The following is a 576,716-nucleotide window of genomic DNA, read 5'->3' on the forward strand; positions in this document are numbered from 1 at the left end:
TCGAACAGTAAAATTACTTATGACGGCTCGGCAGGTGGATTTAGGGATGGCTGGCATTTCGTGACGGATATTTTCTTTCAAATGGGCCAGTGAAGTCGGTTTATTGGCGTAAACTTTAGATTTAAGATAACCCCATGAGAAAAAGTCCATAGGGGTTAAATCTGGACTGCGTGGAGGCCAATTTATGTCACCTCTCCGGGAGATCAATTTGCCTGAGAAAATTTCACGAACACGATGCAGAGACATATTGGACGTGTGTGAAGTTGCTCCATCCTGTTGGAACCATGTTCAAAATCAAAATCAAAGTATACTTTATTCAAGTGGGCTTTTACAAGCACTTTTGAATCGTCATTTAACAATTAAGTGAAGCTACCACCGGTTCGGAAAGTAGATTCTACCGAGAAGAACCGGCAAGAAACTCAGTAGTTACTCTTTTTCAACATTTAAAAAAATACAGTCATGTTAGTTAATTTTTAAGTTAATACAATTATTAAATTAATATATCCTGCCTGGAAGTCAACAGGTATTAATTCCACGCTTTTTTATCATCTACAAAATCTTGTATCGAATAATACGCCTTTTTCACCAATGTATTTTTTATAAACGATTTGAATTTACGAGACGGCAAAGTTCAAAATGTCTGTGGAATTTTATTATTTTTATATGTTCTTTGGTGATAGCCAGGAAAGTTTTGCAGTTCAGGTACCACGAAGTTGTCTAACATCTCCACATAACGCTCTGAATTCACTGTAACTGCACGCCCCCTTTCGTCTTCAAAAAAGTAAGGGCCGATAATTCCTCGCGCCGACATCGCAGCCCATACGGTCACTTTAGGCGGATTTTGATTTATCTCGCGTTGTACCGGTTTCTTCAAACTTTTTAACCCAATGTCGAATGAGAGGAATGCTTGGCGCATCATTTAAGTGGCAAAAACCTCGAATACTGCAGAATTTTCTACGCGCTACAGTCGCCGAATCACCGTTTTTGTAAAACTCTCGCACGCACAACGCGCGGTCTGCTCCCGAGAAACGCTCCATAGCGATTGAATTTGAATTCCCAAGAGCCAGGCTACCGATTGACATAACCAACGCGTCTCTCGGATACGTTGCGCTCACGCAGTAAGCTAAATAAATATAAAATTTCTTTTGAGACACCTTGTATATAGTTAGTGTCAAAAGTAATTTATACAAATGTTATAAATTTATTGATACCGTACTACTTAGTTACTTACTGTTTTAATTATATTGGATTTTGACGCTCAAACACATTACCCTCATACATTATTTATAAAGTTATAACATATCCCCGGTGATTTCTGAAAAAGAGTATTTATTATTCAATATTCATTATTCAATCACTAAGTTCCTTGGTGAACGTCATGTAATTGACAGCACGTCATTCCATTCAACGTAAAGTAATATTTTTTTGTCAAATAGCGTGTGAGGTATTAGCGTAGGAGGGCATGGACATCTGCAACACGGTTTGCAGGTGCGTTCCCGGCCTTTATGGAATGAGTTTCAATTTAGATTGGAAACACAAAACAAAGCAAAAAATGTTATAGGCGTAAATAGCATATCGTTTACGTACAGTGTAAATTTTTATTATAGGAAATCACAGACAGAAAAGGAGAAAAAATGCACATATATTATATTCAAGGAATTGTTACAAAAATCTAAAGTAGTAAGTAAATAACATTTATGCAGCTGCAAATATTTTTCAATTTTAACGATATTTTTTTTAATAGTTTTTTTACGTTAACTTCGAAAAAAATTGTCTTCATATATTTAATTACCTTTACAATCACCCGAACGTAATGAAAGCGTAGCGAAGTTTTTGTTACCAAAAACATCTGGGCTGGTAAATTCTGATTAATTGAACACCCCCAATAATATTCTAATAAACGGATATGTTATATCCATACTAAACAACAGAAATAAATAAAATTTTAACAAAAAGAAAAACCGACTTCAAACAAAACACTATTTTAAAACAAATGAATATGCACGAAAAAGTAATAAAAATAATTGCGTATTCAACATATTTTTTAGAGTCTCCCTAAGTTAAATGAAATGAAAAATATTAGACTACTTAAAAGTCGATTAACGATTATATCATGTAGTTATAGTTATTGGTATATTTGGAGCCGGTGTCAGCCACGGTGCCCTTGCCCCAACAATCAAAAGAAAGAAGTGATACGAGCCCCTTGATTGATCCAGTATATTATTGTGTAAAAGGTAATTTGTAAAAAACATATTTGTTAAAGTATTCTCGTATTGTTTTTTGATAGATATACTGTAGGGTTTTATTGGCTGACACCGACTCCAAATATAACAATAATTATAACTACATGATATAATCGTTAATCGACTTTTAAGTAGTCTAATATTTTTCATTTCATTTAACTTAGGAAGACTCTAAAAAATATGTTGAATACGCAATTATTATTATTACTTTTTCGTGCATATTCATTTGTTTTAAAATAGTGTTTTGTTTGAAGTCGGTTTTTCTTTTTGTTAAAATTTTATTTATTTTTTGATTTTAAGTGAAGCTGATGTTGACTAACTAATTTTTTTTAATATGGATAGATTTAGCGTTACGTTTATATGAGTCAGAAACTACTTCGAGGACAATTTCAAAGGAAACTTGCGAATAAAGCAAAAATAGACTTTCGAAAATGCGGATTTAATACGTCACGCGGCGTAAACTACAAGGATCCCTCGAAAGAGCTGTAATCGAACTCAGCAAAAAAACTTTGAAAAAGACCAACTATATTTCGGATATCATATGACATCACATCACATACACAAAATTTGATTAAAGATAGTAAGAAATTCTGCCCCATATCGCACCCTAACTGCGAGCCGTATAGGAGTTCCATCACTACATAGTATAGAAATAAAATTTTAACAAAAAGAAAAACCGACTTCAAACAAAACACTATTTTAAAACAAATAAAAATGCACTAAAAAGTAATAAAAATAATTGCATATTTAACATATTTTTGAGAGTCCTCCTAGGTAAAATGAAATGAAAAATATTAGACTACTTAAAAGTCGATTTACGATTATATAACGTAGTTATAGTTATTGTTATATTTGGAGCCGGTGTCAGCCACAGGCACACGCTTCAACAATCAAAAGAAAGCAGCGATACGAGCCTCTTGATTGACCCAGTATAATATCGTATAAAAGGTAATTTGTAAGAAACATTTCTTAAAGTATTCTCGTATTGTTTTTTGATAGGTATAGCAAAGGGTTGGCTGACACCGACTCCAAATATAGCAATAATTATAACTACATTATATAATCGTAAATCGACTTTTAAGTAGTCTAATATTTTTCATTTCATTTTACCTAGGAGGACTCTCAAAAATATGTTAAATATGCAATTATTTTTATTACTTTTTAGTGCATTTTAATTTGTTTTAAAATACTGTTTTGTTTGAAGTCGGTTTTTCTTTTTGTTAAAATTTTATTTATTTTTTGATTTTAAGTGAAGCTGATGTAGACTAACATTTTTTTCTTAATATGGATAGATTAAGCTTGCCGTTTATATGAATCAGAAACTACTTCGGGCCCAATTTCAAAAGAAACTTTCGAATAAAGCAAAAATAGACTTTCGAAAATGCGGCTTTAATACGTCATGCGGCATAAACTACAAGGTACCACCCTCGAAAGAGCTGTAATCGACCTCAGTAAAAAACTTTGCAAAAGAGCTATTCGTATGCTATGTCGTACATCATATAACATCACATCATATACACAAAATTTGATTAAAGACAGAAAGAAATTCTGCCCCAAATCGCACCCTAACTGTAAGCCGTTTAGGAGTTCCGTCAATACATAGTATAAAACAAAGTCGCTTTCTCTGTCCCTATATCTTTAAAACCACGCAACGGATTTTGATGCGGTTTTTTTTAGTAGATAGTGTAATTCAAGGGGAAGGTTTGTGTATATAATAAATAAACAATATAGTAAAGAAACACTGACAATTTTAGAAGTTTGCAATGTGATGTCGTAAATAAACAAATTCTTTAGTATATTTAGTATCAGTATTGCACCCGTGAGAAGTCGGAGCGGGTCGCTAGTTGATTATAATATTCGATTATGACAATTACATGAACATAACCACGTTCCGGAAGGTGATTCAAATATCCAAGTAACCCATAAATAAAAGATTCGACCGAGTATTGCTAACGTGCTCCTCAGAATTGTTCCGTTCCCTCCCGTTCCCTTAATTTGTCATGGATCCTGTGCTCGGAACCTTACCAAACTTTCACCAAACTACCCTCAAAGTATATCCTTTATAATAAAAAAAGAATCATCAAAATTGGTTAACGTGATTTTGAGTTATTCACCTATTTGTCGCGCATATACATAATGCAAATTTAAGACTTATGTCGTTTTCATACGGATACCATCATAGGAAAAAAATAAAAAAAAAATGGGACCCCACGGGAAGCACTACCTTTCAAACAAAAAAAAATTATCAAAATCGGTCCACCCAGTAAAAAGTTATGAGGTAACAAACATTAAAAAAAAAATACAGACGAATTGATAACCTCCTCCTTTTTGAAGTCGGTTGCTAATTCTGTTAAATATAAATAAATAAGTATTTTTCTCGTTTTTCTATAAGTTTGTAGGTATAGGTACACTAATCTTCGAAACTACTGAACCGATTCCTTTGCAACTTTTATCAGTAAATAGGGCTCGGCTTAGAAACAGTGGGGCTTTGATTCATTTAAATTGGAAGATGATAAAAAAGTTAACAGAAAAATAATTTTAACTAAATATCATCGTATTTCAATACATTCTTTCATTTGCCGGGGTGGGTAGCTAGTTGATTATAATATTCGACTATGATAATTACATAAACATAACCACATTACGGAAGGTGACTCAAATATCCAAGTAACCTATAAATATAAATAAAAATTTTAACAAAAAGAAAAACCGACTTCAAACAAAACACTACTTTAGAACAAATGAATATGCACGAAAAAGTGTTAAAAATAATTGCGTATTCAATATATTTTTTAGAGTCCTCCTAAGTAAAATGAAATGAAAAATATTAGACTACTTAAAAGTCGATTTACGGTTATATAACGTAGTTATAGTTATTAGTATATTTGTAGCCGGTGTCAGCCACGGTGCCCTTGCCCCAACAATTAAAAGAAAAAAGCGATACGAGCCCCTTGATTGATCCAGTATATTATTGTATAAAAGGTAATTTGTAAAAAACATATTTGTTAAAGTATTCTCGTATTGTTTTTTGAAAGATATACTGTAGGGTTTTATTGGCTGACACCGACTCCAAATATAGCAATAATTATAACTACATTATATAACCGTAAATCGACTTTTAAGTAGTCTAATATTTTTCATTTCATTTTACTTAGGAGGACTCTAAAAAATATATTGAATACGCAATTATTTTTAACACTTTTTCGTGCATATTCATTTGTTCTAAAGTAGTGTTTTGTTTGAAGTCGGTTTTTCTTTTTGTTAAAATTTTATTTATTTTTTGATTTTAAGTGAAGCTGATGTTGACTAACTAATTTTTTTTAATATGGATAGATTAAGCGTTCCGTTTATATGAGTCAAAAACTACTTCGAGGACAATTTCAAAGGAAACTTGCGAATAAAGCAAAAATAGACTTTCGAAAATGCGGATTTAATACGTCACGCGGCGTAAACTACAAGGATCCCTCGAAGGAGCTGTAATCGAACTCAGCAAAAAATCTTTGAAAAAGACCAACTATATTTCGGACATCATATGACATCACATCACATACACAAAATTTGATTAAAGATAGTAAGAAATTCTGCCCCATATCGCACCCTAACTGCGAGCCGTATAGGAGTTCCATCACTTCATAGTATAAAACAAAGTCGCTTTCTCTGTCCCTATATCTTTAAATCTACGCAACGGATTTTGATGCGTTTTTTTTTAAAAGATAGTGTGATTCAAGGGGAAGGTTTGTGTATATAATACATGAACAATATAGTAGAGAAACACTGATAATTTTAGAAGTTTGCGATGTGATGTCGTAAATAAACAAATTCTGTAGTATATTTAGTATCAGTATTGCACCCGTGCGAAGCCGGGGTGGGTAGCTAGTTTATTATAATATTCGACTATGATAATTACATAAACATAACCACATTACGAAAGGTGACTCAAATATCCAAATAACCTATAAATAAAAGATTCGACTGAGTATCGCTAACGTGCTCCTCAGAATTGTTCCGTTCCCTTCCGTTCCGTTACTTTGTCATGGATCCTGTGCTCAGAACCTTACCAAACTTTCACCAAATTACCCTTGAAGTATATATTTTATAATAAAAAAAGAATTATCAAAATTGGTTAACGTGATTTTCAGTTATTCACCTATTTGTCGCGCATATACATGATGCAAATTTAAGACTTATGTCGTTTTCACATGGATACCATCATCGGAAAAAAAAAATAAAAAAATGGGACCCCACGGGAAGCAGTACCTTTCAAACAAAAAAAAAATTATCAAAATCGGTCCACCCAGTGAAAAGTTATGAGGTAACAAACATAAAAAAAAATAAAAAAAAAAAATACAGACGAATTGATAATCTCCTCCTTTTGGAAGTCGGTTGATAAACAGATATGTTATACCAATACTAAACAACAGAAAAAAGTGTGGCTCCAAATATAACAATAACTATAACTACGTTATATAATCGTAAAGCGACTTTTAAGTAGTCTAATATTTTTCATTTCATTTTACCTAGGATGACTTTCAAAAATATGTTAAATATGCAATTATTTTTATTACTTTTTAGTGCATTTTAATTTGTTTTAAAATACTGTTTTGTTTGAAGTCGGTTTTTCTTTTTGTTAAAATTTTATTTATTAGAATATCATTGCCTTTATGTCAATCTCGGTGTTTTTATTAATACATTTTTCAATTTTACTTATTTTTTATATACCATCTCTGTGAATACTGCGTATAATTTTGCTAGCATAATTTAAAGTTTAGAATGCTTTTTTGTAGGAGCCTATTCGATAAAAATAAATCATTTTATTAATTGATGAGGTAATAAAAAGATATAAAATGACACTATGAGTATCGAAATTGAAAATTCTTAATTTTGTAAATACTCATTTGGCAGAGTTTCTTTGCTTATTCACACACATGATAAATAGTAATAATAAAGTTATGCTTTTTGCCTAATTAGTCATTCTATGCGTGTAAAAATGATAGATTAGAGTTTAGTGCAGCAGTTATCAAATTTAATGTGCAATAGTTGTTTTCTGAATTTTTATACTACAACGCCATCTATTATTTTTCTGCTAAAACAGGTGACAGGTTAAGGAACTTTCTTTATTAAAGCTATCATTACATTAGGATAGATGAAAGTTAAGTGAGAGTTATCTAGGTGGCGCTGTTGAAATATATTTGAATTATTAGGAATACAAATTTATTACACGGGCCTACATACATGACAATCAAACAAATCACAATTCGAGCACATGTAATTAAAATAATAATAGTAAAATAAGTAAGGAGATAAAATGTTTCATTGATTTGTTATTTTTTATTCAACTTTTTTAACATTTGTATTTTAACCAAATCTTTTACTTTTTTGTTTTAAAAGAACCTTTTTCATGAAAAAATAAATCATTATGTTCAGACCTATTTTAGTCAGTAGTCCTGCAAATACCTAGGTATTTTACGAATTTTAGTTGTGCCGACAGGACACAGATCACACAATATCTCGCGAGATAGATTATAATCTAACGATTTTACATTACTATTTTTTTTAATTAGTTATCTATGAACAACGATATAATATTATTCTACGAGTTAGGTACCTATTAGGAATACACCAGCATTTCAAAATACCGGGAATCTGAATGAATTTTGCGTCCCTAATACGCCTGTAAATTGACAAAGATCACGTCGGATTAACGGGACCATGTAATAGAATCTAAAAGACAGAATTTGAGCTTATCTCATAATAAGACTGCCATTACCATATCCTAAGTGTCGGAAATATCTACATCTACGGGCGGTAGTGACCACTTACCACCAGTTGGTCTACTTGCCCGTATGCGTACATATTTTATATAATAAAAACTTTGGTAATATAACTTTACTTAATTTTAAAACATTTTGTATTTACCTAAGTACATTTTGAAAAAAAAAGAAATGTAGTTGTAGAAATTAATGATCGGTAGATAAGTATCTAAAAGTGGAAGCTTTAATAGCAATTCTTAATAACGACTTGCTTCTTCATATTTAAATAATCAATAACTGTAATATTACAATGACGCTGCGGAATTAATTAAAAAAAAAACATCACTTATTTAATTGAATGTAAGTATATCTCATATATCATGGAGTTGCATGCGTCATTGTTTTAACAATCAATAGCTTTTAGCAAATGAAATTCGCACATATTCATTAATGAAAGCCTCACTCCTACCCTGTATTTATTTAATATATTTTAAGGGACATTATAATACTGGAGCATCGAAAAATGACGTATTCAGTGTTTAGTTTGTGACCTGAATTCGCACGCGCTAAATTCGGGTTTGCTCCGCACCCTTGTTTGACAAATCTAATTTCATTACAAAGGAAAAGAAACCGTTAAAATGCAAACGATTCTAGTGTGACACGCAAATGAAAGAATGTATTGAAATACGGTGATATTTAGTTAAAATTATTTTTCTGTTAACTTTTTTATCATCTTCCAATTTAAATGAATCAAAGCCCCACTGTTTCTAAGCCGAGCCCTATTTACTGATAAAAGTTGCAAGGGAATCATTTCAGTAGTTTCGAAGATTAGTGTACCTATACCTACAAACTTATAGAAAAACGAGAAAAATACTTATTTATTTATATTTAACAGTATTTTTTTAATTGATTAACGTATATAATTTTGTACAAAGAAGGAATGTAACTTTATTATTCGAAAAGCACATGATACTGTGAAATACATCGAACACAATTAGTAATATTAATTGTTTAATCTGTAGATAGATACTTATTAATAAGATCCTTCTTATGAAGTATCAGCCACGTAGTTTGATGAGGTAATCATTTTTATTTTTCGATCGGACAGCAAATCTGACTCGATCAGAAAGAGTTCAGACAAAGGACCAAGATTTGCCCGCTCAGGCGAATCTACGATTCCTCTTTCCAGAATCTACACAGCCTTTGAGAATTTTCGTCACAAAAAACGCGATATTTTTGTTTAAATACCTGGTTTAGCCAAACGGCTAAACCAGGTCTTTGAGATCTGCTGCTATATAAGCCTCTAGATCACCGGAGCAGTCAATTGTGTAAGATAAATAAACATGTATTTGTTGAAGTTAAATTGAATGATTCAATGGTAGACCTTTGCTTATTAGGGTGTAACTAAACACGTACTGCGAGAAAGCGAAATTCCTGTCACGGAGTTACGGAATCGTTTGAGCGTTTGAACGAATGAGTTTTGGAGCAAAAGTTTGTTAAATGATGTTGATTTTTGTAAACAGCGTTTTATTTCTGTAATTGACTATGAGGATAATTGTTTTGCTTATCAGAAATGTTGTTGTAGAAGTAAAATTAAAGAATGCTTTATAAGATTTTTTTTGACGTTTAATGAAAACGACAAAGATGAATGATTTAATAGCGTATATTTTTTTATTCAACTTATCTACTAAAGCAACTATAAGGGTTACTTTAGTTTGATAAAATTATACGAACCTAAAATAGTAACAACGTTTTAGCGATTTTAAGTACTTTATTTTATCATAATTTGCAATGCCTTTAAAAAATTACGATTACGAAGGAATTGACCTACATGACATTAAAAAGTAGAATTTATCTTTTTATGCTTTCATTATATTCAGATTTAAAAAGATCATAGTAAAGATTAATTACAGACAAGTCAATACATTACAAAAGACCGGATATTAGGGTAATAGATAAAAATAAAAATATTGTAATTAATAAAGACAGCAGTCACGTAAGACGAATACGCATCACACGTATTCTCCTTAATAAACACATTGAAAAAATGACAAAAGACATAAAAAAAACAAAAACCAAATAGACTTTATTCTAGTAGGCTTTTACAAGGACTTTTGAATCGTCATATGACAACTATATTAACTGAAGCTATCGGTAGCTACTAAGTTCGAAAAGTAGATCATACCGAGAAGAAGTTAGAGGCAAGTTACTCTTTCCAATATTTATAAAAATACAGTCTTGTTAGTTGAATAAAATTATATACATATGTAAGTCCATCCTCCATAGAATTGGAAATCAAAATGCAATGGCAAGTAGGTAATGTACAAATCCTGTCAATTGTAATACCCAAAACGAGCTATTTCCTAAAAACTTTTTCATCTAACCATGGGCATCCACCATTATACTTGTTCAGAAAAGTCCTTATTCCAAACACTTGCCATCTCAAACGAAAATTCACATCATCTTGGCTGAGACACCTGTATCTGTTTGCTTACTTAAAAGAGAGAAAAAAAAGAGAAAGAAGAATAATAATAAAATAACAGTGATGGCTTATAAGCATTATTATACAGTGCGAATTACGCACGCATTAATGCGTATACAATATAATTATAACTCGCTTGATTAGTTGTGCGCTAAGATGTATTATTACAGTTAAGAGGATATATAGCTTAGTTCACGATACCTGATTATATTAATTTATGGACTCTGCAAGACACGGGAGGATCGACACTGCCTATTTTGTAATCTACAAAGTTACTACTGATATTTTTTGACAAAAACCTCAGATATTTTTTATTTATCTATCGTGGGCAATGACTTCAGACTCTTGTAATAAGAACTAGATGATAAATACCTATAATAATGCTTAAGCAAAACCAATATTGAATTTAACATATCTGCTAATTGTAATAATTGAGTTCTAAGCTATTTATTTTTAACTTTGCCCATTCATACATACATATCATTTTTTAAAATATTATTAAAAACTCGTTATTAATAGGATAGTTAAATATTAAGTACATATAAATCAAATTAAAAAATAATTGTATGTAATACACGTAAATTTGTATTTCAAATGTTCGAAGCCTAACTGCTGAGTTTCTTATCTGTTCTTCTCGGTAGACTAAACATTCCAAACTCGTGGCAGCTTTACGTTTAATATAGTAATTTAAAATGACGATTCAAAACAGTAGGTACTTTTCCTTTTTGATATATTTTATTTAACTAAGAAGCAGTTCACCTGCACAAAACATGCGGATATATATCGTACATCTAAAAATTCACGGTTTCTGTGATAAATAAACTTCTTTCTTTTAGACTACCTGATTAGTAAGTGTTGCCAGTCTATGCATATTAGTATTGCCGCTACATAAAAATATATTCGAGTATTGTTAAAAATAAACAATTAATCTTAACATACTATAGTAAAACGAACTCCCACATACCGTAGAGATTGAAGGGTTCTTAAAAAGTAACTCAAGTACGACAAATGATAGTGACCCTTCACTTAGCGACGAGGGTCTTGAGCGCCAGCGGCAATGTATACCGGAAGAGAGCGTCAGAAAAAACCTTTTAATGTTACATTTTTTTACAGTCAACGCTAACAGCGTTCTTTGTTTCTGGTATGAGACACAACAACACAACAAAAAGAAAATTAACAACAAATAAATATACCTAATAGTAAATAATATCTATGAAGACGCATGTAGCATTCCATACAATTCAAGTTTCCTAACGATGTTCTCCCGTTTCATGTTGAAATTGTATTTATTATAAGATGTCATTTTCTTTATAAAGAATATACTAACTCATGTTACATTAGTGTAAAGTGTGCACAAGTTTTATCGTAAATCTTTTTGTAACATCTTCTTTACAAATTGTGATTGAACATTTTTGTTCTGTCGCTCTTAGCTAAACTAATAAGTTACGCGATAAAATATTACAACTTATTTATCTCCTGAAATATGAGAATGCTAGAAATTTTCAATATAGTCCGAATTGTTATATACGTTTCGTTTTTCTCTTTCAGATTTGTTACATTTTATTTGTAGATTTATTCTGTATCACACATTATTCATCGGATTAAAGATTTCTGACATAGTAAATGACATCAATGTAACAGACATTGTATCGGTTATCGGCTTATTGCTAGTAAACAAATTAAAAATGCCTGGTCACTTATTTACTTAATTTTCTCGTTGTTTTTGTATGAAGGTCACATTCACTCTGAACAAAATAGAATAATATTGTAAAGTTTTGTTGATCTATGAGATACAAGTTCATCCTTTTTGTTATATAAACGTTACTGGCAGTAATCATTCTCAACTAGACCGATTCTTGGAATTTCCGATAGGTCCGACCGTTGGGGTCACGTTTGTAACAAATTATTTATTCATGAACCAAATTATGAGGCATTTGAACAATGTATGTGTGTATGTGTTAATATAAAACTGTCTCGTAGCGCTTTGGTCGAGATTTAGTAATTTAATTATTTTGCTCAGGTGAAGCCATTGGGGCGGATCAGGGCTCTAGCCCAGCAAGACCTGATCGCCCGATGGCAGGAGGACCTGGGGTCACCCACGGCGGGCCCGGTGGACCTGAGCGCACTAGGCGTTCAGGAAACCGGGGAGTCCCACACCCCCCCCCCACTTTTCATCACGTGGGGGAAGCGCGTAAAGCGTTTTTCCAGCGTAAAAAAAAAAGGTGAAGCCATTGTGGTGTGCTAGTATATTTATAAATCTGTCTTAAAGTCGACATTATTTGTTATCGTACTTATAAGAATCGTTTGAAACTTTTACGACTTACATTCGACGGATTACTTATTTTATTGAAAGGGTTTTTCATTCTCATAAAAACTTATAATATACTTGATAAAATGTTCTATTTCATATAATCTAACGATATGCTTATAATGTAAAAAAATCTCTTTTTTTATTATAGTCCTTTCTTAGTCTTTTGATGTGTGATGTGTAAATACTTATACTCGTTTGTAAATGTCATCGTAAAATCTTTAGATTATAATCTATCTCGCGAGATATTGTGTGATCTGTTTCATTGTCGGCAGAACTAAAAGCCATTAAACCAAGAATTGAATTGAATTGACATTGTATGAACTCTCTTAATATTATGACTGTAAATAATTAAAACATAAGGGAATCGATATATATTATAAATATTTATATAACAATTTTGGGTATTTTTTAATAAAATGACAGAATCATAGAGGGCATAAATAAATAATTACTGACTTAAAGCCGCTCATCCTATTTAATATCTGAAAGAGAATTATTAAAGGCACGCGTTAACGCTTCATCGAATCGGAGACTTTAATTCTTGGACTATCAATCAATAAAATGTCCTCTCATGTTCTTGCTTGAAACCTTATTAAGTAATTGTTTATGGTGTATGGAATCTTTTTCACAAGAGATATAATCGGGACATAATCTTTTTAATAGAATTATATTTTGGTATAGGTTGGAAGTCGTTCGTATCTACGACGTTATTATCCAAACGCATTTATATGAACGTTATTTAGCATTAGCAAGTATTTAGATAAACGTAGATTCATCTCTTTCTTTCATCATTAATTTTTTATACGAAAGAAGATGACAAAACATTATTGAAATAATCAACATTTACAAAGACGGTAACGTGGAGGTATTGTCACGCAATATTAATAGTGTCTTTGTTTTAAAGAATAACGTTTTGTTAATGTTCTTAAACTCTTCAATTTCTAGAAGATTATTCCAATTATATAGTAAAGCGTTAAATCTGTGTTAGGAGTGCCAACAACAATAGCTCAATGAGGCTTTAAATCATATGTACATATATTATTAAGATTTTCGAAGGGGATGGCTTTTAAATTGCGTAATTTTTATTCGTTACTAGCTTCATGCCGACCCGGTTTTACACGGAGAGATAGCTGGGCGATAAGGATCTGCACGTTTTAACTGAAGGCTAAAAAATCTTATATTTTTGGTCATGGGATCTTTCCGAATGTATGTAAAAAAACTCAGTAGCAATCGGATTTAAAAAGAAAATAAAATGAATGCGAAGTATTATTTTTAGATTCCTTGGTCAATTGTTCCTTTCTTATTCTATTTCTTTGTCCACAAAAGGTTGCGTCCACGTGAGCTTTTTTTAAATTTCCTACTATTTATCTGCATTACGCATCCGGGCACGTTTTCAACCAGGAATTTTCAATTAGTAATGTCTAGCTGATAATAGTCAAATCAAAAACCCCATTGGTGAGGCGCCCCAAAAATATCTGTAAAATGTTGCTTGCTTAAACAGAGTTTAAGACGGAACTGATTGTATATCATATACAAGAAACGAAAATTATGCCAGTTTAAAATTATCCTCTTCGATTAGACTAACAGACTTTTCAGTTAGGTTTTACAAAAACAAATATTTTCTCAATTATATATGCTAACCTACGACGATAGTAACTGATCATCAAATAATCTATTACGGTACAATATAGTACGAAAGTTCGTTATATCAATATAAAATGTACCATGATTGTCTACCATTAAGTTGCCTATTGTATTATTTATTGAATAATGTGTTGTATATTAAAAGTGGGTCACGAGTATTTGTCGATTCGAAACTTTATGAGCTCCTGTTTATTTATGTTTTCCTGGTATTTTTTTTAATAATAATCCAAGTGTGTTTGAATATGTTTTCTGTTGTGTACATATAGTGATGTTATTTTATTTAATGAAAATGAGGGTAATAAATTAATGAAAATATTGAAAACTGCACGATGTGTAATTTCTCCTGTTTATGTTCTCATTTTATGGATAGTTCGAGAAATATGCTGAGGATTGATAATGGAATCCATGTAAATATTATTTACGTACCTATTAATCGAAGTTGTTGTTTAATGATTGAGTTTTATTCTAATTGTAGATAGAGTAATGATGAAATAATGAAATGAAGAAAAGAAAATAAAGTAATTCAATCGCTGAAAAGTGAAGAGGTTTTGATACAAGCATATTAAAAGCGCTCCAAAAATGTTTTTATAATATCAGCACAATCTGCGGCCTGAATGGAATAAATAATATCTAAACGTCTAAATATGACGATACGATTAATTCGTTCGTGCTCTGCATGTTCAAGTCACACAGTCGGAGAGGGAACAATTATTACTTGTTTCAAATGTTTTTAGATAAACAATAATGCAAAAGAAATACTTGCGAAAAAAATTTAAAACTATTAATCTATTCAGATTTTCTTATTATTGCAAATTTTTAAAATTTTTACTAACTTTTATTACCAACGGGAAATAGAACACCTGGGAACTGTACGGAAACCGACAATTTTCTTCACACTAAAGAGTATTCTTTGCATTTTCTCATGACAATGAAATGTTTGACATTTAAACAGTATATTTTAATTTATAATTTAAATGCCGTGGAAAGCTGTTAAAATTTAAAACTGACTAAGTACGTTCTACACCGTGCTTGGACAATTCGCTAGAGAGAATGATAATTTGCATAAACTTAAATTAAAGTGCAGATTGGCAGTCAGTAAGTAAAGCTTGCATATTGCATAAAGATATTACCTTCGATTATGAAATTTATTGAATTCTACAAGTGTTGTCAGTGTCTTACTCGTGGTTACACAAATATAACCTACAAATTTAAAATAATTATTTTTTTTCATTTGACACATATAACCCGGGTCCACTTTTGAAATACGTTGGAATAAAAAAAAAACGGAATTAGTGAAGTATTAAAATGTCGTGTCGTGTTGTTTTTGGACAATGTTTATTTATTTGAAATAAAAATAACAGCGATCTGTTTATCCATTTCAAAACTGTATTTGCACATAGAAGACCTAACTATTCAAATGATTCTAAGTTTTCGAACGTTTATTTACATAATGTAAACAGGGTATTAAAATATTTATCTAACCTTGAATATTATTTTTCAATTTGCACACAAAACGAAGAAAACCGATGAGACAGACATGTATGAACTATAATCGTTACGGAATCGTTATCGAATAAGCGAGTCATATACCAAGTAATTCACAACCTTTTTTCTGTGAATAATTTCTGATAAAAAACGTAATATTGTTATAATTTGTTTTAATTTGGAAGGTTTTTTTAATCTTTGTATGGACATAACACTCACAACGCGCCTTCACGTTAAACTATTTGTGTGATTTCGTGACTTATAAATTGAAAATTGTTTTATTATATCAAGCAAAAGGCCCGGTATAGTCACAAGTGTAAAAAATATGCTCCTAGCTTTAACTCAGTTAACATAATTTTCGAGAGTGACAGGTAATTGTCTGTCTCACTTGTGCATCATGATATAACATTTGAATCCAAAGTCAATCTCAGCAAACCCTCAACTACGGATGGTATTAGAAGGGATTATGGGATTATATATAGAATTGTTGTCTTCAAAATACAAAAAAGTAAAGTAACAGCCTGTAAATATCCCACTGCTGGGATAAGGCCTCCACTTCCATTAAGGAGAGGGTTTGGAACATATTCCACCACGCTGTTCCAATGCGGGTTCGTGGAATGCACATATGGCAGAATTTCGATGAAATTAGACACATGCAGGTTTCCTCACGATGTTTTCCTTCATCGCCGCTCCACGAGATGAAATATAAACACAAATTAATCACATATATAGTGGTGCTTGCTTGGGTTTGAAACCGCAGTCATCATCGGTTAAGATGCATGCATTCTAACCACGGGGCCATCTCAGCTCTTTACAAGTAATTATGCAAAACATTTATCTACTAAATAAATATTAATAAATAGAACTAAATATTCATGTATTATATCTAATTACTTTTTTGTTCTATTTGCTGTCGAAACGCTTGGCCCTTGGAGTAGTGGTGCAAAAAGCTTCATCAAAAGTATAACACCTCGCCTCATTGCCTCCACTGGTGACAGGAGGGCTGGTTCGTTTTTTGCCCAGAGGATCGGAATTGCGATTCAACGGGGAAATGCTGCTAGCATTCTTGCCACCATTCCACGCGGTCAAGATTTATACAGTAACTAGTTTTAGTTCATATTTGTATATATATATTTAAGCATTTAACGTTGTTAATTCTTATGTTAATAAATTTTTCTAACCTATAGGATACATGTTTTATCTACTGTTGTTCGGAGTTTAGGTGAAATGGATGAATATTCGATAACATATTCATGATTGCGAATTCTGTATGCTGGACGTCGTGCTGCACGGGTCAGCACGTGATAATGTAAAACGTTTTACTGTTATCAAAGAAATATGTCTGCTTGTTAATGATGAATGTTGTACGTGCCCATTTTTTAGGGCAATGAATCAAATAAATTTGACAAATTCATATCTTAGAGTACGAAAAGAGTTCCTTAGCGTAGAAAAATGAAATCACGTGAAACTGTTTAGGAAAATTTTTATGCTCCTCACCATTATGGAAGCGAGGGAATAAACTGAGAAGTTTAAGCAATTAAAGTTTTAATTTGCTTTAGTTTCTTAGTTTGCAAGTAATTAACAACTTCTAAGTTAGTTTCAAGTGCTCTCTGATGGATACAATTGTGCAATTACTTGATATTAAATTATAATAATTGTTATATACTAAATATATACACTTTATGAACTATTTATTAAAATTGAATGTTTAAACATGAGACTTATAAGAGTCGAGATGGCCCAGTCGTTAGAGCGCGTGCATCTTAACCGATGATTGCGGGTTCAAACCCAAGCAAGCATTAAGGTATAGGTATACATTTTTACTCGAGCAAAGTTCAACTAGTAAATTATAAACATACATTAAGCGTACGAGAAGTCGATTAGATTGACTGTCCGATATTAAAGTATGAAAAATATTTTACTTATCTAACTTGAATAAATTTGGAATGTATTAAAGAGTTGATTTTGTTAAACTGATTACCTAAAGAAAAAGGGCCTTTAAAGAAATATTTTGAGGACAAAACCTCATTTGTACTATTGGCATCGGAAGGTGACGAAATCGAACTAAAATGATAAAAAGCGTACGTGGTCAACGTACAGCCAAAATAGGATTTTCAGAAACATCACACATTTTTTCACCATTTTTACGAAAAAAATCCGCTTTTTCCGTTACTAAAGATACTCGTGGTTAACTTTTGACGTTTCTGTAGCGTACTATGCATATGGGGATTAAAATTATTGCAAGTAATCACCCCTATCACCTCCTACCGGATATACGTCGAATTACCAATAACCCTTTATATGTTTGTATATATAGAGTTCACCATATCTCCACCTTATATACAGGTATATACTATTCCAACGATAACATGAGAAAAGATAAATAAATAACATTTGACAGCAAAATGACGCGATATCATTGGTCGAGAACTTGATTAATCTATGATATTCTCTATGGATTTAAAAAATATATAATATAATGACATTTTGAACGCGTACGAAACTGTTATCGGAATTTGGGAAGTAGAATTAAAGTGGATATAAAAATTAAAGTAGTTAAGTAAAAGTGTTGTGTTATGATCTTGCTTGGTGGTAGGGCTTTGTGCAAGCCCGTCTGGATAGGTACCACCCACTCACCAGTTATTCCACCGCCAAATAACAGTACTAAGTATTGTTGTGTTCCGGTTTAAAGGGTGAGTGAGCCAGTGTAACTACAGACACAAGGGACATAACATCTTAGTTCCCAAGGTTGGTGGCACATTGACGATGTAAATATTTCTTACAGCGTCATTGTCTATGTGATAGTGACCACTTACGATCAGGTGGCCCATATGCTCGTCCGCCAAGCTATAACATAAAAAAATGAATAAATATATATTTATCAAACGCCTTTAATGATGTACAATATGGTTGATTTATTAGCAAACGCATGAAATATGTAAATGTGATATTTGTTTATTTTTATTCCTACTTCGATTGGAATAGGCGATATTCGACATAATTTATATGAGTAGTTCTTGATGATAGATGTAGGTAAATTTTCAGTGAAGTAACTTGGGACAGAAATAAAACTATTAGATCGGCTCAACTTGTACTCGCCCAATACTATCAAATATATTTTAGTTTTATTAAAAGTGGAAAATTATTAAACAAAGTGAAATATTTTTTTATTGCAAACAGCAATGATTTGGCATTGACATTTCACCAGAATAATTATTCTTAAAAATAAATAGGTGTACTGCGGATTTACCTTTGCTAAAACTTAAACTAAAGTTTAAATAACACATTTAGTAGTCTTACTGGTTCATTGTAGGACTTTGTGCAATCTTCAGGGAATATACAGGGAACATGATAATTTGTTTCCAAAGGTTAATGACGATTGCGATGCGATTAAGAGACTAAGCGATTCACATTTCAACGGTATTTTTAATTTATAAAATTGATATTACATCCATTTCCTGAAAAAGAAAACAGTTAATGTTCAAAACTGTCCAACTATGTTGCAGACAGACAGATAATTCGCTAGAGAGAACAATAAAATTTGCATAAATTTAAATTAAAGTTAAATTTTAGCAGACAGTCAGTAGGTGTAAAGCTTACATATTGTATAAAGATATTAACTTAATCTGTAAAAACAAACCGCAAATATGCGGTTAATAAAACTACTAAAGCAATTTTTTTTTCAATTGAATATATTACCTGACTGTGGTTTTTAGTTTTTTTTATGGAATAGGTTGGCGGACGAGCATATGGGCCATCTGATGGTAAGTGGTCACCATAAACCATAGACAATGACGCTAATAGTAAGAGAATAATAGTAAGAAATATTAACTATTTCTTACATCGTCAATGCGCCACCAACCTTGGGAACTAAGATGCTATGACCCTTGTGCCTGTAGTTACACTCGCTAACTCGCCCTTCAAACCGGAACATAACAATACTGCGTACTGTTATTTAGCGGTAGAATATCTGATGAGTGGGTGGTACCTACCCAGGTGGGCTTGCACAAAGCCTTACCATCAAGTAGTTTTAGTAGTATTAGTATTATTGCGTTACGGTTTGAATTTTGATTAAGCCAATATGACTTTAGGTACAAGGGACGTGATATCTTAATTCCAAACCATAGTGACGCATTGAAAATATATATATCGTTGGCAGTGAACATCAGATGATACAATTGTCACCCTGCTTATCAATACTAAATAAATAAAGCAAATCGCATGTGATACTGGCGAAATAATCTGTGCCCTCTTGGCACAAATAAACGCCAAAACAAAAAAAAAAAGAATAAATAAATAAATAAAATTTACTTGAGTTTGTAGTTTTCTATGTCGTCTTGGGTCTCGGTGTTTGTGGTACCGTCATTACTTTTGATTTTCCATAGCAAAAGTTCTTTAGCTACTTACATTGGGATCAAGTATCAGAGTAATGTATATTATATGATGTTGTCCAATATTTATTTGTTTATATTATGTATTGGACTCAACAGTTGAAAATATACGGAACGTCTAATACCAGTTAATTAAAGAGCCCTATTATATAGTAATGAAATTGAAACATCATATGGTAATGGATGACGTGAATAATATAATTGAATCTCGAATCACGATAATTAGCGTTTACATTATTAGTGAGGTGACTTCCTGTTAATTAAATTATAATACTATAATGATTATTATCTTTCGAATATCACGGTATGTTTCTTTGAGAGTGGTTTTCTGGACTAGATATAACATTTATTTTAAAGTTTTTGTTGTAAGCAAGATACACACTAGAAAGCAAAATTAGTAAGCATAAACTATGTATATTGTTTTTGTAATAGCGACTTGTCTATATATGTGCAGGTGCAATGTTGTTAATGAAAAAAAATTACACTCCAAATATAGATTTTACGAATAATTTAGTTTTCTACCAGTATATGAAACTTTGAAATCGGGTGGTTAGTTTCGAATATTACGTCTACATATAAACAAACGAATTTTCCTTTTTATAATCTATATATATAAAAATGAGTTGCTGTTCGTTAGTCTCGCTAAAACTCCAGAACGGCTGGACCGATTTGGCTAATTTTGGTTTTGAATTATTGGTAGAAGTCCAGGGAAGGTTTAGAAGATGAGAAAGTATGATAAAAATGCTAGGAATATAATAAAAAAACATCTTTGTTTTTCCTTAGAAATAGATTTAGTAGAGAATTACCATTGATTTTCTATGATTATCGATGTTAGACAATGAAACATTGATGTTTTAAAATTGATTTTGCATTATTTATAACATCGCTAAGTCTATTTTTCGAATCTATTTCTACCAAAATAAGTCGCATTTTTCGATGTCACTTTATAACTCAAGAACGGGCTCACCTATTCAAACTAAATTTTCAGGGTTTGTTTGAACTATTTAGTAGATGGTTTATGTGAAGTTTGCTCAAAATCGGTCGGGTGGTTCTTCATTTATCACATTTTTTGTAAGAAATGAATTCAATAAATGGCGGGTCATTTTGTTATTGGAGATTTTCAGACGAGGAATTGTGCTGTTAAATTAAAAGTAAGTATTAATTAAAAATGAGTACACTCATCGGCCAGTTTCAATAGGTAATACGTCTTATTTCAATTTATTATTTAAAAGTGCAGTGTTTGCATTTATTTTCATGTCTAAATATACAGAATAAAGTTACTGCCTTGAATTTTTATTCGTATCGATTGATGGTTCGTCCACAAGCACAAAATTATATCTCCAGATGTGGTAAACTGTATCATCAGTACATCGTTGATACGTATGCTAAAATAGAAACTGAACGTTTTAATTTTTTTCGTTTCAACCGAGCAAAATTAAGATCCGAAGAATATATTCAATTGCAAGATGCGATAGCGAATGATGGTAATGCAAATAACATCGGGCGATTGACTATATTGCCATCTTCGTTTATTGGTTGTCCACGGCATATGAGCGAATATGCACAAGACGCAATTTCTTATGTACGAAAAATGGTTGACCGGATCTATTCATTACAGTTACACGTAATCCGCAGTGGGATGATATTAAAACAATTTATTTGAAGAACAGTCGACAACTGACCGTCATGACATTACAGCACGTGTTTTTCGGCAAATATTGAAAGCACTTATAAAAATAATGTATATTTGGAGAGGTGCGTTGCCATGTGTACTCCATTAAACGTTAACGTTATATCAACTGAAATTCCCGATGAAACTCTTGATCCAGAGTTATTTCACGTTGTCGTTAAAAATATGATAAAAGGTCTATGCGGTGAGCTTCATATGAGTTCGTTACATCTATTTCTCGATTTTAATAATTTCTTCCAGTCGCAAAAAAAATACCGATGTTATCGATTAACATCGATGTTTAGAGCTCCACAAACATCAAGTATCAATGTTCGGTATTGATCATTATCAACGCCATAATCATGTTTTTGTAACATGGGTCATCCCTACTTTGTCAAACATTTGATGTTGTCCCCGTTATGCAGAAATTAAATTGAAAAAATAGTTACATCTTTATAAGTACATGTTTAGGAGGGACAAAAATAACCTTAATTTTAACTAACTTCAATTGTTTACAGTCTATCAGAGCAATTTTATGTACATATGTTCAAGATGCTGAACTGGAAAGGACGTGGCATCAACATCAATGGCGAATTTATCTCTCACTTGAGATTCGCAGACTACATCGTCATCGTGGCAGAAACGCTGCAGGACCTACAAAAAATGCTGAACGAGCTAGCTGATTCTTCTATGCGTATCGGCCTACGGATAAACTTGGATAAAACCAAGATCATGTTCAATGAACCGTTCTCGAAATTGTTCAAAGATATGTATGTCTACCTCGGGCAGACTTTGCGATTAGGTAGAAATAACCTTGAGGACGAGGTAAATAGAAGAATTCAGTTGGGTTGGGCAGTGTTTGGGAAGTTACGTCGAATCTTTACATTGTCGATCCCACAGTGTCTTAAGACGAAAGTCTTCAACCATTGCGTCCTACCCGTCATGACATACGAGCCGAAAGGCTCACTCACTCACTCACTCACACTCACGACAGGGCTGGTCCACCAGTTTAAAGTCGCTCAGCTGACTATGTAAAGGGTTATGCTCTGCGTTTCTCTGAGGGATCGCATCAGAAATGAGGTGATCCGTCAAAAATTCAAAGTCATCGACATAACCCACCGGAGTAAGCTGAAATGGCAGTGAGCTGGCCATATTTGTCGTAAAACCGATAACCGTTGGGGGGAACGTGTTTTAGAGTGGAGATCGCGTCTCGGCAAACATCGTGTAGGACGTTCTTAGGCACGGAGGAGTGACGATTTACGCAAGGAGGCATGCAGGAGCTAACTGTCTGAACGGGCTGATGATGATGATGATGATGTTATAAGTGTGCGCATGCGCTCAAAGCCAAATATCAAAGCCCCACTGATTGGTCGAAACAAACCCTTCGCCTCCCGGAGATACAGGCAGTGCGCTCGCTTATCCTCTGCGTTCGGTTACCCCCTACGACTATATACACCATAATAAAACTTGACCACCTATATTTTATATGTGTTGTATTTAGTGGAATTATATTGATTGGTATTGTAAATGAGTTTCAAATTAAAACTTATGGTATAGCCAGTTTATACTAAATGGTTTTGCAAATTTTATGTTGTAAGGACTTAATCATAGCAACATGGCAATTTATCACGCAACCTCATGATTCCTGTGTCATTGAAAATATAGAAAAATTATTGACAGTGTCGTTTTTAATGTAAGTATCAATTGTTTATTGTTACAGTTCATATCACCAGTTTTGCTGCGTGCAATGGTTTCTATTCACATCACATTTGGACCAATTTAAGCATTTAGATTATGGCAGTACGAAGTTTGCCGGGTCAGCTAGTATTAGTATAAAGATGATTGAAATTTATTTTGTATACGAAAATAATATTTATCTATTTAGCCTATATATCAATGCGTGAAGATAAAAATTTGTACCCCTTTCCATGAATCGGTGTCTAAAGATTGGAGTTTGACACAATTAAAGTTTATATGTACGTAGCAGGAGTGAATATATGTTTTTAATATTATGCGTAAAATAATACAAATTCATCCTAGTATTATAAAGACAAAAGTAACAAAAAGGGTCTGCTAGTCTGTTACGGTTTCTCTATTCAACCGATTTTGATGACATTTGTTACGAAGCAATCTTGAACCCAAAGGACAGACTGGGCTGTATAGGGTAAATTTGATAATAGTAATTTTACATCGAAGGTTTCGTGGGTGGACAGATCTATACATATTTAATACGATACATACAAAGCTAACGTCCATATCGTCAATGACAACACACGTGATGTCAAAGTTAAAAACAAGGACGTTATTTTGACATTTCGTTTTATTTTTTAATAGTATTAATGACAAGGTATCGTCCACCTGAGCCTCCTTTTGTCTATGTTTCAATTATATGTTAGCAATTATTTACGATCGATGCTCGACTTATTAGTGACCACTATTATTATTAAACATAGCAAATACTTTATTTGCTAAGCCAATGTTTTGATTTAACATTTTATCATTACATAATTTCGGTGTAACAAATAATTTGGTTTCCATCAAAGTATTATTCATGGTAACTAAACTATCGATCCAATAAACTAAGTAGGTCAGGTTGAGGTGTTATTTCCGTAACCTCTTTTTACGTGGCCCTTTTCATAAATTTACATTTGGTTACCACGTGGTGTCCACCGCACGTCGTTGAAACTTTGAACTTATTTTAAAGCACGAACCTTAATAAAAATTGTTGTATACAACCATTGAATAAGAAAACTAAAATCATTTCTAAAATATACTGTCATTATTAAAGGCGAGTTTTCTATTCACATGTATGTATTCCATAATTGAGGTCGAGGTTAAGGCTCTCTTTTTATATATTATTTTGGAGTGATCAAAATTAGGTGTCTTAAATCAACTAATGAAATCAAATTGCTTGGCTGTATCGCTTTGTGTGAGTCCATCTTGGCTCCTTCAGATATTCTACCGACAAATAACAATACCCTGAGCAATCGTGTTTTGTTTTGAAGGATGAGTGAAAAAACAGTACAGACCCAAGGAACATTTTAGGCCCCAAATTTGATGGAGAATTGGTGATTTAAAAGATTGGTAAATATTTTTTAGCGTCCCAGTGGCTAAAGGCCGTGGTAACCACTTCAAATTAGCCCCATGATCCATTTGCTTGTCCGTCCACCCATATCAAATATTAAAAACACTACATATATTTAAATGTAGATTGATGCTAATTTGAAACTACCAAATTAAAATTCATCACGTATCAGGGCATTTACTGTTTGCGAAGGTTTAAATCTACTGATTCAACTTCTAACCGACTGTAATGCTTAAATTGGTTTGGTTCTAAGGTATTTATTTTTTCATTGTATTGATGTATTCTAACACTTATTCCAGTATGTAATTATAGTCATCGAGGGCCAAAAATTTTAGAATCCATGATTGTTGGGGTTATTTGTGTAATGGGTTGGTGTTTCGTTCTTGCAGTTCAAGTGTCCTTGGAGTAAAGGTACCACTCAAAATCAAGTGACATATTTAGTCGCTGAAACCTTTTAAAAGTATATTTTGTAAAAATATAACTTTTTTATTCATATTAAAAACAAATAAATGGGTGTTTGTTATTCAAGATGGCATCAACAGATTGGGGTGGAATTTGTACAGATAATTAATTAAAAGATAATGATTTGCATAGATATAGGCAATAATCTGGAAAAGTATATGGGTTGCTTTTTACTTCGGAAAAAACAAATATCCCCAATTATATTCACTCACTGACAGAAACTCGCTTATTATCATCAGCCCACTGCTGTCCACCAGTGGCGTAGCTATCATAGGGCCAGGAGGTGCAGTGCACCAGGGCCCCGGAGTTCAGGGGGCCCGCTAAGCTAAACCTTACGCTTCTGTAGCTAGAAAATCACGACCCTGCGCACAAGATTTCTTATTTGGTATCTATAATTTTAAAGGGTAATAATTAGTTAAAGAGGGATGAAAAAAGGAGATGAGGGCCCGATGCTTTTTCTAGGGCCCTTCCTCACCTAGCTACGCCACTGCTGTCCACTGCTGAACATAGGCATCCCCCAGAGCGCGCCACGTTTCTCGGTCCTCTGCGTCCCTCATCCAGCTTCTACCGGCGATCCTGCGAATGTCAATGGAAAAATTATAGTATAAAGTTATTAATAATATATAATGCAAATATTTTCTTCACCTAATTTTAACCAAGAGCAACTATTCCCAATCAAAAATAGAACTGCTTATTAATATCTAGTTAAGGTATATTTTTCGTGCTAGGGTTTTGTCTATGCCCGTTTGGATAGGTATATCCCATTCATCAGAGTTACTACCGCAAAGTTAGTATTTAGCATTGTTGTGATGTGATAATGATGAAGGTTGAGTGGGTCAGTTTATACACATAAAAGATATAGTATCTCAGCTACCATGGTTGGCAGTGTGAGTAATGTTTAATATTTATTACAGAGCTGTTCCTTCAATCCCATAATCCGCTAGAAGGCAAATCTGACGCGACCGGGGAGAGATCAAACGAGGCTATCGTCTTAGCATTTTTTTCCAAGAATTTCTTGATAGAAAATCCTAATAATTTTTATTCGTGTGAAACGAGTGAACTTAGGATAAACACCAGTCCGGAAGCGAGAACATCCGACTTGTGAAGAACCGGTAAAAGCAACTTGGGGTTTTTAAGTCAGAGAAGAAACGCCACTTTATTCTTGAGGCTTAGAGAGATAAAGTTGCTTGCAACGTTTTATTTTACAAAAATAGGTTGAAAAAAATAGTATTGATCGACACTTCTCTGATAGTCTTACCTTTTTAAAATTAATTGATTGATTAAATCGGGTAAACTGATTCCATCCGATTCAAAACAAGTATTATAATTTTTTACATAGTAAATAGTTTTTGGGACGAAGTTCTTTTACGCGACTTATAGTAGATTGGCTGACAGAAATATCATGTAATAAGTAAGGCCCTACTAATACTACTACTACTACTATTAAGACAACCTTAGTCTGTCTTTCTCTTTCTCTCTGTCCCTTTCTATTGTATACGGTTTCATATTATTAAAACTTATTTATTGCTACTGTTTTAATTCAAATGGGAAATATGATAAAAAAAGTCATTCTTATCTTATTAAACTCAAACATTTTAAATTTATTCAATTGTATCTGATGTGATAAATAATTTTGAGCGTGAAATTTTTCGTAAAACGAATTAATATTACTGAAATTATACATTTTACGTAACAGTACAATTAATTTATAAGATTGATCAAACACACACACAAAAATAAATTATGCCTCGATTGAAAAAACACCGTTCCAAAATTGACTACAACAATTTGTATTAAGAATTTAAAAATGCATCATTTAATTTTGATACGATGTTATGCTATTAAAACTAAATTCACAACAAGAAAGCACGAATAATCAAAAAAAAAAAAAAAAACAAAAACAGCATCTATTATTAAGAATTGTGATTGTATTTTATCACTAATTCGAAACAAAACACTATTAACGAAAGCAGTGTGGAATAATGAGTGTGTAGGTCTCACGTAGGTTATAAATTTGAGTCCCGTGGCGCGTGTTGAGCATATCGGCTCAGAGCAAATCCCTTTCCTAGGCAGTCTTTCCCTCTTCAAATTATAGTTTTAAGGGACTGGTGGCGCTACGACTGTGTACATAAACGAAAGAAACGGTCTTACGCCGGTTCTTCTGTGGTCTGAGATATTTCTTTCTAAAGCGTTAGTAGACTTTTGACTATCAATATAGAAATAAAACCTGACGTTAAGCCTGATTACATAATATAAGATTTATGACTTTTTACCTAAAAATAATGAAAAGTTATAAACTTCGTTACGTTCGTCGTGATTGGAGGGGTAAGTTTCAAACAAATAGCGTATTAGCATAATACACAAAGTCACTAAAATCTTGATTTACTATGTGCATTTTTAATTGTTCTTTACTTTTTTATTTCAAGGCCTGACAAATAAATTGGTCACGTGATGATACGTCATACTAGAACTTATAGATACAGAAGTCACTAACTATTCGTAATGTTTTGTCCAAGATGGGATCTAATTTTCCTTGTTGTTGTGAAATAAGACTCGTTTGCCTACAATACAATTCAACGATGAAATGTGTACAATTTTTTATAAAATTATTTTACACAAAATTTTCACTGAGTACGCAAATAAGAAAACCAAGAGCACTTATTTTTATGTCACGTAACCTCAATATGAAAGGGATTATTGAAAGCAAATACACATTTAATAAACTGAAATATTTTTTTTTTACATTTTATTTCAGATTGTATCATAAGGCAACTCACTTGATACTTCTATTTAAAGCTGGTTAATCTACATAGTATATTGTTTACCTATATTTATTACAATAGTCAAAATTGTCCCATTTGGGGTACTTTCACACATATCGTATGTTATTACGACTTTAGCATACTGTATTTCGTATTGCTTTCTTTCAATTAGGCTGATGGCTGAGCCAATTTAAAACAAGCACAAGACGTATAAAAAAGGCGTATCATACTTCCTAAGGTTAGAAGCGTATTAACTATGCTAGGATGGTTATCATTACACCGAAATACGGTGTCAATGTCTGAGGACAGTAATGACCACTCACCATCAGATGTCCCCTTTGACAGTCTACTTTTTTAATTTGATAATAAAGCAATTGAGCCAATACTGCGTAAAATTATGATTAGTTGGTCCATTATGGAACAATTCTATTTGACAGGCAATAATCTCAAAATTTGAGTCATGTACTCGTCGAATGGATGCCAATGTGAACAGCACGTCAGGGATAGACCCGTCAGATTGACCCTTGTCAATACTTCATCTCGTTACGTGGGTCAGTACAATTTTGATTTTACGCAAAAATACTTTGACGTTCTATTAGTTTGGGAAAATATTTCACTAATAACCTTTCTTAACAATGTATTGGGACTATAATATCGGACATTATGTCATGTAATTACTTAAATCTATTTATCATTATTAAAAGAAAACCTCCGGTCGCGTTGAGAATGATATTTCAAGGTTCTATAATAATATTGTGACGCTCTTTATTTTTCTTTTGTAGGTTTGACATGATTAATGAAAAAATCAACGTCCTATTAAAACCTTCGTCGTTTTGTTGTTGTCTTTGATATTTTCCCGATCGATTTTGGACACGACGGTCATTTTCAACTCATACATAGGTCCACTTTCTATTATTTACTTTAAGGAATTATAGAACTTCACCGAGACACGACAAGAGAGTGAGATCATCTCAGCATCGAAGATGATTTTCAAGACACATTAACGGCCACTCATCAAAGATGCTACCACAAAACAATAATATTTAACATTGTTGTGTACGTATGCATGGGGAGTCAGTATAACTATAGGAACAAGGGACATAACATCTTAGCTCAAAAAAATAAAGAAATAAATGAAGTACTACCAACTTCTTCTCTGCTGGTTGCACCGAATATTTTATGACAAAAAAAATGTCATCATTCAAGACTTGCAGCCGTGCAGGCTAGCCGCTAGACTAACGAAGTGGGTGTAAATTATTTCACAATATCACGTAGGACTCCTCCATCCTACGATGTATAAATGTTGTAACTGCAATCTAAGTTAACCTAAATCAAAGTTCCAAGCAAAATTGCTTAAATCATTGCTTACAGTTTTGAACAGAATTCCCATAGGGCCTACAAGAATCATTGTGTCACTGGGAAACAAACCCACAAATAAAATTATTTACAAGGAGACTTAGCATCAGGTAGGTGGACGATCGTAAAAGTCTGCTAAATCCTTTTTTATGTACCTAATGTTAAGTCCAACGAATTGTTATAATACAATAACAGTATTGTGACTGTACATATAGTTTAAGAACTTTTAGAGTTTATGACAGACATATTTTTATGGATATACGACATACTACATACAAATTAAAGAAGTGTCTCCTTCTCGTTTCTCAAGTTTTTGAACTTATTTAAGGTTGTTCCAAATCGGGTTAGTAGACACACTCGCTATAGTATTTTTTTATTCTACAGCATATTATGATGTTTTTTTTCAATGCCAAACGCAAGAGAACACGTTGCACTAGCACTTTAAGCAGTGTTAAAGCCCGAAATCTTGTATATTCTCCTTAGCCATAGCTTAACAGTCATTTGTAATGACACGTATATGGAGAGAAAGAGAGAAAATAGAGCGGTAAATGATATGCTCATAAGTAGAAACGGTCCTTAGGATTTTCCAGACCTTGTCCAGAACAGCCATCATAGTTTGCCTTCAATAATAAAGGCGTGACTCTGTAAGTACTTTACTTTACTGGAGACTTACTTTAATTTAGCACAGGCGAAGTTATTGTTTTCAGCTTCCGGATAACAAATATGAATTATAGTATGAGATTATAAACGCGATGAGATTGGAAAATATCGATATTCGTTCTTGTGACAGTGTACAGTATTTGTTGATTGGTTGAGCAACTATTTAGATAAAATAAAATTATACGATTGGATTGTCGTAGGAAATATTTGACGTAATAAATAACTTTTATACATAAAACGGATTATGAGCATCTGCTCCACGCAACCAGATGTTAGCACTTCGGTCGCTTAACTCGATAAATCATGCCATAAAGGGTTAAATTATGTTCGAAACAAATGTTTATTTATTTAGAAGGCATTACTTTGCCGGTAGTGTAAATTAAGGTACATGTGTATTTATAAATCTCCAATTGGACTGCAGAAATATGCTCAATCACAGACATACTGAGAATTTAATTATTTATTTAAGAATTAAACGATAATTAATTGTGTATGGATATAAGACGAAACAATACGGCGAGTAGTCTATAATTAAGAATGATCAATTAATGCGGTATGACCTAATAATTTAGACCAATGAGATTTTCATTGAATGTGTAATGCGGGCTCGGTCAAAACGTATAACTCAAGAGACTGCGTTAATAATATCGAAGGCGCAGCATACCCATAGGAATTTTTAAATTCTCTTAATCTTTACGCACTGCAAGATGAATTAACGCTAAAAATTGGAACAACTATTACCATCACAACATTTATTCTAGAATGAATACATGTATTATATCATCGTAGCAACCATAATCTACAACTGCACAAATAGCCCCGCAGACAGTTAGCACACATACACCGGATATTTATGATTCTTACCAATTTGCCAATACCCTGCAAACGGCTTTAATTTCCTGTGAAAACATCGCTCGGTTTAACAATTAGTAAGTCCCAAGGGCCAAAAGTTTGAGTAAAGGTAGAGATAGACTAACGAAATAACTCACTCGTGGGGCACTGTTTCCCTATCGTGATTTGGAGCTCTCGAAAAGCAACATATTTTACTAGTAATTACCCGCGGCTTCGTTCGCGTTTTAGGGTGTTGGTTGCCATGTGTTACACAAAAAACTAGCCTATATCCTTTCTTGGAGTTCAAGCTCAATTCATACCAAATTTCATTCAATTCGGTTGAGCGGTTTGGTCGTGAAAGAGCGACAGACAGACAGAGTCACTTTCACATTTATAATATTAATAAATAATATAAAAAATAACAATATAGATTAGCCCATAGTAATATAACAATTAATGTCAATTACAGGAAAGCTTCAAACTATTAAATGTAATGTAATAAATAATTAAGAAATTATACCCATGCTAAGAGTTTTATATCGATCGATTAGTAGTTTTTGCGTAAAAATAAAGAGGCAAGTTTTGCGATGTGCGATATACAAAGCTATACAAGTATACAATAGTAGTTTATCAAATCCCTCAGGCACGAAATGTAAGGCTGTAATTTTTTTGTCGTTTTTAATCCGTGACGTGAACGGAATACTGTCTCATTTCTTGTAATAAAATATTCAAACTATTTAATTTTCTTTTGTAGTTCTGCTCACAGTTAAAATAGTTTTTTTTTTTTTTGAAACTGCACTTTTACAAAAGAAATGTAGAATGTTACGTAACTTCTGTTACTGTACAAAGGGCAAGGTCACAATACATTCTTGTACGCTTTAATATTTTGTATCGTTGACATGACATACATTGGACGTTACTGCTGGCAGTTTTTTTTTTCCTATAAAATACTAGGTAGTGCTCAGCTTGTATTACAATGCCTCTTAAGTCTAATATTGTCTTTATAGTCTAATATCTTCTATGTAAATATCAGAATCAATTAAATTAAATTTCTCTTGCAATGTAGAATTATTAAATATAATTTGATTATTAAAATCTGAAAGCATTACAAACCCACTAACATTTGTATAAGTTAAAATGTGCTACGACAGTTAGTGGCTAGTTACTAAAATAGTTCAAAATATTTTCTTCATGAACTACATATATTGTGTCAACTTTCAAAGCGATCGGTCAAAGCGTGTTTCACGTCAGATACATATTAGATTTATAAGTATAGCGTGACAATTTTATTCGGAACATTTGACAATGTACAGTGGGGGTAAAAAAAGGTTAGTCGGCTTAAGATATATTTTCGTGTGCTCAGTATGAGCGAAAATCTGCTTTACCGATCGAGAATGACATATTTCGTTGCAATGATTTGATTTTTAGATTCAAAAGGTACTAAGAGCATAAAACTTGATAAAGGAATTCATTTGAAAACTGACGAAGATTTTCTTACTCTGACTGTACACGTCCACGTCCTGATTATAATATCTTTCATATAATGTCTATAAGGGTGTGTATTGCCAAACCGATGAAATGATAAAATAAACCCATTTTTTAACAGTCTGTCAGTTTTCCGAGTATTGATTTTGATAGTAGTTTGAAATGCTTAAATTCTTGATACTACATGAAGTATTTTAATGGTGAACTATTCTTAGTGAAAACGAAAGCTGTAAAATATAAATCTAAATATTCTGTAATTAAGTAATACTGTTCTGGGATGGGAAATACAATGATTTTATTTTGTTCTTTAATATCTATTAACATTCAAGACATCATCTTTGTTTACCATATTTAGTGGTACTGCGTACAAACTCAGCTTTTAGAATCGAGGTTTTGCTAATGGGAACGCCAAATTTAATTACCGTGAAATTGAATGCCGTAACGACGGCTGACGTCCTTATAATGTCAAATTATTCAACCTAAATTGTTTTCATAAGTGTCCAATAGATATATTCTTCTTTCATACATAGAATATACATGTTAAGTTAATACTCGTATTGTTATTCTTTATATTTAGTAGGTAACATTGAGTTTAATATTCTTATTTTTTGTTTAATTATTACACCACCAACCCGCATTGGAACAACGTGGTGGAATCTGTTCTAAACCTTCTACTCAAGGGAGAAGAGGCCTCAGCCCAGCAGTGGGAAATTTACAGGCTGTTGTTGTATGTTGTTGTTACATTTTTCTTTTTAAAAATTATACTGTAAGCACGTCTCTTGCGCGGTCTTTTAATATCGGCGAACTGTCAAGGAAAGTAATATAAAAGAAAATCCATGCCGTTGTAATGAAAATCTTAATATGTAATTCAAAAAAAAATATCTATGAAATTTCAATTGAATTGTTATGAAAAAAAAATCTTAAACAATGATTTTGTCAGAAGCTATTAGTTTAATTATATCATGATCTATTTTATATAATAATTATCACGTGTTTACTGTTGTTTCGATACAATTCAATTAAATCGTTGATTGGATGCGCGTTGTGGTCACATTTCGATTCTCTAACTAACCAAAGTAATCGTGTGAACCGCTCACTGCAATTTGTAGTACCTGCCTTCGGTGCCTACCGCAAGATGCACTGTTGGAATCGAATTAATGAACTTTCGAACGTTGGCTCCATAAATTAACTTCTCCATTCTTTGAACTGTGTTAGATTATCAACTATACTAAATTTAGCAACTAACTAATTTTTTTAATTATTCCAAAACTCACAACACGAAAAAGTTCAATGAACTCACTGAAGTTCGTTATATTTTATATAACATTAGATACTTGTTTTATGAACATTGTTTTATCACATAATGGGATAACTTGTTAATTGAGCGTTTAATTAGGATACGCGCTATATTTTGACACTAAGTCGATGAGGCAAACACAATAAAATGGGTAAAGTCTGTAGCAAAATTATGTAAACATTAATTAAAGTGCAGGTGATTTTTATGTGATATTTAAAAAGATTCTTTTAATGATATGAAGCAGAACAAAGTATCAAAGAATTTAACTCTTATTTAACCATGTATATGAGCTTTAAAAGTGAAAAAGTCGCTATTCCCTAATCATCCATACAGCATTCATTAAAAGACTGAACGAAGACAATGCTGTCTTTTGCATTAATCAGTCATAGTGCTTGCTTTACGAGACAGACCACTACGACGCGTAGTTAATCTGAAGATATAAAGCCGCAGGGCATTTTATTTTACATTTACTATCATATCTACATATCGTTGGTTTGTGAAGTCATCTGTAACGCACAAATGAAGATTAATATTCCAAGGTGACGTGGTAATATATAAATGTGAATATGATCTTTACACAAACGTAATAACTTGTAATATCATACGACCTATAAATACATTCGTCAATTTGACACGTCGATTTACATGCATTGGCTTTGTCGGGTTGAACTGACGGGATAATCTATAGCGACGAATAGCGTCGAATGGCGCGATGGGGAGCAATTTCTATTTGTTGTATAATATTTCAGTAATTGGTTTTATTGAATATGCCGATGCGACATCTAAGTTTTGTCGTGCTATACATATTATGATTCGATTTTTAAATTATGTTATGTAATAAAGTTAAGAGCGATAAAATCGCCTTTGGAGTTTATAGAGCGAACGAATCGCACATTTAATTGCAAATAATAGTACACCGACTGTTATGGCATTTTAATTAAAAAGTTCACAGTTCTGTAGTAAATGCGAAGAAAACTAACGGATTTAATGCTTGTTATTTATGTTAAATGTTGGATATTTTTATCGATTTTGAATGTATATTATATTTTTGTTAAACAAAATCAAATCAAATCAAAATAAATTTTATTCAAGTAGGCTTTTACAGGCACTTTTGAATCGTCATTTTAAAGCTACCACCGGTTCGGAAAGTAGATCCTACCGAGAAGAACCGGCAAGAAACTCAGTAATTAATCTTTTTATACTTTTATATTATTACAACCGCAAAGGTAAAAAAAGATAATAGTTTTTATTTTATTTTATTTACGGTAAACAGACTTGCAAATGAGTCTTTAGCAAAATTTTAGACTTCTACGACATATTTTTTGTTTTAAACATTTAATTATAAATATAAAAAGCAAGTTACTGTGGAATAATTAAATTGTATTCCAGTAATAATGGCTAATTTAATTATCAAAGAAATTGTTTGTAAATATATGAAGCATGTTTCGTACAGGCTGGTAATAAAATAATTATTAAGCCACATATGGGACTGCGAGGCTTTTAAGGTGAATGTGAAGGATATGAGTTGCGGTAATTAAGGTGATCAATCCACATTGACAAGATAATATTTTCTTCCGTTATTAATAAAATAGTGATCTCTTATTGGTCGAAATTCGACCGTAATAGATTGCTGATAAAATATAAGATCGATAGATGCGTACGAAAATGAGGCTCAACTGGACCATACCTTGTCACTACTATATAAAAAATGTTCAAACGTTAAAAAAATATGTTTTTCATTTCCGTAATGACTTGTATTGTTATTGTATGAACGTAAAATATGAATTTCTATATGGTTAGCGTATCTTAGTGTGTGTAATAATTTCTTTCTGCACTCCTTTTCCACATAAACTTTAATAAAACCAAGTTTCCAAGACCTCCGTCTGCGTCTTTTTGATAAAAAGAGGTACAAAGTTATTGCTTCACGTAGTCATATATAGATACTTGCATAGCAAGTAATTAAGTAGTTCTTAAAGATAAACTACTCCGAACGTTTCGTTGGCTATAAAATCAAAAGGGCGGAAGGTTCATGAAATTAAAAAATAACTATCTATGAACGATTTCATTTAGATGGGACGTAGTTTTAAGGTTCAGTAGTTTTCCCTTGTTTAACGAATAATCTAAAATAAATATACACATATAGATACAAAATAGATAGGCCTGGTAGGTATACCATATTCATATGCGTGATTGGCACATTGAGCGTAGAATAAGTATATGATGGTGGTGACTACATAAAATAAGGTGTTGTTGACCTATGCCTCGTCAATCCTTTTTAAAACCACTTTACATTTTAATTGTAATCGTAATTTTTTTCTTAACAATATAGGTAAGTAAATACCAATTTATTAATCATCTACAACACGCAGATAACGGATTTTTAAAACAATGAAATTTAATATAGCTGGTTGTAATTATAAATATCAATTAATTTAAACTGTGACAGTGTTTAATTAAACGTTTATTAAACTTATCGTTGTCCAAACGGCTCACAACTCTATCAATTATCTTCGGGACGGGATGATGGATCCATAATTACGACGACAGCTTAAAGATTTGGTAATTAACTGATGAGCTTTTGTTATTAAAATACAATGTTATTGTATCTCACTTTGGTACGAATGAATATAATATTTAAAACCAGAAGTAACATATTAAAAAAAAAAGAAAACATCCAACTTTCTAATTCATAATAATACAATCAATATTAATTATTCAAACGTTAATTCTATTTTCAACATTACACTTATTACTTAATGGACACAGAACCAATACCGTTTAAAAAATTAGAACAAAGCAATTTTAACGCAATTACGAAAATAGAATAATTTAACGATAAAATAAAAAATACCATGAATATTATAAAAGCAGCTATCTAACGACCAACGCTCGCAATGGCCCTCACAAAAGTCAGTTTGAACATTTCGTGATCCTTCTGATGTAGTTTCATGTATCTTGTCCACGCTTGGCAAATAATAATTTGAGGGCAGGAAATATATATATGGTTATGTCCAACTTCAAGAATAATAATAATATGTAACATGACCTTTTAAAAAAATTCAATCTCATGTCAAATAACTCAATGTATTCATGATAAAGCGTTGACTTAATTGTACATTATTATATGCTGAGACTGGAATTATGGAAAAGAGTTACTACCGAGTCTCTTGTCAGTTGTATGTTGTATGTGTGTCCTGGTAGTGTCTACTATCCAAGCTGGCAGTAGCTTTATTTTTAATTTAAAACTATAATATGGCCATTCAGATTATCAAAAATTTATTTAAAATTAATTGGTTTTTGTTGTTATTATTATATCTGTAATTTCTATTTAATTTATCTTACTTTGCATGAAGGTTATTACTTTATGTTACTATTCACCATATTAATCTTAGTATTCAATGAAATATAAAGGTCAGTAAGTATAAGAATCTGTCTGGAAGTTCGAAATTTAAAAAACAAGAGGATACATGATTGGCATCTTATCGAGTTATGTGGGTCAGTGCCTCCATTAGGACTATACCAATTAAGTATGGAATCCCGATAAAATAAAATTTTGTAAAATAAAAGTTTAAATGTTTTCTCCACTCTTGATTTGATCCACTTACTGACTCATATATGTACAAGTTAGGCACACCTAATCATCATCATCATCACGATCAACCTGTATTCCACTGCTGGATGTAGACCTCCCATAATACGAAAATAGAATTTATTTTCGTCACTCAATGAACTAAAAGGGATATTGATTACAAAATATTGTTACGGAATTCAATATTTCGTACGGAATAAAATATGAATTAAATTTTCCATAAAACCTCTTTTTTCAATTTTAACGAGACCGTTATAATTTTACCACCAAACTTTTGTGCTTCATATGTAAATTCGCATTGTTACGCGCATTGCGATCTCTTCCACCATGCATGCAAAACTGTGTAATGATAATTCACCTGTAGTTTTCCCTTTGTGGTAGTACATTCAAAAATAATTTATTCTAAGTTTCATTAGGATAAAAAAAACAAAATATACTTTATTCAAACAGACTTTTACAATCACTTTTGAATCATCAATTAACAACTATTTTAAGTGAAGCTATCACCGCTCCGGAAAGGAGATTCTACCGAGAAGAATCGGCAAGAAAATCAGCAGTTAATCTTTTTAAATATTTAAAAATACAGTTATTGACAGCGCATTATTGAGTCAGATGTTTTGCATTATAATTTTAGTACTGAAATAATTTCTAGAAAATTGAATAAAGAAGATAATTTGACATCGAATAAAGAAAATAATATCAAATTTCATAATGTTGAAAGATCAATCATCTTTAGTAATAAATGATGAATCTTATTTTATATTATGATGTCTCACTGAAAAAGCTACGCATTTAATATTAATATCTAATTCTCTGCGAAGCACTGAATTTAGAATATTGACATGACAAGGGAGAATTTCACGTTCTTGTTTTAAAAATTAAGCAACTTATTTGTTGTGAAAGTCTTATTCAATTAGTATTAAATATTTATACAACGTATTACTTTTTGCATAATTAATGTTTGGGTATAGTCGTGTGACATATTTCGAGCTGAGTAAGAAGACAATAAGTCTCAATTCTTTTAAGAATCGACGAAAGAATTTCTCTTTGGTTGCATCCATCAAAGCAGCACGTAACCACCCTGTACATGTAAATAATAATAAATACCTTAGCCCATATATTGTACATAAGAAACGACAGCGTATATGAAAATCCGACACTAATAAACTAGTTTGTGGTCAGACGATATCAGCCGGATATCCTTGATCTATAAATTTTACTTAAGTTAAGTGTAAAGACTTTGTAGGGATGTACGAAAACGGGTTCATAATGGACCTTCTACGTTGAACAGTTTCAAATAATATTAAGAAATAAAATATTATCGAAAGCGCACATTGCAAATTAACCTAAAGGACTTAAGAAAAAGTATAATCGTTTAAAGTTTTGTAAATATTTGGGTTATGCTACGAATGACAGTGAAACGTCATTAATTGCACCGAATAAAATTTATGATGGTTTTTTTGAGTTGAAAGGACCCAGTTAACGCAATAATTGAATCTTAACCAAATTTGTAGGTTCTAATTCTTCACTTGTATGTACGCTTTAATTAAAATTTACAATTACGATAGGTACCTATCTATCGTTAAAAAAGCTATTCAGCTTTTTGCGTACGCATTGAATTATATTTTGGCACATTTAGTACATTATATATCGTATAGTAGCTGGATACGAAGCATATACAATACTTGAATTCTTATTCTAGAATCTACATATGTCTTGGACTATAGGCCTTCACGGGCTGTTGCGTACTATTTGTCCAATGAATATCGGCAATAGTATGTATCAATTAATTAGAATTAATTATTGATATAATATATAACATGATCAACTGAATTTAGCAAAATTATATAAAATATATATTTTATGTTATTTTGTTATATGAAAAGCGAAAATTAATTTAATAATCTTCATATAAACGATGTTTTCATTATCTTTCGTAATCATTTCACATCTTTACGATTTCGTTCTTTCATAAAATTATGATATATTTTTTATTATTATCCCTTTAAAGAATGATAAATAATATTCATACTGTTACTGAAATTGATGCTTGATTTGTTTTTATTGGTCAAGTATATTTAACACAATTCTTATACAATTTTACATCGTGTTTTGTAACGTGATTTATAAAACAAGTATTTTCTCTCTATAGACCATTTTTAGTCGTAAATAATTTTTCAATCTAATTGCAAAATAGAAAACTGCGAAGAAGAAATGGTATTTTCGAATATTTCCTTAACTGCAAATCGTTTCACACATCAGAGACGATGCAGTCGGCTTTAAAACAAGTTGATCACGCGAAAGTTCCTTCACCTCTGACCCGGCAATTCCGTAGACCTAACAATGCCGAGTCTTCAAAACTACACATTGCATTATACAACGGTACGAATTTTCTTTAGCGTCGTTAGAGGTAATCGCCCGAAGAAATAAAAAGAAACTAGGTAAAGTACTGTGTGATTTCTTTACCACGATGCTTTTGAATTAAGAACGTTGCAGAAATATCGTTTCACACTTTTTAAATGGTCGTGTTTTGTAAACGTGAAATAACAAAAGAATGTTAGATGTAATTGTTACGGAACACCCTCCGCGTCATAATCTTTTTAATATTCAAACAATAGCTGACGTTTCCATAGATCGTAGCACGCGATCTTTCCGATTTTGTACTTTTGTAATTGGAACGAAGAAAGTTTAGCCATATAAGTAGTCCAAACCGACATAATTGAACACATTGTTTGATAAATCAGATATTGATTTATTTTTGTTTGAAACTGGGTCATTTTTGTTTTGTTATCAGAGTTCGGATGATATCGATACAACTTATTTTTCACTTTTCTCTGACTCCTTGTTTTTGATTCTGATAGCCTCATCATTTTAAACATCTATATTAATTACATAAATGCGAAATTAAATTTAACGAATAAACCACTAAATCAAATTGGAAGATTTTTTTTCATGAAAACAAGCTTAAGCCGCTAGAAATATAGTATGATGAACATATGTGTATATTTTTGTATGGCATATGTTACCGGACGAGCCCATAGACAATTGCGCTTTAAGAAATATAAACCATTCCTTACATCGCCAATGCGACACCGACCTAGCTGCAGAGTTACATTAGCTCATTCACCCTTCAAATCGGAACACAGTAAATAAATAAATAATTATATAATTGTGAAATATATGATAATATCTACTGTTAAGAAAGTTTAATTATAAAGATTATTCAAAAAGACCTCTAAATAATAATTTATAAAAAGAAGTTTATTTACAAAAGAGGTTGCATATTAAATATGATTATATTAAAATATTATTATTAGGTAAGTAATTACAAATGTTTTTAGCACTTAACAAAAATGAAATTTATTATCCTTTTTGGGTTTTTAATACAATAAATAATAAAACCTGTTATAAGGATAATTAGCTCACCCCATAATTGAAAATTAAAAGTAACGTTAAAAACATGCATAGCAGTAATTTAATTAAAAGTAGTAAAAACTAATTAAAAACAGAAAATACAGAAAACAAAACGTGTTTTTTATAAGCGAGCGCTGTGGATTAAATCGTGCATGTGTGTGTACGTGTGTATATGTGTGTGTTGGAAAAACGTAATTTGTAAATCAGACCGGTTAGAATAATAAATTTGAAAAACCTCAAACATTATTGCTAGTTGCTAGAGAGAATAAATAGTATTAGTAATTTAATTTGTATTACAATATTATAAAAAAAGAATGAATATTTAAAGCAGCTATTAGTTCCTAAATAATTGTTATAATTTCAGATCGTTAATACAAAATGAATTGACAAAGGAGACCGTTCAAATCTGATCTAATATTCACGTTTCGTATATACGACGTTAGATCAGAAATAGAACAATTTTGCAATAACATTTTCAAAGCGAGCGCATCGGAACCACATTTGCATGCCGGAAATAAGCCTAGTCATTGATTTGTTTATTTTCGTCCCAGCTAGCCTAGATCTACGTTCAGTATTGGACTTAGACGCTGCGTGATAAATAGGGATGAGGCGTTGGACTATTTATCGGGCAAATGCTATCTGTAGTCTTGTATTTGAATTCATTTAATCAGACGACGCTATAGTCGTAACTATCTGTTTAATTAAATGTCTGAAGCGAGATGGTTCAGAGGTTAGGACGCGTACATCTTAACCGATGATTGCGGGTTCAATTGCAGACAAGCACCACCGTGTGCTTAATTTGTGTTATAATTTGTCTCGTGCTCTGCAGTGAAGGAAAACATCGTGAGGAAACCTGCATGTGACTAATTTCAACGAAATTCTGCCACATGTGTCATCCACCAACCCATATTAGAGCAGCGTGGGGGAAAGAAAGAAAGCAGAATTTTTATCCCTGCTGTGGGAAATTTACAGGCTGTTAATGTACTGTTCCAACAGATTGACTGTATATGGGCTGTATACTGAAGAAGCATTAGCAGGTTTGCTTCTGTCCACCGGTTCAGTTCATCGGTGTATATTAAACACTAGATTTACGATTTAACGACATAAAAGTTTATTATATATTTCGTTTCTTGAATACATAACTTTAAATTTAGTAGCGTTTTTAGGAAAAATTAATCAGTTACCTGAACTTGTAAAACAATTAAAGCTTAGCTTGTAATATTTTACGAACTTCTAAGTATTTGTTTTAATTTAATCGTGAAAATTATTTGTTTTCTTAAATTACTTTTAAAGAAATGAGGTCAAGTATTACAAAGCTTGGGAGGTTTGAGCGTTTACAGGTAATGGTACTTTGTATGTAAGTGGAATACCTGGGTTCAAAGGTTTCTCGATAAAAGTAACGCTTACATTTTCGTACAATGTTGTAGCGAATAATCAATTTACTAAATAATTTGACGTTCGAAATATTTTGTCGATAAGATATTTATGAAAATATCGTTCGTTTATATTTTATTGAAATTGTATTATTTTCAAAACGTAGAAAAAAATCACTAGTCGAAACTAGATAAAACAAGATAAATTCGTCTGATTTCATGCTAACTATATAACGTAGATCGGTTCAAACCCAGGCAAGCACCACTATACATATGTGCATAATTTGTGTTTATAATTCATCTCGAGCTCGGCGGTGAAGGAAAACATTGTGAGGAAACCTGCATGTGTCTAATTTCATCGAAATTCTGCCACATGTGCATTCCACCAACCCTCATTGGAACAGCGTGGTGGAATATGTTTCAAACCCTCTCCTTAATGGAAGAGGAGACCTTATCCCAGCAGTGGGAAATTTACAGGCTGTTACTTTACTATATAGCATAATGGAGGTAAAGTTGATTTGTAACTATAGGTTAATTATAGACAGTTTCAATATGAATTCATTATACCATAGGCTAGACTACTATTTTTAGCGTAATAAAAATATATTTCGAATAGTTCAACAAATAGGAAATAAAATGTTACTGAGAACGCGTAGGACATATTACACCAACTTAATATGTAGTCATGCTGGAATAATTAAAACTTTTCGAATATATCGGAGAAATTCATCTGTTAAGGTATAACTTACTTACGATGTCTTTCTACGCCGATATTTAAATGAATTATAATTGAAATCTCTAGAATTCATGTGATGTTAATATTCCGAATGCCACGGCAGTCACTCTTATTGTAATGCATAAGTATTTTCGGAAACACAATGAACTGTTTCGGTACAAATCTCTCATATTCCAATGACGACAAAATGACGGCACAATGACGGCAAATCATACACGACAAGTAAGAGTTCAGGTCATGCCCAACGTTTTTGTGTACTTTACACATCACAAAAATTACCTTTCTAACTTATAGAAAGCTGCTGATGATTTTTCGATGGAGAACCCAATCAATTTTTATTGACATGACTTGGAATTAAAATTCGAAATCTATGAAGAGAATTAATGTAAATCGGTGCTCATACGATTTCAATTCCAAGACCCTATAGTCTTTATACTATCGCCTTCATTCATTTTTTCATTCATCTTGGTTTTCGGAAATTAATATAAAAAGACATAAATTATAATATGTCACCAAAATGTATGATATGATCATTTGTCATTATGAACAACTCTAAAAATAACTTTATTATAATGGCATTAAGCTATAAAACGAGCGAACAAAAAGGGCGCTGTTTAGCCATATCACTTAGTCGGAAAGTTAATTTATTTCGCCAACAATGCCTTTCTCTCCCCTTTCAGAAAAATTCAATAGGTGCACGGTAAAGAAACATTGGATTACTTCTTGAAAAACCAGACAGTTCTCTTTTTCAATTTTTATATTGATAGTTGACGCTCACAGAAATAACTAAGAGAATGATTGCAATTGAAAAGTATAAATTAAAATTACAATTGTATTTGAAAGCAAAAATACATATAGTTATGATTCAAATGACAGTTGAAATTTTTTGAGGAAATTATCTGTTTATAACTGTCGACTCCCCTTTCTTGCTTCATCATTATTTTTTAATCCTCAACGCATTTAAAATAAAAAAATATAGCCTATAAATAGTCCACAGCTTAGGAAAGGCTTCTACTCCTTATAAAAATTATGTAGATTACATTTACATTACATATGGCAATTTTATTTCCGGCTTCATACTTCCCTATACATGTAAGAAAACTTCACGGCCAAGCACGAGATGAATTACAAACATAATTCGTAAAAAAACAACATTTATCAACTAATTGACTCGACAGTGTTGTATAATAAATACACGAGTTATTACTAAATTGCATGAAATATGTAAATATGTGAATGGAACAAGTTATACATGATTATATTATATATTATTGGTGTGATACATAAAAAGGCATTTCAACCGGATGCCAGATACAGCGTCTACCTAAAATATCTTAATTTTTTTAGGCCTGTCCATCACTAATGCTACCTAAAATGTTTAAGTGTATAAGTGTTTAATTTAGGGTATACGTTGATAGTCAGTGCATTGACCTGCGTTAAACGTTACTGCTTTGCCCCCGAGGATTGTAGCGTGATGTTATATAATCTATAACCTTTGTCAATAAATTAACTATTCGAACGCAAACCCTTTCAAATTGAATTTGTATATAATTTCACGCGCTCAGACAAGAAGACAAATATACTCTTTATATCTACATATATTATTGTATAAATAAATAGTTTTTATTACATACTAGCTGACCCGGCAAAATTCGTACTGCCATAATCAAAATGCTTAAATTGGTTCAAATATGATGTGCATAGAAACCATTGCACGCAGCGAAACTGGTGACCTGAACTGTAACAATAAACAACTGATACTTACATTAAAAACGACACTGTCAATAATTTTTTCTATATTTTCAATGACACAGGAATCATGCGGTTGCGTGATAAATGGCTATGTCGCTATGATTAAGTCCTTACAACATAAAGTTTGCAAAACCATTTAGTGTAAACTGGCTATACCGTGTTTTAATTTGTAACTCATATCAATACCAATCAATATAATTTCACTAAATACAACACAGATAAAATAAAGGTGGTCAAGTTTTATTATGGTGTATATAGTCGTGGGGGTAACCGAGAGCAGTGGGTAAGCAAGCGCACTGCCTGTAGGTATCTCCGGAATAAGGTGCGGGAGGCGAGGGGTTTGTTTCGACCAATCAGTGGGGCCTAAATGGTAAATTAGAGGTTATGTTGAGCGTTTGGGAATTGGCCGTCATTTGTTTGATATTTGGCTTTCTGGGTAAAGTGTGGTAAGTACTCACTTACATGCGCACACTTATAACATCATCATCATCAGCCCGTTTTTGTCCACTGCTGTACATTCAGCTCCTGCCTGCCGCCTTGAGTAAATCGTCACTCCACCGTGCCTGAGGACATCCTACACTACGTTTGCCGAGACAAGGCCTCCACTCTAGAACACGTTCTCCCCAACGGGTATCGTTTCTACTACAAATATGGCTAGCTCACTGCCACTTCAGCTTACTCATCCGGTGGGCTATGTCGATGACTTTAATTCTTTGACGGATTACCTCATTTCTGATGCGATCCCTCAGAGAAACGTCGAGCATAACCCTTTCCAAGCTGAGCGACTTTAAACTGGTGGACCAACCTTGTCGTGAGTGTCCACGTTTCGGCTCCGTATGTCATGACGGGTAGGACGCAATGGTTGAAGACTCTCGTTTTAAGGCACTGTGGGATCGACGGTGTAAAGATTCGACGTAACTTCCCAAACGCTGCCCAACCCAGCTTAATTCTTCTATTCACCTTGCCCCCAAGGTTGTTTCTACCTAATCGCAAAGTCTGCCCGAGGTAGACATATTTTTGAACAACTTGGAGGACAGTACCGTGTATCGCAATCGATTCCGGTAGAACATGTTCATTGAACACGATCTTGGTTTTATCTGTTTCTGTCCCGATGAAGCTGTCGTCTGCGAATCTCAAGTGAGAGATGTATTCGCCATTGATATTGACGGACATGGTGGCAGCTTCGTAGAGACATCTCATCTTTTGGATGTGTCACAACCAAGTCAAAGGCCTACTCATAGTCCATGAATGCATGACACAGGGGCCGATTACACTCATGGGACTTCTGTATAATCTACCGCATTGTATGGATGTGGTCTATGGTGCCGTATTCGATCCGAAACCCGGCCTGTTCCAGGGGCAGGAATTCGTCGAATCTTCGGGCAAGACGGTTCGTGATCACTCTTGAAAACAGCTTATAGACGTGGCTCGGTAGAGATACGGGACGATAGTTCTTCAGCAGGGTTTTGTTCATATATAGTGGAACTAAAATTGAGTTCCTCAGTCTAATGCTTTCACTACTGTCTTCCGTTGTGCGCTTGCGCAAGACTGCGAATCGTGGTAGAAGGAGTAAAGAAACGCCGTTGGGGACCTGAAAGATAATTTTGTTTGACTGATATCAAAAGAAAACTAAATATTTGTGACAATGTCTTTATAATTTTTTTTCGATAATCTGTTTAATTTCAGTTTTCTTTGTTATAAGTTGATTAGTTATAGAATGCGCTTTTAACCTATTGAGTTTACTTAGCCCACGGGTATCCGCACACGTACCCATAATGTGGGTCAACTGTCCGCATTCCGACTTATTATCAAAATGTTATTTTTTTTTTGTTACGATATATTTTTTTGGATGGGATGTTTTATGTTTTTATGATTTATGAAAAATAATTCTTATTCGGGTATAAATTGAATAGCTGAATAAGTATTATTTTCGAAACTATATTTTTATTGCTCTAATTTTGCTTTAGTTCTGCGCACTGAACCTGAAAACAGTAAAGTGTTGTGCACTTGGTCCGAATGACTCTACTTTATATTGCTCAAAAATTTTTGTGACGATACGTTATCATCACAAAAATTAGATACTTAAAAACAAAGTTTGTCTAAAATACTGGCTATTTAAAAGTTTTCAATTTGATATTGACACACACAGTAACAATACACTCTGTTAATCAATTTAAAGCTGACTGATAAATTATATTTTTTGTTTTGTTTTGTGGTGCGTAAATAAACAAAAATGAAGGTTTTTCGGCGCGCGAACACGCGACGTATAATTGTCCATGCGCGAAACAGGAAAACTCCTATGGTTGCGTTCATAAATGTAATATGTGACAAAACGTAAGATTTATTAAACAATCTATGTACATAAAATTGATCTGATAGACAGCCAACAACTGAAGTTAGTTAAAATTAAGGTTATTTTAGTACCTCCTAAACATCTTAATATATAAAAATCCAGTGTCACAATGTATGTTCCCAGTGAACTCTTCACCAACTCAACCGATATTGATGAAATTTGGCAATTATGTGTAATTTGGTCCAACTTAAGAGATAGGATAGTTTTCATTTCGATTAATGGCCTCAATGATTTATAAATAACAATAAACTGATTATCAAAGTTGATTGTTGTTATTAATTGTAAGTTACGAAAATTTCGAACAGATGGCGCCCCACATAGAAATTTTTTACAGAAATCTGTCAGACCGTTTATCATTAACTTATCATAGATGGCGCTACCGTTGAATTTTAGATTTCATTTTCCACTACACGTGGTGCTGGCCATTTTTTGATCGATACTCTCTGTGACATCGCTTTTTCTGGATCATTTTTCATTTTATTTTCATTTGTTGTATATTATTTTGGATATCTATATATCTACTAATTTACAGTTACATAATGCAGTCAAATATAAGAACAACAAAATAATAGTACAAGGAATTTATTCACATAAAATTTTCAGTAAAAATAAAATTTTCACCAAAAAAATCTAACCTCAACAATGCCCGTACCAAAAAAGCTTGACAACGGCGTCTTGAAAGAGCTCACGAATCAGTCGAACAAAGAGCAGAAAGAAATGAAGCTCAAACAATTCGCATAGCTGATATTCGTGCGCATGAATCAAGAGAACAGCGTGATAATCGTCTCCAAGAATATTTATCGAGAACAAATCCAAATGCAATGTGTAACATTAAGAAAGGGAGCGGAATGGCTGCAGTATTACGGAATAGTTCAATCATAATTTGGGATGAGTTTACCATGGCTCATAAACATTCGCTCGAAGCATTAAATAGAACTTTGCAGGATTTAAACAGTAATAACAGACTTTTTGGTGGTGCTATTTTACTATTATCTGGTGATTTCCGGCAAACATTGCCTGTCATTCCTCGCTCTACTTTTGCCGATGAAATCAATGCATGTCTAAAACAATCATTTTTATAGAGAAACGTCAAAACTCTAAGATTGACAAAAAACATGCGAGTACAACTCCAAAATGATCCGGCAGCACAAGTTTTTTCTCAGCAATTATTAGATATTGGAAACGGTGAAGTACAATTTTATCAAGATACCCAATGCATACGATTACCAGAAGATTTCTGTAGTGTTGTTTAAACTAAAAATGAACTGATCGAGAGTGTATTCCCAGATATAATAAATAACTATCTAAATCATAATTGGCTTAGTATTCGTGCTATTATGGCAGCGAAAAATGTTGATGTAGATCTAATTAACTACCAGATACAACAACTATTACCAGGTGATTTAATGTCGTTCAAGTCAATCGACACTACTGTTGATGAAAATGAAGCAGTGAATTTTCCAATTGAATTTTTAAATTCTTTAGACATAACAGGAATGCCTCCACACAATCTTCGAATCAAAATTGGATCACCGATTATTCTTCTGCGTAATTTGAACCCCCCTAAACTATGCAACGGTACACGTTTGGTAATAAAAAAAATCACCGGAAATGTTCTCGAAGCAACTATTTTGACAGGAAAGTTTAAAGGAGTAATCGTTCTGTTACCACGCATTCCAATGATACCGTCAGATTCTCCAATACCATTTAAAAGACTGCAATTTCCTATTCGTTTAGCTTTCGCGATGACTATAAATAAGTCACTAGGCCAAAAAATGTCTATTTGCGGCTTAGATTTAGAGAATCCATGTTTCTCCCATGGTCAATTATACGTGGCCTGTTCACGTGTAGGAAGACCATCACGTTTATTTGTGCTAACAAAAGACAGGTTGATCAAAAATATTGTATATCGACTGGCGCTTCAGTAAACTTTAATGTGATAAACTGTGCTTTATTTTAATTAAAGGTTATCAGAGTATTTATAAATAAAATGAAATTAAAAATGCTATGTTAATTTGTGTTAAATTTTGTCTTTTAAATCCTTCCTTAATCACTCAGCCACAGCAACGCGTGGCCGGGTCTGCTAGTGTACTTATAAATATATAACTATTCTTTCAATTTGATTTCTGCATAACGGGGGCAGCATCAAATGTTTGACAAAGTAGGAATCACTCGTGTTACAAAAGCATGATTATGGCGTTGATAATGACATCAATACCGAACATTGATATTTGATGTTTATGGAGCTCTAAAAATCGATGTTAATCAATACCATCGGTTGAACTCATATGTTGCTCACCGCATAGACCATGTATCATATTTTTAATGACAACGTGAAATATCTCTGGATCAAGAGTTTGATCCGGAATTTCAGCAGATATAACGTTATCGATTTGATCCGGAGTAATTTTATATACCAGCCAAATGAATACATGTGCATGCGGAAATCCCTTTTTTGTCATTCAATGGAGTAAATATAAGTAAATTAAATCTATAAGTGCTTTCAATTTTTGCCGAAAAACACGTGCTGTAATGTCATGAAGGTCAGTTGTCGACTGTTCTTCAAATAAATTGTTTTTAATATCATCCCACTGCGGATTACATGTAAATGTTAATGAACAGATCCGGTCGACCATTTTTCGTACATAAGAAATGCGTCTTGTGCATATTCGTTCATATGCCGTGGGTAACCAATAAACGAAGATGGCAATATAGTCAATCGCCCGATGTCATTTACATTAGCATCATTCGCTATCGCATCTTGCAATTGAATACATATATTCATCGGATCTTAATTTAGCTTGGTTGAAACGAAAAAAATTAAAACGTTCAGTTTATATTTTAGCATACGTTTCAACGATGTACTGATGATACAGTTTACCACATCTCGAGGTATAATTTTGTGCTTGTGGAAGAACCATCAATCGATACAAATAAAAATTCATGGCAGTAACTTTATTCTGTATATTTAGACATGAAAATAAATGCAACCACTGTACTTTTAAATAATAAATTGAAATAAGACGTATTACCTATTGAAACTGGTGGATGAGTGTACTGATTTTTTTAATACTTATTTTTAATTTAACAGCACAATTCCTCGTCTGAAAAATCTCCATGAACAAAATGACTCGCCATTTATTGAATTCATTTGTTACAAAAAATGTGATTAATGAAGAACCACTCGACCGATTTTGAGCAAACTTCACATAAACTATCTACTAAATAGTCCAAAACCCTGAAAATTTGGTGTGGATTGGTGAGCCCGTTCTTCAGTTATAAAGTGACATCGGAAAATGCCACTTATTTTTATAGAAATAGATTCGAAAAATAGACGTAGCGATGTTTTAAATAATGCAAAATCAATTTTAAAACATCAATGTTTTATTGTCTAACATCGATAATCATAGAAAATCAATGATAATTCTCTAATAAATCTATTTCTAAGGAAAAACAAAGTTGTTTTTTTTATTATATTGCTAGCATTTTTATCATACTTACTCACCTTCTAAACCTTCCCTGGACTTCTACGAATAATTCAAGACCAAAATTAGCCAAATCGGTCCAGCCGTTCTGGAGTTTTAGCGAGCTTTAGCTAACGAACAGCAACTTATTTTTATATATATAGATAGAAGATATTTTTAAAGAGAGACTTAAGGTAACATAACAATTTTTTAGCTCAAAAATAATTAAATCTAAAGTATTACAATGTTATTATAAAGACAACAGTATATTTAAAAAATAATATCATCAAACAAACTATTATTAAAAACTGAACTCTTTCACTTTAAACTAACAGTACTTTCTCCCATTCTCTACTTTACGTACAAATTGAATTTTGAAGACGACGACGAAGAAAATGTAATTGCGTCAATTTTATAAGAAATTTATATCTTTAAAAAAGTACTACACGTTTATAGTATCAGTATTAAAAGCGCTTCACTTATCGCGACCTATATCTCTTAACACATCCTCTTCAAGTCCTCAAAAAAAAAAAACTTAGAATAAAGCCTTTGGAAGTAGCCCTTTGATCTCCCAAACGCTAAAATGTTAAAAAAATATGTAAAAGTTTCGGTATTGTTCTACGCTGCCTGCGTGGATGGTCAAGTGGAGAGGTTATACGACTCAGCATAAAGATCTTCGGTTAGAGATCTGAGTCGGGCCAGTAAAGAATCATAAGTACAGGTTTGTTTGGAAGTTCCGTGCCTCGACAAGAAAGTTACCTGTTTGTATTACGGCTGAAACCCTTTCAGTACTCTAGGATTGTCTGTCTTAGTAATGAGGGAGTTAGAAATTACGTTGTCTGTCAGTTACATGTTTGTGGTATAACCTATTCAGCACATATGGAATTAGATAATATATATTAAATTTCATTAATAGGCTTGAAGACATCTATCGTGCTACAATAAATTGTAGTGAAATGGATATTACCTAAAAATACATTTCAGAAATCTCTGAATGAAGGAACGCTTACAGAAGTCAAAACCTTAAAATGACGGTATTTTTTAAATAATACATTTAAGCCAGTATGGCATTTATATAGACTTAGAAATGAAATTATTAATAGTATTGTGATAGAAATAGGTCAACCACGATATCTTTGTAAATAATTTAGGCCGGTGTTATATCACAACATGACCTAAAAACGGTATGGAGGAAATGCTTTTCATTAAAAATTAACGGTTGTAACCCTCATTAAGGGAACTAAATATAGACACTCAGAGAACATTGAAGTTGAATACAGTCTGCAAATTTTAAATAATTAAATTCTTATGTTTCTACGTAAATACAATTTTAGCTCGTTTCCTTACTAATTATAACTGGACTACAAATTATTACCTCAACATAAAAAATATATGTTTATATATTTCCGTGTGGTCCCTGAATAGAATAGGACCTCTTCAACTATGTGTGTGGATGTCGTTAGAGGCGATGAAGGGTATATATTAAGGCCCAGTGCATATCACCTGCACTTTGGGCTACCCGCACGTTGGCAGGTAAACCACTGCGATAGCATTAACCAAGGAGGGTTAGTGTCAGGCAGGCGGCCGACGTTAAAATTTAAGCCAAAACCCTTAGCCAATGAAATATAAAAAAATATATATGTATTATCAGATACGGCTTAACTTGGGTACAATAGATATTCATACAACTTTTTCATTGAAGAACAAATATAGGAAGAAAAACTCTCGTATTTTTCCGACTAGGTGAGTTTGTAATTCTCGACTTCTGTATAATAAGCATGTATTATAAACCTCTTGAATAGCTCTTTTTATTGATGAAAGCCGCATTAAACGTTGCGTAGTTTATAAAATCTAAGCTTACAGTCTATGGGAATCGTTTTTGTTTTATTCTATGTTGTGATATACAAATGCATGTTTATTAATTGCCCGCTATGGTCAGTCGATAATCGTATTCCCAACGCGGATGTGTTATAGCCTGTATAACAGTGTGGACGAATGTAAATATTTGCCTGGTATGTCACGCAGGTGAAAATGCTTATATTACAGGCAATTAAAACAAACATATGCTTTTTTAGGATTCAATTGAGACAGACAGATGGAAATTTATTTATGCCAATGTCTAGATAGTCATTGGAAGAAAATTGTAGAAAATAACTCAAGCTAACGTTAACACCACAAATTATGCTATCAAACGCTAAACACATTTTTACAAACTATCAATACTTAGCTTCAGAAGAATAAAATAAAAGAGATAGAAACTCATTTATACAACCCGATAATATACAGAACATAGGAGTACGAATTGGAAAAATACAATCGTTTGGAAACAACTACCTCAAAATCGATTGAATTAATTTTGTACTTCAGAACTATTCCTAGAAGTCAAACTTGTTATTACTTTCACATAAATTGTATTCAAACTTTATACGGATATACGAATGAGTCTTATAAATTCAAAATAAACTTCTTCAAATACCGTGAGTGCTTCTGTATTTTATATGTATAAGTTTCAAGAACTGAAGCATATTGTATCCTGGAAGATGTACGTTTAGAAACCGTTGACTCGTAAAGTGGATTAATATTATATTATATTGCTGCTTTCGACTAAGCGTACCTTTGAAGTTCGATTTTATATTCAGCTTCTTGATTTCATACAATTCTCGTTCATAAATAAATACTCAAGTATTTGAAAAATGCTTACTCGTTAGTAATTAAGTGCCCATATGTGTTTTTTAAAGATAAATAGTAAGAATATTTAACAAAACTACCTATTAATTTATAACCATTTTCAAGGTAAATGTAACGAAGAAATTTACCATGTTCAAATTAGGCCAAAAAGGAAGGAAATTGACTTGATTGTAACTTGCACCAATAATTTTACAACTTTAAAATTAAGTTGAAATGCAAGCTGAGTCCGACGTTATTTAATAATCATGAAAAAAAAAATCGACCATATAAAAAATCTTTCTTTAAATTGGGTTAGAATATTTCTATATTAATGTTATAAATGTGGAAGTAATTCTGTATGTTTGTCTGTCAGTCTATCGAGATCAAACCGCTGAAACGAATTTGATGACATTTAGTATGAAACAAAATTGAACACGAAGAAAAGACACAGACTCCTTTATTTTGCCTAACACATGACAACCAATACCCTAAAACGCGACTCAGTATTTAGTTAGTATTAGACTAGTTTTAGATATGCGAATTTGCAATAAACGTATCAACTTTGATTTTCCAATATAAAATATTCGCATTGCAAGCTCTGGGCTTTCCGGCTACATAAACGTCGAGCTCAGTGATGTCCGTCCTATCGTTCGGTCTAATGAATGATTGGTATGTAAACTGTGCCGTGACACGATCGCAATCATAAAGCCAATTTAGAGGGACAATGTTCCGTTTGCTGACGGTAATCAGTACCCATCGGGTGGAGAATAAAAAGAGACGACGTCCTAAAATAAACTTATTATTATGATGCATTTAATAATTCTATGTAGCATTGGAATAGGTTTCATTAAATAGGATAAAAGAAAGTTGTGTACCGCTGTCTATCTCTATGTATTTTTTTTTAATGGATAGATTGTTTCAGGAGAAAGGTTTTTGTAAATAATACATGGACAATATAAAAAAGAAACAATGATTATTTCAGAGGTTTCTAATGTGATGTTGTAAATACACAAATTCTGTAGAATATTTAGTATCAGTATTGCTCCCGTACGAAGCCGTAGCAGGTCGTTCGTTTTGTAATAAAATAAAAAGCACTTGCCTTTATCCCATTTATTGGGATATAGTATTTATAGTTACTATACGGATTGTACACGAGTTTAAAAATGATCGTTAAGCATTTTCGATAAATCCGCCTAATAGATTCATCAATGTGCACGATACACACTCGTATGATTCTCATTACATATGGCTTCAGTAAGGAAATATCACCATTTATAATCTAGCGAATTGAAATAGTAAGGAATTAGCGCGTATTTATCGAAAGATATATTTAGCTTCAAGGGTTACGTCATAAGTTCATGACGTCTCAAGTGTTTGAACGTTATAAACATTTGTTTGTTCTCATTGGTTCTGCTGCAATGTTCGAAGTTATATTACACATGTCTATTGCAGTGTTTCTACTTCCTCTTGAATTCTCTAAAACATCGACCTGTTGTTGGGTATAGATACCGAACAACTTAATGTATACATAACTAGCGGCCCGTCCCAACTTCGTACGGGACAAAATTTTTTTTAAATATTTTTACCTTTTGTTTATATATTTTTGTTGCTTTTTTCCGATATGTTTAACAAATGTCGTTCTAGTTCAACTAATTGAAACAAAAACCTTAATAAATTGTATACCTAAACATTCCATTGGAATTCCTCTGCCTATTAGTGAAAAACGCATGAAAATCCGTTTAGTAGTTTTTGAGTTTATCTCGTACATACAGACAAAAGACGCGGCTCGGCGACTTTGTTATAATATGTAGTAAGAGAATATACAGCGAAACGTCAAAACCAGCATCTACATTTTTATAATGATGATAAAAATCATAATGTTTTCAAATAAGGTAATTTAAAATAGTTCCAAAACATATTTTCTTATCTATAATAAAATATACCTCGTAAAAGTGGAACGTCCAACGACGAGGACGAGGGCCATTCAAGAGCTCTTCAACTTTTATTTTTAGGCTCCGGTGTATAATATATATTTTTGTGTAAATATTACTCTTATTAAGTCAACATAACTCACCGCGATTTTTAGTTAAAACTTTGAAATTTCTTTAGTATTTGGATGGTGAATATTTGCATTTATGTAAATTATGATTCATTCAGTGTCTTTTTCTCAACAGAAATTAAAGGGTAACAATAGGGCTATTCAATTAGCAGCGTGGTCCAATATGATTTGTACTCAGATAAATGGGAATTTCTATAATGTGACTCCAAAGTGAAGTAATTAAAGTAAAATTAAATAAATTATCAGTTAATTTCCTTCTGCAATGATAAAACATGGCTTAAAGACGATCCCACTATTCTGTTCCTAAGACACTTGAGGATATACGCCCTAGAATTACTTCCGACACATGCAGATTTCCTCACGATATTTCCGTCATCGCCGAGCACGAGATGAATCTTAAATAGAAACGCTTCAAATACAAAATATGTACTTGGTGGAAGGGTTTGCAGAAAATCCATTTGGGTGAACCAACTTATCGGATATTCTAATACCAAAACGCTTACAAGTGTTGTATTTCGGTTTAAAGGGTGCGTGAGCCAGTGTAACTTCAGTCACAGCATAACTTAATGTTTACAACAAACAATATTAACCATTTCTTACGTCACCATAAATTTAGTAATCTAACAAATGGTTAAAAAAAATCAGCACTAATGAATCCTGGCGGTGCTATTATCATTGATATTATATTTGCCTAGCTTTTTTTATGTAATTTACAACATTCACGGGCTCACAGTTGCCCTTGCCTGTTTTTATATTTTACATTAAACATTTTGGAGTTTTATATTATATATTTTTACTAAATATCCGCAGATTTTCGTTAGATTGCATTCTGGTGATCTTGGGACACGTGGTGCACACTGACTTTTTCTTTTTTGTTTTTTTTTTTTTTTAATTTTTAAATAATATATACATAATCTATATTAAATAATATGTAATAAATAGTATATGCGTATTTCTTTTTACTACAATCCAGCAAGAGATATATTCCTAGCTAAATTATACAACAAAATATATATAGCTATTTGCTATTACATATAATTTTTTTATTAACAAAACTATGCAATTTTGACGTTAAGAATAAAATGAAAATGCAATTGAATAACACACAAACCTACTTCACATAGAAAAATGTGTTACAGCATACAGAAAATTGTTAGTTTCGGCTACTTATCGATGGCAAGTTGCCAAAAATCGTATCGGTTTTCATCTGGCATGGAAGATATGTGATCAACTAGTTGCGTTCCCGGCTACGAGATCCCTTTTTAAATTAATAACATTCCATCGCACAAAATTGGTAAATGTTCAGATAAATAATTTTGGTAACTTGATGTGTCTGAGAAAACTTAACGTGTGACCATATTAATGTGTAACTTTTTAATTCGGTTGTATTATAACTTGTGGGTTATTCATTAAATCTTTTCAATTGTATGATTTTCATGAAAATGATTACGATTATAATTGTTATAAACACAAGTGCACATTAAATCAGTGACCAAGCCTCGCTGGCATCAATCGATTCCAGTAATTATAGCTAGAGACGGTGAACGCCCGCTTTGAACTATTTTATAAAATAATAGCCTTTGTTATAGCATAGGTAAATTAATTGTCATATTATTTACATAAGAATTATTGTCATTAAGGCCTATTTTTATTAAGTCGTTAAATATGTACAAAAATGAATTAAAAACTGTATAAATTTCGACCGCGTGGAATGGTGGCAATAAGGCTAGCTAACTGGGCAAAAAATTAACGAGTCTTCAAAGTAAAATTTATATGTAACGTTGGATATATTAAAAATTAATCACTGTATATTTAGTAATTAAAATATATTATAACGATTTTTAACGTCCTTACTTTTGAACTAGACTGTCCGGGTACAACCTCATCACATATTATAAATGGTTCTACATTCAATAAAATGTATGTATTATCATACATATTATATTACATCAAGATTAAACTTGAAAGCTGAAGATTTGTACATTTTCGTAATAATACTTCGATTACCTACTACCTCTTCATACTTTTTATTTGTTGATATTTAATCAAACTAAAATATTCTCTTTTAAAATTATTTATTATTTTAATTATTTTTTGTAGTGAGTATGACATTTCGCTACAGCCAAAAATTTAACCGACTAGCTATTAATTTACGTTCGAAATATAAATCTGCTTATGACCTACCTAGGGCAATTTGTGATGGCTACACTGTTGTTCATAAAAAGCAGATATTTTTTACTGACTGAATCTCAACGTTTAATCGTATGCCGACACATCAATAAACTATGATATCAGGAATAAATATCTTAAATTTAAAATTAAAATTTAAAGTTTTTACCTATAGTTCTTATGAATTACCAGAAAATACAAGAATATCTGTGTAATAAATTGTATAGAATCCGTAATTTATCCGACAAGTTCGATTAATCGTCTCGTGATCTCACCCTGATGACCAAGGCAATGATCATTATTTTCCCGTCATTACTTACGACCCTTAAAGGGTTGCTACGCCCCCTAAAAATAACAACAAATTTATTTTCGTATGTTAAAGTTGAAGTTAACAATAACTGGGCTGAATTTTGTAGTCAATTATAAAAACCTTCGACTTCGGTAGTTATAGACTTTTATTTATTGAATTACATTAGATATATTTTTAAGTAGTTTAGAAAACGTCGCTCTTTATCATCTGTCTATGTATATTTTATTAAATAATAAAAGTCGAGTCGAGATTGCCCAGTGCTTAGAACGCGTGCATCTTAACCGATGATTGCGGGTTCAAACCCAGGCAAGCACCGCTGATTCATGTGCTTAATTTGTCTTTATAATTCATCTCGGACTCAGCGGTGAAGGAAAACATCGTGAGGAAACCTGCATGTGACCAATTTCACAGAAATCGTGCCACATGTGTATTCCACTAATCCGCATTGGAAGAGCGTGGAATATGTTCCAAACCTTCTCCTCAAAGGGAGAGGAGGCTTTTAGCCCAGTAGTGGGAATTTACAGGCTGTTGGTTGTTGTTTGTTGTAAATAATAAAAGATGTTTTGTTTGAATATTTTGCATAATTCGATTGAATTTTATTAATTCGCCTATATGGAAATCTTATCATAGTAATGTCAATTTATTTGGCCCAACAAGGATATTGTGAATTATATATTTGGTTTGCTATTATCGTAAAATAGTGACCACGATTACTATCCGCTTTGACCGCAGGTACTTAATTTAATGATTCTCTTGATAACTTAATGACCTCAGGTAGCTATTTGCATTTGTCTAAGGTAAAGTGGATATTTGAACCGTTACAATTATGTTAATCACTCGTAACATAATATGATATATAAAATTATATCTTAATAATTCTACGATATTCCGAGATAGTATCAAGCTATTTAGTTCTATATTGGATATATCAGAATTTTTATTTGCAAGAACCTTACAAGGCTAATGATTCTCGGGACGCTGGGAATACTATGCTTTGTCTCATTTTTTTTGTAAAGATATAAGAGAGACAAAGAATAAACAAATTATTTCCATTTTTTTGAGACTATATATTTACGTTCAAACCTATCAGGTTTATAAAGTGTATGCTACTTATGTGTAAATTATACACGAGAATTATTGCATTGACTTGATACATTATAATATTTATACAGTGCGTTTAATTTCGTAAAAAAAATTGAGCAGTATGATGATTTCAAGCGAGTCAGTAAGTCACAAGAATTGAATTATTTACATAAAGTAAAACGAATGATAAAACGGGTTGGAAAAGTACCGATTATATTTGACAGTATTACCCAGGCTATATTAGGTAGGCTTATGTAAATGATTCGAATAATAATGTCTTGATTTATTAACTGATAAATGTGACTTAATTTAATTTGACAAAGTTGTTCACCAGTACGTTTTATATTCAATATTATAAACGTTTAAATGCTTTTCATAATATAATTTTTCATTTCTATTAAAAATGTTGTAATAAATCTGTTAGTTTATTTGCTGTCTGTCTGAAGCAAACTTAAAATTCGAGGTGACAAGTAACATACAGTAACTGTTTTCGGTAAATTAAGAAAATTTATCGTGTCTAAGCAATTGTTTATTAGTTAACATAAGAATACCCATAGAAGAAGCAAATACAATTTTCACATTTATTGTCTGGGCAATGTCGTTATGCCCTGCATTTTTTATAGCGAAAAGATAATATGAGCATCTCGTGAGAATAAAACCATCGTATATAAGCACGCTTCGCAACGAGCTGCCTACTAAAAATTATTTATGCCATAAAATATTTAGGAGGAAAGCAAATCGTCGGTCAAAGCGAAATCTGTATATATGTTTTAGTATTTTAAATGAATTAGATCTTTTTCAAAGATAAAGCAGTCTTAATTTGACTAATATTTGTTACTGCTAGCGTTAATGTCATGATGTGGCGACGTATTTGTGTGCTTAGATATATTTTAAATTTTAAATTCAGAAATTTATATTAATATTATAAATGTGAAACTCTGTCTGTCTGTCGCTCTTTCACAATGAAACCGCTGAACCTAATTTGATGAAATTTGGTATGAAATAAACTCAAATTCCAACAAAGGTCATAGGCTAATTTTTTGCCTAACACGTGTTAACTAACACCTAAAATCGCAGTAGAAGCCGCGGGCGAAAACTAGTCATTCATAACTTAAAGTCGATGTGTTATGCATTTTAATACACCCTAGTCCCTAGTCCTCTCTCTAGTCTTCCCCCTGGGAATATATTTTCAGAAATGCCAGGTTAAGTTTTTGTCTTTCGTGCAAAGTTTTGGATCAATTTATACATAGTTAAGATTTTTTTTTAAATCCGATGTTTCTGCCAAGCTTCTGGGTTAATATTATTTAATAATACATAGTTAAAGAAATATACATATATTTAATAATGAGCAATACATTTATTAAAGGCCGGTAACGCGAGCCTAGTTGTTACGAATGTTCATATGCGGTGGCAGTCATTTTCTATCAGGCGAGCCACCTGCTCGCTTACTAACTATACCTTAAAAAAACATGTAGTCCCCGTTTGATGTATCGATCAAGCTTAAAAGTAGACAGTTATGAATCGCATAAGCGTGTCCAGAAACAAAAAAATACAACAGAGATTTTTGTATTGAGGCTATTACTTATGTGAGATTGCTATCGTGATAATTTTGTATATTGCAAAGAGCTGTCTTTAGTAAGCGTAGCAAGGTTATCAAAACATACTTTACCTTATACGGTCTATCTTTCAATTGAGGTTTATTTTATGATGAATAATGAAAAATATTGCTTCAACGAACATTGCTGAAAAAATACCATTTTATGACAAACTCATCTAAAAGGAAGTTTCTCTTTTAAAAAATTACAAAAACGTGCTTCGCTTGCGATATTCAATAAGTTTTCATATCGACTCAGTATGGCACATAGGGTCTATTCGGTCATTTTAACGAGCCTTCAAATTTGACACGTTAAATTGCAATTTTAGAAGACATTATTTAGGGCATAAAAATACGTACTTTTATGGCATATCTTGGCAGACGAGCATATGAGCAAGTGGTCACCGCCACTCTTATATAATAATAATATTATAAATAATAATATTAACTATTCCTTACGTCGCCAATGCGTCACCAACCTTGGAAACTAAAATATTGCGCCAGTAATTACACTGGCTCACTCGTCCTTCAAACCGGAACACAACAATACTAAGTACTGTTGTTTGGCGGTAGAATAACTTATGAGTTGGTGGTACCTACCTAGGCGGGCTTGTACAAAGCCCTACCACCAAGTAAAAATAATATCAATAAAAGTTATTAAAAGGCGTGATTATTATATTTTAATATAACAATCATACGTAATTCGTAGTATACAGTTAACTTGTATTATTTTGCATACAAACATAAAGCTCGTGCAAACTTCAACAATATAATCATTAGTTGTAATAAGAGAAAAAACCTTAATATTATTAACAATAAATCATTTAAGCAGTAAAATGTATAACTAGGTTTCAGTATATCAAAATTGTTGATAATTGTTACTGCAATTGATTCGATGTCGCCCTCTGGAGATATAAAGTTGTCATAACTGACAATTGATTTTGCTTCAGTCGGTCGTTGTATTTGCTTTGTTTGAAGCGATATATCTGGGTCAGATACGATAATTGCTGTATATGCATTAATTTATCGAATAACATTGACAAACGGATGAATGACATTTTACAATACGTTGAAATTATGAAATAAATATAAAGGACAGTCGAATATCAGATTTCGTTATAATTTTGATTGGTTTTGTTTTTGTTGTTTGTTTATATGAAGTTGAATGTACTCGCAGTGGCACGTCTGGTTGTAATCTTCCCCTAAAATTGGATTAAAGGGTGTGCAAGCTAATGTAATTATAGGCAAAATAAGTAATAAGACCCCATAGCGCGTTGACGGACCTATGAAATAGTTTACACCTATTTCTAAGAGTGCCAATGTTTTTAGTTTGTTCGTTGGTCTGTTGATCTTGCTAATTAATAGCAAATGTTAAATTATATAAAATTCTTGGTTAGTATTAGTAAACATTTACAGCAGGGCTTTATAGTTATTTAATTATATTATTTGATGTGAAGTTTGATCAACGTTGAATTATGAAAATGAGAACAAAAGTAGTAATAAAAAAAATAAAATAAAGCAAAGTTTATGCAATCTTAAAAAAGTGGGAAACGAAAGAGTATATTTAATAAAAATGACGTATTAAACTAAAACTCAAAGACTTGACTTTATGTATGAAAATGCTCATAAAATATAAAAAAGCACACGAAAAATCATTTTTCATCAAAGAATAATTCAGTTATTTTAAGAATATATTGAACAAGCAATTTATGCGAGAGAATGTCGTTAAATTTAAAAATCCGTTCAAACGATGGGCTAATGACTTGACAATTCTTTTGATAAAGATCAGGACGGGAGTTACTTTAGGTTATTGATCGCTTAAGTGAGGTAGGAGTATTTAAATTTGCAGGTTAATGGTAATATATTTTTGGAACTTTTCTGACAATATATAAAAGGGCCCTGAAGGGAATTGCTATTATCAATTTTTTTATAACTTTCCATTAAGAATAAGGTATGACTTTAGTTACCCTAGAGGATAAGAGTACGTAATTTTTAACAGGAGCATGTATGTATGTTGCAATATAAAATTTGCATGTACCTACAACTACGGCTAATAATTTATCTATTAACAAGCAGTGTCAGAACTGTGACTTCGTCCATAATATCAAAAAAACACAATGTTTTGTCTTTGTATTTTTCTTTTATAGCGAATAAAAATAGTTGTTTTTTTTTTAAACAAAATATACAAAAAATATATTCAAAATAAAGTAAATAAAGTATTAAAAAAACTTTCATAGGTCGGAATCTACTACTCCTACGTCGTATTGATTGTCTAAATATTAGTTAGAAGGTTGTACGACCAAACAAAAGTATATTTTTAATAATTTTAATAGAATATTACAAATTAAACAAAGTAATAAGAATGACTACTAAATAAAGAAAAGATTTACAAAATCTTAGTAATAATCCAACTTTTCAACGATCAGATTAAATTGAATTAAAGCCGAATAAATTACTCAAGATCTTGAAGAACTGGCGCATTGACTAGATAAAAGGCTAAGAAAACCTCGGAGAAGGAATTTCAGAAGAATAGGCTTATAAATCCTTCGAGACAACGAACGAATTTTATAAAGAATTCACGATCAAGATAGGAAACGGATGAGACATAAATTTATTATAAACTAGCTGAACCTGCGGATATACTCGCGCGAAATTATATTAAGCTATACTTACACACCTCCACCAACCTCCACCTCTATTTTACCCCCTGTGGGGTGAGTTAAAAAATCTCAAACTATGTTCCTACCAATCATTCATTCAAATTGGTTCAGTGGTTACAATCATATTGTATAAGTAATAGGTAGTTATTATTATGTTTTTTTTTTTTTCATAATGTACTGTCTCTAATTTTTAAGGTTTGAATCGAATTCTGTGAATTGTAACCACTTACCCTCAGATGGCCCATTATTCCGTCGATATCAAATATAAAAAAAAAAAAAATCAGAATACGATAGCGTGATATCAGGAAGTAAAATGTGTCATCGACTACTATAATTATTACACTTAAAGGTAACACGTATTCTAATAGCGTATCACAACTAATCGACTTTCTAAATTACACGACAGAGATTCGAAGTGAGTTCTTGGAGAAAAACACAGGCGCTATGAAATGTCATTCATAAAACGATTATGTGATGAATCGTTTCTAAAATGTATATCAATCAATAAAATATATTATGCAATTTATTATTATTAAGAGATTGAGTCAAATTACTCAATCTATTTATAGTGATATAGTTGTTAAGATTCAACCAAACCCAGAAACAACGGTTAAAAATTTAATGAAACTAATCCAACATCCGAATATTAATTACCTACACTTTTATCAACGATTATTATTAATTAATTTATTTATATATATAAATAAAATGCAAAAACCGTTGAATTATCTTATATAGATACAAACACCGATTTTACTGGGTCTGAATTATTAATCTTTATACTTTTTAACATATAGCACAGATGTTCTCATATTTATATTTCGAATGATATAAGTAACGTTGTTTAAAAAACCGAACATTTTTTAAATGTTAGCAGTAGGCGAGAAGCCAATTCTAACGGCCATTTCGGTTCAATAACCAGAGCCCATACATTTTTCATTTCGCCAACTGAGGAAACTAGAATCTGTGAATAGCTGCAGGCCGCAGTAAAACTTTTATGTGAATTACTTTAGCGCTGGTGCAGTTGTGGCCTTTTTTGAATTCTTTATGATTACTGAAAATGCTTAGCAATTTTATTTCATTTATTAAAAAGAAAAATAACTTTTACATTCAAATACGTAGTGCATTTTTATTTTGTAGAAGTTTTGAAACGAACGCGATACGAGTGAACTCAAACGTTCGAAAACAGTTATATATGTTTATAAATCTATAAACAATTATTAAAATCAACAACAACACTATAATTATAAAACAACAGCAACAACAACAGCCCGTGAATTTCCCAATGCTGTGCTAAAGCTTTGAGGAGAAGGTTTGTAACATATTCCACCACGCTGTTCCAACGCGGGTTGTGGAACATGTGGCAAAATTTCCATGAAATGAGACACATTTAGGTTTCCTTACGATGTTTTCCTTTACTGCCGAGCACGAGATGAATTATAAGCACAAATTGTGTATTGTGACGTAATATTTATATGTAAATTATTTAGAACAATATAATACTCCACTTTATGGCCATTGGCGTAATAATCCGTGTAAATTATACGCGAATAAATAGCCTTTAAAACAATATAAAATATGATTACAGTTTGAATAGACGGTTAATATATTGGGGGAAAATACGACAGAATACAATCCTGAAATATAATATAAAATAAGGAAAAAATGCGGCGGTGAATGAATGAAATAGAATGTCTAATCACATAGTTTTTCTGTTAGCGTTCATTAAGATACTCTTTGTTGATTTTTTTATATAAGCGATTTATCACAGAACAACATCACGAGATTTCGAAACAAAGGGTCGATTGACTTGAATTTGGCATTGTTGTTGCTCACTAAGAAATATTGGAAATTTTAACTTAAAGGGCGAAGTGAAGCTTGAAGACGGTATGGACAACTGGTTTATTTACTTGGTGGCAACTGCAATGTACAAAGTTTTAAATTTTTTTTTTTTATAGGAAATCTTGCTATATCTTATTTTGTTTCCCAGTTGGCAATATAATGTTGTTCCTTATAGTGCTGATGTCTGTTGGTAGTGATGGCCATCTACCGTCGGGTGGGCATTTTGCGATCTTCATATCGATTGTTAAGAAAATAATGTATTCAATATTGCGAGCTATTTAAATATTTTTTTCTTAATTTGACAATAAAAGTTAAGCCGTACGTATTCTCAGGATATTTTCATATCATAATAGATCTACCAAAAATTTTAACAAAATAATTTGCAGTATTTTGAATAAAAAATATTTTTAGTGCTTTATATTTAAGCTATTATATTATAAATAAAGATTTATTTTTATATTATATAAACATTAAAAAAACACACATAATATTTGTTCTGCATAATAATGAAACCCCGGGTGTAAACAAAGAATTACTCCTTGAAAGTGTCTATAACGCCTTTTATAAACGAATCAATTGTATATTTTCGATAAAGGCAGCAATTTGGGCACTGCCGTCAGGCAGTAGATTAAATATCGTACCATTACAAGTAATTAACGTCCAGCGAACCGTTGCTAATTGCGAAAGCGCAAGTGCCTTTATATTGGAAACGCCTATGTCAATGTTTTAGGACATACCACCACTTCTAAAGGTTAGATATTAACAGAAAAATGGATTTATGTGGAATATTAATAGATAATTAATTATTGTATAAGAAAATACGATCATTGTTTGATAAGATTTCGCTTTATTAAGCGCCAAAAAGGAGGTAAAGAATTAAACGTTAAATAAAAATGTTTATATACAGGTATATCTTATATTTAGTTTTCTAAACATTTCTTAGCGTTTTTACTTTACTTAAAGGGTTTTATTTAAGTTTACTTGCAAGTATGTCATGCAACTGAATTATATGTACGGGTTCTGCATGTGCATTAGTAAAAAGCGGATATTTAAATGTTACAAGCAGACACTCCAATTTATTATATGTATGTATATATGAGCTGAGATGGCCCAGTGGTTAGAACGCGTGCATCTTAACCGATGATTGCGGGTTCAAACCCAGGCAAGCACCGCTGATTCATGTGCTTAATTTGTCTTTATAATTCATCTCGTGCTCAGCGGTGAAGGAAAACATCGTGAGGAAACCTGCATGTGACAAATTTCATAGAAATTCTGCCACATGTGTATTCCACCAACCCGCATTGGAACAGCGTGGTGGAATATGTTCCAAAACTTCTCCTCAAAGGGAGAGGAGGCTTTAGCCCAGCAGTGGGAATTTACTGGCTGTTGTTGTTGTTGTTGTATGTATACATGGGTAATACTAAATTTTAAATATTCTACTCGTATAAAGTGATTTGTCGTACAAGAATATAAGTGCAAGAATGCAAGATGTTCTATGACGAACTTTTGACCGCTGAACCACAATAATAATTTGCATTCTTACCGCCGGAGAGAAGTAGGACAGAGTGCGGTGTGATTTAAATATTAAACTTGTGATATAAATATCTCGAGCTATCTCCGTACAATTTCGTTACGGGGTTAAATGTTTTTGCATAATTTTACATCCTTGTCGTTCAGTCGTCCGAGTGACGTTTATATCTCTATTAGTACCCGACTTCCTAGTTGGCTAGTTTATCTGTGGTTTCAAATTGCGGCTTAGGTAGCTAAAAATTTAGTACTTAATAATACCAGTATGTGTTATTTTCAACACATACTGGTATTATTAAGATCGGTGGTCTTCGCTGCACTTGGTATTTACCCTATTCACAAAGAGACCATTTAGTTAGTGCAGCTCTTGCTTATTTGGTCGTGTTAGAATTATCATCAGATTGGGTTTTGGGTGTGAAGAAAATTAGCATACTTGTGTTTCCGTAAAAAATGTGCTTACAAACTCTTGCATTCGGTTACTACAGGTCTCATATTGATGCAATGGACAAGTGTAAATGCGTTTTTCCAAAAAAAAAAAAGAAAAGAAAGAATGTCCATTAAAGGCCTGAGCTAGGTGATCGAACGAGAGTCATTTTATTTGTACGCACGCAGTTATCATTTTTTGCGTTACACATTATTTATATATTGTCTATGAAAATACTTTCGCAATAGATTTTCTTTCCAGAAATACACCCAAAATTTCTTTATTTGTATATTTGCTGGCAATAAAATCGTTTATATTGATCACTGAAAAAATATTTATATTTAACTCACGTTACGTTCCAGAATAGAATAATGGTCCTATTTTCAACCGAAAATAAACGAAACGAAGTAAGTGGTTTGTTAATGATTGAATCGTAAAATTGCGTTCCAGAGAAATATTTGTACCGTTATACCTTTCAAACTTTCGATAAATTACTGACTAAGAAAAATAATGAAGAAGAACTTTACTCGAACGCGACCTTTCGAGCTCTGCGACGATAATTGCGGAGTTTTTATGTTTAAAATAAGAAACTTCACGGTTATTATGAAAAGTTCTTCTTTACTAGTAACTTTACCCCGGACACAGCTATGACAAAATAAAGTTTTCGGATTCGTGCCGTATCAACATTCATTCATCTATTTTTAATATATTTTTGAAAAACATTACATACGGAACCAGTTGATACACTAATTACTCTTGAGACAAAGATTAAAAAGAAAAAAAACCTTTGTTTCCTAATTTCTTAGCTGCTAACCGCTGCATTTCTTCATACATATCATTTTAGCACAAAAATTAAATTCTAAAAATGTAACTCAAAAATCTATTTCGTGATGTAAGTGCTACGCCTACATTTTGTTCATAAGCACAACACCTGTTATTCATAATATCTTTAAGTAATATTAAACAGTTTCTACATTTAAGATGCAGCATAATACGGAGTTATGGATTGAATCAAAAGTACGAGATTCTGGTTTTAGTACCTACCAACTACTAGCTTAGAATATGTTCAGTTGTAGGTTTGACGCTTAAAGTATCTCAGATCATGACGTCATAGCGGATTATGAGAGAGAAAATAGATTGTGTTTGTGAATACACTTATGACCTATGATATCTCTTACACAGTCCGATAATTTGCCATAAGATAAGGTGCCAAGACACAAAACATTACTTTGTTTCTTTTCTTAAATTCTATTAATAAAACCCAAACACATGTGCATTGAGAGCTTGGGTTAAATTTGCTCCGATATTGTAAATTCACAATATGACATAACAAATTATAGGAGTACATATAACAAAATTGGAGTGTCTGTTTATGATATTAAAACAGATCTTTTTTACTCAATACATATGTGTACATATACCAAAATAACATTTTTTACAATTTTTGTCTGTCTGTTTGTTCCGGCTAATCTCTGGAGCGGCTTGACCAATTTTGACGAGTAACTTAGGCTACAACAATACTTTTTTTATTAAATACAAAGTGTAAAGTCGCGGGCACAGATATTTATATAACAACATTGAGGCTTAATATTAAATACATGCCACATTCTTTAGTATTTAGTATATATCACGTAAGATTTGGTGGACTCATACCCTTAAAAATTTATTACTGATTTCGATAAAGTTATAGTTACACCATCAATCAAGCTTTCTAATTAATGTTTAATCGGTTTCTGTTATCGTACCATAAATTTTGTGTAAAATCTTCGAATCTGTAAATATGATTTGGTCCATCACTTGGAATTAAGTCTCACATATTCATTATTCACCATTGGAATAGTGATTGAAAAAATTGGTAAATAAAAGATATTATAATTTTCTTTCAAAATCAATTTAATTAAAAAGCAGTTCCAATCCAATCCAATCCATCAGCCCATTTCCGTCCACTGCTGGACATAGGCCTCTCCAATTGCACGCCACTGAGATCGTTCTTGGGCTACTCGCATCCAGCTCCTGCTCTTGCGTAAGTCGTCACTCCACCGTGCCCGAGGACGTCCTACACTACGTTTGCGAACACGTTTCGCCCAACGATTATCGGTTCTGCGGCAAATATGGCCAGCCCACTGCCACTTCAGCTTACTAATCCGGTGGGCTATGTCGATGACTTTGGTTCTCTGGCGGATCGCCTCATTTCTGATGCGATCCCGCAGAGAAACGCCGAGCATAGCCCTTTCCATAGCACGCTGAGCGACTTTAAACTGGTGGACCAGCCTTGCCGTGAGTGTCCACGTTTCGGCTCCGTATGTCATGACGGGTAGGACGCACTGGTTGAAGACTTTCGTCTTAAGGCACTGTGGGATCGACGATGTAAAGATTCGACGTAATTTTCCAAACGCTGCCCAACCTAGCTGAATTCTTCTATTCACCTCATCCTCAAGGTTGTTTCTACCAAATCGCAAAGTCTGCCCAAGGTAGACATATTTTTGAACAACTTCGAGGACGGTACCGTGTATCGCAATCGGTTCCGGTAGAACATGTTCATTGAACATGACCTTGGTTTTATCCAAGTTCATCCGTAGGCCGATACGCATAGAAGAATCAGCCAGATCATTCAGCATTTGTTGTAGGTCCTGCAGCGTTTCTGCTACGATGACGATGTCGTCCGCGAATCTCAAGTGAGAGATGTATTCGCCATTGATGTTGATGCCACGTCCTTTCCAGTACAGCGTCTTGAACATATCCTCCAATGCATTAGTGAACAATTTGGGGGAAATAACGTCCCCTTGTCTCACTCCTCGATGCAATGGTATGGGATTTGTTTGCTGATTCTGTACTCGGACGGACATGGTGGCGGCTTCGTAGAGACATCTCATCACTTGGATATATCGCCAATCAACTTGGCAACGCTGCAGGGACTCCAGAACAGCCCAGATTTCAACCGAGTCAAAGGCCTTCTCATAGTCCACGAATGCAAGACACAGGGGCCGATTATACTCTTGGGACTTTTGTATAATCTGCCGCACTGTGTGGATGTGGTCTATGGTGGCGTATCCGGTCCGAAACCCGGCCTGTTCTGGGGGTTGGAATTCGTCGAATCTTCGCGCAAGACGGTTCGTGATCACTCTTGAAAACAGCTTATAGACGTGACTCAGTAGGGATATGGGACGATAGTTCTTCAGCAGGGTTTTGTCTCCCTTTTTGAAGAACAGGACGACCACACTCCTACTCCACGCCTCCGGAGTTCTCCCTTCGAAGAGGACAGAGTTAAAAAGCTTTTGGAGTTCCTTGAGTACCGGATTACCTCCTGCTTTTAATAACTCTACAGTAATACCGTCCTCTCCAGGGGCTTTTTCATTTTTAAGCTGTTTAAGAGCAATCTCGATTTCGCCAACACTGACTTCAGGCAGGTCTTCTGAGAAATGGCGTGTTAATGTAGCTCTAGAATCCTCATTTTCGGGATCAGGTCGAGGTGCATGCGATGCGTATAATTGGCCGTAGAAGTCCTCTACTTCCGAAAGAACTGCCGTCTTGGAAGAAACGACTTCTCCACTTGATGTGGTCAACTTCGTCAGGTGGCTCCTTCCAAGAGACTGTACGAACACCTTAGACCCCCGATTCTGCTCGATTGCTCTTTCAATCGTAAGAGTATTGGAGCACCGGAGGTCGTGTCGTACGCGCTTGCTGATCTCTCGGTTTAGTTGCCGCTTCTCTGACGAAGTGACAGGTGGGTTTTCACGTCGTTTCTTCATTAGCCCTAAGGTCTCTTCTGAAAGTTTGGACTTCCTGCCCTTACGCTGCATGCCACAAAATCTTGTACCTTCTTCCCTGAGAATTTGAACTACATTTTCTAGGGTCTGGTTTACGTCTGTTGTGGTTTTCACGGCAGCGAATCGGTTCTCCAGGTTTGACTGGAACGTTTCAGATCCCGCAATGGGTTGGAGCAGCTTTGGTCGGAGCGTGGACTTCATCAGACGGACGCGCTCGGCCCTAAAATCGATATTCAGAGAGCCTCGGACAAGTCGGTGATCACTACCGGTATTGAACCTGTTGATCACAGAGACGTCTCTGAATATGTGCCTCTTGTCTGTCATGATGAAGTCTATCTCAGTTTTGGTCATAGTGTCGGGGCTTTGCCACGTCTACTTCCTTTGGGGCTGTTTCTTGAAGAAGGAGTTCATCAAGAAGAGCCCCTCCCGTTCGAGGAAGTTGACAAGCATTTGCCCCCTATGATTCCTACTTCCAAATCCATGGGGTCCTACTACCGATTCGCTGCAATTCTCACTTTAGCGTTAAAGTCCCCCATGACAACGTTGTAGTGGGTTTTCGTGGTGAAGTGGAGGGTCCTCGATATTTCATCGAACAATTCTTCCACTTCATCGTCCGAGTGTGTCGAGGTCGGTGCGTACGCTTGCACTACCTTGAGGCTGTACCTCTCGGTGAGCTTTATTACGAGGTACGCAACCCTGTTCGACACACTGGAGATTTCCACAACGTTGTCAGCTAGGGACTTATTTACCAGAAACCCAACGCCACCTTGGGATTGTTGGTCTCCCTCTCGAAAGTACATTAGGTGGCCCGAATCGAGGGTTACGGTGTCCTCTCCCTCTCTCCGGACTTCACATAACCCTAATATGTGCCACCTAATTTTCCCAAGTTCTACCTCAAGTTGCGCTAGATGCGAGTCAAGCCGTAGCGTGTGTGAGTGCTGCATATAGAGGATATTGCCCATAATCGCCACGCTGGGCAGGCGTGTTGGCGATCGCAGAACGTAGCTACTCGCACCGGTGACGCTGCTGCCCGTCATCGGCCTGTGGTATTTAGCTACGTTTATTTTGATGGTTATACCGCCATCATTCGGTCGCCAGAGCCTCGTTTGCTAGTTGGCAGGATGCACCACGGGCAGGTGAGGTTGGCTTGGGGCGCTAAGATGTAATTTGCGCCCCCTTACATACAAAAAGCAGTTATGTTCCAGTTAAGTGATGAGAATATTAAGCGAAAATTTATTTTTAGTGTGCATAATATTTGTGTATAATTTATCTTCTGTTCAGCGGTGAATGAAAATGTCGCCAGAAACGTAAACTTTTGGAAGAAATTCTGCCAAAAAGTCCCAAAAGGAAAAAAGCCTTGGTTCATCTGTGAAACATTTACTGGTTTTTCTACATGCTTCACTTTATAAAATTAAATATTATTTTGAAACAACTACATATAATTTTTATTTATTTAAATACTTTATTGCACAACACTTGAGTATATAAGAGAAACCAAAATTATTTGATAAATTATGCGCACAGAAGGTCATATAGGTTACAGCGATCTCTCACATACAACATTTGGTGATATGAGCTTAGTACGAAAACAGGTAAGTATATAACGAGAGGAGATAATAATAATTGTATAAAAATATTTATACTAAATTAAAATAATAAGAAAGAACATCATAATATACATATTATATAAGCATAAATCAAAATACGTATAAATAACAATAAACTACAGATTATTTCATACTTACATAGGATATTAAGATTAATCTATTTTAATATTATAAATGTGAAAGAAACTGTGTCTGTCTGTCACTCTTTCACTATCAAACTAATGAACCGAATTTGATGAAATTTCTCACGAAGCAAATTTGAACTCCATAGGCTAACGTGTGACAGCTAAACTCGAGCGAAGCCGCGGGCAACCTCTAGTTGATAATATTTTATATAGGAAATATTATTTTTATATATTTAGTTTTAAACTTAATCGGTCTTTAAAACTAAGTACTTTGCCTTATAGTATTACTACGCTATGATCCCCAGACGTTTTTTGCTGTTGCTTAATGCTTTTAACAGATTGACATATCAAACACGACTATCCCATTACATAGTAACACCCACTCCATACTGCGCTTTTCACAATATTAATGCGTATAATCATTAGGTGACGCGAGTACTTGGTAAACAACTCTTGTGTTTCTTTTTCATTACGTCTTGTTTGTTTTGCTGATAGATATTTTGATAATCAATTGAGAGTAGGATGTAAATTTTATGTTATCACTTTCTATAAAAATCTTTCAACAATTACATAAAATTACAGGAAAAAACTAGCTTATGTTATTATGGATTAGATCAGTATCCAGACCCACAATAACTGGGATGGTGAAGGTGAATCAAGATCACGTAACATTCTGAAGGCAAGTGAAAAATTATATTAGAAAATAAACATATAATTATTAAATTACTATAGGGAAAATACATGTTTACCGAACATTTCGAATTCATAATCTGAGAAGCTTCCGATTGAAGCGTACTTATTGTATAGTTCTTATATTTATTATTTATCTTCCGCTGAAAAAAGATTTCGCGAGAAAATCTTTTATGTGTCAAATGAAATGACCGGCAGTATTTCACTCAAACGGAATGTTATTTTATCGCTAAACTATAATGTTCTTTGTATTGCTGTTTGAAAAGAAATTTAAGTAAACCAGTATAATTGAAATTAAAATTAAAATGAGACGTAAATAAAATAAAAAAATCTGGCGCAATAAATATAAATTCCAAATGTATAGCAAAATAAATCACTGTCATTTCTTAATGTATTCTTAATATTATGTTAACTAAATATTAGTAAACGAAAACTTCCTTGGGACAGCTCAAGGTATTGAGGTCATTTACCCCTCAGAGGAAGGAATAGTGTAGGAAAAGGTCACGTACGATTCCTTATGAGATTGGGCAATAAATGAAAGCAGCGTCGCTAATTCGATGATATACTATATCATCAAAATATACTATAACATAATTACATTTATAACATCCGAAGTGTTATTGTTCATAATTATAAAATTACTGGCCCTCCGGTCCGGATACGGTATGATATATTAATAAAGAAAATATTATGTAAATTTTTTATATTTTATGTGAAAGGTAGATAATAATAAGGTAATAGTTTATGTCCTTATGTATTCACACCGACTATTACCACCAAATAAAGAACTAAAATCTTATATCTAGTGTTTGTAGTTATATTAGCTCACTAGTCCTTTAATCCCACGCAAATATACTCCTAAGTATTACTGTTGTAAAGATCATTTTCCTTTATTTCCAAATATAACATATTATAAAATTGTATATTATTGACTTTACATCTCAAAAATTGGTAACGCTTATTAAATAGGGAATTTAGTAAAGGACACTCGGTTGGAATAAAAAAAATACGTTAATTACTTTCCATATAACTTTTTCATAAATGTAATGATTATTAAACATACTATATTATCTTTTTAAGGTGGTGAAAAGTAACAGAAATCATATTTACGCAGCTTTCTGAAAGCATCTGTAAACGTCAAATATGGCCTCCCGTTGAACTGTCATGTCATTGAATTTCATAGATTACATATCGAAATATCTCGATTACAGGAATTTTGAGGATATAATTACGTTGTCAACTAAAAATCATTCACGAAATTATTAATAAAGATTCATATATATTTTTATTTTTTTTCTAAGTAACAAAATAAATTATTACCAATTATCAGTAATTTTATAAAATAACAATCGTTGAATTATCACGCATACCATTTCTTTGCCGAACAAATAAACCCTACTTTCATTTTAATAGCAGCCTTATGAATATTTTAACAATGAGTTATTATAGTATAAGGTCGAAAGTTAATGTTGTATTAAAATTTTCTCTAACATTTTACTACCGAGTTTCGTTCCTTTTAAGTAATGATAAATGATGCTTTTGAAGTCGTCTTGAACACTCTCTTAATGATAAAGTATTATCGATAGGCGATCTTGAAAATTGATGTTCCGTCGGCACTTTTTAATAATGCCTTTATGTAAAGTTTTAATAGAATATTCATTAGGTTTAGTAAATTTTTTTTGTTTCCGATTCACTGGAAAAATGTTGCTTTCTTCTTTCTTGCTTGCTTCGCATTGCTTCTTTAATTCTTGCTACTCTTCCGCGCAGTCGATATTTATATAGTAACTGTTTTAAATTCTTATTTATTTTTATTTTAAGGACTTAATGTTAATAAATCTCGAGACATTGAAATAAGTTATTATCACATTTTAGATAACACAAATCACTCACTTAAAACCTTAAGGGCAACATTGAAACGACACTCTATAATTTCAATCGACTATCACTTTTATTTCCTCTAATAAAATTTGAGATACTTCCTTGGGACTCACGACATTGAATTTAAAAAACTCGATATATCCTACGTGACTACCTCCTAAACTCCTCGGCAGCAGTCCCATAGTAAATTTGATTATCCCGTTTATTTATGGGCAATTACACATAAAATACACACAGTATTCGGAAGACTTTTTATATTATTGTGCTCAAAGGTACATTTGCAAAATATTTATTTAGCCGAAAAATCTGAGTTTAGAGCGACCGGATTTTATGTTACGTATACGGAATATATTCCGAGATTTTATCACACGAGGCAGCAGCATTGACAATTTTCTCAGACAAACGTCTGAGAGTATTTTTAGTAACTGTTCTTATACATATAGATGTGTGATGTAATGGAATTTTGATGAAAATTTGCAAATTCTTCGACAAAGCAACGTTTTTCACATTCTTGATATACGACGACGATCTTCACGGGAAATTAGTAAAGAGATCTAATAGCGAATTCAATATACCGATTAAACACAGCTTTCTAATTTAATAATTGGCGGTATTGGAAGAGATTTCAGGTTCAAAAAACGTTCTAAAGTCTATGTACTTACTTAAGGTAAATGAGTGGAAGCACTGTATACGCCTTTCGACAAGTGGACTTTATTAAGATGAATAGAAAGGCGAGTTGTTACCTCGAAATCCGAATCCTCTTACTTTCGAAGACACTTGCTTCTTGGGAGTGCTCCCTTGATCTTCACACACTTGAAGAACGCGAGTCAAGGGATCCGTGATATTATTGTAGGATGGGAGAAGAATAATGTTTTGTTACACAAGTTAACTTTTGAGAGCAGCAAACTAGTGATACACACGTTATCACAGTTTACACGGGAACGTATATACGTCATATGTCAAAATTATACCACGAACAATAATTAATTAACGTTTCAATAAATCTGAAAAGCAAACATTGGGCTGCTTTTAAGATTTTCTTCACATTGAGGCTAAAATCTAATATTAAGTAGCACGGATACCTTTTGCGGTCGAAAACTTGGAAAAAGAATCAAAAAGGAATGAACAAAGATCGTCGGTTGATATTTACAAACCAGTAGTTCGTATCTGTTTTGATGAAGTTCCAAGATGTAGTTATAAATTAATTTGATAGTCGCGTTGATCTAGCTGCTAGTTTAGCTAAAGTATGGTCCAAATATATGGCTTACTCTCTCAAGAATGTCACGACGAGATCCTCATCATTATTAGTATAATTAGTAAGACGATATCTTAAAAATATTTATTATTTAACCTACGTCAAAATAATGATCATGTTACTGCTTTGCCATACGGAGTAAAGCAGTCTTATAAATACAAGATCGATAGATTTTCGGGAATATGGTTGCTACTATCAACAATCAACATTGATTGATCAACATTGTTTGCATTGCTTTTAAAAAAGTCATAATCAACTACCAGCTACATCCACTTGGTTCAGGTTCCATTAAATTTAAAGGGCTATTAAAAGTTAGAAATTACAAACATTCCGTGAAAAAAAAACTTTAGGAAATGTTAATATTTTGGATCAAGGTTATTTGACGAAACTTTCGTAGTATTGACGCTTAATTAACTCTACAAAGCTCATTGCTGAAATTTTTAACATTTCGGCTTACTGTACAGTTTGCATGTAAAAGTTAATAAGTACCTTTAAAATTTGACAAAAATGCAAAATCATATTGATGTTTTCCTTTGGTTAGGTTCGAATTCATTTCGTGCTTGGTAGTGGCGAAAAACAATGGGAGAAAACCAGCATGTCCAATTCTACCACCTTCACCCGCATTGGAGTAACGCGGTGGAATCAGCTTAAACACTCAAAAGAGAGTAGGCATCATTAGAATGACATTTACAGGTATATATATGTTATTATTCTTCTATTATTATTGGAGACATTTGTATATGACAGTAGAAAAGACGTATACCAAAAGTGATCCTACAAAGAATTGGTTAATTCATCGTATAAACCCTAATCCAATTTATTAAAAAAACATTGAGTCTGGATTTAAATTAACTGATCTCGAAAGATCAATATTAGAAGATAAATCGAATTCTAAAAGATCTACACTTCTTACATTTTTAATCAAGTCGAATACGTTTCTCAAACATCTTAAAACACTTTTCCAGATGGCAAAGTTAGATTGCAGTGGCTAAACTGGACCTACGTGCTGTGTACTCGAACTCGGGTAATGTTTGTAATTTCCCACAGGAACGGCTTGTCGCCATCTGATCTAATTATATATGATAATAGTTCCCTCCTTGTCCATAACATTTCATAAAATATTGCTGAATTATAACCATGATTCTGCACTTACTCTCTATTAGGGACCTAACTTTAAGTAATATATTAGGTGTAGAGTTTTTTAATTTATTAGGTTTAGGGTATTTTTGTTGTCAAAATGTGCCATCTGATTTTGATTTGTTCACCACCTTGACTACGCCAGTACCTACAGGTACAGTGTCTTATTCACCGTTTAAACAATACTAAGTATGGCTGTATGTCAGCAGAATATCAAGACGAGCTTGCATAAAAATTTACTATAAAAAATATATATATAATTCATTTAAAAAGTCATAGAAAACAAAAAAAATCAAAGTTTTTAAAACTTAACAGGTAATGTTTAAACTAATTAGTATGTGAATGTAATATAATCTATAATATTGACATAATATAAATAATCATATAAATAATGACACAGATTCAGTTAGATTATAATGAAAGAAAAAACATAACAAATGTATACAAAGGCATCATAAGAAGATAAGCAAAATAAAAATTGCAAATATAATACTATTTTGTAACAATGAACAACGAACTCTAAAATTAGTTATTCAGAACAAAATCAATTTTGCATGAACTTTATCGCGATTTAATAGAAGCCAATTTATATTATAGCGGTTGGCAACATTCGTGAAGAGAAATCCCAGGTGGAAAACATTATTCACCCACGCCAGTGCTCACATTGTTTTGCTAAATGATATTGCACCTTGTGAAAAAGGAAAATCGTGTACAGTTCAAACACGTATACAGTACAGTTTTATCGGTTAGGCTTTTTATTTATTTTAATGGGAATGTGATGTCTTTATTTATTTACTTTAAAATACTCTTTTTATAAAATAGGTCTTACTGGCATAAGTGCTACCAGATTGTGATTTGGTCGCAACGCTCATAGATGTTACGGTGTAGCTACAGTGGATCACTCGCCTTTCAAAAAAGATCACAGTAATAGTAAGTATTGGAGTTTTTCGGAATATTTGAGCAGAAGATGCCTCCCGCGCTACTGAGGCATGTGTATTCATTCATATTCACCTAAAGAGCTTTGTAGATATTTATAAAATCATAACATACATGCAATAAAAAGTTAAAGAAAAGTCACGATACTTTTGACTGTATGGCCTGGAACTATCGTTTGTTAAAAATATATAAATATAAATTAAGTAAATTTTTTGCTTTCATAAATGTATTAATTTATGTATGGAAGTATAAATATACGAGTATTTAACATACATATTGCATAAAACTTTCTCTATCAAATATAGTTCCTAACGAAATATAGTATCGACCTGGAAACAGAATCATAAGATTTGTTGCTTCCAAACTTTTCGTTTAAGAGTTAAAGTTAATCCGAGCGTAAAACATATTAATTGTAGCGTAAAGCTGTTACTGAATTATTACTTTGAAAGTACCGTAAACATTATTTGGTTAGTTAGTAATTTAAATAGATAAACTGAGAATTGTATTTTGTAAGTTAGATACACGACAAGAAATTCAAACACTTTGGCTTCATAAGCGAACGCTGATAAAACTATTACAGATACGTAAACTCTGACAAAGCCTTCTTGAATCCCATTTAAAATGTACGCTACGCGTAGTTCTAGAAATCTGTTTAAAACTTTCTTCTTATAACTTTTTTGTTAGTTCTTTTTTATTAATGTTGAAGACCTTACGATTGAATTCTCGAGAAATGAACACCGAGTAAACGAAACTATTTTTTGAATGATTACTTTACCCTATTTACTCGGCTATTGAAGCAGGAAACAGAATTATGATTAATGCGGTCTATATATTTGGTTTTCGAATCCAGTGATTTGAGTTGTGTGACGTCATATACATTCTAATTTATTTCCAACTTGTATATCACATACAATATAGTATAATCTTGGACATTAAAACAAACCTTATTTATTTATAGGTTTTGAATGCGAGATTCTAAATTTAAATATGTGTTACGAATTGTTTTAAATACTAATAACATTTTTTATTGGAAAAAAATAATCGAATTCAAAAATATTACCCTACATATGTCACATGCTGGACTGGGCTTTATTAATTGGGATTTGAACAAATGTAGATCGTCACGTGTATTGATTTAGTTATTTTTAATTTGGCTGGATTACATTTAAAGGAAGGTTTGTTTTCAATACCAATTTATGAAGCGATACCTATTCGCTTATTACTTATTTCATCAAAGTCGGTTCAGTGGAATAGTTATGGTAGCCTAACAGGTAGACATACAGATTTACATTCTCATCATCATACATTACATCATTTATAATATTAGTTTAGATAAACCGATATAAAAATAATTAGAAATTGTTTTGAGATCGGTTTATCCAAAACTTTAATATGTTTTAATATTGATAGAGCCTGTCATATTTGTGTTCTTATAATTTAATATCGATGACGTACGGTTTTGCCCACTATTTATTATGTATATTTTACAAATGTTGTAATTTTCGATTATATAATATACATACATATAAATACTATTTAATATGCATGTCTGTATATTCAATGTTATTTGTTGCGCACAGCTTTGCTCACGTTTAAAAAGTATGTCGACAGGTCTTAGGTATAAAAACTTATTTTATTAAATTTGCCTCAGTGTGTTTCATTTTGGTTATCTATAATGTCAGTTAGATTTAAATTAAGAATACAATAACATTACTCACATTTCAATATGTTTTTTGTGATGTTCAATGACTACTCATACTTTATTAGATGATAGGGGTGAACGGTAAAATAATGTATGTTTAGGTCCTATGTAATTTTCATAGTGTATACATTGGGTAACCATTGGGGATTAAAGTATCAAGAACTTTCAAAGATCTTGTTTGAATATATGAGAAATTCTAAGATAATATTAATAACTAGTCAAAGTGAAGATGACTTGCTTATGCATGTTAAATGCATGACTTTGCTTGAGATCCAGTTTGAAGGCTATGTAAATGAATTTCACTCGACGGAACTATATTCAATTGTTATGCATGGATTTCTTCGCTTTAAAGTTTCATATACATTGTAATGTGAGAACCAGAGTTATATAGAACTTTGTTGCTATATAAAATAGCTCTTAAATTTCGTTTTATGTTAAGCTTTTATAACAATATGTTACTTCTCACTACATTTATTCAATCGTTTTTGACTTTGTTCGTTAGAATAGAGCCTGTGGATGTTTGAAAATATTGTTACTAAGTGGGATGAGTTTCTTGTTGGTTCTTCACAGTAGAAATAACAATTCAAACCTTTGGTAATTTTACTTTAAAGTGGTTAGCAGGAAAAAAAATACAAATATATAAACGTACGATTCGTAGTAAAGATTTGGCAAGACTTACCAAAAAATAAACAATAATTTGAAGAAACAATTGGATGGGGAGCTAAATACGTTTGATAATTTTAAGTTTGGTAAATTAATATTAATTGCGTATATAATCTACCATTGATAAAAGTCAGTGCTTTTTCTAGCTATTTTGCCACAATGCCTAAATCGTATCAGTTGTTGGTAGTATAGAGTGGATCGAATTGTTCCGTCAACTGTACCAATATACCCTATTGGACAGCTGCCGATATGCCATTTGTTCCGATTCCACTTACCTGGTGACAATCCAGGCTTAACTACTCCTATAAAACTATCATGTAAACTATTCTATACATTTTCGTCAATTTCGTGACCTACTTTTACAGCCAGTTGGTTATATCAGTACTCAAAAAATGCATGATAAAAATTCGACCGATTAAATTTTTAGTCGTTATTTATGCGATAGATTGAGCTTTTATAGACCACAGCGCTATGCAAATAGGTCAAATTCCGTTTTCGGTCAATATTTAGTTTTCAGCGAAAGATAAATGCGCTCGTCATGTTTTTTTAAAGCATTTTATCGACTTTTCAATGGAGCGTTGTAATCGGTTGTGACCATCTTTGACGTTGAATTTTTCAATGCCAAAATGAGCAAACCATTATCTTGCTATTATTTTTGAAAAAAAAAATTCCTTATGTCCACAATTAAGTAATAGAGTTTTATAGATTGAACCGATTAAATGTAGTGATTTTCTAAAGGTATTCTATGGTCGGGTAGGAATATTATCTTATCTAAAATTTTGCGAGTCTAAAGTTAACTTTGAGAAAACCTTGCAAACATTTTCCTTGACCTTGATATTGTATATTATTCTAAGATAGATAGATAGATCTAAAATTGTGACAATGTGACTTTATTAAAGTCAATCCATAAATAAGGCTTCCACTGGCAAATGAGCAAAACCACCGCTCATAGTTTATAGGTTACCAGGATGTTTTTCCTTCACCAGAAAATCATTTGCATAACTATATATACGATGCAAATTAAGTACGTGAAAACTTCATGGCGCTTGCTTGGATATGAATTATAGAACTATGGCTAAGATAAATATATGCATTATGTTTTCTGCCAAGCTATATAGACTCTGCTAAGCTAAATGGATTCGCACATTGCAAATCATAGAACTGACCCATATAACAGAGGGTAGGTACCATGTGGACAAATCCCAAAAAAAATATTTTATTAAAAATGATAATGTTCTAATTTGTAACTAGTTGTGACTTGTGTTTAAGGGATTATTTATCATGTGTCAGGCAAAAATTGAGTCTATGTTCTTTCTTAAAGTTCAAGTTTGCTTCACACTAAGTTTTATCAAATTCGGTTCAGTGGTTTGTTAGTAAAAGAGCGATATATATAATGTAATTAGGAATTAGTCAAAAAGGAATACCTATAGGAAAGTGAAAACGATAATGCTCCAAAAAGTAAAATAAAACAAATCGACTTTATTAATTATTGAAAAATATGTACTGTAAACTAACGCAAACAATTATTATATGTTCCATTTTGAAATCAGACACTAAGTAATATTAAAACCGATCTGCAGAATAACATTTTGTTGACGCACAACCACTGTTATCATCTACCATATTTGAGTAAGTACGAGGGAAACTGTTTGAAACTTATCCCACTAAAGTCTATCCATTGAAGTAAATAAGTCTCATTGAATATGGTTGGAACAGGCAATTACAAGTTATGTATATAGGTTATTGCTGCTACCGTTTGAAATTTCATTTATCGATCACGTAATGCATTGCACAAGACCCTACCACCAAGATATTTTTATCGACACACCAGATATGAAATCGAGGGGTGACTTCTTAAATTTGCAATCTTTATACCACAATTAAAAACCTAAAAGTTTATAGTAATTATCATGTAATTATCATATCACAAATAAAATATTAATATGACAGTTTTTTTCTTACTGAATTCTATCACCTTCAATGTGTTCTATCATTCCCTACTAAAATTATGTTAATGGACAAAGAATTTTATTTAGCAGTCCTGTGATCAGTTATTGACTATTAAGGTGATGAAATTAAGGAGTGTTTTACCAGTATTTATGTTTTTATATAGTGTTCGGTATTTAAACAGATTAGGAACAATTTCCAAAAATGGAGAATTAAAGCAGAAAAGTGAAGATCAGGGATAGGAAATTGCAAACGGAGTGTTCAGTTCTAGCGTCAAGTTGTGTTAGAAGAATTGATTTTTGAATTGAATTACAAAACGAAAAAACTTGAAGTGGGAATCAGACAGGCCAATGTTTGCAATACTCGAAAGCTTTAAAATTAACTAGATATTCTTTTTTAATTTAATTATATAAGTCGTAGACAGAAAAGAGTGGATCGAATCATTATTGTATGTTGGAACAGTTCGTGATATAATATGTATTGCGATTCCACTTAACTAGTGTTAATCCAGATAATTAAATAAAATAATTAAAATTGGTATTGATATGTTTTTTGTCTATAAAAAAACTAGATCACGCAAAATTTAAAGTTAGGTTAGGTTAGGTTATATATAAGTTAGATCTATAAAATTATATTATCAAAAGTATAGCACCTCGCCTCATTGCCTCCACTGGTGACAGGAGGGTCGTGGTGTGGTTCGTTTTTTGCCCAGAGGATCGGAATTGCGATTCAACGGGGAAATGATGCTAGCATTCTTGCCACCATTCCACGCGGTCAAGATTTATACAGTAACTAGTTTTGTATATATTTAAGCATTTAATGTTATTAATTCTTATGTTAATAAATAATATTATCCATTAAAAACATACTAATAGTTAGATCTATATAATATATTTCAAACTTGAGAGAATGCTCTTTTATAAGAATAATGTTTTTTATCTGAAACTTTTTATGTTATGCGGAGTAATGAGGACTATATTGTGAGGAAGGTCTTGAGCATGGACGTGAATGGATTTAAAGGAACGGGACGATCAAAGAGATGATGTATGGATTGTGGGAAAGACGAAACAACGTTAGTTGTGAAATGATGTCAGAGAGGTATAGAAGAAGAAGACATCATGCGCCGACCCCCAATAATTTGGGATAAGAGTACAAGGATGATGATTTCCTTGTATGAAAACATTTTAATCTTATAGGGAACTAGAGGTTCTTTATTGAGAAATGTAATCTTTAATACAGTTGGTTTTTTTTAGAGTTGATGGTTTATACGCTGTACCAATGTACTTCCGCTAATTGAAAGGCAAAAAACAGAAATATAATACATGTTGTACTAATCAGGTAAGGTTAAAAACCTACTAATAAAACTAATTGAATGTAACTATTATACTTTTAAGTTGGATTCAATACTTAAAATGACTAATATTGTGTTACCCATTAGTATGAAACATGGACCGAGATGGTCCAGCGGTTAGAACCAATGATTGCAGGTTCAAACCCAGGCAACCACCATTGAATTTCATGCGCTTAATTTGTGTGTATAAGTGAAATCGTCCTAGGCGCTGAAAGAAAATACCGACGGCTTTGCTTTCTGTTACTGCTACATGAATTTTATGTTTTACTGCAATTAAACAACGTTAATTTAATTTTACCATGTATAAACAACTAGGATTTTGTGGATATCGGTAATACTAGTATTTCTATAATTCTTGTTAACTACTAAAAAAGGGGAACTTACGTCATTTTAAACAGTTGATCTCCATTTGCTATATGAAAGCTGAATTAAAAATATCACTCTTAAATAAGTTCATGAGTAAGAATAATTTAAAAGTAAATATTTTACTAAGGCCCGTAAGAAATTCCACTTTATCACGTCCATCTATACCCTCGCTTGGACCCGTTTTAATAAAGTTAACTCTCAGCTACCGAGACATCTTAAAGAATTATAATGATTATTTAAGGATTCGTTTGATAACGTTCCTTATAATTATTTTTCTCTTATTTTTTAAATAAGTTGCGTTAATATTTAATTCTCTAATTGATAAACACAATCGGCATTCTCATATATTCTTGAAAGTATCGGAAAGGACAGAAGACCCTTGGTTCCGCGACTAACCTTTCCTCAGTCGTTTCTACCATGATTGGTGGAAAAACACATGATTGGCGCAAACTAGTTAGCGGTATTGTTAAAATGAGACATTATACAAAACGATCATACTAAGGGAAATAAGAGATACGGCATATATACATGCGCGCACACTCTTTATTCAAACATGATTTAGTTAGTTAGTGTAACTTACACTACATCTACGGGCTCACAGTTGCCCGTGCTTTTATTTTAGATAGGTGTTGCGGTTCACAATTTTTTTTTATTTACTAATATTTGGAACTTTGGAATTGGATCTCATTATCTTCCTTGAATAAGGCACACACTGACTGATATATATATGTATTATTTTTTTTTGTTTTAAACCGTTTGCTATGTAACTGTTATGCTTTATAAAAGCAATCTCTTGGTATGCTACATGATCATATTCCAAAATAAATTTAATTTAAAGCTATCCCTGGTTCAGATATTAGAATCAAACGAGAAGAATCGTCAGAAATAGAGTATATTTTTGTAAACGATATTCAATCGAATTTCTTTTATCCCCTATGAGAATGAATACTTATTTAATTTTTTTTGTATAATCTATATCATCATGTTCTACACAATGAACCTTTTTCAATAATATTTCTTAACGTGACCTTCCAATTTATATAATTGGTTAAGGTAAATTTATTTCTATTATATTCCATATATATTTTTGTATGGCTGTAAAGAAAACCCTTCATACATTGTCAGAAAAATTATGCATACGAGAATGCTGGAGATATCTATAATTGGATCGTTGATAAATGATTATCCTTATAGTAGGAGTAAATTAGCAAAGCATGACTTTGCTTGAAAATATTATTTGAAGACAGCTGTTTGCGTTTCAAAGTTACACAAACACTAATATTGTATGAAGAAAAATGAGAACAGTCCACAGATTTTCTTACGTAAGGCATTGTTTCTTATGTATAATTTAATTAAAAATAATACAATAAGTACTGGTTATAATTTTTTTCATTTATGTGTTTTTTGTGTATTCAATTGGCTTAATGATGACCTATGAGGAATATTGTATACAAGCTTATCTAAAAGCTAATATTCAGCGAGAGCTGATAAAATTATGGGTTGTTTTGTTTCGTTTAACTTACCTTATACCCAAGTCTGATCACTAAATAACTAAATGCAATTAATTAACTACCAGTACTCTGTGCCAGGATTTATGACGGCTATGTTTTTGATCTGTTTGAAAGTAGTGTTAAACCTGTAACAAATATAATGAAGGGTTTACTAAATTAAATTCACTAAATTTAAAATAAACAGTACTTCTATTTCAACCCATTGCGATTCATTTAGATGTGATTTCCAATGAATAAAAAGCAAAACATAATAAATAATAAAAAATTGTGACGACATATTCCACTCTTAAAATATACACAGTTTTCTACTAAGTATTAATTAATATAGATATTTTTATTTTCAGTTTCTTGCCTGCGCATGTTCAAAGTTTCCTCATATCAATTATAGATCATTATTGCACAGTCTTGCCTCTTAATTTAGTATAAGTCAGTTCCTTAATAAGGAGACCACCTTGAGACCTGACCCTACTTGAAGTCACGTATGAATTCTCAGCATCAAAGGGCATTGAGCCTTAACATATTATAAAGGCTCGGTCGACAATACGTCACATGGCAAGAAACTCAGTTGTAGTTATATTTTGAAAATCCCCTTAATTGGATATGAAATCACATAGAAAAATAAGTTTCAATTAAAAAATAGCTTACGTAAATCGATCACAGATTAAAAATACGTCTTAGTCGTTGATTTGTACAAAACGAATAAGGCTTCATTATAACCAGGAAATTGGATTATCTGTGAGTTAACTTGTTAGTATGACACGAACATACTTGTTAAGCAAAGGGAGTCTCTCGCTAATAGCATTATATATATTTGTTAACTTTTAACAGTAACATAAGCTAGGTCATTAGCCTTGATTCATAATGGTCGAGTATAAGTGTAACTACAAACTTCATGCATTTACAAGTAACATGCAAGTAGTTGCATATCCGACTTTATTCTTTCGTACTATACCTTGTCTACGTTCACTTTGCATGCGACTTACCAAAAGCAGACAGTTCAATGCATGTTTATTTTGATACTAACACCATCGCATTTCCTTCTAACAGTCAGGCATGGTTTTAAATACGTACGTGAAAAATACAGCTATCCTTTTCACTCGTATTGGTAAAGCACTAGGCAACGTGGATAGCTTTTTCACGCAAGGAGCGACAGTTTCAGAAGTGTAGGAAAAGCTTTCAGTCCGCGCTCGTGCGGCACGGTGATCGGATGTGCGTTCGTTCACGATCAGTGAATACACGCGGAGTATTTAAAACATTGCCGTTCGTATGGACGTAAATTTACTTTTCATGGGAATATGGACATCATCGCAACGAGTGTATTACTCGAGCGAAAATAAAAAAAAAAACATCAGACCGATTACAAATTGACGCTCAAATTACAATTTAATTAATATTGATGCCCCGAAGTGGATGTGTTTGTGGTGTATTATAAGTATCTATAACGTTTAGATTTTTATTTGAATCCTATACATGTTTCGTTTAAGCCCTTTTAATTTCTGTAAATAAACTTAAAAATACCTATTGGTCCAATTGTGAGACTTATTTTAAAACTCATTTCTAACCCTAAATATCAATGTAAACTAAACTTCATATCAGTATACTTATCCTTTATAAATATTTAATTGTATACTATTGAGAAATTTATCCGGTGAGAGGACCAAGTTTGGATGTACTGTAAAATATTAGTTTTTAATAGTGAAATATACATTAAATTATTAATAGTGATGTGTACATATAGTTAATATCCATTCGAAACATTATAACAACGAATACAACGAAGAAATTTTGATATCGACACTTAATAGGTAAGATTACTTTATTCATAAATATGTTCGATGTTTAATTTTAAGCTTTATAAGCTTTAGCTTAATTTTTTTTATAATAAATTTATAAGCTTTAGCTTTTTTAGCTTAATTTTAAGCTTTATAATAAACGTCATTGGGTATAAATTTATATTTAGGTGACATAATAATAGCAATAAATACATCATAAAGCGTTCATAATAAAAAATAAATATAAATAGAAGGGATACGATGCTCAAAATATTTCCGTTTGAAATGCCAAAGAGAATCGTATGCAGAATTCGAATCTCAAGTTCGAATGCACTGACAAATCCGTCGGATCATCGTTGGGATAATTATGGCAATGAAATTATGTTGCGAACATTCTGGAATCTGTTTCGAAATTGAGTCAATAGGTTAACGTAAGTCACAGGTTCGAATCAAATGCATTTCTCTATAATACTTATACTGTTGTAGATTAACACACGTCTCATTTTTATCGGAAAGTATTATTACAAGTTTTAATAATTCTTTAAAATCAGAACTTTATAAATTAATCAACTAAAAATAATCGATCTCTGGAATATACTATGTTGTTTAATTCCATATACGTAATCTATTCATATCCACAGTGTGGGTCTTCTTAATTATGTTATAAACAACTTTAATTATGCTAATAGCATTTATTTATAATATTTAAAAACGAAAAATTTATGGCATAATTATTAACATTTCAAGAAAACTTAATGATTATTAAATTCCTTAAATATAAGATGTATTAAAAAATAATTACAAATTTTGTTTATCTATCAATTTTTTTTTATTTATGATAAATTAATATTCAAATAACAGGTACAGATTTCATATATCATGTTCGTTACTAGAAGAGTATTTTATGTTTAAAAAACAACATTAAACACTTCACTGACTTTACTAAGAAACAAAGTCAATATATTAAAACGATTCCGGGATGTTAAATTCAAATAAACATTTATTTCAAAAAGGAAATGGAATAAGATCTACGTTTATTTAAAAAAGATACCATCCCAGCCACGTCACGGGCGTAATTACTCTTCTTTTATCTAAGCATTATACCATTAACAAGAAGATATCTGCCAGTTGGGTGTTAATTGACATTTGGATTGGAATACCGGAATGGAACGATGGACGATTGATTTGTAATTGAAAAAAAAAACTGCGAAAAATCTTTAGCTTTCGTTTTAATTATAGCTCTTATGTTATCGTAAATACAGTGCGTATTGAAATAGAAAACTTTTATCGAAATTATAAATTTTTATTTAATTCAAATATGTTTTATTACAATTGAGAATTAATAACGAAGCTTAGTACTAACTAACGAATTTATAAAAAATGAAGGAGTGTCGATATTTAGTCCTTATTTGGAATAAATGAAAATTATGGAAGATTATATTTGGAGCTTAGTTTAAAACACGATTTCTTCGAAATCAGCCTTTCTTAATAAGCATAATTTATTCTAATAACCTTGTTTCGGGTGGGTTCTTAATAACTTAGAAGCTATAAGCTTTCGCATGTAGTTTGTTTTCTAAGCATTGTATTATTATATCGTATTGAAAATCTTATACTATTTAAATATAATTTGATTTTACTTACTCCTGTAAATGTAGATATACTTGTATCAAATCCAAATCATTTCAAATTCATACAATTATATATATTTTTAAACTGGCTTAAATATCAATCCCGGCGAAGCTGAATTTATTGAAGAGTTCCTTCTCTGTTTGTTTTTTTCCAAATTTGAATGAGATTATATCGCATAAACTTTTTTAAATAAAAATATAAATATCCAACCTCCACCTTTTTTGAAGTCACAAATACAATAAAGTTATTTATTTAATAAACGATAAATATTGAACAGTTTTATGTAAAAATTTGAGACGAGAATATTTTCTTGTTTCATGTTTTTTAGAGCGTGAATTGTCTGAAGTTTGAGTACAGTTTTTAAACTTACTTTGGTATTATTGTGCATACATTATATCAACTGCTACTCGTATATTAAACAAATAATAACTTTTAAGCAACATGCTATAATTATAAATTTATATTTTAGTTTTGGATACGCGTACGAAACGTGTGGTTCTTAATTTCATTAAATTTCATCAAATTAGGTTCAATAATTTAAGCCGTGTTAGTGTAACAGTAGAGATATCTAATGTTGGCAATTATGATATTAGTACAAGTAGAGATTCTAACATCGTAGTATTGTTGGTGTTATGTTTTAATACCAAGACACGCATACCGGCTTTATGAAGACCAACAATGTGCCTTAACAGACAAGGACATACTGGGTGACTGTTTCAGCTTAATCTAAACACATTTTATTCTTTTTAATTATACTAAATGTGACAAATAAAAGTATTCTCACTTAGATTTTAATACGTAACTCAGTTCCCGTCCGAGTAAATTACACTACAACTTTGTTATAACACGAAGATTTACGAGTTAATTAATTTAATTACACTTTAAACTCAGTCTTATTTAGACTTCTGGATATACGATAGTGACTTTATATAATTTATGAGGTCCTTAACATTGTTTCGCTTTTCATGTATATATGTACATATATATAGATTTCATATTATGAAATATGCTTATTTCCCTTGGTGGTAGGGCTTTGTGCAAGCCCGTCTGGGTAGGTACCACCCACCCACTCATCAGTTTTTCTACCGCCAAAAAACGGTACTCAGTATTGTTGTATTCCGGTTTGAAGGGTGAGTGAGCCAGTGTAACTACAGGCACAAGGGACATGACATCTTAGTTCCCAAGGTTAGTGGCGCATTGACGATTTAAGGAATAGTTAATATTTCTTACAGCGTCATTGTCTATGGGTAATGGTGACCACTTACTATCAGGTGGCCCATATGCTGATGCTATATGCTCGTCCATCAATCTATACCATAAAAAAAAATGCTTAGTTGTGCGCGGCTTCGCTTTGTGGACTTCTGTTACTTTATTATTATATATTACTTCAAAATTAAAAAGTTTTCATTGGTGCAAGTATTGTTAAAATCTGATAATCATTTCAGATATAATATTTATTATATTAAATAATATTATTTAATATAAGTTCCTGTATATGCACTGGGTATTAATAGTAACATTAAAAAAAAAGTATTTAGGCGTTCTTTATTTGAATTTTTAGATGATGAATAATGGGAGTATTTCTATGCGGCAACTAGTTCAATAGTCAAGTGATGTGACATAATCAATTGTTCAAAAAATGAGTGAATGAAGTAGATCGTTTTTTAAGCAAAATTATTTCTCTTTGTCTATGTTTCATTGTCTATGTCTGATGTACTCAATGAACTATCTCAGTTCACAGTTATGGCCAGTGGTTAGGACAATAAAAATCATTTTTCACGCACTTAATTTCGGTTTATTGTTTCATATTGATAGTGGAATATATACCAATTTTAAGCGGCTTTTGTCTCGTATTTCCCGGCCATTGAGTTTGTTTATTGAGTTTGCTCATACTAAATGTTTTTATATTAAAATGATGTTCTTTATAACTTTCAATATTTACTATCGTTGAAAGTTTCTTACACTGTTGTTAGTGTTTGAACGCAAGTTTTAAATTACTCTTACTAAAAAAGTAGAACTTAGAACTATTATCTCAATAAAATTTTGAGACACTAAATTATAATTAAACATTTAAATCTTACGAAACATTTTTAGTGATTTTGCTTTTAACGATACGAGGATGATCCAAATATGGACCCAAATCCACACCAAAGAAATTATGCAATTGAAAAAAAAAACATTGTGACGAAATCGGAATGTCTTGAACGAAATTCCTATGCATGTGTATTCGAGCCTCGAGTATTGCAGTGGAATAATGTATAAATCTTCGCCTTTAGAGATTTATGGACTGCTAGTTCAACTATAACTACATACATGCAATACAACCTTAAAAAAACTCAATTGTTTCTCTTTTTCTTTGTTTTGTTTATAGAATGGCCAATAAGTTGATGGTGAGAAGTTAATATCGTCAGTAGACATGATTGTCAATGCGCCACCAACCTTGGGACCCAAGATGTCACAGAACACAACAGTACTAAATATTACTATAGTTATAAAATACATAACGAGTGGGTGGACCCTGCCCTAGGGCTTTTACGAAACCCTACCATCTTGTTCTTTTGACACAAACTCAATTTCCTTTTATTCTACATTAAATGTTATCAGGAATTGATTATAACGATGTCAAAGTGTATTTTATTCTCGTTTCAATGAGAGCATGTAAACTAAAAAGGGTCCAATGTTTATACGCTGAAAGGTTCACTGGCTACGTTACACTTCGTTTGAGTTACGAAGATTGAAACGCAATACATATTAAAATGTTAAATAATAATTTATTTTACATATTATAAATAATTTCATCAAATCAATATACATTATTCAAGTGGTCTTTTCTATTTCATATTGAAAAGCATTTGGGAAAACTTAATTATCCATCATTGCACCATTAATGCGTCGTTATGGGAGCTAAAATATTATGCTTATGGTGTCTGTAATTACACTGGCTCACTTAGCCTTCAAATTAAAACAGTAATAGCCTTTATTAATGTGAACCATTCGATAAGTAGCCTCTTATCAGCTTGTATAAATTCCTAGCAGAAAAATCTTAATTTTAAAGTCAGAATCGAAATTATTCACAAGGCAAGTGCTTTTGAATAATTTACAAACGATTATTGTAATATGAATATCAATATTAATAATATAATTACTGGTAATTAAAACAGTTGCCGATATTGTTTTACTAAATATAATACATTAATTTAAAAAAAAACTACAATACATTATAATACCTTTTTTGTGGACAAATCGCATATATTTTTTACGGCATAGGTACCATTTGTAATACCGGAACGATTTGAGAATATTCCCATTGCTTCTACAGATAACATCGGAGCACTTGGAGTTCAGTTCCGCGGTTGATTGTAAGGTAAAGCCAAGTTGGAGTCTAAAAAGTTTGGTGTGCTCAGCAAGGCAAGGCGGTACTTCACGTCAGCCCATCGCTTGCAATTACGATAGTCATCTTCCAGCAGCCTGCTTGTTTGTCACTTAATTCAACAAAGGCTTAATTTGAAAATTGAAATTTGTACAGGGGAGTTAACAAAAAATATTAGTTATAGCTAATTATTGTACGTTCGAAACAATATAGGTATTTATTGGTTTGAGTTTGGGGGTTGACGTAGTAGTTGTGAAGGGGTCCTCGGCTCTGAGTATGCTGAAAAGTGCCACATTGACTGAACACGTGCGTTATCGTCATGCATGACGTCATACATACAGTATGACCCTCCATGGCCTCCGCAAAAGGGCCTTGTTCGGTGAGAGCGTCAACCTATTTGAACGAATTGCACGGACCGTAACTCACTAGCGAATAGGCGCTGACATGGTCATTCTGGCACTTTTATATGTTAACGCCTTATTTTCTTCACTGGTTACATGACGCTGTTTCATTGTTTGCCCAGAGGATCGGAATTGGGATTCAACGGGGAAATGCTGCTAGCATTCTTGCACCATTCCACACGGTCATGATTTATACAGTAGCTACTTATATGCATTTCATCTATATGGATGTCTTATTACACGATATTGCGGGCGCGATGTTGGGATATATTTTACTTATTCATAGTTCTAACTTCAGCTTTTAAGCTTATATTTTTATAAAAAAAAAACATCTTGTAAAAGATTGAACTTTAAAAAACATTTTCAAATAATTTAATGTAACTTTCAAAATTGAACTAAATAGTTTGTAAAATATCGATGTATAAATATCGATAAAACAAGTTGTAATTAGTCATAAACTATAAATAATTTCTGAAATTTGAAACAAATAAACTCAATTAAAACTAAATCCGTAAGATTTAAAATAAAATTTCATTTCTATTCAAATAAGAGAAAGATAAATCCATAACATTTACGAGCACTTAATTAAACAATATAACTTTTTTTTTGCGAAATAATTATGCACTGTATACATATAATGTCATATTTTTTTGTCAAAATAAACACCCTAATAAAATTTCTCCCAACGGAAGGTGTACAATGTAATCGTAATTGGATAAGACATTGTCAATTTAATTTATATTTTAAAGTAAAATTAAAATAACAGTCTGTAGATTTCCCACTGCTGAGATAAGGCCTCCTCTTCCATTACGGAGAGGGTTTGGAACATATTCCACCACGCTGTTCAAATGCGGGAAAAATTAGACACATGCAGGTTTCCTCACGATGTTTTTCTTCACCGCCGAGCACGAGATGAATTATAAACACAAATTAAGTACATATATATAGTGGTGCTTGCCTGGGTTTGAACCGGAAATCATCGGTTAAGATGCACGCGTTCTAACCATTGGGCCATCTTAGCTCTTATCTTACCTCTATATGTTATTTAATTTTTTTTATTTTCACATACTGACACTTGATTGGAACATATTCCACCACGCTGTTCAAATGCGGGAAAAATTAGACACATGCAGGTTTCCTCACGATGTTTTTCTTCACCGCCGAGCACGAGATGAATTATAAACACAAATTAAGTACATATATATGTAGTGGTGCTTGCCTGGGTTTGAACCGGAAATCATCGGTTAAGATGCACGCGTTCTAACCATTGGGCCATCTTAGCTCTTATCTTACCTCTATATGTTATTTAATTTTTTTTATTTTCACATACTGACACTTGACATATATTTTGGTTTGTATGATTTATCATAATGTATTGATATTATTTTAGCTAAAATAACGTGTGTTATAAATACATTGTTATTTGGATTTGATTTGTATTAAATTGAATTAAGATTTATCCAAAGAGACGTATGTATATTGTACATGCGTTGTACCTACTTTGTATTAGTTCCAAAGTTTTATTTTTAAATCAAAAATAAAGTTCATATAATTTATTATGACAAAAGTAAGTTTAATCCTTTGATTTAAAAATATTATATGATAATTTAAGTATGACGACCGCATGAAGCATGACGTCATTTTGGTACATAATAAATTTTATCATACGTCATTGTTTGATGAATAGAATAGAAGTTAATTGCTGAGACGAGTGACATAATATTGATCTGGTTCTTAAACGGTGAAAAAGGCTCAACTATTGTCAATACAGTATTGTATATACCTATCTAAATTATTATTATATCTAATTACTTTTTTGTTCCATTTGCTGTCGAAACGCTTGGCCCTTGGAGTAGTGGTGCAAAAAGCTTCATCAAAAGTATAACACCTCGCCTCATTGCCTCCACTGGTGACAGGAGGGCTGGTTCGTTTTTTGCCCAGAGGATCGGAATTGCGATTCAACGGGGAAATGCTGCTAGCATTCTTGCCACCATTCCACGCGGTCAAGATATATACAGTAACTAGTTTTAGTTCATATTTGTATATATTTAAGCATTTAATGTTATTCATTCTTATCTAAACTAGTATATAACTATCGAGCTGTTTTGATTTATGTAAAACATGGATTCGTACAATTGTCTGAAATAAAAACTTTTTATTTCTATCAACAGTATCTGAATTCAAATAAATGAAATGAATACTGTATTATATTTACGAGAAACACATTTAAAGTCTGCTAGTTTCGAAACTGTAGTGGGATATATTGTATGTGTACTGAAATCGCTCGTAAGATGTGGATTTCCTTTTCAACCAGCCAGTTTCATCGCAGCTGGAGGGTTATTTATGAAGCAAAAAGAACTGAAACTTATTTATTTCAAATTGCTAAAACAACAAATACAAACGGTGGATTTACCGTTGCGTTGTATAATAATTCAAGAATATTTGCTCGTAACTGTAAACTAAGTTTTATAACCAGCACGACCGCGTTCACATATGATCGTTTAGTGCTATTTGAAATAGAATGCCTGAAATATTTTTTTAAAAATATTTATTATTTGCAGACACGATCTACAGATTTTTAAAGCACTTTTCATTTTGTTCAAAACTATTTCTTCCTTTATTTTTAACTAGCGACCCGCCCTGGCTTCGCACAGGTCATATACTGATATTAAATGTACTACAGAATTTGTTTATTTACGACATCACATTAAAAACTTCTAAAATTATCAGTAAATATGAGTCAACATCACATTCGTTACTCTTATCCCAATGTAAGTAGGTAAAGCACTTGTGTTATGGAAAATCAGAAGTAAGGACGGTACCACAGACACCCAGACCCAAGACAACATAGAATACAAATTATAATCTACATCGACTCGGCCGGGAATCGAACCAGGGACCTCGGAGTGGCGTACCCATGAAAACCGGTGTACTCACCACTCGACCACGGAGGTCGTCGCATCAGTGTTTCATTAATATATTTTCCATGCATGATAAAAAAAACCTTCCTCTCGAATCACTCTATCTATTAAGTCTGCATCAAAATCCGTTGCGTAGTTTCAAAGATTTAAGCATACATAGGGATATAGGGACAGAGAAAGCGACTTTGTTTCATACTATGTAGTGATATATATTTGGTAATTTTTAATTCAGATACAGAATGGATACCATTTTAGATATATTAGATTTCAAGACAAACGGTAAGTAGACTGCATCGAAGAAAATAGGGCATTAAGGAAAGCGAATACAAAAACAAGAGCGCGTATTATTTTGCGGTAATAACGACGCGTGTTTTAAATACGCCTAATATACCGTCACTTCAAGTATTAATAATAGACATATTAGCAGTAGTTAATTGTTACATATATTACCGGGAATTTATATGTAATTTTGAGATTGGCATTTGCAGCTTCAGTGAATTTTTTTAACTCGGAAAAGTTTAACGGTACGTTGTCGTATGTCAATAATAAGTGCCATAAAAATCAAAATTCATCTTTTTTATTTAAACGCGGAAGATAGATAAATCAATTGTTGGTTGGCATTGCAAGAAACATTTATCAAACCTCAAATTGCCAGTGCACTACCGTCGCTCGAATAAAGTGGTTTTGTTGTGTGTCTGCCAAAGAGATGCTATGCTTAGCATAATTGATTTAAAACCAATTGGCAACTCGAGGTTGTTTACATATTTAATAATATTTTAAAAAACGTAAAAGAATATTATAGTTTTAAAAAGAAAATGTTTACTCGGAAAAGTTGTTATGAGCAAGTTTCTTCGTATCACAGAATTAAATTGAATGTAAAGTTGTAAAGTATTAGAATTTATACTGCTGGGATGAAACAGCAAGAAATTGATTGATACTCTTTACCTTCATTCAGATATATCGAATTATAAACCAACACATTTATATTGCTCCTTATGATAAATACAATCATTAAGAAGCAGGAAGACAACAATATTTTATCGTATTTTATTAGATTCAATATTTGATTTTATTAATAGACAAATGCCATTTTATCATTTGTCGCAAGAACATTACATTGCTTATAAACGAATTTGTGAAAATGAAGACAAATTGAGTGTGAAATTGCGAATCCATAATTCTGATAGCAACCTTGCCCCACAGTACATTTAGGCGTAGGTAAGCGAGGTGATAAATAGTCTGAGTTACTCGAAACTGCTTGCATTAACTTAATGTGCCGTAATGGCTTCAGGCAAGTAATATGCTACACGAGGAACTTGACCTATTAAGTTATTCTATGTTCTTTAGTAATCACATAGAAAAAATAAAATCTATTCGTACCCAATTCGATTTTGAATGAATTCATTTAAATTAACTATTTTGAAACGTGGTTGGAAACTAAAATGACAGATTTGTATAATTATTGATGTAAAATCCTTTCGCTTACCTGCAATACGTGCACGGGATTCCCTGAAGAGGCACGGAAGCTTGTAAACAGTGGCGTAGCTAGGTGAGGAAGGGCCCCAGTGCATAGAAAAAGAATCGGGCCCTCACCCCTTCTTTCCCAACTCTCTTTAACTAATAATTACCCTTTAAAATTATAGATACCAAATAAGAAATCTTGTGCGTGATTTTCTAGCTTCAGAAGGTTAAGGTTTAGTTTAGAGGACCCCTGAAATCCGGGGCCCAGGTGCACTGCACCACCTGGCCCTATGATAGCTAGGCTAGCCACTGTTTGTAACAGGATATCAGAAAATCTAGCGTTATTTGATTTGACCAATGAGCGTACAGTGTTAGAGTTGGTACACGTTATTCAAAATAATTGAATGTAAATATTACTTATTACCAAGATGGCATGACAGATGTACATTTCATATGTAAAACTCAATAGATTTTTGTTATTTGTTATATAATATATTTCATGGCGCTATTGGATTGACAAGATTTTCCGAAGTTTATTCTCGGTGGAGATATTTCGCAAAGCTTTTCCTCTTTCTTTAGTTTATGAGAAAAGAAAACAAAAATAGCGCTATGTGTATTTTAAATGAATATAAGTTAAGAAATTCTGATAAGCAAGGCAAGCAATATAATTACGTCGATATTACAATAGCATGATTCCATTTAAAACTTCTTTAAGCATCAAGATCAATCAATCACAATTCAAATATGAAAAAAAATGGTCCTTATGTTACGACATTGATTGATTTAGAAATAAGTGCTGCCAACTTAACAGCGGATACGTCATGATAATTTGCGTTCCATATATAATTATTTATTGTTTAGAATGTTACTGACACACACAAAGACATGGATTTATTAACATGATCAGTAATTAACCCAACTATATTTTGCTCATAATAATAATATCAACCTTGGCTTTATTATATACCATAGTAGCATATATATATATACAATTATATATAACAAGTAATAAAATTAAAAAAATTAACAAATTATAAAAATGGAGGGGGGGGGGGGGGGCTGATTTCAGAAAACTGTTCCAGTTGACAATGTAAATGAAAAATATATTGTAATTTTTGAATAGTTGACAACTTTAAATAAAGATAAATTAATTTTTAAAATTATAATGTGTATTTTATTAAATAAACGCATTTCGCACGAAACAGAATTATTATATAATAATAATTTTATTTGCTTCAATTATTATATTACAGTCGACTTGAAGTTGGATTATTATTATTATTTTATTTATTTATATACGAACAGACAAGGTTTTCATTGTCCATGCTGTAAATGTTTCGGCTTATATTTTTAAAGTCGACCGCCTGCCTGACACTAACCCTCCTTGGGAATGCTATCGTGGCGGTTTACCCGCCACTGTGGGGGTGGCCCAAAGTGCAGATGATATGCATTGGGCCCTAATATAAACCCTTAGTCGCCTCTTACGACACCCACGGGGAGGTCCTATTCTAATCCGGGACCACACGTGTAGAATTAATTCGTGCTATGTACAAGGGATCTTGTACCTACGTCCGATCGTCTGCCGGTAACACCGACAGGTTCAATGTGGCTGTAGGTTTGCACCAAGGGTCGGCTCTAAGTCCTTACCTCTTCCTGCTGGTTATGGACGCTCCAACGGCGGACATACAGGAGGAGGCACCCTGGTGCATGCTTTTTGCCGACGACATTGTACTGGTTGGTGAAGATGGACCTGAGTGGATCTCAGGTCCATCCAGGAGCAGATTGGAGGATTGGCAACGGAAACTGGAGAATGTTGGCCTGAAAATCAGTAGAACGAAGACTGAATACATGTTCTGCGATTTCGGCGGTCTCTCCGGTCCTGAAGCCATAGCGCTTGATGGCGCAGCTCTTCCAGTCTGCTCCGACTTCCGGTATCTCGGTTCACTCATTCAAGGCGATGGCGGAATAGATCGAACGGTGAAGCACAGGATTAACACAGGATGGATGAAATGGCGGCAGGTTACGGGAACAATTTGTGACCCCCGTATTCCCCTTAAACTTAAGGGGAAGATCTATAAGACCATGATCAGACCTGCTGTTCTGTATGGATCAGAGTGTTTGGCTACAAAAGGGACGACTGAAAGACATTTGCATGTTGCGGAGATGAGAATGCTGAGAGGAATGTGTGGTGTTACGCGAATGGATAGAGTAAGAATTGAGTATATAAGAGGAAGTTTGAAAGTGACACCGATAGCCGAGAAGTTATGTGGAAGGCGGCTATCATGGTATGGGCATGTAATGCGGAGGAATGGGGAACACATTGTGAGGAAGGCCTTGAGCATGGATGTGGATGGATATAGAGGTAGAGGACGACCAAGGAAACGATGGATGGATTGTGTGAAAGATGATATGGCTAGAAATAATGTTACTTGTGAGATGACGTCTGACAGAGAAGTATGGAAGGAGAAGACATGCTGTGCCGACCCCAAATAAAATTGGGATAAGGGCAGGAGAATGAATGAATGACACGAACAGACAAGCACGTCACATCTATTAATAAATATTAATATTCGTGCTATTTTCTTTAACTTAAACCAAAGTTAGTAAATAAGATAAGTCTGTTTACTTTTGCATAAAATATCGTCATTATAAGATTATTCTAATAAATATTTAAACTTGCAAATTTAATAAAAATGCTTTATACTATAATATCGGCAATGTTTTATGCTAATATTAGTATGTATGTATATATTTTAAAAGCGACGCTGTTGAGCAAAATTCTCCTTCATCTATAGTTTAGAGCCTACACAACACTCCTTTATAATGGGTTGGTGGATAGACACGATTATTTTTAGTTGTTACGCAAAAAACATATCGTTTTTGGTTATTATACTATTAATAGATTTATTAAATTAGTACCTAAAACAAATCCTTAGATAATTTAACTATTTATTAATTTATATACATATATTTATACATTAATTAGAATTAAGAAATATCTTTTCTAGGATCTTATGTATATAGTATGCTATTATAAATAAAAATTTTAACAAAAAGAAAAACCGACTTCAAACAAAACACTATTTTAAAACAAATGAATATGCACGAAAAAGTAATAAAAATAATTGCGTATTCAACATATTTTTTATTCTTCCTAAGTTAAATGAAATGAAAAATATTAGACTACTTAAAAGTCGATTAACGATTATATCATGTAGTTATAATTATTGGTATATTTGGAGCCGGTGTCAGCCACGGTGCCCTTGCCCCAACAATCAAAAGAAAGAAGCGATACGAGCCCCTTGATTGATCCAGTATATTATTGTGTAAAAGGTAATCTGTAAAAAACATATTTGTTAAAGTATTCTCGTATTGTTTTTTGATATATATACTGTAGGGTTTTATTGGCTGACACCGACTCCAAATATAACAATAATTATAACTACATGATATAATCGTTAATCGACTTTTAAGTAGTCTAATATTTTTCATTTCATTTAACTTAGGAAGACTAAAAAATATGTTGAATACGCAATTATTTTTATTACTTTTTCGTGCATATTCATTTGTTTTAAAAAAGTGTTTTGTTTGAAGTCGGTTTTTCTTTTTGTTAAAATTTTTATTTATTTTTTGATTTTAAGTGAAGCTGATGTTGACTAACTAATTTTTTTTAATATGGATAGATTAAGCGTTCCGTTTATATAAGTCAGAAACTACTTCGAGGACAACTCCAAAGGAAACTTGCGAATAAAGCAAAAATAGACTTTCGAAAATGCGGATTTAATACGTCACGCGGCGTAAACAACAAGGATCCCTCGAAAGAGCTGTAATCGAACTCAGAAAAAAACTTTGAAAAAGAGCAACTATATTTCGTACATCATATGACATCACATCACATACACAAAATTTGATTAAAGATAATAAGAAATTCTGCCCCATATCGCACCCTAACTGCGAGCCGTATAGGAGTTCCATCACTACATAGTATAAAACAAAGTCGCTTTCTCTGTCCCTATATCTTTAAATCTACGCAACGGATTTTGATGCGGTTTTTTTTAAAAGATAGTGTGATTTAAGGGGAAGGTTTGTGTATATTACACATGAACAATATAGTAAAGAAACACTGATAATTTTAGAAGTTTGCGATGTGATGTCGTAAATAAACAAATTCTGTAGTATATTTAGTATCAGTATTGCACCCGTGCGAAGCCGGGGTTGGTAGCTAGTTGATTATAATATTCGACTATGATAATTACATAAACATAACCACATTACGGAAGGTGACTCAAATATCCAAATAACCTATAAATAAAAGATTCGACTGAGTATCGCTAACGTGCTCCTCAAAATTGTTCCGTTCCCTTCCGTTCCGTTACTTTGTCATGGATCCTGTGCTCAGAGCCTTACCAAACTTTCACCAAATTACCCTTGAAGTATATTTTTTATAATAAAAAAAGAATTATCAAAATTAGTTAACGTGATTTTCAGTTATTCACCTATTTGTCGCGCATATACATAATGCAAATTTAAGACTTATGTCGTTTTCACATGGATACCATCATCAGAAAAAAAATAAAAATAAAATGGGACCCCACGGGAAGCACTACCTTTCAAACAAAAAAAAATTATCAAACTCGGTCCACCCAGTGAAAAGTTATGAGGTAACAAACATAAAAAAAAAAAAAAAAAAAAAAAATACAGACGAATTGATAACCTCCTTCTTTTGGAAGTCGGTTGAAAATAGAAATTCAAGTGCTCGTTCGAAATTTAAATTTTCAAGACTTGAGTCTATTCAAAGTACGTAGTAAGTCCAGTATTATACAAAATAATATTATGTAAAATATACAAAACAGAATTAGAAAACATTGTAAATAAAACGTGGGCGGTTTATTTGGGCAATATGGTCAATTTCGTACAGATCACTCAGTGCTTTGAAATAAATCTCAGTTCATCTCTTAGTTCACAAATAAATGTCTACGTTTAATGCGAGAAATGTTACTGAATGTGATTTGTGTGTTCTAGACTATTTACTGGCCATTTATATTAAGAATATTTACATAACTTATTTGTTTTCGTTGCTACATTGTGTATTTGTTTCGTTTTTACTAAAGTTTTGCTATTTTATGTAATTGCAAGAATTGTATATATTTATCACTATTTACTAAAGTAATTAATCAATGTATTTGTTCAATATTTTTTCGTTATTTAGATCCTTAATGAATTTATTATATTTATTTAAACTTCACAAACAAATAAATAAAATTTTAACAAAAAGAAAAACCGACTTCAAACAAAACACTATTTTAAAACAAATGAATATGCACGAAAAAGTAATAAAAATAATTGCGTATTCAACATATTTTTTAGAGTCTTCCTAAGTTAAATGAAATAAAAAATATTAGACTACTTAAAAGTCGATTAACGATTATATCATGTAGTTATAGTTATTGGTATATTTGGAGCCGGTGTCAGCCACGGTGCCCTTGCCCCAACAATCAAAAGAAAGAAGCGATACGAGCCCCTTGATTGATCCAGTATATTATTGTGTAAAAGGTAATTTGTAAAAAACATATTTGTTAAAGTATTCTCGTATTGTTTTTTTGATAGATATACTGTAGGGTTTTATTGTCTGACACCGACTCCAAATGTAACAATAATTATAACTACATGATATAATCGTTAATCGACTTTTAAGTAGTCTAATATTTTTCATTTCATTTAACTTAGGAAGACTCTAAAAAATATGTTGAATACGCAATTATTTTTATTACTTTTTCGTGCATATTCATTTGTTTTAAAATAGTGTTTTGTTTGAAGTCGGTTTTTCTTTTTGTTAAAATTTTATTTATTTTTTGATTTTAAGTGAAGCTGATGTTGACTAATTTTTTTTAATATGGATAGATTAAGCGTTCCGTTTATATGAGTCAGAAACTACTTCGAGGACAATTTCAAAGGAAACTTGCGAATAAAGCAAAAATAGACTTTCGAAAATGCGGATTTAATACGTCACGCGGCGTAAACTACAAGGATCCCTCGATAGAGCTGTAATCGAACTCAGCAAAAAAGCTTTGAAAAAGACCAACTATATTTCGTACATCATATGACATCACATCACATACACAAAATTTGATTAAAGATAGTAAGAAATTCTGCCCCATATCGCACCCTAACTGCGAGCCGTATAGGAGTTCCATCACTACATAGTATAAAACAAAGTCGCTTTCTCTGTCCCTATATCTTTAAATCTACGCAACGGATTTTGATGCGGTTTTTTTTAAAAGATAGTGTGATTCAAGGGGAAGGTTTGTGTATATAATACATGAACAATATAGTAAAGAAACACTGATAATTTTAGAAGTTTGCGATGTGATGTCGTATATAAACAAATTCTGTAGTATATTTAGTATCAGTATTGCACCCGTGCGAAGCCGGGGTGGGTAGCTAGTTGATTATAATATTCGACTATGATAATAACATAAACATAACCACATTACGGAAGGTGACTCAAATATCCAATTAACCTATAAATAAAAGATTCGACCGAGTATCGCTAACGTGCTCCTCAGAATTGTTCCGTTCCCTTCCGTTCCGTTACTTTGTCATGGATCCTGTGCTCAGAACCTTATCAAACTTTCACCAAATTACCCTTGAAGTATATATTTTATAATAAAAAAAGAATTATCAAAATTGGTTAACGTGATTTTCAGTTATTCACCTATTTGTCGCGCATATACATAATGCAAATTTAAGACTTATGTCGTTTTCACATGGATACCATCGTCGGAAAAAAAAATAAAAAAAATGGGACCCCACGGGAAGCACTACCTTTCAAACAAAAAAAAAATTATCAAAATCGGTCCACCCAGTGAAAAGTTATGAGGTAACAAACATAAAAAAAAAAAAAAAAACATAAAAAAAATAAAACCAAACGAATTGATAACCTCCTCCTTTTGGAAGTCGGTTGAAAATATCCAACATTACAGGATATACAGCGTGTTAAAACCGTGCAAAGGCGGCCTTATCAATAGAGCAATCTCTTTTACAATATTTACTTTAATTAATTAATTTTGATTCAGTATTTACTTTGAAAATTTATAGTATTTGTTTTTAATGCTGTTAACAAAATTATTGTTTTATATAATTGTATAAATATATTAATTATTTTAGTTAGCTTTATCGACATGACTTACACAGTTATGTGATTTATTTTTTCATTTTAGCTTAATTAATATTTTTTAACATTTTATTCTTACAATTTACAATATAATGGATATAAATATAGTAAGAAATAATTTTGTTTCTTTTTGTTTCCATACAAGTGACAGTTCAAGATATTTTTGGGTAAAAATAACATTTTATTCAAAAGTAAATTGATTTTCGATAAAAATATAAGATTTATCACAACTGGAAATACAATAATTTTGTAGTAAAAAATATATTCTGAAATTTCTACCCAGAAAATGTTTATCAGCCATAGAAATGAATATAAAAGTTCCGATTGCCTCTTAAGGCTCGCCGTAGTTCAATCAGTAGAAATCTTTTCGCTGTATTTGCTTTTCTCTCTAACCTTATAAATGGTTATAGAAACCCTAGAAAGTATTAAATTTAGTCTTCATTTACAAAGTATACTAAATGTTATCCACGTCATAATTGAGAAAAAATCAATGGTGTGCGTGAATTTCCTTTAAACTATTAAACGTTTTATCCCAAGCTATTAATTACAATATAGATCTATTTCAACAGAAATGCAACGACACAGACCTACCCTTTCTTACCGAATACATTCTAAAATTTTTCTCTAAAAATTTGTCCATGTACATAATATTCGTTTGTTAAAGTATTTATAGGCGTAATAGTCACGAACTATCAATGCACATATCAATTTTTATTATTCAGCTACATTAAGTGTTATTACATATTAATTTCTTGAATCAAAATTTTACAATAACAAATTAAATAAATAATTTAAATAATGAAATTTCCATTTAGTAAAATCAGTTATGTTAATTTTTTAATCCTTTTTAAGCTGCAGTTTTCAATTGGTTGTTTGATAAGTTTTTTTTTTTACAGTTGACGTTTTAATTCTCATCAGGTCAATAACATTTCACTATGATAAAAAGTCTAGACAAGAGATAAGCGGGCTTTCGTTAAATTTGATTGAACCGAGCCATTTGGTCGGTCGGGCGCACTTTAAAAACTCAATTTTATTTCAAACCTTATCAGTGCTGTTAAATTGAGTTTATTTTTATATCTATATTATTTACAAATATAAGTTCAATCAAATAAAATTGGTTGCCAGCCTTGTAAGACGTATAACTTTAAATGTTTGACGTATTACTTAATATGCCACATCAGTTATTAATTTTAAGTGTTTTCTGATAAGTTGATAATATAACCATGCTTATTTTATCGCCAAGGTTGGCGCAATGTTGGTCCAATCTCGGATTAAAAAAAGATTGTTTTAAGAAATAGGTATATTTAACAGAATATAAATAAGTTGGCATACTTATTTACGACTGGGTTTATATATAATTTTAGTTTTGTATTTCCGGTCATTGTTTTTTTACGTAAAAGTAAACGCTCCGCTGAATATTTACGTCTTGTTGTTTTTTAATACTTCGCGTATTAAAGAACAACAAGACTTAAATAGATCGTATATTCATTTAAATTGAATTTATTCGATTTTTATGAAAAAATATATATTATATAATCTATTCCCTACGAAAATGAATAAAATTTTGACAATGTTTTAAATTATCAAATAACAATGAACTACAAATCATGAATGTATGTTAATTCGCTATAAGATTTATTATGATAACGAATCTTCAATTAAAATTTTCACTGTTATATTTGGTCGCAATCTGGTTTATTTGTATATTGGTTCCACTATTGGTGGTAGTGATAATTAAGGACTATATAATAAATACAATAAAAAAAGCCGAGATGGCCCAGTGGTTAGAACGCGTTCATATTAATCGATGATTTCGGGTTCAAACACAGGCAAGCACCGCTATATAGTATATGTGCTTAATTTGTGTTTATAGTTCATCTCGTGCCCGGCTGTGAAAGAAAACAACATGAGGAAACCTGCATGTGTATAGTTTCATCAAAATTCTGCCACGTGTGCATTCCACCATCCCGCATTAGAATAGCGTGGTGGAATATGTTCCAAACCCTCTCCTTAATGGGAGAGGGGGCTTTAGCCCAGCAGTGGGAAATTTACAGGCTGTTACATTACTTTTTTTCCTTTTAATAAATACAATTATGATAAAATATAATAAAGAAATATTCTTCTTAATTTTTTCTTAAATAAAAATAAACCTAATGTTGCTTTTGCTAAACATTTTCTAAAATTAAAAGTCGTATGTAAAATATTATATGTATGTTCTATTTTAATTTAATTTTAATGTAAAACTAAAAGAGTTTTGTACTCATAAAAATTAATAGTAACAACCAATTAAAAAAATCGTGCATATTTTATTATGTATGTATAAAATAATCGTAATAACCTCACTACAGGCAAATTCTCGCCAAATGATTTTTTGCTACAATTTTCTGTAAAATGATTTAAAGTTAAGTTTTAGCAAAAGCCGTATAGAAGTTGTTAATGCTTCACTAATAAGGAGGCATAAAGTTATTTTCACCAAGCTCGGATGCTGGTCTGTGAAACATGATATATAATTTATGTATACGAGTATATAGCATATTTGACTTAAGATCGTGGTTATCTGATGGGTGGTATCTGATCGGGCTTCTAGAAATAATCAGTAAAACAGGATTTAGAGAGTTGTAAGCAGTGACAAAACTGTGTGTTCAGTAATATTTGTATATTATATATTAATACATGTACGGAAATTTGGTAATGATTTTGTGTCAAAATATTATGCTCATAACATTGGTACAAGCAACTAACACAAACTAATTACTCCTGTTACTCGACTGCATAAATTGTAAAGGGACGCTTGAATGCAAAATGTTATTATACAATTAGTGAGTTCATAGTTGATAGCAAACCCTGGGAATGAAACGATCGCCTCCTGGTAATTTCTTTGTTATATTGGATATTATATAAACTATAAAAGACAAATAAAGAAAATCAAATCTGCTAAGTTTCTTGCTCCGGTTCTCGCTCCTTCATTTTCTTTAGCAAATCATTGGTTGTTATTAGTTTGACAATTAATAAGTAAATATGTGTAATGCTATGTATGTATATATGCTGTGTATGTGATAGTGCTCTATTATCAATAAGAAATTTTTGATTTGGTTTGTGCCTCGGAAAGAACGTAAGGTTGTAGGTATTAATATCTAGTCGTCTTACATATGAGAGGATACGTACGTCATTATTATTGTTTAGTTTATCTTGCGCGGTTGATCAGACCAGAGAAAATTACATTAAACTATAGTATTCAAAAAGAACTTTAATATGAAGTAAGTATGATATACACAACGACAACAACAACAACAACAGCCTGTTAATTTCCACTGCTGGGCTAAAGGCCTCCTCTCCCTTTGTGGAGAAGGTTTGGAACATATTCCACCACGCTGTTCCAATGCGGGTTGGTGGAATACACATGTGGCAGAATTTCTATGAAATTTGTCACATGCAGGTTTTCTCAAGATGTTTTCCTTCACCGCTAAGCACGAGATGAATTATAAAGACAAATTATGCACATGAATCAGCGGTGATTGCCTGGTTTTGAACCCGCAATCATCGGTTAAGATGCACGCGTTCTAACCATTGGGCCATCTCGACTCGTACTGGGCCATCTCGACTCGATATACACACTGATATTTTTTTTAAATCCATTAATTCGACTAGATTATATTGAAAAAAAAAAAAACTTCAAAAACGTAATGGTAGAACCTTATGAAACATAAATAAATATAATTTTTCAATGATATCAGTCCCTTTTAAGTAATAAATTAATTGGGTTATGAACTATTTTAACGCAGCGCAGTAATAAGTACTAAATTAATCTAGTTACTTTATTTAATTAAAGTTGGCCTTTATAGTTTTACTTAAAACTAGATCATTACTTTTAAATTATCATTTAAATAAAATTACTCAACCATAAATTAGTTTCTATCAAATTAAAGATAAATATTATAAAGTTTGTTCACGTTAAATTAACATTGGACTAATAAATTGTTAAATCCATAAAAAGTTAAAATAATTACAGCTGAAAATTTTACAAACAAATCTTTGTGTAATTTAAAAAAAAAATGATTTCTGTCTCAAATGATTTAACACGAATAATTTATTTCTTTTTTTTCTTCTTTAATCAATCTGTACAAATAATCCATCGCTTACATATTAATAGCTCATTAAGTCCATCATAGCTTTCAGTCTACGTAATACGAGTGTATAATGGTTTTAAATTTCATAAACAGTTGAAGGCAATATTCCAGGAATGGATAAATATTTCTAGAAGCTTCGTCGAAATTATATTTCCATGAAACGTAGCGTTAAACTCTCTTTAAGTGGTCAAATTACTCGTAATTACGATATTACATAATGATATCATGTTCATGTGCAAGCTTTGTTTGATCTTCCAGATTTTGGAAAAAAAAATTATACACCGTATGGAATTTTTAGTTTGTTAGTTTATAAATTGATTCAGACATAGACATTATATAAGCAATTTTATAGTATAGCAATTGGGCTGACGTGGTACGTGATTACCGTCGTCCATTTGACACTTATCCTGTAGTTTCATTCTTTACTCACCCATCAAACTGGAACACAATAATACTCAGAACTACTGCTTAGCGATGGAATATATGATGGGTATATCTACCTAAACGGACTTCCACGAAGTCCTACCACCAAGTTAAGTATTCTGTACCTCTTTGATTTAAAACATATCTCTTTTAAAACCTGTTGACTTTCAAGCAGGATATATTAATTGAAATAATTGTATTTAATTAACATGACGTTGTATTTTTTAAATGTTAAAAGAGAGTAACTACTGAGTTTCTTGCCGGTTCTTCTCGGTAGAATCTACTTTCCGAACCGGTGGTAGCTTCACTTAATTGTAAAATGACGATTTAAAAGTGCTTATAAAAGCCTACTTGAATAAAGTTTATTTTGATTTTGATAAAAGCGATGTGAAACAGTCAGGAGATAGAATAAGGAAATTAAATCTATTATGAATATAAATATAATAATACACATTTAATTAATTTTAAATAAAAATATTACTAAACATTTTTCAAAGGATTTTAACGACGGGTTGCATGTTTGTTTTATATATAAATAAACTGTATATAATATTATAGGTATTACAAATTCATGGCGCCAATTTCAGACGGTAGTGGAGTTATATTTCAACGTCTAGAAACTTAACAAGAGACACTTGACCCCTTTCTGTGGATAGTACATCGTGTCGTTACTTAGAATGATAGTGTAATAATAATATAAATTTGTTTTCGCCTAATATATTTATTTGAATACTGTAATTGAATGTATTCAAATATCATCATATCATGTCTATAATCCTTTTCGTATCTTTATTATATTCTAGACTTAAATTTATTCAATACTCTTCATTATTATTAATTACATAATCTATATTTGATATTATTAATGTGAAAGTAACTCTGTCCGTCTGTCTGTCTGTAGCTCTTTCAGGACCAAACCGCTGAACCGATTTTGATTAAATTTGGTATGAAGCAGACTTAAACTCCAAAAAAGGATAAAGAATATATATAATAATACATATTATTTAATTCATTACATAATAATTATTCAGATAATTGAGTGATTTTATTGTGTATGGTTATGTTAACCCTTTATATGTATTCTAATGAAATAGACGTTACACGCATGTAATCAGCTTATCGTATTACGTTATACACGTGTTCAAATGAATACCTCACATAACTTCATAAACAAAAAGGTTCTATATGAATATTTCAATTATAGGACTGATATAGGACTAACACATTTAATTTTTTATTGATATTTATTAATGCACAAGTACTTGAAAATCTTAGTCTTTACTAGCGACCGGCTTCGCACGGGTAATGCTGATACTAAATATACTACAGATTTTTTCTTATTTCGTGACTATATTGTCCTTGTATTATATACAAGAACCTACGTTTCGAATCACACTAAGTATCTATAAAAAATCGCATCAAAATCCATTGTGTAATTTTAAAGATTTAATCATACATAGGGCAGACAAGTAAGCAACTTCGTTTTATACTATGTGATGATGATAATAATTAAACTACCTCTCGAATCACACTATCTATTGAAAAAAACCGCATCAAAATCCGTTGCGTAATTTTAAATGTCTAAGCATATGTAGGGACAGACAGCGGTAAGTGATTTTGTTTTAATACTATGTAATGATAATGTTAAACGAATTACTTTGTGAAAATAGTTTTTTAATTAAAATATTGTATGTAATTATTGACGCGTCTTGGGGGTAAGATATCTCGTATGTGTGACGATATAGGCGTGACGCTCTCGATGCCGACAAAGGCGTTCTTTATCGTCAGCGTCGTACTCCCTAGTGTGCGAGAGGCGAGTCTGCTATAATATAATTCTTTACTAAATGTGTATTATTTATTTATTGGTGGTCCTTTATTTTTCAATAACCATCAATTTCGATGTTTCGCATCTGCTGAGCGTCCCGTGACGATTACATTTTTCTAGGGTTCCGTAACTCAAGAGGAAAAAGCGGTACTCTATCGATCGTTAAAGATAAAAAGATACGGCCGTTTATGCCGCAAAAAACATATTTGACACTCTCAAGGGAATCCAAATTTATAGGATACTTTTCTTTTACCTAGAATCTAGATCTATGTATGACATTTGGCAAGTTTTACATAACTATTTTTTGATAATATGTAAATTCAAATACATATTTTATAATACAAGTATGCATATTATGTACAAATTTGTACGGAACACAAGTGTCCGGATTTTTATTTTGCTTGAGACTCTTGCAAAACGATACCGTACAATATCGACGAGTATTTATGTTTATAAGGAGCAATAAATAAATAACTTTATATATTTTGAAACTGCCACTTCGTATGGAATTAATGTTATAAAGTGTATGTTTTATTAAGACGAATAAAAGTATAAATACTATTTTCATTTAATTATATTTAATATACTACATTTTTTTATTTGTAAATAATATTGCCTGTGGCCAGTTTGTCTTATTTATGGTATAATATGGGAACTCCTTGCTCAAAAATTATAGTATGTATCACTTATGTCCTTAAATAAAGAAATTATATAATAGATATCAATATTCGATTTTGGAAAACTTTATTTACATTTTTAACACGATAATATTTCTTTTATTTTTGTCAAATGAAACAAAAAGTTTTGTTTGATATAAAAATACTTTCTCATTATTCATATTCTTCAGTTGTATGTTTTTCTTTTGAATATGAACTGCCTTTTAGAACCTCAATGGTCTCTTTGAGAAATGAGTGGACGCTTCAATAATCATTATTGTGATGCTTTTTTATACGTATTTTAAAAATAGAACATTTCATATTAATACTTACGGCTTTATGTATAAAATAAAAAGCCTTATTTCAATATAAGTAATAATATGATCTTTGAATGTCCTATTTTTTTAGTATGTCCGAGACTTTAATGATAAATTTTAATATATACGCCAAAAATCACTATTGTTTAGCGTAAAAGACAAAATATATATACATACCTTCTTTAACCAGAAAATTTCCCCATTTTACCGCCATTAAACTTTCATTGATTCCCCTACACACTTCCACCCCTTTTACACAACCTAGGCGATGACTCTCAAACTATTTTCGAGAGTAATAAAATTTTGGAAAAAGTAACAGATAGAGTTAATTTCACATTTATAATATTATTAAAGATATAGTATCTTATATATACGCATTAAATAGTAATATATAAATATATTATATTGCGTTGGTTACAGTATAGTTTAAAGGTAAAGTAAAGTAAAGTAAAAGTCTGTAAATTTCCCACGGCTGGGCAAAGGCCTACTCTTCCATTAAGGAGAGGGTTTGTAACATATTCCACCACGCTGTTCTAAAGCGGGTTGGTGGAATGCACATGTGGCAGAATTTCGATGAAATTAGACACATGCATTTTTCTTCACGATGTTTTCTTTCACCGCCGAGCACGAGATGAATTATAAACACAAATTAAGCACATATATATATAGTGGTGCTTGCCTCGGTTTGAACCCGAAATCATCGGTTAAGATGCACGCGTTGTAACCACTGGGCCATCTCAGCTCAGTTTAAAGGTCCTTAATTTCATTAAAATTGGATATTGTTGAGTTATTAATTTCCGCCTTCGATCCGCATTACAAAATTTTCAATTTTCGTATAAATCTAGCCCATTCTTGTGTTTGAATTGATTTTAATTATGAAGAACAAATTCAAGCAACATTAAAATAATATAAAGAAATACTCAAACGAAAATAGCAACACAGTTGGAACACCTAAAAGCAATTTATAACGATAAGAACACTGACAACGTCTGTCATATCAACTTCACTCACTGTTAAGAAAAGCAATTATTAACCGTAGCTTATAAGAATAATCTTGAATTCTTATAATTTAATTTATATAAAAAAAGTCTCTCTTAGCCCTCAAACAGATGATCTGTCAGCAGAGATTGCTTAATTACTTTATATAATACTATGATAGTGTTAAACTGTAATGATATTTCGAAAAAATATATGTGTAATATTTCTAAAGAACTTTTTATTTGGTGATAGGGCTTTGTGCAAGTCCGTCTGGGTAGGTACTACCCACTCATCATTTATTCTACCGCCAAATAACAGTACTCAGTATAGTCGTGTTCCGGTTTGAAGGGTGAGTGAGCCAGTGTAACTACAGGCACAAGGGACATAACATCTTAGTTCCCAAGGTTGGTGGCACGTTGACGATGTAAGCAATAGTTAATATTTCTTACAGCGTCATTGTCTATGGGTGATGGTGACCACTTACCATCAGGTGGCCCATGTGCTCGTCCGCCAACCTATACCATAAAAAAGTACTAAGGTGGTAACATTATGTCAATCTGCCGACCTATTTAAAAAAAGGATTATCTTTATTTCTTTTATGAATATAAAGTTTCAAAATAATAGGTAGGTACGACCTACTCATCAGATATTCTTCCGTCGATGAGAAACACTTAATACAATTATGTTCTGGTTTGAAAGGTTAGTTCGTAACTAATATGGCCACAGGATATAACACATAACATCTTAGTTCCTATGGTTGGTAGCGCATAGGAGATGTAAGGAATGGTTACTAATTATTAAAGTATAATGTATATGGACTGTGGTGACCACTAACCATTCTTACAATACTTTCATGGTTTTCTACAAATAAACTGTTAGATTTGAGCATCGGGAGTCATTTATTCAAAAGAAAATCATTTTCTTTTACATTGTTGTTTCGATATACACATATAACATATCTGTTTTCATCATAAAACGCGCTATGAGAAACCTGTATATAGTATTCGTGTCCCGATATCATTATGGCGTATGTTCGCTTCCTTTCATGCGATTTAATTTGGGTCGGCGCGGTTATTTTCTTTTCAACTCATCTTTATTTCTAATCACATTCTCACTAGTCTCTAGACTATCGAGTTCTTTTTCTAATATATTTAAGGTATCAGATGACCCGGTGAACTTTGTTCCGCCTAAGAAACAATAAATGATTGAGGTTTTTATTTAGCTTAGAATAGAATGGAATAGAATTCGAAAATCAAATATTTTTATGTTTTTTTTTCTGGCCAGGCATTTTGATGCATAGGTTGCAGTATTTAGTGAAGCAAAATTTGATATACGAAATTTTATCTTTTAATATCAGACGCAAGAACAAAAAACGCAGAGGATCTTCTGACCCGTAAACATATTACATCGGATATCACTATTCCTGTAATATAACATTTATTTCCTTTACGTTTTTCCTATCTTATATATACCCGTAGAGTTATATATTATGATAAACAAAACTGATGTTTTGTTTTAACTCGACACATACTTTTAAGCATCGCCTTACTTTTTTGTCAATTCTCATAATCACGTATGTCCCTCTCAACTCAATGAAACTTCAACAAAAAACGCCTATTTAAAACCTTCTTTTATTATATTACATTAGGAATCTATAAATACAATAAAAACCTTGTGTTTGTCCGTGAATTAAAGTTATAACCTTTTAATTTAATATGGCTCATTGCAATACAATAAGAGAAAAACAACTGTTTTTTTATGTGTGTCTGCTTGCTTCTATTATTATTATGGAATAGTTTACTGACGAGTACGCGGCTCATCTGATGGAAGTAACTTTCGTAGCTTATAAATATTTGCAATTGTTTTTTTATTAAAAATATAAATATATATATTTATACTGAGTTCCATTTTAAGGTGCTTCATTGAACAGTGCAACCTATGCACTAAAATACTTGGTATTTTTTTAATTCTATTTATAGCTTCTAAGTCAGAACAAAGTTCTCCGAGTCAGCCAGTAGATATATATTTGAAAACTTGAAAATAATATATTATAACCGCTGGAAGTTTCAGTAAATATTTATTTCTACTTACGCGTAAGTTAATGCAATTTTGATACGAATTAATTATAATATAATATGCAATTTCTTACTCATTTACTGAACATTTAATTTTATTTCTTATTAAAAATTATTCCTATATGTATATTGCTTATGAGCAAAACTCGAATCTTACTATAAAAATTCATGTAATATCCCATATACGAATTGCTGAGTTGAGAACTAAAATTTTCTTTGCACGCAATATGGTTTCCGACTTAAGATTACGCCCGTGGGAATAAAACGAATCTCTTACGAAATGGTCAAGTATCTATGTTATTTTATAAGTTTTTATAACTAGCTACTACTTCGTATGGAGGTAGGGTTTTATAAAGTGTAAGTTATGTGTCCCGGGTTTCTGCAATATGAAAGACTAAATTCATTTGGACGTACATTGCAGCTAAGAAAAGTTTAAGAATATCAAAATAGAAGTAAGCTGGCTCTCTTGAATTTCGAAGTGAAACTACTAAGATGACTATGTGTATAAAGTAATATACATATGTTTTAAAACATATTTCCAGTTTAAACTGTGATTCTAATTACGCTAATATGGTTGACCATAAAGTTTATCCAAATACCTTTATGTTGATATCAATTAATTTCTGTAAATTTTGTTTAATTTATTGTTATTATTATTTATTTAGGTTTTGGACATGATGTTGTTACCCCCAAATAGAGATTGGCGCTGCAAGAGATATTATATATAATTTCTTCATTCCCAATGTGTCACCAATCACGCGCAGCGTGTTTTCTATGGAAACGAAAGAAACACGGTAGAATATCTGATGAGTCAGTGAGTGGTATCTTCTTGGACGGATTTACACAGAGCTGTACCACCAAGTTATATTAAACACTTCGGATGTATATCTTAATTTGCTTCAAAAGTAGAGGTTGTATTTATTAGACCGATAGTTTCGGATATATTACTGAAAAAAACAGAGCTGAACTTGTCCTTAAAATATATTGCATAAAATCTCTTATTCTTTTTTTTTAGTTTACTTATTTTTTATCTAAATTGTAAAACGCTACCGAACAATTAAAAAACAAAAGTAAAACTATGACTATGCAAAACTTTAGTTGATAAATTTCATTAAACGCTTACTACGTGTATTTTATTTTCCGTGTATAATCCTTTACGGAAACTTATTATCGACATACCCACACTACTACATCGATAGTAAAGTATGCTTATTCAGATCATCTAGCATGTATAAAAGCTGGTGGGCACGTATATCATCAACCCACCTCTCTGATAATATTTGCTATTCATTGCCTTAAAACCAAATAAATAAATTTCTACGATTCTTTCTATATCTTTGTATAAAGGTCTTTTTTGTCAAATTAAAAAAAAATAATTGCAAAGGTAAATTTTATTATACCATTAGTGGGTTGATAGCATACTTTGCGAATTAAACGATCGCCTCGTGGCCATTTCTTTGTTGTATTGAATTTATGTAAACAAACACAAATTTACAGGAAAAAACCTACAGAATTTCTTTCGCCAGTTATTCTAAGGTCAAGGTAATTCCTTAACCGTTTTGCTTAAGATATTACTTTGACCGTTTTTGAGATTATGTGTTTGTAATTTTTTAAGCAAGTTTTATTTTTTTATTAGTTTAGTTAATCAATAAGCAAGTATTATTCTTTTATAATGAATAAATTTAAATAAAATGATGATTTATTTTGATTTTTCTTGTTCTATAAATCGGCCACCTGGTAGCTGTTTTGTCTGTTCTTCTGTAGCCTTTTTGTCTGTTCTTACACTGGTAGTTACACTTACCGAACCGGAAATAACATAATAAAGTATTGCACTGTGGAGGTATAACACATGATGTGTTGTAGTTACGAAGATTTTGTGTCCCTTGAGCCTGTTTTTACACTGACTCACTCCCCTTTCAAACCGGTACACAAAAGTATTAAGTGCTTAGTGAAGCGGTAGAAAATATGATGAGTTAGTAATATGATTATGTATTTACAAATAAAAATATATGTTAATATAGATATATGATTGAGATAACAATACTTCCCATGTTTGACCAATCAGCATTAAAGTACGTGTAATATGTCATCATCCCCCTGCCCTTATCCCAATTTTGTTTGGGGTTGGCGTAGCATGTCTTCTTCTTCCATACTTCTCTGTCGGACGTCATCTTACAAGTAAAATTCTTTCTAACCATATCTTCTTTCACACAATTCATCCATCGTTTCTTTGGATGTCCTTTACCTCTAAATCCATCTAAATCCGTATAATATGGTTTTAATTTTATGCTCTCGGTTGTAACAAGGCGTTGCAATATATCATCATTTATACCTCTACTTATCGACTATACATGAATATGGCTATTGGTATATCTGAGCATTTGAGCGTGTATAATGTTTCGGATATGTTTTAGCGCTAGCCATATCAGATTGTAGTTTACAAATGAATTTGAAGAGGCATTGCATGTGTTAGCAAGGCTATTGAAATATATTCAAATACATTTTGTTAATGACGTCACTCGTTTTCAGAAATATTTTTTTATACTAAATGTATGAGAGAAAAGTATTAAAAAATCTACTGAAATTTGTAATATATAATTCTACGAATAAAGATTATTTGATTAGTAAATATTCCTCAGAAGAACTGATTGACATATGTTTAAATATGCATTATAATAAGATTTTTAATCGTATCGAGTCTAATAATATACAATTTACTCAAATCTTCTTAAATATTTTAAACCAGTTCAGCCCAAAAACTTAGGAAAAGTTTAGATATATATAAAAAAATAGTACAGAGATTAAACAAAAAAGAATCTCACACAAACAAAGGACCTTTTTGAAATTATTGTCTAAATTTAATTTTATAGAATTGAAACTTATCTTTCGAATCAAAATGAATAACAAATATATTTTTATATAAAAAGAAAACTATACATCAGAAATAGTTGCGAGTTGCTAAAAATAGTTGCGAGCTAAGATATTTGTTAATAAACAAAACTTTCATACGTTAGAATTTCGATATTGGTCACGAAACAGCACACCTGTGGGAATTTGGGCCAAGCTATTACTTTGATAAGTATTCATGGCAACCAATTTTTAATTACTTTACGTTTAATTACCTCAGAAGTAGAAAACATTTTCACATATCAACGATTTTTACAGCGAAAAATGTTTACGATAAATAAGCAATGACCGTAAATACGTTTTAAGTGATTATACAACCACAATTTTAATCTAAAATTGTTATAAGGGATTCGAATCGTTGAAAATTCGTCCTATCGTAACAGATTCGATAAATTATTTTACCCATAAACCGATTTGACTTTGCCTTTTGGGAGTGTTTTTTTTTGGTATGTCGTTTATTTAATTATATTAAAATCACATAATGCTATTAATATATTATATAAGAATTGAAATGACGATGTACAATATAAATCCGTAATAGAATAATCTTTTTATTATATTTATTAACATAACAATTAATAACATTAAATGCTTAAATATATACAAATATGTACTAAAACTAGTTACTGTAAAACTCTTGACCGCGTGGAATGGTGGCAAGAATGCTAGCAGCATTTCCGCGTTGAATCGCAATTCCGATCCTCTGGGCAAAAAACGAACCAGCTTTCCAGTCACCAGTGGGGGCAATGAGGCGAGGCGTCATACTTTGGATGAAGCTTTTTGCACCACTATTCCAAGGGCAGCAAATGGAACAAAAAATCTTTTTATTGATATTCAAAACTTGATATAAAAGAACTTTATCCTAGTCGTCTCTAATTTGTGGTTCAAAAAAATAAGAATGAACTTAAAAATGTCTATTGTTGAATTATACAAGAAAGTAATGTGAATGAAAGTTATTGAGGTTATATGTAAGGATATTCATTGTTATAACAATGTAGTGTTGTATAGTCATACTCGTTATTTAAAGGTTACAGAACTTTTCAAGTGAAGTTTTATTTCATTTGTTATTATAACATGACATTTTGAAACATACCCACTCATGATAAACGCTAAAATATAATTGCGATTCGATACAAATTAAACACATTTATCGAATTCAAAAATTAGAAAATGAAAGTTCTACCAAATAAGTATGAATTATTTCAATTGTTTTCTCATCGAACTAAGATATTACAAATCATGATACAATATACTAATTAATATAAATTTATAACCATGAGCATTTATTAATAACTAGCTATACCCGCCCGCTTCGCTGGGCATTAGTCGCAGAAAAAAAAATCATTTTGTAATTAATTATTGATCGTAAACAATGTACACATTATAAAGAATCATTCGAGATCTAATCAAATTCTTAAAAAAAAAATATTTGTCATCTATTTCATCTTCTTCAATGATATTCTCGATAGGCTGCAGATTGGTCATAACACCCATAAACTTATACGATGTTCTATAGGTACGATGAAATTTTTAATTAAATTTCTATAGTCTGTAAAAGTTTGCATCTAACCAACACGTCCTCTTTTGTCCGGTTCTATTGAATATCGATGTTATTACATTTATAACCTTGTCAATACTTGCGAACTACGTCAAAGCATCCTGAGCATATTCGTGCATATGTCTTGGACTTCCACTGTACGAAGATCTTTGTCTAATATCAGCAGCTACTTTATCATTCGATATTGTATCTCGTAAATAAATGTATTCTTTGGCTCAGAGTTTTGATTGGTTGTATCGAATGTAGTTTAATCGTTCGTTCTCGACCATAGCGTACATGTCAACAATGCATTGTTAAAACACTTGACGACACTTCAGAATATGGTTAGATTGATTATCTCTAATCATTATACGATAGCAAAAAAATCCATACAATTAACTCTTCGATGTCACAGAACCTGCCGTGAGAATATTTTGATACAGTCCGAGATGATATCCATCTATAATTGGATAATCGTAATAATTGTCATACGATTGATGTGTTTCAGCGACACCTTGATTGTTTTTCTGTCGCTTAATGATAACAATACCTTGTTTTGTAATTTCTGTACCGACAACTACAGTTGTGACTTCAGGACCTACGGCAGCATTAAAACGCCTTTCATGCTCTGCATTCAATGACGTTCTATCTTCATTAATAATGACTTTGATTCATTTGTTGTTTCACCTTCTAGAGCAGTTTTAAAATCTTAAACTAAACATTTATTTTCAAAAAGCATACCTAATCCTAAATTTAGCGATGATTTCTCGATTAGTTATGGTACTGAACATGCATTGAAGATCAATCTTTTTCTACGTTGTCCATGGAATACATTTCAAAAACTGGTGATTTTATTTAGATACTGGAAGAGGTGAACCAATCATATGATACACTTTAAACGTAGAAGCGAAATTATTGAAATGTTGCTCCAAATGATGTCATTTCAAAGCAAGAATTGTAATTTCTAATATGCTTATGGAAAAATTCAGACCCCTCAGTAGTTCCCATAACGTGGATAAGAAGAGGATCTGGTGGTTCAACCAGTTGTGGTTTGACATCCCTACAGATTTATTATAAGTATAGGTAATATATTATTATTATTATATGTATAGATTTCACTGATTTGACAGGTATTTCCACAGGTTTCAGAAAGATTATTTGGAATTCTACTAACGTAAGACGAATCGAACTCACGCCTGACAAATATACACATGTCACTAAATTCGTTGAAAATTCTTCAAAGAAAATCTGGAACACATAAAATTGAATACTCCTGTTAAATCGCAATTCCAATAAAACTAATACTATTTTCAACCAGTAGCAAATACGACAAATATGCGGCTTCTGCAGTACACCTGGTTATGTTGGAAATAACCTATAAGTCCACTAATACCTATAAAACCCGGACCGGACCGTCCGGTATTGATTATACTTGCCAACCTGTAACGCTAATGTCACGTATAAGGTCACTTCTTTATTCGTTTGTCTGTTTGTCCGCGCAGAGGCTTTTTTTTAAGAATGCTTAAATATAAAGTTTAAATGAATACTCTACCAAAGAGTGAAAAAAACTATTAACTAAATCACCGCAACTAAAATATATTTCATTTATGTCGTACTTCTCATACATTTGCAAAGGGAATAATACCTACACATAACATTGACCTAGAATCTTGAAATTTGTTAAGAAGCAAACAGGAATAGAGAGGAAAAAAACCGAAAAACGATAATTTTTTCAGTTTGATTTACTGGTACGGAATCCTTAGTGTCCAAGTCCTACTCGCACTTGCCCAGTTTTTTTATGTTTCAAAGCCAGTCTTAGAAGTTTCGGTCAGTAGTACTACTGCATGGTATATTAACCTTCTTTACACCATTGATTCGCCACCAATCTTTGGAATCTTTGGTTTCATTGGCTCATCCACCCTTCAAACATAATAATATTATATTTTGTTATTTAATAATGGAAAATAATATTAACAAGTATTTACAGGTGATCTTACACAAAGCCCTACCACGAAGCTCATAACAAGCCTAAATATTATATGAGTCAATGTACTGTAAAGACTTATCCGTCTTAAGTTCCATCAGTCGATCGATCAGGAGTTCAAAGGTATGTGGACGGCCTTTTAATTAATAACATATCTGAGTTATTACGTGTATCGCATAACTTAATTTATGAGAAAAATATTCGAAAGAAAAAAAGTACTTTTAGTGTTATTTTTCTTTCAAATATTTTTTCGGAACTTATCTACGCGTAACTTATATAGCTTCAGAGCCAAACACAGTCAGAACACGTTTATCTTAAACGATGATAGCGGGTTTGAATCCAGGCCACTGGATTCTCATGTAGGTAACGACTTATAATTCATCTCGTTCTCCTTGGTGTAGGAAAATATTGAGGTAACTTAGATCTGTCGGTATAATTTATGCCAGGTATTTATCTGGAATACGTGTAACTCCTTTTGGAGTAGCACGGTAGTCTAAAGTCAAAACCTTCACCTCAAAAGCAGATAATTTATTCAATATAGAAGTAATACATGTTAATTAAAAACTGCCACCAGTTCGTATCCTGAGAAAACCAGTAAAAAAAAAACTCACCAGTTTTTTTCTTTTTTGGACAACAGATGAGTGTTTTACTGACTTTAATAAGATTGATAATGTAAGTACCTGGGGACACGGCAGGGCCCCAGCCACGAATCGAACAAAACCGAACCATCTTTTCTCGAAGCGATTCGCGTCTGTTTCGACCCCTCTCCTCCCTATATCTTCGACGTGGACAAACGTAGGAGTTTAGGTTTTCGGGGAATAATATTAGGCATTAGAACAAGCTTAAGTTCGGAATTACATGCCAATTGAATGAAATGACATGAAATAGTTTAGGAGTTACGGTCGATCAAACTTACACCATTTTGTCACTCACTGACTCACTGAAAGATCATCAAAAAGGTGCTTCTAGCAGACTTAGAAACTTTAAATTTTGCACCAAGATAGGTCATTAGCCACATTAAAAAATAATATACAGTAGAAAACAATGTTATATTTGCGGTTTGGCAAGAACATTGTGTACGGATTTTGACTGCATTGTTAACTTTGTTCGATGTTTAAGTATTCAATTGGGTGAATACATACATATAATAGAAAAGAATAATCCCACCAAAAACAAACCATACATAAGAGTCAGGGGCCGAGCCTAAACAATGCAATGATGCATATAGGTTCTTCAGTTTTTACCTGTGGTCAAGCATACGTGACCCTTTCAAGAGTGACTAGTTTGGGTGGATTACATTTAATAATTGTGAATTTTAGTAGTATCGAGCTTTTAGTAGCAGACAGAAATAGCTGAATATAATCGACTCGGAAATATATATCGCTCAGATTTGTCTACCTTAGAAGTAATGAAGACTTAGAGAAGAAACAAAAGATATCGAGATAGAGAATGGGTTCTAAGCAAAGCAGTAGCTGAAGTCTAAGAAATTGTGATTTAAAAAAAAAAAAGAAATACACTTCGTGCTCATTGCCAAGTCACTATAATTATAATATAAAGAAAACTATGGATACAATTACTTAATGTTGATTTATAACTACAAAAGAATTTGAATAGGACCAGGGCCGTATTTAGGGGAGGGCAACCGGGGCAACTGCCCTGGGGCCTCCACATAAGGGGGGGGGGGTTTCACAGTTTTCAACAAGTTAACAAATAAAAATATAATAATGTTATTATTTAATATTTTAAAAGTTACCGATACAAGTAAATAAATCATAGCTTACTGATTGAAATAAAAAAGTAATTAATTCATGATAATATAATTATTACGTTGTTCACGCTTCTGTTTGTCTAGGGCCCCCACTGCTTTGTGGCCCGGGGGCCTCTAGACCTTTAAATCCGGCTCTGAATAGGACTTGGCTTCTATGAGGTTTCAAAACTTTTTACGATGGAAAGACTGCGTCGAGAGACTTGGCATTTTTTTACATTTATTGTTTTTTGTGGGATAATATGTACTAGTGACCGGTAGGATTACTAGATTATTTATAAAGCAATTGTTTTCTGACCTTGGTTTTCTTTATAGCAAACAAAACATTCTATTATGCCTCGTTAGGCAATGATTTTTATCAATGTTTGCCAGGAATATATATTCTACATTTTTGTTTATATTAAATCGCTTTCAATGTGCCACATTTGATAAGTGTTAGGGATATACGAGCTGAGATGGCGCAGTGGTTAGATCGCGTGCTTCTGAACCGATGATTGCGGGTTCAAATCCAGGCAAGCACTACAGAATTTTTATGTCTTTAATTTGTATTTATAATTCATCACATTATTCATCTAGCATCAGTGAAGGACAACATCGTGAAGAAACCTGTATGTGTCTAATTTCAACATAATTATGTTACTAAACTAAGCTGTTATGCCCTTTGCGCCTGTTGTTACACTGGCTGACTCACCCTTCAAACCGGAACACAACAATACTGAGTACTGTTATTTGGCGGTAGAATAACTGATGAGTGGGTGGTACCTACCCAGACGGGCTTGCACAAAACCCTACCACCAAGTAAAGGTAAAGCGTGGTGTATTCTCATAACCTTCTCCTCAAAGTGAGGGCCCAGCTGTGGGAAATTTATAGACCATTACTGTATATGGGATAGGAAAAAATTGAAGTACGTAACTATCAGTATATTAGCCATAAAATAAAAAATCTAAATCTAAATATCCAAGCATACCCTTAAAATTACTGAATGCGAAAGACGGTAATTGTAGTGAACTGTTAGTAGAAGGTAAACTAATAAAAATATGGAGCAACATACATCGTACAATAAATGTAACGTAATATCACTTGACAACTGTAAATAACGACTCAAATTTATTTTTGTTTCATTTTACCTTTGCTTATGAGTACAATAAAATGTTATGTTAAAAATATTTATCAACAAGGATTACATACTATATATGTAAAAGATTTAAAATATATAATATATTCGATACAAGATTTTATGGATGATAAAAAAGCGTGGAGTTGACACCCGTTGACTTGCAAGCAGGATATATTAATTTTAATAATTGTGTTAAACTAACGACTTTGTATTTTTTAAAATGTTGAAAAAGAGTAACTACTGAGTTTCTTGCTGGGTCTTCTCGGTAGAATCTACTTTACGAACCGGTGGTAGCTTCACTTAATTGTAAAATGATGATTCAAAAGTGCTGGTAAAAACCTACTTGAATAAAATTTATTTTGATTTGATTTGATATGTTTCATAAAATTTGTACGCTTTTCGCATTCGAGAAAAAAATTCTGTTTAAAATTTTTATTACTTTCCGATAATAGCTTTACTTTCAACATTATCCTGTGAAATGTCGATTCACAAGTGCTATTAAAACCTAATTGAATCGATTTGTCTCGACTATAAATATGTGGAAGAATTTTATCTGACATGTATGTATGTTGTATGTTGTTGTATATTGGAAATTTTACAAGATATTTCACAGAGTTAGAGATAAACTGAATTCAAATGAAAGTTTTGTAAGGTTTTGTAATAATACTAGCTAATTCCACGTGGTGGTACGTACTGCCCTCTCTTCACTACATATTGTAAAACAAAGGCCTCATCTTTCTGTATGTTCACGATAAAATCCGAAATTACTGAACGGATTTTTATATAGCCTAACACATGATAACCATCACCCTAAAATGGTAGCGAACTACTAGTATACATACTAGTCTCTCTCGTATAAGGACAGTGGTGACCATTTACCGTTAGGTGGCCCATCTCGAGTTCGTCTACTATCTTGAAAAAGAGTTACTCTGTAATTGGGCTATGTGAGCTTTGTATGTCAAGAAAGGCAAATTCCCCAGCATATTCATTATTTATCTATTGTATGATATTGGGAAAAAATTTAATCTTCCAGAATTCATATTATGTGATTTTTTTTTGTAAGGGCCGATGAGATCTCGGTTTGTATTAGAAATATTTCTACGGATACAATATTAAATGATTCGTAAGATATTGTCGTTTTATATTCTTGTACAACATTTGATTATTTTGTACTTTAACCGGCCTATGATTTTATTTCTATAAATTTTAATTCATTAATCAATTTTAATATTTTTTACTAAATATAAATAACCTATTGAATAAAATTTATCAATAAAATTGTATTATCCAGAATGTCATCCATCCATAAAATTGGAGTGTCTGTTCGTAATATCAAAATAGCCTTTACTATATGTATATGAATATATATACGGTACATGTACAAAAAAAAACATTTTCCACAATTTTTGTCTGTGCGTTTGTTCAAGCTTAACTCTGGAACAGCTTTACTGATTTTGACGGGACTAGCACTGACAGATAGATGTTGAATAAGTAGTAAATAAGGCTAAAACAATATATTTTTTGCTAAATTCCAACGTGCCTGAAGCCGCGGGCACAGCTAGTTATATATAAAAGATTGAAATTTAAAATTGTATGTCATGTTACTAATATAATAATAATTAAAATTTAATTACTGTTATCTCCTGCGGTATTAACTGCAGGTTAAATAATTTGTTCTTAAACTAGTATTTTTTTTATTAAGGCGGTTTTGTATGAGACACGTATCTGTACTAGGTGTATCTGTATATCAGATAAGCCAGCCTCTCCTAGTTCTAGATCAGATAATGAAACTTACGTACTCATATCTACTACTCATGCTTAACAACCCCAACATATATATGTACATATGAACTTTACGTAGGTCAATTTATTTGTAATGACGCAATTGGTATATCAATGCTAGTATTGGTTACGTTTAAAGCTGTCAGTAGTCCTCTACTATGTTGTGCATGTTTTTTTCATATAAAACTTCCTCTTGAATCAATCTATCTATTAAAAAAAACTGCATCAAAATCCGTAGTGTAATTTTACAGATCTAAGCATACATAAGGACAGATATTTTAGAAAATTTTCGGAGGCAACTTGACTTGCAGCGGTTTACACTTTTTTCAGAAACCAGTGTCTTTTTTATTCATATAAATGAAGGCCACCACTGAATATTAAGCGATGTACAATGGAGGCTGACATAAATGTATTTAAGATTTGTATTTATATTCTATATAATGTTTTACCTTACTTATGTATAAAATTGTAAGTTGATAACAAAACGGGTTTAAAAATAGAAAACACAATCCTGTGAACGAACCATCTGTATATTGGATGTCCGTAAACTTATTTTCTTTAAATCTCTGTGAATCATATATAGAAAAAGTATTATTACTACAGAAAACCGCTATGTACTAATTTTAATTACAGTGGTATCAAGTCAAAGCAATACTTAATTATACAATTTACAAAGATACTTTATATAGTATTGCAATATTTATATTTCATCGCAATTGCAAAAACTTATCATCTTCAATAAGTTAATAGAAGAAAACGATCGTTATGAATCATGCTTCAAGTTGGGTCGCTATTACCCGCGTTGCGACCATAATTCCACCTTTATTAACCACTAAATATTTCCTCGTTTTATTTTACCCCAATAATGATTCTCCGCTTGTTTCCTTATACTTTATGTTAAGGATAATGTTACAAGCAATTTGAAACTTCACAACATTAACAACAGATAATAACTCATACTAATTAAATCGTTTTGTTGGGAATTCCTGATAAATTGTTTGTGATATTATGAAGCATAATTATAATTTATAAAATAAGAATATTGTGTATACGTTAGTGAGGTTTACATGATATTAATTTTGAATGGGTGTTTAATATTGACATTGTTCAAAAATTAAATTTTGATTATGAATATAGGTGCATCAGTATATCTGTTGTGTGCTTATGAATTTGACTACACGGTATTTTTATGATTGACTTTTCATAATTATGATTTTTATCAACTAGAAATAAATATAACAACAGTCTTTTAACATTGTTAAATTTTGATTTGGAAGATATTAATTCAATAGAATTTTTATTAAGCGACTTTTTTAAAGTATAAACTTGAAAATACGTGATGTACAGTTTCTACAGTGATTCTGAAACTGAACGTGAGCCTTTCAATCACAACTTCGGTGTTTCAAAACAGAATATTTCCAACACAAAAGTAGTTTCACGACACGTGATACCGTGATGGGGGCCTGGGGTATATTTCGGGAATTTGTCAAAAAAACTACGATACACACGAAGAGAAGAATTCGAACGTTTTGTTATAAATATCAAAATATATTCACACCCCGTGGGAGCTCACCTATGTTTGAACGTCAAAAGTAATAACATAAAAGTTACTTTTACTGCGACCTTTACGTTCTCCCATTAGTCATAATGTGTGTACGGTCTAATGTAATTGAACTTAACAAGCATGTTAAGTGTATAAAGGCCAGACCGATCGATGGACTGTTTGATCAATACATCCGTCACGTTTGCTTCAATTAGGAAACCTTTTTATTGTGTCATTCTATTATATTCTTAGCACGACGTACATGTGATATGATTGAGGATTTAATATAAGAACGGCCATCCATAATTGACTTAAATAGAATTTTGCGTTCTAACTTTATATTTGCCGATTAAACGATTTATGTTAATCTAATATTATAATTAACAGAAACGACCGTAATTACTAATATTTATAAAATTATAAAGGAGTGGAGTTAGTGTTAATTTTAATGGGATAATAAATTGTGAATAATTAATATTTTAATTTCATAACTTGCTGTGTTTTCTTTGAAGAATTTATATTGTAAGTCGTTCCTAATTTCAAATGGAATTTGGATTTTTAATTTATCAGTGAAATTAACATAAACATAATGACATAATGAATTATAATAAACGATTTAATTATAATAAATAAATGAAATAAAACTTACAATATAATATGTAAATTAAATTAAAACATTAGTATATAAATAAATTTAAAAAAAAGTAATTTATTTCATTCAAAGTAGTACATAGAGTAAAAGTTTTCAACATTTGTTAATAAAAATTAATGATAGGTTAACTGTTATATATATAAAACATTGTATATGAAAACAATTATAATTCGAATCGAAGATCTCTTGAAGTGAAAAAAACAAAAGAATGTATTGTGTATCGCGAAAAATATTTCTCATACGAGTTTTAGCAAAATTGTGCGTCCTCGACATTTCTGATTGTATTATCATTATATTTGATTAAAAAAACATCAAAGCAATATTGTTAGCTTATAGGTAAAGTAAATCTTAAAAGTGCTTTCGAATATGTTATATTATATTCATGAGAGTCTATATATATAGTATTGACAAATATTCGAGTATTTTTATGGTATTATTAAATTTACATTTATGTACCTAAGCGTTCTGCTATTGTTGTTTTTTTAAATCATTGATTTATGTTTTATCAATATACATCCATTGGTAACGTATATGTGTATTAGTTTTTATTGGGCTTCACTCATTTTTCACGTAGAGCTCTATTACCCCGTACAAGTAGAACAATTCAACGAATATATATATGTTTTCATGTAGAATACTTTGGTATTGATATGTATCAATACAGATTTTTAATCTATAGACGTTCTTGATTTTTGATGATAGGAATAGCAACAGCAATATTGGTGCACATTTCTATTCGGGTTTCATCAGCATTTTTAAAAGTGATCTCCTAAAATAAGGGAATTAATGCTCGTATGCAATTTTTTAATTGAGGTAAAAAGCTGATTTCGAATATCGAAAGTAATACAATTAGTAATTAATATTGTTTAAGAAAAATCTTGTACTTACATACTCTTCAAAAGTCAGACTAATGAATTAAAAAAGAGAATGCGTGTAGCAATTAAATTCAGCTTATAGTAATATCTTCTCTTAAAAACAGTTTATTCATAATTATAAATAGTAAACAAGCTAACCCGCTCGCTTCGCTGGGCGAGAAATATGACTTAATAATAATTAATTAACATTTTACCAGACTTAACTCGTAGATCACGATGATATAAAAGCCGTTGAAATACACAAGTAAAATTTTAAACCTTTTATATTATCAAGGCTTAGTATTATTTTGAATAAATGCCTACGTAAATGTTTTATGTCTAATTGTAATTTTGCTTACACGATTACATACATTATCAACGATAAAGCAAGTCATTTATGTAAATGAAGAAGAAAAAGTGACTAAAATTTCCCGTGGGAACTCCGGGAGATATTTTTTCGTTTACATCAATCTCCTGAATTAGATTGCTTGGTTACAAAATCTGAAGCACACCGACTTTCCTACTCTAATGGATGTATGTTTATATGATAAGAGTTCGAAGTACTAAATTAGATCTCTAATTTCTCGGCTATTACCCTATTTAAAAATTGGAGTATTGTGTTTCACGAGGCCATTTAAATTATTGTTAGGTAAAGTGTAATAGAATTTAATAATTCGATTTCAAACAATTGTAAGTTGTTTTTAACCAACCACAAAATTGCAGGAAATATAAGGCGATTCAGTTGATAAAAAGCCCTATGCTTATATCATTATTATAGTGAGTGTGTACTGTAATAAAATAATGATTGGTCGAGCGCAGTAAAACGCGGAAAGCGTTCTTGAATTCTTTGGTTAAATTTAGAAGGAACAAGTCACTCATATAGATTGGCCTATTATGCTATTTTTATCATGAAAGTGCTATTAAATGCTGTACTAGTATTTCATAATAAGCTATTTATGTATATTACCTGTTTTATTGAATGAGTATTTGCATTTTTTATATTACAGGTTTTTCTTTCTGTTAACTTTCCTAGTGGAAATATTTGCAATGGATAAGTGATTTTAAATGTGGATTTTTTTTTACTAATATTACAAATGAGAACGTAATTCGTTAGTTTGTCCTCGGCCTCTCGGGCTTTTGGGACTCAGTTTTGACAAGTATATGCATTAAGGAGGCGTCATCCTCCTGCAATGAGTTTACGCATCACGGCCTAACAGATTGTGTCGTCAGTGGAATTCCCAGCGGAGATATCACGTTACCAAGAATGGGAAAGACACCCGAAAGATGCTGGATAGAGACGCTCTGATTAGTGGCTCCCAAATGTATTATATGATATCCCATCATGAGAGTTATTAAAAAAATATACAATTTGTTTGACTCAGAAAACAAAATTATAAGGTTTCTGTTTCGAGTAGTATTATTGTTTGTATAATATATAGACTCAGTAACTACTCTTATATTATTAATAAAGTGCCAACTATAGATCTAAGAGTAATCCCTCGTGATATTTAATTACATTAGTTCACTCACTCTTAAAACCGCAGCACAGCATCGCAAAACTTTATACAGGCCGGCTGCAATATATTATTGAAATAATTATAATAAAATCATGATAAAAAAAGGTTACAGTTCGTGAACATATTAAAGTGATCGTATCTACGTATTTATCAATTTATGTTATCCAATTTATAATATCCATTTGTATAGATGCTGTATGTAATATATTAGTGGAATACCACTGACAGACTCATCACAGGTACTGCGAAATCAATTGTCTTGTGATTCAGTGAAGTTACTCGAATTGTAACATAAATAAATCTTTAAAAAAAAAACTTTTTTTTAAATAGTAAAATCCTTAGCTCAATTTTCAACAAGTCGGGACGTTTTTTTTTCATGTAGGTAGTTGTCTGTGTGGTGTAGTGATAAGTGGTCACCCATTGGCGCCGTGAGAAATTTTCATTGATCCAATATACCACCAAACTTCGTAATTAAGTGCCTGAAGTTACATTGACTCACTCACTCTTAAGAAAACAACAATACACTGTAATGGCTTGACGGGCTTGCACAAAGCCCTACCAGCAAGTCATCAGAAAACCAGTTTATATATATATACACGTTTTTCTTCGTACTTCTTTTAACGAATAGATAAAAACATAAGAGATAATACATCAAGTTAAGTATACCATATTATCGTGCAATAAAATATAAAACAATGTATATGTTTGTAGCTTGTTTTACAACGGTACTTAGCTGCAAGTGATATATGAAGGTTTCCCCGTGATGTTTTCCCTCGCCACCCAGAAGGAGATAAATTATAAATAAAAGTAAAGCACACGAAATTTCGGCAGTGTTACCCTGAATGTAAGCCCGCCATCTTTGATTTATGATTCACGTGTTCTGTCAACATATAAGCTCTACTTTCAGTCATTATGGTAGATTCCATATTACTCTAAATTTTAAATAGTCATTCGTAAATCTTAATAAAGACCTGGTAATTGAAATGCTATGTCCACTGTGTTTGTGTTTTTTAATCTGTCTCGATTTTGATTTGTGAATAAATTTGAATATAATGATAATTAAGGTAACTAGACAGGGGAAGTATTTGATAAATGTTTTTATGTTATAAGATAGATAAATAAGCGTGTAGTTAGATACATTAATTTATAATTTACATGAAAATGAGCGCAAAGAACAATTAATTAGTGAAAAAGAGTAACTATTTAAATTTGTCGGTTTTTAGTTTTTATGGAAAACGTCCAAAAATTTTGTACTTCAAAGTAAAAAAAAAAATCGTCAAAGAACGTTTGTATGCTAAAGGTTATTAAAACATTTAAAATCGCCTCCAGGCGTTTCCAAAATAAATAATTTATCATTGTTAACACGAATTTCTGACATAAAAAAAGGAGATATAATCCCGCTTTCTTTCGCCGGTTCTTATTAGGTCTGAGGTATTTCTTTCCTGTAGGTAGAATTTTTGAATTTTAGTAGAAAATTTTGATTAAAGTATAATAAATAGAACGTTATCTCTTCTGATTTACTATAACATAAGTGCTTAAGCTACTTACATTGGGATCAGGGTTAATGTAATTGATACATATGTCTCATATTTATTTATTTATTCATTATAAAAAAGAGGTTATTTTATTAAAAATCAATATTGTTTGATTGTTATTATATTAAATAACTTATACTAAAATTTAAAATTATTATTCAAGATTTATACAGTAACTACTTTTAATTAAGATTTGTGTATATTTAAACATTTAAAGTTTCTAATAAGAAAAAGGTAAATATATAATAAAATATGTTATACAAGAAATGGATCATTATTATGAATATTCTTAGTAATGAAAGGATATAACTGCGAAATAAGGAAGTCTCTTGATAAAATAAGGAACTCTCCATACTTCAATTTCCGCATCTATACTGGGAATAAACGAAATATTATTAAAAAAACACATTTAAGATTAAAATATATTGTGTGTAAAGGCGTCAATTAATAATTACGGTTTAAACAGAATATGTTTCCTGCATAATACGTATATGTGATTCATTCAAAAACAATACCGTGCGTAATTTTGATAAAACTCAGCGTGACAGCTGCTTAAAATTATTAATATTAAAACCGGCAAAATGAAGGTTGAGCGGGAATAACATCAGCTTGCTAACATAATATAACCCGCGTAAATTCGTTTCGAGTTTCGTTTTATAATATGTTTTTTAATTATTGTTTTATTTCCCAAGAATTGTGTAAAGTAAATAGGCGTTTATGTATATAAATGTTTGTTTTTTTTTTATGATTTAATTATACATTTTACTTGGTTGTAGGGCTTTGTGCAAGCCCGTCTGGGTAGGTGCTACCCACTCATCAGTTATTCTACCGCCAAATAACTTGTACTTAATCAGTTAGTTGTGTTACTTGTGTAGTACTCAGTATTGTTGTGTGCCGGTTTGAAGGGTGAGTGAGCAGGTGTAACTACAGGCTTGGTTGTTAGTTCCCAAGGCTGGTGGCACATTGACGATGTAAGGAATAGTTAATATATCTTACAGCGTCATTGTCTATGGGTGATGGTGACCGCTTACCATCAGGTGGCCCATATGCTCGTCCGCCAATTTATACCGTAAAAATATATTTTCATATTTAATGTCAACATAATATTGAAAGTTGTTTTTATGTAAAATATATGGAGTAAAGAAAATAAATCCATTGAGTTACGTTACTAAAATAAATGTATTTTCTTAATATTATAATAATATATAAAGAGAAAATTTGGGGGGTTTTGTATCATATTTCTGATGGTAAATCCTATCTGGTAGTATATAGTAGTATCGCGATATTTGATTATTGATTGACTATATTAAAAAATTAACGAAATGTACCTCCGCGAGTTACATAGACCGGTTTATCTCAGGTCAGCGTATTTTCAAAACAGCTGTTAGTTAACCTTGACTATTATAAGTGTACTGCTCTAGTGAGGAAAGGAATTTGCAAACGACAATTTTAAACTTAGTAAAACAGTTTTTATTCTAGAACTGAAATGCTAAAAGCGACACTGACAAATGATCATTCGTAACGTATGTTCTTTAACGTTTAGGGAAATGGGAAATGTTCTTTTAACGTTTAGAAAATCCTTTTCTAGACATATTGTATGAGAATGATAAATTGTTTATAGTGCTATTTTTATTTACATACTAGCTGTGCCCGCGACCTTGTACGTGTTTGAATGTAACAAAAAACATATTACTGTAGCCTAAGTTACTCCTTGTTATATGGGTGGGTTATCTGCCAGTGAAAATTCCTTCAAAATCGGTCCAGCCGTTCTATAGATAAGCTGGAGCAAACAGACAGACAAAAATTGTAAATAATTGTATTTTGGTATATGTACTGTGTATACGAGTATGCATTGAGTAAAAAAGGCTATTTTAATATTACAAACAGGCACTCCAATTTTATTATATGTAAAGATAAGACTCCTACGTTAAAAGTAACGTCGTTATTATAATTAAAATAACTTATACATGATATGATATTATGATATCAGTATAGTATTTTGACAATTTCATTTTGTTTTGTTAATAAGGCAATGAAATACATATTTCTTTGACGAACATTTGTTTATATGTTCTTCTCGTGTCGTTTGTACAGAGCAGGTGTGTCACAACCTGTGCCTAATTTTCACAGAATTTAATTAAAATTTTGATAATAGTAACATTACTTTATTATGATGTTAGTAGATATATTGTTATATTAAATTCAGTGAGACGATTTTTCTTATTCGAAAGTCTTTGTCTGGTCTTCTTAATCAGACTTTAAAAGTTCATTCATCGTTCTACGAAGTTCTAGTTTTAAGTTTTCTTAGATGGCGAAATACTAATAAACCTCGCAAAACAATATTCAGTTATGAATAACTTAATATAGTCTTCTTGCAAAGAAGTATTTTATCAAGTATTTTGTAGGAAGAATCGAAAAACCTTAGTGATTCGAATCATTAGCCTGTAAACTCCTATTATACGTTAAGGCGTATTAAAGTTATGAGTTTTTATACTTATTACGTTCTGCGTTATTCTTACTATCACTTTAAATATAAATTATATTATTATGTATTTAATTTTGATATAATACCTTACAGTTAGAGCCTGTAAATTTCCCGCTGCTAGGCTAGGGCCGCCTTTTCCTTTCAGGGAAAGGTTTGGAGCATATTCTACCAAATTGCATATATAAATACATTGTGTTGGATGCACAAGTTGCAAGAACATTATTGAAATTAAGTACATGCAGATTCTCTCACGATGTACGTTCATCACCGAAATGAAAACAGTAAATTGATACTAATTAAGTAATTTACAAATATTATGTAGTGTTTGTCTGAATTTGAACCCGCAATCATCGGTTAAGATGCACACGTTCCAACCATTGGGCCATCTCGGCTCAGAGTTATAAGGGCACAAAAGCTTACAGGTAGCCAATCTAAACAATGATTCCATATGTATTGTATAAACGCTACCACATCGCATGAACGATCGAATTATCTCCAAGTAGTCAATATGTTGTGCGTGTGGCCCTAATTGGCTTTGTGATTCATCTATGTAAATCTAATTTATCATTGACATTTTCTATGAATAGTAATTCCAAACATTCTAAAGAATTAGTTGTAATAAAGCATAAATAGGTTTATTTGATTAAACACGACACCTATTAAATTCGAGTATATCAAAATACTATTTCTTATTTTTTCAGGTTTTGTCAACATAGGTATATATTAAAAGATTTCCCGTTTATCACATTATTCTGGTTTCGTTAAGTTGCTAGAAAGTTATGGTCCCCTTGTATTAGACAACTTGGTGAATTTCAATGAGGTTCGAAATAAAACTATAGGTACTCAGCCAGCTGTTAAACTCCAACTTGTAATTATAAATCAATATTTTAATGTAGCATTAAACCAATCACTTATGAAATACCATCACTACAAAAAATACCATTTTTATCCTACATTCCACACTTTTAGTATCTTATAAACCTTTGTATACCGTTGTTATACAATAAACAGTACACAGTCGTAGAAAAACAGATTATCTATGTAGTTTTGTTTTATATATTAGACTAAAAGCAAAGTTGGATTGAGTGGAAATTTGCTACTTTTAAAACTGTGATGAGTTACATGGAGTAAAATACGGCACCACAGCGAATGCGCGTGTAAAAATGACCTCGGATACTTTTGGAAGGAATCCCAGAGGTTCAATTCGGAAAAATTCCACATTGTTCCCCAGTGGCCCGGTACAATACTAATATTTCCTCTGCGTAAAAATTGGTTTTATTCCATGTTTTATACTTTTTTTTTTTATAATATAATAATTATGTGGAATATGTTCCAAACCTTCTTCAAGCCCAGCTATGAGAAGTTTACAGGCTGTTGTTGTTGTTGTATAATAATTGTTATAGATTCGAGTTTCTTATTTACTCTATATTGCTATAGTACGTTTTACCACTGCGATGCTGCTTTCCGCATGCCCCACGGCTTTTTTATTATGGTCTCGTATAAACATCTTGTAATAACCCCGAAACCGCTGGTCGAAACGTTAGAATGGCAACAATTTCCGTTGGTATATTAATAATATGTTACAGGAAAGTCGAAATAAAACTACGTCAATGTTCAAATCGAATTTAAATTATCAAAATATTTACTCATTAGCCCATACATAAATATATACTTCCGTTGAATATTCTGTAGTCTTGCTTGAAATATATAAATTTCTATATACACAGCTGGGTAAATTCCACGTTAAAATTTTACTAGTGGCTAGAAGTGCACTACATCGTCAAATCCCTGCCCAACTACAATGGAATAAATGTGTAGCTTTATACCAAATACCTACAACGTACCTCATGTATGTACTATAAAGTTTATATTGTCAACCTCCAGTGAAAAGTTCGTGATTTCACATAACGAAATTTTATGAAACTTGTGAAAATTTTCAGGTGAAAAAAATTATAAAATATAAATAGAAGTGAAACGTGCTCCGAACAGGTGTTACCGGGTTCTTCAAAATATAATGACCGCCATTGACATTTCCCGAGGTTTTACACCATCGAGAATGTCATTAAATGCATCTCAGAGCTGTGATGATATATTCGAAATACGATTTACGTAACAATATTTATACGTAACATAGAATTTTTTTTTCACCTAGTCGGTGATTATGTAGTACTTTCCTATTTCTTGGAAACACAATATCATGTACAAGCTTACACTGCTGACATGTACAAGTAGATTTTGTTGATTAATTACTAAATTGACAGTATTTGAACTATCTTCAGAGATTATTAAACAGATCTAAACAAAAAAAAAAACATTTTTCCATTTGTTAGACTAAAACATAAGTTAAACCCGTTATTAATATATTAAATAGAAATATACGGGATATTTCTGTATACCAAGTTTGACATTGACGTATATAAATTAAAGATTAAATTTTAACAAAAATAGAACATTGCAAATAATTTACAAATAGCATTATTACGATAGAAAAATCTGAAGTAGGTGACAGTTATATTACTCCTAACCATAAAGTATTATACCATTCCTGAAACATAAATATCCAATAGAAAACTGTCATTAAATAATAAGTACACAATATAAAGCGTTAAACCATCTATCGTCGCGGCATAAATCTATCGTAATTTTTACACAAAAATAAAACATTTATTAACGAGATTATTATGCTGTTATCTATTTTATATTGTGAGAAGTAAACCGCGAGAACTTTATTTGGTTCGCTACAAAACCTATTAGGCTCTCGCTGAAATAAGATTAATGGTAGGTATAAGGGAAACAAGATTGATTTCGACCGTTTTTTCACGTTTTCGACGATAGAATGTACGGTTTTCCACTTAAGAGCTATATCAGATTGCCAACCGATTTCGCTTGGTGTTTTAATGTAAAGATAATCTTAATTGAAGGTTTTCGTATTAAGGCTGAAGGAATTTAGAACAATACAAGCTTTGTAATTGACCAATATAACAGGTAATTGGAAAATATTAATTACGATGTATATATAACTTATGATATGGATGAATTCGCAGTAGCCTGAGCTTTATTAAAAAAATTACACTCTAGTTTCGTTTACTTTTATAAAAAAGGAATAAATAAATATTCAGTAGCAAGGAAGTGATAATAAAAATGAAATATAAATATTTTCATACTTGAAAGCAAAAAGCACAATCATAACAAAATAATATGTGTTTATATTTTATTTATTTGATTCAATTATGTTTTCAACCGACTTCCAAAAGGAGGAGGTTATCAATTCGTCTGTATTTTTTTTTTTTTTTTTTTTATGTTTGTTACCTCATAACTTTTTACTGGGTGGACCGATTTTGATAATTTTTTTTTTGTTTGAAAGGTAGTGCTTTCCGTGGGGTCCCATTTTTTTTATTTTTTTTCCGATGATGGTATCCATGTGAAAACGACATAAGTCTTAAATTTGCATTATGTATATGCGCGACAAATAGGTGAATAACTGAAAATCACGTTAACCAATTTTGATAATTCTTTTTTTATTATAAAATATATACTTCAAGGGTAATTTGGTGAAAGTTTGGTAAGGTTCTGAGCACAGGATCCATGACAAAGTAACGGAACGGAAGGGAACGGAACAATTCTGAGGAGCACGTTAGCGATACTCGGTCGAATCTTTTATTTATAGGTTATTTGGATATTTGAGTCACCTTCCGTAATGTGGTTATGTTTATGTAATTATCATAGTCGAATATTATAATCAACTAGCTACCCACCCCGGCTTCGCACGGGTGCAATACTGATACTAAATATACTACAGAATTTGTTTATATACGACATCACATCGCAAACTTCTAAAATTATCAGTGTTTCTTTACTATATTGTTCATGTTTTATATACACAAACCTTCCCCTTGAATCAAACTATCTTTTAAAAAAAACCGCATCAAAATCCGTTGCGTAGATTTAAAGATATAGGGACAGAGAAAGCGACTTTGTTTTATACCATGTAGTGATGGAACTCCTATACGGCTCGCAGTTAGGGTGCGATATGGGGCAGAATTTCTTACTATCTTTAATCAAATTTTGTGTATGTGATGTGATGTCAAATGATGACGAAATATAGTTGGTCTTTTTCAAAGTTTTTTTGCTGAGTTCGATTACAGCTCTTTCGAGGGATCCTTGTAGTTTACGCCGCGTGACGTATTAAATCCGCATTTTCGAAAGTCTATTTGTGCTTTATTCGCAAGTTTCCTTTGAAATTGTCCTCGAAGTAGTTTCTGACTCATATAAATGGAACGCTTAATCTATCCATATTAAAAAAAATTAGTTAGTCAACATCAGCTTCACTTAAAATCAAAAAATAAATAAAATTTTTACAAAAAGAAAAACCGACTTCAAACAAAACACTATTTTAAAACAAATGAATATGCACGAAAAAGTAAAAAAAATAATTGCGTATTCAACATATTTTTTAGAGTCTTCCTAAGTTAAATGAAATGAAAAATATTAGACTACTTAAAAGTCGATTAACGATTATATCATGTAGTTATAATTATTGTTATATTTGGAGTCGGTGTCAGCCAATAAAACCCTACAGTATATCTATCAAAAAACAATACGAGAATACTTTAACAAATATTTTTTTTACAAATTACCTTTTACACAATAATATACTGGATCAATCAAGGGGCTCGTGTCGCTTCTTTCTTTTGATTGTTGGGGCAAGGGCACCGTGGCTGACACCGGCTCCAAATATACCAATAACTATAACTACATGATATAATCGTTAATCGACTTTTAAATAGTCTAATATTTTCATTTCATTTAACTTAGGAAGACTCTAAAAAATATGTTGAATACGCAATTATTTTTTTTACTTTTTCGTGCATATTCATTTGTTTTAAAATAGTGTTTTGTTTGAAGTCGGTTTTTCTTTTTGTTAAAATTTTATTTATAGGAGGAAAATTGTTATTAGTAATTATCTGGATCTTCGATCTAACCGACTCAAATAATCGGTATCGAACTATTACTCATAATCAAATCGATTCGCCTTATATTTGATGATACATCTTTCGGAGATAATATGAGTTGTTTCGAATAACGTCATCAGCTGCAGCGAATAATTGTAAGATGACCAATATCAACAAATGTCTTCGAGCTGTTTAATTTTTTTTAAAGAAAAAAGAAAAAAAAAAAGACCATAGGTAATAACTGTTCATACTAATAATCTTCTTCTCGTATATTTTATATCTAAGATTATTATTATATATGAGAATAATTTTAAATCATTATAATGTTAGATTCACATCTAATATTATGATCTAGTTTTTTTTTTGTTTCAGTGAAATCCTCTTTTGATGCACATTTTTTGGCATACAATTTCTTGCGTAATTATTAAATTTTACAGTTTTGTAAATTACACCACGGTTAAGATCAATATTTAGATTTTCATATAATTGTAATTATCAAATTATAGTGTCTAAAGTATGTCACTTTAACTAATATTAATAAAATACCCATTATTATTCATAGCGGTTTCTAAATCAAAACGAGCTATGAATCAGATATCACATAGTCCTAGATAGAGTCTACCGATTTCGTGATGTGAATGCTTTTAATTTGAAATAGATAAGCAATAAGATTTCATCTAGATGTATAGAACAAATTTCAAGGAATGATGAATAATTGTTGCAAATGTATCGTCGAGGGAAATTAAATACCTCTCGCGAACCAAATAAGGCCGGAGAGAAAACTCCGTCAAAAAACCCTGCTCAGGAGCTCCTTCTAGATAAGTGAAGAAGAGGTCTTGAGCGGAGATGAGTGTCTGGGTCGAGATACTCATGTCGGGATGGCGGCGGAAGAACCTAACAGTGAGGTCAACGGCGGCACTCAAGTCTTCCAAGAAGATTACGACCTTGGCGTCAGGTGGCAACCGGCCGTAAAAACCATAGCCAATATTTCATACCAATCATGAGACAAAGCACAAAAGTAAAGAGGAATAATGCTAGGGCGTCCCCCTTAAGCGACGTTGGCGAGGATACTGCTAGTAATGCTAGGGCGTACCCCTTAAGCGACGGTAAACCAAGAGATCGAAACATGTTGCCAATGTCCCAAGTTCGTATTGCGACTTGGAATATTGGTTCCATGACTGGACGCAGTACTGAACTAAGTGATATCTTGGAAAGACGCCACATAAATATTTGCTGTGTGCAAGAAACAAGATGGAAAGGGGCTAAATCACGTTACATCGGTAAGGGGTATAAACTTATATATAATGGAAAAGATAATGCTAAAAATGGAGTTGGAATAATTCTAGATCAAAATCTCAGCCAAAACATCGTTGAGGTAAACAGAATTAGTGACCGTATCATAGGTGTAAAAATGGCTTTTGAGAAGCAGGCATGTCTAAATGTAATCTCTGTGTATGCGCCACAATCCGGGTGCTCAGATGCGGATAAACAGGAATTCTGGGATGATCTGAGTGTTTACATAAACACAATACCCACAAAAGAACAAAGACTTATCTGCGGAGACCTTAATGGACATGTGGGCATAGACAGGAGCGGCTTTAGAGGGCATCATGGTGGATTTGGGTATGGGAAACAAAATAATGAAGGAATCACAATTTTAGAATTTGCCGTCCTACAGAATTTAGCAGTAGTAAATACATTTTTCCAAAAAAAGGATGAGCATCTTATAACCTACAAAAGCGGAAACTCCAAAACACAAATTGATTATATTCTTGCCGACAAGTCGAACATAAAGCAATTCAAAGATTGTAAAGTAATACCAGGTGAACCGCTTACAAGCCAACATAGATTACTCATAGCATCGATGAAGCTTAAAAGGCCTATAAAAATACAGACTCCAAAAACTGAGAGAATTAAATGGCAAGAAATCCACTCAGAAAAAGGATCCGCTTTTCAAGAGGGCATCAGAAACTTCATGACGGAAAATCCCCCTGGAAATGATTCTCCCAATACCACTTGGTCGAAATTTGAAAATAGGTGTCTTACTTTGGCGAAGAACGTGCTAGGAATCAGTAAAGGCCCACCAAGAAATGGGAAAGATTCTAAGTGGTGGAACAGCGCTACTAAAGAAAATGTAGCAGAGAAAAAGCGTCGGTTCAAAATATGGCAAGAAACCGGCCTGGACCAAGATAAGGAGCTGTACAAAGAAGCAAAGAAAAATGCCCGAAGAACTGTGGCAATTGAAAAAGACAAAGCCGATGTAAACCTTTATAGACGACTAGAACTAGCAACGGACACTGAAATTTATAAGATAGCAAAGGAAAGACACCAGAACAGTAAAGACATAATTACAACTAAATATATAAAGAATGAGAAAGGAGTATTGCTCACGGATGACAAGGACATATGTAGGCGGTGGTATCACTACTACAATGAACTCCTAAATGAAGAATTCCCACGAAAACCAGAGAAAGTCGAACCAAAAGTACAAGGACCTGCCAATGACATCACCTTAGCAGAAGTTAGAAAAGCTATTTCTAAGATGAAAAATCACAAAGCGAGTGGACCAGACAACATACCAGCCGAAGTTTGGAAAACACTTAAGGACGGGGAGGTATGGCTTTGTGAACTTTTTAACAACATCCTTAAAAGTGAAGTCATGCCTAACATATGGCGTACGAGCACACTCGTTCCCTTCTACAAAAATAAAGGGGATGTTCGGCAATGTGGAAATTTCCGTGGGATAAAGCTGACCTCACACACCCTAAAAATCTGGGAAAGAATCCTGAGCGAACGCCTATCAAATCTAATCACGTTAACCGATAATCAGTTTGGCTTCACACAAGGAAAGAGTACCACCGATGCAATTCATGCTATTAGATTAGTGATGGAGAAAGCCCGTGAAAATAAGGAGAACCTAGTAATGGTATTTATAGATCTTGAAAAGGCCTTCGATCGTGTACCAAGAACCATCATATGGCAAGCCTTGAGAGCACATGGTGTCCCTGAATGTTATGTCCGACTTATTAAGGACATGTATACAAATGTGCAAACGCGGGTAAGAAGCCCAGCGGGCCTTTCAGAGAGCTTTACCATAAAAGTAGGGGTTCACCAAGGCAGCGCCTTAAGTCCATTAATCCAACGTAGTAATGAATTATCTAACTGCTAATATACAAAAACCAACACCGTGGAATCTCTTATATGCTGATGACATAGCCCTGATATCGCATAATCCACAAGAACTTCAAGAACACCTCGAACAATGGAGAGAGTCATTGGAAGCAAATGGAATGCGCATCAGTAGAACTAAAACCGAATGTATGATCTGTAACTTCGACCCAACAAATTCCATCGATACCACCATTAAGCTTGACGGTGTAAACCTTCCACAAGCTAAAACTTTCAAGTACCTAGGCTCAGTTATCTCCGATGATGGGACAATTGAAGCAGATATCCTACACAGGACAACATCTGGATGGAACAAGTGGCGAACGCTAACCGGAGTCCTATGCGACCCTAAAATGCCTATCAGGACGAAGGGAAAAATCTACAAAACGGCAGTAAGACCAACTTTACTCTATGGGTGCGAAGTATGGCCGACAACTAAGGCCCATGAACAAAAACTGCACACAACAGAGATGCGTATGTTGCGGTGGTCAGGAGGAGTTACTCTTAAAGACAAGGTGCGCAATGAATATGTAAGGGGAAGTTTCAAAGTTGCTCCCATATCCCAAAAAATTTCTGAGGCTAGATTGAGATGGTACGGACACGTTATGAGAAGACCGGACGATCACGTGGTTAAGAAGTGCCTTTCCATCGCTACAAAAAAGAGGGGTAGAGGAAGGCCCCAAACAACTTGGATGACAAATGTCCAAAGGGACATGAAGGTGTTGGGACTTCACGAACAAGACGCTCAAGAACGATGCAAATGGCGTCGCATGATTGGGAAAGCCGACCCCGCGTAACGGGATAAGGCGAAGCAGAAGAAGAAGAAGTATCGTCGAAATGAAATATGTCTGTTTTTAATGTAACCGGTGAAGCTAATAAAAATAAGTTTAACAGTAGGTGCATATAATGTGAAAATCTGATATTGTACACATAAAATTAGTTTTTACCATATTGTCGGATATTATAGCACTGTGTGAGTTCATTTGTCAAATCAAATCGCGCGCGCTAACTCGGCTTTTTGTTACAGACCTCTGTCCTTTTTCACAAATCACTTCCATACATTGGAGGAAAGCACACATGTTACACGTCAATAAAAAACATCATATAAATTATGTGCTTTTTTATACAAGTAATGTAGTAAAATATTTATTGCTAAAACAAAAAAAAAGTACTACCATTACCTACAGCAAACATGTTTATACAACTACATAGATTTAGTTGATTAATTAATAAATTAACACTAAACAAAAACAAACATTTTTTCATTTAATTGACTAAAATATAAGCTAAATCCTTGTTATATATTTTAGTATGCCTAGTATGACTTTAGCGTATGTAAATTGAAGATCGTCGGCAAATTCAAGATGACTGTACATCATCACATATTTGTGATAACGACTCTTGTTTGCATTCCATGGTTAAAGTATATATTATAAAAAAAAGTTTTATTAATTAATTAACATACAACATATAATATAACGTTTAAATGATGTGCTATTAGATATTATAATTTGATAATTTTATACAAGTAATGTAGTAAAATATTAATTTCCAATAGCACAAAAAGTACTGGGCTATGTCCATAAATATAACACGAACTAACGCTTGGTATGTGAAGCAAAATTGCTTTCAATTATTTTGTAATTAATTGATATGGCTCAAGCAACACCTATTGAAAGTCGGCGCCACTATGTGCCACATTCACACACGTGCTAACTACTGAGCGCAGTTTCAATTCAAACACATGAAAGGACCGAGCGCGCGAACGAAAAACAAGTTTTCTTTTTTTATCAGATACTGTTATTAAATAAGGTTCAATGTATTTAAATTCAGTGATAAAAATAAACTGTAAAGTGGAGAAGGAAAAAAATTAACGAAGTATTTATATCTTTGAAATACATATGTAATATATTATAAAAACCAACTCTTCTCGCGACTTCACGCTCGTTCTAATTTAACAAATGTTATTGTTCAGATCGCAGTTTCGATTACTACTTATTAATTCTGTATTAGGCAGTTTTGTGATATTAAGTCGTTATTAAGAGACAGCAGACATGACAGTGGAGTGGTGGCATAATTGAGGACATTGCAGTGTGACTTTATAATCTATCTGCCAATGAAAGTCCCATCAAAATCGGTAGAGTTGTTCACGGATTTAGCCGGAACGAACAAAATGACGGACAAAAATTGTAAAAAATATTATATGGCAACCTGTATACATACATACATACGTACTAAACATCATACTATATTTCGCGAGTCCAGAATATATTTACTAGATACTTGTATATGAAGCTATTTGAAGTGTATCCTCACAACCCATCATGTACCCAGTTTGTCTTAAGTATGGTAGGATATAATGAACTAACGGTAAGGAGAGAGGTAGCTCTGGTAATATATGTTTTTAAGGTTTTGAGAGGTGTAGTCTATAATGCTAATGTCCTTAGCCAGTTGAGTCTGTGGGTCCCAGATAGATGTGTGGCAGAGACATCGACCGTCGTTTCTAGCCGAGCCCACCGGACGAACCAATGCCCACCGGGAGAAACAAATTGCTCAAGGAAGCACCACTAACGTGCACGTTACGTACTCTCAATGCGATAGCAGACAGAGCGGATTTGTTTTGTTGCAGCCTGAGTGAACTCACAATAATTGCTGCATGGAATATATCATACACAATTTAGTATTATATTATAACATGGATAGATTTTAAATTTGTTTTTTTAAAGTATGTAATATCGAATTTGGACACAATCCTGTAATTATATGTATACAGTGTCGCATTATAAATAAATAAATATGTATTTCGTAAAAAGTGGTTATTTTAATATTACAAACATATACTCCAAATTTATTATACGTATATAGATTGAGTATTTTTATAATTAACATAATATTATATAACTACTAAACCTATAGGATTATAGTTACAAGAGAAGTGATCGGCTGTGTCGTCATGTCATAATATTTGATAAAGTGTGATCCAACAAATATCGAACAGTCTATTCGTGGAAAGGGCACGCTGTACAATCCATTTTCCGTGCCTTTATAAATGGAAACATAGGTCAGTGTGTTACATTCTCAATTAACGGTATTTGCTTAAAACTTTAAAGACATCGAAACCTTGATTAGGTTATTTAATGTTTAATAATAATAATGGTTATTTGGACATTAATCATAAATAAAAAATAACCAATAAAATAACTCTCGAGGTATTCGAGTTATCGATATAGTATTATGTAGAGATAGCATTAATTATTATTTTATAGAATTCTCCTTTATTAAAGTGCATATGTGTGTATAGTTTGGAATATATTAAATTTCATATTTTTTGTTACAGGTAACGAAGCAGAATTTGAAGAATCATGACACATAGATTTTTTGGATCATAGGGATTCAATATAAGTAAAACGCCCCTTATGCGTGTTAAACAAAGAGAAGAGTCAAATATTATTTTTTATTCTCGATTACAAAAAAGTACTTGTCCAATTCACATACGGTAGAAGTGAATTTAAATGCTTTTTTTGTCTCTTTGTCGTGACGCATTTTTGTTTCGATTCTAATGAGTTTTACTTTATAAATAATAAAAAAGTATCTCAGATCATCAATATACAAGGAATATAGATATTATACTATCACCATACATAAACTTCTTGATTAGAAGTTATAGCTTCGATCTCAGTAGACCCAGTATCCTGTGATTCCCTCAAGTCCCGAAATGACACGGTAATATGCGCAAGCGATACCACGATGTGTAATGTTATACTTATGACTTTCCTTGATGTTCAAGCTGTCATACCGAATTTCATCAAATTCAGTTGAGTGGTTTAACCTTTAAAGCGTTACATACAAACAAAGGTAACCCACCTTCGCATTTATAATATAAGCATAGATGAAAATTTAACCGACTAATTTATTTAAAAATAATAATACCGATAAAAATGTTTTACGCTGCGAAGTTTATTTGTTTGTTGGAGTACGCCAAACACAGGATCTAATTATCTGATTTAAATATATTTTTTCGAGTCTAATAGCGGTTCGATTCAGAATCAGAGCAATAACAGATAGCGGAGGTTAAGAATGTTGACAAATTACGATCGTTTCCTGAAACTTAATTGTTCGTAAACTCATAACTCTTTAAATCCTTGTTATTTTTAAAATACAGGACTGGTGTCTGAATCCAGAGACGTGACTTAACGGTATGTGAAATTATTATCAAAAAATTGTATACATGAATTCGAGTTGAAAGTATCAGGAACGTTAAAGTTTTAATTGCATCAAAAATATTCTGTATCAAGTTCCTGTTCTTGGAATTTCGTTTGTAGATTCGGATATGCAAATGGATCAGACGTGGAATGGAAACCCTGTTTTTTTGGAACACGTGCTCATCAAGGATTTAAATAAGGTTACACTACGTGAGTTTTTTTTTAATTCATATAAGGAACGTGTGGTCCTTCGCACGAGTGCTTTTTATTAATAAAAATAATGAAATGTGTGCTTAGGAGGCTGATATTACGTAGGTAGATTATTGTATTTTATAAAGTAAAGTAAAGTAACAGCCTGTAAATTTCCCACTTCTGGCAGAAGGACTCCTCTTCCATTAAGGAGAGGGTTTGGAACATATTCCAATGTGCCAATGCGGGTTGGTGGAATGCACATGTGGCAGAATTTCGATGAAATTAGACACATGCAGGTTCCCTCACGATGTTTTCCTTCACCGCGTAGCACGACATGAATTATAAACACAAATTAAGCACATATATATAGTGGTGCTTGCTGGGTTTGATCACGCAATCATCGGTTAAGATGCACGTGTTCTAAAAACAGGGCCATCTCAGCTCATCTGTATTTTATAATGAGAGGTTATTATTTATTCATTTCAATACAAAAAAATACGTTTAGTCGTAATTTTATTGTGTAACTTAGATCGAAGTTTGTCCATGACTTATGGATTCATATTTGTATAATTTCAACTGCCAAGGTCAACGCTTTATTGTTTCAGACAGATATCCGTCTATCCGTTTTTTAACGAACGATGCTTTGTTTGCCCTTTATAATGAATCGATGATATTTTTTAAAATTTTTATTCGAATGAGTGTACGAGACAATTTTAATCCATATCAACCAATAAAGCTTATATATTTATCTATACTACGTATTCATGTGCTTAATTTGTGTTTATAATTTATCTCGAGTTCAGCGGTGTAGGATAACATCGTTCGAAACCTGTCAGCATATGTCTAATTTCACAGAAATTCTGCCACATGTGTATTCTACCAACCCGCATTGGAGCAGCGTGGTGGAATGTGTTCGAAACCTTCCCCTTAAAAGGAGGCATTCGACTAGCAGTGGGAAATTTACAGGCTATTGTTGTGTATAGTCATTAAACGTGTAAACTGTACGGGTATACGGGTACACCCCTCTACATCAAATTATCAGCATTACTGTTCGCGTTTACAAGATGTCTTAATAATACAATAATACAAAGTAGTGTTATTTTTTAAGTTTATTTTATTTAAAATTTTATATATGAAAAGAATTTGCTCATACGTTGTTCACAAATTTTATGAATAAAATAATGTTGCGTTAAGTCTCGCTATTCTGAAAAGGTAGTATAACTTTATGCAACTACAATAAGAATTTCGATTACAGATTCTAAAAATATCCTGAAAAACTCAGAAGATACCCATTTAGCTGTTGTCGAAAAAAATATCCACACAAAAATACATGACAGCTTTATAAAGCTGTATGCCCAACGTTAATCTTCTTAGGCAAGCTTTACTTTTTCTGTTAGCTTTTCGCCGCTATACTGGTTGGTGATTGACGCGCTTACAAGCTCGATTAATGCATACGAATTTCTATAGGTGGCTTTTATGAGATCTACGGATTTGAATAGGCTCCGAGTGACACATCACTGCAAATACTTATTTAGTGACGCTTAATCAATGTATTTTATGTTGATCGTATCAACGGCTATTTTTTCTGCTGATAATTAAATGCTGATCTCCAATAAAAAATGCATATCTCATTTTGTGGAGAGACACCAAATCAATTGAATAGAAATACATAATGTTATTAAATTTGAAAGAGAAACAATATAATTTTGATTGTTAGAAGGAACAGTGAATAAGATCTTTTAATAAAAGACCTGTTTAATCTTCAGGTGCGAATACATTTTTAAACACATGTTAACACTGTTTTAAAATCTTGCGATATGAATAAATGTCAACATACTCTAACATTTTCAGTCGACGACCTTGAAAAAGTTACGGCGACCTTTCACGTTATACTTCTGTTACAATGGAATGGTAAGACCATGGAAATGACCTTTCCATAGAACAGCTCATTCATAAATATTGAATATTTGTTTTTATCATCATTGAATAATGAAAATAACATTAATTTTCTTTAATTTGAATTTTATGTTGAACTATTTTTTTATTTCATTTCTACTTAAAAATAAATTAAAGTACAATGAAAGTAGCTATTATATAATGATATAAACCTTTATTTTGATAAGTTAATGCTATGAAAACAAATTGTTTGATACTTAGCCTCAATCAGAAAAAATCGTTTAAGAGCTAGCCGATACGCATTAGTCAACACGTCACTCACTCAAGATGAATTTAATGATGAAACGAGCATTTAATTATAAAAACTGTCTTTTTAATTTGAACAATGACCCAAAATCCATCATATTTTTTATTAATCTAAACCTGGAGCCAAGCTCTACCAACAAATTAACCAATAGCAATATTGGCGTTAGAGTTTTTCCTTGTGTAAAAATCCATGTAATAGTGACCATATAATAGTAATAAAATGCCATTTTGTAAATTCAAATCTTTTGTGAAAAGCACATTGTTAAAAAAGGCATATTATTGTATACAAGATTTTATAGGTGATAAAAAAGCGTGGAGTTAATGTTGGATGAAAAACCCGTTGACTTCTAAGCAGGATATATTAATTTAAATAATTGTATTTAATTAACATGACTTTGTGTTATTAAATGTTAAAAAAAGTAACTACTGAGTTTCTTGCCGGTTCTTCTCGGTAGAATCTACTTTCCGAATCGGTGGTAGCTTCACATAATTGTAAAATGACAATTCAAAAGTGCTTGTAAAAGCCTACTTGAATAAAGTTTATTTTGATTTTTTTTTTACCAAAATTTATAGTTAGTTATTTGTATAGAACGTGTATATACTATATGCGCATCTTAAATTATGCAAATAATAACAAAATTATTGAGAGAACAGTTCAGAGAGGTATTGAACGAAAACGATTACACGTAATAAATTAAAAAAAAAAACTGTAACCTGTCAGAGAAAACATTGAATAACGATAAATTGAAAAAAGTCTTTTAATTTTACTATTGTTTTATAAAATCCAATTGTGCTTCATATTCACCGAAAGTTGTGTATTTTAATGATCAAATAAATCTCCTTGCATTTTAACTTTAAATATTTAGAGATGTTTTAATAAACAGTCTAAATCAGTAAAGAAATTCATTTTCAAACAATGTGTTATTTATTATTTTCACGTAAATAATAAATTAAAAAGAAACACAAACTTTTGTCTCATTTAAAACGTTTTTAAATGATGGTGATGTAAAGCATCTGCCTTTAATTCTTAAATCATGTCATTAAGACTTATCTTAGATTAGTAACAAATTTATTTAATACTTATTACATCTACGACACACATCTTGAATTGTCATTTCACTTACTCTTTACTAAATTTACCTAAGAGAGAGTAGTACAAGTAATATGCCGATATAGATTAGAAAACGCAGATATGACCAAAGAGTAAGATATGTAATATATTTTTTTTTTATGAATTTTGTATTTTAAAAATCGGATGGTAAAATAAAACGATACAATTAAAAACTACTATTTTCTGTTCAATTATTAATATTTTGTTCTCAGTTAATTAAATTTATTATTGCTCAAAGGGCGACTTTATCATTTTGACTTTGTAAGTATAATCAAAGTGTTTAAAAAGCAACTCACTAGATTAGTAAAAATACATAATACATTGTAAATAAAGCCTATTAGTTAAAGAGAGAATTTACGATTTTAATTGGATATATTCATGTTCACTGAAACTAAGTAGTCTTCACCGCAGCTATCTACCTATCGAAAGGAATCGAAAAAAAAAAAAATATTCTTAAAAAAGTCTTTGATTAATTTTCTTGAAAAAGGTTACTTCAACAATTTATTCACTTAACGCCATTATAATTATAACCAATAACGAATCAAATAATTTCACTATAATACCGTCAGAGACAAGCAGGAAAAAGATAAAAACTATTGTGACACATCTGCGTGATCGTCTAGGCTTAATCACTGAACTAACCTTCCTCCCTTCCCGCTTTCTTTCCCTTTTCCGTTACTGTGACATAAATTTAATTTTGAACAGCTTGTCTAGTTGTATACATATACATATACGTCCATGATGTTACACATACAAAAGGGAACAATCGACCATGTTATAACGATTCCAATATATTATATGTTCAGTAGCTTATACGAGATTGTGACCTACTACTAAAAAAATAATTATTTTCTATATAAGTAATACCAAACGTTGAATTTTAATTAGTTAATAATAATTATTAACCGACTTCAAAAAAAGGAGGAGGTTCTCAATTCGTCGGGGCCTTTTTTAACAATAAGCATTATTAACACTGACGTTGGTTTTGATTTGCGTTGCCTAGGTAGTGTCATAATTCGACGTTTAAAAAAAAATCGTTAGTTATTTGACAGCAAGAGGTTTACATTAAAATACATATCAATGAATGTTTACTATGGTAAGTTAGTTTCAAAAAGGTGAGGTTTTCGAGATCGCAAAAAGCTTACAATAAGTCTTTGAAATAATGCATTTGGAGACACCGTGAGAAGTATATGAAAAAGTATTATCGAATAGGGTTAATGACGTTAAAACAGAATCATGTATTCGTCAGTGCGTGCAAATCTTGAGGAACACCCAACCACATCAATTCGAAATACATTTGAAATGCAGAGTTTGTGTGATGTGAAATGATTTTTTTCACAATCACTATTAAAAGATTTTGAAACTTTATGCGTATAAAGTTCAGTGGTCTCAACAGCTAAATATAGAAGAGTGATTCTGGTTTAGATTTTGTCACAACGACAGTTGGATGGTGATTTGATTGATCACTTCTTTAATCTACAAAATTGTCATATTTGGAGTTCTGAAATTTTAAGAGTTATTGTTGATGCTATCAAAAAGAGACTTTTTCGTATGAATTTTGGGTTGGAACCATCATTGGACCATTGTTCTTTGAGCATACGGTTAGCACCATAGTCCGAGTTCATTTTGATGAAAAGGTTAACCAAGCAAAATCACACAGTCAAAAAACTATGCCAAACTTGCTAAACCGCATTTTAGAACTTAAGCAGAGTTATATAGTCATCTCGTACCAAAAACATGTCTTTTCCACAGGACGGTGCAACATGCCAACATTTTTAGGGGGGTTATTTTAGTCATAACTAAAAGCTAGCAAAGCCTTAAAAGATGGAATTCAAAGTCTCACTTAAATATTGCAAATTGGTGCAATAGTTCTTGAATATTTCTTTAAAAGAGTATGTTTGTACCGCCATTTTTTTGTTAGTAAAGGCATTTTTCCAATCTCTTATTTTATAAATAATCTCATTATATGTACTTTATTGTTCGATAAATCTTTTAAATTTATGTAGCATATATTTACATGTGTATATATTTTATTTAAAACTCAAAACAAGAGTTCTTATTGGAAGACACATTGGTATTAGATTAGAAGGTAGTTTTGAAAGAACGTAGCATGTCTGAAGATACAATGTCCTTCGACTTACGTCGTAAATTGAAATGCTTTGGCCTAGCTCATAAACTTTATTAGCTGAAATTTAAAATTATTGTATTCGTGACTTACTATTTGCGTTTCTGCGTTTATTCTGTATACATTATTTTTATTTAAAGAAACAGTTATATAAATCTCGATGTGAATTTGTTAACTCATAATACCGTAAGTAGGTACTATTATTCGTATAACCTCAATAAAACTGAAATTTGTCCGTTTACCGCTAAAATGTTCGCTTTTGTCCACTTATTTTGTGAATAATGCCCCAGCCAGTGTTGGAATACTTAGCATCGGCATTTCGTGCGTCGTTTAGTTTTGAGGCCAATTGGAGGGTAGGGCCAAATTGGCTCGATCCTTTGGCTCTGAATGGAGATGTGGATCTCTGTTTCGCGGATTTGTTTTGATTAATTCCAGCCAATTCCACAATCACACAATTCTTATGGCATTTTTGTTTCGCATAATTACTCTGTGGAACCATCTTTGTTTCTAATTAAAATAATCATTATTATTTTTTTCATACATATAATATATTTGCACTTGCTGCATCTCCATTCACATTAACTAGTTTTTCATAATAATTAAACGTTATAGCTTGTAAATTTCCCAATGCTGGGCTAAGACCTCACCTCCCTTTGAGGAGAAGGTTAAGAGCATATCCCAACACGCTACTCCAAAGCGGGTTTGATTCACGTTTGGCAAAATTTCGTTGAAATTAGATACATGCAAATTTCCTCATAATGTTACTTTAACGCCGAGATCGTAAACACAAATTATTAATTCAGTGGTGCCTGCCTGGATTTGAACACGCATTCATCGTTTAAGATGTATGCGCTCTAACCACTGGGTTATCTCAGATCTAATGAAAATAAACCTTATTTCAACTTAATATTCACTTGTGAGTATAGTAAATACTGTCATTATTTTCAAACTATCGATAATGACTAATTCATGGTTCTAATTCTCTTTAGATACCTAAGTGTAGATATTTATGATACAGTTTAACGGATTATATTAAGCGCCAGAATAGTGTTCTGAGGGCTTATGCGAATTCGATTTGAATTATAGGTATTTCCTAGTATTATAGACAATCATGATAGCTAGACTTATGCAACTTGCATACGCTTTGTCGGATTTGTTCATGTTATTAGTCATTACTTTTCTCTTAAGGATCTTAGCGTATCATTACATAGACTTTAATCTTAGCTATCTATGAATATCCTGTATAACTCCCACTGCTGTCCTAATGTCACCACGATTTTTAAACGCCATATTATGTTCTTCACGAAGATATCCCTTAGAGTTACAACCACAAATTAAGCAAATGGAAATTCAGCGGATTTATTCTGGGAATAATTGGTAAGGATTCACATCATCTAAGACTTGGGCAATCTTGTTTGGTTTGTCAATATAATACACGAGAAATATTGTAATCAGGCTTGTAAGTTTCAGAAATTGGGACCTTTATATTAATAATTTATTTACATTCCCTAGTTTGAGTCTATTGTTTAAAATAATATACAAAGCTAATATACAGTTCATGTTTGTATTGCCTTCAACATAAATCTAGTATGGAGAGAGTAAACTTTGTTATATCCTATTTCTTGTGGTCTTTGTTCTAAGATATAATTGCAATACAATAGGAAACAAAGTTTTGATAACTTACTTTGAACTAATGTAGATTTCAATGAAATTACTATCAAGTCGTATAATTGATTTGAAATAGATTTCGTTTATAAGAATTTTATTTTGAAGAGATTCAGTACGACCCGCTTAGGTTATCATCCAGCTATCATTTAATGAGCCATGAAAAAAAAATTATACGTATTTTAATCAAATAGGCGTTTGTCTTCCATCACACCTGATGGTAAGTGTAGATAAAGACTAAGGTGTTACACCCATCTAACATAAACCTGTTAACTCTACTCTTAAAGGCTCCGGAGTTCAACTTATTAGGAAAAATAGACGCAGGCAGGTTGTTCCAAATCTTGGCGACTCTCACAAAAAATGCTGTCATATCGTTTATTTCGACTTTTGGGTATCTCTTTCGATTAATTGTGAGTTACCAACAATTGTAATTAAGTAATTATTGTATAACATTTTTGTTAGTTACCGACTCAAGAAAGAAAAAGTAAACAAGGAACATTTTTATCACCGACAAATAATTCTGCGAATATTCTTTCGTAAGCGCAGATTAGTGCAATGGACATTCATATTATGTGATATTGTTATTTGTTTCGAAGGATTTTTGAATAAAATTTCACGGTGGGATAAGTGGCTAAAAGTTTTTATATTGGAACAGTTTTTATCTTTCGTCCTACAGTTCATATGTTTTTCATATAAAAATAATACAAGTTAAGCGTTTCCCTGTTTCCTAATTGCGTGTTTATAAAAATACATAAGCATAATATTTATCGTCTTTGAGATTGCGTAAATAAACCGTGTACTCACGAACAGGCGTCAATATATTAAATGAAATTCTTACACGTGGAAGTTCTTATATATTTGCTCAGACGAAGTCACTTTTATTTGACTCGCAATGTAATATTTTTATGTTTGCCTTATATTATTGAAGCATAATTAAAAGTTTTCCATACGTAACCCTAGATATTTTAGATATTAAATTGAAGCAGAGTTCATAAAACTTAATATTCGCTTTTTAAAAGACACTTTAAGCCTAACTGACAATTGACCAATTTTAGAAGTTCATTTTTGAAACAAATTATTTTATTTAATAGGTATAAAATTACAACTTTTTGTTTATTACAAAATTGTCAAGTAGATTGTATTACACCAGAGTCAAAGCAAATCAAAAGCAACTCATCTGCTAGCAAGTCAAATTAAATGATTTAAAAATATTATTTCCATAAAATCTTCGGATTTCATAAAATCTCTTAAAAAATATTGATATTTATAACCAAAAATATAATGATAAACTTAAGCCTATGCCGAACCTAATTTAAAAATCATTAAAAGCAGTTCATACAATCGAGGAATATACCAAAGACAACCTATTTTCCTTTAATGAATACATTCTTGGTAACAAATATCTTTAGTTTTCTGCGTAAGTATTATATTGCAGATTTCCTTCATATTCCATTTTCTTATTAGCGATGATATTAGCTACTGTTAAAATTACATAAAGGAATATAGTAGTAACATATTGTCAGATCGTTTTGTTATTATGAATCTATTAATGAACAAGTTATCTTCAAAATCGACCCCGAGAATGTCTGAACATTTCCCGCTATTTGTATACTTTTGGATCTGATTAATTCACGCCCACTATTTATTATATTCAACATGTGTGCTAGTAATAAAGCTAACGCTGTTTGAGAAAGAATCGTCGGTCTGGCCGTTTTCGTTTTCATTGCGATCAAGGCGTGAAATTGTTTGTTGCGACCAAACAAAGATCCTTTATTTTTATTACAGCTCTCATTGTGTGGTCGCAAAGAGCAAGACCTTTACATTACAGAGTATATGTTATAATAAAATTTTGAAAATAACATATATGCTTATGAATTGCAGAGGCCTGAATAATTATAATTTTCCACTGGAAGCTGTGATTGAGAGAGTATTTATTAGAAGCACGGGAAACATAAACAGTTAATAACTCCTATTAATTGGTTTATAGTGGTCATTATAATGGATATTTAATATTTCTCACAGTGCTATTTAGCCACCAGAGTAGTCTTCACCCAGTTAAATCTTAGGAATCAAGCTAATTTTAATGTGAAAATTTTAATTAACAAGGTGTACCTATATGCTATAATACATAATGACACATGCCAGTGTAAGTCACAGTTAGCATGAGATTTTCCGAAATCAAACGCTGTATACCAGAAAAATTACATAAAATCTTTAATATTCAATTTACATAATTATATAATTAAAATTCTCGCCAGTTTATTTACAAGTTTCTAAACTAATCGTGTTCAAACCAACAGACCGACAGACACGTTGGAATATTTTATATTTTAACGAAACCTACTAATGCGATTAAAACTGATGATTCTGCATTCCGCTTAATTTATAATAGCTGTTCCAACAGTGTTTGTTTTGCATATTTTAGGAGAGCCAATTCATTCTAAACATTTCATGCATGCAATTAGCTACAGCGATGGTATGCTATTAATAATATGTATATATTTTTAAGTGATTTCTATTTACGATAACAGTAATCGAGTATAAATATTTAAAACTTATTTAAAGTTTTAAAATGATTTTTAGTATATTTTAGTGTTACTCTTCAAACACTTTATAATTGTATATTTATTATACTTTTATAACTCGTTTGTCTGGTGGCTTCCTTAAATAGATTCAAATTGTGAATTTGTATTCCAATCTTGAGACGAGCAAATAAAAATTATTGGGTTTTCCATATGAAATTCGGTGTCACAATTCTTTAGTCTGCCACCGGCACTCCGGGCTCCGGAAATTGCCTTTTTAACAATATAAATTTTCGTTTTTTTAATTAACTGACGTTTTTGTACTTTCATGATTGTTTTTAAGAAGCCTATCAGCGTTTTATCGGCTACTACAATCAGTAAATGAGGGTAAACCAATATGTACGTACTGTAGACAATACAACAATCAATAATCAATTACAAAATATAAACATGAAATTGATAGCAACGGCAAAGTCTTGTCGTGTTATACAATATACGCAAGTCTTGTAAAATAATTGAAATTCCTGAGATCAAATAATCACTTCAAGACTGAATTATTAAGACGTCCATTGCGAGTAAAGAGAACGAGTTTAAGAATACATCCAGTTATTTGATTATATACAGACTTACAATCCACATAAACTTTCCCAATTTTCATATTTGAAAAATAAAATTATAAGATTCTTATCAGAGTCATAAACTTACTATTTCACACACTGTTCGTATATTTGGTGACAGCAAGAACATCGTAGTCGATATTTTACGATAGTCTTTATCGTAAAATGTCAAAAAGGGATCAATGATTCACTAAAATAATTATAATATTTGAAACGATCGGCAATTCATTCTAGCATTCCCTCAAACGTTTACGCGGAATTCGTATAAACATTTTTAATATACAAAATTGCTTCAAACAGATAAGATTCCTTTCGGAAATTGGTTTGTTCAACAAAGAACTAGCTATCGAGAGATTCTCATAAACGGAATGTGTAATCAGGTTCTATCGGAACCCTTTCAATTTACATAAAACGGGAATATAAATCTGTATGAAAAATCATTATCTTTCAAGTGCTTCTTAAAATTTAAATTGTTAATCGGCTATATTTCTATTACAGTTACAGTAAAATAGTATAACATACGACAAAAAATAATATCTACCCTACTATTACAGTCCTTATGGAATCTGTTTGAGTCTTCAGAGGGAATGGGCTCATTAATAAATCTATATTTCGAACAAATATCAAATTAAATCAAAATAATATTTATTCAAGAGTGCTCTTTTAAGAAATATTTATCATCATGGATTAAATGTAAAGCTTCCACCAAATCAGAATGTAGTCATTCACATTTCATAGTAGTCAAAAACGATCGAAAAAAATAAAGAACATAATATTGGCTTATTAAAAAATAAATAATATATGATGAACAATATGACTTGTTTCTTCCTTCCGTTTGACTGGACTGGTATGAATTATTTATAGATGTGTGAACGCGACTCGATCAATATTAGCTTCACATATGTTTTTAGTCAGGTTTGTATTGCTTTGTTTATTTAATAGATCATCTGTTTTTTATTATTGCTTAAATTTATTGAAATATTGCCTAAATTATTAGTATAATTTACAGAATTTAATTGAGAGATTTATTTATGTGTGTATTATTAAATTTATTAAGATTTGACAAACTTAAATTTGCATTGGCTTCTTCGATAATATGTTAATTTTGTTCTATAATAAAGCCAAATGAATTCATTCTTCGGAGATGCAACCTCAACGTTATTTTATGTTTCATAGAAAGCAAATATCATATTTAAGTTTAAAGAAACTCGACAAGAGCATAAAATGCAGCACTTGAGAAATATATAGTCAGGAATATTTTGTAGCTAGTCACACACACGGCTAGCTAGTTTCACCCATCCTTGGGAATTATATTGTCTGATGACGTATCTGAATGCGTCATCATCAATAAAATAGTCTGGTCTGCTGTTGACGCAAAATTATTAAGAATAGTTGAGGGAATTATTTTGGTCATTTACATAAGACCGTTCATATTACGTTTTATTACCTTGTATCAAAAAAAGATTTATCGCTTATGTACGATCTGAGCTCATAGTATCTCGATTTAATTTCTAAACACTATATCATAACAGACATAAAATGTATATGACCGAGTTACTATGTTTCAAGGTCTTTTTTTGCGCAATGAAAACTCGGAAACTCACCAGGGTTATCAGGGATTCTTACTAACTAAAACAAATGCAATGGCTGTCTTTGTTACGGATCGGAAAGGCTACGGGACCGTGTTGGAACATTATCCGTAGACCCTCCGGTGTCATACATGGCTAAGATGCCTACTCGGCTTGACTTGAAGCCTTAACACGTTTCATGCGGAGCGAGGTCTTATACGCCTCGTATGTATCACCCTTGCGGTGCGTCTAAGAAAAACATAGACTTCTCTATCGCGCGGAGGCCGTAACGTCTATTTGATATAATGTAACAAAGTTAAAAGTATATTCATATAATGCCTATTAAAAATTATGCTATGGTGTACCTAGCCTACCTGCTTCAATACGGGGTCCTTTTGACTGAAGAAATAAAATTCGATAACATCACATAATTATATCACATAGAGGTTTAGTTTCTTATACGTTACAGGATCTAAAAAGCGTCGTGTCGATATTATGATAGTTTTCATACGAGGTCTGAAACGCGACGTATCGCAGGAATAAAATTTAAATTACTTTGATACACACATGTATCTACATCGTACACAACTATCTTACTTTAAAGATTTCTCACGTAAACATTTTTGAATATTCTCATGAATATGTAACGTAGGTTATCAAGAAGTTGATCGAAGACCTCTTATGAACCAAACCTTATTAGTTATTCTCTTCCCATAGTAACTGTTAGAAGTTAGTGGCAACTTTGGGTTAATTAGAGATCTTAGTTCCATTGTCAGGTAGTTCATTATAGATTCTGAGACTTGGAGTTGTTTCATTCGTTGTTTAATTATGTAATATGGGTGACAGTGACCCGTAGATATAAGTGGCAAAACTATTTTAAATTAAAGACCATCGACCTTTTGCTTATATTAAAGGATAACTTGAAAGTATTATTACATTAATAATGTATGGTAGTGAAAGGTCATTGAACCCAACCTTAATTGAAGGGTATTAAAATTATAATATAATAAGTAACTTTTTTCGTGTTCCAAATTCAAACAACCTAGGTTTTTGTATTCGTTACAAGTGGTCTTACAAACATTCAATGTCATTACAAATTATAACAAAATATGTGGCAACTTATCGCATTTTATATTTAAATCGGCTATTAATATAATACGTGTAATTGTGCGATGTTGAATTCTAGAAATCACAGTTTTATGTCCTGGAAATTTATAAAACTCTTATAAATTAATTGGTCTTTGTTAATGCGTTCTATCTACCTGACCATCGAATATCTTAATTTATTATTGGGAAGTACCATAAATTTATGTAGATTGTCAGATTACACACAATGCAGATCAGCAGTCTAATTATTTGTTCAAATACTTAACGCTAATTCAGTATCGATCATTCCGGCCAATTAAAATATTAACACTGCTGCAGGTTAGTAAAATAATTGTGTCATATCGACAAAATCGTGTTGCACCTGCGGCAAAATATTAACTTATTAAAACTACTGAATTGGTTTTGATTTTTTTTAATAATGAGCATTTTGTCATAAAAAATATTATATTTTTCAACCTATTCAAAGATATAGAGCGTGGAAATAGTACTGTTGACCCGCTTCGACGAAGAAGACCAGGGATAAGGCATCTTTACTACTCTTCGCCTTCCACTATAAGTGTCGCTGGGGTTAGGGCCTCTGTGCCTTGAGAACCCTCTAGGTATTGAACGCCCACAGAGGTGGGTCTACCGTCCGGACGTCACAGTAGTTTCCGAAAGCGATTCCGATACGTCCTCCGAAAAGATGGAGTGGGTACCGCTAGTTTTATACTAGGTATTTCGGCGCCATCAGCGCCGGCGATCCCCACACACCCAGTAACGGGTAACGCATTTTTCCAGCGGAAAAAATTCTGTCTGGCTTAGTATGCATACGAGTACAGCCATGATACCATTAACATTAGGGCTATGTGTGATATAGCGTTCTCTTATGAAAGGTAATTAAGCGAGCTTTATTAAAGGCACAAGGGAGACATCGTATTATCTCGTAAAATTTTGGACAAATAAGGTATTAAAATGACAATTTATACTTTGGATATAAAATATTTAACTGCAATCATGTTTGGAATAATTAATTTATACATACCATGGGAAATTGCTTTATTAACCATTAGTGCCAGTATATTTGCCGTCACCATTAACCTATATTAAGTGAACATAAAATGTCCCTTAATCTGTGTACATGTGCTCGTAATAAATGTATCAGGATACCTTTTAATCCATTTCATATTAATTATATTAGAAGGGTGAAAAGATAATTAAGTTAGGACTTAAAAATACTTTGTTTAGCAACGCTTGTCAGATTTATTTTATTATAATGTGTAAATATCAGATGGAAATAATAATTTCTTAAGTGGATTTTGAATGTAGACTTTCAAAATCGGTCCGAATATGTGTATGAAATACATGCAATAATATTAAATTTGTATTTTTTGAAGTCTAGCCTTTGTGAAAACCAAGTCTTCAGGTCATTGAACCAAAGAGTTCGATTGCGTTTTTTATCATTGTGTGTAAATATAAACAAGTCGTAGAGCTTATGTACATAAGTTTGTATGTACATTCGTAATGTTTAATGTCGCCTCGTACATGGCATGTACTAATGATCATATTAACTCCAAGCTAATTTAATCTAATGAGATGTAATATAATGAACGATGAATTAGATTTCGTTTAAATTTTATAGGCAGATTTGTTTATAACAAAATTCTGTCGAAACGTCAATGACGTTTATTTTTATCAACGGCTACCAATAGAGAATTTTAATTTGATGCCTCTCAACAAAACCTAGATATTTAGATCAACATTGAGGTCACAATTTTATTACAATTAACATTAATAATAATAATAAATAGCTTTATTGCACCCAGAAAATAAACAAAATACAAGAAAATAGCTTAAAATCAAAATCACTATAAAAGTATGCAAAGGGCGGCCTTATTACTAAGTAGTGATCTCTTCCAGGCAACCCTACTGAAAGAGACTTACAAGAGATAACATAGTGGGCTAGTGCATTAACAATTTAAAAGTAAATATACATACAAACAAAATACGATAGGCAATACAACAGTCAGGTGTGAGCATACTTAGCTGCTAGTAGTGAAAGAGTTAGAGGAGGTTTAATTTAGTGACAGGTAATGCAATTTAACACGGGTTTTAAATAACTGAAGTGTTGGAGACTGACAGACTTGAGTTGGTAGTGCATTCCACAATCTAACCGCCGTTGCCGTGAACGAATTCATGTAGGAATGGGACACATTAACATTATCGGAATCTAAAATATAATAAAATGTGTTTTACTTTTATTAGCGTTCAAGCAAGTGTAATGTAATTTTATTATTATTTTTCAGTTATAAATATTTTAAAAAGCAAAGAATGATGATTTGGTTGAATCGAAATTCAAAGATAACGTTTAATTGAATTGGTAATCTTGATACTGAAGATTTAATTCATCGATTGATTATATATTTCATAGTCGTACGGCGTACTTCGTAGTTTCATAGGATTCGTACTTGTTGTTTAGGATGAGATTAAAGTCTAAGCTTATTCGGGATCTATTAATCCCAAACCAAGTTTCGGCCTTAACCTAATTGATACAAATCCATTATAAGCCCACGAGAGGTCGTTCATTCCACATTACTAGAACGTTGGAAATCTAGAATTCGATGTAATTGTTATCTGATAGAATCTATACTCCTTTTTTTACTTTGCACGCTACGACGGTTCCTAAACATTACTACCATAAATTATTTCTCCTGCAGTTTCATTGTAAAACAAGTCAAGTGTATTTAATTAAAAAAATAAGACAATGTTTAAACGTTTCGGAAAGAAGAAAGGGCTAGAAAATCACAAAGTTATTTTCTTAAATAACCAGACTTACAACTTACTTTATTTACAATTAATGTTAATTCAGTCTTGTGTTGTAACCCGAGCCTAATTCCAGGTCTTTATTCAAATGGTATTATTCTAATAAGTAGTATTTTCTGATTAATTCTGTTTTGATAAATTTTTAAATTTCTCATTATATATACGCATGCCAATACCCAAAAACGTTCTCTGTACCATATGCAAATGGAAAGCACGGCTTACTAGTTTGTTTTTATTTCTTGTATTACTGGTATGTATACCAGTTTTTAATCTGTGTTTATAATTTATCTCGTGCTCGGCGGTGAAGGAAAACATCGTGAGGAAACCTGCATGTGTCTAATTTCATCGAAATTATGCCACCCGTGCATTCCATGCATTGGAACAGCGTGGTGGAATATGTTCCAAACCCTCTCCTTATCCCAGCAGTGGGAAATTTACAGGCTCTTCCTAAACCACTAATAAACTACCAGTTTTTATGCCATTAAAATTGATTCTGTCCTAAACAAATAGTAAAGCAAGCATTGATACATAATTAATGTTATAAATAGTTAGGTTAGTTATTTTCTGCAGAATGAATAGAATTTTAATATCTGCGACATAACCAGATAACAACATTCCATATGACATAAGACTATGAAAATTACTGAAATAAACTAGACTCGTAGTTTATGTCTATGAGTTTTCGAATTGTTTTGACTGCATTAATGGCACTACTTAGTTTCCCTGCCAACGCTTACAAATGGGCGTGCCACTAAAGTTTGGAGTCAAGGGTAATACGTAGCAAGACCGTCGACTCAACAACTCAAGCCTTTCATTATTCAAAATAACCGCGGAAAATTTTACCTTGACATTTGGCAGGGAAATTAACATGCATTTCGACTTTTTTTGCATTTAAGATTAGATTATTTATGTCAAACTAACTCGAATACTATGACTGAGCTCTGTTTACAACGATCGAAGCGAATCCTGTGGAATATCTTCATGTACCAAAGCGTCATTTAATTTTGTCTTATTAATAATCCTTAAAAATATTTCATTAAGGAGGAAGGAGAAAGGAGAAAGTTGAGTATTAGCTTTAAGCTAAGAAGTAAAACTTAATTATACACTGTGATATCATATAAAAGATAATGTCACGGATTTCATACATAAAATTTGGGTCCAACATTATATTTACATACAGTTTCTTGAAAAATGTATAAATATTAAATAACAATTAAAGTTAATTACAGATAACCCAGCGATTAACAAAAATTCATCAGGCATTTATAAATAAATAATTATTATTTTAGGGAAAACGAAAAGCAAAGAAAACAGAGTTTCTAACGCTTTCAATGTAAATATAAAATAACGAAAAAGCTTTTGAAGCCGGAAATTATTATTTTCTCATCCAACGAAAATCCTTTTAAGAAGCACATTAAGTTGAAAGTATGTTAGTACATATGTCTTCTTCCAGTTTTAAGAGTTAAGTTAAGTCTTATTTATGACTGCAACATAATGAGAAGACTTAATTTTAGTTTTAGTTTACATTCAAACATTGAGTCAATTTCACAGTACAAAATAATAAGACAAAGTAGTTTATACGTATAATTTAAAACGATTCGATACAAACTTAGAGTATATAATTTGTTGAAAACACAATGAAATTCATTTATCCGTGTTCATTTATTGGTATTTATTTCACTTACATCACGATTCATGTATATCATTCACAATTGTATCACATGTTTTATTCAGGATAGTATTCGCGGGCTTGTAATGAGACGACCCGGTGGTTAGAATACGTGAAAATTAACCGAGGTGTGGGTTCAGACCCAATAAACACGGTTTAATTTTATGTTTGTTTTAATTTCTATAAATGAAATTGAAGCAAAATGCAATAATGCGGCATGTTGAAATAAGCCTTAATCCTCTTTTAGATTAGACGGGGCTTTAGCCCAACAGGAGGAAACATTTGAGTATATATCTGTGTAATACTCAATATTATAAAGTAACAATATTGAGTATTACACAGATATATACTTAAATTACTCCTACACAATAATAGTATACATAATCTACATACATGTTTTAGGATATTTTCAAGAATTTGAGTTTCTTTAAAGTGTTTCATATCTGAACACGAGATAAATTGGGTACTGTCAAGTTCAGTGTTGGTTATTCCGATTTGACTTCGCAATCTTGTTGTAGGTCAACATACCCGTAATCGTATAGGCTATCTAGATTTTAAATGTTGCAGATTTAACTTAGTACGATTCTTTGTATATATATACTAGCCGTTCCGGATTACTGCACTACAAATAAAATATGTATAGCTGTTAAATTGAAGCACAAATATAAACAAAATACCATATTTTAACAGTTAAAATTCACAGCTTTATGGTATATAAAAATTCTCCCTTTACAAATATCGTATTTACTATGTGTATTAATTAAAGCCTAATTAAAATCTAAGTGTAACACAGAGCGGGAAACGACTTTTTTATTTTATGTAGAAATTCTTTGTCGGTTTAATCAGCCAATTCCAAAACGTATATAAAAATATAAATAGTAATTATTAAATTACATAAATAATTTTAATAATAATATACGAAATGCTAACCTACAGACATAAAAAAATAAATCATATTTCCTATTAGAATATTAATATGCTCGCAGATTTACAATAAAGTAATTCCATTAGTGGTTATTAACTACCTGATGAATCAACATTAAGTATTAATTAACACACGCATTGTTTCGTGATATGAACGATATTGATACCTTTGTAATATAGGGTAAAAAAAGATTACCTACATGCCTTATTTTTCCTTTAACAGTTGTGAAAAGGATATAGAATTATATAGATTCAGTGATTTCGTTAAAAATATTTGAATGCTATTTTTAGAACTCCATACTAAATTCTACTTTTAAAATATTTTGTTGTTATTAGAATTAATCGTTCGATTTTGAAATAAAGAACCCCATTTTTCAAAGGGTTTTAACTCATACTCGTATGCTTTGTATAATATACTGACAAATATTTACTAAAAATTGCGTTGTTATAATGCTTTATCAATGATTGATGAAATGCTACATAATTATTTATTCCACTCCTTTAGGGATAGAATATCCAAAACGCTGAAATAGGTATCGACTCATTTTAAATCAGTATCCTAAAACCGTAATTTTTTGTTTCTAGCTTTAAAAATGACGGACTTTCATACAAACATTTAACCCCTATTTCACCCCCTTAGGAAAAGAATTCCCAAAATTCCTTTCTGAGTGGGTGTCTGCTCAATAAATTGAACCTATTTACCAAATTTCAAGTCCAAATTTAATACTTTGCGCTCGGCGATGATGAATCAGTCAGTCAAGACTTGTTATTTTATATAATATGTTTTTATGTACGAATGTTGTACTTCCAATAGCTAGCAGATATCAAGTAAAGCAGTCAGGCTTGCGACTTACTTTATCAAGCATACATAAACAGTTTAACACTCTGGTATACGAGAATTTGTTTAATGAGGTGTATAAGTCCTTGCTACATTATATAATATGTCTCTCAGCAATCTTGATGTATGTATAGATGAATTATTTATGTGCGAATGTAAATATATTTTAAAATATTGTATTTTTGCTACATATGATAAATGTCTGCGTCATCATTTTATATAGTGGTTTTGAATTATTTGTAATCTTATTTACCTATTCTAGATATTCCTTAGCTATAATCATTGGTCGTTAGATAATTGAAAATTGAAAGATACTAATTGTCATCGTAGTATCGGACTATTGGCTTCAATATTTCTAGTTATGGTTAAATTCAGATGATGACAACGTCAAAGCCTTTTAAGCTTTATTTCTATTTTTCATATTTTTATCAGTATTCTATGAGATTATATATTTTTATATGATTAGGATAATAACACATTAATTGGAATAATTACTTCAAAATATATATGTCACAATATAGTAAGTTTCTTTTACAAACTTTATATTGGTATGCGAATGGTTTATAGCACAGCTGGAAAAATACCCTAAAATAATAACAAAATACATAATTGCCTAATGAAAACCCTCAGAATGCCCCATCTGGTGGTTTAGACTTTTCATTTGTTTAATTTATCTTATATTTTTTCGTCTAATTAGAAAACGTAATTTTTCATTTGCTTTCTATTTTGATATCGTTGAATAACTCGGAATGAAAGTACCGACCAATCTTTCATTTTATGTTAGAAACTTCATTAAAGACATTTTTTCTTTCATCATTAGCAAAATTAATAGAGCAATGACCCTTTGATTGTTTGAAATCCTCTTTTAGCATAAGATTTGAATGAAGGTTTTTATTGCATAATTAGCTCATTCGCAATCGCTACCTTAATATTGATAGAATAATTAAATCATTTGAGAGGAGATGTCCACATTTTAATCATAATCAACGGATACTCAAAAATATAATTTGCACTAAAAAATCCTAATCTTTTTTGTTTCTACTGTTTCTGTAGAATACGACACGCCTAATCGTACTCTTGACTAATTTGAATACTTACTAACTATGAAGTAGAATTGTTATGAGTGAAACTTTTAACATCAAATATTATTCCAATATTTCCACATTGTATAACTTTTGCGAAGAAAATGTTTTCGACGTGAAAATGACGTAAATACAATAGCATTAAATATTAATCATCCATTCAATACGATAGCACATCATATTGTGTACTTTAAAGGATGTAGCTTATGATATTTATAGGTGATAAGTATTACGAATATCAGATATACATTTCCACCTCTAATTTAATTTAAATACAGCCCGACATATTGGTGACATCTTATAATTTACGATTATGATTATTTTATTCCAAAATCAAATTAGATGTTATATTTATAAAAATATTAAACTTTTAAAAATTTAAAATCAGACTACTATTAAAAATAATCTTATCTATTTGTTTGATAAAAGAATATTAACAATATTTGTTATGAAGAGAAACTAAAGAGAATTTTTAATTCGATAATCGTAATGTATTTTTAATTAGTATCTTTTAAAAAATATCTAAATTAATAGAATATTTTTGCTAATAATACTGATAATCAGATATCTTGTGAATTTTTCAGTTCATAATCAATAATTCATTTACATTTAATGTATTCTATATAATGGAATGTTAAGATAATATATGAGTTAAATGTTAAAGAATTTGTCAGTTGTCAAAAAATATAAACTGTTTTTAATAATACAAATTTTAAGTATAATTGATGGAGACGTTAATTTATAAATCAACATTGTAAAGCACTTAATCACTGTTGATAATATTATTTGGAAGTCGTTTGTGAATTACATTTTGAAAGGCAAAAAGTTTGACAAATTTTCAAGTTTTATTGGCCTCAAAATTTGATGTTCACCAAACATGCAAACATAAAGACGATCCCAAAAAAATTGAGTTAAATTGTGTTGCGTCATTATAAGTTCAAATAAATACCCAAAACAAACCGACGCGATAAACATCTAGTTAAGTAATTAAATTTGGATCTTATCATAAGAACTTCATAATGTATATTAATATTATGTTGAAAGCCATCAAATGGAATTCAATAGCATTTTTCGAATAAAGTACTTTTTAGAAACCGTTTTTTTTTTTTATGATTTCTATTTTTGAACCCCACCAAACACATATCACGTAAATAAACAAGCAGTGTACAAGTACAGTTTTGTAAATATTGTACGTACGTGTCATTCTGTTATTTAAATCGTGAATATTGATAGAATTGTTAGTTAGTATTATTTATGCCACGCGTGTGATATCAAAAATAAAATTTATCCCAGCTTTTTGGTACATTTTCAATTTAATTTTTCATATAAGAAATTCAACAATTCGATGGTTGAATAATTCAAGGTCGCTCAGCCAGCTATTCGAATATAATTCGACCGAAAACTAATGTGTGTAATTTAATTATAGATATAAATACAAATTAATAATTTATACTAATGCTAGATGAAAATAAATAAATAAGACTAAATATATATAAATGTACTAAATACGGAACCATCGTGTTATTGAATTTCATGGTTTAATGTCGATATATCTACGTAGTATATATAAAAACATTGACAATTTTATGGTCCATTTGGAAAGACTAAGTGCAGAGGTTGACGTTATTATTCTGACAGAATGTTGGATTTGTGAACATAAACCGCCACCTGCCATGGATAATTACACCTGTTACTTTTCTAAAATACTTCATAATCAAAATGATGGTATCGTTAATTACGTTAGGGATGGTTTGCGCTGTACTTTTTCGAAGCCGGAGGGGCATGGTGCAAACTTTGCGGTTTTAAAAATTATACCAGATTTAATTCTTGTCTGTACATATCGATCCCCTTCTGTTTATAATGCCGACATATTTCTGAATTCATTGGACAATATAATTAGGCCCATTCGGTGTGCTAACATATTTTTGATAGGTGACATGAATATTGACATTAAGCGGGGGAATAGTGATAAAAACAGCTCGTCGTATCTCAATCTAATGGCGGAACTCGGACTTCTTCCAGGTCATTACTTTCCAACACGAATTAAAAATTGTTTAGATCATATATTTATTAAAACAAAATTTCGCGCTATTGTCGTTGTAATGAATTCTACTGTTACCGATCATGCCTCGGTTTTGCTTAGTTTATGTCTAACGTGCCCAAAACCACCTAGTGATAGTTACTTTATAAAAACAGATCTTGTTGCAGCCGTAGATGGTGTTAAAAACATCGATTTCTCATTTATTTATTTATCTCCTAATGCCGATGTAGCAGCGTCTTCTTTTGTTGAAAAACTTTCCTGCGTTATTAATAGTACCTCAAAGAAGATCAAAATTCCCAGTAGGAAAAAAATTATCAAACCCTGGATCACTCCTGGCATACTTAGATGCATTCGCCATCGTGATAGGTTGCACAAAAGATTCAGAGCTGATCCAAATAATACTGTGACAGAAATTAGCTATAAAAGGTATAGAATTTTTTGTAATTTACTAATTAGAAAACTCAAAATCCAATACGACAAGTCCTTAATTCAGAACGCTAGAAATAATAAGCAAACTTGGTCTGCTCTCAAAGCCATAGTAGGCAATTCGAATAAAAAAGTTTCATCTAAAGAACTTTTACATAAGTATGATGAACCTTCTAAGGCTGTTACAGCTGTAAATAATTATTTTGCAAGCATCGCCAGTAAGTTAGCGAGCAACATTGAAAGCCCTCATACCCTAACAACTCCTAAAATTCCGTACCTACCTAACTCTATGGTCCTCTTACCGCCAGATGAAGCTGAAGTTGAATCAATAATTAATAACCTTAAAACCAATTGCGCCGTTGGATATGATATGATTTCAAGTAAATTTTTAAAACTGGCTAAAAATATCATTGTTCCTCCTCTTACAGCCTTATTGAAGCTTTGTTTTGAACAAGGAATCTTTCCTAAAGTTTTCAAGAGGGCTCTTGTTACCCCAGTCCACAAGGGTGAGGGTCGAGAGGATGTCACAAACTATAGACCGATCTCAGTGCTTACATCTCTATCAAAAATTATAGAAATCATTCTAAATAAAAGACTTATAAACTTTTTGGAAAAATTTGAAATCTTGTCTAATAATCAATTTGGCTTTAGATCTAACAAAAACACTTCACACGCGGTACGTAATCTAACTGATTATGTTACCAGTCATATCGACTCCGGGGATAAATGTATCGGTATCTTCCTCGACTTAGCAAAGATTTTTGACACGCTCTCGATAACAGCCCTTGTGGAGAAAACTGGAAAGGATTGGTATACGAGGTACTTCTCTGTCCATGTACTCTGGTTTTCTTACTGGTCGTTCTCAGCAAGTTAAAATTGATGATCTAGTTAGTGATATGGTGCCCGTCACATACGGAGTCCCACAAGGTAGCGTTCTGGGTCCCACTATGTTCTTGATTTATATTAACGATTTGTGTCAAACAATCTTAACTGCTGGTAAAATTTTTGCTTATGCTGATGACACGGCTGTTGTATTTTATGGAGCAACTTGGGACGAAGTACGGGACAGGGCTCGGGAAGGGTTATGTAGGATAACTGATTGGCTACAGACAAATGGTTTAACTTTAAATATTAATAAGACAACATTTTTACAATTCACTACTGCTAAAATGAGTATCCCTAACGTCGAAATTAGGGTTCACACATGTCATTCATCGACGACTGATTCTTGTGCATGTTTGTCTATCTCTAGATCCTCTACGGTCAAATACTTGGGTGTTGTATTAGATGATAAACTTGGCTGGCAGCAGCATATTGAATTGTTAGCAACTCGCACTCGCAAACTTATCTGGATTTTTAAAAAACTCAGAGACGTAGTTGATCTCGATATTTTGCGTAGCGTTTATTATGCCCTAGTGCAGTCGATTTTAAGCTACTGCGTTGTTGTTTGGGGAGGTGCCGCAAAATCTCATATGATACTAGTTGAGAGAGCCCAAAGATCCCTGCTTAAAACAATGACATTCAGCCCTTATAGATTTCCGACTGTAGAATTGTATAAAAAATGCTCAGTATTAACGGTTAGACAATTGTTCATACTACAGTCTATTGTTTGGCAACATCAGCACACCCCGTACGACCCTATTATAAATAGCGGTAGGCGAGTAGTTAGGAATGTAATTGTGCTTCCAAGGACTCGCACTGCTCTGGCTAGGAGACAGAGTAATTATTTGTCCATCTACATATATAATCAGGCTAATAAAATATTAAACTTCTACTCTCTATCCCTTAAAGAATTAAAAGTGATTGTTCTGAAGTGGCTGTCCTCGCTAGACTACCAAAAAACTGAAAAGCTCCTACAGCCATAAGGGGGTAGTATGCGCGTCTCGTACAATCTATACGCAAACATATATACATATATATACATACCTACGCCCGCACAAACATCAAACATACAACTAACACACAAATTTACCTCACTCTCTCTCTCTCTCTCTCTCACACACACACACACACACACACACACAAAAACACACACACACGCACGCACGCACACACATACACAAGCAGACACGCATTCATTCTCCTTATCTTTTATTGTTTTTATTTCTTTATGTATAATTTGGTTACGTTCTCACATGTATAATTTACCTTTAAGAAGTTAATAATGGAAGAGCACACTGGTTCGTTGTGGCACAGGCTTTTGCTTATCACAAGAACCAGGGAACTCATTTTAATCTGTAAATTATTTGTTATGAATAAAGAATTTTACTATTATTATTATTATATCTCGATTGTATAACTTAGCTAACATATTATGTTATCGACTAAAAATTATTATTTTATAACGATCTATAATCGTGGATATGCTTCGATCGAGAATTTCACGGAATTATTAATATAGATTTCACAGCTGAATAGTTTGCTTGCATCCTTAAACTTCCTAATTTATGTTCGTAATAATTCATCTTTTGTTCTGCGGTAATGGAAAGCATCGCCCGTAAACCTACACGTCGGATTGCATGCAAATCTGTTATATACAGAACCCTGCAATGAAGCAGTGTAATGGAATAAAACCGAATACTCTGTCGTTATTAGGGCAGAAAGCTTTTACACAGCAGGAGAACATTAACGAAATTGTTGTTAATCTACTAATTCACATTTGTTTTTAATCATAGAGTCACATATACGTTCGTTTCTATATAAACTGATAATGTAAAATATACTTTAATTAAAGGCACTTTTGAGTTATAATTTGAAAGATAAATTAAATAGAAAGCTATCATTCCAAAAGTAGGCTATTTTAATAAGGCTCTGTGACATCCTCAATAGTTATTGTATGTTTTATTTACCAAATAGCTATATCATTTTTAACTGTCTTTATGTACTTTATATATATGTTACAGTCATAGTGATTAAATAGCTATTATACATAATGACTGGTCATTATATATAATGGCCAAATTCACTAGACAAAGTAATAAATTAATCACTTTGTCTGGAAATTATTCATAATAACGTGTCAAAGTTAGTCAAAGTGATAAATACGGTCTAGCCGACTCGTTACCCCTCCCTCTCTTCATCTTCAACTTTACGCAAGGAATCAGTTCACTGTCTGTAAAGAAACGTTTTTTACAATACCGTTCCTCAAGCTGAAGTTGCCGTCAGGGAATGTGCAAAAAAAGAGTCACATCTTGGCGGCTAAAGATTTCAGCATTGCAACTGTACTAGAGAATGCGTTTCAACAGTGTGCTTTAAATTTACTTTATAAATTAAAGTTGAATAATTTTATAACAATGTTAATTGACGTGAAATTACTATCTTATGTTATTTTAATTTTTTAAATAATCTTTATGATTAGTTAAGGCAAATTGAAATATAATTTTATAATTTTAAACGCATACCTACGTGTTTTATTACATTATCCAAGTCATCGAAGATATATATTATATATAATAGCTAGTTAATGTGATTAATTTTGTGTCCATTATCACTTTAACCAAACTGAGTAGATATTATGCATAATGGCTAGCCTTTATACATAATATCCAGATTTATTACTTTGGCTGTAACATATATACAAATAAGTTGTATATTCTGTATTATAATAAATAGATACTTATGATAAGGATTATACTATAACTTACTTACATCTGTATTAATATGATTTTAAGGTGAACTTTAAGTTCTTAGTTAATAGTTAACTCGTTAGTGATAATACATATTCAATAGTAAAACAGCTAGTCTAACCAGTGATACCTACGATGATACGTCATTTTGATACGCATATTCCAATTACAACATTCAAAGTCAGATATCATATTTTGACATTTCAATATCATGTCTGGTAGTTAATTGCCGCTTTGTTGGAGAATACCTCTATTGACATTTGGCAATTGGCACCTTAGTTCGTTATCCGTCTCATGAACGCGATAACCATTTCGCAGACAACAATTCACTGTATATCACGTGACATTTGTAAATCGATTCTCGTAACTGATTTAATGTTAACGGTTTATGCAACGAATTGACAGTTCTTTCGGTGAATCCAACTTTATTGAACCGCGTTACATTCTTGGTGGAAGGGCTTTGTGCAAGCCCGTCTGGGTAGGTACCACCCACTCATTAGTTATTCTATCGCCAAATAACAGTACTCAGTATTGTTGTTTTCTGGTATGAAGGGTGAATGAGCCAGTGTAACTACAGGCACAAGGGACATAACATCTTAGTTCCCAAGGTTGGTGGCACATTGACGATGTAAGAAATAGTTAATATTTCTTACAGCGTCATTGCCTATGAGTGATGGTGACCACTTACCATCAGGTGGCCTATATGCTCGTCCGCCAACATATACCATAAAAAAATTCTTTGGGTAAATCCAACTTTAATGAAAAGCGTTACATACATATACGGTACTTTTATCAATACATGTTTCTATGACTGACCTTTTTGTCCTTTTCTTTTATATTATTTCCATCGTATTGTCGAATGGATAGATATAAGCTAGAATGTTTATTATGCTTTCAATTAATGATAACAGCCATTCTGATAACACTGTCACAGTTGTATTAATTCAAGATTGCATGTGATATTTCAAACTATTTACACTGAAAATAAGTCGTATGAGCATTTATTACTCAATTTATATTATATTCTTTGAAACTAGGGCAGTTAAGACATTTAATTTGTATATTATAAATTGTAGTATCCGCCGTTGGAGAGATACTGGTCGATATCTTGCTTTAAATAAACGCAACATAATATTATGTAATCATATGCTACCTATTTTAAACAAAATTAGAATTAGCATTACATGAGTGAATATTTTTATGAAAACAACAGTTTGTCATACTTTTAACCGACATGGATAAAATTAAGTTTATTTACTTCTAGTACTGATACTGTTTTTTTTTAACATCTATGTACATTGAACGTATTCGTTTTCATATTACAAGCGTAGGTAATAAATAATGAAGATAAGATATAATTATAGTAATCTCACGCATTAACACGAAGCGTTATAGCATATAGTAATATGTGTTTTAAGCGTACATCATATTAAAATGCTTGAAATTTAGTACGTTCTTTTTAATGTGTCAATAACATCATCCTATGCATCTGTCGAAACAGTTATTGGCATAATTTTGTAGCCTAATATTTGAAGTCCCAAATACTAAAATGTAACGTTGTAAGAGCAAATAAAACTATCCTTATAAACTTACTAACATAACCGCACTTTAACATTACTTACATCAACACTATTATGCAAAAAGCCATATAACAACTATGATTTTTCTTTTCAATATTTGTCTTTTTAATAACAGACCATAATTTTTTTCTGTTAGGTTTTTATTTTGGAGGTATAATACATTTTCTTTTTTTCATGAATTAAATGTAAACTGTGTTCTGGGGCAAGAGCGACGAATTAACTCAATGGATTGAATCTGCAACTTTTACATCGTTGAGTAAAAGTTGCAGATTCAATCGTGATTCAATTGTGCCAAGTTAACTAGAATTACACTATTGAAGATTTAAAGTATGAAGGCTGTGTACGATTACTTTTCTCATTTTAACAAATGACGATAGTATTTTGTTATTTTATTATTTTTTTAGAACAAGAACTTTATACGAGCAAGTGGTTACCTATAGATTAACACTACTTGATGAATTGTTTATTTTGTATCTCTGTTTGCAAATAATTTGAAGAACTTTCCTTTAAATTGAATACATCGATAATTTAACAAGGAAGGGCACGCCTTCGTTAGCGAATAGATCTATACATAAATACGTGTATGTATCACTATACAATCCTTTTTCAATGAAATATATTGAAATTCATTACCCTGAAATAAATCCAAGACTTTTGGTCAAGAAATTTTTTAGCCATTATTATATTTTCAAAGGAACTTATAAATGGTTTTAAGGAGAATTGTTTTTGCACAGTCTCTCGAATAGTTCGCTATTTATACAGTTATTAAAAAATAAAACATATTTAATTAAATGGATAGACGAAAGTAATATCATAATAAATGTGGTTTTATCCGATTTCCCGAAAACGAACCGATTCGAAGTATTCGCATCGAAAATAATCACCGATGGTTTTTTACAATCGATTTCGAAAAACAGATATGAGTTTAATTGGTTTACATCACTAGTTACGGCCCATGGCTTTGCTCGCGTTAAATTAAGTCTTCAAGTGTATAAGATATCATGTGTGTATAAGAGGGCAGTATGTCCTTCTTTGGCAATCAGCTGCCTGCACTGATAAGCATTGGATGACACGTGGTCGATGAGTATGTTCTGTATATCACGTGATCAATTTTAAGAATTTACACACTTTAAATTTTGAATTGATTTACAAATTTGATTTGAGTGAAAAAAAAGTAAAGTAACAGCCTATAAATTTCTCACTGCTGGGATAAGGCCTCCACTTCCATTAAATGGAGGGCTTGGATTATATTCCACCACGCTGTTCCAATGCGGGTTGGTGGAATGCACATGTGGCAGAATTTCGATGAAATTAGCAAATGCAGGTTTCCTCACGGTGTTTTCCTTCACCGCCGAGCACGAGATGAATTATAAACACAAATTAAGCACATGAATAAAATCAGTGGTGCTTGCCTGGGTTTGAACCCGTAATCATCGGTTAAGATACACGCGTTCTAACCACTGGGCCATCTCAGCTCTCTCATATTTAAGTACTTAATGTTAATAATTCAAAATGGAGCATTATGTGTGTTATATATAAAATATACTCTACTTATGTAATTATTCAGTTCTTAAAAGAAACGAAAAAAACAAAATTTTCATAATATATTTAATAATGAACGTTTCAAAATATAACGACACTTTTACAACATGATTTGGATTATATTGCAAGTTGCAGAAAGTTTGTGTATGCAGTCGGTTCCAATGTGACTTATTAGACTGTATTAAAAATGTCCGACCACAATTTGCTCTGCTCTGCAATGCTCTGTCTCGTAATACCTGGATAATGCTTCGGTTTTAATAAGCGCTGCTTTTTGCGAGCGTTTCATTTGTTATGATTTCCGGATGGAACAAACAATTTTATGGCCTTTCGTGTCACAAAATAGTTTTTTATTAAAAAGTTTGAATAAGCTCAAACAAAAAGTCCCTTTCGTTTTGAGCGACAAGTATTAGTTTGGATTTGTTTAATGTAGTGTGCTATTTCTTGATATTTTTTTATTTTTTTACTGTGAATATTTTTTTCTTAAAAGCGAAAAGTAGTGAGTGGATTATTAATGTTTCTATTTCCCTTAAATAAAGCTTAAAATTGTGCTCGAATAATCACCTAAGAATTTTCACGCCGTAAAGTGAGCCGTAAACCATCGACAATTGATAATTTGGCTATATTGTTTATTGTTATATTTTGTTCGCTAACAATAAGTTTGATGATTGATTTAGTTTTTTTTTTTAAATAACGTGTTAGCGATTACTTATAATTTTGGATATATTAACACACAAAGAAACTTCTTGGTTTTTCTTGCAACATATTGTAGTGAATATATTATATTAAAAGATGAAAATTGAAAAGTCCTTACTTGAATTAGTAAAAGTTTAATTTGAAGTATTTGATTCTGAAGCTGTGCTTGACTGAACTAGCTGCTTTACAATCAAAGTTAGCTCTGAAAATTCAATTGCTATTGTAGAGCGAAGTCAATTTACATATTTTCCATTGATATTGGGTTACCTTTAATATTATCAAGCGCTAATAATATTTAGTACTAAAAATTTTTCGTGAAAAAGAAATTCACGTTTTGCTAAACTGATAGAAACCCCAGAACAAAATAATACATGACGTTTCATGAACAAATTACAGTTGCAAATTCACACTTATGTTTCACGGTGAATATGTTTTTCAATCTAAAATTTTTTTTTCAAATGTTTTTGAAAGTTGCTATGTTAAATACAGCTTGTGCCAAAAAAGTTTTTTATACAACACGATATCGTGAACAAAGGGAGTCATTTATAAATATGAAGTGTGTAATTTTTAGATGAAAAGTTAGTGTGGAAGTACTATGTATCTGGCGACTGGGGTAAGGGAGTTCCTATGTTGCTTACCTGTTACCACAAATATTTTATACTTCATACTGACATTCGATATGATCTCATTGTTTGTTTTTATGAGTTGGTAGTCTGCTTGGTGTTATTGAGCAGATATTCTACCGCCAAATAGTAATACTTAGTATTGTTATGTTCCGGTTTGAAAGTTGAGCAAGCTAGTATAACTATAGGCACTTAACATCTTATTTCACAAGGTCAATAGCATTGCTAGCAGCGCTAACTTTTATGGGAAGTGTTGACTACTTTGGTACCATGAGATTGTCCATTCGAACGCTTGCTTATTTATATCATAAAAAGTGTTTTCCTAGTCCTACACTGGTTTATAATGAAGGTGGTATTAAGTGGGTACTATATTTATATGTTGAACGTTAAAAGACCTATTTCAGAATAGCAATAAAATAAACCCAATTAAAATATTGTACAGCTATAAATAACTCGACAACAAGGCATAAATAGTCGAAATAATTTAAATGTATGCTAACATATTTCTGGCCTAATTTATTGTAAGTGATTCATTGTATAATTCTTATTGCGCTACTATAAGTTTCAGTAAGTTTTTTTACGGAAAAAATAAAACAATTGAATTAACTCTTTGTATATAAGTGGTTTTATATAGTAAAATAATAAATATGAGAATAATATTCGATTGTGAAATTATTTGAGTATATTATTAACTACTTAGGTTCTTGCAAGTTCTTCTTAGCAGAATATACAATTCGAACCTGATGTGGGAGCTTTATAGTAAATTTATTATTTAATAAATCATTTCAAAGGCACTACAGTTATTTTTATAGTACATGTTGGCGGACAGGCATATAAGCCACCCGATGGCAAGGGGTGACCACCGTCCATTGATAATTGCGCTACAACTAACATGTTTTTGCTATTATTATAAGGTAAGTAGTATTTGTAACATTAGTTATCGAGTTGTAATTATAAATATATTTCTCTTAATCGATTGGTATAAGGCGGTCTTTCTCTCAGTGGACAAGAGTAAGCGCAATTCCTATCAGACGCGACCGGAGGGTTCAGGGGCAGGAACTCCGTATGTGGAATCTGTTCGTGTTTTTGGGGCACGAGAATGTACCTAACTGCGACCAATAATCAGACTCCGGGCTGTTGATGAGAATTTCTCAACATAATATATGACTCTAAAATGGGGTTTGAGTCCAATAATTCACGATTCGTGATCTTAAAAACTCCTCATTAGATCAACAAGGCAGCAAAAAATTGTATAGGTACATCCAATATCACTATGTTTGCAAAAGCCGGAGGCTAGAAGATAAAATCACTTCTGAAAGGTAAATCGTAAGATTCGTAATGAAGATTTCGTAATAAACAAAAATCTTCGCAAGAGACGCCGCTGGAATATTGGTGTGTATTATATTCGCAAATATGAAAATTATTTTATGAAGCGTCTCTGAAATAAATTTAAACTTATTTTAATTTCAACAACTGCTGGAGCAATGTATTTCACAAATGAAATGAAAAATAAAATTGCATTTATACCGTTTGGACATGCAATATTGTGACACGAACTCATTTTTTTGATCGATATGTAAATATTATAAAAAGAAGTCCAAGGATTTTGAAAGGAAATTTACAATCTTCATTAATTCATTCATAACCCACATTTTGTAACCATATGTTTTTAAAGCGAGAATTGAACACTTAAGTACGGCGGTTGTCTCAAATAGTGACCTACTAATATGAAAATAGAGTTGAGATGGACAAGTGGTTACAACGTGTGAATATTAAACGACGTTTTCTTGAAACCAAATTAGTTTACTTATTATTATTAGTTTATTAGTAGCACTTACTGCTATTGGAAGAAGCTTCAAAATTTTTTGCTTAAGAAATAAAGAGGCGTTTGATGTAACTTAATAAGGAAAATCAAATTTAAACTATCAAGTTTTGCAATATAGGCATTTTTGAAGCGATTTTTTTATTTAACCTGCAATGTTTATTTGTTAGTTTTATTATTATTTAGGTAGACGGAAGGACGAATGGACCACTTAATGATTATTGTTCACCACGGTTCTACGACACTATCGTTGTGAGAAATATTAAACATTTCTTACATCCCCAGTGCACCATAAATCATAGAAGCTAAGATTTTGATGTCCTTTGTATCCGTGGTTATATTAGCTCAACTTTCAACCTAGAACGTGACAACACTAATATAATTAAGTGCCAGAATAAGATGGGGTGTGGTATCTAGCCAAACGAACATAGTTCTACCACCAAGTAAACTATCTCTTATGCTCCGTAATTAATTCAGTTTTAATGGGAATACATTATTATCATAACGGTGATTGTACGCCCAGGATTTGTTCTAAAAGAAGAAACTCTTCAATGGTATTACATTTACTTTTATTGAAATTTTTGTCAGCAAATTTTTAGTATTAATTTATTCTAACATTATACAAAAAAATACGAAGAAAACAGAGTGATGTAAATTAAAATAACATATGCTAAAAAGAAGGGTTAAATATTAAACGAAAACATTAGACGAATCAAAGTCGAGCTAAAACTACGTCGGACCTTTAGGCGTTTGATAAAAAAGTAATTTAAAATTGCCGTGAGCCCTTATTACCTGATTCAATGAAGCGGCATCTTCAACTCGATAGGCTTTTATCAAGAAGATCTCTTCAATGTAATCAAGTGATAATAAGAGATTGAATTTATAAATTGAATCTACAGTGGTTTATAATGATGACTTAAGACCTTTCGGTATTGTATAAAATATTCTTTTGAAAAAGTTTCAAAAATTGTAATACTAAAATAAGGTAGGATGACTGTGGGCTGCAAAATAGACAAGAACCTTATAGCCTCTGGACTGCTTACGGGTTGGTGGATACGAGATATTAAGTATGATATTGTTTAATATAATTATGTATTTTTTGGGATGTTTTTACTCCAGTAACTTGTAATTGGAATTTTTAAAATTAGAGTCTGCTATTTTCGTTTCAAATTCTGGTTTCCCTTAATAAAGTTATCTTAAATCATAGTGTTCTTACCTTAATTCAATAAAAAAAATGTCAACGGTAAATATCTGTTGTTTGGAAACTCAATGCAATCAGAATTCCTAATATCTCCAATCTTGTAGAGGTAGCGAAAATCTTAAGTAGATTCTCTATTCTTTCGCTCATCGAAAAGAATGGCAAATCCGATACGACTGGAAAGAGTTGAGTCGGCTTCAATAGCTTATCATACTCTACATACTTACGGGCCATAGGAATATACAAATTTCTACGTCCAGACTGCAGGTTATTGTTTTATTAGTCCATAATTTAGAAGCAGGACCTGAACCTTATATCGCTGCCTGATGTATAGCCAAGAGACCAACGCAGACTGGCATTATTAAACCCATAACGCTGATATAAGCTAAAACGTTTACGTTGCTCTAAGATGTTTATATCACACGAATGAAGTAAATTGTAATAATTGAATGTCATATTTAACATACTATATTGATACTTTAAGATAATATTCAACAGTAATAGTGTGAAATGTCTTGTCAATAAGACGAGATAGGTTGTTTATTGTATTTTTTTATATATAATAGGTTTGTGGACGAGCGAATAGACTCCCTGATGTTAAATTGTCACAACCAACCATTCCTTACATCGCTTATGCGTCACCAACCTTGTAAACCAACATGTTGTGTTCCTTTTATCTTTAGTTACATTGTCTCACTCACCCTTCAAACCCAAATACAACAGTATTAAGTATTGCTAGTGTAGTAGAGTATTTGATAGGTAGTTATACGATCCAGACTGGTTTGACGAAGTATTACGATGAACGAAGAACGTATTTCAACCAAATGAAGCCATCATTTTGATGATTGATGATTTTCGCTATGTTTCCGAAAGGGAAATCATTTTTCGTACATAGAATTGGGACTGCAATTTAACAGGATAATTTTGCTAGCCCAGTGTTTAGAACGCGTGCATCTTAACCGATGATTGCGGGTTCAAACCCATGCAAGCACCGCTGTTTCATGTGCTTAATTTGTCTTTATAATTCATCTCGTGCTCAGCGGTGAAGGAAAATATCGTGAGGAAACCTGCATGTGACAAATTTCATAGAAATTCTGCCACATGTGCATTCCATCAACCCGCATTGGAACAGCGTGGTGGAATATGTTCCAAACCTCAAAGGGGCCTTTAGCCCAGCAGTGGGAATTTACAGGTTGGTGTTGTTGTTGTATATATGTAAGTAAGTTATTTTCCCAACGTAAAAAATATTTGTTACTGCATTCAATTTTCACAATTAAATTTTCGATTCCCCTGAGATTCTTTTTTTAATAAAACCCCTAGTTTATATTCAATACAATTAACCTATATGTGTGCGAGAGACTAATCCACTAAGCTAGAGGAATAGCGGTAGGTTTTAATTAAATTACTACCGACATGTGTTTCGCTAAGTAAATTAAAGGAGTATCACGTCATCCACGCCCGCTCTTTTGTTCTGTCATGATATTATGGTCTTCATGTTTTTCATCTACTTTGTAAACTGATTAGAGTTTGGTTTCTGGTTTCTTTTCGGTTTCCAATATAAATTACGCCAAATTTTTATCAGTCCTAGCCTAGCTGTTGGCACTGCTCAAAGAACCTTGGAAGCACTTTAAGGAATTGGTCTTGCACTTGAAGTATTTCTCATTTTGTCATATTTGCGGTCCATTGGATTATGTGAATATCGAAATAGAATGAGCACGTTTACAGTATGACTGATCCCAATGTAAGTAGTTAAAGCACTTGTGTTATGGAAAATCAGAAGTAACGATGGCACCACAAACACCCAGACCCAAGACAACACAGAAAACTAATGTAGATTACATGGACTCGGCCGCGAATCGAACTCGGGACCTCGAAGTGGCGTACCCATGAAAACCGGTGTACACACCACTCGACCAGGGAGGTCGTCGATATTAAACAAAATTATTCTGTTTTGAGTAATTCACGGCCTCGTACAAGTCAGCTGATTTCAGCGCTGTAAAAAGGCATATTTTTCTTTTATAAATTTAATCATTTTTTACAAAGGCAACACTGTTTTATTTATTAAATTAAAGATATAAAATCCCATTGCTTATAGTTAAAATATGATTTTTGAGAGTTTAATTTTTCAAGGAAGCTTTTATATATAATATGTTAATATGTTGAAATATCAGCTACTAAACTCGCCAAAATAATTAGATCACTAGATCTCAGACACACTAAGGCCTCGAAGCTTGTAATTTGGTACTGCTTCCTTATGTTACATCAACGTCCACTAAGAACAGATTTAACGGCAATTAACTTCGAAGGAAGTGAACTGGGAATTAGGGAATCGTGCGTTTGAGAAATTCTATATACCATAAATCATATTGTTACATAAATTATATATTCTAATATATCACATATCACGTAACTATGTATTTAATGGGATTAGTGTAGTACATATAATTTAATTAATTGAGTATTATCCCAATACTTTTATAGAAACCTGTATTGAAATTTTGAAAACTTTATTCTATGCTGTGGGTAAACTAAAATAAAAAAATCGATAAACTGTAAGATTTTTTCTACTGTTGTGTTTACAGAATTCTGAACCAATAACCCTATACTCGAATAACTCAACGTCAGGTACTGGAAAAATAGTGCGACCTCGTATTTTAAAATTATTGGATCAACTCAAGAAGCCTCAGTTAGTCCATTGAAAGTCCTGTCATTCAAGGCAGGGCTAAAAGCATCAGACCTCGCGGCCGAAATCCTATTTGACAGACTAAGCTCTGACTAATCTGCGGTGGGCGTACCATTAAATAACCGTGCTAGGATAACAGTTCCTGCCAAATCTTGAATGGAAAAGTTTGCCTATCGAAAACATTACGGAAAATTTTCTTCTTTTCCAGGAATTTCTTTAGCTACATCACTGATGCTTCCAAGAATACAAAGCATAAATATATGCATCTTACACCGTACCAATTTCAGTTCTGCATTGGACAGAGAGCTAGAAGAGAATAGTACAATTTTAAATATTAAGGTTTTCATGAAAATTTACTGAGTTGGCTGACTTCATACCTAGAAATTCTAGTCTATTTTGTTAGAACTGATGTACTTCAAGATCCTTTTGGGTGCTGTTTTCTACATCTCTGATAGAAAATCTTAAATAGTTTATATTAAAAAAACTAGCTGTGCCCGCGACCTTATACGCGGCTGAATTTAACAAAAAATATATTATTGTAGCCCAAGTTACTGGTACTATTATGTCAGTTATCTACTAGTGTAAGTCTCGTCAAAATCAGTCCAGCCGTTCCAGAGATTAGCTGGAACAAACAGACTGACAGAAAAATGGCTATTTTAATATAACAGACTCTCCAATTTCATTATATGTATAGATGACATCGAACTTTTTCAAGGAGATTTGGACTCGATCTAAAATTAATTTAGTACAAATAAGAAGACTAAATGTTAGTAAATGTGATCATGAGAATTAATAATATAATATTCCTATTTGCCCAATATACTCGATGTATGCAGATGTAGATGCATATCTGGGATATATAATATACAGGCTGTCTGTCCATTTCATACGGGTGAGATAAGAATTTATTTTATCCTAAAATACGGCGACAAGCCATTTGTCGTGTTTAATTTACGAGGACCTACTTAAATACAAATTAATCATTCTAATCTGTCCAGCTGTTCAAAAGTTCAGTGACACGTGTGTTTAAGAAATTCCGCAGATATTTTTAATTTTGCTGTTTCATAAATTCAAATTATTTTTAAAAAATATTGGTAAAGTAGGCATATTATTCAATACAAGATTATACAGACGATAAAAAAGTGTGAAATTTATCCTTGTTGACTTTCAGGCAGGAAATATTATATAATTGAAAGTGGAAAAGAGCCAGTTCTTGCCGGTTCTTCTAGGTAGAATCTACTTTCCGTACCGGTGGTAGCTTCACTTAATATAATTGTTAAATGAGGATTGTAAAGTTCTTGTAAAAGGCTACTTGAATAAAGTACATATATTCTGATTTGATTTGTGTGTGTAGAGAGGAATTACATATGTGTATATGTATAGGTTAATATAAAATTAGATATGACTGAATTGTTACTAAACGCGCTAATAACGTTTTATAAAGTAATAATTATGTATGAAACAAGGGATAAATGAATGACAAAGTAAAACGAGTATAATTAAGATCTTGAGCCGAAACAGTCATTTGCACTCAAGATTCGCAATTAGAGTTGAAATGTCTCCAATTTTCGTTCTTTTCTTGAGACAATCAAAGATCTAATTGGCGTCAGTTCATCAAGCCAAATGAAAATAAACTCAATTGATCAAAAAGTTATAAGTTATTTAAACTGAAAAAATTCGTATCGATTAAATCAAATCAAATCTTTTATTTGAAATTTCGTTTTGATTGCCGATTAAAAAGTAATTCAGTTTATCAGATTTGTCAATCCTTTAAATTATATTGTCGATTAAAATATTTATATATGTGTTTTTAAATATCGAACGTCGTACCACTAAACCGAAGACACAGCATTGGCCCCCAACAAGATGGACAGTTATCTTGTATAGGTCGTGAAAAGTCGTTGGAAGTGGAAGACTGGAATATCATCCTTGGGGAAGGTTATCCATAGTGAACGTATTCCAAACAGCTGTTGTGATAATGTTAATGGTTATCAATCCAAAATAACTTCCGAAATTAAAATTAAGCAACAATAAAAGATTTTTTTACCTAAAACTTCAGAATCGTCTGAATTCAAAATAGCGTTGTTTAAGGCGTCACTGGTTGCAGACCGTGACGAACATCTCAACTACTAATTAGACTTGATTTAAGTCCCAGATGGGACGAGAATGTTTAGCTTTGCTAAATGTGCATGAATTATACATTTCTGGAGTAACTTTGCTTAAGCGATCCACGAATAATAAACGGGGAACTTTTGTATTTCTGAAGACATACTAATTTTTAATTCCGAAATCAAATGTATACAATATAAATGACTGCGTCAGGGAGTTCTTTTGGAAAGTATTCCACAAAGGTGTTCTACTGGAATTCGGGGAATCATAAGTGACAGAGTTGCATCAGGAATTTATATTTGTTTTACCAGCGAGCAAGAAAAAGTAATAAATAAAAACAAACGTGTAATCTCAATGGTACTTGTCCACTTTGAACTCGCATCATATGTGTTGTATGCAAACATAGATACGGCAAGTACCTTTAAAATGAATATAAGATTCTAATTACTTTTTCCAGTAAATTCGATAAATATTAAATTATATCATGAGTTCAGAAGAGCGAAGTCGCTGGTTGCATTTATAAAGAGAAATCCTAAATGCGGAATAAGTTTCGTATTTAAAAACATTTGCTAAAATCTGTGCATGAATTTATACTTATTTTGCTTGCTTTATGCTTGTGCAGAATATAACAAACTTCTTAGCTTATAATTATATGTATGAAAATTAAATTAAGCATCTATTTTAATTGATTTTTTTTTTATTCGGAAGCTAGATAACGTCTTATCGCATTGTCACGTTTACATGGATGGAGTCCAATTCAATTTAGGCTATTTCATAGGTTGTTCAACGGTGCATACTCTAAGGGCATAAAATAAAATAAATGAAAATGTGGATAATAATATTAATCCACACAAAGACAATGGAATTTATATTTAATGTTTTTCAGAGCGTGTATATTACTTAAAAATATTTTCAATGTTTTTCCAGCCGCCAGTTAGACGACTAATCTACTTGTAATTATTTTTTGGTAGACATGATGTTTCGCAGTTGAGGATTTAATTAATTGCATTTAACAAAAACTTTCTCCGACGGCTGTTATAATACTTTTGATGAGAATTATCTATTATACGCTGCCGAAGCTACGGTACTGCCCTTAAAAGTAATATAATAAATATTTATGAAAATCTTATGCTCAGCAGTATTGTTCAAGCTAATTGAATAAATTTAAAACAATAGCTTTAGGAAAATACAAGGAAACAAACAGTATGTTTCATTTAATGCGCTTAATAAATTATTTATATTATAAAAAACTGTTTTGTTTTTAATTTTTTGACAACATAACATTACAAAAACATCCCAGCAAATAGTATTATATTCATATTTGCTTAAGTAATTGGTTAATTTTCGGTACCCTTTTCATTACGCCGACTGAAATAAAAATAATTGTCTCTTTTGGGAGAAACGGCAGAAATGTAGTCCTGTTTAATTATTATGAACGCTGCATGCGAGACTTGATGTTATACGAGGGAGAAGTCGTTTTAATTAAAAGTTCATATTTGTTTCTGTTTTATTTAAAAAAATTCAGAATTTTAAATTGAAGAGTCGTTTATAAATGTAAAGTCATGTTAATGAAGTTACGAAGAGAATATTTATTTATTACGTATGTTGGAACACTATTATTATCATTGTATAATTAAATCTCAAATCTTGCATTATATTAAATTATGTTATTTATTAATTTATTTTAAGTTCTTCCCTATGCAATTTTATAAATATTCTTTGTTATCTTATTCAATCAACATGTGTTTTGATATTTATAGAATTTTATTCGTTTACAAACAAAAATATTAGAAAAATTTAACTTTGCTAGCATTATTCAGCGAAAAATCTACGTCCAGTTCCCGAAATAAATCGTTTTCAATTCAAAGCAGGGATATGCAGGCGATTCGGTATCATCATGGCTCATGATATATTTTACCATTTTTCCACGACAAAAATGCCTTGTGAATAGGAAGATTTACATTCTCAGGTGCGATTTTTTTTATTTGAATATCAAAGTTTTTGAAGAGCCTTTGTTGTAAATTTTTTGGTATGTATAAAACGGCCTGACAATCATAATCGTCTTGATAGGTATTGATTTATAGCGAGAAACAATTACAACCAATCATCTGAAGTTTTCATGGCCTAATTCTGTAACAAATAAACAAATGATAATTCGATTTTTAAATAAAATAAAAATAAATATTCGTGAATATGATGTAAAATGCTGCATTTAATTTCTTTATTTATTGATCAGTTAACATTTTAAGAGAATATTTTATATAAAGAGAAACAAAAAATCGTTTCGAAATCTTTAAAATATTTATGCGTATGATTATATATGTATGATTTTGGATTACGCAAACATTTATAAAGAGTTATTATTGTACTAAGTATTCATAAACATAACGTAGTGTGGATACGGCACTAAGAATAACACTCGTTCTTATTATAGCCACCTTCCGCAATATTTGCTTTCATATATTTTTAACTGTATGACTCATTCCTTTTGCCTTTACACAAAGTGCATCGCACTTGCTGTTAAAATAGATTTTGATTCGTGTATAAAGTGTCAACTGCTATGAATAATCAATTAGTATTTTATGTTATTTAGGTCTTTATTAATATCAAGCTATGCACCTTGATTCATTCGTGCCAAAATGTGATAAACATATTAAAATACAATCAGTATTGAGTCAAACAATCTATCCCAATTTACGAGAATTATGTCGATATATAACTTTGGAAACACAACTCCTTATAATTAATGGTCCGAATTACAATGTGTGTGTGTAACGGTATTTTATAAAATGCTTAAAATTAATGTCATTTGTTTTGGTAATGTTTGACAGGAATTGAATTTTTTATAATAACATTTCGAATTGTTTTTGAATAATTAAAAGCTGCCTTAATAATAAAATATAGATTTAATTTTAATTACTATTGATTCTAGGGATTTTATCAATTTATACACGAAATCCAGCAATTACTAATTCCATGCATTTGAGAGATAATAATCGCGTGAACATTATTATCGCCATCGCGGGCAAGACGCCATTATTTTGTACTGTTTGTCTGAACAAAATTTGTTGAATTTGAATTCGTCCTATAACATATTGAGTTTATTTTTTTTTCAACATATGAATGTTTATTTCACAAATATCTTAATCAAATGATTTAGGCTCCCATTTGACTAGAAAACCCAGTCAAATTCAGCGGAACTCATCCACTTCGGGTATAAATGATTACAGTTCATAGCAAGCTGCATATTTTTTTAATCACCATTAAGAATGAATTGAGAGTCGAGATGGCCCAGTGGTTAGAACGCGTGCATCTTAACCGATGATTGCGGGTTCAAACCCAGGCAAGCACCGCTGATTCATGTGCTCAGCGGTGAAGGAAAACATCTTGAGGAAACCTGCATGTGACCACCAACCCGCATTGGAACAGCGTGGTGGAATATGTTCCAAACCTTCTCCTCAAAGGGAGAAGAGGCCTTTAGCCCAGCAGTGGGAATTTACAGGCTGTTGTTGTTGTTGTTTGTTGTAAGAATGAATTGAAAATGTATTTATCTTGACAATAATAGTTAATGAATTGAAGATAATAAATAAAGCAACCGCCGATGTAAGTTCAATTTCAAATACCTCGTTAAAGAATTTTTGTACGTATTTTATTTTTATATTTGCCAGCAAATAAACACCACCTCCCATAGACATTGGCGAGCGAAGAAATATACAGCAACACTTACATCAACAATCTTGGGAACCAATCAATCAATAATATGACCCTAGTATCTGAAACTATATTTGCTCACTTACTTTTTAAGACGGAACACAACAATACTAATTGTTGTATAGCAGTTGAATAAGTAATGGTATGATTACTTGGACGAGTTTGCACCAAGTCCTCCCAATGTACTTTATTAAGATGCTCCAGACTCCATAACGTGAGACAGAGTCCAATCCAGCGCATGCAACTGTCATTTACATTTGTTAGGTCTTATCCACTGGTATTTTATTAAAAATAATGATGATGATGATGTCGTTCGGACAGATTTCAATCACCAACTTCGCACGACATAACAAATAAAGGTGAAACACTCTCTATTCCGTCTCTCAAATCCGATGGGCACGCTAAATCTGATACGACCGGAAAGAGTTCAGACGCCGGATCAATGGCTTTACGAGCTTCCCGAGGCACAGGAGTTTACACACTTCCAACTTCCAAACTTCGGGCTGTGGCTGAATATATTTATTGATAGAGAACCCATTGACTTTTCAGTCGGCTCGACCTACGTTTTGAACCCAGAGCCTGAAGATGTGGCCTCATATCTAGTTGTTAGACAAACGAAATGTTCAAATAATTGTAATAATAATAATAATATCTATTACGTATTGTTAAACATCAGCAACTTTGACAAACTTCGAATAAAACGTTTAATTATTTTGAATGAAAACAAAAGATCTATTTCAAAAACGTTTTCAGAAACTTAAACAATAACGAATTTCGTTTGCTAGGCTCACGGTCTTACTCAATTTCGTACTTATAATTAACAATAGAATTAATCGTAATTATGTTTAGTTATTTGTATAGTCGTATTACATTCCAAATTCTGTTGATACATATTATATGAAACAAGCAGATATCGGTATTCCAGCTCGTGAATACGCACATGAGTTTCATTATATTATATCAACCTATTAGCTGTGCCCGCGATATCGAGTGCGTTTGAATTTAACAAAAAAAAAAAAAAGATTTTGGCTACTAGTAAATGTCCCATCAAAATCGGTCACGCTGCTCCAGATATTAGCTAGAACAAGCAGATAGACAAAATAACAAACATACACTTCAATTTCGTTAAATGAATAGATAATTGGTACATACCAATTAAGGGATGTTGGATAAAGAAGTTGAAAAGCTGCAAAGGTCTTTTGTCGCAAGAATGCATCTACTTGTAGATATATGTGATATATGTATACATTTATATGAATGGTATCAATTGTATATTTTCTTGAAGTTTTAGTAGTATATGATTATTGTTATATTGCTTTCCAATTCATACTCTTCAAATTTTTTCAAGACCAAGTCTGCTTATTCTGAAATTCAATCAAAAGAACGCCATTAATATTGAATACAAATAAAGATAATTAAACAATTTTAATTGTAAATGTTATAAGTCGGTACTAAGGTTAAAAGATAGGCGACTTTATAATCGAACTATATGGCTCTCATTGATTCTGTGCATTGTTTAAGGGCGGTGACTTATCAACTAATGACAGATATCAGTCTGCTCTCGTATATATTTTGATTATAATATTTCGCAGGTTAATCTGATGCAATATAGTCAATATGACAAATAGAGAAGAATAAAATACAATAGAATTGTTTTCGAATTCATACATCAATTGTCTTCTAATCCCCGTATAGTCTTAACCGAATTAATGTATCCACTTGACGCGGCTATAAATTGATTTACTATTAATATAATCTCAATGTCAGTCTATATGAAAATATCACATATTGGCTTGAACCGCTTAATTATTTTGGCACTGAAGTTATATTAATATTGCAGATTAATATCTAAAATAATGTTATTATTATTGGCACGTTATTTCTGAGTTTATAAGCTATTATATTAGTTTATAAACCAGGCAATAAATACTTATTTAATGATTAGCGTACATTATGCAAACAGATGTTGGATTTCTGTGAGACTGGTGATTTAATTAAGAAAATTTGCATTTCATTTTGGTTGGTTTAGTTACAACATCCGAGTGAATATAATGGTTTGAAGGGTGTATTTTTTTTCTTATTAAAGATTGTGTTGAGGAGTCACACAGACTCCTAGTGTTATTTTAGAAGTAGACGACGTTCATTTTAATTTTCAAAATAAATGGCGATTTGGCTTATTATTTTTTTACAGCTCCAACTCCTATTGTCAGTGACCCAATTGTCAGTCCGCCTACGTAATATACGAGTACATAAAATAATATTATCTATGTATTTTTGACAACTTTTCCATGCGTAACGAGAACATCCCTATTTATTTAATACTATGCAGTTATATATTTACTCATGTTACGCTATGCCTCGCGAATTTATTTTAGAATTTGAGCAATTCCTTAGATTAAGAGGAAGAGGTGTGTTAACTTTGTTTAGCCAATTATTTTTAATTATTATTTTATTTTTAGTACGTTAAACCATTTTTTTAAATTTTCAATTTCATATTCAAATTTCGAATACCATCCAAAATTAAAAGTAATTTTATGACAACATCCTACACTACCTATATCACAGAGACCACTCAAAATAGTATCTCGTCTCGTCATTTATATATCGTGTATTTTGCTAGCAGCTCATAAAACGAGTGCATTTTATGAGTCTACACTTACTTTTATAGGAGGAATGTAATGGACGATAATAATAATATATGAAGACGTTAACAGTACATTTCTCGTAACGTTTTGTACGTGCGTTTTAAATTTTGAGCTATAACATTGCTACAACAATTATTTATGCCTGTCATATTCATACTCAATCTTATTTGTTATCTTGGGTGACATTACACAACCTACAGTCTGGGCTAGGATATTTTTAGGTAACAATTCATTTTAAGCTGTAGGTACTCGTTGTCTTTCAGGCAGGATATTATATATCTACAATTATACATTTATAATTAGTTTTAACTAACATGACTTTGTATTGAATGTTGAAAAAGAGTGTATTGAGTTTACTGAGTTTTTTGCTATTTCTTCTCGGTAAAATCTGCATTCCGAACCGGTGGTAGCTTCACTTAGTATAGTTTGTTAAATGACGATTCAAACGTTCTTGTAAAAGCCTACATGCATAAAGTATTTTTGGTTTACAGTATTCGTTGCTCGAAAAGGTCTCACTCAATGGACTAGACTCATTTTTATCTTAGAATATATTTTTCGGAATTGTGGATAGTGAGCTTGAACCAACGCTCATAAGAAGAGTAATTAAATTAATTAAAGACATGAAATATATTTGACTATATATAAAAAATTAGATTGAAATCCACCATTCATCTATTCCATCTTACGAATATGTTTAAATATTATAAATAAATACACAAAGCAAAATCTTTGGTAAATTTATTGTACCATTAATATAATTGGGAAAATGGTTGTCATCGTTGATTCATTTATAACAAGAGACACGGGGAAGTACCTTTGACACATCATTTTTCTTTTTTTCATTCATAATAACAGACAAAGAATATATAAGCACAATACGTTATGATTATTATTATAAATAGATTAATTACAATAATTGATGCCAGAAATAATAAGTTAATACATAATAAAGCCAAGACTATATTATTATACGTTGAAAATTATTTCAAGGTTAATTTAAGTCCTGTCTTTCAGAGAAACCTGGGAGCTTTTATTGAAATTTGACACATGTAGATTTCTTCACGATATTTTCCCTCACTGTAACACCGTCACCGCTGAGCACAACATAGAATTTCAGCACAGGTTGCCTGGGTTTGAACCCGCAATCATCTGTAAAAATGCCCGCTTTCTAACCTTTGAGCCCTCTCGGTTTCTATTCACGTGTACTTCACCTCCATAGAGTAAATCGTTTCTTTATCGGAGAAGGAAATGCGTTGTAAAATTGTGCCATTTAATACTTTATGAACGGAAGTCCGTTAATAGAGTATAACGGAGAATTTGATTAGATGTGGTCAGTCATTCTGGTAAAAATATATTTTTTTTAAATTTATATTTTCAAGTGACTTTTATTCAGAATCGGGGCTAGCTATAACAGACATAGTGTGCCTATAGCGACATTTAGTTATGCGCAATCAACAATTGAACATAAAAAAATATCGATCGTTTGGTAACGGAAAATCAACTCACCGAAAAGAAGAAAAAAAACAAAATCTATTCTGTGCGACCATTCTGAGATATTTAAAATTATCGTTCCAAATTCAATACTTTACGGAAAAATATAAATTCAAAAAAAGTCAACGAGCTTTATTGTAGCCGATTAATTATTTTATATTTTGTGTAACATTTGACATTGTACCTTAGCATAAGCTGTAAGAAAATGAGGTGAACTTAACAGCCAATTCAAATAACTCGCACGCTGATTGGTAAAATCAAACAGCGCGTTTCCGTTAAAAATTTCCGTCCCTTTTCACGAATTCATTCCCACAGATTGCAGGAAAGAGAAAACATCAACTATTATGTCACATTTATTAACTCTGATATTCCAATGAAACACTAGATGTATAAGTGAATTAAACATTCTACATTTCGAAATTTATTTAGTGTGTAACCATATTTGTTCACGCGTTATTATCCGCGTTTCAAATAATTAATAAAGCCGAGCAATTTGTCTCCCGTTTAGATATTCCGTGAACGGTATCAAATAATGTTGTAAATTTATTTGATCACTTAAGATTTCATATATTATTATTATTAAAAGAGTTAAGTTATAATGCTAAGTATTTAGTACACTGTTATACACATTATTGATGTTTGTTGATTCATTTAAGTCATAAGTATCTACATTCTTCACAAAAAGATTCTATTTATTTTTAAATTAAAACTTTCATCAGATACATAATATATGGAAATGTAATTGTATGTCATTCATATATTTTATTTTCAAGATAATTTTCTTTAGTGTGATGATTTTATGAATACAACAAAGGTAATTAATAAATCTATCGATACTATCAAGCAAAGGTTCACTCATAGAATATTGTAAATACTCGGTTATATTAACAGTCATATCGCGTGACCGTCCTCGGCACGATTTTCTTTGAAGTCTCGGCCATTTTTGATGATACGACGAATGTATTATTGATTAAGTATTTTTATGACATTCGATCCTTCAGGATTTGATGGCATATAATAAAATTGTTTGAATAAAAGGCAATTATATAGAGCACGTGTTCTAAAATTCACATGAAATAATAAAAAGATAAAAATAGATGCTTTTTTGTGGTTATAAAAGTACATTTCTAGTATATCCGCACTAGTGTATATCCGAGGATGAAAAGATTTTACTGGAATCACTCGAGAGATTGCTCGAGCTCTCCAACCTGGTTAGGGAGGGACCCAATTGAATCGACAGCTTTTGTCTTCTTGAAGACACTTTTGAGAGAATAAAAAACTACGATTTGAATTGCTTTTACTTGATAGTTTATCTTTTCAAATGATATTCGCTTTTATTAATCTGTTTTTTATATTTTTATCTAAGACTTATTTATGTAAGGCGAATTAATGCCTATTGAATATCGACACGTACATATTGTACGGCACGGATCGAATCAAAAATCGAACGTGAGTGTGGTTTATCTCACATAGGCCAAACAAAGAGGAGTATCGGTACCAGGGTCAAGGAACATATAGGAGATGTCAAAAATAGGCGTTCTTCAAAGTCTGCAGTCTGTGAACATGTTCTGGATAAACCTAACCATTTTATTCGATTTGATAAACCACAGATCCTCGCTAAAAAACACAGATTCATTCCTAGAATGATACGCAAGACTATTGAAATTCAAAAACATCCGAACTTCAATAGAGAAGATGGTTGGAGACTTTCTAACACCTGGGATCTACTTATTAAAAATTTAAAATCCCAAATCCAACAGCCTGCAAGACCTAAAGATACAGTCAGTGCCTTCTGCGTGAAACCGGAACGTTACTCAAGATACCAATTGAGAAATCGTTGGCGGTAGTTGTTAATAATATTTCTTTTGTTCTTCAACTAGACAAATGCCACCTTAGTCTACCCGTGACCACGAACGCTGTTAAGAGCTCGAAACGTCGGGATGTTAAAAATAATTAATATACGCGATTCAGATCCGTTATAGCTAGTTTTATTTCAATGTGTAATCGCGAAAATTTATACTTTATACTCAGTTAATATTATTCATAATAAATGATGCTACACGTAAAAGATTGAACATATTTTTTTTTAAATCCGTTAAAACTTTTGCTTTATTTAACAGATTGTGAAATCTATTAAATTCGTTATTGCACGAATGGAAAAGTTTTAAATGGAGTTTATTCAGTAGCACCGAATGATAAATAAACAGGGTTCGTAAACTTGTGTATGTCTGTAAATATTAAAGTTTTAAAACGTTGTATTTATTTTTTATCACTTTTTGTGTACTTTAGTTTCTCCTTGGTGATAAACGATTGTTTTAATATAATGCCCTATTTTTTATTTCTAGATTACATTTCTAGATCTTATGTACATGCTATTTATATATTTTGATTCTAGTATAAAAAATAAATGCATAAAACGACGTGACGACAACGAATATGAAAAATGAAATTTCAATAAAAAAAGTTAATAGCTAAAATTTACTTTATACGGAAAATAACAATTTATCGTTCTCGACGCAAGGTTTTTCTATAGGTTTGCTGTTTTTTACTCTTTTCGCGAGAAATTTAATTAATCTGGTAATGAACAAAGGCTTGTCGATACTCGTATTTTACTGTACATTATAAAATAAAATACAAACGTTTTTGTCGTGACGTACACATATGTTCTTTATAATACAAGTCTTGTATCGTATTCTTTATCTATTTCAGCGCAATTTGCCTGCAAACTTCACTCACAGCGAAATTAACCCAATTTTTATATTTCAATGATAAAAAAAATAATTTTCCTGGCATTGTTAAGGTAACTAAAACAAGCTCCAATGAACAAAATATGCATCTAGGTATTATAACCATATATCTGTTTGTACACATATATATAAAAGAGCATTCACATTATGCTCAGGTGATAGATCTAGAAGTTCTGCATTACGTCAAAGAAATATTTTCATCGGTCTGAATAGTACGTTGGCAGTTTTACACTCTCGTGCCTTGAAAAGCAGGTCCTACACCTGATTTATTTCCGTTCGAATTGGATGGATGGTTTTGAGGGATATCGAAAAATTAGTGTGAGACTGCATATAAAGTGCACCCTTGTCATTATAATATCCTGTTGATTATCTAATTGGACGTCGTTTCATAAAGTCGCTACTAATTTTATTTGGATTTTTTAATAAATAGAATATTTTTTAGTAAAAAATAGTAGCGAGTTTGATTAACCTATTTCCCTAAAATGTAACTTAGATATTTTCAGTCGATTTTAGTACGTATAGTTGTGCGTCTAAAACTAGTCTATTATATTGAAAAAGTTAAAGAACAACACTTACAAAAACAAATTTACACTAAATTACAGAAATTCGAATGTAACTTTCAAGAATCCACTAGATTTTTCAAATTGTTTCTTGATGAATTGTAAATAACATCGTGTTTTCGTTTCCGCGATTAAACCGCGGCGTCACGAAAAATTGCCATTAGGCGGGCTCGTTCATTCCGAATAGATGTTACAATTAAGTTTATTACCTCTGTAATTATACACTTTATCTTCCTAATATAGCTTTGATGATAATGCAATTTTAATTAAAATTTCAACATGATATTAATCCATTTAATGTAATTTATAGATATATTGATCTGCTTAATGGGATGCCTATGTTAAAAATGATAAAATGATATTTCCGGCTTATATTCATTGAATTAAGGAAATATGTCTGTTATACGTAAGCACGCAGACAGTTTCGTGAAGATCATTACATCCTCTAGAATAGTGTGACATAAAAGTTATTTTTTTAATTTAACGATCTTTACCTTAATAAGCTTACTTAACAATGGTCAGATTGTTATGGATAAGGATTATTTTATTAGGTTGTAGAATGTAACCGAAATTGTTAAAGTTAAAAAGTTAGGTATGAACAAAAATTCGTTTAGTTACTTTGTTCATATGAAATTATATCAAAGCTCACTCACTATATTTCATAAATCGGATTAATTGAATAACTTATAATTAATCAAACCTGTATAAATAGTTCTGCAAGTAAGTTACTATTAATATTGGATATATTGCGACGTGAAAAACCGTAAGATGTCAATGTATACGGTGAGATCGAATTGTTTTCTTTTGTAATTCTCTGTTTCCACGTTATCTAAATCCGATAGGCCGCAATCTCTCTTTGATTGCAGTCCCGTCCGTGTTGAGTGTGCAGTAAGGTGAATTAGCACAACAAATACAGATACATCATTGTAATGGTTTTCTAAGCAATTTACTTGGAAAACAATTAGATAATGCGTTGATACAACAACACCAACAACAGCCTGTAAATTTGCTTTACTGCAAAACTGCTGGGCTAAAGCCTCCTCTCATTTTGTGGAGAAGGTTTGGAACATATCCCACCACGCTGTTCCAATGTGGGTTGGTGAAATAAACATGTGGCAGAATTACTTTGTGACTCATGCAGCTTTCCTCGTGATATTTTCCTTGACCGCCGAGAACAAAATGAATTATAAACACAAATTAAGTACATGAATACTCAGTGGCGCTTGCTTGGGTTTGAACCCCCAGTCATTGGTTAAGATTGACGCGTTCTAACCACTGGGCCATCTCGCCTCACCTGTGATGATATTCAAGTTAAATTGAATAGTAACGTAAGCTGTCATAGCTTACCATAATTACTAAGCTGGTATGTTAGTTAAGTAATTTTTTTAATATACTTTTAAAGATCAGTTTTATAGTTGAAAATTATTTATATATAAAACTTACTTAAAGTTAGTGAGTAACAGCCTGTTAATTTCCCAATGTTGGGATAAGGCCTCCTCTTCCATTTAGGACAGGGTTTGGAACATATTCCACCACGCTGTTCCAATGCGGGTTGGTAGAAAGCGAGCGAAAGGAGGTTTTATACATAAAAGATGTTCAAAATTCACAATTTAAGTAAAATAATTTATACAAAGGGAATGTCATTTGCTTTAATAAGATCAGTTATAATCCGTTTGATACGAGATGGGAAGATACTATGTAACTGATGAAAAGCGACTGACTTAATCTCCAAAGCTGACAGATTAAGCTTGTCAAATACCAGCGCTTTGATTTTACCAGACAACTGCAGATTTCTGTGAAAAGGCCTAAAATCAAATTTGATAATACATTGTCATAGTTTTATTATCATTTTTAAACCTTTGGATATAATATTACAGATACAGTAGAAGTTACCACATTACATTTTAATGAAGTTACAAATGTAACAGAAAAGTAACCATAATTTGAAAAGGAAAATATACCATTTAAAAAAAAGAACTTAAATAATTACATTAATGAAATTGCAAAAATAAGTAAAAACATAGAGGAAAATATATCGGTATAGAATTAAATTTTGTAAGAAATTATCTGATACAGAGTAATGAAACAGTGATTTCTCTAAGGCATCAATCTTCTCTACAGATGTATTTGATACTAATATAAATATTAATAAACATTTTTTATCAGTAATGATTGCAGGAAAGAGAAAACATCAACTATTATGTCACATTTATTAACTCTGATATTCCAATGAAACACTAGATGTATAAGTGAATTAAACATTCTACATTTCGAAATTTATTTAGTGTGTAACCATATTTGTTCACGCGTTATTATCCGCGTTTCAAATAATTAATAAAGCCGAGCAATTTGTCTCCCGTTTAGATATTCCGTGAACGGTATCAAATAATGTTGTAAATTTATTTGATCACTTAAGATTTCATATATTATTATTATTAAAAGAGTTAAGTTATAATGCTAAGTATTTAGTACACTGTTATACACATTATTGATGTTTGTTGATTCATTTAAGTCATAAGTATCTACATTCTTCACAAAAAGATTCTATTTATTTTTAAATTAAAACTTTCATCAGATACATAATATATGGAAATGTAATTGTATGTCATTCATATATTTTATTTTCAAGATAATTTTCTTTAGTGTGATGATTTTATGAATACAACAAAGGTAATTAATAAATCTATCGATACTATCAAGCAAAGGTTCACTCATAGAATATTGTAAATACTCGGTTATATTAACAGTCATATCGCGTGACCGTCCTCGGCACGATTTTCTTTGAAGTCTCGGCCATTTTTGATGATACGACGAATGTATTATTGATTAAGTATTTTTATGACATTCGATCCTTCAGGATTTGATGGCATATAATAAAATTGTTTGAATAAAAGGCAATTATATAGAGCACGTGTTCTAAAATTCACATGAAATAATAAAAAGATAAAAATAGATGCTTTTTTGTGGTTATAAAAGTACATTTCTAGTATATCCGCACTAGTGTATATCCGAGGATGAAAAGATTTTACTGGAATCACTCGAGAGATTGCTCGAGCTCTCCAACCTGGTTAGGGAGGGACCCAATTGAATCGACAGCTTTTGTCTTCTTGAAGACACTTTTGAGAGAATAAAAAACTACGATTTGAATTGCTTTTACTTGATAGTTTATCTTTTCAAATGATATTCGCTTTTATTAATCTGTTTTTTATATTTTTATCTAAGACTTATTTATGTAAGGCGAATTAATGCCTATTGAATATCGACACGTACATATTGTACGGCACGGATCGAATCAAAAATCGAACGTGAGTGTGGTTTATCTCACATAGGCCAAACAAAGAGGAGTATCGGTACCAGGGTCAAGGAACATATAGGAGATGTCAAAAATAGGCGTTCTTCAAAGTCTGCAGTCTGTGAACATGTTCTGGATAAACCTAACCATTTTATTCGATTTGATAAACCACAGATCCTCGCTAAAAAACACAGATTCATTCCTAGAATGATACGCAAGACTATTGAAATTCAAAAACATCCGAACTTCAATAGAGAAGATGGTTGGAGACTTTCTAACACCTGGGATCTACTTATTAAAAATTTAAAATCCCAAATCCAACAGCCTGCAAGACCTAAAGATACAGTCAGTGCCTTCTGCGTGAAACCGGAACGTTACTCAAGATACCAATTGAGAAATCGTTGGCGGTAGTTGTTAATAATATTTCTTTTGTTCTTCAACTAGACAAATGCCACCTTAGTCTACCCGTGACCACGAACGCTGTTAAGAGCTCGAAACGTCGGGATGTTAAAAATAATTAATATACGCGATTCAGATCCGTTATAGCTAGTTTTATTTCAATGTGTAATCGCGAAAATTTAAGACAACATTATTATTTCATGTGTTCTTTATACTCAGTTAATATTATTCATAATAAATGATGCTACACGTAAAAGATTGAACATATTTTTTTTTAAATCCGTTAAAACTTTTGCTTTATTTAACAGATTGTGAAATCTATTAAATTCGTTATTGCACGAATGGAAAAGTTTTAAATGGAGTTTATTCAGTAGCACCGAATGATAAATAAACAGGGTTCGTAAACTTGTGTATGTCTGTAAATATTAAAGTTTTAAAACGTTGTATTTATTTTTTATCACTTTTTGTGTACTTTAGTTTCTCCTTGGTGATAAACGATTGTTTTAATATAATGCCCTATTTTTTATTTCTAGATTACATTTCTAGATCTTATGTACATGCTATTTATATATTTTGATTCTAGTATAAAAAATAAATGCATAAAACGACGTGACGACAACGAATATGAAAAATGAAATTTCAATAAAAAAAGTTAATAGCTAAAATTTACTTTATACGGAAAATAACAATTTATCGTTCTCGACGCAAGGTTTTTCTATAGGTTTGCTGTTTTTTACTCTTTTCGCGAGAAATTTAATTAATCTGGTAATGAACAAAGGCTTGTCGATACTCGTATTTTACTGTACATTATAAAATAAAATACAAACGTTTTTGTCGTGACGTACACATATGTTCTTTATAATACAAGTCTTGTATCGTATTCTTTATCTATTTCAGCGCAATTTGCCTGCAAACTTCACTCACAGCGAAATTAACCCAATTTTTATATTTCAATGATAAAAAAAATAATTTTCCTGGCATTGTTAAGGTAACTAAAACAAGCTCCAATGAACAAAATATGCATCTAGGTATTATAACCATATATCTGTTTGTACACATATATATAAAAGAGCATTCACATTATGCTCAGGTGATAGATCTAGAAGTTCTGCATTACGTCAAAGAAATATTTTCATCGGTCTGAATAGTACGTTGGCAGTTTTACACTCTCGTGCCTTGAAAAGCAGGTCCTACACCTGATTTATTTCCGTTCGAATTGGATGGATGGTTTTGAGGGATATCGAAAAATTAGTGTGAGACTGCATATAAAGTGCACCCTTGTCATTATAATATCCTGTTGATTATCTAATTGGACGTCGTTTCATAAAGTCGCTACTAATTTTATTTGGATTTTTTAATAAATAGAATATTTTTTAGTAAAAAATAGTAGCGAGTTTGATTAACCTATTTCCCTAAAATGTAACTTAGATATTTTCAGTCGATTTTAGTACGTATAGTTGTGCGTCTAAAACTAGTCTATTATATTGAAAAAGTTAAAGAACAACACTTACAAAAACAAATTTACACTAAATTACAGAAATTCGAATGTAACTTTCAAGAATCCACTAGATTTTTCAAATTGTTTCTTGATGAATTGTAAATAACATCGTGTTTTCGTTTCCGCGATTAAACCGCGGCGTCACGAAAAATTGCCATTAGGCGGGCTCGTTCATTCCGAATAGATGTTACAATTAAGTTTATTACCTCTGTAATTATACACTTTATCTTCCTAATATAGCTTTGATGATAATGCAATTTTAATTAAAATTTCAACATGATATTAATCCATTTAATGTAATTTATAGATATATTGATCTGCTTAATGGGATGCCTATGTTAAAAATGATAAAATGATATTTCCGGCTTATATTCATTGAATTAAGGAAATATGTCTGTTATACGTAAGCACGCAGACAGTTTCGTGAAGATCATTACATCCTCTAGAATAGTGTGACATAAAAGTTATTTTTTTAATTTAACGATCTTTACCTTAATAAGCTTACTTAACAATGGTCAGATTGTTATGGATAAGGATTATTTTATTAGGTTGTAGAATGTAACCGAAATTGTTAAAGTTAAAAAGTTAGGTATGAACAAAAATTCGTTTAGTTACTTTGTTCATATGAAATTATATCAAAGCTCACTCACTATATTTCATAAATCGGATTAATTGAATAACTTATAATTAATCAAACCTGTATAAATAGTTCTGCAAGTAAGTTACTATTAATATTGGATATATTGCGACGTGAAAAACCGTAAGATGTCAATGTATACGGTGAGATCGAATTGTTTTCTTTTGTAATTCTCTGTTTCCACGTTATCTAAATCCGATAGGCCGCAATCTCTCTTTGATTGCAGTCCCGTCCGTGTTGAGTGTGCAGTAAGGTGAATTAGCACAACAAATACAGATACATCATTGTAATGGTTTTCTAAGCAATTTACTTGGAAAACAATTAGATAATGCGTTGATACAACAACACCAACAACAGCCTGTAAATTTGCTTTACTGCAAAACTGCTGGGCTAAAGCCTCCTCTCATTTTGTGGAGAAGGTTTGGAACATATCCCACCACGCTGTTCCAATGTGGGTTGGTGAAATAAACATGTGGCAGAATTACTTTGTGACTCATGCAGCTTTCCTCGTGATATTTTCCTTGACCGCCGAGAACAAAATGAATTATAAACACAAATTAAGTACATGAATACTCAGTGGCGCTTGCTTGGGTTTGAACCCCCAGTCATTGGTTAAGATTGACGCGTTCTAACCACTGGGCCATCTCGCCTCACCTGTGATGATATTCAAGTTAAATTGAATAGTAACGTAAGCTGTCATAGCTTACCATAATTACTAAGCTGGTATGTTAGTTAAGTAATTTTTTTAATATACTTTTAAAGATCAGTTTTATAGTTGAAAATTATTTATATATAAAACTTACTTAAAGTTAGTGAGTAACAGCCTGTTAATTTCCCAATGTTGGGATAAGGCCTCCTCTTCCATTTAGGACAGGGTTTGGAACATATTCCACCACGCTGTTCCAATGCGGGTTGGTAGAAAGCGAGCGAAAGGAGGTTTTATACATAAAAGATGTTCAAAATTCACAATTTAAGTAAAATAATTTATACAAAGGGAATGTCATTTGCTTTAATAAGATCAGTTATAATCCGTTTGATACGAGATGGGAAGATACTATGTAACTGATGAAAAGCGACTGACTTAATCTCCAAAGCTGACAGATTAAGCTTGTCAAATACCAGCGCTTTGATTTTACCAGACAACTGCAGATTTCTGTGAAAAGGCCTAAAATCAAATTTGATAATACATTGTCATAGTTTTATTATCATTTTTAAACCTTTGGATATAATATTACAGATACAGTAGAAGTTACCACATTACATTTTAATGAAGTTACAAATGTAACAGAAAAGTAACCATAATTTGAAAAGGAAAATATACCATTTAAAAAAAAGAACTTAAATAATTACATTAATGAAATTGCAAAAATAAGTAAAAACATAGAGGAAAATATATCGGTATAGAATTAAATTTTGTAAGAAATTATCTGATACAGAGTAATGAAACAGTGATTTCTCTAAGGCATCAATCTTCTCTACAGATGTATTTGATACTAATATAAATATTAATAAACATTTTTTATCAGTAATGGCCTGTAAATGTCCGACCAACAGTCTTCTCCTTTTGACGAGAAGGTTAGAGTACATGGCACCATGCTGCTATAATACGGGTCGGCTACATGTGTATCCAACACATGTAGCAGAATTTAGTTGAAATAAAGTACAAGTTTCCTCATGATGTTTTCCTCATGATTCACCACTGAGCATGACATAAATTCAAAACACAAATTAAGAATATAAAAATTCATTTTACATAATTTGAATTGAACGTTCTTACTAAAAATGTAATGGAATGACGCAAGAGGTACATATGTAATTAAAATGTAATTGCTTAGCAGAAGAAGAATAAAAAGAAATGAAGTGAAGTGGTATTTAAAACTTACGTGTAAAATTGTAATACGATAAGTTTTCAATACCACTACATTAATACCACAACCTATTACCCACTCGTTGTAATATGTAAATTATAATAGTACGGGCACATGATCAGGAAAATACCTCCATCTTTTCGTATACTTCATTTATATTCAATTCATCGCGTGAATCAAGCATGTGGCCTTGAAAAACCTGCACGTGTACCTATCATTGGAACAACAAAGTAGGATAAGCTCCATAACTTATTCTCAAATAATCTCATTTTCTTTTAAAGATAGCAATCACAATCTAATGCAAAAATGGACAGAGGAACACTCGCAGAAACGCAAACGCAAATTGTTAAATTTGAATTGTAAGGTGCACTCAGAGATGCCTGTAAATGTCCCACTGCTGGGCAAACGCCTTCTCTTTCTTTGAAGGTTTGGAGTTTCTCCCATATGCTGCTCCAGTGCCAGTTAATTTTAATAAGAGAAGAAAAAATACTACAAAATAATATTTATATTTAAGTGTGTAACCAGTAATAGATAAAGTCAGTAAACACATTTGTTTTAAAGTTTATAATATTCCAAAACGATAAGAATGTAATAAAACATAAATTAAACACATTATATTTCATGCAAAATTTATAAATAATTCTTAATCTCAATTTGACAAAAGTTCCCTTAATTAAGCAAGACTTTCAAGATTTTGGCAAATGTTGCCGAGTGTTTGTAAATCACGTGCTCCACTTCAGATTCTAAATTATTTTAGGAGTTTGTGTAAGCTTTAAATGAAAACCAACGTAAGAAAACTTTTCTCTGCGATGTAACACTCCTAACAATGTTGTTTTTCTACATTAAGAAGATAATGACATAGCTTTTAGTGGAAAATGAAATGACTATAATTATTATGGTACGATAGATACGGATGGAAAATATATTACAATATACTGAAGAAATGAATTGGAAGTGAAATATATTGAGTATTGAAAACTACAAGACAGTAACACATATTGTAAGTGCCTTTTAATTCATTGTTATTGAGACAAATATTTTTGGGAAAATAAGTATTCAGTAGACTTATACGTATATACGTAGTGTATGTATGTGTATTATCAATGTGCAACCAATGGTTTTGACTCAAAAAGGCAAAAAAATAGGAAATTTTATCAATATCTATTAGAGGTAAGGTAAGACATATTTCAAGTTACTGATATTGATCTGTTGTAAAGAAAAACAACAATTATGTAGATAATTTACTAAAATTTAAAACAAAAAACTAACAGTCAATTATTCCTTGTAAAACTCAAAAGTAAAATCGCAGTGATACTACTCAACGGATAAACCTTCCAAAGCCTCTTCTTAGTATACGATGTAAGCTAGTTCTTGAAAAACTTTCGAACCTAAATACACAACAGCCTAGCCTACACGTGTTTACATTACATTACAGTACATTTTGTGGACAGTTGAAGCCCATCTCAAAATTAAGGTCAACATCCTTCTTTTACCCATCCCACAATTAAACTCTGTTAGAAACTGTATGGTTTAAGGGTAAATAAGGTGTACGTCGTCTCCTCCAAAGTCGATCCAAACTTACGGTTCATTTGGTTGGTACATATGGGAATTTGGGCAATTTTATACTGGTTGCGGTCGGGAGGCCTTTTAAGTTTTTGGGAAATTTCGTGCTTGTTCTTTGCATTTTTTTCTATCATGAGTATCAAATTGAAAAATCTTATTCAGTATACGTAATATATCAATAAAATATCAAACTTTACTAACATTTATTTATTACATTTGTAATAAGGAACATGGGAATACTATGGATAAGACAAATTAAAGTTGTGCGATACCACGCGAGCAGCTAGTTTCAGTGAGAATATTATACTTATAGGCCCCATTGTTGCGACACAATGAATGTCTAAGAAATTGATTTTTATTTCTTATATTCCCAGCTATAGCTGGACGTGAACATTAACGAGATCGATTAGATTTCTCTTCAACATTTTGCCTACATTCGCACTCCTAATTAAAGTTTCATTACGTGTAAAATATTTATAACTCAATGAATTATGTATATACTTCAATTCCAAAATCATATGAATTTGTATGGTTTTCTTCCAGTTCTATCTAAGTATGGTTATCGTTTTTCCTAGTAAGACCAGTAATTGCTCTTAAAATTTCGCTGTGACGTTTTAAATATTGATAGATTGATGGTTCATTTGGAATCTATATTAGTATCAGCATTTGTTATCAGTAGCATATAATAAATAGATACATTAATATCATTGAATGATATTTTTTTTTGCTTAGAAATTAGATTTTAATGCCCTAATTACTTTAGTTAGAGAAAGTGGATATGTAATTCTATTAACTTTAACAAACATAAATGTGCCCTAAGGCTTTTGGTAAACTATTGGGATATAAAGATATTTAATGATAACAAAAGGTTAAAAAGTGATACAAGTATATGATACAATTTTTTCTTGCATTATTTTCTTTATACGTAAACCTCCTAGGATTACAATATAATGTTGGAACATTTCGTTGTGACAGACATTATATCCAGAGGATAGGTACTTTTAAAGAATACTCAGAGTGTATTCTTAAAAGTGTATTAAAGCAAAAGTGCGGAACGTGCGACCTGGAGTCGAGTCACTATTGTTCCTTCAGCAAAATTTTCTTCTTTTACGTTGGAATTTACAATTGGAAAAACGAATAATACTCAGAAAGCACCTACAAATTACTACTATTATTTTTTTAAACGCTGCAATTTTAATTTCTATTACCCGAGTTGATTGTCATCGAACACAAGCAAAAAAAAAAATATTAAAAAACACCCATGCATGTCAGCAGTTGTTGATATATTTCAGGTAACGTAATATAGTCACTGTTATAGTTAATTTTTAGAAATTGATTGATGGTATGTGTCATAAAATTTTGAATATATTACAGGAACAACGAGAAGGAAAAGTTTAATTTACATCCCTTAAAATGGCGATAAAATATATACATTTACAGTCAATAATTTACATTTTTACACACTGAGAAACGATTGAAAATAAATCACCACAAAATTTCGGCCATTGGTTCTCTATTTTGTTACCCAAAGACTTCTACTGTTTTCAACGATCAACTCGTTGCTTGCTTTTAAAACTCGACGTGGCTTTAATCATGAAAATTACAACACTTGAAATTGCAGACTAGTTTTCCTTTACTCTGCTTTTCTTTTTGTTTCAAGTGTAACTCTTTTATAAGTTTTGTTATTTACACCTAATATATTTTTTTGTGATATGGCTTTTACCGTAAGTGTTCCTTAAAATCAAATATTTACGTGTAATGTAAAAGCAATAAAGCTTAACATAAATCTAGGGCACTGAGAAGAGTGACGTATTAAGATCGGAAAAAATCTTTTGTTTCACAGAATTTCAATAAAACATTTCTGAACATTCACAAAATATCATATTGGTATACTTAACTGTTTTAAAAAAGGCAAAACACTTAGATTTTGACAATTACTAAATCATATTATCTGATTATTTTTTTTTCAAATTAGACAAAAAAGTCACAAACAAAAACTTCTTTAAATTAATTGTGTATGTTTAACATATTATGTCTTATTACGATTGACAGTGTTAATATTGCCTCAAATCAGCAGCAGTTTTTTAAGGCAACATGCATTTTAAGTATGTACAACTTTTTAATAAAATTCCAACCCATAACCGTTGATCTAACTGAAAGCTGCTATGACGACAGTTCATCATAATATTTGAGATTTTTTTGTTATTCAATAATCAATCTTAGTAGATTAATAATTTAACGCATTTTACATAGTAACATTGTATATATATTTTGTGGAATGAGGAAACCTGATACTCGACTTTGTATGATATGTTCGAGTTTTTTACCTCGTTTGCAGTGGTTTAGTTAGTTAATAATAAATTATTTCGTTTGTTTCAGACTTTAAACAAGATGTCCGTGCCAACAACAGATAGTACCGAAGCCATTACAAACTCCGGCTACGGAAGCAGTGATGAAACAGCTAGCCTCTTGGTTTCTGGGCCATCTGTCACTGTCATTGTTCCTACTGAGAATAGAACCGTTAAACCAGTACTTCAAAGGCAAGACTGTACCACCCATTTACGGCCACAATTGTCAGGTGGTCCCGGCAGCGAAGAAAGTGCTGCATCAATTAGAATAGAGGACGGTACTACGAGAAGCGTGCCAGATATAGAATTGCAATGTCGAGAACCAGCAGATCGTCCTCAAACTCTCGTTTCGCCAATGGCAACTTGCTCACACAGGGGTTCAATGACAGCATGTCAGTTAGTTCCACACGCTTACGCTAGATGTCGTGTTTGCGAAAGAAGGCAGTCAACGGCGCCAATGTCGGCACTACAACTAGCGCGATCTGTGTCTAGAGAGAGTGTTCGCTCAGCTGTTCACTACCCTTGTGGATGTAGTTCGCTTCACGCCGTCAGTACATGCCCTGTTATTCAACCTCCGGCCTTATTGCTACCGGCCACAAATACGAGAATTATACGACAAAGCTCGCAGCCGGAGTCGAGCGCATGCGCGACCCACTGCGCTCACCACACACATCACCACCCCAGCGCCTCACTGCGACAACTTCGAGAACCCGGCGATGGAATCGCTGGAATTGCGGCTGATTCTTTACGAATCAACGGCGGAATGCGACCCTTCAAACAGGTAAGACAAGCTGCTAAAAGATGGCGCCACAAAAAGTAAGCGATATGTTTATATGTAATGTATACGAATATTATGCGTGAACAATTTATTACAATTTACACGAATATTACACAAATACTACAAATTATTTTTAACACTATAAAAATTACTCAACAAAAATATGTAACACAATTTACATATTAAATATCACAAATAATAAAAAAATCGTTACACTACAATAAATGCTAAATAAACTTTCTTAAACCTTGAAAACAGAAATAAATATTCTTTAACTTTTTATATTTACATTTGGTCCCTTATTAGGTTTAGTAATATTCCTTAAAAAACGAATTAATTAATAAATTAAGAAACACAAGGAAGTTTAAGAGGAAAATTAACATTCTCGGTCTGATGAATAGAAAAATTAAGGTACCGAAAAAGTTTTTATCCGGCCTTTGTAAAAAAATAAACGCTGAACACGCAAGCCAGCACTGCAAAAAGGCTATTTAATTAGATCACTAAGTGAATTGCTGGAACAACAGCTGTATAATTGCTTAAACGGCTTCACTTAAATAAAGTCAAGCGAAATGTTTTTATATGATATCGCTTTTAAGGATTTCTTTGTACGAAAAGGAAGAATAAAACAAAAATTAATACTATAACTTTTATTCGAACAAAATTTTGCATTTATTTTCCAAAAAATATTTATGGATTTTCCATGGCATTGCATTTGAAAATATAATGGAACGTGTAAGATTACTTGAGTAAAATCAGTGTGAAGAAATCTTTATTGAATGGCGGTGCGAAATAAGTACGTAAGTACGTACCTCCTTATATTTGGCGATTCACGGCAACTTAACATGTCCCAAGCACCCAGTAACTATCTGACATTTCAACATTACAAACATATTTCAAGCGCCAAATTCGTATATCTAACTACACACATTTAAAATCATTTCTTGCAATAGTTTGTATCAGATTTATCCATTTAGGAGTAACGCTATTATTGCATTATCCTTAAGCTATCGATAGAACGCTGTTACAGATCTGTTTAGTCCGGCGTGTAAGTGCTGTGTAAGGGTCTTGAGAGGTTCCGTTCAAATCAAATCAAATTTTATATGTTTGATTTGATTTCTGTTTTCAACCTGCAGGGGCTGCTCCTCTGTCCACAAACCCTGTCGCAGACTCGCCGGGCCCGACTAAGGCGCGCTTTCACTGAAGCCACAGGAGACACGGTCAACTACGTTCGAACGGTGCGCTCGTTATACTGCATTTTGCACCACCACCGTCGCATTCGACTGTACAATCTCTCATACTTCTACTCTTGAATTATAAAATTAACATTTAAAATCAATTATTTAATAACAAACCTGTTATCTAAATTTTAAAAAGTATTAAATAAATTTATTTGACTATTTAGAAGTAGCACATGCATGATACTATCTTTAAGTTACCTTTTATTATTAGAAATAGACAGTAGTTCCAAAAAAAGGTCAATTCTTCCAGTTCCGATGTCAGAATAATGTCAGGTTGTACAGTCGAAAATCGGGTGACATTTGTGGATTGATCACAAATTGATTGTTAGTTGGCGAATGTGACGTCCCTGTAGCCTCGTTAAGACTATTTTTTCCCACGTCCCTACATAAAGCACAAAAACTTGCTTTTCACAAACAAATGTTTTCTATACACATCAAACAATTTAAAAAAAAATCATCGCTGAAAAATGTTACACAGCTTAATTATGATTTGATTTTAGATATTTTTGTCATTGATATGATTTTAGCGTCTTCATCATCATAATCTAGACACGCGGTAGCGTGTCAGCCAAGTTCATAAATACGCTACATGAACCATGCTGAAGAAAGCGTTTTGTCATACCTAGGGAACCCATCAAGTAATACACAGCACTACACAACCATTTAGATGCCCGTTTCACAATGGACATAGATCTATTCAATGCACTTAGATCAACAGTTAGATTGCACTTAAAGGCTGTCAAGTAAACATTTAGATACTGTTCAAATGTCGCTTCAAAGGCGTTATTCGTTGCATTTGCATCAAGTACTTATAAGGATTAAATCGTTTACAAATTGTTTTGATTACTGAAATTGGATTAACAATTTTTTTATTACATTAATTATCAAATTTAATAATCCATTTAAAGCAATAAGAAGTATTTATTGCTTATAGTCAAATTCTAGACTATGTAAATACCTGGCTATTCTATGATTCTACAGGAGATCATAAGCTTTAAGAAAGTATGCCTAATAACTTTAGTACGTGTTATTAAAAAAAATACATGTTACATCCAATAATACAATCTCATCAAATCTTGTCAAAAATGTATAAACAATGTTACATTTTTAGTGATTATAAAATTTCAGTGCATTTACATTGATTTGCTATATATTAGGCTTCTTGGCGTGCTAAAATGCTTAATGGTGTTGAATAGGATCAATACAGTAGCCATGATAGTGTAGATTATTCTGCACCGAGTAATCCAATCATTTATCATCCCTTGGAGAAACATACTACGATAGATGTACGTAGCTTTATGATTTACTATCGGTAAAGTATGAATTGCAATAATGTTTCAAAGAAAAAAAATTGCTAACATAATAATTACATATTATTCAGCTATGGCTGTTTTACTAGATGCTGCAGAAACGTTTACGCGTAAAAACAATAATTGCTGAAAAATATATATTAAAAAATGAAAATGGAATGAAATTTCCTTAATTAGAAATTTACGAATTACACGATTTGATTGAAGTATTTGAGACATTTCTTATAATACATAGATTTTGAAAGACACTTAATAAATGAAGTGGTGACCCATTTATGCTTTAGGTAAGAAGGATCTTACATTTCTCTTAGAAATGAAATAAGCTGTGGTTCATTGTTTCAAGACACGTACAGTTATTAAGAATGAAGTTCATCAAGAAAATGTGGATTGTTCGAATGAAACTTTTAGTTTGAAAGTATTTTATTTCAAGTACAAATTTCTTAAATATTAAGTATTGCAGTTTGATTTCCTAGACTTGTTCTGCTAGACTTTTTTATTTTAGTGATTTTCATAGTTTTATGTCATATAGAATGTTGTTATGGGGTAATGCAGCAGATATTGATAAATTACTAGTCTTTTCATTAGACGAAAAATTTGCTTTATACCGAAGAACGAAAGAAAGAATTCAAAAATATAATTTTTAAATACGGATTTGATATAATATTTAAAAATCAGTTTTGTAGTTGATATATTCTTCACTTAAGGGGACTACAGGAGCTAATTGCCCTTGAGAATCACGCGCACACACTTACACTAACGACAAAAACGGCATGTCCCCGCGCGCACTACGCTTAGCGAGGCGGCGAGGTTACGCCTGAATATTCCAATAGATGGCGCCGAACCGCCGCGCGCCGCGCCGAGCGAAAGCGAAGCGAAGTCAATTCTATCAATTCTATCCATTATAGATTTCATAAAAATAGACAGGACAACAGAATTGTTTTAATTTCTTTGTGTCATTTAAAAAATTACGATAAAATTAAACTGAATTAGTTAAACTTAAATTATTATTATTTTATGTACAAAAAATAGTTAATTTAAACATTTTTTTCTTTAATTTTTACTGTATCAATTCAATTAGTTGTAATACTAAATATTAAATCGTACCTATTTTTAAATTTTGTAAGTTTGTTAAGCGATTTATTAAATAAAATTGGAACTGTTCGTAATTTGTACATTGACAAAAAGCGTAGAGTTTGTTCGTTTTACTAATATCGGTACACAAAGAAAAAAAATTAAGTTAAAAAAGTCAGCATCAAAAAGTTACTATAAAAATAATATCGTCAAGTCGGTTTAGTAGAATTATTGGTTAACTCGGTCAATCACAGTGGGTTTAGTCATAAATCTCATAAAAATAGTTTGGATATTAGAATTATTTGTATTGTTTTTGACTGATATTTGAAATAAAACTAATTCCATTAAATTCAAATATTTTTATTTATTTTTGGTTTAACAAAAAAACAAATAAATTTCGTTTCAATTTTTTTATTAAAATATTTTTTTTAATTATTCGTTCGTCGTCGTTCGTTATTAAAATATCTTGGATACTTGCAATCAATATTTCACCCACTTTCACTGAAGCTACGAGCTAAAATTTTTCAATTGATACTATTTCCAATCTTTAAAAAATATTGAATTACGTATATGACACTTCTAAATATTTTAGTTCTTTGGTTCACAACAATTACATATTTCAAGATGGCCCAGTGGGTAGAACGCGCGCATCTTATTGCGGGTTCAAACCCGGGCAAGCACCACTAAATATTCATGTGATGTGCTAATTTGTATTTATTTATTTTTTTTATTATTAAATTTCATCCATACATAACTATATTTCCTATTATAAACAAAATTGATAAAATTAAACTCTAACGTAATAGAAATAGCTTCCGTGTTATTTTTTTTCGATTTTCTTAATTCTGAAAAAATAAATGCATAGTTGTTAGGAATTAAATTTTAATAATTATAAAATATATATATATTTTTAAATATAGTCCTTTAAAAATAATAAAATTTTAGTTCAGAGTGCGGGCATCGAACCCGCACATTCTTCTTGGACTTGCTTGCCAAGTTTGGTCAATACCAAATACTCCATAGTGACTGTAAGAAATCTGTCGAAAAATCTGATTCTATGCGAACTAATTGCATTGTTTTTAATAAATGTTTCCAATAATCATTATTTATAAAATATATATATATATGTTTACTAATTAAATACTCTTACCTTTTCATATTATCTTTCATATGTTCGGCTTTTTAATTTATATGAACGTTTTTTAGTTTTCTTCACAGATTGTACTTTATTTCCCATGTTTACAAAATTAAACTTTATAAAAAATAACTTAACAAAAAAATAAATGGCTAACTACAACTAGACTATTTTAACTTAATATATTTATTTACATAAAAGAATAATATTCGACAATTAATTTACAATTAAAATTACACAAAAATAAAATCTACGAGATTTTATTCGCAACGATGCGGTGAAAAGAGCGACACGTCTGTATAGCAACAGGCCTCGGCCGGCAGTGTCTGTACGAGGCGCTCACGCACACATGCTTACGCATTTTGGTCGAAAATAAGAAAATCTGATTTAAAAAAAATCTATTGATTTTACAACATAATTAAGATAATAAATTTTTAGTATATTGTTTGTAGAATAATCTGACAAAAGACCAAAACTATTGAAGGTATATAAGTGTAGTTAAAAAACAAAAAAAGACTTTTTTAGAGGTAACTTTGCGATTTTTTTCTATCGTACCAAATTAATTACATCATGTTTTCAACACAATTAATAACTAGCATCTATCCTGAAGATTAACATATATTTTTTTTCATTTGGTTTATTGCATTGGATTATATACTTTTTGGCATTTTAAAACTTGCATTTAGCTCATGTAGTCCCCTTAAATCCGACTATTAAAAACTGCAAGTAGAACTGACATTCTTATCTCGGACATCGCCCTATGTAGTTGCGGTACCGAGCCAATTAATTCATTACAAGAACATAAAATTTATGCTTGTCACGTTTTACCAGCCAGGAATTCAAAAAAAAAAACTCCTAATTTTGCCTTTCATTGTAACAATACTCTGTCTGATATTTGAAGTAAAACTGTTATATATTTAAATTAAAGCTTGAATGTCTATACGAAGACAAAACTAAGTAAAGACTTGTAATATTTCAATATATATTAAACTACCTCACCGTCATATATTATTGTTGTTATCCTCTCTGATCCATTTCCGCCACGAGGAAAATCCTCGGAAACTAGTCATGTGCGATAAATATTGAAAATTACAGCTGTGGGCACAATAAAAGCTGCACTGTCTGTCTATTCTTCAATTCTCATAATCCCATGAGATGGTAAATTCAGTACGACCGGAAAGAGATGAAAGCTAACAGCTTTACCAGCTTTCCGTGGCACGGAAGTATAAACACTCTAAATTTTCAGATTTCGCATAATTTCTCGACTGAAAACCTCATCAACCTATTAATGCCCTGATCCAGGGTTGACCACAGAATACACGTCCTCATAGCCAACTTCTAGACCTAGAAGACCTCCATTATAATTTCACATGGATAATTAAACCCATAAAACAATTATACTATGCTAGGTAATAAATTCGGAAAAAAAAAACAATTTAATTAAAGACTGAAGGTAATAAAAATTATTACAAAAATAATATAATATTTTCGATGTACATGAATGAGAACATAATATTTATTTTTCTAGATTGTGTTAACAAAACGAGATGGCACGCACATTTTTAGTTTGTTATTGTTCGATATACCTTTTCACATTACAACGTGCTCGAGATTACAACTTGCTTAGTTAATTATATGTTATTAATATTACTATGCCGAGTTTGACTAAATTCAATTTAGAGGTATATTATACTGTAGGATATGTAATTATCTCCCTGGTCGAGTAACCAGTTTAACTAAATACAGCTACCGAAACATCGACATCAATACTGGGTAGAACCAATAAAAAATATTTATTTGTATAAAATATTTTGTTAGGCGAGTAACACTATGCATAAATTTGAAACTATCAAAATATTAACCGTACCTGACATCGCCAAAGAAAAACAACCTTGTAAATTACTTTTTCGTGGTAGGATTGGTAAAACTGGAGTTAGGATTCGCCAACGTTGTCTTTGTGCGTCGGAATATACAAATGAGCTTAGGTGCTGTCAACTCTAAATCGCAAGACAGGCAGAGAGCTAAGAATGCGACAGCTCTTGGTTCACTTGACGCGTAGACCAGTTTTCTAGATAGATTTGTTACATGACATGACTTTCGTAGTATCTGATCTACTTACCTAATAATTCTAAATGTAACCCTCTAAATTCATCCTTGTTTGATAAATGTGGGTATTAACGGCGCTTGATTATTTTATCAGTTTCAGCTGCATTGTCTATACGAGAACTATTTAAATTTAGAACTAGTGTTTCGATTAAAATTTCGTGATGTAATAAAAATACTAGTTATCACCCGCAATTGCTACCTTCATACCAAATTTCATCAAATTCAGTTACGTGGTTTAGTCGTGAAAGAAGCAGAGAACATTAATATTACTATAGGCACCGTGCAGAAACAATAGAGGGCCTTATAAACTCGACAGCAGAGACACCGTGCGAGTAAAAAAAGAAACTTCCCAGACACATTGGTGGCAGGTTGGCTGCTGTCAAGTCTGTAAATATGATTTTAATGATCAAAATTATAAAACATTGTTTTTTACCAATTAACAATGATCGGCAGCGTGGTCAAAATGTATTAAAAGACCAGAAGCTATTCGAGTCAGGACATGTTTTCGATGTCACAGAAACAGTTGGCCAAGAACAAGAAAAGAAAAAATTGTAGGTACATACTAGGGGTGTTGAGGATTTTCGGATTTTCTGTTGCCAATAAAATGGGCGCTGCAGATGGTGGTATTTTTAGATGGGAACCAGTTATTTGGATGTCTACTAAAATAAACAACGGTTATAGGTTAGATTCAACGATCGACAAAAATTAAACTGTCTTCCATAACAGTTACCCACAAAATTGGTGATTTTTATATAAATAAAATCAAATAGTACTTTTTAAATACTTGAAGGTATACTTACCTACGTGTGTTTTATAACTGCATTTATCCATTTCACTATTTTATCCCTAAGCCATGGTATGTGAGTACTATTAGTAGGGAAATAGCAAAATTTTACACCCTTAAAGTTGATTTTGGATGTATTACGGCATCCAGAAATTATCAAAAATTAACACCATAATTCAGAAATATTTTCCGTTGTTTGACAGTAGAATTTCTGAAATTGAGGGTAAACGTTTTGAATATGAGTCACGAGATGGCAGAGTCATCGCTACGCACGGTGCCTATACAGTATATATAATATAATTATACGAATATAAGTTTTCATCGGTTCAATATTAAATTATTCCTGTTCCTAGATTCCTGACTGAAATTTGGCTGCGACGACCAACTACACATTGCAGTATATAAGTGCTGGCACGGTCTTGAGTTTACCCTATATTTCTCCTCTCTTATACTGCTATTATGATTACACATGATGACGACACAAACGAATTACGATTATCTTTCATCAAGTACAAGATCCATGGCTTAATTTTTGAGACACGACAGATGAACACTTCAAACTTTGATTTTCTCCAGAAAAATACAAATTAGAAGCCGTTCATTTCAAGCCGAAAGAGCTTATGAGCTATTTACTAAACCTACGAAGTAAATGTTTTCATACTTCTACATAGATGAACACGTAACGAAAATTTTGCAAATGAATTTCTCTGATACGTAATACTCAGACCATATATTCTTGATACAAGATCAGTTCTTGGATGCTTGCCCATCTTTCATGAATCGGCATCTTTGCTTCTGTTATGTCATTACCAAAGCGAGTTCGTCCATCATTCCTCCGACTTTCTATTTTACTTGTTTATCTACGGAATATACTTAATAACTGTCTACTTATACAAGTGACTCTCTCAATAATTGGTCTAGAAATATTTAAGAACAATTAAATAAAGGTTCATTATAGTCATACAAGCACCATTCATTGATTAAACTTAGTCTTGAAAACCTTAGGAAGAGGGAAATCTTAGGAATATGGGTCGACTGATTCTCAGAGGTCCCCGCTGATAATAAAGTGGCACTGCAAGAAATATTAATCATTGCTTATATCACCAATGCGATAACGATCTTGGGAACTAGTTAACATTGGTTTGGAATAACCGCTGTGAATTTCAAAAGTCACTCTTTTTCAATAAAAATTACATACATGCAAAATAAATAATGTTTTGTGTCGCTTACACATTATTTTGCACAGATGAAAGAATAATTAAAATGAAAGAATGATAAGCTCTTCATTCAGAATATAATTTGTTGTCGAGTCATATTTCTTCTTCATCGAAGTTTCTTGTATGACTTAAATCTATCTTTGTTCATGAGGAACTTAACGTGATTATAATAATAAGACAATCTTAAATAAATAAAATTACTGATTTATTTTAAAAAATGATTCAAGATTTATGTCTGATCAAATCTCTAAAATAATAATTATTTTAATAATAATACCTACCCTATTTATTTATTAAAAGCTTTTTTATTTTATATTTGTATTAAAATTAATTTTTAAAGTAGATATGAATAATTTAATTACAAGATAATTGATTCCGACCACAGTTTCAACGTAACCGCACATTATATTGTCATCGTATCGCCAATGAGAGTAAAATTATAACCGATATTGACCAAAAATCAACGATTAAATATTATATCTCACATAGCATATTACTTGCTTTTATAAAAATCATATTTACCTAAAATATAAGTAAACAAAAAAATTGTCTTATGAGGTTAAATTAAGACGTATATGGCTTGCTTTGATAATAGATGTTTAGTCGTTTTGATATTGAACATAGTTTTCGGATAACTGATAACAAGAAAACAGAACAAAATACGCAGAAAATGTTATACTGCAAAGGTACGCTCGCTTATACAAACATAGGTGAACTCACATAACCCGATGGAATGGAATAACGCGACCGGAAAGAGTTCAGACGGATTTGTGTCCTTTCGAATATAAAAACTGCCAATTTCTAGACTCCAGCTGCTGTGAAGAAATGATTCAAAGAGAAACCGAATAACTTTTTACTATATTATATAATCCGACTCGGTGTTTCCTACTAGACTGCTTTGAGTGATTTGTAACAGCACGATTCAAATTACTTCATATCCTCTTTGAGTGTAAAATATTTTAATTATCACATTAATTTATCTTATAGAATGTAAATGTGCATTTCATGTGTTTTTAAATATTTCAAAGCTAACTAAAAATATAATGAAGTTCACGCACCAAATTATTAATGAACACGAAAACATATTTTGCGACGTAGTAAATATTATAAAGTTTTGCAGTTACAAATATAACATATTTTCCAATACAAACTTCCATCACCAGCTAAACCTCTTTCAGAACCTGAGACTAAATATAAATTTTCAAGTTTTCAATTTCAAATATAATAGAGTTCTATACAATCCTTCAAACCCTATTTTACCACTTTCTGGGTAATCGTCGAAGGAATATAGACTCCTGCAAAATACACTGCAGTTTCGATTCGAATATTTTGAAATTCTGTCCATTTAAATTAAAGTGTTAAGATAAATAATCACGGGAAAATACAACCCAAATAGCACTTTAACAAAGCATCGCCTGAAAATATAATTACGTATTATATTTTCTTTTACTCTAATGTACAGTTTTTTTGATAATATTGTCATATTTTCCAGATGGAATGAGGGATGAAATCAAATGTAATTTTTCAAAAAAATATATTTCAAGGTGTAGGGACGTTTTGCTTAATGGCATGCAATTGAAACATTTTGTACCCTAGTTTACTTGGATATTTTTTTCCCATCAACCTACAAATTGAGATTTTCTGCAGCGTAGAATTTCCTTCATAACTTGTATGGCGCATACAGAGTGCTCTCGAGTAGAGATGCAATTTTGCGATTGCATTGAAAAAAGTGTTTTATTGGTTTCTTTTCACTCTTTTTATATTCTAAAAGCGATTGTGTGTGGATATTAAACTGTTTTAAAATCCATGAAATTAATGATTTGATAGACCGATTAAAAAAAATGTATATCTATAAAACCAGTTTACTATTGAAGGAGAAATTTAATTTCGCATGTATAATATTTGCGCCACCGATTTTAGAAACTAATAATAATTATATTCTCTTGTGCCTAAACCGACCCATAATAATTCTGAGTATTGCTGTAGCGTAGAATATCTGATAAGTGGGTGGTACCTACTCCAATGGGCTTGCACAAAGCCCAAGCACCAACTAATTGTTGGAGAAATATTCACAATTTATAGTTTAACATAATTACATGACATTTTATGACATTCTATTTTCATTAAAATATCATAACAGTGGTCGAACCATGCTTCTTGCATGCTGAACCTTCGGGTTGCAATCCAATGGGCTGCAACCCAAAGCTGCAATGGCTGGCACGCCCAGGGTAGTGCCAATCTCTCACTTAATAGGCGTAACTTGGTAGACGCGTATTGTACACTAGTAGTGAGAAAGAAAGAGTAATAACCCCTTTTTCTTAAACATGATGTTTGTTACTTATCCCAGGAGAATATAGTCAGCAATGCGGTAGAAAATTTTCCACGCTACCTAGATGTCCGAAAATCCACGACAGCGCGATTTTTAAAGCATTTTCTGCCTCGCACAATTACTCTAAGGAACGAGCTTTCCCTAGCGTTTTTCCGAACCGACACGACTTAGGAACCTTCAAGAAAATATCCTACATTTTTTTCAAATGGCAATGCATTTTTTTTCTATCATTATAAAATATTTACCTTCCATTTAAATATCATTTAGGAAAGTTTTGTTTTAGGTTTAGTATAATTTATTTTATGAATTTATATATAAATTTAAATTTCAAGTATATTTTTAACTTTAGATATAACTTGTTTCTCTAATACCCTACACAGAGAGGATAAACAATTTCAAACGTCGGTATAATATTGTACGTTCGTATTTAGTTTAGACTTTCAGAATGAATCAACAACTCTATGTTACTAGGAGCATGAAAGCAGATTACTCTATACTGCTGTAAAAGATTAGTTCATAACATATATTTTGAACTTGCTATAATAGAAGTTATTTATTTTCAAATATTTAATTGGTGAGCTGAGCTCTTTGTTGTGAGCATACTAACAACTACAGTATAAGAAATCATCATCCTCCTGCCGTTATCATAATTTTATATGGGGTTGGCGCAGCAGGTCTTCCCCTACCATACTTCTCTGCCGGACGCAATCTAACAAGTAACAATCTTTACGAATTTAAAATAATGTAACAAAAATAAACATCTTTATTAACATAAGAATTAACAACATTAAATGCTTAAATATATATATACATCTTTACGATAAACATCTTCGACATTACAATTACGTAACCTTGGGTGGTACTCACCATTGGTAAGGCTCTGTACTAACACTACAACGTTTCTTATATAACGATTAACAGGAAGTATTTTTTATTCATAAAAAGCCCTAGAGAAATTAAAAAAAATATTGCCTCGATAGTAAATATAACAGCAAAGCTTTAAAATGGAAACGTTCAACAAAAACACGTTGATTTATAAATAAATGTGTCAATTCTTAGTTCTATTTAACTGTATCACTGGAATTTCGATGGTCATTTCGCCATTATGGCTCCGGTCCAACTGGCCACAATAGCCAGCCTAGCGTTTGCTTGTCATATAAATTAAGTATGAATGCAACTGCACAATGCCTCCCATTTTATTCACTAATGCGCTATTATTTAATTACTGAATGAATTTTATGTTAATTTAATTTGAAATTAAATAAACTATTTAAACTCAATTGAGCGTTGTAAAACAAAATGCTGTTTATTAAATTAATATAAAAAATAATTTACTTTAATTTAAAAATATACTTTGGATTACGATATGCCTTGCTTATATTATAAATGGGAACGTGTATCTGATCGCTTGTTTATTTTCTGATTGTTATACGTACACATATAAATTTATTACTATTCTAAAATTATATGCAACTCTAAAACTTTATATATGTAGATCATATAGATATCTAGTATTGTTTAAATTATTTTTCTTAACAAACGTCATAAAGTACATCTTATGAAGTACAGGCTCTTCTGTCAAAAATAACAGTAGAACGTCTAATGTCTAACGTTAAATGGTCAACACTGATCCTAGGCATTAGCTGAGTAAGAAATATTAAGCATTCACCAATCACTCACTCCCCCCTTTAGAATTGAATTCCACAATCCTTTCGCTGCTTGGCGGTAGAATATACAGCTCAAATCTTTAAATTTTACAACAGAATATAAGATACTTTAAATAAAATTATCGTTCTTAAACTGTAAAAACAACTTAGAGAAATTCACACGAAGAAAAAATACCGGAAAATAAATGGATTCTTCGGTATACCTAAAAAAAACTGTAATTTCTTATTCATACTGAAACAACCGGATTGGAATGAATTTTGATGAAATGCTTTGTTCCTCTGGGATTTAAACTTAGCCATAAAATTTAATCATATTCAATTTTATTGTGTGTATGTATAACATATATTGGTATGTGTATACGAAGTCATAAACATATTTTATTAATATTCTGGCAATAAGTATGAGTTTCAACAAATATTAATTATTATGAGATTTGTTAAATTACCTGTAATCAACAATATTATACACGAACATATACTTCGTGGTGGAAAAATGCTGGTTCACTGCAGATTGTTTCTATTTTTTAGATTTTCTTGTGAAAATTAAATAATAATTTAGTTATATTCTACATACGGTCACATTAACAGCCTAAAAATTTCCCACTGCTGGGCTAAGGCCTCCTCTCCCTTTGAGGTGGAGTTTTGGAACATATTCCACCTCGCCATTTAAATACAGGTTCGTGGAATACCAACAACAGCAGCCTGTAAATTCCCACTTCTGGGCTAAAGGCCTCCTCTCCCTTTGAGGAGAAGGTTTGGAACATATTCCACCACGCTGTTCCAATGCGGGTTGGTGGAATACACATGTGGCAGAATTTCTATGACATTTGTCACATGCAGGTTTCCTCACGATGTTTTCCTTCACCGCTGAGCACGAGATGAATTATAATGATTTGAGATGAGTCCCTGGGTTGGTCTTCAACTTATAAATCAAAGCCAAAATGCCGACTTCCATATTAAAGTTTAACTTTTATCCCCCATTTAACTTTTTTAGGAGATAAATTTTGCAAATCCATCCTTAGTACTCCCCTACGTTTCGTGTGGAATTACCTTGCCAAATTTCTTTCTGCTGACCAGCTATTTAGGTAATTTAATTATATTGCGAATATTGTATTTAATATTTAAATATATACTGCATTACTAGCTTATTATATTACAACTAGCGTCTAAAACTGTCAACGTAAAGCTATAATTGATTCATAATATAGATTCTTTCGAAAAATACCGGCTTGTAACTCAATAGTATACTCTATGTAATTGCTTTTATTATATAGAGTATTATTTTCAATTTTAAACGTATTGACCTCCCACTGCTCTACGTTCATTATGATTACAATACCACTAACATAATGAGCGTAATTTAACACACCTATTGTTTTAGCCTTATGTACTCCCACACGATTGGTATAAAAGTGCGGTAATAGCTTCAGAAGGTCAAACAATCGTTGACACTCACAATTCACCTATTATATAACAATGAAAATTGTCAATAATAATTTATGATATTAAAAATTAGTAGAAATTTATAAATTTTATAAGAGGAAAAATACTTAAAGAAAATTCCTCTTTTTCACTTAGTATGTATGTAGAGTAACCTATTAAATTTTCATCGAAATCGGATCAATCATTTATGAACATAGAGATAATTCTAAGTTTCGTTTTTATTTATGAAGAAGAAGATTTATAGGAGGTTATATGTAAAACAATAGTCTTTTACAATGTTAATCACTCAAGCTCAACTAGGCAATAAACGAAAATGTTTCTAGAATATAATGCTTTTCAATTAACAAATATTAAGTTATGATACGTTTTTACATCAGAATCCCAGAAAACGTTCAAAGATATTCAATTATAAAATTCAAAATAATCGTTAAAGAGCGTTTGTGTGGTATAGGACATTACAACACCTATGACTTTCTAGTTGACTGCACACTTTGGGAATGAGATGATTGCTTCCAGGCTGTTTCAAATAATAAAAATATCTTTGTTACTGTACATGTAGCATGAAATTAAAAAATAAAATAGAAATAGATCTCCTTTAGTTTCTTTCGCCGGTTCTTCTCAGGTCCGAGGTGTTAAATCCCGAACCGATGGTAGATTTTTGACTTTCAATAAGCAAGTGTAAACATATGTATGTATTAGTTAGAAAATAAATTCTCTGAATTCCTTCACCGGTTCTTCTGAGGTGCTTATTTCCGAATCGATTGTAAATATGTAAGGTAGCTTTGATACTCATTGACCTTTAACACAAATACATTAAAATAACGTTTTGATTTTGATTTAACTTCGAAACACAACTCGAATGAAGTACAACCGATAGCAAAATAAATAAGTATTCCCAAGGAAGACTCCATCAGGGAGACAGTCGGTCGTAAAACATAGCCAAATCCTCACAGCGTTATGCGTAGATCCCAAATAAATGATGATCCCAAAATAATTATAATTATTATATACAAAGAAAACATTTTTATCAAAAACGTTGAGGAGGGGTTAGATACCTGCTACTTTTATTTATCCAATTTTACGTTTTCTGAGCATTTAATAAGCTACATATAATAAAGTAACTTAAAAAAGTTACCTAGGTTTTATTAAAAGTAAACAGATTCAAAAGAAAGAGATATCAGTACATTTATTGAAAAAATGTTCAAATCTATGTATATTTATTATATATAAAAATACATATCATTATATTCTACACAATATTATAACATATTTTATAACATTCTAAGTCACTTCTAGAGAAGTGGGCAAATGAGAGCCAGCTATGTGTTTTAATTGAAGTGAATACTGAACCCACTGTTGGACAAACTCCCACTCTACTATTATGATAAATTCCGTAATGCCGCTCCTCTGCGAGTTTATATATATGTGTCGGAATTACTTTGTACATTTTTTATGAGACATGAGACAAAACACTAATCTAGATAATGGAAAATTTAATTATGCTAAATAAAATTTGAATTCACGACCAGCTCATACATAATCTGTTCTCAAACCACTTGGCCACAGTTCAACATAAATGTAACATAGGCAACGTTGATCATGTAATTACATTGTTATCCTTAAATCCTCTTCCTAAATCTTTATGTGTAATAAAAAATGCTGCTTGTTAATTAAACGATTTTATGTTTAGAATACAACAATACAAATCAACATTTCGACGAATTCAACTTGACGAAAATATAATTGAATAAGATAATTTAAGTGCATCATAATTATATAATTTTTCTTTATAATTATTATTATATAAGACCGCCTGGGTAGGTACCACCCACTCATCAGATATTCTACCGCTAAACAACAGTACGCAGTATTGTTGTGTTCCGGTTTGGAGAATGAGTGAGCCAGTGTAACTACAGGCACAAGGGACATAGCACCTTAGTTCCCAAGGTTGGTGGCGCATTGACGATGTGAGGAACAGTTAATATTTCTTACAGCGTCATTGTCTAGGGGTGATGGTGACCACTTACTATCAGGTGGCCCATATGCTCGTCCGCCAACGTATCCAAAAAAAATCGTATTAACTAACATATAAATATTGGAATACTGCATTGCTTCATAAGTTAGGTTATACTTTATCATAAAATTTTGTAACACTGTTAATTTCAAAAAAGGTCATAAAATATATTAAAAAAAAAACTATTTTGTTCAAGAAATAAAAGTACGGTTACTAAAATTTTCATTAAACTGCATTATGCACACCTAATATTTAATGTTATAAATAAAACGACAATTATAAATTTAGATTTGAAAATGATTATACTTTGAAAATAAAAACTAATTAGGTAAATATTGAAGGGAAGTATATTTTTCAAACAGTAAAATTAAAACTTGTATTGTCCATTTATAAGCAAAACATTTCAGTTGAAATACATTAAGACGCAGATTTTCGTGGCTTGGCAGCTGTAACAGGGAGTTAGTATTCGTAATGCTTCATAGGACAGAGCTTGCCAGCCTTGGATTCGTAATAAATAGCGAAACTGCGCTGCAGAATCAAGTAATAACAAATATTTGAGGCTTGTATTCTTGACAGCGTAAAGTTTAAACATAACCTCAATAGCAAAAACAAAATCTGTTATTATATTAGTTAACAATATAAAAATATTTGCAGCATGTTAATGTTAATCCTCAAATATGTTTATGTTATTTCAATCAATCAATCAAAACAATTTTATTTAAGTAAACTTCACAATGAAGCGTTTTTGAATCGTCAACAATTAAATACTACCACCGTTTCGGAAAGCAGCTTCTAGCGAGAAGAAACGGCAAGTAACTTGCATAGTTGCTCTTTTCAAATTAACAGATTTACAATGCTGTTATTTACAGTAATTAGTGTCCTATGATGGAACCCGAGCCCAACTCCAGGTGTTTATTTCTAAAAAGTACTTTTTTAATGAATAATATGAATTTAATACAGCAATCTACTCATATCCGGATATATCACACTCAACTTAATCTTACTCATATAAAATCTCTAAATTAGTTGAAGCTGTCATAAAAAATCATATATTTATAGGAAGGATTCCAAAAGAAATTATCAGCCCTATTAATATAGATTCGACCTTATGGACTTGTATACAAGGTCACTTGATGAATTTCTTATTAGATACACGTAACTGGCATATCTAATTGATACAATTTAATAGTATTAATTATACAATTTATTAGTATTAGTATTTAATTTAATAGGTAGTACTGCCGGAACATTTTCCAGGTAGCAAAAGTTTTAGAAGCAAAAGTGTCATATTTGCTCCAATTTACAAAATAATATAACAAACTTTAAAAAGAAAATGAATACTTATTTTCTATACTAAAAAAAATATATCGTTAAAGGTAAATAGTTACTTGGTATGATAATATCACTGAATGGCTTTCGAAACAGTTTTGACACATAATATAATCAGATATGCGTTACACATCCGTATACTTCTATGAAGTATCAAATACTCGTGTGTTATTTATATTTATGTGAAGAGAGGGACATAAGTTGTCTCGCTGATCGAAGTTTAGATTCTATGTGAAATTGGGATACATTTCCAAAGTTATTTACTTTTTCTTGTATTGACCTCGACCAGAGGAAATTCAGGTGCTGGTATGTGCCAAGAAGTTACAGCCAATTTTTAAAAACCGCAAAATGAGTTTCGTTTTGAGTGAAAAAGTATGAATTTTGTTGTTACGTGCCAGAAACTGCCTGCAATACATGAACCCCTGCAGTAAATCAGACGCATAGCTACCTATTGGGCACCACCATCAATGTGGAAAGAGAAAACACGTTATTAATTTCAATATAATTATGTTTTAATGGAAATTTACAATTATAAACAGTTATCTTCCTGTTAAATAAGATATATTTATTTATAGGAGGAGTTCATATCAGACATATTATAATAAAATTGGAGTGTCTGTTTCTAATATTAAAATAATAGCTTTTTACTAAATGCACGTATATGTATACACCGAACATATACCAAAATGATATTGATACAATTTTTGGCTCTCGGTCTGTTTGTTCGTACTAATCTCTCGAAAGGCTAGAGCGATTTTAACGTAACTAACCAAAGGCATAAATGTAATATAATAAGGAGTTACTTTGGCTTCAACTAATAACATATAACGAGTTTCTTTTAATATTTGATACGGCTATTTCAATATAATTATACCATTTATAGAAATTTACATGGTAGAGTATATATATAATTCAAGCAGGAAGTAAATGTATAGAATTCGTGGTTCCTATTTTCCCAGAAGACAAACGCGTAAGGCCCGTTTATTAAATATAATAAACTGTATCAGAATATTCTATTATCCCACAGAGAGAGCTGTGTTTGCAGCAGCTGTATAATATTATTCTTCCTTCGTGGGTTAGTGGCTAGCTTATTGCTTTCCCACTCCAAGGAACCGGTTTCAAATCGCGAATCAGGCGAAAGTAATTGAGCGTTTTTGTCAATAAATTCTCAGTAAGAATATTATACACACGTACGTACATACTGAGAAAGAACATATAACTATTGTTCCTAAGCCTTGCATCTTGTCTGATCGCCGTTCCTTTGTAAATGGAGGGATACCTTAGTTTGCATACAACCTTGTGTACTACAATCGATGTATCTACTACGAAGTTGACTAGTTCTTGATATTGACTGCCGTAGCCCAAATTCGGTCACTAGGGCATTATTATCATTATTCAGTAATATCTTCATTTCAAATCATTGATAGTTTCTTATTTTATTAACTTGAAAAAGCATGATTTAAAAAGTACTAGAAACTAGTACTTAAACATTATTGTGTCTAAAAGGAACAAGGGCCTTAACATCTTACCTACAAAAGTGGATGGCGCATTGGCTGTAAGGGATTGTTAATATTCATTACAGTGCTAATGTATATGGGTGGTAGCAACCGCTTATTATAAAGTGGCACATGTGTATGTTTACCAATGTATTTGTAAAACGAAACATGAATGGAAATACAAAGAAACTATTCGGTAGATTGCTAAGGCATAGCTTCAAGTCCAGATCGAAGGCGTGACCCAAATAAATATATATGATCCATAAAACGATTTAACACGGTTGCGAATGAAACGACTCGGTGATTCGTTTGATTAAAAAGATTAAGATAATAGATAAAGTCATTACAATGGTTTACTTTCTTAGTAAAGAAGTATCTTCATACTACTAAAGATGGCTGTATAATGTCAAACTATTTTCACATTTTCTGATGTTTTTCATACACTTAAGAATTGACTTGTCTGGACATTTATGTAGGACGCTTGCACTCTCGTTATGACTACTTTCATTTCAAAATGTAAACATTTCGAAAAAGATTTTCTTGTCAGTTTTGTAAACATTTTTCTGAACAAAACAATGTTTGGACTTTGGAGATTGAAGAAATGTTTCAAGAATTTTTGTTAAACTCGTTTCATATAATTCAAAAGACTATTTTTTTCGAGTTATAAAGAAATAGACATGACTATATATATTTAATTAATATGACAAAATCATCACATTTTTTATACACATGAGGATATTTAAGGTAGCTGACATTGTGCACAACGATCTTCAATGTGCTATCGGTTACATAGACGACCATACAAAGTACACATCGCTTTGCACCGTCATGAACGGATGCCATGTTCCTCACTAAAGTTACATTGTGATTGCATCTAGCTTATGCTCGAGAAATCCATCTGCTTAGCGACAGCGCTCCTTGTGTTATATGACCACTAAAGATTGCGCATATCAGCGGACCTTGCTTGGTTTATGACATGCAAGCAATCGATATTGGATGAGGATCAAATTTTATTATACCAGCTGTATCTTAACTATTTACTTATTAACAAAGTCAAAACCTCTTTCATTCAAATAGGCTCTCAAAAGCACTTTCGAATCGTTATGTAACATAATTAAATTGAACGGGACCCTCGGGTTTCGAAACGAAGGAAAACTTTTTCAGAAATAATATTTATGAATTATTCTCAAAGCGTATTTTGGAAGATATTGTCCAATTGATTCCATTTACGCAAAAGTATGTCAAGGACAATGTTGGCAATGAACTCTAGTTTATGCGTACTAAGCAAGGTTTCCATATTTTTTTCTTGTAGAAATAGAATAACACGATTCTATTACTTACATTTCTTATGTTACTGTTTATGGTGGTTTTTCTTTTAGAGATAAGGGATATCTGCACTTACACGTATTCAGTTGTGGCTTTTATTTACGAAAGAAATATAATCAAAGATATCATAATTGTTGTCATATTTTTATATCAAATTAGTCACAGTTATTTTCAAATGTCAATCGAACTCACATATGAATGAATGTCTAAATGCGTATACTTTTATATGTGACCTTTAACCTTATCGCGTTTTACATATAAGTGAAGTCAAGACTATTTTCGGCCGTGTTATTTGCGGCAGTCCAAGACCAGATGACATACTTATTGTGATTCGAATAGCGTAGGACGAAGAACACTGACGTCGCGTGTATTTATATAACTAAGACCAAAAAGTTAATTAACATGAACGTTACAGTAGGATATTCAATGTTTAATAAATAGGAAAAAATAATACAACAACAACAACAACAGCCTGTAAATTCCCACTGCTGGGCTATCCTCACGATGTTTTCCTTCACCGCCGAGTACGAGATGAATTATAAACACAAATTAAGCACATGAATCAGCGGTGCTTGCCTGGGTTAGAACCCGCAATCATCGGTTAAGATGCACGCGTTCTAACCACTGGGCCATCTCGACTCTTAAAATAATAAGCATATACCTATTAAGTCTTACAAATTATTGCCTTAAACAATTTGGAAAACCTATTTAAACAAATATTTTTGCTTAAGATTTTGCTTTAACTATCGATAATTAGATAATTTATAAATAATTAAAAATTATGTTGTTCACGAGCATTAGTTTTATCAAAATTTCAAATAAAATACAAAAGTCAAAAATCTTTCTGACGATTCACCTTGAGGCTTTATGCCAGTAAATTTGGTGGCACTTTCTCTCTGAATTTGAATTTGAAAAGTATTTCTTTTTTGAGATAGAAACCTGCCATCTCTGCGGTTACTAAATACATTAAAGAGAGGCATTAGTAAGTTCAAAAAGTCAGAAGTTGTTGTTTATAATTCTTTAAAGAAATATTTAAGAATTTCGGTATGTTTTAAAAGTATGTTCCCAGTCATGCACAGGGAACTGCCAGACACAAAATGCTTTCTTTTTAAGTATAATTACTTGAACAATCTTTGGCGCATAAAAGTTTTATGTTATTGTTAGAGTAACTTGTATGTGATACTCATTTTGAAACATTTTATATAATTTAACTGTACAAATAATTGTAATATATTTTTTAATGTAATTGAAAGGACGAGCAAATGCGCCATGTGATGTTGCCAGACAAATGATCCCCACCCTTAAACGTAAACTTAAACGAGCTGTAAGAAATATTAACCATTCCTCGCCAATGCTCCACCAACCTTGGGTTCCTTAGCTGTCATGTTCCTTGGGCTTGTAATACCAGCTTCGTCAACCTTCAAGACCGAACCTTATAATATTACGGTCTTTGACGGTATAATATTTAATAAGGAGGTAGGAGATACCTGTCCAAATACGCTTGCAAAACCCTAACATCAATTCATTTAGAAATATAAAATTTAAAAATAAATAACTGATATGGATTCATTATATTACTACAGACGTAGATAAAGGCAACAAAATTCTAACGAATTATCCCATTTGTGAGAATCATCAAACTATACATTGACTAAAGTAGCCAGCTTGGGTTAAAGTCGGCTGTAATCAAAAATACTTTTATGAATATATGTATATGGTATACTAGTTTCAAGTCGCGCCTACATACACAATGATTCGTTATATATTAAAGTATTATCTGGGCTATACGCGATAATTTCATTTATTTTGTTGGCAACATTAGTGTTATTGTTATGAAATGATTCTCAAAACGAATTATTTTATCCTCTGGGTTGTAGGTACTTATAGCTATCGTTGTGCAGCGGTCATAATCGCTTACGTATAACGCTTTTACTCTAATATATATACTTTAAAAATATCCTATGACTTATGGCATAAATAAATCCTAATACTAATAAATAGAATATTTATTATTAAGTCAATATCTCTTACTACAAATGTATGTGAAGAATATAATAAATTGATCCAAATAGGAAAAAGGTATAATGTTAATTTATGTTAAAAATTTATTCAATTCAACTTTTATAAAATTTCATAGATTACAAAATTATTTATTTATATGAAATATACTCAAATAACCTAACAAAGTTTAACTTTTTATCATATAAGGTAGAATTTTTAGGAGGATACTTTGAAGGTGTAAAGGTATTAGCTTGATGAAAGTTGTTAGGCTTTTCTGTTCAAAAACAAATATTAAACAAGCGTTGAAAGCGCGGATTTTATTTGTACAACCGCTATTAACTTTGATGACTATAGCCCCTTTTTTGCATGCATACTTTTCGCGCGAAAGTGCTCGAGTAAAGAGAAATGATTATAGAAAAAGTCACGTATTATTTACAAAGAATAATGTTTGTGAAGTATATTTTCGTGCGATACTTTAGATGACATTTAGAATAAAAATATCTCATTTTTATCTTTAGTATGACAAAGAGTTATGATGATATAAAACACATACAGATATTTCATGGTATTACTTTGTGAAAGCACGTCTGGTTATATACCAGCACTCATCACATATTATACAGCAATATTGTTGTGTTCCGGTTTTGAACAGCGATTGAGTTGACAATATCAGGAATGGTTAACTTTTCTTACTGGTTAAGTTGGTGACGAAGTCGTCATGGTCACATATTGGTGGTCACATGACTGACCACTTCGTCACCAAGGTTGCTAAGTACCGTCAAATGACCCACATGTCAGTGTATTTATTTTAAATAATGAATATCTAAAATTGTATGTTATATCATTTACGTTGTGAACAATAGTTCATTTATATAACTTTTTTAAAAATATAAAATTAACAAACTAAACGTGATAAGAAAAGTGAAACTCATCATGCCAATAAATGTAGTCTTAGCTATAAAATTGCAAAAACATGCAATGTTCAGAGTTGGAAAAAGTCTAGACTTATTTCAAATAAGTGTTCTTTTCTTAATAAATATATTGTGTTACTTTTATAAACTGTAAAAATAAAACAAAAAAAAAATGCTGAAACTATCGAATCAATAAACATCTTAAATCTTAAAACGCCCCTCGCAGACTTGCTGACAGAGTAAATAAGTGTTAAAAGAAAAAGGAGTAAAAGTTTTGACGATAAAATGCGATCCAGTAAGCGATTGAAAAATGAACCAGCAAACAACGGTTTAGTTTAGTGCTCGAAGTTACTTCCCTCGACTATTAGCAGACTAAATCGAATTGTTACGTCTGGTGATAGAATATTGATGAATAAACGAAGTTCTTAAGTGAAGTTCGATCACTCATTGACAATCATTGTATGAGACTCTTTAATAGATAAACTAAATTACAGTAAGTTAGCTTACATAGAAGTAAGTATATACGAATAGTTCTTCAAGGATAAGATCTCATAATTAATTAGATAACTAATATATATAAATAAAAATATAAAATATATAACGATATATATAATATTTTAATGTAGGTTTATCACAGTATCAGAATTTAGTAAGATTCATAATAGAGAGCATCATAGTTGAGCGGTATTATGATAAAATCTATTAATCAATTTGCTCAAATGAATTAGAATTGGTAGGAAAGCAAAGACGTTGGTTAAAATCGAAATGTACTTTAATCAAGTAGACTTTTACAAGTAGTTTGAATCGTCATTTTATAAAACTATATTTAGTGAAGGTACCTACTATTTATTACTTCGGAATGTAGTCTACTGAGAAGAACCGGCATGAAACTCGGTATGTATGCAGTACGTATTTAAGACGAGGCACGTGTTACATTCTACCGTGGGGTATAATTGGAAATTATTTTCTTATTCGAGATCTGTGTAATTATTTTTGGTATTAACATAAAATAGAGATATCAAGATATAACGTTTTTCACACTATTGCCAAATTGATCCATTTGGCAATCGTGTAATCATTAAAATTTGAAAACTAAGTGCCAGCTTGACGTTTATTGTAAGTTATTGCCATAATATTATCTACGTGAAAAGATAAAAATAACATTTTAAAATATTGAAATTAAGGTAAAAAGTCTAACATGTTTTATTATGTTGTTTCCTTCTACCTAAATTAAGAGTTTTATTTGTCAAAATATATAGGTGAACCTATGATTTAAAATTCAAAAATAAAAGTTCGTATAAAATAATATTCAATTGTTAAAAAAAATCTTATTTATTGAAATAGATTTATAGTAGGTAATGATTACGAATTAAAATTAAGATAACTTGTTTTCCAGCTGCCATTTTCAATAAAATTGCAATTTCCAAACGCGATAAATAATAAGTAGTATCATATTTACGAATCGAAGTGGAGGCATCGAAATAAATTGCAATTTGTAGTCAATAAGCGAACGAGGGATAAAGAAAATGAAAGCGAATAAAAGCTATCAATAATCACCTAACATTAGTGGGAAATGCGAAGCAGGAAAATTCGCAAACAAAATATTCATTCTCATTGTAAACCTTCCTATTGACTAACGACGGAAAATACCCCGTCAGCTCGGAACTATTTTAGACTTGTTTTACAACGCAACTTTACTCGATAATTATTGAAATTAATTAAATCTATAAAATATTTTTACAATTAACCGATTGAAATCGATACGTATATTGTAAACCGTAAATATCGATACATAGATATTTGCTGATTTCATATAAATATAATTATCTTTTATTATAATTAGTTTTTACTACATATTATTATCAAATTATAATAATCAAGCTGTCACAATAATTGCTGCGTCTTAATTATTTTAAAAGGTACATGAATGTAACTGCTATGTTTTTCCTGCTACAGTACCATAAGTAAGCTTTTCATTTGGAACAGGATAATAATAATAAAATAGATTAATATGGCTCTCAAAGCCTATTCTATTTCATTAATATTTTGAATTGTCATATGTACCTAGTAAACTTTTAGTATTAGTAATTTTTAATTAGATTTTTAAGGTTTTTAATAACATTGAAAAGGCCTGATTAGTTTAATTTAATATTTTGGCCGTAATTGAGAAGAAATCGATGGCATAGTTACCAGTGTTACCATTCATTGATATCAACTATTGTCGAAATTAATAAAATCCATAAGTGAATATTGTTTGATAAAATATGAATATGATGTTTTATTAAAATATAGTACTCATATAACTTTTAGAATGTTGAATGCAAATTGAATTAACGCTTCTACTAGCTCAACTAGAGTCACGTATGTATGTAATGTATGGCTTACGTTAAACAAAATTTAAATTATTTGTTTGAAAAAGGAAATTTATTCAAATATTCAGATTTTATTTAGCGTGATTCATGTTTTGTGAACAATATTCTGACAAACTAACGGATTTGGTAATTTGCATAGAATATACGCAAAGTTTTCGAATATACTGTTTCCAAGCCACGTAGTCGAGTTTGGATGTGTATATTATATTGTATAAACTATTGATTGCTATCACTGATAACAGCTGAACTAATATTATTCTTCTTCTTCTCTCTTGTGATAAAACATTACTAAACAAGCGTAATGTATATATCACCATAAGTTAGTAAATACTGTTAGATTATAATCTATCTTGCGAGATTGTCAACTATCTAAAGATTGTGAACGTTTATTTAAAAACCATTAACGTTTTTGGAAACCAAAGTACATGATATTCTAACGACAAATAGAAATAATTAGTATTGTTGCGTTCGTGTTCGAAATTTGAATATTTTAATGAATGCGTTGTTTACCTTTAGTTAACCACGACATCCATTTACATCCAAACATATAATAAAATTGGAGTGTCTGATTGTAATATTAAAAAAGCCCCTTTTTTACTCAGTGTGTACACGGTACATATACCAAAATAACATTTTTTACAATTTTTGTCTGTCTGTTTGTTCCGGCTAATAAATGGAACGGCTTGACCGATTTTGACGGGACTTTCACTGGCAGATAACTGATAAAAAAGCTTAAGTTATTAGGCTACAACAATATATATATATTTTTTTAATTTTGTTTGGTTGTGAGCACAGCTAGTATTTATATAATAATGTTGTAAGAACACAGAAAGTTTAACTCAATAAATAAAGTTTAAATTTTTAAATATGTATTAAAGAGGTTCTAAGAAATGCTATGAAACGAATACTGACTTTTATTCAAGACGAGGCTGTATATTTAAGTTCTCATCGCTTTAAGCGTGTATTGTGAGAGGTTGCTTGTGGTTGAAATGTTTAAGTTTTTTTCTCATGAGAAAAGTATAAATACTGAATAGTATATTAAAAAAACATTTGTTTCAAATTCTTAAAATTAAGAAGCAGTTAGTAAAAGTTTTTCATTTGAAGATCTTTCATTAAATCTTAGATAAGAATATACTTTTATTTCAAAGATATTGAATTAAGTATGTGATGTTTAAATTCAAGAATGTAATAAAATGCATCGTATGAAATACTAATAACTTGACATATATTTATATTTTTTTATAAATATTTACGCAAATTGACCTCCTGACCACTATCGTCCATGGAAAGATTTACCATTCCTTATAATACCAATATTAATCAAACCTTGAGAACTAAGATATCATATCATGTCAAAATGAAAATAAACTTTATTAGTAAGTAGGCTTTTACAATCACTTTTGAATCGTCATTTAACAACTATATGATGACAATCCAGAGAGATTTTCCTAAAGCCAGTAAATATATGTCAAAAGAACAATTTCCCAGTTAGTCTGTATTGGTATTGTGTCTCATATTTGACATATTTAATCATTGTCTTTTTTCAAATTATGTCTTTGTTACCCCTGTGGTTGAAAGATTTGGACTTTAGGGCATATGTGTAAAAGCCATAGTAGTCATATTCATGAATATATGGCCTGTGATAATTCTAGACTGAATAAAATTTTGCCCAGAGGGTCAGATATGCGATTGAACGCAAATTCGACTCGTATTATTGCCATTATAGAATAGTGCCACAGCTGCGATTTGGGCTGTAGCTATTTTTGAAAATCATTGAAAATACACATTTTGATAAATATCGATGCCGGTATTTCAAGAAACGCTCGAACGCTTTGCCTATTATGATTTTCGGTAAATTTATGACATTATTTTCAATTAAATTAGCTGGACTGAATTAAAGTAATCACTTTTTGTGTATAGACTTAAGTATCTTCTTAATAATTATGTAGAAAAAAAATGGTGTAAGTCGAACGTAAATGTAAATTAACATTTTTCTTTGTGTTTATAATTATTGACAAATATATAGAGTTTATAATCGTATAGAACAAACATCCAGAAGATAGTCGTATCGTATCTACGAGGAAACGAAATCAATTTTGCCATTTCTAAAAAAAGTCATAGTCTCTGCGGATGAACTCTGATTTTGCTCCCATTTGTTACAAACTTGGCACCTCCCTTGCGCCAAGATCGCAATCTGTATTTTAGCTTCTTTTTGTTATGGAAACGCAGTCGTTATTCATTGTTCAAGCCTTGTCATAAATTATATTGATTTTGATAGTTTCAAGATATTCTCCCTCGAAAGTTTTGCGTAAATGAATATATTACTAAAGAGAGATGGTTCAGTAGTTATAATACTCCAAGTATTATGCGGAAATTATAGATTCATAACCGGGCCAGCTTTACTAATTGTAAAGTAAAGTAACAGCTTGTACATTTCCCACTGTTAGGATAAGGCCTCTTCTTCCATCAAAAAGAGGGTTTGGAACATATTCCACCACGGTGTTCCAATGCGGGTTGGTGGAATGCACACGCGGCAGAATTTCGATGAAATTAGACACATGCAGGTTTCCGCACAATGTTTTCCTTCACCGTCGAGCACGAGAGGAATTATAAACACAAATTAAGAACATATATATATAGTGGTGCTTGCCTGGGTTTGAACCCGCAATCATCGGTTAAGATGCACGCGTTCTAACCACTGGGCCATCTCAGCTCTAGCTAGCTCTCTTACTAATTGTACAGGGATGTAATTGTGATAAACATAGATTTCGTTGAACAAAGACAACGATTGAAAACCTGCATGTCTTGTATACTAAGCTGCCACATTTATATTTATAGACAAACCCTCTTAGAGCAACGTGGCGGAATAAGCTTCAATCCTTAAGAGGAGAGGACCTCTTCGGCTTGTAGTTACGAGCTTTTACTGAAATACTTATCAACGGCCACGGAAAAATATAATGGAAAGAATTTGGTCAACTTGGTTAAAAAAAGTTACATTTTAGATTAAGAGTTATAGAAAATAAAATTGTATAGAAAAGTATCATAAGGAAGGTAAAGTAAATAGAATGTAATATCGAGTGAAAATTGTTAATATAAAAAAAAGTAAACTAAGTTTTAGTTTACATAAAACCACTGATGCTTTCAGGAAATATAAGCGTACATTTTACTTGTAACTTCTAGTTACTTTGTTCCGCTTAAACTTTTAAACTTGAGCTCAAATATAGCATGTATTTTTTCATACACATATACGTGTATTAGAAAAGGTAAAAGTGTTATGGACTTAAAGCTATGTACATAACACTATGTGTCCATAGGTTTCACTAAAAAAAATTCATACAATATTTCTGCACTGCTTTCAAAGACGTAAGTCAAATATAGCAGTTAGATGATATTTTCCAAACCAAAATTATAATTTAATGCGTGACCTCTTTAAGATTACATAATGTTATTTTATACATTTATATTATTATCAATGACATTCTAATAAACAGATATGTTATACCCATACTAAACAACAGAAAAAAGTGTGCCGCGCCGGGGACTGTTTATTTTACATTTCGTTACAAGTAAAAAGGATATCTTGATAAAAACAATAAGTAAAAGGGATAACTAGATGTTTTAATTACGCAAAACGTATTACTACATAATTATGATGTATTATAACGCATTACTGGCATAATTATGATGAAAACGACTAAACCCAAACGTCCCAATTAGGACGTTTTCTAGTCTTCACTTTTTGCGCGTTAATGACATATCTGTTTACTAGAACATCATTGATTATTATAATATTTCCTTAAATTTAGATAACAGTTAAATATTTTTTTTATACTTTATTCCTTGTTATCCACTTTCTAAAACGTATATCAATTCTACCAAAACTATTAAAAAGGATGGGAAAAAATAGGTTCATCCTGAAAGTATGAAGCTCCTTGAGGTATCACATTTTGCTTTTAGTGTATATTATCGATGAACATCTTACGCTAAAAGAGTTTTCAGTAACAAAGCTTTGCTTTAAATTTTTTCTTATATGTGATCTTACTTTCTTTCCCTGGTGTGTGAAAAAGATGAGAGTATGGAAGAAAATACTTTTGGTTTTTTTTAGGCTAGACTGTAAAGGAGCTGCATTAGAAAATAAAACACTTTTAAAATGGTCCGTCTTTCACTTCATAGTAACCATTTTACATATTTTAATGAAATTCGCTATGGCTGCAGAATTTATTTTTTATTACGACAATCTCATATTTCCCGCGGGACTGTTAAAACACTTGTATCTGCAGTGCGATTCTGTAATAAATCACTTCGTATTTCACTCGTGAAATTTTGACAACGAACTGGTTTACTGTGTTTACGCGCTGTTTTGATACGTATATCCAATTAATTTTATATACGATTATAATCAATAATGCAAATCACACTCTGACGTTTACGTCGTTTTTCTCCTGTAAGATTAAAATGTCTACTTACATAATACCAACTAAATGTACTGAATCCTTTAAGCGTATTTAATGTCTAAATACTAAAACGAAATATTGTGCAATTATTTTGCCATTGTAGCTTATGGATAAATAAAACCGATTTAACAATAAATGTACTAACAAATTTCATTAACATTTACAACGGTGTTTCAATTATAAGAGTCAGTTGTCAGTCTTGTGACGGACAATTGACTCTTATAATCATCATAAAAAAACTAAATGTAATGAATAATACGAGGCTGACGACTGTACGTGTCATGTCGAACAAAACATCTTAATTTTACTGTGTGGTAGAGCTTTATGCATACCCGTCTGGGTGGGCTATCCATTTATTAGATTTTTTACCTTCAAAAAGTAATACCTGCTATAAATGTATTCCAATTTGAACTAGGTCGTTGGTGCACCAGTATGATGTAAGGAATGGATAATATTTCTTACAACACAAATTATCCACCGTGACAACTAAACATCACGTGGTCATTTGCGCGTTCACCTATTTATATTGTATGAAAAGAAAAACTTTAGCTAGAGGTGAGAGCAAACAATCTTACTGCCATTAGTTAGCTCCGCTTCCTTATTACTACTAAACAATAATAATAATTTAAATCAAAGATAGAGCAGTTCGACATAAATAATAAGTTCAATGAACCTCATTAAGCACAGCGTATAACATAATTGTAACAAATAATAATTAATAGTAGTAGTTCGTGCAAGTAATTTATTGAACATAACAACATTATCACGCTAATTAACATGAAAACGTGCGCGAGGTTCCATAGAAATTACCACATTATTCCTATATGTGATAGTTTTATTGTTATTAATATAACTATTATAATAACAACAATAGAACGATATTATCTATATGCGTATAACAGTAAAATGTTATAAAATATGCTACAAACAAATAATTAAAAAATATGTGTATATAAACACATAGTTCGTCTATTTTGAAGTCTCTTATAAAAATGATTTAAACTTAAAAATACTATTTGACGATATTCTAATATACGAAGTTCGAAATACTATGATTAATAAACTATCAGTGTGTTTTCACAGAGACAAAAAGCGTACGTACATATAGACAGACTCCTCAAAGGGAGAAGGGCTATAGCCCATGGGAAATTTACAGGCTTTTTTATGGCTGTTTTAGAAAAGAAGACAAAATTTCAGTCGCTCTCTTGATCTAATCTATTCGAAGGAATTTCACCGTGGTTATTTACGATCTCATTCTAATGTATTATGTATTAAGAAATTACATATTGCAAAGTAAACACATTATATGTAATACCAGCGACCTAGCCCGACTTTGCACGAATACAATTTATTAATAATGAAAATGAGAAGTGCGCTTAGAAAGAAAATCTTTAATGGGTTTTTATTTATTTCCTTGTTTATATAAGGATGTCGTAAATGATAATTATGAATCACAATCAAAATTAACTTTATTCAAGTAGGTTTTAACAAGTATTTTTGAATCGTCATTTTACAATTAAGTGAAGCTACCACGGTTTCGGAAGGTAGATTTTACCGAGACGAACATGCAAGAAACTCAGTAGTTACTCTTTTTCAACATTTAAAAAATATATTAATATTTGTATTGCGTAATATAGGTCAAAGTGTGTCCACAGCCTATAGGTTCTAATTTAGATATTTTTTATTGCCAAAGTCGAAAGTTTGCAGTACCACTTGGTCCGCAGTTTGTTTTAAAGGACAATTTTAATCCGAATGAATTTTACCAAGGTAACTTAGACATTTAAATGAATCCTGATGTTTGATTGCCTAAATAAATAAAAAACAATTTTATTAATATTTTTTAATTGATAAAAATAGTTAGTAAGAGATAGATACATGCTTTTCAAGACCTAATATTTTCTAGTACACTGTTTTTAAATAATTAATAAAGAATGCTTAACAAGCATTAACCATGTAAGCGTACCAAAACATTTATTTTGAAGTAAACACCGTCATATTTTTGTTATTTTATACAAAATATCTATTGTATATAAAACCTTCTTTATCACCTCTGTCTTTTAAGAAAGCTGCGAGAAACAGCAAGCGACTTCGTTTAATATAAATATTATTATATTATATAAATATTATTCTATTATTAACGTTAGATCGGCACTTCTTAGCTTACGTTTAGCATTTATGGTTATTATTACTTTAAGTAGTTTATTTTTTTCATCTACCGCTTTACTGATATTTTTGTGAAGTTTTATTTCTTTAAATTTCAAGTTGTAATATATTTTGTTTACTAATAAAGAAATTAAATAAATGGTAAAGTATGAAAGACAAAATCAAGGTTTGTCATTATGAAATGTATTTATAGCCATTATGTAGTGTAAACTGTAACGAACGAGGGGTTTTTGATATGCGACTTTAACTACAATTATTATGGTACTTAAAGCATATTTTATGATCAAATCAAAAAACGAGTGTCAAATATTTGCTTACAATATATATGTTAAATTATTTTATGATGCGAGGTGAACGTCTTATAAATACCGCTTTAGTGTCAGTCAGTATTCTGATACATCGTTTGAAGATTTGTGACCAAAATTCCGACCGCATAAGCGATATTCAAGTCCTCAGAGATAGTGTCAATTTTATCTTTCACGTCAATCTTTTGAATAATCATTTCATCAGGGATTAACTCTCCTTCCCTGCAGGGACCAACATCAAATTTGGTTGAAACAAATCGATTACTGACTAAATTATAACTATAATAACGTTCTTTAATTAAACAGCTTTGTAGGTTACCTAATATAAATATAAAGAGATAATATCAACATCCATAATCAAACATATACAAAATTTTAAACAACTTGCACTAATTAGCTAAAATTATGCCCACACATTTATTGTTGGTTATATTATTATGCCAAATAAAATATAACAATGCCAAATAAAAATATTTCGAAACAATTTTTTTTTACATGACGATTAATCTTAAGGCAAGTATTGGAAATTAATTTAATACAACAATATTAATATAACAGTTCCAGCCTTTATGGTTAAAGCATCTGAAACAAAAAATAATGTCAGAACTCAAATCTACAAAATGAGACAATTACGAACCTACCTTAAGTTTTTAGCATCAAATATAAGCTCATGTATAAATTATATATTAAAGTCAGTGCCAAAAAAGTCTAAGCATATGTGGGTTAATTATTATTCTGCAAATTCGCATACCTGTTATAATAAGTTAATGATCTGTGTAAAACAGCAGGGTAGCACGTATTCTTAAACTTTAATGTTATCGAGACGGTGATTCAATACTTAGCTCCACTTTACAGACTTTCTTTGTTGAAAGGTAACCTTGATACTTGACTTGCTATTAATAATAATTAATTTGATAAGAAACTTAACGGTCTGGTATAATTTCGTTAAATAAGGTTGTAATTTTAAAATTTAAGTAAAATTAAAAATTAATATGTCATTTTAATTACATAGATTCGACTATGTTTCTGTAAGCTAAAATTTTCTGATTTTCATTTTACTGTAGTAACTCAAAGAAATTATTGTTTGAGTTACTACAGTAAAATGAAGTATATTAATAGGTAAGCTAGAAAAAAAATAATTGAAAATACTGATAGCTCTTAAAAAATAACGGCCGGATGGCCTTATGGTTAGAATGAGTCCTTATTAAGCAATGATTGCAGGCTGAAACCCAGACAAGCATTGATTAATTTTCATGTGCTTAATTTGTGTTTATAATTCATCTCGTGTTCAGCGGTTAAGGAAAACATCGTCAGGAAACTTGCATGACTTGACAACAATTTAAAATTCTGTTCATAAACAACCAACAAATTAAAGAAGTTTCTGTAGCAAATTGTTTTTTAAACTTAGAAATATAAAGTATGGGATAAATAGACCTTCATTTTACCAATATTCAAAACTAAATATTGAAATTCAATGTTCTAAGTCTATTTATATACATTGTTTTAAAACAAATATTAATTTGAAAAAGGGTCTGAAATCTGTTAAGCCTGACAGGCACTCCTTTGTGCTAACAACGTTAGGTGAAAAGGTAAACTACTCAGATATCTCTTCCATTTATGTTCTTAACAACTATATCAATTTAATTTTGAAGTTGAAGTAAAAAGAATAAAATATAGTTACGTAAGAAATTAATGTTCATACAATTTAATTGAAAATGAAACGTATGATTTTGGTAATCAGATAATAATTAAATAATTAGTAAATATAAATATTATTTTGTTTTTCAACCGACTTCCAAAAGGAGGAGGTTATCAATTCGTCTGTATTTTTTTTTTTTTTTTTTTTTTTTTTTTTTTTTTTTTTTTTATGTTTGTTACCTCATAACTTTTCACTGGGTGGACCGATTTTGATAATTTTTTTTTTGTTTGAAAGGTAGTGCTTCCCGTGGGGTCCCATTTTTTTTATTTTTTTTTCCGATGATGGTATCCATGTGAAAACGACATAAGTCTTAAATTTGCATTATGTATATGCGCGACAAATAGGTGAATAACTGAAAATCACGTTAACCAATTTTGATAATTCTTTTTTTATTATAAAATATATACTTCAAGGGTAATTTGGTGAAAGTTTGGTAAGGTTCTGAGCACAGGATCCATGACAAAGTAACGGAACGGAAGGGAACGGAACAATTCTGAGGAGCACGTTAGCGATACTCGGTCGAATCTTTTATTTATAGGTTATTTGGATATTTGAGTCACCTTCCGTAATGTGATTATGTTTATGTAATTATCATAGTCGAATATTATAATCAACTAGCTACCCACCCCGGCTTCGCACGGGTGCAATACTGATACTAAATATACTACAGAATTTGTTTATATACGACATCACATCGCAAACTTCTAAAATTATCAGTGTTTCTTTACGATATTGTTCATGTTTTATATACACAAACCTTCCCCTTGAATCACACTATCTTTTAAAAAAAACCGCATCAAAATCCGTTGCGTAGATTTAAAGATATAGGGACAGAGAAAGCGACTTTGTTTTATACTATGTAGTGATGGAACTCCTATACGGCTCGCGGTTAGGGTGCGATATGGGGCAGAATTTCTTACTATCTTTAATCAAATTTTGTGTATGTGATGTGATGTCATATGATGTACGAAATATAGTTGATCTTTTTCAAAGTTTTTTTGCTGAGTTCGATTACAGCTCTTTCGAGGGATCCTTGTAGTTTACGCCGCGTGACGTATTAAATCCGCATTTTCGAAAGTCTATTTTTGCTTTATTCGCAAGTTTCCTTTGAAATTGTCCTCGAAGTAGTTTCTGACTCATATAAACGGAACGTTTAATCTATCCATATTAAAAAAAATTAGTTAGTCAACATCAGCTTCACTTAAAATCAAAAAATAAATAAAATTTTAACAAAAAGAAAAACCGACTTCAAACAAAACAATATTTTAAAACAAATGAATATGCACGAAAAAGTAATAAAAATAATTGCGTATTCAACATATTTTTTAGAGTCTTCCTAAGTTAAATGAAATGAAAAATATTAGACTACTTAAAAGTCGATTAACGATTATATCATGTAGTTATAATTATTGTTATATTTGGAGTCGGTGTCAGCCAATAAAACCCTACAGTATATCTATCAAAAAACAATACGAGAATACTTTGACAAATATGTTTTTTACAAATGACCTTTTACACAATAATATACTGGATCAATCAAGGGGCTCGTATCGCTTCTTTCTTTTGATTGTTGGGGCAAGGGCACCGTGGCTGACACCGGCTCCAAATATACCAATATCTATAACTACATGATATAATCGTTAATCGACTTTTAAGTAGTCTAATATTTTTCATTTCATTTAACTTAGGAAGACTCTAAAAAATATGTTGAATACGCAATTATTTTTATTACTTTTTCGTGCATATTCATTTGTTTTAAAATATTGTTTTGTTTGAAGTCGGTTTTTCTTTTTGTTAAAATTTTATTTATGTTTGTTCTTTAATTAATATGGAAGTGAAACGACTCTGAAGGTTTCCAAATTTGAAATATTAGATTACTTTTAAAATGTAATTTGAAATTTGCAGTAATAAACAAGAAATTCCTATAAAACTGTCCATCTGAGCCGCACCATTCCATTAACGTCTCATTTCTAACTAACTTTGTTAAGAATCAAATTTGTTTTCTGTCGATTTAAAATAAAATAAATAAGTAGTAAAAACTTGAAAGATAGAAATACAAACTTTGCAACAATTAGGTAGGGGTTTATTAATACTATCGAATCGATTTTATACTGATTTATAAAATTGATTGGTTTATTTATACTGTTGTATAAAAAAATTAACATTATGTTTGTTTGTTACACTCTTTCTCTAGATCTGTCTGTTTATTGTTTTATTTAATAAATTATTCATTTTGCTTTCTAAAAACTACATTTATATACAAAATAATATTTAATACACGTTTATTCAAACACCATATTTATTAACAAGTTAATATAATGACTATGTAAAATAATGTTTAGGAATTATTTACCACCAAATGGAATGGAATAGAATTCCAATATCATCAATGCATCAGTCTCGTTATAAGTTCTAGTCGAATAAACATTCAGCATTTACAAGTCTGCAGAAAAGAATTGGCGTTGACCCGAAGCAAGACGAGAAGAAAAATTTTCATATCAAAGTATTTCTCTAAAACGAATTTAAGCAGTATCAAGAATAGTACCAATAGCTTGCAATGTTTGAATACTAATTATGAAATTGGACACAAAAAAATTACCCACATAAATCCTGACCTTTCACATACCTAAGTCATAAAGCAAATTTATGATGTCTCCTATCTTCAAGATAATACCTATAGATATGTATCTAATTTGGTAGTTTTGACTTTTGATAAATTTGGATTGCGTTTAATTTGAAGTATGTATCTCTATAATTTTTTAAAATGTATTTTATTCTATATGATTTTAAATTGCATGTGTGAATCAAGTGCATCAACTAGAATACCAAAATGATGAACGAAGTAATAAAACAAAATGGCCACGTCAATTTTAATTTTTATATTTTCTTCTGTTTACTGTGGTGCAATAAACTTTTCATTCACGTATTTGCAGCTCTGTTTCAAAGTTATTAAATATAATTGAAAATGTTATAAGTGTTAAGTTTTGGTTCAAATACATCGCAGAAAAATATTTTCATTTCATTTTGAAGATATTATAGATCCATGCGTCGATTTCTTAACCTGAAATTGAAGTTTAAGAGAATTACAACGAAATTTCATAACACTTTATGTAGCTTTTTTAATAAATTTATTTAACAAAATTTGTACTCATTTTTAAAAATAAATTATGATTTGACAATGGTTGTCGAATGCTTTTTAAATAATTCCTGTAGTCTAAACTTACATGTTAGTTGAAAATAAAGTAAAATGTAACTAAAAAAACTAGTGACCCTTCAAAAACCAGTGATCATTAAACAAAGTAATATACAAAACATAAGTCTGGTTCTGAAATACTTCGTAATTTAAAATAGAAAAAAATCCTTTTAAATACCTTACAAGAAGAACTAGGTCGCTAAAACACTTTCATCAAAACGCTCATTCTCGAGACAGCGAAGCGTGACAGCACATATTTTATTAAATAATACAAGTCTGTGTTTTGATATAAAACTTTATTACCAACAATGGAGTTGTGAGTTATGACGAGTGTATGGATGTTCTTTAATTCAGTATTGCAACATAAAGGGAGCTTTTTTTTTTCAACGATAGCAAACTCAGTATTAAATTATAAGTGTAAAATTTACTACCTTTAAATTATTAACTATTCATTTACATTTCTTAATACCTAAAGATCTATACGTCTATATTAATAATATTATACATGTGTAAGTAACTCTATCTGTCCGTTTGTCTCGCTCTTTCGCGACCAAACAAATGTACCGAATGTGATGAAATTTAGTGTGAAGGAAACTTGAAATCCAAGAACAACACAGGCTTCTTTTTTGGCCTAACATTTGATAACTAACCCCTGAAACGCGAGCGTAGCGGGCGACAATAAAATTAGTATTTTAATAAATAGTAATGTACTAAAAGATATCAATAATCTATTACGTTGTCCCAATGCGGGTAAATAGAATTGTCTCCTCATTAATCTCAATCCATCCTTAATTATCCACCATTCAAGCTTAAATATTTGTAGCCGACGAATGTGGATCGCTTTGTGCAAGTTCATCAGAATGGTACTGCTCTGGTTTGAAGGGTTAGTGATTTAGTGTAAATGCAGGCACAAGGGAAGTAGTATCTTAGTTCCCAATGCTAGGCAACGGACGGGCGATGTAAGGAATTGTTAATGGTTTAGCCCACTTGCCTGTCCGCCTACCTCGTATATTAGAAAAAAATACTCGCAGGGAAGAATATATTGGTACAGTACACAAAGTAACTGTAATCTAACATCTAACAATTAATAACAGTAGGTTTAGCAGGTAATGGAATGAAAAATACTACATACAGAAGTCTGTAACGTTAAATTTATGATAAAAGAAGATTCAAAGTCTTTACACAGATTTCAAACATATTTAGAATTATTATTATGTAAAAAGTTATCTCACTAAAACAAGCAAGTATACGTTACCGCTCCGAGTGAAAACACACTTAGTACTTTAGAGCCGAGTAAATTACTTGGAAAACAATCATAATGATCGATGCGTCTGTGCTAATATGTATCTAACTGAAGGACCTGAGTGTTTTCTTCGATATTATTGTTTTATTGAAAATACATACCTATATAAAACATAGAATAAGTGAGTTAATATCAATAATAATATTGATTTAATATATTATCTATACATATCTTAAAATTTTCTGATATGGAGTGTCTGTTTGTATTATTAAAATTATTGGTTTTTTACTTAATGCCTATGTACATGGTACATTTATCAAATAAACTTTATTGACAATTTGTGTTTATCTGTCTGTCTGTTTATTCCAATTTTAGCGGGACTTTCAATGGCAGATATCTTATGTAATAAGCATTAACTTAGGCTACGTTTATTATAGATTTAGGGTTAAGCTAAAATGCTCACGAACTCGCGAACACAGTTAGTCATGAATAAATAAATAAATCTCGATTTATTTTTGTATTTAAATTGCGTAAAATATGTCGTTTAAATTTTGATGATAGTGTCACGTGAAGTATGTAAATGCGCGAATAAAACGTTCGTGTTTAAATGTAAAAGTTTAAAACGCAGTCATGTATGCACTTAGAGAGAATATGATAAAATCCGTCTCTATTGTCGCTTCTTGGCCTTACGCCAGTGTATGCATGAATGGGAAAACACTTCCTGTCAAAAGGTGTTACAAATGATTCATAAGTTAACATTTTGTTTTATGCATATTTATAAAATTCATATATTTAATTCATTGGATTGGTCAGATTAATAACGTGAATAAATACTGAACGCTCATTGGTCACTATTGTGTCTTCGCTGTATACTGACCAATTACTATTTAGATTTGCGTCAAATGAGTTAAATTGATTTTGATCAATGTTTCATTTGCAATGATATTGTACTGTACTTAGTACATTATTTACTGGGTGGTAGGGTTTTGCGCACCAACCAGTCATCTAAATTTTATTGCGAAGCTATAATACTCAGTATCGTTGTATTCCAGTTTGGAGGGCAGTTGAGCAATTACAGGCACAAGGGCTATAATATTTGAGCTCCCATGATTGGTGGCGCTTTGGTAATGTAAGGAATGATTAATAATTCTTACTGGTGATCATGTATCTTTTGCCCCATCGCAGTGAATGTATTTATATAAATTTGCATAAGTTACGTTTATATGTGTTGTTATGACACACAAATACAACTAAAAGACATGTTCTGTTTTTAAATTTACAATGTTTTTTCTGATATGTGAAAGAAAAATATCAGTGTTTATCTAACTTATTTCCTTAACTAATAGGAATATCATAGATTAATCTATGATAAACATGTTATGATTCTTATAAATATCCAGATGTTATAAATATATTATGTATTATCAATATTGGTATATTTCATTTATAACTCAGAATTATTTATTTATGTAAACACGAACACATAATCATGATATGAATTTTATTACTGCGATATTTAGTAAAATTACCGAGATTTTTTTTTAACATATAAATTCAACTACTACTAAAGTCTGCGTTTTAGTTTTTTTTTTCAAAAAGACCATGTTCACGCTGGTCGGTAGCCAAAAAATGCTGAGGCTTCGAAAGCAGTTTCAAAGAATAACATTACGCTATCGTTTTCAAAGTTTTCTTTTCGTCAAAGTAATACGTAAGTTGAAATTGGTTTTTGCTTGATTTACTAGCTTCGATTTGAAAATATATTATAATTTCGATTAAAGTTTATCGAATATGTTGTTTTTTCCCGTTTATGCATACTATTCAAAATGAACAAAAACATACGATAATATGATAAAGCTACAATAATAATATCCTCAAGAAAAATTTTTTATAGAACTCACTCATACAAGCATGGAGTTTTACGTAGCAAGTAGAGACTGCACTTAGTCATCACAGCTGTTTTTGTTATGTCAAATATTTTGTTATATGTATGTACATAGATGTAATATGTATTTTTAAGGCTTTTTATACTGATATTGGGGTCGATAAATATATTAATAAACTTATTAGCAATAGATCGGGTATTGGTTCTGCTACTTCCTTGTCTCGGAAAGCATGTGACCGTTGCTTCTGAGTTTAATCTCTCTTTGGTTGTATTATATACACTGTCTCATCATATTATGACTCTCAAGAAATAAAGAGTCTTTGTGGCTGCACAGAAACAGGCGCATTGTTACGCAACAAGTGCTAATGCAAGTATTGAGTTACTTGAGTGATTGAATAGTTTTGTGAAGCATGGTTCTCGTGACTGAAATCGATAAGGCAGATATCATTAATGAGTTTAAAACTTAGTATATTTACATAATTTTACATTGAAATTTAAAATAATCTACTACTTTTAAAAGGATTATTGAGTTACGAAATAAACGTGAAGAGATTAATTCCACCGCCAATTTCATTGAATCGGAATTAGCATTTAATGAGTTCTTTAGAATAATGAATCAGTGATTCAAGAAGAAGAAACTCTTTTTTATTATCTATTGATATTTTAATATGATGCTTTAATAAATCTATCATAAAATATGAGTTTTTAATGAAAAGATTGAACGGTGTCGTTTTCAACGCTTTTATGTTTGCTTTCTTATTAAAATATTCTACCGCTTGCGATATGAAAGGAAAATTAAATATCGATCGGCGTAACATATAAAAGAAAACTTTAAAATTTGTTTTAGGCCTGTACGGGATCTCGGAACCAGGTGATGCAGGTAAACTAGATCAACTTATGTAATTTATATTGCTGTCGTATTAATTTTGTTTTTAGTTTTATGAATAAACCTCCTTGGAGCAGTTTCTAATTTTAAATTTATAATATTTGTAATATGGCTTTAGGTATTAGCTGAGATATTGCTTACATTACATTACATTTCATTACGTATTAAGTCTACATAAAAAACGATCAATATACATTAAACTTATTTCTAAATATATTTCGTTTCGGAAAAGGTTTTAGTTTATACAGTTTCAGTTAAGCGCGTATTATATGTTCTCATCTCATCTCATTGAATATGAAGCTAAATCATTTTTTAAATTCGTTACTGAACATATATATTTATTTATATTAATTCTGTTTCAAACTAAATATTATTAATTTATTGCTTTTTTACGATTCAAATTAAAATATAAATGAAGAGTTCTATTTAAATTTATTTAATAGGACTATTCATATCACGGAAGTTTTGATTCATATAAACTTGAAAATAATTTCAACAGAAAGTATCAGGAACTAACTGTAAACGTGTTTGTAAATTACTAAAACATTTACTCAAATCCATTTCAGTTCCGTTGAAAGCATCACAATTACTGTTCGCCCACGCGTTACCTTTCAAGTTGTCGGACTTGTGTTTCTTACATGCATTTTTTATTTTAATTTTTCTGTAAATTGAGGCAGAAATAAACCAAATGGAATACTTGGCACGAGGGCTTGTTGCAAGTCCATCTTGGTACTATATTAACGCTACATAGCGAAACTTGGTAGTATTATATTGTCGTTCCGGTTTCAAGGCTATAAGGGATAAGGGGATAGATTTTACCAGACGTTAAGGAGATGATATCTTTGTTTTTAAGGTTAGTGACACATAGTGACGATAGTGACGATCGGAATGCTCTTAACTTACAGTACAAATTAAAACGTATCTTCATATTTGAAATTAAAATACTTGGTAAACAAAATCTTGTAGGAATTCAATAAGACGTACTTTATACGTGGCTATTGATTACTACCTAGATGTACTGTTATGATTCTAATATCTTCCTAATACCGATACCTAATAATTAAATTATTTTTATGGCATTTCCATATCTAGTTCTTATTGAATATTATTCATAACTTGGAATATGTCTTAACAATATTGACTATTCTTAACTTTGTTTGGCTTCAAATCAGGTGTTACCCTGTCCTTAATATAGAAAACAGGATTACAGATTCTTGTTATATAAAAACGTGTCACGTTCGGAAACGTGATGTTTTTAAATATTAAAATGAAAATTAAAAACTAAGCCGATCGTTTAGTACCTCCAAACAGCTCTACTTAGAATTGTTGTGTTCTGGCTTGAAGTGTGAATGACTCAGTGTATTGATACAAGGGACATAACATCTTATTTCCCTAGGCTGGTGGTGTATTGGCAATGTAAGGAATGGTCAATATTTCCTACAGCACCAGTGTCTATGTGTAGTGGTGACCACTACTTACCAGATAGTGTGCTTGTTGCTTCTGTTAATTTAAAAAAATAATAATATCCACGAGACAACTTATCTTTTGTTTTCTTTTGAAAATTATTATAGTTCTTTTTAAATTATTGTTTAAGTCAAAATTTAATTTATTAGAATTTTATTTCGATATAAAAAGACGAACTTCGTTTCAAATTAGCGTATTAAGTAATATATCTTTAATCACGAGAGGAAACCTAATGAAAAAAATACGTAGCCCAATTTTCTGGAAAGTGGAACGTTGGCGGTTGACCGATTAATTATTCGTTTGCGCTAGTGAAGCTACCATCGTCGAGACTATAGCACGCCAACGACATCGATTCCCAATAGTCGAATGTTACGTAACATAAAGGCATTCGCACACTGCTTTTACGACAGCGCCCGCCTTAACGTCTTGAAAAAACAAGGAAATTGTATTCGATCTCATTTTTATTAATATACACTTAAAGATCTAAATGGTTTTTTTAACCATATAATAGTACGCCTAAATTTTTAACCAAATAAAATAAATCATTGACCTATTTATAAAAAGATTTATCCATGCAAACTTTTTTAATACAATCTCAATAAAATAAATTGTTTTACTAATTTTATTTACCATAGGTTAAGGTCTAGGAATTTGCGTGGAATACAAAATTGGACCATATTCGTAATATTCGAAAACTTAGTTTATTGCATTTGTTCAAACAATACATAAACATATCCTAATTATATATCATATCAATAAATATTACAATTTTTAATTTGTGCACCATTAGCATAAAATCATATCAAATAAATACACGAAAATGATTCTGATAAAATATTTCGTCCAGTAAAAATAAACAAGGAATTATTCGACGTGATTTACATATGCTCACGTCTTAATGACTGACGCGATGGACATTTGACATTTATGGATTATTGAATACGGAATATGCAGATTTTATTTAATCATTATATTATTTATAAATAAATAAGTAATACAGTCGAACTTTTTTTTGAAAATTCGAATTAAAAGTTACATATTACTAAGGCTTATTTTATTTACAGCCGTATGTTTGCGTGTTTGTGCAATATGTTTGTGTGTGTTTTATTTATAATTATGCCCTTTAGCGAGTTTATTATTATTCTTATTATTTATTCACGTGTCACCTTGTCACGCCACATGCTACATATACAATGCGATTTATACTTTTTCTTAGTACTACTTACAACATTAAGTTAATACAACTTACTTTACATAAGTTATAGTTAAAAGTATTGTACATATTGTAGTTGTATGTAATGTATATGGCAGGCGAGATTTCAAAAACCTTCTCGTTAATTTATGACTTCTAACGATCGTTTGGTAAATCCCCAGCGCTGTTGGTGGTAACGCTTTAAAAATATATTATTTTTTTGGCCCTCGTTGGATAAGCCGCGATAAAAACAGAGTACTCTTTCCTGCTTCACTGTCGAGTACATCCTCTTTTTGACACTCAAAGACAACGGTTGACTTTTAAATGAAACAAATCGTATAATTTTAAGGTTTATAAAAATATCGCCCGAAACAAGGAATATAAATTCTTGCAACATTTGAATATAATAACACTTTACAAATACAATACACTGACAATATATTTTTTAATTACACATAATTATGACGTTATTATGTGTCGTTAATATAATCGATCTTAAATTCTGTGTCACACTTATGTACACTATAAATATAATTAAAATGAGTTATCTTTTATATCTTGAATGATATTATGTTTTAAAAGATTTAAAAGAACATACCAACAAACCAATGCTTTTCTTTATACAACAACAACAACACCCTGTAAATTTCCCAGCGCTGGGATAAAGCCTTCTCCAATGCGGGTTGTTGGAATAAACATACCTATGGAAGATTTTTTTATGAAATTAGACACATGCATTTTTACCGCCGATCACGAGATGAATTATAAACGCAAATTAAGCATATTAATGTTCAATTGTGGTACCCTGGGTTTGAGTCCGCAATCATCGGTTAAGATGCACGCGTTCTAACCACTGGACCATCTCGGTTCTCTTCACATTCTCAGATTCTTTATACAATGAATCAAAATCCGACGTTATTAAATTTAAAGCCAATAAAATACTATTGACAGATCATTACAGTCAGCAACCGAATGTGGCAGTAACAGGAATGCTTTTGCTTAATGCTGATATTGATAGATGCGCTTAACACATTTCCCTCAGCCGGCGCTTACAACACGTGCGGATTCAGATGTCTATATCCCATATGAGATGCCTCTATTGTACTCCGACGTTAACCACGCGGTTTAATATATTATATGTACAACATATCCGTGAATTTGTCACCAAAGTTTCCTTCTGTCACTGTTGTGTATAAATATCATACAGATTAACAGTAAGTATAATTTTAATTCCAGAGCGAAACAGAAATTAATAAACAATCGAATTAAATGGAATTTAGTTAAATCTATTCTTAGATTTAGGACTTAAAGTAAAATTCGTATTATTGTTTCTCCCAAAACTTTTATACAGTTGTAGAGTGCGTCGTCATAGTTTCAAGTTCTTGAAAATCGCCGACAAGAAAATTGCATTCGGGGAAATAAATGTCTGCGATGCAAGAGATTACATGATCTGAGGATACATTTTGTTCAATACTATCAAGTCACTTTATGTTAGATCTGTCTTTGTTTTCAAAGACTGCTCTATATTTTTCAGTATATATTTCTAGCTAGGTGTTCGCTCGCATTTTAGGGGTTGGTCAGGTGTTAAGAATGATAAAATTAAAATAAAACTAGTTTTAACGGATTTAAATCGCGTATATTAATTATTTTTATCATCCCGACGTTTCGAGCACTTTACAGCGTTCGTGACCATGCGTAATATACGCAATTTAAATCCGTTAAAACTAGTTTTATTTCAAGGTGAAATAATCGCGAAAATCTAAGACAACATTATGATATATAGTTATATGACCTATGACCTTACTTCATACTAAATTTCGTCAAATTGAGTTACTGAACTCCACAGGGGTTGTCCGTGAAAGGATAGCAAAGAAACAACAACTTTTGCATTTATAATATTAGTAAAGATAATAAAATTTTAAATATTTGAATATCTGTCATTTGTTAATAGGAGATGCTCGAACGACTAACATTGCTATAAAAAAATTAAAATTATATAATATAGTCACTTTTCTAAAACCAAACGAAAACGGTAATGCGACAAAACCTAAATAACTAAATTATATATAGTGATAGGCTCTCTAGTGATGTATGCTCAGGTTATATCTTGACCCCTCGAACAATCGGGTACTTCTTGCAAAGATTTATTGGAGGGGTAAATAGGATGTGATTACTTGAAAATATTTTTTTTAAGTATTTATGTAATCACACCTTCTCGTTGTACTGTTCATATATTTATTCACATACAAAGGTAAGCTTAAACAAATACATGTATTGACTCAAACTACGCAGAGGTGGTCCAGTTGTTACAAAGCGTGAACGCAATGCATTGATATGAGCTTGTAATGCAATTCGTGCCTGGCGATGAAGGAATCTTGAAGAAAAGTTTTTTTATTGTTTTTTAGGGTTCCGTGCCCAAAGAGGTCACTAACGGAAAACGCACTAGGGTGCGTTAGTAGGAATAGGTTCTTATAACTCCGCTGTCCGTATCCGTCCATTACTCTATCTGTCACCAGGCTACGTCTCATGATAGCTAGACAATTGATTAACAGACAATAAAAAAAAATCTCATGGAATGAGTTTTTCTGTTTGCAAAAACACAATAAAGTAAATATTTAAGGGAGCTTCCATACAACGAACGTGATGAACGCTCGTTTTTGCTCAGGTAGATTCTTGAAATATTCACAGAATATTAAGTTATGCATTCACTTTTAAAATAAATAATAAAATTAAAATAAACACAAATATTTATGTTGGCTTACATACAACAGACACGATTTTTATACGTATGTTTTTTTTATTTATCTATTGTAATTTGTATGATAAGTATTTCAATACAGCATATAATATATATTATATTCTTAATACCAATAAATAAGAACTTCTGCCACCATATTTTACGAAACAAGTACATATTTGGAATTCAAAAACACTAAATCCTTTAAAATTTGACAATATTTATGTTTAGTATTAATGTAAATTATATTGAATATTTTACAGAAAATTCAACAAGTGAAATGCAAACAACATGCATAAAATGGTTTGCTTGACCTCTATAATAGTAAAAGTAATCTCAGTAAAAATATAGATGTGATTCCATAAATATCTACAAAATATACACCTTTTAATGAACACTTTAAAAACTTACAGAACGTTTATTCGCGCATAATTAAGCCTTTTCATAACAGACAACATATTTAAGCATTTTTTATAAAACCGCATTCTCTTTGAACCTTTTCAAATAGACTGTTGCTTGGGAGATATTAAAAAATGCGTAGAATGTGCGGTATTACAAGTCCTCCGAGCACGCCCGGGTACGAGATGACGTAGCGTTTTGAAAGTATTTGAATTATTAATAAATCTTTAAATATGCAAAAAATATAATGATACAATGAGTATAATATATTGAAACTTATGTAATTATTTATATTTCTTGTAAGACGATGTCAGACAGAGAAGTGTGGAAGGAAAAAACTTGATGTGTCGACCCCGAATAAAATTGGGATAAGGGCAGGACGATGTTGATGATAATATTGAAATTTATATTGATAAAATCCATGATAAAATGATAATGTATTCAAATCAAAAACAAAATCTTACGATGCTTGCCTAATTGAGTTTGATTGTAACTTACAGTCATACATATTACTGAAATAATTGTACAAGATTATATCGTATCGAGCACGTAAGTACTTATAATATAAATCTTAACACATAAGAATTAATATTATTATTAACCACGATGATCAAACTTGAACCAGTATATTTAACATGGTATGGAAGTTGGTAAATTACTGCTTTGTGAGAAATAGAAGACACAACTATGCTAAGGATTGACTTAGTATTTTTGTATTCCAGTTTAAAGTGTAAATAAATCAGTGCATGTATTGTTATTTTTATGGTATAGGTTGGCGGACGAGCATATACGCCACCTGATGGTGGCCACCATCACCCATATACGATGAAGCTGTAAGAAATATTAACTATTCCTTACATCGTCAATGTGCCACCAACCTTGGGAAATAAGATGTTATGTCCCTTTTGTAGTTACACTGGCTTACTCACCCTTCAAACCGGAACACAACAATACTGAGTACTGTTATTTGACGGTAGAATAACTGATGAGTGGGTGGTACCTACCCAGACGGACTTGCACAAAGCCCTACCACCAAGTGAAAGACACAAAGAAACGTAACACGTTCCCAAATTAGTTGCAACATAAGAATTTTAACCATTTTTTATGGTAAGCCACTTACCATTAATTGGCTTAATTGCCCCTTTGCCTATTTTTATTTATTGATATTTTATTTATTTATACTTATTTATTGATATCAAGAATATCATATATATTTATATTATTAGCTTTTAGCTATTTAGGATGAGTGGAGTCTTTTTCTCTTATTTCATGTCATTCCATAAAAAAATCTATCTGTGAGTTATTGTTGCTATAAAAGAAGTTTTCAGTTTCTAATGTAATTTAACGTAAAGCAGTTTTATAAAAATAAGCCGTTGTCTGGAAATAATAATATACGAGCACAACTGTAGACGTTACAAAATTTAATTTAATAATATATATACATTTATTAATTATTTAAATTCAATAAAACTTATTGAAATAGTAATTCAGAGATACGTTGAGAATTTACTCTTTCTTTTCAACCGACTTCCAAAAGGTGGAGGTTATCAATTCGTCTTTATTTTTTTTTTTATGTTTGTTACCTCATAACTTTTCACTGGGTGGACCGATTTTTATTTTTTTTTTGTTTGAAAGGTAGTGCTTCCCGTGGGGTCCCATTTTTTTTTATTTTTTTCCGATGATGGTATCCATATGAAAACGACATAAGTCTTAAATTTGCATTATGTATATGCGCGACAAATAGGTGAATAACTGAAAATCACGTTAATGAATTTTGATAATTCTTTTTTTATTATAAAATATATACTTCAAGGGTAATTTGGTGAAAGTTTGGTAAGGTTCTGAGCACAGGATCCATGACAAAGTAACGGAACTGAAGGGAACGGAACAATTCTGAGGAGCACGTTAGCGATACTCAGTCGAATCTTTATAGGTTAAAAAGAAAAACCGACTTCAAACAAAACACTATTTTAAAACAAATGAATATGCACGAAAAAGTAATAAAAATAATTGCGTAATCAACATGTTTTTTAGGGTCTTCCTAAGTTAAATTAAATGAAAAATATTAGACTACTTAAAAGTCGATTAACGATTATATCACGTAGTTAAAATTATTGTTATATTTGGAGTCGGTGTCAGCCACGGTGCCCTTGCCCCAACAATCAAATGAAAGAAGCGATACGAGCCCCGATTGAACGAAACTTATAATATAAGATTTTTTGGAGTATATTTTGAAAAATTGTTAAATAAACCAATATCAAATCGAGCGAAGCTGAGAATTTAGCAAGTCGTAATAAAATAATTTTACGAGCGCCACGCGTCGCAGCTTCGCCCACAGACAGTTAAGAAAATATTATATCTATGAATTTTTAGCGAGACACGTAAGTCTAGTCCTAAAAATATGTATCACATTTGTTCTCTATTACTTTAAATAATATTAAAGTTTTACACACCGATTAGTCCAATATTGGAATGATTCCCTTAAAATCAAAATTTCCCAGAATCATTATTTAGTGTGCCTCACATTACGCTGTAAAGATTTCCCAGAAACCCTAATAGTCATGACATTATTTTAACAATGTTTCACAATATTTTATCTTTTAAAAAGAATGAAGATTTCTAGAAAATGCAAATAACAAAAACGAATACTGTGAAAGTAAAAATAAATGATATAATGCCATTAGTCACAATAAAAGTTATGGCTAAACCAACTGAAAAACCTAACTATTAATGCAATCGCTTTTATTTACATTTTTCTTCTGTACAGTTAAGTCTGTTTACGATGAGTTTAACTTAACGACAGTCAATGAAAAATAATATGTAATGCCTTTGTAATAGAGTCGATTTTCAATCATGTAATTACATCGTCGTAATTTTTTGTTTTATCGCGGATGAGCGTTTCACATGGGCGGGGTTTGTGTAATAAAACGAACGCTTTCCCGTCCGGGCGTCGATAGCTCTTGCCGCGAAAATATTCGATGCAACCACGTTAAGTTCATTGTATTTTGTTGTGGTGTTTGCTACGAATTCGAATTGGAATTGAAATCGTTTTCAGCCGTTTAAATGGGGACGTTTTAACACGTGTCGCCTTTTCAATTGGCTGAAAATCGTTTTTCCCTTGTAAATGACTTTACATTTCTTTAATACGATAAACTTGGAAATAACTTTTTAGATAAGGAATATCACTTGTTTTAATATATGCTGAATGTTTTATCTCATTTACGTAAATGTAGTTGTTTCGTGTAAACCATTTTTTTTATTTTGTTGTCTGGTTTTGAAAGCGTCTAGACACATTTGGTTCTTAATGAATTTAAGTATTTTTTACTACAATTTGAAACAAACCAACTTATCTCATGACAAATAACCTGAAATGATTATTTTCTACGTGTTTTGTAATTCTAGTTATATTAAAAAATAGAAAATATTAAGCCAAATAACTAACGTGATCAGAATTTTTAGTAATGATATAAAGTAAAGAAGTTATTTCGTTAGGGTCAGTACAATTTTCTTCAGGTTTGATTACATTCTGGCGACGGAAGCCAGTTTCAATTACTTAATAATGCAGGTGATTCATTGATCAATTCAGATCATTTCATATTTGTACACGAAGATATACATTTATTTCCTATCTTGTAATCAGACAGGATGGCAATTCGATATTACTAGAAAAAGATCATCCCTATCAAGTTGCTAACTTTTGCTACTGTATGCTACTAACAATAGGTATATATTTCATAGAAATACCAATGTCTCATAATTTTGATTTACGAGTAGGATTTGAATTGAACAGAAGTTTACAACATGTTTTGTTTTAATAAAAACCTTTCACTGCTTTTCGAGTGACGTATGCTGAACAATAATTAATGGAATAATTTCCAAAATGAAATGGCAGATTTTCATCCGACATATGCGTGTTTTCTCACGATGGTTCCATAACAACGAGTCAAATTATGAATACACATTAAGCACGTACATATTCAGTGGTGCCTGCTCGGCTATGAACCTGTAATCGTCGGTTAAAACACATATGCCATAAACTCTAGGCCATCTCGGTTCTTGTACATGTCTGATATAATTTCATGATCTCATGTACTAATGTCAATTTGTTTCTTCTTAGTATAATTAGTCCTATTTCCTCAAGAGACCAAAGATGCTTTTCTAAATGGAATTTGCTTCTACTAAATAAAAATAAGATTAACTTAGATATTACCCGTGTTATGAATGCAACATAAAAGTATATGTTCAATTTTATTGTATTTAATGATAATCTTAACTTTTTTGATGATTTTTTTTAAGTGTTACAGATTTTTGTTAGTTCATCTAATTAATCACGTACTACATATTCTTCAGCTATATGACAATGATATTATTGTTGTTTTGTAGTTTTAAGGGGTAGTAATTTAGTATAACTAAAAACGCAAGGAATATGTCACCTTAGTTTCTAAGGTTGGTGGTGCGTTGACAGTATGCGGATGGTTAATATTTCTTGTAGTGGTAATGTCTATTGGTACTTACCATCAGGTTACACATATGCCAGACTGCCTTTATATTTTAAATAAATAAAAAGCATATTTTTAAAGGCACTCGATCGAGCGATAGCTTGCGGTTTCAAAAATAATGATCATGAAAAATTATTCCAAACGTTAACATTAAAAACGTCTTCTTACCTCTCCATTACATTTTAAAAATATTATGACAGTATCGTGCACCTTTTTTAAAAGCGAAATAAAGAGTCTTTAAATATTCCAGGCTAAAAGCTACCAGAATAACCGAGATTGGATACCCGGCTTTTAACCGTCTATTAGCGTTCCGATTATGGATTCGAATTTTAATGCTTATTTATACTCTCAGAAACTTATCGGACGAAAACCTTTATCAAGGACAACGCGTAGTATTATAAAACAGGGCAAACGTTTCTGTAATAATAGTTCAGTAAATATTTGGGGTATAATTAAAGGAAATAAAGTTGAGTGAAACTAACAAAACAAATTGATGATAGTCTAATTATTTCCTTTTGTCAAGTTAAAAAGTATGTTATTCTCGTAATTACGTAGAATATTTGGTATAATTTGAGGGCCTACTTTGATAGTATACGGTTAGAGTCATACGTTCGGGACGATGTTTTAGAAAACATCGAATAAGAACGCGTGCATCTTAACTGATGATTGCGGGTTCAAGGCGGTGAAGGAAGACATCTTGAGGAAACTTGCATGTGTCTAATTTCATCGAAATTCTGCCACATGTGCATTCCACCAACCCGCATTATAACAGCGTGGTGGAATATGTTCCAAACCCTCTCCTTAATGGAGGAGGAGGCCTTATCTCAGAAGTGGGACATTTACAGGTTGTTACTTTAGTTTACTTTACTTTGACATCAGTTTGTGCAAGCTCACCTGGGTAAGGTCACTCACGCACATATTGTATTTAATTCTATTGCGCAATACTTTGTACTTTTGTATTATGGCTTGTGTGATGGTGATCAGTGTGCCAGTGTAAGTAAAGGTAGAAAATACCAAACAACATATTTCCCAAGTTGAGTGGAGCATTGGCAATTTAAGATCCACTTACCATCCGATACTCCATCTATCCATACGCCTATTTGCGTATCTATTTTATGAGATAAATGTTCAATTTTTGGTGTGATGAAAGCTTAATGGCGTGACGTTTGATTGAAGCTATTTTCTCTATCGTTTTGACTTAAGTCACATAGAAGTGAATACCACATTTATTATCATAGCATGGTTACCCCTGTAACCTTATAATAATTTTGTGTAAACTAGCAACAAATACTCTCAACTGCGCTTACAACTTTATAGTTAACGTAGTCATTATACCTATCTTTGTATTAGTCGTTATCTATCGATTAGCAAAATAACTAAAAATGATGTTTTTAATTCAACCTTGTTTGTAACTGAAATGATTCAATAATAATCAATGAGTGCGTTATTTGATTTAAAAATACATTAGTCCCGTTACTGATGAACCCTGAATGGATCTTGTATAATAGTGTCGTCACACAATGTTTCGTCTCTTTCCTTCAAATGTCTAATTTTGTGTGCCAGAAAGAAATAAAAAATACAGTCGTGCATATAATTTTTATTTCAAATCACATTAGTAATTATGTGTATTGCGAATTTATCTGCTTGTCAGCATCGAATGTAAAATTACAAACTGCGATTATATACTAATTGTAAATTGACGGTTTAAGTCTTAAAATAATTGCAATTAATAAATAAATTAATAATAACAGAACTATAAATAATCCTATTTTACTTATTTACAAACTAAAAGTTACATTATAATTTAATTATGTCTATTAAATTTTGGCATCGCAACCGTCAATTATACGAGTATCTACGTTATTTTATTTAATTGATGTGAAAATCATATGCTACATTATAAATTATGTTAAATAATAATTATTATTTAAAATATTTGAACTAAAAATAATATAAGATGTTATGACTATAGTATTTAAACAAGTAATATTGTTAACGTAAATGTATTAGGTATAATTATTGTCATAAAAATTATAATAATTTTAAGATTCAATAGATTTTTATTAATTATTATTATCGATACGATTTATAAAACATAATATATTCGGGCCTTGAATCAACTATTTGTAGTTGTTGTTTAAAAGATAGTAAAGTGATGTACCCTCATCTACATATCCCATTACAGCTGTAAAGGTCTCCTCACGTCTTAACAACTTGTAGTTTTCCCTCCCAGCTTAACTGCTAGTTGTGTGGCATTAAGATGTGGCGGACGAGACATATGTTTTCTGGCTATGTTTTACGTCATAACTCATCATGATTTGAATTATTTATAAAAAATATATAAAAATTCAGTGGTGCCGGGATTTCAACTCATAGCTGAAATCAACTTTTTCTATACTCTGAAGTATTTTGACGTTTGAATGTTTGATGAGTGTACTTGAAGTACAGTCAGAGTGAGAAAACCTTCGTCACTTTTCAAATCCATTCCGTTATCCAGTCGTAAATCTTAGCACTTTTGAAACTAAAACACTAAACAACTGCATTTAAAATTTAACTTACAAAGTACTCTTTTTTTAATATTGCTTTTATTTGTGCCAAGAGAACACAGATTATTTCGCCAATGTCACGTGCGATGGAGAAGACAAGACACGATGGAGATTGAACGGTACGGTCGAGATTGCAGGCTTAAATTAATTTTAACGGCATAAGACTCTCTGTTAAACCATAACCTAAAACAATACAATAATATATAAATAATTAGATAAACATATTACAATATTATTAAGATAACAAATAAGAACGATCACAAAAATATTTACAACTTAATTTTAATACGCTCAATACATTTACATAAAAATTTACAAAGTGGTAGTGGTGTGGTACACACACATTAACAAACATTCAATATTAATAGGGGGAGGAACTTTGGGAGGGAGAACGTCGTATACGGGATGGAGGAGTTTGGGGCAAGAAAACAGTATATGGGATAAGGAACCTCCGTCAAGGCCACATTTACACAAAAGTACTCTTTGCTAGACGTGAGTGATTATGACATCGCGACGCGATATGTCAATCGGTAAAGCAGATCGCCCATTTTGAGCACGTGAAAATAGATCTTAAGATGACGAACTTTTCTTAACCTGACTGTACGTGGTCTTAATGTTGATATGCAATATCACAAATAATGTGGAAATAAATTTATACCGAGATTAGGAAAGCAAAAAGTATCGGACTTGTCTTTCTACGTTTATAGTTTGTTATAAATGTGTAAGTCAATACTGAATGTCGAATACAAAGTTCAATTTAGCCCGCAGTGCTGTCATGTCGACTCCATTAGTCTTTTTGCGAAAATAGCGCAGTCGACTGAAATGGATTTTTTATAATTTATTTATAACAGATTTTTTATAAAGGAACTTTTAATACTACACACTGATATGCTTCATCGGATAAAATGTGGATCTTATGATTAAATAGTTCTAATTTAATTTATTCGTCTCAGGCGTAGCGGTAAGGAAAACATAAAGATAAATCTACATAATTGCGTTGGTTGAAATTTTGTCAAATGTATATCCACAAGCTCGTAATAAAGCATTGTCTTGGGTTAATATCAAACCCCTCCTTAACAACAGAAAGAGAGTTATAACCTTGTCACGGTGAGGTTCATTTCCTGGTATTATTTATTGACTTGTATTCCAGAAAAATATCGTCTCAATATGCGTGCGTAAAAAAAATGTAAAGCTAGTTGTTTTTTTGGTTTTCATTATCTATACATATAATAAAATTGGAATATCTGTTTGTAATATTGAAATAGCCTTTTCTTACTCAATGCATATGTATTTATACACGGTTCATATACCAAAATAACATTTTTTTACAATTTTTTTCGGTCTGTTTGCTTGTCCGTTTGTTTGTTATATACAAAGGCGTATAAGGTCGCGGGCACAGCTAGTAGAAAATAAAATCATTCAGAACGTATGAGCTGAATTTTCAGATAACAGAATAAAATTTGTAATCAATTGAACGGACATTTCGACCACAAACGGAATTAAACTGGAAATGAGGAAGTGGGTTTTCCGAGTTTTTTGCGGTTAAGACAGTTGGCAGACCACAACGATACTTGCCAAAATTTCCCTCTCGAATATTCAATGTAGCGCGTGTATTTGTCACTTTATTACGACGAAAATTAGGTTGCTGGAATATTTATACTATTATTGCGTGTGGTCTAAATTTATCAATGTTTTGGACGAAATTCGACCAAGTTTTTATCAACTATCCATGCTGTAGTATCTTTTGGATAATGAAGTGTCATATTATTATTGCACATGTTGATTTTATGTTTTTAATACATATTGTGCAATATTATAGTACACTATCTGTAGACTATCTGTAAACGGTAAAAATCAAAATTCAAAATCAAAATAAACTTTATTCAAGTGGGCTTTTACAAGCACTTTTGAATCGTCAATTAACAATTAAGTGAAGCTACCTGAAAGAAGGTAGGTAGAAATATTTTCCAATATAATTTTGAAAGGAATTGTTTTTGTTTTGTTGTACTGTTGATTGTCCTAATGGATATAAAATAAAATTTTCTTGCATTGGTTGAAATTCTTCAATATTTAAATAAATATCCGTAAAGTATCGTCACTTCTTAATAATCACATAATATCATATGAGATGACTTGAGTTAGTTTCAAAGTATAGCGAGTAAATTCTTCGACTCTCGGTTATCGTAGAACCATTATGTAGAAACAAAGTCAAAACTCAACAAAGATAACCATAGTCTAATATCAGATATTGATATGCAATATTGAAAATTAACGATTATAAAAAGAAAGGCAAAATAGGAACTTTTTGAGACTTTTGGTATTGTGTTTAGTAATTTACAATTTGTTTAATACGTTAATAAAAGAGTTCGAGATGACCCAGTGGTTAGAACGCGTGCATCTTAACCGACGATTGCGGGTTCAAACCCAGGCGAGCACCGCTGATTCATGTGCTTAATTTGTCTTTATAATTCATCTCGTTCTCGGCGGTGAAGGAAAACATCGTGAGGAAACCTGCATGTGACAAATTTCATAGAAATTCTGCCACATGTTTATTCCACCAACCCGCATTGGAACAGCGTGGTGGAACATGTTCCAAACCTTCTCCTCAAAGGGAGAGGAGGCCTTTAGCCCAGCAGTGGGAATTTACAGGCTGTTGTTGTTGTTGTTATTAATAATTACACTTTTTATTTTTTTTAAATTCATTTAGTAATATCGGGAACTTGCATTCAAATAATTTGAGGATGCACGGATCGGAAAAGTCGTACAAGAGTGAGATGCAAAGTAAGTTCTCAAAAAATACGTCACCGGATTAAAATCGTTCGAATTTAGCAGAATAACAAAAAATTGAGTAAATAAAATTACTGGAAATAATAAAGATGCTTGTTAGAGTTTTACGCAGAAACAATTGAATTTTTTAATGCATATTTACACATCATATAGATTATAACTTATAAAGGTGTAGTGTGATTTGTTCAAAACTATATAAGAAGTAAGTACGAGAAAATTCTGTCAACTGTGAGATATTCTGGTGTGCGCTACAAAAACCATTTGAGATACACGTTATCTAATATCTAATAACCCCAAAAGCCCGCGATGGCAAATATATTTTATGTATAAGCCATTATCGCCTAAATAGTGAAACTATAGATACAAACATTGGTAGTATACCTATTTCTATTGTACATGTACATAGATACAAACAAATTGATCCTTAGAGGAAAATAATAATTAAAATATTGATGCTCCTTCACGACCAAACTATGGAACCGTATTTGATGAAATTTGGTATGAAACTTGACCTTCAGGTCAATGATAATGTCAATACCTGACAACCGAACCCTGATACGAGAGCAAGGCGTGGGCGAAAACCAGTTTTCATAAGCATTATGAAGGCGTAAGAGCTTAGACGACTTTGTACTTCTATCACACAGTGCACAAATCGGTGGAACTGTAATCAATTGATGTCATATTTTCAACTTAAAATTAATTTTATATGAATACGAGTGATATAAACTATTTTCCTGTCGCGGTGAAATAAACGGAAGCAAGATCAAAAATGATTAAAACACAATTTAAAAAAGGTTTTTATAAAGTTTCTTTTTTGTCCAACTTGGTGTTTTTTACGAGGCACTATGTAGCTCATAAAATTTGTTTTTTTTTCTCTGATTAATGTTAATCAATAAATTCATATATATTTTTATTTAAATATGATTTTTTTTTACTGAAACATATATCCAATGTAGAAATTAATGTTGGGAGTTGTAATTCATTCAATAAATTAGTATCGTCACACGGGCTTGGAAATAAATGCCTTTGGGAATTGCTCCATGAATCAATTAAAAACTTTATTATTGCTGTTCAAAATTAATTTTAAACTTCGAATGTATTTTCTTTCCACTTTATAATAAGTTACTATTATTTTAAATATGGAATAATTACGTGGTAAAGTTTTGACACACAAAGATAAATGATAAATGAGCATTATATTCGCGCGCACGAAATTAACTGGAAACTGTTTTTTTTTATATTATTAAATAGAATGAGGCCACATGTTAAAGGCCTAGAAGGCAATAAAATTTAAAGCTTAGCTCATATTCTGAAAATGTTCAACTAAACAAACCTGGTCGATTCTGTTTAAAAACAACGTAAGGCTTTTATTAATCTGTGTTTTGTTCCTTTTTTTGTGTTGGTTCGGTAGCTATAACACAAAACCGAAGATTTCTAGCTTGTAGGTTTTGTATATAGGACAAGGAAAATTTAGCTCGTATTCGATGGCGAAAAAATTGCTTAAGGAAAACTACAAATCCTTTAGTCGTAAAAACAACCTGCATTGATGGATAAGTTCTACCCTTTTACTTAAAAGAAGAAGAGGTTCTGACCATGCAGTGATGACAGTAACAAACCTTTACTTGTTTCAATCCACTTTAATTTTTTAGTATAATCTTTGTAACAAAAAAAAAACAAAGCCTAACAGTTGAAAAAGTACGGTAATTTAAAACAAAGAGTTAATAATTCCTGTACGGCATGAAATGGAATACAGTGACAAAGGGAGGAAAATACAATGCGTGCGCTATCGCACAATCGAGCCTGAGTAATGAGACAAGTCTAATACGGTCTATTAAAAACATAGAGATTTCCATATCAACATCAAAACTAAAGTTATTGTTCATTAAAATTATATCACACTAGCTAAAACCTGTATGTTAATATTTGTTTACTAAATAAATTATCGGTACTCAATGGCTGATGAAGCGTTCGATAATAATAGTGTGTGTGTTAACAAGCTTTGCTGAATAAGCATGAAAATAGAAGTGGTGCCTAAATATTTATGTTAACTAATTTTAACGGTATAGAAATCTACGTGCTGTAGTGACATGTTTTTTTTAAAAAGGTAGGTTGGCAGATGGACTATGATGACCTTGGATGTGCCTTCCCTTCCCTTGTTCCTTTTGTTACACTGACTCATTTTTTTCTATTTCAATTGTAACACAACAATACTGAGTATTGCTGTTTGACGGTAGAATATAAAATAAGTGAGCGGTACCTACCTACACTTGCACAAAATCCTACAAAAGCAAAAAATGTAACAACAAAGAACAATAGTAATAAAAACCACTCCGTACATATATACATATGTTGAATATGTGTCAACTGTTTAACATTAATTATTATATACAATACAAAGATAAGTCCCTTTTACATCGTCTATAAATAACTTATATGGAATTTAGAATTAATTTTCATATTGTGTTCCTTATTTTGAGAACGGACTGGAGATTTATAAGTCCTTGTTCAATGTTTAGAAGTGAATTAAAATTGGCTATTGATGATAATGATATTTCATAAATAATGATAAGACTATAAATTGAGTGCTCAGTCGAATGACCTCTTATTGGTTAAATGTCATATGTTCATTAATATTTTCTTACTTTTTTAGTCATTTTTGCGACCAAAGCTAAAAGTATTATATCTCAAGCTATTGTCTACAAATAGTGAATGTGAAAATATAGCCCATTCTCTATTTTCTCAACTAAATGTCCGAACGGCTATTTGATACGATCAGCAATATCACTTGCATCTATAACGTCCTTAAAAACGAAATTGTTGTACATGTTATTTCTAGTACATTATTACTTATTCAAGAGTAGGATAACATTAGTTTTAGATGAATAATGCAATTATGCATTGCTACTGTTATTTTGAAAAATAACATACTTTGAAACTCATATTATTTCAGCTATTTATGTCTTCAGGGGTAATGATAATTAGAATTATAACTAACAATTTTAATTAAAACTTTTGTAATGAAAGTCACTGAATTTAATACATGAAGATGTTTTTTTGCAACCACGATTTACTACATATAATACGCCATTTTTTAGTTTTTGGAGGATGAAATGCATTTAAGCATGCCGCCCGGTCGGGGTATCGGGACGGGTAGGTGGGACTCACCAGGGCCTTGAGCCCCGTCCTACCCTATAAAATTAGTTACCAAAATCGAGGAGGTTTACACTTCGTTTGAGAGTCACAACTAGGGCCCCAGAAGCCGTCATAATGCAACTCTTGCGCTTAGGGCGCGCTTTCCTCCTTTACCTCCGTGCCGCATTGTAAAGAACTCTCCCAAATCCACCACTGGAGGCCGGGCGTCAAGGGTAGATACCCTGCGGTGGTGAGGAACTGAGGATTACTGGCTCCGCCGCTGAACACCGTCGGTCACAACTGGGATGCTTATAACAACACCCTAGAGACGTAAGCGAGATCTATTAGCATACCGTTGCGTCAGTTTTGCCGTGGCCGACGAGCCAGCTCAAGTCGGCTCCGTTGCCCAGGGTGAATGATGGTGGTAGCTGACTTACACGATCCTTATATACAATACCCCTGAAAGTCTACTGGTAAATGTTTTTGTTAAATAATTTGTATTTTAATTTTAAATAACCATGGTGCTGTTTTTTATGTGACTGCTTGTTCAATCACCTGTACCCACTGAAATTGAAAACATATTGACTTTAAATAAAAATCATGCATTGCTTAGTAACGTTGTAAAAGGTCTAAGAGCTTCTTTTTGAAAAGAATATTTATAGCTATAGCTATTCTTACCTTAGTGATACATGACACGTGACAGATTTTATCCGTCACATGCGGTATTCTCACGACGATATTTTTCAACGCCGAGCAAGTGACACATTATGGACACTATTAATTTATGTACATGAAAAAAGTCATAGGTTGAGATGAACCAGAATCTCGTTAATGAATTGTAAATTATTTTTCAAAACAAACAGACAGTAACAGCCTGTAAATTCCCACTGCTGGGCTAAAGACCTCCTCTCCCTTTGAGGAGAAGGTTTGGAACATAATATAATGTTGTCTTAAATTTTCGCGATTATTACACATTTAAATAAAACTAATTATAACGGATGAATCGCGTATATTAATTATTTTTAAACATCCCGACGTTTCGAGCATTTTGCAGTGTTCGTGGTCACGGGTAGACTAAGATGACATTTGTCTATTTGAAGAACAAAGGAAATATTATTAACAACTACCGCCAACGATTTCTCAATTGATATCTTGAGTAACGTTCCGGTTGCACGCAGAAGGCACTAACTGTATCTTTAGGTCTTGCAGTCCGTTGGATTTGGGATTTTATTAAAAATTTAAAATACCAAATCAAGAAATCGTTGGCGGTAGTTGTTAATAATATTTCCTTTGTTCTTCAAATAGACCAATGTCATCTTAGTCTACCCGTGACCACGGACACTGCAAAGTGCTCGAAATGTCGGGATGTTTAAAAATAATTAATATACGCGATTCATCCGTTATAATTAGTTTTATTTAAATGGAACATAATATTCCACCACGCTGTTCCAATGCGGGTTGGTGGAATACACATGTGGCAGAATTTCTATGAAATTTGCTACATGCAGGTTTCCTCACGATGTTTTCCTTCACCGCTGAGCACGAGATGAATTATAAAGACAAATTAAGCACATGAATCAGCGGTGCTTGCCTGGGTTTGAACCCGCAATCATCGGTTAAGATGCACGCGTTCTTACCACTGGGCCATCTCGATTTTTCAATCATATAAAATGTTTTTAACATTTCGTAATATGTTATATGTTTTATATTTTAAAAATGCTAAGCTAGGGCCTATGGCTTCATTGAATTAAATGGTGTATAATTTTAAATAAACACTATGACATTTTCAGTATCAGCGTCTACGCGATCAAAATCGACGATAACTACCAATTCAAATATAGAACTTGAAGAAAAAAAAAATAAAAATTTAAACGAATCTATTTCAATATAAGAATTCTGTTTTCATAAGCTTTATTGCAAGCTAATGTATGACGTAATTCATATGGGCAGCTCATGCGTGTCGTTACAAAAGTCAATTTGTCACTTCGGTACGAAACACGCACGCCGCACATATCACATATTAAGGAAGCGGCAAATAATTCAGTATAAGGTGTATGATGGACGACATGAGCTAAGTTAAAAAATGAGGTATGTTTTAGACTTTACGTGAGAGACGAGATGGCGAAGTGGAATAATCTTAATCAAAGGTCGCTTGTTCAGAGTTGGACAATCAAGACTGTTTTCATGTTTTTAATTTGTAAGTCTTCTTCTTCATTCTCAGGAATTATTACTAGGAATTGGAGGGCTGACCTTAAGGGCGTCACAGTAGCATGCGAAAGCGATCCTGTGGGGCCAGCTGAAAAGATTTTTTTTTTGTATAGGTTGGCGGACGAGCATATGGGTCGCCTGATGGTAAGTGGTCACCATCACCCATAGACAATGACGCTCTAAGAAATATTAACTATTCCTTACATCGTCAATGTGCCACCAACCTTGGGAACTAAGATGACATGTCCCTTGTGCCTGTAGTTGCACTGGCTCACTCACCCTTCAGACCGGAACACAACAATACTGAATACTGTTATTTGGCGGTAGAATAACTCATGAGTGGGTGGTACCTACTCAGACAGGATTGCACAAAGCCCTACCACCAAGTAGATGCAGAGGGTATCGCTGGTTTTTTAGTTGATATTCCGATATGCCTGGGCATACTCCGCGTCCTGGGCACTTACGAGTCCCACGTATCTTTCCACTTTAAGTGGGTGGTAATGCGTTTTTAAAGCGAGAAAAAAAAACATTTATCCACAAGCTTCAAACGATTTTCTTGAAATGTGTTTGCTCTGCTGTGAAAATTTTACATTACATATAATTAGTTATCCTTTTTATACATTTGGCAAATTTTTTACTATCTCAAACATTTAAATTTATCTTGGCTCATCAAATAACATGAAATAAATGAAATAAATGATGAAACTATAAAGCAAAATTAATGTACATTTATTTGTATGTAATATTATTATAACAAAGTAACAAAATGTAGGGAAGAAACCTTTCATTAGGGTCGCAAAAACAGTAATTGTAAACTATTCTGACGGAATTCTATTAATAAAAGGAGCGAAGTTATTTAGCGTGTCATCGTGTAGTTGTTTTCATACTCAATAGTCATTAGAGGACCAGAATATATATATTTTCATTTTTTTTTATAACGAAATATATTTTTATTAAGAATTATATTTCGGATGATATGATTACTAGCTATTTACTAGTAACTAAATAGCTAGTAAGTATATATAGCAATATATTTATTGTAATAAAGAATATGAATTGTAGTGATAGTCTAATGCTGGACAAACATTGCTTTCATTCTCTAGGAGGTGGTGAGCTTATTCTACGAAGCAGTTGCTGGATACACGTGTGGCAGATTTTCATCTGATATATGCTAGTTTTATCGCGATGTTCTCCTCAAAGGCAGAGCGCGAGAGATATAATAAATGCAAATTAACCGTATCAAAATTCAGTGATGCTTGTTTAGATCTGAGCCCCCAGTTATCTGTTAAGATTCATGTATTCCAACCATTGGACCGGATCAGATTTAAGTTTTATTTAATTAAAACTTTGAAACCTCTCCTGATGTATCGTGAATTTAATGGATATTTCTTTTATTTTAGTTTTATTTAGTGTGTGTATTAGGGTTAGTAGATGTACCATACATATGATTTTCATGATAATCTACTATTATTTTTGTGTAATATATTATTATTTATACATCTCTCTTAGGACTAATTGCCCTATTCGGTTTTGATTGTAATTAACCGTAACATTGTTTTAGCAGTAAAATAGAGAAAAAAAAGTAAAGTAAAGTAACAGCCTGTACATTTCCCACTGCTAAGATAAGACCTCCTGTTCCATTAAGGAGAGGGTTTGGAACATATTCCATTACGCTGTGCCAATGCGGGTTGGTGGAATGCACATGTGACAGTATTTCGATGAAATTCGACACATGCAGGTTTCCTCACGATGTTTTCCTTCACCGCTGAGCACGAGATGTATTATAGACACAAATTAAGCACATATATATATAGTGGTGCTTGCCCGGGTTTGCCCGCAATCATCGGTTAAGATGCACGCGTTCTAACCACTGGGCCATGTCAGCTCTTAAAGTAGAGAAACAACTGGGAAAAATAATGAAATATAATTTTTAATCTCATCATAAACAAAAATCATCGTCTTTCGAATCATTCTACTCGGGATGATTTTCGTGTTTTGTATAGCGTTCATATAACTAAAAATAAAAATAAACAAACGAACATAAACGTCAATGTTTAAACATTAATGGAGTCTTGGAAATCTTCAGAACAACACTAAAGTCGTGCTTATCTTTAACATCTGAAGGTGAATTTAAATGTTAACAATTTAGTGGATTTTAAAGATCTGTTTAAATTATTGAAATGCCATTTAAAGTTACCAAGAAACTTCTTCCGGGCGAATTTTCTCTTTCATTGCATAAAATATTAAGGGATTTCATCTTATAATACATTAAACGGAAGCCCAGCAAGATAGAATTGGAAGAAAACTGAAGGTTACTTGCTTAAATTTAAGAAAGTATCTGTGTTCTTATTAAAAAAAAAAATCTGCATTAAAAGAAAAAAATGTTAGGATGCCTGAATGACCTTTGACAGATTGTAAGACAATTAAATAATGGATCAACTTCAATTCTTTTTTTAGATCAGCTTATTAAAGAAAATTACTAGTCATTTTAATAACCAAAATTACTTTAACATTTATATTGAGAACAAAGACGTATCATTTACGTGTGACAAATAAGGTATTTGTAAACAATTAGGATCATTTATATACGAAAGATTAAGGTAGGTCGTCAGGTGTTAGGCATAATAAAGTAGTCTATATCCTCTATGTAATAGAAAATATTTTTTATTGAAATATTTTAGTGAAGAAAAAAAAGTTAATCAACGTCTTTTTTTAAATTACGCACCAATGTACACGACAGCATACAATCATCCTAATAAAAACAGAAGGACACCTGCTCGATTACACGAACTTTCAGATGGCAGTTTAATACGCGTTTCGCCAATAAATGCAAACAAGTATCGACATTGTAAGCTAGGATTTACTCCATAAAAGAAGATGTTCAGAAAATAATAATTTTATATAATAAAATAAACGATTGCTAGAAATTCGGGGGTGAATTGAGGCGTAATCACAAGTTGAGTAGGAAATGAATATATTTCCCATTCATCCTTTGAAGGATGTGAGCAGACCACATGTAAATTGCTTTATGTTGAATTCGAACGCGCTGTTCAAAGAAAGGAACGTTAAATGAACAAAGGCGTTTAATAATATAGTACAGTCGCGTCTGCGCATAAAATATTTACTTTAAAGATTTATAGTGTGGAACGTTTTTATCGATGTCTACAATCCCTTAAATTATAATTTGTGTATCTTTTAATATCTGTCTAAGTATGGTAAAGGAAAACGTTAGGTGGATGAGCATTTATAATATCTTCTTTTGAAAATCCATCCTCAGGCATTTTCGTAAAACAATACCCCATACACTCAAATTTTATTTTACTAAATTAATTTAAAATTGATTTTGATCATTTGCATTATTTTAATTATCAAGACTTTTTGGTTCTCAGAATACATTTTAAATAAAATAAATTACTCAGAAATATTAAGGAAATGTGACATCAAAGCAACCGTATACACGTTATTTGGAACAAAAGTGCAATAACATTGAAAATGACGGACTCGAAAAATAATTTAAAAAACATGACGTGTCATAATATCATGAACCACTTATCATAATTAAACATTTCAGGAGTTAATTAAACACATATTATTTTTTAAAAGTTTAATTGTATCCTTTGTTGAAACTTTAACAAATATTGTAAAAGTCCTTGAACTCTGAAAATCTAAATGTACAAGGAAACTATGCCCTCTATACGAAATTATATATATTACACAATGTCGTGGACATGCGTATTGGCCGTTTAAAGAGAACGAAGCACGAATCTTCTTCACCACAGTGTGATTGTCACAGAAAATTAAACTCTAAAGCGAACATAGTAAGATTGAATATTATTTTGGAAGTCAGTCGAGCAAGCGCTCTATGTTGGGCGGAGGCATCGAATCGAGGGTGATTCAGTTGGAACCTCGCCGCGTAAGGGGGTAGTGTTGCGTTTTGCACCCCGCTTTGTACATAGACTCTGAGTAAAATCCTTCGAAATGTCACTCTATAATCCACCAACGAACCATTATTTGCGCAAAATGACTTGTTTACAATAGCAAAAAATATGGACTAGCGCGAATGTAATGTTTGATAAGCCGGCTGTCACGATCGTCGAATTCAATATAAATAGTAATGTGTCACTCTCGTCTTACAAATTGTATAATTTATAAATAATTGTGTATAGAACCGTTGAAAATAGTTCGTGATTACGTTAGGTGTATCAGTGTTCAACTATTATGAATGTTTCTTTTTAATAAAAATGTGTAAATAAGTTTTATAAAATCAGTTTAAACAATTAAAATGAATGGATATACCTAATGCCGAGTTGCATCTGTAAAGGCTGTGATATTAACCTTCGCCGCTGGGTATATTGAAAAAATAATATTATTTTACGATTCGCCTTAATTTTGCTTAATTGCTTTTTATTGGTAGAGCATTTTATAACTATGCCAAAAATTATATTCAAAATTTATAAAACGTGTATATTTTTTAATACATAAAATTCACACATTTCAATGAGCACTTATTTACGCTTAAAATCTCACTGCTTTCAAACGAAATTGAAATATCTGCAGCTCAATCTAGTTGATAAATGTAATATATGTATGTATGCACATGTTATTTATTACAAATATCACGACATGAGGCAAGCCAAGAAAATCGTGAGTTATTTTGGAAATCTAATTCCATTTCGTTTTATATAAAACACGTACTAATTATAAAGCGTTCTACACTCCACTAAGCGTATAATATTTTCCATGACTGTAGTAGTTGTTATGGTTTTACGACCTCCAGTCTACACGAAAAATAAATTTTACGAAAATGAATTTTATTGCGCGCGAGTGACATATGAATCTGACGAATAGCATAAAAATAGTTTAACTATAGTGTTACATTTATATTTCGTTTAAAATGCGGCATATTTCTGTTCTAAATACAAAAATAATGTAAGTATATTTTTTATAATACTTTCTTTAAAGAGTAATAATTAAGTATATAATTAAAATTCTGGGTGTGTCAATTAAACTCGTAAAAAAATGTTTACCTCCTCTGCATTAAATATATATTATATGATGAAATCTACACTGGAAATATATTATTATATCTTGTCAATACAACAAAGCTTGGCCTGTATTAAAAGTAATTTCTGTTTGACCCAAAATTGTCGTTTCTCAGTCCAATGTCAAACCAATATCATTTTGTTAACTTTGTATTCGGAAAAGCTTTCGTTTTCAAGCATTCGGAAATTGAATAATCGGGTCTTCGAAAATATTGTACAGAAAACGTGTTTCGAACAACATTGTCAATAAAATAGTTGAATCAAGTGTCTAAGTAATTAAAGTTATATAACTTTAATGGAATTGTTAAATTGCTCTAAAAATAACATCATACGGTTTTAATTGCAACGTATTTAACACTAATGATGTTTGCACGTCTCAAAATAATGGTACATAACTATTACTTGCATCAAAACCTTTTATTCCGCTTTTAATATTAGAAATACGGTATTAAAAACGGCTATGAAAAATGGACTTGAGGTGGCTCAATGGTCTAACCAAACGTCAACCTTAACCCAAGATTACGAGCTCAAACTCGGGCAAGCATAATTGAATTTTCTTTTTCTTAATTTGTTTTTATAATTCATATCATATTCAACAGAGAAGGAAAACATCGTGGTCAAAGCTACATGAGTGGGAAAATAATAATTGCCACAATTGTACCAACCTGCATTGAAGTAGCGTTATGGAATATGCTTCAAAGCTTTTCCTTAAAAGAAGAGGCCTTTGTCCTTATTTACTAAAATATACAGTATAGAGCAGTGTATATAGCCATTATTTTTACTAAAAACTTCTACTTAAAACTCGTTTCAGTGAAGGGAATAAAATCTTTGCCTTGCATCATTATAGATACAATATCATAGCACCTAAAGACATCATGCAAATAATAGATTAATATAAAATAATAATGCCTCTCAAATAAGTTCCAGCTAGGTTGAACTTAGCAAGTTCATATTGACCTCTATTACAATAACAATAAAGGTCTTTTTTATTTTCTTTATATACATAGAAAAAAAATATATAATAATATATTTATTAAGATTTGTTCTGTTCCGGCCACGTTGATTCTATATCTGTTTCAACAGTTTGAAAGCTTTCCTTATTCAGTCTTCTCCAGTTTTTTTTTGTTTCATCTACTCATTGTTCTGTATACCTTTGGAAGGCTTGCCACTTGGGCCTGACCGCCACCAATTAGTGAACAATCCACTAAGCCCTATAAGTAATTATTTAATCAATATCCTTGAAAATTAATTTGGGATAAAAATCACGAAAACATGTTGTTCGTATTATTTTTAAAAAACGTCAATAATTGTTTTCCTATACGAATTTGAGTTGGAAAAGAAAACCTTGGAAACGTTTAACCCTTTGACCCAAATCCAACAGTTATTTAGATTCGTATATGAAATTAGATTACATTGATAAATTGACGTCAGGCGTTAATGATAGCCGTAGGTGAAAGCGACAAGTTAATATAAGGCTACGTTTAAAACTGCCTCTTAAGCGTATAGTAATGTCATTTTTATTCAACTAAACAAGATTATAGAGTTCGAATATAGAGAATAAATTCAACTAACAGGCTGTCAATTTTAGCTGACGAAATGTTTATTGTCATCATAAGGAGAAGGACTGGAATTCCCCTGCTAATCCAGTGCGGGTTTGTGAATATATATTATATACATATGTGTGGCAAATTTTAAATCAATTTATGCGTTTTTCATTTTCATTACCACTGATCGTGATATTAAAAAAAAAAACTAAATCACACGAAGATTCACGTGTTTTATGTGATACATATTTCCTGAGTCATCTTTATACAGATCCATAATACATTTTTGTTCTGCTTTTTTTAATACATTATGAATTCATCTATGGATATAATAAAATTAGAGTGTCTGTTTCTTATATTAAAATATCGCTTTTTTACTCAGTGGATGTGTAGGTAATGTATACACGCTACATATACGAAAATAACATTTTCTGACAATCTGTCTGTTTGTTCCTACTAATCTCTGGAACCGCTGGACTGATTTTGATTGGACTATCACTGAGAAATAATTGATATAATAAGGAGTAACTTAGGCTACAATAATAATATTTTTTTTGTTAAATTCAAAGGCGTACAGCTAGTATTAGATATAGTTCGTACATTATCATAAAGATTTCTCATATTAAATAGTTCATCATACTTTTACTCATGAATTTATAGAGATCTTATGTATTCTCGTTATACCTTTGATTCATTATCATTTTCCATTAACATAATATTTATACCAAACGAACTTACTCCCGAAGTTATCTTTACATTAACAACGTCTTCACATGCATGTATTCAAATGTAGAATTCCGTAACTATTCCCCAAGGCAATATTTAGCTACTGAGAAACAGATTAGATGTTCCACAGTAGCATACATTAAGCTATCTCTGAGAACAGAGATATCAACGAAGAAAAAACTAAAAGAATGAAGTTATCTCAACAAATGTTATTTAAATTCTTACGTATCTTTCGAAAATCAAATGAAAATTACAGTATAAAGATATTTTATTTTTATTAGAACAACCAACAGTAGATAACAATATCACATCCAAAATAAAAATAAAAAAGTCACATTTAAAAATGATCGAGGAAAAAGGTTTCGTACTCACAGGTAGTCTCACCAGGCACTTTCGTATAATAAAATGTAATTATTGAAAATATAAATTAAATATAAGCATAATAATTAATAAAACCAAAAAGATAAACCAATGATTTATTTTTCGATTGAACTGTGGGCAACTAAGATATTATTATGTAGATGCTTATCTACAAAATACAAAATAACATATATATAACACAATTAAGTTCAAAATTTCGAAACAGATGAAATTAGTAGCACATAATATAGACTGCGGAACTTTATTTGGCTTTAAAACTAAAAGAGGGAGAGGTTTTGCCTCAGAGTTTTGCACTCGTACATCGACCGAGACTGACGCCGGCTAGTCTGCAACAATCTTGAATCGTTACAATAATATCAGAGACATACTATATTCAGAGGTGCAACTTTAACTATAACATTAAAAATCAAACTATGAAACGCTACTTACATTTACTAAAGTATCATAATAATTGAAAAACTCTTGTAGCTTCTTATTGTTATATTCTAAATTCTGTAACTGCGCTAGCTTTATCCTTCATTCATATTGTATAATCACAATTCAAACGTGTTTGGATATTCTGTTTGATAAATTATATTTTTTTATAGAAACCGTTTAATATATAATAACTAATCTGTTTTAATATTCTTAGTGTTTTGTTTTGATCGATATCGAATAATCATTTAATATTTAATATGAGCTGCTGATGGTCTCGTGTCTTTTAAATATTACGAATAAAAAACATCACGTCTATTATTACGTAGTCTACCTATTAGGTTAATAAAAGGTTGGCGCCAGCGAAACTATAGTGAGTAAACTGAGAGAGTAACAAATTTGTTTGACTAAAGCTACGTGGTTAATACGTTCCTGTATATAAAATAGCTTCATTTAAGTTTCACGTTATAACTTTATTGCAAGAATAATTTGAATTTCGAACAATTTTTGGTTATATGTACGAATAAAATTGAATTGCACAATTTTTTATAATGGTATCACCTGATAGTGAATTTGAATTGAAACGAACATACAGCAAATATGAAAGTATCTTATCTACTCAAAACATTGAAACATATTATTTCTAAATTATATTATTAATAATGTCAAGAAAATATATTTACCAAATAAATACTGGAATATAATAATTATGTCCCCACATGATAGAAGAAGGCCTTGAACGAGACGTTTATAAATATAAATAACCATTCAACAAAAGGACTCGAGCTATTTTACAATTAACGAGAATTGAAGGAAATATGCAATATAAATTGATCGTTTAATATTATTTAAATTAAATTCTGGTAATATATAAGTATTTCACGCACGGATACGTACTGAATGGAATGAAGCTTTTGATTGCCAGTTTCGCTTTTATTGGAATAGCTGATCAACGAATGCTTAATTGGCGAATTATAACATTCCATAATTACGCAATTTACTTCCATTGCATTTTGAGTCTCAATAACAATGATCGTTTTTGAATCAATTTTATTTTCTATTTAACTTTTTTCTCGTTAATTACATTTTTCTGATAAAAAAGAAAACAGAAATATATATTCAATAAGAATAATGATTATTATCAAGCAGCTACGTTCGACTTTGTAATGACGAACTAAAATAATATAGATTAGGATGTAATATTACCCATTATAAAATTGGAATATCTATTTAAAAGGGATGAATATTAATTTATTGATAATTAAGAAATACATAAGTACATCAGTCTTGATTTGAATCTTTGCATATTTGACATATAAAATTCAATATTAAATAATAAAAATTATATAGAATGTCGAACATTGATTTTAATAAACAATTATTTTGGTGGTTATTGTGGGGACCAAGGAGTGTAATATCCATATTAATTAGCGCATATCGCTTTCAGTCTCTCGTCTAAGACATGTCAATTTAATTAGGCCCCGTCTTGCTATTCGGTTGACCGCAGATGCTATGGATAACCGCAGTGCCCTGGGACTAAAGTAAATTGCTTTCGATACAAAAGATATTGCATTCTAAGATGGAGAATAAAATGAATATTAACTTGTTCCTGTGATATAGAAAGATATGAATTTGTATTGTTTCCTGGCAAGTATTAAGGCCTTTACGTATTGTTTTTTATTTAATAATAAAATTATGAATTGTGATATTTAAAATTTTTATTCTTTATACGATTATTATTAAAAAAATCCGCAATTTCCAAACAAAAAACAATTTTCTATGTTCGTAACATTGAAAAAATTTCAGTTCATTACATTTTAATAAGGAAGATAATTTTTCTATTATATTTTTATTATTTCCTTCAACAGTAAGAGTTTTCTTAAATCATTTAAAAATACATTATATTTATTAATAATGTTTTTTATATATTAAACACAATGATGTGTTTCCACTCTATATATATTGCAATATCACATGTATAGTGTTAAAAAAAATGTTTCTAGCAATTTATCTACACAAGCTATAATATTTCTAGTTGTATAAATAGCTTAACGTAAAATAGGTAAGCTTGTTTTCCGAATTATTTGATATTCAGTAAATAGAGGCCGATTTACCGCGAGTTTCCCTACATGATCGATGTCCTTCATAACCCGTCAGCGATAGATCAAACGCATCACCATCTAAACTAACGGAGATTTTACCTCAGAATTATATACTGGGTAAATACCCGTTAAACAACGGCTAGTGCTTGTAAAAGCCTACTTGAATAAATTATATTTTGATTTTGATTATTTTTAATTGGCTAAGTTTCTTTAGCAAGTTCTTTTCGGCGTATTTTCTTTTTCGAACCGTTTGTAGTGTTTAATTTGACAACCAATAAGTGTAATGCTTCTATATTTAAAAAAAGAATTTGAATTTATTTCATCAATTTAAAAACAACATCTTATTAAATCTTGTTAGATTATGTAGTGTTTTATACGTTAATAAACTAAAAAAATCGCTTCTATATTAATAATTAAGCGTAAGGTATACTATAAAGTGACACAATTTATAATTCAAAGTGTTCAACTAGTGTGTTAGCGCAGTGAAGTGACACAAACTAAAAGGTCGACATCGATACAATCGAGAATGAAGGAAACGTGAACGGACTTGAAATTCATGCACCAATTCACCCAACGTCTTCAACAGAATATGCCCTGTCGACGTCATCGCCGACTAATTTATACATCTAGCTGATGCAGTGAAACAACACTGTCCATGATAGTCTGCTTTGTCGCTGAACTTTCGTCGTTTCAGGTACGTCACTAGTGCAAAAATTACAAAATAGTTTTTATATTAAAATATTTCTTAACCTATTTAGAATATAAGAAAATATTATGCGTTCCACGCTCCAATTTCGTAGCAAACTTGATCGTTTCAGTTTCCTTTTAGTAATTGCGTGTTTTAAGTACGTCGTGCTAACAACAAAACGCTGACCTGTATTTTATACATGTTATGCATACAGGCATTCTTGACCATGACTTTTTTAAGTATAATTTAACTGAATTACTTTTAATTGATTTTTATGAAAAGTTACTCATGTTTCATTTAATACTACCAACTCGTCCAGCTTTATATGAGTACAAAAATACATACAATTTACTAAAGAACTGTTAAACAAAAAGAAAAATCGTTGTTTTTAGAGCATGTCCTCTCCGTATAGAATACAGATAAATGTTTTACGTACGAGTATGCATACATCGGATTTTTATTCATATATCGTTTGGACTTAATTAGAACATGATGTATAACATGGAACTTGTTTTAGAACGCTTCGTCCGTATTCAATTGTTACGTGTTTAATTAAAATAAAAATATTTACAAGCTTTTATATAGGCCGCTTCAGTTTTCCGCTCAATCAACCCACAATAATATTATATTACAATTTAAGAATCGCACATCTTATTCACATTTCGAATTAATATTATTATTATTATTTATGACCATATTGTTTATTCCTTTACTCGTTCGAAATTTAAATATGCTTAGTTATTTTATTTGTATTAAATATGCGGTGTGCGTGTTATGTGCCAGTACTTTTGAGTATATACAAACAAATAAAAATATTGAACACGTATAGTACTAAATCAATGTTTACTTTTTATATAAAAGGAGTTCAGGATTTATCAACCAAAATATATTATAATGTAAAAATCGGGAATGAAATATGAAGAATAAGTATAAAAATCTTTGTCACGTCATCTAAATAATAGGCAGGTCGTTTTACCTTTCGCGAGTGCGTTTTGTTAAAAGATAAGACTGGAAAGTCCCCTCTAAGCGTTTTCTGTGAAACCGCGAGGAACATTGAGTCAGCTTTATTTTGTTGCGAGAAATGGATGTCGTTCCCAGTGGATTTTTAAAATTATGCCTTTTATGTTCAGATTATTTGAGGTCAAACGCGAATGCTATTTAGAACGGCATTCACTTAGCCTTTGTGGTGATACAAATTGTAAAACATAATTTGTAACACAACGATGTTATATAATGACGTTGTTTATCATCGCAATGGGAATCATTTGGAGCTACAATTCACTTTTAAAAGATGACTTTGTTTATACACAGAATAACTTAATTTTAGCCATAAAACATATGCGTGATAAACTTCAATTTTACGTAATGAAATGTATGTCAAGTCGTCTCACAATTAATTGAGTGTATCCGAATGTCTCTTAACAAACAAAAACGAAAATAGAGTACATGAAAAGCGCCGATGGAAACAAAATAAAAGAAATTATATTTCTTTATAAATGTTACGATACATTGGTTAACTCCAGTCATGAATCTAAATCAAACTGTCAACCGTGGAAAGCAATTTTCAACGCGTTCTTATACGTCGTATAGGTTGGTTCTATTAACAGTAGAATATTTTTCTTATTTACATTTATAATAAGGAAAACTTTAACACCGTAAGAAGTAACTATTCCTATCATTATCAACGCGTAAACTATTTCACATATTATGTTATGTACTATTCTATTACGAAGCGTTTAAACCAAAACACATCAATACCAAGTGTTGCTGTTTAAAAGAATATTGATAAAATTATTCTTAGAAGTATTATGTTTAACTTAGCTATTTACTCAAAGCTTAATTCATTGAGCTCTTCCCTTTAGAAATGGCATTCCGAATCAGTGGTAGATATAAAATAAATTTTATCAGTAAACACAACGACTACTTATTCATTATCGTTCATATCTTGTTAATTATATAAAATTATGATGCTTAAATAATTTATTATTATTTAAAAGTACTTTATAAACCTACTAGTAAATCAGATGCAGTAGACTCGGGCTAAGCCATACAAATTATTTTCTTATTGTTTACATAATAATGTCTAGTTCTTGGTATTTCAATTTACATAAGACCTTTTGAACTGTTTCATAATATGATACGAAAATAGCCTTGTCTGAACTGAATTAATTGATAAGTACTACCTACATTTATAAATATAACTTGGTCATTGTTACTATAGTTCCAAGCATAGTATAGGTTAAGGTCAGCAAACTAAACAATTCTAAAGAGAATAGGATTTAAACTAAGAGGATCTTTATTTAGTCTAAAGTTATCAGTACAATTATTAAATATATATCCATCCAGGCTGTCTTGTTATTTAAATGGCTGTTTAAAAGATCTTTAGTGCGAACACTTATAAAGATTATGGGGTTTTCCCTGTCCCAGTTCCGAGCCTTAAAGATGTCAATGTTTAGACTTCCGTTTAGAAATTTATAATTATAGAAGATAACTTATCGGTTGTGCCAGATTTTCAATTGCGTCAGATTATTAGCAGATTAAACTTGGACTAAATTATCTCTTGCGTCATTAGATAGTCCTCGAAAATGACCGCCTTGGCTGAACACGAAGGGTTAGAATATTTACATATTAAATGTAAATCTAGTCTTGACTATTAACCCGATTTATCTGGTATATATAGTAACTAGCAACTAGTTGAAGTGAATAAATGATTCTCTAGAAAACGTTAAAACGTATGCTCCGCGTTTACTTTTCTCTCGCCCTTGTAGTTTTGGTGAGACGGCAATCAGACACGGCTGAAGGGAGATCAGGAGCAGATTCAACGGCTTTACGTGCATTCGAAATAAGGGAAGTGTAAAACCGCTCTTTTCCTAACTTCAGAATCTGACAGAAATACCCAATATTTTTCATTGGCTTAACCCAGATTTCTCAGCTCTGCGGTACTTATGCGTGCTATACCATGACAGATAAATGCTACGTAAACACATGAATAAGTAAAATTAATAAGAGTGATTTTGCCTTCAAACTTTATTCGGCTTTCACTATTATTGTCAACGTTAATTATAATATCGTTAACATAATATGGTTCTTAATGAATGTTGAAAGTTCAAGGCAGGCAGTTTGCATGTGCTTAAGATGGGTTTATATATAATTTCGTGCTCGATGATGAAGGAAAATATCGTGAGGAAATCTGTACGAGTGAAATTTAGTGAAACTTTACGCCATATGATGTACCATTCCACGTTGGATTTTAATGGAAATAACTATGTCATCGTCGGATTTTCACCCAACCCTGTTGTGGAACTTTTATCATAACAAACAACAAGATACATATGCTCATACTTTTATAAACATAATTAGCGTGAATTTTAAAATTTTGGTATTCACGCGATACCACTGTTTGTCATTAGTTCTTTACGTGAATAAACACAAGGGATTTCGTATAAACGGGCTTGTGTCCTTGCAAGTTCCTGTTTAATTAAACGAATGTTTCTGTTCAGCGACATTTATAACGTAGTCTTTTGTTTTATAGAGAAAGGGAAGTCTTATTAACAGACTTATCTGGTTAAAAACGACTAATACTTTATATTAAATTCTTGTATTAAGCTATACTTGAATTGTATTTTATTGAATTATGTGATATTAATTCGTTTTTTGCAAAATTTCATTAAATTATATAATTTGATGAAAACTTTGGAATTGTGATATCGCAAGTTACTAAGACGATATTATTTATAAATGCAAAAAAAAAAACTGTATGTCTGTTTGTCACCCTATAAAGATAATACCGCTGAAGCATTCGTGATGAAATTTGACGCAGGGGTAGCCTGATACTTGCATAAGCATACAAATTACGGAATTTACAGTAAAAATTTTACGCGGATAAGTAAGGAGCACAAATAGCTCCTAGATAATTTGATTTTAAGGCCGACGCGTTGTGCGCGTTCAATCAAGGTGAATTCCCTTTTGCGTGAATATTTTAAATAAAACAATACTCATTTCAAAATCTTTCCCTGTATTTCTGTTTGCGTTGTTTTAAATGCAATAAACCTTGAAACCCACGGGATTCGAGATAATACAGAAAACGCATCGTCCCTTATGTAGACAATGTAAACTTTTTTTTTTCACGTTATAGCTACGTTCAAACGTGCTGACTTAAAATATTCAGGGCAGTTTCGGTTTGCGCACGCATAGCCCGTTATTAGTATTTAGGCCAACCCAACACGCGATGATGGACAGCCGAAAGATCGCTCTAATTAAATGTACATATTTTATAATAATATCTTCGAACCTTTTTTCTTTATTTGTATTAATCTTAACGTATCTGAATGAATTAACAATACTACGCGCAACAAAGAATGTGTAATGTAACACGACGGACACAATGAACAAAAGGTGTATGATTAATTATCATTCGTTCAAATCAGTTTCATTCAAAAGGGAGATTAGTTTTTATATTATCAGATGGTAATATTGTACGTGAACTTACATTATTTTTTTTTTTTTACTATGGAAGTCATTTAACGATACACGGTCATTAATATATAACATAATTTATAAGTTTTAAAATTATAATATTTTATATCGAATGATGATAATAATTAATTTAACTTATCTTATTTTAGAGCATGACTTAATTACCAGTAATTGAAATTGCAATTAATTGTATAAATTTATATTTTATAGTTACTTTAAAAATTTTGCATATATAAAGTCTATATGAAGAAATTTAAAGGGCTCTGTGAAATTGATTTGGTCGAGCCTATAGCTCAGTGGTATAAAAAATACTATTATGTTGTAACCACTGCGAGATAAAATCTGAGTGCAAATGAGTTTTCATTTGTTTAATTTTTAATAAGTTAATTTGAATGTGTCAGATAAATTTCTGCTACATAATTATGTATTCAACTTGCTTGAGTCGCCACTTATATGCAAGACACACTGCGCCCAGTGGAATAAGTTTATGCTTGTATTTTCTATTCTATTAATATTAATATACTATTCTAGAGGCTAACTTACGTTTCACTATAGTGAAATTTAAGATGCTAATATATAATATTTTTGACTTAGTAATTATCCCCCAAGCTGAACGAAACCAATAGTAAATATGTAATGACTCAGGCATTCTAGGGTATTTATGATAATTTAATTATTTTCAAAACTAGGAAATTGTATCTTCTGAAGCTTCTTTTGTTACCTTTTGTCTCGTATCCCGCGACTTCAAGCGATATGACGCTTTACGCTGGTATTTAGTAACAAAGGCTAAATGTATATTTATTTTATCAACGAAACTCTCTGATCCTATTTATTTAGCTGTATATTTACATTTTGCCTTTCTTTATTTATTTACATCTATAAGGAGCCCCATGAGAGCTACATTTTTGTTAAATTTCGAACTGCTTGTAGTATAAGTAGCTTAGCGTAGTACACTGCAAATTATTTATTGCTTGATTCAGTTCGAAACAGGAAAATTATTGCGTAAAATAATAAAATATAGATAAAGAATGGAATTGCTTACTGTAAGTAATAAATGAATGAATGATTGAGTTAATCTTTCAACAACGAAATTAATGAAATGGAACATTCCAAACAAATTTTATTCTCATTTAATATAAGGTACGATAAATCTTCTCACCGATCATAGGCTTAATAAATTGTCCACCTTGAGAAAACAACCATTCATTTCGTTGTCGTAGTGCGATGGCTTTATTTTGCGGTTGAGAAATTCGCGAGGGAATCCAGTTTATTTGTGTAAGGAATCCATTCTGAATGATTAACCTTTTATCACTGTTATGGCTCTGAGTTTTTTTTATGTATTTCTTTTTCTTTTATTCGAGTTTTATCTTTGATAGTATATAAGGAAACGATCTAGTCGAACCTATATAGTCTGCTTATACTATATTTCGACATAAGACAAATTCATGCTTGATGGTTTAAAAACAAGGCCAGTAATTCATTCATTCGTTTATTCAATATCATCTGATTGGTGGTTGAATATTTGGGCTTTAATTATTTATTTAAAGTTTTTTTTTTGTCTAATAAATTGCTAATCATAGCAATCCGCACCACGTGGAACCACGCTCGTTAAAATTATTAATAAAGAAAATGAATAATTGTTTACCAAGTATTAAGTAGGTATGTTTATTTTATAGCGTTTATTTATTTACTTGTTTATATAAATATGCTATAAATGTGAATATGAATTCCAGTCAAATCAAGATGGGTTATAGATTCAAATTTGGATAACTTTAACTGCCAAGAATTAGATTTACCAAATGTTATCATTATCTTCAGTTATCAGAGCTCCCGTTTCATAGCGAATCAAAATCTATGGTATTCATTGTAATATCATAGTGTAGAGATAATTGTAATCATTATTGAATGCCCTAGGTAACTAATTGAAATGAAAGTGAAATATTTAATTGAATAAGGATTCGTTAGAAAATTAAAATTCGCAAATAAAATATAGTTTTTGCTAATTTGTAATAGATTAAATTATTATTGTAGGCCTGATATAAATTTTTACAAAATTTATATAAACCTTCTTCGTTTATTAATATTTATAGATAGTGAAAATCATTAAAAACCACAACTAAATCCTTTGTGAGGCTTAGAAGAATAAAACACATACATACTGAAACAAAAAGTAAATCTATTTTATTCTATTCATAGATATATTTTGAACTTGATAACGAAATTGTATAATTACTATACCTATCAATATAAATGTTATATCGATTAGTGTAGGAATTAAGCAAAAGTTATTGATATACATGCTATATGAGGAAATACTTAACTCGTCTGAAACGTTTTACAACAACAGCCTGTAAATTCCCAGTGCCGGGCTAAAGGCTTCCTCTCCCTTAGAGGAGAAGGTTTGGAACATATCGCATTGGAAATTGGAACAGCGTGGTGGAACACGCTGTTCCAATGTGGGTTGGTGGAATACACATGTGGCAGAATTTCGATGAAATTTGTCACATGCAGGTTTCCTCACGATGTTTTCCTTCACCGCCGAGTACGAGATGAATTATAAAGACAAATTAAGCACATGAATCAGCGGTGCTTGCCTGGGTTTGGACCTGCAATCATCGGTTAAGATGCACGTGTTCTAACCACTGGGGCATCTCGAGTCTGAAATGTTTTAATTGTTCTAATTTTAAAATAAACTACTAGTCGTATCCAACAACCGAAGTGAGATTATATCATGTCGAAAAACAATTTTTCATTTAACTTCACCGGGATTAATTTTGAAATTGGAGCAAAGATTTAACCGGACAGCTGGACGAGAAGAGCAGGATTAAGTACGCCCGGGAATATGCATTAGATATGTATAAGAGCTTATAGCGAACAAGAGCATAGTAATGTATTCTCAGGCTAATACTATGATCATTTGTAAGGGCTATTTAGTATTAAAGTAGAACATTTTATATATCAAAAATTTTTTTTATAAACTTCATATTACCCTTATTTAAAAAAAAATTATTAATTAATGTATGGTTATAAATGCCAGGTCTATTTTTTTAGTATCGTGCAATAAAATAAAAAAATTAAAACGAGTAAAACGTTATGAAATTTAAATAACTAAAGGCAAAGTAAGGTTCTATTACGGTGTTTTTTTAAGTTATCGTAAGTAAGTGAGTAGACAAACTATCAAACTGGTAGCCATAACGCCATATTGGCACCACAGTGCGTCAATGTCGCCAACTTTGTAAACTAGAAATAATCTTCCTGAAATTACACTGGATAACTCACTTTAAAATCAAAAGTAATTATTCTAAGTAGCGATTCTATGTAGTAGAATAAATGATGAATTAGTGGTGTTTAAATTTGCATAATAGGATAATTAAAAATCGTTTAAACTATGCTATAAAGATGATATTATTTATTTACTAGCCCAAATGTTCTCCTAGAGCTGGCAGTCGACTAAGAGTCGTTACTGGCTTCATTAAAGCGAGTACCCTCAAGAAGCATTTTGCGAAAAATTCTGTCATACATCGTGCATTTTATTGCAGCTGTGAAATATTTTTTATAAATATTATATTAGACCGAAAATATTCGAGTTTCATATGATTTTCAACCGACTTCCAAAAGGAGGAGGTTATCAATTCGTCTGTATTTTTTTTTTTTTTTTTTTTTTTTTTTTTATGTTTGTTACCTCATAACTTTTCACTGGGTGGACCGATTTTGATAATTTTTTTTTTTGTTGGAAAGGTAGTGCTTCCCGTGGGGTCCCATTTTTTTTATTTTTTTTTCCGATGATGGTATCCATGTGAAAACGACATAAGTCTTAAATTTGCATTATGTATATGCGCGACAAATAGGTGAATAACTGAAAATCACGTTAACCAATTTTGATAATTCTTTTTTTATTATAAAATATATACTTCAAGGGTAATTTGGTGAAAGTTTGGTAAGGTTCTGAGCACAGGATCCATGACAAAGTAACGGAACGGAAGGGAACGGAACAATTCTGAGGAGCACGTTAGCGATACTCGGTCGAATCTTTTATTTATAGGTTATTTGGATATTTGAGTCACCTTCCGTAATGTGGTTATGTTTATGTTATTATCATAGTCGAATATTATAATCAACTAGCTACCCACCCCGGCTTCGCACGGGTGCAATACTGATACTAAATATACTACATAATTTGTTTATATACGACATCACATCGCAAACTTCTAAAATTATCAGTGTTTCTTTACTATATTGTTCATGTATTATATACACAAACCTTCCCCTTGAATCACACTATCTTTTAAAAAAAACCGCATCAAAATCCGTTGCGTAGATTTAAAGATATAGGGACAGAGAAAGCGACTTTGTTTTATACTATGTAGTGATGGAACTCCTATACGGCTCGCAGTTAGGGTGCGATATGGGGCAGAATTTCTTACTATCTTTAATCAAATTTTGTGTATGTGATGTGATGTCATATGATGTACGAAATATAGTTGGTCTTTTTCAAAGTTTTTTTGCTGAGTTCGATTACAGCTCTTTCGAGGGATCCTTGTAGTTTACGCCGCGTGACGTATTAAATCCGCATTTTCGAAAGTCTATTTTTGCTTTATTCGCAAGTTTCCTTTGAAATTGTCCTCGAAGTAGTTTCTAACTCATATAAACGGAACGCTTAATCTATCCATATTAAAAAAAATTAGTTAGTCAACATCAGCTTCACTTAAAATAAAAAAATAAATAAGTATAAGTAATATAGTTATTGGTATATTTGGAGCCGGTGTCAGCCATGGTGCCCTTGCCCCAACAATCAAAAGAAAGAAGCGATACGAGCCCCTTGATTGATCCAGTATATTATTGTGTAAAAGGTAATTTGTAAAAAACATATTTGTTAAAGTATTCTCGTATTGTTTTTTGATAGATATACTGTAGGGTTTTATTGGCTGACACCGACTCCAAATATAACAATAATTATAACTACATGATATAATCGTTAATCGACTTTTAAGTAGTCTAATATTTTTCATTTCATTTAACTCAGGAAGACTCTAAAAAATATGTTGAATACGCAATTATTTTTATTACTTTTTCGTGCATATTCATTTGTTTTAAAATAGTGTTTTGTTTGAAGTCGGTTTTTCTTTTTGTTAAAATTTTATTTTCATTCAAAAGTGTCAGCTTGATTGACTAGGATGTTCCTGAACACGTTTATACTAATGACCGAATGGCATGAATGCAATGCATGTCAATTTCTATAATGACATAGAAAAAAAACAAGCAATATTTACACGCTTTTAACAAAATCATAGCTCAGACCATTTTCAAATAAGCATTCGAATACGTTCGAAATTTAAAAACCTATGATTATGACAAGCTCACTATTAAACACTACACTAGCTTTTATACAGAGAGTTCTTAGTTACATATCATATGAGTGTGTCATACTAAATGAAACAAAAGGGGAGCGTTGTGACGTCATAAAATCTTAAAACACCTCATCAAAATAAAACATGCGTGTGTATGAGAACATTATTGAATATTATGATAAATAAATAAGTATAATATTAGTACATAAATTCCGTTGTAGGAGTTCACATAAATAATACTGATAAGGCTTAAAATTTGTAAGGACTATTTTAGGAGCTAAAAATATATTATAAGTAGTTAGAAAAACTTATTACTGAATACCCAAATTTACAGGAGTCATTTCAATTATAGTTGTTAAAAATGATACATTGAATTTACTTTTGCTTTGTACACATTCTTAAACTACAGTTTGATATAAATATTCAAATGGTTTGAGCAAAAAAGTGCAATTCCAATAAGTCGTCTGCCTGTCTTTCATGTCATAAAATATTTTTTTAAAAAACTAACGAAATCGTTTTTTAGAACAAAAGTTGAAACTGGCGGTGAAAAGTGGCTTATATAAAAAAATATTGTTACGAAAACAGCACACTGTGAGTTCGGACATTCGGCTCCCTATATTTCGGAATCAGAAATAAGGAAAACCCATGAATTTTTTGGTTGTTAAGAGACTGATACAATGTAAACTTTCGAACTCTATGAAAGTTCCGATATGTTGATTTATTGGATGATCATTGATCGATAAAAACAGAAGAAACCTTCTCAACACATGATCCCTAATCAGTGTTGGGCAAATTTTAATTGCAAGAACAATTAAAGATTAACAACTAATTAATTGTTAATTGTTACTAATACAGTTAACAATTAATCAATTGTAATTGTGGAAAATCACAACTAACAATTAATTAATTGTTAACTGTATTTGTAACAATTAACAATTAATTAATTTTTAATTGTTTTGTTAATTTTAATTAAAAAATAACAATTAAAAATACTGCTATAATATAAAGCTGGTATATATAAATATACAATATACCCGTGTGCCCCCATCTTTTCATGTAGTTAAATAAATATGTTAGCAACAAATAAAAGACTTGAACGAAGACGACGACTTGAAATGTTTTTGTTTTACACCTACGCTGCGGAAATATTGATCAGTGCAACTTTATATTATATAATATAAAAATGAACACTTTTTTTTCTGTGGAAAGAGAGATTTAGAAAAAATAAGCTATACTTAAGAGCCTTTGACCACATTTTTATTCGTCTGAAGTCTAATACTTATAGCTTAATTTTCCTAAATCTTTACTAATTTCATTTTGATATATAAAGTTAATTGTTAGTTTTAATTGTTTTATAAAACAATTAAAAAAGTTAATTGCAATTATTTTAATTGTAAGTTGCAATTGACATACGTTAATCAAATTAATTTAATTGCAAGGTGCAATTAAAAGTGTAATTGCGATTAATTTAATTGTAATTAATTTAATTGCAATTACTTTTTTAGTCAATTAATAAAATAATTGACAATTGCTTGATTAATGCCCAACACTGTCCCTAATCTTATGAACCAATATTTTGACTATAAAATCATGTTTTTTAGATACAAAGAAATATTAATAAGAAATATTAAAGATATAATTAAGAAATTTATATTATGGAGTATATTTGATACATCATGTTTCCAATGTACTACCTAAACCTACCAAATTTGATTCTCATTTACTTTTTTCACTCCAAATTGTTACCAATGGTAAAACTTCTCTTCTCAGGAAATTCACTTTCAAAAGTGACTCACATTAGAAATAAAATAACTGTAATGAAAATATCTATAGTCAAGAGAATTGTATTAATTGATTGATATCTATTATATTTGAAAAAAAAAATTATTAAAAAGATTCCAATTAAGCTTCTGTAATGAACTCGTTACATTCAGTTTATTTGTGTATAAACACGTATACTTCGCTTCAGTTCTAATGACTTGCGCTTGTTTAATTTGCCGACCCAAACCGTTTTGTAGAGGAAACCAAAGCAATTAGGACCCTTAAAGTACCAACAAACTTCACTTCATAGCTTTTAAATATCTATCGAAATCAATGTTCAATCAGTAAGCTGCTCGTATTTTTTTGGGTAGATACATGTTACTTGCTGGTTCATTTAAATGAAACTCTTATAGAAAATCATTTCTTTTCCATTAAAAATATTTTTGTTTATTTCTGACTTATTTTTATTATAATAGACTAACATATTTGTTGTTGATAAATCTTCATCCTCAATTAATTAATCATATTCAATTAAATTATTTATTTTAGCAGTTTATTACTAGATCCTGAAAGTAAATTGTCGCATTATATTGAAAAGCATATATGTGTTTTTAAATAAGTTTTTCTTATGTTTGCATATTTTTTCTTTGCAACAATTTTAAGTAAAATTTTGTAACTAAGCGAAGATTTGATAAAAAAAAATTATATGCTTTCTTTGGAATAATCACATTATACGTTTCATGGTGGTTCTACGACGGCTCTGATGAACCTTCCAGATCCCTTGGATTTGGGATCAGAACCATATGTGTATATTTTTTTCCTCTTATCTCTCTTTCTATTCATATCTTCGACTACTTATTTCTAAAACATACAAATCTTCATACACACCTTCCCTTATATCTTTATTTCTATCTTTATCCTACAACCCTTTTATCTTTATCTATCAATATTCAGAACATTGTAATATGACATTTATCCCACTATATTACATACCAAGAAAATCGATGTCATTTAAGATTTTCTGTCGCGGAAGCCTCTTTCAAACTTCCTCTTATATATTCATTTCGTATTCCATCCATTCCCGTCTTAGCCTCGTCTCGTAACATTCTCATATCAGCTGAATATATTCACCTTCATCTGTCGTCTTAGTCCAATCGATCTTTATGAGACAACTCGTCTCATTACAGTTGTATAATATTCGCTTCAAGCTTAAGTGGGACTTGTGTTCCATCATCATTATATCAACTTTATGTTAGTTATATTCTTTACTTCCCTCTGTATCCTATGATTGATATGTATGATAGAACTGTGATCCTAAAATCATGGCTGAAATAGTTACACCATCTATCACTTTTTTTATGTAATGGGTAGGCGGACGGGCAAATGTGCCACCTGATAGTAAGTGGTCACCACCGTCCATGCACAATAAGTAAGACATAATAAACATTCCTCACATTAAACCATTACGATGCCACCATGGGGAACTAAGATGTTATGTCCTTTGTTTTACACTGGCTCACTTACCGTACAAACTAGAACTGAACTAAGCACTGTTGTTTGGCGGTAGAATAATATATGTATGGGTGGTACCTGATGGGCTTACAAAATACCAACACCAAGTAAACAGACCTAAAAAGTCATTAAACTTTTCTAACAAGAAATAACACGATTATACTTTTAATTGTATTTTATATATCTAATCAAAATTTTCCCTTTGTTATACCGTTAAAACAATGAAAATTAAATCATATTTAATGCTATCAAAAGTATATTCATGAACACAGCAATGTCTATAAAGTTTATAATGAAATTGGATGCATCGAGGTGAATGCGATGAAAGTCACATAAAATAACGATAAAATTTTAGTGCAAATATAAATCGCTTAGTATGTGTATGTGTGTATGAGCGAATTAATTTCATACGAATTTTAATTTTTTAATATTTTCAGTTTTTGATATTATCGAAAAATTCTAATAGAGATATTGAATGTTATAAATTTCCATAGTATTGATATTTTTATTAATATAGTTTAACTTACGATATTTGTCAAATATATTTTTTTAATTGCTTTTGGTAGCTACGTGATTGCACTACAACATAGTTACAGTTTAAAAACACATTTTTTAATTTCGAAAATGTCTACAAACGCAAAAGGTTTTATGATTTTAATTATTTTTTTTTAAATATCCTTCGCTATCAGAAAATGCAATTAATAGATAATGAAATAGGAAGGGATTGACAAATATACTTCCTAATGGCAAATAGTTACCCCTTCGCAAGGACAACGTTAGATTGATTAACCATCGCACTGTCGATACGCTGCCGATCTTGGGAACTTGATCTTATCTCTATTCTACTGCTGTTTAGAGGTAGAATATGAAGTTATATGTATATAGTATCTACTTAGAAGTGCTCGTACAACTCTATACGACCAAAATTTATAATGGAATATAATAGCAAGAAATAATTTCGATCACACACTTTTATTTACAAATGTTTTTTTTTTTCAAATAAAGTGAAATGTAAGATTTTAAATTAACGTGGTTATTTCTATTACTAAAGTTATAATTGCGGGATATTTATCATGTTTTTTATTTTTATTGGGTGGAGCTCGATATTTCGATATTATCTACGAATGTCTTGTTCACGAGACTGAAGTTTGCGGGTAGATGTTGATAATGTTAGAAGTGTCCATATCGAACTACCTCCTTTCTCGTACGTTTGCTGCGTAAACACCGGTCACCACCACTACTAGTAGTAGTACAACATCTACCCGTAAACTTACAGTATTATCTACTGATGATAGTTTTCACAGTGCTTCTCTTCCTCTTAATTCTCTTTTAGACTCAACTTTCTCCGGTGTTTCTAGAAACTTTAATGTAGTGCATATAAATGCGCAGAGTATTCCATCTCATTACACTGATTTCCTGTCCTCCTTCGACAGTAAAAATATTCATGCCATTCTTGTATCCGAATCTTTTTTGAAACCAAGTTTACCCTCGACGTCTTACTGTTTGCCTGGCTACCATCTGATCCGGAACGACCGAACAGGTAAAGGTGGTGGTGGTGTGGCAATATACCTCCGCAGTCATATCCCCTTTACAATTTTAAGTAAATCTCCTTCACAATACTCTGAGTCATCGGAACACATCTTTATTGAGGTCTTATTCGGTCATCTCAAACTACTACTGGGCGTATTTTATAGTCCGTCACTCAATATTAATTATTTTAATAATTTTGAAATGTTATTAGATCAATTTAGAACTTCTGTCGATCACACCATAATTATGGGTGATTTTAACACCTGCTTGATTAAAGACGACCAACGTGCCCGACGACTTAAGAATATAATCGATAGCTGTAACCTTAATGTACTTCCAACGAATGCGACTCATTTTTTTCCGAATTGTTCTCCCTCACTATTGGACTTAATGTTTGTTTCCTCTCTCAGTCATGTTGACGTCCATGGTCAGTTTCCCGCAGAGGCCTTTTCCTACCACGACTTAGTTTATTTATCCTATAGAATTCGGCCTCCGCGAGCGAAGCCAACTATAGTGATGCGGCGTAATTTTCAAAAGCTTAATAACACCAATTTCATGAGCGATTTAAACAATATCGACTGGAATGCTATTTATAATGCCAGCTCAATTGATGAAAAAATTAGCATATTTAATTCTCTCTTAACCGATTTATTGGATGTACATGCCCCATTAAGACCTATTAAGCTTAAGCACTTACCGGCTCCTTGGCTAACTCAGGATATTAGAGCACTCATGGCTAAGCGTAATGCTGCGAAGGCCAAATATAAAAGAAATCCAACTACTGACAACTTGGAAAAATATAAACATCTACGAAATCGTTGCAATAAACTCTGTCGTGATGCTCAGCGTAAGTTTATTGCAAATGCTATTGATAATAGCGGTACATCCAAGGTTTGGCGGTTTTTGAAATCGTTGGGAATCGGTCGTCAGCGGGAAACCATTTCTTTTAATATCGAACTTGATGATCTTAACAGACACTTTCTTTCTTCTTCTTCTATAAATATGTGTGACAAACTTAATACAATCAACTTTCTTCATACACTGCCTATTCCTGATAACCCTCCTTTCGAATTCAGCTCTGTCACCATTAGCGAGTTAAGGAAGCACATCCTTAGTATTAAATCAGACTCAACTGGCTGTGATGAAATAAGTCGAAAACTTATTCTCCTTACTCTCAACAATATTTTACCTATTTTATGTCATATATTTAATTACTCCCTGTCAACTGGTACTTTCCCTTCTATCTGGCGCAAAGCACTAGTGATTCCTATTCCTAAAGTTTCCAATCCCTTCTTACCTTCTCATTTTAGACCTATATCTGTGCTTCCTTTTCTCTCGAAGGTGCTAGAACGTGTAGTCCATTCTCAACTAAGCCAATTCCTCTCTATAAATAAAATCCTCTGCCCTTTCCAATCTGGGTTTAGAAAAGGCCATAGTACAGTTACAGCTCTCACCAAAGTATGTGACGATATACGTAACGGAATTGACAACAAATGCGTAACTATACTAGCTCTTCTTGACTTTTCGAATGCTTTTAATACTATCGACTATGACATATGCTTGGCAATCCTTGAATCTCTAAACATAGGTTCTATTGCTGTTGATTGGTTCCGTTCTTACCTGTTCAACCGACAGCAATGCATAACGGCAAACAGTAGGTCTTCACCTTTTTTAGATATCCCTTCCGGTGTCCCGCAAGGTGGTGTACTCTCTCCTCTTCTCTTTTCTATTTTCATTAATACTCTCTCTACACTTATCTCTTCATCCTATCATCTATATGCTGATGATCTTCAAATATATGTTACCGCTCCCTTGGACGGTATCGACGAGGCTGTTGCAACTTTGAATAATGATTTGGTAAAGATCAGTGAATGGTGTAGATCTTACGGTCTCCAACTGAATCCAAGGAAGTCGCAAGTAGCTGTTTTTGGCAGTCCTAAGCTTCTGTCGAGGGTCAAAGACAAAATCCTATCTCCAATCATGCTTGATGGCCACACACTACCGCTGCAAGAAACTGTTAGAAATCTTGGACTACTTCTGGATGCTTCCTTATCCTGGGTACCTCAGGTTGCAGAAATGAGTCGTAAGATGTATGCCATCATTGGTTTTTTAAGGCGATGGAAAAATCTACTACCCATCAAGGCTAAGATCAGCTTAGCCAATGCATTTCTTTTTCCAATATTAGATTATGCCGACGCCTGCTACATTGATTTAACTGAAGACCTTCTGAATAAATTAGAACGGCTACAAAATTTGGCCATTAGATTCATATTTGGCCTGCGTAAGTATGATCACGTTTCGCAGTATCGGTCTCAGTTGAAGTGGCTGCCAATCAGGCTTCGAAGAAACTTGCACGCCTTATCTCTTCTCTATGCTATTTTATATGTTGAGCATACACCACCTTACCTTAAAGAACGCTTCAAATTTCTTGGGTTTGATAGCACACACAACCTGCGTTCTAGTGAGGACAACAAACTTGTCACACCCTGCAGTCGGACACAAACCTACAGCAACTCTTTCACCGTGAAAACCGTCAAACTCTGGAATGCACTACCCACTGATATACGGCAGTCTAAATCCTTGGCAATATTTAAGCAACGTTTGAGAAACTATTACCTATCCATATCTAAATAATGTATGCAAGTATGTAATAATATGTAGTTTATATTTATGTATATATGTATGTATATTTTAATATATATTATATTTCTATGTATGTATTATTGGTATGTAGTTATGTGTAGTTTATTACTATACCTTAGTATAAATATTATTATATTGTACTTTTCCTCATTTTTTCATATATTTTTCTTCACTTACCTGTTTTCGTTCTAAGCTCCTATCACCAAAGGTTGTCTGTGAGAGATCGCTATAAGCGATAAGACCGCCTTTGCGCACCATGTACTTATTTTATGTTTTATATTTCCCCTTTTTTTTCCGTGTGTTGTGCAATAAAGCATTTTAAAATAAAAAAAATAAATAAAAGTGAAATGGCTGAGAATATTACTTAAGTAAGATACTAATCTGGCAAAGAAACTAAGATGAAAAATCGAATAATGTAAGCAAAGTGGTTCATTTACAAGAGGAAAAGATACACTCGTGTTTGTGTAAATCGCTACGCTTACGTATTTTCAAGCGCTCCGTTAAATGAGTTTTTTAACGTTTATAGGTTTTGTTTTAGAGCATACAGTTAAAGTTACGGTTATTTCACCCTATGTAAAGTATTCAACATTTGCTTTTACCTAAAAATATAAGTATGTTCATACTTTCATATATATTTTTATACATACGGTATTCAACATTTTTATTACTTTATTAATGAGGCACCAATATCTTCATATTTTTATGATATAAATTCGTGGATGAGTAAATGTTCCAACTGACGGTAAGTGGTCACTACCACCCGTAGGTAGACACTAGCGTTTTTAGCGCTGTAAGTAATACTAACCATTTCATACATCACGAATGCGCCACAAAATATGGGAAAACTAAAATATTGAGTACTTCTGTTTGGCGGTAGAATAGTAGTGGATGGTATCTGCCTAGGCGATCATCACTTGCATTAGGAGTGGGGACGTCATTGTCGCTTCGAATTTATATACTTACTTTATTTTTGATTATAATATTAATAAAACAAGAGTTACGAAATAAATTTTAAAGTTACCCTTATTACTCACATTGATCTCTTTCAGGTCTCTATTAAAAGATCAAGGGAATCACAAAATCAGGCCAGTACATAATTATGTACAATTAATTTTAACAAGGTGTACAACACATAATCCATCTTACTCGTGAAACAATGAAAGTATACGAACCTACTTACGTGTGAAATACATAAATACTAATACCTATATTTATATGCGTATACACATTAAGTCAGCATAGAGGGTAAGAGACTGCAAATGTACACATTTGTAGACAAAGAACTATATTTTCTTGGAGAAATAATCCATCTCTTGAGAAGAAGTTTCCTGGCTTATTATCATGATTGTGACTTTAATGAAGTAAATAAAGTATCCAACCATTATATTAAGAAAACAAATAAAATATACCTTATACTTTAGTATCAGTGTTTATGGTTCTATAAAGCATCGAGTACGTTCCGAAATTGTTCACGTTAGGCGAATAACAATTTCCGATGTATTCGTTACTTTATTGGTGAAAAGTCATTATAGAAAGTGTTGAATCATGTGCGGATGTTTTATATAACGATATCGTTTCAAATGATACGTATTAGTAGCCTATTATATAAAAAAGAACCTATCCTATAAAGAGGTAACTTTTTTTTTCTTCTTCATATATACCAAAGTAACATTTGGGTTGATATGGTTATTTACTTCATAATAAATTAGCTACTAGCTCGATCTCCCACGGGTAGAGTAAGGGTCTTTATAAAACGTTTAAATAATTTTACATATCTCTATGGATCAGCATACATTTTTTTCATCTTCAACAATTATAATTATGTGTCAGCCGTTTTAAAATAAAGCTTAATAAATTATACAGTTAGACCTTTCGGGAGTTTTCGTGCTTATCATGTAAAACAGACATAGGTGACATGGCTTTATTTTATAATATGATCTTAATTATACTTTGCATACTAACACAAAAATAAATTTTATATATATAATATTGTTAATTTTCGAAATTTTGTTATTATGTCAACGTAACTAAATATAAAGCTTGTCTTTCCAGTATTATTTTTGGCAATCGCTGCCAAAACTCAAAATAACACAATTAGTGATAGGTGATTTGTATTTATTTTGAATATTTGTTTTTATTTCACTAAAGTTAATGAAAGGAAATTTATTTAAAAACAAAGTTATATTTAAAGTTTATCAGAATGTTAATATAATACTTATGTTATAAGTATTCTCTAATTTAAATATTTCCTGTTAACATATAATATGATATAAGAGATTTGTGTAATGAAGTGTAAAAAATTGCGAAGTAATATTAGAAAATGCTTTTTATTTCACTAACACCGGAACCAATTGTTCAACGGAATACACTGTTCGTAAAATTTCAAATACAACAAAAAACACTTCCAACGATTTTTCAAACTTTAAGGAAATAAGATAAAAGGGAGCCCGGAAAAACATTTGCGTTACGCCACGAATATCAGATAAGAAGTTCAAACGTAAGCTATATGAATTATCTTTTTCTTCAGAACATTCATCAGGCTAATCTTAAGATGCTGCCAAATGACTTTAATAAATTGGCGTTAAACTCATCTGAGATTTTAAAATAGTGCAAGAAGCGTATATAAAATAACTTGCCATTTAACTAATTATTCGTTCAACTGAAACTTGAAATATAATTATATCAATTTTAATAAAATCTTAATCAACACAAGGAACTTAATTAAGGACTGCGGCCATAAATTCTAGCATATTTGAATGTGCTCAATTAGTGCTTAAAGTTAATTTCTATTTATAAAGGTACAAGTGTATTGTGAATTTTGTACACTTGTATGTAAATGTATATTTAAATACTTAAAATATTTTAAATACTACTAGAGGTTTAATAACTTCGGATTCATTCGGATTTCAGGGATCAGTCGTCATGTTAGGTTTAAATAAAAAAAGAATCATCAAAATCGATTTTGTCAAAAAGTCTGATGTAACAAACATTGAAAAATACAGTCAAATTGAGAATTTTCTTTTTTGTATTCGATTATTGGGTAGTCTACGTCCTTCCTCAGAAGTTAAAACTTACTCAATACCAAATTTCGTTTTATATAAAATTCGTTTTAGTGATTTGCCTGAATAATCGTGAAAGACAGAATAATTTTCGCATTTATAATATTAGTTTAGATTATTTACGAGGTTAGCCCACAACTCTACTCCAATGGGTGTATATTAGACTCGTTAACAAGACATTCGTAGATAATGTCGAAATATCGAGCACCACCGAACAAAAATAAAAAACATGGCAAATATCCCGAAATTAATAAGTTTAATTATATTAGACGTTATAAGTAACCATTACTTACCCGGTTTTGAACCCGCAATTTTAGATTATAATTTACAATCTGTAGCCATTAAGCTTCCGTCGTTTTTTTTAAATTTAATAGCGACATATAATTTTCCGGTTGTCGAACATTACCCATAAATACGCTGTTAATTAATTTATTACAGATTACTCAGGCGAAATTGCAAATTTTAGGCTCAACGTCTCGTTTGAAGACATTAATTCCAACGATGTCCGTGTTAAAATGATGAAGCTTTCTACCCGAAATTAATTTTGTAAACATTTCCGCTTTGAATATAATTTAATAATATTTTAATTCAATTAATTTGTTATTACGTACGTTTGCTAAATTACATGGTACGCTCTGAAGTAACTGAAATTAAATATTAGTACAGTATTATAAATTCGAAAATAAAATACATATATTTTATTTATTTGTTTGTTACGTCATTACGAATGAACCACTGAATGTGAATACGATCGTGATGAAATTTGATATTGAGGTAGCCCAGGATTTATTGGAAAAACTATAATTACTATTTACGCGAATTAAGTCCTCTGGAACAGATATAACAAAATATGAAAAGAAGTACTTACACATTATTGTTTTGATTTATTTTTCATAGCATATTTTGCTATATCAAATCATCATCTATACATATAATAAAATTGGACAACACGTTACATATACCAAAATACATTTTTACAACTGTCTGCCTGTCTGTTTGTTCCGGCTAATCTCTGGAACGGCTGGACTGATTTTGACGGAACTTTCACTGGCAGATAACTGATATAGTAAGGAGTAACTTAGGCTATAATAATATTATTTTTCTTATATTCAAACGCGTTCGAGGTCGCGGGCACAGCTAGTATCTAACATACACGTACATATTAATTTTACCACCTTAATATTGGCAGGTTTAATTTGTTCTAATAGTATTTCTGGTGAAATATCCTCCTGATTAATTTCGGCTACGAGGGCTATTCTTCGGGCCGTGAGCAGTATTTATCGACAGAAAAAGCCAATTTTTAATGACTCGCCCCGGGCTATAAATTCAGGACCTCTGGAATGTATCTTCAAAGCTATCTTCAAATCTACCTACACATTTAAATCAATATTTAATTTTTATTGTATAAAATAATTTTAAATAAATATTTAATGCAAGACGTTACTTTAAGATTTTCATAATTATGTACATATATTTTAATTGAAGCAAAAAGGTTATAAAAACATAAATTTATTAACAATTCAAGTTGTATTACAATTGTCTACGACACTAATCTCTTTTTCCTTCTTAGTGAATTATTTCCTGGAAACCCGGTTTCCGAATACAATTTCAAGATGCTAAGATATGAAGGAATAAAAACTACTAACCTTAATCCAGGACAAATTATTATTGTTATGTCGTGTTTCATCAAGATATATTTTTTTCATATCAATGTAATATTTTTTTTCTTATTAGTAATAACAGAAGAATATAACATTTTTTTCTTTGATAAAACCAGAATATTTCTATGAAAAAATATTTTACAATGAAACCTTTAAAACGAATCCTAATACAAAAAGGAACACATAAAAAAAACTATATATCCGAGATTGTAGCTGCGTTGAAATGTTCAGGAACAATTTCAGCCTCTCAATGGCCTACAATACAATGGGGAGAGGTACTGACGGCAAAATAAGTTGACCTTGAATTGACTTAAACGTTAAATCTTATTGAATTTTTTTGTTGTGTGAGTATTCTTACCCATATTTTATTATTTAATATTTCAAGCTTCTGCTCAGAAGTAATTGATGCTCAATTTTTTTATTGTCAAAAAACTATACGAAATTTTTGTGTTGACTGTATATTGACAAATGTACGTTTGGCATTTATTCCGCCTTTCTCGAGCCTTGTTTTCGTCACCCCACTTTCCAACTTACATAGAAGAACACATTCAAAATATGTCTTACGTTCGGAAATAATGACTTTGTTTTTGTTAGGAGTTTATCTGAGCCACACACTAAAGTCTCTGTTATTCTTATTAAGATAATAGCTTTGCAGATCTTAAGATTATTATGATTTAAAATTATCTTGGCTTCTATCATTTAGTGTAGAGGTGTTTAATTAAACAAATAGGTTTTATTTTTTGCTAGCATTACAGTCTTTAGCTATTTTCTCGTAATATGCTTTGAATGTTAGAGTGTACAAAATGTTTAGCATATTTAATCCGTAACATAGCGGCTTGCGCATATTTCTGTTCGTTTTTATTTTAGTTTAAAATGTACTGGGTATTTTATCATGAGACGTGCTTTAATTCGTATAATTATGCAAAATAATTTAAGCAAAGAGATGTATTATTGCATCATTAAGATTTCCGTACTTAAACAAATATAGGTAATGCATTTTTTTTTAAATTAAAAAACTGTTTTAAATTTACATGAGGCAGCAAAAAAGCAAGGAGAAAATATATACGCGTAATATATTTGACATGAAAATATGTAATCAGTATAAAAATAATGACAACAATTAATTAGACTAATATATGTTTTAAATGTAAATGGTCCCAATTATTTTTTTGTATTTTTACGGTAAAATAAAAATATATTTTTTTTTATTATAATGTATAAATAATAATATAGATTTACTACATTTCTTCCCTCGCTTAAACCCTGGCTCATAAAAAAGAAACGCATCTATTTTATTTTCAAAATCATGAAATAAAAAAGTAAAAAATCCACCGATTATCTTGTCAATTAATCGCTTTGACTATGCCAAACAACAGTAGATCTCTCTGATATGAACTGAAACTAAATTGTTAAACAATATATTTCCATTGTGTCCGATTACTCTTGTAAATATATATTACAATCATTGTTTAATGTATTGCTGTATTTGTAAGCGAAGTTGAGTAATTTTAAGCAGGTGCTTATAGAGAAAAAGAAAAGTACCACTCTGTATAAGAATTTCTGCTAAGTTAAGACAAGAATATGATTGGAGTCTATTCTATTCAGCTCCGTTTCGGAATTTATATGTGGCAGATTTTTATCCCACACATTTGGCTTTACGAAACATGTTTTCCTTCACCGTCGAGCATAAGATGAGTTATAAACACGTTAAAACTCAATAGAGTTTTCCGCGTCTCGGCTTGCAATATTCGGTTAATATTCACGTGTTCTAACCTGGAGAAAACTATTCCATATATGTCATGTAGCAGCTTTAGATTCATGACGATTAAATTCTCTTATCATACGTACCGACATAGGTAATTGTGTTGATTTTGTCTCTTCGTTTAGAATTGGTTAATAATAATATATTAAACCGATGGTAATATGATAATATTTTTACGATTTTTTTTCAAAATAAGTTTGAAGTTAAACTTACAAAATGAGTGTTCACAACCATTTCTTTTGCTATTCAATGATGTTCATTCATTACAAGCATCACAAAGTTACAAAAAGCTGCTATTATTATTAGTCTTATGATCGATAAGTAACATTCCTAGGAGGTTATTTAGGTTATGTGGCAACTTTTAAGTTCCTATTTCCCGGGTTAATACTATTACGTAAATTCTTGTCAAACTGTGCAGATTAAGACAAAAGGATGGCAAGGGTATTACCCAAAAACTTTAAACTTTCATAAAACTTCAAGAGATTTTGGCGACTTCCTTTTACAAATTTACGTCAGTAAAATAAATTGTAACAACTATTAAATAGCTGTTTTATTTAGGGAATAAAGTGTTGTTTGGGCGTTAATATATATTGTGAGAATGAGTGTGAATGTATTCATGATCGTTTTTCATGGTTTCATTATCATCATGATCAGCCTGTATATATCCACTGATGGAAATAGGCCTCCCCGAAGGCGCGTCACTGAGCCTGATATTCAGAAATTTCCCTTACACTTTTCACCTAACATACATCATTGCTCCTTCATGGTTTCAGAGTAATTTAACAATAAGACTTCCTCTTTGAAATTAAAATAAAATGACACCGATTTTTTGATTAAATATTTAATATATACTACTTATGAACCGATTGAATGTTCACTTAACTGTCTTAAAAAATGTAATAATAATCCTAAAAATATTAAAGATAAAAGTGTATTAAAAACACGTTTCGCTTAATATTGTTATGCCTAAGTAACGACACGATATATCGTGACTAGAAAGAGTTAAATTTCAGGAACAGAGGCTTTATTTACCTTCTGAAGAACGGGTTTTAATATATTGAATTACAAAAGGTCTGTTCTTACCATAATTTGCTTTGACTTTATCTCATTTTACTTTGGGACAGGGTCAGTGTGTTTTCTTTTCCGTTCATACCTCTACCTCTTCTTTATATTCTCAAATAAAATGTCATCCCGTACATTGTTCATCTACTTTGTTTACGACTTTCTTCTTTTGTTTTCTGATAATCTGTATTCATAAGAATCACCTGATTGCCGTATCTATTACAGTTTATTATTTACGTATCAATCGTAAATAAAAGGTAAGCATAGTACTTGTAGAAATAGCTTTTTGAATTCACTAAATTAAATTAATTCTTTATATATGGAATGGGTAATATTTCTTACGGCAGCGATTGCAATGTGCCATTTTATTAAAGAAAAAAGACGTATTTAAAAAAAATACAAACCTTATTTTACAATTTATGTAAAAACAACAAATGTTTGACTGTGATTCCAGATTATATATTTATCATATTCTCGCCAGAAACGCTCTGGAGTGATAGTGCAATATAATCTAATATATATAAAACTAATAGGATGTAATTTACCCCCTGGTGAGAGGAGAATTGGTTCATTTTTCGCCCAGAAAATCGAAATTCCGTTCAATGCGTTCTTGCCACAATACCAAGCGGTCGTGATTTGTACTGTATCTATTTGTAGTCTTGCCTACTTGCTACTCATGCTAGTTTCACACGTGTATAATAAAGGTCCATACAAAATACTTATATTGAAGTATGAAATACAAAAATTTTGAATCATTGATATTTATTACAATTTCTAAAACATGTTTTTTACATATTAAAAATGAACGTTTTACTACTTTTACAAATCGACGAGCAATTCGTGTAGAGGATAACATGAATAAATGATTTTGTATACAGGTACGGATGGAAGGCATATTGAATATAACAAACTCCCACGAATAAACCATTGCCTTACCTTTCTATTTGTTTACATAAACACATAGGAAACCTGTTACATGCGATGCTTTGAAAATATTATAACGATCCTAAAATTAGATTTTTTAGTCAATAACAATTTGGTGCTGATGATACTATAAAAAAGCACTATACTAAGGACTTTGCTGAACATAATGATTGGATTTTTCACTTGGTGGTAGGGCTTTGTGCAAGACCGTTCGGGTAGGTACCACCCACTCATCAGTTATTCTACTGCCAAATAACAGTACTCAGTATTGTTGTGTTCCGGTTTGAAGGGTGAGTGAGCCAGTGTAACTACAGGCACAATGGACGTAACATCTTAGTTCCCAAGGTTGGTGGCACATTGACGATGTAAGGAATAGTTAATATTTCTTACAGCGTCATTGCCTATGGGCGATGGTGACCACTTACCATCAGGTGGCCCATATGCTCGTCCGCCAACCTATAACATAAAAAAAAAATTAACATAACTTTCTAAAAAACCTAAGCTTTAATAACATTCTAGGTGATAGGGCTAGTAGCACGTCTGGGTAGGTACTAACCACTAATATAAAATTCTATCGCCAAACAGCAATATTAAGTGTTGTTGTGCTTAATTTGGACGGTGACTGAGCCAGTGTACTTACAGGCACAAGCGACACGCATTGGTTTGATATAAAGAATGGTTATTATTTCTTACAGCGCCAATGTCTATGAGCAGTGGTGACCAATTTCTATCATGTGGCAAATTTGCTCTTCCTCCTACTTATTACAAAAAGAAAAAAAAACAAAAATATTATTTTCGAATTATTATCTATCTCTATAAGATCATTATAGACTACTATTAAAATTGTCATCGCAAATTGACCATTACAGTTGTTCATTTCTAAAGCTACTTATTTCTAAGAATGCTATTACCTTAGTTTTGTTCCATTATATATTAAAGTTAAACGTTGTATTTGTTCAGTCGCCGTCTTTAAATAAACGAAGTGTCGGAAACTTACTTGTTTATTTAAAATTTTATGTAAATCTCTTTGAAAAGACACAAATTTAATTAAAATCAAATCTAAAATGTTTAGTTAAGAGATTCAACGTAGTTAGTTTGTGTATTTAATTATGGCAGAGAAAAACACGTTTAGGAAGCCAGCATATTACGGATTATCTCATCCGATTACGGTATTAAATTAATCTATAAATATAATTATAGTAGCAGTTATGAAATAAGTTTTGAACTATTTTCGTAACAAAAGCCTTGTCTAAAGATGGAGGCCCAATCTTCGTTGACTTTTTATAACAAATTTTATTTCAAAAACAAAACATCCTTAAACAATAATGTTGCCTGCCTTAAAACATGCAAGCAAACCGAAATAAAAAACAAACTCAAGATCAAGATCAAGACACAAAGGGCATGGATATAATTCCTACAAAAAAAAAATCTAATTTTACGGATAAAAAAAGCTTTCACTAGTCAACATTTTCTTTTTGATTTTACCGAAAATTTAAGAACAGATAGATCTAAGAGATCCGCCACTTAATTATGGAATCCTGTACAATAAAGCCCTTATTTTAAGGGTGATTGATTTTATCGGTGACAAGGGCAAAGGAAAAGGCTAAACGGAATGACCCACGGTTTCCCTTTGCCATGCAGCGTTCGATAAGAGCGCCTCCGCTTTTATTTATTTTTATTACCGAACATTTCTTGAGGCGAATCCGATTTTCGACAAATCGTGGAATTCCGATATTAAAAAAGTTGGGTCTCGAAATTGACCTAATGTCAATAATGTAATTAAATAAGTTATGTATTCAAACTGACGTTATTGCTTCAAGCGATTTGTTTAAATATTAATATGATAAATATTTTGTTACTCTTATTGTTTCCAGCGAAAACAATAAGCGATCCTAAAATCAAAATAAACTTTATTCAAGTAGGCTTTTACAAGCACTTTTGAATCGTCATTTTACAATTAAGTGAAGCTACCACCGGTTCGGAAAGTAGATTCTACCGAGAAGAACCGGCAGGAAATTCAGTAGTTACTCTTGTTTAACATTTAAAAAATACAAAATCAATGTTAATTAAATACAATTATTAAAATTAATATATCCTGCTTGGAATTAATCATCTGTAAAATCTAGTATCGAATAATATGCTTTTTCTACCAATGTATTTTTTACAAACGATTTGAATTTACTAAACGTCAAAGTTAAAAATGTCTGTGGAAAGAATTGTTACTATCTATTGGACAATGTATGTACATATATATGTCCGTACGTGTTAATATTGATCTCATGCTCTACCTTCGAACTAATGCTATGCGAGATAGTTAGTCTTTATCGCATGCTTTCGTATGAATACTATTCATACGGTCATAAATGATTCATACATTCCTCAACTTTTCAAACTGAAACATAGGATAGCATTGATATATCGGGTACGGCTATTAATATTTTTAATTACATTTTTAGCATCGTAGTTTATATGGTTTCTGAAGGATGTACATAAAGTAAAGTAAAGTAAAGTAACAGCCTGTAAATTTCATTTCATTTCACACACACATTTCACATGTGGCAGAATTTTGATGAAATTAGACACATGTAGGTTTCCTCACGATGTTTTTCACCGCCGAGCACGAGATGAATTATAAACACAAATTAAGCACATATATATAGCGGTGCTTGTCTACGTTTGAACCCGCAATCATCGGTTAAGATGCACGAGTTCTAACCACTGGGGCCATCTCAGCTCATGTTCATCAATTTTATACAATTCGCTATATCGATTGACGTTTAAGATCCAATACTGGCTAACAATTGGTGTTAACAAAAGCCTCCCTCAATAAACGATGTACTTAACGCAAGATTAATTACAAAGATCTGACTTGTGGTTTCTGATATTGAACGTACTATTTTACTAAAATGTAAGTTCTTTGTTTTTATATAATATGAAATATTATCTAAGCTCAATGTACACGTTTCATCATGGGAATCGCTTGAACGATAATTCATAGTATATCATATAATGCATCATCATCTGCGAGTAACAAAAGATATAAAAACTTTTTTCTTATGATATAGTTAGGAGGACAGGCAAATTTGCTAACTAATATTATTCTCACCTGCCATAGACAATGTCACTGTAAGATTTATTAACTATACCATTTCCAAAGCACCAACAACCTTGGATGCTAAGACGTTATGCCCCCTTGTGTGTAATACTAAGCGCATGATGATGAGTACCTACAAATAATAAAATTTTAACAAAAAGAAAAACCGACTTCAAACAAAACACTATTTTAAAACAAATGAATATGCACGAAAAAGTAATAAAAATAATTTGCGTATTCAACATATTTTTTAGAGTCTTCCTAAGTTAAATGAAATGAAAAATATTAGACTACTTAAAAGTCGATTAACGATTATATCATGTAGTTATAGTTATTGGTATATTTGGAGCCGGTGTCAGCCACGGTGCCCTTGCCCCAACGATCAAAAGAAAGAAGCGATACGAGCCCCTTGATTGATCCGGTATATTATTGTGTAAAAGGTAATTTGTAAAAAACATATTTGTTAAAGTATTCTCGTATTGTTTTTTGATAGATATACTATAGGGTTTTACTGGCTGACACCGACTCCAAATATAACAATAATTATAACTACATAATATAATCGTTAATCGACTTTTAAGTAGTCTAATATTTTTCATTTCATTTAACTTAGGAAGACTCTAAAAAATATGTTGAATACGCAATTATTTTTATTACTTTTTCGTGCATATTCATTTGTTTTAAAATAGTGTTTTGTTTGAAGTCGGTTTTTCTTTTTGTTAAAATTTTATTTATTTTTTGATTTTAAGTGAAGCTGATGTTGACTAACTAATTTTTTTTAATATGGATAGATTAAGCGTTCCGTTTATATGAGTCAGAAACTACTTCGAGGACAATTTCAAAGGAAACTTGCGAATAAAGCAAAAATAGACTTTCGAAAATGCGGATTTAATACGTCACGCGGCGTGAACTACAAGGATCCCTCGAAAGAGCTGTAATCGAACTCAGCAAAAAAACTTTGAAAAAGACCAACTATATTTCGTACATCATATGACATCACATCACATACACAAAATTTGATTAAAGATAGTAAGAAATTCTGCCCCATATCGCACCCTAACTGCGAGCCGTATAGGAGTTCCATCACTACATAATATAAAACAAAGTCGCTTTCTCTGTCCCTATATCTTTAAATCTACGCAACGGATTTTGATGCGGTTTTTTTTAAAAGATAGTGTGATTCAAGGGGAAGGTTTGTGTATATAATACATGAACAATATAGTAAAGAAAGACTGATAATTTTAGAAGTTTGCGATGTGATGTCGTATATAAACAAATTCTGTAGTATATTTAGTATCAGTATTGCACCCGTGCGAAGCCGGGGTGGGTAGCTAGTTGATTATAATATTCGACTATGATAATTACATAAACATAACCACATTACGGAAGGTGACTCAAATATCCAAATAACCTATAAATAAAAGATTCGACCGAGTATCGCTAACGTGCTCCTCAGAATTGTTCCGTTCCCTTCCGTTCCGTCACTTTGTCATGGATCCTGTGCTCAGAACCTTACCAAACTTTCACCAAATTACCCTTGAAGTATATATTTTATAATAAAAAAAGAATTATCAAAATTGGTTAACGTGATTTTCAGTTATTTGTCGCGCATATACATAACGCAAATTTAAGACTTATGTCGTTTTCACATGGATACCATCATCGGAAAAAAAAATAAAAAAAATGGGTCCCCACGGGAAGCACTACCTTTCAAACAAAAAAAAAAATTATCAAAATCGGTCCACCCAGCGAAAAGTTATGAGGTAACAAACATAAAAAAAAAAAAAAAAAAAAAAAAAAAATACAGACGAATTGATAACCTCCTCCTTTTGGAAGTCGGTTGACAAGTAAAACATTTTTCAAACAGTCTCGAAATAATATCTCAAACGGATATAAACAATGAATATTTCTATGAATATAGATACGTCATATATGTATATGAATACATCATAAACAAATGAAACGATATTACCTATAAAATAAGGACGTAAATACTATAACAGTATTCAACATACATATGCTATTTTCGTTTTATAGCAAAGAGGTATGTTTTTTCTTTGAATATCATGTTTTAATACACAATACAAGGTACATTAGCAAATTGTTACAATTTCACCGTTATTATCTAAACAGTGAAAGGATTGTATAAAAATGAAGTGCAAGATAATGTCATTTATTGCAAGCAGAGACACGTAGTCTAGACAGTAGTATTGATGAAACCATAAGCGTTTTCATACAGCTTATTTTCTTTTCCTTCAATAAATTAAACAGTTCTTTATGAAGGAAATCTAAGAAAGTTTATTGATAAATTCTTAAACTATATTGCTCATAAACATAATAAGCTGATCTCGCATAATCATAGAACAGGATATTCAGCAGGTCGAAAGCGTGCAGAGGTTTAACGTTCCAATATACTAGACAATCCTTGTGACTGAAATTTAACTATACCTAGATAAAGATTAAAAAAATATGATATAAAATAAAAATGAAAAAGATAATACACTTCTTGAAGCAAGTATATTATTAAAAATAAATCATTATACAAATTTCAATTTTATTAATACTGTATATAAACGATTTTTTTTTTTCGTTATTATGACGCTGAGTCTGGTCTTATCGATCATTATTATATAGGAGCGTGCTTGAAATCAAATTTCAGAAACAGGTTTGGAGATTTTATTTATTTTCCAGGCACATATTTTCAAACCTGTTTCTGAATTTTCATTTCGAGCGCGATCGTACTCATAATAGAAATCTTATTAGACAAGACCCAGCGTCATGTTATACACATACCTATGTATGTATAAAATACAATACGGCATATTTGATGTTTATAAGACGTATTATTAATATTTGTATTGGAGTTAATACCTGTTGACTTTCAAGCGGGATATATTAATTTAAATAACTGTATTTAATTAACTTGACTTTGTATTTTTTAAATGTTAAAAAAGAGTAACTACTGAGTTTCTTGCCGGTAGAATCTACTTTCTGAACCGGTGGGTACCTTCACTTAATTGTAAAATGACAATTCAAAAGTGCTTGTACAAGCCTACTTGAATAAAGTTTATTTTGATTTGATTTGATTTGTAACAAATTAAACATACGTTTACCGTATAATAAAAAAGATCATATCAAATGGTCCATTGAAAAAATAATAATAAGTAAATAACTTTAACTATATGAATTAACTGCCTTAGATGTATATATTTTTGTATGTTGTAATTTTCTTCAGGCATGAGTGCTTTTTTTTTGTTTTTTATCGATTTTTATCATTCGTTTTTGAATCCAATCTCGCTAATTCATCTTATTTCTTATAAACATACACCCGAACTTCTTGATAAGATAATTCTACTTAGCTATAAAGTAACATACGTTTTATTGATAAAAATGACAATATAAAAACAAAAGGGACGGTTCGTAATACAATAAACAAATTGATAAAAAGGTCATTAAAATTATCTACGTCAAAATTAAATTTTTAAATTTGGTATATGACATATATTTTTAATACATTGCCTATAATTTTCAACAACTATCTTGATTTCAATATTTAAATCATTTATGAAAATTAAAAATAAAACATTATGACGAAAATATTTTTACTTAATTATTATATCTTCATTAGAAATCCTCTAGAAATTTCTCTCTAATCTAGAAAAACTATATGTGTAACCCAAATAAACAATCCCTATTCATTATTGTAATGTAAGAAATGCTTGGGAAAATATCTTATTCTAAGTAAAATTCTTTGCTAAGGATTTACTTCTTTAAGTAGGCCATATTCAACATACTCACCGCGTGAAGCGATTTCCATCTGACCTCTATCAAGGACAAATACCGAATTGTTGAATGTAGATAAATATCAAAGGTTAAATTAATTAATTTATCTAACAATTATTTGTTTCTATTTTTAAATTAATAAAATATAATTGGAAGTCAGGTTTGGTTAGCTTTATAAAAATACAAGTTTTTGTCCACATGGTGAGATGGCACCGTCGTTAGAAGGCGCGTTGATTGAGGGTTCAAACCTAGGCTAGCACCACTGAATATTCATGTGCTTAATATGTGTTTATAATTCATCGTGGTCAGAGGTGTAGGAAATCATCAAGAGGAAACCTGCATGTGACAAATTTCTTAGAAATTCTGCCATGCGTGTATTCCTTCAACTCGCATTGGAATAGAGTGGTGGAATTTGTTCCTCTCCGTTTCTCCTTAATGGAAGAGGAGGCCTTAGCCCATCAGTAGAAACTTTACAGGCTGTTGTTGTTTTTGTCCACGGAGTCACTCATAATGAAACCCTTGCTTAGGTTTTAAGCTTCATCTATATCAAATTCGATTCAATGAATTACGCCTGAAAGTGTAACAGACAGAAATACATTTGCACTTTCAATATCAGTATAGATCGATGTCTAGATTTTTTTTAACGAAAGGATTTGTTTCTATTAAAATAGTCTTTAAAACTTTGTGCATAGACCATAATATGTATTTTTGATCAAAAGAGATAAGTCGTTTTTTAAATTGACCTCGCAGTAGGAATAGTGTAACTATGGGCACGATGGGTACAATAAAAATGCAGTTTTATTTTACAATATGATACGAGCGTTGGTTTTAATTACATAAACTAACCTCCATCACTAAGCGTCCACAATTATACGAGTAGAACTATTAAACTTATTTGGGTCACGTGATATTTGACACATATATTTGTGTTTTATTTTTAATTATTGTAAAGTGCTTAAAATTGGCTTATAGAATGTTAAACACGTGTGTTTTTTTTAAATATAAAATATGAGATATTTACTAACTTAATATAATTATCCAATAATTTTGAAAATGCAGCTTAAGACACGAGCAAATACGGCAAGCAAAATGAGTTTTCATTTTTTTCATTTTTCTTGTGTTCGGCGGTGAAGGAAAACCTCGTGAGGAAACCGGTGTCGAATGAAATACTGCCTTGTATCAATCAGCAGTGTGTTCGGGTATGCTGAAAAACTTTACCGATTTTATTCCTAAGTAGGCTTTACCCAAGCAGTGGGATATAACCTTTGAACCTTAAATCTAATATTATTTTATACTGAAAAAAAAAAAATAGTTTTATAATATACTTTCTGAATACAGAAATCGCATCATATTTCGTTGATCTTAACACCTGCCTCGTCTAATAAATGTCACAACTAAAATAGTTTATCGAGTAAGAAATATATTTTAGGGTGTAACTTAGGCACGGCTTCATGCATATAATATATAATTTACTAATGGGGAAAATCACGGTGGATAAAGCTATAATATTTTAAAAATATAGTTAGTTAATATATTTAATATGACATTTGTTTATACTTTATTTGATTTAATTAAACGCAAGAGTTGGTGTCAACCTTACTAAAAAGTGGAAGTGTGAGTGGGCCGGTCACAAAGTTCGACTTGAAGATTTTACATGGACAAAAACAGTTACTTTATGGAAAGGTCTTTTGGGTAAGCGCTTTAGATGAAGCCGTACACTAAATGGGAATACGATATCAAAAAAATGTGGGCCCATAGTGGCAAAAAGTAGGCCAAGACCAGGAGAAATTACCGGCTTTGAGGCCTTGACCCGAGAAGGGTTCCAGTGAAATAATTAAATATTCCTTTTTGCTATAAACTTAATTGTATTATTGAATTTGAAAATTTGGAAATACATTTTAATTTTTTTTATTTAAATACTTATTTTACTTGGTGGTAAAATCTGAGTATGTACCACCCGCTCATAAGATTCCTCTCGCCAAACAGTAGTACTCAGTATTGTTATGTTCCAGTAAGAATCGTGAATCAGCCCAAAACTACAGGCACCCCTTGTGTATTACTTAAATGTCTTATTTCTTGAGTTGGTAGCGCAACCGCATTTTTTTTAGATATAATAATTTATTACATCACACTGATGCATTTTCTGTGAAAATGTTACTTCACGTGAAATAAAACCAAAAAGTATTTTGTCCAGAAGTTTCTATTGAACTTCTGTAACAAATGGGTCGGGATGTCTTTGGTGCCGCCGTGCCTTATAGTGATTTTCCCAAAGGACGTAGCAGACCGAACGGTCGGGATATTTTATGGTCTAGTTGAATTATAAATTTTTACACTTCTTTTATTTTTATATTATATTTACGGAGTGTTTTATAATATTCATTTATTCTCTATTAACCGTTATTAACACATGTATATAAAGTTTGATTTATGTTTTTTTACCAATAATCTGAAAAGGCCTCTCAAATAATATGAGGTAGATAAATGGAACGTTCAAAATCAATCCTTCGCTACGCAAGAGCATATTTCTGTTACCAAGGGTCAAGGCTGCCAGGAGGCATGCCTTTAAGCCAACGATCTCTTATCTGGACGTCAATATGGTTTCCGTAAAAGCAGGACACGCACATTTGGGGTGACTGTATTGAAAAACACCTAGAGGCTGTAGTCGTCTCTCTTGACATTTCAAAGGCTTTTGACCGGGTTTGTTACGTTAGCCTTTTTACCAAGCATTCTTCACACGGGTTGCTTTCGGGCTTTTGTGACTGCGATATCCGGTTTTTGCAGTGAAAAATCTTTCATGTCGTCAATCATTGAAGGTTGCGCTTCTGATCAATGACCGTCAATGCCGGTGCTCTTAAAACTTTTTTTTGAAACAAGCTAACTCTTTTGACTTTACATTAATGCCTGTAAATTGTATGGTAGACATAGCTGTAGAAAGTTATATGTTGAATTCAGATCTAATAACTCTAGGACCTTCGAGCAAAGAGAACTAACGGGTTGAAAAATTAAACATTTCGAACTGGAGTAATGCCAATTTGGTAGAATTTGATCTCGACGAAAAGTAAGCGTTTCTATTCAGCACCGAACAAAGTGTATTCACATTTACTCCTACTTATCGAGGACTACCTGGTAACTGTGGCCGATAAAATTATGCTCGTATAATTTTATTAGCCGACGCGATATAATTGGTCGAGTGCTTGAATAATCTATTATATTGCGAAGAATAGTGCTTCGAATGTCGGCGAAGTTGAACATTATTAGTATTGGAACTTTGGAACTAAAATTAAAGTGAATATAAGTTAGTTTTTCTTATAAAAAAGATTCATGTCTTATACAGAGGTATATTAACTAAGAATTGTTAGTAGTTCCTGATACAGCTTAGTAGATTTCTAGGTGGATATAATCAATTTTAATTGTATTTTATGAAAATACTCTGTAACTTAAATAGCGGAAAAGAATAACTACTGTTTTTTTATTGGTTATCTAATAATATTATTGTTGTAATATAGTTTGAGTTGAATAGCCTTCAATTTAATTCAACGCTAATATATATTTATAAATATGACGATTCAAAAGGATTTTTGTGAAACGATTTGAATTAAAAATATTTCCATTTTGATTTTATTGTAGGGGAAAAAAAATAAAAAAACGAGCATTATATATTTTATTCAAGGTCACTCTTGCACTAATTGTCTTTTCATCAAATTATATAAAATGTAACGTTACCACAAGTTCAAAATATAAATTATACTAAGAATATCGGTAAGATACCCGTAGCATTATTTCCAGTATATCTATAGTACCGAGATTACGTAATATTAATTCTCACCTTTCTTAATGCTACTCTATGATAATGAAGTAAATATTTTTAATAAACGTATATAAAGGGCGCAACCTACTGCACATAAGCTGTTTATAAGCTGCGTACTAACTAGCTCATTATTCCAAGATGATATTATAATAATCGATATTCTAGTAATAGTTGAACAGAGAATCCTCAAATTTACGTTATTTTATATAATATTTCGAACGTTAAAAATGGTTAACGTGTATACGTAATAATTTTTGATTTACACCTTTCTGGTACAAATCGTTTGTAAAAGTAGTATTTTTTTATGGTATAGGTATGGCGGACGAGCATATAGGCCATCTGATTGTAAGTGGTTACCATCACCCATAGACAATGACGCTGTAAGAAATATTAACTGTTCCTTTTATCGTCAATGTGCCACCAACCTTGGGAACTAAGATGTTATGTCCCTTGTGCCTGTAGTTACACTAGCTCACTCACCCTTCAAACTGGAACACAACAATACTTAGTACTATTATAGTTACCCAGACGGGCTTGCACAAAGCCCTACCACCAAGTATATATATAGTATAGTTTACTATACAGATTTTGCCAATTATCGAATTTATATGTAAACTTGAGAATCACTTTGTAAAATCTCAACAGAGACTAATCAATTGTTTCGGACGTATTGTATTGCACATGTGCCTGCCCAAACACAAACACCTCTGTATCAAAATTATTTTAATCTGACGAGAAGGCAATCTGACACGATGCTACATAGTTGGATTCACAATCAAAGGCTTTACGTGCTATCTACTCCCTCACATGGGGATTCACTATATATTTCTGTAGTTTGAATACGAAGAGCTTATAATTCATTGAATCTAAAAACCAATGGTTTTTATGTTAGTGTTTTTAATTTATTTATATTTGGTTGAAACATTACCAACGTATTACATTTAAATATTTTAATCACAATCAAATCCTTCTTTCATTAAAGAATCACAATAGGTCGGAATGAATTATTTAGAAATGTATCATTTGATTTAAAAATTTAAACGAAATTTGTGCGAAATAAAAATTCAAAAGAGATTCATTCATCAATCGCATTAGCACGGGAGAAGTGAGATGCAAAAATGATGAGAAAGCGCTTTGATTTAAAGTGCAAATAACTCGTTCAGTTTGTGAATTTTATTCGGAAATGGAACGCTGACGGTTACATACTAATTTCGTTACAATCAGCTTCGTGGTTACAATTTTAATTTAAATTAAGAACACATTTTTATTCAAAAGATACACGTTATTAAATATAGTTAACTATATCTATATCACGCCCTGAATTTTTACGATTATAATCCGATTATATAAAGATTTTACACCAAGATATTTTTAATCAATAACAAGCTTAAAATATTATAAAGATGAATTTGATTAACGTGAGAAAAGTAATCGTATAGCGTTAAAAAACAATTTTTTTCAAGTCGGTCGAAAACATTTTTTTACAAAACAATTTATTCAAAACAATACATATTTATACATACATGACTGGTTATATACATTTATTATCAATAATTATTTGTTTGAAATTCCTATTATGTAGGTCATAAGTTTTCAATAAAAGTCATTAATTTTATTACAATGGAAATGCCTTGTTTGTTTTCATACGACTGTTTTTGCTATTACCTTTGTAACGTATGGAAAGCCAATCGATTACAGATTATTGATGTTTTACAAAAGTAAAACTGACCGTGAGCTATGGCTTCATAGGCTCACACCATATTTATTATTCAAACTTGTTTCTCGATATACATTACACCAGGGCCGGATTAACATGTCGGGGCCCCTAGGTAATGCACTATCGGAGCCCTGTTAATCTTATGTAGCTTTCTAAACTATAAATATATCTATTTATTTTAAAACCTTTTTTTTGGTAATGTCTTCTATTATTTACTTTGTGATCCCTCATCAGATATTCTACAACCAAAATGCCTTCCTTTTACTAAATTTTTGTGTTCCGGTTTGAACGACAAATTACTCAGTGAAACTACAGGTTCTAGGGACATAACATCTAAGCTCCTAAGGTTGGTGGAGCTTTAGCGATGCATGGAATGGTTACTATTTCATACAACGCTATCGTCTATGGGTGGTGGTGACACCAGTAGTTGGCCCCTTTCTTTAGCCGCCTACTTTGTTCAAATGGGGCTTAAACGATTTTTCTGCCTTGGGCCCCGCATAGACTAGGGGACGCAAAGCTTACTGAATAATCTTGCCTTACGCATAATCGGGCCTTGATTACATTGGCTACGGTGTATGTTGGTTGTACTTCCGAGCAAAATTATAACTGTAGTTATTTTATTTAATTTTGTCGTAGAACTTTACATGTTTGTAACATAAAAGAAAATTGTATTTAAGATATTGTTATTTGTGAGAGAATGGTTATGATTATGTTCGCAGTCAAATATTGTACTTTGTAGTAATTATCTTGACCTTAAAGCAAAAACTTTCGAGTTTTTCATAACACAAATTTTGTTTAAGGTAAGTTTGGATGAGGTCGTCCTCATCAGGGAACTGCGCTTAGTTGTTTATTTAAATTTTATACTTGGAAACCAGTCTTTTTGCAAGAGTGTTTTTTTTATGATTTATCATAAACATCACGCATGAACACTAAATAAGCACGTGTTTGAGATGCTACATAAATTCTGAACTTGGTCATTATTAATTACTAAAATAATAATTATTGATTTTAAAGTAAATTCTTGATTTTGTTATAATTTTATCTTCACTGCTCGTGTTTGAGTAATCATGATCGCTGTTCCTATTATAATAAAATCATAGTCATTATTATTTTTGAGTTATTTCGCTGATGCATTATTTATTATTTATAACAAAACTCTTACAGTCCTATGAAACTATACTTTTGACAGGACTTGAGTGAGGAATCAGGCTCACCAAAGGCTTTACGTGCGTCGCATTGTGATGCAACTATAAATATTTCTACTTCGTTAACATCATGAAACAAGTTTCGTGTTCCAAAATTAAAAACAGAATGTAAAGCTCTTTTGTACAAAATAAAAGAATCGCCCTCATTTGTATTTTGCTATTTACGTTTCGCTAGTTATTAAAGCATTTCGAATCAGTTGTCTGTTCAATGAAAATTGATGGCTTTGGAAAACCTTTTCCAGTTCACTAAATCTATCCACTGTCCATTCATTCATGTTACAATTGTATGGACGGGCGGTTGCTAATTCAAGTATCTAATTTGTTAAAGTCCATTCGCGTCAAATGAATCTCTTACTTTAGATAATTACATACTATAAAACAAAGACGTTTACCGCTGTCTGTCCCTATGTATGCTTAAATTACGCAATTTTCGTAGTGATTCGAGAGGAAGGTTTTTGTATATGAGATACATGTGACCATGTAATGCATATACAAAAACTATTATACTACTATACTATTATTATACTAACTATTATACTATTACTAAATATGGTAAAGAAACATTGATAATTTTAGAAGTTTCTTATGTTATGTAGCAAATAAATAAATTATGTAGTATATTTACTATCAGTATTAGGTACACCCGTGTAAAGCCTGCAGGCAGGTCGCTAGTAATACTTTAAAGTATATTTTTTATATAGTTAGAAATTACTAAGAAGGTTTTATTATCGTATAAAAACAAATCATTTCTATTTTTCATACCTTTTTATTTTAGTTACGAGATGGAAAATTAATTTCAGCTTCATAGTGGATTAAGTACATTTTTAAATTTATAGAACTACTGTTTTGAATATACTAAAAGAGTTTTGAAAAATTAATTCTTTTCAAAATATGTTAACAAAGAATAAAGTATAAAAGTCTTTATTGAAATGAAACGTTAAGATAGAAAAAAATAAACATTTCGAATTAAGTATTTTCGAATGAATACATTTTTGAGTAATCAAATAAGTACATTCACATAATTAGAAGATGTAGTCGGCTCGTTTGTTGTACTATTTTTATAGTCAAATAAAGTTTGTTGTACTATTTTTATAGTCAAATAAAGTTAAATGTCAAAAACCTATTAAAGGAAATATCCCCATGGCGCGGACAAATAACAAAAACAATATGTAATCATATCAAGAATCCGAAATATACAAATATCGTTCCGGAGTAAAAAATCTTTTTTCATTAAGAAGAAACAAGTAAAGAATGTAATCCAATGTTATATCATATAATGTAAATTATATTATAGGTACAATTAATTCAAACGAAAATGGGGTTATTTTCAAAGTTTATCTACACAATTTACGACATTAAAAGTAATCACAAATGCAGCAAACGAGAACTGCAGCGCTAATTTCGATTCAATTCACAATTTTGGACAAAATATCTTGATCACTTTTAAATTTGACATAATCTTATTTACGAGATTCGATTCATTTTGTTCCAAAGTATTTTTTATTCAATTTATATGTTGGCGTCGTGGCATCTCTTTCACAAGATGTCTCAACTAAAACGTCATTACTTTTGTAACATCCTTTAGCACAGACACGCTCTTTAAAGATTTCACATCATAATAATTCGTCCTTCTTTCAAAAAAAAAAAAACAAAAAATTAATAGAATTCTATTTTGTCAATTTATATGTAAGTAGGGTTATATTTCTTATAATTATAATCTTTTAAAAATTAAACAACTTACCTTTCTTTCTGAGTAATTAAAAGAACTGTTTATTTAATAAAGAATACATATTGAAATTGTGCCCTGACCGAGTTTCGAAATACGCATATAAAGCAGACGTAAAAGAAGTTTAAAGTTGCCTTAACTCGAATAAGCGAACATTATAAACCAAAAGTCATTGTGAAATTGTAAAGTTTACACAAATATAAAATCATCAAACATATTAACCTTTTGTGAGCCCGGGGCACGTTTCATGAAAGCCCCTTTCCACGCTATTCGCTGTCTGTGGATAAACGAATGAGATACGTATTCCTTTACAATTCCTATACAAAGATTCATTGTCGGTTTCTGTAAGACAATAATTTCTTTTGATTGGACACGGATGATACGGATGTGGAAGATTTATGAGGTTCAAACAAAAACCTTCATATTTAACTTAACAAATAGTGTAAATATTCTGTGTTCCTGTTGACTTATTAAACCGCTATAGTCTTTCATTATTGTTACATTAATTAATTAAATTTGCCATTTTCACCTGTTTGATGAGCAACTTTGATGTTCTTACAATCAAAGAACCACTTTCAATTTCCTCACCCTTACAATGTCAGAGGTTAAGAACCAACCATTTCCATGCTTTCCAAAGCATGGGAGTGTATGGAGTAATACTGGATTTTTTCTGTATTTTTTTTTTTATATTTTACCTTTTGAGTGAAAGTTGAAGCATTTTTCGCCAGAGAAGACGAATAGAAAAAATTTCGTAGTGGCTTACATAATATAATTTCGATATTAGGCAACGTCATCGTCTAAATATGAAGTGTAATCTGTCTTAATAAACGTAAGTTTTTTATTTCCTTAAAATATTCCCTATAAAAATATTATTGAGTATAATTATGTTAATAATTTGATATGCATACATAAATACCGACGATTAAAAACAGATTACTATTATTATTAATAACATTGGACTTTATTGTAAAAAGGAATTAAAATGATTATGCGTAGTTGTTTAATCGATACTGAGTAACAATTTATTAATATAAGAATTAATTACATTAAATGCTTAAATATATACAAATATGAACTAAAACTAGTTACTGTATAATTCTTGACCGCGTGGAATGTTAACAATAATGCTAGCAGCACCTCCCCGTTAATTAAACATTTAATAAAAAAAATAGTAATCATTAAATTGTTACTATATAATTATTTAAAAAAATATTCCCGGTTCATTATTTATAATAAATTAATTAAATTACTTTAAATTTTTTTTAATAATGTAAAATAACTACTGTAATAAAAGTGAAAAGTATGAAAATGACTTTATTTTGTACATACGAGACTAATCTCAGACAATGCGCACTCGACAACGACTTTGTGCAACTAATCCCCTCATAATCTCCATGCTTTTACACAAAATGGCTCTTCATATGAATACCACTTGTGTAAAAGAGCTTAACATCTGAGAACAAAAAGTTAACTCGTTATTAACCTGAACTGAACTCGTATCCTTAAAAAATACAACTAAGTCTTATTTCTTATACATACGTACAGAGATATTATAAATATAATTGGGAAATTAAATTGACATGATAAAATACTACGTGTTAATGCACACCTATTGCAAAATTGGAAAAAAATAACTTAGGAAATTTTTCTTTGCCGTATAGGCGAGGAAGATATATTGGGCTCTTATTTAATATGGTGTCTTTTTGCTTCACTATAGCGAAGCCATAGGTACGCTTTCGCATACATTCGTAAAACTGTCAACGTTTGCCGGCGTTAACAATTCCAATGGGTTCCTGTTTTTATCAAAAGGCACACAGGAATACCTCATGTAGTATAACTAAAACTCATAAATTCATGTGTGATAGCTGCTGTCTCCTCCAAGGTAACGTATTTATAACATTGTTCCTTTATTTACTGCCTACGCATTCTTAATTTTTATAGTTGACGGGGTACCTATTGGTGACGAATGAAAGAAAAAATAGTATTCGTTAAACTGTTATTATAGAATGGGTTAAATTAGATACTGGTTTTTTATGTTATAGTTAAGCGAACTGGCCGATTGGCCACCTGATGATAAGTCACCAATGCGCCACCAATCTTGGGAAATAAGATGTTATGTAGCCTGTGTCTGTAGTTACACTGTCTCACTCATCCTTTGAACGGGAACACAGCAACACTGAGTATTGTTGTATTGCGGTAGAATATCTGATGAGTGGGTAGTATTCATTTGGCAAGCCCAGATTCACACATAATTATAAAATGTATTTTTATACTATTTATAGAGAATTAAACTCGACTGCACCATTGAACAACAGTATAGCGAAAGGATTTTAGTTATTTATTATTAAGGGGTTTGGAAATAAAAAAATAGAATTTTAATTAACATATGAAATTTATTTTTTAGTCAAATCAAAATTTTGTAAATATAAATAGTGTTCTATGGTTTTGTAAGAGAACATGTCGGAAGCTGCCTGACTTCAATATATTTTTGGAATGCGATCACAGATATCGCAGAACCTTAGAATATTTATGTATGTCAGTAAATATCAGCGAAACATAGGCCTCATTCCGTAGATCTGTCAAAAATAATTGAAGGTCATATTATCTATTATGTTAGTTGACTAAATCAATGCTAAAGCCTTATTTACGAAAGAAGGTCAAGTGAATCAGTATAATTACATTCTCAGTTTAAGTTCCACGGTTCATGGTCAAAGTACTATTCATATTCAGAACAGCCAAAAACATGGAGCATCATATTTTTACAGTGATTGCATTGTTAAAAAAAAACAACGTTTAAATCAGATTTCTACCAAAAAACAGCACCTTGGGATCCTAGTAACAATTCTTAATAATAGAGTATAATGTGTACCAATATTATTTATAGCTTATTTTGGGGGGACAGGTAAATGGGTCACCTTATCGTAAGTGGTCACCACCGCCCATTGACAATGCCGCTGTAAGAAATATTAACATGCGCCATAAATCTTGGAAATTAAGATGTTATATTAGTTGTGCCTGTTACATTGGCTCACTCACCCTTCAAATTGGAACACAACAATAGTATTACTGCTTAGCGGTAGAATATATGGTGAGCGGGTAGTACTTACCTTCTCTCCACTGTTGTAGCTATATAGCAAAATACATCACAATTGCAAATATTCAGTGGGCAATATTATTAATATTCAAAGCACAATATTCATGTTTAATAATTACATAAATTTTTCGGATTAAAATTAAAAGTTAACACAAAAAAAAGTTCATTTGATTCTGCATCGAGCGCTGTGGAATCACCGAGAAAATTCACACTTAGTATTCTGATAGTTTCACACTTTCAACCTACTTCGTCTTGAAACTTTTCCGTGTGGATCGAAGCCAAGTGACTTTATTAACCCGTTTTGTTATCTACAACATCTTAAGTGAAAACTTAAAACGATAGTTTTACAACATTAATTTAATAATAGTTGAAAACAACAGCTCTTCTTGTAGCATCTCAAAGCGGCATCTATTTACCACAGTATATCAAGTTTAATAGTACGAACTCAATTATATCTTAAAAGCAACGTATTGTTTTATCTAAGCACGTATCAGTATTATGTAAAAAACTTATATTCCAATTTGATGATTTGTATTCAATTAATGCGTGCAGTATTTTAAAATTTAGAAAAGGTCTTTGTTTTTTAATGCAGTATTCTACATAATTTTTGAAAGGACTTCAGTCTTCTTATCTCTTCTCAGTCTACTTACACACCCAAACTAATTATTCAAAGCGTATTGGCATTCCAATATAAGTTAAACTTAGGGTTCTGTGTGACAACATTTGTGACTTTCATTTTGAAAAACGGTAGTATTTTGGTATTATTTTTTTTTGGTCGACCAAACCGCCTTGAATTGTTTTAACATTATTAGTCAAAAGGCCGACATGCTAATGGAGCGCTAAATATATGGTACTTACTTTTATCAATAAGCTTTGCCGTTGTAAGGGTTTAAATCATGACTATTGAAAATGTTACACATTCTAAGTTTATTTCAGTAAATACTTTTTTAAAAGTACACCGTACCTAGAAGGTCAGGATTGCAACACTGGGCGTTGGTAATCATGTTTTTGGATGGCTGTCCCATACTAATATAAAAGTGAAGGAATAAAGTGCATCTTTGCTAGTCTATGTATATATATCTACCTATAAGATACCTTCTATAATATTGTGCAATTCTTTACTCCTTGAAGTTGCAACTTGTAAGTTTTACTTAATTGTTACGTTGGTTTACTTATCATTCGTCTCTTGGTTAGGAGAAAATCGTAGGTTCAAACATAGGCAATGATTGTATTTTCGTATCCTTAATTTTTTTTTATAATATACCTTATACGTGGCTAAGGCTAGATATTAATTCCGTCGTTTGTTCAGAAAATGACGATTGGTTTAAAAAACAGTGACAGATTTTTTACATAATAAGACTATATACAGTGTTAATAATTTAATTATTAGGGTTTACAAAGAATCCTTAATTTTCCTCCCCCATTTCATTTTCATTTGGCTCTACGCAAACAAAAAAAAATGTGTTAAGTTTATTCACGTAAATTTTTAAATTACTAAGAATATTTTTTAAATTTCAAAAGACAACATTATTTGGAAAGCAAACGTCTTTACTTTCAAGGTTAACCTTTTATTTCGTTCATATGATATTAATTTACAACATTCCAGAATTAAAAAAAATATTCAATAGACATTGAGTCATTTCCGAGTCGGTACTTTGCAGTTATTTTTTTGTACGTTCACTTTCAGCTTATTACTGAGCTTCAATTCAACTTTTTCTTCCTAATTGCTACACCAGTTGCTTGTATGCAAAAAGAACACAAGACATTTCCAACATTCTAGCCGGAATAGAGCTGCCGGCTCTTTAAAAATTTAAATCATGCTGCAAAACGTTTTATCAAAGCATTCTATTTTGAACTTTATTACTTGTTACTTAAGTTTTAATATTTCTTGACTTGTTATCTTTAATGATTTAGTCATTAGAAAGCGATATACCAAAGCGTAGCGTATGAACGCGACTATTGAAATTATTTTATTTTGTGAGCAGAGTATGCATGAGTTTTATATTTAAACGTTCTCCAAATAATATCTCCATCGATATTTATTTCACACACTATATTTTATAGTAGAAAAAATAATTTAAAATTTAAACTAAAGTATTGGTGGAATATCAATTTGATTTATTGCAAAATTATAAGGATCGAACTTCAGTAGGTTGTTTATAAATGCCGTGCCAAATTTTGTGGACTTGGTATATAAAGTTATATATAATAAGTAATGGGATCAAAGGTCGTAATGTTTAAGGGCCCACGGTTGGCTGCGCGATTTCAAAGTAAGTACAGATTACTTTTTTAATTGTAAAACCAATAACTACTTCAAACGGTATAGATTTACTCTCCCACAAAGGCGTGCCACTCATCATCAAATTCTTATCAACCTGCATTAATATGAGTGAGTATCGCTTGTGTAAAGAGATGATCATGTCGAATAAAAGTAAGGAAATAATTTAAAAAACGAAATTATTTTTATTTTTATCCATACAATTTTAACTCGATTGAGCGAAAAGTATACATACAAGAACAGTTATAATAATGTCTTTATTGGGCCTTAACATAAAAGAGTGCAAAGTTTTGACCAATTATAAGTTTGTAAAACAGATTCTTTATTATCCTATTCCAAAAACACTTTAAAAAGAAATTAATTAAAATGTATTTACGCTAAATTACAAAGATAGAAAAATTTTAAACAGAGAATATAAATTTGCATGCATGAAGACAGCTTCATCATTAATAGCGCACTCACAAGGAACCTGGAGTTTATTAGGAAAAACTTACAGGAAAACGTAGTGAAGACACAATAACTTTATTTGCTTTTTCCCTTTTAGTGTTCAGTTATCAGAAGAGCTTATATAAAAATCAGAAAAAAGTTTAATACAATTTCGATACAAGCAAAATTTCATAATTTCCATTTTTGTCCCTGTATCAATAAATCTTATAAAAATATTCCATTTAAATTCACGATATTGTTACAGTGAATAAATAATATGGCAGATATTTTTTTAACGATTCGTAATATTAAGTTTATTACTTTTATGTAATACATTCTGATACATCGAGTTTGTCCAGTGGTTCGAGAACGTGCATGTTAAGCGATGGTTGTCGGTTCAGATCCGACCAAACATGAGTGTTTATAACTCATCTCACTCTTAGCAGTGAAGAAATAAATTGTGTAAAAATCAAATCGCATTGGAGCAACATGATAGAATATGCTTTAAAATCTTTCCTCAACAAGAGAGGCATCTATCCACTACTAGGATATTTAAAGGCTTTAAAAACTAAATATAACATCTGTCTTTATATATAGTTTGTATAGTGACTTATAACGTCATTTCACATTTGATAATTTAAAAACTTGCCACGAGATTTTGATACTCGTATTTACTTTGTTTGACAATTTTAAAGGTAAAATTGTTCTTACTTGTTAATCTCACATCACGAGATTTATGAAACTAAAAGTCCCATTGTCTTAAAATTTAGCATAGTTGCTTTCGCAACGTAAACTTACTCAGAAATAATTTATAAAAGTATATAAAAAATACGAGCGTAACTTTGTATGAATTTTATCCCTACGAAGTCGGGGCGGATAGCTAGTCCGTCATAAATATACCATGTTTGATTACACGAGGAGGCTGTGTAGTAGAATCTAGGCATTATCCTGTCACTTACATGAAATCCAATAAGTCTGTTTGGGTAAATTTACTACGGCCATAGAATAAGTGCACTAGTCTGGAAATATCCATTATATTCTCATATAAGCCGAACACAAAACTCGTTTATTTAATTTACGCTTGATTTGTGGAACAAATACTAGCAAAATTCACACGATTTTGGCTTTATGAAAACATAATATCAATAGTCCAATAATAAGGATTTTTTTTGTTTTTAAATATTCTTAACAATACATCTAAAATCTAGATTTTTCTTTCATCTAATAGTATCTATATTTGAGCCTTTATGTTTTGACAATATTCTTTTAGTATTTGACTACGAACAATATTAGGAGCGCAATTAAATGTATACCTGCCGTGAGAAGTGCTGTTTTATAATATAATTATTATTTCCGCATTTATTGTGTATAAGCTTTAATATATGTGTTTAACTTCTAGTAATTCGAAGTAACAAAAACATTAGCGTAATTTCCCCACCTTTAAAAAGGCGTTTTCCGCTATGCGTGCTCATAAATGTACTCTTGAATTTATTCAATGTGTGCCACATTATAGTACATATAATAGAGTCACCTTTTCAAGTAAATAAATTGTGCTTATTGTACTTATTAATAAAAACATAAATATTTTTACGTCATTTTCATACTAATGTTAAGACCCAAATAAAATGAACAATAAAATAAATAATATAATATCAAAGAAATAAGCATATTTATATATAAATCATCAGTAGAATAGAAGAATATATGTTAAATAAATATTGGACAATATCACATACATTGTTCTGATCCCAATGTAAGTAGCTAAAGCACTTGTGTTATAGAAAATCAGAAGCAACGATGGTACAACAAACACCCAGACCCAAGAAAACATAGAAAACTAATGAACTTTTTCTACATAGACTCGGCCGTAAATCGAACCCGGGACCGCGTAGTGGCATACCAATGAAAACCGGTGTACACAGTACTTGACCACGGAGATCATCATATTAAAGCAGATTAAGATATTTTCAATGTAAACACGGTTATCTTGTAAATATCCCACTGTTGGGCGAAGGTCATTGTCCTTTCGAGAAGATGTTTGAAGTTTATCGCACTACGCCTAGTAATGAATACATTTATACCAGAATTTTATTCACCTTCAAGTTCTAAAAGATTTATAAACACAGATTAAGCAGCCGAACACAATCATGATTCAACATAGGTAGTCTAACAACAAAGATAGTACGTACGTAGTATTTTTACAGCAGTTGTAGTATTAACTACGACCAACTAACAAAGTAAAAAATTTTGTTTAAAATATTTTAAAACCACCACCACTAGATTAATATTTTGGACACAAAATGTTTCCAACTATGTTACAACAATGAGTAAGAAATATTCGAGTTTCATTTATGGCTTCGTTTAATTACGTTTCGTGACAGTTTTTGTAATTAAAATGGCACAACTGTGTTGCTATTAACTGCTCACCAATGAAAGTCTGTAACTAACTAATGTGTTCTGGAAATGGCAATTAGTAAAACAATCAATTACAAGTTAGTGCACGTTTTATATGTATAAAATATATTTTAACAACATTGATGAATGACACTACCGATTGAGAGTCAGTCAGACGTAAATCAGGTATGTGAAAGTATTATGTATTTATTGCACAATCAAAATAATATATTTGTGTAAGTTAAGCAGACACAAGTAACTGGACATATCAAATCAAAAGATTGGTGGCACATTGGTAATGTAAAGATTGGTTAAAATTTCTTAGCGCCAATGTTTATGAGCAATGGTTACTACTTACTATCAGGTGTGCCATTTACACACACAAAGCTGCAGAGCAGTTTAGGTAGGTAGCATCCATTCATCAGATATTCTACCGTGAGGGTGAGTGAGTCACTACAGATACGAGAGACATAACATCGGTTTCCAAGGTTGGTGTTGCATTGGTGATGTATGGAATGGTTAATTTTTCTGACTATGGATGGTGATGATCTTACCTTTAGGTGACCTATTTGCTTGCCCGCCAACATTCACCATAAAAAACGTAGCCAACGGAGCAACCATATCGAGTTTAAAAGAAACACAACATAATATAGACCAAATTCAACCAATTATAGGAAATCCTAACTTATATTAAAAATGACGTATGTAAGTTTGGTTATTTGTTCTTTCATCTGTTACGTTAAATATCCTTGAAGCGCAACCGACCATCGTGAAACTTTGCAAACATGTTGTCAGGAGTTCAAAAAGGACGTATCCACTCTCACAACTTTATACGCAGGCGAAAACTAGGAATAACTGACTTATCTTATTCTGGTAGAAAACAAATATATAAATGCCTTCTATATTTTATTTTTAACAATAGTTGCGTGAGTGTAATACGAATATAGTCCTTTTTTATACAATCAGACCGATGAGTTTGAGGTGCTATTCAAATTTTCCGTTTGCTCATTGCTCGTCCCGTATCAACCCTCGGGCATTTTTCACATCATCGCTTCCTTTACAAAATTTACCCTACTAAAATGTTCTCTTGCTATAACATCGGATTTAAATAAAATAAGCAAGGATTATTGATATTTCCGCTCACGAAAACGCGCCCCTCTATTTGAATTATCAGCGTATATTATTATGAGTAAGTACATACAAGATGTTTTAATGTAGATGAGATGACTAAAGAAAGTAAGGTAAAAGTACAATCAGTAAAAAGTCCCAAATAGACTATATTTTTTTTTATATTCCACCAATTTGGGGACGGGTACGCCTTCGTGCATTTGAAAACAATTAAAGTTGTTATAATGCTTGATAATAGCATTAGAATTCTAAACACTTTCATCATGAATATTAATCTTATTTATAGAAAAGCATATGCTTCCAAATGTCCCACTGTTGACTAAAGTTCTGCTCTCCACTAGAAGAGTAGATTTAAAACTCCTTACGCTGCTTCAATGCCGGCTCGTTAAAATACCATAATTATGTTATAGAATAATATCCAACATTTACAGATTACTCGAGTTTTTTACAAGAGATGAATTTATTTGACTTATATTATTACACAAATACTTATAAATTGAACAGTAAAGCGTTTAATTATAAAAAAAGGAATATGAAAAAGCAAAACATTGAAAAGCAAACGTTGTCAAAACAAAATCCATGTACGAATAAAATGTAGTAGAATATATTGTATTTTTACCAGTACCAAAGGTTTGTGGAAAATTTCAGATCAATCGGTTGCGTGGAAATGTTTAATATTCATTTGAAAAAATTCAACTCACACGTGCCAATACGTGAAGTTAAATAAACGCTTGTAAAAAAGAAAAAAGAAAAATTTAAAACTAATTTTAATATTTGCTTTTTCTCTGCATTATTTTTTAATTCTGAATATACATATAGTTTAAATGGAAAAAAATTACGTATTTTTTGTCAGAAAGATTTTTTTGTTTTCGAATTCGATTTTAGTATAAGACTCTGTTTAAGTTTTATAAATATGAAAAAGTATTTTATAATAAAAACCTCAATCGTTTTAATAGATGAAGTCATAAAAATCGTGGTCTATTGTTAAAGCATTCACGTTTCCTTCGTTCTTATCATAAATCTTACAAACTATGAATAAGAGGTCTTCCTTTTAAAGACACTATTATTTTCCCTATAAATACTTTGTAGATTTTTACGATAGAACTCTTTGAATAGCCTCATTTATTTACAAAGTCTTAAAAAACACTTATTCTTGTATTTTTATGATCATTGTTATTGGTTTAACATTTTTGTACATGGTTTTTTTTCTCTCTATGTAGGGTAGGGTTCTGTAAGACGTAGAGAATAAACAGATAATCGTATCAGTAAATCATTCTCAAACATACAAATTCTTGGTATTATATCTGTGTGAAACTTTAACATCGTTTGATAAGGTTTCTTACTGCCCTTTTGGTTGTAACACATTACTGTGTGACGTATAAGCTGTTCAACCAATTGTTATGATAATTTTTCAGATTTCAAATCGATTATATGTTTAAATAAAGTGATGCCCTACAACTAAAATAAACATAGCCTATTATATTATCTTAATGTGTGTGAGCTACGCTTAACAATCGCGTAATTTAATTTAATTTTACTGGAGTGCGTATTTAGGGGCCAAGAGATACTAATTTTTGACGCGAACTTAGCTTGAGAGTTTTTTAATATACTTATATAGTAATCAATTAAACTTCATAACCCCATTCCATCCAACTCCATATACAGTCCTGTCATCCCTTAATTTAGTTTTAACTACATCTACACTTCTTTCCTGTATATAAACACACATGAAAACAAACTCAAGGAAAGGAAAATATTTCTGATATTGTTCTCAGGGTATGATATTTTATTTTAATACTCCAATCCATCATCCATTGGAGTTATATATTTTGATCAATGTTACTTTACATCGGACAGCGATCGATGACTGTTCCATTAATAAGGTCGCTAAGCACTTTGACGTAACTCTTTTACTGACAGAGCAAAGAAAAAAATAATGTATGTATTTGCACAGGAGTCATTGAAACAAAACTTAATTTAATTCTATTTCTGGTAAAATTATTATTTAAACCAAATTTAATAACACTTTAAAAACAAATATTCCCTCCTTTTTTCCTTTTTTCTTTGTTACAATATACAGGAGTAATAAAGATTAGTGTAGAAATGAAAGTAAAAAAAACACATTAACGTTTTAGTCTTGTAGTTTCATGTTGGTTATCTATTTTTTATTGATGGAGGTATTGCAGAGGACAACGATTCAATCTTTAGTTTGTGTTTGCATGGAAAATTCATTCATTTTTGTCACCAAAGACGAATGTCTCAATAAAACATCAAAGGCTTCCGTATACAAACAAAAAATATTTTGTTCTTGTTGTCTTTTTTATATGGGGATGCGTTTTTATATTCATTTATATAAAAAATATGTATAAGTATGATGCATTATATGTGATTTATAATGAAACTGAAAAATTCGGAACCAAATTGTGATTGATTTTTTTATTAATGATCTTAAATTCAACATTAAAATCCTTTAAAGTATTAAATGGGTTGAAGAATAAATTTCATTTCTGTCCGTTCCAACTTCGTGCGGCTAAAATTCATACAAAGGTACCCTTTCCATTTCCTGCCCTTAATGTTAAAACACCCCATTTTTTGTCTTAGTGAAAGCTTTCTTTATAAAAAAAACCTTTGTTCCAAATTTCAGCTTTTGAGACTCAATAGTTTTAGATGTGTGTTGATCAGTCAGACAGAAGGACAGTTCACATACTAGCTGTTGCTCGCGGCTTCGGGTACGGGTCATAGCTTCATACCAAATTTTATCAAATTTGGTTCAATCATTTGGTCGTGAAAGATAAACAGCCACACGATTAATATAGACTACATATGGGTATTACAAACTCCCCCGGTACTGCGAAACTTAGCTTCTTTTTGTGTATATATCAACACGTCACTTTAAGGATTATTATTATTAATGTATAATACAAGTTGTTAATTTCTTACTATTCACTTTTATTCCTTCAATTTAACCTATTACAAGTTTTTTTGAATGACATTTTTCATAACTAACTTGTCCATCTAGTGACTGGCTAGTAAAAATTCGATATCGGAGTTCGAACACAGGTTTGAGCCTCAACAATGTTATTGGATTTTCCATCAATAAACTTTAGAAGTTGTCATAATATTATTATTCAACAAGGTGAACGGTGATTTATTTACTGAAATCAATAGAAAAATACAATAAGTTTTTTTCAGTCAAATCAGATTGATTTATTATGTTTTGTATTATGACATAAACAAATTCGAAAATATACCAGTGAAGTATACAGCTTAGGCGAGAAAGGTTAACAAATGATTTATACCATAGTACGCTTTGTTGTTAAAATTCATCAAATTGTTTTTGGAGTAATTTAATCAGAGTAACAATTAAAAATATGGTATATAAACACTCTCAATAACCACTTTATAATATTCAACAAAAAAATAAATAATGTTCCCATATTTTAGAGTAATAAATATGTTTCTTTACTTTTCATTGATTTTTTTTATAATAATTCCTAAAAATAAGTATGTATTCTTTATATATGTCGATTATAACATAAGAACTTGAAATGAGTAAAGTTAGCCTTATCCGATACTTTAAGCGAATGGGACTATTACACTCGAATCGGGCGAGTTAGGCTGAACTGCCGACGTGATACCGCAATTCTATTCCATATTACAGTTCAAATACTAAAAGCACTTCTTTCAGTGAAAGGAATTATTTAATATAGCAAGTAAAAAAAAGTCTTATGATAGATGTTGAAAATGAGAAGGAAATTTTCACTAAAAGAAAATAAAAACAACATTAAAAATTTCAATATTGAACTTAAAATATAAACGAAACTACAAATTAAAAATTATACAACGTAAACGGACTTAAATCTAGGCTTAAACATGTTTAGTAGTGAAGCTTGTTCTAAAAGTCCTATCCTAGTAATCATATCAGGATAACTTCAGATATAAACCGATTAAATGTTAGGAAAAACAAAAGAAAATCTAATTACGAATACCTAATTGAGTGTGAATCGTGTAATCATCTTCGTCATGTCTATGTGTATGTATGTGTTAGATATCGATAAATTCGAACTAATGTTTCGTTTTGTACAGGAAAATGTTTATGAGATTTTAATTCAACAAATTAAACCAAATAATTATAAATTAAAAGATGTTCTATTTATGCAACAAAAAATGTGTTGTAGCTTGAAGTAATACAAAATGGCTTCAATCACATTTTCATAATGGGCAGCGTCGTTAGCACAATAAAATGTTTCAAACGAGCTGAAAATGATCACAAATATAACGGTTTGACGCTTAATGTGATAAAACATATTCAAAAAATATTTTTTATGTTAAGCGCGTAAATAATAATAATGTAACTTATTTAAAAAATACTATTTAAACGATTATTTTCGTTAAATTGAGATGAAGTTTGTCGTCAACGAAGTAAACGGTGTTTAATTTATTTGTTACGTGAACTTGGTTAATTAATTTAGGCAAGGTCTGGCTTCATTTAGATATGAGCGTATTTTAGACGGGGAAATCGAGCATCGGGCTCCTTTACATTGTGGTCTATCGAGGGTATCTAGTAATCTCTTTGGGGTCAGATAGTAAATTGGTGTGTAGTTCCAAATTTTGCGTAATTTTGAACATTAAATTTAAATTATTCAAATTCTGTTTCTATACATATAAAAATCAAAGTAATTTAGCAAGTACCATTGAATCGACATTTTAAAAAGTGAATTTACACTACACTTAAAGGTATTTTAAGTTGTACCGAATAATGCTATTAAAAAAAATTGTTACTCATTTCCAACTATTACAGAGGTAATTAAAAACAACTTAATATTATATCTTGCATGAAATCAACGAATGCTAACTCAACGCTTTATTATTATCTTTATAATCTTTTAAACGCCGTTGTAATTATTAACATGAGATATTAATATATTAATTAGCAAAGTAACTGTTTTAAGTATTTGAGAATATTTATTATGTAAAATCAAGTATTGACTTTGTGGAGATGGAAAAATGGTGTTTATCCGTTACCGTTAAGAATATACTTAAATGTGAATGAATACAGTTTTTATGATTTTAGGAGAATAAGATACTCCTTGAGTAATGAATAATAAAATATTGTGATCTGAAAACATATATATATATATTGAATAGTATATATGCTAGTTAATTGTCTAAGTTTCCTAACCACGTATGTCGCAGAGTTAGGTTTGTGTGCACAAGGGATGACAATGGGAATTGTAGTGCAGCTTTGGATCCATAGTAACACCTAAAATTACTTAATAATAATACATGAATACTAAGAATTCAATAAGGACTTAAGGTGCCGTTGTTAAATAAAAAACACGATATACACATATTATTGTAAAAAGTAGGTCATTTATTTAGGTAATTTGTAAAAATTAAAAAAATTATAGGTAAATACTAAATAGTACAAAACCTTATATTGATTCTAGTGGAACGCCCATTGTTAGCACATACCTAGACGACATAATTCCACCAACGAAAACGTTTTTTCACCCAAGCATACAAAGCAATAAAATCAAGACATATTAATGGATGCTATCATTTTAAGATCGAATTATTTTGTGTGATACACAATCGAATGCTTTTGATAAAACCCAGAATCCACCAAGACCAATTAATTTCTCCAGCACATCATATATATGCCCAAGCAGCGCCGTTCCTGCGTCAGTTGTGAAGCGACCCTTAGTGAAACGATATTGATCATTGTGAAAATAGCATTTACACCCAAATAGAACAAAAGTTATTCGAAATATATTTTTTCAAAACTTTACTAGACTGGAGTACTGAAATAAGATTGTTTATTTTTCGGGTTTAAAAAGTGATAAAACTTTATTTGAGTAAATCAGGAAATAAACCTATATTCAAACATCTGATAAAAATTTAAGCTATATACGGACTAGTATTAAAAATGCTTAGTTATTAATTGTATTTTTTTTTCCTTCAATATTAGTTTTGGGATCATTTTTTCCTCAATAATGTAGTCGAATCTGGTGAAGATTTTATTTACTAAGATAGTTTAGTAAGTACTTTTATAAAAAAAGAAAAAAGCCTTCATATATGTTCATTTAAAATTCGTAATTGCATTACAAATTTCTACGCCTTTTCTGACAAAATTTTGGCTGATTCTGCATTAAAGGATTTATAAAAGCTTATTCTACATGAATATATTTTATTTGCAAAAGCTTTTTGTCTTTTTTAATAGTGATTTGTGGAGTGGCAAAATTTCAGAAATATTATCTTTTAGCATCGCAACCTTTCTTTACGGATTGCTGCATGTTATATAATTATTTATTTTTAGACGAGGTAAAAAAGGATCTTCAAAAGGTAACTTTCAACAAAAATCCGAAAAAAAAGAACATTTTCAAATTAAAGCTTTCGACGGAAATCAGACAATTTTATAAAACTTCGCGCTGCTCCTCTCAAAGTTTTTATTTACTTTTTCAACCAAATTGAATGTTTCATGTTTAAACAAAGTTTGTTTACATCGGATTTGAGAATTATTGTATTTCTCTGGTCATGATTTGTGTATCAAAATTTTTATCAACCCTGTTGATTATGACCATGACATATGAAATTACCATGATAATGTATTTTGAATTTACGATGAATATGCAAAAATTAATCTCACAATTCCTAGTTGTATATTTTTTCGTCATATATATTACCTTTAAATATATATATTGAATTAATCTGTTACAGCTGCGGAAACCGGTGTCGACGCTCTCAATCCCCGGCGCTATGAAGGCGTATTCCGGGAGGGACGCGGCGGCTGAGGAGGCCGGAGTTGCGCTAGTCGGCGTTCACAGCGAGTACCCGCGTTACGGCGAAGAGAGGGCGCTCGGCGGTGGCACATACAAGGGAGGGGGGACAGCCAAGCACAAACCTAACATAGGATATAGGTAAATATAGCTTGTTATTGTTCTAACTTGATAATCTCATACAAAAACTTAACTTACAGGCTAATTAAGTAACACGAAAGGGTTCTTATCCCCAAAATGAAATCATATAACTCTTTGGATATATGGGGTAGATCAATTAATAAGTTAAGTTTGAAGTCATAGGTAATTTAATTAAAACTCAAAACTATTTAATACAATATTTGTGCTTAATGTTTACTTTTAAATATTAATATATGCCATGAGTATACCAAGTCATGTAGCAACGACCTTAAAAACCACTTACATAATCTACACCAATTTTTTGAAGGTGTCAAGGGAATTCTGTAGTGTACGCATGGTTTATTCTGCAGTCATTTTTAAGAATTTAATCTCGCGCTAGTTAGCTATTTTTCCTTTGAACTCGAGGAACGAAAGTTTTGCGCTGAAGTAAGTAATGGCCTCTTTCGCTAATAACAGCCGGGATTTACCTACTCCTAGATTTAACACTTCTTCGGGTTTTAATTTAGCCCAGTGAGTCTGTCCTATAATTTCGACATGAGTTTTTCTATAACTAATTTGAATATATATAAAAATTAAAAAATTCTAAGGCTGTAACTTCATTCCAAACGACCTCAACATTATATATTTTTGTCAAATATTTCGTGGATCGCAATTTACAATAAACTAAAAAATTCCGCCACGTGTCCGACTATCAATCGGACCGCAAGTAACTAATACTATTGAACTGATTTTCATACGGTTTTTCATCAATAAACGAAGTGTTTCATAAGAAAAGTTTAGTAGTATAGTTCATAAGGGTATAAATTGCCTGAAACAGACGAATACCATGAGGATTTTGGCAAAATTATGCTGTACTGGACTGCTAATTGGGTTGTACTAGGATGTATTATGTTTTGTTAGTGTATATATGGCATATGTATTTAAATATATATATACCGTTATTTTACCCGTGCGAAGCCAGACGGGTCACTAGTCAGGTATAATAAAGACAAAGATGTTTAAAGAAACCTTACTTTTACATACGTCAGCAGTTTCTTGAAAACTGTTTTAACACTAATAGACCTACATTCTACTCCGAACAAGGGTGACGAGATAGCATAACACAATGCAATATGCATAGGCTTCAGATTGCTTATCAGCAAGCTAATTAGAATCTAATTTCCTTATGAATGAGGTCAAGAATCATCTTAATTAATGAAGTGTGTCCATTTTTTACAATTCATAGAAAAATGTTTATCACCAATCAAATCAAAGTATAATATTTAATTCGAGTAGGCTCTCACTTTTAAAGTAAATTAATTAAAAACTACCGGCTGTTCAGACTGTACAGTGTATATATCATATAAATACTACTTAGCAAATACGAAATATAAATCTATAATCATTTATTGATTTTATGTGTCATTTATATTTTTTCCTGAATATTACATTGGCATTGCCTTAATATTCGATTTATTAAGGCAATATAATACGGGATTAACACGTAGAAGCATACTTATCGAGGAAATATTTTATATTTTATGTAAAACAGCCACAGCATTTTGATGTATTGTAATATATAAATATTGATTGTGATGATATCTATATCAGATAAAAACAGTATGAATTTTTCGGATTTCAGAAATTTCGATTATAATTTACTAGATTAAAATTGTTCTTTCAAAAATAACAAACATTAGTCAATAAGACAATACTAAAAATTAAAAAAAAAAATCCAATATAACATTATTACGAAGTTGATAGCTTTTATTTTTCAGAAGCATTCGGTTCTTTACTTTACCTACAAATAAAATTATTTAAAGCTGTTCTGGTGAACGATTGAAACGCTCAAATTTCTCACCTCGAAGTTGATAGCTTTTATTTTTCAGAAGCATTCGGTTCTTTACTTTACCTACAAATAAAATTATTTAAAGCTGTTCTGGTGAACGATTGAAACGCTCAAATTTCTCACCTCTTCAGTAGCTTCGAAATTTAAGAAGTATTTTTCGAAATAGATTACCGAAAATCGATACCGAAAAATAGAAAAGACTTCGATTTTTAAAATAGTACGATTAGAATACCAAAATTTTTTTTTAATAACTATTTATATGCCTTTAGCCACGGCATAGACAAGCCAGTATCAAATTTAAATTTGATATTATTAATATATGTTATTCCTGTTTACTTACTGATTGATTGTTTTTTATTATTTGAGGTATTTTTAAGACAAATACTTTTCTTATTTTATTGGATCTTTAAGATTAATGTTTTATTTTTCTGCACACGTATCAATCGTGTAAGAAAAATGGCATAAAACTCTGGTAAATGTTCGAGTCACTCTTGATTAATTTCAAAGATTTGTTCGCTAAATTGGAGTGTTGACCTCGTTTTATAATAAATGCTTAATCCTGGTAATTATGGTGTTGAATTAAATTAAGAATTTATTTGTTTACGTGCATTATTGACTTATTTATAATACTCGCTTAATTCAAGCAAAAATATGTGTTTTTAAAGACATGAATTTATTACTTAAGTAATGAGTAATTAACATAATAGTACCACTTGATTTTCTAATACTTAACAATATACGTTAAATTAGTAAATTAAAAAAAGACACGTTATGGTATAATAGAATCATTTTTATTGGGTTAAAAAGATACAGTTAGATGGTATGTAAAAAGTGTTGTCTCAAGACAAAAAGGCGTATGTAAAACGATGACTAAATGAAAAACAAACGTCACAGAAGCGCTGACTGCAAATTTCCGTATAATTAATAAAGATGATTTAAATTTTGAATTCACGTTTCAAATGTACATTCCTGTGAATATATTGCGAGGAAATTTCTATATTTGTAAAATTAGTGTCTAAAGTAGGAAGAAGCATTCTAGCATAAAGTCTAAAGCATTTTCCACTACCTAGAACGTGACAGAATAAGCTTTAAAATGTCCTCGTTTATACTAAATTACTTTGAACACCTTAAACTTTTATGACGTATTTTATTACTGAATTCAGTGAGCTCGTAAAAATAGCAGAACGCTTGAAATAAAACAAAAAAAAAACGTGTCATAAATTAAATCGCAATGAGATAATTATAATTGATTCCTTTACTTCATGCACGGTTTAATATCAACTAAGTACTTTTTATGACATAGCCTGAACAAATATACCACTGGATGATAAATGATTATTGTGCATAAACATTGCAGCTCGTAGACTCGTCACCAACCTTAGGAAGTAATGTGACGTGTTTGTGCCTGTGGTTAGAACATCAACGCAAAAAAGTCTTTAAAATCTATACTAATATTATAAACGCAAGTAATTAAAGTAAAGTAATTATTTATGTCTGTTTGATTTCAATAATTTATTTTTATAAAGCAAGCATGTAGTGCATTTTGCTATCACTAGTTCCTAACTTCGACATAAGTTCGATTTAAATTAAATTAGCCATGTTTTACTTTGTCATTTAATTTAATTTATTTCGAAATTAAAAAAAAATAATGTTTCGATTTTGTAATAAATACGTAAAAGATGCATTATTATTATAAAATTGCCGATGAATATATCTATATATATAAAAATGAGTTGCTGTTCGTTAGTCTCGCTAAAGCTCCAGAACTGCTGGACCGATTTGGCTAATTTTGGTCTTGAATTATTGGTGGAAGTCCAGGGAAGGTTTAGAAGGTGAGTAAGTATGATAAAAATGCTAGGAATATTATAAAAAAAACAACTTTGTTTTTCCTTAGAAATAGATTTATTAGAGAATTATCATTGATTTTCTATGATTATCGATGTAAGACAATAAAACATTGATGTTTTAAAATTGATTTTGCATAATTTAAAACATCGCTACGTCTATTTTTCGAAACTATTTCTATAAAAATAAGTGGCATTTTTCGATGTCACTTTATAACTCAAGAACGGGCTCACCTATCCAAACTAAATTTTCAGGGTTTGTTTGGACTATTTAGTAGATGGTTTATGTGAAGTTTGCTCAAAATCGGTCGAGTGATTCTTCATTAATCACATTTTTTGTAACTAATGAATTCAGTGGAGATAATGAATTTAATGGAGATTTTCCAGACTAGGAATTGTGCTGTTAAATTAAAAGTAAGTATTAATTAAAAAATGAGTCTACTCATCCACCAGTTTCAATTTATTATTTAAAAGTACAGTGTTTGCATTTATTTTCATGTCAAATTATACAGAAAAAAGTTACTGCCATGAATTTTTATTTGTATCGATTGATGTTTCGTCCACAAGCACTAAATTATATCTCGAAATGTGGTAAACTGTATCATCAGTACATCGTTGACACGTATGCTAAAATAGAAACTGAACGTTTAAAATTTTTTCGTTTCAACCGAGCATAATTAAGATCCGAAGAATATATTCAATTGCAAGATACGATATCGAATGATGGAAATGTAAGTGACATCGGGTGATTCACTATATTGTGAAACGAACGAACGGCACAAGACGCAATTTCTTATGTACGAAAAATGGTTGACCGGATCTATTCATTACATTTACATGTAATCCGCAGTGGGATGATATTAAAAACAGTTTATTTGAAGAACAGTCGACAACTGACCGTCAAGACATTAGAGCACGTGTTGTTCGGAAAAAAATTAAATTACTTATAAAAATAATGTATATTTGGAGAGGTGCGTTGCCATATTTACTCCATTGAATGGCAAAAAAGGGGATTTCCGCATGCACATGTATTAATTTGGCTATTCAATTTATACCCGAATAAGTATTCTTTTTTATAAAACATAAAACATCCCTTTAAAAAAAATATTAACAAAAAAATTAACATTTTGATAATAAGTCGGAATGCGGACAGTTGACCCACATTGCGGGTAAGTGTGCGGACACCCGTGGGGTAAGTAAACGCAATAGGTTAAAAGTGAATTCTATAACTAATCAACTTATAACAGAGAAAACTGAAATTAAACAGATTATTCAAAAAAAATTATAAAGAAATTGTCACAAATTTTTAGTTTTTCGTTAAAATCTGTCAAACAAAATTATCTTTCAGGTCCCCAACGTCGTTTCTTTACTCCTTTTACCACGATTCGCAGTCTTGCGCAAGCGCACAACGAAAGACAGCAGTGGGGACTTGAAAGCATTAGACTGAGAAGCTCTATTTTATCCACTATATATGAACAAAACCCTGCTGAAGAACTATCGTCCCATATCCCTACTGAGCCACGTCTATAAGCTGTTTTCAAGAGTGATCACGAACAGTCTTGCCCGAAGATTCGACGATATTCCAACCCCCAGAACAGGCCGGTTTTCGGACCGGATACGACACCATGGACCACATCCACACAGTATGGTAGATTATACAGAAATCCCATGAGTATAATCGGCCCTGCCTTTGTCATGCATTCATGGTCTATGAGTAGGCCTTTGACTCGGTTGAAATCTGGGCTGTTCTGGAGTTCCTGCAACGTTGCCAAGTTGATTAGTGACACATCCAAGTGATGAGATGTCTCTACAAATCTACCACCGAGTACAGAATCAGCAAACAAATCCCATACTATTGCCTCGAGGAGTGAGACTCTAATAATAATCTAATAATCCTCTAATCACACTTTACAATTGAAAGAAGAATGTAGATATATTTGATAAACGAAAGAATAATTTATAGTAATTACAGAATAGTTTGTGATGTATCAGTGTTTTTCAAAACTCTAAAAAGTTGAAAGTAAGTCAACGAAAATACTTTTTTAGCAATTAATAACAAACAACACATAGTGCGGCGCGCAGGCATGTCGCAATTAATTTACCATTTAGGCCTCACTGATTGGTCGAAACAAACCCCTCCCGCACCTTTTACATGAGAAACAGGCAGTGCGCTCGCTTACCCACTGCGTTCGGTTACCCCCTACGACTATATACACCATAATAAAACTTGACCACCTATATTTTATCTGTGTTGTATTTAGTGAAATTATATTGATTGGTATTGTAAATGAGTTTCAAATTAAAACTTATGGTATAGCCAGTTTATACTAAATGGTTTTGCACATTTTATGTTGTAAGGACTTAATCATAGCGACATGGCAATTTATCACGCAACCACATGATTTCTGTGTCATTGAAAACATAGAAAAAAATATTGACAGTGTCGTTTTTAATGTAAGTATCAATTGTTTATTGTTACAGTTCATATCACCAGTTTCGCTGCGTGCAATGGTTTCTATTCACATCACATTTGGACCAATTTAAGCATTTCGAATATGGCAGTACGAAGTTTGCCGGGTCTGCTAGTGATTGATAAAAGTTGAATTTCGTGACAGGCTGAATGCCACGCTGGTGAAGCATCGGGCTCATCTAGTAACAATTATAATTATAACAATCAAATTTGCATACATATTATACATATGACATTAATGTCAGCTAAATGATGTCATATGATAAATGTAAATGATTGTATTCAATTTTGCGTTTCGCAACTATTCAGTTACAAAATGTATAAAGCGAACACACCACAAAGACGACAAGATAATAATTTTTCGCTCATTGAATTTTATACCAGCATTTGTTGCTTCATACAATGCAAATAAACTAGAATATTGTATTTCATTTCATATATGCCTTCTGATAAAACTAGGAAATGGAAATCTACAGAGCAGAAAAACGTACGCGATGTGTAATACAAAAGGAGTTTTGTAATATGCGTATTTTATATGAGTTATTGAACAATTTTATGATATTGAATTTATGGAATTTAATATGATACATGCTAGTTAGAGTGGAATGCTTAATATTTAAAAGTTTAAATTATTTTTCAAAGCAATTAAAAGTATAATAATAATTTTAAAATTACTTGTTATGGAATACTTTTTCTATTCGGAACGGTATATATGGGTAGTTAGTAAAATGTATTATACACGGTTACATAAGGCCATTGGAACAATCAGATGCCACGTGGATAGCTTGTTTATGGCCATGGCCTTTTATTCATAAATATTAAATTAGTGGATAGAAATTGGCTACGTTCAGTATATTTAAACGAAACTAATAGAAGAGTTTTTTTTATAAAAATGTATGTCACGACTCTAATTTTTAGCTCCAGCATCATTCATAAAGGTTTAATTTGCTTATTAATCAATTTCGTCGTTTTATATCCGGCTCGTTAAAATTATCTCCGGTATTATTGTCGGGAGAGGTTTTTATTACAACTTCTAAGCCAATAAAATATTTTATTCTTATCCGGATATGTCTCTTGCCGAATTACTGAGTAAATAAAAATGCAGTATGTTATATATAACGCCTTAACTCATTATATACCTCAAGTTATAAGTTTATTTATATATCCTGGCTTCGCACGGGTGCAATACTGATACCTACTAAATATACTACAGAATTTATTTATTTCCGACGTCACATTACAAACGTTTTTTTAAATTATCAGCGTTTCTTTACTATATTGTGCATGTACTATATACAAAAACTTTCCCCCGAGTCACTCAATCTATTAAAAAAAACGCATCGAAATCCGTTGCGTTTAAGATTTAAGCAAACATAGGAACAGAGAAAGCGATTTTGTTCATACTATGTAGTGATATTTCATTACTATATCTTTACGTTTCATATAATATATATTTTTACTAGTATAAAATATAATAGTAAAAAAAACTAGATAAATAACAATTTTTTTCACATATTTGGTTGAGGATTTCACAGATATTTTGGATCTGTGACATATCGATTAATGTTTCAGGTAATTAATAATTCAATATCGAATTCAATAGAAATATTCATATGAAAGAATAGGAAGACTTATAGATATAATTTTCTAAATGTTTTCTTCTTGGATCTTTATTATTTCAACACGAATGCTCACTTATCACACCTATAAAACTGATACTAAACGTTTAGTGGACACAGGCCTTGAACGAACGGAAATAACTTGCATCGGGTCGAATCGATTTTGTTCGTCTTTAGAATTTAATGATGCATTTCTTGTTATTAATTTACATATTTCATACACAAGGGTAATTAGAAGGGATTCGATATTCATCGATAAACAACTGTTATTATCGATTTATAAAGGTGAAGACAGACTTATGAATTTAACAGCTTTAAATTTTATAAAGAAAAATATAAACTATACCACATTTGTCTATACTAGTAGGATAAAGCGAAAGTTTGTTTGTATGGATTATGATTTCAGGATCTATTAGTCCAATTGACTATAATAATATTGGTGAGAAATAGTATCGCGTTCGAAAGCCCATTTTCTGAGAAAGATATCTTAAATACCATAATATAATAAGCTACGAAGCTGGATTATTTATGTGAATGAATCCGCGCGGAGCAGTTATCTATTCTATAATATATATTAGTATAACAACAAAGATATGATATAAATATATTCAGCAAGAAAGGCTACTTTCTAGTAGTCTTAGATAGACGTACATATATGCAAGTAAAGTATGCGTATTTAGAGCAAAATGTATTCGTATTTTATTTACCTGTTATTGATTTTTCTTTACTTAAAGAAAATATTTTTCATTTGTATAACGTTTAATTCAATGGCACAATGAGGTGAAATTATTTTTGAACACGGTTTTATCTTGACCCGCATGTTACAAAGAATAAAACGTAATCTTCCAATCCAACTTTCAGCTACTTCCGGTCTGTTGAATATTTTGTAATATTACATATATTCATAAAGCCAATAATCTTTAAGCATTGAACAATTCATTAAGTGTTTAATTTTATTACTTTTGTTAAGTTATCTGAGGGTGGAAGGAGACTTCAATAGTTTCCTTATAATAATATACTTTACTAGCGACCATGAGATTAGTGTTGCCCATAATCGACCTTAGTATTGCATTTTTGCGAGACTAAGATAAAAAACAAGACCTCCTCTTGTTCTTATATTTAGGCAATAGTACACGAGATAAACTATGCACCTAATTAAGTACATAAAATTCACGGCTTGTATGACCTTGGATCTGTAATTTTTTGTTTACATTCACGGGTTCCAACCACTTGTCCAAAATGAATCAAAACAAAATTTAATATATATTACCAAACTTGTAATTCTTTCTCAAAAAAATTAATCAAAAAAAAAAAAATTTAAATCGTAAATCGTGGTTCTTTTTAATGTTACCCTGCCTTCGTAAAATTTGGACAGTTAATCATGAATTAAGTCCCCGGACGTTAATTACTTGAGTTCAAACTTTAGTAATCTGCGTCAGTGGCGAATATTAATTAATGGACAGCGATCAACTGTTATAGCAGACCATCAATATCGCTAATCCTCCGACAGTGAACCTTTGGCTCGAACTCTGCTGAATTGAACGAATTTCATAATCCTTGCGGTACTGTCAATCAATTTGAAAGCATTCGTTCTAAATAAACTTGTTCTTTAAGCACTGACCTTTGATCGATACTTTTGAATTAAGAATATGATAATATTTTTCCTTTTTATTTTTCCAGATTAGGTAGAAGAAAGGCGTTATTTGAAAAGAGAAAACGAATAAGTGACTACGCGCTAGTTATGGGGATGTTTGGTATAATTATCATGGTTATAGAAAATGAATTATCAAGTGCCGGAGTATACACAAAGGTGCGTTGTTAACTTTTTATTATATTACCTAAAGCAATGGTTGCATTGACCCTTTATAATTTTTATACGTAAACAATTATCCAGTGCGACTTAAGCTTTACCTATTGTGTGTTAATGGCACTTTGCCAGAAACCTACACGCAACGGCTCACAAAACAACAAAATAATATAAAAAAACGCAACCACATATTTTATATGTAACGGTATTATTTATACATGTGAATATAAATTTATGATGTAGGTCGGACGAGCAAATGGGCCACCTTATGGTAAGTGGCCACCACCGCCCATAGACATTTATCGCTGAGAGAGATATTAATCATTCCTTATATCGCCAATTCACCACTCACCATAGGAACTAATATGTTATGTATCTTGTGCTTACTCACTCTGCAAGCCGGAACACAACATTAAGCATAGCTGTTTGGCGGAAGAATATTTCGGAGTGGTCTGAATCTAGACAAAGTCCTATACAAAGCAACAACTTATTACATATTAAATTGTAACATATTGTATAGGTATCATCATTAATTGAAAGAAAGAAGTCTGTAAATTTCCGACTGCTGGGCTAATCTAGTCTCCCTTTTGAGGAGAAGGTTTGGAGTCGATTTCACCACGCTGCTGAAATGCTGGTTGGTGGATATATATATGGCCAAATTTCTTTGAAATTAGTCACATGCAGGTTTCCTCATGATGCTTTACTTAACCGACGAGCACGAGATGAATTATAAAAAAAATTGAGCACATGAAAATGCAGCGGTGCTTGCCTGGCTTGAGCTCACAACTTTGGTTAAAATGCACGTGATCTAGCCACGGGGTCTGGGATATCGGCTTATAATAAGTATATGAATTGGTAATCCTATAAATCAATGTATATTTTTTGTTCTATTACAGGCATCAATATATTCACAAGCGCTGAAGACGCTAATATCAATGTCAACTGTGATCTTACTCGGCCTAATCGTGGCTTATCACGCTTTAGAAGTACAGGTACTAAATATAATACACTTTTTAAATATATTATTCTGATAAAAGAACGAAGGTTACATTTGCAAAATAAATCGTTTTAAAAAAATTGCATAGCTGAGTGTTAAAGCTATATTCCGCGATTGGCAAGGCGACATGTTCCTTTCGATAATAATATTACGGAGTTTATTCTACTACGCTACGAGGGTCGATTACAAATGTTTCACAATTGTTCCCGATTCACGTGGGTATCCTCACGATCTTTTCCTTATTGCTGAGTGCGATCTCAATTATAGCCACACAGTAAGAAAATATAAGCTCAGCGGTGCTTCCAGCTTCTTACACGTAAAAACTCTTTTATAAATTTTCAGTTATTTATGATAGACAACTGCGCTGATGATTGGCGGATAGCTATGACGTGGCAGCGGATTGCACAGATTGCCCTCGAGCTAGCTATATGCGCAGTTCATCCTATCCCAGGACAGTACACCTTCACTTGGACCACAAAATTGGCAAATAAAGGAGGAGTAATTGGTGTTGAAGTAGTAAGTATATATTTTACATGTATAATAATCGACCATAGATTGATTGGTCTTAATTGAATAGATTAATGACAAATAGTAACGAACTAGTTTACTAGAAAGTCGAAAATATATATATTTTCGAAATTAAATTATGGATTGATATTTTACGATCTTACTTTGATTCGACGTATGCGTGCTATGAAATGGGATGGTGGCCTTTTTAAATCATGTTTAATATTCTCTTAAGTTTTTTCTAGTACTATTTTACATTTATTTATTATCTGATTTCTAAAAGATATTTACGATTAAATTTTCTTCGTAGGACACAATATATAAGCAAATTCAGGTCTGTATTAATCAAAAGTCAATATTAGAAGTTTTATAATAACTTTGAAGGTTTTCTTTTGGAAAGCATGTGCATTGCATCATTAACAATGTGCCGCATTCGCCATTCCTTGCCCAATCCCAGAATTTGTTGATGGATTTTGTTACCATCTTATGAATTTATGATTGATGTTCCTTTCGATCCCGTGGGAAGCACATACGTTGTTTAAGCTTATACTAAAATAATTCAAATCTATGTTACGTATATATAAATTGAATATTATGTCATCGAGTTTTTATCATTTAAACTTTGAGCATGAAATATAAATTAAATGATACATTTATTTATGTTTTTAACATTTTAAGTATAAGCTCAATCACATTATGTTTCAAGTGTTCATTTAAAAACCTTGTTATATATATCCTTAAGTTATTGGTTCTAGAATCTACAAGTTTATATGTTTAATAATATATTTCTTTTAAATTCCAGGTTCCGTATGACGTAACTCTTTCCCTTCCAATGTTCTTTCGTCTGTATCTAATATGCAGGGTTATGCTGCTACATAGTAAGCTATTTACAGATGCTTCGTCCAGAAGTATAGGAGCTTTGAACAGAATTAATTTTAATACTAGGTAAGGAAAATTTGTAAAAGATACAAGTACTGTTAGATACTGCAAGATATCTACCAACTCTAATTATATTTTCTAACTGTTTTATCGTTTTAATTTCACAGATTCGTATTAAAAACTCTAATGACTATATGTCCTGGAACCGTATTACTTGTTTTTATGGTATCACTTTGGATAATCGCAAGCTGGACTTTAAGGCAATGTGAAAGGTCAGTATTATAAATCACTTAAATAAAAGAGCTAAATTTTGTTAAGAAAACGTCTAAAAATATCAGTCTCATGTCGAGTATATACAAAAGTTAAAGTATTTATTTTAGTCTATGTGTATTAATAAGCTAATCGTTACCATGAATTGAGTCATCAGTATCGCTTATTTTTTATTTTTATTTGAATATTTTGTCTTTTATTATTTACACGAAATTGTTACCAACAACTATCGGTGTATTGCCTAAATGGGCATGCTAATGCTTATGTACTGTGTCGTTGTTAAATTATTCGTTCTGCTTTTTACCCTCTGTGTTTTTGTTCCAATGTTTACTTTGTTATTCAAATGATGTTAATGTAGTAATTCATAATTATCACAATGATAAGAGTTTGACTTTGAATACTTTCGCTAATGTAGCCATCAAACAATTGAACACAATCGCTGTATATAAAAATCGACTTAGTATATGTGTTAGATTTAGCAAAGTGTTGTAAAACGAAAATGCTTAATGTGCTCTAAGTGTTAGTAAATTTAATATTGATTTTAATAATGTTTACATTAATGTTTATTGAGAAAAGTGCTGTGTCGAAACCTACACCGCAGAGGAATGCACTATTACTACAAGATAAAGTATTACTATCAGCTACGGCAGATCACATTACAATAATTGCCGGTTTGATATTATGTGTAAATCAAACAATCACGCACAAAATGGCTCTAGGTTCCAACACATTAGATAAGCTTACAATAAACTGGCAAAATATACGCACAAAACCACTGCACTTTTGTCACACTCACGCATCAATGAGATATCTCTGCTTTCAGATAAGCAGAAGGCTTTCTATTCTTCCTCTTCTATATCTCTTTTTCTCTCTTGTTACGTTGTCTTTGTAAGTGTTCATTATCTGTGTTATCATAACCCTGTAATACCAAGTAAGTAAATGGAATTTTCACAGCATGGCTAACAGTACATTATATTTGGTATTGACCCCAAATAAATGTTTAGTCTGCACGTTGTAATCAAGTCATATGATATTAGTATTTGTGTAGTTCTAAAGTTTATTTTGTATCGTTCGAAAGGCATGCTAAATTATTGTTTGTTAAAAATCTTGTACTATGGCTCGATAGCATTTCAAATTTTTTATGAAAATTTTTCATTTCTCTGAATGGAATATTTAAATAACGGATTAATTTACATCCGGCTTTTTTAATGCAAAATATATTGTATTATACAATCGGTTATCTTGTGGTTCTTGTTGGGCATTTTGGCTCTCAGGTTCCACGATGAAGACCATGCCAATTTGCTAAACTCAATGTGGCTGACAGCTATAACCTTCCTCTGTGTTGGCTACGGTGATATAGTTCCAAACACTTACTGCGGCCGTGGCATTACTCTCACCTGCGGTATGGTGGTATGTATTATAACAAATGGTAGGCTATTTGGGTTTCATCTATATGAATCGTTCGACGGGAATTTCGAAAAGCCTTTTTTCGCTTTACCTAGACGTAGCAAGAATCAATAAAACGAAACCACTGCTGTTTTCTTTTTCTTCTGTTGTCTTGCTTTGTCTAAGAAAACTGTGATAGGTTGGTAAAGGTGAGCCATTTTATGTGTCATAATCTACTTCACAATTGACTGAAGCAATTTCAATTTCACAATCAAAGTCAAACTCTTCAAGACGATACGATCTTTCTATTTCTTCAATTTCTTTCTTGTTTAAAAAAAAATCCTTTCACTTTTGCAATGGGATATGCTTGCGTGCAGTACTGATAGGTAGGTTATACACATTACTTTAACCTTCAATAACAAGAATATCAGAAGGCAGACGTACTAAGTAAAGCGATGAATTTATTTTCAAAAGGTTTCACGATGAAGAACATGCTAACCTACTCAATGCGATGTGGCTTATTGCGATTACATTTCTCTCCGTCGGTTTTGGTGACATTGTGCCAAACACATATTGCGGCAGAGGTATCGCCGTAAGCACCGGCATTATGGTAAGTTCCTCACAGACATTCGTGTTCGTGTTGACTGACATCCAGTGCATATTTGTTTTGTTTCAAGATATTTTTTTATTTCTACTCAACTAAATATTTACCGTGTAAATTAATCTTAAGATCTCATAGCACTGATGTATATAATTCTTTGGTATTTTCGATAACAAAGTCAGTCAACACTAACATTTTATTGTTTCAACAGACGACACTCTACACATGATAATTGTTTACACTATAACAAGAGATATTGAAATCACCGCTGTTTTATGTATTCGATGTTACCGTTGATATTTATGTTCACAGATTGTAAATCAGATGTATGGTATTGTAATTATAAATTATATAATAAAGGAACGTCATAAATGTTGCATATATTGAAATAAACATTGTCACAACCGCTTAATTATAACTCACATTAAATGTACACACAAATGTAAATTTATTTTACTCCCGAATTTTAAAAGAATAAATAAATATTTTTAAATAAATGAAAAATTTATTGTCTATTGAATAATTATATCGTCCATTTCCCTGTTAAAGCCAGCTATTAGAAATATTTAGTAGAATGGAATGCTTCAACTCTCCTCTCTTTCTCTAGTTCTCTTTTCACTTAACTATTTCACTGAATTGCACAATACGTTTGTTTTTAAAATGGCTCACTTTTCCTAAAATTATTTTGTCTAACTTGAAAGTAAACATAAGGTTTAATGCACTGTTTTGTATAAATCGGAGTTTGTAGTTGAATAAAGATGGAAATAATTATAACATAAAATTAAACGAAGTGTTTTTGCACTAATAGATGGATATGCACTGAGGTATATTTGTTACAAAAACAAATAACTATCGTTATCCTGTCTGCGAGTGGTTTGAAGTGTGAAAAATGTTTGTGAATTGATTAATTTTAATGTAGATATAGTAATTAATACCTTTTCAGCTAAAATTTGCAGTTCCATAATAAGTTTGGTACACGATTAGAGTTTAAAGATTTGAGCACTAGATATTAATAAATAAAAGCATCTAATATTTATAATAATGACGCTATTTTAACAGCTAAAAGTTTTAATGATTTTGTATAACATTCATTAATAAAATAACATTATCGAGGATGATCGACACTTATTAATTTCATCATAACTAAAATAAATTATCTTTTTATTTAAAATAAATAGCTTTAACGTCTATTGTCCTCGAATAAATGAAATTTAAACAATAACTGGTAAAATATACCACATAGATCAAATATATAGTTTATTTTCATTTCTAGCCTGAAAATGCATTTTTTTATTTAAGGAATGTGAAATCTTGAATGCTTTTACACGTTCGCTTGCATTTTACATTAAGGTATTCACTTAACAGGGAGCTGGATGCACTGCGTTATTAGTCGCGGTTGTTTCAAGAAAATTAGAGTTAACTAGAGCTGAGAAGCACGTTCATAACTTCATGATGGATACACAACTTACTAAAAGAGTAAGTATTTCATTGACATCAGTTCACCACAATTGTTAATCTAATTAACAGGGGGCGGGATGTACAGCATTATTAGTGACCGTTGCGTCGAGAAAATTAGAATTAACTAGAGCGGAGAAGCATGTTCATAACTTCATGATGGAAACACAACTCACGAAAAAGGTAAGGTAACTGTTACACTAGTGACAGACCAAGGAGTTTGCAAGGTAAGATTATGAAAGTTTGAAATAGATTGCCATTGTAGTAATATACATTTTGATATAGATTAGGCTATGAACTATTGATAATAGAGTTATACTAATTATAGATATTAACAGAGTGAACTAATCTTTGTGGTTAGTAGATGTGTTGATTTTAATAAACTGGATTAGATGCTAATAATAATACTAACAATTGGCATATTTGCAGTTTTTGAATATGATTATATTTTTTAAATTATTAAATAAAAAAAATATAATTTCGAATGAATTGATTTATGATATTCCAGCTGAAAAATGCAGCAGCCAATGTTCTAAGAGAAACTTGGTTGATATACAAACATACGAGACTCGTGAAAAGAGTTCACCCGGGTCGTGTGAGAACACATCAAAGGAAATTCTTGTTAGCAATTTATGCGTAAGTATTTAAAAAATATTCAATACTAAGTATTTAATAAAACTAATGTTTTATGCTTGTGCACTACAAATTGTCATACATAATTCTTTGCTATTGATATGACTAGTAGTATGTGCAGATACATGCAATAGCAAAATTGACTTAGGTAATATCTACACATGTAGGTAATACCTAAGTTAGTTGTTTGAACATAAAGAGTTATTTGAAAAAAGTTTGCCCTATGTCAGCATAGAGGTAGTACACAAAACCTAAAATCTCATGGGTGGCTGATGATAATGATCGATGATGAAAAGAATTAGCTGAAATTTCTAGGGTTTGTTTATTTAGGCGTAATTTCAGGTCATATATAATCAAATTTCGTAACAAAAGTAACAACAACACTTTTGGTCTTAATGTTGCCATTATCAATATTTGCCACTCAAATATATTTGATATATTTTTTTAAATAACGTAGTTATAGAATTAGGAGTTGAACCAATACTATTTTTTTAAAATTTCAGATTACGAAAGGTTAAAATGGATCAGAGAAAACTAATGGATAACGCCAACACGATAACAGACATGGCAAAGGTAATTTCAATTAGAATGTCTTTATTCCAAGCTCATGCTACTTTCATACACAGATCCATTTAGATCCTTAGCTAGCACTCGATTTTAAAAAGATAAATTAACAAATGGTAAGGTAAAGGACCAGTAAAATTTACCTAGCTGATAAATTAGTAAGCATGGCCCCAAATTCGTCTTCATTCGCTAAGCGCACCTTCGTGTAGAAGCAAATTAAAACCAAGCTTTATTATTTAGAGCGCATGTGATCTCGTAATTCTATGTTAGAGATTTTTTGAAATCACGAAAACACAACACAAACATTTAACAATTAACATTCCCAAGAGTTATGTCTTGAGTTATTTTTTTATAGTACAGAAAGATACTACACACGAAACTATTATTTAAAACGAAAGTGCAAATTGAGCTGCAATGCGATTGATAGTAGGACCCCTTTCTTTTGCAGACTCAAAACACGGTGTACGAGATTGTATCGGATATGAGTACAAGGCAAGACACAATCGAGGAGAGATTAACTAGCTTAGAAGAAAAACTAACTACGTTACAAGTATGTATTTATATAAATTTTGGCAAAATTATTCATATACACTAATTCATTTCATTAATGAATGAGCACAATACCTTCAGTGTAAATTACTAAAGCGCTTCGGAAATATTTTTTCTAATCTACATTATCATCTGATCGTCATTCATCAGGCTTTGATATTAATACTTTGGAAAAAAAATATAATTTTCAGGAACAAGTGAACAATTTACCAGATGTCATGGCGCGGTGTCTACAGCAATGCTGGGAGCGGGCTGAACAAAGAAGGAACTTTCTTCACCCTGACACAGCTGCCGTCCCTACTCCACCTGCATCATCTATATCTCCTTATTCCAGGTATGTATTGTTGTATATACGTATATTTTCCATTAAATTTATGTCAAAATGACTAGAGCGGTGGCAAGAGTGAAAACAATTTTTTGCTCGACTTGACGTAGAAATTGCTACTGAACACACTACTTTGTATGCAACTCCAGATTGAACATTAGAAGGTTTAGTTCAGCCGCCACATAGTCGCTAAATTAGTGAGATAACCAAACAATATTTTCAAGTCAAAATATTAAGGTACACGGTAATATTATGCTTACTGAGAAACTGCGAAGGCCTCTACAATATTTTGAAGTAAATACCGCAGTAAATTAAATTCCAAAAAAAAAAAATTAATGGATTATAGGGTCGGTTTAGTTTTTTATAACAAACTTTTAGGCATTAAAAGGCTTCATAAAAAGGTACCGAAGTATATGATCAAAGCCGATTTTGTATTTCAGAACATTAGCAACTTCAACGCATCCATGGCCGCAGAGTCCTGTTTTGCAACCGGCAGCGCGGACACACTCTGCCCCCGAGAGTGCAACATCGCCCTCTACTGCCCCACAAACTTCGAGCCCAGCTCCACATTCCTCACGGCCGCCTCTACCCAGCTGAGTACCGCCTTCCAACTCCGAACTCCTGTGCTGAACTCGACGAAACTCGGCGCCCGTCCTCTGATCCCCTCACCACAACTACGCCCCAATGTGGCCATCGGGGAAATTGTTTCACGATAAATTTTGACTTTTACACAATATGCACCCAGTACTTCAATATTTTAATTTAGTTTTATCAATCTTATATATCACACTTTTAAATATTTTGATGATGGTGTTCAAGTATCAAGGATGGTGTGTCAGTGAAATAATTATCCCGGTTTGCCGACGGACCATGCCGCGGAGCGAGACAAGGTCAGCCGTAGTTTTTTTCGCTGTTCCCCAAAGTTTCGGATGTGTCAGACTGTTTTAGTGATATCGTTTAGGTAGTGAATGAAATTAGGCGGAAAGGACATGCTGTTGTGATTATACAAAATGCTTTATTGATAGACGCTTTAGCCAATATGTTAGATGATATTTTGAATACATTATCAGCTTTTGTATTATTATTACTTAGATTGGCGTTATCTACACCTCCGTTTAGGTTTATCTAATGTTCGAGGAACCAACAGTGTTTTAATGAAGAAACGTTTATACTGAACTTTATTGTACATAGCACTATGGTTATAATAATAATGCACGAATGAATCTATAAGCACGTCAATATAAAATACGTTTTCTAGATTCATTAGTGTATATACACAAAATAATTAATAATTTATAACAATGTAATGATAACATATAGAAAATAGCCATAACAGACAGAGTTCATATTAACAAGAGTGAATACGCATAATTAAATAATGTGCAACTAGTTATAACAATAGTTAGAAGACAATATATTATAGACTTACACTTAAAACTATATCATAATAAAATATCTGCATTAATCCATTTCGTGTCTCGTTACTTTGAGACTCGGACATAGTTTGAGGCTGTCACAGATTCAATAACACTGTATACACACTTTTTAGGTTATAGATAAATTGAATTGTTACTACCTGCCTATTGACATGTAGATTAAAAAAACATTTTTATAAGATTTAGAATAAGTAAAGCTTTGTAATAAGACATTAAGATTGATGGCTGTCTAAATAGTGCCTAAAACACTACGAAAATTTCGATTATTCAGTTTTATTATCTTAACAATGTATGAAAATATGTAAATAGATAACTAAGATTTGAGAGTAATTTTAATATTTAATATCTGATTTTGTAGCTTGTATGAGTACGAGTGATGGGATCAATTTCTTTATAAATTTCAGTTCCATAATGGACCCAACAATAACATCATGTATTTTACATCTATATTATAATGGTGTTATTTATAAATAATAACCATAAACAGACCAATAACATTTTTGGCAATCCATTTATATTTAATAATAACATCAGAAATATTTGTATGCGTTAAATTTCGTATGCTTCTTAAATATATGATAGCTTACGAACATCATTTTAAATGTTTAAATACGAAAGATAACGTATTCACTGGTATATATCACCCTGAAATAAATAATATAATTAAGGCCTAACTTCAAATGTAAAATTAACATTTCGAAATACTTCTGATGAAAAAATTCAAAGGTACTAAGTTGTTACAAATGTTTATATCAAATAATTTCCAATTAATTCAGATTTTATTGTACACAATTAATCGACTAAATGAATACGAAACTTATTATATTATTTTTCAATTTAAAACATCAAACAGCAATATTAAAAATATTGTCTCATGTTAAAATAAAATTTTGAAATGATTGTGTACAATAAAGTCGGCCTTACATTACATTTTAAATAATATTGCTTGGTTACTTTAATTTATAACGAGATTATCGATTACTTTCACATGGTTCCATGTTAATAACTTATTCACTATTAGGTCTAACGCTTGAGTTTTCGAAGTTTATTGCTATAATTTTAGATTAAAATTTCCTGTTAGAGGATCGATTTGAAACACCAACTAGTATATTTAGATATAATATAGTACTTTAGATGTAGATATTGTTGAATTTACTTACATTTTTATTCTAATGTTACGAATATATTTCGTCTATTGAATCGTATTAATATATTTTTAAGTATTATTGTTTTCGTGCAATTAAATCATAACATAATAATACCTATAGCATCTGTCAATTCTTCTTCTGCAAAATAACATTGCATAGTTGTGTTCTGGTATGTAGGATGTTATTGCAATTATGCACACTAGAAATATAAAAATAACAATTTACGTTTGGCATAAAATAACAAATAGATCATCAGGGATGTTTGAATGCCAATGCCAAATTATATAGATGTGCTTGATGTAATATTAATATGATTGAAGAGTAATTGTTTATAAAACATAAATTTAATCAAACATTATTGTACATCAATACACATTTTGATTTTAATATTGTAATTTTTTCTTTAGTATTTTGTTATGGATATTACGTGTCGCACGTCATTTACTTAAAGTATTTTCATAATAAAGAATCACAAATAAATTATTTATTATAAATTTATCAGTATTTTGTTGTTAATAGTGATAATAAATTTACTGTTGTAACCTTTAGTCAATTTAATTTAAATTAGATTTTAGTTGTGTTACTAGTAAAACTTGAACCATTGAATTATAAGTACATTTATTTGTAAGATGAATTGACCAAAAGTTGTTTAAGATTGACTAACATAGAAGTTGTAAATAAAAATTAATAAGACGATGTAAAAATTAAAAAAAAAAACTGTATAAAGTTGTATTTGCGAATTTTAATGTAAATAAATACATGAACGAAAATACGTTTCCAGTAAATTATTTTTAAACGACTAGGTTCGTATAAATTGATATTTTAGTTTTATGCGAATTGTATATTCTATGCGGTGCGTAAACAGAAGAAATGAAACTTTTGTGATCATTGTTAATGAAATGAAAGTGTAACTTCGATTATATGAGCTGTAGTATTTTCTAAAACGTATTTTATTTGAACCATTCCTTTTATGATAAAAAAAAAAGTAACAAACTATATATCAAAATCTGAATTCTGTTTAAAATTACTATTTTGCCTTGGCAACTTTAAAAAAAAGTCCTTAAAAGCCTACATACCTACACACTAGGAAGCTGTACCGAGAGTCCATTGGCGTTGGTAATCACTTTCCATCAGGTCTTTTGCCTATAACATAAAAAAAATGTTATAGTTTACATAATAGTTTTACAACGACGTAAAACGTTGACGAAACGATGAAAACTACACAAAAGCCAGTATATTTTCCTGACAAGACACATATTCAAAGAAAGTTAGTCTTAACAAATTCAAATGCATGTTTGGATTAGTTCAGAGTATTCTATCGGATCCTTTATCACAAAGTCCATGGCAATTTAATTAAAAGGCAGAAGGGACAGTGGGACTGACGTACCTGTGTATAAAAGTCTCAAAACTTAAAGTATACTGATATATCGTATTAATAATGTATATTCAGAAGAAATTTCCTATCAAATTAAAATAATGCTGACGAATTAAAATTACTACTCAACTTTGCAACATTTTTTTTTATAATATAGAATCTTTTTATAAATCACCACTTCATAGAGCATAACGAGTGGCAAGTTCAACACAGGTGATTAATTAACGCAAAATGAATTTTACATTATTAACAACTTGTGAAACCGAGTTAAATTCGCACGAACACTTATTATAAATATGTATGCATAGTATCGCATACTTTATAATTGTTTCAGATCAATAATTCCACCGTCATTATTTCATAAAACTTTGTCGGTTTATACTAAACACGCCGTGTAAACTCTAAGACGGTACGATTATTGAAATTTAATCATCGGATATCATAATACCGTTTGCAATTTTGTACGAAATATTCATAAGGTAAATATTTAAGCCATTTTCGTAAATGTATTCTATATATCTATTCATTGAAAAATGCAAAAAAATACAATATTGAGACAAGCGCGATCCGATGTAAAGACAGACATGGAAAGAGATCTTTGGTTAATATTATTCTAGCGACCTGCCCCGACTTCGATCGGGTGCAGTGCGGATGCTATATACTACAGAATGTCTTCTACGTTCACAGTTTTCCATTCTTTAGACAATGCAACCCGATATGTCCCTGCGTTTTTAAATCTGTAATATCTTCGAAAATATTCTAAAGGTGGCCTTTATTTATTATATAGATCAATATGGCTATTCATCTATATTAAATGCATAATGCGTTTAAGGTACTTAATTGAATAAAGATTAATCCTATATTACTTAAAACATGGCTATTGTAGGTTATCCCTATGAGATAGAGATACTTCAATACGGACTTTTTGAAGACATTTTTAAGGTGTAGTAAATTACACAATACTGTAGTACATTACTTTGATCTATCTCGGAGAACCGGGAGTGTACAGTGTATACTGAATCGTTTTCGATAGAAATATCCAATACATTTTTTTCAGCCTGTCTTCCTACGTTCCAAATTTGAAATGAGAATTTTGGAATCTGTAGGCTAAAATAAATCTAAAATAACGCTAAAATAAATGGATGATAATCGCAGTCCGTTATATAAATAGGAGACGAGATGGCCCAGTGGTTAGAACGCGTGCATCTAAACCGATGATTGCGTGTTCAAACCCAGGCAAGCACCGCTGATTCGTGTGCTTAATTTGTCTTTATAATTCATCTCGTGCTCGGCGGTGAAGGAAAACATCTAGAGGAAACCTGCATGTGACAAATTTCATAGAAATTGTGCCACAGGTGTACTCCACCAACCCGCATTGGAACAGCGTGGTGGAATATGTTCCAAAAAAACCTTCTCCTCAAATGGAGAGGAGGCCTTTGGCCCAGCAGTGGGAATTTACAGGCTGTTGTTGTTGTTGTTGTTGTTACATAAATACTGTTATACTATGGTTATACTAATCGAATCCTGAAAAGTTTCAGGGTCCTCATATTTGACCTTATATTAGTTGCCGCTTTAATTTACTCAGAAACTTGTGCAATTAAAACGTAGCGCTACAAAAGATAAGTTTTAGTTTATAAATTGTATTTTCTATTTTATTTATCGCGTTATAAATTAGACGTTATAATTTAATTATCAATCTGTACCTTTACCTTCTGTTTTTCGCGGGTCCATGAATAATTTCTTATCTAATTAACGTCAATCAATTGTTTCAGAAGTTATTAAATTGGATGATTTATCTCCAAAGAGTTTTTACTTTTCCTATGGAATAAGGGATAAAATCTGTTGACTTTCCCCTTAGGTAATTAATAGCATTAATATGAACCTGTTTGGAGAGCATCGAAAGGCATTTAATTAAAATAGCATAGAGAAAATATAAACTACAAGCCTATTCCTTTTGAGTCATTAACAATAATAAGCAAAAGATTATATAGTTAGTTAGAGCCGAGATGGTCCAGTGGTTAGAAAGCGTGCATCTTAGCCAATGATTTGCTGGTTCAAACCCAGGCAAGCACCATGGAATATTCATGTGTTCAAATTGTGTTTATAATTCAATCGTGCTCAGCGGTGAAGGAAAATATCTTGAGAAAACCGGCATCCACTAACTTCATAGAAATTCTCGCACATGTGTATTCCCCCAACCTTGCATTGAAAAAGTGATGTGTCATATATTCCGAACCTTCTCCCTAAAGCGAGAGGAGGCCTTAGCCCAGCAGTAGGAAATTTACAGATTTTTGTATATATACATAGTTAGCAAAATTAAATTAGCAATTTTTGTTACAAAACTATTCAGTAATGGGAAGATCGATGTTTCAAGCGAGTAGATCATATGCCGATTGAGTAATAAGGCTTGATCGAAATTCCTGGTGCATAAGACTAAACATCAAGCGGCATATACGACACGACCGGAAATTGTTCCGGCGCAGGACTAACGACTTTACGTGCTTTCCGAGTGCTTTGCTTGGGGTTAAAATTTTTAATTTATAAGTACGTTGTATTTTTCTGTAGTCGATATCCCTGGTAGCATTTCCTTCGAATACCGGTTACAGGATGCCTAATTTACTTTTTTGTGTGTTTATGTTTTGAAAATAATGTACGAATCGAAAAACGAAATCGATCAACAATGGGTCAAAAATACAAATGAAAACCTAATCTTGCTGCTTGTATCTCAGTGAAACTTCTAATTATAACCAGAACGAACAAATAGTTTGTTTTGGGTGTAAAATACTTTGCTGGATAATCGTGAAAAATTCGTGCATATCGAATCATATCAAGTTAAAGTTTCTGTTCTGAACCGCAACGCAAACTCTGATGGTAAAGAAATTATGAGTATATTCAATTAATAGCAGCTATCTGTAAACAGAAATTATTTAGCTTCATATAATATAATTATGATACGGCGAGATTAATCGCTATCTGAAGCCGTAGCTGAATTTAAAATTTTATTTTTGTAAAACCGATGTAGCTTATTTTCATCTTATATAAGCTACTAGCAGACCCCGCGTTGCTGTGGCTGAGTGATTAAGGAAGGATTTAAAAGACAAAATTTAACACAAATTAACATAGCATTTTTAATTTCATTTTATTTATAAATACTCTGATAACCTTTAATTAAAATAAATCACAGTTTATCACATTAAAGTTTACTGAAGCGCCAGTCGATGTACAATATTTTTGATCAACCTGTCTTTTGTTAGCACAAATAAACGTGATGGTCTTCCTACACGTGAACAGGCCACGTATAATTGCCCATGGGAGAAACATGGATTCTCTAAATCTAAGCCGCAAATAGACATTTTTTGGCCTTGTGACTTATTTATAGTCATCGCGAAAGCTAAACGAATAGGAAATTGCAGTCTTTTAAATGGTATTGGAGAATCTGACGGTATCATTGGAATGCGTGGTAACCGAACGATTACTCCTTTAAACTTTCCTGTCAAAATAGTTGCTTCGAGAACATTTCCGGTGATTTTTTTTATTACCAAACGTGTACCGTTGCATAGTTTAGGGGGGTTCAAATTACGCAGAAGAATAATCGGTGATCCAATTTTGATTCGAGTGTGGAGGCATTCCTGTTATGTCTAAAGAATTTAAAAATTCAATTGGAAAATTCACTGCTTCATTTTCATCAACAGTAGTGTCGATTGACTTGAACGACATTAAATCACCTGGTAATAGTTGTTGTATCTGGTAGTTAATTAGATCTACATCAACATTTTTCGCTGCCATAATAGCACGATTACTAAGCCAATTATGATTTAGATAGTTATTTATTATATCTGGGAATACACTCTCGATCAATTCATTTTTAGTTTAAACAACAGTACAGAAATGTTCTGGTAATCGTATGCATTGGGTATCTTGATAAAATTGTACTTCACCGTTTCCAATATCTAATAATTGCTGAGAAAAAACTTGTGCTGCCGGATCATTTTGGAGTTGTACTCGCATGTTTTTTGTCAATCTTAGAGTTTTGACGTTTCTCTATAAAAATGATTGTTTTAGACATGCATTGATTTCATCGGCAAAAGTAGAGCGAGGAATGACAGGCAATGTTTGCCGGAAATCACCAGATAATAGTAAAATAGCTCCACCAAAAAGTCTGTTATTACTGTTTAAATCCTGCAAAGTTCTATTTAATGCTTCGAGCGAATGTTTATGAGCCATGGTACACTCATCCCAAATTATGATTGAACTCTTCCGTAATACTGCAGCCATTCCGCTCCCTTTCTTAATGTTACACATTGCATTTGGATTTGTTCTCGATAAATATTCTTGGAGACGATTATCACGCTGTTCTCTTGATTCATGCGCACGAATATCAGCTATGCGAATTGTTTGAGCTTCATTTCTTTCTGCTCTTTGTTCGACTGATTCGTGAGCTCTTTCAAGACGCCGTTGTCGAGCTTTTTTTCTACGGGCATTGTTGAGGTTAGATTTTTTTGGTGAAAATTTTATGTGAATAAATTCCTTGTACTATTATTTTGTTGTTCTTATATTTCACTGCATTATGTAACTGTAAATTAGTAGCTATATAGATATCCAAAATAATATACAACAAATGAAAATAAAATGAAAAATGATCCAGAAAAAGCGATGTCACAGAGAGTATCGATCAAAAAATGGCTAGCACCACGTGTAGTGGAAAATGAAATCTAAAATTCAACGGTAGCGCCATCTATGATAAGTTAATGATAAAGGGTCTGACAGATTTCTGTAAAAAAATCCTATGTGGGGCGCCATCTGTTCGAAATTTTCGTAACTTACAATTAATAACAACAATCAACTTTGATAATCAGTTTATTGTTATTTATAAATCATTGAGGCCATTAATCGAAATGAAAACTATCCTATCTCTTAAGTTGGACCAAATTACACATAATTGCCAAATTTCATCAATATCGGTTGAGTTGGTGAAGAGTTCACTGGGAACATACATTGTGACACTGGATTTTTATATATTAAGATTATTATTTATATATATATATTAAAATCTGATAATTTTTAATATATTCAAATATTGAAATATAGTGTCTTAAAAAAAATAACAAAATGTTACTAAAAGAGTGATGAGCATGAGCATATAGGAAGGGTAGTGACCTGGAAAAACATGAATGTTTGAGACATGGAATGTTTAAGATGGGATATTAGAAATAAATATCTATGTGAACAATCTGATGACTAATAATAGAGAAGAATGGAAAGAAAGGATTCCAAATAGAGTGAGACGTGGGTATGGAAAACAAAGAAAGAAGAAGAGTTAGCAAATCGCAATATTAAACGAGTTAATGAAACATGAATGAAGATCGAATTGGCAAAACAATTTTAAGCTTTATTTTGTTGATCATTGAAATAAAACATACAAAATTCCTAAAATTTTCCATAAATTCCAGAAGTATGTGTGGGTGAATATGTATTTCAAACTAGTCTGAATTTGTTATCTCGTGTCACTCTATTAAGACACGTTTGTATACAGAACGTATTTTACCATTTTGATGTGTCTATGTGTGTTTAAAAAAAAACAACACAATCAGTTGATAATATCTATATCTACAAAATTTCGTATCACGATGTATGTTAGCGATAAACTCCGAAACTACTGAACGGATTTTGATAAAACTTTGTTACCATATAGAATATGCTCTAACTTTCAAGGAGTTTTTATTTTAATTATTGTTCTCAATATTTATTGTTGCAAATTGTAATGTTTATTATGGGTTAGTTCTATAAATTTCCAAATAGATGGTAGTTTAGCATCTAAGTTGCACAGGTATCCGGCAGATGACGTCCTAGATATACATATACAATATTACATATAACAGTATTTGTTTAATTCCAAGTCATTTTCGTTTATATTCTCAACATAATCATAGTATAAAAAATTTTCGTAAATCATTTTCATAATTATACTTTGTATTGTGTTATTGTTGTGCAGTGTTCAGATTGAATATTTTTAATATTGTAAATAATAAAATAAAGTTTTATTTATGACTGTTATTCTGTACTAATTTTCATTCCAACTCAAAACACGTAAGTGATTGCCTTTTATTTTTGTTATTTAAGTAGTTTACGATAATTTATTCCGCCGTCCATTTTAATCTAATTTATTTATTCAAATGATAAATTAATTTTACATATTTATTTATTTCAGTATATGCACGACGTGAGCCTGCTAATAAAGCTCATGAATTGGAAGAAAAAATTGCAGGAAGAAACGCAGCTCAAGAAAATTAGAACAGCAAGATATTCACAGACAGGGATCTCGAGAACTGTGGGATGATCGTCTACGTCAAAATATACTGGGAATAAGATCGGCGCGAGAACGGTACATAGACATATTTAGGGAGCGTGACAGATAGTGACAACAAACCAACCGTGCATTAACAGGTGTATCATTCAATCGCCTTGCGCTCGCAAATGCACCAGACCTCAAATACTCTACACATCATCAAATTATAACTGGTGCAATGGATAAAATAAGCCAATATTGTCAAATCTTAAAATTCGGCGATGAAACGACCGGTATGTTTTTGTGCATCTAGAAAAGTTGTACTGACACCTCTTCCTATTCCACCGAAACGTTAAAAATCATTTGCTGACAAATTATTTTTACGTAAGATACGCAAATTCAATACTTGCTTCCAAATTTCGACCTGTGGCGCAACTAAAATTTGCGATCTCACATGTAATGGAAATAGTTTTAAAACTACATTCAAAATCCAAAGCTAAGTGTACCTCAAGATCATTCAACGCATAATGATGATACAAAGTTTCTCTAAATTTATTTTATGGTCAGTTGTGAGGAACGCGTGACAGCTCGGTGCCTACATAATTTCATCGAACAAACAAAAGAGAGAGCAATAGCGGAATATTTTGCTGTAATTGATTTAATCGTAAAATATTCAGATTTTGGTAACACACGTTGCTGTCTGTATTTTTTTGACGGCAAAAGCTAGGTTTGCCTTATTCTTAAATTTTGATTTAGCTTGAAGATAAAATCTGTCCAGACGAAATTGACCAAATAATTTCTGTCAAAATTTCGAATCCACTAAATGATTCAGAATTCTCATATATTATTACCAGTTACATGATCCACGGACCGCGTGGTGCTTTTTACATGACATCACCATGCATGGAAGACGGAAGGTATAAGAAACGTTTTCCGAAACACTTTACCAATAATACTATTACGAATATCGATGGTGATCCATTATATCGCCACAGAGATCCTGAGAATTGTGGTCACATATTTGCAATGCTAATGTCGAAACCTACAAATAAAATGGAAATTAATAATCGGTGGGTAGTTCCATACTCACCTATGCTGCCAAAAAGTATAAGACTCATGGAGGAACTTTTGAATTCTCTTGACATGTCAGGAATCAATCAGGCTTACCGCTTATTCTTCTACTTAATTCAAACCGACCTCCAATATGTACATAATGTGAAAATATTCAAGAAGCAATCATTTTGACGGAAAAATTTAAAGGAGACATTGTCCCACTGCCACGTATTCCACTGATAGCGCCAGAATCTCCAATACCGTTTAAAATGCTCCAATTTTCGATTTGATTAGCTTTTGCATTGACCATGAATACATTTTAAGACCAAACATATCTATTTGCGGTTTCGATATGGAAAACCCGTGCTTCTCACATGGGTTTCTCATATCTACCAATTAATTTAACTATGTTTTTATTTTATATTACAAATTATAATTTAGAATAAAATGAATAAAATTCAAATTCAGGAAATATACTCTATATTGGTTTTTGCTTAAGTTCAACCGATATTTTCCCTATTATTTTTAGATTTTGTAAAAAAAATATTTTTAATCTCATATGAATGAATCTATTTTAATTTTTTTTTAGAAAATATTATTTTGATTGTACCAAAGAAATACTAAAAATTTTATTCACTATATTATAATTACTGAGCCACTGTAACGCGTGGCTGGGTGAACTAGTAAATGATATACGAGTAAAAGGGAACGACACTATCGCATCATGTATGGGTTGTATTAGTCTATTTTGAAATTTGGTAGATAATTATATGTATTTAGCTTTGCCGATTCATAAATTCATATTGTTTGTAAAAAAATGAGTAATGAAAAAGGCATATTATTCGAAACAAAATTTTTAAGATTATAAAAAAGTGCAGATATATACTCGTTGACTTGCAGGCAGGATATACCTATTATATAAAATTTCAATTAAATCTATTTTTCTAAAGTGATATTCTGATACAGATTTTATATATACCATCTAATCCATGTGATATTAAAAAAGGCTAAAGGAATTTTTATATGGCACATACTCGATTGTAAGTAAGTACTTTATCGTGTCTGATCTAGATTATAACGTCTCAATCGCCCGCATCTGGTAGAAAAACAAATCACAAAACAGAAGTTTTCCCGACTAAGTTTGATCAGAAGGAAGGTCGATCGTAAAAGTTACTAGTAAATACTTTTCCATGCTGTAACACACTGTACCTAACCCCAATAAATGTGTCACACGCAAGCTAATGACAATGGAAACTTTTATTGAGGTTAAATCGTGTAATTGCGTGTAAATATAGGCATTCATTTAAATACATTACATATTTACATGTGTATACAATATACATGTATTTTATACATATACATACAAGCTGTATTGATCTAGAAGTAAGATATATTAAGTCATCGGCATAATATGACAATAATTGTGTTTATAATTCATCTCGTGCTCGGCGGTGAAGGAAAACATCGTGAGGAAACCTGCATGTGTCTAATTTCATCGAGATTCGAGCACATTTGCATTCCACCAACCCTCATAGGAACAGCGTGGTGTATATATGTTCCAAGCCCTCTTCGTAATTCAAGGGGAGGCCTTATCCCAGCAGTGGGAAATTTACAGGCTGTTACTTTACTTTACTAGCTTTAAAAGAGCACGTACAAAAATCTAGTTACATTAAATAAATATGTATATTTTATTTGTAAAATAACTAAGAAATTTTATGCATAAAACTAGACTACTTATTAAGTAATTGAATTGAAGCTCAAATAAAAATTGCATATAATTTATTATATTTATACTTAGACTTTTCTGTGACTTTTTTCGCACGTTCGCATGCGATTTCTTTTATTAACAAGAGAAATGAATAATAATGAAATTGAATATTTTCGGTCAAGAATTTGAAGCAAGGTGGGACATTGGTTGGAACGTGTGCATTTTATCAGTGGTTGCATGTTCAAACTGAATGTGAAAATGTTGAATTTTCATGTGGTTAATTTGTGTTAATCCATCTTGTGCTAATTTTATACATGTGTACCTACCAACCCTGGTGGTTCATGTAGCGGCGTGGTAATAAGCTGCAAACATTCGCCTCACAGGCCTTTGCCCCGCAGTGGGAAGTTTACAGGCTATAAGTGTGAAACGATATATTACTGTATTTCTTACTTTTTAATTGATTGTCTCATTACGTAAATTTCGTTTTGATTGCTAAAATGATAATTGTTCCTATACATACACAAGTAATAAATATTGTGTAACATATTAAATTTGCGAGTATTTATCAACGTTACAAATAGTTTGTTTGGGTTTAATTAGAAGTTTCACTGATAAATAGGCACTGAGATTAAGTTTTCTTCATTTGTAATTTCGGTCATTCTCTGTAGAAATGTTCACAAACATACAATGTTCAACTTGATGTCGTTAATTTCTTTATATATATATGATTTGTTCTTGTTATATCGTTTATTTAATTACCTTTCTGTATGATTAATCATTTCTCTTTTCATTAATATTCATAAATTAATTTTCGATGAAAAAATATATACTTATATATATATATACTTCGTCTTTTAAGTATTACTAGTTATTCATGACTTTAAGTAGGAATAAATAATAAATTACTTCTTTTTTAATAAAATATACAAAAAAGAATAATTCTCTTTTTTAACGATATACGACTTCTGTACCAAATTTTTTAATCGTATATTTAAGTCTCAAAAATCTTAACAAACTAAATTTCTTTTAAAATATAATATCAAGTGTATTTTTTGCTTTGCTATCGTAAGTTCGTTCGTATATTTACTTTACTGATATTATAAATGTGGAAGTAATTCCATGTGTTTGTCATGATTTGATGAAACTTGGTATGGAGCAAGCTTATACCCTAAGAACATATGTAGGTTACTTTTTAATACCTTAAAAAGACAACACTTAATACGGGAGCAAAAGCACGCACTACAACTGTTATATAATATACAATGTTATACCATTGTGCAAAATATACTGCGCACATATAAATTTATTCTTGTACAAATTTTCTAATTCAATTAATTCAAATATAAAAGTACAACTTTACTATAATCATACGGAATCATATTCATGAACTTGCTGTTTTAAGTGGAAAATTGTACTTTTTCTAGTGCAATTAAAAGCATGATTAAGTATTCATTGGCAATGATAAATTCTACAGTTTTCTTTCATTTTATAACTCGTCTTTGAATCGTTAACGGAAAATGTTTTTCAAAAATAAAAAGAAGTAAGGTTTTATTATGTTTCCTTTTTTAAATTTAATTTAATTTACTATTTCATTTTTTATACGTATTACAAATTATAAAAAGACCAATATGTAGTTATCTCGCCTAAAAACTAAAAATGACAATTTTCATAAATAAACCAAGCCGTAAAAGTAATAAATTATGTAAATTGTGTGTAATTTTCACATGTTTTGGTCATAAATTATACAACGTTCAATGAAATGATCAAATTACGAATTAATTTTATTGATGAGTATTTTGATGAAAATTATCAGTTATTCAATTGACAAATTCAATATATTCAATTTTAATCACTGGCTATACAATATAACACGCTAATACAATGCAAACTGGAATAGAATATTTTTAATATTGTAAATAATAAAATAAAGTTTTATTTATGACTGTTATTCTGTACTAATTTTCATTCCAACTCAAAACACGTAAGTGATTGCCTTTTATTTTTGTTATTTAAGTAGTTTACGATAATTTATTCCGCCGTCCATTTTAATCTAATTTATTTATTCAAATGATAAATTAATTTTACATATTTATTTATTTCAGTATATGCACGACGTGAGCCTGCTAATAAAGCTCATTGGAATTGGAAGAAAAAATTGCAGGAAGAACACGCAGCTCAAGAAAAATTAGAACAGCAAGATATTCACAGAACATGGATCTCGAGAACTGTGGGATGATCGTCTACGTCAAAATATACTGGAATAAGATCGGCGCGAGAACGGTACATAGACATATTTAGGGAGCGTGACAGATAGTGACAACAAACCAACCGTGCATTAACAGGTGTATCATTCAATCGCCTTGCGCTCGCAAATGCACCAGACCTCAAATACTCTACACATCATCAAATTATAACTGGTGCAATGGATAAAATAAGCCAATATTGTCAAATCTTAAAATTCGGCGATGAATCGACCGGTAGTTTTTGTGCATCTAGAAAAGTTGTACTGACACCCTCTTCCTATTCCACCGAAACGTTAAAAATCATTTGCTGACAAATTATTTTTACGTAAGATACGCAAATTCAATACTTGCTTCCAAATTTCGACCCTGTGGCGCAACTAAAATTTGCGATCTCACATGTAATGGAAATAGTTTTAAAACTACATTCAAAATCCAAAGCTAAGTGTACCTCAAGATCATTCAACGCATAATGATGATACAAAGTTTCTCTAAATTTATTTTATGGTCAGGTTTTGAGGAACGCGTGACAGCTCGGTGCCTACATAATTTCATCGAACAAACAAAAGAGAGAGCAATAGCGGAATATTTTGCTGTAATTGATTTAATCGTAAAATATTCAGATTTTGGTAACACACGTTGCTGTCTGTATTTTTTTGACGGGCAAAAGCTAGGTTTGCCTTATTCTTAAATTTTGATTTTAGCTTGAAGATAAAATCTGTCCAGCCGAAATTGACCAAATAATTTCTGTCAAAATTTTCGAATCCCACTAAATGATTCAGAATTCTCATATATTATTACCAGTTACATGATCCACGGACCGCGTGGTGCTTTTTACATGACATCACCATGCATGGAAGACGGAAGGTATAAGAAACGTTTTCCGAAACACTTTACCAATAATACTATTACGAATATCGATGGTGATCCATTATATCGCCCACAGAGATCCTGAGAATTGTGGTCACATATTTGCAATGCTAATGTCGAAACCTACAAATAAAATGGAAATTAATAATCGGTGGTAAGTTCATACTCACCTATGCTGCCAAAAAGTATAAGACTCATGGAGGAACTTTTGAATTCTCTTGACATGTCAGGAATCAATCAGGCTTACCGCTTATTCTTCTACTTAATTCAAACCGACCTCCAATATGTACATAATGTGAAAATATTCAAGAAGCAATCATTTTGACGGAAAAATTTAAAGGAGACATTGTCCACTGCCACGTATTCCCACTGATAGCGCCAGAATCTCCAATACCGTTTAAAATGCTCCAATTTTCGATTTGATTAGCTTTTGCATTGACCATGAATACATTTTAAGACCAAACATATCTATTTGCGGTTTCGATATGGAAAACCCGTGCTTCTCACATGGGTTTCTCATATCTACCAATTAATTTAAACTATGTTTTTATTTTATATTACAAATTATAATTTAGAATAAAATGAATAAAATTCAAATTCAGGAAATATACTCTATATTGGTTTTTGCTTAAGTTCAACCGATATTTTCCCTATTATTTTTAGATTTTGTAAAAAAAATATTTTAATCTCATATGAATGAATCTATTTTAATTTTTTTTTTAGAAAATATTATTTTGATTGTACCCAAAGAAATACTAAAAATTTTATTCACTATATTATAATTACTGAGCCACTGTAACGCGTGGCTGGGTGAACTAGTAAATGATATACGAGTAAAAGGGAACGACACTATCGCATCATGTATGGGTTGTATTAGTCTATTTTGAAATTTGGTAGATAATTATATGTATTTAGCTTTGCCGATTCATAAATTCATATTGTTTGTAAAAAAATGAGTAATGAAAAAGGCATATTATTCGAAACAAAATTTTTAAGATTATAAAAAAGTGCAGATATATACTCGTTGACTTGCAGGCAGGATATACCTATTATATAAAATTTCAATTAAATCTATTTTTCTAAAGTGATATTCTGATACAGATTTTATATATACCATCTAATCCATGTGATATTAAAAAAGGCTAAAGGAATTTTTATATGGCACATACTCGATTGTAAGTAAGTACTTTATCGTGTCTGATCTAGATTATAACGTCTCAATCGCCCGCATCTGGTAGAAAAACAAATCACAAAACAGAAGTTTTCCCGACTAAGTTTGATCAGAAGGAAGGTCGATCGTAAAAGTTACTAGTAAATACTTTTCCATGCTGTAACACACTGTACCTAACCCCAATAAATGTGTCACACGCAAGCTAATGACAATGGAAACTTTTATTGAGGTTAAATCGTGTAATTGCGTGTAAATATAGGCATTCATTTAAATACATTACATATTTACATGTGTATACAATATACATGTATTTTATACATATACATACAAGCTGTATTGATCTAGAAGTAAGATATATTAAGTCATCGGCATAATATGACAATAATTGTGTTTATAATTCATCTCGTGCTCGGCGGTGAAGGAAAACATCGTGAGGAAACCTGCATGTGTCTAATTTCATCGAGATTCGAGCACATTTGCATTCCACCAACCCTCATAGGAACAGCGTGGTGTATATATGTTCCAAGCCCTCTTCGTAATTCAAGGGGAGGCCTTATCCCAGCAGTGGGAAATTTACAGGCTGTTACTTTACTTTACTAGCTTTAAAAGAGCACGTACAAAAATCTAGTTACATTAAATAAATATGTATATTTTATTTGTAAAATAACTAAGAAATTTTATGCATAAAACTAGACTACTTATTAAGTAATTGAATTGAAGCTCAAATAAAAATTGCATATAATTTATTATATTTATACTTAGACTTTTCTGTGACTTTTTTCGCACGTTCGCATGCGATTTCTTTTATTAACAAGAGAAATGAATAATAATGAAATTGAATATTTTCGGTCAAGAATTTGAAGCAAGGTGGGACATTGGTTGGAACGTGTGCATTTTATCAGTGGTTGCATGTTCAAACTGAATGTGAAAATGTTGAATTTTCATGTGGTTAATTTGTGTTAATCCATCTTGTGCTAATTTTATACATGTGTACCTACCAACCCTGGTGGTTCATGTAGCGGCGTGGTAATAAGCTGCAAACATTCGCCTCACAGGCCTTTGCCCCGCAGTGGGAAGTTTACAGGCTATAAGTGTGAAACGATATATTACTGTATTTCTTACTTTTTAATTGATTGTCTCATTACGTAAATTTCGTTTTGATTGCTAAAATGATAATTGTTCCTATACATACACAAGTAATAAATATTGTGTAACATATTAAATTTGCGAGTATTTATCAACGTTACAAATAGTTTGTTTGGGTTTAATTAGAAGTTTCACTGATAAATAGGCACTGAGATTAAGTTTTCTTCATTTGTAATTTCGGTCATTCTCTGTAGAAATGTTCACAAACATACAATGTTCAACTTGATGTCGTTAATTTCTTTATATATATATGATTTGTTCTTGTTATATCGTTTATTTAATTACCTTTCTGTATGATTAATCATTTCTCTTTTCATTAATATTCATAAATTAATTTTCGATGAAAAAATATATACTTATATATATATATACTTCGTCTTTTAAGTATTACTAGTTATTCATGACTTTAAGTAGGAATAAATAATAAATTACTTCTTTTTTAATAAAATATACAAAAAAGAATAATTCTCTTTTTTAACGATATACGACTTCTGTACCAAATTTTTTAATCGTATATTTAAGTCTCAAAAATCTTAACAAACTAAATTTCTTTTAAAATATAATATCAAGTGTATTTTTTGCTTTGCTATCGTAAGTTCGTTCGTATATTTACTTTACTGATATTATAAATGTGGAAGTAATTCCATGTGTTTGTCATGATTTGATGAAACTTGGTATGGAGCAAGCTTATACCCTAAGAACATATGTAGGTTACTTTTTAATACCTTAAAAAGACAACACTTAATACGGGAGCAAAAGCACGCACTACAACTGTTATATAATATACAATGTTATACCATTGTGCAAAATATACTGCGCACATATAAATTTATTCTTGTACAAATTTTCTAATTCAATTAATTCAAATATAAAAGTACAACTTTACTATAATCATACGGAATCATATTCATGAACTTGCTGTTTTAAGTGGAAAATTGTACTTTTTCTAGTGCAATTAAAAGCATGATTAAGTATTCATTGGCAATGATAAATTCTACAGTTTTCTTTCATTTTATAACTCGTCTTTGAATCGTTAACGGAAAATGTTTTTCAAAAATAAAAAGAAGTAAGGTTTTATTATGTTTCCTTTTTTAAATTTAATTTAATTTACTATTTCATTTTTTATACGTATTAAGCAATAAATTACAAATTATAAAAAGACCAATATGTTAGTTATCTCGCCTAAAAACTAAAAATGACAATTTTCATAAATAAACCAAGCCGTAAAAGTAATAAATTATGTAAATTGTGTGTAATTTTCACATGTTTTGGTCATAAATTATACAACGTTCAATGAAATGATCAAATTACGAATTAATTTTATTGATGAGTATTTTGATGAAAATTATCAGTTATTCAATTGACAAATTCAATATATTCAATTTTAATCACTGGCTATACAATATAACACGCTAATACAATGCAAACTGGAATAGAATATTAAGTTTTTCGAGTTTTAATTGTAATTCACTTAGTGGTAGGGACTTTGTGCTTACCTGTGCAAACCTGTCACCCAGACAGGTTTGCACAAGTAGCACTCACTCATTATATATTCTACCGCCAAGCAACAATACTTTGTACTCGTGTACTTAAAATGCCTAGTGAGTGAACCAGTGTAACAAAAGGCACAACGCACATAAGCATCTTCGGTGTAGCATGTAAGAAATGATTCTTCTTGAAATTTCTGCCGGTACTGATATCTGTGGGAGGAGTAGACCACTTGCCATTGCGCAGCCTATTTAACCGGGCGCCTGTCCGGTATAGTTTCTTTTTTTATAAAATATTATAAAAAAAAAACCATATTCTAAATTCAAAAACATAATTAGCATAAGCTCCATTTAGTAGAGTATTTCACGCGAAATAAAATCTAAAAATAATTTACAGCGTAATGCTTATTACTCTCAGTTTTACTATAAGTGCTTTTTCTGTGGAATTTTACACTACGAGAAATATGAGGGGTACCAACATATCAACATCCATTTTCTAATGATAAGAGAGTTACTTCTAGGAAATTGAAAAAATAAAAGTAAACATTATTTATACATTTTTGATGACGAATCAAATCTCGTATACACAATATATACAGTTGCATGTTTTCTTAAATAATAAATATTGTAAGGTTAATAAATTACTTAAGCGATAAGGCTTTTTAAAAATATTATTTGCTACGCTTTGTAACGATATATTTGCATAAAGATTTTAAATAATTATTACGTTAGATTATATATATCATAAATAGAGTCCATATTCGAAATAGGTTTTACTTTTAAAAATACTAAATTACACTCTATTTAGTCACCAGGAACCATCTTCTCCGATGGATCTGACTTACATGAAGCGTGTGAAATTTTATTTCACACTGTTGGGAGCCTGGCCTTATAAAGAGCTCTATGAAACGTATAAGGAAAAATCGAAAACACTCCCCTTAAGAAATTATAAGACGCTATTCGTGCTGTGGATTGGAGTACTTTTGAGTGGTGCACTGTATTTGAAAAGTCATGTAAGAAAACTCAGTTTCTTTGAACTGGGTCATAGTTATATAACAGTGTTTATGAATTTTATTGCCGTGGTAAGTAATTATTAGTAAGTACATTAATTATTTCGAATTGATTTCAATTCAATGATATTTTAATCAGATATATACAGATATAGATAGAAAAATTCTAATATTTGTTCACAAATATGTATATGTGAACAAATATTAGAATTTTTAGGGTGTTTCAAAATACAGACTTGTTTTTATCTATGTTTTTAAATATTAATGATTATGAATTTTATTAAGCTGCAGGCTACTAAGTTATTGAATATTGCCTACCTTTAATGATATTTTTATAAAAAAATATATTTTAGCAACGAGTCAGCACGCCGGCCATGAAGTCATATCGCAGAACTGTTGTAGACTTCGTCTTGAAATTACATCTTTTTCATCACAAAGACAAATCAGAATATGCTATGAAGGTAAAGTATTAGTAGGAAGATTCCCAAAAATGCTTATTGAATCTATTTAGCATCCAATATAAAGTCTATAATATCCGAATATTGGCATAACATAGCCTCGGTATTATCAAACTATTTGGGAATTATTAATTATGCATAAGTATGTGCCTCAGCTTAAGGAACTCTCCTAAATCATAACTCTGCTTATAGGAGATTTATTGATTTATTTTGTAACCATTGCCGCGAAGACCACTGCAAAATTAGCTATCGCCTGTAACACTTAACTGGTATTTCAATCAGCGTTTTTTGGAGATCCAAATAACGCCGGTTACCAGTGCAAACATTACGTATAATTATTATTCCTTTTATCCCCAATAGGCCAGCAACTTGATGGGAACTAAGATGTTATGCTCCCTGTCTGTTTTACTGTTTACTTACCCTTCGAACTGGAACACAACAATACAAAGTATTGCTAATGGGTGGGTGACACGTATAGACAACTAAGACGGTTTTTCACAAAGTAAAAAGCAGAAGAGTTTGTTATATATACTGCGTGTGAGTGTTGGAAGAACTAGTTAATAAAGTAAAAATAAAAGACCGTTTTGAGCTTATCATATTTCACGTAAACTGAAAACGAAAATTTCATAAAGTTTGCATATTTTTTTAATAACATTTTTAAAACAAAAACTAAAAATACTTTCGCTCGGCCGCTTCGTAAGCGTTGTAAATTGTTTGTGAGGTTTGAAGGAAATCGTAATTAAATATTATACATTTTGTTTAATGTCACAATTTTATCTGAAGAGAAATATTGTCCGTGCCTAATTATTTGTGTTATTAAAATCCCAAAAATATCTTCACAGGTTTATCAGCAAGTGCACAAGATATCATCACTGTTCTCAATTTTCCTATACGTTCTTATGTATGTGGGTAACATACTGTTTCAACTAATGCCACTCTACAACAACATTAAATCAGGGGCATTCAAAGCAACCTCTCACAGTATAGAAAATGGAACGCGCTATGAACACTCAGTATATCACTACACACCATTCGAATATCACAATTTTGGATACTCAGTTATTTTTATCATCAATTGGATTCTTGTATTTGATTGTTCCATTACTTTCTGTACATACGACTCCTTAATGACACTGATTGTATTCAATATTTGGGGACATTTGAAAATATTAAAATACAATTTGGAAAATTTCCCGAGGCCACACACACAGGGCGATACAAACGCTACGAATTCAATAATGTATACCGACGAGGAATTAAAAAACGTTCAAGCGTTATTGAAAGAGAATATTGCATACCATATAATGATTACTCAGTAAGTATTATGAAGTAAACAGTACGGTTCCGTTCTTTACAGGACATAATTAAACTTGAATTCGGGTCCTAAAATCTCAGAGATGGAAATTTCGAATGTGACACTCTGAAGATTAGGGGCTTAAACTTTAACAACCACTGAGTTTAACTTTATTCATATTTTTAATTTGTCTCATGTTCGGCGGTAAGGAAATCGTAACTCAAGAGTAAAGCTGCAATTCTGAGACGAAATTTCGTCTCGCTAAACTGCCAAAGTATCTTGAAAACGATGCCGGAATAGTGCCGGTTTAAATCTTTTGATAGAATTTCCCTTATAAGTTACAAAATTTAATAGTATTTACAATTTTAAGTAGTACTTCTAAGACAGGAATAGTACCTCGTTTGATGTTGAGTGTTCATTAATAAACTCAATAATTGAATATCTTGTAGCATGCACAAGCGTTATTTTAAGCAAATTATGAAACCATATTGTGATTATTAAGTAATTAATGCATATATTATCATTAATTCTTCCTTAGAGGAGGGATAGTCCTCCTCCTCTAATATAATAATGATATTATATCACCACGCTGTTCCAATGCAAGTTGGCCACAAGCGAATATTATTATGTACGTTTAATCACGACGTCTGTCGTACGACATGAATTACAAATACGAATTAAGACTTGCTTGTCTGAGCTTGAGCCCGTAATTATCACTTAAGATGCAAGCATTTGAATTACAAACCGTCTAAAATAATATTCAATATTTGAAACAGATTTATGTCGCAGGCTTCGAAAGCTTTTGGTCCGATTATGTGTTTTTATTACTTGTTTGACCAAGTCAGTGGATGCATTCTACTATTGGAATTATCAGCAATGGTAAGTGATATTTTTATTTATACATAATATAAATATTGTATTCTTTGATACTAAATAGTGAAAAAAAATCATTAAAACGAAATAGTTGAAAATTGTAATAATATCAAAATGTAGATGATTCAAGAATAATTTTACGTACTTTCGAATTCACATTTTGCATGATTATATTAAATGTACTATCGGTATGACACGTAGTACTATATTGCGAAGAAATAGCAAAAAACTTTATTCCACCGTTTCAATAACGGAGTTAAATCATAACTTTTAAAAGTACTTATCAGCAGCATCAATCAAATACACTTTTTTATATACATACATCTTCTCTGATAATCAACAACTATTAATAGCATCCTTTTTAACATTAATTATGAGCAACATGCCGTATTTGTGAATTCCTTTCTAAAAAAATATTTAAAATAGTTACAAATATCTGAGAATTTTACTTCAAAATGGATTAATTCTCTATTTAAAATACATCTATATTTTTTCATAGGACATGGAAGCAATTGTAAGTTATGGTATTCTAACAGCTATTCTCTTACAACAACTGGTACAAATATCTGCTATATTTGAAATTATTGGATCGAAGGTAAATATAAAACTTAAGTTATTCTCTTATATTAAAAAAATCTTGATTCAAAGCGTATTCGCGCTGTTTATAGTGAGGATTTATTTTAATCTGCGGCAGACTTTCTCGCGATGATAGCATTCGCGGTTGTAAAAAATAATTTATAAGCTCCAGCTCAAGGTTTTGCACGAACAAAAACCTCCTTTATTCTTTTTCAATACCCGTCGCTTATCTATTAGGCTATCAAATATTTCAAATATTTGAATAGCCTGATTATTTTTCTTTATATTTAACATTGCCTCGGGCAGACACTGCGGTTTGGTTTTGTACAAGCTCTTGCAAGGCTAGGTATAGATCTAAATGATCTGACTGGCTAGGACTTTGATAAAGAAATACACTGGTACAAAATTAGGAAAATGTGGACAATCGGGTAGTGGATTATATTTATTTTATTCACCGGTGACACTCAATGGAGAACCTACCTATCATCAATTTTAAAAATATATCTCTGAAAGGTTTTCTAACACCTTAATACATTGAAACCACTAATTTTTGTCACAGTAATTTCAAAACGCTTTGACTTATACCTTTGACTCTAATTACTCTATACGTCTTGATGTAAACGCCACGATATTATTATATGACTATTCATTGTTTACAGAGTGAAACATTAAAAGATGCAATTTACAATTTACCTTGGGAGTATATGGATGTAGAAAATAGAAAAATCGTATTGATTTTCCTAAACAATTCTCAAAAACCGATAACATTAAAAGCCATGGGAATGATTTCTGTTGGAGTTCAAACTATGGCGACTGTAAGATCTTTCAAAAGTATTTGCTTCAACAATAAACAATAAAAAAAAATAGTAACAGTAGTGGCAAGAATGCTAGCAGAATATTAATAATAACAATAATCATGACAATTCTGCGTGCGCCACTGTTTATATTTTTTTTTACACAAAAATATAACTTAAAAGATTTTTCCTTGTGTACAAACGCGGGTGTTTTACCAAAATGTTTACAAATATTTCTGTATTACTTTCAGATTATGAAAACATCAGTATCATATTTCATCATGCTACGCACCTTTGCTGAAAAATAATATGTAAATGTATATGTATGCACGTGCACTCAAAATACTTGTCCTTAATATATTCTCACAATTTTTAATTTCTAAAAATATTTTAAACATTCCACTATAGTATTAAATTGCTAAAATAATTCGAAACTAATTAATTAATAATTAATTTGAAAAACAATGATATTAATAAAATATTGAAATACATTGAAGATGTAATTATTAATTCTTCAGTATAAAAACAATTTAATTAAATTATGAATATTATGTAAATAACGAGACAGAGAATTAATTTATCAAAATAATTTTAAAATACGGCAATGTCACGAAAATACCGGAGATTGCCCAAATTTAAATTGCTGAATTTTAAAAATGTTTAAATTCCTTTACCGTGTCAAACACATCGCTTGCTTAAACTATAAAAAACGTTTGATTGACGTCTCGCTTGATAAAAAATACCTTTTTAGAGTTTCTTTTCTGAAACTTAGGTAACTTAGCTGAATAAACTTATCCTGTAATTGTCGTTTATAACATAAATGTATATATATATATTAAAGATTTTATCAATGTAACAATTTTTCTTTATACCTCGACTAATATTTTTTATTGATTATCTATGCTTAGATTTTTTTTATGACATCAGTGGCAAACGAGCAGGAGGCTTACTCCTGATGGAAAGTGACTACCACCGCCCATGGACATCTGCAGCACCAGGGGGCTTGAAAGTGCGTCGCCGGTCTCTAAAAAAGGTGTACGCTCTTTTCTTGAAGGTTCCCATATCGTATTGGTTCGGAAAAACCGTCGGCGAAAACTGGTTCCACAAAGTGGTTGTGCGAGGCAGAAAATGTCTAAGAGATAATAAATTATAGTTTAAATGACACGTTAGATTTTTTTTATGATAATAAGAAGTTAATGGAACGAACGCGTGCAGGCTGTACCAACACTACTTCAGCTGTTTTTATGTGTTTAGTAATTTCATTCGATCTTCAAAAGTTGTTCAAAATTTTAAGTCATGAATAATTCTACAAGTGTTACATTTAAATGAAATTCTGTCACATACGTGTCCAAAAGGAAATAGTTTCATTTTAAATATACAAATACTCTAAGGAAATATTTCTGTTTAGTTATACGGTAAGCGTATCAGCGTTTTCCTTAAACGCTTTATCGAGTTTCAATATAATACGACATTGAAAAATACTTAACGAAATTTTCCAGGATATGATATCCTTTGAAAGATTTTCTACCAAAATATAATATCGCTTCCTAAATCTATATATACTTCATTTTTTTTATTATAACCCCTATGAGAAAGATGAAAAAATAAAATGAAAGCTGTGCCAGCTTTGGGATAGCGGTTATTTTTGTTATTTTTTAAAAGTAATCACAATGTGCCTTGTCGTTATATAAGATATATATTTTTTATTTTATTTACAAAAACTTTCAATAAAAAAAGTATCTGATACGAAAATATGTATTAATATAAGATGTAACTCCTTATCTTGAAGTTGTGCAAGCATTAATTATTCTTTATATTAATAAAACTGATTACTGCCTTGACAGATTTGAAAGTAAAATTATAGTGTTACAAGATGAAGCATTGGTGTGTCATGGATTTATTTATAAGGTTATAAGGAGTTATATTTTGATGACACAGTTTATTGTATCCATTCGAAAAGCGCCTCAAGCGTATCGAGCGCTTTTCACGCAACGCAACACAGCCATCAATGTTATACTATCAATTATAAATATTCTACAAGTTAGTCATCATCAGCCTGTAAATTTCCCACTGCTGGGCTAAAGCCTCCTCTAGCTTTGAGGAGAAGGATTGGAGCATATTGGAATATGCTCCAATCCTATTCCATGGTGGAATACAAATGTGGCAGAAATTCTATGAAATTCGACACATGCAGGTTTCCTCACGTTGATATCCTTCACCGCCGAGCACGAGATAAAATATAAACACAAATTAAGCACATGAATATTCAGTGGTGCTTGTCTGGGTTTGAACCCGCAATCATCGGTTAAGATGCCTGCTTTCTAACCACTGGGCCATCTCGGTAAAAAGTCAGTAGATTTAGAATTTATATGTTATAAAGTCATAAATTTATTTTCGAACTTCATACGGATGAAAAAGTACTTATACATTAAATAAAAATATAATATACAATCAAAATTGATAAGAGAGGGCGCAAACGTTTATGAAAGGTACGAATATTTAAAAGGTTTTTGTAGACATAATAAAGGCTTTAAAAAAAGGTTTGTTTGTGTAATTTATGTTTTGTGAGATAATTATGCCAAATTATTTGAGTCAGTTAAACCGTTATTTGTAAAAGCAAAAGTATTTTATTTTTTTTGCTCATAAATATAATATAGGAATGTGTTACGAATTTAACGAAATTAATTTCGAAAAACGTAATTTACAAAAAACGAATGTGTTTTTTTATAACTCGTTTATAAAAATGAATAACAATGATTTAAAATATCAATAAATTGCCTTTGCACTTAAATGGGGTGGGTAACAATACATATATCATGAAATATAAACGACGATGGTGAAGTTCCCACAGGGAAAAAGATAATAAAAATGAATGAACGCAAACGACATTATCTATCATACTTATTTTATATATTTTATACTATAATGTTATATTACATACTAACTACATTAGTCCTTTTGTTTTAGCTACATTAAAAGTTTCTAGTAGAAGGGCAGTTTGGCATCAAACGCAATCAACACAATCTGTTCTCTATCGAAAATTATTACTTTGGAATGCTAATTCTTGCTGTTGGTGCTTATACAACTTTGTCAATGGTCTTTTTCTTTCTTTTTTCTTTTTTTTTCTACCCTACCCGTGACCACAAATTCTGTAAAGTGCTCGAAACGTCGGGATTCATTTAGTATGGAGCAAGACGGTATAAAGACCCGAAGTGAGGTGCGCTGCGAGGTCCCATTGGTGGTTAGTTTTAAGGCTAAACCATATTTGCCATTGCATGTATGTTCCCAAGAAGGGCTCTTCTCGGGGGCATGCAATGCAATGCCATATTAACATGGTCCAGCAGCCTTCCTGATTCGTGCCACCAGCCATCACAAAGTGTAAGAATCGCACATAATCCGGTCCAATTTCGTAAGAAGATTTTCGAAACTTTCAAAAAAGTTCTAATTTATTTTATTTCCCAAAACTACAGTGTCTGCAGGATATCAATTTAGCATAAATTTGAATATCCCTCTTCAATCTTTCAAATTTTCATATCAGTGCAAATTTTTCGGAATCTATTTTTGGTGTGTAATATCTATTGGGGCGCCTTGGGAACTACTCGTAAGCGTGACGGCAAAATGTCATGACGCTTTCTTATGCCCCCTTTCCAACGCAGCTTTACTCCCATGGGTGTGTAGCATGTACATCACATTCTTTGCTTTAAATTACTATATTATAAATAAAAATATTACTAACGTTGAATTTTGTGAAACTAAATATCATATATTATACTTAAAATATATATTAATTTTATATGTAAAAGTAACTCTGCCTGTCTATCTGTTTGTCGTTCTTTCACAATAAAACCGTAACAACAATGAACTGAATTTGATGAAATTTGACTACGTTTTTTGCCTAACACTTGACAACTGAAACGCGAGCGAGGTGCGGGCAAATAGTAGTATTAAATAAAGTATAAAAAGTAATTGGTTACATTAAAATATTTGATTAGACGATAGTATTACTTTTAAAATTCTCAATGCCTGATTATTTAATAATAAATGTGAGACAGAAGTGTTAAGTCATATTAATTAAAAATCTGCCGATGAAAAACAGGTTCACTATTTCCCACAAACAATAATCTACAATATTTCAAACTTTAGAAGTTATTCTTCTGTAAAACACTTGTAGTTTGCAATAAATTTTAAGATAGTAATGTATTCAGGTAGACTATTCAGAAGCAGGTTTCGTTTTTATTCGTTGACCTTTCTAATTGTGATATTGTTCTCCAAGCTGAATTTCGGCTATTGTTGTCAGTATCAAGAACTAGCCTTACACTACATAGTCTTTATTGTAGTGAACAATAATCTGTCCACACACAAATGTATTTTCCCAGTGTCTAATTCGATGGAACAGCAATCCAACGCGACCGGAAAGATTATTTTGACAACTCATTCCTTCATTAAATTAGTCAAATCCATTTTCAAATTATCGATTTCACCAACCGAAACAGTTGTAAAAGAGATTTTGAATACTTAACTATTTTGATTTTTTAACTCGTTATTTTATATGTTATCTATTTATATTGTTTAAATGTATATTTTGTGTGTGTATTACCATTAGTTTGTATAAAAGTAATTTAACACACTATTTACAAATGATCTTCAATGAAATTAGAAAAATAGTTAATGTGTGAGAGAATTAAGAAAATAGTAAAGGATAGAAGTTCTAAATTAAGCGCCATGTCATGATATATTATTATTTTTTCCGTTCCATAAATTCAAATCATTCCTAAAAATACTTATGTATTACTATGTAAGTAAAGAAGGCATACTGTTTAAGATTATATATATATATATATATATATATATATATATATATATATATATATATATATATATATATATATATATATATATATATATATATATATATATATAATAAAAAAGCGTGGAGCTAATTCATGTTGACTTCTTCACGGAATGTACATAGGTAATTATATTTACATATGACTTTGTATTTTTAAATGTTGAATAATAATAACTACTGAGTTTCTTGTCCGTTCTTCTCAGTAGAATCTGCTATACAAATCGGTGATAACTTAACTGTTAGTTTGTTAAATGACGACTTAAAAGTGCTTGTGGGGAGAACCTACCTGAATAAAGTATATTTTGATTTGATTTGAAAAAAAATTAAATATTTTAAAATTATATTTTATTTTCAATAGCTGCAATCCATCTAGTGGTACATGGTCACTAACGTCTTTATATAATATTGGTATTGTAGTAAATAATTACTTTTGCTTTCGCTAATATCCCTTGTGCATGGAAGTACGCTAGCTCATTAATTGTGGCTAAAACGCAACAGTATAAAATATCAGCGTTCGGCGGTTGGATAAAAAGTTTGCCATTAAATAAGAAGTAATGTAAAATGGGATACGTTTTAAGGAACTCATTATCTTTAAAAATGTACTTGTTGGTGTGTTTATAGTACTATTTGTATATGTATATGTTTTGATTTTTGGAAAAAATACTTTACACGCCGCAGTTCTCTTTGATGTTTGTGTAGATGTTGTAAAGAAAATGATTACCGCATGAACAGTTTGAAAAAGTCATTCGGTGATTAATAGTATTTTTTTTCGTGTAAAATACGTGGTAATGTGTTTCATTATTGGTTACATATAAATCGAATGGTGAATTTGTGTAGCAAGTTATTAAAGTTGCTTCCGTCATGTCTCCAGATAATATACAAGTGAATGGAATAGATGATCGCTGTAATTGCATTTACATTGCATTTCATAGGTAAGTCGTCACAGAAAACTCACTACGGAACTTTTAGTAGTATAATCAGCACCTAGACCGTTGGTTAGCCACATGATTTAGAGAACCAAGGATCTCAAGCATTATTGATAAGCGGAAGAAATAATGAAAATAAAAAATGAGCCGCCAGGAAAGATTGATTTATTACTGGGTATAGAATATTCAATTATTATGAATGATATTGTCAAGGGCCCTTTCACCGTAAGTATAAAACACAGATTTAGGTTGGATATTTTTGACAGTATTATTGACGATAGCCCATAAACTAACACGCCCACAATGATATTAAAATATATTCGGGAAGTGAAAATATTGGGTAAAAACGCAAATGAAATTTTATGCCCAAAAATATTACCCATTAAACAGTTTAAAAAGCAATGGAAAAAAATATTTAACGCACATTGTTATACTTACACGAATTCCCAATTGATGTTTTATGTTCAATATATTGTAAGGTTTTCATGAGAACACTTCAAATATACTTTTCTATTTTTATTTCGTTTGAGTAGTTGTGTTTGTAAAAAGTATTGTTAAAAACCTTTTAAATGTTAAAATACTTACCATAATACAGAACGAAATATAAAATATTTTTAAGAAATAAGTATTAACAGTGGGTGGCATGCCAGTGTATATTAAATATTATTATTTTGGATTTACAAATTATTTTTAAATATATTTAAAAAATTGTAATCGATTTGAAACTTTATTTAAAAATCGACTAGTAAGCGACTTTGTTTTATACTATGTAATGATTTATTTATTCTATGTACCACTAACATACATATATGACACACGTAAAAAACCAAAAATGGACAAAAATTTAAAATCGATAGGTACCTACTTGTATTTCGTTTTACAAGTAATAACAACACGCACTAAATACTAATCAATTAACGATTAGTAAATATTTTTATATATAGATAAGTTTAGTGCCAAAAGTTATCATTAATAGTTGAAGTAAAAAGAAAGAGAATTAATTAATACATATGGTTATTTAAAGTATATTATTATAATTATATATAGGATTCCTACTCCTATATATAGCTAAAAGAAATAAAAAGGTCTGTATAGAATAACATTTAAGTGTAAGTGCATTTTATTCAACTGTTATGTTTCAATTCAACAATTTCGACGTTAGTAGCTTTCCGTTGACTATAAACATTGAATCATATTGAGGTAAACTGTAGCAGCATCTTTGGTGATGAAATCCTCCAGCCCAAAAATTGAGCCAAACAGGTCTTGATCGATTTTATCGCCATCAGTCGCTTGCCCGAATCTCGTTCATTATCAGCAAGATGAACACGTCCAAGGGAGGCTGAACAAGCGAATTTCCCTCATTCGATGTTAATGAATATTCTTAATTGTTTCATCTAATAATCAGTGAAGTGTTAAAACAGGGTTTAAGCTTCCTTGACTGAACTTCGTAGAAAAGAACAAAACAATAAATAATCACCTTTAACAGGATGAAAGGCTTGTATTTAGCAAGTTAATGAAACTTTGTTTCATTAAATATTGTTCTCATACGTGTACTAATACCAAGTTAATTTGGCTTTAAAGATACGCTGACAGTAAAGTTTGGTAAGTATGTGCTCATTTGGTTTTAGAGACTTGACATAATTAAGTACATATATAATTATAAAATTCCTATTACATAATCCTACAGATTTTGTTTACTTGCTTCTTAAAGGGATTGCTTTGTATAAAAGAAGCTTTGAATAGAAGAATCAGTGGCTTCATCTACGTTTCAGAGAAGGTAGCAGATGATGCCCTATAGTACCTTTCTAAACCCCTAGAACTATAAAATTCATAATGATCAGTTGATTGGTTAAAAAACGAGAAAAAAAATTACAGCTTGCTCAACTTATTTTCCAAAGAACATAATATTTATAATAAAAATACATATTAAAGTTTTTCATTAAATATTATCTCTTATCATTGACAAGTTTTAGAAAGATTTCAATATAATATCTAAGAATACCAAGAAAGACACGAAAGATGACTTATCACAGTATACGGGAAAGATAGATAAATATTTACCGGTGCTCACTATATAGTGTCATTGTTAAATTCGACAGTCAAAATCATCCCTACGATTAATTAACTTAGCAAACAGTTAGCTTTGGTCACATTATAATCTAATCTTAACATCTCATAACCTTAATTATAAATTCATGACTGTACCCACATCTCTATATAATTAGATTAAATCCGACAAGGAAACTTGACGCAGGCATTGTTTTATCGCGGTAAATCTACACCATTTAAATAGGCCTTCATTTAAACAGAAGTTCATTGAATTTGATTTAGCTCGTTATCGAATAAATTTACATGAAGTATAACAACTTGGTGGAAATGATAAAAAAAAACATAAAATGAAAATGTTGTTTTTTCATCATTCATTTATTTCCTAAAAAAATATATTATGTTTATTAGGGATCCCCTAAAGTGTATATAAACATACTAGCTGAGCTTAGACGGTAGAAATATTTCACGTCTAGCTTCAATTAAATTTTTCCATAAGCGTGCTCACTCAACTCAATCCTTCTCCTGAAATGGAGAGAATGTCTAAGTCCAGTGAGATATTTTTGAGCTGTTAATTTTACAAAAAGTGGATAGACTATTATAGGTATAGGTTGGCGGATGAGCATATGGGCCACCTGATGGTAAGTGGTCACCATCACCCATAGACAATGACGCTGTAAGAAATATTAACTATTCTTTACATCGTCAATGTGCCACTAACCTTGGGAACTAAAATGTTTGGTCCCTTGTGCCTGTAGTTACACTGGCTTACTCACCCTTCAAACCGGAACACAACAATACTGAGTACTGTTATTTGGCGGAAGAATAACTGATGAGTGGGTGGTACCTACCCAGACTGACTAGCACAAAGCCCTACCACCAAGTTTTTGTTAGTCTTTTTTATTTTGCCATTGAAATATGCGTCTCGATGTTTCAGGGCGGATAAATTCTTTATAGCAATATATTATATGTAGTTACAAAACAAACGCACACATTGATAATATTATTGAAATTTGATGCAAAAACACGGTGGATCTCTAATCAGGTGTATAACTTAATTGTCCAATTATGATCGGCTCTACGTCATACGCTATTATATGTATATCTTATAATGATGGCAATGCTTAGCGACTTAGTATTCCTATGTCATGTAATAAGGAGTAATTTACTCGATTAAGCGTATAATCATGTTAATATTAGACACTTTGATTATTTATCTACCAACGTGTTTGAGAATAATGAATTGGACTGCTGTGGAGAATATGATAACAGATTCTTATCTTTTAAATAAATAAATGTATTTATTTAAATTTGGAACATTGATACCAATTATTCTAACAACCAAGCATGATTTTTGGTTTTGAGTGATGTTGTCAGTAGCCTCTGCTATGCGCGGGTCACGTTCGCATTTTTCACGCATCTTGACATTTCGTTAATACGAACCTTTACAAATACACCTGCTCTCATAACTGTTGTATAGGTCAGTTTGTTATTATGTAACAAATGTGTTCACCGTTTACGTCACGTTTCTTTCATGAGAGTACAGAACATACCTACATAGATATTCTATGAGAAAATACTCAAAAACTTAGCGAAGACCAAGATCGTGCAACGTTACGTACGTTACGTTAGATAGTATTATGTAACAAGTATTTATTAATTTATTTACTATTAAAATTACACTTAATAATTAAAAATAAAGTTACCACTTAAAATTAATATAAACAAATGACAACTTGATAAAAAATAAAAACAATAACAGACAGCAAATAAAACAGATAAAGTTTAGTAATATGACGTAAACTAATTTTAAATTCACTAATTTTAGAGTTATATAGGTATAACAAATTGTATACAATGTATGTATATAACATAAATATTAGGTTGGGGAAAAAGTCTTTTCGCATATAGTATGTATGAACTTGTAATAAAATCTCTTTGGCTATACCATTTGTATCTGGCTGGTTTTGGTATCATTAAAAAGTTTTAATTTTAAAGAAGGCATTTCCAAATTCAAATTAGGAATTTGTGTGATTTTCATTTGTTTTTGTTGTTGTTAAAATGAGTGAATCTAAAGAAGAAATTCGATACATTTTAAAATTTTACTATGAAAAAGGTAAAAATGCAACTCAAGCCGCGAAAAAAATTTGTGATGTTTATGGACCTAATGCAGTATCAGCTGTGAGAGTAGCGCAAGTTTGGTTTAAGCGTTTTCAAGCCGGAAATTTTGATATCAAAGATGCATCTCTTTGAAAACTTTTTCCCCAACCTATTATAACCGTGCACTAAAATAGCGTAACACTGTAAGTCTGTCACCATTACTTCACGAGTGTGATACAAAGTGAGATCTTATAGAATAGGACGTCTGAAAGTTTCAAATTAGACAACAATATGTTTTTGTTTTCATTCATTGTTCTCGAACAGGGGTGACTGGCCACGTGACTTTGTCAAGGTCCATGTTGTTATCTTGAATAATTAATAGGTATGAGGTTACGTTTAGGTCTATTATATAAATACTGTGCTTCAATATACATTTTAGGATTAAATGTACAAACAATAGGTAATATATACAAGTTGGTTGTCTTTTGAATAAAGTCTTTTACGCGCCTTACAGTAGAATGAACTAACAGAAATCATGTAAGGAAAGCGTTATGCTCTTTTAGATCCTCTTTCTCTCTCTTTCTTTCATGTACGGTTGTTATGGTAACGTTTTTGTTATTGTTTCAATATACCGCATTTTTCACGGGGTATGTTCTAAAGGAATTGTTCGAATTAATCGCCGTTGCTGAATTTCACCTTCGGACAACTCGTCAAAATTCGAAATTTTACCCCCACCACCTTGACCTTGATAGGATGTCCGAAATATCACAACAGCGCCATTTTTAAGATATTTTATATCTTACACAACCACTCTGTGGAACCAGCTTTTATCGGCGATTTTACCGAACCGATACGACTTGGGAACCTTCAAGAAAAGAGCGTACTCTCTCCTTAAAGACCGGCAACGTACCTGCAAACCCCCGGAGTTGCAGATGTCCATGGGCAGTGGTAATCACTTTCCATCAGATGAGCCATCTGCTCGTTTTCCCCCTATAATTTATAAAAAAAAAACACACGAATTATTTTATTGTGATTATTACTTAATATATAGTGGAGGAAGCATCTTCGTTCCTAACAAGAAGTGTTGCGTCAGTACACAGTTACTACCAACTAGGAATCTCCGAGAACAAGACTATACGTGTGTTTCCAGTATCCCTCAAAATGTTTAAGTTATTTCATTCATTAAATGATTGCCATTTAATTCTACCACGTTTTCATTATATAATTAAGTTTTAATATTGACCAGGTATCTCACAACACCATTCGTTTTATACATGTTAAGATCTAAACTTTACTATCAAAACAAGCCACTGATATAATTCTTTTGAGATATTAGTCAAGGATCTCTATGCTTCGTAGGCTTTCGTTTAAAATGCAATCAGCAAATATCATCTTGAGTAAAAGTCTTTTGAGGGAACTGCGAGCGCCTCAAAAACATCCGAGCGCTTTCAACCATCAAATGCATGGGGCACAGAACATTACCAATACTTAGCTAAAATGTTTTAATTGAGAAAAACTAAATCTAAGAATTGTTTTGAAAATAATAATAAAAAGTAAATTCTTGTCCTATACAAACCCGTTGTCAAACATTTCACGTAAATCGTCAATCAAAACAAACAAAGTCACGTTTGAATTATCGTAATGATTTATGGTATATTTTTTATTTGGTTGACTGGAATGTCAACGAACGAATAAAGAAAATAGTATCGTACGTGTCAAGTCATTCGCCATTAACTATTAATTAATAATCCTCTGTGTGTGGCACTTTCTTGGCTGCTTTTTTATATTCAATTCTCATCGGTTCAGTGTGATTACGTTTAGACTTATGCCGCCAAGCGTGGGCGCAGCCTTTTGGGTTGATGAACTCTAAAAAAGGCATCTTAGTTTATAACTTAGTTTAGTTTTATATTTTATATAAATTTAAGTTTGAATTTTTCATTTTTAAATATCGTTGTGGTCCGTGATTTGGTGTTGTTAGTTTTATTACGAGCCACAAAATGTTTTAATTTATGTAGGAACCTTGATCTTTGAGAGCTTTAGAGATATTAAGTTTAATAGACTATAGAGAACCTTTTAAATGCGTGTGTGATATGAATATTTTATTTTATTAATTTTAATAAGAATGATGTATGCGGTACCGGTATGTTGTCGTCGCTACTTCTCATCTTTATAATTTCAATTGACTCGGTAAAATATAAAGGTGGGGGAAGGTTGAATTGGCCCTACACCTGCCATCAACTGTAGATAGAAACCACTGGTCGCTGAAACTTCCAGGAGTATGGGCGTAATTTTATAGTGCGCCCACACTATTTATTATTATATCAAGTGGAACTAACATCTAGAAGGTATCACAATCGAAGCTGAGCTAGATAAAAGACTTAAACTCTTATTTATAACCTAGACCGTAGTTCAACAGATAGTACTGTAAGAACTGAGTAATAAACTACACCGGTACTGGTTTCGTAGTCATAGCTGCGGTGTTTACAAATAATTGAAAGTCACAAAAATAATAATAAAAGTAATAATTAAAGTGCGATGAATAGTCAAGCAGACATAGCTAAGGAAATCTGTAGCCAAAGTGTTATCACTCACAACCACGGGTTATCATAGCATTAATTCACTGTTTCTGATAACAATTGCTCGACTGTCAGACGGCCTAATGCAAGTTAAACGTTTTTCGATCCTATATCCACTGACGGAAAGTGTAGCCATGTAATATCATAAAACGTAATAAATCCAAACATTATGAAATAATTTTCAATGAAACTCGTATGGTTATATATGAGTTTCATTATTCTTCAGAAGTAAGCGTAGGAATCATTCAAGTGGAACAACATAAAATAATTTGTTATATTTTCTACCGTAGTGGGTTATAAAGTATGAATATATATTATGAACATCTTTTTTTATGATTAAAGGAGCAGGAGGCTCACCTGATGGAAAGCGATTACCACCGCCTATGGACATCTGCAACACCGGGGGTTTTCAGGTGCGTTACCGGCCTTTGAAGAAGGACCACGCTACAGAGTGCGAGGTATAAAATGTCTTAAAAATCGCTGTTGTGTTGTGAAAAATTCGGAATCAACATATAATCGTTATTGTTGTACGCTTCTTATAAATAAGACTTATAATTAAATCGACCGTTTTCGTAACTTGCTTATAAACCTTTCATACGCTTTGTGTATTAAGTTTTACTTAAATCTGTAACTTCTCAGTGTAACACTAAGCTAAACTAAGCGGGGGCGTTCCGAAAAGGGCGAACATTTTGGTATAAACGACAATTTGCGTATAAAGCGATTAGTGCACCATGCCAGCCTGGATGATTATTTGGGTCTTTCACTGCATGAATGTATCACTTCGGTATTAATACAGCCTCCGCAATGCCCTGCAACATTCAGTCGCGATACTAGTAATAACGATTGATGAGTGATATCAATAAGGACGTCATAACCAGTCAAATCTGAGTACCACATAGTACATACACTACTCTAGCAACCCCAAAGAAACCCCAAAAGACAGAGTAAGGGACACTACCCTATTGCCTTAGATTTCATACAGTATAAGATTTTAAATTAACGTGGTTATTTTTATTACTACAAGTATTTACCTACAGTACAAACGTATTTGTAATTATATAATGTCGCAAGAGGCCTACCTAAACTGTTTTTATGGTATATCAATAATTTAATTGTTATATTGTAGTCGAGGTAAGCCCCGACCTTTTTTCTAGTGCTTTTATATATCAAATATGATGCTGCTTTGAGAACATACATGCATGTGACGGCCCGACATACCGTAATTTATCATAATTATTTATAGTATTTATAAGAACGAACCACTTCCTTATTATAATAATATTTTGCCATACATCTACTATTGATATAAGTGTTAGCATTACACTGATGCATGAATCTGTTCCTGTACCTGGAATATTGCAGAAAAATCAACCATACCTTACAGCCTCTCAGCATAACCGATGCAGCTGGCGTCATCGCGCGCTACTTTGCCGGTCAAAAACCGTACCAACCGGATGCCTGGTACCAGCATCTCTTCTGGGTTAAGAGATGCCGAGCACCACACCCCTTTATGTACATCCGATTTTGACATTCGTCGCGGGTAACCTGAAATCTCTATAATATAATTTTGTATAGAAAAAAGCAGTCACCGAAATTTTTTCCTCTAAAAGTGGCCAGTCTTTCTTCATCAAGTAATCAAAAAAGATGTTTAATATAGCGTCATTCCTTTTATTATCCTTTTTTATTACATATATATTACGATGAAATCTAATGAATGGACCTGTATGTATATTTTTTTAAGTTTCTATGTATGTGTTTATGTAAAGCATTAGTAGAGTAAAGAACAAAGTGAGGGGCGTAATAAAATTGAAAGGGTTACAAACTGTTTTTTAATTTTTCATGAGAGAATTTTAGTTACATGGATCAATTCATTACAGTTTCTACTAATGCAATGCTATTTGACTATGGGTCCAATTTGGTTTATCCATATTGTAAGCCATTGTAATACAAAAATTAAGCAAATAGATTGTGTTGTCCAAATGGCAAATTAAATTTAGTACCATTGGTTCCACCAGCAAAGACTTTGGCACTCATTAGCTTCAGAGACTGGAACATACTACAAATATTTTCTTAAAAACCTCAAAAAAATATAACAACTGCTTCCTAATGACTTGCTTTGGGGCAACAAATTTAATTTGTGGCAATTTTATGACAACTTTTATTGTTAAAAGATTTTTTTTTTTGTGAACGATCTATAATTTCTCGGTTTAAACTAAGACCAAATATATCACAAAGCAGATCCTCTGTTACTAGTATAATATAAATATAACCTATAAAGGGACGATCTAATCGGTAATATTACGTAACACTCTAGACACAAATAACTTGATCGGTCGCACGAGCCAATTACACTCGCAACAGCGCAACTCCGATGTTTATCTTACGATTAAATATAATTTAGATATAACTTATACATAAATACGTGTGTTTCTAATCACTGCATAGTATGAAGTGGCTTCCCACTGTCTATCATTTTCTATATATGCTTATATCTTAGAAGTACGTGGATTTTGTTGTGATTTTTTTAATAGATAGGATGATTCAAGAAAAGATTTATATTTATAATACAAGCAAAATTGAGAATCACTGATATTTTTAGAGGTTTCTTATATTATGTCTTAAATAAACACATGTTTTGCGCTTACTCTGCAAAAGCTGGATCAACCCTACGAAATAAATCAAAATAATATACTGCATTAAAAACGCCTACAAAAACGTCCGTAATGGTATATGGTTATCTCTTAGGGATAACCTACATCAACCATTTCTTATCTATTACTTTTTACGTGAAAAAATGGCTTATTTACGAAGTGATTTTAAGCAATACAGTTTTAAATTTATCTCATTAAGTACCTGAAATACGTTGTTATTTATATAAATCAATTATTATAAATCAATATCTCTCTGAACTGGCTTTCAGTCGTAGTTGTGAACGTTTTATACATAAACATTTTGTAGCTTATTTAGTATTAGCATTGCACAAAGCCGGGGCGGGTCGCTTGTATATTAATAAAGCCTTATATATGTACAATTATACTTAAGTCATTTTAGCTGATAAGTGTTTTCATTTCGCATCGTCCATCAATGTATTTTTTAGCTAATATGCAGACCTTTCACTGTTTACAAATTATATTTGAAAATTTTATTAAATATTTTTCAATAAAGCATTAAGTTGTCGTTGACTAAAGTGAAAAAATAAGATGTCAGAAGCGATTTTAATGTAGGTGATTGGGAGTATGTATCAATTAGAATGTAATAGAAAACTTTTATTAAAAAAAAAAAAAACTATAATAATGAGAATAGTTTTCTGTAGACGAATATTAATAATAATTATTATATCTATAATATTGTTTCATGCTCATTAAAACTAAATTAAATTTAGTTTAAATATTCTTACATCACTACCCATTAATTTTCAGATCAATTTTAGCAGATGCATTTACATTAATCAGAGGTTATTTTAAGCAAAACCCGTATTAAAATATTAAAGTTCAGTCAACTATTAGGAAAGTGATCGATTATTCCCTGAAACTGTCGATAAAATACGATGCGGCTAGAAAGACTAATGAGGCGGCAAATGCAATAATGAATTTAAATTCATTTGCTGTAATATTGTGCGGAAATAAACCTGTTTTTACAGGTTGATCTTAATCGAATATCACGTCACGCAAGAACGTTTTGCTCCCTTTTTAACTCTTATTAAATGGAAATTATGTACAGTTTTAGTCTATTGACTGATGTAATACATTTTTTTTATAGTACAAGTTGCCGGGCGAGCATGTGGGCCATCTAATGGAAAGTGGTCACTATCACCCATGGACAATGACGCTGTAAGAAATATTAAGTATTCTTTACATCGTCAATGTGCCACCAACCTTGGGAACTAAGATGTTATGTCCCTTGTGCCTGTAGTTACACTGGCTCACTCACCCTTCAAACCGGAACACAATAATAATGTTATGTGGCGGTAGAATAACTGATGAGTGGGTGGTACCTACCCAGACGGGCTTGCACAAAGCCTTACCACCAATTATTTTTTTATAGTAATAATGTTAGTTGAATTACAAGAAAGGACTACGGCAAAGGCTAAATTAGGCTACTTTTATTTGCCTAACAAATGACAATCAAACCCCTAAAACGCTGGCGAAGCCGCGGGCGACAACTAGTATTTTTTTTTATTTTTATATTTATTTAATATCAGTGTAAAGAAAAACAAATATACAATTACATTACAAATGCCATTAAACCTTTTTTAGGTTTGTCTTGGCATCAGAACACATTCGCAACGATGACGATTAAATAAGGTAAATTTTCAATAATTCGCCTGATTCTGAAAATACGTCATAGGTATACTATTGCAAAACAAATAATATCAATAACCATCATAAATCTGCAAAAAAAATATTGAAGTTCAAAAGTAACGGTTCTTTCAATTTCCTAAAAATCACCGTTTGAAAGATCGAAAATAAAAAAAAAATTGCCTACATATTGTTGTTAAAGTTTTCGCAACGTTAGATTCGAAGGCGTCTGAATACGTAATGTACGTAATGCTGCACCTAAGAAGGAATGCAAAATATCAACAGACAATAAAGCATATATTTTAGTATTAAGAACTTTCTAAATCAATCGGGTTAATAGTTTTTCATAAGATCATAAAAACTAGAAAACATACAAACAAATATTCTTTTTACTGTTAGTGTGGTAACATGTTGAACGTGATGCCTTTGGTTGAAACATAAAGGTTTAATATTTGAATGAAGAATTACCATAAATAATAAAACAAAGGGATCAAAAAGGATGCATTACCTTCGTCAAATTAACATTCAGTATCAAACTGAACTTTCCCTTACATACGGCCTTATTTGCTGACTAATAGTTTATAAGTAATTTGTGTGATATAGTCAAGACCATCATCGTAACATTGGAAGCTAATTCCATATATGTTGGTTGCTGGCATTCTTAGTTTCGGAGAAATAATGTACTTTAATAAAGTAAATTATTAAACATTCGGAAACAAAATATTTTTGAATATTGAGCCGTTATACGAAAATATATCCGGAGCTCTTTGATGTCAGAATATGATATTTTATTTTTTGTATACTTACACTTAAGAGCCGAAATGGCCCAGTGGATAGAACGCGTACATCTTAACCGATGACTGCAGATTCAAACCCAGACAAGCACCATTAAATTTTCATGTGCTTAATTTGTGTTTATAATTCATCTCGAGCTCAGCGGTGAAGGGAAACATAGTAAGGAAAGCCTGCATGTGTCTCATTTCAAGGAAATTCCGCCACATCTGAATACACCAACCCGCATTGAAGCAGCCGCTATATGAGTTGATATTCTCATTAAAGTCAAAATTTTTACTTTTTAAGGAGACTTTTACAGGCACTTTTTAATCGTCGTTTTTTTTAAACATATATACAGTGAAAATACTTAATACATTGTTCGGAATGTAAATTCTACCGAGAAGAACCGTCAAGAAAATCATTAGTTACTCTTTTCCAATAACTAAAATACAAAGTTGTTTTAAATACAACTATATCACAACATAGTATATGTTTATTTCTTAGATATACCCACAATAACTTAAGTAAATATGTTGTGTCGCACCAATGAGTATCTCTACTTTGTTAAAAACATCAGGCGAGTCGTTTGGAATAAGGCCTTCTGGGGAAACCGCAGAGGGTTATAGCAGAGAGGGCGTTACTTGGTTACGTTGTTGTGGATAGCGACAACGATTCTCGTGTGCGATCTTCTTTGAGAACTCAAGGTTCGCGGAAGTGTACCTGCTTCCGGTTACGGTCCGCGGATGTGGAGCGAATCAGGGAATTTCTTCAATGTAAGTCCGCAAATTTTAGGGTGTCGCTGTAGCATGCGCAAACAATTCTGTGATCTCCTCGAAGAGATAGAATGAGAACCTTTTTTTTACTGGATATTAATAGTGATTACGGTGTGGTAAGGAGTACTAGGCGTTCAAGGTACCAGTGAATTCCACATAACCACTCCTATAAATCCTCCTCCTCCCATAACTCCCAGGAAATCACATAAGCGCGATTTTTCTAATGAGACAAACAATATCATGAAGAATAATTTTTACACACTTACTTTTTACAGACTCAAATTTTTATTTTTATGTTAGTAAAGGTTTCGGAAATTTGGACTGCATAACTTAATTCCTAGGTTTACTTAGTATTACAATTTAATTTCCTTATAAAATACTTTATATATACATAAACTAAATACTTACAAACTAAAAATATAATCAAACTTTGAACTCAATTTATTGTAATGTATTTGTGCAATATTTTAAATAATCAATTAACCTTAAATCCTGGTATACAGTGGTATTTTAAAATTAGACTAAATTATAAAATTAATTTGACAAGTTAGAAGTAGATATCAAGGTTAGCTCAAACCTCAACAATTTGAAATATTAAATGATAAAAAAACGATATCTAAGCTGTCTTATCAGTAAAGTCATAAGTTTTAAAAATAATTATTTATATTTTAATATATTATTTATTTACATAAGAATTATTAACGTGCAGTCCTTGACAATTTATAAATAATCATTTAAAAAGTTATTGTATAAATCATGATCACGTGAAATGGCAAGAATGGATACTTTTATAGGAATTCAACCTGCTAGACTTTAAGTATTATCAGACTAAACATCCGTAACACTTTTATACAAAAGTGTTTGTTTTATTTTATATTATAACTTTAGTGAATGGTTCTTTGAAGCCCTTCCGGACTTAGAATGCAATCATTTATCTTATGTTAACACTTGAAGTGCTCCACGAAATTTAGGTGCTCGGTGAATTGATAGAAATTACTCGCCGTGAGTCAATAATTACAATGGACCGGTCGCCATTAAGCCACGTTCACACAAATTCGATTTCCATCGATTAACATCTTCATCAAAGCAATTTGAATTGTTTACAGAGAATTTCAATCATATTGAAACAACAAAAAATAAGTGTATGGAATTTTCCAACACTTGCAGGATGAGCGATCTTTACTAAGAAATTTTGGTAAAGAAAACTGGAGAAGAAAAAAAATTCCATTGCAATGAATATCATCACCTTAATTTTCTACCAGTGCAACTTGAGTAATGCGTTTATTTTAATTTATAAATAAATAACAAACCTTATTTACTTTTCCTCTACAATCAACATTTCTGCTAAAATTGGCTAAATACAGTCGAGCCATTCAAGCGTGATCGAGTGAAGAATATCAAATAACAAAATGTTTCCCGTTTATAATATTAGTAAGATCTTGAAATGAATCTCTTAGATTGTCATAAACGTAGGTAGATGTCTAGTTAACAACTTAATTGAGATCAGTAGTTTCTGATGTAATGTAAAGTGTATATATTACTATTACTATATTACACTATAAACAATTTATTGCTTGTACGTCATAGCCATTATTTGCTTTTATAGGACATAAATTGCGGTTTTAATATATTATAATATTTTGAAGCTTAACGTACTTGCCTTTTCAAACTTCGACACAAATTGAGCGGTGTTATAATGTTGAGCGGTGTTGTAATGTTATCCTGTGCATCGTCGTGTCGCAAGCTCCTAAACGGATTTTGATTCAGGTTTTTTTGTATGCAATGTGACTTGATCGAGAGTAGTTATTAGCAATGAAAATCAGTTGAGTTATTTGATGTTTAAAAAGTAACTGCCTTCACACACTCACTCACACACACACTCACACACATACAGACACACAAGCGCGCGCACACACACACAGACACACTCGCGCACACACACAACCGCACATACACATACGCACTTACAAATATAATTCTATGCATGCTAAGATATTTGTGATATAATATCAAGTTGATTACACATATTAGTTAAAAAACTGTCTAAGGAATCAAACTTAACTTGTAATTTTATCACGAAGTAACCGATCATTTGAAATCGCAAAATGATATGGAATAACTGCTATGTCACCTTAATTGATTGTTGAATTATAAACAAATATAGTCAGCTATTCAACGGAGCCATATTATTACATTACATATTATTTTAAACTTTTACAAGTAATTGAAAAATTATCAAATTGTTAGTCCTTAGGCCCCTTCATTGCAAATGTTTATTAATTATTTTGTATTGATTTAAAATATATGATTCACACTTTTGTGTTTATTTTATTAAAATTATTTCAGAAGTCCCGTTATCTAGTTTTTTGGATAAGCCACATAATGGTGAATTATGACTATCGCCCATGAGTTTCAATGTCAGGAGCGACAAGGTGCTTGCAAAAATGCTCTTTTTAAGCGTCCTCAAATGAAGATGTAGTGTAGCACCCAGAGGCAAGATCAATTACAATAAACAAAAGACTTTGAATATAACAAAAAAAATATGATTGAAGCCTAAGTTACTCCCTATTATATCAGTTATCTGCCAGTAAAAGTCCCGTCAAAATCAGTCCAGACGTTCCAAATATTAGCCGGAACAAAAAGACAGACCGACCAAAAATTGTAAAAAAAAATATTTTGATATATGTACCGTGTATAACTACATATGCTTTGAGTAAAAAAGGGCTACTTTAATATTACAAACCAATTTTATTATATGTGTAAGATACATACACATATACAAATACATGTTATTAATTAATTCGTAATTCGTTATTTCAGCATCTTCTTGATATAAATATTTAAAAGCACATATGTATATCACAAGATTATTAAATTAGCGCTCTGGATAAGCGTGATTGCGATTTAGGATCATTAGGTATTATTCGATCATAGGTGGCGGGGTACTTGATCCTACGAACTTGGTAACGATCACGTTCGAACAAACATAAGCTGCCAGTGCAAAACTGTATTGTTTCATTTGTAGTTGCTCTTTATATAAAGAGATGATATATTTGCTTACATTCAAATATCAGACTCAAGTAATTTTTAAAATAATTGTTTTTTTTTTTAATGGAACCAATAGCTTAGGTGCTGAATAACAGAGACAATGTAAAGTAAATTGTATTATTACAATATTTGACTCAAAAAATCAAAATCAAAATATACTTTATTCGTGTAGGCTTTTACAGCTTTTACAAGCACTTTTCACTCGATATTTAAGGGGACTACAGGAGCTAATTGCCCTTGAGAATCACGCGCACACACTTACACTAACGACAAAAACGGCATGTCCCCGCGCGCACTACGCTTAGCGAGGCGGCGAGGTTACGCCTGAATATTCCAACAGATGGCGCCGAACCGCCGCGCGCCGCGCCGAGCGAAAGCGAAGCGAAGTCAATTCTATCAATTCTATCAATCATAGATTTCATAAAAATAGACAGGACAACAGAATTATTTCAATTTTTTTGTGTCATTTAAAAAATTATGATAAAATTAAACTGAATTAATTAAACCTAAATTATTATTATTTTATGTACAACAAAATAGTTAATTTAAACATTTTTTTCTTTAATTTTTACTGTATCAATTCAATTAGTTGTAATACTAAATATTAAATCGTACCTATTTTTAAATTTTATAAGTTTGTTAAGCGATTTATTAAATAAAATTGGAACTGTTCGTAATTTGTACATTGACAAAAAGCGTAGAGTTTGTTCATTTTACTAATATCGGTACACAAAGAAAAAAAATTAAGTTTAAAAAGTCAGCATCAAAAAGTTACTATCAAAATAATATCGTCAAGTCGGTTTAGTAGAATTATTGGTTAACTCGGTCAATCACAGTGGGTTTAGTCATAAATCTCATAAAAATAGTTTGGATATTAGAATTATTTGTATTGTTTTTGACTGATATTTGAAATAAAACTGATTCAATTAAATTCAAATATTTTTATTTATTTTTGGTTTAACAAAAAAACAAATAAATTTCGTTTCAATTTTTTTATTAAAATATTTTTTTTAATTATTCGTTCGTCGTCGTTCGTTATTAAAATATCTTGGATACTTGCAATCAATATTTCACCCACTTTCACTGAAGCTACGAGCTAAAATTTGTACTATTCAATTGATACTATTTCCAATCTTTAAAAAATATTGAATTACGTATATGACACTTCTAAATATTTTAGTTCTTTGGTTTACAACAATTACATATTTCAAGATTGCCCAGTGGGTAGAACGCGCGCATCTTATTGCGGGTTCAAACCCAGGCAAGCACCACTAAATATTCATGTGATGTGCTAATTTGTATTTATTTATTTTTTTATTATTAAATTTCATCCATACATAACTATATTTCCTATTATATACAAAATTGATAAAATTAAACTCTAACGTAATAGAAATAGCTTCCGTGTTATTTTTTTTCGATTTTCTTAATTCTGAAAAAATAAATGCATAGTTGTTAGCAATTAAATTTTAATAATTATAAAATATATATATATTTTTAAATATAGTCCTTTAAAAATAATAAAGTTTTAGTTCAGAGTGCGGGGATCGAACCCGCACATTCTTCTTGGACTTCCTTGCATTGACCAAATAAATCTGATTCTATGCGAACTAATTGCATTGTTTTTAATAAATGTTTCCAATAATCATTATTTATAATATATATATGTTTACTAATTAAATACCTTTTCATATTATCTTTCATATGTTCGGCTTTTTAATTTATATGAACGTTTTTTAGTTTTCTTCACAGATTGTACTTTATTTCCCATGTTTACAAAATTCAACTTTATAAAAAATAACTTAACAAAAAAATAAATAGCTAACTACAACTAGACTATTTTAACTTAATATATTTATTTACATAAAAGAATAATATTCGACAATTAATTTACAATTAAAATTATACAAAAATAAAATCTACGAGATTTTATTCGCAACGATGCGGTGAAAAGAGCGACACGTCTGTATAGCATCAGGCCTCGGCCGGCAGTGTCGGTACGAGGCGCTCACGCACACATGCTTACGCATTTTGGTCGAAAATAAGAAAATCTGATTTTAAAAAAATCTATTGATTTTACTAAATAATTAAGATAATAAATTTTTAGTATATTGTTTGTAGAATAATCTGACAAAAGACCAAAATTATTGAAGGTATATAAGTGTAGTTAAAAAACAAAAAAAGACTTTTTTAGAGGTAACTTTGCGATTTTTTTCTATCGTACCAAATTAATTACATCATGTTTTCAACACAATTAATAACTAGCATCTATCCTGAAGATTAACATATATTTTTTTCATTTGGTTTATTGCATTGGATTATATTACTTTTTGGCATTTTAAAACTTGCATTTAGCTCATGTAGTCCCCTTAACAATTATATTAAGTGAAGCTACCAGCGGTTCGAAACGTAGATTCTACCGATAAGAACCGGCAAGAAACTCGGTAGATACTCTTTTTCAAAATTTAAAAATACTATCATGTTAGTTAGACTGAATTTAAATAGAAAAAGAAACAAATTAATGATGTTCTCGATAGTCTGCCGATTGGTCATGACACCTATAAACATATTTGTCAAGATCACATCTCCTTTTTGTTGAATCCGTAAACGTATGATTCATGAAATTGTTTAACCTTCTAGAGCAGTTTTAAAATATTTAACTAAACAATTATTTTCATAAAGCATAGTCCTAAATTTAGCGATGATTTCTCGATTAGTTGTGGTACTACTGAACATGCATCGAAGATCAATCTTTTTCTACGTTGTTCATGAAATAAATATCCAGAAACTGTTGATTTGATTTAGATACTGAAAGAAGTGAACCAATCATATGATACTCTTTAAACGTAGAAGCGAAATTGTTGTATTGTACGATATTTGTTGCTCCAAATGATGTAATTTCAAAGCATGAATTGTAATTTCTAATGTACTAAAGGAAATATTTAGACTCCTTAATAGTTCCCGTAACGTAGGTGAGAAGAGGTTCTGGTGGTTCAACCAGTTGTTTTGCCAGTGGAGTAGAACATACCAGCAGTTTATTTTAAACATCATAGCGTGACAATATGGGCAAACTATATTCATTGAATCAATGATCACATCGGGATGCATCTTGTTATCATAACCTATATCGTAATTGAAGGCAGAATTATTGAGATTGGTTCTAGATCTTGTCTCAGTGTATTTTAATCGTTGATCATCCTGTCATTGGGCTCGCTCGTCGGGTTTTTCAGTATCATTTGATGAAGATGCTTGTTCGAAGATCTGGAACTTGATCATAACGTTGACTAACTATTTTGGCAGCTCACAAAGTAGAAATTCGTATTCTATTTGTTTCTAAACGTATTTCTTGTTGGTGTGTTGTTTCCGTAGCTCTTTTGGATGACGCTGCGTGTATATTGTTGATGTTCCGATCTTTTGTTTCTTTTGTAGTTCCTCTATGGCTGTTTGTCTTACGTTTACATTTTATACTAAAGATTCATTGTTATTGGAGTTATGAGTATACTTACCAATTACGATTACTGTTTACTTTCTTATAATCAAAACAGCTAATAACTTCTTCCCGTAAATGTAATTTATAATTATTTTATTTTAAAATGACAACTATTATTCTTGGGATTATTTTATGCTCATTGACATATGACGGAAATTAAGTTAGTTGTTATGATTTTTGAATAGATTTTCATTTTTTATTTTTTATCGCTTGATCGGTATAGAAGTGCATCGTGATACACATAAGGGCCATCTGTTGGTTATTTTTAATGACACTGATTAAATAATCACTTTCTCCATGAAAAAAATACTTGTACGTTTATTATTTTCATGACAATCGGTTGAACGGCGTAGAAATCTTTATATCTCAGCGCCACCTGTTGGCGAGTAACATCAATGGGGATAGCATAATCACTTTCTTCATAAAACAATAGATATACATACCAATTTTCATAATTATCGATCAATAGTTTCTGAGTTTATCGATGACACATATACAAACACCTCCACTTTTGTATATATAGATATCTTATGATTTGCGCAAGCACATGTTTTTCCTGCATACCAATTTTTATAAAGATCGGTGCAGCTTTTCTCGAGTTAAGACTCTTCTAGAGCAGAACATAAGACAGACAAATTTCAAAAATGGTAAAAATGTGATGTGACACACTTATGACGAATTACGACAAAAATAAGTGTACAGACAGATTCTAGAGATTTATATAGTAGTATAGATTTGGTATATCACGTGCGATAGCTTTATTACTAGCGGGTTTTATGAATAACTTTGGTGTTTCTATACCGATTTCTATGGTTCTTTTATATTGTATATTTAATACTGTTAACTTTTTAATTTGGGATGATTGAGAGTGTTATAAACGTAGGAATAGACAAATATAATTAGAAAGCTTCGAACTGCTACGCTATTGGGAGTGACACGTGTTATTGTGAGTCAACCATAAAAGATAGACATATGCTGTCATGGCATATTTTTTATATAATTTTAAGAAGAACATTTCCGTCATCCATCATTCCCGTGTATCTTTAACCATTAAGGTTGTACACGCGACGGAAGATTAAAATATGGAGTAACTTCTCCCGTTTTCCCGACATTTTCCTATACTGCTCTACTCCTATTGACTGTAGCGTGATGAAAAGTATACTATAACCAGCTCAGGAGTATGAAAAATAATTGTACCATGTTTCGTTAAAATCCGTCGAGTAGTTTTTGTTTCTATAACGGTTATATGGACAGACAGACAAAAATTTTACTGATTGCATTTTTGGCATCAGTATCGACCCCTGATCACCCCCTGATAGCTATTTTAGAAAAATATTTCATGTACAGAATTGACCTCCCTACAGATTTATTTTAAGTAGAGATAATAATATAAAAATACTTTATAATTATAAATCCAATTTATTTAATATAATTAGTCCGTGTAGGCCTTAACACGAATTTTGTTTTTACAAAATTAATTTTAACATGAAACTTCCACGGTTATGGAATATACATTCTAGAGAAAAGAATCAGTAAGGAAGTAAATACTCATTTGCAACTTTTTAATAATTTTGCTACCAAATAATTCATGTGAAATGATACGAGAATAATAATGTAATTCAACGTATTTACATCAACATTCTTAGTAAATTTTTTGAACAATATTGGCAACAGCTCTTTGCGTAGGCTGTTCTGGATGGTCCTAGTGACTGATTACTTATTCTATTATTAAATATAAATTTTATTGCTCATAGAGAGCATTGATGGCCCAGTGGCTGGAACGACTATGTCTTAACCGATGATTACGGGCTCGAACCCAGGTTAGCACCTCTGAATTTTTATGTGCTTCTTGTTTATTTATAATTCATCTCGAGGAAAACATCGTGAGGAAACCTGTATGTGTCTAATTTCTGCCATGTGACTCCACCAACAACCTTTGGAGCGGCATGTTGGAATATGCTTCTAACCTTCCCCTCAAAGGGAGAAGAGGCCTTAGCCCAGCAGTGGGAAATTTACAGGCTATTACTATTTTATTGGTGATCGTTACTATTCGTATAAAAAATTAAAATGACTATGCTTTGCTATCTGTAAAATTTAGCCTTACTTCAAAATCTCTTAACCTATCTCTATATTAGCTTAGGCTTTACATAGTGAGATTTCAATTGAAATTTCAAGCAAGTCCTTTGCGATGTGAATCTACATTGGCTTTGAACGTGGTCTATATAAATCGCAATATGTGTGTGTGTGTGGTTGTTGAAATTTACACAAGACAGGGGTATATTTTGTCTCATTTAAGTTTCTCGGAGTTCATTTTTATTTGTTTTAGTATGCATGCACTGCTTGTGAATAGCAGAACTTATAGACCTATATTAAGTTGTTTACTTATAAGGCGATAAATGAATTATTTCTTTATTATTATTTGTTTAATAATTTTCGAAACGGTTTAGATACAATTAATAAACACAATGTGACGTCACAAAGGCATTAATAATATGGTTAAAAAAAAGCAAATAAAAAATATATGTCCATTTTTATAATTTTAAAAGATACATAGAAAATTTGCTAGAGGTGGATATGTGTAAAAACATAGGTTTATGAAATTATATACGTACTGAAGTCCGGTAAAAAAATAAAATACAATACCCTATCCGCCTACACGTTTTCTCCTCTCCTGCGGTAACAAGTATACTTTAAACAGAGTTCGAGTTGCGATTTAATAGTGAAATGCTGCAATTAATTTTTAATATTCATGTATCTATATATGTATATATCTTCATTGGAAAGGAAAAGACATAATAAATTTTTATTTTTGTACAATTATATTTAAGCAAAAACTAAAGTTAATAAATATTTTCTAAGCAATATTAAATGTATACTAATATTATAAATATGAAAGTGACTCTGTATCTCTATCTGTCACTCTTTCACAACCGAATTCGATAAAATTTGGTATAAAGCAAATTTAAACTCCAAGAAAGGACATAGGCTTCTTCTTTGCCTCACACACGACAGAAACCGCGGGCGACAATTAGTAAAAAATAAAGTGTCGGATGATACATTTGAAATGACACATTTTTGTTTTTTATTCTAGAGTATATATAACATGCCGCCTGCTAGTATGTAGGGATAGCTGGCTTACTGACAGGACTAAACTGGTTTGGCCCCTCGACCGGACCCTTGTAAACTTTGGCATAATTGCGTCATTCCGGGCCGGGTAGTATAGTCCGGTGTTAATGGGTCGTTTAGGGTCCGAGTCTTTCTCATTCTACGCAGTCACAATATGTGGGAGCAGTCAGCAATTTTTGTTAAAAGCCAAGCCTTTTTTTACACTTTAAAACTTTTAATGATCACAAGTATGAGTTTCATGTATGATATCGAAAGTTTATAAGTGTCGTTTCTTAAATCAAGTAATTTATTTATTCTATAAATATAGTAACAAAATGAAATAACTATATTAAAAACCGGAAACGAAATAGAATCTTTGAGAGGGATGTTAAATATCTTGTATTATGTTCAGTGACGTAATAAATTAGTCAGCCTGAAAAATAAATAATAAAACGATGCACACCTACAACATACATGTTTATTTACTTTTAATTAATCTTATTATCAAACCTCGTAGATCCTCATATAAATAAAACGTGGAAGAACATACAGGGTCATTTTGAGGTTGATACAGGTATGCATACAAAAATGCACAATCAACTTTAATTAAAACTTCACAAAAGGGGTTCGTACCATTCCGCTTCTGATGAAATTGGTCTGGTATCGATGTCATATTTTTCCTCTCAGTCTACGATACGAACGTCTGTATTAATCTGTTCACTCACGAAAGCGCACATTTCACCGACTATAGATAGCTACATTATATAATTGTAAATCGACTTTTAAGTAGTCTAATATTTTTAATTTCATTTTACTTAGGACGACTCTAAAAAATATTTTTAAATTCGCAATTATTTTTATTACTTTTTAGTGCATATTAATTTATTTTGAAATAGTTTTATTTCAAGTCGGTTTTTCTTTGTGTTAAATTTTTTATTTATTTTTAGACTTTAAGTGAAGCTGATGTAGACTAACTATTTTTTCTTAATATGGATAGATTAAGCGCAGGGTATGCTTAATCTATCCATATTCTATTAGTATGCATCGTTTACATGAAGTAAACGAAATAAGGGTGAAACGTCTATGTAAACAGAATAAAAATACTTCGAGGACAATTTCAAAAGAGACTTGCGAATAATGCAACATTAGACTTTCGTAAATGTGGCTTTATATGAAAAAAAAATTTAGTAGGAAAAAATTGAAAAACATAGCCACCGTTACTGCTTGATTATTTAGCTAGTCAATTACAGTAAACTACAAGGTACCACCCTCAAAAGAGCTGTAATCGACCTTAAGGTCACACATCATGTTGAAATGCAGCAACGAACGTAAGCACATTAAAATTTGATTAAAGACAATAGCCCACATATCGCACCCTCACTGTAAGCTATTAAGGAGTTCCATTGATTATCATATTCTACTATGACAATTACTCGAACATAAACACGTTACGAAAGGTAACTTAAATATCCAAATATACTATAAAAGATTCGTCCGAGTATCGCTATCGTGCTCCTCAGTATTGAAGAGTTCCGTTACTTTGGATCCCGTGCTCAGAATATAACCAAACTTTAACCAAACTACCCTTGAAGTATATCCTTTCTAATAAAAAAAGAATCATCAAAATTGGTGGATTTCCATTATAAAAACTGAATACAATTAAAATGGGACCACACGGGAAGCACTAGCTTTTAAATTCAACAAAAAATATTAAAACCCAGTAAAAAGTTATGAAATAACAAACATAAAAAATATAGAGACAATTTGATAACCTCATTCTTTTTGAAGTCGTTTGAAGTGCTCGGCATGGAACGGCAATTTGGGCGTTGCGTTTCAATGTTGATAGGAAAAAAAGATCGTAATGTAAATTAATCTTAATTAAAAAAAAAAAACTTAACCCATTGTTGCATATTATTTATTTGAAAACATGCAAATCTATAAATAATTTTCATTCTTAATATTATTAAAAGTTTTTTTTAATAAATTTTATTGATATAAATATTTGGCTCACAATACTAAAAAAAATCTCGTAAAAATGACTAATCCAGGATAAACGTTTTAAAAAAAGTATAAGCCAAGTTATATTATCTTTTATCTTACGTTAGTCATCTCATGCACACTGACATTTTGTAAACATAGACGCTACTCTTACTAATGCAAATAATTTATATTTGGATTATATATTTCTGTCTGGAAAATGGTCATCGGTTACCACTGGTATATATTAGTACTGGTAGAAATAATAATCATCCCGTAATATTTGTATTCCCAACTTGGTGACGCATTACAAACATTGGCAACTAAGTTGTTATGTACCTCATGCCTGTAGTTACACCGGCTCACTCTATCTCTCAGTACCAATTTACTCGTTACTTCAGTAAGTTACACGTATAGACAGTGAAACTTAAATACGCACTGAAAATAAATAAACACTTTGTTTACACAGCCGCAAACTTTCGTCACGAACGATCGTTGTTCTTGAGTAAAACACGAACTACAGCTGTTATTATAAAACTCAAATATCAGCCGAGATACTAATGAACCTAAGGAAAACGAACGCTTTCATAGATCAAACACGTGTACGTGTGTTAGATATAATTGGATTGGAATTTTATGTTTTAATTATAAGAAAGTCTTTAGCCAACATCTGAGCAATATTTTTTTATAAAAAAATAATGAATTAACAAGTAAAGTAACAGGCTAAATATTGTTATTTATTTATCAAAAACAGTTATGATGCACGTGTTTAACCGTTCAGCTATATCGGCTCAAAATTCTGTTGAAGAATTTAAAAAAAATAAATTTTTGAAGAAAATTGAAAGAAATATTCTCTCTCATGCTGGGATAAGATCTCCTCTCCTATTGAGGAGAGAGTTTTGAATATATTCCACCGCGCTGTTCCAATGCAGGTTGGTGGAATGCTCATGTGGCAGAATTTCAATGAAATTAAACACATACAGGTTTCCTCACGTAGTTTTCCTTCACCGCCGAGCACGAGATGAATTATAAACACAATTAAGCACATATATATAGTGGTGCTTGCCTGGGTTTGAACCCGAAATCATCGGTTAAATATCAATAGGTTAAATCGGTTAATACATGGGTTCTTACCATTGGGCCATCTCAGCTCTTTAAATAAAATATTAGGCATTAATTTACACGTTGTTTCACGTACTTCTTTAATGAAATAGAGAAGAGTTCGAGCACGTTTTACGGGATTTCCGAGGATGGGATAGTCGCCACTTCCTACACACAATTTCTTTATGGGCTTGAACCCAGGCTTGGCATCAAGTACCTTATAAGCTAGCCAGTATATCAGCTAGGTAGGAAAAACCACAATTTTATATTATGGCTTATAGTAATAAAACAATATTTCTTAAAATAATTTGTGTATAATATTAGTACTTTAATATAATGTTTGTATATAAACTTATAATTAATCAGATGTTCGATATAAAGGTTATTTCTAGGTGTGAAACTAGTTCTGGCCAATTCGTTTCAACACATGCAACGTGCAACGTGAGTTGATCCTAAATATAGTTGATCATGTAAACAAAGAAAATCCTAAAATTATCTTACAAATCATTCTATTTTAGAATGAAACAAACAATTGTTAATATGAATGAAAATATTACACAATATTTTTGTTGTTAATGCATTCAGTTTCTCAGACACACGTAAGGTGCCATATCTTTGTATGTTTTTATAGACCTTTTGTAAGCGTTCCTTTTAAATAGTAATACATGGTTAAAGAGACTTGGTACCTTTTTTTGAATATACTTATTTATTATAAATTAATATATAATGGAATTTATATTAATGTTCTGTGGTTTACGTTTTATCTTCGTAAAAACCGTACGACCGTAATAATTAGCGATTTTTGACAATGCGAATGAAGCCTCGTTGAATATGATCGAATTAAAAAAATAACAGTTGGGATCAATTACCTCAGTCTCTAGGATCTTGTGCTCATTAAGTATATTTTAAAGTCCATATTGTTATTCCATTCCAATCATAAAATATTACTTGTTATAAATCGAACGCAAAATTCAATTAAAAGTTTATAAAATTCAATTACATTATAAAATAAGATAAATTTGTTCAGATCATTTATTTATATTGTTATTTTTTGACATAGATAAATTAATAGTAATGTAATCACACGTAGTTTGTGACTAATCCCTGCCTAAAGTATTAATATATAATTTTACGTTTTTATTTTAAATTGCGTTTTGGCTCGTGATTTCGTCTAGATGGTTTGGACCCAATATACGTTATGTATGCGTAATAACCGTGTTCTTTTAGAGCGTCAGAGATCACATTCTCAATCGACTATAGCGGAGTCAAATAAAACTAGGTTAATCATTTAAATACGTGTTATAATAATAATTTGTTTAATTAAAAAAAATAATAAATAATCAGATGTATGAGATTCCGGTCCCATTTCCTTTAGCACCTCTTACGAGTAGCTGAAGGATGTCGCTCCAACCCATCATTTTATATTTAACTAATTTTGAAAAATATAAAAGTGGGGGGGGAGGTTGAATTGGCCCCGCGCCCGCCATCAACAGTAGATTCCAACCATTGATCGGCGAACCTTCCTCGAACATGGGACGTGCACTTTTATAGTGCGCACACACTTTGTAAAATAATATACGTATAAAGTGGAACTAAAGTCCAACAGGTATCATAGACGTAGCTGAGGTGTATAGAAGACTCATAGTCTTACTAATAAAGTAAACCGTGGTTCGGTAGTTTGCACAGTCGTAACTGCGGTGTATAAAATATTATTGTCTTATTAATAAACTAGACCGTAGTCCAGCAGATATCACAGCCGTAGCTGAGGTGTATAGGAGACTCATAGTCTTACTAATAAACTAAACCGTGGTTCGGTAGTTTTCACAGTCGTAACTGCGGTGTATAAAATATTATTGTCTTATTAATAAACTAGACCGTAGTCCAGCAGATATCACAGCCGTAGCTGAGGTGTATAGAAGACTCATAGTCTTACTTATAAACTAAACCGTGGTTCGGTAGTTTTCACAGTCGTAACTGAGGTGTATAAAGAGTAGCCAATGCCACAAAAATAATAATCAATGTGAGGATCAAAGTCTCATAAATAGTAAACCAGTTATCGCTGAGGAAAACTGTAGCCATGGGTTCAACCCTGGATTATCACAGCATCAAATCACTGTCTCTCATACCAGTTCAAGCGCACTGTAAGGCGGCCTAATGTAAGGAATACGTATTTCGTTCAAATATCCACTAACGCAGAGTGTTGTTATATCGTATATATATAATACGTAATAATTCCAAACATAGTGGAATAAAATTCGATGAAACTCATAGATTACCGCGTAGGAATCATACGAGTGAATATAACACAATTTGTTATATTTTCTACCGTAGTAGATTATAAAGTATGAATATACATCATAACCGTATAGTTGTGTGATCGTTATCGCCGTACTCTCTTATAACTAAAACTTAAAACTAAGACTTATATCTAAACCGTACGTTTCCTTAACTAGCTTATAAACCTATTATACGCTTCACATATTTCGTTTTACTTAAACCTAAAGTGGATATAAAACTTAACTTCAACCTACAACAGGCACACACCCGATACTAGTTTACCCAAACCAGCACAAAGCACAGATCATTAATTGCATGTGATAATCAATTTCAATGTGATATGCAGACTTATAACTAAATTAGGTGTCCTACTTCATGTCTCGTATGATATTCTTAACACTAAACTAAAGGGGCGTCCCTAAAAGGACGAACATTTTGCTACAAACGACACTTCTCGTATAAAACGATTAGTGCGCCATGATTGTGTATATAGTTATTGCAGCCTGGATGAAATCCATTATTTGAGCCCGTCACTGCATGAACGTATCACTTCAGCTTATTACAGCCTCCGCAACGCCCTGCAGCATTCGGTCGTGATACTGGTACTACCGATTGATGAAAGACATCAACAACGCCATCGTAACGTCAACCAGCCATAGCTCAGTACCACATAGTACATACACTACTCTAGCAACCCAGTAAGACAGAGTGAGGGATATTACCATATCGTTATACAGTAACCTCGAACCCCGAAACCATCTCACATAGGCAGCCTCCTCGGCAACAGAAGGGGGGACACTACCGTATCGCCGAAGACGTTATACAGTAACCTCAAACCCCGCAACTGTATCACCGAAGCAAATTCAAGACGACATCGCCACGAGGGACACTAATGCAGCGATCAAGCCGCACAGCCTCAAACCAAGCGTCGAATCATCAAGAATCCACCAGAGTATATGCAGTACAGTATTCGTGCGCGATCATTATGCATGTGCACAATACAAATATATTATAAAGGTTTTGTTATTAAACAATAATAATCTTAAAACAAATAGATCATCGTCTTTGTGATCGTACCAATAAGTATGCTTTTATGCATATGTCTGATAATATTTATAGAGTTTTTAAAACGACCGCTTTACGAACTTGCGTCCGTCGATCGACACAGTTTTACATTGAAGAGTTTAGATTTTAATTGTTACACGAACTTATGTTCGTCCATCATCACAGCAAACCTGTGATCGTACCAAAACAATGCTTGTATGCAATCTGTTTACTGACAATATTTATAGGTTTCTTAGAACGACCGCTTTACGAACTTGCGTCCGTCGATCGACACAGTTTTACAAGAAGAGTTTAGATTTTAATTGTTACACGAACTTATGTTCGTCAATCATCACAGCAAACCTGTGATCGTACCAAAACAATGCTTGTATGCAAACTTGTTTACTGATAATATTTATAGATTTCTTAGAACGACCGCTTTACGAACTTGCGTCCGTCGATCGACACAGTTTTACAAGAAGAGTAAACTCTTCAATATAGTATATTCCATAATTAATAGTCATTGAGGTAAACCTCTGACATCAGTATGTATCGCCCCGTACATACGTATTTGCAATTAAATATTTTCAATACGGCCACCATCAAACCGTTTTATATCATATTGATATCATTATTAAATTTTATATAATATATATGATGTCTCATTGAGAACATTCATTTATATGACGGCCTGCCATACCGTCATTTGTAATAATAATTTGTATTATTGCACGCGGCCGGTGCAGCGAGCGCGTCGCTCCGCGCGTTCAAATTGCACCGAGTCGCTGGGCATCATAGCCCCCTATATTGCACGCGGCCGGTGCAGCGAGCGCGTCGCTCCGCGCGTTCAAATTGCACCGAGTCGCTGGGCATCATAGCCCCTATATATGCCTGGCGATGAGTATGACATTCGGCGCGGTCTAACGTTAAAATCAATACATGAAACATATTATTTATTACACGAACGTTATCCACAATAATGTACATTAAAAAAAGTATGTTTATTATAATGCCATTCCTTTTATCATCCTTATTTATTACATGTAAATGTATTCAATTACTATGCAATGTAATCTCTATGTATGTTTTTATGTTTCCGTATATGTATTTATGTGTGTATGTATGTATGTATGCATGTTTTTAATATCTCCAAAACAACGCGACCAATTTTTGATTACATTTTAATACGTGCTTTATATGGTTCACCGACGACTTATATTGAACCCGGATAGTTGCTCTACAACATACTTTAAAAAAAAAATGTATTAAATCAATCACATTCATTCTCATGTATATAGTATAGTCCGTTACAAGTTGAACGAAAAGGTTGAGGTAAAAATGACTTCAAATATATCTTATGTAAGTTTTAGCAAATTCTAAGAACAATTTTACAAATGAAGCTTCTTTGAGCTTGATGAGAGTAATACTTCAGTGTTAATTTAAGTGTTTGTGTTTAATTTGTTTTGTGAGTATTGTTTCGATGTATGTTGTGTTATTGTTTCTAGGTTATTTATAAAAAGTATGTAATAGATAATTTCTAATTTGATATATAATATTTATAAATCGAAATAATTTACAAAATTAAATATATTCGTTATAAAAATCTTAAGTTGCATCGTAATTTATTTCCAAATATACTTTTCTATAAATAGTGAGTCCATAGAAACACTTCAGTTTTCTATATAAGTCGTTCTATTTTCGTAACTTGCATTTTATAACAATAGTTTCTGCTTTTAAAAATATAATTAATTAACAAGTGTATTATTTTTGCGTAGGTGTGAAAAATGGACATATTGACTAAATACACAACTCAATTGTTTTTTTTTATTCCGAGTTAATTACCTTAGTTTTTGCCATATCTGTTGAAATAATATTAAAAAATAGGTAAAATTTCTTTGATTTTACGTAGGAAGTTAATTATATGTATTCTCCCGCGCTAATAATACAATTAAAAAAAATACTTTTAGAAAGTGATATTATTCCTGAGTGCTAAAGGTTATAAAATAAATTACATTTATAAATCTTTATAAATAAATTGCAGTGGAGAGAGTTGCCGATGGTAAATAATTAACAACTATATTTCTGTATTTTTATTTTCATTAACACTAGTTCACTAAATATTTATTACGTGTATAACTATTACCGACTTGTACCATAGGATTAAATCTAGATCAAAAGGAATGTCTACGACCAATACAAATATCCGTCCAAGCAGGAAACAAGCCCGCAACCATCATTGAAAGCAATTTCGCTGTGATTTATCCAGACATTCGTAGTAGGTCCATATAGTAGCTTGCAGCGGTTTTGTTGTAACCAAGAACGCATTAGCATTGCACCGTACGAAACATATTTTATATACATGCAATAAAGTCCAACAAACAAACAACAAAACAGCTCCTATTTGTTTTACATGGATACTTTTAATGTGATTAATGTCCCGTGTTTTTAGATTGAAGAAAAAAACAGGCCATTGCAATGTGCCGCATTTTAGACGTCGATCTGTTTAACGGTTTTTTTTACTTTATTTAAAAAAAAAATCTATTTTTATTCAGAGTTGGAGTTCAGTAGTTAAATACTTGTATATTGGCGAGTAAGTCACCAGTAAAATCATTCCTGGGAGGATTGACGTTAGGCAAGCGGCCAGCCGTAAAATTCTGCTAAATCATACTGCGCCGTACGCAATTAAATGGTTCAAAGGCAAGAATGGTGACGATGTAATAGGTAATACATTGTTCGGATAACTTTGAAAAAGCATTTTTAGCTTTCAATAGTTGTTTATTGGTTTTAGATCCCAGTGTTATCTTCAATTAAGTGGTTCGGATTGATATCCATTAACGCAACTCCACTTGACCTAGAAATAATGACATTGACATCAACTTGTAACTTTGTCTAATTACGAATAAGTTTATGATTATCATGTACTTATTAACGTTCGCTTATGTGACTAATAGAATGATAAAAAAATTATTCTGATAATCTAATAATGCTTGAAAATATTGACAGCATACTTATCTATAATTGTACGTATACATAAATTATTGTATGTAAAATATCTTACTAATGAATATTACGATCGTCATATATTCATTCATATTATGAACAAAATTTTAATTTATTTAAGGACTTTAACTTTAATTTCATTTAGACAATACATTACATTCGGCGCTATTATTATCACTTTATCACAATTAATAAATGGAGCTAGTGACCACTTATACATGAGGTGACTCATTGGATCTTTCAAACTAAAGAAAATAATAAAATACGTGTGCATCTCGGGAGCTCCGACTGAATAATTAACTTAAAAAAAAAGCAATCCAGCCAGACTGGCGCCGTAACGCGTTATCTAACAATGCGGTCTGGGGTAAACCATAACAAGTTATCACAACAAATAAAAACATATCTTAAACATTTTAAAAATGTTTTTTTTTTTAATATGTATTTATTTATAATTTCACGCACTCTAGAGTCAGGTGACAATTGCATGACACAAACCTTTCCCGAAGCTTTGCATTGGATTCTTCCTAAGCGCTACGCATGTCAGCTATCGCATGCTAAATCAAATCAAATCAAATCAAATCAATTTTATTCATGTAAACTTCATAATGAAGCGTTTTTTGAATTGTAAAATGAATGTAAATTAATTGTGAAATACTATCACCGTTCCCCTAGCGAGAAGAAACGTCAAGAAACTCGCATAGTTGCTCTTTTCAAATTAACAGATTTACAATGCTGTTATTTACAGTAATTAGTGTCCTATACTACAAATAATACCCTACAAATAATTAACCTCACACGAAGTGCATCAGATGTATAGCGATTAAATTCGTAACTTCACGAAGAAGAAAGATTATTGAATTAAATAATGTATATTTTGATTAATGTGAAAAGCTGTATTTCTGTTAAAAAAAAAAAAAAAAACATTTCAGCGCTCCCATGTATGAAATAAAATAATGCAACACATATAAATATAAAGATTTATTCATATAACTTAAATTCCATTATTTGTACCTGCAAATACAACAATCTTATGATCTATCTTACATCATATATGTATATTACTTATCATATCTTACATTGAATGGTCTTATAGCTAACTATCTGTAACTATGAATATACAAGCTCACTTTAAGTAGAATGATATACAATTAAATAATCTAATACAAACTGTAATTATATGTGACTACGCTATTAACAGCTTATATAAAATAATAATTGAAATACTTAACTTTTGAACTAGTCGCTTCGGCGGCCGAACAAAAACTACCCCAGAGACCAGTCACCATACTTTTATATCTCGGTTGACACCGCACTTACTTGAGATAATTTTTATTTTTCACCTACCCTCAATGATTGATCAGTACACAACACTTGTAATAAACGAGTATTATACTCTTTACAAACATGATTCAATTGCTATTAGTATAATAATCTATCACGGCCAGACTGACCAGTACTTCGCTCTCGAAGTACCTGCTCTACATACAGCATATACTTGGATATATACATAATATACATATATATACATAGAGACATACACAGATAATTATATAACTCATACAATATATATTTTTTTTTTATTTTTTTTTTTTTTTTCTGCACTAATAGCCACTCCCTTCTTATACAAGTCCTATCACCCGCTGCCAGTGACTCTCAGACAGGTATCAGGGCAGCGACCGACCAGCGGTTTTTTTTTTTTTTTTTTTATTTCCTTTTTTTTTTAACTCTAATAGCCACTCCCTTCTTATACAAGTCCTATCACCCGCTGCCAGTGACTCTCAGACAGGTATCAGGGCAGCGACCGACCAGCGGTTTTCATTTTTTTTTTTTTTCTTTTTTTTTTCATATATATATATACACAAACACTAATAATATGTATTATTATCAATAATAATATATATACAATAAAATAGTCATTTGAATCATTCAAAAAAAAATATAATATGTTGTAAACCATCAATCATGAGAATCAAAATAAATAACAAATGAATTAATTGCCATAGTCTCTTACAACACAAGGTTAACTAAATCTATACCTAAAAAGTAAATTAATATAAATTTCTAAATTATAAACAATAAAACAAACTAATTAATGATGATATTGTTCCGAAATGGAGGAAAAATTTAATATTATTTATAACATTTAAGATTGTTCAAAAGCAGCGTTTTGTTCCACCCATTCACCAGGCCAAATTCTAAGTTTTTCTTTAGCTACAGTAATATTTCTCAGATTATTTCGTCCTTTTAAATAATATCTATCATTTTCCAAGACATTCGTTATTTCGTACGGACCTTTAAATTTGACACTTAACTTATCGTGTCTTCTATGATCTTGATTAACATATACAATGTCCCCAACTTTAAAAGACATGTTAGTTCGGCGGGTGGAATCAAACCGTTCTTTAAATTTATCAGCTATATTATTCAATCTTTGTCGAGCTAGGTCACGATCAGCATGTACGTTAATAGGTGTTTGTGTAGACTCATCAACAACATCAGTCAGTCGAGCCTGTATCGGAGGTATATTACCTTCTCTACCAATTAACAATCGAATGGGGGAAAATCCGGTGGATTTCTGAACAGTAGTGTTTAGTGATTGTTGTACCTTCCATATGACACTCGGCCATTCTGTTAAGTCATTGATAGTACTACTCAACATGTTAATTACAGTGGCCACATATCGTTTTACCTGCCCGTTACTACGTGGTGTTCCTGTTGATATCATATGGTGCTCAATATTCATTTCGCGGAATAATGACTGGATTTTTATAGAACTGAAATTGGTGCCTCTATCTGTGACCACAACAGACGGGGAACCAAATAATGTTATGGTTTCACGTAACAGAAATAAAAGTTCTTGACAATTGAGAGTTTTGAGCGGTTTTAAGATGCAAAATTTTGTGAATCCATCCACAATTAATAAAACATGTTTATATCCCTCAGGTGATTGTTTAAATGGTCCGGTGCAGTCAAGATGCAAAGTATGAAACGGTATTGATTTTATAAGCGGATGTAACAAGCCCTGTTTAGGCCCTGAATGACCTTTATGCTGTACGCACTTTAAGCAATGTTGAATATATTTTTTTGTAAACGCAGCAATGCCAGGAAACCAAAAGTTTTCACGGATTTTACTCATAGTTTTATCATAGCCCACATGACAGTTATCATCATGATATAGCCGTAATAAACTTAATCTGTATCCTTTTGGTACAAAAAGTTTTGGGACTGAGTCTGGTTTGCTTTTATAGTGTAGTAAGTTGTTAATAATTACATATTGATTGACATCAACTTCGCCTGTGTGAACCTTATTAATCAGGGATTGGGTTTCATTATCATTTTGTTGAGCTAATTCTAACCATGACGGCGGTCTATCAGGGTCATTAAGAATACTAATTATTACTGGGGATGACGGAACAATATTGACGACAGGGTTTCGACTAAGATAATCTACATGACCTACAAACTTTCCTTTTTTATAAACAATGTCAAACTGAAAATCTTGCATAAAGGTCCACCATCTAGCTACACGGGGTGATAAATCCTTTTTATTCATAGTCGGTTTGATGGCATTACAGTCTGTGACTATGGTAAATTCAATTCCTAATAGATAAACGCGAAAGTGCTTTAAGGCGTTAAAAATCGCCAATGTTTCTAAGTCGTAAGAACAATACCTAGATTCCGCGGGTGTAGTGCGTTTGCTATAGTAAGCAACAACTTTGTTTTGGTTTTTAACTCTCTGCATCAGGACAGCACCGTAACCAATGGAACTAGCATCGGTGTGCAGTTCTGTTTTAAGGACAGGGTCGAATATAATTAATAGTGGTTTAGATACCAGATGTTGAATAACATAGTTACGAGCATTATTCTGTTCCTGACCCCATACCCATTGTTGGTTACTTTTTGTGAGTTTACTAATGGGAGCAGTGCGTGAGGCAAACTCAGGTATAAACTTTCTAAAATAACTTGCCAACCCCATAAATTGACGTACTTCTTTAACATTAGTTGGTAAAGGAGAGTTAATAAGTGCTGAAACTTTATTGTCACTTGGCCTAACGCCATCTTTCGAAATGTTTCTACCAAGATATTCTATACTATCAACAAAAAATTTACATTTCTTTAAGTTTACGGTAAAGCCGGCCGAACTCAGAGCATCAAAAGTTTGTTCGAGATATTTTAGACCCGTAGACATTGTTTGGAAAGGAATTAACAAATCATCTATGTAAACTAACAAAAAATCTAGATGTTTTACAGCCTTTGTAATAGCTTTTTGAAAGACAGATGGGCCATTACATATTCCAAAGGGCATTTTTAGAAATTCATAATGCCCATCGGGTGTAATGAAAGCTGTGTATTTTATGGAACTTTGAGATACCGGTATCTGATGAAAACCGTTTTTCATGTCAATGGAGATGAAATAGCAAGCTTTTCTTAACTTATCAATTTGATCATCGATGAGGGAGAGAGGGTAACGTTCTTTTTCTATAATTTTATTTAAGGCTCTATAATCAATACATAATCGGTCACTACCATCTTTCTTTTTAACGAGCAATACGGGACTAGCATACGAGGAGTCACTTTCTCGGATCACTTTCTGTTTTAAAAGGTCATTAATTATTTCCTTAACCTTTTCTCGCTCGACAGGAGCCAAACGGTATGGGCGATAATTAATTACCTCATCTTTCTTTAATTTAAGGCATAATTCGCCAGTATTTACAATACCAAGATTTTCTGTAGTGGGCAATATAGAAGAATATTTAACAAAGAGGTTTTTGATCGACAGTTGCAAAGAAGGTGTTAAATGACTTGTCAATTCCCTTAAATGAATTAGCTCTGTATGGATATCAGTCAATCGGGTAACGACATTAATTTTGTCATGTGTGTACGTTCGAATAAGCTTACAGCCATCTGAGTCTATAACTATAGCTATATCCGGGTAGTTAATAGCATTTCTACCAATCAAACAATCATAGGTAAAGTCCTTATCTCTTGCTATGTAAAACTCTATTTCTATACAGACCTCATTAAATTTAACTGGCACTGCCATAATACCAAAGACATGTAACTTCCCGTTACCGAGTCCGTCTAAATTTACTGAACAAGGAGAGACATTACAGCCTAATTGTTTAGCAATTGACTCTTTAATTACGCTACAACTGGCACCGGTATCTATAAGTGCCATAATTTTGTAATCTCTTATACTTATTTCCGTAAGTTTCAGATTTGTACTTAAGCAATTTACGTTACTTGTTTTATCTTGGCTTTCTGATTTATTATGTTCGATACTTTTTTTCTTATAAAAACAAATGGATTCATCATGGCCTAATCTCTTGCAAAAGGAACATTGCACTTTGTTAGGAAAATATCTCATGCTATTGAAGTTGTTATAATTTCTGAATTCCGGCCTAGTAATTCTGTTTCTAAAGCACTGACTTCTAACATGACCTAATTTATCACAACTATAACAACGACGTTCTCTAGTGTCTTCAAATTTTGTACGCTTACTATTTGTGGGTATATCGTGTATATCAATAATTTCGTCTGCCAATCGTTTCTTGGGTATTTTAACATAAGTTGTAAATAATGAAATTAATTCAGCGGTACTTTCGACACGACTGTTGAAAGACGCCATTCTAATATTATCATCTACAATACCTCCGCATACAAGCTGGACTAACTGTTGCTCAGTAAATGCTACTTTGGTGTTTTTGTAAAGCCTAATCTTTTCTCTAGCGTATTCACAATATGAATCAGATAAATCTGAGGTAAAAAGTACAGCTTTATGAAGTTTCTCGGATAAATTACGTTTTTCTGGATACAAGTCACTTATAGTCATTTTAAAGTTATCCCAACTTCTTCCCTCCTCCGGGTCCCACGATTCGTACCATAGTAATGCAGAGCCCTTGAGGGCCTTACCTGCCTTAACCACTGCAGTAGCACTACTCCATCCAAGATCCTTTGCGACGATGTCAATGCTATGGCACCAACTCTCTGCTCCGTTGTCATTTTTAGCAGGATCGAAGGGTGGCAGCACCACGTCATCTTCGCGGTGATTTGTTGCAACTGCATCTCTGATAGCTTTGAGTAAGCCTTCTATAACAGCAGGATCCATGACGGAATAACAAAGCCACGTTGACTTGAAACTGCAAAAAAAATAAAATAATTATATTAGTGATTGAGTCGTATCCCACTTCTGAAAATAAAATAATGCAACACATATAAATATAAAGATTTATTCATATAACTTAAATTCCATTATTTGTACCTGCAAATACAACAATCTTATGATCTATCTTACATCATATATGTATATTACTTATCATATCTTACATTGAATGGTCTTATAGCTAACTATCTGTAACTATGAATATACAAGCTCACTTTAAGTAGAATGATATACAATTAAATAATCTAATACAAACTGTAATTATATGTGACTACGCTATTAACAGCTTATATAAAATAATAATTGAAATACTTAACTTTTGAACTAGTCGCTTCGGCGGCCGAACAAAAACTACCCCAGAGACCAGTCACCATACTTTTATATCTCGGTTGACACCGCACTTACTTGAGATAATTTTTATTTTTCACCTACCCTCAATGATTGATCAGTACACAACACTTGTAATAAACGAGTATTATACTCTTTACAAACATGATTCAATTGCTATTAGTATAATAATCTATCATATGCTTATTTAATTATCTAAAAATACGAATTTTATATGCCATCCATTTCAGTATAAAATCGAATAAGCTGAAGTCTTAAAACATTTTAACATATATTTTTAAGATTACAATTTGAATGTTTTATATTTATAATACGAGATGAAAAACACTTCGCCTTACATTTTTTCTCGTATAAATCTTAACGAGTTTAAACATTTATAAAGCATTCGTTCTGAAGCTTACTTAATACGTGAGTATTTTTTATTATAGTAAAACATGAAATAACTTTCGTTCACGACTTTGTAGGCATGTATTACGGTGTTTAATGGGTTTTATTGACATACACGGAACTCTAATAATGGTATTCATTTTCTAAAATAACTTTAGCCTAAATTAGTCGTGATCTGCCTTCGTATTATATAGTATTTTTGTATAGATAAAAAAATGTCGATACTATAAAATTTAATTTAAGGAAAATAAAATCTTATTCTATTACATTTAAATTAATCCTTTTTTGTATAAAATTTTTAGGGTTGATTTATTTTCCGATAACCAAATAATCAGCTTTTGGGATGATCCAACCCGTAATAGACCATCACATAAGCCCATAGAGAAAACAATCTTTTAGGTCAATACGAACCAAAGAGAATGTACGTCCCTGGGGTTTGTTAATAGTCAAGGCAAATGATGGTTTAATTTATTTATTGATTATGTGAAAATGTTCAATTTAATGTACTATATAATTGTTTCTATTTCATTCATTTCGAAAATCTGATTTCTAGCTTGTCTACGCAACCCAAGGAGAGCAAGGGTTGTATGACAGCAAGCCATTCGGCTCTTTAAGCTCTATAACACGTCCATAAGTTTATAGAGTTTATGTTTCTTTGTCTAGAATTTAAGTCTTTCATATAAGAACGTAGTGCACGTTCTAGACACTACACTTTACACAGCTTTTATAATGAAACGTTATTTCAGTTTATACTTAATTTATGATATGATTTTCCAAGCGTATAATTTTAACATTAAGAGTCAATCGAATATTATAATAATATTGACAAAGATTACTTATTTCACTCTTTACTAATACACAATCGTTGATAAAGTTCATTTCGTTCATGATTAATTATGTCTAATGACACATTCAGAATTTTAACATCAGTACCGTATAATATGAACAAGTATTTGGCGATCTCTTCCAAGCTAAAAGTATAAAAATCACATTTAACCTTTTAATTTATATTTACTTAAGGGCTTTGAATATTATAAGGGTGGGTAACGAGTGTCATAAGTTTCCTCAATAGGTTTATATTTAAAAATAATTACATACTTAATTTCATAAAACTGATATACATAAAACACGTGAACATCAACAGATGTTGATAATATAAATGATATATTATCAGAATCCAAAATGTCGGTAAATCATTCATCATCATAATCAACAGCCTGTAAATTTCCTACTGCTGGAACAAGGGCCTCCTCTCCCCTTGTGGAGAAGGATTGAAGTATATTCCACCACGCTGCTCCAATGCGCATTGGTGGTACACACATATGGCGGAGTTTCTATGAAATTTGACACATGCAGGTTTCCTCACGATGTTTTCCTTCACCGCCGAGAACAAGATGAATTATAAACACAAATTAAGCACATGAATATTCAGTGGTGCTTGCCTGGGTTTGAACCTGCAATCATCGGTTAAGATGCATGCGGTATGTTGGTAAATAAGTTTGGCAAATTCAAGATTGATCAGCAGCATAAAATATATATAGTGAATCAAACCAGAAGTAAAGATATAACATAAAAAATGGTCAACATATTTTAGAAATGCTACTATATCACAAGTTACTTAGCTTAGCTACTGGAAGGGTGAAACTCAAGTTTAAGTGTTACAAGAAGTTTTATTTGAAAAGTTAGAAAGTTTGGTTTCTTTGTGTAAATTGAACATTCGATTGATGATCGTACAAAAACTGTATTTTAAGAGCTACTTAAATAAGAACAAGCAAGCAAGGGGATATATTTGAGTATTTAATGATGGATAAATTCATTAATTATAATCTGATTGCAATATATAGGGGGACGGTTTCTTGGAAACCATGGTCAATAATAATATAAGCTCTGATATAAATGTTTAGGCTTGTTGATATTTCAAGTAAACTCTAATTAAAAAAATCAAAATTTTCAGAGGATAACAATATTAAGAGCATTAAAAAAAGCATTGTAGTATCCAATTAAAAACATCGAGTTATTTCTGCTAATGCTTTCATAATGATACGGATTCTGATATCATTTTTAAGAGCATTTTCCGTTTAATTGGTTGTTTATACCAGTTTTAGTTTTATAATTGATAGTTTATTGTTACTTTTTCAAATTTAATTTAAACTAGCGTTCTAAGTCTGTAATATCGGCTTGATTTGTGAAAAGATCTTGAAGGTTAAGGTAAATAAAAGAGAAGCCTCTCTTTTTACAGCTTTATTTCACCGAGGAAAACTTTTTTGATACTTTATCACAAATACAAATTTATAAATTAATTTGACAAATTATTACTGGGCAATAGCTCTTTTATAGTAAAAGATAAATAACATAGTATTTGCAAGAGAATAAATTTCGCTTATAATAAAAAATCAGAATAATCAGCATCCAACATTAGTAGATCTATTATTGAATTATGATTTTTTGCATATCGTATAATAAATTAAATTAATCAGACATATATACGATATTCCAATGACAGGAGGAGTGAAGATAATCAAACTTTAGATGAACATATTCCTTCTGATTTGCTAACAGCTTAGCTATATTAAGCGCCACAAACATTTCTTGATTTATCTATAACTATTCTACAACACATCATTTAACTAGACAATTTATAAGAGTTTATTTTAAAACTTTAATTCCAAGTTCCATATTTCCACTTAATTAACTTAGACCTTAAATATTTGGATCTAGATAAATGATGTCCTGTCAAATCAATATCAATATTATTTATATACGTTTATGCCTTGTAGAAAAAAAAATATAGGAGATCTACTGGGGAAGTAAGAATTGTGAAAGGGAGTGCCTGGCTGAGGTCCTATAAAAATCGTACGTATATATTATTTATAGATTAATATTAAATATTCTATTTCGTTCATAGTTAGTATTCCTTGGGTTTTATTTTTATTTCCTTTATGAGCTAAAGTGGTTTACGAATATGTTCTTAAACGAAGATATACTCAACTGGCAAGGAGAAACGAAAGAACACATTATACTCAAAAACACATGCACTCAAAAAGCCACAGTCTGCAAAGACCCAATAGCTTTACTTAGTTCACAAGGTAAGAGTGCATTAACAGCTCAAAACCTAAATTCCTTCTAATTTCCTAAATTCTTAAAATTTCTTGACACATAAGCCTATTAACATTGTATTGATTCGACTTGTGATTTGAATTCAAGACTTCGGAATCTTTTGCCTTGTAATCTAGGTACTACACCAACGAGTATCAACAATATAAATTATGTTTGGAGGTACGCATATTTTTTCATATTAAATCTTATTTCAGAAGTAGCGCGAGTAGAATATAAAATGAGAATACCAGAGCTCACACGGGTAATTCATCATCCTATATTATAACTTTGTAAAGTAAAACTTAAATACAGGTTTAAATTGTAAATGATACAGTGTGTTCAAATTAGCAATGTAATTAGACTGTCACACGTAACGTTTTATGTATTTCCAAGCGAATTGAAATTTTGCACAACAAAATTAAAATGAAATGTAATGATAGTGCTTGAGTAGAAATAATATGAATGTACTAGATGTGCCCACGATTTCGTGCGTGAATTAAAAAAAAATTGTTCATTTTGCAGAGTTTACTATAAGTTAATAATTATGTGTAACTTTTGTATAATTATTATTATTACTGTTTGGTAGAAGGCACCCTACGTCACGGCGGAGTGGTGGCGTGCACGAAGGTTCCGTGCGGTACTGGACAGTATTTAGACATTGCAGCATTCGTTATTATTTTATATATATTAAAATAATAGTTGACTAAGCTACTTCTTATTACATCAGCTAACAGCCAGAGAAAGATTTTTTGAAAGATGATGTCACATTTTTTTATTCTAAGTTTTTTTTACTTCTTTACCTCGTCTCATTGCCACTTCCTCTATATTGGAAATATCACACCAAAATCTATCGAAGCACCACAGATAGTCATATAGGCAATATCTCCTTTCTGCTTCATTTTTAACGAAAAATGACTTAATAAATCAAACGAAAAAGAATCCTATAAAGGGGTTATCGGTTATTATGTAATATTATTAAATATATAATAGTATTAAATATCTCCTCTAATACGCCAATCATATCAACAACAACAACAACAGCCTGTAAATTACCACTGCTGGGCTAAAGGCCTCCTCTCCCTTTGAGAAGATTTGGAACATATTCCACCACACTGTTCCAATGCTTGGTGGAATACACATGTGGCAGAATTTCTATGAAATTTGTTCCGATAAACAAATGCAAATGGAACTCCCATGGAATAATTGATACATGTGCCTTTCTGTCACAACTTCTGCTTGCCCAGAAAATGTTAAAATTCTACAATGTTAAAGATATAATTAATGGCCATAGGTACGATGCAGCTTAAAAAGAAGAAATTGGAGGTTCATTTAAGAATAACATACATTCAAGTACATTTTCTCAAAGCGTAAATTTAAAATGTACTAATATTAAATTTAAAAAACCGATTATTACTTTCTTTAATTTCTACCCAAACAATACTTACGGAACACTCTTCGGTAAGTCTGAGTTGCACTCGACCTGTTTTATAGAATACCTTTTCTACCTCGTGCTATTTTCAACCGACTTCCAAAAGGAGGAGGTTATCAATTCGTCTGTAGTTTTTTTTTTTTTTTTTTTTTTTTTTTTTTTTTTTTTTTTTTTTTATGTTTGTTACCTCATAACTTTTCACTGGGTGGACCGATTTTGATAATTTTTTTTTTGTTTGAAAGGTAGTGCTTCCCGTGGGGTCCCATTTTTTTTATTTTTTTTTCCGACGATGGTATCCATTTGAAAACGACATAAGTCTTAAATTTGCATTATGTATATGCGCGACAAATAGGTGAATAACTGAAAATCACGTTAACCAATTTTGATCATTCTTTTTTTATTATAAAATATATACTTCAAGGGTAATTTGGTGAGAGTTTGGTAAGGTTCTGAGCACAGGATCCATGACAAAGTAACGGAACGGAAGGGAACGGAACAATTCTGAGGAGCACGTTAGCGATACTCGGTCGAATCTTTTATTTATAGGTCATTTGGATATTTGAGTCACCTTCCGTAATGTGGTTATGTTTATGTAATTATCATAGTCGAATATTATAATCAACTAGCTACCCACCCCGGCTTCGCACGGGTGCAATACTGATACTAAATATACTACAGAATTTGTTTATATACGACATCACATCGCAAACTTCTAAAATTATCAGTGTTTCTTTACTATATTGTTCATGTATTATATACACAAACCTTCCCCTTGAATCACACTGTCTTTTAAAAAAAACCGCATCAAAATCCGTTGCGTAGATTTAAAGATATAGGGACAGAGAAAGCGACTTTGTTTTATACTATGTAGTGATGGAACTCCTATACGGCTCGCAGTTAGGGTGCGATATGGGGCAGAATTTCTTACTATCTTTAATCAAATTTTGTGTATATGATGTACGAAATATAGTTGGTGTTTTTCAAAGTTTTTTTGCTGAGTTCGATTACAGCTCTTTCGAGGGATCCTTGTAGTTTACGCCGCGTGACGTATTAAATCCGCATTTTCGAAAGTCTATTTTTGCTTTATTCGCAAGTTTCCTTTGAAATTGTCCTCGAAGTAGTTTCTGACTCATATAAACGGAACGCTTAATCTATCCATATTAAAAAAAATAGTTAGTCAACATCAGCTTCACTTAAAATCAAAAAATAAATAAAATTTTAACAAAAAGAAAAACCGACTTCAAACAAAACACTATTTTAAAACAAATGAATATGCACGAAAAAGTAATAAAAATAATTGCGTATTCAACATATTTTTTAGAGTCTCCATAAGTTAAATGAAATGAAAAATATTAGACTACTTAAAAGTCGATTAACGATTATATCATGTAGTTATAATTATTATTATATTTGGAGTCGGTGTCAGCCACGGTGCCCTTGCGCCAACAATCAAAAGAAAGAAGCTATACGAGCCCCTTGATTGATCCAGTATATTATTGTGTAAAAGTTCCTGTACTCAATATTAGAACGAATTTTATTCATTAAAAGCTGATTAATTTTAAAAAAAATCAAAAAGTCAAGATTTACTTAAAGTCTTGTGCCATACGTGATGTTCAAGTCTATTATCCAATTAAAAATAGTTAGATATAATGCTTCGACGAAATCACTAATACAGTGTAATAGAAATCATAAATAATTACATCACATATCGTAAACATCACTAAACATTGGGGATTAAAGTTATGTACAGTTCCAAGGCAAACGGTATCTGATATAGTCTAGGTTAACGTTCACAAAACAATTATACTAAAAGCACGAAATCAATCGCCATCACACTTTATACAGCGCCACCTGGTGTCACTTATGTTTCGTCGGTGATAAATGAATATTCAAGACGCCTCACAATATCTCTATTACTAACAATAATTGATATGACACGGCCATCGTGCAGTACGCACAGTTGTCATGCGTTATTCTGTAATAATCAAATTCAATCAACAAGTTAGTTCAGTCAATCCAGACTTATTTGAATCACACATAATTACAGAAATTATCACAAAAATATGATGATATTAAGTTAATGAATAGCACGTGAAAACAAGGACCTTTCATTAAATAAAAAGAAATCAACATCAAAACAAAATAAACTTTATTCAAGTGGGCTTTTACAAGTACTTTTGAATCGTCATTTAACAATTAAGTGAAGCTACCGACGCGACGGTTCGGAATGTATATTCTACCGAAAAGACCCGGCAAGAAACTCAGTAGCTACTCTTTTTCAACATTAGATCAGGTAATGGTATTATTATGGTTATGTTCAATCGTCTCTGTGATCATATATTAAAGTCATCCTTGTTACAACCATAATAAGTCATTTTCGTGACTAATATACCAAAATGATCAACTAACTTAATTGATGTCAATCTATATTTGACTCACGGGCATTTTCTAAAACATTCATGAAACTTGGAATTGGTTTGTACCAGATATTACATTGTATATGACCCTTATTATGAATTAATATATCAAATTTTTATTTGTTACGAAAAATAATATCCATTACTTTGACTGATGACGTTTACCCAATGATTGAAATTTTGATGTATCTTTTTAATCGAGGGGCAAAAGAGGTAGTCTACTTTTACAGTAGAATATATTCAATGATTATTCGTTATTTTAACACAGGGGATTGTATTGTTTCATTAAAGTCAATCATAATAATAAAAATAAATTCGGAGAGATTAAGCGTCAACGCAATGAGCCAGAAAGAAATCAACATTAATTTCCTGTCCACCAGATGCAACTGTGTTTTTGGTATACTGTTTTCCTTTCTTGATTAAAGAAACGTCAAGCGTATGTCGGTATGTATACGTGATATTGACCTAAATACTCTGCAGAGTATTTCAGGAAAATCTTAAAATTATTAATAAGGTAATCACGCTGATTTCCAAAACGTGTAACATTTGTTTTATAACTTTAATTTCGACGTTTTGTGTATTTTGAGGAAGAATACCGCTTTAAATTTGTGTGAAATAATGAACACAATAATAAGAAAACCGTAAAGGATAAGTCAGTTATTCTTTCTAATGTATGATATTTTATAAATATTATATTCTTTTGCTTATTTTTTTTATTTTCTGTTAAATAATAATCAAGTTTATCAACAACTTTACATGTCAGTAAAACATTAACAGCTTTTATAAATGCTCATATATTTTGGGCTGGAATCTTCCTCATTTATCAGCAATAATTTATTATTTATCAGCAATATCTATATCTAACAGAACGGGAACTTTTCTTTTGTAATTTTGCTGTTGTTGATTCTGCACTAAATAAACACTCTGCTTCACTCACACTACTTCTTCAAACAATGACCTAATACAGTAGCTTCCTTGTTTATGAATGATAACTAAAGAGATTGAATTCCATTATTATTTAAAAAAATGACTCTTTTGTGTTTAAACAGTTTATAAAAGTATATAAGTACGAGTCTTTAAAAAAATTGACATCTTTATAGTATAGGATGACTACTTTGAATTCTTTTTAATCTTTATAGGAACAATTGTTAGCATTTGAAGCTCGGAGTAGTACAAAAAAATTTTTAAAAAATGTAACATTTCACCTTATTGCCTCTGATGAGAGATGTGTTGGCACATTTTTTGCAAAGAAAAGAAAAAATGAGATAAGATTGAAAGAAAAATGCTGCTAAACAAACAACAACAACAATAGCCTGTAAATTGCCACTGTTGGGCTAAAGGCCTCCTGTCCCTTTAAGGAGAAGGTTTGGAACATATTCCACCACGCTGTTCCAGTGCGGGTTGGTGGAATACACATGTGGCAGAATTTCTATGAGATTTGTCACATGCAGGTATCCTCACGATGTTTTCCTTCACCGCTGAGCACGAGATGAATTATAAAGACAAATTAAGCACGTGAATCAGTGGTGCTTGCCTGGGTTTGAACCCGCAATCATCGGTTAAGATGCACGCGTTCTAACCACTGGTAATGCTGCTAATATTGTTCCAATCGTTTGAAGCGACGATTTGTACATTAAAACATTTTTATATTTTTTATACTTTTATGTACGTAATTAAGGCTTGAATGTAAATATTTGTCAAGAACATAATTGATTGCACCCATAAATAAACTACACCGACGGACTTATAAACGGCATCATTGTTCTAGGCAACTTTGAATTAAAAATTTTAACCAAGTTTTCAAATTTTTGATTCACATTTAAATTGAAATATATAATTTAAATAATTAACTACATAACATAATATCCGTTGTATACAAGAAAGAACCAACCCTTTTTGAACAAAAACGATAAAATGTATCAAAAAAAGGTTTTGGTTTGTTTATTGAAAAAATGTTTTTTTTCTTTTGTTAAGGTATTACCTCCACGTACCCTTATTATAGATTTCAATCAATTCCATATAGATCTGATCAGGGTTATTCAATGGTTTTGCAGAATATTGGTCCATTCTTGTAAAATCTTTTTTCTTAGTGCTTTGACAGTTGTGGATAAAAAAATTCTCGCATATACAGCTTTTTTAAATTAACCGAATCATGCTCAATGGGATACTATGATATAAGATACGAGCTGGTCAATTCATGCCAGTATGTACCCCAACTTCTTCGCAATATTGTCGACCATATGCAGCAGCGTGGTCGGGTGGGTTATTCGTTATCTTGCATTACAGTATGAATTTAATATAAAGAACCATGTGAGCTCATAAAGCCTCTGTTATATAGCGTGGCATCATCTCTTCTACCGTTTTGACGAACCATAAACAAAAGTTCGTTCACCAACACCAAACACGGATCGCCACCAAAATCGGGATTAGCTACTTGATTTCTACCGGACTCTTTTTAAGAACGTGTCTCTATAGAATTTCGGTATTATACTCTAGATACCGTAATAATAACTGTATAATAATATATAATAACTTATATAATATTTATATAATAAATAATAATAATAATAACTTCCCGCACCAATGCCACAATTTGATTCCTTCTTATCCATTTTTTATTAATTCAACAACAACATCGTGTAAATTTATCAAACTATCACTAATCACACTATTCCACCACGCTGTTCCAATGCGGGTTGGTGGAATACACATGTGGCAGAAGTTCTATGAAATAAACACATGCAGTTTTCCTAACGCTGTTTTCCTTTACCGCCGAGCAAGAGATGAATTATAAACATAAATTAAACACATGAATAATCATTGGTACTTGCCTGGGTTTGAACCCGCAATCATCGGTTAAGATGCACGCGTTTCAACCACTGAGCCATCTCGGCTCTTTCATTGATTAATTCAAAAGTACTTCTGAAGTTTGATGCAGGTTGTGGGCCCAGAAGCTAATATCGTCATTCCAACTTTTAGAAGTGTGTCACACAAAACGAAACAGGTATCAAATGTTATTTATGCACTATTAAATATATACAAGTAAGTTGTTTTCTGTAAATGTGTTATCTACTACAGCGATACACTCGATTTCCCTAGAGGCCAAAGCATAAAATGTGTAAAGTGTATAAAATTGACAATTTGCTTTAACTTTCGATTCCAATTCATCGTGAATTCCTAAAGAATATGAATAAATAATAGAGGAGATAATTACATAAAATATAATAATGAAATAAAAAAAAAAAACAAATTTATAAAAATATAATAATTTGAGCCAGAAAGGTGTTAAAGTGGTGTAGGTAACCAAGAAGGCCTAAATTAGTCACGGAATAGTACATATAAAAATAATCTTAAAATAAAGGAGAAAGGAAGGACATGGTCACATAAACGTTATCGAAATGTCACTCGAGACATGTTAAATAAATGCGAGCAAGACAACATAATGGAATGAGATAATTTATTTTTAATATTTTTATAAATTGCTAAAAAGTTTTTAATGCTTGCTGACAAGTGTATGGTTTTTTTAAAAAAAATATTTGTGATAATTGACTGAATTTTAACCTCGTCCTATTCCGCCGTAAAGAAAACGAAAGTGTAAAAAACTTCATGGAAAAAGTGTCCACAATTTTCTACCAATGCTATATCTTTCTTAACATAAGATAACAGATAACTGTTTACAAACCAACATACCTCTAAGTAGGTTAGCATTGTTACAGCTGTTTCTATATTTAATTCTTGTAACTGAAATGTATTGTAATGCATAAATACCAGTAAACGGTTAATAAATATATAGCAGGATTAAAAATAAGGTATAAAATAAATAAGAACATAAAATCAAATACCAGACGTTCAATTACGTCACACGACTACAATGCATTGAAGGCTTTTATGAAGTTCCGGTATCAATTTGTGTCAGTTTTCCAGTTTTAGCCGCTGTCAAACAAGAATAATGGATTTATTTTTCACCCTTTTACCGTCGACTACTGGAAAGCCGAAAATATCTCCCATAGAATACTAACCATCCCGATCTTGGGCAATACGAATCCATACCGTAAGGTAATAGGCCTTTTTATATGATACTCATAAATCATTATTGTATATAATGAAATACTCGTATATTACTATTTCATAACTTTAAATAATGAATGCGTTCTATTCATCAAAAAGAAATCCACTCAACTGTTATTCATTTTAATTAAATTTTCTACAATTTTTATTGAATGTTTTTTAAGTAAACATGCATGCAAATTTTCTGACATCGACTTCATATGCTCGCCGGTGTGGTTTAAACTCGATTAAGTACACGGCTGTGATTTCCGCATATCAATTCTGGACGGAGCCAATACAGTTATTAAGCGTTTTTCTGAGTTAGTGTCAACTTTTTATCGCCCAACAGCTCTCCGTACTGAGAAATTATCCTTGATAATAAAAACCAATATTTTAAGGCATGTAATATTTAATTATTTACGAAAGAATTATGGTCAAATGGTAGTAAGTGTTCACCATTCACAGACTGTAAGAGATATTAATCATTCCTTGCATCGCTCTTGCGCCCTCGGCCTTGGGAGCTAAGATGTTATGTCCCTTGTGCCTGTAGTTACATTAGCTCACTCACCCATTAAACCGGAACACAATAATAATAAGTATTGGTGCTCAGCGGTACAATATATATGATGAGGGTTTGGTAATTACCCACCAAGTCAACATAATATACACAAATAAAAATAATAAATAGTTACAGCTAAAAGTATGACCGCGTGGATTAGTGTAATAATCAATACAGTTATAATTGAAAACAGGTTTTATATATTTTGCTTTTATAAAAATACATTAATTAATTATCTGTGCTCATGATTTTTAAATATTTTGTAATTTAAGTATAAGGTCTTGCATTTATAGCATTACGAAGTCATTTATATAAATAATATATTTTACTGCTAGAGTTTATTACATATAAATATGAATTTATTTTACATTTCTATGAAATTCAGTAAGCTACACCAAAACAATACTTGCCACTACGGATGGCGGCAGTCTTTAGTAAGAATTTGAACTGACACGTCGCGTTGTCCGTCAGCTCTTAAAAGCTATACGAAAATCCAATAACGTGATAAATATCTCGTAAAACAAACAAAACTCGTGTGTTACTGATAAATAAATAATTAAAAAAAAAAACACATTATTTTGTATTTTGGACACAGTGATTATTTTTTTGTATACAAATTGTAAAATAATGTAAGTATTTTTGTTTTAATGGAAAGATATGATTCAATCAATGTTAAATTAAATGCTAGTTACAGTTATTTCTATCCAAGCCTTTTCAAACATAAAAAATAATGCGATGATTTTAACCAAATTAGTTATTTATATTTTTACTAAAGCCTTTATTATAATAAATAGAATGATTTAAATGATTATTTTCGATGTGGTTTTAAGACAAAGCCTCCTAATATCCGGTCTCCGTAATGGTAATTATTAATTGTTTTTTTTTAGAATTTACTATGACAAATTTCCTTCCAAATGGTCTATTAGTTCTTTATATATATCTAATTCGTATCAAGTTTACGTAAGAACTCGAACAATTGAGTCAACAAAAGAATCGACGTGAGCCGGTTTCAAATATGTTTCTCTTGAAAATAAAGATTCTACTTTTTAAATGTTTATATGACAATTTACTGCTGAAGCGCATTAATAAGAAAATTGTATTACAATAAAAGTTCTATTACAATAAAATTTGTTTTAATATTTACGTGTAATGCTGAAATTATACGAGTTCGATTTGACCTATGCCTATGGTAAGCTAATATTTTTGTAAAACAGATTATTCCGACATTTAGTTTACATACGTTACTTAAATACTTTCAAATTTAATTAAATTCCTCAGCGTACCGGATATTGATAGTATTAAATGTTATTCTGAATATCGTATAAAATAGCGAATGTGAGGCAGCCCTTCCGTAATAAGGAAAACATTGTGCTACTTATCAGATATAACATCAATGATTATGCATTGTTGCCATATAATATATTCAAGATACTTATGTAATGTTGTATATTAAACAATAACGTAACTTTATTACTTACAGCTATTGTAATTATTTCCATTTTACGGAAATTAGACAGGATTTCGTTTTTTTACATCCATCGAATGCTCAGATTTTATTTATTCTTAGGCGATCAATCTTACCAACATTTTTGTGCTATTGACATTTTTATACGTCATAATTTAAATAAAACAAAAACAGTTCCCAAAAAAACTATAACATTCAAACATGACGTCATTGTCTAAAAATATATGTGTGGAGAATGAAATAGGTGATCGAATGTACATGTGTGTACATATGTAGGAGAAATAACTAGAAATGTTTTAAGGTTATATAACGTCTTTTAACTTTTGCACTTAAATCAGATTTAGGGGTAGCTTATCTTGCAACAATGAGAAGTTAATTCTATAGATCAACAGCCTCATCGTGGACAAACTTGAATGGGAAATCAGTTCGCGAAGTAACAAGTTGTCAGCAAATATATTAAAACATCAACGTCAAACAAAACGAACTTAGCAGTTATGGTAGTTCAGGAAATTAAATTTGCGTTTAATCGATGTAATCGAATAGCATTCCTTGCATGTTTCGATTTCTGATTTATCGAGGTTAGTTTGGAATGGATTCAAAAAATACTGTTATCATTTAGGAAATGGAACTATATCCAATATTATAAATGCGAAAGAAGCTTTGTATATCTGTTGCTCTTTCATAACTAACACACTGACAAATTCCAAGGCATGATTTATTCTTATCATCTAATTGCAACTCTTTACGATCGACCTGGCAAAGCCACGTTCGAAAACTAGTACTTAATATATTTATTCCTCAATCATTATTTTGGTATCATTCACGTTATTATTAATCGTCAAAAAATATGTATCTATTGTGAGTGGTAACTTTAAACTCAAACTCAAGCATTTCAAGTGAACTAGCATCGGAAGGGGAATGTAAGACAAAGTTCGGTATATACTTTAATGCATTGTCCTCGGGGATTAGCCGAAAGGAATAGTTTCTGGAAAGTTTTTAGTTCTTAACGTATATTCTTTTTATCTATTCTATCTAACTGGAGTAAATGGATGTCTTTCTAACAAAGGGCGCAAATTTAATTGATAATCCAAAAGGGCATAAGTAATTGTCTCCCAATTTGTTGCATAATTAATTCGATGCCACTCAATCCAATTAATTATCTCCAAATTTGATAACCTGGGAAATTGGTTATGAAGAAAAATAATGGAATATTAAGGAAAAATAATTTTGAGATAAGACTTAAGAAGTCACGGGACGAAAATTTATAACTATAATTTGACGTCCTCCGTGGTCGAGTAGTGTGTACACCGGTTTTCATTGATCCGAGGTCCCGGATTCGATTCCCGGCCGAGTCGATATAGAAAAAGTTTATAAATTTTCTATGTTGTCTTGAATCTGGGTATTTGTGGTAACATCGTTCCTTCTGATTTTTCATAACACAAGTGCTTTACCTAGTTACATTCGGTTCAGAGTAATGTATGCTATGTTGTCCTATATTTATAAAAATATTTTTCTTTGTAATTGAACTTATATTTATATACTAGTATATGTACGTTGAACGAATCGAATTACGAACAAAAATAGTAAGGATTTTAAATAATTATAAAATACGATAAAAGAGCGTGTTCTTTATCTATAAATCATCTTCATCTCTATGCTTCAAAACGTTGAAAATTTTGTTGAAATAACGCATTTATTTCACAAAAGCTTTCATAGCATTTTATTGGTAAAGTAAACTGTCGTAGATTGATAACTTATATGAATTAAACTTTCATAAACTAACCCCATTTCATAATAACATAACGATCCGATATATATCATACTAATCACAGCTATTAAAGAGTTTTAATAGTCGTCATCAGATTAATTAGATGGTAACAAACTTATGTAACTATCTTGTGAATTACTTAAGCTAGTAAAGCAATATGGCGGTTAAAATTAAGTTATAATTGACATCCCAGATTTGTTTATATATTGATTTTATTATTTCTAAGCAAAAACGTTACGAAACGTGTTAGTCTGAGTGCATTTTAAGGCTTTAAATTTTTGTTTTATATCTTCATCTTCATAATTATTACTTATTATTATTACATAGTATAAAACAAAGTCGCTTACTGGTTTCTGCCCCTATGTAAGCTTAGATCTTTAAAATTACACAACGGATTTTAATGCGGTTTTTGTAATGGATAAATTGATTCAAGAGTAAGGTTTATTTGGCTATGGTAGATAAATACTAATAATTTTAGAGATTTCTGAAGTGATGTCGTAAGACAATACATTTTTTCAAAACCCATGAGATAAATCAAAGTCTGTCAGAAGTTAGTAAGTTAATAATAGTATATTTTGTTTCAACATTGCACCCGTGCTAAGCGGGGGCGGTTCGCTAGTAAATAAACTACTGAATCATGGCAACAGCTACGATTACTCAGAGCTATGATCACATTTTGTACTTTATACTATGAAATGTTCGGGAGCATAAACATAAGTTGCGACAATTTTCTCATTTTTAGTCTATTTATGTGGTTTTAGCGCAGTGTGTTTTTATAAAACTGTCAGAAAATCCAGTTATAACCCATAACAGAATTTTATAGCGAACATTAATGTTACGAGCCTTCCTTCATTTTTTTTTCTGCTGGTAAGTTGCTCGCCACCGTATAAATTATTAAGTACACTAAGAGCTTTATAGAAATAATTTCCTTAGTCAACTACATCGTCGAGTAGGATGGGATAAGGTGGCTCTTTTGTGCCTGAAACCACACGACTTACATAATGTGTACATGGAATATATACATACTATATGTATAAGGCAAACACATTACTCTAATTAACGTCATCTTTGCGATTTTTACATATTTGTATTTCTAAAATTCATACATTCACATAATTATATTTCGGTAAATATTACTTTGGTATTAAATAAAGACGAATTATGTTCATTTATCTGATAATTTAGAAAACTCATCGATAGCATTATGTGACCTTTTCTATGCCATCTTTGAATAACCACTCCAAGTTAAAAATGTAACTTATTTCAACTGAATATCAGTCTGTGTTTTCAACCGACTTCCAAAAGGAGGAGGTTATCAATTCGTCTGTATTTTTTTTTTTTTTATGTTTGTTACCTCATAACTTTTCACTGGGTGGACCGATTTTGATAAATTTTTTTTCGTTTGAAAGGTAGTGCTTCCCGTGGGGTCCCATTTTTTTTTTATTTTTTTCCGATGATGGTATCCATATGAAAACGACATAAGTCTTAAATTTGCATTATGTATATGCGCGACAAATTGGTGAATAACTGAAAATCACGTTAACCAATTTTGATAATTCTTTTTTTATTGTAAAATATATACTTCAAGGGTAATTTGGTGAAAGTTTGGTAAGGTTCTGAGCACAGGATCCATGACAAAGTAACGGAACGGAAGGGAACGGAACAATTCTGAGGAGCACGTTAGCGATACTCAGTCGAATCTTTTATTTATAGGTTATTTGGATATTTGAGTCACCTTCCGTAATGTGGTTAAGTTTATGTAATTATCATAGTCGAATATTATAATCAACTAGCTACCCACCCCGGCTTCGCACGGGTGCAATACTGGTACTAAATATACTACAGAATTTGTTTATTTACGACATCACATCGCAAACTTCTAAAATTATCAGTGTTTCTTTATTTGCTATATTGTTCATGTATTATATACACAAACCTTCCCCTTGAAACACACTATCTTTTAAAAAAACCGCATCAAAATCCGTTGCGTAGATTTAAATATATAGGGACAGAGAAAGCGACTTTGTTTTATACTATGTAGTGATGGAACTCCTATACGGCTCGCAGTTAGGGTGCGATATGGGGCAGAATTTCTTACCATCTTTAATCAAATTTTGTGTATGTGATGTGATGTCATATGATGTACGAAATATAGTTGGCTTTTTCAAAGTTTTTTTGCTGAGTTCGATTACAGCTCTTTCGAGGGATCCTTGTAGTTTACGCCGCGTGACGTATTAAATCCGCATTTTCGAAAGTCTATTTTTGCTTTATTCGCAAGTTTCCTTTGAAATTGTCCTCGAAGTAGTTTCTGACTCATATAAACGGAACGCTTAATCTAATCATATTAAAAAAAAATAGTTAGTCAACATCAGCTTCACTTAAAATCAAAAAATAAATAAAAATTTTAACAAAAAGAAAAACCGACTTCAAACAAAACACTATTTTAAAACAAATGAATATGCACGAAAAAGTAATAAAAATAATTGCGTATTCAACATATTTTTTAGAGTCTCCATAAGTTAAATGAAATGAAAAATATTAGACTACTTAAAAGTCGATTAACGATTATATCATGTAGTTATAATTATATCTATCAAAAAACAATACGAGAATACTTTAACAAATATGTTTTTTACAAATTACCTTTTACACAATAATATACTGGATCAATCAAGGGGCTCGTATCGCTTCTTTCTTTTGATTGTTGGGGCAAGGGCACCGTGGCTGACACCGGCTCCAAATATACCAATAACTATAACTACATTATATAATCGTAAATCGACTTTTAAGTAGTCTAATATTTTTCATTTCATTTAACTTAGGAAGACTCTAAAAAATATGTTGAATACGCAATTATTTTTATTACTTTTTCGTGCATATTCATTTGTTTTAAAATAGTGTTTTGTTTGAAGTCGGTTTTTCTTTTTGTTAAAATTTTTATTTTGTATATTATAATGTCTCCAAAATAAACAAAGTTTTAAAAATCCTACAAAACAATAAATGTACAAAAGATTATAAACACATTATTTATAAAGATCTGCTATTATCTGATTTCCTTCGGCGACGATTGACCTTGGAAACTAATGCGTTACATAACAAGCATTACAATAAGCCGAATAGTTTGTTTGGAAATATGTCACAAATGCTTTTTACGCTAAACATTGGTAATGACGAGAACAAACTTAAAAAAAAAAAACAAAACAAAATCAGACTTTCATGCTATTAAAATGTATTTCTAAATATCATGTGCGTCTAAATAACCGAAATAAACCTAAAGTATTAAGAGTAATCAATAAGTTATGTCATGTATCCAGGCTCTAATTAGTCACAACTGGATGTCCTGTTATGTGTATTACACGAATATCATCATCATCTGTCAATAGAGAGACTTAATTAGCCTTATCCTTACATCGCCAATATTATTACTTTGATAGCTATGATCTTAAATCACTTGTATCTTTCTTTACACTGGCTTACCCATTCTTCAAACCATATTATGAGTTTTGCTGTTTGTTCATCGAGTAGCTGATAGGTGGGGAGGGGGATGTTAATACATACAGCCAGTGGCGGATTTACCAATAGGCTAAGTAGGCTAGAGTCTAGGGCGGCAGATTTAGAGGGCGGCAAATTTAGCCCAAATTTGTTATTATCTTACAGAAATAAAAAAAAACTTATATAATATAATATAAATATAATTATATGTACACATTACTTCTGTAATCCGTATACTCGTCACTACATAGCGGGTTGAAAAGATAATCTAGTACTGACAGAAATATCACCTAGTTCATAATCATACTAATAAAAGAAAAAAACCGATGTAATAAGGACGATTCAAAAAGTTGCAATTTCAAAATAAATGTAGGTAATTAATTTGAATTCCAAAAGTCAGTAGGGGCTGCAAAAATTTAATAGCCTACTAGCCTACTAGCGGTAATTTGTAAATCCGCCACTGCTTACGGCATTACACAAATGCCACCGATTAAAAAAAGAAGCCAAAAATCTTTTCGACTTTTAAACGTCAATTAAAAGCGACTTTGTGTTTTTGTTATTGGCTAGGTTTTTTTCATACTGGCTATGTTAGTCACATATAGTTGAAGCGTATAAAAAGTATATCACCTAACAATGTAATACTTCAAAGTCAAACGAACTAAAAAATAATAAAAGCCTCGAAAAATAATTGATTGAAAGGCATAAAGCCTGCAAAGTAAAATGCACTACAAAGTAAAACAAAAAAGACGAGTTTTTTCTTTATCAGTGCATTCATAAACAAATTTGGACAATCAAGAAATTTAAACAAATCAATTAAGTTTTATAAAAAAATCAAATGATAGAGAATGTCACTCGTTATGAATTCTTAGTTTAATTGTTGACTAATATGCACTTTTTTCTCAAAACTATTGATAAAAAAAGAACAGTAAATGTGACTTGCAAGCATTGTTTATAATTGCTTTTATGGATACGGCACCGTTGGGTCAATTTCGCTTTTCTGGGCTCCAGTTAGCTCTTCCATCATGGTCCAATGTCTGCTACGTATGCCATTTTGATGGAGTATTTCTTTGTGTGAATATTTTTGCTTTTTTTCACAGAAGATAGTTCCAATGTTTGTTCCAAAAAACGGGCAAGTATTAATCATTTCAAGTTACTTAATGTTTATTCATATTATTCATATGAAATTTAAAAAAGAATATTAATTACGTTACGTAATTATAAATACTGAGGAAGATATTTATTGTTACTAATGCATTTAAACCATATAACTTGTAACCATTTATCTAAAAATAGATTTTTGTAAAAATATATATTTTTTGTGTTTAAAGTTTTAGTCTAAAGTAGGAAACTCGAAAAACCATTGATTACGTAGACTACGATAATTAGTTGTTTGAAGGTGTGTTACATAAAAACCTTAGTTTTGTTCAAGTTACATAACAAAAACAAAATTTTAACAAAAAGAAAATGCTAATATAATTTAAAATTTTCCTACTAATGACAACGAGTTAACGCAGGCTTGTGATTATCGCTTAAAACGAATTAATGTATTTCTTCAATCATACACTGTAATATATTTTAAACGTATGTTTAATTAATATTTATAACATAATTCCAATATAATTCAGTATTACAATATAATTCAATATGGTTTGGTACCAAAAGTCATAATATATGCATATCAAGAAATTAATTAAATGTTTTGTTAATTAAAAAAAATATTCGCACTGCAAGTCTTGATTGTATGTAAAAAAGTACTGGCAAAGTGCCCGGAAAATTTAATAAAGAAAATTAGCCATCCGGTTGCGTAAGCAACAATCTATTATTTTAATTATACTCTTTAACCATCACTCAAAAGGACATAAAAAAACACTTTGTCTTCATATACTTAAGTAACTATTTAATTGCGCCAAAAATAAAATTATTTTCATTCATTTATTTCAAATATAGATTTATATATATTAAGCGAATATTTAAAATGAAATGCTGTTATATAAAGGTCGTAAAGACCTTGAAAAAATAAATAAAACAAGAACACATAAACAAGGTACGCTGATTATATACGCTTATTACTGTCTGATATATGAGTCAATAGACTACCAAACGTGTAATTATTCAAATTTTGACAATTATGGTAATAAATAGCATTGAAAAAATATATTTCAATGATGAGATTAGTAAAACTATGTACGAAAACATCCTTACACATAAACATTACTAACTAATAAGGAATCATTAAATTATGAGAAAATGTAAATCTATTTCTTTTTCTAAAACTGACGAAATGTGAGCAAAATTTTATAAATCAGTTAAGTACTTAATACATTAAAATCAAAATACATATATTTATAAATACAATTTCAAATTGGATATATTTGTAAGGATTTTATGGTGTAGCAAATATTGTACTTGCCGTACCAGAATGTAATAAAAATGTTTTTTTGTTTAAAGCAATTCAATTTATGCTTTATTCTCAAGCGAAGTGAGATACTGTGAGTGGATATTTCACCTCGTTTGAATATTATTTGTGAATTCCGAAAATATTGATATATCACGAAATTAAAACATTCTGCACTATTTTAATTATACAAAGGATTCTAAGAAAATAACTAAATTGTAAACATCATAATATCATATGTTGTATTTTTCGGTAACAAAGACTGACTATATATAATAAAATAAAAATAAATTCGCTATTTCATTTATTTTATTCGGCTTCATTTTAATATTTTAATTCTAAAATATTTTCACTATCTAATTAATAAATTAAGATTCTTAACACAATTGTTAAACAGGGGTTAAGTTATTTGGACTGTGTTTTGACTTACTTAATATTAAGTCTATGAAAAAATTTAGAATTATTTTATACAAGCTAAACCTGTGCCTTTATATGCGGGATGCAGATAACCTAGGTAAGGTTCTAATACAAACCAATACGCCCAGTTTACCCGCAAGAGGAGAATTTAAAAATAGAAGCTTATGTCGTTCCCGAGGAATCAAACTATCTCCATACTAAATTTCATCAGGTCAGATGTTTAAGCGTGTAACTGGCTAATATTAGTCATATAGGTTTAATACCAGTACATGAAATTAGCGCTTATATGAAGCGTAGTTAGTATGCTAAATTTGATATGGGTAGAACTGCGAAGCGCAGCTAATTACTTAATAATATTTTCATGTATACTAGAACATGTTTATATGTATATTAACTTAGAAGTTTTTATTCAAATAAATTTCAATAATTCGTTTAACTTTTTTCTTTTTAAATGTTATCGAGTTTCCTTATAACCAATATGAATGGAACCTTCAAGGATACCGTTATTTATTGGTTCTATTATATACTATATCTAGTATGTCTGCTCCTTTATCTGATGAGCTCCTCTCCCCGTCGTTCGGCTGCAATAAGACCGCCTACATTACGTATACGCTTTGAACATTGTTCAGCTTTTAGAGACAGCACATTTTAAACTTTTATACCATGTATTTCCGTGTACAATAAGTCATTATAATAATTATTTTTGCTTGTATATGCAATGCTATTTATGAAGCTATTCTAATATGAACTTTAAAAACAAACAAATATTGGTATCGACGCATTTTTTAATTTGTTGCTTCTACAGATATAGATAGGTTTTTTTTTGTTTCAACGTGGTTATTATCTTAGGCGATACAATCGGAAATTAAAAAAGAAAAAGAAATTTTCTTTTTTCAATTAATGATTAAGTATGCAAATATTTGTTTCACGAATTATGTAAATTAAATAATTAAAAACAATGTATATAAGAGCGTTAAAGTAAATCATCAGAGATAAGGCTCACAAATGCAGATCCACTAACTGTGGATTAGCATAGTGAAATAATATCTTCATTTTTATTATTCTTAAGAGGAAGCTAGATAATCGTACGCTTAAAAGCTGTTGCTTTTATTTACACAAAAGTATTAGTAACAGAATTTGACCCGAGTTGGCTCAGTGGTCAAAGCGCGTACATCTTAACCAATGATTGCGGGCTAAAACCCAGGCATTGAATTTTCATTTAATAATTGCTTAATTTGTATTTATAATTCATCTTGAGACCCGGCAGTGGCGGAAAATATTGTAAGGAAACATGCAAGTGTATCATTTCAACGCAATTCAGCCATATATGAATCCACCAGCCTACACTGGAGCAGCGTGGTCAAATACACTCCTAACTTGACAACTAGTCTTTTATAAAATTACAATTTTTTTTTCAATTGAACGATTTGATTGGTTGCCAGACAAATATAAACGTGGGTGCTGTAGAATATATTAACTATTTTTTACTTCCATCATAAGCCATTTCGAAACTAAAATGTTCCTTTTGCTTATAATAATACTGACTCACCCTTCAAATAGCATTAAATATTGTTTAGTATATGCACTAGAAGTAAGGATAAGCTTATAACGCCAAGTTTCCGACTCCGCAAAGTTAATAAATCTTTCTTGGGGCAAGGTATCCATTTCTATAATAAAATTCCGTTTTTTAACTTTGCCATCTCGTAAATTCAAATCGTTTATAAAAAATACATTGGTAAAAAAGGCGTATTATTCGATACAAGATTTTGTAGATGATAAAAAAGCGTGGAATTAATACCTGTTCCAGGCAGGATATATTAATTTTAATAATTGTATTAACTAACATGTCTGTATTTTTTTTAAATGTTGAAAAAGAGTAACTACTCAGTTTCTTGTCGGTTCTTCTCGGTTGAATCTACTTTCCGAACCGGTGGTAGCTTCACTTAATTGTTAAATGACGATTCAAAAGTGCTTGTAAAAGCCCACTTGAATAAAGTATATTTTGATTTTGATTTTTGATTTGCAACCTAAGCAGATTCGTTGCTCAAAACGCTAAAACTCTGTTCCCTAAGCCATTCGATAATTTTCATAATTCCATCTCTTTCTCTCTTCTCATAATACGAGTGAAACTTTGACAACAGTTTACGTTGATACGCCATTTTGATAAATGTATTCTATAAATTTTACAATTATTAAAGCCATTGTCGTATATATCATTCTGACATTTCACCCTCGTATTTTGCTGTGAGTTTCTTCCTACAAGATATCTCTATAGAGTTATTATACATTGCTTACTATTTCAACGGATTTTTATAAATTAAAAATTCAAATTTAGAACTTTTGCTTTATTAAAAAATAAGACGGTTATCTGTTTAGACATTTTTATATGTTTGTATGCCCTTTAGTAGATATGCCATATTACACATGATATTATTGATTACTACTGATTTTGTTTTGTTTTCGCTATATATACCAAGTAGTCAAATTGTTAAATTGCAAAATTGCAAACATTTTTATTTTATCAATGAATAAATTTTTCAGTCATTTCCCACACAACTTCAGAATATAACCCTCCATAAATTTATGTGACTAAGATGAAATGAGAATGGAAAAGGGGATGAAATGACACTGTCTTTATATAAGTGAAATGTAATTATTTTTTAACAAAAAGACTAGGGATATTAAGTGTGGTCCAAAAATAAACCACTTTTAACATGGAACGCCGACAAAATTTATTACTTCTCTAAACGTTGCTGTCTAATTCGAGCAGCGCGTTTTTATAACGAATTAATATTTAACACTTGATTGATTAGTCTAAGCAAGGTAAAGAAAATCTGTTCAAATATTAATTAAACCTGAGCTCCTGAGGTTGTTGATTAGTCCTTGTAAATATTTACACGTCATTCTTAACTCGACCTTTTTTTAAAATTTATTTGCACTTAAGAATTTAAATTAACATGCTTTTTTTTATAATTAAAGTTATTCAAAACAAATTTCTCGCGAACAAGATATTCGTAGTTAAAGTCGAAATATCGAACTTCATCAAATAAAAACAAAAACCATGGTAAATATAATTTACACATTATTGTTAGCTTCGTAATTTAGTTGCATTTTTTTATGGCATAGGTACCAAGTATTGAACCTCATCTGATGGAAAGTGACTATCACCGCTTGCAGACATCAAAGTTTTAGTATATAAGTTATTATATTTTTGGGTAAATAAAAACTAAGGATGCATGTAATAAATTTGATTAATTTGTTTTTAGTTTAAAGTGAATTGTTATTTCAAAATAGGATTGAATATTTTTATCAGTTATTTTATTTCTAGTTTAGACATACCTATAATTATTAATTAAAAATCTATCGCTCCGTTATGTAATTAAAAAGCTTTATTATTGCAGCAATTTCAATCAGCTAAGGTATAATCTATTTATGTTAAGCTTATTATATTTTTAACGAGGCAATTTATACTTTTTAGTAGAATGAATATAATATTTCAATTAGTAATTTAACACTAAGTAAATTACTTAAAAAGGTATTATTATGATCTGTCTATCTGTTCTTACTGTAATACATCTTACCAGCCTTTTGAATATTCATTTTATATGTTGATTAAATGTCATGTGATATCAGTGTATATTTAAATATTATATATTATACATATCGTATATCATACATAATATTGACAAATATCCAGCGTTTAATGATTTTTATAAAAGAAAAGAAAAAAGTGATTTTATTTGATACTTTTTTTAAATAAAGTTTTGAAATTGCATTTTGACATTTTTTAAAAAAAAAGCTAAAAAACGCGATATATCAAAAATGGTTCACTTTTGGATTTTGTATATGGGGGTTAAAATGATTGCAGATCACAGATCAGCAGAGTCACCCTTATCACCTCATAATGGATATACGTCGAATTACCAATAACCCTGTATATTATGTACGTTTGTTAAATTATTCAAGGACTGTTATCATTAAAGAAATCTTTAGAAACAAAATTTCAACCAATATGATTGCACTTTCTTCAGTTCGAAGTTTCATTCTTTCATTCAAAAAGTTATTCAGGCAATGTAATTAAAGTCGAACGAGTTGAAAGCACCTCTAGTATATTGAATACTTGAATAAACTCAGTTTTTCAAAGGTATTGTCGACCTAAGCCAATAAGAAATTCGTTATGGCTGTAAAACCGTTTCATGCATGCTGAAGGAATAACGTATTAGGCCAAATTCACATGCACGCGTGGAACTGCGCAGTGACGCACGGTGGAAGCGTTAGCAGCAGCAGATGCTGCACAATCTGGCGTTAACATTATAAGCATTGCTTTGGATGAGATAATTAACTTGTTTGTTTATTATTTTAAAAAGACAATTATATAAAATAAATAATTTCTACAAGCCTATTTGTCACTTCAAATTCTTAGTAGACACTAAACGTATATGCAATACAAGATCTAGAGCGTAGAACATAAAATTACTGTAGGAAATTTTAGTTTGATCTTGTAATGCGATGTGAATTATTGCTCATGTGAACTTAGCTTTAAATTGAATATTATGACGAAAGAGCACTACAATTTAAAAATGGAATAAGTATGTATTTACATATTTTATTAATGTACTGTTCACATTCATATGTAAAATCAATTAGTGGCATAAATATGACTCCCACTTACAAAACTAACTTTGTATCCTTTGACTATTGATTTAATAATACCATTGGGTAACAGATATTAATAAGCGATCTTGTGGTAATATTTATGTATATGGTCTTGTAATTACCCCTTGCCAACAACAAAGATTTGTCACGACTATAAACATAATATGTAAAGGCAACAATGTATAGGAATAATTTTGAAGTAAAGTTCATATTTATTGGTATCGTAAAACGGGTCAGACTTCGAAACATCTGTAAGTAAGTGTTAACTTAATTGCAAATTTCAATCAACATGATTCGTGACCTCTTAAATAACTTTGCTAAAGTTCAATATATAACGTTACGTTTGAAATTGGTGTTTAATAAGTTTTCAGTCTGGAATTTTTAAATTAATGACTTTACTTTTAGTTATCTTAATACTTAATTTACGACAATAATTAATCCACAAATCTTCTGACATTAGAAGTATGTACGAATAAAATGAAAAAACAACGAATCTGCTATAAAAAGAAATTCAAAATAAGAATTCTAAAATTGAATTAAAATTACCATAAATTTAAAAAGGAAACAGTCAAAATTAAAGAAGAAAAAAAACGTAATTTAACAAGGTAAAGTTTCTTAAAAGATATTTGTGACGAGTGAGGTCATGATCATTAATGAAACACATTTATAATTACATATATTAACCTAAACTATAATAGATCTAGTTAAGTTATTAAACATAAAACATTTAAAAGTAAATTAAAGTTTGTTCAAGTAGGCTTTCAGCGGCAAGAAGCTCAGTACTCTTTTCCAACATTTATAATACAAAGTGATGTCAATCAGAAACAATTAAATTTCCTGTCTGAAAGTCAACAAGTTACTTACTAATAATAATTTACTCAACGCTTTTTGTCATCAATACAATCTTGTTTTAGATTATTTATATTAAAAATAGTATTTCTTGGTGGTAGGGCTTTGTGCAAGCCCGTCTGGGTAGGTACTACCCCCTCATCATTTATTCTACCTCCAAATAACAGTACTCAGTATAGCTGTGTTCCGGTTTGAAGGGTGAGTAAGCCAGTGTAACAGGCACAAGGGACATGAAATCTTAATTCCCAAGGTTGGTGGCACATTGACTATGTAAGGAATAGTTAATATTTCTTACAGTGTCATTGTCTATGGGTGATGTTGATCACTTACTATCAGGTGGCTCATATGCTCGTCCGTCCGTAACCTAACCTATACCATAAAAAAAACATATTTTTTTTAATTTAAATTTACTCGTTTTATTAAATCAACCATACTAGCGATTCTAAATAGAAATATTCGATTCACGTTGTAGTTATAGTCGGACTTATTGATTTGAGGTAAATAAAATTAGTTTTGATGCACAACGAATATCAATTCACTTGGAGTGGTCTATTTTGGTTATTTTCACATTCGGTATCATTTCACACCGTTCGTCACTCTCAATTAAAGCTGTCAACACCAAATCTATTTTCATTTAATTTTTGTCGTACATATGAACTGTTTTTATTTTTATTTTATCAACAGTGATAATTTATTTAGCTTACATTTTTACTACGCTTTATCTAGCTACGTAGAAATAATAATTTGATTGAAATTCAGGTTTTAACAATGTTTTTAAGAAAAAATTATAATTATATGCGCATTTTGCTAACAATGTTTTGTTTTCTAATTTAAATATAACTGAAACCTAAATATGCTTAATTTATAATCATGATTTTAAATTAAGCGTATATAATATTTTAATAAAAACTTTATAATTATCATTTGTAATTTTAATAAGTTACCCTCAAATTATTATTGAATAAAAAATTGTAAATTTTCTTTTTAAACTAATTTTTTTTAAAACTTTTAATTAACTGTATTAAACACTTTTTAAAAATAAGGTATTTCAGAAGCTCTTTATCGATATGATAAATATTTTAACCGATGACAACTAAAGAGTAGTTTCTAAAGTCGACGCATATAAATACAATAACAATAATTATATATTTTATGTATAAGTACTCAAATTCTCATACAACATAGTCCAATTTCTATAATTTCAAGGACAAGAGGGTGAGAATGTGATGATGTGTGTGGTACTTTTATCTATCGACTCTGTTGAAACTTGACACACTTTAGATGTGCAGTACATTGTGACATAATAATGACCGCGAAATAATCCGATGAAACGTAAGATAGATTTGAGAACTCATCTGCGCCTTACAGTCACATTATCACGTATGGATCTATTTGATAATTACCTAATATTAATTCCTTAAACATTTTTTTTAAATATTGATCAATCACATACATTACTCTGATCCCAGTGTAATTAGGATGATAAGGACGTTATGGAAAATTAGAAGTAACGACGGTAACACAAACACTTAGACCCGAGACTACATAGAAGAAAAGAAACCTAATGAACTTTTTCTACATCGACTCCGGGAATCGAACCAGGCGGGACTTCGGAGTGGCTTATAAAAACAGTTGAATACACTAGTGGACCACGGAGGTCGTAACGATCTAATGATGTTCGATAAAATAATATAAATGAATTTGTATCATTATATATCGTTAATGATTTTAATGAAAACAATAATAAATACATCGATAAACATCACCAATAAAATATTTTAGGTTTAGGAACGTAGATTAACGTGAGTGGACTATTTACATATTAATTACATTGAATATAACAAATGTTATAGCCGTTGTATAGCATTAATGTGGTGTTCTCATAAATGATTTATGTTACGGGTAATTTATGCATAATTTATATAGCGGTACAGATTCTTTAATCACTAACAGAGACACGATCAAATATATAAAAAGTTTTTAATGAAATATCTATCTATTTTACTTGTGTATCCAACTGTGGTCGTTGACTTGTTTTATTTACATTTTTATCGTGATTAATATTTATTAAATTTACATTGTATATCGTATTTCATATTTTCACGAGGTAGTTTAATATTGACGATGCCGTAAAATAATGAAATACGTAAACAATAAAGCTTTTGTGTGGTTTTGTAACACTTATTTTCCCGAATGAAATATACCACATATGTATAAGAAAGTTCTAATTTATGAAAACCTCTTAAGTGAGTTACGCTTGATATGTTTAACGATATATGTAGAGTAAAATATGATATCATCACTATCATCGTCATTTATTTATCGCTATGTTATTTATTTGGAAACTAAACGAATTTTCTATCTCTTTCATATACCTATTTTCTTATTTTTTGTCTCTTTTCTTCATACACCTTATCATCTTTATTATTTCTCAGTTTTTATGTCAATCGCTCAGTATTCTCATCACTGTTTACGTCTACCATAAAGTTATATATTAATATCTATTACCTACTTAATAGTAAGTAAACCATTCTCTACCAATATAGTATAAAAGAAAACAATTTCAGAAACGTGAAAGATAAATTTTATTTAATTATCTGTCAAACTCAGGTTATCTAATATAACAACTTTTAAAAATACAATCTAAAGACGTAACAGTTTTAATTTGCTTTATAATTAATATAGTTAATTTGATCAAAAAGTCCTTAAATATATTTTGATTATGATATAATTCTATACTAATATATAAACAGCAATAATTATACTAAATCTGTCACAATGTAATAACACAATTATTGGCTAATATTCCTTTGTCAATAATTAGGTTGTATAGATGTTAATTGGCTATATGGGGTATGTTATGACATACATATTGATTCCGCATGTTCTCGTACATATTATGAAAAGTCGTTCAATATATTTATAACTTTGAAGCTTGTTTAAAGATCTCTTTAACACAGTAAGTGATAGAGTGCATTTGTTTTACTATAATAGATTGTAGGGAAAACTCTGTTGTATTTTAAAGAAAATATTTGAATTCATTTATAAAAAAATATGTGTATTTAATGTTAATCAATTATATATACCTCGTTATTTTTTCCAATTTCTTGCCTTCTTTCAGGCCAAAAATCCCAATGATTCACCAGCCAGATTTTTTTTAATTTAAAAAATAATTCACTTGCTTATTTAAAATACGACAAAATCTTCCTTCCAACCTAATAAATATACAGAAACTTAAATTAACATATTAAATTTTTTGCAGTAATTTCACTTTTGTCGACTCACGCACACTAAGTAACACTCTTCTAAGTACGTACATAACTCACTTTTACTTATTTGCACCTCGATAGTAATTTAACATGTAGGGGCGTGCTACTAGACCAATAGGCCATAAATAGATCTAGAAAAACACTTTCAATTGTAGAAATGTAATATGAAACAATTAAATGAAGTAGAGTGAGTTATTAACCACTTGCTTTTATGAAGTTTTAACTCGAGCATTAATCAAATACAAACTGTTATTAGTTTTTATAGCATACAAGATTGTTCACAACTGGTTTTAAAGAACTTTTACGTATATCAACTAATACATAATTGTCGCTTCGCCTACCAATTCAAAACAAATTACTTTTTTTAATAGAATTTCAGCCGAGATGTTAGAAAATAAAATAATAGTGGTTAGGAAATATGCATCTTAACCGATGATTTCGGGTTCAAGCCCAGGCAAGCACCATATGTGCTTAATCTGTGTTTATAATTCATCTTCTGCTCGGCGATGAAAACATTGTGAAGAAACCTGATGTGTCCAATTTCATTGAAATTCTGCAACATGTGCATTCCACCAACCCGCATTGGAACATCGTGGTAGAATATGTTCCAAGCCCTCTCCTTAATGGGAGAGGAAGCCATTATCTCAGAATAATAGGATTAATTTTTTTTTAAGATTAAGGATTAACTTAACCTTGTATATTTTCTACCGATGATTTCAACGATTTGGACTTAATAACGTAAACAGTGAACGTAAACAGTAAACAACTACACTCATTCGCTATTGAATGCGTATTCGAATTTATGTTCCTATGCTGTTTATTGTTAAGGAGCTACCTCGCCAGGAGCTAACCTAAATTGCAGCATCTGTTTTTTGATGGAACATAGAACGGGTTATCGAAATCTAATATACTCTTATCCTTATGATACATGTTTTTAAGAGTCGAATACAGCACAATTTAAAAACACGCATGTTTCCCGTTCGATAGCGAAAATAATTTAGCAAAATTCATGAAACAATTAATTTTGACCACTAAATTTGAATAAAAATAATTGTGATCTCTACTCACTTGTGCAAAAAATTTGCACAAGTTAAAACTTCAACCTAATTTCATTTTTTATTGTTTTACGTCTCTAAAATTGAAAAAGTTGTTCAAAATCAAAAAAGAAGAAGATCGAAAATAACACTTAAATTCTTAGACCAGCAAATAAAAGCATCGTGGAATCAACAGATCGTTAATATACATAATGATAACCTATCTAAACTAAAACAAAGATGATAAATCAAAAATATGTTCATGGAAAAAATCATAATATTTCAAGTATTATTTTAATATCGAACCGAGTTATGAGAGCCGAGATAGCCATTGCTCAACGACAAAGGAAAGCATCGAAAATATCTAATTTTAATGAAATTCTGCCACCCGCGTTTCCACTTTGCATCTTCTTCTCAAAAAGAGAGAAGCCCTTACCCGAGAAGTGGAACATTTACAGACTTTAATAAAAAAATCCAATTTCATCGGATACAATGATAAGGCCACAAACGTGCTAAAACAGTATGCTAGGGAATGAACTCAAACTCAAAGTCTAGTCTATCTAAGAAGTTTGCAAAGAAATATTCTTAGGCGCTTGGCACAGAATATAAACGTAAAAACAGCGCTAATGGTATATCGTGTGTTCGCTGTCTCATCATTGCGATATGGACTTGTCATATTTGACCACTCAGTGGACATTAAGCCGTTTAGTAGCCAAAAATAAATTATCAGCGTAGCGAAGTAGACTTTCTATTCTCATGGTGACTTCTCTTCATAAAATTGAAAGTTCTCACACTGCCATGCTTATGATACATTTATAAGATTAATTTGTTTGACAGGTGAAATATGGAAAGGCTACAAATAAAATCTCATTATGAGGTTATTTCAAATCTAGATAGATGTATCGTGGACGCCCGATTTCAATATTATTTTTTAAAATTTGCCTAAAAATTTGAAGAATTATACATATTAATACCATTCAGTCGATCGATTCATATTCCTTTATTATTTCTATGTTTAAGGTATTCATAATATACTATTGTCTACTGGTGATACTTCACTGATTCTTAAGGTGGACATGAGAAAACTTACATGAACAGTGCATTTTATCTAAGATTCACGATTGATTCACCGAAAATAATTTAGTTTCGAATGCTCAAAAAACAAAATCTGTTTTAACCCCCCACGCAAAAACGACGCGACGTTATGAAGTTTGACGTGACTGTGTAAATGTGTATGTGTCTGTCTGTGGCATCGTAGCTCCCGAACGAGTGATCCGATTTTAATGTGGTTTTTTTTTTGTTTGAAAGGTCGTATATATCAGTCGAAAGTGTTCTCAGCTATGTTTGGTGGAAATCGGTCTTCAAGGTCATCAGGTTGTTTGTTAGGTGTGATAGGAATGGTACACGCTTAGCTTGCTTGCAAGCATATGCATTCTGACATTTGCAACACTAATGTCTTCTGGAACCACTGAGCTGGTTTGCTATTAGGGCTCGAAGATATGAGACGTAACCCTGGACTGCCTTTTTGTAAACCCATCCAGTTTAGGCTCGTGGATTTGTCTTAACTAGTTCTCTTTATGTTTCTAATTGACGAGGACCTGATGCTGGAAATCTGGAAACTGAGCCGATCTGAAGATAGGGCCCGAAGGTAGGAGTCGTAACCCTGCACTACTTTTAAGTAAACTCATCAAGTTTGGGCTCATAGAATTTGTCTTGTTTGGACGGGGGTGTTTTTTAATTTTTAATTTTATTTTTACTTGTAGGGTACAAGTAAAAATAATATCAAATACTGGAAAGTAAAATTATATTATTAAATGATGGCTGTATTCATGTAGCGGATACTACGGTATTTTAGGAATAGCACTGGATTTCAAACTTCAGTGAAGTCCTCATTTATCGTCAGGACAGGAAGAGTCAACTCCGCAGTATACACGTTTAGAAAAGTTAGCAAACTAACTGATATTGATACCACTCGCTAGTCTATTTTGGAATTTTTTATAGTATTATATCATATCGCACATTACTTTGGGGTAACGCTGCAGGCATTTAATCTTTTTTATTTTAAATAAATAAAAATTTTAACAAAAAGAAAAACCGACTTTAAACAAAACACTAACATTTTAAACTACATACTACTACTACATTTTAAAACAAATAAATATGCACTAAAAAGTAATAAAAAATAGCTGCGTATTCAACATATTTTTTAGAGTCCTCCTAAGTAAAACAAAATGAAAAATATTAGTCTACTTAAAAGTAGATTTACGATTATATGACGTATCTATAGTTATTGTTATATTCAGAGCTGGTGTCAGCCATTGGCACGCGCCTCAACAATTAAAAGAAAGAAGCGATTGCAGTGTATTATCGTATAAAAGGTAATTTGTAAAAATTATATAGTATTCTTGTATTGGTTTTTGATAGATATACTGTAGGATTTTCTTGGCTGACACCGACTCCAAATATAGCATTAATTATAACTACATTATATAATTGTAAATCGACTTTTAAGTAGTTTAATACTTTTCATTCCTCCTCCTTTTTGAAGTCGGTTGAAAAGAGAACTCTATCTCTATCTAGGCACACTCACTGTTGCGTGACAATATATTTACTACTATATAATATATATTAACAATAACATTAATCACTTTGACAGAATCAGTGATATAATCATAGTATGTGCAGGATATGTAAAGTTGAACTAGTTAAAGTTAAACGCCAAGTGTCCGACTCCGGAAAGTCAATACATTCCTAATAGTATCAGTTTCTAGAATGAATTCCGCGTCCATTTTTATCTTTGGCCATTCATAAAATCAAATCGTTTGTAAAAAATATTTTACAAAAGATAGCAGTCCGATCTATTTAAATAATAAAATAATCTTGGAGCTAGACATAATTCCCTTCGTGATGTTTTTAACAATGAAGGGATACTCTCTGTTGCGTCCCGATATATTTTAAACGATATTATGTATATTCATAGTAACATAAATGACTTTGATAGAATCAGTGATATAATCATTTTATGTGCATGAGACGTAAGAATAAGCTTATAACGACAAGTCAGGGCACGGCATCCGCTTCTAGAATAAAATATCGCAGACATTTATAACTTTTAATAAATTTAAATCATTTGTAAAAAATACATTAACAAATAAAGCATAGTATTATTCATTAAACGATCATATAGGTTATAGAAAGAAGTGGAGGAAATACTCGTTGATCTTCAGATAAGATATATCATCTGATATTTATATCGCAATTTGTAATTGCAATATTATCGTTTTCTTTATTCTTCTCGGAAGAAATTGCATTCCATACTGGTGGTAGATTTACTCTATATCTTCCACTACTTATATTAATTGTTAGTAAAATAACTAAAGATTCAAAAGTGCTCGTAAAAGCCTCCTGGAATAAAGTGTTTTGATTTTTTTTATTTTAATCATAATTATTAGCGATTACTGTTTCCGATTACTTCTTCTTAGTAGGAAAACGTGGCTCTCAGCTATGGATAAAACTATTTAGGCCATTATTAAATTGCAACTATAATGTACCTTCTTTTTAGTAAATAAAAATTATTTCAATAATTTGCTACACCTGAAATGTTTGACAGTCAGAAAGCTTTTTTTTTTTTAATTTTTGTCTAGTATACAAGATAATACATAACCAATTGTGGATTATTATGATATTGTGCCTAATAATATTTTATTTTCAATTAAATGCTTAAAAATATTTCACCGAATTGCAGGATGCATAATAATAGTCCTTACTAACGAGAAAAAATCTTATTTCAATGAAATATTTATCGTCCGTTGAATTTATTTTTAAGTGAAGTTATAAATATAAATAAGTAAATAAATTATTTGAATTATTAAAATGTTGAGTTGGATACGAGGTTAACGCTTAAATTTTTTATTGAGCTTATTTTATTAGTCAGTAACGTTAGAAACACTTACCAATTATACATAAAAGCGGAAAGAGACCTACCTGCCAACGCCCGGTAACGCTGTAAAAGCCAGTAGGGCCAAAGGCAAAACAATACACAGACAAAAAAAAAACCTGCCAAAGCTTTCCCAGAGAGAGCTCGAGTCAGGTAGTCTGCTGTCAAAGACTTTTAAGTTTAATCTCTAAGTTGGTTCTGAAACCAAAAAGTACTTAGTTTCAATGTGTACTTAAAATTTAATCAGGTACCTGCTGATTAAATTATAAAACCTAATAGTTTGCGCTGCTTTGTAATAATTTTGCTGAGAAGCAAATAGAAAAAGAGTTCGAATTTTAGATTATATTTTTAATACTACAATGCATTTTGTTATAAAGTTTATTTTAACAGCGACATTATTCATACATCAGATGATAAAATGGTGTCGGTATAGTGTATGATTGTAAAAAATATTTCGATTCGAATATACAAAAAATTTCGAATCGTGTCTTAGCAAAATAAATCATTAGCCTACGTATTATTATTATTTATCTTATTATGTTTATTAAACAATTAGAACGAAAGTACCTTTTACAATATCTTGTGTGTAGTATTACATTTATTATTTTAAATCTTTCTAGTTATTACGTCTAGGCAGTTCGAGCAGGTATTTCTATAATAAATAATAATATTCATAAAAATAGTTATTAGTTGTTTTCAAATGCTAATATAATACTTATCGATATAAACCTATTTGAATATTGAAAGTGTCAAATCTACTTAGATATTTTAGCGAGACGCGAGATTTTATTACTTTATCTTGGATTTCACATTTCATGAGTCATATTTATAATAATATATTATGTAAAGTACAGTGGCAGCCCGTAGATATCCAACGTCTGGGAAAAAGCTTTCTCACCAGTTAAGCTTCAAGTTAACTTTGGAGCTTAATCTAAAAAGCTGCTCCACTGGAGCTGGATATAAATGTGGCAAAATTACATCTGAGAGATGATGTTTCGCTTTTTATCTCGTTGCTATCTTTTACTGCCAAGCACGATATGAATAATAAACATAAATAATGAACATATAAACCCAATGAAACTTGCTAGGATTTTAGCTGTGAGCTACAGCATTCGTGTAATATTCCAATTAGCCATCATATATTGTATTAAGCAATTTCGAGACAAAAATAAATAAAAATGGAGTACATCCTGTGAGTCCTGTACTTGTACAGGACTCATAGCGGTCAATGATTAGGGAAAAGACATAGTTCTACTTATTTCCAAATTTTAAAATTAAAAAAAGGAAAAGTATACATAGATTTTTTTTCTTCTATGACTTTTGTCGGAGGACAACCTAATGGGACACTTGATGGTTCACACTGCTTAACATCGAAAATTTTCCATTGATTGACGAGAAAAGATTTTGGTCTATACATATGTTTGTTCAGAGTCGAGATGTCAGTCAGTGGTTAGAACGCGTGCATCTTAACCGATGATTGCGGGTTTAGACAAGCACCGCTGTTTCACGTGCTTAATTTGTCTTTATAATTCATCTCGTGCTCAGCGGTGAAGGAAAACATCGTGAGGAAACCTGCATGTGACTAATTTCATAGAAATTCTGCCACATGTGCATTCCACCAATGCGTTCCAATGCGGGTGCATTGGAACAGCGTGGTGGAATATGTTCCAAACCTTCTCCTCAAAGGGAGGGGAGGCCTTTGGCCCAGCAGTAGGAATTTACAGGCTGTTATTGTATATGTTTGTTAAATCCATTTTGAAATGTATAAGATTAATCTTCATTCAATTATCTTTATCACGATACGCAAACTAACTATAGTTCCATTGAATCATGTTAGTAAAAAATTCCCAATGTTGCATTCGATACAGACTTTACATTTCCCTTTGACAATCAAACCACCGTGGTCGAACTTGTTCGGAATGTTACATTCTGTAAACAAGAAATTTTAAATTGGAACTTTATCGCAGATGTAGAAAGAATATAGTGCTATATATACTTAGAAGTTAGAATATGGTATTAGTATACTTTATAGCGCGCATCGTTTAAGTATTATTATGTAGCATTCAGATAAACAATTTTCTAATATTAGTTATATTGTTGTTGCATTGGTTTACTTCTTATTAATTCGTAATTATTATTTTGATGTTGTTGGTGTTTCGATATTTTTTTAATAAAATAAAGCAAATAAATTTCACTCTAAGTAAATGATACAAAACACTGTAGGCGTAGGATGAGCGAACAAAAATTAGATTACCGTAAGATGTAAAGGTTCAAGTGGATTTTCTTTAAGCAGTTCGTGCCTTTAATGTTAATTTTCCACTCGACCGAACCAAAGCGATACTATTGTACCGTCGTATGTTTTGTAAACAAACTCTTCCTTCCTAATATAAAATTAGGAAAAGCTGAATTTTGTAACATTACTGGCTAATTAACATATATATTTAAGTTAAGAATAAATTTAACCGGAAACCAAAAATTTTTAAATTCGAATTTCGAAAATGTTCCTACAGTTTTTAATAGCCAGGACGTTAACCCTTCAGTTCAAAGTCAAACTTAATTTAGAACAGAAATAGAAATCCACGAAACTACACATATAACCTTATAAAATTACAAACGTTTAGCAATCCACTTGAATTAATGATAATATCTGCCAACACATTGCTAAATATTTATCGTTAAGATAATAATGCTAAGCCAAGCGAATGCACGCGTTCAGTTTACGGCTAACCTTCGAGATCGTGGTTAATTTATGCGATATCTGTTTATGTATTTCGATACCTACTATTATAATATACTATGAAGATCATACAAGTACATTTCGTAATCTTATTTGTTCTGAACAATACTTGTTTCAATAACTCTAACAAATACTGTTATTTCTTTAAAATAAAAAGCAAAACATCCAAATTTGATCTGAATTAAACGGTAAACTGACAAATGGTTCAACTAATAGTGACTGATAACTGCCGCTTATAGAAATAGTACTGTAAATAATATAAATATATAAAAATAATAATTACTCGTAACCTCTTGTACCACCAAGCTTGGGATAATTTGATTTATTTGATCATCATTATTAGTTTGTACCTGGTTAATCATTAAAAGAAAATAACAAAGAAAACTATATTATACTTTACAAGTACATAAAATGTTGGACGGCAGAACATCATTAATAAATAATGATCAAACTAAAAGACAACCTATTAATAGAAATAAAAAAGATTTTATCATACAACGTGTACAAAAGTTTGTACATAAAACATAGTTCTCAGTTCAATGGAGCGTAACTCGCCACATCACATCGTTCATAGAGCCAATATGTAAAAAGTATCCGAAATCATTCACTCCGTCGCTTTTAGTAAACCTTTTATATTTTCGATAAAACTATAAGAAGAACCACTATACAATATACATTATGTATCTTATATAAAACAGCCTGTAAATTTTTCACTGCTGGGCAAATGCCTCCTCTCCTCTTTGAGGAGAAGGTTAGGAGCATATTCCACCCCGCAGATCCAATGCGGTTTGATTGATTGATATATGACAAAATTTCGTTGAATTAAGATACGTGCAAGTTCTTTTTTCCTACCTCACGATGTTTTTCGTCACCCCCGAACTTGAGATGAATTATAAACATAAATTAAACACATGAAAATCCAGTGGTGCTAGTCTCGGTTTGATTCCGCATCCATCGGTTAAGATGTACGCGTTCTAACTACTGAGTCGTCTCGCTAACAAATAAACATAGCTTATTTTTAGGAAATTCCGAAGTTTTAAAGTGTACTTTAATTAATATTGTAGGAGGTATAATTACTTGAAATTAACATTTTGGAGAAATTCTTCTCATTTTAACGATCTTCTTATTCATGTTGTTTAGGTTCCTGGTATAGTTCCGAGTAACAGTCTGTGTGTTAGTATATGTATGTATATGTACATACTGCAACTGCAAGTGTGTGTGATGTATAATGCACACATATAAAGTTTTAAGTGCAGCTCCGGGGCAATCTGAAAACAAAATATATGGTTTGTTTGTTGTTTGTAAGAAAATTATAATCAGCTTTACAGTCGTCTGCAACGCTTGCAGTGTTATTGATGTTTATACAATGCGCGCGATTTAGTAAGGAGATAATGCTCGATATTTATACCTATAAAATAATAATTTAAAATTAATTCTCTGTTATCAAAATTTCTTGTTTATGCTCTTAACTGTTGTGGTGTTCATTTGTACCTTTGTTTTCTATTTCTTGAAACTCATTATTAATTCAATTGAACAGATATGTGAATTTTTACTTCAGATTCTTATTCAGCTTGCCATGCTTCAATTGAACAAGCCAACGAACTTTGCAAGTTAAATACAAACATATAAAAAGATTACAAAGAAATTTGTGAATCTATATATATATATATGTAACGTATTGCTCGAGATTTTATTAGCATCCTTGCGTATTACGAATCAAAGCAAAATATAAAAATTATCATGTTTAAATGTTTGACAAAGAAAATTCAATCACTTTTCAAGATCAGAATAAGCTCATATTATATTTTATGTTTATCTTTATGAGATCGGCATCCAATATTATAAATTTTACGCAATCTATTTTTGATTCGCTTTAATTTTCCTTTATTAACAATCAATATAAAATGAATACCGTTCCTGTAAGAGAAAATGGCTCAGTTGATGGAATACGTACTTCTTGCAGATGCTGTTATGTTTTTGAGGCAGAGAGACATATGCAGCAGGCTAGAATAAGTTTCAAGACTTCTCCTTTTGAGGAAATAAAACTTTTTTAGGCAGTGGAACATTTTGATTACATTAATAATAACAAAATACACAAGTGTGTGATACATATACACACTAGGCTTTGACTAGTATATAAATTCACGTTAATTACACAGATGTCGACCAACCTCAGGCGAATGTCCTGAAAGTTCACGGTGTCTAAACTTGCTATAATTTTTAGCATTTAGGACGCTTGTTATACAGACAGATGAATCTCAAATTAAAATATTATCTGTATTTAAATTTTTATTTGTCGTTTTACTGAAACTGCTATAATAATAATCTTGATAGAGTTATTTCAAACGACCGCGCACCGGAATTGACGGTCCAGATTTCGAAGATTATAATTTTACTTGCTTGTTAAATAATACTTCGTGATTGATAAATGCTTATAGTTTCAAGATTGACATAATGTATTTTGTGTGTTTGAATGTTGATATTTTGTTGTGGTAAAGTTAATTTTGTTAACATGTCCGTCGACGTCTGAATAGTTTTCGTCGTCTATGTTACATGTATGTACATATTGATTACTGACATCGCTTCATAAAAAAAATATCCTGACCTAGGGAGACTTGAATGTCGAAAGAACCCAGCGGGTTTTCTTTTCTGGCAATTAATTATTATTTACACATATTCAGTATCAAAAAGTATAGGATGACCTTTTCACACTCAAGCTTTAACAGATTTTTTTTTAAATCAGCAACCGAAGCATTTGATCGTTTTCTGGGGTTCTGGTATTGCACCATATATATATATTTCCCTACAACAACAACAACAACAACAACAACAGCCTGTAAATTCCCCCTGCTGGGCTAAAGGCCTCCTCTCCCTTTGATGAGAAGGTTTGGAACATATTCCACCACGCTGTATAAACACAAATTAAGCACTTCATGTGCTTAATTTGTTAAAAATTTCAGCGGTGCTTGCTTGGGTTTGAACCCGCAATCATAGGTTAAGATGCACGCGTTCTAACCACTGGGCCATCTCAGCTCTGCTCAGCTATATTTCCCTACAAAGGAGTTACTCTATACAGGCGAGTAATAGGAGTAAAAGAGTTTCTGTTTGTTAGATGCCAAAATGTATATTCAAGAAGCTGTGTCAGCATATATTTAACTAATACAGATTTCACCTGAATAATTCATATTACTTTAGTTCATTTTATTCGACACACAGTTTTAATCCTAATCAGAATATCACACTTTATTTAATCATTTCCTCCAAAACTCACCTTTTTATACATCGTAAGGAACTATGATGCTCGATTTAAATATAAATCTTTAAAATTATGCATCTTCAAAACTATGCTTATTGTAATGTGATGTCTTAAATAAACAAATTATGTAGTATATTAGTATGGTATGGTATGGTATTGCACCCGTGCGAAGCCGAGGCAGGTTCCTAGTTAACATTAAAGGATAAAAATAGTTTGATAGAATATAGATTTTTTTATAGTGATGAAATGGAATGTCGCACGATGATATAAAAAGCTATACAATAAAATATTTGTTAATTGCATGTATTGCAACTCTTTTTTTTTATTTTGTTGTAGTTGTTTAATTTGAATGAGTGTTTAACTTTATGCTAACAAATACTATTGGAGTCATATTATATATATAAATTCAAATATACTAACAAATTGAAAATATTTAATAAGCTAATGCATTTTTTATTTATACATAGTAATAAACTACGTTATATATTGACTTTTAACATTAGGAATTTTTTTTTTACATCCATAATGTTATTTTGCCTGTTCGAATTAATTCATTCCGTATCACAGTTAGTTTGCATTAAGTTTCGAAGATTATATATTCCCTTGCTTCTTTTCCTCTTTTCTGTTTCTCTTTTCGTCGGTTTTCATTTTTTATTATTTTTTGGAGGAATCAAAGTTATCAAAATACTTACTTACTTACACTTAGGGATTGTTTTTAATTCATCTCGTGCTCGACTGTGAAAGAAAACATCGTGAGGAAACCTGCATGTGGCTAATTTTATCGAAATTCTGCCACATGTGCATTCCACCAACCCGCGTTGGAACAGCGTGGTGGAATATGTTCCAAACTCTCTCCTCAATAGGAGAGGAGGTCTTAGCCCTGGAGTGGGAAATTTACGGGCTGTTACTTTACTTTTTTTTTACTTTTATAATTAACTACTTAAAGTATTTTATTTCATAAAATAAATACTTAAAAACTACACAACATATTTTATATCATGATGAGCAAACCTGCATTAAGTGCCTTTCGAGTAAGAAAATGATATAAAGAAGTGTCAAATGGATACGTAATCTTAATAAGAAGGAAAATAAAAAGAGTATTAGATTACACGTTCATAAGAGAATTTAAGTTAACGCTAGAAAATACTATCTGAGCTGAAAAGGTACATTCATTCTAACAAGTTATAGCAAGAAAGTTAAAGAGCTATGCGAATATCGCCTTAGATACACTAGTGACTTTAACGTAAGCACACTCGTCGATAAGGTTTAATTAGAGAGACTCATTCAGTTGAAACTATGAAAAGCACCTTCAGACAAGCTTGCACAGTATTTGAACAATTGTAGTGTAATTTTATCTCGGGTAAAATCAGCTGACAAATACCGTCTCATGCGGACTCTTTACATAATATGAAATGAATAATAATACTGTTATGTATTAACATACATATTTTTTGTCACGATTGATTATATTTAATCGTACGAAATCTTTCGCTTTTCTTGCTCGATAAATGAAATTGAAGTTTGTAAAGATTTTTTTGTAAAATATTTTTTGTTTTTGTATTTGTATCTGGATAGTATTAAAATAACTATTGAGTTTAATATTATTAATGTATGCTATTAATATAAAAAAAAACACAAACAAAAATTGTAACTATAATTTTTTCATGGGGAAAGTATACTGGATTGTTTGTTTTGGGAACACTTTGTCATCATTAGCGAACTGCCTCGTAATAATCGTTAATAATATATATTCTGGGTAAGCATGTATTGCATTTGCAGCATAACTTTACTTGAGTTAAATAAAAAAAGTTACAAGGTCGGAAAATTTTCTCTCGGGAAACATTAAAAAATGTACGTGACCTAAATTTGTAATAAGTTTTTGTTTCGTGTGCAAGTGAAAAATTAAATTATTTCCACACCAAAAAACACAACCAACATACAGCTGCTAAATACCTAAACGTTAAATTATAATGTTTACGGATACCTCTATAATATTATTTGTCGTGCTGGGTGAAGTGTGTGTAATGTCATCTATATCCTATACTTATCAGATCGGACGTACAAAAATATATACTTATATTATATATTATGTAAAAGTATCTCTGTCATTCTGTTTGGCTGTCAGTTGCTCTTTCACGGTCAAACCACTGTACTGAATTTGATGAAATTGAATAAGATCTCAAATAAGCTTAAGCCCCAAGGAAGATCTTATCTATGTATATTTTTTATACCTAACACCTACCAACAAAACCCAAATAGCGAACGAAACCGTGATAGACAGCTAGTTATTTAATAAAACTATCCTAACAAGTGTTAGTTAGCTCGGCACTGTTATATTTTCGTTTTTTTATTAAATTAATTCTGGAGCGAGGTGTTTACACTTGAACTTGCTACTTGTATATCTCTTCCATAATTATAATTTATTTTGCCTATTAAGGCTTATAATATTCTTCCGTAATCGTTTATAAGATGTTCTTGGTTGTTTCTGAATGAAAACCAATCAAAGAACCAACGATATAAAATATTATATTAAATTTTTTATTAATAAAATGAGCCGAGATGGCCCAGTGATTAGAACGTGTGCATGTTAACCGATGATTGCGGTTTCAAACCAAGCGAAGCACAACTGAATAATCATGTGCTTCATTTGTGTTTATAATTCAACTCGAACTTCGCGGTGAAGGAAAACACTGTAACGAAATCTGCATGTTTCTAATGTTGACGAAATTCTGCCACATGTGAATCCATCAACAGTAGTGGATATGCTTCTAAACTTTTCCTCTAAGGAACATAAAGGCGTTAGCCCATCATTAGGAAACAGGCTGTTACTATAATGAAAATTAAATATTTGTATAAAGAGTATACAAATCAATTATTAAAGTAAGTTGTTTTATGTCTGGGTTAAGTCAAAATTTTATTATAGGTGTGTCATACATTGGTCCATAAGTGAATCGCTTTATTTATAAGCAAAAGAGGCGCTATAGATGACATTACAGGTGACAAATTTATTTGCTAACCTCCAGTTAGGAGTTGATTGAAAAAAAATGAATATGTATTTACTTTATTAAATAAATATGTCAAAAAGAAAAGTAAAAAGAGGAAGAGGGTTTTATTGACTCTTTTTGTTTGTTGTATTATCTGTCAAACATAATACTTTCGGAACGTAGTACTTTGCGATTTTGATCGAAGCTGTTATTTCTTGGTATTGCTATTTGCCCTGAATCTAAGCAATTCTTGGCAAAGAATGTTTTATATTTACACAAATGGATTGAACACCTACATACATAATTAATAATGTCTCATGGAAATTTCACAATGTATATTAATTTATACCTTTTTACCTATTTTGACACAAGCAGTCACTACGGTAAATTGTATTATATTCTAACGAATTATAAGATAAAATCAAACAATATATTTTAAGTAAAGAATACAAAATACATGACGTTCCTAACTTCATAATAATTTATAACAAGTTACTCCAATTTGTATTGTTAGCTTACTTCATAAAAGTATTCACTGTTCAAAGCGTCATTAAAAACATCTGTATCATTAAACTCATTAAAAATATTACAGGTGCTATTATAATATAAACAGTACGAAAACATTTAAATTTCTTATGGAATGTTCTTTATTCAAAATACAATTGATTCAATAATACTGGTTATTGTAGATATTGAATCTGTTAAATATAATGGCTAAGCTACACCTTTTAAACTGCTTTCCAAAGTTGTAATATCTCTCATGGCTTACTATAAGACCTAATATCATTTCAATTTCACCGTGTAATCATGTGGGTCGTTTAATTCTTTGTCCTGGATAATTGTCTACTTTATCTTTAGAATTGCGGTGATTCTTAAGAGAACCGACATCAATGAAAACGTTACTTACAGCTTAATATTTATCTTAAGTTTTCATTTGGGGTTTATCAAGAGTTTTAATTAAAAGATCTACGATAAGCGCTTGAAGTGCCACAGTAAGATACATATTTATGTAATAACATTCTATCTTGGTGTGAAGTGTATTATCAATACTATAATCTTAAATATGATTTTTGTAGAAAAAATCAGACATACAAAAAAATACTATAAATAATACTCTGAGGAAATGAATAAAATTCAAGCCCATAAAAAATAATAAAATACTCCCTAGAGGTACACCCTAGGCAGTATTTTATTGTAAATTAAATGAGAAGAAACGGGAAGTATACCTGCCTCACAAATAAAGAATTTCCCAAATCAGTTCATAAATGTTATAACAGAGTTTTGATGTAATAAAAATAAAAAAATACAATCGAAATGAGTACTTCTTTTTTTTAAAGTCAGTTAAAAATGTGAGTTTAATTTCGGTAGTAAATTGGTGGGCGATAAACTTTTAGTAGTAAATATTTTGAGTGGTGGTTTTAATTATGCCCCCGCTTAATATTAAGTTCTCTCAGCGGTAAATATTAACAGGCAGTGTGGTAAGCTGTGATGAGCACGTTGGTAATATTATATTCTTAGTTATTAATGTGCAATATAATTTAATGTACTTTGACATACATCTGAGATGAGAGCGGGTTGTAAGAAAGGTTATTTTTTAAAATGAATTTCTTAAAATTTATTACGTATATTAAACAAAGTCGCTTACCGCTGTCTGTCCCAATGTATAGATCTTTTAAATTATATATTAGGTTTTTTTTTTATAGATAAATTGATAGATTGATTAAAGAGGGAGATTTTTATAGATAAAACATGCTCTATTTAATAGAGAATTACTGAAAAATAATGAACATTTTAAGATATTCTGCAGTAGATTTAGTATAAGCATTGCAACCATGCGACGCCGAGGCGGGTTGCTATTTATATTTTAAGATATAAAATGACAGGGAGTAAAATGCTAATATTACCTTATAATGATGGCGGGTTTTAATTTTAATTTCGCCACATTTCATAAAATAAAGAAAACTCTTCAACAGAAAAATCCAATAAGCTTTTAATGGCCTGACTTCGGGTTGGAACAAAAGACATCAGGGCGGACGACCATCGAGGTAGTTAAATAAACATTAAAAATCTTCTAAATATATCCTTTTGTATCCGATATTTTTTAAGCAAAAAAAGCAAATATTCTTATATTTGCTTTTTCAGTAGCAATTTACTTGTTAACATCTGTATTTCTATCAGTTAGGTCATACAGACTTTCTAAATGCGCCCGCATATAATGAAGCGTACAGCCAATAGTTTAGCAATCCGATGTTATCACCAACACATTTATATATATTTTGAGACTGTAATATTTAGTTTTATAGAAGATAAAAGTATTTAGCAAATTATAAAACATAATATTATACATTTTTACGTTTGAATGTCATCGATTGTGTTAAAAGAATGTGAGGACTAATTTACATAGTAACACAAACAATTGACTTTCTAACATTACAGCATATTAAGACTTTGAGTTGTGTTACAGGCAAAAATAAAAAAGTCCAATGTATTTACATCGTACATCTGCCAAGCGAATTATTATTATCGTTATTGGAACGCAGTTCTACGCGGCCTACAATAGTCTGACAAAATACTTCACGTAAGGTTTCGCGCTTTGACCCGCCTAGGCGACCTTTTCCCCTCTCTCTCTCTCTCTTTCTGTTGTACACTGTATAATTAATATGATTTAAACTTATTGTTGTAGGTTTAATTCACGGAAGTTTAAGGAACAAATTTTATTTCTGTTACTTTTGTTAATATTGTTCTGTTAATTCAAAAATAAGGTTAATTTAATATTTATTAAATTGACTGTTATTTCATACATAGTATAAACCAAAAACAATATCAATCCAATATGATATCCCACGACACTTCTTTTACTTTTTGGTAGCCAATGACGAGCCTTATCAGTATGACGAGTGTTACCAAAAACGAACAAACTAAGAGTAGACATGTTTTTTAAATTCAATATATGCGTACCTGTCGAAATATTGTACCACTAAATATCAATAATTAATCAATTAAAAAAAGTTTTTAGTAGTTATTTCAGTACAATTTGTTAAAAAAACTTTTTTAAATACGACCAATTAAGACTAACAGTTACATTCATTTATTTTCAACGTAGATTGATGTATTGTTTATGCAAATACATTATTTATATCATAATTATGAAGATTATTTCTAATAGCTCAGTTGGTGGTCTATGGATGGCGTAAGGGACATCTCTGGTTGTAAATTAAAAATAAAAATATTCGAATTATTGTTAATGGAAGTATGTTCGAAACATTTCCATATCGTAATAGATCCACCGAGATTAGGGTTACGACCCATGAATAAATATTAACAAATTACGATTCTCGAATGAAATTACGATTCATATGTAGACTCATTTTTAATATTTACGAATAATCATTATTATTTATAGTCTATAAAGACAGGTTAATTGAGTGCTTATTTAGTATGTTATACACGTATTATTACTCAATATAAATTTAAAATCCGTTTAATTTTTCATCATTTTTATGTAGGAGCATTTCAGGTTTATGGGCAGCTATAGACAATATATTAAAACTGCTTATACTATTTGTAATAAATACTTATAATATAAAGGTATAGATATAAATAGATAAGATATATATACAAAATATATTTTCTAATGTATATTGTATTTTAGGGACTAATAATCAGGCCTTACTAATAGTTATATAGCTTTAGATCCCCGGTATTGTAACACTAAAACTTACTAAATACAAGCAGCTACTGAAAATTGTCTGAAAATAATTTACGATCCTCGGATTTCAATCAAGGACTTAAGGAACTTAAGCCTTATGTATAGCTAGCCTCTAAGCTAATTTTGAAAGAAAATGATAATGTCGAACATAGTTCGAGCACGAACAATTTTTTTTATGGTATAGGTTGGCGGACGAGCATATGGGCTACCTGATGGTAAATGGTCACCATCACCCACAGACAATGACGCTGTAAGAAATATTAACTATTCTTTACATCGTCAATGTGCCACCAACCTTGGGAACTAAGATGTCATGTCCCTTGTACCTGTAGTTACACTGGCTCATTCGCCCTTCAAACCAGAACACGACAATACTGAGTACTGTTATTTGGCGGAAGAATAACTGATGAGTGGGTGGTACCTTCCCAGACGGGCTAGCACAAAGCCCTACCACCAAGTAATTGACATTAACAAAAACATTGAAACACAGAGCTTATCACTCAAAAAAACTATATAAATGATCAAAAAAATTCAATTGTACAAATTTTAATTGTACTTGATTTACATCCCTCTATGTAAATTGTTACTGAGAATATAACAATTACTTTCGGTACAAATTAAATTTTGAACCAGTTGCAGCTGAACATTTTAGTTCTGTAACATGACGTTATAAATGCATTTATGAGCCTTAAACAGACCGCCGCTTTTATTTATAATATTGTATTTCAAGATGCCAAAAATAACACTTTGTTAACTCAGAACATAAATGGATGTCAGTTAATTAATTATTATTAATTCCAAGAATAATCTCCGAGATTTTAAAAGATCATTATTAATGCGTATTAAACTTTGAATCTGATTAAATACTTACTTTTCAAAATGTATATTCATCCTACTCTAAGTTATTATTTAATATTTTTATAAAGTACTAGCTAAGCCCCGGCTTCACACGGGTACAATGATTTGACATCACAGTAGAGACTTCTAAAATTATCAGTGTTTGTTTACGAATTTGTTCATGTACTCGTATTATATGTATAAAACATTCTCTTCAAATCACTGTATCTGTTAAAAACATCGCATCACATTCAGTTGCGTAGTTTTAAAGATTTAAGCATACATAGGGGCAGAAAAGCGGCTTTGTTTTATACTATTTAATGGTATTACCAAGATAATTTCCATTATGAATTCTAATATTCTTTATTGTGCAAGAGGAAACGTACAAAGGCGGTCTTATCGCTAATAAAGTGATCTCTTCCAGATATCCTTTGGGCATATGAGTCGACGACGTAGCTACGGCTTAGAATTGTACACACTAAGAAAATATTGATTCGATTTAGATAATATGTTAAAATGTATTTGACTTTGTCATGAAAATAAATGAAAAATACGAATAATTAATACTCGGTGGTAGAGCTGTGTGCAAGTAAGTCTGAGTCGGTACCGGTATCAGATATTCTACCCTCAAACAGCCATAGTTTGTAGTATACAAAAGACATAATATCTTAGCTCCCAAGGTTGGTGGTGCATTAGTTTTATATAAGGAATGGTTATTATTTCTGTATCGCCAGTATCTTTACGCAGTGGCGACCACTTACAATCAGTATATTTGCCTAAAGGTCTATTTATTACGTTGAAAAAAAATCTACATTTTCTAGTTATTATTATTCGACCATATTTATATGAAATGGATACTGGATGGATTATGTAGGCATAGTTAGGGACAAAATAAAATATTTTTTTGTCCAGTTATGTGTCACATAACAAAATGCTTGTGTATTTTTTACACATACAACCCTAGTTTTTTTATATAATTTTTTTAAAATCAAATTCATGCCAAACGATCTTTAAGAATACACTCCAAGATTTTGTCTTCTTTTAAGCATAATCATTATTCAAATGTCCTTGTTGTACATAATTGGGGCCGTGTCCAATGACCAAGTGTAAATTTAATGAACATTTTACGTTTTTAACGTTGGTTCTCGTGTTCTTGAAAATATTCGAAATGCTTTTATTTTTATTTATTTATTTGGAAAACAAACAGTTATAATTGAGAGATGGCTCAGTGGTTAGAACGCGTGCATATTAACCGATGATTGCGGGTTCAAACCCAGGCAAGCACCGCTGTTTCATGTGCTTAATTTGTCTTAATAATTCATCTCGTGCTCAGCTGTGAAGGAAAACATCGTGAGGAAACCTGCGTGTGACAAATTTCATAGAAATTCTGCCACATGTGCATTCCTCCAACCCGCATTGGAACAGCGTGGTGAAATATATTCCAAACCTTCTCCTCAAAGGGAGAGGAGGCCTTTAGCCCAGCAGTGGGAATTTACAGGCTGTTGTTGTAATAATAAACAAATAAGTGTAACGAAAAGTCAATCAATGAAATTTTCGTTTAAAATAATTACAAAGCAATGACAACTTAGATTAATAATAATATAAAGTATAAAAACAAAAAAATATATATATTAAAGTTTAAATATACATAATAAAATAACTTTAAATATATCTTATTTTTCTTTACAATGCAATGCTTTATTTATTGAAATGATTCCTTGCCACGATATGCATAGGCGCAATTATAGATTCGTATCTATCAGAAATCCCGCAAAAGCTCTTAAAAAAGCTATGAATTGTTTTAAAGAGGTTCTATTATTCATTATTCATCCTTTTAATCAATTGTAATTGACAGAGAGCCCGAATAATTCGGATTTTCTGGAACTTGGTTCAAAGGTAAATAAAATCGTACCATTCTACAGATTTCAGTTAACCTATATAAGCTTTGTTTATTATAGCGCTTTGATTATCCGTGCATAGCTATAAACCGTTTATATCTCTTTTGTGCGTAATAATCTTAATTAATTAGAGTACCGGTGTTTTTTTGTGGTCAAATAATATCTAGAAAGGTAGGTAACATTTTTTTTTATACTCATTAGAGATTTTAAATTATATTATTATGTTATATGGTTAATAGAAAATTTTAAAAATGAGTATTTATATTAACATGGTTATTTTTATTAAATATCGAGTTCCAACGGAGAAAAATAAAAAACATGGTAAATATCCCGTAATTAATAACTGTAATAATTTTAAAAATGGTAATTAAGGATTTTAGTAATGAATGTAGTATGTGTTATTCAAATAATTGAATATTAATTCTCTCTCAAAAAGATGGTGTATCGTCAATCAAGAGACAAAATTTTAGGTACATTGTGTCGATTGGTATATAAGAACTACCAAGCCTTAAGATCTTATCTAATATATTTAAAATTAAAATATGTTTTCTAAGAAGTCAATTTTATTTAAATTTTTTAATATATAATTTATTTAGAAATTTTGGTACTGAATAATAGTTTTTTTATTAAACAAGCTAAAATTTTAACGGTCTTGATATAATTGGCAACAGTTTTAGTAGCGTTGCACTCTAAACCGGACAGACAATTAATCTTTCCAACTATGTCGCCAAAGTAAATTGTATTTAAAAAAATAAACAACAAGTTTAAAGCTAGTTAATTCATCTGTATGGATTATGAAATGTCAAGAAACACCCAACATAATACTCAAGGAAAATAAAAAATTGAAAACATGTTAATAATTATGACTTGAATTTTGTGAACTAATACTTCATTTAAATAGTTTTTATGAAAATATTTCTTGTAGAAGTTTTCGTTAACCATGTTTTTTCTATGGGAAAAAGCCTAGGTACACATGTACCCAAAGAATTGGTACATACGTAATTTTAGCATACTCACAAGTTAAAGATACATTATACACTATTGTTACTTAAAAATTAAAATAATAACATATTATCACAGCAAAATGTTAAAAAATCTGCAACTTCAAATTACACGTATTTTTGGGGTGACGTATAAAAAAGTAAAGTAAAATAACAGCCTGCACATTTCCCACTGCTGAGATAAGGCCTCCTCTTCCATTAAAGAGAGGGTTTGGAACATATTCCACCACGCTATTCCGCTGCGGTTTGGTGGAATGCACATGTGGCAGAATTTTGATGTGATTAGACACATGCAGGTTTTCTTACGATGTTTCCCTTCACCGTAGATATATATATATATATATATATATATATACATAGTAGTGCTTGCCTGGGTTTGAACCCTCAATCATCGGTTAAGTCGCACGCGTTCTAACCACTGGGTCATCCTGCATTTCGGTGACATATGAATTGAACTATTGGACTACTGAGGTTTTTGATGAAAATCGAATGCAACCGCGATGTAAAATATTGACTTGCATGTTTCTGTGACGAACATGTATAGAATACGAAATGAGTGAAAGATAAATAATGCAGGCGAGACGCAATTTGAAAATAGCTTCCTTCCAGAAAACTGAAAGAAGTTACATGTAAAATGAAATAAAATACTATAACGGGAACGGCGTCAGGTATAAATATTACCGCTATAAAACAAGAGCAATAAACGAAAGATTAATGGATAGATAGATTGATATAAGAATTAATAACATTAAATGCTTAAATATATACAAATATGAACTAAAACTAGTTACTTTATAAATCTTGACTGCGTGGAATGGTGACAAGAATTCTAGAAGCATTTCCCCCGTTGAATCGCAATTCCGATCCTCTGGGCAAAAAACGAACTAGCCCTCATGTCACCAGTGGAGGCAATGAGGCGAGGTGATATACTTTTGATGAAGCTTATAGATGAATTGAGATATGTATACTTGACTAAATATCATATTAACTCGTACCTATAATATTGGTAAGTTTTTAAACTCACTAATTGAAAATGTTCTGAATGAATTAGATTGGTGTTAGTTGAAAAAAGTAATTTGTATTATAAAAAATATAAATACAAATTTTAAAAATAATACAATATACGTATGAGGGCTTTGTGATAATATTACTGCTACAAAATTTTACTGTAGGCAACAATTCGATATCCGCTCACGACAAATATTTGTGTAGCGACATACCTGTGTTCGTGAAGTTTAAATTTGTATTGAAAGTTTTCAACTGGACAGTATTTGTAGTAAACTATAAAGTTTATTTATCTTTATACCGTCGAACCTTGTATCAATCTAATGATATATTTAAAAGTAATACTCTGTAAATGTTTTAAGTTTATATACATGTGATGGTTAATCCATCCAATAGCTCCATGAGGCAAATTTTCGTCTGACACTAAATGCAGGTTGCCTCTTGCAATAGCACCATTTACTGACGAAAAGACAATTACAGATTAATGTTTTTGTCGAAAAGATTGAATCCCTTTCAAAATACATAACATATCTTATATATATATATATATATTAATAGTGTAAGCCGATTTTAGTCCCAGTGATTCTGAAACGATAATAGCAGAACGTCGAAGATAGGTCATTGTATTATTACGAAGAATTCTAATTCATAAGTAGAAAATTTAAGTATATTCTTAATTGCAATTTACAAAATTGTTACGATTTCACAAATAATTAATTTTATAGAACGGAAAAAAGTTACTGGCAGGTTAGAGAGCGGCGCTAGGACTGTATATATTAAAAAACAAATGTAAATCGTGCGAACCGACGTTGTCAGTTTACAATGAAATTAAATGAAAACAAAACCTGTCATAGGTATCGAAACTTTTTAAATATCTGTTGAATGTCGCGTGCTATCCACCAGTTACTTTTAAAACCTTTATGAAGTTATATATTTGTAATAGGATATTTGACTGGTTTTTAAAATCCATTTTATATTATTTAGTAGAAGTTAAGGAACCCAGTAAATGTTGTTATTTGGTACATATTTGCCGAAAAATATCCTATTAAAAATTACATATTTAAATAGCGCGCAAAAACGCTACTTGGACAATATGGCGCTGCAATGGGGTCGGTGACGTCTCTTTCCTGTCTTTTAATCTGTGGTACGTATAGTAAAGAAAAGCAAGGTTAACAAGAAAGTGATTTCATCATGAGCCCGGCCGATCAGGAGCGTTTTGTGTCACGTGACAATTGCGTGACAAACGTTTGAAAAAATGCATATAATTGATTTTTGGATTTTTGAATAAATTAAGTATTATTTTCAACTTTCGATAGTAAATAAACATTTTTAAACTTATAATAAACACTGATTAAATAATTCACGTTTTATTTTTCGCATTGTCAAATAGCCTATTTGAAACAAAGTCTTATAGTTCAGCGCTTCGATCGATATCCGGACGTTTATATCACACCGTTTAAAATAGTATAAATAAATATTTTTACTTATTTCGTTCCACTACAGATCAAGAAGCTAGTGTATCACAAGGTTATTTTCTATATTTATCAAAAGATCAAGCATTCGACACTGTACAAAATACATCAATTATAAAAGCACAACAAATCGTTCATCATATTGCACAATTTATCACTTTATGTTTTTTTTTATTTAATAAAATAAATAAAAAAAACTTAATTTTTCTTGCATCATTTTATTATGACAAGCTGAAATAGTTCATTGCGTAAATGCTTTATCTAAGTCAAACTTGAGGTTTAAGAATTTATTCTCAAAAAGACACATTCACTTACATGAGAACAGTATGATAAATGTAACAATAAAAAAAAATTGTTCACCTTATACACTTAGTTAACGAAATTAAAATAGAACACTGTTTACAAATCCGATTAAGCTGATGTTATTGATTATTGACATGCGTTTTTTTTATTTTATATTTTACCTAATATTAAGCGGAATTATTTTTAACTACTTTTTTGGGGAACATCTTTTTAAGCGTAAAACTACAACGACATCAAAATAAAGGCAAGTTCTGTAAAAATTGTCTCGTGTTCGGAGTTAAGGAAAAACATCGAGAGGAAACCTGTATGTGTCGGATTTAATTCTGTCACATTCGAATCCACCAACCCGCATTGGATTAACCGTTCCTGTTAATGAGTAATGACTTTTACAAACGTACTGTATACCCATAAAATATTTTTTTTTTTTTATAAAAGGAAGAAGTTTGAGAATTAATTATAAGGATTAGTGTACCACTTCAAGTCCAACGCAAATGTTGCCTTTAAGAAACCGTTATTTAAGCGTTAAACCGCCTTTGTGCTCAATTTTGTAACTTTATTTATGTACGGTATTTTTATTGTTTAAAGTGCAATACTATTAATGAAAAACTTGAAGAATTCATAGCCCATTTTTATTGAATATATTTATGTCATACATTTACATCGTTTGTCCAACATTTTTTTGCAGATGGATTTGGCACCTATTGATAAGTGGTCACCAACATCCATAAACATTGGCACTCTAAGAAGTATTAAATATCGCCAGTTCTTGGAAGCTAATATGTTATGTCCGTGCGTGTAGTTCTACTGGCTTTCTCAAAGTTCAAACTAGAATACAACAATATTATTGCTGCTTGGTGATAGAGTATCTGATGAGTGGGTGGTACTTTCTCGGACGGGTTAGCACAAAATTTCTACAACCGAAAAAAAATTCAATTATTTAATTACAAAAAAAAACAAAAAAAAAATACAATGAACTGCATACATAATTAAATAAATAATATAATTTATACTCATGCATTTGAACAGAGATAAAATTATTACGAATTATTTTTATTATGAAGACTTACTATTATTTAACATACAGTTTTAGAAGGATAGACTTAGCCTTTGTAATTTATAAATATTGTTTTGTACTATTAAAGACCAAGTATCTGAGCCTTTTTTCAATATATATCTCTTTTTAGTAATACAATGATATTTAAATCTATAAATTATGATGAAATATAGAGTCACAGTCTTAATTGTGATTTATATATTATGCCTAAGACCAATCAGACTATTTTCTGTTTAAGGTTAGCTATTGTACGTTTAAAGGAGCAATAAAGAAGAACCCGCCAATTATTTGAAACCGGATTAAACCGTTTTATTATTGTTTTGTAGTATTTATCCACTTGTTTTTGACATAAAAGAAAAGCGTCCCACTTGATTCTTTTGTCTCATTGTTTTATTTCTTATTAACAAAAGAATAATATTGAAAAAACTCAATCTGTAGTTGGAGACTCTTTTTAGTGTAGCCCCGGGCATTCGCTCCTGTTGTTTTCCTTGACCAACTTTGGAATTCCATCATATTGAGAGGTAAATACATTGTTGACCTTATTTGCTACCGATAAATATATTAGCATGGAAGACATAAAACCCCCGTGCCTCGTAATCAGTGAGAAATGTACCATATGTCTGTTAAGTATAATTTCAGTAAAACGTTGTTGAAAAAAATTGTTCAATATTATTAAATGAACTAACTATTATAGTTGTTCTTAAAAATAATTAAGGTCTTGCAACAGGATTTTTTTTAGGAAGTATTTAAAAATATATTCTAGTACAATAAGTCAAAGATTTCCCTAATTTTAATATTCTCGTGTAAATAATAAAATCCTTTGATGGCTTAGAAAAAAAATTAAACAAATTCAGAGGGTACTTTGCATATTTATTTTTAATTAATCAAATTGTTTTAAAAATTATGAATCTCGACTTTTAAAATATTAATGCTCGTCTAGTGGTCAAAATTCCGACATTATCGTAATTGAAAAATAGAGGTTTTGCGTTTTATTAAAGTTAACGAACCAAAAAAAGTTAACAATCAAGGATAAAAAGTTTACCTGTCGCAGAACCGTTTTGTCTTGGCCTATTCTTCGACTACAATATACAAAACTAAAATCTAAAGAAAATCTGAACCTATTAACTGAGGTGTCTTTTGAAGCATAAGGATATACCTATATGTATTTTTTTAAACATACCTTATACATGTAAATATATTTGTATATATGTTAAAATATAAAAGAGGAAAAATATGTACATATACAATTATTTAAATCCACCAAATAATACCTTTTATATCCAATATCCACACAAATCAAATCAGAGATACAATTTTTTCCTTATTATGAGTAGAAAGTAGGAAATTTTGGGTCAAATAAAAGGTATCCCTTAGATCTCTATTACGAGTTTCGGGTTTTGTGATAAGTTTTAAATTTAAAATATACACATGTATACTGAATAGGTCAAAATCTAATTGTCGTCCGACTTTAAAACAGGAGTGCCTATTTGATTACTCGTCATATATTCATCAATTCAAATACTTTGAAGGTTTACGAATGAATATATATAATATATTGCAATAACATTTATATCTATACTTGTATAATAATATTGTAAATATGGAAGAAATCTGTCTCTTGAATTTGATGAAATTGATGAGAAGCAAACTTGTCCAAAGAAGGACATAGGCTATTTATTTGCTTAACACATGACAACCAACCGTTCTAAGGGTTCGCGAGTGAAGCCGAGGGTGACAACAACTCATAAAAAATACTAAAATACTTTCTTTTAACAGGCTTAAATTTGGTTTACTTGGATGTAGACTTGTAATCCATCTGCTGTCTCGGTTGTGGACAATAGAACAATTTCCTATGGTAATAGTAATGGTATCCACTTATCAACATATGGCACATTTAATCGTCTACCATGGATATAAATATATATAATATGACATCCAACATATCACCGACCCACCTTCAAACACATGTGTTACGTAATTGTTTAATCAATCATATTTAAATGTAATGAGAACGCAGATTTCGTATATAATAAATAAATAATAAAGGTATATTTCTACGGAAAGAAATAATTAATTAAAACCCTAGACCACTTTCATACAATAATTTGACATATGTAATAAAAACGTTTTAATACAATATTGAAGTTAAAAGCATATTTACCAGATTTAACTATGTTACCCTTAATACATTCATTATTTTGGTAGTTTAACTTTATTACCTTAATAGGTTCATAATTGGGTAGGAATACTATTATGTTTTATATGATATAAATCTATTTGCTATGCTATATTTGCAAGTAAAACATTCAACAATATTTTACTGATTACAAAATAATATAATTTACGTAACGTGATGAAATATATAAACTATGTAATTGATGAACATTATTCTGTTCAATTATTATGCAATCATTCAAACAGTAATTATTTTACTCGCATCCTACGTGTATCTCTGTATATGTATTCCTACATTTCTCTGTAAGAATATAAATATAAGGCTGTAAGTGATGACTGGGATTTGGTCGCTTTAGCGTTTATGAACTTATTGCTTGTACCAGTGACATAATTATCTACTGTCTGCAATAAAATTAATAACCGTACTGTATACAAAATTTAACACATAATTTAGATCATCAAATTGTCACTCAGTTGTTTGAGATGCTTACTGTCAACTTACCGATAAATTGATGATTAATAATAATTAATTAAGTGTCAGCTTCGCCGCGTCCGTTCATCACTTCCACCGACGAGACCTTATATCCTTAAAGTTATTAAACGTTAAATGGTAACTTTGTGTTTGATTGAATTTTCCAATAAATTATATCATATTTGTACATGCAACCTTTTAGGCCTTTTGAGATAACGATAAACAGACGCTGATAATTTTATCAAATAAATTATATATTCAAACTTATAGCGACTTAAATTTATTATATCACACACATAAACACACGTGATTATATCAATTTATTTCAAACTTAATTTTAGTAAATAGTAGGACGATTCTGTAACGAGAATCTCGAATTGCAGAACACGAGTGTGAAATGTGAGAATGTGATATACGACATCGACGTTAATAATCATAAAATATATAGGATACGCGTGTCAAAATGGCATATCATTAAGTCAGTTGTCAACATTTCACGAATGTGACACTTATATACCTATATATAATCATCAATTTATGGGTAAGTTGACAAGAAAGCATCTCAAACAATTGAGTGACAATTTGATGATGTAAATTATACGTTAAATTTTGTATACAGTACTGTTATTAATTTTAATGCGGACAGTACATAATTATGTCACTGGTACAAGCAATAAGTTAATATTAAATTTTACAGGGTGAATTCTTACAGATTATCACTTCAGTGTGGAAAATATTTAAAACCAAAATCAAAATAAACTTTATTCAAGTGGGCTTTTACAAGCACCTTTGAATCGTAATTTCACAATTAAGTGAAGCTACCACCGGTTCGGAAAGTAGATTCTACCGAGAAGAACCGGCAAGAAACTCAGTAGGTAGTTACTCTTTTTCAACATTTAAAAAATATAAAGTCATGTTAGTTAATACAATTATTAAAATTAATATATCCTGTGTGGATGTCAACAGGTATTATTAGTATAAGTTTATCCTTACTAATAGTGCATATACAATGATTATCGGTGATCTTATTAAAGTGATCAATGTTACTGTGAATATACATAATATTGTTGTAAATATATTGCGACGCCACAGTGAGTATCCCTATTTTGTTAAAAACATCCCGAAGAGAATCTCTAGCATTATGGAATTTGTTAAAAAATATATTTGACAGATTATCTATATTATGTATTAATACTAAAAATGTGAAAGTAACTCTGCATGTCTGTCTTCTGTCGCTTTTTCATGAGCAAATTGCTGAACTGAATTTGATGAAATTTGGTATGAAGTAAACGTGAACTCAAAGAAAGGATATAGGCTACTTTTTAGGCTAATATATTACAAACCCCTTAAACGCGGGCGAAGACAGGGGTAACTACTAGTATAAAATAAGATTAAAGTTCTAAACGTGTAATCGATAAATTCGATTTGGACTTGTGATACCGATGGATAAATGTCATACTATAAGAGGAGAGCTGAAGGCATTTTGTAGATTTTGGTGGCGATAAAGGAAGACCAAAAAAGGGTTCCGGGAAGATTGAAGGACTGTAATAAATTTTAATAGAAGATAACACCGGACCAATCCCAAGCAATAAAGGAAAAGAAATGTATGGTTGAAGAAATACAGTAAGACTGCAGATTTTATTCAAAAGATAAAATCTTAAACGATTTTTTCTTTATTTATTTTCCTTTAAATAAAGGACTAGTAACTTAAATTATCATTAAAATGATTTCAGTTGTAGTATTTTTATGTATAACCAAATTCAAAATATGTATTATATATATTAGTCAAATATATTTAATCAAAACCTGTATTGGGACATACAGAAAGAAACTAATAAAAGTTCCAAAAAAACCACAGGTCCTTTTTCGTCTCTGCGAAATAAATTCAAACAGTTAATATCGATATTAAACCTTACAACATTCCGCGCGGTTGATATAAGCCACAAATTACATAACTCGTGTTAATTTCAAATTTCGAATCGAATATGATTTTCAATAAACAAAACAACAAAGACACAATACTCATCACTGTCATAGCCTTAATAAGGATAAAACGTTTTGACATTTGAATAGTTTGTCATTGTTAAAATGTCTATGAAATTCTATACAAAATAATAATAATTTAATAAAGACCTTAAGTATAAATAAAATTAAAACGATCTGTTGTACAAATAAAGAAATCGTGGCACGAAAACTAGCATTTCTCTGTGTCTCTGAACGAGAAATTAATCAGGCTATTTGAATTTTCATAATCATTTTATTTCCCAACGGATTTTCCCAATGCTTTTAGTAATGCTGCGATTAGGCTGCAGGAGGAGAACTATTAGTCATGATCAACTCAACATTCATCTGCCATGATTGATAGGCGAAATTCAGTGAAAAATAAAGTTAGTGTTATAGCATGTACACAAACTTGAAGTAACTTTTTAGAGTAAGCTACAGTATATACGGGCCAGGCTTATAAATTAAAATAAAATAATATTCTGGATGGATTTGATTCTATCTTGATATTCCTAGAAATTAAATGCCAATGAATTCAAATATAATTACTTTATTTATGAAAGTATAGAAATTATTTGAAATTTATGTTTATTTAAAATTAAATTTCTAATTGGGGATCTGTATTTAAATATGCACAGGTGCGTCGTTTAGTTCTTCGCCCTCATAATCTGATGAGACGTTGACCAAAAACTTTAAGAATCTACTTTTTTAAGCTTATGAGTATAACTTTGCTAATTACCTAGCTCTTAGTTGCTACCAAAAATGTTTTTACGAACAAATGCAAGCCCAAGACCTACATATATGTAACCATATGAAACGACTATAAAATTCATTAATTAAATAAATAATGTAAAACGAAGAGCAAATTAGCTATTTATAAAGTTAATTTGTACTAACAATCATTCAGTTGACTAAAAATATATTAATTGATTCTACACAAAATTATAAACAAAAATAGTTAATCAAATAGTTTCTACTATTTAAATTTCAAATAAACATTTATTATGTATCATACCGTATGATAACTATTTAGTGCTCATTAATCAGAAACATTGAGCAGTAATACAACCCACCGACATGTATAATTTTAGTAAACAGCTTCAATTGCTTACTAATTGAGTGTTGAATTATAGTAATAATAATTTTCATCACTATTTTCTTTTTGGTATACAGCTAGTAACACATTGTGTTCCAAAACTCTTTGATTATGACATAGGAAAAGTTACTACATTCGAGGAAGTTTCTTCAATATAAACAGATTTATTCAACGCTACCAGAAATATATTTGTGTCCATTTTGCATCTATTTTAAGCTTCTGTGCAGCTTTATGTGTTCTTCGGGATCTGTTTATATTGAAATTTACGAGAATAATTAAACGTAATGCTATAATCGGCTTAAAATAAAGATTCTACCAAAAATAATAAAAGTAGAAAGCTGTTAAATATTTTGAATTATTATGATTATTATAGTTATAATTACATATTCATTATTAACAATTTAATGTTATAAAGCTTAATGAATTTTTATAATTGAGAGATAAGTGACCTCGATGGTCTTTTAGCTACGTTAGTAACCTTAGATCACAAAACTTTGGGTTCAAGTCCCAATGTCAGACCAACAAAAACGAACGAGCTAAAGTTTGAAATGTTAAAATGTTAAATTGTCGTCCAATCGAATATAGCAGTGTCTTGTGTTTGCTTTCGTAATTATTTATCTATTATTATTTATTCTGATTGACCGTTAGCACTAATAAATAAAATTTTAACAAAAAGAAAAACCGACTTCAAACAAAACACTATTTTAAAACAAATGAATATGCACGAAAAAGTAATAAAAATAATTGCGTATTCAACATATTTTTTAGAGTCTTCCTAAGTTAAATGAAATGAAAAATATTAGACTACTTAAAAGTCGATTAACGATTATATCATGAGGTTATAGTTATTGGTATATTTGGAGCCGGTGTCAGCCACGGTGCCCTTGCCCCACAATCAAAAGAAAGAAGCGATACGAGCCCCTTGATTGATCCAGTATATTATTGTGTAAAAGGTAATTTGTAAAAAACATATTTGTCAAAGTATTCTCGTATTGTTTTTTGATAGATATACTGTAGGGTTTTATTGGCTGACACCGACTCCAAATATAACAATAATTATAACTACATGATATAATCGTTAATCGACTTTTAAGTAGTCTAATATTTTTCATATCATTTAACTTAGGAAGACTCTAAAAAATATGTTGAATACGCAATTATTTTTATTACTTTTTCGTGCATATTCATTTGTTTTAAAATAGTGTTTGTTTGAAGTCGGTTTTTCTTTTTGTTAAAATTTTATTTATTTTTTGATTTTAAGTGAAGCTGATGTTGACTAACTAATTTTTTTTAATATGGATAGATTAAACGTTCCGTTTACATGAGTCAGAAACTACTTCGAGGACAATTTCAAAGGAAACTTGCGAATAAAGCAAAAATAGACTTTCGAAAATGCGGATTTAATACGTCACGCGGCGTAAACTACAAGGATCCCTCGAAAGAGCTGTAATCGAACTCAGCAAAAAAACTTTGAAAAAGACCAACTATATTTCGTACATCATATGACATCACATCACATACACAAAATTTGATTAAAGATAGTAAGAAATTTTGCCCCATATCGCACCCTAACTGCGAGCCGTATAGGAGTTCCATCACTACATAGAATAAAACAAAGTCGCTTTCTATGTCCCTATATCTTTAAATCTACGCAACGGATTTTGATGCGGTTTTTTTTAAAAGATAGTGTGATTCAAGGGGAAGGTTTGTGTATATAAAACATGAACAATATAGTAAAGAAACACTGATAATTTTAGAAGTTTGCGATGTCGTATATAAACAAATTCTGTAGTATATTTAGTATCAGTATTGCACCCGTGCGAAGCCGGGGTGGGTAGCTAGTTGATTATAATATTCGACTATGATAATTACATAAACATAACCACATTACGGAAGGTGACTCAAATATCCAAATAACCTATAAAAAAAAGATTCGACCGAGTAACGCTAACGTACTCCTCAGAATTGTTCCGTTCCCTTCCGTTCCGTAACTTTGTCATGGATCCTGTGCTCAGAACCTTACCAAACTTTCACCAAATTACCCTTGAAGTATATATTTTATAATAAAAAAAGAATTATCAAAATTGGTTAACGTGATTTTCAGTTATTCACCTATTTGTCGCGCATATACATAATGCAAATTGAAGACTTATGTCGTTTTCACATGGATACCATCATCGGAAAAAAAAATAAAAAAAATGGGACCCCACGGGAAGCACTACCTTTCAAACAAAAAAAAATTATCAAAATCGGTCCACCCAGTGAAAAGTTATGAGGTAACAAACATAAAAAAAAAAAAAAAAATAAAAAAAAATACAGACGAATTGATAACCTCCTCCTTTTGGAAGTCGGTTGAAAAAGGCGTAGAGGTATATAGTATGTTTGAATTTAACGAAAAGAAAAAAATATTGTAGCCTAAGTTTCTTTTTATTATATCGGTTATCTGCCAGTGAAAGTCCCGTCAAAATCGGTACAACCGTTCCTGAGATTAGTTGGAATAAACAGACAGACAGACAGACAAAAATTGTATAAAATGTTATGTTGGTTTATGAACCATGTATACATACATATGCATTGAATAAAAAAGGGCTATTTTAATATTAAAAACAGACACTCCAATTTTATTATATGTATAGATTTCTTCGATATTATATCATTGCAGTAAAATTCAATAATTTAATTATGGAAAGTGTCGTGTCCACGATTAAGTTTCAACGAGTAACTCATTTCCTAATGGTGGCAACTCAAAGTAATATTCCACCATTCGCAAGACACAAATATGAACTTTAGCGATTGCAAATTTCTTGTCCTGCAGTCCTATTCTGTGAAAACTGATTTCGAAGCTTATTTGTGAAAGGGAACATTTAAATGTTAGTACAAACAATATCGCATATTACTTTACACTTTCTGAGATTTTATAATCGTTTTCTGCGGTTGCTTTCGAGTTTATACTTATAAAATGAATTTAACTTTGACTCGCCTAAAAGAAAAATAAGAAAATGATACTGAATTGTTTGTATGTTTGAATGGAACCACCGATATGGTAGAATTTAGACGATTAATAAAACAAAAATTAAAAAAGAAATTATGTTAGTTTTAATTATTATTAAGAATGTCTAACATGGTCGTTTGTTTTCGTTTTATCTTGTTATTAATGTCTTTGTAAATATTTAATAAAATTTTGGATGCGTCATACGAAATAAATATCACGTACTAAAACAACATTCAGTCGAATGACCATGAATTTTGTATGGCGAAAAAAAGTTGAAAAGCCTTTATTTTGAGTGTTAATTTATTTACACAGCTTGCGGATTTTTGTATTGCGTCGTATTATTTATTCAATTGTTATGTTAAATGCGGATGAACTACACAGTAAAAGTATAATCAATGACTCATGTTACTGAAATGATGTGGAAATTAAAAAAAAAACAACATTCATTGTATTTTGTACCTGGTAGCTTGTATCAGCAAATAATAAAATTATTTTGTGCTTCTATAATTCGGTCTGAATGGAAGGTGAGCCAGTGTATTTATAGTGACTCTAGTTTTACATGTTGTTTTACATTATTGGCGGCGCATTCATGATGTAAGCGAATTATTATATTATTATTATTACATTTCAGTCTATGAACATAATAGGTTGAGTAAAATTATTTATAATATAGACAAATTTGTTAAAAAAAATAGTTCGTAAATTTACATTACTTATTTATCAATCTATTTTAAAATGGTGCTTACTATAACCAAAATAAATAATAGAATAACGAAGAAAGAAAACTATTAAGAATGTTTTTAAAAGCCCTCTCTGAAAACCGTTGAATATTATAGTTCGACATATATGTAAACATATAATGGTTTGTTCTCTGTGATCTTCTCGACAGAGCTAAGAGAATTAGTAATCAGTGTAATTGTTTTAAAACCTTTTGCATTTTTATTTAATTGATTATGTTAAAATATAGCCATAAAAATGTAATGATATTATTTCCTAATGTAAGTAGAGATGAGAAACTACTGAGTTTGTTGCTGACATCGTCTTAGTAGAATCTTTATTTTGAACCGGTGGTAGCTTTAGGTTGTTATATAGTACTTTAGGGAGGATTTCACACAACTTACCTTGTCCCAAATCTGTTTACTACCTTACAGATCACAAGATTGCTTAAAGCATATTATAAACTTTAAATATTATTGATATAAGTTTAAATTATTATGAAATAAAAATAGTAGACGGTCGAGACGGTTAGATCGCAAAGCAAAAGTTCAATCGCACTTCTGACTTTTCGAAGTTACCTATTTTTCGTTTCAGTGTAGCAGAGAGGGTTCTGTAAGTTTTTAGCGGTTATTTCGAAGTACCAGAAAAACCCACGTGTCCCTCACTTCGTCTTTTAAAAGAAAAATGGTTTTCGTTGTTTTTAATTTACATTTTCAATATAAAATTGGGCCTTATTTACTAAAATAAATAAAAATTTTAAAGGAAAACCGACATCAAACAAAATACTATATCAAAACAAATTAATAAGCAGTAAAAAATAAAAAAAAATAATAGCGTACTCAAATTACTTTATAGAGTTCTCTAAGTAAAATGAAATGAAAAATATTAGACTATTTAAAAGTTGATTTATGATTATATAATGTATTTACAATTATTGTTATACTATACAACCCGCGACCTTGTACGTCTTTGAATATATCAAAAAAAAATTGTAACCTAAGTTACTCCCTATTATATCAGTTATCTGACAGTGAAAGTCCCGTCAAAATTGGTCCAGACGTTCCATAGAATAGACGGAACAAACAGACAGACAGACAGTCAAAAATTGTAAAAAAATGTTTTGGTATATGTACCGTGTATACATATGCATTGAGTAGAAAAGGGCTATTTTAATATTACAAACAGACATCCATACGTTTACTCATTTATAATATTTTTAAGATACATGTCAACGTTAAAATAATTACAGTACAATTATTAACCAGATATCACCAAAAGTCATCCAAAAACCAAATTCTCAGAAGAGAAGAAAGTGTTTACATGATTTTTTTTCTTGCAAAATATTAACTTTAAATGAAACAAAGATATTATTAATGAAGCGCATAATGATTCCTGAAATATTCGCTTTTGAAATCTAATTATAACTTGTCTGTACTTATTTTATTCTCAAAATAAGAATATGAAGAAATATTTCCCTAACGTTGTTTGAGTTTTAAATTTGATTAAGGTTTGACACTGTATTAAGTACTAGAAGTTTCTAATGTTAATATTACAAGACCTCTTGAATATAATATATTACCTAAAATGATAAAGATATACTGAATAATGCCTGTAACTTTGAATGTGATTTGACGTGGGTTTCAATCTCGTTTTTGACAAACGACGTGTATACGCGATATGAAAGTATGAATTAAACATTTTGTTTACAAACATGTAGGGAAATAATACTGACATTATAATATCTTATTTTACAGGTGGCAACACTAGACAAAGTGTTGCCACCTGTAAAATTTCAAGCAGAATATTATGATGATTTGACATTTTGCTTATCACAAACTTTTGCTCCTTTCATATTGAGTAACAGTGATTGTTGTCATTAATTATAGATTTATTGATTGCTACTAGAGTCGTAACGTAAAGAATAAATATCGAACGAATTTCATTCTTTGTAATTAAATCTCTTATTATTTACTGATTGTAGATGTTCAGAAAAAGTTGATATTCAATAATTTCCTGACTTATTCAGTTCAGGCAGATTGAGTAACCTGTAAAATATTTTAAATCAATGATTGTTATAGAAAAGGATACCACACAAAAAGAAACATTTATAAATATTATAGATAAGTTTTTCACTCGAAACGCTATCTACAAAACAGTTGGTTTTATTACGCACCCCTGTTTGACAAATTGAAAAATTCTGTATGCCTTGTTCGTATATATAATCTAAATTTCATTACTGAGGAAGAGAATCTCTTTACCACAATATTAACGTTTTATTTTTGTTCTTTTGGGTTAGGTATAAAATTCAACTGTTTCTTATATATCGACGACGTATTCAAAATTATTTTTCAACGAAGATTACTTATTTCTTTTATTGTACTTGGTAGGGCTTTTTGCAAGCCCGTTTGGGTAGGTACCACCCACTTATCAGTTATTCTACCGCCAAAACAACAGTACTTAGTATTGTTGTGTTCCGGTTGGAAGGGTGAGTTAGCCAGTGTGACTACAGGCACAAGGAACATAACATCTTGGTTTCCAAGATTGGTGGCGCATTGACGATGTAAGGAATAGTTAATATTTCTTACAGCGTCTTTATCTATGGGCGATGGTGACCATATACCATCAGGTGGCCCATATGCTCGTCCGCTAATCTATTCTATAAAAAAAATTCGGCCTCGAAGGATTTCAATGAATAAAAACCCTGCAACACGTGCAAGCAATAAGTAAAATATATCAGAGATGATCTGTACCGATAGACAATAAAACAAAAATATTAAAAAAAAATTATGTTTTATTTTATTTTAATGCCCACGCCCCTTTTATAATACATGTATTCAATGTACAGCTTTGCACGGCTTTATTATATTCATAGATTTTCAGAATATGTAAGAACAATATGAATGAAACGTGTATTTTAACAATACAAGTTTGAAGAAAGTTCGTTTCTATATTTATATTAATAGTCCTATAATTGTTATAATTGACCGCGACTCATTATTAGTTAGAGAGAACCCCGTTATAATTATTTACTTAATGGCGTCACAGAACCGCCATTGTGAAGCTTTCAAAGTCTAAAATGTTTCGATAAGATAATAATCACGGTGAAAATTAACTCCAGGCAACAGTTTATTAACTTTCACGGACGTATTGTGGTGAACGTTTAATGTATATGGAATTTGCAGTGTGACCACAAAATATCAACGATAGACTTTATTTAGAAATGTTTATAACAGAAAATAACATTCGAACGTGAAAAATGTTTAAATTTGAAAACTTTACAAAAGTTTTAAAACCTTTTTGGGAGCTCTAAAATGTTTAAAAATATATCAAATTAATAAAGAGTAACATAGGACGAAAAAGTTGCTTGAAATCCTAATTTGGTTTTCGGTTTTATATATACCAAATTACCATCCAACATAATATAATATGTTTAAGCAAGATATTCACGATTTCTTCATCACTAAGCGCGACGTGAATTTTATACAAAATCGAATCACGTAAAAGTTCATTGATGCTTACCTTAACTTAAACCTACGATCTATTCGTGAATAGGTATTAATACTCCAACTTTGTTCAAAAGGCTACCCTAGTCTACCTTAGAATCTTTTTCAAGGCAAATCGAAATAAGTTGAGCGATTATTTTTTTCTAAAGATTAAACTTCAAGACATAAGTCTTAGGTTTATGTCTGGGAGAGAATTAAAGTTTCTTGTGTTTTTATAATTCATGTCAAAAGCCAATTGGAAACATGAATAAGTGGAGCAGCGTGATAAAATTCGCTCCAAAATTCAAAACCGGTATGGAAGCCCTAGAATCTATTTGTAACATAATACTTTTATTTTTTTATTTCCGTGTTTGTGAAATTGGTAGAACACAAATGAACAATATTCAAACCATCTTAGTGATTTTCAATCTAAATTGTAATATATTGAATTTGTTATTGAAATTAAATATATTTGAATATAAAGTTTAAAATAGATATATGATTCAGTCGTGATTTATTTATTTTAATCAACATTTTATTTGCTTTCATAGTTGACGGTGGTCGTATAATGAAAGCAAGGAAATTGAAAAATATTAGAAAGAAAAACAATTTTACCTTTTTAAAAGGATTACAGGAATAGCGGTTACAAAATCATCTGAGCGTGAAACAATGTTTAGCATGAAATACTGTCGAGGCTTAAAAATTTAATAATAAACTTTGATCAAACAACCGACATTTTTTTAGAACTCCAGTACCTGAAGTACCTTCATTTATGTTTATATTAATATGACGTGATTGCTTAATTTGAGGAAAAAAATCGTAATAACATATACATTTTTTATGGTATAGGTTGGCGGACGAGCATTTGGGCCATCTGATGGTAAATGGTCACCCATAGACAATGACGCTGTAAGAAATATTAACTATTCCTTACATCGTCTATGTGCTACCAACCTTGAGAACTAAGATGTTATGTCCCTTGTGCCTGTAGTTACGCTGGCTCACTCACCCTTCAAACCAGAACACAACAATACTGAGTACTGTTATTTGGCAGTAGAATAACTGGTGAGTGGGTGGTACCTACCCAGACGGGCTTGCACAAAGCCCTACCACCAAGTATTTATTATATACAATATAGTTTCATTAATAAAATAAATGTATTTGTTTTAATATTAGTGTTATTCGATCGTATGCCGGGCCGATGCCAAAAAGCGTCATGTCATTTGGCATAATAGCATACGCGTCAGCCTTTATACCCGAGTTACTCCGATATATGTTCCACATCAAAAACTAAGTATATGTTTCTGAAACTGACAAAGGTAAAAGTCGAAATCAAAATCTTTATTCAATATAAAAGCGGAAATGAACACCTCGGACCTGAGAAGTGCCGGCTGAAAGAAAATGAGGCAGAATTTTTCCCTTAAGATTTCCTTTGTAAAATAAGTTCACAACACACATACAAATTACGTCACGCTTGTGCCAACGAACCTCGATTTAAATTTACGTTCTTGCTGTGGAGCGATTATTGGCCACGTAGTATTATTTTAGGCTATTTCTGGCTTCTTGTTATCAAAGGTATTCGTAAAACAATATTAATTTTCTTATAGTTGAATTATATTCGTGAAAGTAATTAGTGATAGTTGTTATTCATTAATATAATTAAAATAACGACCAATGAGTATTTTGTATGTGTAATTGTTCTCATTCGGTACGTGATAATTGAATTATCATACTTCAAATTAAAAAATATTTAGTCAATATTTCCTAACCTAAAAAAGATTTTTTTTAGGTAACGAAATATATATATTCGAAAAGCACGAAAATCATATCAAATCATAATTTGCTAATATAAAAATAAAAGAAATAAAAGAATTAAAAATTTCGACCACAATTGAAAATAATTTCGACGATAAAGTCGCATAAATATGTTATAGTTTAACAAAGAAATTCCTTATATCGAGAATATGAATGACCTTACGTTTTATATTCGGTGAATTGGATTTTTGTTTGTTGTTAGAATATGTCTGTAGGATATGTTTGTTTTCATAAAAGTTTCGTTTTGTTACCCGTTGTTCAAATATGCAACGTACTGTATTCATATCTCCTACAAACGAATGTCATACTTGATGGCAAAAATAGTATGAAATTCGGCAATATACGCCTATATTAATGAAGAATAATGAAATGATCGACGAGAAATATAATACTAATTGCCTTATTGTTAAAAGATGAAGTTCACAGCTGTGAGCGGCATTAAGTGGTTGGCCAGTGTTAAGAGCGTCCGCAAAGCCAGCAAGTTTCATATTCCATCCGTACGCCTCTCAGATCGGACATCGCAATGTCTGCTTCTATTTACAACTATAATATTTACACTTCGTACTAGCTATATACATATTTTCTAGAGATGGATTGGATCTCAAGGATGGCTAGCGTGAGACCTATTATCTGGTTGAGAAGAAAGCTGGGAGGTATATCGATGACGCTAGAAAGAAAATTTTATTGTCATTGGACTCGTCGTACGAAATAAGCCGGTGTGGCCGCGTTTTGTGGTTGTAGCCGTTGGCTTGTGTGCGGCGACCCAAAACAAATTATACGATATATATAGAAAAAAAAATGAATTGTACTACCTCATTTTATAAAAAAAGTATTTATATCATATAATACCAATTTTTGATCTAATGCTTTTGACTGCTAAGAAGTTCCTTTGTTTAAAGCCAATCCGCTGTATAGAATCTTGTCATGCTTGAAATAAAAATGCATTTTCATCGGAATTGATCGGACTTGTGACATTTCAAGTAAGATAAAAGGAACCAGTTCTTATAATAATTCAGCTGGAAATTTGACGCAGTCGTGTATCCATCATCGCATCCTTACGACATAAGCTCCAAATCTCATCAAAGAGACCTTACCCAACCTGTAGAACATTTACAGATTACTTGACTATTTCACTTACGTTGAATTTTACTTCATAAATGCACGAAGTTATTTTTGTGATATCAAAATATACGAGTACATTTTATGTTAGTGTAAGTCTATAAATGTTTGTTCTATAAACAGATTTTCTATGAAGAGCGCAAGTAAATCCGTCGTGACAAACACGGTATTTTCCAAGTGTAACCAAACGAATATTTTTCAGTTTCAACTCGGTGTCTGTCAGGTCAATAATATAAATGATAGATTATAAAATTGATGCACATTTATTTCCAGAATATCATATCTATTAGTTTTCATTCTAGGATGATGGTGAATCTTCCAATTCATTGTATTCAGACTCAGGTGCCAAAGGAGGCACAATTTATTTTACTAAACATGAAAAATTTCAATTGAATTAAAAGTTAATTTTTCAAATATATACCCAATTCAAACCATGTTTTACAAAGATGAAAAATTTTTATTCTCGGTAGAAAGAGAATAAAATGGAATATATAAAATACGAAAATTTTATTAAAATCTTAAAATGGTCAAGGTTCATCGGTTTGAAATATGATTGTAATTAACGATTTATCATTAATATCATAATAAATCGAGAGAGTTAATATATAATAGCACGAAATACCCAAAGATACGTAAAAAAATCTATAAAACAATATCTTATAACAAAAATGATTGTACCGACTTTTTAGTAACACCATTTGGCTTATTTACTTTTAAATATTTCCTACTTTTAAAAATAAGATGTGTGAAACCACTAAAATATATGTTTCTATTTAACAGTATCTTTAAAATTCTGCATGTCTGAGTTGTAACATAAATAATTGGTAGTAAATTACTAAACACAATATAATATGAATTTTAATGGTACTTTAGCTGATAGCACAACCAGTTCTTATGGAAGTCGAATCTATCACCGACTAATACATGATTTGAAGGTTAGTTGTTCTAGATTAACTTACTATCAAGTTCATATCGGTTAGGAGGTAAGGACCGATTTTCTGCTCTGTTTTTTCAGAACGGTTTATCCACTCCTAGTCTTATACAGTTCTAAATAGATGATTTTGATCTCATTTATTAGTTCGTACCTATTGAAATTCATTCGAATAAACTAAACTGACGCACGGATGCATGATTCAATGTGAATTCTACTCAGAAGGGAAGATGATTTCTGTTAAAAAAATGATGTTGATGATTTGATTCGAAATGATTGATGAGAAGTAAGGCATATGTCATACAGGGCCGCATGCCACTGTTCATATCGGACCCATCAATATCTTAAAGTACTTTAAACATAATTTATTCAATCTCTTTCCAATATTGACCTTTTCCACTTTTTCTTTTACATTTGAGCAAAGTTCTGTCGCTTCTTTTAGTTTTACCAAAGTACTATTCAAGTTTTTATTTTTCAATTTACAATATTAGATTTGATTCAATGAAACTTTCTTGATTTTTTTCTTTTCTATTTTGATGAAGGTTGAATGTTAATCTTGCGTTGATGATAATGAGAGAAATGATACGATATGATAGTGGTAACTATGGTGTGGAGGAGAACAGAGTCTGTTGTGAATTTTGATAAGAGCGCGGTATTTATGATATTGATGAACGCATAATAATGAAATTAAAAAAAAAACAAATGCACAATATTTTTGCATCTTGATCCTGATGATTTTGGGATCTGTTGTTTATTACTCAGGTACTACTACAAGGTAAAAATGTTTCTAGGAGTATTAGCCAAATATGCAATATTATCAAATTATTAATTCCTGTCACACATAAATAACTAAATATAAATATTTTTTCTTTTGATCAATTGCTCAAAGGAAAAATGAATGTATTGCACTAGCGTATATGGCTTCTTCAATAGAAATAATTTTCTGGGAACTAGTTTCAGTATCATATTGTTTCTTGTCTTTATCACTGTTCTTGGGAGCGCCCAATTAAGTCAGTCAGTCAGAGTCAAAGAAGTACCATGAAATTCATAAGTATCCCTTCGTAATGTCTACATTGACGCAATAAGGTATTCAATAATTATTTTATTGGAAGTTAGAATGTAGCAATAGCATCTATCGTCACATATTGGAGGTTCGAAACATTTTTTCCTTTATCTTTTTTGCAGACTTACTTTTAAAGTCTACACAAAAATTTGTATAAGTAATCGTTTTCTTTTTAACAACGCTTTACAAAGCCTGAAAACAGATGTTATATGTATCTGTAGTTATGCTAGCCCGCTCACCCATGAAACTGAAACAAAACGATTCTAAGTATTGCTGTTTTTGTAGAATATCTAATGAATGGGTGTTACATACCCAGACAAGCATCAAGACCGACCAACTGACTAACTGTAGTCATTCTATACGAATATTCACGTATTTAGGTTGATAGTAAATAATGAAATTAATAAATGTCCTACGTATTTAAGGCCATCATTATAATCATATGTTTTATTGTTATAATTTCTAGGTATTTAAGTTTAATGGGTGCAGTAATAAGAACGAGTAAATTAATTATCCATTTAAAAGCGCTCGAAGCACTTCAACATAGCCAAAAATATTGTAGGTCATTTTGTAGGTCACGTCCACTATTAAAACACAAAACAAATCTGAATTAACGTTTCTAAATACATTTTAGTTTGATCTTAATTGAAGATTATTAATTAAAGCGAGTGATGTTAGGCTTTTTGGATATTGTCATATTAAATTTAAGTAATGATTAGTGGTTTTTACTTATAATGGTAGTATCTATATATATAAAAATGAATTGCTGTTCGTTAGTCTCGCTAAAACTCCAGAACGGCTGGACCGATTTGGCTAATTTTGGTCTTAAATTATTTGTGGAAGTCCAGGGAAGGTTTATAAGGTGAGTAAATATGATAAAAATGCTAGGAATATAATAAAAAAAAAAACAAATTTGTTTTTCCTTAGAAATAGATTTATTAGAGAATTATCATTGATTTTCTATGATTATTGATGTTAGACAATAAAAAATTGATGTTTAAAAATAGATTTTGCATTATTTAAAACATCGTTACATCTATTTTTCGAATCTATATATATAAAAATAATTGGTTTTTTTCGATGTGACTTTATAACTCAAGAACGGCCTCATCTATCCAAACCAAATTTTCAGGGTTTGTTCGGATTATTTAGTAGATGGTTTATGTGAAGTTTGCACAAAATCGGTCGAGTGGTTCTTCATTTATTACATTTTTTGTGACAAATGAATTCAATAAATGGAGGGTCATTTTGTTAATAGATAATTTTTAGACGGGGAATCGTACTTGCAAATTAAAAGCAAGTATTAATTAAATAAGTACACTCATCCACCAGTTTCAATAGGCAAAACGTCTTATTTTAATTTATTAATTCCAAAAAAACATTTAAAAGTACGTAAGTACGTACTTAAGACAAACTTTACACACAGAAAAACGTTAGTGCCATTAATTTTTATTCGTATCGAATGATGGTTCGTCCACAAGCAAAAAATTATATCTCAAACTGGTAAACTACATCATCAGTACATCGTTGATATGTATGCCAAAATAGAAACTGATCTTCTTAATTTTTCACATTTCAACCAAGCAATATTAATATCCGAAGAATATATTCATTCAAGATGCGATAGCGAATGATGCTAATGTAAATGACATCGGGCGATTGACTATATTGCCATCTTCGTTTATTGGTTGCCCATCGCATATGAACGAATATGCACAAGACGCAATTTCTTATGTACGAAAAATGGTCGACCGGAATGGTCGATCTGTTCATTACAAATAAATGTAATCCTCAGTGAGATAATATTAAAAACAATTTATTCGAAGAACAGTCGACAACTGATCGCTATGTCATCACAGCACGTGTTTTTCGGCAAAAATTGAAAGCACTTATGGATTTAATTATAGAATTATGTATATTTGGAGAGGTGCGTTGCCATATGTACTCCACTGAATGGCAAAAAAGTAGATTTTCGCATGCACATGTATTAATTTGACTGGTACATAAAATAACTCCGGTTCAAATCGATAACGTTATATTAGCTGAAATTCCCGATCAAACTCTTGATCCAGAATCCAGAACGACAAAGTGAAATAATTCACGTTGTCACTAATATAACTCACACCAACAACAACAATAACAGCCTCTAAATTCCCACTGCTGGGCTAAAGGCCTCCTCTCCCTTAAAGGAGAAGGTTTGAAACATATTCCACCACGCTGTTCCAATGCGGGTTGGTGGAATACACATGTGGCAGAATTTCTATGAAATTTGTCACATGCAGGTTTCCTCGCGATGTTTTCCTTCACCGCTGAGCACGAGATGAATTATAAAGACAAATTAAGCACACGAATCAGCGGTGCTTGCCTGGGTTTGAACCCGCAATCATCGGTTAAAATAGACTCACGTACTCACGATATAACTCACGTGAACTACATATGAGTTTGTTACATCTATTTCGCGATGTTTAGAACGTAGTATCATTAATAGAAGTATCATTAATAGAAGTATCAATGTTCGGTATTGATGTCATTAACGCCATAATCATGTTTTTGTAACATGGGTAATCCCTACTTAGTCAAATATTTGATGTTGCCCCCGTTATTTAGAAATCAAATTGAAAGAATAATTATATCTTTATAACTACATATTAATTCACAGGAGGTACAAAAAGAACCTTAATTTTAACTAACTTCAATTGTTTACTGTCTATCAGATCATTTTTATGTACATAGATTGTTTGATAAATCTTAGTCATCGATATAGCCCACCGGATTAGTAAGGCCTGGCCATATTTGTCGCAAAACCGATTACCGTTGGGTAAAAAGTGTTCTAGACTGGAGACCGCGTCTCGGCAATCGTAGTGTAGGATGTCCTCGGGCGCGGTGGAGTGACGGCTTACGCAAGACGACTGGCAGGAGCTGGATGTGAGTAGCCTAAGAACGATCACAGTGGCGTGCAATTGGAGAGACCTATGTCCAGCAGTGGACGAAAATGGGCTGATTGATTGTTTGAATTTTTGTCACATATTACATTTATGAACGCAACCATAATATTTGACATTTAACAACCAATAAACAGATCAATCCTTTAACGGCTATCGATACCTCTTATGGCAAAGAGTACATCTTATTATCCCCCTAAACATTATTATACTCTTTGCTTCTATCTTTATGAGTTGACGGTTACGGATATTACAAGTTACTTTCTATTTTTTTATCTTTAGTTATAATGCCACTTTACCGAAAAAAGGGCGAGAATTTGCTTTACTTTGTTTACGATGCCGAGGAGAACACGACCTGACTAAGGTCGTCACAGCCAATCAAGTATGCGTAGAGCTACTTCACGTGCTAACCGTACTGATGACCAGAGAGAGACAGATCGAGAAATCGAGAAAATAGTTGTATTGCTATGTCACAATTGCGTTCTTTAGTGAGTGACAATGAAATAGGCTTAGGCGAGCACATCGAATGCAACAAAAGAGAGCTCGACTTAATTATATTGAGAGACCCCGCAGGCGCAGTGCTCCTGTGATCCTGGAACGGGCTACATTTTCACTATGATCCGGCAATAGATAATTGTGCCGATAAATCGGTAACAATTGGGGAAATGACAATAATTTGTAAATATCGTAAGGCGTTAAAATACAGTGGTGAAAATACTGGATTATGTTGTGCTAGAGGCAAAGTAAAATTACCGCAATTGTTCCCACCACCAGATCCCTTACGCTCTTTTGTTTCTGGGATGGGAAATGATTCTTAACATTTCTTGGCCAACATTAAAAAATATAACAGTTGTTTCCAGATGATATCATTTGGCGCAACACATATTGTTCAGGAAAATTTTATGCCCACTTTCAAGGTATTATACCACAATAGTTTTTTTATTATGTTAAAGTTTGTAATGGAATATGTATCAGAAATATTTATTAAACAAATCTTTTAAAAAATCTGTTACAGTTTCGATGCGTGCAATGGTTTCTATGCACATCACATTTGGACTAATTTCAGCATTTCGATTATGGCAGTACGGAGTTTGCCGGGTCAGCTAGTATTCAAATAAATATTTAGACTATTTATTTATTTTGCAGTAGGAATATATGTATTTACACCGATGGACTTGAAAGTCTTTCGGATGATTTGAGTTATTTAACGATAGATTATTTTGTTAAATTATATTTTATGAATATTTTATAACAATGTTATTTATAAGAGATGTTCTTAATTATTCTTCATTGTGTTTTGTTAACTTATCTGCTATATGTGTGGAAGAGGCGCATTTTTCGAAATTTAACACAAGTTACTTCGGACCACATGACCTGTCAAAAAATGAAAACTCAAAGTCATGTAGGGCGTAGTTAAAATATTAGAGCTGACGTATATATTAACAAGAAAGAATAATTAAAACTCGTGCTGCACTTAAAAAAAATCCTTTTGAACTTATATGGATCGAAATTAAAGCATATTTATGTTTTTTGTATTACATATCTGCCTTTTAAAGTTCCTTTGCTGGACTAAAGCCTCCTCCTCTTTTTTATTCTGAAGAAAAGATTTACATCTCGGTACACTAAGCTAATGCTAGTTGTTGGTTATACATAATATGTAATATTTTCACCTGATCGTTGAAAATTTCCTCAACATATTATCCTTCGCCAAACATGAGAAATAAATATAAACACGAATAAAGCACATGGAAATTCAAGGTTTCTTACAATCTTCAGTTCAGATTTAAATGTTATGACCGCTCTGATTATTTGAATATATTCTTATGGAATAAGATTAATTGCATCAGTATGGGTTGATTAATTTATGTTCATTTGAAAATGAAAGACAATGACTTGCAAAATTTGAATCGAAAATTAACGCAATAAATTAGTCTCTTTGGGTGACAGATGATACGTTCGGTAGTTAAAGAGTTCATCGCGTTCAGATAAACAGTCATACGAGGAGGACGTTTTTTATATATACTAGTTGTAGCCTGCGGCTTGTGTTAGGCAAAAAAGTAGCCTGTGTCCATGGACTTCAAGTTTGCTTCATACCAAATTGAATTAATTGGTGTGGTCGTGAAAGAGCGACACACAGACAGACAGAGTTACTTTGACATTTATAATATTCGTATAGAAGTACAGATTGAATGTTGTTTAAAATTATACATGGAAAACTATGGCTTAATTAAAGCTTGAATTTCCGAGAATAATATCATTAAAGGGAAATCAAATTTGTAAAATCCGATAGGAAGATACTTTATAAAATTATTTATATCTTTAATACTTAAATTTTTTCATAGCTTTCTGATTGAAAATATGGACCGAAAATTACGCAGGATTCAATCTCTAGTTGGTAGTTTAGTAGCTAATACCTTTTTCAACGCGTTTTCTGCTTGAAGAGATTATCTATACATATACATGATCAAAGACTTAAATATACCTAATTCAGCTTACGAAATTGAAGCTGTATAAACTTCTGCTAATTTCGTTCGTTAAGTAACTTCAGTTAATACATCTAATTGATCTCAATTTTCGTATACATATTATGTATTCCGACGCGTTCAAAGTCTATAATTACAGTTACGTAAGTCATAATACCCGTAAATTTCATTGTAAAGGTCAAATCAAAGGATAAATTCCTTTGATGTGATATATTATGATATTTTCATATAAATATGGTTGTACGAAAAAAAAAATTGCGATATTTTAATGATGTAAATGAAAAAAATATCCGAAATCTGTATATTTTGCCAAAACTTTGGAGTGGGCTCATGATTTCAAAAGTGTATTAGATAGAAATATATTAAATATGGATTCAAGCAATTTGACATAAAAAGTTATAGTAAAATGCTAAGTAAACTATTTGTTACCTCTTTACACTTAAACCGCTGAGCCAATTTAGATTAAATTTTGTATGAAGATAGTTTGACACCTGGGAAAAGAAGGCTACTATTTAATTCACCCGTCAAGAAAATAAAATGGGGGTATACAGTTTGTTCTAGGTATAAGTAAAATTTAATAAAATTTGCGCGATTAAAGCTGCAGTTTCAGTACATTATACTCCTCAATAAAAAGTGAAGGGCTTTAAAAGGAATTTACAATATAATATTAGAATTAGCGTTGGAAATTTAACACATTTGAAACTATAAATTTCATGATACTGGATCTGTAAAAGACTGTATTTTAAATTCATGTATCTCGCTCTGTTTTTAAAGCCCTTACTTGTGCGTTACATGTTCTTCGCAGTCTCTATTAATTCCTACCTTCGGAAAGTATCTACCATTACGTTAAGGACGCTACAGTAAGTGGTGGTGGTTTTGCGCTTGGTCAATTAGACACACTTTTGAAATGCTCCAATCGAATCAAAATGAAACGGTGAAAAAGCCTGAATGTTTTTCTCGGTATAAACTATGTATTTAAACTTAGGTCGCTTATTATGTTTGTGTAATATTTATTCGTATATGTTTGTATAAATACTCTAAATTACTTAAATCAATACTCTAATATACTTAATTAAATATATTTAGAAATAAACAAGTAATGGCAATACAAAGCCAATTTCAGTATAAACTTAGTATAACAGATTCGAAGTAATCCATATATCTCTTCTTTTCTTTTTCGTATGCGGTTTTTTTTCAATATTAAAATTTTATTTTTATCGATATATAAGTTTGTTTAAGTAATGGAATAGATGAATGAAAACTTGAAAGCTGATACACTATATCCCTTGTGTCTTTATTTAATATGACTGGAGGAAGAGTGCTCCTTCAAACCCCAACACAATAATGCCAAGTGTTGATGTATTACATTACAATATATATTTAGGGAGATACTAAATTATCATATAAAATTAAAATTTATTTATCAGAACATTTATTTTCGAAACTTCATGTTCATAACCTCCATGACCTTGCACCAACAAACAATGAGGCAGAAAGAAGGTTTTAACTATTTGTCGTTGATAACAATTATATTTCAATACGTATGGTTGCTATGTAATTTTTAAATCTAAAGGTGACAACTGAAAATAACTTAATCCATATGATAATAATCTTTTATTGAATTAAGCCAAGAAAGAAGTCCTTTATACTCATTTTTGTAATAAGTTATATTCAAATTCAATATCGTTTAAAAATTCGTCATTGTTGTTTGTTATACTCATATTTCTATTGTGACTCATACAGTCATATTTATACACACTTAAAAAGGTAAATAAATGAAAAAGCATACAATGCATTTTATCCGTTGATGACAATAGCTAATAAGTTATTATTTGTTTGGTAAGCTTCACAATAGCCGATAAACAAATGAAATTAACTGTTCATTTTATTGAACTCAATTTAAGTGAAAATTGTTTAGTAAAAGTTAGAACTTTTGTGCGAATTAAAAAGAAGAAAAAACAAAATTAAAATGACAAGTATGGTCAATTTGTTAAACTTAGTTTTATTAAACGTACGGAATTTATTTGAAGGCGTTGCGAATAAAAAAACGCTAAGGACTACTTGATGTACATTAATTTTATTGATCAATAATATCATCGTTTCATTGATTTTACTGTACTTGAAAAGTGTGTAACAAATATTTTTGTTGGACACAGTCATTAATGATAATTCAACATATTGATTAGATATCATGATATATAAGGAATTTTCTCATACATTAATATAGAAATGATTAAAGAAAATATATAATGTAGCGGATTGACAATTTTGCCGTAACTTCTCACGTTTGACAATAAGGACGATGCGAATCAAATGAATATTTTCATCAAATACGTCATCAGAAAACTTTAAGTAACAATCTCTAACTTTGTTTCAGATCACAAAACAAAAGTATCATTGAGTACGCATGACGAAACATGGAAAGCGAAGGCAGCAATACCACATTATTTAATGACTTACTTTATGCCAGCGAGTTCACACTTCAAAGAGAATTCAGCAATGTTCTAATGGGGATGAATACATGGCCCATTGAGAAATGTCTGAACTTAAATTTAATAAATGAAACTTCAAGCAATGATATAACAAACCAAATATACATACATAACGGTACCCAGATCATGTGCTTGGATCACGCACCTGTTTTAACCCGAAGCACTATTATACGGGCGACTGTGCTCTCCGTACTGGCTCTGTTATCATTCTTTGGTAATTGTGCGACTATGATAAGTGTTCAAAGAGGCAAGAGATGTCGAAGACGAGCACGGCCATCCTGGACTGCCATATATAGCCTTATATTCCAACTCAGTATTGCAGATTTACTTGTAACGATATTTTGCATAGCTGGAGAAGCTGGTTGGTCGTTTGCAGTTCAGTGGTACGCGGGTAATATTGGATGCAAGCTGTTTAAATTTCTGCAAATGTTTGCTTTATATTTAAGTACTTTTATATTAGTGTTGATTGGAGTTGATCGATGGTTAGCCGTCAAATATCCAATGAAAAGTATGGCTACATCAACGAGAAGTGGAAGACTTGTAATAATAGCTTGGGTTCTAAGTTTTATACTAAGCTTACCACAGGTTAGTAAAACAATTTTTTTTATGGTATAGGTTGGCGGACGAGCATATGGGCCACCTGATGGTTAGTGGTCACCATCACCCATAGACAGTGAAACTTAAGAAATATTAACTATTTCTTACATCGTCAATGTGCCACCAACCTTGGGAACTAAGATGTTATGTCCCTTGTGCCTGTAGTTACACTGGCTCACTCACCCTTCAAACCGGAACACAACAATACTGACTACTGTTACTTGGAGTAGAATAACTGATGAGTGGGTGATACCTACCCAGACGGGCTTGCACAAAGCCCTACCACTAAGTATTAAAACAATATTCTATTTGTATTCTTATAATTTTTTATAATATAAGGGATGCTAGTCAATCTGAAATTACGTGCCCCAATCTTTATCCTATCGCTACAACGCAAGCTCAATGTAAACATCTAGTATTGCTGCTGCAAGAATGGCTTATTGTTCCGTACCGAGTATCTATTTGGATTCATGAACATTAAGTAAAATTACCAATTTTATGATATACTGAAAATATGATCTATTACTTATGTAGTAGATCATATTTAAATGATTCGTGTTTGATATTTAATAACATTAGTTCACTTAGCAATATTTTGGTATTATTTTCTTCTCTTGAGCTTTGGAAAATGTTAAGCGTATCAGGCATCGATGAATTTTATTTTAATTTTAGAATTACACTTAAACATGCGGTACCTCTTGGAATGTTAAAATATTGGTGAAAAATTATTTGATACTGTTAAAAAAAATATTCAAAAATATCAGATTAGTGCGAATCAAAGCTAAATTCAGAAATATTTTATTTAAAAACCCTATCAATCACAGACATATACATTACATAACAACTCGTCGTTTTTCTAAAGTTATCTATATTTATTTTATAATTAAAACCTAGAGTTCTAGATTTTTTAAACTTGTTTCAAACATTTAATTAAACCCTACTTATAAAATTTACTTTCTTTTTCGGGTTTTCTCCATCAAAAATTTGGATGGTCGATATTTTATTCTGAGAAATTAGTGTTATTACGAATATGTAATTAAAGTTTCGGTTCTGATAATTTTTAAATTGAAATTTATTTTGCGATCGATATTATTTAACTATGTATGTAATTTTCATTTTTAAATGATTAATAATATTTCAACATTAGATAAGCGCAGATCATGCTCGATCTTCATCATCTAGAGATACTGTGCCTACTGATCTTTCATCATTTCGTCCATCTTTTTGCCGTATTATTATTATCTTTATGTTATAGATGGTAAGTGATCATCACCCATAAACAATGTCGTTGTAAGAAATAATAAAAATTACACACATCATCAAAGCGCCACTTGGAAAGAAGATATTATGTCTATCGTATCTGTAGTTACTCTGGTACCCTCACACTTCAAAATGAAATACAATAATATCAAATATTGCTCCATCGCAAAAGAATATCTGTTAAGTGAATGATACTTAGATCAGACCAGACGGGTCTGTAAAGAGACCAACCATCAAGCGAACCGCCGTTTAATACAAAAAGTATATTGTATATGTTAGTTGTATTCAAGAAACGAAGGTTCAAGATTAAATGCATGTTCAAACTCTAAATAAAAAAATATAATAATAAAAGTCCTACTTTAATTTAATAAAGTTATTTAGATTTTAATTGTTTTTTTTTTTTAATACTATTAGCATCTCTTGTATCATGGGTTTAATTTTTAATATATAGATAATAAAAGAGAGAGACATTAATAAATATATTATACACGTATTTAGGTTACTTAATTCTATCTAAAACCTCTAATTCCCTAGGTCCAGTTCGTGTTATGAACCGTTTATTTATTTAATTCTAATCTTAACCTTGTTTCAGACTGTGGTTTTTCGAGTTGCTAAGGGTCCGTTCATTGAAGACTTTTATCAATGTGTGACACATGGATTTTATGCGGAGAGATGGCAAGAGCAGGTCTATACGACGCTTTCCCTCGTATTTATGTTTATATTGCCACTTATTATATTAATATCGACTTATGTTTCTACAGTGAGAACTATAGCGAGTAAGTATATTTTAAATTTATTTAAACTTTTTTTTAAAATAGAATGAGAATGGCGCTTGGGCCGGGATTGAATTTGCAATTTAAACAATACCATATGTATATGTCAATACAGATAACAACAAAATATAGCTGATTATTGTAATCAGTTTCAAAAATTAAGTACGATGATTTTTTTCTTAAATAAAATATATTATCTGTATAATATCATATACGCCTACATTGGTTTCGTAAAGTAATGTATTCTGTTTTTAAATGTTAACATTGAATTTCAGTTCACTAACATTCGTTTCTGAAACGTCCAAACAATTATAATAGCTTTTTGTAAATATACCTTCTATCCCTCGAGGTTTATGTTTAAGTGGGTACCAAATGTTTTACCCATTCATCTATGATGTATAAATAAATTATCTTTTAACTTATGCCTTCATTAATATCATACACTATTCGTCTGTGTATCTCTATGTATGTGTATAATATATACAACGTTATTATATATTATCAGTGTGAGTTCACACAACACTTACGATTACGATTTAAATAAAATAAATGTTATTTACAATCTGATTTCTAATGGAAGAGGTTCTATTTTTGAAAATTTTAAATTAATTTCTCGAAAACAGTCAGTTTGATCGATTTAAGATTTGTTCTATTTTTTTTTAATAATTTTAATAGATTAAGTTAATTTGAACAATCATATATATTTTAGTATTTAGTTTGAATAATACAACGTGCTGTAAATTTATAAACGTATACGAATGAAAGTTATCATTCACACATTAATTCGAATACATCGTTTGAAATACGAATTTTAAAAATTTAAAAGGAAAATTAAACCTTCCTTAAAAATAACAGAAAATGTACAAGGTGAGAACCCACCACGAACAGTTTTTAAGTATACTTGAAACTAAATTGAGTTACTTTACACTCGTTAGTGCTTTTTTGTTATTTTTGAAGACTGTTTCAGTTTAGTTTCAAACTACTACTACAGCTTCACTGGGAGTACATTTCAAACCCAATAAAAAATGTTAGTATTAATAATACTTTAAAAAATGAGTATATAATTAATCTGGAAGGAAAAAATCGTGTAGTCTAAACGTACCTGATAGTACTGACCGAATATATTTCCATACAAGTAGCCTAAGTGGACCATCGACAGCTCGTTAATTACCGGTTTTGTAATATAAAACCTGTTAAACGTTATTGCGTTACCAGAGGACCTCAGTACTCGTATTATATTAAACTCTATAGCCTTTTATCTTCCATTTTCAAATAAGTCAACGCAAAACGTTTTTTTTTATTTCAACGTTTACTACCTTATAGCGACCTGCCCCGGCTTCGCATGAGTGCAATACTGATACTAAATATACTACAGAATTTGTTTATTAACGACATCACATTACAAACTTCTAAAATGATCAGTGTTTCTTTACTATATTGTCCATGTAGGTATTATATACAAAAAATTTCCTCTCGAATCACTCTATCTATTTAAAAACCACATCAAAATCCATTGCGAAAAATTATTTCTTTGATGTTGAACGATATTTAAAAAACACGTGTAACTTAGTTCACTAGTGTGACGTTTTTTTTTAATCAAAAACTCGAATCTTTAAAACAGTGTAGTATCTTTATTTGTACTCAAATTTGACCTTGAAACTTTATTGCGAATATAAGATAAATAAATAGTTGGCTACACTTCACTAGCTTTGAATTCATTTCCTAACGAAAATACTTTAAACACTGATTTTGGTTGTAAACAAGTTAGTTAAAGGGTCCTCTACCTCTAAAATTACCCCCTAATTAGAGGGGGGAAACGTAGTTTATGTTTGTCCTTGTTATTCAAGTTACCTTCATCTAAATTGCATCAAAATAAATTCAGTGGTTTATTAAACGAATTAGACAAGAAGAGTTAATTACATATCTAAAATATAAATACAGATTTATGAGACATTTATTTCATAATATCAAATGTAACAGAAAAAGCGTAGAATTTTGTATATATTATTTTAAGCGCTACTCGAAAAATACATTTTACTTCCTAAATGGTGACAAAAGACTTTAACAATGATAAATTTTATCAGTACTATCCCTGGAGCTTATTGACATATTCTCTAGGATTCGTATGCATTACGGGTTTTTGTTATGCCGTGACGATTGAAATCAGTATAACTCTACATATAAAGCTACATATAATAGCATACCAATTACTGTTATTTGTATTTTAGCAAAATTTCCCTCACTTTCACTTCAGTTTCTGAAAGAAAAACTATAAAAATAAAAGTATAAAAATATGTAGTAACTATAAAATAATCACATAATAAAGTATATAATATACATATTTTTAAATCAAAGTCTAGCTTATCATAATAAATAAAGTCTTTATATATTACTTTTTAATTCATGTTTTCCGATAGATTCTACGAATTTCTTCAATGGTTTGTACTATGATTGAATATTTTGATTTACTGAGCTTTGTTACAAAAATAATTACTATTGATCAATAACAAAAAAATTTAGTCAAATGTTAAAAATATGCGTGTTGACACTTCGCTGACAAAAAACGTGGTATCTTCATAGTTAGAATGCTATGCACTCCTCAAATAAATTTAGGAAAACATACAACAATTTCAAATGTTTTTGAAAAACAATGTATTGTTTTTTTCTGCTAGAATGATTTTTAGCGAGGCGAGGTGACCTAGTGGTTAGAACACGTGCATTTTAACCGATGATTGCGAGTTCAAACCCAGGCAAGCACCACTGAATGTAAATGTGCTGATTTTTTTTTGTATTTAAATTCATCTCGAGTTCGGCGGTGGAGAAAAACATCGTGAGGAAACCTACCTGATGTGTCTGATTTCATAAAAATTCTGCTTTATGTTTCCACCAACCCGCAATGGAATATGTATGTTCTAAACCTTCTCTTCAAACGGAGAGGAGGCTTTAGCCAAGCTGTGAGAAATTTACAAGCTGTTGTTGTGATTTTATTTTAAAATATAACTTGTTAAATGTTGCTTACATCGAATTACCCACACAAAGCAGATAATTAGCTCATTAGAAGCCAATCCTGAGTACAGCGGTTATGTGAAGCCACTTAGAACGGGCTATCCCAATTGAATGCGTATACGGAATTTCGTGTCTGTGCTGCTAACCGTAAAGGAGTTTGGTCATTGCGCCAAATCAAGTACGTCAGTCATGTCATGGTAAATCATAGAACAGGTCATGATTAAGACACAATTTTATTTCTAGACTATACATTAAAAAAGCGATGTTAAAACGAAAAATTGATTTAATATTTGGAACGAAAAATAAGGGTATTTTGGAAAATCATACAATTGCCATAGTTTTAATAAAGTTTTCTGAATATTTATAGCTCAATATCAAATACATTTGAAATATCAATGAGTACAGAAATTATAAAGGATATTGTATGTATTTAAATATTTAGCAGGAAAATTGTTTTGTATCGTTAATACGAAAAATTATAGCAGCGAAGTAAAATCGAGATAACTTATTTTTTGTAGTTTAATTATAATTATTCTTCTTCTTTACGGCAAGAAAATATTTGCATATGTTAGACGAACATTGCAATTAGGTATTAACTTATCCTCTCTGTGCCGATAAAGTGAAATGTCCTTTAAAAAATGCTTAACTCTTAACGATGTAGATGTGATGTGATTTTTGGGACTGTTAGTATGTAATAAAACTACATTATAATAAGTTACTATATTTACCGTAATGTTTGGTCATGCTCATAACAGCCACAAACTTAAAATTCAGCAGGCTCCCTTTCGTTGATTGAGTGATCATCAAAGAAAATACATTACGAAATTCAACCTCTAAGGTAGACTTAATAAACTTTTCCAAAACTTCGTGAATTAAACATTACAAAGACATTTACAAAGAATTGACTTCCCGAAAACGAAAAAGGTTGAATAGCTAAGGACAGTGGTGTCAATTCTCATTAAATTCTTCTTAACTGTTATTAGGGTTACAATGCACAGAACATTTTTAATGAATGAGTGCTTCAGTAAACTGAACTATTAAACAGCGTTGTAAGTATTAGTAATAATCTTTTTATTTATATATGAGTAAATATAGTAAGATTTTTTACTGTACAGCAAAGGAAATACTATATGATGTACTCCTTTTGTGTGTACAAATGTAGCTTAGAGTTATAAGAATTTCTACTGCGAAAAAAAGGGAGAGGTGTCGTGAACGTGGCACTTTTTGTTGGACCGAGGTTGCTTTTAAAGCCATAAAAGAACATCGTACTAAAATCAAAACACTACATTTATTAAGTAGTATCTATAACTCAACTTCTATAAATATAATAAATATTGGTACGGAATATATGACAAAGTGAGTAGATATTTTTGTCCTTGATATGTTAATTAAAGTGAATTATTTGTTTATAAATATATTCGACTTGCACGAGTGCAATTTAGGAATAAACAATATAATATAATTTTATTATAATATATTCCTATAGAACTTAGGACTAATGTTTCTTCTTACGAGTGAAATGTTTTTTAGGGATCGATCAGTCGTTCCAGATGTTATCCACCTAAACATAAACAAATTTAACCTTTTTTATAATATTTAATTATGAAGGATTATTTCTATTGGAAGTAAATTTAAAAACAACGAACAAACGAACACTGCTTAGTATATCATACCAGATTTATTCACTTGGGGAGTTGGAATATTGGCTAAACACTGGATCACGTTGAATTTTACGGCTATTTTATATGTATATTTTACATCCGTAGTTACGTAAGTACATCTATATTTATATTTAGGAATAACGATTCAGGGTTAGATCTAAAAATGAGACTACTTCTATCTGAAAAGCCCTTTAACAACTTGATTTCCTTGAAGATAACCTTAATAATGAGGATATTTTTATCTCAGACGTAAATTACGTATTTCTACAAATTAATTTCTTTGAAGCATACTCTATAATTACCAACACTTAGTACGTGGGTAATAGTTCGTATAAATATCAATTCAATTTAAATCTCTGTAAATTATACAGTTGATCTCGAACGTACAAAATGATATGTACCGTGTGCCTCAAATTACGTTTGCTCAGGCAAACCGTAGCACGGAGACACAAAGTATTGTTCTTTGACTGCAGAATAATTGAACGAAATTGCCCACATAGATTGGTTTTTGTCTCCAGACACGTTCAGAAGCGACACAGTTAGGAAATTGATAGTTTTGCATTCTCGTACATTGAAAAAAAAGTAAGTAGTAGAAGTAAGTGTTTGTGTCTTTCCCATAGCTGCAATCAGTTTGGACGCTACATCAATAATAGTATTTTATAATTTGTTTCACTGCATATGATAATGTTAATATATGCATATGATTTTTGGTATCACAAAAATAATCGACGAAAGCATTACAAATTAATGTAATCAGTATTGCGGTAAGCAATCACAGCGCTCTTTCTAACTCAGGCACCTCCCAGTGTTAATAAATACATATTACAACGTGCCTCACGATTTTTTGCGGAAACGTTCTCACAAAGGCCTTGTGATATCTCTGTACAAAAATTGAATAACTAAAATTACAATGTATTTTATTAGGATTGATATTATTTTTTCCCCCTTGATATACATAAATAAAAAGGGTTTTTTTATAGATATAAACACTTCTTGTCGTTATTTGAGTCAGACATATTATTATGATACGAGCAACGTGTGTCGTTCCTAATTTGAAAAGTTGAGAAATCTACAAATTAGCTTTTTTTATGAAACGTTTGACATTGACAAAAGAATGTATACAATTATACAGCCTAACTATATTCTAAAGGTATAAGCTATCGTTTTTATCATCAATAGTTTTTGAAGTGAATGAAGACGGTCGATTCTATTAAGGTACATTAAATAAACAAGTTTTGACTTTTTGTGTGCCTCGTAATACTGTAACGAGTTTACAAAGACGCACCCTTTCTCCGAAATACACTCGTATACACAAACAACCAACCATAAGCTGTTTTCTAAGTATGACTGCTAGCGACGCCAAAGGCCCCGCTTAGAAACTGATTAAAATCGGTAAATTCATATACATTACATTACATTTTTACGTATATACAATTCAAGTAGAGCTTATTGCAAATCAAATTAATATTCGTTTTAAAACGAAAATCGAAATGAATCAGTAATTTATTTTGGAACAGATCCTCGTTTAATCTGTGATAAATAAATGATATATTAAATATTGGGAAAGCTTGAAATAAAATTGAACAATTAATTTTTCATCATTCTTCATTTTCTGTTTTTATTGCATATGTTATAAATAGAATTAAAGAATATATGAAACGATTATCTCATAATATACATCTTTATATATGATAGACTATATGATCGGTTACGACAACTTCGAAATTTATCGTTATATTATTTTAGCCAATGTACATAAAATTTCACGTTTTTTTTTTATTACAAACGACTTTACTAAAAAACTTAATCCAATATGAAATAATCGTTGACCCGTGAAATCTATTTTATGAGTAGGTAACAAAGTCAAAGCCTTATCAGGTTTATTTTATTTCAAAAAAGTAAAACTTACGCAATATAACTGCGTTATAAGTTGAAAGTTGACTGATTTCTATAGTATGTGATCTATCTAGTAGGCACTTCAGCCTGAGTATCGAGCAGGAGTATTCGAAAGGAATAGCATATCTGTGCATTTTTATCTGTAGTAAATATTCGCAACAATGCGCTCGGAAGAAAATGCTTTAAATACGGCATTTTATGGTTCTATAGCTTCTTCAGGAATGTTATAGAATTGCAATCCTCCTCGAGAAGCAAGATTGTATCCATGCTACCATTCTATAAAAGGAATTAATTTTAAATAAAGCGATTTTGTACGGGTTGAATAAAACGGTAATATTAGTCAACACAAAGACTGTATTCATAACTTCACCGTCTTCTCATTCACCATTAAGCATACTGAAAATGCTGGTATTTGAATATTTATTTATTGGAAGGATCTTGTTTTGAAAACCGATGCACCACAAAATTAAGTTCTTGATCAGTTGTTACGATTGTTTTCAATTATTGTGCTTTATTTTATTATTATATATTTAATTAAATCTAGCTTAAAGTTTTATTAGTATTGTTTTACTAACTGAGGAATCCTACTACTATTATAAAGGCGAAAGTTTGTATGTATGGATGTATGGATGTTTGTTACTCTTTCACGTAAAATCTACTGAATGGATTTCAATGAAACTTTACCACAATATAGCTTATACATCAGAATAACACATAGGCTACAATTTTTGAGGTTTCTAATGTGAGGTCGTAAAAAAACACATTTTTGCGCTTACATTGCAAACGCTGACTGAATCCTACAAGATAGATCAAAACAATGTACTACAGTATTGTACAACTTAAAAGGTCTACAAAAAAGTCCGTGATGGTATATGTTTATCTCTTAGGAATAACCCACAATAACCATTTTTTATCCTTTACTTTGTACGAGAAATAATGGCTTATTTACGAAGCGATTTTAAGCGATTACTAGACTAGACGGGACGAACCTGAAGTCCACGCGAACGAAGTCGCGGGCAAAAGCTAGTTATAAATATACCAAAAGGAAACCTTATTATATGAAATATATATAAAAACAGTTAAAATTTCCATTTTTTTGTGATTGATACATAGAACCTTTTTTTGACAATGTATAATGGCGCTAATTTTTTTCCTCCTCAATTAATTCAAAATGGCGATACAGAATAATCGCTGATTCGAATTATTATCAAATATAGTAATTTTCAATAAGCACCCCTTTTCATACCAAGAGTGTTAATAGTTGCATACAAATACGAAATCAATTAATGTATATGAAATATAATCGAAAATAAATACTGTTGAGTAGTTACAGACAAAAATCTTATCACTCATCAATGAATCATTTACATCAAGCGTATGGACATTTACTGTGAAGGAAATTAGCATATGTCATAACATTCCGAAGGAGGAATGGCGTCAGACAGGTAGTTGGGCCGTGAAAATATCCCAGATACTTTCCATAGACCTAACGCATAGCATGAAATATAGTAGAAGTATATAATCTAAATAATAATAATAATAATCAGCATATTACAAAAACAAAAATATACGTAATACCACCTCAGATTTTGTATAAAAAAAAAACATTTGTACAGTTCGCAATTACAAAAATAATAAAAAAGGCTTTTTAATATAACGTTTATCTACTTACAAGTTTATCGTAAATATGTTCGATGTGATTTTTTACGAGGCGATGGAACCACATTAATTAGCGTTTGTTGAGTCGTGACAAACAACTTTATCGATAACCACAACATCTCATGTAGAAACCGCACAACGAGCGATGTTCGCTATTAATCTGCCTTGCACCGCGTTGTGCGAAACGATGAAAGAAAATTCAAAGCGATTTCAAAGAAATAAATTTTATATCAAAAAAAATACTATATTTAGTTATTCAACTATTGTTATAATAAAATAAAACCGAACGAAGTCCCTATTCTAAGTTTATAATTAAGAGTAGTATACTATCTGTAATATTTGTATGATACCTTTATTTTATACTACTACAGGCGACTATTAGGCTTTGAGGCTGTTGAAAAAAGTAGCTTGTCTCTTTTTGGAGTTCAAGTTTCCTTTAGACCAAATTTCATTAAATTCGGTTCAGCGGTTTGGTCGTGATAGAGCAGACAGACATAAAGACAGACAGAGTTCCTTATAATTTAATATAATATATAACATAATTATGGATTTCCAAATTGTACATTTTTTTACCAGACAAGATTTAACTATCTTCTATACCACAAATGTTGCTATTACTTTACGTAACGCCCATACCATAATTCACAGCTAGCATAGAATGTTGATTTCCTTGTTGGTTTTGTAAGACATACTACCTTATAAGACCATAAATCTCAAGTGACCGGTTTAATATTACGCTTCGGGCTAATTAAATGTGATTGGATTTTTATATTATAGAAAACACGTAGAACCATTATTAGTCTTACGATTAAAGTACATTTGATATTTTCGGAATGATATGCGTTCATCAGATTATTACTTTCAGGTTTGGGATAATAGAGAGTGCCATTTCTTTATTAAGGAAATAAAAAAAGACAGCTTCGCAAGGATGATCTCGTAGTTGATTTAAGCTTCGATACACAATGAGAGTGTAAATATCGATGGGCTAAAATAAAGCTGGATTAGGTTCGGCAACATTTTAATACACTAAAATAAATTAATAATAAAAACACAGCTAAACGAAGGAATAGAGGATTGTTTTATTAATAATTTATAATTAAATTTAAAATAATCTTTATATATTTGTTTTTTCATTAACATAGCAAACTGTCGTTGTATTTTTAAAATATTAATTGAAATACACAATCATCAAAAATTTGAAAGCATTTTGAAACTGATTGATATCAAGTAGAAAGTAGCATTTTTTTGGTTCAGTATCAATAAAATATATATGAATATACTTTTGATAGATTTAATATGATATCTGATAATTCATATTCAAGTTATCCACGTGTAGATGATACTGAACCACGTATTATTAAAACTTTAAAATAAAGAGAATGCCATGAAACTAAAAGAATAATAAAATAAAAGTAAATTAAATCATTCGCTTACTCCTATCCCATCTATTTGCGGTCGGCACAGGGTTTATAAAATTACAAGAGTGAACGACGGCAACTGTTTCCGACGGACGTCTGACAATCTGACTTTAACTCGCCATTAAAATACATTTACTCGTATTTAAGTTTTCTACCACTAAATAAATCGTCCAATCGACCAATATACTTTAATTAAATAGTTACAAAATATATATGAATGTCGGTTCTGGTGCTTTGGCAAACATAGCTTAGAACGTAGACGTTGCGACTTGCGTAGTTCATCTAGGTAATGAAATGCAAAGCAGGGATGAAAACTCAGAGCTGAAAAGACGCCTAAACACGTTTCAAATGTGTATATATTTAACTTCAATCTTCAAGCTCGCGGTCATTATTTTTCCAACATATTCCATTGCGAGTTTTTAGATACACATGGGGTATTACACCTGATACAAAAACGGCAAAATTTCCTGCAATGCTTATGCCATTCGTCATAATATTTTTCTACTCTCCTGAACAGGTAAACAAAAATTTAGCATCGCTTAAGATTGACATCTTCTAACGTATGGAGTCTCGCAAATGACTATGGAATATTGAGAAATAATTATGAAAAAAATCTGGTACAATTATTAGTCACGTAGTCATTATTGGTTGTAAAATTATAATTAAATGCGGTCACTGATAGTAATCCTTTCATACGCTTCTTGCGTCACTAGATAAAGTAATTATCTGTTTCATTACACACGTGGGAATTGCATTAGGCTTTTCTGATGTATCGGATATTCGTATTTACCGTTTCTCACACAAGCCATGATATAATAATTCCTCTTGGCATGTTCAGAACTCTTACGTTTTCAACCGACTTCCAAAAGGAGGAGGTTATCAATTCGTCTTAATTTTTTTTTTTTTTTTTAATGTTTGTTACCTCATAACTTTTCACTGGGTGAACCTCATATGCATTTTTTTTTTCAAGCATTATAAATAGTTCACTACGGCATGTTCAAATCGCATGCATCCTTTGTATTCCGAATAAGACTTCATTACAAAATAAATAAAATTTTAACAAAAAGAAAAAACGACTTCAAACAAAACACTATTTTAAAACAAATGAATATGCACGAAAAAGTAATAAAAATAATTGCGTATTCAACATATTTTTTAGAGTCTTCCTAAGTTAAATGAAATGAAAAATATTAGACTACTTAAAAGTCGATTAACGATTATATCATGTAGTTATAATTATTGTTATATTTGGAGTCGGTGTCAGCCAATAAAACCCTGCAGTATATCTATCAAAAAACAATACGAGAATACTTTAACAAATATGTTTTTTACAAATTACCTTTTACACAATAATATACTGGATCAATCAAGGGGCTCGTATCGCTTCTTTCTTTTGATTGTTGGGGCAAGGGCATCGTGGCTGACACCGGCAAATGTAGTACAATCTCATATCCGATATCAATGTTCCACTCTATCAACCGTGTTGGCAACCAGTGAATTTGTTTATTCATGCTATGTGTATGCGTTAATTTAAATAACAATCACAATTTAAAATTGTTTACATACAAACACAGCTTCATGCTATATTATATTACGTAAATAGTATTAATTTATTACATAAAATTGAGTTAGTTATAGTTTTAGATGTTTTGGTATTATAATACCTTTTTACTTGATAAATCAGTATTTAACTAACTTGACTTTGTATTTTTTAAATGTTGAAAAAGAGTAACTACTGAGTTTCTTGCCGGTTCCTCTCGGTAGAATCTACTTTCCGAACCGTTGGTAGCTTCACTTAATTGTAAAATGACTATTCAAAAGTGCTTGTAAAAGCCAACTTCAATTACGTTTATTTTGATTTTTTTATTAAAGATCAAATGATTAACATCTGCCTGGAATAACATTTAAATTATCGCTTAGTAAAGACATAAAATAAATATGTTCAAAAATCAAAATGAAATAACGTTTTATTCAAAGCTCATAAAAGTTAAGTCGCGTTTGAATGGTCATGTCAATCGTATTGAATTAAATGTAAAGCTAACACTGTTTCGGAAAATAAATTCAACCGAGAATAACTGACAAGAATTTTAGAAGCAACTCTTTTCCACTATTTTAATTTTTGTCTATAATGATTTTCATATTTGTTGATTTAGTTGTTGGCTTATGATATTCTAGTTCTTATAATGGGTTCTTGGGTAAAATTTTTAGTGAGGCCAAGAAAAACCAATTTAGTTTTTCTGATAAAATATTTATAGTAATTTATATTGTTCTCGGATTAATTTGTTCTCCTCACTTCATAACATTGCTCTACTTTAGGAATTAAAAAAAAAAGAAACTAAAAATCCTGAAAATATTTTTCCATAACATAAAACGTAAAATTATTTTCTAAATTTTCTTACGATTCAAATATAAAATTTACATTCCATTTCTATAATTTGATTTTGAAATATTCAATTTTCTTACAGAGAGCGAAAAGGTGTTTCTACCGGAAGTTTCAAGGCAGGAGACATTTTTAACACCAGACATGAACCGTCGGCGGCTTATTGACAGAGCCAAGATGAAGTCTTTGAGGATGTCAATTGTAATTGTAACTGCATTTATAATTTGGTGGACGCCTTACTACGTGATGATGATTATATTTACATTCCTTAATCCTGATAAAAATGTAAGTATTGCTTTTAACTGGTTGATTTACCGTTATTGAAATAGAATAAAACACCACAACGCCAATTCATATTTGGAATCTCGAGATCTTATATACATTTATTAAAACAAAACGTAAGCGCGATTCAGAATTATGTATTACATGACCCATTGGAATTCGAAAATATGTTATATTTATACAAAGTTTATTTTATTGATGTTTTACATACTGTAAAAGTTTAAACAAAGCCGCTAATGTAAAAATATTGACAAGTTTAATCAACACATTATGCTAACTTAATGGTATTTTTATGATACTAAAGTTTTATCGTTTTATTTATATTTTATATGCAGTAAAGATTTTAAATCTTAATTACAATTAAGCCCTTGTTAGATTAGTCATTCACATGAAAATTACACACAATTACTACACACTCATTAGTATACTATTATTATAAATAGTTACTATTGGCCTTAAAGTAACTTACTTTTGCTAAATATATAAAGCTAATAAATATAATATAATTTCCACAGTTAATTAAAAAAAATCCAAATTTCATTACAACTGTTGATGCCATTTATCAAGCAATTAGCATCCACACAATATCGCATCAAATGATTTGATTATTTAATTACATTAACACTTTCATAATTTTATATAATCAAAATTAAAAATTACAATGAAAATATATATAATTCAAAACAATTCACAAGCACTTTTTAATCGTCATTTAAAAAAACTATTTCAAGTGCAGCTACCATCGGTTCTTAATGGTGTCTCGCTCACTCTTTTTCAACATTTAAAAATACACAGTCATGTTAGTGAAATACAATTACATATGTATTTAACACACCCGCTTGGAAGTCAACAAGCATTAGCTCCACGCTTTTCCATCATATTGTATTGTATTTTTAAGAAAATGATTTGAATTGTGAAATGTGAAACGGTAAAGTAAATAAAATAAAAATGATTGTGTTTTTTTTTTCGGTAAAAATTAATATGCATGCTTTATCAAGGAAAGAAAAGAAAACGGATACCTTTTCATAAACCGAACGCGTCATCGTTTAACTCTGTATCAGAGTATAAACGAGGCCAACAAAGAAATTGAAACACCATAATGTTTAATTAAAACTGCGTTTTATTTAAAGTAACAAATATTTTATTACACAAAAGTATACAGTCGATATACTTTATGTCGATAGTCTTTATGTACGAATTCAGCACATATCATGTACTAGCATATACAAATACGTTATAGATAACTCAGTTTGTGTAACTTACCTAAATGCCTCTTAATACATATACAAATTTAAACCGAAATGAAATTCGATTACCTCTAGGTAACAAACTTCTAATTGCGCAGTGAGATTGGGGCTATGATTTAACTTACACATTTACTAGAACCAAGTACAATTTATGCGACTTTGCGAAATTTATTCAGATATAGCGTCAAGGTCAACGAAATTATCCTTCTGATTGAAGTGTTATTTGCTGTTATGGTTTATGTGACGTAATGATCAGAAGCCAGGAATTAGGATGTTGCGCTGTAACACTTCCCGACCGAGGACAGCACGTAATGCTGTTAGTACTGTATCTCTGCAGTTGCGTCGAATTTCCATTTCGTTGGACTATCAGATTCCGTCAATAGTAAGAGCATCGGTGCTTGTACATACACACGTTTCTCATCCATTAATGTATCTTAGTATTCCCCAAGTTAGACCGCCGTCAAAAAAAAATCGGTAAGGTTATTATATTAACGTAGATTCAATTATAATTCCTATTGATTGTGAGTTTCAAATTATTTTTATTTTTATTCGTTCATAAAACTAGATCAAACAGTCTTTACCATCAAAGCCTCCTTATTTGTTAATATAAAGTGGTGTACAAAATTATAAAATGCGTCTAAATCTAAAATAAAGAATATTCGAGTAAAATATTAATAAATATTTACTAGTAATGGCTGAATTCAGACCCGCATTCAACCCGCATTGGAACAGCGTGGTGGAATATGTTCCAAACCTTCTCCTCTAAGGGAGAGGAGGCCTTTAGCCCAGCAGTGGGAATTTACAGGCTGTTGTTGTTGTTGTTGTATGGCCGAATTTGTATTGTAAAATAGGTTAAAAGTTTTTAAAAGGACGGATATAGTACACTCATACCTATAGGTGTTAATTTAATAATTATTTTTTGTACAATTACGATACAATGGTGCGTGATGGAAGACACAGCCGAGACATATGTATCACGAAGGCGCGCCCCACGACCTTAAATTATTATTGGCGTACATTAATCTGAGTGAGTGTCGCTCATGCTTTCAACGTGTTTTAGAGTGCGTGAGGTGGCTAAAAATGAAGATGGCAAAAAGTATAAATTAAATTATATTTATTAAGCTTCTTTTATTAAGAAAAAAATAATTTTACGCAAAGAGGCGTGCCTTGAGTTAATAGAACTATAAATCAAAATAGGCTTTATTTAATTTTTACGATTTTTTACACTTATAAATAATGTAAGCCGATTTTTAAATTATACCTTCTCAGAATCTTACTTGTGTTAAGACAGGTTAAATACTTTTTTTGTTACATTTATGTATAACAAAAAATATGTACTGCGATGTTCATAGCAACATTCTTTGTTGAAATGAAACGATGTGTATATTTTGTTTTATTTGCTTGCAGTTAAGTGAAGATCTTCAGTCAGGAATATTTTTCTTCGGTATGTCGAACAGTCTAGTCAACCCGGTCATATACGGTGCTTTCCACTTATGGCCGAAAAAGAAACGCTCCCGACATAGTGACAGGTAATCATATGTTTTTAATTTAACTTATGACCTTTATTTATAATGAAATTAAATACCTGGATGGTTCGCGCTAGTTTTTCGCATCGTTTGCGTCGTAACATATACACCTGTCGCTTTACGCGCCAGTGAAGACCGCAGTTGGTGTATTTTATAACGAAATTTTTAACAACCATCATAATACTTCAACCAGTTAGTACTACAAGTTGAAACTTCAATGTTTTTCACTCTAAACCTTTCCAATAAAACACTTCGCTTCATTATTCAAGTTGGTCACAAAAGATTTTAATTGCTTTAAATAATTAATACTTAACTAATGATTATTGAGCACACCGTTAGTAGTAAATTTTACTTAATTTCATTGGACTCATTATTAACGCTAGTTAAAATATTTTTTTGTACACATAATTCAACTTCGCTCGGTTTAATATTAACATATTCTATTAACCAACGCAATATTTTTTCCGCTCCTATAATTAATTATATCTCTTAAATTATAAACAACGTTTAAAGGTTTGAATATTAATCAAAAAAAAAATTTTTTTTGAAAAGTCGTTTGTCACGATGATTTTGTTTTGATTCAAATATTTCACCATATCGCCTTGGAGATAACTATTTCTTTCTGCAATTTGGGTAAGTACGACTTACTCATCAGGTGTTCTACCGCCCTACATTATTGCTCAGTAATATTATGTATCGATTTAAATAATACGTGAACCATTATAATTACAGACATAACATCTTACTTCTCTAGTGATTGATGATTAATATGTCTTACAGTATATACATTTTATGGGCGATGGTGACCACTTAGTATTTGGTCAATTTGCGCGACTATTTCATAAAAAGCGTACCTTATCTAAGAGTCTAATTACGGTTTTTTTGGTATACGCTTATCATAATATAATAAGTGCATGTAATACACGTAAAGTTTTAGTAATTCCTGAATACTTGTTGATTTTTAATAAAATAATCTATTTAATTAAGAGTCAAATAACCTGCCATTTATGGATAAACTCTTCTTTTTTCTCGCACAAAGCGCTTGTAACTAATTTCACCTCTGGGTTAGTGAATGTCGTATGTGACAGAACTTCTCGGAAACATCCACGTTTTCTATAACGTTTTCCTCTACCGGGTAAGATTAATTGAAATAAAATCATGAATTCAACTCACGAATCCTCAGTCGTACTTCCTCGAACCGTAACGCGCATGATCTTTGATTAAGAAACGAGAGTAATATAATTTGGACACACATGTACTTTTTGCATTGTACCGTTTTTTTGTACGTTTCAGCATTATTACTAATTTAGATAATAATAATATTATTTTGACTATTATTATGTCAACTGCGAGTGTTACTACTGATCGCAGACATAGGTACTTTGAGCAATTTTAACCATTTCTTACCCCGCCAATGGGACACTAATTTTGGAATCTAAGATGTTTTCTCGATGCATACAGTTCCCTAATTCACTTGCTCTAAAACGAAATACTAAGTACTGCGACTGGCGGTAGAATATATGATGTGTGGGTGATACCCACCTAGATAGACACGCACAAAGACGTACAACCAATTAACATATATTTGATGTTAAGAAGCGCTATATATAAGTTTTACAAATATTAATTCCTCAGAGCGCAAATGCTAGAAAGTGGAACATATAATTATATAACCTTTAAGTTCATTTAATTTACTAAATATTTAAAACGAAATGCCTTTAGCTTCAAGTCTAATAAAGGCTTACTATGCTATACTTGTTTATTGCGTTATGATTTATTAAGAAAAAAATAATAGAACAAATTCAGGTGAAAAAATTGTATTACAAAACAATAAAAGAATATTATTACACGAGTAATGTCAATTCTAACGTATTTCTTAATAATGTAAACGGCGTACGTTTTCTTTGTTCTATTCGAATAAAAAGTGAACTTTGCAATATTGAGAGGAAACCTACCAATCTTAATACGCGATGAGACAAGCCTTTCGCTTAAATAAGCTCGGCTTAGCGTGTTCCACTGAAATGAAAGTTGGCGCTTGTCATGTCTTGAATATATTTATTTTGAAAGTATATTAAATTCCAAAGTTTTATTCTACGAAACAGCCTTATTCGAAGAAGAATTTTAAAAATTGGTAATTTTACAAATTTCGACGTGATGTTTTTAAATTTTCTTTACTCGCTCGCGTCGCTATATTGGAAAAATGACGCCCAAAAACAGTTTATTGAAATCGTTTTTAAAACTCATTTGGGACGAAAATATAAAATATCTTTCTAGTTTCAACTATAACTATAGTGTAAAACAATAGTACAGTCACATGCCATTTTTATAGCATAGGTTAGTGGACGGGCATATGGGCTAACTGATGGTAAGTGGTCACCAACGCTCATAGACAACGGCGCTGTATTTACTATATTGACCATTCCTTACAACACCTATGCACCATCAACCTTGAGCCTGTCATTACAGTGGTTCACTCACCCTTCATAGCCAAGCCCTTTACAACAATACTGAGTACTGTTGTTTAGCGGTAGAATATCTGATGAGTGGGTGGTACCTACTCCGACGGGTTCGTATAAAGCTCTACCCCCAAGTAAAGTATTCACTAAGGATAATCATATGGAATATTTAATGATATAAAGTTAAGTAGTAATGGACATGATCTTGGGACAGAATGGTAACATGAAAATATATTAATGTTAAAACACATTTATCCACTACATTTCTTGCAAGTCCGATAAGTTTTATGAATTGTTCTGTTATGCATTCATTATAATGTTATCATTATCATATACATAGCCAAATGTTGTCTAAAAGCAGAGTTCGATTCAAATTTGAGCTAAATTTGTATACCGTTGCTTTGTAGAATTCCATTTATTTGACGACGGTCGAGTGGTGTGTACACTGGTTTTCATGGCCCGAGGTCCCGGGTTCGAATCCCAGCCGAGTCATTGTAGATTATCATTAATTTTTCTATGTAGTGTTGGGTCTGGATGTTTGTGGTACCGTCGTTACTTCTGATTTTCCACAACACAAGTGCTTTAGCTACTTACCTGATCCCAAGATCGTCAAGGAAAGATCAAGATAATGAATGTGATATTGTGTCATATTAATTATTATTTATTTAAGTGAGAGAATTACAGAAATATGGTTACTATAGTTACGTCACTAGTTTATAACCTTTTTATACCAAATCGCTTCAAAATCTCATCAACACAAAATCAGTTCTGTAATCTTATTGTGACGAAGAAATATCCTACTGCTTGACAAATGCCTCCTATTTTCTTGAGGACATGGCGTTGCGTAATTGTCTCTCGTAAAGAACAAAGCCGCAATATCTAATCTATAAGCGTGACTAGCGTTTCACGAATAAGTACACATCGCCGATCCCCTTGTATAATTGAGTACGGTAATTTTATGTGGGATTTGTTTTTCTTTTTGTTGTATTTTTTTTTAATTAAAAAGTAAGCACATCCACGAATAACCCGATGTTAAGAGCACGTTGTCACTCCCGTCCTACATCGCTAATGCGCCTTGAGACTGAGATAATATATTTCATGTGACTGTAGTTTCGCTAGCTCGTTCACCCTTTAAATCAGATCACAACTATATCTAACAGTTATTGCTATTTGAATAAATGACAGTAGAATAAATGATGAATGCAGTTTAAATAATAACTTACAAGAATTTACAAAAACGTTTACCATAAACATAATCACAAATCAAAACAAAAACGTAATAATATATAATAATAGTAACAGCCTGAAAATTTTCAACCGCTGGGCTAAACCTTCTTTTGAAGAGGTAAGAAGCATATTCCACCACGCTGCTCCAGTTGGTGGATTTACATGTGGTAGGATTTCGTTGAAATTAGACCCATGCAGGGTTCCTCGCGATGTTTTGCTTCAACGCCGAGCTCGACATGAATTATAAATATAAATTAAACACATGAAAATTCAGCAACGCTTGCCTTGAACCCGCAATTGATTAAGATGTACGCGTTCTGACTAATGGGGCATCTCGGCTCTTTATACTATAGCGGATTATATAATAAGTGAACATTTTTTTGGTTGCAGAGAATCCGGAGGTCATCATGCATCTTTACTTCGCCGTGGTGACCATACCTCATCCGTGAGATTAACAACGATAAGATCTCTCAGATCATCCGCAAAATATTCAAATGGACAAAATATGAGTTTATTATAACCCATCAGTAAAATCGGACTGAACACTCGTCCAATCCTTGAAGAAACTTGCTAGATCCAGTGATAATAAACTAGTCATTTATTAAGTGATACTTGTACAGATAGATTTAATGTATTTATGTAAATAGTAGCAATTATATAAATAATATGATTTTAATGAATGGACGTTTTATTTTGAAAGCTTATGAAATGAAATTGAAAATAAATTTTAGTTATTTAGTTATGATGATGCTAAGCTTGTTGAATTGCTATACAGAATAGAGTATTGGAAAGCAAATATGGAAAGCAAAAATAATTTCAAAGCATTTACCTTTCACTTTAATTTGTTTTTGTTAGGTATTTAGTAGAAGTACCTAATATAAAATGGAAGGACGGAATACACGATTAGCTCTATCACTAATTAGTTACTGGAATTGTACCTATCCTCTATTGCAATTCTTTTAATGGTTTACGTACTACACTCGCAAATTAACCCTGAAAAACTAGTATATTGATACATCTAAGGTATAGTACATCTTAGATCTTATAGTTGAGGTAGCATATTTTTCTTCCTTATAACAACAGGCAACTTTGATATAGGAATATCCACCGAAATTTACAAAAAAATATTACAGAAAGCATTGTAATTTGTTTTTGCTGTATTTGTGTGTGTTTAAATAAAATAGGTATATTGAAATTGAATCTGTAGTTTTTTTGAAACACTACAGATATATTCATAAAAACAAAGTAATCAGAAATATACCATTAGAAGTACTCTAAAAAATATCAAAAGAAATGCTACACGCATATCATCTCACTAAGCAATAAGGGAATGAAAAAAATATATATGATATAAAATATTTTATTTTGTATAATAATGACTTTTCAAAAGGATTTTTAATGGTAACGCTACATGTTTAAAAAGTTCGCAAATCTCGTCAGAAGCCAGACGTACTGTCAGACATTTTCATTTTACTGGGAATATTCGAAGATGTTCCACGTGTAGTCTCAACAAAGGACCCAAACTTTCGCGAATTTCTGCAAACATCAGGTCCTATTCTGTTTGTATAGTTGGTATTATATTACTTTGTCTATGCGAGAGTTTAATAATGTAAGCTTAAAAAAGTCGTCTAGATTTTATCTTAACCTAACTTTATTTTGCAGAGATTATTCTGAATAGAGATGTAATACATGTAATAAACCTTACAAGACATTTACGATATCGATACAAAATATTCTATTAAAAAATAACCATAATATTTTGCGTTAGTATATAATATTTATACTACATATAGTAAAAGCCTATCAAAATAATTCAAACTTAAATGTAGAAGACAACTCCTCAAATAATAATCATAAATTTGTCACTAGACTTAAAAAATGTCATTAGAACTTACTCAGAGATTTGAAAGCTTCCCAGAATCTTTTGCTATAAATAATTTTATCAGTATGTAAATTACTGATGTCAATAGAAAGAAATCGAATTATCGTTTAAAGGAAACGATTCTATGTCTCTAATTTATTTAATCGATTAACAGTCGCTTAAATAAATAAATTTTGACCTAAATTGATATTTATTATGCTTGTTTCTAACATTTTCGTCAATATTTTTATGGAACTCGTTTATTGTTTTCAGTAAATCGTTATCATTGTCTGTTTTAATTAGAAAATATAATGGATGATTTAAATATATGTACTATATAAGTGTAATCGTTAAGTTACTCTGTTTTACAGTTCTGAACAACAGTCCAAACTATTTTAAACAAATACATTTATATAAATAATAGTCAAAAACACACAGTCACTTAATGTCCGTCAAGTGAATCTAGATTTTTTTCACAATTCGCTTAATACCATTCTAGATTATCTTGTTTATTTTCTTTCAATGCAACTTTTAATGTCACAACCCATTAGTGCGGCATATCATACGCGAACCGGCGCGTGTTGTCGTACCCGCTATCATATCCTATAGTAATTCTTTGGTGCTGTGTCATTGTCAAAAATCTCGGGCGGATCTACCGCGTGGGACCTTTCGCGTGGGTTATGCCTATTAAAGTTAAAAGCATACGACATGCTTCAATTTATTAACTTAAGAACGTTGCGTTTCTTTATCGAATAATACTGCACTCAAAGGTAGTTTTATTTTTAACTATAATAAAAATAATTTAACTGTTAAATTAAATAAACGCATGTGGAAAATAATACTTCCTCCATCGCCGTGAAATCACGTTTCAATTGGATTCGACGACAAACTTGGCGTCTCGCTACGTGTAACGAAATTTGTTATTATGCATAATTCCTAGACTAGTAACCGCTTAGTTATATTCATGTAATATAAGAAGTTTGTTTTAAACACCTATTATTGAAGCTAGAATAACTACTAGCCGTACTGTACGCTCGCAATTAAAAACTCCGTCATTTTAGTTAATGTATTCTAATATTACAAAATATAATTTATTATTTTTTAATAATTTAGGTGCTTCTATGCTGTGGTCTAGGTTAGCGTCATTTAATACTGTGAATTATCTTTATGAATGAAAAAAATGTACGGAAACGAAATGATGCTAATACAATAAATTTAAAATTATTTTTTAAATAACGGTCAGTAACGGGCAAACCGTAAATAACAAAAACAGTATAACAATTTTTTAATACCCCGCAATTTATTTTTTCTGTTGATATGGTAATAAATATTTAATAGTAAAAGATTATTCATTCGATTTTTTACTCGTTTTTTGGCATTCGAAATAACCTAAATGTTATCTGTCTATGTAGTGTGATGGTTATCGCTGTCTTTGGTAATTTTAAAAAGCGATAATATATTATATTAGTATAATACTAATAATATGCATTATTTTAAACTTCGATAATAATAATTAATCACTCATTGATATAATGCTACTAATTTATATACATCAATAGTATTTTACATCTGACAAGATGTATGCTCATTCTTTTTGTGACACTGTGGCTCATACGTTTGCCCTGAGTAGATATCAATAATAATAACTAAGTTTGTATGTTTAAGAAATACTTAAAGAAATATTTAGTCTGAAGTCCAATCGCAATCCAGCCCCAGATTTTTCCGATAAAAAGTTCATCATCGTCCACTGGGTCGATTTTAGTCCACTGCTGGACATAGGCCTCTCCAATAGCACGCCAGTGTGATCGATCTTCGGCTACTCCCATCCAGCTCCTGCCAGCCGCCTTGCGTAAATCGTCACTCCTCGTGACCAAGGACGTCTTACACTACGTTTGCCGAGATGCGGTCTCTACTCTAGAACACGTTTTACGCAACGGTTATCGGTTCTGCGACAAATATGGCCAGCCCACTTCAGCTTACTTATCCGGTGGGCTATGTTGAGGACTTGACGAGACTTGAGGTTTTTTGACGGATCGCCTCATTTCTGATGCGATCTCGCAGAGAAACGCCGAGCATAGCCCTTTCCATAGCACGCTGAGCGATTTTAAACTGGTGGTATAGCCTTGCCGTGAGTGTCCACGCTTCCGTTTCGTAGGTCATGACGGGTAAGACGCACTGGTTGAAGACTATAAAATGTTATCGATATCATATTGTATACTAAGTCTGAAAGATGGATGTTGAACGATGTTTTATGGCGTACCTCAGGTTAATAAGCCACCGGATGTAAGTGGTAACCACTGCATATAGAAATGGGCGTAATTATTTCAAGTAATTCCTTACATCAGCAATGCGCCAATTACTCTGTAGTTACACATACAATAAACTTTATAGTATTTATTTATTAAACCTTAACATTTGTATGTTAATTTTTAATATGATACTTACATATTTTACTTGATGAGTGGGTGGTACAAATTGTGCAACTTTATACCACCCACGCATCAAAATATTTGCTACTGCAAATAGCAATACTCAGTAAACATTGGTGTGCTCCGGTTTAAAGGCTAAGTGAGTAATTGGCGTATTATCGATGTAAGGCAGCAGTGGGAAATTTAGAGGCTGTTACTTTTTTTTACATTACCAGTAGATCAAGATTTATATAGTAACTATTGTTAATTCAAATTTGTGTAGATTGAAGGACTTAATGTTAATACTTTTTATGTTTATATAAATAAATCAGATTTGTTACTTAATATGATCATCGAAAAAACATCTTTAGAACGTGATATATACGTTAAATTTTATTCATATCAATTTTATAAAAAAACGTTAAATAGATTTCAGTTTAAAATTTACGATTTCTCAAAAGCGTAGCATCATATAACGCTTCCAATGAAATGGGTCTGGAGCTGATACTATCTTTGTCAATATTAGTGGACACAAAATAAATAAGTCCTTCTCAAAACAGAAAATATATGAGATTCAACGTGGTCATCATCATTAATTAGAATTTAGTTTCTATGTAATTATATATATAACCTTATTTTAAGCTACATAGCTATCTGAGAGTCATCTTTTTTTGTCACTGGAAAAACGCATTACTCGTTTCCCCGCGTCAAGTGGAGGAAATGCGTACGTAACTATCGTCAATGCCCAGAACGACAACAGTGCGTCTTAGTAGACCAGAATATCCAATAAAAAACCAGTTACACGCTCTCCGTCTTTTCAGTAAGCGCCACAGGATCATGCTACGTTACACGCTCGTATCATGACTAGATAATATAAAAACATCACTTATTTATATACGACGTGTATCCGTTCTTTTACTAAATAAGATGGCCGGCCAGCGATCATAATCATTGACACTATAACAAATATTAAACATCCCTATATATACTAACATCGCTATGGGGATCTAAATGATGTTTGATACTTATACGACATTTAAATAAATCCCAACGTCCCAGGAACCTTGGGAACTAAGGGGATATCTCACTTGTGCCTATAGTTAGAGTAGCTCGCTGATCCTACCGGAACAAAAAATACTAAATGTTGAGATGAAGAATAGGCTAACGAACTTGCAAGAAAGTCACAAGATGCCTGTACTTATTAAGTATTATTATTCATAGTAAGGCTTATTTTTTGTTAAGAAAACCAGTAGATATAAGTTCAACCAAGCTATTAAAATAAAAATGTTTATTATTATTAGGAGTGACTATTATTTTTTATTAGACTAAACAACAATGCTAACCATGAATTAATCACTTTACCAAAACAAGTAATCCTAACAGTAATAATCTGTTGAAAAAATAATATATTAAAAATGCATAAGCTCTTATACAGCCATGTCTAAAGTTTTTTTCTAAACTCAGAATTCTTTAAACTAATTCAATCTCGTCTAATGCGTGAATCATAATCCCGTTATTTAACTTTTATGAAGAATATCTCATCAAATTTAAGTCAAAAGTTACTCAAGTAAAGACATTACAAGTTACTTTGCTATGGCCGCATATTTTATACTTATACATATTAATGGTCACTTAAATATTGAATGAGTTTAATTTAAAGATTTCGTTTGTATAAAATTATTATTTAAAGTAAAAACAGGTTTATGCTTTTATCCAAAACTTTGATGTTGGTTGTGACTTTTATTTAAATACCCTCATAAACAGAGTTCTTCGAATGAAAACTTTCAGCGAAAACCCGCATGCTATAGCACGAATTCTATTCGGATTCCACCTCAAGTCTCAGCAACTTTATTTTTGAGTTTAAAATATGTTAATCTACGAATTCGTTATAAATTCATGATTATAATTGACAACAATGGCTTAGATTTATTTCGTTTTGTAAAATGTGACCTCGCAAATTAATGCTAGAATAGACTTCAAGATATTTATATTTTAATTCACTAATACATACTAGGACATAAAAAATATCGTGTTGCCATGTCCCGAATTAAATGAATAATTATTTAAATATTCTAATTTCCTTAACCTCGAAAATCATGTTACATTAATTATAACTTTTAGTAGATTTTTAAAACAAAAAAACCTGGAGTAACCTTTTTTTTGTCACGAAGTATAGAAAAAAGTTTACACATCTCTAGCGGTGTATAAAAAGAGGTCACTATTAATTTTTTTTTTTTCAATTTAAACGGCACGACGTCCCGAATTAAGGGGACAGCCGAATCACCAAAAGCAATTTAATTGCAAAGGCATTCCTAAGGCATCGCGCACGCGGCCGATCGTAAAGAGTCTTTCAAATCAAATCATATTGTCACTTTATTTCACATAATTAGAAACTGAATGATTATAATAATGATAATATTTAATTATATATATATTATCTTATTCGCTTTTGTTTTTTTTTCTGATAATTTACATAAAAATTGTGTACATTACTGTTGAAGAACCGTGTGAAAAAGACGGGAGTGCTAGAATTATTCGCATATTAGCATATTGTCATGTTATTGTTGACGAATTGATATACTAATATTATATCCAAGCTATTATTATGATTAATCATAGATATGTTTGACACAAAATGATATTTATCATATATAGTTATGTTTAAAAAATATTAATTATCATAAAGACAATTACATCACTCACATGAGAACATAATTGAAAAAAAAATAGAAACAATTTACAGAGATTTCTCGTCGTAATTACATGTATCATTTGTGAAAATAACATAAAAATCATTAAATAATATAGAAACAAAAAATCACCTCGATTTGAAAACACTAATACTCCGTTTACATACTCAGACAGATGTTTTTGAAATAACGTAACGAGACAGTTGCTTTTTAAATTTTCATAGTTCATTTTCATTTCATAGTTCATTTAGTTCTTACTTTAACTGTCAGACAAATACATAACTGTAATTATAAAAATCGATAAACATTGTAAACTTAAATAACGATTTAGGAAGTACAAGAGGGCCAGATAATCGTTTTTTTAATGGGATTTCTAGTGTTCTAAGACACACTAGGCCTTCCTCTACTTCATGTGAAGGAAACGTGTAAACCATTTTTCCAATGGGTCACATCATAAAATAAACGATTTAAAATAATTCTATACAAAATTACCACTTCCTTGAATATTTACTCGCTTATAATTTCTTGCGACAGACAATAATTCATCAACGGGATTAAGAAATGATTTAATGTTCTTTAAAAGCGACAAATATTATAAAGTGTGAAAAATAAGTCATTTGAATAAAAAATTAACCTTTCTCATTGCGTGGTTTAAAATAAAAATGATTAATTTAAATAGAAAAAAATTATGACACTGCAAATAAATTTATGTTGAAATTAAATATCATGTATATATTATTTTTCAGTTAAATACGTAAAGCTTTAAACCTAATAGTATGTAAAAGTTTTTATGAGAGAAATGTATGCAAGTAAAATAATATTTATAAAAAACTACTAACTTTTATACATATGTACATATCTGGCTAAGCACATTTATCATCACTGCTAATTATTATCATGAGTTTATATCAATATTTTATAACATTCTTATAAATGCCATGCACTAATTTTTAAATTTGAGATTCAATGGTATAAAATATAGTATAACGCCATCTATTTATAACGAAGAAGTAATATGGAAATTAAAAAAAAATTCAATGTGCGATGTCAAAATGTAAGACATATTGTAGACTACTTAAATAATCAACAATGAAACAGATGGCGCCCTACGTTGCACTGTGTGACTGAAAATCGTATATACTACGCCATCTGTAGGGAGCTTTAAAACATCTCTGTTGAGAAACGGTATAAACGTTTAGCGATTCGAGTTCAGATGTCATTAATATAAATATGACCAAGCAGACAAATATCAGCTATATTTTTATTATGATTTAATTATTAATAAATACAGAACCATAAGAACTATCAAAGGTAAATAATCTAGTCAGATTTTTCTAAGACAAATTATCGCTATAATTTAAGTTCTGTCGTACTATTTTATATAGAGTTGTCAGCTTCTAAGAAAATAAACCTCGTTCTTTATAAAAGGGCCTTGCAGTTTATCCTCAAAACGTTCAGTGAACAATATAAGTGAAGTAATTGAAGTTGCTTTTAAAAAGCAATCTAAGAAACAATTGAAATGTAGCAACATCTCTATTTATATACATCACATTTTCTTTCAGTACGAGACTACGAATATGACTTTTAGTATGTATTGCTAAGCCAACTTCTTTCAACTTTGATAAAATAATTTACAATTCAAGTAATAATCTCTTTAAATGGATTTATTTTGACTCAGATGCTTTTAAGATTGATTATTTTGCGTAGGAAGTTTTGCGTGGGTTTATTTAATTAAGATACGATTTATTTATTTCTGCTTAACGAATCTGAATGATAAATACTATATTTCGGTAATCAATTTAAATTTTAAATAATTTATTATGATATTTAATAAATATATTTTTAAGCTTTGCGTGATATTTTATTTTTACATCTGAATTCCAATTCCTCAGCAAATATACCAACCAGTAGTAGAAGTTATAATTTATTTACGTGAATAAATTATAATAAATTGACCTAGGGTATATTTTTAGTAGTGATAAAACAATTCTACCAGGGTATAAGAAAAATAAGATAGATGGAAAATTACTGAGTGAATGAATCAGCGTTATTAACAAATTAAAATAGTGTAAAAATATAACAAGAATTTCTATTTGCGAGAGATTTTACTTGCAATCTTTTCTACATCGTTAAAAGATTACTTCATTGAAACATTACTATTATCACTTCATTTTAAAAGCACGAAATCAGTGTATTTGTCGAAACCTTTCCACCGACTATAATTTACATAGTTTGCCTACAGAGTGACTTCGTTGATAGATATTCACTTTGCGAACATTTTCAACCGAGTCACGTGTAGGGATCGGTTGATACGTGACCGAGGATAGAGAACGTAGAATGATGTAGGAAAATGCTGTTTTTCCCTCGTAATGCCGATTGGGACCTAGATATATATGCCCCTGTGAATTCAAATAGATGCCAAATGAAAGGGAGGAACATTTCGGGTGAGATTTTATTCTATATCAGTTAACTTTCTTATTCATATTGCATTTACTTAAACATTTACTTGATGAGATATTTAGTTTCAGTGAAATAAGACTTAAGTTTGTAGTTTCTACATATGTTCTATATAGTGTTACCGGATAACAGTAAAAATTGTTTAGAATTCATAATTATTTTTATTACGTTTTACTGTAAATTAATTCCATCATTAATTTAGCACTATTTAATTGGTTTAGGTTCATATACCAAACATAACATTATATCATTTTAATAAACTGTTAATATAACGTTTCGTTGCTGCTTGACATGTGTAATAAATAGTAACTGCTGCTTCTGATAGATCCCATTCCATCCCATCCCATCACTAGTCGAAGTGCTCTACTCTACAGATGAAGTTGGAACTTATATCACCGCTCTGCTTAAAAGCGATTCCTTTTTTTTTTACAATGAAAACCTTTAAAACGGTAACCGGTCCCCAGGGTAACCGGGTTATGGCCGTCTTCTGCACGGATCGGAGAAGTTTCGCGATTGTATTGTGCTCCGTTTCATCTGTGGCTTGGGAGAGCTCTCCTAAGGGATAATAACCACCCCACACTCATCACTAGTGCGTACGAGAGAGCGAGATCATCTCAACCGCTGTCCTGCTCAGCGCCGTCTTAAATAAGAAACGGGTGACTTTACCACCCTCTCTATAGTAAAGCATTTAATGCATTTGAAAACATCATTGATAGTACTTAATCGGATTTAAATCGATAATCTTCGGTCTAGATTCAAGTATTCTAAAATCGATTACCTGGACCCTGAGGTTTCTAAAACACCTGTTATAGAGTATGTATAGTTTTTCTCCAAAACATATTATACATTAATACAGTTATTTCAGTTTGGTTTTAAAAGAAAGGCTACTGATTTATTTGTTTAGAAGAGATTATTAAATATATGATGATATAACATGATAAAAATACTACATATAATTACTAGACAATTACCCTTGTGGTATGGGGAGGAACAAAGGCTTTGAAATTTGCTAAATTTTCAGACAAGTTTAATTATTCGTAAACATAAAAACCAGAGTAGATACTAAAGCCGTTCCAGCTTGCCAGCCATTTAAACTAGATTCAGGTTAACAACAAAAGGTTTTAAGTTTTATATTAAAACGTTGGCTGCGGACTGGATAACTTATTCTTTGTAACGACATACCGACATTTCAGCTTTGATTTAAAAACAGACTGGGTAGATTGACATTACTAGCGTCAATATTATAAAATCATAGTGCCGCAAGTGACTTTATTGTATACTATGTAATGATTTAACCACTATTATAAACTTCATTAGTCTTAAAATTCAAATGTACCTATTATACGTCGTTTTACGTTTAATTATCACAGTTTGCTCCACAGCAACAATACATCACCAACTGTCGCACATTTCATCTTCCAAGCAGACGTATATCACAAAGATGATAGATTGGTATGTAGGTGCATATATGTATATATGATATTTGCAAACTTCTGAGATAGCCGAATGTATAGAATATTCATGTCTTAACCGAATACTGCTTTTCAAATGTAGGCTATCATCTAATTCATCTCGTGTTCGATACCTATGGAAAACACATTAAGGACAATACGTGTGATGGATCGAATTCTGCCACATGTTTATGTAGTCAAGCCACAGTGTAACAACGCGGTGGAATAAATTTAAACTTTCTCCTTAAGAAGAAAATGAAAGCTCTTTCATTTTTCGCCAACACTATCTATTCATCATCTTTTTCAATTTTTTAAATATATATTTAAGAAATTATTATAAAACGATTTTGAATACTCAATTTTTGTGGACGGGTCAATAACCCCAGTTGTTGAAATTGAGGATGACGACGAAGAAATATTTATCATTCCCATATTTACATACCCAATGTGCTACCAACCTTTGAAGCACTGATTCTGGTATACATCATACCGCATCTCAGCAAACGTAGCGTAGTATATTGTAACTAGGTGGGCGATGATATTAGGAGAAGAACTGAATATACTATGTGCTGAACATAAGGCTATCCCACGAGAATAGGTACCAGTAGTACTGGATAGTACAGACTGATACGGGCTGGTTAAGATAAGGTCCATTGTACCTGTAATTAACACTCACTTACTTACTACACAAATCGGAATACAACAATATTAAATACTGCTGTTTAGCGGTAGGATAACAGATGAGTACCCAAAATTTAAATCCAAATATAACGAGAGTAAAGTTGTACGATCCCAAAACGGAAACCACTTTTATTCGTTGAATGTTTTTATCTTTTTGTTAATGCGAAACAATAGTGAACCCACTCTATTTACATTTTTTTTATTTTTATTTTAAATTCTCATTAAATATTTGCAATAGAACAAAGAATATAAAATGTCTCGCTTGCAAAAACAATTTACCAAAGCAAATACTGTTTCTATTTTGTGTTTAACTTTCGGAAGTTATAAATTAGCCGTTATAGCCTACAGTTTAGAAATATTACAAAAGATGGTATAATTTTTTACTTATGCTTAAATTGTATGATATTTTGTCTGTATACAAAATAAATACGAAATGTTTACGATGTAATATAACTTTGCTAAAGTTTTATGGATCCCATATCGAGTATTTACAAAGTAAATAAGCTTGAATAATAATGTAAATGTTCTTTTATACACTTCTTATAATAAACACATAATCCATCATTAGTCTGAAAAAGGCCTGAAGTGCTTAAAATTTATGAGATACATAAAACGAAGCTCTATCTTTTGTTAAGAATTCTGCTAGAAATGCTGAGATAGAAGTAACATTTTCATGTTTTATAAACTTTGAAATTGATCTTGGTGACGTATATTTTTATTAACTTAACTGTTTTTTTTTGTATTTTTTATGTTATAGGGGGAAAACGAGCAGAAGGCTCACTTGATGGAAAGTGATTGGATCCATGGACATATGCAACACTGGGGGGAGGGGGTATGAAGGTGCGTTGTCGGCCTTTAAGGTAGGAGTACGCTCTAGTCGGTAATGGTATCTTCCTGTTTAATGTAACCGAATTCTATTTTTTTTGTTTTTATGGTATAAGTTGGCGGACGAGCATATGGGCCACCTGATGGTAAGTGGTCATCACCACCCATAAACAATGACGCTGTAAGAAATATTAACTATTCCTTAAATCGTCAATGTGCCACCAACCTTGGGAACTAAAATATTATGTCCCTTGTGCCTGTAAATACACTGCCTCACTCACCCTTCAAACCAGAACACAACAATACTGAGTACTGTTGTTTGGCGGTAGAATAACTGATGAGTGGATGGTACCTACCCAGTCGGGCTTGCACAAAGCTTACTACCACCAAGTAAAGCAATTCTGCGCAACCATCATGTATTTGGGGAGTAGGGGATTGGGCTCCCGAGACTATCACTTACCAGACGAAAAGCGGTAGCACATCTACCAATTTACGCCGATTTTTATTAATAGAATCGTACTTCTCCGGATGTGCCGCCTCATTCGGCTGCAACTTGAAGGTAAACAGCGTGGCACTATTACTTATGAATATGGTCAAGCTTATAAGGCAGCACTATTAAGTAAGCTCCGATATTTCCAATATTAATAATTAGTTTTTGAGATTTGACCGTGTCAGGTCATTATCTTACCACATGTATAACTATGAGAATTATCAATTATCTCACTATATTCCCTAGTATAGTAGTTTCATGATGTAGGTAATCGCTCAAATGAGTCGTCGGATGTCAAGAAGCTACCACCGCCCATAGACACGGGTGCTGTAAGAAATATTATACTATAAGTAAACATTTCTCATACGCGCCAATGCGCCTCTAACTTTGCCAATTAACATGCTATATCCCCATAGTTATACTAATCAAACCGACACACAACAATATAAAATGTTGTTTAGTGGAGGATGGTATCTACCCAGACGGGCTAACTTAGAGCTATACCTAATTGTGTCAAATTTGTCAAGCTCAATCTTGATATCTTAAGTACTAAGAATTTCCTTACTGTTGAATGTTAATCATACTCAATACATTTGATTAAATCAATCAGTCTTCCTTCTCAGAAAATTTTAAAGAAATTCAGTCTTTCTTTTCAGGATAAATACTGATTTTCTTTAAAAAAAAAACAATAATGTTGTCTAGCTGATCTCCTTTTGTAGGCTTTACGTAACGCATTTGCACGAACACTTAGACCTAGGGACGGAATGAAAATAACTGAATTGGACAATGATAGAGATTACGTTTATGTCATAAGTTCCCTTGAAAGGGTTCTTCAAGAGAACCAAATTTCCTTTAATGGTTTTTTACGAAAGTAACTTAATATTTAGTTGATCATTTTAATTTATTTTAAAAAGATGGACGAATTATTCTATCCCAAATATATTGGATACGATATGCACATGTGCGAACAACCTTGGACCAAAATTTTATGTCCTTACTTCATGGCAATAAAACATATTGCCGTCTTATACAGGACCATTTTTTAAGATTATCCCACCAACGGAAAAATATGTCAATCTGAAAAGTTATCTTCTAGTAAAAATACTCTTTGTTTTTTTAGTACATTCATTTATATTTCTTCTCAAATAAACAGAGCCAAACCATCCCAATTTTCACTTTATTAATGGAAATTTAAGACATGACGATTTCAAAAGAAAAAGCCTTTCAAGTGCAAATATTTTAATATTACATCGAGTCCTATAAAAAATATTTCAACGATTTCTCAATAACTTAACGAAAAATATTTCCAGGAATTAGACTTAACAAATATTTAAAATAATTCAATGTATTTTTCTTATTTGAATTGTGCCTATGTAAAAAACATCAGTAATATTGGTTTCAGTAAAATGTAATAGCAACATTTTATACGGTTTTTGTACGTCTTGTATGCCTCATATTACTATAAATACTATGTTAAATTTGATTCCATTTTATTATGATTATCAAAACATTATAAATATTTTTTATTCAACTAGTCTGAGAAAAACACTTTCATATCGTCCTTTAACACTGTTGAGTTAAATTTGATTTGTAATGTCAAAAATTTCATGTTCATTTATGATTTCTCGTTTAAAAGTCAACTCCAACAAACAATATCTCCAAAGAAAACTGTATTTGTTTAAGAGTAAATTAAAATACATCATCAAAAATAATATATAGATATACCTATTATCGTATATTTTCATCAACTGCATAGACTGTTAATATCACATATGTTAGCACATTCAGTTAAACAATATCTATCTGTGTCTATAGAGTTTGGGCCTTTCATAACATTATATGGTTGGATACCGTAGATGTAGCTTAACTAATGTACAACGTTAATATGGCCTACGATACGAATTGATTAAATGCTTGTGTTATAAAAATTTAAGAATAAATAAAATTATTTATTTTTAGCTAACTTTGCAAATATTTCATATTTTATTGAAAGCCGTTTAAAATACTTGGACCTTTTTTAACTTGCTAAAAAAACGCATTTAAGGAAATACCCGCTAAAACCAACGGTATCCCTTAAGGCGAGGAATCAACAAGGAATCGGTTGCTATTACGAAGATACGGTTGGCCTACCTATGTGTTACTCCAATCTAGAATGGTGTAGAAAACGTCCTTACTTTTTTATTTGGTAGAAACACTTGGATTTTAGAGCATTTAGCTCTTAATCGGTGTGCTATTTAAAGCATTTTGTACATAAATGAATGTCATCAATATCAGCTAATCGTTTTATTCACCACTGCTGGACATAATATTTAGTCAAAGTGCATAAAAGCTCTCGGTTGTTCGTCAAATCCAGTAAGGCTCGCCTTCTAAATTAAATTGAAGTATTTGTACATATATTGAATCAACTAATTTAATTAGCAATATTGCAGGGTAGACGAAGCATAATAACGCTGGAAATCATCATAAAAACGCAGTGACATCGTCTTACATAACAGCATGAACCGAGGGAACCCGCTGGGAGGATATAACACGGCTCAGAGGCATAAAGTCGCGTTTGTTTTACGCAGCGTGTGGCAAGTTATTGCAATACGTCTTTATGTACGCGTCGAAGACAGTAAACAGCACGAGGGAACGCGACTTTAAATCCCTTTCGTTTTATTTGATATATATCCTTCCGGAGTTGTTTGCAAATACAAGTTATATTCCTGTTATAGGAAATAATTCACATCTTGCAATATCTATGTTTCTATACTAATATTATAAATGTTAAAGTAACTCTGTGTGTCTGTTAGTCGCTCCTGCACTACCAAACCGCTGAAGCGAAATTGATGTAATTAGGTATGAAGCAAATTTGAATTCCAAGGAAGAATATAGGCTACTCTTTGCCTAACACATGATAACAAAACTTCAATAAGCAACTAATTATTATTATTGAACGAATTTAATCAGTTATGAATACCTAAAGTCTTAAATAGTTTTATTGAAAGTTTATTAAATCACGTTTATTTTACACTTCACAACTAAAGCAAAAAGCATCTAGGTGACGACTGTACATCTATAGTTGGTGAGCGGCGTTATGACGGACGCTGATATTTAACTAGTCAACGTGGTTAGAATATCCTTGTGTTCCACAATGATACTGTCCTCGAGTTTTGTAACAAAATAAAGTTATGTGATGTAGGTAAAATTTTGCCCTTTATTATGAAATCATTTGCGTGTACGAGCTTGACGTAACACATTGCATATAATTTGACGCATTATTTAATTCTAACTTAACCTAATTTAAGATGGTAAACAACTGAAATTTCAAACATTTTATTGTAAGTTGCATTTGCCTTCATAATCATTCGACATTTTAAAATCTGCTACTTTCTTTAAGCTCTCAATGTAAATATTTTTTATTAAGATAAATATAATGTTTCATTATTATTGTTAACACTATTTTGACGTTTTGAGAAGGAAACTCATCTAAAAGTAAGTGACTACGACTGCCTTGGACGTCTGAGCAAAAATCTGTACGATATTATATAGAAGGTGCCCAAATCGTATCCGGAAAAACACCTAACGGAAACTAGTTACACACAGTCATAATATTATGTTTATTGCAATTTATTTTAAAATCAATGTATCTAAATTGTGGAGAAAGGAGCTAAAATTGCCCAGTGGTTAGAACGCGTGCATCTTAACCGATGATTTCAGTTTCAAGCCCAGGCAAGCACCACTATATTCATGTGATTAATTTGTGTTTATAATTCATATCGTACTCGGCGGTGAAGGAAAACATCGTGAGGAAACCTGAATGTGTCTAGTTTCATAGAAATTCTAGTTTCATAGAAATTCTGCCACATGTGCATTCCACCAAAACCCGCATTGCAACAGCGTGGTGGAATATGCAAACCCTCTCTTTAATGGGAGAGGAGGTATCCAGTAGTGGGTAATTTACAGGCCTTTACTTTACTTTTATCTAAATTTTAAGTAGAAATTCATATCTCGTGTAGATTTTTACTTTCCACTCTTACAAGTAGTAATAATTTGATCTGCAGTAATCCGTGACAGTGAAGCCGGCTATATTTAAATAGATTTTCCAGGTGACGATTCCACTTCGACGAATGCTTTGCATTATTCAAAAGATTTTTGACGGCTGTTTTGATACGTACTATTATTTCAGCATAGGTTTCAATCTCTGTGTATTTTCATTCCGTTGCACAAATTATCTATTGTAATTTTATACACAAAAAGCTGTTTTTCTCTTTTCAGAAAAAAAAAACAAACTGTATATTTAGATAAATGAATACAGATTAATGTAGTAGTGCAGAGAGTTTAAAATTGTACTATTGAATACTTTATCTTTTTAATTTTAATTAATTTAAAAACATAATAATTGTAGAAACATTTTTTTTAAGTCAGCCAGTACTGTCTCAGTTCAGTGGATCCCTCTAATACATTTTTGGTAAAAAAACAATCATCAACCAATGGAATTCATAAGCGCCTCAATGTAACAGTCATGACGGGAAAGCGACTTAACAGGAAATCAGATAAAATAAAAGACTGTCGAATTTCGTCAGAATAGCCTTCTTTTTATTTTCGTTGGAAAAACGCTTTACGCGCTTCCCCCACGTGATGGAAAGTGGGGGGACTCCCCGGTTTCCTGGACGCCGAGTGCGTCTAGGTCCACCGGGTTTACCCACTAAAAAACCAGCGGTACCCTCTCCGTCTTTCGGCGGGCGCCACGGGATCGCTTACGCATGCTACCGTTCGTCAGAATAGCATACACAGACAAGTAAATAACTTATTAAATTAGACTCAAATCGCAGTAAAAAAAATCAACAACTTTTTTAAAAAACAAATTTATTAAATTGATTGTAAAATCACTTTAAAATACAAGGAATGAGTAAGATAAGCTAAGCTTGCAGTTTTAAAAATCTCGTTTAACTTTCTTTTCAGGTAAAAACCTTTTAGTTTACGATTTGGAACGTAATAGCAGGGACAGATGGACCTTTTCGTAAACGTGTATTGGATTTTAATTAAGTTCAATAAGTAGTAAAGTAAAGTAACAGCCTGTACATTTCCCACTGCTGAGATAAGGCCTTCTCTTCCATTAAGGAGAGGGTATGGAACATATTCCACCACGCTGTTCCAATGCGGGTTGGTGGAATGCACATGTGGCCGAATTTCAATGAAATTAGACACATGCAGGTTTCCTTACGATGTTTTCCTTCACCGCCGAGCTCGAGATGAATTATAAACACAAATTAAGCACATATATATAGTGGTGCTTACCTGGGTTTGAACCCGCAATCATCGGTTAAGATGCACGCGTTCTAACCACTGGGCCATTTCAGCTCTAGTTTAATAAGTATTTCATTCAAAATATATAACATTTACAATTATACTTAATTAAACTTTTTGTAATAAGTTATATTTAATTCTCAATAATAATGAAGAATTTTTGGTTTTTATTTAAAAATTGTTATGTAATCCCACATAAATCTTTTATGATATGATATCACCTGAAATGCAAATTAAAGGAGTTAGTATTCATCGAGTTCCATGAATTAAATATGATTTGGTTGAATCTTGTCTGCTTTTAACAGCTGGTTGTATTCATTTCGACCAAGCTCAGGCTCAGGAAGGTTTCGTTTAGTGTCGGTTTGTGAGGATCAAAGCGATCGTTCGGCGTATAAACTTTCATAGGATATTGTTACTTTAATAAATACTCAAACGACTTAGGACAAGTGTAACTTTATTAAATAATATAAAAGTTTGTATGAGATTCGAGATTTTTCAATAATACTTATTATCGATCTTGAATTGGTGAAAGCTAATATTGCTTACGTTAATATCCTTACGGTGTGTAAAAATAGTATTACGATGTCTCTGAACTTTATTAAGCTAATGAGCATATATTTAAAAATAATATTTATAATTACTTTAATAAAAACACTTTTAATATTTGCTTCAATATTTTATCGCTCATCCGTGAAACCTATAATATATAAATAAAATGAATGAAAAAATGTCTGCTCTTCAAAGAAAATCGGGTCTAAAAAAGAATGACTGTGAAAACTGATAATCTAATATTTCGGGGTCAGTAAGCAGACTCCGTTATTTGCAAAAAAGTGCTTAGATGATAAAACAAATTTCAATGTCGTTTTAATATCATCGATCTAAATACATAACAAATCATTTTATAGCACATAATTTAATTATAAATACTAGTATGTTTAAATCATTACTGTACAGTAAATTTATTAAAAGATTTTTTTAAATTACAGTTACTCAAAAAGTCAATAATTCTTATCTAGTATATTAGCATTAACGTTTAAGAAGCAAAGTCAATAATAGTAATAATAATTAAAATAATAAAAGGTCCTAAATTTAAATTTTCAATCATTTAAATACGTGATTAACGTTTAAAAGGAAGTCATTTTGTCGTATTAAAATAAATATAATTTCCATGTTTCCATTCCATGTTCTTTTACTATTTAGTATTGTGAAAAATTAAGGAAAACAGTACAAAAGATAGTCAATATTTACCTAATGAAAAATACCGGTTAACAAACAAAGGAAAAGGTTTTGCCTTTGCCTATTTAATTATAAATAGGGTAATGTTGATTTCTATAATATATATCTTTTCATATAGCTCGTTATACGTGACGATAAGATTATATGAAAAAAATAAATAAACATCTAATATATTTAAGTAATTTTCTGACCTTGTCTGTATATTCTTTCCTGGTAATTTCATAACCTAAGTGCCGAAGGGAATTTCCGTTCACAAATAGACATTCGTGAGGTCGGAATATTTTATGATTTTATTCCGTATAAATAAGCTAATGTGATGACAACAATGTTTTTAATTAAGTCAGGAAAAGACGAATTTTCTGAGATATTTCATAGCAAAGATTATATAAGAATAATTCATCTGTAATGGAATTATCCAACCTTCACAATTCTAAAGAAAGTTCTTTAACATTATCATATATGTAAATACAGCTCATTTAACAGTACTTGTTCAGTGTACATTTTCAGTCAGTTCAATTTTTTGTTTTTAAAAGGTTTGATACATATTCTATCCTTAATATCAGACAAGAACGTCTGTTTTTACCCGTTGATTAATTTGACTATAACCTAAATTCTATTTTATCGTATATTACTTTGAATTTGAAGCTGCAGAGTAATTTCACTAACCTGAATAGAAGTTTGCTTAGGTTTATGACGACATTCCGAACGTCGAATCCTTGTTTTGTCTCTGACAGTCAATTAGCATTAACGGCATTGTGATTGCAGCGAGACGGCCTGGTATAGACAACCTAGCAAAGACAATAGTCTATGTATTATATTTTATATTAAAAAGATGTTGAACTAAGTATATAATAATATAATAGATTTTTTTATACGTCGAATAGAGTGATGATGATGATAATGACTATTTGCATTATTCAAATCGATTCGATTTAAATTGAAAAATAAATAGAATATTTTTAAGAGGAATTGTATTTTCAAATAAAGGACTGATCATCCAAAAAAGCTGGTGGAATCGTTCCACTGTGGAAGCATTAACAGATTTATTCATTGATATTTTATAATTATATTTTTTAAATTGTTTATACTTGTTTATAATATAAATATTTAATAGCTGTTCGGACATGCGCGATTTATTCGTAATATAATTTAATTTTGGCGTTATTTCAAAAATTAAACACCACTTCAACGAGTATGAAATAACTGGAAAAATTCAATTTATTTTTTAAATTGTCTCGCTATGATTATGTGTCACGAGGAAGCTCCTGAACAGATTTTAATATATATTTTATGAGAGTTCATACCGTGGATGAAAAACGTTTAACCTCGGTCTATTTTTAAATAATGAACTTCTGAACGACAGGATTACGAAAAGCTAATACAATGTTTGGGAACCAATTCGTGTTGTTTTGAACTAGACATATTATTAATATCCTTTGTATATGTCGTGGTCTGTGGTCAAGTAATCTGTAAACCTACCACACGTTGAATGCCCTCGACAGCCAATTAGCATCTTCACAATGCATGTCTATTAAGGTCGCTGTGAATTGTGTAACATAATCGGGTGAAACTGTAATGTTCAAATTTACTCTATCATAACAATACTCTGATGATAAAAAGTAAATATTTGCTTCATTAATTAGTAAATTTCCAGTATATATGTCATCGTTTCTTTAAAATATAATTAAAATTTATAAAATAAATAAGTATATTGCTTCACTGATAGTATGAGGATACTTAATTTTTCGTTGGAGGAAACGAATTTGAACTGGAATCTATATTATACTGTTTCTATTTTTAAAAACGATTAATTTTTACTTTACTATTTATCTACATCAGGTGTGAAGCTGGGGTACACTGCTGGGCTAAGGCCTCTACTCCCTTTGAGTTGACGGTTTTGAGCTTACTCCACCACGCTGCCCCAATGCGGGTTGGTGGATACACACTTAGCCAAATTTTGTTGACATTAATTCATAGTATAAGTACATGCAGGTTCCTCACGATGTTTTCCTTCACCGTCGAGCACAAGAGGAATTATAAGCACAAATTAAGCAGATACAAATTCAATGATGCTCGCTTGGTTTTGAACCCGCAATCATCGGTTATGATGCAGGCGTGCTAGCCACTGGGCCATCTCAACTCAATAATAAATTAAAATTAGATCTGAATGATTAGACACAATTTTAATTTTAACATACCTCAAGATGGAAACAATCAAATTTATTTAGTATATAAGTAAACAGTCGTAACGATTGCTATGCCCGTATACTTAATTTTTATATCATTATATTATTGGTGCAAAGATAGTGTGTACTCATAAATATAATATAATTATAGAAGCAAAGCTAATTATTCAAATTTAATGTGGACATAATATTTATGAGTTTCAACTGCTCAATTAAAATTTTAGGTTAATGGCTTTAATATGCGCTGGAAGAGCAGAGATTATTTGGAAGGGGTTAAAACTGTGACTGAAGATTGTTTATTTTTAGTTATAATTATATTTATTTATAACAACTAATCCCACTATCGTTGCCAATATATTTGCAGATTAGAAACTATGTAAAATGTCTGCGTTAAAGCTTTTTTTTGTGACTTAAAACTGTGCTAAATTTTAGTACAGTTCTTGATATTGTGAATTAAGAAGAATTGGCTTGGATTGGCAGGGGCGGCGTAAGACCTCGCGGTGCAAAGGGCCTCGCGCCCGAAACTTGAAAAAGGACAACAATACATTTGTATCAGAGTACTGTAAAACAAACAAGGACCACGCAAACTGTATCTTGTCCACATTAAGATTCGCTCTTGCGCCGCCACTGTGGATTGGAGTCCCATTCTAGTGAAAAAAATAAAAATCGATATAATTAAGAAATGACTCATTACCATCAAGTGAACTGGAGAAGAGAACATTCTTATAATTCAATATACACGTTGAACTTCAAAAGTTCACTGAGGAACAAGACGTCCGACGAAATTCGAATAGTTTGTCTATCTGAAATACTGAAACTTGGTTATACAGCTGTACTTTCAGTTTTATAGTTGTAAAGTCATTCTATTTCCTAGTAATGCAACTGTGATTCATAGTTAGTGGTGAGAGTTTGATTAAAATATAACTTTTCAGCATATAATATATATGATACATGTGACATTCATACATACAAGTAGGTCACTTGTGTGAGATGGCCTGGTGGTTAGAACGCGTACATCTTAATCGATGATTATGGATTCAAACCCTGGCTAGCATCAATATCATTTTCAATGAATTTTCATGTGCTTAATTTATTTTTATAAGTCATCCTGCTCGACGATGAGGTTTCCTTCACATCGTGTGGAAGAATCCATGTGTCTCATTTTAAGCAAAATTCTGCTACATGTGAATCCACCAATCTGTTTTGTTGCAGCGTGGTGGAGTATACTCCTAATCTTCTCCTCAAAAAAAGGAGAGAGGAGATCTAAGCCCCGCAGCGGGAGATTAATGGGCATATTGATAGTATTTTAGAGATTAGTACTCTTCTCTAATAGTTTACAAGACATAAAATATTGAGTAAATTGTTAAGTCAAAATTATTAATAATATCTGAAGAGTTACAAAAGGCGTACCCACAGAAATTGAAAACAGTTGCAGTCCAAATGCACCTGAGACAATGATCGTCCATACATTCAGTCAGCCATTTAAAATAATATGAAAATCGTAGAAGTTTGTTTATTATACGTTTCAAAAATAACATCATTATGATGCAATATATTACAAAGAGTCCAGAGGGCCCAGTGGTCAGAACACGTGCATTTTAACCGATTATTATGAGTTCAAATCCAAGCAAGCACCGCTGAGTATTCATGTGCTTAATATGAGTTTATAAGTTATCTAGAGCTTGGCAGTGAAGGAAAACATCGTGAGGAAACCTGCATATGCATTTAATTTCATAGAAATTCTGCCATGTGTGTATTCCACCAACCCGCATTGGAACAGCGTTAAATATGTTCCAAACCTTTTCCTGAAAGGGATAGGAGGCCATACCCCAGCTGTGGGAAATTTACAAGCTGTTATTGTTGTATAAGACATTAAATTGTTTTACAATAAATCTGAACTAATATTATAAATGAAAAAAGGAAACAACAATTTAGTCTACGTTAAATAAGAATCAATCATATTTTCATTCAAGTCATAAAAACTTACACATCAGTGGTAGTAACTTCATCGACTCATCTCAATATTTTATTTGTATCGGTTATAAAGTAGTTTTTAAGGTGAAATTGTAAATCTTTACATAGATATAGATATACGCGTAACGAATCAGGCATGTGACAGCTAGTGCTCACATAAAATATCCTTTATAAAAATGCTTCTAAAAACAAAAGGAACAAACATCATTACGTAGCAGCATTGCTACAGACAGACACTTTTGTATCGCGTCCCTGTGTTTCTTCCCGAGCTATTAGCAGAATGAAAAGCTTCGTTTCATTTTAATTTATTCAACACAACATTTTATACTTTCTTAATTAAAATCGTTGATTGTTTGTAGTGCAAATTCGTGTTTGTTTCTTTAAGTAGACTATTTTCAAGTGATTTATGAGCGAACGTTGTTTTTGAGAAGAACGATAATTATAAAACTTATTTCTTATTATTTTGCAACTCCCATTTCGTGACGCTCATTATACTTTTTCTTAGACAAAGTAAATTACGTGCCTACATCTTTAATTAATTAATTTAATTTTAAAATCAATACCTAAATGTAATTAAAACTTCAACATCGCATAAAACATTCTAATTCTAAATCTTATCGATCGGGAAAGTATGAATAAATAAAATTACAGTTTGTTAGAAAAATTAAATATAAAAAGAAGAACGCGTGTTCTACTTTTTTTCTATGTAGGGTGTAAATATTTGTTCAACACTACTGACTTTGCTTGAACTAAATTGATTATAAAAATGCACATAATGCATAATTTATAAATAAAAAAAAAGTAGTGTGTAAAATCTGTTTTAATATTATTAGTTATATTGGCAAGGCTCTTTGATGTATTTGAAGCTTCAATATACAGTCGATAGCCTTTTAAATCATAGTCCAATAATTCCTATCGTTGGAAAATAGGGAAAGTCTAATCAAACAGAACCATTCTGTTTGTTCCCAAACACAGCATAGTCCAAACAATACAGCGCCGTACAACATACCTACTTAATATTCATGTATATTTACTGTATCTGTATACTTGCATTGTATTGTTAGCAGCTTTCTTACCTAATACTCTTTGTTAATTACAGCGAATGCTTATAATGTCAAGGCTACTTTAAATCTTACTGATTTTTTTTTTTGTTTTCATTATTCGGATAATAGAAAAAAGAAACTGAAAGTTATTTTTTTTTACTGACTAGTAATTTATTATATATTTAAACCATGCTACGTTTGTATGTAGTTTTACAATTTAGAGTAATTTTTTATGTTATTTTTTGTCTAATTGTGAAATGTAAAGTTTGTTGGTACGCCAAATAAAGAGAGAAAAAATATATTTTCTTTAATTATTAGTTCAAAGCTCATATTAAAACATTACTCAAAACAATATTATATAAAGGATAAAAAATCGAGGACTTAGTGCTTGTTGATTTCTATGTAGTATATGTTATATAGATTTAATAGGACTTCATTGTCGGCATAATTTTTTATTAAAACTGAGAAAAAAAGTAACTATTGAGTTGCTTGCCGGTTCTTCTATATTAACTCATTCTATATCTACTTTTAGAACTAGCAGTTTTACATTAATTTCTATACTTTAACATTTAAACATACTTTTGTAACGTATTTGAATAAAGATTTTTTAAATTTTGTTTGACATGCTCATTTATCTATTTATTTAATATTAAAGAACAATTTAAGTCCATAAAATTATCGTTAAAGTTGATTAAATTCAGTTGTTATCAAATGGTAGCTTTTGCCGAAGCAAAAAAAAACTTAAGAGTAACGACGAACCTTTAAAGTCTTCGATAAAATTAACATTACAACACTATTATATATGTAAATAGTAGTTAGTATTGTCTTATTTAAATATCACTACACAAAATTCAAATATTAAACTGCACGTCAAATGTCAAAGCTTGTATCGAAATGAGAACGAATATCTGATTTATGCATTTGCTGTGAAACACATTTATTCGAATCGGGTATTTGATGGAATAGACATTCAAATTTATTGGTTAGAATAAAAAGGACGGACATTTGATTAAATTGATTTATTATAAAATAGATTTGTCATATTTATAACTGCGTTGAATAAAACTCATGCAAGTTAGTGACATTATTGGTACCTCGCCCTTTTTACGACAGAAACTACACATTTATTTACGTCTAGTTAGATATATAAGATCTTAAATTAACATGTAACACGTAAAGTAAGAGACAATAGTATTTACGCAGCAAACGTACGAGAAAGGAGATAGTCCGATATGGACACTTCTAATGTTGTCAACCTGCTAACTTCAGTCTCGTGAACAAGACATTCGTAGATAATGTCGAAGTCCGAAATATCGGGCTCTACCAAATAAATATAAAAAAAACGTGATAAATATTCGGTTTTAAGTACTTCTTGTTTGCTAGTTTTTCAAGTATAAAGTTTTCGTGATGTCTGTGTTGACTACGCCTAAGCCTAGAGAGATAACAGAATATTTCAATAATTCCAGTTGCATTTAAAATAAAATCATGAACATCAAAAATTTAAAACTTGTTTTTAAATATAAAAAAAAAATAATTCACTGCATAATAGAATATAAAAGAGTGGTTGCGCGTTTTAAACAAAACAAAAGGAAGACTCTTTTTACTCAAGCAAATGGTTAAAATAAAAATCAAATCGTACATTTATTTCAAGTTCAATGATTTGAGCAAAGTTACCTTTAAGTAAGTGATTTATTAGACGGATAACTATGATCATTAATTATAGTTTTATATTTTTGTTGTTAATTATATTACCAAGTTTGGCTAAACTTCAACGGTCAGCGTAAGTTTTTAAGGTCTGCCCACCTCAGTTTTGTATTAAGAAGTATGACTGATGGCCACTGGACCGTTCCATCACCGCGATACTGCCTTGTACCATGTATCTAAAGAGATTTTTTTTACAAGCTAGAGAACAGTACGGGGGTCGGTATAGACATGACACGTTGATAGTATGCAGATCCTGTGATCATTAATACTGTTATGCTTGGGAGTGATACGCTGTATTATGTTATGTTGGGCACGGTGTAGTAACAGCCGGTGAAGTGGCAGATTTGTTTAAGGCTAAATATACTAGAAAAGACGTTCCTGCTTTTACCGAACCTCATGAAATTAGTCGTGATAATGTTAAGAGACTTGATGGACTTATGTTGGTTTCCTGGGAACGACGACAGTCTTTGTTTGGAACTCTATATGCGTTAACACGCTGGGCCCGTCCCATATTCGAGAAACAATGTTAAGAGCCGCCGCCGCTGCTGTAAAATCTGTGGCGAAAACACGACCTAAATGTTTGGGTATTATGTTAAATTTTTGTCCCATTTGCGTTTATGTATACCTTAAAGTGATAACTTGGACCTTAGACTTTACGTAATTTACTTATGTAAATAAAATTTGTTTACTTTATCAATGATACAAAAAATATCTGGGTCAAACCGTGTCATCCAAGGTTTATCTTAGGTCCAGAACAGGAAGTATTTCCGCCTTTTCCTTACGATAAAAATAAGTGTAATATATGCTAGCAATAACGTTAATAAAGGTCCAGTTATTCAATCGAAACTTCCCAAATATAGTAAGGTTATAGGTACGTTTTTTGTAACACTGGTCCAAATTTCCAAAAGTATAAAAGATTTAAGATTTTCATGTGTCTAAATATCAACATTTATTTTCCACAACATCAGTCTGTCTTCAATAAAAGAAACAAAGGAATTTAAGTTTAATTACTAAAAATAAAATGTTATTGAGAACTGAAAAGGTTACAACTATTTTATTATGAACCTTAAATAAATTGTAACAATAGCTAGGTAACATGAGTAAGCACTTTCCTAAGTGTACATTACTAGCTTCGAGCCCGAACTTGGACCACAGTCTTGAAAATAAGTGAAATAGAAAGAGAATTGGCCAACTTGAGTTATAAGGGATCCGACGTGCGAATTGCAAAAAAATAAAACCGATGACGTTTCATAAAAGCAAAACTCAAGACCTCATTTATTTTAGTTATAGGAATAAAATACATTTCTTAAAAGATCAAAATATTTGTTTGTATAATAATTATTTTTTGTAAAATACCAGTTTTCGTAAATAACCTGTACATGGCTGTTGACCGTTGAGAAGTTTCATCATCTAGATGTAATCTTGGATATAAAATTAGGTCATGGTTACTATAAAATTGTAGTGTCACTGAAACTAAATCAACATGTCACATTTCAACTACGTATGATAAGGACTGATTTTATTTCGGCTTCGAATACTTTAGCTAAACAAACATTTTATGTAATATAAAACCTTTTAATAAAAAGGAAGAATTTATCAATCATAAATCAGAATGAAAACAAAATTCTTATTGACGTCACAATTATTTTACGTACACATAACACGAAGTCAATAAAATTACGATTTAAGCCATTTACTTCATACAAAGTTAGCCTGAAAGAAATCGCTTTTTAACGACAGATTCGGTTATCATGCATTACTTTTGTTTTTGATAGTCAAACTGTTTTTGTCCTTAAATTTTTAAATTATTATTGATAAAACATTATACTACGAATACACTAATAACAAAAACACTAAAACTAATTAGTATAACAAAAATTGTATGTATTAGTACATTTGTAATTTTTTACATAACAACTGATCGACAGATGAAGTAACTATTGACTTAAGATACATAACATTACATAATATACGTAAGAATTTCATACAGGCTATGGCTACAACTCTGTAAATTTCTTCAAACTGGGCGGTCGATATATTCTTAGCACTTTTATCGTTTAATTCAAATGTATTGATGTTCCTGCTATGAAATATTTCATGTCAGATCAGTTATGACCTAACTGTTGGTATCAAAACATCCACGACCAAAATGATCCAACTAAAAATCGGTACTTATACACCGCAGTAATAACGACGTGTGTGGAACATGACATGATATTGCGTGCAGTCTGGACTGTCTTAGTACAATAAAGGAGCTGATAAGAATTCTAAAATAACGGAACTTCAATGGTCACAGAAACTGCGACATAAAAATAACTTAAATGAAAATAAAATAAACTACTACTTTATAATTATGTTTATTTTAAATTCTAATCAAAAAGAAGTTTGCAATTTAATTGGAAGAGTAAAATAAGTTTCCTGGTTTTTATGTCTTTGATTTAGTTTAGTTGAATAAAGTTTGTTTTCGATTTGGTGGTAGGGCTTTGTGCAAGTCTGTCTGGGTAGGTACCACCCACTCATCAGTTTTCTACCGCTAAATAACAGTACTCAGTGTTCCGGTTTGAAGTGTGAGTGAGCCAGTGTAACTACAGGCACAAGGGACATAACATCTTAGTTCTCAAGGCACATTGACGATGGAAGGAATAGTTAATATTTCTTACAGCGTCATTGTCTATGGGTGATGGCGACCACTTACCATCAGGTACATATGCTCGTCCACCAACTATACGTTAAAAAATTTTTTTTTCAATGTGAAAAGTAAAACAATACTATCAATTGGAAACTTCATCGATCGATCAATTTGAAGATCGTTTTATTCTATGGTCCACAATTCTGTACAGTCTTGTTACAGGCAGCAACGCCACTGAGAATCATCTTTTTGGAGAAGTAGTCTAAGGGGAATGAGATACTTAATGTGCTACTCAAAAAAAAAACTTATAAAAAAAATATATTTGGTAAGTAGTACTTACCCTCATAATAGTATGTGGATAAGTACTACTTAACCTTACTTTCAATCACTTACCGTTATTTATTTTTGAACGAAATTTATAAGTTTGATAGTAGTCGAACAATGTCGGTACTATGTTACAAATACCTATATCATTATGTTTTAAAAGTTTCATCCATCAGGTGCCTTACAATATTTTCTGACAGTGTAAACCGTATAATCAGCAAATAATATTTATTCACAAGACCATCTCTGAACTTTATACTATAACATTAAAACTTCCATTAATGTTTCATTCTATAAATATATTGCATATTACGTTTTTATTTATTTATTGGATATTGTATCGGTGTCACTTATTTACAGTAACATTATTATTAATCATTTAAGCCTCGATTCTCTGAAATTTCAGTTTAATGAAATATAAACAGCCTGTAGCTACCCTCGTGGCAGGGAGGCGGGTGCAGACATTTTCATTATCGCTTCAATAAGTGAGTTTAATAAGAAACTGCTTTTAGCTCTTAAGTTGAATTTCAAGTGACTGTAATTTCACGAGAACATAAGATCGAGAACCATTTCGTATCAATTGTTCGATTTAATTTTTTCTAAATCACTTAGCGCAAAGTTGTCGAAAAAATTAAATGATTACGATGCTTTTAAATGTTGAGAATTGTAGAAATAAGTTTTAAGTATTAGTCAAAATAAAAGTGAATATGACTATTCTAAAATTGATTAATACAAAACGGACAAACTTAACCTTCTTAAGATTCATTATCATTAAACATATTTTTAAGTGGTACCGTTTGTAACAAGCATATTGTACGCAACCATAAAAAAATTGTGGAAAATAGATTACAAAATTTCGAATAAGCCCTCGATTGAACTTAAGCTTTAAATAATTATGTCGGATTTGAGCAACATACTTGAGTTTTATGCTAGCTTATGAGAATCCCTGTTAGCTCGTAAATTAGTAGAATAGTCTGCAATAAATCAATTAAACCCGCTGCTGGACTTTTTTGAAGAATTGTCTTTTCTGAGTCAAAATAGATTTTAATTGGAAACAATAATGAATAAAGTATTACGTATATTTTAAAGATATTACATTATTTTAAAGTTCTTTGATGTTTTTTTGCTATAAAAAAGACTCTGTCAGGATAAATGACAAAGAGTTTATTTTATAATCCTTAATTACTTTACTTTTACGTGCTTCAATTAAAGGTTTGCTCAACGATTGAAATTTGTCCCTGACGTAAACGAGCAAAGCTCGCTTTGAGCAGATCACTTCTTAATTAGCAGGAAGTATTTGGAAGTGGACATTTTCTCTTCTAAAGGGCTCATTAGGCTGAACTTCGCTTAATTATAATCACATCCGTGGTCGTTTTGTACACTTCTATCGATACTTGGCAATTCTCTTAATGATAAAACAGGATGAATTGTTTTTTTTTTTTTGCTCAAGATTTATGTTTACCCGCAACTAATAACTACTAAGAAGGTTTTATTTCGAATACGACTAAGGTTCTAAATTTTGTTATATTTTTTTGTATGTTTGAATTGATTTCGAAGACAATTTTTTTTGTTTGTGTTTGTTTTTTGTTTGTAGTTGAATAGAGCCAAAGAAAATGTGGTATACGTTTCGTATAGTCCTATTTAAATTCGAAATAAATACTACCTCTAAGAGTGAAAAATTTCGGATTTTGTTTTAAATAATAGATAACATATTTATTCTTAAGGTTGGCGCCTTAACGATGTAAACAATAGTTCATATTTCTTAAGAAACCAATTACTAATGGCATTGATGAACACTCAGTAGGTAAATCTTAATTTATTTTTCTGATAGCATTAATATAAAAGTTATTACATATACCCAATATTTTTAAGGATATATTTCTTAATTTAAAATACTTTTCAGCAGAATATAATTTTTATGGCAGGAAATTAGATTTATTTTTAAAAACTTCAGAATATTAAGCTTAAACAAGCTAGCTAGAACTAAGATTAACTTTTCAAGTTCAATTAATTTTAGTATCCAGAGATCTTTACTAGTTTGTGAGGTCGTCAAAGAAAAAAGTCTTAGAAATTCTTTGAAACTTCCCCGATTCACTACATAAGTTTCTACTTTGTAAGTTTGCAAGGACATAGTACGGGGAAAATTAATATTTTTTAAAGTTATATTTTGAAAAATATTCTACAGTAAGCGGTTTTTTTTGCGTTTATTGACAAACATTATAAATTAATCGTTTTCTAATTTAAATTAAATATTTTAAAATGAAATTAAACAATTGAAATTTGTATATCCATAAATTCTACATACTCTTAATATGGAAAATAATAATTAAAACATAAGAAGCAAAGCCCACTGGAGGGAAAATAAGTAGACTCACATTCCGACTACGATATTGCTCACAAATCGTTTAGGACTGGATAGCGCATTTAGTATATTTTTTTTGTAAGTACATTTCTTTCTTATTGAAAAAATGAAATATACTCGTATACAGGTTCGCCGAAATGATTCATACATTCCCAGTAAATACTGTTAAAAAAAGATTTGTATTTTTTTTTCTAGGCCTCCAGCAGTGATGATTAAAGTTAGGTTAAAAAAATTCGCTTAATTTTAAATGATCTTTTCAACCGACTTCCAAAAGGAGGAGGTTATCAATTCATCTGTATTTTTTTTTTTTTTTTTTTTTTTTTTTTTTTTTTTTTTTTTATGTTTGTTACCTCATAACTTTTCACTGGGTGGACCGATTTTGATAATTTTTTTTTTGTTTGAAAGGTAGTGCTTCCCGTGGGGTCCCATTTTTTTTATTTTTTTTTTCCGATGATGGTATCCATGTGAAAACGACATAAGTCTTAAATTTGCATTATGTATATGCGCGACAAATAGGTGAATAACTGAAAATCACGTTAACCAATTTTGATAATTCTTTTTCTATTATAAAATATATACTTCAAGGGTAATTTGGTGAAAGTTTGGTAAGGTTCTGAGCACAGGATCCATGACAAAGTAACGGAACGGAAGGGAAAGGAACAATTCTGAGGAGCACGTTAGCGATACTCGGTCGAATCTTTTATTTATAGGTTATTTGGATATTTGAGTCACCTTCCGTAATGTGGTTATGTTTATGTAATTATCATAGTCGAATATTATAATCAACTAGCTACCCACCCCGGCTTCGCACGGGTGCAATACTGATACTAAATATATTACAGAATTTGTTTATATACGACATCACATCGCAAACTTCTAAAATTATCAGTGTTTCTTTACTATATTGTTCATGTATTATATACACAAACCTTCCCCTTGAATCACACTATCTTTTAAAAAAAACCGCATCAAAATCCGTTGCGTAGATTTAAAGATATAGGGACAGAGAAAGCGACTTTGTTTTATACTATGTAGTGATGGAACTCCTATACGGCTCGCAGTTAGGGTGCGATATGGGGCAGAATTTCTTACTATCTTTAATCAAATTTTGTGTATGTGATGTGATGTCATATGATGTACGAAATATAGTTGGTCTTTTTCAAAGTTTTTTTTGCTGAGTTCGATTACAGCTCTTTCGAGGGATCCTTGTAGTTTACGCCGCGTGACGTATTAAATCCGCATTTTCGAAAGTCTATTTTTACTTTATTCGCAAGTTTCCTTTGAAATTGTCCTCGAAGTAGTTTCTGACTCATATAAACGGAACGCTTAATCTATCCATATTAAAAAAAAAATAGTTAGTCAACATCAGCTTCACTTAAAATCAAAAAATAAATAAAATTTTAACAAAAAGAAAAACCGACTTCAAACAAAAAACTATTTTAAAACAAATGAATATGCACGAAAAAGTAATAAAAATAATTGCGTATTCAACATATTTTTTAGAGTCTTCCTGAGTTAAATGAAATGAAAAATATTAGACTACTTAAAAGTCGATTAACGATTATATCATGTAGTTATAATTATTGTTATATTTGGAGTCGGTGTCAGCCAATAAAACCCTACAGTATATCTATCAAAAAACAATACGAGAATACTTTAACAAATATGTTTTTTACAAATTACCTTTTACACAATAATATACTGGATCAATCAAGGGGCTCGTATCGCTTCTTTCTTTTGATTGTTGGGGCAAGGGCACCATGGTTGACACCGGCTCCAAATATACCAATAATTATAACTACATGATATAATCGTTAATCGACTTTTAAGTAGTCTAATATTTTTCATTTCATTTAACTCAGGAAGACTCTAAAAAATATGTTGAATACGCAATTATTTTTATTACTTTTTCGTGCATATTCATTTGTTTTAAAATAGTTTTTTGTTTGAAGTCGGTTTTTCTTTTTGTTAAAATTTTATTTATTTATTCGGTCGATGATGTAGCAAGCACCTATCGCGCCACCTGCGTCTGAAACTAGAGGTTAGTGCAGCTTAAAACTTTAGACCGGAAAAGACATTGAAGCCCATCCAGGCCGTCATTCGATAACTTCACCTTAGAATTCATTCAAAGATAAAGTTTGTGAATAGGAGATATTGGAATTATCTTCTCTGTGACAGAGTTTCTCGTAGTTACCCTTTGAGAATATAAATTGGGCACGGAATTGAACTCTAGAACAAATGGATTATACCATACATTGAATAACCAACTATTAGAATGCAATATTACTCCTTTGAATTTTCATCACAATAGACCTTTGTTCGAATCCAAAGATATAGCATAATATACCTATATTTTGAACGAAAATTAAATTTTGCGAATATTATATATTTAATGTTTCCGGCTAGTTTTGGATGTTACTGCACGAGGTCCAGGGTTCAAATTCCAGATCTATTAAAAATCTAGAGTGTAATTTGATGTTTCATTCCCTGAATTTACTCTGAACCTTTATTAAACTGGCGTCATTGTTCTAGCATAGTCTCAAGAAATATTTAAAAAATAGGGCACAAAGTGCTCCATACTACTTTTGAAATATACACGTATACAGGTTCATTTATTATTACGTGCTGTCGAAACACTTGGCCCTTGGAGTAGTGGTGCAAAAAGCTTCATCAAAAGTATAACACCTCGCCTCATTGCCTCCACTGGTGACAGGAGGGCTGGTTCGTTTTTTGCCCAGAGGATCGGAATTGCGATTCAACGGGGAAATGCTGCTAGCATTCTTGCCACCATTCCACGCGGTCAAGATTTATACAGTAACTAGTTTTAGTTCATATTTGTATATATATATATTTAAGCATTTAATGTTGTTAATTCTTATGTTAATAAAGATTGTTTTTACTCGTACCAAGTCAGGATGGATACTACTACAAAATATTGAACGATACACATATAATGTTACAAGAAATTTACGCTATTATTCGCTACATATTTATCCATCAAAATATAGCTCATTGTCAAATTTCATGATTGTAGGTTGTACCCTTTTTTCACCGTTTTCCTCGGTTTTGATTCCCTCGAATGTAATAAGCGCCATAAATGGTCATATTTTTTGATTGCGCAGACTTACGGATTTGTCAGCTTCCTTTCTATTAGACTACGATTACTACTAGGGTGCACCTGTGTCCACTTTAAAGTCTCCCTCGCAGTCGAATAAAGCTCATATCTGCTCTGAAATAACTTCTCTCGGCATAAAATATTCTAATTCCAATTTACAAAGGATATATAGGACAGGAAAAAACGCAGTCCAAAACAAATGTATTTTACTAATTCAACGTAGGGATAATTATATAGTTTTACGTTGCTTTGTAATATATATTGTTTATCATATTATGCATAAAATTTGAGAAGATATTTATTGTTGTCGTCAAGAAAATGCTTCTGATAGAGAAAATGCCTGTGACATCAAACGTCTTCGTACCATCAATATACAATAGATTATGTGTGATCTACCATTCCGAGTGGCTTCCAAACTTTGTAAACGCAGTTGCGTAATAAACTATACCGAATGTATACCGTTATTTGAAAAGAAGATTTTAATTAAGTGCTCATTGATCCCAAGTATGTGTAATGTACGTCATTAAAAAATGAAGCTGATATCAAAATATAATTAATACTCTTATTTCTCTAGACCCGGAAAAAAATGAAATAATATATTTTTTGGACTGATTGAGAAAAAAACAAAATGTTTTTTTTTTTTGTAATGTACTTTCAGACGTCGTAAAAATCATATTGATCGTACAAAATATATCGATAAACAGGAACAAACAGATAAAATGGCTGAGTTTTCAACGACGTTAATTCAATAAATGATAGAATTTAGAAAAACCTATAAAAAATATTGTGAGACAATAACTAAAAAATATATACTTTCTATACGTTAATAATTTTGAGTAATATTATTTACATCAATATGGTACAATTTAATAATAATAAATATAATATACTATGTATAATATAATAGTATATTTGTTGTTATTATTTTATTTAGGCGTAAAATAGAAGAACCAAATCAATGACAACAAAAAGAGAGAAAACGGTATTTAACAAATGATCATCTGTTAGGCGTTTAAAGAAATGTAATTAAATATTAAAAAAATATATATATAAATGTTACTCAGCAATAAATTTCGCAGCTTAAACTGACTTATCGACAAAGCCTGCGGCACTGATACTACCGCGTTGAAATTATTCAATGCCATTGTTATTAAACTGATAGAGCAATTCTGTAATTAAAAGCTCGAAACTTACCCTAGAATACGATCGTGAAATGTCATAAAGTGATATGTGAAAATAATTTTAATAATTAAAACAGATAATTGATACACATGGGCGTAAAAATAGAGTGCAGGTAGAGTTGTAAAGTTATTCCTACGATTTAGGGGATAAAAAATGAGTATAATATAAGTTTATTGTGTTTGTCCAATATAAATGTTAGAGGTTTGATCCCTGATAACAATAATACTACTCGCATTACGACCTCTATCGAATGACGACCTCCATGGTCGAGTGGTGTGTACACTGGTTTTCATGAGTACGCCACTCTGAGGTCCCGGGTTCGATTCCCTGCCGAGTCGAGTTTCTATGTTGTCTTGGGTCTGGGTGGTTGTGGTACCGTCGTTACTTCTGATTTCCATAACACAAGTGCTTCAGCTACTTACATTGGGATATAGGAGTATGTGATGTTGTCTCATATTTAATTAATTTAATTTAATTAATTTAATTTATAATTTATAATTTATCACCAGCACGGGTATTGTTTTCCAGAAAAGCACCTCCCCCTCCTCCTGACCTACCCTTCCACTTGCAGCTAAATTTAAAGCTGCACCCTTTAAACCTTAATAAGAAGCATTTTTACTTACTAATATGTGGCAACAATTATAATTTTAACTTTTTGTAAAAATAAATAGTATTCTTCAATTATAAATGTAAATAATTTAATCAAACATCACGAGGTATTATAATTAAAAGGCTGAATTAAATTACTGTTATCATTATACAGCACGTGTGAAATACATATTATACCAATAAAATCGATTAATACTTTCACGAATCAAAAAAATATAAGTATATTTATAACATAAAATAATTATTATACTGAGAAATTATAAGTTGTCTAGGTATTATGTGAACAGGATTTTTAGTTCTAAAATTGACATAAATTATTATTATTTTTTGTTCTTGCAAGTGCGGATCAGAATTACGCACTGGGAGCTCCGTACTACTCCAGAATAATGATAGATTAAGATAAAGACGGCTGTAACTGAAGTGTATTATACGATTTGATAACCTGATCTTGAAACAGATGTATTGGAAATAAGACTTAGATTTAGGTTTAATTTTATTAGAGCTCTAAGGGACCTTAGAGCTTAGTGTGTTGTATAAATTCCAACTTTTGATTCATACCTTTGCATTCTTGAAAAAAAGAGTCATGATGGACAGGCAGAAGAATAAGATAGTGATCTTATGAGGGTTTTTTTAGACCTATGGTACCTTAAAGATACCAATGAAAGTGGGATTTAATAGGTATATATTCATCGTCATCCATTACGAGAAAAAGTATACACTAATAATGACATAGTGAACAAAACAAACAAAATAGAACAAGACAATGACGCAAACACAAACGATCGTGTCGGCGAACTCTTCTTCCACAATTATGCTCTCATGGAAGCCGCAATGCACTTTGCTCAACTGTTTAATGTACAGATTCAAGTATTATTTACTTAATGCACGCTAAAGACTGTTTGTAAACTACTATCTGTAATCCGAGATTTAATCTCAAAGTAATGAATTTCAAACAGCGATTGTTTACACGTATAAATCAGTGCTTATTGTTAATCGTATTATTATACGGTTTTTATTATAATTTGTTTTATAATCATGTCCTATAAAATTTGCATAATAATTGGTCTAGGCTTTGTACGGGACGTCTTTAAAATTATGAATTCATGCTTAATAGTAATATAATAGCTACGGAGACAATTTTTATTCAATTATGCTTCTTCTTACCTTGTTTTACATGGAATTTCTTAAAGTGTATTTTTAGAATTTATAAGACATTCAAAATCTTGCTAATGATATTATAAATGAAAAAGTTTAGGTAATTGGGTGTTTGATGCTCAATCACGTTAGAACGACTGAACGGATATTGAATGGAAATTAGATCAAAGATTGATTCTAGTATGGAACAGCACCTAAGTTTTTTAGCAATTAAAACTTAAGAAGGTAAGTTGTGCGACGTTTATGTAAATATGGTTTAGCTATAACCTTATATAAGGTTAGTGATTGATTGAATTGATTTAATATGTGATGAATTTATTTCATAGTTAGAAATTATATTTTTTATTGTGTATATGTTCTAAAAACCTAATTAACAAACACTTTGATTTTTCATTCTCATCATGTCTTTCGTCATTGATGTCAGAGGGGCAGCTTTTTCGTCCAGTGAATCGGAATTGAGTATCAAAAAAGAAATTATGCCAACATTCTTGCCCCTCTTTTGACGTTGCATTAAAGATTTGTACAGTAACCATTTTACAATTTACTTTCAGCGAATTATGTCAAATCGTATAAATAATTCTGATATAATAAAAAACTATAAAATACTTTAAACTTTTACCTATTCATATTTCGAAGACTTCAAATTTCACGTTACAAAAACTCTTGAATACAATTGTATATTAAATTAAGTTGTAATACTTCTTGGAGCTGGTTCTTCTAATCGACGAAACATTTTTACGCAATTTGCGATCAACTTAGTAAAAGTGACATTATCTTCGTCGTAAGAAGAGAGGCTTTCACTGTCATTAGGTATTTCGGTTGAAGATTTACTCGACATTAAAATGTCTCCGCGAAAAGATATATTTTTAACGAAGAAAAGTTTTGTTATAATGTTAATATCTTTGGAAAAAATCCAAATATGTCACCCAAATTTGCAATTAAAATAATCTGAAGTATAATTCACGATGCGATATTCGACTTTAATAAAAAAAAATCGGCCTTTTTTATGTAATTCTTCTCCTATGGCGTTCTTCAATTTGTGAATTTTGAAATGTATGTTTTTAATATAAAAGTTTATAATGATTTTTGTTATCTGGTTTATATTGAGTGCACATTACGAAGAAGTGTACAACATTATTTTAAAAGGGTTCATAAAATAATAATAATTTTTATTTAATTAATTCGTTAAAAAAGCTTACTTTTATAACAGTTTTGAGTACGTTCGGCCTACTTTACGATTAAATTATTCAATCCTCTATATTATTGGATATTTGATATAAGTTCACAATCACGCTCACGAATACGCCCACGTCGATGTACAGATCCACACGCACGCACACACATACACACACACACAGACACAAATTGATAGAGGTTAGCAGTGTTATTCTATGTTCAAATTGTATTTTATTTGTGGAATGTTGAATACCGTCGTACAATAATAAGTTTACATGCACATATTCTTTTTTTTTATATTGTAAGTGTCAATACCACTCTTGCTCAATATCACAATCCGACATTTCACGACTGCGGTCTGCGGTGAGTTACGAGTTAGTTCGTATAGCTTTACAGCTTCTCCCACAGACACTGATACTGCAACAAACTTAAACGACTAAAACCGCTATACGCCACCAACTTATCCCACAAACTGGAATTAAGCAATTCAAAGAACTTTGATACGAAACATCTACGAGTATTTGTGCCTTAGAACAACCCGTTTGCCGTGACGGAAACCGGCATGACTCACTGCTATGCCATAATTCCCATCTCTACTGCATTATATATTGTACGATATTCTTATTTATTTATTGTAAAAGTTACACCATCCACTTATCACTAAGCACTTAAAAATAATATTTGATATGGGTGACATTCGAGGTGATACATCTTTGTAGGTGTAAACAACATTGAAATTCTGTCATTGAAACATTGAAATGTATTTATTTATTGTTTTTTTTTTTAATTTTATAAAATTCAAAAAATAACCAATTATTTTGATTCCTTATATCAACCAAAACTACATTGGGCAACCAAACTATTATTTACATTATTCTCATTCTACAAGGATACATATAGCGTAAATAATAAACAAAATACATACGATAATAAGAATTATTTCTGTGTACTTAAATCGGGATTGCATTAGAAATTCGCATCCCGAATTTAAGGTTGGGGAAGTGGTGGGGGATACGGGGGGGTGGTGTAGTACCTACACCAACACTACCCCCTTTTTTTTCAATTTTTAAATTTCAATACTATAATCATCAAAATTCGTACTGTTAGTTAAATTTTGGAAGGGGAGAGATATGAAATTCCAATTATTGGTATACAATGTGATTTCCGGCTCAGCGTTTGGTCATAAAATCTAACCTAACCTAACCTATCCTTAGCTACTATAACTATCTACTATTATTGTTGCCGGAGTGGCTTCGCCACTCCTGTGCCCCTCACAGCTGTTAATTTTGGGTGAAAAATAGAAACAACAATAGGTATATTTTAGAAATTTATAAGAACCATTCATCTGTATATATACTTGACTAAATTTAATAATGCGATAAATGGATCTTTTTTATATTTTATGTTATATTGTATTCTATTATCATGTTCGTAAAATCTTCTGGGTGATTATTATTTTCTTTACAAAAGAATCGCTTCACTACAAAATTAAATTAAACTTTTACACGTTTTTTTTACTATAAATTAATATAGTATTTGTTAAAATATAATACAGAAAAAAGCTAATAAACATAAAAATAATGATTAAAGGTTAATTATAATGTAGAATATCGATCCGTTACACGTAACCCCTACTATCATCAAATTCGGGATGCGAATTACTAATGCTGACCCCTTAAATCAATAAGAAAACGTATATAGCCCAAGTCTAACCCTAATTTATTTTGATTGTTTTATGAAATCTTCAACTTGGGAATTACATGGCACTTTGTCAATTTACAATTGCGTTTCGGCTATAAAAGTAATTATCTTTTATCGCTTAATATTACCTTATCATTCAGGTTTATAGTTAAAATATATATTATATTTTTTTATGAAAATATGTTGTATTCCACAAGATTATTTTTTTTATAATAGTTAAATTAAAACAAGTGTCAAGACTATTTCGACAGAATCCAAATACACACACACACACACACACTAAAAAAATGTAACCCACATAATTTAAGATAATTTTTTTACGTTTTCTTTTTTATATCAAAGACAACAATTAAATATGGTTGAAGTATTGTCGCTGGTTAGCAATAAATAAATTAGTTAATACTTTTAAAATCAAAAATAAATGAGCTAAATTAAGTTCCACAATTTACTTTTCTTCTCGATCAAATCTTCTATAAAAAATCTATATCAGAAATTATGATTCTAAAATAAAATCTCTTGGCTTTATAAAAGAAAAAACCATAGCATACCGCAATAAACTATTTTATTATTCATTTGTATCAACTAGACAGCCTGCGTAAGCCGCTACACAGTATTTTCGCTTATTGCGGACAAGCAATTAACTTTTCAAATACAAACAAACATACGTCCCGATGTACACAAAACTAGTTAGGTCTTTGGTTATTGAAATTATGACACCGGTTTGTTAGTTAGTTTTATAAGTTATCATATCACGATATGCCGAGGTAGCCCAGTGGTAAGAACGCAAGTACCACTGAATTTTCATGAAGGAAAACATCGTGAGGAAACTTGCATGTGAATAATTTCATCGAAATTCTGCCATAGGATTATCCACCAAAACGAATTGGAGCAGGGTGATGGTATACGCTCCAAATCTTCTCCTCAAAGGGAAAGAAGACCATAGCCCAGCAGTGGGAAATTTACAGGCTTAATGTTATGTATGTTATATAGTATATCTCTTTTAAGTTTTTGTCAGTAAAGTTATTAAAATTTTATTTCAGGGCTTCTTCGTAGTCGAAACCGAAACTCATATTTGTGTCATAACTATCTTTCACTTATTCTCGAAATTCTCGAAGTTACTACAAGTTGGAAGGAACCGATATGAAATATTGCTAGATGTTCATAGTTATATTTTAAAATATTTTGTGTTTTTCTTACACTAGTTCAGAAATATTTTCAAAGCAAATTTGAATACTGTATCTGAAATGTACAAGATTATCATAAACACAAAATTGCTCGTGAGAAATATGTATGGGACGTGTTTTATTTAAGTTAATATCTAGTAAAGGCCTCTGTACTCGTATAATATTACGAGATCCTTTCTCAGAATCTTTCCACCTGTCTATCGGCATATCTCAAGATAATTTCGCTGACACCGAAAAAATAAATCATTTTTCCCGTAAAATAGAAATATACTTTTGTAATAAAATAATCATATCAAAGCATAAAAAATAATAAATAGCTAAGCATATTATAAGAAAAAAATAAACCTTAAATAATATATGGATTTTTCGTGAGAATCGATTTATATTCTCAGATAAAAAATATAGTCTGTTTTGTCTCGCTTCTATTATTTAAAATTTAGGCTAGGCAAATTAATAAACTTTTATAGTTAACAATGCAAATGGTGATGCTTTTACAAATACAAACCCAATATGCCAATAAAATAGTATTGGCTAAGTTGTTTGGACCCAAATACCTCAACTAGTTGATCCAATGTAATAAATAATGTTCGAAATTACTAAAGACAGATTCCGTTCCTACAAACAAGTTCAGTATTTGTTCGAGAATGCCGAGGACACAAGTTCTTCATGTTAACAAAACGTGACAGATGGACACTTTGGAACAAATCAACATCGCTTCGAATTGTCCATCTGCTTGTCCATAATATTTACGAACGGTTGATCGACCTCAATATTCCATCGTCGTGTAATATATTTATGTTGTTATTTAATCTTTATGTATAAGACATTTCTTTTACAATAATAGTAATAAAAACGATTCTATAATCAGAGGCCAATCTTAAGAAATAGTCGTCTACGAAGAGGCATGATGTAATGTGAAATCTTAGTAAGTTGGTGATGTGAAATAAAATATAGGCTATTTTATTGAATTCCAAAATTAAATTCTCAGAAATAATTGCATGAAATATTAAAACAGCGTTTGTTTTAGTAAATGTATCATTGTTGGGTTCTTATTACAATTTTAAGCATGATTTAGCTAAAACTGCCTTAATTTCAATAATGATACAAAAGGAAGGCCACTTTGTGGGTGTTTGTAATAAAGGCGCGTAGGTTTTCTATTATCAATCATTTTAAACACGTCGTTAAAAAACATTAACGTATTTACGAGACAATGGTAACTTATACATAATTAGTTAACATATATTTTTATAACATCTATTTATAATTTATTTATTTATACAGATGATACACAAACAATCTATTTAATAGTGACGTAACCACCGTTCATAACTATTTGGGAGCTACGATGTTGACCTTTAATGCAATATAAATTGTAAACGCTGCCGGATAGTAATTGCAAGGTGTATTTTTTATGGTATAGGTTGGCAGACGAGTATATGGCCCACCTGATGGTAAGTGGTCACCATCAAGAATTACTAACTATTCCTTACATCGTCCATTGACGATGTACGGAATGATGACGATTGACTACAGTTCCTACGGTTGGTGGCACATTTGCCACCAACCTTAGGAACTGTAGTTACACTGGCTCACTCACCCTTTAAACCGGAACACAAAAATACTGTTATTTGGCGATAGAATAACTGATGAGTGGGTGGTACCTACCCAGACGGGCTTGCACAATTCACACAATCTAACCAGATTATAAACTGTTGAAAAATTATAACCAGCCGCTATTGTATTTAGTGTAGTGGAGGTCCTTAGTTTTTACAATCAAATCAAATCAAATCAAAATAAACTTTATTCAAGTAGGCTTTTATAAGCACTTTTGAATCGTCATTTTACAATTAAGTGAAGCTACCACCGGTTCGGAAAGTAGATTCTACCGAGAAGAACCGGCAAGAAACTCAGTAGTTACTCTTTTTTAACATTTAAAAAATACAACGTCATGTTAATTAAATACAATGATTTCAATTAATGTATCCTGCTTGGAAGTCAACAGGTATTAACTCCACGCTTTTTTATCATCTACAAAATCTTGTATCGAATAGTATGCTTTTTCTACCAATGTATTTTTAACAAACGATTTGAATTTACTAAACGGCAAAGTTAAAAATTTCTGCGGAATTTTATTATAGAAACGGATACCTTGCCCCAAGAAGGATCTATTGACTTTGCGGAGTCGGAAACTTGGCGTTATAAGTTTATCCTTACTTCTAGTGCATATACAATGATTATCACTGATTTTATCAAAGTGATCAATGTTACTGTGAATATACATGATATTGTTGTAAATATATTGCGACGCAACAGTAAGTATTCCTACTCTGTTAAAAACATCCCGAAGAGAGTCTCTAGCTCCAAGATTATAAATAAACCGAATTGCCCTCTTTTGTAAAATAAAGACAGATTCAATATCTGCAGCGTTACCCCAAAGTAATATGCCATATGACATAATACTGTGAAAATAACCAAAATAAACTAAACGAGCGGTATCAATATCAGTTAGTTGTCTAACTTTTCTAACCGCGTATGTTGCGGAGCTGAGTCTTCCTGTTAGGGATGATAAATGAGAAGTCCACTGAAGTCTGGAATCCAATTCTATTCCTAAAAAGACCGTAGTATCAGCTACTTCAAGACGGTCACCATTTAAAGATATATTATAATTTTGCTTGCTAACATTAGGTAGGGTAAAAACTACACATTTTGTTTTTTGAGCATTCAAAACTAAATTATTTACCGTAAACCAATTGTGTATCTGTGATAATGCACCGTTCACATCGTCATAGTCATTTTTTTTCCTGTCAACCTTAAAAATCAGCGAAGTATCGTCAGCAAACAACACTATATCACAAATACCCTTAACATAGAAAGGAAGGTTATTTATATATACTAGGAATAGAAAGGGACCCAAAATTGAACCTTGTGGAACTCCCATTTTTAACGTAGATCCAGAAGACTTTATTCCATTAATGAAAACTTGCTGGATTCTTTGACTTAAATATGAAGCGATGAGATCAAGAGCTTTACCTTTAACACCGTAATATTTGAGCTTATAAAGAAGCGTTTCGTGTTCTACACAATCGAATGCTTTAGATAAATCACAGAATACTCCAATAGCGTTCTGTGATTTCTCCCAAGCATCGTAAATATGTTTTAGAAGCGCAATTCCCGCATCAGTTGTCGAGCGACCTCTTCTAAAACCGAATTGCTCACCATGAAAAATAGCATTTGTACCGAAATGGACGAGAAGTTGATTTAAAATAATTTTTTCGAAAATTTTACTTAAGGATGGGAGTATTGAAATAGGCCTGTAATTACCGGGATCGCTTCTGTTTCCAGTTTTAAAAAGTGGTAAAACTTTACTACATTTTAACAAGTTAGGAAATGAACCCGTGTCCAAACTCTTGTTAGAAATTACTGCTATATACGGAGCAATATCGTATATGATGTTATTAAAAAAATTTACCGAAATGCCCCATATGTCGTTAGTTTTTTTAATATTTACAGTTTTAAATACTTTTATGACATCTATTGCAGAAACCGTTTCAAATGAAAAATCAATAACGCATTTAGAAACACTATTATTTAATAACCTAGCTGCATTCGATGTAGATGATTTTAAATGAAATGTTATTTTATGGGGTACTTTATCAAAAAATGATTCAAATAAATTAGCAACCTCTAATTCAGAACTCGTGTATCTACTACCTGTGTTCAATTCTATTGGTATCATTTCCTTTTTGGGTTTTCCACTAACACTACTAATAACATCCCATGTGGCTTTAATTCTATTATCAGAATTCAGGATTTTTTTCTTTAAAAATAAGGACTTAGCATACTGTTTTAAAAATTTTGGAATATTTAATGACGTATTCTAAAAAGGCTACGCTTCGATTCCACCGCCTCATATCATATAAGTCGTATAATTTATTTCTACTTTTATAAATACCAACAGTAGCCCAGTCATTAAACTTTAATTTTGTGTTACTATAACATGATTTCATTTTAAATATATTGTTAAATTCTTTTAGTATTACTTCAAAAAATGAATTATAAAGCTCATTTGGATCCTGTGTCGTAAGATCTAGATTAGACAATTTATACGCCACAATATCTTTAAAACAATGTAATTTGTTAGCCGTTATTGGCCTGTATGTTATTTTTTTTAAATGATTTATTTCTTTGTGTTTTAATGAAAACTTCTGACCACAATGGTCAGAAGTTAAATTATTTATTATTGATACTTCATATATTTCACAGTCACAGAACACATTATCAATACACGTAGAAGTGCCGTCGGTTATTCGCGTCGGTTCATTAACTATTTAATTAACAATTAAATTTAATCACTGACTTAACCTTACTTAAAGGATTGTAAGGTATAGCAATTTTATAATATGTTCTACTGTAAATTTAATTCTTCATTCAAAGTTTTTCGACAGTTTTTAATATAAGTAGTTTTATAATAAAAACGGTCTTTATAATTTTATGGGTCCATAATACTAATTTAGTAGTTGATATAAAATTTTGTTCAACACTGGTCTTTTGTTCATATTTTCAGCCTTGTAAATAAAAAAAGTCATCGGTATATCCTAGTGTTACACCATGCGAGACCAGAACGGATCGTTAATAGTAACATGCCTAAAGCCTATTTTATTACTGGTGTATAAAAATATAGTCTCAACTTTATTTTTAGTATTTTTAGAACAAATTTTTATGTTTCTAGTAAATTTCCATTTTATACCTCGATGGATTTAAGATGGATAGATCAAAGAAAATTATTTTGATTTTTTATGATCAGTGCAGATTTACGTAAACATTAATTTGAAATATTTTCTTAAGACATATTATTTTTACTTCATTAAAACTGGACCGATTGCTTTTTGATTCATTTAGTGGATTGCTTATAAAACTAAGGAAAACTGAGGCAAACTAAGATATTTTTGAGTGTATGGTCATCTCTGGTTTTGGGTGGTACTGAATAGGATACCAACCAGAACGGCCTTAAGCTGCCGGGTACAATTAGAAGCGATACGATATAAAAGAGTACTCTTTCTACTGTTGCAAGCTCCCTCGAATCACGAGAGGAAAATGGCACGTGCGATGCTACTTCCACGTATCTGAGAACGATTTGTTGGGCACTTTGATCCATATCGAAGACAGCGCAGGGTTTTAGTGGGTACAGAAATTACCCCGAGGGACCCGATAACTCTAAAAGATATCTTTCTATGTAAACAAAAATACGAATACGAAAAATCTTTGGAACTAGCTTTGCGAGTAATAATTGAATACTTCTACATATCACAAAGCGCTAATAACTTCATTTTCATAATCCTTTATTTTTATATTTAATTTTAAAGTGTTATTTGAGAAATGGGATTACTTGATTAATTAGCGATGCGAATAAAAATAAAATAGGCCTAATATTTTAAGCTTTAGCATAAAATTAAAGATGCCCAAAAATTATCATAACTCTTATAAATTCTCTAAGCGTGATTTTTAAAATAGCAGTAATCTTTTCCCTGTCTACTTTTATTCGATACTAGCTGTTCCCACGTCTTCGTCTGCGTTTGTATTTAACAAAAACGTTATTATTGGGTTCACAGATTTTACTATAACTTATTGATTTTTCTAGGCAGCTTTTGTGATATTGGGTGAGGGCTGCGCGCGGTATTGTTCAGTATTTAGATACTACAGCATGTCTTTTTTATAGTTTTATTTATAATTCTAAAATAAAAGTAAACTA

General features: G+C 31.2%; 4 protein-coding genes across 14 annotated transcripts; all 4 read left to right on the forward strand.

Moving 5' to 3' along the window:
* Positions 1-87,056: 87,056 nt before the first annotated feature.
* Positions 87,057-361,302, forward strand: LOC124534635 (small conductance calcium-activated potassium channel protein). 11 transcript variants are annotated; one of them, XM_047110581.1, is made up of 18 exons: positions 87,057-87,669; positions 208,548-209,297; positions 210,428-210,529; positions 250,830-250,862; positions 339,841-340,040; positions 349,482-349,611; positions 350,505-350,600; positions 350,948-351,121; positions 351,423-351,446; positions 351,915-352,057; positions 352,159-352,263; positions 353,536-353,671; positions 355,614-355,724; positions 356,212-356,339; positions 356,840-356,909; positions 357,331-357,450; positions 357,641-357,783; positions 358,215-361,302. In XM_047110581.1, exons 2-18 carry the CDS (start codon positions 208,560-208,562, stop codon positions 358,369-358,371), a joined length of 2,610 nt encoding a protein of 869 aa, XP_046966537.1. In that variant the 5' UTR covers positions 87,057-87,669; positions 208,548-208,559; the 3' UTR covers positions 358,372-361,302. The 11 variants fall into 11 exon arrangements, with proteins under 11 accessions (XP_046966537.1, XP_046966536.1, XP_046966539.1 ...); XM_047110580.1 differs by lacking the exon at positions 353,536-353,671 and adding an exon at positions 354,122-354,257; XM_047110583.1 differs by lacking the exon at positions 353,536-353,671 and adding an exon at positions 354,122-354,257 and having other exon boundaries at positions 357,349-357,450.
* On the forward strand, positions 140,624-143,588 carry LOC124534946. Its single transcript, XM_047110984.1, has 2 exons — positions 140,624-142,634; positions 142,771-143,588. The coding sequence occupies exons 1-2, from the start codon at positions 140,624-140,626 to the stop codon at positions 143,586-143,588; spliced, it is 2,829 nt and encodes a 942-aa protein (XP_046966940.1).
* A 17,219-nt stretch (positions 361,303-378,521) lies between the features above and the next one.
* Positions 378,522-383,007, forward strand: LOC124534675. Its single transcript, XM_047110654.1, has 7 exons — positions 378,522-378,776; positions 379,058-379,165; positions 380,005-380,477; positions 381,233-381,335; positions 381,829-381,924; positions 382,565-382,720; positions 382,951-383,007. The coding sequence occupies exons 1-7, from the start codon at positions 378,525-378,527 to the stop codon at positions 383,005-383,007; spliced, it is 1,245 nt and encodes a 414-aa protein (XP_046966610.1). The 5' UTR covers positions 378,522-378,524.
* A 108,291-nt stretch (positions 383,008-491,298) lies between these two features.
* On the forward strand, positions 491,299-529,911 carry LOC124534826 (gonadotropin-releasing hormone receptor). The gene is made up of 6 exons (XM_047110850.1): positions 491,299-491,327; positions 507,733-508,432; positions 510,297-510,480; positions 522,583-522,782; positions 525,434-525,555; positions 529,626-529,911. Exons 2-6 carry the CDS (start codon positions 507,773-507,775, stop codon positions 529,753-529,755), a joined length of 1,296 nt encoding a protein of 431 aa, XP_046966806.1. The 5' UTR covers positions 491,299-491,327; positions 507,733-507,772; the 3' UTR covers positions 529,756-529,911.
* The last annotated feature ends 46,805 nt before the right edge of the window (positions 529,912-576,716 follow it).

Source organism: Vanessa cardui, chromosome 13 (genome assembly GCF_905220365.1).
Source record: "Vanessa cardui chromosome 13, ilVanCard2.1, whole genome shotgun sequence".
In the NCBI taxonomy this organism is placed as follows: Eukaryota; Metazoa; Arthropoda; class Insecta; order Lepidoptera; family Nymphalidae; genus Vanessa; species Vanessa cardui.

Excerpts from the sequence above, each read along its gene's own strand:
- LOC124534635 (XM_047110581.1), top strand. The coding sequence starts at position 208,560 with ATGTCCGTGCCAACAACAGATAGTACCGAAGCCATTACAAACTCCGGC. Across the intron at positions 209,298-210,427 it reads GAATGCGACCCTTCAAACAG|GGGCTGCTCCTCTGTCCACA; the intron begins GTAAGACAAGCT and ends TTCAACCTGCAG. Across the intron at positions 353,672-355,613 it reads CTCTCACCTGCGGTATGGTG|GGAGCTGGATGCACTGCGTT; the intron begins GTATGTATTATA and ends TTCACTTAACAG.
- LOC124534826 (XM_047110850.1), top strand. The coding sequence starts at position 507,773 with ATGGAAAGCGAAGGCAGCAATACCACATTATTTAATGACTTACTTTAT. Across the intron at positions 522,783-525,433 it reads TCCTTAATCCTGATAAAAAT|TTAAGTGAAGATCTTCAGTC; the intron begins GTAAGTATTGCT and ends ATTTGCTTGCAG. Across the intron at positions 525,556-529,625 it reads CGCTCCCGACATAGTGACAG|AGAATCCGGAGGTCATCATG; the intron begins GTAATCATATGT and ends TTTTGGTTGCAG.
- LOC124534675 (XM_047110654.1), top strand. The coding sequence starts at position 378,525 with ATGGATCTGACTTACATGAAGCGTGTGAAATTTTATTTCACACTGTTG. Across the intron at positions 380,478-381,232 it reads TACCATATAATGATTACTCA|ATTTATGTCGCAGGCTTCGA; the intron begins GTAAGTATTATG and ends TATTTGAAACAG. Across the intron at positions 381,925-382,564 it reads TTGAAATTATTGGATCGAAG|AGTGAAACATTAAAAGATGC; the intron begins GTAAATATAAAA and ends CATTGTTTACAG.
- LOC124534946 (XM_047110984.1), top strand. The coding sequence starts at position 140,624 with ATGAGACAAAGCACAAAAGTAAAGAGGAATAATGCTAGGGCGTCCCCC. Across the intron at positions 142,635-142,770 it reads AGCACATGGTGTCCCTGAAT|TAATGAATTATCTAACTGCT; the intron begins GTTATGTCCGAC and ends AATCCAACGTAG.